This window comes from Cupressus sempervirens, chromosome 5, assembly GCF_028749045.1.
Source record: "Cupressus sempervirens isolate cs-2001-9-10 chromosome 5, ASM2874904v1, whole genome shotgun sequence".
NCBI lineage: Eukaryota > Viridiplantae > Streptophyta > Pinopsida > Cupressales > Cupressaceae > Cupressus > Cupressus sempervirens.
In genome coordinates, this window is record NC_143122.1 from 71,616,804 (window position 1) to 72,193,519 (window position 576,716).

The 576,716-nt window shown below is 36.2% G+C and overlaps 3 protein-coding genes, 1 long non-coding RNA gene and 3 pseudogenes across 9 annotated transcripts in view; 1 reads left to right on the forward strand and 6 right to left on the reverse strand.

Annotated features, from left to right (window-relative positions):
* Positions 1-49,303, reverse strand: part of LOC149554604 (uncharacterized) — a 79,376-nt gene extending 30,073 nt beyond the window's left edge. For 2 of the 3 annotated variants that reach the window (XR_016364393.1, XR_016364394.1), the window contains exon 1: positions 49,088-49,303. This is a non-coding gene — a long non-coding RNA (uncharacterized LOC149554604). Of the gene's footprint in view, positions 1-48,683; positions 48,986-49,087 lie in introns of those variants that run through there. The other variant, XR_016364395.1, reaches the window with a different exon arrangement.
* Positions 49,304-126,041: 76,738 nt separating this feature from the next.
* Positions 126,042-382,156, forward strand: LOC149554605 (phytyl ester synthase 1, chloroplastic-like). 2 transcript variants are annotated; one of them, XM_089828658.1, is made up of 14 exons: positions 126,042-126,786; positions 138,689-138,740; positions 138,875-138,930; positions 180,106-180,264; positions 180,366-180,470; positions 237,321-237,379; positions 238,683-238,804; positions 280,379-280,487; positions 280,634-280,764; positions 281,001-281,370; positions 282,657-282,770; positions 289,364-289,449; positions 341,915-342,024; positions 381,765-382,156. In XM_089828658.1, exons 1-14 carry the CDS (start codon positions 126,453-126,455, stop codon positions 381,953-381,955), a joined length of 1,998 nt encoding a protein of 665 aa, XP_089684784.1. In that variant the 5' UTR covers positions 126,042-126,452; the 3' UTR covers positions 381,956-382,156. The 2 variants fall into 2 exon arrangements, with proteins under 2 accessions (XP_089684784.1, XP_089684785.1); XM_089828659.1 differs by lacking the exon at positions 381,765-382,156 and adding an exon at positions 343,950-344,034 and having other exon boundaries at positions 126,248-126,786.
* Positions 153,136-154,383, reverse strand: LOC149554606 (uncharacterized). Its single transcript, XM_089828660.1, has 3 exons — positions 154,308-154,383; positions 154,010-154,197; positions 153,136-153,913 (listed from the first exon to the last, which is right to left on the reverse strand). Exons 1-3 carry the CDS (start codon positions 154,358-154,360, stop codon positions 153,300-153,302), a joined length of 855 nt encoding a protein of 284 aa, XP_089684786.1. The 5' UTR covers positions 154,361-154,383; the 3' UTR covers positions 153,136-153,299.
* A 139,951-nt stretch (positions 382,157-522,107) lies between the features above and the next one.
* Positions 522,108-525,055, reverse strand: LOC149554607 (putative pentatricopeptide repeat-containing protein At3g23330 pseudogene; annotated as a pseudogene). The gene has a single exon (XR_016364397.1). The product of XR_016364397.1 is annotated as a putative pentatricopeptide repeat-containing protein At3g23330 pseudogene (transcript).
* A 4,180-nt stretch (positions 525,056-529,235) lies between these two features.
* On the reverse strand, positions 529,236-530,012 carry LOC149554608 (uncharacterized; annotated as a pseudogene).
* A 5,385-nt stretch (positions 530,013-535,397) lies between these two features.
* LOC149554609 (uncharacterized) lies at positions 535,398-536,234 on the reverse strand (annotated as a pseudogene).
* Positions 536,235-553,593: 17,359 nt separating this feature from the next.
* LOC149554610 (zinc finger CCCH domain-containing protein 20-like) lies at positions 553,594-555,676 on the reverse strand. Of its 2 annotated transcripts, none has more exons than XM_089828662.1 (2): positions 554,221-555,676; positions 553,594-554,040 (listed from the first exon to the last, which is right to left on the reverse strand). In XM_089828662.1, exon 1 carries the CDS (start codon positions 555,380-555,382, stop codon positions 554,246-554,248), a length of 1,137 nt encoding a protein of 378 aa, XP_089684788.1. In that variant the 5' UTR covers positions 555,383-555,676; the 3' UTR covers positions 553,594-554,040; positions 554,221-554,245. The 2 variants fall into 2 exon arrangements, with proteins under 2 accessions (XP_089684788.1, XP_089684789.1); XM_089828663.1 differs by having other exon boundaries at positions 553,594-554,031; positions 554,221-555,521.
* Between the last annotated feature and the right edge of the window lie 21,040 nt (positions 555,677-576,716).

Sequence of the window (576,716 nt, forward strand, 5' to 3'; positions counted from 1 at the left end):
TTTATTCTATGTCATCGCAAAGGTCAGAAGTAGCATTGCTAGTAAAGTTCTGAAATTTGGGCATGCCCTTTACAAGATTATCTGTATTAGCCACCCACAATACAAGCTTGTTAGATTTTTGGGTTTGAACCAAACAGGTTCAAAATAACAAATTTGGAATATCATATATTTTTGGGTTTGAAACAAATAATTCTAAACGAAATTCTAAAAATTGTAACCTAGACTTCAAGTCCCAAAACTCCAAATCCAAAATTCCAAATTCCAATTCCTAAATCATATTCCAAGAACTAAATGAGCCCTTAGCTTCTAACTTGATTTGTAACTCTTACATACCTTCAATCTTGATCCTTCTATAAGGAGTGGTATAGAGTCTAGAAAATATCATTTTGGGTTGCACAAGTCCATGAGAAACCTTTTAGTGTCTCATATGTTTAGTATTCAAATTTTAGTTTGATCAATCGATGATTAGGTTGCTTGAGGTGAGGCTCGAATGGTTACATGTTCGAACTATTGGGTGTTTGTTTCTAATTCATAAATTCTTGTATTTGTCAATGTACATCTAGTTTCTCTCATGGAAAATCCATTTCACAAATTGTCCTTAGCATGACAACATTATTCCATGTGTATGCTTGGAGCCTATACCAGTTCCTTAATTACATGGTAATTTAATCCTCTTTGGTGTTAAATTTATTCTTGATATTTTTCCTATGTATAACCATTGCCTCTTGGAAAACAACCACACCCCAACTTCAAAGCACAACAATATTCGTATCACTATTAATTTTTAGGAATTTTGAGAAACTCTGAATCCCTTTATTGCATTGTCGCTTATAGTAAATCCACAAGCTAAATTTCCTAAAGTCAGAAATGACCATCAAAGTTGAACTATCCAATATATTTCACTAGAGATCCTAATGTAAATCAAACTAGTTTTACTTCTAACAAACTCCAAAATTGAATGCTTCAATCTAAATACTAATGTTTATTTATGTCAATGTTAAGAAATTTCTCCCAATTGCTATTAATTAGAACTCATAAAGAATTATCATCCTCCTAATCAGTTCCTAGCCACTCAAAATTTGAGTGGAAAGATATAGTCAAATTTCTAATTAGTACATGCTAAGAAGATGGTCCTTGAGGTGGCCACCTACAGGAGTTGCTCAATCATAATGGGAATACCCCTTGTGTGGTGGGCAAAGTGCTTCCATATTTTAGTCTTGTTGACCACACTCTACCTCGTGCCTACCATCGAGGTTACAGTTCTTCTTTTTGCCACTCTAAGACTCCTCAATCCTAAGCTCCCCATCTCTCTCCTAGTAGTGAAAATGATTGATGGCATTGTCACTCAGCCTTTGTGTTGCGACAGAGCTCTAGTTGGTCCCTTGGTCCTACTCCTATTGTTGTTGGTTGGTCCACCCTTGATGTTGGTTTTGCATAGCCTAAGGCAACTTCTTCCCTGTGGTATTTTCCTTGCCTAGCCTAGACAATTTTTCCTCCCAAGAATGACAAGGAAAAAAAAAAAAGGAAAATTCCATTGAAGATGGGTGGTCTCTACCTGACTAGCTCATTAACCCTATTGGGTGGTCTCTTCTGATGATCTCCATGATCCTCCTCCCTTAGTTGCCACCACTCTTGTAGCCTGTGGTTTCTTTTACTATTATTATTTTTATGAATAATTTTTAAGTTGTCTGCACTTTCTGTCATGTTTACTCTTGTGAGGTGATCTTGTATCCTCTGGCCCCTTATTTATGATTTGTGAATATGTAACTTTAATATTTAACTAATAGAGAAAGAACTATTCATCAAAACAAGTACTATTTATCTTTCTAATTTAAACATCATCTAATTGTTTGAATTTTAAAATTCTACAAAATGGAGCTTTTCTAAAAGTGCATTATTTAATGGAGAAAATAGTAGTAAAAAAAATGCCAAATGCTTCCTTTCTTCTAAGACGAGTATTCATCTTAAGAAATTATGCATAAATTGTTATTCTACTTCATCGTAAGCTTCATAAAATTTACCCTTTAGTTCATTGAGACTAAATACCTATATTCAAAAATAGAAATGTATTTCATTGTTTCTTCCATTAAAGTAGATATTTGATGATATATATATATATACATATACATACAAACACATATGTGTTTGTTATGTATGCATTTGTGTGTGTGTGTGTGTGTGTGTGTGTGTGTGTGTGTGTGTGTGTGTGTGTGTGTGTGTGTGTGTGTGTGTGTATTAAATAAATAAGAATGAAGAGATCTTTGTTGTTTCATGAATAATTTTGATCACTCGACTCATGTTCGTAGACCACCATTTGATAATATGGTTGCATATTTATTTTAGATCTATAAGTTGTATTATGGCAAGATCTTGCATGTTGGCTAAGTTATGCATTATTATTTTCTAGTAAATATTAGTTATAGATTTGTTTGATAAATGGTAGTAGCAAATTAATATGTTGGATTTGTTAATTTGAATTTAGGTTTTGTCAAGTGGGAAAAATGAAAATGAAAATTTTATTTAATTGTAATTCCACCTATTGAAGTGGTTTTAACAAACCCTCATTTTAGACCAAAATGGAAATTTCAAACTCATATTCCAATTATTATTTGATGAATCCAAACTAGAGATTAAGTTCCTACCAATTCAGGTTCAATTCTAGCAAACAAGCAGACCTTAGGGCCCATTTGGTTGTAGGAACTAGATAGGAATTGACAAATGTAATTCTTGAAAAAATTAATCCACTATTTGGGTGCACAAAATTTGGATTGGAATTAGAAAATTTTAGAATTTTGTATCCCCGTTTATCCTCAAATTCAAAATTTGGTCTTCCATCTAAATAGGTGGAATTGCTCCAATTCCCATTCTAATTCTAATTTGATAAAAATGGGCATTGGATATTAATTGAAAAAATAAATAAATTGAGCTCTTCTTTACTTAATTTGATCACATTTTCCTCTTCAATGAAATCTACTTGATCGATTCGTAATGGTTGATTCTTCTAATAAAATGGAAGAACCTTTTGCTACTTCTAGTAGTGTGTTCATAAATCATCACTAACCAGACGTCAAAGATATGATAACTAGAGGTCTCTCCGCTACCATAATTGATATGTGACTGACATCCATTTTTGGTACAATCTGGATGTCTTGAGAATTATGTCATTATTGTTAATTCAAAAAAGAAAGGGCTCAAGGATTCAAACCTACCAGAGTCTTCTTTTGTAGAAGATGACCTTGGTGCACATGAAGCATTTGACATGCTTGGGCACCGAAATATTGACTTTCTAACTCTTATCCCAAGCTAGGTTCTATATCTTCTAATTTACATTTTATCATTGACATTTTTTGATTTCCTATATTACATAATTTTCAATATCAAGGGACTAAATTAAACAAAATGTAGGATGATAAACCATGTAAGTTGGCAGATGGATTGATTTCTTCTGCTATTTTGATCAACTCACTATCCAATAATTCCAAAATAATTTACGAGAGTGTAATCCCTTTTTCTATCTTTCCGGTTAAACTAATCTAGTTGATTTCAACTTCTTATTTTTTAGATCAACTTTCCAAAAATTGTATAATTAGGGATTGAATTGACTTTTATTCTATGCCATCGTAAAGCTCATAAGTAGCATCGCTAGTATAGTTCTAAAATTTGGGCATGCCCTTCCCAGGATTCTCTCTATTAGCCACCCACACTACAAACTTGTCATATTTTTTGGGTTTGAATCAAACAGGTCTGAAATAGAAAATTTGGAATATTAAATATTTTTGTGTTTGAACCAAATGTTCCCAAGCTAAATTCTAAAAATTGTAATCTAGACTTCAAGTCCTAGAACTCTAAATCCAAAATTCCAAATTCCAATTCCTAAATCATATTCCAACAAAAAAATGAGCCCTTAGCTTCTAACTTGATTTGTAACTCTTACATACCTTCAATCTTGATCCTTCTATAAGGAGTGGTGCAAAGCCTAGAAACTATCATTTTGGGTTGCATGAGTCCTCGAGAACCTTTTAGTGTCTCATATGTATAGTATTCAAATTTTAGTTCAATCAGTTGATGATTAGGCTGCTTGAGGTGAGGCTTGAATGGTTACCTATTTGAACTATTGGGTGTTTTTTCCTAATTCATAAATTCTTTTATTTTTCTATATACATCTAGTTTCTCTCATGGAAAATCCATTTCATGCATTTTCCTTAGCATGAAAACATTCTTCCATGTGTATACTTAGAGCCTATACTAGTTCCTTAATTACAAGGTAATTTAATCCTCTTTTATGTTAAATGTATTCTCGATATTCTTACTATGTGTAACCATTGTGTCCTGGGAAATAACCACACCCCATCTTCAAAGCACAACAATATCAGTATCACTATAAATTTTCAATCAAGTTGAGAAATTTTGAATCCCTTTAACGTAGTGTCTCTTATAGTAAATCCACAAGCTAAATTTCCCAAAGCTAGAAACAACCATCAAAGTCAAACTATCCAATACATTTCACTAGAGATCCTAATGTAAATCAAACTAGTGTTACTTCTAACAAACTCCAAAGTTGAATGCTTCAAGATCAATACCAATGTTTATTTATATCAATGTTAAGAAATTTCTACCAATTGCTATTAATCATAACTCTTAAAGAATTATCATCTTCCCAATTAGTTCCTAGCCACTCAAAATTTGAGTGGAAAGATGTAGTCAAAGTGGTAGTTAGTATAGGATAACAAGATGGCCCTTGAGGTGGCTCACCTACAGCAGTTGCTCAATCATTATGTGAACACCCCTTGTATGATGGCCATAGTGTTGTCGTATTTTGGTCCTGTTGACCGTACTCCACCCTGTGCCCACTATTGGGGCCGCAATTCTTTGGCCTGCCACTCCCAAAATCCTTGATCATAGGCTCCCCATCGTTGTCCTAACGATGAAAATGAGGGATGGCATTAGCACTCGGTCTTTATGTCACGACATATCTCTAGCTGGTCCCTAGGTCCTAATCCTATTATTTTTGGTTGGTCCACCCCTGGTGTTGGTTTTGCATAGCCTGAGGCCACTTCTTCCAAATGGTCTTTTCTTCACCTAGCCCAAACAATTTTGCTTCCCAAGAATGACTTGGAAAAAGGAAAATAAGAAAATTTTGCTAAAGATGGGTGGTCTCTACTTGACTAGCTCATTAACCCTTCTAGTGTATGGGCTTCTAATGATCACCGTGATCCTCCTCCCTTCGTTGGCACTGCTCTTGCAGGCTAAGGTTGTTTTTACTATTATTATTTTTATGAATAGTTTGTAAGTTATTTGGCCTTATTGTCGTGTGTACTTTTGCAAGGTGATCTTGTGTCCTTTGGCCCCTTTTTTTGTGAATATGTAACTTTAATATTTAATTAATAGAGAAGGGACTATTCATCAAAATAAGTGCTAGTTTTCTTTCTTATTTAAATATCACATTATTGTTTTAATTTAAAGAGTATGCAAAATTTATGACTAGCTCATCAACCCTGATGGGTTGTCTCTTCTGATGATCACCATAATCCTCCTCCCTTGGCTACCACCACTCTTGCAACTTGCGATTTCTTTTACTATTATTATTTTTATGAATAATTTGTAAGTTGTCTGCACTTGCTATCATATTTACTCTTGTGAGGTGATCTTGTATCCTCTGGCCGCTTTCTCCTATTCAAGGGAGGTGTTATTGAACATAATGAGTAATGTGTAAGGCCTCTTTTTCCTTTACAAGCAAAACAACTTTTGCACAAAACGGCTCTTGGAAGCACTAACAAGTTGTTCCCATTATGAGTTGTTCATTATAGATCTGAGGGTTTTGGGTTTTTTATTATGATGGGATGTTGGCAGATTTTTGGCATGTGAAATTGTTAGTCAAAAGGATTTTTTGGATGTTTCATTTAAATGAGGGTTTTAGGGGGAAGCTTGCAGAAATGACCTTTTGGACAAGAATAGACCTTGCCCTTAGATCCAAGTCATTCTTTCCATAAATTTTGATATATAGTATGCTCTAGTTGGCCATGTTGAGAGGAAATAAAAGATTTTTTAGTTTTAGCCCATGATGGCCATCAAATTTAATCTCGTTAGAATTTTCATTAGACAAAAATCCTAGTGAAAATGTTAAAAAGTCTATCTTAGTAAAAAGACCATAAGTTTCTCTGAGGATATCAGATTTTGGAATTCTTACAATCGTTAGAAAGCTAAGAGAGAGCACTACGAATTGGTTTAGTTTTGAATCTATGATTTTAACATTTTGTCAAGTTTTAAGAGAACAAAAGTCAGATGTTGTTTATTTTGAGCATAAATTAGGGCATAACTTGGGCATATGAAGTCATATTTTGGACTAACTCTTGAAGAGCTCTACACATTGGTTTAGATTTGGGGTAGGTTTGGCATGATTTATTTGGCGATATATTGATCTGAATGGTTTATGATATATATTGATAATGGTATCATTATGAGTTTATGACATTGTCTATTTTGGAGATTTGAATTTGATGTCATTGTATACTCAATTCATATTTCAAATTGGTCTTGTGATGATATGGTTATCAGTATTTGATTTAGATATGTATGATGAATTGTTGGGTCTATACTTATAGGTTGCATTTATGGCTTGGTTATGAGTTGTCTTTTACCATCGGTCTTTCATTATTGATGCATATTCAGATTGGTGGATTGGATTTGGGTTGTCTATGCCCTTAGTCACATGATTTACTAATTTTTCTTCATGCAAAAGGGATGAGATTTTGTTACTAGGTATAGTCATGGTGTAGGATTGTGGTTGACTATTTTATGCTAAAAATTTAGACACATTGAGAGTTAGTTGCTCAGATTATGAATGTGATCATGGTGCATGGATTTTGGCATGACATGATTGGATATACAGGTATATTCAATGGTTTGGACTTCTAATTTTGGTTATGGTGGTATGTCTTCTTGGTTGAGGATCATGGTTATTTGGTTCATTTTAAGGAGCTCATGTTGTGAACTTTGAGTTCTTTGATGGTTTGATGCATTGGTTGATTCTCATGGTTAGAGGATGGTTTTTCATCATTTTTTCATGGATAGCTTCAATACATGGTTTAGTGGGAGCTTGTGATAGTGCAGGATTAGTTCCTGGTTTGGTTTGTATCTTCTCGGTTTGAAAATCTTGGTTTTCAATTGGTACTGATGATTTGGTTGTGTGAGTGTAGACCTGGAGGATCTTCATGTAGTAGATGGATTTTATGATGCCATGGGTGACTAGGTACCACATTTGAGTGAGACTTTTTGGCATTGATATATTTATTAAGTGTTTGCAAATGTTGGAGGTTTATCTTAGATCTTGTTACTATAGAAGCATCTTTGACATTTGCATGGTGCACTTGTTTTCTTCATGGTGTGTGAAGATGGTTCTTCATGGTATGTGGAGATGATTTTATTCATGGTGTATGGAGATGATTTTATTCATGGTGTATGGAGATGGTTTCATCTTAAGGACTCATGGGGTTCTTGGTAAAGGTGTGGTTTATACTTTCATTTGGTGTGTGGTTTCATTATTATGTCATGGTATACTCTTGCTACACATTTAGAGTTTTGACATGTTATGCTATGTTCATATGGAGAATGATGTCGCTTTAGTTGAGATGATTTAGATCATGTTGTCATGTTTATGTTCCTAAGGCCATGGTTGGAACTTTGACATTGATCTTGGTTTAGTTTCTTAGTATTGAGTACATTAATCATTTGCTAGATACTCCATGATATTGCTATGTTGCATTTGGAGTTGGGATGGATTGATTGGTTATAGGTGCTCATGGATACTTAGAGATGGAGGTGATGCTAATTTCTTTTGGATTACAGAAGTATTTGTTGGGACAATTAATGGTTTCAATAGGAGGTTTGAGGGGCATTTACTTGATATGGACTTGAGAGGAGATTGTTCTTAGCTGAGTCTTGGTTGGAGACTTGGATATCTTGATGAGCATTCTCATTCCCCACTCTTGGTCTACTCAACAATTTACTACTTAAGAGGTATAGCCCATTATTTATCTCAAGTGCATTATGTTTATGCTTATTTTTCATGGATATGGATTTTGAGCTATGGTACATGAGTTAGTTTTGGAGAGTTTATTCGAAAGATGGTTTAGCATTAGTTATCTCCTTGTGCATATGTTGTTGTTATGTTGGTTGAGTTTGGGAGATGGTTTTATTTTGGGCATATTCCTTGGATTAGGAATGGCTATTCCTTGGTTTAGGAATGATTTATGGATTTTATCTTCTTATGAGAGGCTTACATCCATGATTCTTTATATGGTATGGTTTGGGTGTTGTTGTGGCTTCTTGATTGGGGTTTTATGGAGGAGATCTTACTTGCACAGTTTACATCTAGAGGTGTTAGAAAGACATGATACAGGTTATGATTTGTATGGTTTCTCTTTGGTCTTGGTTATCTTCCTTGATGTTCAGTTTCACTTATATTGGATTTGAGATTGGTTAGATATTATGATCACTAGTTTGTGTTCATGTATGTCATGTTAGAGATGACATGGCTATTCATTTATCTCTTTCCTTTGTTCGTTGTGGAGAACTTGGGAGAGCATTAGAGACTTGTTGTCAGAGTTGTTCTTGTGGGTTATTGGTTTATGTATTATGGATGTCCTTGATACTACATGGATTCACTTCTATTAGATGTTGTGAGTGAATTGGTTATAGATTTGACATTATCCTTTGTAGTGGGAGCTTCATGGTATATATGTGATAGGTATTTTTCTTGAGGCTTGTGATTGCAGGTTACATATTGGATATGTTGATGATGTGATATTCATATGGTATACCTTTAGAGGTATGGATAGTTGGATGGGTTGGCCCTTCTTGTGGTTGTTATTTCAAAAATAGATATTTGACAACTATAGATACATGAGATTACCTTTTTATTAGGTGTTTGATCTTAACATTACAGTTGGTACAAGATTTTGTGATCTTTTAATGTGATAGGTTGGGTAACTTTTTCTTTAGATGACTTTTATGTATGTCCAGTGGCAGTAGCATAATAAGAGGTGACATCATTTATGTTCAAGAGGCTAGATACTTTGATTTTATTGTGGGTACCTAGATGGAGCACATGGTGTACCTTGATCCATGATGGTGGATGTAATAGGAAGGATTGTTCCCTTGTTCATTTATGTGGCTATGGATTGACTCTATGCAATGTATACAACAAGTGGGAGATTGTTGAGATTATGTGTGTTGCACACATTGCATAATATTGTTATATTGTATTATTTTATTTTATTATGTAATGTTGCACCTAGGAGCACCTAGATGGACGTGCAACATGTAAAGATTCCCATGGGATATACTTGATGAGTTGTATTGTAACATTGTGATAACATTTGATGTAATTATTTAATATTGGGAAAAATAATTAAAAGCCCAATATTAAATGTGGGGTCAGTGGGTTAGGTAGCACATGGTTTATGTAATACCACTTGGTGGTTTTGTGGGACTTGCTATTATATAAGAAGCCACAAGGGTAGTTGTAGAGACAAGACAAAAAGGTGAAAAAGGAAAGTTGAGCAAGACAAGGCTTGACAGGTTAGCCAAGGGAACATATGTGAAGGTTGGAAACATGGCATGAGATGTGTGGATTCATGCTTGTTCACATGGATTGCTTGGTTGTGGCTATGGCTTTGAAGGCTTCCATGGTTGTATTGTAATGGTATTTATTTGAATAATACATGGTGATGGATACTTTTGGAGGCTGATTTTTCCCTCAATGAGGGTTTCCCAGGGTATATCTTGTGTCACATTTTTGTTGGAACGTTGTCTATTCCCTTGCATGTGGATTTTAACAGCTTATATTTCAGATCTATTATGGGTTGTGTGAAAATAGTTATATTCTTTCTTGCAAGTTTCCTTACATATACAATAGAGAGAAAGAGAGTAGGGGATATGAGGAGAGAGAGGAGATAGGATAGAGAGAGGAGGTAGAAAGAGAGAGGGGATATGATGGAGAAAAAGGAATTAAGGGATTAGGGTATAGGGAGAGGGAGAGAGGATAAGATGGAGAAAGTGGGAGAGAGCATGAATAGTGTCTAGAAAGGGAGATATCAATTGATGGAGAGAGAGAGAGAGGGGGGGGGGATAGGAAGAAGGAGAAGGGATAGTATGGAGTGTGTGTGTGTGTGTGTGTGAGAGAGAGAGAGAGGGGGGGGGTAGGAAGAGAGAGGGGATATTATGGAGAGAAAGGGAGTGGGGAATATAAAGAGGGAGAGAGGATAGGATGGAGATAGTGGGAGAGAACATTATAGGATGGAGATAGAAGGGGGTAGGAAGAGAGAGGGGATATGATGGAGATACATAGAGTTGGGGATAGGAAGAGAGAGAGAGGGTAGGAGAGCCGGAAGGGGGGAGAGAGAGAGAGAGTAGGGGATATAATGGATAGAAAGAGAGTAGGGGATAGGAAGAGAGAGAGGGGATATGATGGAGAGAAAGAGAGTAGGGAATAGGAGAAGAGATAGTATGAGAGAGAACTAGATGTGTGTGTGTGTGTGTGTGTGTGTGTGTGAGAGAGAGAGAGAGAGAGAGAGAGAGAGAGAGAGAGAGAGAGAAGTGGGTAGGAAGAGAGGGGATATGAAGAGGGAGAGAGGATAGGATGGGGAGAATGGGAGAGAGCATGATTAATGTCCAGAAAGGGAGATATCGATATATATATATATATATAGAGAGAGAGAGAGTAGAGGATGAGAAGAAGAAGAGGGGATAGTATGGAGAGAGAGAGAGAGAGAGAAGGGGATAGGAAGGAGAGGGAATAGTATATGGACAAAGAGAGAGAGATACTAGGGGATAAGATGGAGAGAAAGAGAGTAGGGGATAGGAAGAGAGAGAGGGAATACGATAGAGGGAAAGAGAATAGGGAATAGGAGAAGAGATAGGGGATAGGATAGAGAGATAGTGTGAGAGAGAACTAGATAGGATAGATAGATAAGGGGGTAGGAAGAGAGAGGGGATATGAAGGAGAGAAAGGGAGTAGGAGATATAAATAGGGAGAGATGATGCAATGGAGAGAGTGAGAGAGAGAATTATTGATCTCCAAAAAGGGAGATATCATTTAATAGAGAGAGAGGGGGGTATATGATAGAGAGAAAGGGAGTAGGGGATATGAAGAGGGGGAGAGGATGAGATGGAGAGAGTGGGAGAGATCATGATTGATGTCTAAAAAGGGAGGCATCAATTGATGGAAAGAGAGAGAAGGGAGAGAGAGAGAGAGAGAGAGAGAGAGAGAGAGAGAGAGAGAGAGAGAGAGAGAGAGAGAGAGTCCTTAGTTTTACTGGATATCAGAGTATCATCCAAATAAATAATCACAAACTTACCCAATAATCACTTGAGAACTTCATTCATCAAGCTCATGAAAGTACTTGGTGTATTATTCAAACCAAAAGGAATTACCAACCAATCATTCAATCAATCTTTTGTCTTGAAAGCAGTCTTCCATTCATTGCCTTCTTTGATTCTAATCTAATGATAACTACTCTTCAAATCAATCTTGGTAAAATAATTTTCTCCACTAGAAAAATTCATTATGTCATCTATCCTTGTCATGGGAAACCTATATTTTATTATGATCTTGTTAATATCTCTAGAATCAGTACACATTCTTCATTCCCCATTCTTCTTAGGTGCCAATACAGTAGGTACAACACATGGACTAAAGCTTTCTCTGATCAAAATTTTTTGCAACAACTCTTGCACTTTTTTGTTAATATCTTCATTCTTTGTAGGTGTCAATCTATATGGTGCTTTATTTGAAAAACTATCTCTAGGAATTAGATCCATACAATGACTTATGCTCCTTATCAGTGTTAAACCATTGTGTACATCATTTGCAACAATCTTCTAGTACTCATTCAACAAGTTTTCTATTTCTGGTGGCACTCGACTAACACTATTAGCATATGCTATTACTCAACCTCTACTATCTTGTGTTCCTCAATCATCACTATTTTATGTCACTCATCCATTACTACCATAACTCGGTCCTTTAAGAATAATAGCAAAACAAACTTGGTACTTTTTCATTTCCTTCTCAAATTGTTTCCCATTAACCATGCAAATTCTAATAGTAGTACAATTTACTTCATCATGAACTTCAATTGAAAAGGCAACAATATTTTCTTTTCTCGATTCACCCAAAGAGTATACTGATTCAATCTACCATCATACATTGCCTGTCTATCACACTACCAAGGTCTACCCAATAGAATATGACAACAATCCATAGACATGTAATATCACACAAGACTTCATCAAAATAGTTTCCAATCTTGAATTTCACTACACATTTCTCACTTACCAACAATTTATGCTCATCCTTGACCCATAAAACATGAGAGGGTTTACAGTGTCTCAACCTCTACAATTTCAACCTTGTAACTAGCTCTTATGATGCCAAATTCTTTGAACCATCACTTCCAAAAGTTACTTTGCAACATTTTCTTGTCATCTTACATCTAGTCTTGAAAAGACTTCTCCTTAGGATAGGTTCCTCATCCACTATCTTATTACACAAAGCTCTCCTTACCATCAGGTTTTCTCCAACCTTGGGTCCATAAGGTGAACCCTCAAGATCTCCTTGAATTACAACATTTCTATTACCTTGTTCATTTTCACTAGAGTAACTACACTAAAAGGATCTATGCCCTTCTTTATCACATTTGAAGAAATTGCCACAAAAGCCACCTCTATAATAATAATTATCTCTTCCTTGGTAAGAACTACAACCTTTCCACTCAATCTTGCCTTTCTAATTATTTTTCCATTCAGATTTTCCCTTATCTTGCATAGAATTGTCAAATTTTCCACCTTATCCATAAGATCTACCTTTGCCTCTCTCAAATCTACCACCTTTATCTCTTTGTATTTTCTCATACTTCTTTGTCAAGATTTCCTCAACCTTCAAGGCATATTGATATGCTTCTTCCACATTCTCCAATTTCACAAAACTTATTTTATCTTGAATTTCAGATCTCGATCCATTTAGATACCTTACAACTTTCTCAATATCATCATCCACATGTCCATATATGATGTCCAATCTATAGAATTCCTCAATGTACTCCTTCATATTCATGTCCTTTTTTCTTAAATTTTTCATTTTCCTCAACAAGCTAACTTGATAATTAGTAGGAAGGAACTTCTTCATTTTGTTCACCATTTTCAACTAGGTTCTAATCTTTTCATTTCCTCTTCTTTGTCTATTAGTTTTAAAATGCTACCACCATAGTGAGGCATGACCTTTCAACCTAGAGACTGCAATCTTCATCTTCGTACTATCAGGAGTGCCTTCGAACTTGAAGAATGCCTCCATATCATAGATCCAATCCAACAAAACATTGGTATCCAATTTTCCATCATAAGGAACAACTTCCACAGTAGGCTTTGAATGTGGCCTAGAAAACACTCTTAATAATATGTCCTCATATTGATCTTCCACAAGGTCTGGACTATGGTTTGGTGACATTGCCTCATCATCACTCACATCATCCAAATGTGCTCCTCTTCTTTGGGTGTCTCCACAACATATAATATGGCTATAATTTGTCTCAACGTGCCCATAATAGCGGCGTCAACATTTCCTCTACCTCAAACCATCTTGACAAACAAGTTCCTGCAAGATCATAACCCTCTACAAGTTATAGGTCAAATTCACAAATCTTCCACTCTACTACCAAATCCAACTTAGGGTTCTACATGATCCAATTCCTCAAGGATGAACCTCAAGCTCTGATACCACCTGACACAAGGAGGGATTGAACAGTTAGGGCTAGAGGCACACCTAACTATTCAATCACCTTGCTGAGTAAACACAATGGAAGAAAAAAAACAAAGAATAGCACCAAGGAGGGAGGGAGGGAGGGAGGGAGGGAGATAGAGAGAGAGAGAGAGAGAGAGAGAGAGAGAGAGAGAGAGAGAGAGAGAGAGAGAGAGAGAGAGAGAGAGAACAAGAATACTTTATTAATTCATCAAATTTTATGCATACTTGCCTAGCTGTAAGGCCTTTTGGGTTGTGACCAACAAGATTTATGAAATCCTAGACTTAGAATTTTTAAAGATCCCTAATTTAGACTTCTAGCTTCCCAACTTCTCTTGCTCTATCATCATACCTAACATAGCCTAAACACTCCTATTATACTTGCCAAAAATGGCTTATAGAAGATTCTAGATCATTATGTAATAGAAGTCCGAGCTCAAAATGGTATGCACACATCCCAAGAAAAGATCCTCACATTAAATTCATAGCCCAAATTAAATACACAAGTTGTCTCAAACTAAGAAGCAATCACAGACAAACTCAGTCAAAGAAGGAATTGGGTATCATAAAACATTAGGTTCACTCAACACATGAAGGAACAGTGGCCATCAAAGAACTCTATCAATGCTAGGAAACTTGGCTAACATTGAACAACTCAGCCAACACTGAATCAACTCGGCTAGCACTCAATAACTTGGCAACAACTACAACTTGGCAACCAATAGAATTTGACATGAAGAGGCAAAATTACCAAAGATGAGTAGGATAGCAAGGCAACCCAAGATACCCTTGCATCAATAGGCACTATTTAAGACTCTTTCATCTATGTCTATCATTATCTCGCTCGGGCTCATAAACCATTCATCTCATTTTTCTTTTCTTTGATCAGTTGGAACTAACTCTCATCTAAGGCTAGGGGGCACGAACTATCTAATCTTATCATGGGTCTCCTTATTGCATTGGTGTTTCTTTGGAATCTCACTCAACAATATTTTTCAACACTTTCCCATGACATCAAGTGTTCCTTGAGACTTATCAAATACTTTGACTATATCTTAGGATATTATGATATTTCTCACAAGCATACTTGAGTCCTAAAGATATAGTCATGTGACTTCCACACACACACTTAACATTAAACATTGGTTGAGACTTTATTGACTTATTTTAATTTGTACATTGCCTATGACAATTTCTTTGTTGAGTGTTCCCTCCCTAATAGTCTCTTGAGGATGTCATGGACTAGAAGACTAGGGGCATGGGGCATGTTTTCTTTTTTGTTTTGTTTGTGAGTATATTTTGCGCATCTTAGGTGTCTCAAGTGTCTTGTTTGTCCCACTTGACACTTAGGATCTACAATGTATTATCCTTGTATGTTCTCGCAAGTGCATGCTTATGGCCATCTCAACATGTTGTGTCTTGGTGGAAGCATAATCTTGCTACACTAAACCTAGGGAATCTAATTGCACTATTCATCTCGACCTATATGTCTTTGATGCATAGGTTGGATTCCAACATACCTATCCAATATAGATCATATTCATATCCTCGTAGTTATATTAGTGATGATTGTATGATCTTCTGATGTCCCTAATAAGGCTCGACGATAAAAATTAGCACCTACAAATATAACCCTTGCAACTACAGCTTTTTGCATATTAACTTGCATTTTTAGGGTTCATTTTAGATTAGCTTTGCATTTTTGAATTTTGAGAGAGTCTTATTTATCTTTCATAGATGTGTCGGCTAACTGTGTTCATTCTTCTCTCACTTCTTCTCATTCATATCTTGACATCTGCTATTGGCTTTCATTCACCTATTCTCTATCATGTCATCAAATGGGTTAATCTTATCATCTCATTTATGTGCCCTTTTGAAAATTTTACCTAATTTAAATGTCCTGGATCTATTTTTGAGTTCAAAATTTAAATCTAGGTTTATCTTGCTAGTCAAAGTCACATTTTAGAATTCTTCCTTCTTCTATGCAATTGGCCTGACTTTCTAAGGTTTAATGTTGTTGGGACATGCATCAATTCTCCACATCTTCTTCATTTATTCTCTCTTTTTCTCTTCTATTTCATTTTATTTCACCTTTCCTCTTTCTTTGACCTAATTCTAATGCTTTCTCTTTCTTGGTTAAAATTAGTTGCATTAGGGCATATCTTCACTACTTGGTGGTCATTCTCTTGGCCTTAATTGCTTATCTATCATCATGGACTTTGATTTATCTTGATTTGATCATATCTAGCTCATTTCCACATCTCCTCTATCTCATTTCAATTTTGATCCTGAGGGGATATGAATATTCTATCATTATTGGAATTGATTTTCTATGGCTATCTTTTTCTTAGGAGCGTATGCTTGACCTTTCCATTTTCACTTGTTCTATCTACTTTCTTTTCCTACTTGGGTTGACATATTAGTGCTCGTCTCAAGTATTGATGTTGTCTATCCCTCTCCTAATGTTCAGTATTGTCGCTAACAGTTTGTGCATTCAAGATTTTCTATCTCTCTCTACACTTCATTCTTTGGACTTAGATCTCTCTATCTGTTGCTTGTTTATTATCTTCATTTTTTGACTTAATGTGTTCCTTGATTGATCACACATTAGTCAATGAGGGGCAAATGTAACCACCCAAAAATGGTCATCTAGACTATAAGCCCCTTTCTAGAAATTTTGCTCAATTTATCCATTGGTTATCTTTGATCAAATCCTCAAAAATCTATTTATTTGATTATAACCTATGGTTTGACCACTTTATTCTAAGTCTCTTATTTAATTAAAAGAACATGCTCCCTTTAAATTAAATAAAAAGCCTCACTTCCCACTTCTCCTAACTATGCACACATAAAGCATTTTTCCTATTTTAAAAATAAGAGGAAAAGACATTTTTGTCTACACATGAATGCATAACTTTCTATGTGAGTAATCTTTTATTTTTAAAATAACTTTAATTCTCCTCCATGCATTTATTTTCTTCTCAAAAGTCAACTATTAATTGTGATTGGTGGTGATGCTTGTGCACATGGATCACTCAAGATGCATTCTCCTCCCTTGATTATGCTTCTTTTTCCTCTTAATCTCTATCGTTCATTTATCTTTAAAATGGAGAGCTCTCTCCTCATTCTCTAAATCTTAGAATCTCATGTTAACATTATGTTGCAGGTTTTCTTGGTGGCTTTGGAGCTTTGAAGGACTTGGAGCACTCTTGCATTTGCATTTCATATTTTCTTTCTCATTCTTGCATTATGGCATTTTAGTTTAGATTTCCTTTTGTGCTCTAGAATAGCTCACCTAGTTTAAATAGGGGTTTTATAATCTTTCATACTTGTTATATTGCATCTTGCATCTCATTTAGTTTAGCTTTCGTCTTGCATTGCATACCCATTTGAGGATTCTTGGATATTGGCACTCATTGCCTCTACTATTTGAATATCTCGTTCTATGGTGCACCTTGCAAGGGTTGCATAGCTTTGGTTCATTTGAAAGCCACAATTTCACTTCTTGTACCTTTGCACATCATAGATAGAGAGTTATAAGCCACCTCTTGAGACTCCCTCTTCCATGGATTCTCTCAAGAATGAGGGTTTATAGAAATGTTCCATACATTTGGTATACACAAGTAAAATATTAAATGATATCCTGGTAAAAAACTAAAAAACTTAATTGATAAAATGTAAGATTGGTTAAAGAAGGGCATAATTAAGCTCATTATTTATTTTTTGGGTTAGAATTAAGAAATATCATTAAGTTTTACATTTAATTATGTATTGCAAATCTTAAATAAGATAAGTTTAAATTTTTTACTATTATAATTACCTCGTCAAAACATATATTATATTTTAAAATTTAGATTGAATCAACATGCTCATACATCTCTTTGAGGTTGGGTGCATCATCATCCTAATATCTAAGAGCGTATAAAACTAGAGTGGTGATAGAGACTATATATGTATCTTGTACCACTTCATATTGCAACCCTCCTTACTATCTCATTCACTGTCCTCCCCTACTATATCTTGGGTTCGTCCCACTAATTTCATTTTTACGACATAATCATAAGTTACAATATCTCTTGCAACTCAAACATTCTATCCAAATCAATGGAGTTTGATAAGGAGATTGAGTAGCATGCAATGATATGTCATTGGAAAAAAGATCCTACTAGTGGAATCCGCTATCTAGTTCTTCAAATGAACATTTAACAAATCAGCTATGGGGTTATTTGAGCTTCCTTCATGTGTTTCCCCTTGTTGTTGGCCTCTCCTTTTGTACATCTATCACAAAAATAGTATTTCATTTATTGTATTATTCAATGAATACCAACTTATAATATGATCATTTCCATATCACATTCTCACTTATTCATCAAGCCTTTTTGAGGCAGTTTACAAAGTCAATTAACAAAATCATCCCTAACCATTTAAAAATATCCTAAGGTTGGGCCCCTGAATCTTAGTGATGATACAAATTACTACTATAAAATATTTGTATAATCAGTTGTTACATACTAACAAAAAATGTGACTTGATGCATAAGTATACGTCTCTTTTTTTATTTAGATATTTTTAAACACCTCAACAAAAAAAATGCTAATATGACAATAATATTTGATAATGATATCATGAAATCATAGTTATAAGCATGAAAATTGATGCAACAAATTGAAATTGATTTAAAATTTGCAAATAAGATTTTGAATGCTAATATGACAATAATATTTGATAATGAAATCATAAAACCACAGTTATAAGCAAGAAAATTAATGCAACAAATTGAGATAGATTTGAAATTCACAAATAAGATTTTGAATGCTAATATGACAATAATATTTGACAATGAAATCATGAAACCACAGTTATAAGCAAAAAAATTGAAGCAACAAATTGAGATTGATTTGAAAATTTCAAATAAAAATGCTAATATGACAATAATATTTTGTAATGAAATCATGAAACCATAATTATAAGAAAGAAAGTTGATGCAACAAATTGAGATTGACTTGAAATTTGCAAATAAGATTTTCAATGCTAATATGACAATAATATTTGGTGATGAAATCATGAAACCATAATTATAAGCAAGAAAAATGATGCAACAAATTGAGATAGATTTGAAATTTGCAAATAATATTTTAAATGCTAATATGACAATAATATTTGGTAATGAAATTATGAAACCATAATTATAAGCAAGAAAATTGATGCAACAAATTGAAAATGAGGCCTCAACTCCGGAGTCTTCTTGATGTTGTATATCTTCCTTTTTCTTTGACCTCTATATGTAATAATAATAATAATAAAATTGAAATTGATTTGAAATTTAGAAATATGATTTTGAAAAAGTTGAAATTAGATTGTTAATGTTTATTAAATTTTCAATATGTTTTACCCAAATACAAAGGAAATGGTTTTAAGAATGGGCCCAATCATCCCATTCCTCATCTTCCATCCCCTATCTTCCATATGTAACCATAATGGGGGGCATCCCCCATACGTAGCCATAATGGATAGGTAGGATACGTGGGGTAGCCATAATGGATAGGTAGGATACGTGGGGTAGCCATAATGGGGGGCATGCTCCATACGTAGCCATCCCTACCTTCCCCCTCTTCCACCATCCCTCTTCCATCCTCCCCGTACCTTACCCCTCATCCATCATCCATACATTCACCATCATCCATCCTCCCCATACCATACCCCTCATCCGTCATCCCCTGCCAAGGATTGGCCACAAGTATGAAAGGGATTTTGTGAAACCCGTGCATTGATCAAGTCTTTATAACTAAAATGGTAGTCGCTGAAATAAGTAATGTTGGGAGAACAAGTGACTTGCAATATACAAAGAGCTCATAATACTAGGTATATTGGATTTCCTTGAAACCATAGTGGCAGGGGATCAAGTGCTATAAAACCATTGATATCCGCCCACTAAATCAAGTGCTACAAAACCACAGATATATTTAATTTATAATTAGTTATAAGAACAATATTATTACTATGTAAAATCATTTTTTGAAAATTGATTTTTAAATTAATATTATTAAATAAATATGACATGGTAATATAATTCTATTTTTATTACAAAATACTTATTCATTTTATTATTATTTAAAATATTAATAAATAATATAGTTTATATATTTTATTTGAAGTCTATTTTTTTATCATATGCATTTGAAATATGATTTAATTTTTATTTTAAAATTTTTTATTTATAATTTTACATTTTAAAAAATAATTTGTTAATAAAACATGTATAAAAATAGTTAGCAAAAATTTTAATTGTTTTGTTTAATTATCATATTGTTGCATAAACTTAATGAATTCTTGTTCAAACATTAATTTCTAATCTCAAATATTATTTAAAACTTTCAAATTTTATAACAAATTTAATCAATATTTAGATTTAACTCATTTAATTTAAGTTTCCCTTTCATTATAAAAAATAGTAGTAGCATGATTTCTTTCTATAAGTATGGTATTAATTGTTTTATATGGTGGAGTTGGCTTTTTTTTTACATAAACAATTCTAATAATTTCATCTTTTAAGTGCAATGGGTACACCCCAAGAGATATTGAAGATCAATTAGGGGAAAAAGGTAAATGTATTTTTTCATACAATAACATAACTTCAAAATTAAACACAACCCTACACTTAATCATAACATAAATCTAAACTATTATATCAATCTAACCATGATAAACACTCTAATTGTAGACATATAACTAACCATTATATACTACTAACCCCTTGCCCTAAGCATAATTGTAACTATAAGCCTTATTAACAACTCTAACCCTTAATGCGATCAGATTTCCACAATCCATCTTAGTTATGTTAATCAGTTTCTAGATTAGATTGTGTGGAGATTTTTGTCATCTAATCCAGAAACTGATTAACATAACTCTAACCCTATCATAATCCTAACTGTAAGAATTTTCCTAAGGGAAAAATTCACCTAGGAACTAAGAACTCAAACACAAGCACACAGTAGATCAAAAATGGATATGATCAATTAATTAGAGTATGTCCAAATACATTGCTCTTTTTAGAATGTGATCTTCAAACACACTAGGAGTGCTTATATATAAAGGCCTCTCAGGAAGCACCTAGAATGTCTCTAGAAACAACCAGAAGGTAATTCTAGATGAATGGATAAGAATGAGAAAGTGTCATATGTGTGTAGAAGATTCCTGTGTTGTAGACAACATGTGCTTAAAAGAGGTGCGGACCCTTGTGATGTCAACATGACAACTCACAAGAGTGCACATACTCCTAGGTGTCTCACAAATAAAAAAATGCAAAATAATTAAATAATGCATTAACCTAAGTAAACTTAAGTAAGTGTAATAAGTAAATACTTATTTACACCAACACTAACCTTGACCATGGCATTAGGGACTAGTATAGGGCAAGTAATACTATATCATATGAGTTTTGAACTAAAAAACTATATACCACAATAGTTCAAAAATGATAAACACATAAAATTTAAATAGATAAAAAATATTGATATAAATTTATATTTTATAAAAAAATTGTTGAATATACAAGACAGTTTTTTAACTAACAATAATCATTTCATATAAATAAACAAATGATAGACACCCAAGAGTACCTATTAGTAAAAAATTAACCACTGAAGGGGAAAAAAAATAATTGTCTTGCATGCTTATTATCAATCTTGAATTGTTCACGTGGAAGTGAATGAATGCAAATTTGCTTTTAGATTTAGATTTGTTTTGCAACTTTAAGCACTAAAATAAGGACAAGTGTTTAAAGTGTATATATTGATAACTTTGTGAGAATATTAAAAGAAACTATTTAGATTTCCAAGGAAATTATTTTTTCTTAGAACTTAGTCTATTTTGTCATTCTAAAATGTGTATATTTTAGATAATTGTAAAATGCGTTTTAGGAATATAATTAAGAGAATTTAAACATACCTTGTTTTGTGATATTTGTTGTAGATTTGAATTGATGTATTTGGCTACCTTGAAAAAGGAATTTCCATTTAATATTTTGGTCAAGATCAGATATATTCTTTTTGGTAATCTTACATCCCAAAAAAGATGTGTTTGTTTTCCTGTTATTTGTATGACAATTTGATTCGGTGATCACTTGTTTCTCAATTCCAGATTCTACGGGCTTAGCTTCATATTGTGGTCCTATCATGGATCATCATCTTAAATGCGTAAAATTTAATATTACATTTGGTAGGAGTTATTTTTCATCTTCTCCGGTGTTGATTTCCTATGTTATTCTTCATATGATGCTTGGTAATTAGTTTGGTGAAGTACTATATTTAAGAGTTAGCTTATGCACTCTTGGATATAGACGTGTGGACTATGTGTGGACCTATATCTAAGGCTACACAAGACTTTATAATTATTATGTATTTGGTCATTAATACATTAAGGGTTAGTCCTATATTATATAACATGTTTCCTTATTGGAGATTGTGAACTCAAGGCCACCTTGTGTGTCATGATGGGTATATATGTAATGTTATTGAGTCTTAGAAAGTATCAATCAATGGTATGCTTAGTAGAGCAAAAGGATAACTTAAAAGTTGTGGTTTTAGTCTGTAATATGGAATGCATTGGTCATAACCAACAAGGGGAATGTATTAGTTCATTGGATGTAATTCAAGATATGTTGTTAATAAAATGAGTACTTTTGTTGTGTTGTTATTACTGGGGGCTTGATAATCTCCTTTGGGGATACAATTGTCTTGTAGTACATCATATGACATTAGAGTATGGTTTGATCTAGCTAGACTTATTAGAGTGAAGGTTGATCTAATAATGGTCGATCTAATTATGGTTGAGCTTGGTGGACTTGTCAAGACTCAGACTTCTTAGTTGTGGCTCACAATTGCAGAGGGCTCATTCGAGTTGTATTGGTATCCTATTATAGACCTATTGATTCTTGTTGGTGGATAGATTGCCAAAGTTTGAGGCAATTGCACCTTGTTGTGATTTTGTATGCCACATACAAGGATGAATCCTAGGAGGTTGGAACATATGTTTGAAGAATTTAAGGAAGAGATGAGTAATGAGATCCAAAATGGCATGAATGGCTTGAGAAGGAATTCTAAAATAAAAGATGAATATGTTGAAGTTGTTGAAGATCTCAAAGAACTTGAAGTAGAGATCCATGTAGAAGAAGAAATATTGTTGAGAGCTATAAAAACAAGTTGATAAGATTTATAGAATGAAGGTATCAAACTATTCTAGTTCTTTAGAGCTTTAGGAATTAATAGATTGGATTAATGAACTTGAGGATTACTTTGAGCTTGAAAATATTGTAGATCCATAGAGATTTAGCTTAGCACAAACTAAATTGAAAGTTCATGTTGCCTTGTGGTGGAAGAATTATAGAAGGATAGAGAAGATAATGATGAACCCAAGATTAGTAGATGAAAACCCATGGTTTCTATTATGAAGGCTAAATTCATTCCTAGAGATTATGAACTTGAATTGTTTAAGAAGTTGCAGAATTTGAAGGAAAAGGATATGTTTGTGAAAAATTAAACTAAAGAATTTTACAAGATACAAATCAAATCTAAACATTATGAATCTTCCAAGGAAAAGGTTGGAAGGTATGTTAATATTTTGAAATTCAACGTTTAGGATGAATTGAGTATGTTCACACTTATTTTAGTTAAAGATGTTTATCAATATGCATTGAAGGCAGAAAAAAAGTTAGGAAGGAATGAAGGTAAGCAATTGACAAAAGTAGATAAGGGTAAGAAAGTAGTTTTTGATAAGAAATATGCATTCAAAGGTACTTGGTTTAAATGTAGTAAAGATGGACATTGAGCTATTGGATGTCCTAGTATGAAGATTGACAATCAAAGCTTGGTAGTACAGGAATATCAAAAAGTGAAAACTTGTGATGTTGATCTGGCTTAACCTAAAGTTGGAAAATCTCTTTTAATGAGAAGAGTCATGTTGGCTAAGCATTATGTGGAACCAGATAAAAGAAGGAACTTATTCTGAACTATTTGTAAGTTTGGAGATAAGTGTTACAAAATTAATATGGATGGAGGTAGTATTGATAGTCTTGTTTTTGAAGAAATGGTTAGGTAACTTAGATTGAAAATATTGAAGCATCCTACTCCTTTTGGTATTAGCTGGTTTCAAAATGATTATTGTGTGTAGGTTAGAGAAAAATGCTTGGTTAATTTTGGTATTAGACCTTTTAGCAATGAAGTATTATGTGATATAGTAGACATGAAAGCTTATCATGTTTTACTTGGAAGACCTTGGTGATTTGATAGATGAGCTACACACGATTGCAGAAAGAGTACTATTAAAATTAAGAAAAATGGAAGAAAGTTTCTTTTGATCCCTTTAAAGGATGAGGAAAGAGGAAAAGAAAAGAATATGAGTGTTTTCAAGACTTTTAGTTTGAGAGTAGTAGAACTTGTGGATAAGGTTGGTACTAATGAAGGACAGTTTGAATTGAAGAAATTTCTTGATCTTTCGATTAAGAGTAGAGGTAAAGAAAATAAGTCCTCTAATCAAATGAAAGCATGCAACATGTATGATCCATTTGATCCTTGATGTAGTAACAGTAGCAGATCTGAGATATTTGATGGAATATTTGATTGCAACAATAAGTTTGGACAATCAACTATATTGATTGATGAAGAGGATTTATGGGTTAAGAATGAGCAAGGAATTTATGTTTTGAATTCTCTCAGAAGTTCATAAGTCCTTATGGAGCATCTTTTATCACCTTGGGTGTCTAATGCAGGAGCATCCTTAAGTTGTTGGCAATCTTGCATCCCCAAAAAGATATTTTCTTATTTCTTAGTTATCTCTTTGATAATTTGATTCGACAAAACCTTTTTTGTCTCGTCCAAATTCTGTGGGCTTACCTTCATATTATGGACCTATCATGAATCATCATCCTAAGTGCATAGAATTTAATACAACATTTGGTAGGATTTATTCTTCATCTTCTTGGGTGTTGATTTCCTATGTTGTTCTTCATGCAATGTCTGGTATTTAATTTGGTGAGATTCTATATTAAAGAGTTGGCTTACATACTCTTGGATCTAGATAGGTGGATAACATGTGGACCAATATCTAAGGCCACATAAGGTTTTATAATGTATTATGTATTTGGTCATTTTCGTTGAGAGTCAGTCATATATTGTATAACGTGATTCCTTATTGGAGATTATGAACTCAAAGTCGACCTATGTGTCCTGGTGGCTATATATGTAATGTTATTAAGTCTTAGAAAGTATCAATCAATGGTATGCCTAGTAGAGAAAGAGGATAGATCTAGAGTTGCAAGTTTGGTTTGTAATCTGGAATGTATTGACCATAACTAGGAAGGCCTTACAACCAAACATGTATTTGGTTCATTGGATGTAATTCAAGATCTTTTGTCAATATGAGTTTATTTCAATTGTATCGTGTTTACTTCTAATGTGTTGTTATTTTTGGGGGCTTGGTCATCTCCTTTGGGATACACCTGCCTTGTACTACATCATAAATTTTGTTATATGCACTAGGGTTGAGTTTCTAGTTAATCAAAAATATGTTATGTGCATATCGACTTAAGGGAACACATTAGATCAAGAAAGAAGATATGATCTTAGATCAATATATAGTCACCCTCCTCCCCTCCCCTCCCTTGCCATACACACAGAAAAATATATTCTTAGGAATGTTTGTGCAAAGCTAGATTCCTTTAATAATATATATATTGAAGTTTGAAAATTTTGAAAAATACTAAAAAGAAGAATCAAGAATGAGTAAATAGATAAATTGAATACATTTGAGTACAATGTAAATAATAAATCACATAGATTTATATACAATGTCAATTAATGGAGTCCCCATGGTCAAGATCCATCAAAGGAACACTATCAATGATATATATGTAGTTGTTGCAATCTCATCCTCATCAATCTACGATGGCTCGTCTGGATCTACATCCCATCATGTTGTTGCAATCTCCTTGTACATATGTGTCTTATGCTCTAGAGGGTACACAAGGCACTATGTATAGCCACTAGCTTATCTTCTCTCTTAGAGGAAAGTTTTTTTCTCTGAATAGAGTGGATGAAGCTATAAATAAAGACTAGTTCCTCTTTGCAATTGAAGAATTAGAAACTTGAGATGAAGAGAATTGGCTAGTATGGTAATATTTAACCTCTGTTATCCATAACATTTCCATCACAAAATAAGATGCTCATGTGTCATAGCTTTGATTTTCAAACTTTGTTGCATCCGAATAATTTGTAAGAGTGGTGAATTGCATCCACTTGGTGCAAGTAGTCAATTGTATCACTATAGTGCATCTTTCCAATGTAACTAGAGAACCCTACCTACACCTCATCATCATAAAGTGGTGTAACTCTACCTCGACTAGCCATGTGTTCAACTTGTCTCATTTGTGTTGAATGATTGGTTGAATGTGCTCATTGTAGAATGCTAAAGTGGGATCCTTTTACACAACTTTCCTCATCTAGTCAAGCATAGAATCAATGTAATCATACACCTTTCTAAGGTTAGGTGCATCCTCATCTCCATATCTAGTAGCCTAGAAAACTAGAGTGATGATAGAGACCATGTGTCTTGCATCACTTCAAAATGTGTCACTCTTCACTATCTCCTTCACTATATCCCCCTACTTTGTCTTGTCCCCATTCCACTAATTTCATTATTGCATCATAATCAAGAATTACAACATATATTGCAACTCAAGCATTTCTCCAAAATAATGAAATATGGTGTATATCTGGTCTTAACTAGTTTCAAGAACCATATTGAGCTCTTGAAGATTCCATGTGAGGTGTGGTGCTTCCACATATACATATGCATATCTCTTGCATCAATAACCACTCTTCCAATTTAGTCAATCTTATCAGTGACCTTAATTGCATTGTTTATGGCATGCACACAACATGAAGTCCACCAAATATGTCTATGGTTGCCTCACTAAGCTTCCATACAAGTTTTCATACATGTTGTATATATCACTACATGGACAACTTTTTGTAGCCCAACCTCCTCAATAGCCTCCCTAAGGACCTAAGATTGAAAACTAGCATCTTTGTAATTCTTTGCACAATCAATCACTCTCAGAAAGTATAGGCCCTCTATGCATGTAACCATGATGTTGGTGAGTGTTAAGTGGATGATGTATGCCCATACATCTATAATAATGCTCCTTCTAGAGTCTATCTAATGTTCCTTCATATGCTCCATCAAAACATTGATCTTGGCATACTAGTTATCCAAGATCGTGATCCTTAATTCACGCTCACTTGGTGGCACAAATTATGTTTCCCCCTTCACCACCATCCACATCTTCTTATACCAAGGAAATAATGGTATGTTAGTGGAAAAAAATAATATACTAGTGGAATCCTCTATCCAATCCTTCAAATAATCATTTAACAAATCAACTATGAGGCTATTTAAACTTCTTGTGCATGTATTTCCCCTTATTGTTGGCCTCTCATGTTGGACACTAAATGGATGAAGGTTTTGAGGGTAACCATGACATCATTCCTATACTCTTATGCATGGAATGAGTAGAAGTATTTGGATGCCTTTGTGACTATTGAATTGTTTGTATATACCGCCTAGCAAAAAAAAGTAGTAGGTACTACAATTGTACTATCCTTAGTAAGACCCCAAAGCATGTTTATTTCAAATTTGTACTTGGCATTTTTAGAATCCAAAACAAATTACATCCCTTCACAGCATGTCCTAGCAAAAAGTGTAAGTGTGCATTAACTCTAGTGGTGCTCCTAGACCATCCTGCATCATAAATATTGCATTGTCATTTTATTGTGTCACCACTTGTGGTCATTGGGGTTGTTGCTCTTGTTGAAAATTGTTTAAGAGGAGACTTCGGATCAAAGGGACCCCTAGCAAATAGTGTCAAAAGTTGAGAGACACAATCTATAGAACATGGTCCACAAGCAACAAGATATTTTTCATGCTCCACTAAATAATTTGATAGACCTACACCTTGAAATTGGACTACAATTTCATCAACACTAATATTATGACTATAAGAGCTCATTTTAACAGTACCTTTCACAAAATTAAAAAGAATGAACCTACTTATTTATTTAAAGAAACTAAAATAGATTATTATTAAACTAGTTTCATCCTATGCTCCAATTTGGAAACAACAAAATAAATTATTAACAAACTAGTTTCAACTTAGACCCTAATTTAGAAACAACAAAATAAATTATTAGAAATCTAGTTTCAACATAGGCTCTAATTTAGAAACAAAACAAAAAAATTATAACAAACTAGTTGCAGATTAGATCCTAATTTAGAAACAACAAATTAAGTTATTAACAAACTTGTTTCAGTCTAGGCCTTAATTAGAAACAATGAAAATGAAATCACAAAAAATAAACAATAAAAATGAAAACACTTTCAAGTTTCAATAAGAATTCAGAAATTAGAAACATCATTCAACAAGAGCTCTGGTTGAGCTAGAGTCCCTACCTTCTGTGAGGAATAGAAAGTAAATAAAATGGATAAAAGTTTTCATTTGAAAAATTTAATTATTGATCTTCTTAAGCAAAAAAGTAGAAAATCGCATTCATGAGTGTCTAGATTTTGCCAATAAGATAAGAAATAAATTTATTTTGTTAAATTATGAAAATCTCAATATATGTTCAAACTATATAAATGAAAACAAAATGGAAATAAGATTGAACCATTAAAATGAGCAATATCATTTTTTAAATGCTATAATTATTCTCTAAACTTATAGATGAAAAAAAACCATGTTATTATTTTTCACTTTATGAATTCAAAATTTTACTTTATTGATTTTTAAATAATAAGATACATTAGAACATTATTTTTTTTTTCAAAAGTTATATAAGAGAAAAATATTAATAGAAAAAATTATTCATTAATAATTAGATTTTAAACTAATATCCCATGAATGAATCTTTATATGAAAAGCTTAATTTATATTTTTTTCTTATTTATATTTGAATATTAATTATTTTGTTAATAATCTTCAAATTAATCAATCTTGTCATACATAAAACAATGTCGAGAAATTTTATTTAATAACAATAAATTTAGCTTTGGTTATGTCCCTAATTGCTAAGGGTGTCACTTTAAAGTGAATGAAGATATTGACAAGGAAAGCATTAAATTAAATTTAATAGTTGATAATTATTTCGTGGACCCTCCTTTCAATATGTGCAAGTGCCAAAAAGTGTTATAATCAATAAAATGACAAATATAAACTACCTGTTGATGATGTAATAAATGCATGGTTATCTACTACTAATAATATATGCATCGCCTTTAAATTTTCTCTATTTTTTTACCAATAAAAATAGACATAAACCCTAGGAATTTGTCCAAGCACCAATCAAAAAATCAAAATTAGTACACAATAATTGATTTTTAAAATCAGACCTTACAAAAGTTTGAAAAATAACATAGTTGTTTCTGACAAAAATTAATAGCAATTGGGATAGGGGAGCTAATAGGAACATTAGTTGCCTTCCTTATATATAAGGGAGGGACTAACAATAACTTCAAAAGAATTTGAAATTTAAATTATGAAATAAATATATTAAAAAAAAAACACCTCAAGTTTGATGAGTCTCTTCAAGGAAGTTGTAGAATCTTCCTCTTTTTCTTCTTTCTCCTCTTCTATTTGCAATAATTTCTTGCACTCTTTTTAGCTCTTCTCTTTTAAAAGTAGCAAACAAGTTGAAATCCAATTGTGAGAAGACAATGAAGTTTGGAGGGGTTTATGCATGCTTCGAGGGCACCTCCATTTTAGTGTTTAAATAGAATCCTATTATAAAAGTTAAAACATCAAAGAACTTTTTCAAAAATCATGTTTACTTCGCATTGTTGTTGGCTAGGTAGGGGGCATCTAGACATCCTCAAGATGGTTGAGGGGCATTTGGGTGTCACTCATGTTAGCTAACTGGGAGGGGGGTGAATCAGTTATAACCATCCTATAGGTCCTTAAAACACTTTTTACCAACTTAACAATTTAAACTTCCCAATCACAAGCTCAATAAACAAATCAAACTTCACAATAATCTTTAACTCAAACTTTGTGGTAAAATTGTTTACTTCATCTACCAAGTATCAGAGTAAACTTCATGTATATACCTAGTTGCAACATGAAATAAACATGCAACAAAATCAATATTCACACTTTTTGACACAAGTATTTAATGTGGAAACCCTATAAAGGAAAAAAACACCTGGGACCAACAACCCAAAATTTTCACTCTTATGAAGTGAGCTCTATCAAGAGCCAACCTTGTTAAAGGTTACATGCACATTGGTAATGTGACCTAGTGATAGGATTTACATCAAAGACCATCTAGACCTTATCACGCCTCAATATGAGTGGTCTACTCTAAAGGACTTACAAATATTCAAAGAAATGTCACCATACAAATGGATTTACAAATAAGACAGTTAAGTCCACTCAGTTAAGAGATTTTCTACTTCAATGATTAGCGAGTAACTATAAGATGATATGTTTGAAATAAAAACTACCTTTGCTTGATTAGATCTCCATTTTGCTCATTATTTGTCCTCTATTTATTGTCTACCTTCCTTCTAACTAATCCACTCACATACACATCAACCTTGCACTTTACTTGCTAGATCTCACAAGGCTATTCTACTCATTTCCACCTTTTATTTTCTAATAACTTGATCAACAATATTGAACAATTTGTTCATCCCTTAAAGAGACAACTTATTATTGCTTCATCAGATTCTCCAAATTTTTGTTGCTTAATCACAATCATCTGATCTTCATCCAACCCAAATTCATTGAATATAGACACTCGGGTAACACGCCTTCACCTTGAACTTTGCACTTCAGTCGAATAATTAAATCTCCTTCATCAAATCTTCTTTGAATTTATCCAATCGTAGATCTTGTAACAAACTTCATCCTTATTTTCAAAACTTCTTGATCAATGCATATTTTCATCAAATGTTGGCCTCAAATCCATTCTCCTTAAAATTGTTCTTCTTTCCCTTGCTCGGTTAACACTTGTTGAAATATCTTAATGGAAAGAATGCTTCTGAGAGGGGGGGTGAATCAAAAGTACTAGCTTTTAACCTATTTTTCACAAATCCTTAATAACATAATATTGAAATGTACATGCATGCATATCAACATAAAGCATTTATGAAAAACACATGTGCATCACCACATAACACTTGAAATTTTGGTAACCCAGAAACCCTCCAGGAATAAGAAGGTAAAACTGGGGTGGGGATGATACCCACAAAATCATTGCAGTAATAATGTTTAACCACTTCTGATGGTCTGCCCTGTTAAAGGCTTTACATTATATCAATAGTGACCTAGTTAAAAAATTTACAAACACTTTACATGAAGTGTTACCCTATTAAAGGATTTAATCACCTATTTAAAGGATCTACAAAATAGTTGTTAAGCTAACCTATCACCATAGGGTTTCCTTTCTAATACAATTGCTAGAGAGTATTAGGTGTAATAAACCTGATAGCTTACAATCCTTTGATTGCTGAATACATGCACTTGATCTGCTTTCTCTGATCTTGATCCTTTGAGATCTGATATTCTTCACTCTGAAAATAGTTTCCCTTACACACCTTTGTCCATTCTCATATACAATGAGATCTAGTCTTCCTTATAAAGACATTCAAAGACTTAGGGTTAGATGTGGATCTACGATCCATATTGAATCTCTATTTCCCGCTCATTCCTTGCACTTTTATTATTGGTTGCATGCCTTCTCCATTTTTCTTATTGGCTGCATGTAGATTGCATAGGAAATACAAAAGATTCAATCTAATTATTTTAATCCTTCGACATTCGTCATATGTCAGCCATGAAAACAGTTTACATCTGAATTAGTGAAGTTACAAACTCATATGTGTATTCTGTGTTACTCGGCACTTACTGATTCCACATGCTTGACACATGTAACAAACTAGCTTACTTGGCTTCTGTTGCATTTCTGTATTGCTCGACATCGTCTGTGACTTGGCACTCAAATATCACTCAGCACTTGTATCATGCTCGACACCTAAAGTCACTCCGCACTTGATCTTCACTCAGCACCTGATCTTCACTCGGCACCTGAAGGTTGCTCGACACCTGAAGACTGCTCGGCTCTAATGTAGAAAATGGTTAAGTGTGTTGGTACTCTAATGTCAAAACCATTCTGAGACTAACAATCTCCCCCTTTGACATGAGTGACAAAAACACTTAACTGACCTTATGAGTATATTCACTAATCTTCTCGGTATATATAGAGGTGTTAAAACCTTGATCAAAATTTTGTAACTTACAATATATACCTCAAAATTATTATAACCCCCCCTGAGTTGATTGTGCCATTAACTGCGCTATCTTGGTGACCAAAATTTTATGTTGTATATCATGCTCCCCTTTTATCTTGTCTCCCCCTATTAACTTATCTCTTTGTCTCCCTCATTCATCTTGTCTTCCCATTCATCTTGTCTCCCCCTTTTTGACACTTATGTCAAAGGATTTTGAGGGTTAAGACCATATTTCGCCAAAAATGTGTTGCTTACCTCCATAATCATCCTGAGCACTGCATCCCAATTATGCAAAGCAATTTCCAATGACTTGTGCTGGATGGCAGTCTCTGCAGCAAGGTGAATAAGTCCTTCTGAAGTAGAAAGATTAGGATCTTTCTTGAGAACACTTCAGCATAGACTTCTTCTTTATGGAGTACTTCTAAATTTGGGGTAATGGAGGATTGGAGCTATATCAATTTTGCCTTGATGGTAGCCTCTTCTGCTGTTAATACAACTATTTCTTTTTGAGTGTGAAGGTTTGAGCAAAATGCTTCTCACTTTGGATTGGATCATTGGGTAGCTACATGCTTGAAATATTCAAATTCCTCTCCATGCTCATTATCTTTTGGATTGTCTCCTATGTGAAGTATGAAAAGTCACACAACTTTTTGTCCAATGAGAATATATTCTCAAGTACCTTTTTCACTTTGTCTATGACCTTTGCCAATTCAATCTGTGAAAGTGCTATTTCACTAGATATTTTCTCATTAACTTTCCCTTGAAATTTTCTTTCAGACCATTCCATAAGTTTTGCATTTGTCTCTTGGTTTGCATTTGTCACCTAGTCAACAATATCTGTCAATTGTTCCATTATATGCTTTGACTCATCTGGTTACTGAATACTGAAGGCATCCATAAATATGTCTTTAATTTCATGTAAAGTTTGCTTGTGTTTATACTCCTTCCTAAGTATCTCTTGCCTCTTTCTTCTATTTAATGTTTCCTGCACCTCATTGATTTGATCAATGCTTATTGTTTTTGAGTCATAACTCGGTATGACTATCTCCTCATCTAGTTCAAGGTCTCCATAGTGAAGTACCCTTGCAACTTTTGTAGGACTTGATCCTGGTGCTGATATTTGCAGTGGCTGTTGTGAAGGAGTCCCCGAGGTAGGCAAATTTATCAATGTTTGTATTGCCTCCTGCTCTTTAGGGGTTTCCTTTGTTTTCTCCTCCTGCTATCTACCTTGATCAATTATAGTAATTTTAGGAAGTGCACCTTGTGTTTGTGCTGTAGGATCAGATGTAATAGTTTGTCCTGTTTGTTTTACTTCTTTGTCTGCTACTGCACTCGACTTTTGTACTGTGGTGTCAACTATGCCTAATGAAACAACTGTTGGCATTTGAAGTTGACCATTAGTAGCTGTAGAGATGAAGGAAGGTGGTTCTTGTGGATTCACCTTATCTCTAACTGTGTTTTCTACTAGTTATTGTAATTCATCCATACTGACCAATACTGGATCTGCACATAATTTTGCTTGTTATGTGGATTGGTCAAGGATTCTTTTGAGATCCTCTACAGTTAATGGATTGATGTTCTGAGCAAAAGTGTCAGGAACATCTTGTACTATTACAGTTTCTGTAGGTGTGATGGGTACATGAGGAGGGCTAGTAGGTGGAAATCTTGTGTCTTGCACACTCTGGTCTTGTTGCTGCTCTTGCTCAGCTGTTGCCGTTTCATCTTGCTTTTGTGTCTCCTCCTCTATTTCTTTATTTTCTTCTTCCTTCTTTTCTTCTTCTTGTTTCTTTTCTTCTTCCTTCTTTTCTTTTTTTCCTTGCTCTACTTTTGTCTTCTCTTCTCTCCTTTTTCTTCTTTCTTCTAGTGGAGCAGTAGCTTCTTCCTTGTATTCTTCTTCAAGAAAATCTTCAATCTTTTTGTACAAGTTCTTCCATGATTTTGTTGTTCTTTGCACAATTTCTTCCATTTTGTTTTGGAGAATGAAGAATGCCCTGTACTTAGGTGTAAACCTAGTATTATGCCTTTTGACTGCTTTCTCCATTTGCTCCTTAGTCAAATCAGGCAGTATGCTTGCTAGGGTTGATTCTCTCATCTCCTTCTCCATTTTCAAACAAAAATGCCATCTATCTTCTACAATTTTAGACAGTTCATTTGGCAATTGTCCATCTAGTTCAAGAGGAGTATACTTGAACTGTGCCATCATTCCATAAACTGATTCTTCTATTTTATTTTGTTCATCTTTAGTGAATTTATTGAAATCAACTTTATTTATGTTGCTTAAGTCTTCATTTCCAATCTTTTTACATAATGTATCAACTGAAAAATGGCTTACCTTTTCAGATTGATCTTCTTCATCTGTATCAGGTTGAGCCACATATTTTCTTCTTTTCCTTGGATCTTCCTGTGTCTTCTTGACTGTTTTCTTCTTTGTGGCTTCCTCTTTAGCTTTTTGTGTGGAGGCCCTTGTTGCAACTCTAGTTGTTGGCTTTTGTGGTGATAGCATGGCAATTTTCTTTGGTTTGGGCTAAGTTGGAGGTTGTTTTGTTGCCTTTCTCTTCTTTGGCTCGACTTGGGTTGGTGCTTCCTTGGCTTCTTCTTCCTCGGCACCTTCCTCCTTGTCTTCACCTAGGCCTTGAGTTAATTCCATTGGGCCTTGCTCTTGTTCATCCTCATCCTCATCATTGTCATCATCATCTTCTTCTTCTGCTTCAGCCTCTATTCCTTCACCAAATTTCTTCTTAATTTTCTTCATCAATTTATCTTTCTTCTTCAATGTGGAGGCAGTTTTTAACTCCATATTTATCTTTGACCTTACCACATCATAAGTGCTAAAGTGTGGGGCACTCTTATCTGTCTCTTCTGCCAATAATGTAGTTATTGCTGCAGATGCTTCATCTATGTTGATCTCACAACCAAATGGCCTTAGCCATCTCACCCTTGGAACTGCTGCTTGGATATAGGTGAAGTCAATATCAACTAAGAAGCATATATCATTAATATGTTTTTCCACTAAGGAAACTGGTATTCTCACCCTTTGGTTCAAGGATTTCTTAAAATCCTCAAAATAGCTTGTCATCAAGGTATCAAAATTGTCTCCCATTTGTTCTATATATTCATTAATTTGAGATATGATAGTTCTTTCATTTCTCCATGCAACTTTTCCAAAAGAGGGAAATTCATTCTGAACATAAAAGAATGCACAAACCAGAATTGCTCCAAATTTGCATTGAGCACCCTTTGTCCTTCTTATGGCTGCTAGATTTTCATTAGTTTGTTGTAGTTGCAATTTTGCAAGATCATAAGTATGATCCTTTTTCACCAGTTTGTAGCCTACATCTACTGCAATACATGGCACACTGTTGAGTCTACTGGATTGGTAGAATTTGTGGGCAATAACTCTAACAACAAACTCAACTAGAGGATCTTGAATGGTGTGAATTGTCATTCCTCTTTTGTTCCTGAAATGTCCCTTTTTTGATTTTACATGATATTTCAAGCCTCAAATCAGATCTTTAAAATCAAACAACTAATATCTCAAAGATCCACCAAATTTCTCAAGAAATCCCAAATCGGGTATGCTGAAAATAGTGCCAAAAGCTTCACAACTTCACAGATTATTAATAAATCTGAAAATGGACATTTTTATAGAAATTTCAGTAGCATAACAGCCTACAAATTGACATTTCCAGATCCGTATAGCCTTTACACAACATCTCAAAAATGTAGGACAAAAACTATGCTCATCGGGCTCCCGAAATAGCACAAAATATGCTCGGAAACACCACAAAAACACTAATAATCTATCTCAGAAGTTTAATCACATCCCAATACATATATTCAGCTCTATTTTAACATTTTAAAGTCTGATATACAGCAACAACCCAATCTGATATGAAATACTCAACTGAAAAACACCAAACTTATACAAAAAACACACCCAAAAACCCACAAATTTGCACTGTTCAGCACAAAGGCAAACTCTGTATGAGCATGCACATGGAATGGCTTCAAACTCCTGTCCTTAGCCTTCCTGAAAACCTACAAACTCCCGTTCTTGGGTCTCCTTCTCCACAGGTTTGGCAGCCTCTGAAGAACAACAAAGAAACGAGCAAAAATCAAGTTCTGGAATGAGCCCAAAATGCCTCCAAACCCCTTAAAAGAGGGCATAACCCTAACTCACGTCCAAGAGGGGTTAATAAAATATAATTTAATAATACTTTTTATTTATTAGTCCATTGGTTTCCAAATATTAGCCCCTTTTTTCCGAAACTTCACCTTTTTGGAGCCTGCCAGCCTTAGCAAAGTTTATTATTTTTTTAATTATTTAAAAAGGGGACATGACAAGTCCTCCCCTCCCAAATATTGCTTGTCCTCAAACAATGAAGGTTGGAATTTTCAAGAATATGTGCTCCTTCCCAAGTTGCATCCTCTAGTGGTAATCCTTTCCATTTGACCAAATGCTCTATGACGCTCCTGTTTCTCAATCTTTTCTCTCTTGTATCCAAAATCTCTTCTGGTATCAAAACTAATTTCCCTTCATCATCAAGAGGTGGTAATTCTGTAGATACTATGGTTTGCTGGCCTAGAACCTTCTTTAGGCAAGATACATGGAAAATATTATGTATTTTGCTGTTTGGTGGGAGCTCCAATTCATAAGCTACCTCTCCTACCTTCTTGATGATTTTATAAGGCCCATAGAACCTTGGCTTGAGTTTCTCTGCCCCACTCCTCTTCAAGGTGCTTTGCTTATATGGCTGCAACCTAACAAATACCAAATCTCCCACCTGAAAAGATCTTTCAATCCTTTTCCTGTCAGCATATATTTTTTGTTGGTTCTGTGCATGTTTTAGGTTATCCTTGAGGGACCTTATTATGTCTTGGCTTTGCTTGATGAAATCACTTGCTGCGGGTACTCTGCTATCAGAAAGTATTAGATCAACAAAGGAAAGGGCATCATAACCATAAAGAGCACGAAAAGGAGGCATAACAATAGACATGTGATGAGATGTATTGTAACAATACTCCCCTAGGTGTAACCATTTCACCCAAGCATGTTGTTGATTTGAAACATAGTTCCTCAAATATCCCTCTATCCATTTATTAACTATCTCTGTTTTTCCATCTGTTTGAGGGTGATAGCTAGTACTGGGAGTGAGTTCAGTTCCTGCCAAATGAAAGAGCTCGTTCCAAAAAGAGCTGAGGAATCTACTATCTCGGTCACTAACAATGTTTCTAGGCAAACCATGTAATCTAAAAATTTCCTTGAAGAACAATTCGGCCACTTGTGATGCCTTGAAATCAGATGTGATAGGAAAGAAATGTGCATACTTAGTTAGTCTATCTACCACCACATATATGCAATCCTTACCTTGAACCTTGGGCAACCCAGTGATGAAGTCCATGGAAATACTTTCCCATTTTTGTTCGGGAATAGGAAGTGGCTGCATCAACCCTGCAGGAAAATTTTGCTCACTCTTGCTTTGTTGGCATACCATACATTCCTTAATGTGTTTAAGGACATCCTCCTTCATACCCTTCCATGAAAACCGCTCTTGAATTTGCATGTATGTCTTAAAGTATCCCTGATGACCAGCCAAAGGTGTGTCATGAAAGGCCCTCAATATCCTCTACTTAGTTTTTGACCCTGGCACTAGGAAGATCCTGTTCTTGTAATAAATCAATTCATCAACAACCTTGTACCTATTATCATCCACTAACTTATCCAAAATCTTTGTGGCAAAGGAATCTTTAGCATACTCTAAAATTATGGAGACTTTCCAATCAGCAAAGATAGATGATAAGGAACACAAAGTGGGTTTTCTTGAGAGAGCATCAGCAACCACATTATTCTTTCCTTTCATGTATTCAATATCAGAATCATAAGCTTGCAATTTGCTTACCCATTTTTGTTGACGATCATTCAAATCCCTTTGGTTCAAGAAGAACCCGAGGCTATTATGGTCTGTCTTTACAATGAATCTCCCACATACCAAATATTGTCTAAACTTATGAAGTGCATGCATGATTGCCAACATTTCCTTATCATAGATGGAGTAACCTTTCTCTGATTGATTTAATTTTCTACTCTCAAATGCTATTGGATGTCCCCTTTGAGTTAGGACAATCCCTATACCTTCTCCAGAAGCATCACATTCAACAACAAAAGGTAAAGAGAAATCTGGAATTGTAAGCACAGGGCATGAACTCATTACCTCCTTAAGCTTATCAAATGTTTTTTGTGCCTCTTCTGTCCAAACAAAAGCTCCTTTCTTTGTCAAATCAGTCAAGGGGGCAGCAAGCTGAGAAAATCCCTTGGAAAATCTCCTATAGTAGCTACACAACCCGAAGAAACCTCTCAACTGTGTAAGATTAGTGGGTGGAGGCCAATCCAAAATTGCCTGGATTTTTTGTTGATCAACCTGTACTCCTTTAGAACTTATAATATGTCCCAAATATGGGATCTCTGTCAAACCAAACTCACATTTAGATAGCTTAGCATAGAAGGATTGCTGCTCCAAGATTCCCAAAATAGTGTCTATGTGCTTTAGATGCTCTTCCCATGTTTTTTAGTATATCAAGATATCATCAAAAAATACCAAAACAAATTTTCGAAGATGCTGGCTGAATACCTTATTCATACAAGATTGGAATGTTGCAGGTGCATTAGTGAGTCCAAATGGCATAACAAGAAATTCAAAGTGCCCATAGTGACATCTGAAAGAAGTCTTTTCCACATCTTCACTCCTCATTCGGATTTGATGGTACCCTGATCTTAAGTCAATTTTTGAGAAGTATAGAGCACCATGTAACTCATCAATGAGTTCATCCATGCGTGGTATAGGATACCTTTTTTTTATGGTCTTCTTGTTTAGAGCCCTGTAGTCTATACACATTCTCATTGTACCATCCTTTTTCTTGACAAGTACCACAGATGATGCAAATGGACTAGAGCTAGGCCTTATGAATCCCATGTCCAGGAGTTCTTTAATAGTTTTTTCAATTTCTTCTTTATAACCTCTTGGATGGTGGTATGGGGTTGTTATAACTGGTTTGGCACCCTGTTCTAACTCTATAACATGCTCAAAACCTCAATCTGGTGGTAATCTTGGAGGCAAATCATTGAAAACTATACTATGCTTATCAAGAATATTTTGAATTTCAAAATGGAAATTACCTTGATTCTTTGAAGAGCTTGTTGTTGGATTATGACTCCTGCTGCCCATGTTACTTGTCCTCTTCGAAAGGTCCTCTCCATCCTCTTTGCAGAGACCGCCTTAGGTGCTCCATTTGATAAACCTCTGAATATGACTTCTTTCCCATTGGAATGAAATTTAAAAATAGTTTGATGGTTCATGTAATAGCCTCCGATAGAGCGCAACCATTGAACACCCAATACAAGATCTGTCTCCCCAATACCAACCACATAGAAGTCATCACATAACTCATAATCTCCTAAGGTCATCTTGAGTTGTTTCACCACCCGTGTGCAAGGCATAGTGAATCCATCAGCTACCGTAACATTGAATCCCTCAAAATCTTCTGCTTTAAGCCCTCTTTTCATGACAAATCCCTCATCAATAAAATTGTGAGTTGCCCCACTATTAAGAAGAACTGTCAACCTTTGCCCTGCTAGTACCCCTCGAATTCGAAAGGGATGGTATCTTGGGACTCCCGATAATGCTGCTAAAGTGCCATCCTTGCTGATTTCTTTTTCTTTCTCTTCTTCTACCTCATCCTTAGTATCATGAAATTCCTCATGCTCATCTGAATCAGATTCTGAAGCAACTTCAATATAGTGCACTTGACCTTTCCCCAAACATCTGTGTCCTGGAGCCCATGGTTCTCTACAAGTAAAACAAAGCTTTTTCCTTCGTAATTCACTCCTAGTCTCTTCATCTACCTTCTTTTTTGCCACATTTATCACATCTTTTGGTGGTAGTGTTGGGAAAGTCTTTTTCTAAAAATTTCCCTTATGTTGCCAAAGATTTGGGGGTTTTTGATTAGTGATTGATTTCATAGGCACGCAAGTTTCAAGTTGCAAGCTTCTTTTGATAGCTTCCTGTAAGGTTGAGGGTGAGAAAGCCTTAACCAAACCCTTAACAGAATCTTCTAAACCATCAAGAAAAAGATAAAAAATCCTCTTTTCACTCATATCAGTTACCATAACAGCCACTTTTTGAAACTCTTCTATATACTCATTAACTGATTTGGTTTGCTTCAACTTTGACAATTCTTTAAAGTACTCTTCATCATCCTTGAGGTCAAATCTGTCTATCACTCTTTGACTGAAATCATCAAATGTAGTTACCTGCTCATGACCTTGAGTAGTCATTCCATGATACCACCAATCATAGGCTGCATCTTCCAAGTGTAGACTTGCAAATTGAACAGCATCACTCTCCTTCATGGGGTTAAGTGTGAAGAAAGTCTGTAATTTTTGTAGCCATGCTCTAGCTGAAATTTTGTTTGTTCCATCAAAAGTAGGTGCTGTAAACTTGCTTATTTTATTTTTGAGCTCTCTTCCACTTATGTCATGCTCCCTCCTATTCTCTTTCTTGGGCATCAAAGTGTTCATCATATCCACATATTCTCTAAAAGGAACTGAACTACGAAAGTATCATCTAAGCCATTATAAGTAGCTCTTAATGCAATCAAGTTACCTGTAACCTCTTCCACAGGATTAATGGATGGATTTGGTACTGGTGGCTCATCTGTAGGCAAGAAAATAGTTTTAGTTGATTTAGATGGTGTGGATTTCAGATTTCTTCGCTCCTCTGAAGTGCTCCCTTTCTCATTAATAGATGCAACTCCTTGTAGTTTTTCTGTCAATATTCCCAAAGCCTCTCTAGTTTCTGCCAAACTATCCGTTGTTTGTTTCTGAGTATTTTGGATCTCTTGGAAAAATTTCTTTGCCATCTCATCTGGATCAACCATACTTTTCCCTTCCTTGGATTTTGTACTTTTACTTTCAACTGGAGGTTTGATCAAAATTTCTTTATTCTTTTCTCGCTGCAAATATCTTTTTTCTCTTTCACTTAGTTGCATGCGACCATAAATTTTGACATGCAACTGATTAGAAGCAACATGCAATCATAGAATATGACATGCAAGATCTGGGTAGTTGTCAAAACTGACATGCAAGATCTGAGTAGTTGTCAAAACTGACATGCAAGATCTGGGTAGTTGTTAAAACTGACATGCAAACTTCTACAAACCCTCAGGCTGGCAAGATCATGGCTCTAATACCACTGAAATGTCCCTTTTCTGATTTTACATGATATTTCAAGCCTCAAATCAGATCTTTAAAATCAAACAACTAATATCTCAAAGATCCACCAAATTTCTCAAGAAACCCCAAATCGGGTCTGCTGAAAATAGTGCCAAAAGCTTCACAACTTCACAGATTATTAATAAATCTGAAAATGGACATTTTTACAGAAATTTCAGTAGCATAACAGCCTACAAATTGACATTTCCAAATCTGTATAGCCTTTACACAACAGCTCAAAAATGTAGGACAAAAACTATGCTCATCGGGCTCCCGAAATAGCACAAAATATGCTCGAAAACACCACAAAAACACTAATAATCTATCTTAGAAGTTTAATCACGTCCCAATACATATATTCAGCTCTATTTTAACATTTTAAAGTTTGATATACAACAGCAACCCAATCTGATATGAAATACTCAACTGAAAAACACCAAACTTATACAAAAAACACACCCAAAAACCCACAAATCTGCACTGTTCAGCACAAAGGCAAACTCTGTATGAGCATGCACATGGAATGGCTTCAAACTCCCGTCCTTAGCCTTCTTGGAAACCTGCAAACTCCCGTTCTTGGGTCTCCTTCTCCACAGGTTTGGCAGCCTCTGAAGAACAACAAAGAAATGAGCAAAAATCAAGTTTTGGAATGAGCCCAAAATGCCTCCAAACCCCTTAAAAGAGGGCATAACCCTAACTCACGTCCAAGAGGGGTTAATAAAATATAATTTAATAATAATTTTTATTTATTAGTCCATTGGTTTCCAAAGATTAGCCCCTTTTGCTGAAACTTCACCTTTTTGGAGCCTGCCAGCCTTAGCAAAGTTTATTATTTTTTTAATTATTTGAAAAGGGGACATGACAGTTCCACTGAGCACCTGTGTTCTTTTCAATAACCTCCTTGGATTCACTTCTCAAGGTCTTGAACCGATCTAGGGTAGGATATCCAGTTACCCTATGAATGATTCTTTTTGTGATTTTGATAGGGACATCTTCTAACCACAGACTACCATCATGAATTCTGCTCAACACAAGTCTAATCCATTCTATTTTAAATATGGCAGGAAAACTCAAAACTCTTGTTAAACCCTTCCTTTCAGCAATTTTGTATTCTTCTTTCAAGACTCCATCGACACACTGCTTCACAAAGGCTTCTCTTATTTCCATGTCTCCTATGGCTCCTATCTTGCAATTATAGCATCTCCTTACATCCTGAACCATAACAACATTTGGGTTATGCAAGAAAGGGCTCCGACCGGATCATTTTTGTATGCAACTTTAGGGATAGGGAAAAAATCAGGCCGCCTAACCTCATTAGATACTAGTTGGACTTCAAACGATTCTTTGTCCTGGGTTGTCTTAGAACTTGAAGCCATTTATGCAAACTAGGGTTTCCTTTACATAGAAATATGAAATTGCGTAGCTTGGCACAAATGAAAATACCTCAAGATCGATGAAAACGTGTTGTAAGAGGTTGCAATCTGCTTGGAATGCTGGATTCGCTGCTATGGAGTTGCTCCGCTCTCTTTCTCTTCTTTGCTTCTTGATCGCGATGAGGAAGAATGATTAAAATCGCGATAATATACCCTCTTTCCATCGCATTAAATGCTCAACTGCAAACTCAGCCTCTAAAGGATTTTTGACATTACTCGGCTTGCACTACATCTCCACTTTACTCGGCTTCCTATCAACTTGGCATTTGCTATCAACTCGGTCGTTGTTAGGAACTCGGCATGTATTGAAATTTTACTTGGCATCCAAAGACAACTCGGCATCATTATTTAAAATTTTGTCTTGGCATCTTGTTTCATGCTTATTTCTACTTTGCATTGGTTCTTCATGATTTAGGGCTGATGTATGATACTTCCTTATATGTATCAGCCCTGTAGCCTCTTTCTTGTGTTTAATTGAATGAGAAATGATCACTTGACCTTGTGGGTGAAGTGACCCTTTCATTGGATGAACTTGATTCATTCTTTTTCTGCCATGTTTTCTTCATGTCTATTCTTATGTGTTCCACATCAATCTTTTCTTTGCCCTTGTTTACTTCAATCTTTGGTGCCTTTGACCTTGTAGGACAGTTTCTGCTGATATGACCAGTTTTTAAGCAACTGAAACATGTGGTTTGGTTCAACCATCTTCTATAATTCCCTTTGAAATGTGTTCTTATGCAATTCTGGGGTATATGTCCATATTCCTAACAATAATGATAGCTATACCTAGTTTTGTAATCCTAATGGTACTGACTTTCATTTCCTTTTATTTTTGCTGGTTGATTTGATGCCCACATAGGCTTTGATCTGCATTCAAATGCTCTATGTCCATACTTCTTACAATTATGACAATGTCCATCAAATCTTTGTGTCCTTGTGACTTTGGATCTGCAATCTTGTGTCATATGTCCTTATATGTTGCACTTGTGACAGTTACTCTTGCTCTTGGGTGTGTTTTGCTGATTGAATCTTCTACTCCTGCAAATATTAGCAGTATGCCCCCTTTTATTACAGTAATGACAAATGGGTTTAGAATCCTTACCTTTGTTACCTTTTTGCTCAACATTCTTTGATGATTCCCCAATTTCAGTGCTGTTGTATCCAAGTCCTGATGTATCATGGGCTGATCTTGGAAATTTCATCAATTGTTCAAAGTATTTGATGGCTTCACTTGACTTGTTTAGATTCTCTACTACCTCTTTTTCTCTGTTCAATTCATTCACCAGTTGTTCATTCTGCATCTTCAAAGTAGAGATCTCAATATCTTTCATAATGAGTTCATGATGAAGGTTCATCATTTGGGTAAGTGTATCCATCTACATGTTTGAAATCCTTGTTAATTCAGTACACTTTTTTTCAAGTTTGTTTGCAAGATTTCTTTTGTCATCTTCCATCATGACTCTATCCTCAACTGCTCTTTTCTTTTGTTCAGTGATTTCACATAACATTATGGCCTGTGATTCATGTTCCATCTTGAGAGATCTTATCTCTTCTGCTTGAACTTTGTTTTTCTCCATCAGTTCTGCTATTGTTGCATCAAACTCTTTAGTGTCTGTATTGACAAACAATTTTGTGGTATCTATCTCCTTGTAGTTTGTATCATTTTCAACTATGGCTATATCCTTTCTTCTTTTCAAATATTTTCTTAGCTCCTCCTTGGCTTCCTTTACTTTGTGTAGAGCCAGTTGCACATCAATCACTTGATTGTCAATAACCTTCCCAAGTTTGAAGACTTCCATATTTAGACCTTTTTCTCCAAGCTGTTAGACTTCTCCTTGTGAGAACCTTGATGCTCTAATACCAATTGTTGAAATATCTTAATGGAAAGAATGCTTCTAAGGGGGGGGGGGTGAATCAGAAGTACTAGCTTTTAACCTATTTTTCACAAATCCTTAATAACATAATATTGAACTGTACATGCATGCATATCAACATTAAGCATTTATGAAAAACACATGTGCATCACCACATAACACTTGAAATTTTGGTAACCCAGAAACCCTCTAGGAATAAGAAGGTAAAACTGGGGTGGGGATGATACCCACAAAATCACTGCAGTAATAATATTTAACCACTTCTAATGGTCTGCCCTGTTAAAGGCTTTACACTGTATCAATAGTGACCTGGTTAAAGGATTTACAAACACTTTACATGAAGTGTTATCCTGTTAAAGGATTTAAACACCTATTTAAAGGATCTAATCACCTATTTAAAGGATCTACAAAATAGCTGTTAAGCTAACCTATCACCATAGTGTTTCCTTTATAATACAATTGCTAGAGAGTATTAGGTGTAATAAACTTGATAGCTTACAATCCTTTGATTGTTGAATACAGGCACTTGATCTGCTTTCTCTGACCTTGATCCTCTGAGATCTAATATTCTTCACTCTGAAAATAGTTTCCCTTACACACCTTCGTCCATTCTCATATACAATGAGTTTTAGTCTTCCTTATAAAGACATTCAAAGACTTAGGGTTAGATGTGGATCTACGATCCATATTGAATCTCTGTTTCCCACTCTTTGCTTGCACTTTTATTATTGGTTGCATGCCTTCTCCATTTTTCTTATTGGCTGCATGTAGATTGCATAGAAAATATAAAAGATTCAATCTAATTATTTTAATCCTTCAAGATTCGTCATATGTTGGCCATGAAAACGGTTTACATCTGAATTAGTGAAGTTACAAACTCATATGTGTATTATGTGTTACTTGGCACTTACTGATTCCAGATGCTCGACACATGTAACAAACTGGCTTACTCGGCTTTTGTTGCATTTTTGTATTGCTCGGCATCGTCTGTGACTCGGCACTCAAATATCACTCAACACTTGTATCATGCTCGGCACCTAAAGTCACTCGGCACTTGATCTTCACTCAGCACCTAAAGGCTGCTCGACACCTGAAGACTACTCGGCTCTAATGTAGAAAATGGTTAAGTGTGTTGGCACTCAAATGTCAAAACCATTCTGAGACTAACAACACTATACTTGCTCAGTGAATACTAAGTTCGGTTAACATTATTCTTGCTCGATTAATACTACTCATATTTCATTCGGTGACCACTAGTCCTTCATTTACTGATCTCACTGACTAGCTCGTGCAACTTACTATTTCTTTCTCTTCTCAATTCATGAGTTCATAACTTGCTTACATGATCTCAACACTTCATCAAATCATGGTAAACAATCAAACCAATATCATACTATCGAAGTCTAACTCATCAAGTGCCCATTGAAAACCATACACTTATCAACACTTACTTCATCTTCATACTTTCTTCAAATCCTCTTCATCAATCAAATGATATGGCACTCTACTAAATTAGCATAATGTCTTACCAATCCAAGCTTGGCATCAATGACAACATAACAACTAATATGACTTTTTCGCAAACATTATCTTACTTATCTTCAACATTATTTGTCGAGGCTAACACCGTGTATGTCTCAAGGACATCTAGACATCTATGTCTCAATGGCATCCCGATGGTACACCAATCATGTAGTTGTAGTGGTAGGGAGACTTGTGAATGTCAACTCCTCATCACAGGGACTTCTCCCTGAAACAAGTGCATGGTTTTTTTTTCCTTTTTTTCTTTTTTGGGGTGAGGGGGTGTTACTCTAGAATTAAGAACCTTCCTTCTTTGGACCTTCAAGATGTCAATCACCATTAAATAGGTTTGGTTGTATAGACAAACTCAATTTTCTGTTTGAGAATGAGACCATGCGCCTAAGTTGAGTTAAATGAAAATCTGACTTTATCTATGATTCCAAACATAGATTTAGTAAGTGTGGGACTTGAGTAGAACATGTGTTGTAAATAAATCTGTTGGCTCATTCTTTGAATGTTGAACTTCTCCCTTACTACAAATGTAGATTTTAACAAGATGAACTAATTATATGGCTATCTTTGGGATGCCTATGACAAAGTTCATAACCAAGGTTATAGTGTAAAACATAATATTACGAACACCTCGAAACAATTATAATTTATTTTATATAATTCAATAATTTAATCTTAATATCATATGAAAAATCGATTTATAAGAACATAATATCTTTCCCTTCGAAGTGTTTCATGATTATCTCAAAGCTAGATTCCCAATCAAATAATCACTAAAGTTCTCAAATCAATGAGTATATGAGATGGCAAGATTGTCTCTCACAATGCTTCAAAGAAAAGAGGTCTCATAGGAAGAAAGATCAAGAGGTAGAAAGAGTTTGTTTCAAAATGGTTACATCATTTGGAACTAAATATAATAATAATGAAAAAGAATTATCTTAAATTGATTATTTTAAAATGATTACATTATTTAAAATTAAATATATTTTATAAGATGATCATAATAGACATTCAATCTTTTGATAAAGTTGATTAATCTCTCAACAATATAGACATCATCCATGATAATAACAAGACTTATAAAAAGTATATCCAGTGAATGAGATATGTCCACCCATGCCCTCCTTTCCTCTCCTACCTCTTCCTCTCTCCATAAACTTTGACCAAATCCCTCCCTCACATCACTATTCTCTTTCTCCCTTACGCCTATTAAAGCTTGCAAGCAAAGGTTGTGGAAATCCTCTTACCCATCCAAACCCTATTTTATTGTCTCCCCCTTCCTAAAATTGTCAAAACCTACCTTCTTTATGAGGTTTTGCGCGTCGTTTGACCCTCAATCTGCCATTCTTTTGCTCAGACAGGACCGACATCTTATTTTCCCTTCTCCTGCACCACATATTGTAATTGATGCCTTTTCTATCCTCCCATCCCTCGGTTTATCTTAACCTTCTACACAGTTGAAATTCTGCGGATCCATCCTGATTCTCAATTGCAGAAAAGTGGGATAAATTTTTCTAGCTCACTAAGAGATACAATTCGAAAATCAATAGTCTCAACCTACCAATCAAGGCATGTATTTGTGTAAGATTCGTGATGCAGGCCGCGGTGGACTAATCAAGGGATCAAAACCCACAAAAACAATATTATATAGTACACTCTTTTGTGTCTCATCCATTGTAGAGTTAGTTTTTCTTCATTTCAGATTAATGTCAAACGTTGCTGAATGTAGTTCAGCCTCTAAATGCTCTCAATCTCTTGTCTACTTTTAAAATAAATCAGTTGAATGCCTTGAAGTCAATGTTCTTTTCCAGAAGAACAATTTGCCAAAAAAGAGAGAGAGAGAGAGGAGAGCAGAAATTGGGTGAGCAATCCAGACAAGAACATACTCATATTGGCAAGAGATGCAATCAGGTAGCAGTCCAGTGCAAGCATTCAGACAAATAGATGACAGATACAAACTTACAAAGTAACATTTGAATGGTTGTAAAGCTAAAATACCAATATCAGATACAACGTCAATTCTAAAACTTTAAAATAAAATAAAAACTAAACCTAAAAGAATACCTATGCAGCCAAAAGAAGAAACCTGTTGCAGTTCTTACAAGATAGGTTTTTAAAGGTCATCCAGGGACCTCAATAAGCGACTGATCAACAAGGCCTGCCAATATCCCATTTAACAGATGAGCAACCAGGGTCTAAATTCGGCCTTCCAATGTCACTGCTAAGGTTGGAAACATAAAGGCCTCTTTGTCAGTAGAAGACCTCAAGATCACTTCTCAACTTTAAAAAAATAAAGCTCATCTCAAGGGCATCAAGGAAGTAGAAGAAGAAAGTGTTATCCTGTAAATATGTTGGCTACTTATATAAAGAGATCAACCAAAACTGTATGTCTCTGGCATGGTGGATCTATCCATAGGGAAACCCATACAAATCGCAGTAAAGATTGAATAAATAGTATGTATTCTTCTATTAAAAATGAATAATCCAACTACAGAAATAGCCCAAGTGATTATTTATGGTCATGGTCAATCTCCAGGATCATCCGCAGGAAAAGGCAAACAAATCTTGATTAAGACCACAGATTGTCGAGATATTATGGATCTGTATATCAAACTCCTTTCTAGGCATTATGTGTATAGGAACAAGATATACCTAGAAATATTGGAACTACAGCAGGCTGTATTGATGGCCGGAGTGAAGCGGGGCTATACTCATGGGGATGGTATTGTTGCCACTCTAAAACCTAAATACCAGAATGATTAACTGGAAGAAAATGAAAAAAGACAATCTTATAAATATTATTCTGAAAACAGGGGTAATTAACAGAAAGGGAAAAAGAGCATACCTATAATTACAAATACTATTGTATGCTCAGCCATAGTTTATTTGTTCTGTAGTGAGTTTGAAGAATATGTGATACTGTTGGGCATCCTGCAGTGCTGTGGAATGTAACACCAATACATTCAACTTGTTCACAGACATACTGAACATATTAAACATACTTTTTACTGTAAAAAGTCTCTATGAACAAGGTGAATGTGTTGGGTTTGTTACAATCTACCAATACTACAGACATGCACTACAGCTTCATGTATTCTTCAACTGTAAATATCCTCCCTCCTGTACCATGAGTGAAACTGATGAATGCTATTCTAAAACAGGGCATCCAAACAAAGTAAAAACCTAACCTTGAAATGAAGCTTTGATGTGATGTTGTTGTATAATAATAATAATATAATGGGATCTGATTGAGGTCAAAATACCATGTGCTGGTTTTATGACCCTTGTGCACCTTTTAGCTGCATGGTATTCTATTTTACTTTAGGTTGTTTTAAGTTACAATTATGAGATTAAAATATAAATTTATTAGGTTTTGTTAATATGTAAATATAAAACTTTTGATCTGATTTTTAATTTTATTATTTGCTTTGGCTGCACTTCTGTGATTTTATAAACTAAGTAATATATTTTCTAAAATTTTCTTTATTATACGTATATTAATAAAAATATATACAAAAATCATTTTTGATTGTATGTAATTTAGAAAATTGAAAAAAAATATATAACATATTAATTGTTGTACAATTATTTTATAATATTTTGTGAGTTTTTATATAAAATTACATTTTTAGTTCTAATCTCTTTTATGAACTATTACTTCTTATCATTATTTATTAAATTTTACTTTCCCTTATTTCTATTTAATTTACTAAACAAAATAAAAAAGAGTTACCAAATTTAAAAACAAACCAATCATCATTGAAAAATTAAAAAAAAGATTTATATCTTGTTTATTACAAAATTGTGATTTTAATTGTGTGATTTTGAGTCAAACTCATTGACCCATGTTTTTGAATTAAAAGCAGTCAAAACTGAAGCAGTTAAACTGGTCCACTACCAGTAGATTACCAACAACCAAAACATCCCCCTACCACTTAAAAACACAAAAACATATAGTTTGAAAACATAACTAAAAGAAATCAACAAGCCTAACATTGCCTATACTAAGTCTAGAAAAGCTACGTAAATAAATGAACAAAGGCATAATAGCCTTAAACCCAACCAAGTCTAGGAACCAACAGATAAACAACATTAAAAAAGGAAGGAGGGAGCCATTAAGGCTTCTTGGCCTCTTTCCTCTATGATATCCCCACCTTCTAAATTAAAATCTACTAATAAAGAATAAAATACAATAATTAAATTAAATTAAATAATAAAATAATATATTCTACCAATTTTCACTCTTCTGAAGTGAGCCCTATTAGGAGCGAACCTGGTTAAAGGTTACAAAACACACTGTTAGGTGTGATCCTGTTAGAGGATTTAATCACCCTATTAAGAGTGGCCTTGCTAGAAGTCTTTAGAACAATTCAACTGAACTGTCACCTTGTTAGAGGATTTACAAAATGGCTACTAAACCAACTCTGTTAAGAGATTTTGAAATCACTGCTACAATGGTTATAAAGTGACAATGAATTGACCTGAATATGATGCAACTAAATTTTCTGATTACAAATCTCTATTCTCCACCAATAGATCCTTCCTCCTTGATCAAATATAGCTTTTCTGCTCCTTAATGATCTCTGGTCATCCTTCAAAATTTTCTCTCTCAACAATCAGTCCTCCTTTACATTCATATCACATCAAATCCATCACACTCTTCGAATTCGCAACTTGACCTCTTATATATACCATTTAGATTATCAAGTCGGCTCATTCACAAGTTACATTTATCAATAAACCATGCATTAGTCGGCTACAAATATTGCATTAAACAAATACACTTTATTTTACAAAACAATGAAATCCTTCATTGGCCAACTCTGCTCAGTAAACACTGCTCCAGAAACAATTTCTTGAGTTAACCATCTTAACTCGATTAACACTGCAATTTTTGCAAAATCCTTTGGCTATAAAGTTAACTCGATAAGAACTAAATTTCCTTTGCTAACCATGAGAGCTTGGTAAGAAATATTTTCTGCCATATTTTCCTTTGATGACCGAGTAAGCTCGGTAGTCACTGAATTGCCTTGCTTAACCTTGAAGGCTTGGTAACAACAGTCTACACAAGGTAAAGCCTAAGAATGCTTGGTAGACACTATAAACCTTCTTTGCTAACCTTCTGAGCTTGGTAGACTCTGTCTTTTTCCTTGCTGACCAACTGAGCTCTGTAGACTCTGACTGATAACTAATATCACATTTGTGTAACATCAAAGACAACACACAATTAAACAATTGTATCCAAAAAGAATAACCAAGAAATGGCTCTTTGAAGTTAGATTGTCAAATCAAAAACACATATGAAGAGGATACCCATTTACAAGTAGTTGATGATGTCATCAAATTATATAGCTAAAATTGACAAATTGAGTGCCATCAAGACAAAATAAAAAAGTGCACCTGATGACACTTGTACTCCAGTCAAACTTTACTTTATGAAAAATTAAAGGAAATGCACAATTTTTAATAAAATTTACCAATTTCATCATGGCAGAAGGCCATGGATCACTATAGATGGTTATCGATGGAACTCAATGTGGAAGGTGTCCAGATCTACCTGTGATGCTTGGTTGGGTGCCAATACACAGTTTGTCTCAAAAAATGATGCAAATCATTGTGATGGAAAGTTACTTTCCTATGTAAACATCAACTTTTTCCAAATAGATGGCTCGGTTGAGCTAGATGTCTCCTGACTATGATCATCGTGGGAAGAGGGATAATTGATGTAGTTGGAAGAGACCAATGGTCCCAACTTGCCAATGATGTTTTGAAAAGGTATTTGATCAATTCATGGATAGGGATCTAAATGGAGAAAATTGAAGCTTGGATTGGGATGGTTGTGAGCTCGATGTAATTAGATTATTTGTGGTAGGCTATTGAATAGCTCACAGATTTCCATATTGATAACTCAATAGCCCAAATGGAAGCACCATGCAAACTTGGGAGTTGCCTCACTAAAATCTTTGATTCATGCAGATTGGTGACTTCAATATTATATGCCAATGATGATGCAATCTTCTATAGTCTATGTTGCCAATGCTCGAGCTTCGATGCTTAGATTACTACGTCTGTAGTCAGATCAGGCGAGTTGCTATCTAGATGGTGGTTGCAATCAATGTTGTGCCCAATGGTGTCCAAGATGCAAGAGTCTCCACATGACACCTACGAATGTCGAATCATGCCCAGGTTGTATCACATAAGGCATGCATGATTGATGTGTTGTGCAGAGTGAAGATAAAACTACATCCACGTGAGGTTGGGTCAATTGCCACCAATTTTGTCTGACATATAATGATTATGTTTCACTTCATCTTTAGTTATTGTGTAAGTATTAGCATGACCATTATGCATTTATTTTGTATCATATTGCAAAGGCATTTCTAACAAAATATGACATGCATCCATAGGAATAATATCACACTATATTTCATTAAAATAACCTTGTATATTAAACATTACCATACATAGTTCATTGACAATTAGTTTTTAATTGTCTTCTAACCATGCTATCTAATATGGAGTCATGTGTCTTCTTCTCTCAAGCTTCAACTTTGTCACGATTTCTTTAAAAAAAGATTGCTGGTGCTCCCACTATCAATGATGGCATTGCAAGCATTCCCTTCACATTTGAGTGTTGTCTGAAATAACATATTTCTTTCAAATGGTTCACTATTTACATTAAAATTTCCTCTTCTTATTATTTAGATTTTACCCCTTCTACTTCCTTTAAATGTAATGAATATGCATTTTTTTCCATAAAGTTTTCTTCTCTATTATATTTTTTCTATCATCATATATTTGACACTGCCACCATATGAGTAATTATATATCTGAGTTTTGCTACTGCCTTGGTCTTCAATTTTCTATTTTTTTAAATTTTCATTGTCATTCTTATAAGTTTGACCTCTTATCCTTCCTCAATGCCCTCTTCATCTCTCCTAAGGTTCTCATATATTCCATTCATTCCTTCCTCAAATTTTAAATCATGTTGGTAACTATGAAACTTTATCTTGAAAATGGTTTAACCTTATTTTGCTCATATTTAAACTGTAAAAAAATACATTTTTTTTCTAGCCTTGCAAATAAGCTATGCCTAGGCTGGAGGTATTTTCCCTTCATACTTTTTAAAAACTAACTTTATTAAATAAGATTTACCATTCTAAAACTATCAATAAATTCAATTTGCCTTTCATTTCATGTCATTTGCTACTCCCAAAAATGATATTCCATTATATTTTTATTCCAAAAATATAGAAAACAAAAAGAATATGTTTTGTTAGAGTAATTAGTTTGTTACGCTTATTAATTAAATCATTTTGATTTAGTTTATTAAGTTATTTATTAATCTAGTTACTTAAGCTCTCTTAGGTGCATATAATTAATATTTTCTATTAATTATGTTGCCCAAAACCTAGTTTTCTTTCCTTAAGGATTTTGTTCACCTTTAATGTTGAACTTTTTTATTTTTTGTTTTTCATAACTTGGAATACATTTTTCTCTCACTTCATTGAGAATTTTTGAGCTCTGCTTTTTCATTTTTTGGTTTCTCTTCATTATAGGATATTTGCATGTAGGTGTTCTTGGTGATCTGTGAAGTTGGTTTTCTCAACTTCTATATGGTATCAGAGTGGACTTCCTACTTCCTTGTCTAAAGATTCTTGAAGCCACGATTTAGAATCAGAAATCCTAGCTTTTTCAAAGTTTTTTTCTTCAAAAGGGAGAAGGGAAATTTTTTGAGGCACTTTGGGCCCAAATGGATGCCACCATTGGATCTAGAAGGCCGTTTGTAGTCAAGAAACATATAAAACTTGTCATTTTTGGCCTCCGAGTGTCTAGCAAAATATTTTAGCCCCCCAGTATACTGTCGTACAGTCATACGGACGAAAAAAATCATTTAAAAAAAAAAAAAAGGGCAGCCACCATAGCATTACTCATGCACCACCATAGGGCCACTAGTGCTCAGCCTACACTCTGTTGGCACTCCGCTCGCAAGGGAGGTGCCGCCCACAGACCACCGAGGCTCGCACATCGTCAACTTGCCACCTCCACTTTGCCTCAGACAATGGTGCTGTTGGGTTTGCCTCTTGACCGCCATTGCCACCGATGATTATCACTCTATCATTGCTCCAGGGAGCTGACATCATACTACGTCCAACTAACATCATCCTCTGGTGTGATGTCATCATTTGTCGATGTGATGTCATTTTTTAAGGCCAGCGCTAATGTCATTTTTTGGTTAGATGATGTCATCATTCTAGCCTCTAACATTAGCAAATCGACAGTCAAACTTTTTTTCTAGTGATAGCTTGTGACAGCCGTATGGGCGTCATTTTAAAGACAATGTCTGTAATTTTCCAGAGAGCCTCTTTTTTGGAGCAACAATCAATTTTTTGCCCATAACTTGAGCATACAAACATATTTTTGCAATCTAAAAGTGTCGGACAACTGACTCAGAGACAGAGACAATGGTGCTAGTTTCATTTGATTCTGAGTTCATTTGAGCTTCGAATTTTGGTGTTGAAGTAGAGGCTCTTTTTTTTTCCTCTTCTCTACATCTGAATTCTAGGTTCTTTTCTTAGATTTTGTGTTTTTCAATAGTTGTTGCTTTGGTTTTGAGGATATATTTATTCATTGTGGGGGGAGCATTTTCTATTCTGTAATTTACTTCAAAATAAGATCCTTCTGCTTCTATCTTTTTCTCTCAATGTCAGATCCTTCTATGATCTGACTCATGCCGCACAACTATCACATCTGGAAGACACAGATGATTAAGATTCTCATTTCAAGAGGCTTATGATCAAGTCTAGATGCCAACCAACCTATTCTAAAATGCCCTTTTGAGGTTCTTCAACATAGAAACAAAATGGATGAAGCCATGGGATTGATTGCATTGAACATCTCAGATAGTCTATTGTTTCACTTGAAAGCTTTGACCACTCCATTGGCTATTTAGACCAAATTCCACATGTTGTTTGGCATAGTGAATGAGTTCCAGGCACTATAGTTTGATGTAGAGTTGATTTCTTTAACACTAGGCAACTTTCCCACTATTGGAGACTTCTTGATGAAGTTCAAATCTTTGTGTACAGTCTTGCAAGGATGTGGTAAAAATAAAATAGATGATGAGTATTTTTTTGATACTCTCAAAGTTGTGAGGACAGTATTAGATCTTTTCTTCCACTTTCTACTCCACTATGGATGCCTTGGGTAATAGGCATCAGATGCCTTCTTTTGAGACATTTTATGATTGGTTGACATGAGAACAGGCTAAGATACAACAAGTGGATGCCTCTAGCTCTTCCAGCCAAGCATTGGTTGCTCAGACTTCTCAGGGGAAACCAAATTAGAAAGCCAAACCAAAGAAAGATGCACCAAAAACTGATGCCAAACCTTCAGCTAACCCTTCCAAGGGTAAATCTACTTCGAAGTCTACTGAGTCTACCTCCAAGACTAAGAAGAAATCAACTGAGACCTACAATTTTTGTGGAAAGGATGGACATCCTATTTCTTGGTGTTGGAAACATTTAGAGGCTTTAGAGAATGTCATGCAGGAGCATCACATTTTAGCTCTTAAGTCTGCATCCCCCCTATAGGGAAAGGTCATGCTCTTACAGCACGAGCTATGACTTCTAGGCCTACTTGGTTTCTTGATTTCGGTGCCTCTCACCATATGAAAAACACTTAGCAGTTGGTCACCTCACTTGCTCCTCATGCTACTTCACAGATTGTTGTTGGAAACTCATCACATCTTTCAATCATGGGTTCTGGTTCTGTTGCATTAGCTAGGGGTTCCTTCCAAGATGTACTTTTTGTCCCTGACATATCAATGAACCTATTGTCCATTTATCAAATTTTCCATTCTGGCTCTAGCAAGATAGTTGAGTTCTCACCACATGATGTGGTTATTCGAGATTTACTTGATTGTGAGATGATTGTGGCTACTGGGAGTGTTGACTCTGCATCTCACCTCTATAGCTTTGATGGATTTGAGTCCTGTAGTGACATAGGTTCTTGTCTTGCAACACATGTAGATTTAGTAAGAAAACTTTGGCATGAACATTTTGGCCATGTCAATTATAGATATCTTCAGTAGATGAGCACACAGGCACTTGTTCTTGGGCTTCTCTAGATTTCTTGTACAGATGATGTTTGTCAGGGTTGTGCACTTGGCAAACAACATAGGGATCCTTTTCCACATGGATGAGCCACTTGTGCTTTGGCACCATTGGAGTTGATTCATAGTGACCTCATGTCATTTCCCACTCCTTTTTTAGGTGTTAAATATGTGCTTACTTTCATTGATGACTTTTGCAGACATAAATGGGTATACTTTTTGAAGTACAAGTCTGATGTCTTTGATTCATTTCAAGTCTTTAAGACATTTTTTGAGAAGCAATGGTCTTTCTATTTGATGGATACACATAGATAATGGGGCAGAGTATGTGAACCAAGCTTTCCGGGACTTTTTCTTTGAACATGGTCTTCAGCATTGGTTTTTAGTGCCCTACACCCCTTAGTAGAATGGTGTGGCTGAATGAAAGAATAAAACCCTTCAGGAGATGGCTAATTGTATGATTCAATCCAGGTCCATGGATTCATGTTTTTGGGTAGAGGTAGTCAATTGTGCCAACTATATTCAAAATTAGATGCCTCACAAGGCAATTCGAAATATGACTCTTGAGGAGGCTTGGTCTCATGTCAAGCCTGATGTATCTTCATTCTGAGTTTTTGGTAGTGAAGCATGGGCATTTATACCAGATTCTTAAAGCAGAGCCATGGAGCAGAAGACCCAACACCTCATTTTGTTGGCTATTTTAAGGATGTTAAAGCCTACAATTTGTTTGATCCTAATTCCCAAGAGGTCCTATTTTGACGAGATGTCTAGTTTGAAGAGCACCTTCCTATAGTAGATACCCTATCTCTAGAGTCTACTTCACTTACCACTACTCCCTCATCATTTCTACTCTCTTTTCATGATGATGAGGATGATTATCATGTTGATCCCCATTTATCTCCACCATAGGATCCTCCCCAGATGCCTAAATGGACTCGAGCTACAGTTGAGGCTATAGGATCTATAGCTGGTGACCCTACCACTTCTCATCACACCCATTCACATACTGTGGGTTCTAGTCTTCTCAGTCATGCTATTTGTGATGATCCTCAGACTTTTGCAGCAGTGATAGGACATCCTAAGTGGGACAGTGCACTGGAGGAGAAGTATTCTTCTTTGATGAAGAATCATACTTTGAGTCTTTGTTCTCTTCCTAAGGGAAGAAAGGTAGTTTGATGCAAATGGTTGTATCGTACTAAATTTGTTGTTGATGGTTCCATTGATAAGCACAAAGTCGGTCTTGTTGCAAAGGGTTTTTCATAGGTTGAGGGTATTGATTACACTGAGACATTTTCCCCTATCACCAAGATGAACTCTATTCGCCTTGTTTTATCCCTCGTAGCTTCACGAGGATGGCCCATTTTTTAGATGGATGTGAAGAGTGCATTCTTGCATGGTGATCTTACTAAGGAGATTTACATGGAGCAGCCTCAGGGATTTGTGTAGGATTTCTCCTTGGTTTGCAAACTTTGACGCTCACGGTATGGTCTCAAACAGGCCCCTTGGGCTTGGTATGAGAAGAGGACTCTTTTTTGCTTTCTACAAGCTTCACTTGCTGCCATTCTGATCCTGCAGTCTAAATTCAACATCTTGAGGTTGAGGTTTTGATCCTTGTACTATATGTTGATGATCTTCTTCTCATAAATAGCTCATCCTCTATGATTATGGCTATCTAGAGAGCATTGATGGACCTATTTGAGATGATTGATCTGGGTCTGGTACACTATTTTCTTGGTCTCTAGATTGTTCAGTCCTCTATTGGCATTTTTGTTTATTAGCAGAAGTATTCTCTTGACATGCTTTGACGCTTTGACATGCTTGCTCCAACACCTTTTCAGTCAGGTGTCACCTTGTCTACCTCTTTCCCTTCACGTTTAGTAGATCCTACATTATATTGGTAGTTAGTTGGTAGCTTGTTGTACCTAACACACACTCATCACTCTCCTTTGCAATATTGTCTCTCAGTTCTCACATGATCCTCATGAGAGTCATTGACAAGCTGCCAAGCGTATTTTGAGATACATTCAGGGCACATTGATGTATGGCATTCATTACATAGTAGGGAATCCTCACATTGTTGGCTACATAGATTTCGATTGGGCCGGTGATGTTGATGATCAAAAGTCTACTTCTGGCTCTCTTTTTTGTCTTGGCTCTGGTTCTATCACATGGTCATGCAAGAAGCAACATTCTCATGCACTTTCATCTACAAAGGCTGAGTATCAAGTAGTGGTGCTTTCTAGTCAGGAGATTTTATGGCTTTGGTAGCTGATGACTGAGTTTGGTTTTCCTCTTGATCGTACCACCATTTTGTGGTGTGATAATCAGAGTGCTATTCATATTTCTCGCAACCCGATGGAGCATCAATGCACTAAACACATTGAGATTCATATGCATTTCATTCCTCATCTAATACAAGATGGTGTTCTCTCTTTGGAGTACATTTTCATTGATGCACAAGTTGCCGACATCTTCACCAAGTCATTTGCATTGCCTCACTATCTTCAGTTGTGATCTATGCTTGGCATTTCAGAAGTTGTCCTTTGGGGGCCATCTTGAGGCCTTCCTTCCTTCATGTTTTTTCAGCGTGTTTTTTCTATCTCTTTTTGGAGAGGGGTTTTTCCCACTGGGTTTTCTCCTTTGTCTCTGATTTACAGAGATTTCCTTGTATTGGGTACCTGGTCAGGCCTTGTTGTCAGGACCCATTTTCCTACTTCCATAGCTTTGCTAGGTTAGCTTCCTCCTAAGCTCCACTTAAGGGGGTGTGTTAGAGTAATTAGTTTGTTACACTTATTAATTAAATAATTTTGATTTAGTTAATTAAGTTATTTATTACTCTAGTTACTTAAGCTCTCTTAGGTGCATATAATTAATGTTTTATATTAATTATATTGTGTAAACCTAGTTTTCTTTCCTTTAGGTTTTTGTTCACCTTTAAGATTGAACTTTCGTATTTTTCATTTTTCTCTCACTTCATTGAGAATTTCCAAGCTCTACTTTTTCATTTTCTAGTTTCTCTTCATTGCAGGATATTTGCATGCAAGTGTTCTTGGTGATCTGTGAAGTTGGTTTTCTCAACTTCTACATGTTTCACCATTTCATTAATGTAATTTCATAACTTCCCAATAAGGATAGGAGTTACACTTTACCAATTTCCCACCAAAAGTACATAAATTAGAAAAGACTTTTTGTTTTGCATGCCATGAACAACAATACTTTGCTCCTATTTATTAAAATGTTGAAATAAGTTGAAAAATCCAATATCTCCCTTGCTCAATTATGCAGTTTGACATTTATAATATTGAAATTGCCAATTTTTGCAAAAAAAATTGTGATGCAATTTCAACCTATGGAATATGAATTTAAGCATACATGAAATTTGAACAAAATGTCATCAAATTCTTCCTCCAATCATGAACATTTAACCAAAATCAGCTTCACTCCAAAATTACAATAAATGCAAAAATCCGAATGATATTGTTTTGATTGATGTAGGATTGCCAACTTGCCACTGGTCCTCCTAAACTAATTAAACTTAGTGAACCTTGATAAAATTTCCAAATAAGAGAGATGAGAAACTAGAAATCCATCCACAATCTCATTCTAGATATTTGAGAATGTTTGTTACTTCAATCTTTTGTTGTTAAAAACTATCATGGAAATTCACAAAATTCAATAGGAACCACTTTTGATCTTCAAAATAATTTTTACTAGCCCCGGTTATGGAACTTAGCCTGGCATTGCCACTTTTCTTCATTTGAGTTGAATGGTTTCTCCCTTTCTTACTTCCATATTACAAATGTAATATGAACCCCTTGTTAATTGAGTCTAATTATCTTCATAATTTAGAGATTTTGTTTCATTCATGTTTGGAGCCCTACAAGTGGATGCATAATTTGCAATGCCCCACTCAAGGATCCTTGGAACAATAAAAAAAGGCTAGTTTTTTTTTCTTTATAAGGTGCAACAACAACAACAACAACTTACACCAAAAGGAAACCAAATACTAATCATAAAACACAACACCAAAGATCCCCAAGCGTCACTACTTACAAACACATTCTTTAACCAACTAAGAGAGTTACACATACAATGACCATTTCCAATAATAACAAACATACAAGGAATCCTAACTAATCATACTGAAAGTTGACTAAGCCTGAAATCCTGAAAAACTATCTAAGTCTAAATCTTGAAACTTGCTAGGATACAGAATCTTTATCTTACCTGGAGGTCTAGAACATAGCTCAAATGAATCATCGCATATATATAAAGTATATCTTATGTATTAAGAAAGAATAAGGAAGAAGAGAATATAAACTTATACTTAAATGATATATTTTATATACCCTTTCACTATAGGAAGAAACAACTACCAAAAGGGTATCCAGAACATCTTTTGAAACACATATGACAAGTCTGAAGGTACTGGCTATTTTCCCTAGTAGGTTTTCTCACTCTCCCCATGTGATACTTTTCTAGTATTGTATTATACACTTTACTATTGTCTTGCGATACTTTGGAGTATCACACAATAATTTCTTTCTATCATCATGTGATACTTTCCAAATGTCATCCAATGTTGAACCAATGTCACCCAAGTTTGCAAAGAAAAGCCAAACAACCAATTTAGAAGGAAAATAGAGTTAGAATCATCACAGTGGGGACTACCAAAACCACAAAATTTGAGGAGTAAACCCTCAAAAGTGTAAGGAGATTAATAACTCTAACATGTAATCCACAGTGTCTAATGTAATCATGTGGAAAATAACATTACAATGAATATACATGCACATAAATCAGCTATCTCAAGAAGGAAAGCACAAGAAAAGAACCACCAAACTAAAAACAACCATGCTCATTTCCTCTCAACCATAATGACATCATGAGACCTTAAAGGCCCTAACCGTTCCCTAAGCATGAATCTCAAATTGTCAATAATATAGTTGGATTTTTGTCATGAGATCATTCTTACCAAAACTATCATAATAACAAGTACATCCAAAGTGCTAATCTACCAACAATATCACTAATCCAAAGTAGTGGTAAGAAACATCATCTAGAAATATGATACAACATCATGATAGAGGAATGCATAAAGTAAAAATTCTAAAAATTATCTAAACATGACATCAATTCATCCAAGATAAAACATAAATCATAAGAGAACATACTCAGGATACACTAAAGTACTAAGTGAATATCTAGCATTGGTCTCAAACTAAAATTAGACCATCTCTATACACCAGTCCCCAATAGTGGTATAGGTAGCTACACCTCTCAACCATGTAGTTCCTATAGACCCACTCCCACAGTGCTCATGAAGATAATGACCTGACCACAATCACAAAAGATAATCACCTATGGCTAACACACACCAATCTAGAACATGATACAAATGTCTAAATGATCAAGGAGATAATGCACTACAATAGGCCACTGGTTAGACCCACTAAGGATAACTATATAGGGACTCTAGTAGAGTTTCATTGCTTGCCATCAGGTAGTGCAAGTACTTGGAACCTTCGATCAACTCCTTCGGGAGGCCAGACTCAGAATGTTTCTTCGATCAACTCCTGTAGGAGGCTAGATAATGTGCCTTCAATCAACTCCCTGAAGAGGCTAGACACACACACCTTCAATCAACTACCTCAAGAGATAGGTGTTACTTAATCTTACCTTTTATTAAGTTGATTTTTCCATTTGTTAATTTTGGTTATCACTTGTTTAAAATCTCTTCATGTTACCTTTTTGGCCACTTTGGGTCTGGGGTACATGAGAGAAGCCACTCAGCACATCTACCCTACATACCCATGGCAATCACATTATGAGTACCTATGGGCAATGCATTTTCCCAACCCAAACTCCAAATGAACATAACTCAACTGAAATAAATTGGGAGTTTGGGTCTCACAAGAACCTGACAAGTGCACTCTCATGTGCTCGTGTGTGGGCACACCAACTACATGATGATCATAAACAACAAGGGTTGGATGAGAAATAATAAAATACAAAGTATCGAATCACTCAACCAAGCACATAGCTAGGAGTATAGATTTGGCATGAATCCTAATGCAATAAAACAAATCTCGAGTCACAGAGATATCACTATGGATAATGTGAATCCATGACAAGCTTCAGTGCCAAGAAAACCTAAGAAATTTGAGCAACATGCAAACTAAGGCAAAAACCAAAAACCATGAAATTAACACCCATTATAACATTGGGTAAAAAAGTCAAAAATATCAAATAAAATTTGGGTTCAGAGTCTGTATGCAAAAATGGCTCGCATAACTACCCAAAACTTCAAAACCCCAAGCCCAAAAGGCTTCAAACACTTGTACCCATCCATTTGGGTAGAGTTAGCATATATAAATGGAGGGGAATAATAGTTCTTTGCGTCTAAATAGTTTACTACCAAAATAGACTCCAAAATGGAGTGAAAGCAATAAAATAGGAGAGCCCTACCTTGTAGGCAAAAGAGCTAAAAAAAGAATGCATGTGATAAAATAATTGCTTTGCAGTTACTGCTGAAAGTCTCAAAAAATGAATGTCTCCTGAGTCAGATCCAACAAGCTCAACCTCGCGATGATCCCACGCCCATAGCTCCTATAATGGATAAAATAGTAAATCCTTATAAGAGGATTTTGGAACTTTCTCTCAAAATATTTATTCCACAAGTGAGAAGTGAGGGAAATAATTCCCTTTTGGAATATATATCCACTTTAAAAAGTGAAATATAATATCTGGAAATTAACTAGCCCAGTAAAATAACACTTTCTCAACCTAGAGAAAATAGGGTCATTCCAATTAAATGGAATTCAACTTTAGCAAAGCTGTCAGGAATTAAAATACTTAAATCAAATATAAAAAACCCATAAACTATTAAATCAAAATATTCCTTAATAAATTTTGCAACAAATGTGAACCTCTAAATGCAAGACATGCTCACGGGTCTAATCACATAATGCAAATGAGTTTGGATTTATTAAATCATTGGAGGGTTTAATTAAACAATTAAATAGGATACGTCGACCATATAAGGATGGCGTTGGCTAGGCATGAATAATCGAATCACTAACTCCATGTGCCACTATCAAGGATATAAATCATGCACACTAAATAACACGATCAAGTGAAATTGTATATAATAATATAGTCAAACCAAAAAAATTATTAAATCACGTAATTAACCATTTATTTAGTTACATTAAATAACCTATTTAAATCATTCATTGCATCATAAAACATCTCAAAGAAAGAATGAAGTAAATATACATAGCATCAAATCATAGTATTCAAAATCCAATAAGTCCATCATATAATCATAAATAAAGTATATGTTCAAATACAAAATAACCATATATCATCATAAAGTATCATGTCACATCAATATGCATCATCATGTAGACATGATCAAACTGAACAGCATAGTATCTATCATCTATGATATTGGCAATCAAAACATAGTATCTGACAGTTAGGTCATCTCAAATAACATCCAACATGAGTATCAAAATATCTCTTGAATCAAAATATAACAAGGTACAAAATGAAAACATGAGAGGCGCTACACAATTGATTTGATGAAGCTATAGATTATCCATTAAGATGTTTATTACACAAATAAAAAAATTACTAAATGACCTAACACTTTACCTCATATATGAACAAATCTATGCAAGATAAATCAAATTTTTACTTAATTGACTTTACATATTTATACACCAAGGTGCAATTGGTAGTATTATGATTGATAAGTAGGATATATTATGATTATTTGCCATTTTATTTTGAGCTATTGATACTTTTTGTCAACAATATTTTATTGATGATATAATGTTGGTATAATACAACTTGCACCACTTATCACTCTTGATAGTGATGATTTAAAAAAAATAAAAATTAGACACCCTAAAATTGGGAAAGACCTAAAACAACGAGAATTTTGATCAAACAACAAAAATCAAAGACAAAATCAAATCAATGAGGAAACTAATGGACTTTAAAATTAATTAGAACATCAAGTCATTTGGGGGGTTAATTAATCACCTATAAAATTCAAAAATACCAAAGTGACTTTGAAAATGAGGAAAACCAATTCATAAAACCATAAAAAAAAAAAATTAAAAAGGAAAAGGGTAAAAAGAAAAGTTGAAAATAAATGCAACATTTAATAAATCTACTAAAAGAATTCATCCTCTCAAAAGTAGAATCCACCTTTTAGGAATTTAAAAGAATTGAAAATCACAATTTATCCTCACAAACCAAGTCTGTTGGATTGTTCCTCTTTGTGAGATATTTTTAGTTTCACTCTTACCCCCAGTGAAAAGTATAACCCAGATCTTTGCCCCAACCCATTTTAAAATCGTATAAATTCAAGAGAAAATCAAGAGCAAAGGGACCCAAGTTTTATGCATCTATAATATAGGCATATTAGAGCTATCAGTTTGATCATCCATTTAGCATCATTGTTGTAGAGATTTAATATCATTTTAGTGTCATTCTAGCATCATTTTAGTATTTATTTAGCATTACTTAATATTGTTTAGTATCATGCATTCACTTATTTTAGCATTTTCATATTCTTATCATGTATTTTCATATAGATCTCAAATAAACATTCATAGATCTACTTTAATAGCATACTCACATTCTAGAACTATCACTAACATGCTCGTCTAAGAACAATTTTAGTAGTTGTAGTTAGGAAAACATGAGATGTGGATAGAGTCATTATTTGGCAATGTTTTCTTGGGTCTAGCTTAGTTCATTGTTTATTCTGATTACACTCTACATCAAGGTCTCATGAATACGTGACTCCACCATGTACAAATTGGCACCCACCATGGGGATGTGCTCTAAAGCCTCATTATTCTTTAATTTTTCATTCTAATCTTTGAATCTCCTTGTAGATCCTAATTTTTTGTAGGCTTTACAGTGTGTGGGAAGACTCATAATAGGACAACAACCTCTCAAAGACACTTCAAAACTCACAACTACCATATTTGAGATTTGTTTCTCATTCTAGTGCTTCTGAACACTATTTTAATGCTTTCAAATTATCTTAATATGCATTTGAAGTGCCATTTAATGCATTTGCATGATTTGATAAGCGCATTTACAAGATCTTATAGCACATTTACATGCTCATCTAGCACTTTTAGCAAATATTATAATGCATATGAATAATTCTATAACACATTGATCAAACCTAACATTTATCATATTTAACTTGAAGATCTGATTTATGGCTACTCACAAAATTCTTCTGAACCTAATAGAAGCTCCCAAGTCAATGAAGTTGTAGGAAGGGAATGAAGACAATTAAAAATGTGTCTAGCTTTTGCTAGCATCGAATTAGGTAGGCCTAAAACTCTTGTCATTTAAATTGTGGCTTTTCAAGATTCACAATCTAATTTAAGTAAGAAATTGGTTTCTTTAACCTACTTAGAAATAGGCCTATGCTCTCAACTCTTTGAATTTGATCAGAATGCCAAACCTTCCAAAATGGTCAATATGAATCAATTTGGGTATGAACAAATACATAGACTAAATAGGAGCCTCTTGTTCTCCTAGTTTAAAGGCTCGTAATTGGACATCTTGTTTGTTGTGTTTGAGAAGTTGGAGTAGTAGAGATATGATCTCACCCCTTTTAGGGTGATCAAAATCCAAAACCTTCATTCAATGTTTGTTTCTCATGTTTTTCCTTAAGTAGTTTACTCAGCCATAGAAAGGCATACCTCCTGAGATTTATCTTAGCAGGGTCGGTGAGAGGGAAAACCTTCCAAACTTGTATTCCTAATCAAATGAAAGCTAATAATGTTCAAAATATAGTCTTCCTCTATTATTCTTGAAAGATATTGTGCCAAACCTCCCTCGTGAGAATCTCTCTTTTACAGCGAGGTAAATTTGAATATAAGCATATAAACACTAAAACCTCATAGTCACTAGCCTTAGCAAACCATTGTCACGAAGCCATTTTTTTTTTAATTCTAGGTTTGTGCTTGGAATATTTCATTTTCATTTTTACTATTGGTGTTCTTGAGTGTGCTTATTTTAATACATGGTACAGAACTTTAGATTACAACACTTTCAAGCAAATTCAGGCATGACTGCAAACCAACCTTGAATTGGATGCAAATGCTACAATATGCCTTGAAAAAACATATTTAAGATCTAAAATAACACATCACTACACTCCTATAACACATTTCCTAAATGAAATAGTGCATTTGAACAATAGAACAATGTATTTGGACAAGAGAACAACACATTTGATCTTTCTAATAATGCATCTGCATTTAGAACAATGCTTCCACACTACAAAAGAGCACCTAGCATAGCATGAAATAATGCATCTAAATAATTAAATAGTACATTTAAACACTTCTACAATGCATTTGAGAGGATTTGTGAAACAATGGCTACTTATACATAGAATACCCCAAAATAGAGGGCATATATGGATACCCTTTTCCTCCTTTAATACTCTGCAAATATGAGGAACTTTGAAAATGAAAAATATCTTTAATATCAATCAACAAATTATCCATAACCTTTGTCAATCAAATGATCCTACCTAAGAATTTTATCCAAAAAACATCATCACTCTAGCTTCGTATATCAAGTCAAATATGAAAGGACACACGCATCCTTTTATCACCTAACTTCACAAAGATAGATCCTATCACTAGTGGTATTACTAGAAACCATTCAAAAGATAACTTGCTACTTAATCATAACTTGATCTATAAAAAAAATCTCACAACATGAAAACACAAAAGGATTAAAGGGTTTTATTCACATCTCATGCCACTACACAAAACCAGTGTAAGTATTAAACAAAAGGAACTAAAAAGATTTCTCATACGAGTAAGTTCTAGAATAGCAAAGAAAATGACAAAATCTTCACAATCCTCAAGCACCGTTGGTCCTATAACACCCATTGATTTCTTGTCAGCCACCATTGCTAAAGAACCACCCCTGTTCAAACAACATAATCTAGAACTTACTAACAAAATGAGTTCATCCCATGTTTGGGGAAAGAATAGCCTTGAATCAAAGATTGAAGATTTTCAAAAAAAAAACTAGAACTTGTCAATATAATGAAGAAACTACTAGAATGACATAAAGAACGCTACTTGTGATCATTGGCACAACAAGGTGCAAAACTGCCTACAGATTTTGATATATCTAACCACAGAAGGGATAAAGAAGATTCACCCTTAGAGGTTGTTACACAAAAGCTCCAAGACCTACAAATGGAAATGGAAAAGATGAAATGAGGGAATGTCCAAACATCCAAATTCAGTCTAAAGAGGATATGTCCTCTCTCATTTGAATGAAGTTTCATCTTGAAACCTTTTCCCAAAAATATGAAAATACCAAAATATGACAAATATTTTGGTACATCCGATCCCCAAGATCATCTTCACCAATTATATACATTAAATATGGAATTCATGTACGATACAATCTACCTTATGCATATATTCCCTAGAAGTTTGTGGGACCAAGCCATGGAGTCATTCTCAAAGCTCCCCTCAAATATTAAATCATTCAATCAACTAGCCTCTGTCTTCATTGCACAATACTCCTATAACATCAAAAGAGAGGTCACTATGATTGACTTATGCAACACAAAACAACTCTTGGGGGAGTCTTTCAAAATTTTCCTTCCTTAATACTCTGCAAATATGAGGAGCTTAGAAAATGAAAAATATCTTTAAGATCAAGCAACAAATTATCCATAACTTTGTCATTCAAATGATCCTACCTAAGGATTTTATCTAACAAACATCATCACTCTAGCCTCGTGCATCAAGTCAAATATAAAAGGACACACACATCCCTTTATCACCCGACTTCACAAAGATAGATCCTATCACTAGTGGTATTACTAGAAACTATTCGAAAGATAGCTTGCTACTTCATCATAGCTTGACCTACAAAAAAAATCCTCACAACATGAAAACATAGAAGGATTAAAGGGTTTTATTCACATCTCATGCCAGTACACAAAACTAGTGTAAGTGTTAAACAAAAGGAACTGAAAAGATTTCCCATACGAGTAAGTTCTAGAATAGTAAAGCAAACAAAAAAATCTCCATAATCCTTAAGCACCATTGATCCTATAACACCCATTGATTGCTTGTTAGCCACCATTACTAAAGAACCACCCCTGTTTGAACAACATAATCTAGAACTCACTAGCAAAATGGGTACATCCCATGTCTAAAGAAAGAATAGCCTTGAATCAAAGATTGAAGATTTCCAAAAAAAAACTACAACTTGTCAATATAATGGAGAAACTACTAGAATGACATAAAGAATGCTACTTGTGATCATTGGCAGAAGGTGCAAAATTGCCTACAGATTTTGATATATCTAACCATAGAAGGGATCAAGAATATTCACCCTCAGAGGTTGTTACACAAAAGCTCCAAGACCTACAAATGGAAATGGAAAAGATGAAATGAGGGAATGTCAAACTATACAAATTCAGTCTAGAGAGGATATGTCCTCTCCCATTTGATAAAAGTTTCATCTTGACAACTTTTCCCAAAAATATGCAAATACTAAAATATGACAAATATTTTGGTACATTTGATGCCCAAGATCATCTTCACCAATTCTATACATTAAATATGGAATTCGTGTACGATACAAGCTACCTTATGCGTATATTCCCTAGAAGTTTGGGGGACCAAGCCATGGAGTGGTTCTCAAAGCTCCCCTCAAGTGTTAAATCATTCAATCAACTAGCCTCTATCTTCATTGCACAATACTCCTATTGTATATGAGCAATGTTAGTATGCTAATAGAAACCAAATTTAAATAAAGCTTCTACAAACTAAACAATATTCATAAACTTCAAGATAGACTAAGATGAGCTCTCAATTGAGAATATGAGCCATTAATGGACTCTCTCAATAAGAAGCTCTCTTGTTGAGTAGCTTTATCTAAATGGATAGGATGTATGCTCAATATGCTTCCAAAGGCTTCAATGGATGATTGTGGATTTTTGGTGTGGATAGATGGCTTTAGAATGGATTTGGCTCTCAAAATAGCATTATAACTTTACTTCATGGATTGTGTTATTTTGCAAAGGGGAAGGATCCAATTTATAGGCAAGAGGCTTGAGGGATTGAGGGCTAAGATGCAAGGATGGGAAAAAGCTTATGGAGGGCTCAGATTGCATGAGAGGAGAGCACATGGATTGTGCTTCCTTATAGCCAATCAAGGAGTGACACATGTCACATGGTGAGAGGATGGAGGAAAGGGCAAGGATGAGTCAACAAAGGAGGCTCAAGAGATAAAATCTTCATAAAGACCCTAATAATGACTTGTAAGAGCAATAAAAGGGCTTGTAAGAGTCATTTATGACCTAGTGGACTTCATAAAGTTTTATGGTTGAGATATTTTGAGGGTGATGAGAGCAATTTCGACTTGGACTTGATTAAGAAGTTTTTAAGCTTGTTTAGGCTTGTGCAAATGATTAGAGGATGGATTAGGATGGTTTAGGATTAGCTTAGGGATAGGCAAGTGGATGACATTTAATGAGGGTGGGTGAAGGAGGAGATATTTGTTAACTTTGGCTTGGGTTAGTAAGTTTTAACCCATGTTTAGGGAATGTGACAAGGTTAGGAGGGGATTAGGATTAGGTTTAAAGACATCTTCTAGAAGAGTCTAGATTTTGGAGGAGGATAAAGACTTTCTAGAATAGTCTAGAATTTCCTAGGATGAGGATGAAGACTTTCTAGAAGAGTCTAGAACTTCTTAGGGGGAGGATAAATTAGATTTTTAGGAAATAAATAAAGTTTTATTTATTTCAAGGGTTTGGGTTGAGGAGATATTTATTAAAACTTTTTTAATAAACATGAGGATTAATATTTAATTTTAATTAAATATTTTGAGTTGGGGTTAGGGGTAGGAAATGATGGGATTAGCCTTTAATTAAAATTAAAGAAGGATTAGAAGATTTTGGAAGAGGTTATTGGTCATAAGGAAATTGGCCAAGTTTTGGGCAAAAAATAAATTTTTTATTTATTTTAGAATTTTTGGTCAATTTATTAATTAAATAATTAATAAATAAGGAAATAATGTTTAAATAAGATTTAAACATTTTTGGGAGGGATTCCTTAATTAAATATTTTTAATTAAGATAAAGGGATTTAATGGCATAAAAAGTAATTAAATAATTAATTAATAAATGATGATGTCATCAGGAATTTTTCAGAAAATAAAAATACTTTATTTTCTAAAGGATTCTTAGGTGTCTACACCTATAACATCTAAAGAGAGGTCACTATGATTGACTTATGCAACACAAAACAACTCTTGGGGGAGTCTTTCAATTTTTTCTTGTAAAGATGGAAGCATACCTTCACCAAACACCATTGAGATATCCTAGACAAAGAGAAAATTGATATATTTATCAATAACCTCTCCAAGCCTATGAATTATTGGTTGCAACTTTAAGGTCCTAAAGATTTTAAAACTACATAGGAAAATGCAGCCAAAGTGGAAGAAACCTTTCTAAACAATGATATCATTAACTATCAAAAGATGGCAAAGGTTTCTCAATAACTCCCCACAACCACACAACTCATTTGATCAGTCAAATGATAAACATAAATCATGGCGGAGAAATAATAGAAAAAACATGGTTAAGGATAGAGTGGTAGAAGAAAATAATGTTAAACCATAGCTTCACCCCTCTCCAAATCAACACTATCCAAATGTCAATAACACCAACGTGCCTTCTCACTAGGACACACAAATGCAAGACCATGCTCATCTATTCTATCATCAAAACACAACTACTCCTCTAAAAAAAAAATCCCCAACCAATAGGTGGCATATAACCAAGCCCCTCCACCAAAAGGATATAAGTTTGTTAACCCACCTAGAGTATACACTCCCATAGCTGAAACATTCAATAGAGCATTGAAAACACTCTTAATTAATGATATTATTGTGTTACCAGAAGCAAAAACCTATGAACTAAATTTAAACCTTCATGGTGGAATAACAAACATTTTTGTGCCTATCATTGAAATAGAAGTCATCTCACCAATAAGTGTCATGCCCTTAAGGGAGACATTCAAAAAATGATCGATGATGGGACCATTGAAGTACACAATCTTTGTAATAATAAGGATCATACGGCCTTTAAAAATCCCTTCACAAGCTATGAGAAGGGTGAATCTCCCAATAATAACCAGGCCGCATCCTCCAATGACAAGGTCAATTATGCCCAAAATTATGATAATACAATCAATGTGATATCTGGATTCAATGATGCCATCAATATTATCATGGTCAAACATAAGCACAAGAAACAACCCTTGAATGCCATCACTCGAGATCAAGTCTCTAAAGTGGTTTTGCTAGGGGAAACCACCATTTTAGAACAAGAAACCATAAGCTCTTCCATATCCAAATAGAGTTTGGTTAATCAACTATTAAAAACCCCTTCCCATATCTCCATCTTTGAATTGTTACAAATATCTTCAGAGCACAAAGAGATCCTAACCAAATCCTTAGTGCCAAATGATCTTGATGTCAATAGCTTCCAAAACATGGTAAGAAACCTCATTACATCTCATTATGTATCCTTCTAAGCACAAGAGGACATGTCCTTCGCTCATCCAAAAAAATCCTCATTACATATTGAAGTCTTTGTACACAAACAAAGTAAAGAGAGCTTTGGTTTATGGTGGGGTCGATCTAAACATCTGCACTTTAAACCTAGTAAAAGTACTAGGGTATATAGAAGATGTTATTGACCCCAAGAAAAAAATTACAATTAAGGCTTATGATGATGAGGAAAGATCCTCTAAGGGCATAGTCATTTTACCAATAAGGGTTAGCCTGATCGTGAAAGAAACTATTTGTCAAGTTCTAGACCTGAAGTTAACTTACAACATCCTATTAGGTAGGTCATGGATCCATGACATGCAAGTGGTTCCCTCTATTTATCATCAATGTTCAAAATTTTCATATATGGGTCAAGAGGTAACCATACCCGAGGACCAAAACTACAAACAATGTTGCAATTTCCTTGTTCCTCATAACAGGGAAGAAATCACAATCCCTACAAGTAATGTCAGCTAATCTATACTAACATAAACTTCAACCTCCATAAGTGAATACAACGATAACTTTTCCACAATGATTAAGGGAAAAGAGAAAGTGGGTTATTCCAATTCTTCCATTTCATCACTACCACTACCATGAGACTCCAAACAAAAACATTATGAAGAAATGAGTTATTTAATGAAAGATTTTGAATGAAAGTGCAAATTGAAATGCAAAGGGGTAGGTGAATATTCAATTTATTTGTTTGACCCACCACTATCTCCTAAATCTCATGGCATACCAAATTCAACCACTCTTCCTAGACCCTACAATGAACTTTTTTTAAAGGATGTGATATATCTCTGAACATCAAAGAAGAGTAAAACAAGATGATACAAAGAGTTGAAATTTCTCCTCATCTTTTTGGCAAGGGTTGTGACTTAATGAATAAAATGGGTTACCCAGGTGAAGGTCCTTTTATGAGGGGCAAAGGTATTGTTGAACCACTAGCAACACATTTCAATACCAATAAACTAAAGACAGAGGTAGGTTATTCAAAACAAGAAAATGAAGGTTTTTTACCCTATCCTAACCCACCACATCTTCGTAAGTCCTGATCTAAATATGGAGATCCCTCCTCCTCCACTTTGGTTTGGGTGCCAAAAGGAAAAGACATCATAGATCAAAAAGCATCAAATATAAAGAGTGTAAATCTATCTTTCCCTAATCTACATCTTGAAGAAGAATTATTCATGGATTCCATTAATATTGAAGATGATGATGACTCCACCAAGTGGGGATTCAATTAATTACCTAAGGAATCTACCCATGATAAATAATGTAATGTTATTCTCATTCTTATGCAAAGCACTGCCACAAAATGAGAATTTACTTCTATCTCAGACCTTACAAACAATCAATTCATGCTAGAATGGTTTAGAAGAAGATATAGAAAAAACACCTAATCTTACATCACAAGGTGATTATGAACCTAATGAAGGATTCTAGTTCTAGACACTATTTCTAGATTTATTTTTAATGGAAATTGAAAATGAGGATAATGAGCAATTCGAAGACTCTGGTTTCCTAGATAACTTAGAAGAAGTAAATGTCATAGACTTACTAGATATGATGTATGAGTCATCAAATAAGGTCATGTCCTTGAACCCAATTGAACCACACCCATACCCTAAGTCATTATCCTTGGTCAATCCTGAGCTTACTAGTTGGAATGCAACTGAGCCTCATAACATTCCTAACTTTGACACTAACTAAGACATCTTTGTATACCTCAATTTAGTTGAACCATCTCCTCAAATAGAACCAAGTGAAGAAACCATGGATGGGTAAAATATCAATTATCTTAGTCACATGAAAAGGGTCAAACATATCAAAGAACCAGTAACCCACACCACATTGTGGCAAGTCTTGATAAGAAAAAATAGAAAAAAAATGAAAGTGACATATCTAAGGGTGAAAACCTAATGATGAGATAACTGATGATTAACCTAAGTATTTAGAAGAGAGTTCATCTATTCTAATCAAGCCAACAGAGAAATTCAACATTGAGACAAAAGTAGAACCCATAATTATTCACCTAGCACAATCATTAACTTAAGATAAAAGAAGTGAATCTAGTCATTTATTCAAGGAAAAACAAATTAATTTTGCATAGTCCTATGTTGATATGTCAGGTTTAGATCATAATTTGATTCTTCATCATCTCAATGTTTCTCCAAAAGCTAAGCCAATCAAATAAAAGCTTAGAAAAATGCATCCACATATAAGACTATTGGTCAACATAGAGTTGGAGGAGTTACTTCATACCAAATTCATCAGTCCATTGGCCTATGCTTCATGGATCTCCAACATTGTGCCTATTTCAAAGGATAGTAGCATATGGATCTGCATTGATTTTCATGATGTCAACAAGGCATATCTCAAAGATGACTTTCCCTTACCAAGCATTAATACCTTTTTACACCTAACAATTAAACACTTTATGTTCTCTCTTATGGATGGCTTCTCTAGTTATAACCAAATCAGGATAGCACCCAAAGACCAAGAGAAAATAACCTTCACTTGTGCATGGGGGACATTCTGTTGGAACACCATGCCCTTCAATCTCAAGAATGAAAGAGCCAGATATCAACAAGTTATGACCATAATATTTCATGACATGATGTACACATATATGGATGATTATGTAGATGACCTTCTAGAAAAGTCCCATACCTGTGAAGACCATCTTCCAATTCTAAAAAAGATAGAATCTTTCAAAGTTAGGTTGAATCCTAAGAAGTGTACTTTTGGGGTGCAATCTGGCAAGCTCCTAGGCTATATTGTCTCCACCAAAGGGATAAAGGTAGGTCTCAAAAAAATACAAGCTATTGTCAACATGAAACCTCCTAAGAACCTGAGCCAGCTATGTTCTCTCTACGAGAGACTTTAGTGTATCCAAAGATTCATATCTCAGTTGGCCAAGAAATGTGTGCCTTTCACCCACCTCCTCCACACAGATATAGTTTTCAAGTGGGACAATTAGTATCAAACAACGTTTGACCTTCTTAAGAATTATCTAATGAATCCACCTATCTTGGTTCCTCCCATGCCACCCAAACCTTTATTGCTATATATCTCCCTGATAGAAAAATCAATAAGAGCCCTCTTGGCATAAGAAAATGACCAAGGAAAGGAATGAGCCATCTACTACATTATTTGAACTTTGGTTAATTATGAGCTCAACTACACTCTCATTGAGAAGGCATGTCTAGCAGTAATTTTTGCTTCCCAAAAAATATTCCACTACCTCCTAACCCATAAGGTAATGCTCATCACTAAAATTGATCCTCTCAAGTATCTTCTCAGCAAAACAATGTTAACAGGCAAACTAGCCAAATGGGTAATGATTTTGAGTGAGTTTGACATAGAGTATGTTGATAGAAAAGTCATCAAAACATAAGCCATTGTAGATCAGTTAGCAAATGTACCTCTAGAAAGTTTTGAATATGATCTTAGCAAATTTTCCAAATACACACATTCTTCAGACAAAGCTAGTCACAAAGAAGTTTTGGGTTTGTACAGGATCATGGTCAACCAAATGATGCCCTTAAGGTGTAGTGAAAAACCAAAAAATCAAGGTTATGTCAACTTGATGTACAATTTTAAAGTAGTTATGGACTTTTATATTAAAAAAAATTTTAAAAATAATATGTAGGAATTTGAATATAGTTTCTAAACTACTAGTCCTTATCTAAAGAAAATAAAATTCTTTAGTCAAAATTTTGGATTTTAATGAAGTAGTACAAAAGTTTCAGGACAAAAATAAGAAGTAGGTGTATGTTTGACCACCTTAATAAAAATCAAATGATAATATTTTTTAATACGATTCTAGATATAAGAAGTACACTCATGCTTGGATGTGACATATTTTTGGGTATTTTTATTCCAAATAAATAAATAATTATGAATTTTCTACTATGCCATTTTTAGAATAAAAAAATCCCATGTCTAACCACCTCAGCTAGTTCAAAAAAAATCAAAAATAGATTTTTTTCCTTATAGTAGTCGAAGCATAGAATGTGACACATCTTTTGTATTTCAAAAATCTTATACGGTTTGAAAGTTATAGCTATTTCCCAATTAGTATGTCAATCAACACTTTGTAGCTAACTCCATTAGAAAATAAGTAATAATTACTTACTAAACTCATAATTTAATAGACATTATATCAATGGAAAGATGAGAATGATCTCAAGAAACTCTTTTTATTTCATCAAATTTGGATGAAAAAAAGGTCGTCTGCTACATGGTCAAAGTCAAAAATACACAATAACAAGCCAAAAAATACATTTTTGGGATGTTTTTGGGACATTTTTTGGGTTGACCATGGAGGGTTGGCATTCGAAGCAAAACCAAGCCTAATCAAGTACCCAATCATATCGAGTACCCATTCCCAAATCAAATACCTATTCTCAAATCAGATACCCAATTTTCTATATAAAAAAATTTAAATTAATTTTTTTAAATTTTTTTAAATTATAGTATGACCCCTTTTTAGGATTGTTGTCACCTAAATTTGCACCCTATCAAATTATAAGAAAACTTTGATAATTTAGGCCAACATTGGGACAGCCAAAGGTTGTGGGTAACCTATCAATGGCTGAACCTCTGAATTCTAGGCCGACTCCTTTATGGGAAATCGCCTGATTGATTCTTATAACACTACTTTCTTGCTGAGAAAAGGGTTAAGGAAGATTGCAAAAAAAATGAAAAAAATAAGCTACTTCCTAAAAGGTGATGCACCAAATATGTTTAAAGAAAGGTTTCAATGAATAACAACCATTTCACCATCAATATATAGGGAAAAACAATAATAAGCACTCAAAATTTATATTGGCCTGAAACAATGTTTCACATTAAGGTTTTGGTTCTCACTCATTAAGAAAAATAGAAATTTTTAACTTAATAAGATGAAAATTAAGCAAACACAAAAGGTGACCTGTAGACAAAATACACTTCAGTGACAGGGTAAAAATTGAGACAGATTTAGCAAGGAACCCTTGGATTCACAGACTAACCTATCAAATCAGAAGAACTACATAGTACCATAGAAAAAAAATTGAGGCTTGAAAATCTTTTCCAAAATGAACTTGTAAAATGCTTGTCATATATTCAACTTTTCCTCAAAATAGTTATAGAAAAACACATAGTAATACTTAGGATAAAATATCTCTCAATATTGTTTTGCATAACTCAGAACTCTCTTCAAATGAGTTCTAAAACTCATTAAGTACAAATCCAAACCTCCTAGGTCATATGCATAATGATAGCACAAAAAAGAGGACTTAATCACTCACCTAATGAAGTCCTATCCCTAGGAAAACTCCATTATCTCATAAATAACCCAATGACTCACTAATAACTGCCCTAAAAACACTCTAACAACCAAAAAGAGCCACAAACCAATAGGGCAAAGTCAAATCCAACCCCCTATATTCTCTCCATATGTTTCCCAACAGACTTGTAACTAAAAGACCATTAAGGAAAAAAGATGACTCACTTTCCTTTTGCAATAAAAATAGAAAAGAATATCCAATGACTTATAATTACGTCATTAAATATTTTTCTTTCATAATGAACTCCTGTGCAAAAGAAATCAATGGAATAATATCTTTGTTATTTCTTTTTGCATTTTGAAAAAGTAAATAATATTAAATGATTATTACTAACCATTTAAATATTATTTCTTTGCTATCGATATGCAAAAACTATACAATTACATAAAGCAATGTTACATAACAAATCTCAAGGCATTGACCTCTTTGAAACAAAAAAAACCTATTTCAATCCCATCGTGGACTCCAAAAAATTTTTCAATTTGATAAAGGATATAACATGTTGAAAAAGAACAAACCCATTTCATTCTACTCATTTTGTAGCTTTCGAATGAGGGTTTCAAAACTTGGGCGTTGGGATTTCACTGTGGAGTTGATGTTGTTCTGTTGGCGGATCTATTGAGTTGCTTCATGCACAGAGGTCTTAAGAGGATCTGAAGGTATGTTTCCTCTATATTCTCTGAGATTTCAATACTTTAAAACCTAAGAATGGTTTATTTGCTGTCGCTTTTTTTTTTTTTTAAATGTTGAAACTGGATTCACCACTGCAACTTCGATGGAATAAGCTCTTTGTTTGTGAACTGATTTTCCATGAAAACTGTTCCTCTCAGGGTGTTATGCTCTTTCTGCATTAAATACAATAATGTGGATTTCTTCTTTCTTCTTCTCCCATATACATTTTTTGGAGCTACGCTTGTGGAGATAACAACATTTAGAGCCATTTTTGTCTCTGCAAGTTCAGTCTCTAATATCATTATCTTTTGAAAGTTGAGATCTTCAGTCAATGAAGATTTAGGATCAGAATTTGGCTCCAAGTTTTCTTTCTATTTTCTTTTGAGAGCCAATGAGTTCTATATATACTCTTCATTCATCCATGTGAAAGAGGAGTGTACAAGTTGAAGACACACTATCTGAAAGAAGAAACAGAGGATTAAATTGTCTCTGTGGTAACCTTGCATTATGAAGAGTATATTTGATAACAGTGTTATCCATTGACTCAAAGATATAACTTGTTGCAATGTTCCTACTTTTCAATAGGCTATGAGGATACAAACCAAGATTTACAAAACTTATGTTACATCTTCCAAGTGCATTTACTTGAAATTTTGAGTATACATATGACTGTAGATGTTTTCTCATACAAATATTTTGCATCACTTTCCTCTTGAATCCTGCAAGACATATCTCTCATCATTTCTCCACACTTAGTCAAATAATTCATATGTTGACTACTTTGTGCCTCCATGCTTTGATTGGCTAGTTGTCTATCATAGCACATTTTGACAAGGAATATAATGATGGAGGTAATTTATTTTGCATGTAATGCTTAGATCCTTACTCTCAAGTTACTCGAACATCTACACATGACTATCAACATTCACATTCATACTCAAATCTCAGCAATGCTCTTATCCTGCAGTTGAAGAATGATAAATCAAGTCACTAATGACACTGCATTTACATTCACATCGATGAGGCATCAACATTGTTAAAAAATGTGTCAAACAGTTGGCTTCCCCTATTATTTAGCCCACAACTCTTTGAAGCATAAGGAAAATACTTTGAATCTTTGTTGTCTAACTGGGAGTGTTGAATTTATAAGGTAGCTTTGTTGTGGAGTACACTCCCTTCATAGGTGAAGTTTCATTTTGTCAACTGCTATGAGGTTCACACAAGACTAATTAGTTGGTCTCCAAGTGCCTTCCACCAGTTTGCAGAATGAAATTTACCCAAGCCATGTATTGGAAGAGTATCAAAATGTTTCTATAGTAGCTTCTTCGTCTTGCTTTTCCTTTTTTGCATTATTTATTTGTGCAACAATTCTGATCTGATCCCCTTGAAAGCCAACTTCGTATTTTATGCTTCTATTGTTATGTTTCATTATTGGATTTGCATATTTCCAATAATGAATATGTTGTAATAGCATTTTACTTGCAAAAATTTCCATCTCTTTTTGCAAACTCTGTGCTTGAACATTTAGTAGCAAGGTTAACGTCATTGCAATTAGCTCAAAAAAGGAACATCATTATTAGAATGTTGGTTGCATTGTTTCTTTTGTCTACATCTGTATAAAAATTGTTGATTGAGTTGACTTATAGGGTTCGAGCACAGGCTCATGACACCTATAAAAAACTTAATCAACAATCTAGCTTGTCACTATTTATACTTTTTGCACGTAGCACAACCGTGTTAGCAATAAAATCACTTGTATACATGGTTTTGATTTTCAGATTGTGATATTGCTGCTCCATGATTAATTGAATTCATTGTTCTTGTTCAAATTAGGATAATGGGTAAATGGTACAAGTGTATATGTATGTTTTGCAGAACCAGACATTGCTTAGATCCATATGGATCTAACCTGTACCTTTCTTTGACTTTTTTGCAGGAGTTGGATGCTTAGGGAACCAGGGAGAACTGAATTTCAGCAAGGCAACCTTGGGAATGCGGGCTCAGACCAGCCATATACCCCCAAGCAATGGCTGGTTCCCTTTCTTATACTCTTTCATGTTCATTTGTATCATTTATTCTATTTTCTAAATGTTCCTTATTTGCACAAGAATAATGAATAGGTTACTCTCACGGCCTTGTGTGAGAGATTTTGATCACTTTTTTATTCAGTACATGTTCTTTAATTCTTTAATGTATAAACTCCTAATTGAAAATTTTCATTGTTTAATACAAATAAAGAATTCTCTCATTTTATCAATGCAATGTACTTTTTATGTTTCTGTAAACATTGGCAAATGAATGCAATTGATAAACAGTAATGAATGTTAAAACAAAATTTTGTAGGTAATGAAATTTTGATAACAAGGATCCTTAGTATATTTTTAAAAAGCCTTTAGGACCCTTAACCATACATATAATGGTTCCAAACAATCAAAAGGGGTCACAACCCTTTGACACTCTTTGACCCACTCAATCACAATATGTGTGCTTATGGGTCCTAAGACTCCTAACCACATAAATGATGTGATCTAATGGCTCAAAAGAGGTCTTAGAATACCCTATGACCCCTTTTGACCCATTTGATGACATTAAGTGTGCTTAGGGGTCATATGATACTCTATTAGCCCTTTCAACTCATTCAAACACATGATATATGTTTCTAGGACCACAAGGAAAGTATTTTCATGTGTAATGGGCCAAAAGGGGTCATAGGGATCTTTATGACCGCATTCGACCATCCAAACACATAATATATGTCCCTAAGACCCCTAGGAATATATGTTGTCATATAGTGCATTGAAAGGGGTCATAGGGTACTCTTTGACCCTTTTTGACTCATTTGAATACATGATATATGTTCGAAGGTGTCCTAAGATCCCTAGGAAAATATGTTCTCATTTAATGGGTCAAAGGGGTCATAGGGCACCTTGTGACCCCATTAGATCAATTTAGACACATGATGTTGAAGCATGAATGTTGATGATATTCCTATGGGGGAGTATTGTAGATATGTTACTATGATGATATGTTACATTCATGACTGTGTTTGTCATTAATGTCAACATAGCAATTTTTAGTGGTATTTGATAGAGGAACAACAGAAAGATCAAGTTGGTATGTATGGCTAGTTGAGTACTCTCACTATCCAAGGGTATGGGAGATACTTTTGAGTATCTAGTATATGCAGTTAACATTGGATGAAGAAATGTTAAGTCTGGAAGAAGTTACGTAAGTTTCAGTGATGTTTGTTCTGAGATAGAGTTTACAAAGGTATGTTCTGGTAAACTTGTTAAATTATTCTAAGAATTAATGTTAAGTATGTGAAGAAGACGTGTTGTTGATGATGTGGCTAAGTTTTCTCATCATAACATTACATGTACAGAAAGATATTCAAGTTGCAAGGTGGAAGAAAAATGTTATTGCTAAGTGTAATGTGTTCTTAATGTGATCCTATAATAATTAATTGAGAAGGTCTAATTGTAGATGCTCAAAAATGGTTTGAATCTATGGTTTCATCACATTTTCATACTAATTCATCCCATTATCTCATTCCACTAGCTCTAATCTTTTGGCCAACTTGATCATATCTCAATAGTGTCTGTCAGCATTTGTATCCTCTTTCACATCAATTGTAGATCATTTTGAAATCATATCAAATCAACTCAGATTCACCCCAATTCAACCCAAAATTAGTCTTAATTGACCCAAAATGTGTCCAACATTCCAAATCTATCATCATTTGTCCAACACTAGGCATTGTCATGGCTCTCAGTGCCTTAGAAACCTATCAATCTATCAAATCTTATCAATCTGACCTTAGTACTGTCATGGCTTCTAGTGCTAGGTCAAACTGACATTCACATCATCTAATCTTTGACATTGTCAAGTCTCTTAGTGTTAGATCATAGCATTTTCAACCATTTAATAATATTGATAGTGTTTGTCAATGTTATTTATCAACCAATCTCGATCTTGTAGCATTTTACAATGTCAATTAAATGTTACGTGTCCTTAGTTCATGTCATGTGTCCTTGGCATGTTATCATTTTTCATCAATCGATCAATTTGACCATGGCTTTGGTCCACCCATCATCATTTCAATCAATTTGGATTATTGTCACATTTCATCAAAGGATAGTGTCACACTTATTTAATCAAATTGGCCAACCATCTAGTAATTTTCTCTATAGGATTAAAAAGCCCATAATTTAATCCTATGTCATTTCACTAATTATTCTTCCTAACTAACATCCTTAATTAATTAATTTTATTAATTAATTGATTCACCATTCACAAACTATGGAAATTTGCAATTTCCTAAGTCATATTTTCCACCATTAATTCCATTTTTTTTACTAATTTCTATTTGTGTGGAATAATGGATTTTTAATTCAAATATTATACATGATATTAACATCACCATGACATATGTGCATGACACATCATGGATTCTCCATTTACACTTGGCTAGGATATGTCATAATCCATATATTCTTATTCTCTTACGCATGTCCATATTTGGCTTCCATTGTCATAGATTCTTGGCTTTAAGTGGGTTTGAGGTGTCACATGACACATCATAGATCCTCTTCCATTTTTAGCCATGTTTGACTTCCAAAGCATCATACAATCCTGCATTCAGCATCTTGTGTCATATGTGTCATGGATTCTCAAAGGAATCTATTGCCAAGTCACATATCCAAGGTGACAAGTCCAATGCTCTCATCTTTCATGTTGATTATAAATTGAGCATTCTTCCTCTCATTTCTGGTCCCTAAGTCTTAAGTCCTTCTAGTCCTTCAAGTCCTAAGTCTTAAGTCCCTGATTTCTTAGTATTTTTGTCCTCTCAAGCTAAAATTGCATCTTCTAGTATTCTCATAGCATTATCATTACTAGAGGCTTTGCTTCCAAATTGTGTGCACTATAGGAAATTGGAGCTATATTACATGGAGAAGAAAGAAGGACATGGGAGATACAAGTGAAAGATGGAATTTTAACTTTTTTCTCTTCCTTTTGTTTATTTTGCTTTCATGGTAGACTAGAGGGTGTTAATGTATGCTTATTGAGTTTGTGATTTGCTCATAGTATGTTAGACATTAGCCCATTTTATGGTTCTACAATAATAGCCAACTTAGGGAATTGTTTAATAGACTTAGTATGAAGGAAGAACATTTTCCTTTATCACTTGATATGGAATTTTATCGATGAGAAGTGATTGTAAGCAGCAGAGAGAGTAGAATGCAAAGTTGAGCAGAGCAGAGCGAAAGTGAAGGAAACTTCATTGCCAAGGTCCTATTGTGTCATCCAAGGTTTGATATTTTGATCTGAGGTTCATGACCTTGTCTACAAGGTTGGACAATGATTGGTTCGATTGACAAAATAGAGGAAAGAGAAAGTTAACAGTAAATTACTTGTTTGGGCAGTGAGCTCTTCTTGTAGTTGAAATTGCATGTTTGGGTAGTGGGATCTTCTTGCATACATTATACTACAACTCCTAATAGGGTTGGCACAACTCCTCATATGAATTCAAAGTCTCCTAATAGGGACTCATATGTACTAAATTTTGTAATAGACTCCTAATAGGGTCCATCCTCTAACAAGGAATATTTATATTAGTACATCATCTTGTGGGCATCATTCCCACCGAGGTTTTCCCTTTGATCAAGGGTTTTTCTAGTTAACATATCTAGTTTAATTATCTATGTGCATCCTATTATGGTTTTTGTTTACTTTGGTTGAATGGTTAAGTTTATTTAAGGGAGACAAATGTTTTAATTGTTGGATAATTGATTCAACCTCCCCCCCCCCCTCTCAGTTATCTTGGTGGACTATTGTTTCTAACACATGATATATGTCACTAGGGATCCTATTACCCATAGGAATATATGTTAACACATATTGCATCAAAAAGGGTCATAGGGTATTCTATGATCCCATTTGAGTCATTCAAACATATGATATATGTTAGGGGTCCTAAGACTGCTAGGAATATATGATATTAGTTAATGGGTCAAAAGGGGTCATAGGGCACCCTATGAGTGCATTTGATCCATTCAAACACATGATTTATCTCCCTAGGGGAGCATACATTGTCATATAATGGGTCACGAGCGATCTCAGGGTACCCTATGACCCATTTTGATCCATTCAAACACATGATATATGTCCTTAAGGATCCTAGTACCCATAGGAACATGTGTTGTCATATAATGGGTTGAAAGGGATTATAGGGTACCTTATGATCCATTTGAATCCATTCAAACACATGATGTATGTCCTTAGGGGTCCTAGTACACCTACAAACATATTTTACCATATAATGGGTTGAAAGGTGTCATAGGGTACTCTTTGGCCCCTTTCACCTCATTCGAACACATGATATATTTTCCAAGGGGTCCTAGGACCCTTAAGAACATATGTTCTCATTTAATGTGCCAAAACCTATTCAAGCACATGATGTATTTCCCTAGGGGTCCTAGGACTCCTAAAAACATATTTTGTCATATAATATGTTGGCATGGGTCATAGTGTACCCTATGACCCCTTTTTGATCCATTCAAACACATCATGTATGTCCCTAGGGGTCCTAGTAGCCCTAGAAACATATGTTGTCATATAATGGGTCAAAAGGGGTCCTTGAGTACTCTATGACCCTTTTCGACTCATTTGAACACATGATATATGTTCCTAGGGGTCTTAGGAACCCTAGGAACATATGTTCTCATTTAATGGTTCAAAAGGGGTCCTAGAGTACTCTATGACCCCTTTCAACTCATATGAACAATTATAATATGTCCCTAGGGGTCTTAAGACCCCTAGGGTTATATGTTATCATGAAATGTGTTTGACTCATTGGAACAAATAAAATAGGTTCCTAGGGGTCCTAGGATTCCTAGGGACATATGTTGTCGTGAAATGTGTTGAAAGGGGTCATAGGTTATCCTATTACCCCTTTTGACTAATATGAAAAATTATAATATGTCCCTAGGGCTCCTAGGGTCCTAAGTTATAATGAAATGTGTCGAAAAAGGTCATAGGTTATCCTATGACCCCTTTTGACCCATTGAAACAAACAAAATAGGTCCCTAGTGGTCTATATTTTATCATGAACTGTGTTAAAAGTGGTCATAGGTTATGCTATGGCCCCTTCCAACCCATATTAACAATTGCAATATGTCCCTAGCGGTCCTAGGACCCCTTGGGACATATGTTGTAATGAAATGTGTCAAAAGGGGTCATAGTTTATCATATTACCCCTTTTGACCCATTTGAACAAGTGAAATAGGTCCCTAGCGGTCTCAAGACCCCTAGTGACATATGTTGTCATGAAATGCATCAAAAGGGGTCATTGGTTATCCTATGACCCCTTTCAACTCATATAAATGATTATACTATGTCCCTAGGGGTCCTAGGACCTTTGGGGACATATGTTTTCATGAAACATGTCAAAAAGGGTCATAAGTTATCCTATGATCCCTTTCGACCCATTCAGACAAATAAAATAGGTCCTTAGGGGTCCTAGGACCCCTAGAGACATATGTTTTCATGAAATGTGTCAAAAGGGGTTACAAGTAATCGTATGACCCCTTTCAACCCATTCAAACAAATGAATTAGGTCCCTAGAGGTCCTAGAATGTTTAGGGATATAAGTTATCGTGAAATATGTCTAAAGGGGTCATAGGTTATCCTATGACCTCTTTCAACCCATTTGAACAAATTTAATAGGTCCCTAAAGGACTTAGGACCTCTAGGGACATATGTTGTAATGATATGCATCAAAAGGGTTCATAGGTCATCCTATGACCCCTTTCAACCCATTTGAACAAATGAAATGGGTCCCTAGGACCCCTAAGGACATATGTTGTCATGAAATGTGTTGAAAGGGGTCATAGGTTATCTTATGACCCCTTTTGACCCATTCAAACAAATAAAATAGGTTCCTAGGGATCTTAGGACCCCTAAAGACATGTGTTGTCATCAAATGTGACGAAAGGGGTCATAGGGTACTCTATGCCCCTTTTAGACTCATTCGAAGACATGATATATATTCTAAAGGGTTGTAGGACCCTTAGGATCATATTTTATCATTTAATGGGTCAAAAGGGATCATAGGTTACCCCATGACCCCTTTTGAGCCATTTAAATACATGATATATATATATATATATGTTGAAAGAGGTCATGGGGTACTCTATGACCCCTTTCGACTCATTTAAACACGTGATTTATTTTCCTAGGGGTCCTAGGACCCCTATGAACATATCATTTAATGGGTCAAAAGGGGTCATAGGATGCTCTATGACCCCTTTCGACCCATTACATGACAACATATGTTTTGAACCCCTAGGGACATGCATGGTATTTTTGAAATTGTAGAAAGGGGTCATAGAGCATGCCATGACACATTTCAACCCATTACATGAAAAAATATGTTCATAGAGTTCCTAGGACTCCTAGGGACATACATGTTGTGTTCTAATAGGTCGAATGGGGTTAAAGGATATCCTATGACCCCTTTCAACCCATTACATGAAAAAATATGTTCTTGTGGGTCCTAACACCCCAGGGACAAACATGTTGTCTTAAAATGGATTAAAAGGGGTCATAGGATAACCTATGACCCATTTCAAGCAAATACACGACAGATTACATTCTTAGGGGTCCTAGGGCCCCTACGAACATACATATTATGTTCCAATGGGCAGAAATGGGTCATAGGGTATCTTATGACCCCTTTGGAGCCATAATATGAAAACATATGTTCCTAGGACCCCTAGGGACATACCTCTTATATTATAATGGGTAGAAAGGGGTCATACGATATCTTATGACCCCTTTCGACTCATTACATGAGAACATATGTTCCTAGTGGTCCTAGGACCCTTATCATCATGTGTGTTGTGTTCCAATGGGTTGAAATTCTATTAACCTTTTTGACCCATTACATGATAACATATGTTCCTAGGCCATACATGTTGTGTTCCAATGGGTCAAAAGGGATTGTTAGATACCCTATGACCCATTTCATCCCATTACATGACAACATATGTTCCTAGGGGTCATAGGACCCCTGGGAAGGTATATTGTCATGTAATGGGTTGAAAGGGTCATAGGATACTCTATGACCCCTTTTGACCCATTGGAACACAACATGCATGTCTATAAGGGTCATAGGACCCCTAGGAGCATATGTTATCATGTAATAGGTTGAAAAGGGTCATAGGATACTCTATGACCCCTTTCTACCAATTGAAACATGAGATGTATGTCCCTAGGCATCCTATGACCCTTAGGAAGATATGTTGTCATATAATGGGTTGAAAGGGATCAAAGGGTATCCCATGACCCCTTTGGACTCATTGGAACACATATACATCCCTAGGGGGACTTGTAGGAACATACATCATCATATAGTTTATTAACTTAGGTTACTAATATATAATATATAATAAAATACAATAAGTACTACCTATAAATAAAATAATTATATAATAAATTATTATTATTATTTAATATTATATAATAAATTTTAGTAAATATATATAATAATTGCCCCCCCCCCCCTCCCCCCCCTCAAATTATGCTATAACTATATTATATTAGGACAATATTACTTAAAAATTGGTCCCCACTCCCTTTACATTTGAATTTGGCATCATGATTTGGGTGCATAGATCGGGTACCCATTACGAAATCATGTACTCATTTTCAAATCGAATTCTTGTTCTCAAATATGATACCTAATCTCAAATCGAGTACTCGATAAGGCAAGGTATTACATTTTTGGTTTGGTATTAGGATGGGTGGGAAAAAAGTCAAAGCATATTTTGAAATGCTTTTAGAAGTCAGAGCAAAGAGATCTCCAGGTGCATTCAAGCAATTTCAAGTGATTCTAAGTGATATTGAGCGAATTTGTAGTTAGGGAATTTGTTCAAAGATTTCCATCATTTACTGAGCAGTAATGGCATTTGGAAGCACCAACAGCAGTAAGGCAAAAAGAGGATTAGAGATGTTGGTCAAGGGTGTAGAGTGGAAAGCACCAAATTTCAAGCTAGTTCCAACAGTAGCAGAGGCACTCGACCCTAATGGCGCGCAATCACAAATTCCACCAAAGGTAATTTTGGTTAACAATATCCGCATTCATTTTAAATGTTCAATTCAAGAGATAGGAACCCTAGAAATGGATAGTGCTTTAGAAGAAATGCGTGTTGACGGCTCATTGAAACTCGTGCACAAGCATTTGGAAACAAAAGGGTCAACACACATATCACACTTGCCAAGAAGCTTTCAGATAAAATGGATTAGGTATATTCTTAGCCATGTTCATAATGGTCAGTTATGGTTGGAGTGACCTGTATTGATCACCAAAAAGATGATTCACAAGATTATTGGCCTTCCCATTTTGAGCAAAGCTAAAACCACCAAAACCCTAGGTCTGGATGAACTCCAAAAGAAAACCCTAGCTAAGTAGGATAGTAGAGGCTTGAAAATTAGCACCGTTACTGACGTAGAGCTGAGGTTCAAAATTCATGTAATTGCTCACAAGATTTACAGTTCCAATCATTTTAACAATGTGCCATGTGAGGCAGTAGACTTAGCATTCAAAGTTGTGAAGAAAAACTTAGAATTTGACCTGTCAGAGCTACTACTAAGGCAACTAGACAAGAATATGGATAGCAACACGTCATCAATGAATAATCCCCACAAATTTGGTTCTTTGTTAGCATGTCTCTTCTTTTATGTGTAAAAATTCTTTCCATCTAAAGGTTCTATCGTATGGAAAAAGGATGTTCCCATTTTGTATCAGATAAATGAGTTTATAGTAGAAATGGGTGTAAACTTTGACAGTATAATGGATAATTATTTTGAAGACTTCAAAGAAAGAATGAAAATAGGTTTAGGATTCCTCCTAAACTTGTTGAGGACTATAAAGATGATGTATGTTTCATGGTAGACTAGGATAGAGTATACATTCAGGCAGTCAGGCCCCAAGTTGCATGGGTGAAACCTCTCCCTTATGAGGTCAATATTGATGAAACCAGGGACATCATTGAAGCACTGGTAAATGAGCCTGTAGATCCCAAGCAACCAATCTTTGGTACTTATGATGAGGCAAAAGCAAGAATTGAATTAGAAATTAAGCTACCTCAAGCAATCAGCAAAGGTAAGAGAAAGATTGCTAAGATGAAAACTATCACTACTCCCTTAATGCTCACCGAGGGAAGAGGAGATGATGAAGAAGAGGATCAAGAACAAGAAGATGAAGAGAAAGAATCAGAAAAAGAGGTAGAGCTAGCACAGAAGAAAGGGAGGGTTATCATTACTAAACCTCCAAAGGCCTCCATAATTGTTTTCACCAAGAGAGGAAAAGGAAAAAATAAAGGTGAAGTAGTATTCAACAAGCCCCAACTTACCTTCCAAGAAAGGTTGAAATAGATGGAAGAAGGAGCTAGCATCACAAACTTCAAGGCTTTAAAGTTTGAAACCAGAACTGATGCGGAGAAGATGCAGATTGAGGAGCTGGTACTCACCAAAATGGGAAAGTGGAAGTATTCCCTAGACCAAATTGCTCCTCAGATCTCAAAAGAATTATTAGTAAGACTACAACTAAGGTGGGAGTCAGCCACGCAGAGAGCAAAGGACATCTATGAACAATCCTTGAAGAATCTATTACCAAATCTCACTGAGGCAGAAGTAAAGGTAGCCATGAAGAATAATGAAGGTAAAATAATGATTAGATTTCACACATGTTTGATTCTAATTAAAGACATTGAGCATGTTGTAATAGATTCAACAAACATGTGGAAGAATATCTATCATCTGCATAAGCCTAGTGATGATCTAGTTGTGATCAAGGATGATGATGGTGATAGTGATGATGAAGAAGATGACAACACTCCATGTGCTACTATTGATATTGAATATTATCAGGCAATAAGGGCTGATGGTAAGAGAAAGGGGAAGAAGCTGAAGAGGAAGACAAGGAGGAAGTGGATGAAGAAGATGACCCAATGAAGATTGTAGTAGAAGTCAGTGCTTCCCTTCCTCACTCTCCACCTAAGTTGACAACATCATCAGGGTTGGAGATAGCTTCAGCAGCATTGATTGCGTCTACATCAGAAATATCATCTACTCCTGCCACCCCACAGCTCCAAGCATCTTCTATGGAAGTATCAGTTACTTCATCTACCAAGCTGCAACCCTCTTCATCAACACTCGAGCAATTAATCAGAACATCATCAACTGTGCCAACTTCTTCTGCTCCATGTACAGTAAGTTCACCAACCCATTCTACAATTTTGTCTACCATAGCTCTATCTACACCAATCTCTTTTAGTACTTCAATTGTAAATATTCCATCCTATGCATTACCTATTGGTACATCATTTTCGGGAAGCACATCAATTTTGGATATAGTTGGTACTTCTCTCAGTTTTCCTCTAGTTGGACCAATCCAAGTTTTTTCTGCTAGTCCATCTATATCAACTATTGTTTCTGTTTCTATATCTAAGGAAGTAAACACTAAAGTAAAACCTAAGACTCCTCTAAAACTTCTACTTACTAGTAAGGAAATTGATGAAGATTTAGACTTGGATAAAGAAATTATTATTCCCAAGATAGATTTGGACACTGCCTCAGCCAACGAAATGAGAATGGTCAGTTAGCTTTTAGAGCAAAAGGCAAGGCAAAAGCAGCTAAGAGAAGAGAGGGATAGAGAATACATAATAATCAAGAATGCCAAAAATATAATTACTGAAGCTATTGGTGTTGATTTTGATCCATCTCAACACATTTTGTTACAATTAGAAGAGGTTGTAAATAAGTTTAATGAGGACACCTCTAGGCAAGAGAAGCTCATTGAAAATGTAGAGACAAAATTTGACAATAAGGTACTTGAGCACATTGCTTAGCACATTGCAATAAAGCAAGTAGAATTATCCACAATCTTGAGAAATCTTTTAAAAATGTAACATTACTTTTTGGCAAGCTTTGTGATGTTATCGAGTACACCAAGGATGTTAAAGAAAAAATAAATAAGATAGATGTGGATATGAAGGCTAGTGCTCAAAAGTTGCAGCTTGACCATAGTTCAAGCTCTTCACATCACATGAAGGTGAAATTTTTGTTAGAAATGTAGGTAGAGTTACTTAGAGAACAAGTAAGGATCAGATCTACACTGATTGACATCCAGAATATGATCCTTCTAGTCATGGACCAAATGTAGAAACATATTGCCTATTCAAAAACATTGATCCAAGACAACAATTTTTCTATAGTAGATCATATGATTGAACTTTATACAGAAGTTCAAGTGGTTCTCTCCACCTGCAAAATTTTGCAAGATAATTGGGATAAGACGTTGTCTCTTATTCTCAAGGTACACTCCGAATTTCTCTCACATTTTAGTGTCTCTATTTGAATTTATTGTATATATTCTTTGGCATTATTGTCAAAAAGGGGGAGTATGAGATGAACAAGAGAAGGGAGCAAGGGGAGTAAAAGAGACTTGTGAAGAAATAAGAAAGAAAATAAATTGACATATGTACAAATAAAAGCTATGTATGCCATATGTATGGGGGAGACATGTAAGATATGTATATATAACAGATTTACAAAGACCAATTTTGGTAAATCAAAATCAGAATATCAGTTAACATAAGTTTTGGTTCATAAGTGTTTTTGTCACTAATGCCAAAGGGGGATATTGTTGGCATTATGTTATATTTGTCATTAGTGATGACACTTACTTGATTCTGAATGCTTACCAAGCATTCAGTGGTTACCTTGTAAGCTTAGCAGTTAAGTAGTCTACATTGAGCATTCCCCAAGCTACCGAGTAAATATAGACAATGTGAAGACCATCAGGGTCTACCAAGTTTCTCAATGTCTACCATGCTTCACAATGTCTACCCAGTAGTAAGTTTGTGTCATAGGGATTCAGTGTAAACCAAGCATTGGAAGAAGTATTGTTTACCGAGTGAAGCAAGGTAAAACTCAGTGTGCAGTATCTACCAAGTGACACTACATCTACCAAGTCACCAGTGGTTACCGAGTTTAGAACTACTTTGAGTGATTAGTATAGACTGAGCCTTCACTTCTATCGAGTGCATGATGATGCTATGTAATGAAATGGATGCCATGTATCAGAAGGTCACTGAGTCAATTCAGTGAACCCAAGTTATTTACTGTTGGGCCAACTTTGTAATGTATTTGTTCACTTGTATTTTGGCCAACCTTGCAGTTTTGTAAATTTGAAAGGTATATATGTAAGATGTATTGTAAGATATCAAATATATCAAGGAATAGAAAAGTAATGTGAAGTAATTTTGAAAGGTATCTATGAGGATTTTCAACAGCAGTTCAAGGAATACAGCAAGGTCAATACAGAGACAGAAAAGTTATATTCATCACATGAGGTGATCAGTGCATAAAGTATCTTATCAGCAATCAGTTTTAAGTAGATCCACTACTTCATCTTAATAGGTGAATCAATTTTCTAAATCCTCTAACAAGGTAGACTTAACAGTCTTTGTATAAATCTCCTAACCAAGTGCATACTTCATTGTATGTTTGTAAATCCTCTAACAAGGTGGACCTAGCAGTCCTTTGTGCTCCTAATAGGGAATATCACTAGAAGTGGTCAATGTAAGCCTTAATAGGCCAACTTTATGCTGCAATATTGAAGCTTTGTGGGTATCATCCCTGTGTTGCATAAAAATGTAACTAAAGGAAAACACTGAACAACGAATGCATCTTCCTACATTATCATGCAAAACCTCAAAATATGAAAGAAGACATGTAAATGAATAACAAAATAGCACTATGAAAACCTCATGAAACCATCAAGTGTAGATGATTTCATTTCTCATGGGATGTGGTTGCTCACAAATCCAGCAGCATAACAATGAGGTAGAAGGTGCCTGTGAAAATGAAGAGAGGGCTCTCCTTTTATAGGAAAATGGATGCAATGGATGGCTAAGATTGAATGCAAGATGGATGGCTAGGATCTCTCAGGATCAATGAGGTGGAGGCCAAGTAGACTCCATGTGGATTAGGGTTTTGACCATGCAAAGAGGGCAAGATGCTCACACATGTGTGAGCAACCTTTGATGTGACATGTCAATGATAGGTGTAAGAGGTGTATAAGATCATGTTTCCTCACACATGTGTGAGACACCTTTCAAAGTGATGGGTCAATGACATGTGTAAGAGGGTTGGAGGCTCAAGGTTTCTCACAAATGTGTGAGACACCTTGGTTCACATGTGAAGGGGGACAAGGTTGTAAGTGTGTAAGAGTCACATGTCACATGTGACTAGGGTTTGCTAATCCTTTGATTAGAATTGTGCAAATGATTAAGGATGTGATTAGAAGGGAAACTAGTATTAATTAATGGGAAAGTGGATTGACCTAGGTTAGAAGGATGGGTTAGGTTAGGGAAGTGAGGTTAGGTGAGGGTTAAAGGTAGGAGCCATGTGCTCAAATAGGATTAAATTTAATATTTAATTCCAAGAGGGATTAGACAAGGATTAATTAAGTAAACAAAGTACTTAATTAAAGGGGATGGGTTAGGATTTAAATAAACCTTAGTTTGTTTAAATCAAGAAAAGGTGAACATAATTAAATAAATGTAAAATTTATTTAATTAAAGGTAAGGCAATTAAATAAGTAATAAATATTTATTTAATTGGTCAAGACACATGATTTGGACAATTTTAGGTGTCTACAATCCCCACCCCAGTTTTACTTTCTATTTGGAAGGTTTCTAGGTCACCAAAATATTGTGTTCTTTTGTGTAATGAATGTTTTATCTTTCAGAACTAATGTATGCAGTAGCATAGATGGATGTGTGATAAATTTAAAGGAAATTTTGAAAGTTACTAATTCACCCCTCCCCTCTCAGTAACTTGTCATATCTTGAATATTTCCAACAAGTTTGGCATACCTCATGCTATCTTAATGGATAATACTTTGTATTTCAAAAATCAAGTAGTTGATGAGATGTGTGAAAAGTTCCACATCATTCACCATTCCTCATCAATCTATTATCCCTAGGGTGATGGCCAAGGAGAGGCCACCAACAAAAAATCATTAAAATCCTCAAAAGAACTATCAATGACATTTCTTAGGACTAGCATTTACAGTTAAATCCTACAATCTGGGCCTATAGAACAAGTGTTCGAATGCCTATGGGCACAACCCCCTTCTCTTTGGTCTATGATAATGAAGCAATTCTTCCCCTAGAGGTTGTAATACCATCTTTAAGAATCACCTTACATGATGTTATGACAGATGAGGACTATAGGGTCATTTAGAACAATTGGAATTCCTAGAGGAACATTAGTGCACAACCCCAAACATCTCAAATTCTATTAGAATAGGTTGTCCAAGCACTATAACAAGAAGCTGAAACTGCATATTTTTCAAATCAAAGACTTAGTCCTCTAAAAAAATCCAAAAATAAGTCAAATCAAGAAAAGAAAGGTAAGTAGGAAGCCAACTAGATTGGCCCTTATATCATCACATAATCTTTTGGGACAAGTACATACAAACTTTCTGATTATGATGGAGAAGAACTAGTATAACCCATTAACATCATACATATTAAAAAGTTCTATGTCTAAAGTTGTGAGGGAACATCTCATATCTAAAATTATCAAAAATACCAAAAACAACCAAAAAATATTCAAAATAAAAAAATACAATATAAAAGGAGTGAGAGATAACACCTTTGGGTTTCCCCAACAACACAAGTCCTTCAATGTTAAAAATACAATAAAACAAGGCTACAACAAAACCATCCATGCCAATTATGCTTGTTTGTAGCCTCTCCCTTGCTTACCTTAGTATTACCCAACATAATTAATATGACACCAAAAAAAGGGATACATGATGTTGCATTTGAGTCAATTTTACACATACCCAATTGAGAAACACTTGTGGGTTATAGAACAGTGGTTTCTCAGCATTAGAAATAGTTCACAGTAGAGACAACCAACATGAAACAACAAACAAGGTAGCAGCTCAAAGGAAATATTGAGTCTAATTATATTTTAAGACACCATAGGCATGAATTATAGGAAACTCAATGCACATCTCAAGTCTTTACCACCACCAGGTAGTCCCAAAAATCCATTTTAGCCTCCATAAATCCATATGTGGTCCCAAAAATCCAATTTAGCCTCCATAACTCTATATTTGGTCCCAAAAGATCCATTTTTCCTCAATAAATATGCACATGGCCCTAAAAACCCACTTTTAGCTTTCATAAATGCACACATATCCCTAAGAGTCCACTTTTAGTCTCTATAACTTGTTATGTGCTTCAAAACATCCCTTTTGGCCTTCATGCCTACCCCTATGATCTCCATATTCCAACAAATCTCACCTCCTTCCCCTTTTCACTACCACCAGATCAAACACTATCAAAAATCATAAATATCATAAAAAATAGTCAAAAAACATCAAAAACAATAAAAAAAAGCATAAAAATCACCCAAAATAGTAAAAAATCATAGAAATTATAAAAATCATAGCACAAACATGATTATTTTAATTTTTGCATAAATTTATTTTTTAAATATTTTTTCAATCTGATGTTCCATTGATTTTATGTTGAGCTGGTGTCCATCTATAATTGTCACTCCTTCGAGACTAGTTTGTGTACCTCAACCAATTTTATATGAAATCAATGGTGAGGCCCCCTAGATTGAAAAATATTTAAATATTTTATGGCATAATCCTTGCCCTATTAATTCCAGTGAAGACAATAAACAAGAGCATAAATAAATCAAGAAGCAATGTCATTGTGTCTTGAAACATATCTTGGGGCTTGGAAAATTTGGCTAGCTAAGGAGTTTTCCATTTGTTCCTCTCACAACAATATCAAAAGGGTTTTTCTATTGGAAATACAAATGGGAAATGTATACTTCTAAGAGGGGGGGTGAATCAGAAGTACTAAACTCTAACCAATAAAACTTTCAACTTTAAAACAATGCATGCATAAACATACTAAAATAACATGTAAAGTAAATGCATCCACATAAAACTTAACACCATATATGATTACTCATAAACCCTCCAATGAGAAGGTAAAATTGGGGTGGGGATGACACCCACAATTCTTCACTACTACAACAATAAAGTTCACCTATTAAGAATACATGATTTGACCATTCTCATGATTTTTCCTGTGAAAGGCTTGCCCTGTAAAGGGCTTACAAAGGATTGTTAGATCCTACCCTATTAAAGGATTTTAACACCCTATTAAAAGTGTGCCTGGCTAAAGGACTTTAGAACACTCACTTGGAATATCACCCTGTTAAAGAATTTCTCAATGACTGTTAAATCAACCTTGATACAAGGATTTCATCCTACTGAAACAATTGTTAGAAAGTACAATAGAATGTTTGATCTAATACACTTACAATCTGATATTGTTGATTTTAGATCTCAATTCAGTTCATCTTGATCCTCTCTAATCTGATATGAAATTGCTATAACCTTGACCCTTTTTTTTGCTAACTGATTCTACAATTTTGTCCTTCTTCTAAGTCACTTTGAATGTATATTGATCTATTCACACCTTTTATTTCTATCATCACCTTCTCTCATGCATTCTCTCTCTTTCTCATTCATACACACACTGAATTATGGGGCATTCTCTCCCTTTAAAAAAGACTTTGGTGGCTTAGGGTTAGGTACGAATCTATGATTAAGATTCAACCAACTTTCTCGCTCAATTCCTTCTATTTTTCTGATTGGTTGCTTGTTGATCACATAGGGAATCCAAATAGATTTGATCTTATCTTTTAGAGCTTTGAGATCTATCCATATGTCAGTTAAAAAATAGTTTACATAGTTGTTTGTGCCTTCACAAAAAACTAGGCTAGTTTTGTGTTACTTGGCACTTGTTAATATTGGTGCTCGACACATACTATAATTTTGTCTGGCTCGACACTTGAACTTGCTAGACATCTATTGTTCACTCGAAACTTAAGATTTTCTTGGCTCTATCTATTTTCTCAGTACTTACTATTTACTTGGCACTTATTGCAACTCGACATCTATACATATTATACTCGACACATCTTACTAGCTCGTCATGAACTTATTAAATTTCTTAAGTGTGTTGACACTCAATTGTCAAAACCAATTTTGAGATCAACATTTTCAAACTTATTTATGTTGCAGAGGCCATGATTGATCCAACATCCTTCAACAAATATATCGCTACTATCATAAAACATCTTTGTGACCTCATGTCTCATCTCTATGATTTAGGGACACATTAGTAATCTAGGCATCACTTGGATCACCGCCGATATCCATCACACTCTTTCACTACCATCTAGCTAGGCCACCATTTTGTTGTACACTAGCAATGCTACTAACACTCTATCAGGCTAGCCTACTTCCCAATCATAAGAAGCAATACATGAGACCGAATGCCACACAAGTTGAACCCTTAACCCTTGGAGCTAATGGTGGCATAAAGTAAGTGTTTGAGAGACTGTAATGGCCTCCTCAACCTTATAGAGACCCAAACACCCTTTTTTGGGTCCCCTAGTGCCTTTCTAGGCCACTCAATGCCTTTTTCAGCCATCTTGCAGCTTTCTAGGCCCTTTAGCACCCTTTTAGGCCTCAAGAACCTTTTTAGGCCTGTCAACACCTTTTGTAGGCCCAAAGCACCTTTTTAGGCCACTCAATGTCATTTTTAGGCTCAATCATCTTTTCAAGCCACCTAGCACCTTCTTAGGCCATCCAACACCTTTTGTGGGCCCAAACACCTTTTTCTAGGTCCCAAACACCTTTTTGGGCCCCAAAGCACCCTTTTAGGCCCACATGCCTTTTCACTAGCCCCATAAGTATCTTTCTCGACACACACCTAGAGAAAAATCCTAACTTTGGCCCTAACTTGTCTATAAAGGCTATCAATATACATAGAATTTTACAATCCAATTCTACCTGCAATTTGTGGATTAGCATTTCCTACTTTTTCTACCTGTGCACTTTTGCTCTCAAAATGTTACATAATTTTTTACTCATCTTTCATTGAGAGTCCACCTTTGATTCTTTTTAGCATTTAGTTATCACACATAAGTGAAGGTTATTCTTCCTCTAAATATCCCATTGCTCCCACTTTTTGTGGATTTCAAAAACCTACCACTCTCTCAAAAATACCAAATAGTCTCAAAAATACCAAAAGCATCTAAAACATATCAATAAAAAAATACCAAAACAAAAAATGACAATAATAAGGAAACACTTTCATTTACATTATACATAGACATGAAATGAGTGTGAGTCACCCTTTTTGTTTTCCATAAATAACACACTTTTTTATTTTACTACGACGACAAAGGTATAATTACATCCACAACAACACCTAGCAGATCACTTATTCCAACCTCCCTTATAGAGGTGGTATGTTAGGATTTTTGGCTGGGGGCATTTTCCTAGGCTTCATGCCAAAAGATGACAATCCTGACGTTAATCACCCTCACACCCAAACAACATCAATTGGTATCGGGAACTTCCCACTACACTGTTGAGTATTCAATTGTTGCAAAAATTGTCTACCCATGAACTGGGTCTCCCATCACCACTCCAATGAGATCAATTGATAATACATCCCCATATAATATGCAACTTCCTAGTGTACTTTCATAGTGTTTGCACTAGCTTATTAATACCTGGCATAGTGATCTCCCGTTGAGCCACATCCTACTCCTATTGTATCTATTCAGTTGCCATTCTCTAGCATTCCACCTTCACTTTCATCTCACTAAGCTACTGTTGCAAATGCCTCACCTTTGCCTTGCTAGCCGCTAATCCCTCTTGCTACCGCAATGACACAATGTTCAATTTTGACACTGCATCCTTAAAAAACTCTAGCTGCACTTCCAATAGCACCAGCTCATTTTATGCACTTTCTAAACCCACTTGTGTCATCCTTAGAGCATCTTGCAACCTTTGTGCATGTGCTCACTAAAATAAAATCCCCATGTCATTTCCCTTTGCTTATGACCTTTCCACCTGCAGCTCAGCTTCCAATGATCACACTTGTACCCACTTTATATTCAACACCACTTGAAGTTGTCTAGCTTTTGTTTGTGCTTCATCCTCACAAGATTTATCCCTCAAACCCAATAAAAATATCACTTCTTGTTATGTATTTTCTATCTAGATCCTCTTCACGTCCAACATTTTTTGCAACATCTCCACTTCACGTGTTGCTTGCTCTCCCCCACTCAACCTCTAGTTGTGGCTCCACTACACCCAATGCACCCATCTCCTCACTCATCGACCCCTATACTAAGATTTTGAGGATAATCAACTAATCCACTGTGCCTATCTCCTCACTCATTGACCCATGTATTGGAATTTTAAGGCTAGTCAACTAACCTATTCCACTAACATCCTTTGTCACCCTCTATACTTTTCCTGTGGTCTTCCCAGGAGATTCCATCTCCCTTGCATTCATCACTCCTTCTAGCCTAGTTCCTCCTACAATGCCTACTACATTGCACTCCCTAACAACATTAACAATTTTGATAAAGGAGTTTCTTCCACCTTGACTCCTGAGTCCCCAGGTTGTTCCTACATCGACCCTATCTAACTCAACTTGCCATGCTCACGGCCCAATTCTTAAAACTCAAGTTGATACACCAATTCACTTGACGTATGATGAGAATGTTTTTCCCTCTGTCCTTGCCTTACCCACCCTCCCTAACTAACATCTCCTTCTCTACCTCTAGTTGTGACCAGTCTGATGAGCCCAGCATGCTAACAACCTCACACTTACTTTGCCTCTTTGACAAATGAATCTCCCAACAACTGAGATACTTATTCCTTCACTATGTTTCCTTTCACATGTGCATTCTCATCTATCCTGGCCATGCATTCACTCTCTACAACATGTCGCACCAGTACCAAGTACACTAACCGCCCTCCTCTGACATTACTATGTCATGATACATCTAGTCATCCTCTGTGACACACAACTTCCAAAGTCATCACCATTCTTCTTGTTGCTCAATTGACACTATTACACTCCATGACTTGTTACAAGAATTATATGACTTTAATCCATAGAGAACTGAAAAAAATTGACACTATTGCACACAATTGTAGGCATTATGGTCTACAAATATTGGCTTATTTACTGTCATGTGTTTCTATTACCGCGATGATGTATTTGACTAAAGGACCGAGATGAAACCATGACTTTTTGTTTTCCTTGTGCTTTCATGGTTTTGATCCCATGATCCTTTGGTTTTATACATTATTGGTGTCCACTTATAAGTTTCTCCTCTTGCTTGGAAGGCCATGTGTACCTCAACTAGCTTTGCATAACATCTCAGGTGAGGTTCCTTATTTGGTAAGTATCGATATGCATGTATACTAAGCTTATATTCATGATTTATTTTACTATGGTAGACTGTTCTTAATGGTTATTATATTTTCCATGTACATTATTCATTTCTCTGATAATTCTTCGCATGATAAAGTATTAATATTATCATAGCTGAGCTAGTGGTGATTGTATTATATCCCTTTTTATTTAGGTGCTAATTTGCATCTCTTTACAAAATGTTATAGTTATCTACATTCACGTAGATTTCATTTCATATGGGGTCCTTTAAAAAAAATGGTTGCCACACAAAGGGGGAATAAACAAAAAGTCTTACACAACATCATCCAATGAATTGGTCACAAAATAGAGACATGGAAAAAAATGACTGATAATAAACATCACCATCACAATGAGCTTTCAACATTCAAGTATTGTGGACTTTGTTTCATCACAACATCACCACAGTTCAAGAGCTTTAACTTCTTATTATCAACTTTGGTTATGTTTTAACTATTGGGTTTCAGGGTCCCTGTAAAACCTTTTTATCTTATCAAAAACATCACCACAGTTCATCACACTTCATCACCTCATCATCCCATAATATCCATTCCACCTATTGCATTATGTGACCTTCGAATCTCAAAAGTTTCAATCACAATTTCCTCTCATTACCTTTCTTTTTCTTCTATCATCGATCATATTATATTTCATTCATGACTTCACATTTCTCATTTGTTTGATCACTCATGCCTCAAGATTTCTTTATGGCCTTCAAATCTCAAAATTTGAGTTGTACTTCTATCCCATTACACTCATTTTTATCTTCCATTATTTTGTATCATTTTATTCATCCCTTCATTTCATTATCATTCCATTATCCCATTTTCATCCCATCCTTGATTTATCATTTTATTCATTTCATTCTCTTTTTATTAATCTATTTCATTCCATTTCATTTTCCCACATCATTATATTTCTCATTGCCTTTTATCTTTCATCATTCCTTTATCATTTTCATTAGTTTCATTTTTACATCACTTTTAAATTTTTTCATTTTGCCTCATTTGTTTCGTTTCTCCACTTATATTTTATCATTTTTATAATTTGATTTTCATTTCACAACCTCATTTTCCTATCATCCTCATTTCATTTTAATTTCATTATCTACAAATTACCTCCCATTCATCTTGTATCATTTCATATTCATTTCAATCATTCATTGTCATTCCATCTTTCATTTCATCCTACTACATCATTCCATATCCAGCATTACATTGCTTTCCACCTCTTTATTTTTATCATTTCCTTCTATTTTTCACCTTACTTCACTATTACTATTCTCAATCATTTTATGTTCTTTCCATTTCATCATTTCATTTGTTTAATTTTCCTATCATTAGACCATTTCATTCCATTCCATTTTCGTTAATCATTTTCTTCCAATCCATTTTCATCTCATTTCCATTTTTTTATCATTTTTAAAATTTTTAATTAATCATATCATCTTCATTTGTTCATTTTACATTATGTTCATTTCATCACATCATTTGTTGAAAACATTTGATCAATTGTATATTGTCTTTGATGTTACACAAAATGTCATATCTTTACTAGTCAATGTATTTCGAGCTCACTTAGGAAATGAAGAAAATTTCTTGTGTCTGTTAAGCATTTCAATGTTTTCCAAGTTTAGTGGAAAGTGTCTACCGAGTTCACTTGGGCGTCAAAGAGAAGTTAGTAGAAGTTGAGTGTTAACTGAGCTCACTCGAGTGACAAAGGAAAGTTGGATGGAACCAATGTTAACCGAGCTCACTTGTTTACCAAAGGAAGTTTGTGGAGATGTAGTGTTAACTAAGTTTACTTGGTTAATGTAGGAAAATCATTTCCGAGTTAGTGACTATTGAGCAAGGTCGGCTAACAAAGGATTTTCTTGTTTTGGCATATTGAGTTTATTGGATTTGTTTGTTGGTTCTAGCCGACTGAGGAGATGAATATTAATTATTCTAAGATGTATTAATGATGACTTGACAATGTTTATGATATAAGTATAAGGTCAAGTTGAGGATTGAATGTGAGAGTACATGGAAGAATAAGAGATCCTTAGATGAAGCAAATTAGAAGGATAAGCAAAATATCCTCGAGGAGCTACAAAGACACATTTGATTAGAAAGGATCAAGTATTTTAGCTAGAATTAAGATCTGAAATCAACAATATAGTTGCATTAGATATTAGATCATCTCATTGTTAATCTCTAACCATTGTAGTAGTGATCTAAATCTCTTAACAGAGTTGTCTTAACAACTATTTGTAAATCTTCTAACAAAGTGGCATTTCTAGATTGAAGTGTCTAAAGACCTCTAACAAGGCCACTCCTAACAAGGTGATTAAAACCTCTAAAAAGGTCACACCTAATAGTGTATTTTGTAACCTATAACAATGTTGGCTCCTAATAGGGTCCACTTCAGAAGAGTGAAAATTAGTAACTAGCTATAATTGTTGGTTTTTCCCAAATTGGGTTTCCACGTTAAATCTTGGTGTCACTTGTGTTCATGATATTTTATTCATGTGTATGCAACTCAGTTAATTAAGGTTAATCATAGATAATATCCTAAGATTTTCATGTTAAGCATTTGTTGAGTTACAATTTTTATTTCAGTGGTTACCGAGTTACAACGTATTATCAATATTAATCGAGTGCCTTTGTATTTGCAAAGCTACAATAATTTTAGTAGAGTTTATGTTTTGTATTGACATCTTAGGGATCTAGGATTTATTTTAGTGGTAACCTGATTCACCCATCCCCTCGTAGTTACTCCTCTTATATTTTTAACAATTGGTATCAAAGCTTTTGGTGCTTGCATAAAAGGTTTCAAGGACCTAAGCTAAAAGATCAGGATGTCTTATAGAAGAGAGATTCCCAAATTGAACAAAGATAACTTTGAGGCATGGCAGGAACTTGTGAAGTTGTACCTAGCAACCATCAATTATTCAGATTTGAAATATTTTTAAAATGTTGACAAGGCACCTATTGGAACATTGAATATGGAGGAGCTTGTTGAAAATAAAAATCATAACATTATGATGATTGGCATTGCATCAACTCTTAACTATGTTGAATTTGATGAGGTCAAAGGATGTGCTACTACTCATGATATGTGGACCAAATTGGAGGATATCTATGGAGGTGATGATAATGTAAAAAGAGCCAAAGAAGAAAGCTTGAGAGGTTAGTTTGATCAAATAAAGATGAGAGAGGTTGAAAACATTGCAAAATACATTGAGAAAATCAAGGCTAGTGTCAATGCAATCAAAGCCTCTAGAGGGACAATTGAAGATGTAACAGTGGTAAGCAAGGTACTCAAAACCCTTCTTCCTATATATGCAATTAGAGTGTCTTCTATTCAAGAGATGAGATGTGATACAAATAACAAGATAACTTTGGATGCTCTAGTAGGAAGATTGACTACATTTGAGCTAGATAACTATGATAATTATACTCCTAGTTCTAGCAATCTTGAGTTTGCATTTGAAGCCAAGTTATTGTTGGAAATTTGATTGAAAATGAGTAATATCAAAGAGGGGGGTTGTTATTATTGTCACTAATGTCAAACCTACTATTTTTTGGAATGAAAATTGCTTATAAGATCCAGGTACTATCACTTAGTTGATTGATGAAGAGGATTTAATCAAAAACATGTAACAAAAGTACTTGAGGGAAAGGTTGAGTTATGGTTTCATAATGAAGTGCAAAGATCAATTAAGACACTAGTAAAATGATGTATTGATAATATACTTATAGATACAGAGGTTGGCCACACTTAGAAACACTAAAAGAATAAGTTCCAACAAGGTTGTCTGCAAAGCTTAAATAAGTTCATTAGTAAGTGTCGAGCAAGCTAGTTCAAGCTGAGCAGATTTTTAGTTAGTGCCGAACAAATGAAAAAATCTAGTGTGTGTCGAGTGATATAGAAGGACCTGAGCATGTTCAGGTGCCAAGAAACCTTTAGGTGTTGAGCATCAGAAAAACCTAGTGGATGACGAGTGAATCCACAATAGGTGCCAAGCATCAATAAAATGTAGTTGGTGTCAAGTAACATAGTATGTGCCGAGCACCAGAATTTCAATAGTGTCGAGTTGCTGCATTATTCGAAAAGTCAAAGATTCACCAAATCTGAGATGACAAGTTTGTTACCTTGAATTTTGTGAACCAGATGGAGGATAAGGATGATGAGCTGGTGGCACAAAATTTTAGATAAACTATTTTTTGGAAAATTCAAGAGGATTCTTCATGATGCTTCTAGAAGAAACAAGATATGGGTCAAATTCATTGAATCATACCTAATCCATTTGAATTAAAATTAAAAGAGGGAAGAATCAAGCAAGAAAATAAATTCTAGACTTCTATTTAATGAGTCACAAGCCAAGAAGCAAGAGAAGCTGGGGTGCCAAAATGTGAAGTTGCTGAAGGATACCAAGGAGAAGGTATTGAGAAGAAAGAAAAGAGCACAAAGACTCTGCTTCGATAAGTGGTCATATAGGAGATTGCATTGGTATATCGAGCATGAAGACTCAAGGAGACAATTCTTGAAAGGAGAACAAGTTGTCAGAGCTATAGAGACTGAAAGCTAGGCAAATTGTGAAGAGCTGAATAGAGATTTGAAATCTGCAAGTTAAGTTGCCAGTTGTATCAGGTCAAAAGCCCTTGTTGTTACTCTCTAACAATTGTGCAAGCTAGGGTAAAATCCTATGGACTTAGGTTGGTTTAATAGCCATTTGTAAATCTTTTAATAAGGTGGCATTCCAAGTGAATGTTCTAAAGTCCTCTAACCAAGCCCACTTCTAACAGGGTTGTTAAATCCTTTAATCAGGTCACATTTAACAGTGTGTTGTAGCCTTTAATAGGGTAGGTCTTTCATAGGGCATCACTTCAAAAGAGTGAGAATGGAGTAGCATGTTACTGGGTTTCCACAAAAATCATTGTGTTATGCTTGCATGTTGATTTACAATAACTTGCTATATAGGAAATTTTAAGCTTGGATGCACGAACAATTTTATAGGCTCACTTTACTTGATGAAAAAGTTTTAATTGGACATTTGAACCCTGACTAACTGATTCATCCCCCCCCCCCCCCCGCCCGCCCCTCTCAGTTATTCTAAAACATTTCTAATAGTTATCACTCAAGAAGAAAGCTAAAAGGTCTAAAAGAAAAAAATCTAAAAGTGAAAAGGAAGATAGTTCCAATAGTGATCTTGAGGGCATTGAAGCATTGCTTGCAAGAAGGTATCTCAAAGGCAAAGGAAAGCACAAAGGTAAAATTACTTTAATCTATTTTTCTTGTGAAGAAGTTGGTCACATTGCTTCAAGGTGTCCAAATAGAGAAGACAAAGATGGAAAGAAGTACAAGTACAAAGGCAAGAAGGATTTCAAGAACTTCAAGGACTACAAAGAAAAAGTTAAGTCTTTTTTTATGGCTAAAGATTCAAATAGTAGTGACGATGATGAAATAGTATATATTGCTATAAAAGATGACTCTGATAATGAAGAAGATAAAATGGCACTTATCTCTCATGTTAGCAAAAATGACACATGAATTATTGATAGTTTTTTCTCACATCATATGACTGGTGATAAGACAAAGTTTGAAAATTTGGAACATTATGATGGTGGAAGTGTAAGATTTGGAAACAATGAACCATGTTGCATAAAGGGAAAAGGTTCTATCTCACTAACCAATGAACTTCAATGTGATAATGCTTACTAGGTTGAAGGACTAAAGCATAATCTACTAAGTGTAGCACAATTGAATAACATTGGATTCAAGGTAGAATTCATGAATGGGAAGGCCAAGCTGCTAGATGGAAAATGAAATCTAGTTGGGTTTGGTAACCAAACAAAAGGTAACTTATTCTAGCTAGATCTTAGTGAAAGTTCATGTTTCATTGCTCAAGTAGAAGAAAGTTGGTTATGGCATAAAAGGTTGTGTCATGTGAACTTTGATAATCTGATCAAGATAAGCAAAAACAAAAGAGTGAGAGGTATTCTTACTTTGAGGAAACCTAATATGGGCAAGACAAGTTTCAAAAGTAAGAACTATCAGTTTGAAGAAGTCTTAAAGTTGGTTCATGCTGACATATGTGGACTTGCTACAATTGAGAACTACCGTGGAGATAAGTACTTTATTCTTTTTGTTCATGATTATTCTAGAATGATGACTGTAATGTATCTGAAAGATAATTTTAAAGATTTTCAAAAGTTTAAGTGGTATCTAGCTAAAGTAGAGAAGGAACATGAAAGAAGTTGAAGTGTTTGAGATCAAATAGAGGTGGTAAATTCATTTCCAATGAATTCAATAAATGCTGCACTGGAAGAGGAATCAAAAGACAAGTATCATCCCTTGGTACACCACAACAGAATGATATAGGTGAAAGAAGAAACAAATCTATCATAGATTGTACAAGAACTTTGATGATAGAAAAGAATGTTATAATCAAATACTAGAAGGAAGCTATCAATACTGCAGTGCATACTTTGAACAGAGTATAGCTAAAGAAAGACTCAAATCAAACTCCTTATGAACTATGGTACGGCTACAAATCTAATGTAGGTTACTTGAAAGTATTTGGTAGAAAATGTTATATTCTGAAAGAGACTAGGAAAGGTAAATTTGATGCCAAAGGTGATGAAGGCATATTCTTAGGATACTCTAGCAAAAATAAAGCATATAAATGTGTGAATTTGTCTACTCATAAGATCATAGAAAGTGTACATGTGAGGATTGATGAGTTTGCAAAAAAGAGTAAAGAAGTGAGTAACAAAGAACCTGTAGATTACAAAAAGCTCATTTACTTTGAACTTGATATGTTGCCAAATCTAATTGGAAGTCAGTAGAATTCACCTCCTGAGTCCCCAAAATCTCTAGAAGCACCTGAGTTGCATCTAGGGAAACCTAAGACATAGTCTGAAGGACTCGAGTTGCAGTCAAAAGCTACTAAGTTGTAGCTAGAGCAAATCAAGTTTGAAGGACCCAAGTCACAGACAATGGGACCTGAGCTTGATACAGAATATCATCGCAAGACTAGTGGAACAAGTTCTATATCCAAAGTAACTGTGTTGGAAAAATATGTTAGAAGGCACCATGCACTTGATTAGATCATTGGAGACAAGTTAGATTGTACAATGATAAGAAACAAATTGAAATGTACATGTTTGCTTATTGAATTTGAACCTAGATTAATTAAAGATACTTTGGATAATGAAAGCTAGATTGAAGCAATGAATGAAGAGATAGAACATATAGAAAGGAATAAGACTTGGGCTCTTGTTCCTAGACCAAAGGAAAAGAATGTAATTGACACAAAGTGGGTTTTTAGAAATAAGCTGAATTAAGATGGAGAAGTTTCAAGAAAAAAAGAAAGCTTAGTATGCAAAGGTTATTCTCAAGAAGAAGGTATTGATTATGGTGAAACTTTTGCTCCTATTGCAAGAGTAGAAGGTGTTAGGACTTTAGTTTCTTATTTTGTACATAAAGGATTTAAATTTTATCAAATGGATGTGAAATTTGCATTCTTGAATGGAATTTTTGAAGAGGAAGTTTACATAGAACAACTTGAAGGTTTTGTAGATCCTAGCAAAAAGGATGTAGTTTGTAAACTACACAAAGCATTGTGTGGTCTCAAGCAAGCTCCCAGAGCTTGGTATGAAAGATTCCATAACTATTTGATGAAGATTTGTTTTCAAAGGATAAATGATAACATCAACCTATATATCAAAGAAGGACCAAACAAGAAGATTGTGTTGGTAGAAATATTTGTGGATGATACATTATTTACTAGAAATGTTGACTTGTGCAAATATTTTTCAGAGGAAATGAGTAAGGAATTTGAGATGTTCATGTTTGGAGAGTAAGGAATTTGAGATGTTCATGTTTGGAGAGATAAAATTATTTGTTGGATTGCAAATTCAATAGAAGAAAGATGGTATGTACATTACTCAATCCAAGTATATCAAAGAGATGCTAAAGAAATTTGGAATGGAGGATTCAAGACCACTTGGAACACCTATGTCTATTGGACATAAGCTTTCAAAAAATGATGATTCCAAGGAAGTAGATCAGACCACATACATATCAATGATTGGAAAACTGCAATATGTAGTGCATACAAGGCCAAATATTGCATTAGCAGTTGGTATGGTGGCAAGATTCTTAGAAAATCCTAAAGAAATTCATATGAAAAAAATCAAAAGAATCACGAGGTATTTGATGGGTACTGAAGACTATGGATTATGGTACAAGAAAGGAGGCACCTTAGAATTGAAAGCCTTTACTAATGTTGATTGGGCAGGAAGTGTTGATGATAGGAAGAGCACCAGTGGTGAAGCATTCTTTCTTGGTAAAAGACTAGTGGCTTGGATAAGTAAGAAGCAAAATTGCATTTCACACTCTACATTAGAAGTAGAGTATGTTGTAATAGCAATTAATTGTTCCAATGATGTTTGGTTCAAGCAATTGTTGGCAGGTATAAAGATAGAGATCAAGGATCTAGTGGTTATCTTCTGTGTTAACACTAGTGTAATTAATATGTCGAAAAATCATGTGATGCATATCAAGACCAAGCACATTATAATAAAATATCATTTTCTGAGAGAAGTGGTGCAAGATAAAGAGGTAAGATTGGAATATGTGAACACTAAAGAACAAATTGCAAATGTATTCACTAAGCCATTACCTAAGGATGCATTTTTTTAATCTAAGAAGTAAGTTAGGGGTTATCACCTATCTGAAGTTCACTAAATAAAGTTTAGTGATGCATCAACCAATGCATGTTGAAGATCAATCAAGTTGATGTAGTATTGAAAGGGCATATTGCATATGAATATGTACATGAGGTACATTGATATTCACCGATTATTGTCTTTGGCATGAGATGTCAAAGAGGGAGAGTTTGGCTGTCATATCAAATAAATTTTCTAAAGACAAAGAGTTTACATTTCACAAAAATTTTGTTTAAAGATGTCAAAGAGGAAGAGCTTGGTCTGATATCAAAGACAGAATGTTTTCTATCAAAAGGAGATGTTAAAGAGAGAGTTTGTTGAAAGAGGGAGAAACTAAAGGCATAGGGAGTTCACACTGATAGAGGGAGTTCTCATGTATGAGAATCATAATGAAACTAAGGATATTTTCCTAGAATTATTTTTCTCTAAAATTTCATTGTATCATGACATGTTGTGTTGCAATCAATGTCAAAGAGGGAGATTGTTGAAAACACTTGATCGGTTATATATTGTCTTTGATGTTACACAAAATGTCATATATTTACCAATTAGTGTATGTGAAGCTCATTTGGGAAATGAAGATAGTTTCTTGTGTATGCCAAGCATTCCAATTTTCGCCAAGTTAAGAAGATAGTGTCTATTGAGTTCACTTAGGTGTCGAAAAGAAGTTAGCAAAAGTTGAGTGTTAACCAAGCTCACTCAGCTAATGAAGTAAAGTTGGATGGAACTAATGTTAACCGAGCTCACTCGGTTACCAAAGGAAGTTTTTTGGACATGTAGTATTAACCAAGTTCACTTGGTTAACACAGGAAAATCATTTATGAGTTAGTGACTACTGAGAAGGGTTGGAAAACAAAGGATTTTCTTATTTTGGCATATTGAGTTTATTGAATTTGTTTGTTGGTTCTAGTTGACTAAGGAAATGAATATTAATTATTCTAAGATATATTCAAGATGACTGGACAATGTTTATGATATAAGTATAAGTTCAAGTTGAGGACTGAATGTGTGAGTACATGGAAGAATAAGAGATTCTTAGAGGAAGCGAATTAGAAGGATAAGCAAAATATCCTTGAGGAGCTGCAAAGATACATTCAATCAGAAATGATCAAGTATTTGAACTAGAATTAAGATATGAAATCAACAATATAGTTGCATAAAAAATGAAGTAATCTCATTATTACTCTCTAACCATTGTAGCAGTGATCTAAATCTCTTAACAAAATTGGCTTAACAACTATTTGTAAATCCTCTAACAAGGTGGCATTTCTGGATTGAAATGTCTAAAGACCTCTAACAAGGCCACTACTAATAGGGTGATTAAATCTTCTAACAGGGTCACACCTAACAGTGTGTTTTGTAACCTTTAATAAGGTTGGCTCCTAATAGGGCTCATTTCATAAGAGTGAAAATCAGTAACTAGCTGCAATTGGTGGGTTTTCCCAAATTCAGTTTCCACGTTAAATCTTGGTGTCACTTGTGTTCATGCTATTTCTTTCATGTGTATGCAACTAAGTTAATTAAGGTTAATCACATATAATATCCTAAGATTTACATGTTAATCATTTGTTGAGTTACAGTTGTTATTTTAGTGGTTATCAAGTTACAACATATTATTAGTATTAACTGAGTGCCTGTGTGTTTGTTGAGCTATAGTAAAATTAGTAGATTTTACATCCCCTTACATTTCCAACACATTTTATCACATATTTTCCTTAATTCATTTCATCTTATCATGTTCGTATTTTCTTAATTATATTCCATTATTTTTATCATTTCATGTCATCATATTACAACATTACAATAATTGTCTCATTCTTATTTCATCATTACATTAAACCATTTTTATATCTCTACATTACCATCTATTTCATTATCATATCATTGCATTAAATTTCATTACATTCATTCATGTTATTTCTATATTCATCATCTACATATTATTTCACTACACTAAGCATTTATTCATCTGCACATTAAAATACACATCACATCCACATATAAGAACATCATAACAATAAAACAAAATATGCATAACATCATCCATCACATCATTGCATGTGTAATGCCTACCCCTAGTTGACTTTTTTGTTGTATTGTCAAACTCTTTTAGACCAATTTTATATTATGTTTTATGATTAGCAATACTTGGTTACTGGATTTGATTAGATGTTATTTCATATCCAGTTGATATAGGTGTTGAGTTATTAGTTACTTCATGTGTTCATGATTACTCTTTCGATGATGATGCTAGTATACAGTGATTCCAATTATCTTATGATGATAGATGGATTATTTATAAGCATTTTCTATGGTTACTTACCCCATACTTGCATGTGTATGGTGTACTTGTATCTTTTACCTTACGTTTAACATTTCTAATGTGGTTGAGGGAGGGAGTCATAGTCACCTGCTAGTCGAGATCTACATGATGCACCACTCTCGCCATTACCTGTTTAGTTTAGATTATATGTGTATATACATGCTCAAATTTTATGCAAATTGTAGGTACCAGGCATCGACTTCCCTGAATTGCAAGGATGAGCATGTCTTGTCGCAATATCTCAATGGTAAAAGTGGGGAGATAATTCTTGAGTCCAAACCCTAACCTAAGCCAATTGTCCTAGAAAGTAGGACAAGTATCCAAGAGTTATTTAACTATCCGAATTCGTCAAGTGACGTGAATCCATGATTTTGACCCTACAGTTTGATTTAGTATCTTGTACCTTTTTATGGATTTTTGTACTTAGTCTTATGGGTCTGGTATGATTTTTAGTTATAATTAAATCAAATTAAAAGATAATTCAATGATTTAATTTAACGGAAAATTTATAAAGAAAAATCAATATTTAATTAATTGTGAAATTAATTATTTAAAAGAATTAAATTTGAAAGATTTAATTAAAGTTCTAATTTTGGCATAATTATATCTATTTAATTTAGTTATAATAATAAATAATAATATATTTAGGAGTTTCCTATTTTATAATAAACTCTAAATAATATTATTAGTTAAATTAATAAATATCTTATTAAAAACATCTTGAGATTTAATAAAAGAGAGGAAGGAATTGATTTAATAAAGATTATTTTAATTAAAATACAAAAGCTTGTACATGAAATTAAAATAATAAAAATAACAAAGGAAAAGGTTTCACATGATTGCAAAACTAAACCCCTAATTTGTAGAAAGCTCTTTATTAGGAAATCAGAGCTCATTTCTCCACACAAAGGTTTGGAGGAGCCAATTTTCCATAAGAGGCTTTCGAAAGAAAAGGAAAGTTCTTGCAAGTTTTGTGCATTCAGTTGTTTATCATTAGATCCAAGTAGGATCTTGTAGGTTTTGCATAGTAGTTATGTTTTTTTGAATTCTCTGTCTTCTCCATGTTTGTTGTGGATCTATATTCAGGATTCAAATTGGGTTGAAACCCTTGTTTGTGTATTTATTGTTTTTTGTTTCGAAAACATCTATAAACAATTTGAGATTGGAAGCTCTCGTTTGATTAATTTGGTAATTGTAATTGGATGTTTGGATTCGGGGTGGGGTTTGAGAAAGAATACTAGAAATTAAATTATTAAATTTGATTGTTTCTATTTCATTGCCCTATCATATCTATGGTGAAAATTATATATGTGTGTGTGTCTAATTATCATAGTTTATTTATTGTGGTAATATATATATATATATATATATCACAATAAATAAATTTACTGTGTTAATTACATATCTATATAAATAGTTATTTGCAATTCAAAAAAAATGGATTTATGTGAATTTTAATGGGAGACCTTTTTGGTTTCATGTAAAAAATAATAATTAAAAAGGGCAATGGGGCCCCCACCCCCTCCTTTTCTCCTTCCCTAGCTACGGTTGCAAGTTGTCGGTGGGCTTTTAAAGCCTATTGCATGACAATCTCTACTACCTTAGCAGTAGGGAACTGCCGGAGGCAATATTAGCTACTGCGTCAGTAGAGCTACCGCAGCAGCAAGCTGGTGGGTTATAAATGTGTAAAGGTAAGTTTTTTTAGAAAAAAATTAATTTAATATTTTAATATATATTAATACACTTTATATAATTTAGTTGTTATTAGATATTAAATGTAATAACATATTAATAATAATAATAATTATTATTTTATAAATAAATGAGCAATTCTTTTATTTATAATATAAATACTTTTATTAATAAATGGATAATTATTAGGATTAATAATTTAATGATTATTGATTTAATTTTAATAATATTTAATTGAAGTCGTTAATAAATCCATTATTAAAATGTATATGTACAATAAATGGATAATTGTAAATTTGGGTAAGATGATCATTTTAAGTAAACTCAGTTAGTAGTTTTGATACTTTGGTTATAAAAATGGAAACTCTGGTTGTATATTAAATCTTTGTGTTTTGAAAACCTAACGAACTATGAAAACACTTGTTTGAAATACTTGATAAGATGTATGTTATATTGTATGATTGGGGTTTGAGTTTTGACTTAGTACTTTGACCAATCAAGATGTTTACTAGAGGCTTGGGGGTTTTGTTCTATGATGATGTTATGTATATGATATTTTCTACCTGGCCATGGTGATGTGTCATGTGTTTCTATGATGAGTTATGATTAGTGATTGCTTTTTCTTTCCAGTTGCTTGCATAGAACTAAGGTGATAATTGTGACTTTCTTATTGTAACCTTTGAGCTTTTGATCAGTTATCTTCTAGTGCTTTGCAGTTGCTTGTTTAGGACTGAGGTGCTTATTGCATTTTGTCTTTTGGTGCTTTCTAGTTGCTTGTATAAGATTGAGGTGATATTGAGATTTGGTCTTTAGGTACTTTCTAGTTGCTTGTAAAGGACTGAGGTGAATATTGTGTTTTATCTATAGGTGTTTTTCAGTTGCTTGTAAAGGACTGAGGTGAAAATTATAATTTTATGAGTTGCACTTTTATGAGCCTAGGGTAGGTAATCTATGTGTGTGTTGGGAAGTAGCTTGCAATGGAGGCCGAAGCCCTATGTGGCTACCTAAGTAACCCATTGTACATTGTTTTAATAAGTGATAACATTTCATTAAATGGATTTTAAAATGAATTAATAAGAGTCAATGTTTTTCCTTGCCCATGCCTCGAGTGCTAGTATGAGCTAGGATGAGAGTAGAGAGATTGCATGATTACAACCTTGCTTCGTTAGTATGCCTTGTTTGTACAAGAGGATACTAGTGCCGCATAGAGACAGTAGGGGGCAAAGTCTAGAGAGGCTGCCAGGGTAACCTTAAAGTTCACTCATGCGATGACACTTTCCCACTTACATAGTAGATTTCCTATGTGTTGTTGTTGCCTCTGGGATTGGATGATACTTGTGCCTTGGTACCTTTGAGACAGTTTGCTTTCAGGTGTTTCCTTGACCTAGATGGTGGTTATGTCTTATGGATTGATATTAGTATGGGACTTGAGTTTATCTCCTCAACATGATGGGAGTGGAGCATTTAGGTTCCACGAGGTCGAGCAGCTGTTCTTTTTACTTATACCATTGAGATCCAACAACTGGATGTACCCTTGTAGTTGTTCCTCTATTTCTCATCTTGTATTTCTATTAGATGGTTGTACTATATTTTATTGTCTTTGATTTCAGAGATCTTACAAGATGATTTAATTTTATTTTATGATGTATAGTCTTTGAGCTTTTCATACCCTCTGACTTATACAATGGATGATTATGCATTTTGATACTTGTAGTTATTCTTTGATGTGGATTTTGTATGTATTGGATTTAGTATTAATTAAGCTTAAATGTGATTCAACATCATGGGACCCTTAAGAGATGTAATCTATTTTATGGATTGTGTTTATGTATGTGATCATTTCTTCTGCTATATTATATTTGTTGATGTTAAGTTATTATCTTATAAAAAAATGCCTGACAAACTTATTGAAACTTTAAGTTAATTTATTTTGGGTTCCCTAGTAGGGTGTTACAGCATGCCACTATCAAACATATAAAGTCCATGATACAAAGACACAATAATATTCATAAGCACAAATGGGAAAAGCTCGATCTAAATAGTCATATATCAAAAGGTCATCATCGAAACTGATACATTTGATAAGCCAATACATGCACAACAAAATGATACATAATATCACTATTGACTCTCACCAACTGGGCCACCAGCCCCATATGTCTATGTCTGATTAGGAGGAGCCTGATCATTGGAGGCACTCATCCCATCTCTTGGAGCCTACTCTGTTGAACCTATACCATGTGTCTTAGGAATGGCTAGGGTAGCTTGACTAGTGGTCACCCCATCTGTGCTCGATGGTAGAGGTGGAGGCCTTAGTGTCATAGATGTTATGAATGCCTGTACCATACTTGTCAACTGCCTAATTTGTGCCTCCATGACACTCATACAAGCCTCCATATCAAATAACACACCTAGTATAAATAGAGGTGGCACTAGAGCTATGAATGCCTGGGGCTGTACCTATGGCTGTGAGCTTTGTACCCTTGTGGTAGAATATTGCACCCAAGGCCTTTATCTCCTAACAAACTAGACATCATTTGGTAGCACGGCCTTGGTCTTGAACTATCCTACCCCAACCCAAATCATCTTCCCTCCTGCATGGCCCTGCACTACTACATGTGCCTTCCCAATCCCACCTCACCCATAGACCTCCCTAGGACCACCACTTCCCACATCCCCTAGTCATTGTACCAACCTTTGCCTCTATACTAGAACCTATGGTCCAACTCTCTACTATGGCAACACCATGACCCTACCTTTACCTCCATACCTCCCTTGCATTGTGACTTTGCCTCTAACCCTACCTCTCCCTCGACCACCCTCATCATCACCATCCTCTCCCCTACTCAATTGCTCCTCTATCCTGGGTATTGGATCCATTAGATTTGTATACAAAAGGGATGCTCTTTGAACCATCGATTATAGTCCCCCTCCATCCTCACATCCACCTCACCATTCCTCAATGACCATCTCTAAGGAGTCCCTATCATCCACATAAAAGCCACTTGGTATGCCTCATACTCCAATGCAGGACCCCATACTGGTGTCTTTGATTGAACATGGGCATAGTGTGCTAATCCCTATGGCATCCCCTGTGAACAACCAAACTATCTAACTACCCTCATGAAAAAGAATCTCTCAATCACCGAGGGGATCCAGCCAAGCAAAAATTGAGGAGAGAAGAAGTACACCATCTAATCATCATCCTCTTCCCATGACTCCATAAAACTATATGGCCTCCACACATCCTCATCAATGTCATCCAACATGTGTCTCCAATACTCGGTCTTGCCTAGATGGGGTTGGACAGTAACACCTGAATACACATATATGTAAGGCATATCTTGTGATTGTTGACACACACATATTAGTCACATAATGGGAAGATGCTCCCATTTCCATATTTGTAATAACACCACACTTGCCGCAAGTGATGTAGCCCCTAAATACACCACCTGATGCAAATCATGATACAAGTGGACTAAAATGTAGCTACCCCATGAAAATCTCCATGGACAGTCAATCATATCCTAAATAATGTGGCCCCATCCAATAAGACATTTGTTCCCGTGCCTATCTATCATAAGAAATCCTCCTATCAATCCAGCTAACACAACAGGCAAAGAATCGTATTGCAACATTTGTAACCATGGCACACTATCATCCCCAATATCATCATTGCCAAATAAATATCTGAAAGTTGTCCCATCATCTATCTAATTATAATAGACTAGATCTCCCACTATAGGGATCTTGAGAATCCTATATACATCCTTGGGGGTCATCGTCATCTCCCCAAGCGATATGTAAAAGGTATTGTGATCTGAGTGCCACCACTCGACCACAACTGTCGATAATCCTTGGTTCACTCAGAACTGAGGTATTCGAAGAAGATATGTGAATCTAGATCTATCAATAACTTGACACTCAACTGCTAACAATTTATCTATGGACTCCAATGGCTATACATATAATCCCTGAACCATGAACTTTTGCTCACATACTTGTTTCACCAAATAATCGAACAGTAACATCCATTTTTTCATCACAAGTTATTATCCTACATCAATAAAAAAGAACATATACCTATCTAGCTAATGGTTCTATCTTGAACTTATTATTTGTCCCACTCTATACCTTGATATGGACATGTTAGTTTTCCCTACTCTGTATCCTGAGGAGGGCACCTTTTCTATCTACCCAACATACTGGATTGATCCTACATATCACTTCGTGCTAACACTGTTATCTTTTTTGAGCTATGACAAGAACAAGTTTCAGGGGTGACATCAACGTTCTCATCACACATTTGGCATCAAACTTCATAAGGTACAACACTTGGTGAAGGTTTTGCAAATGGGGTTGCAGACTTTGGGTTTAACCATGGAGGAAACTTTGTAGTTTAGCATGCTTAGGCTGGAGTAGTACTGGGATGGGTAACCTCCAAAGAAGTCCCGATGCTTCACGCCTATGAGAATCACCTAGATCTAATGAATGCTAAGTGTTCCATTTATTCTCATGAGATATGGATTCATGTTGAATCACTACTCATGAAACATGGGTCAATGAGTTCGACTCAAAATCACACAGTTAAATCCTGATAGCAATATCACAATTTGACTTACTGTGGAAATTATCTCCTACTTATCAATTGATGAACTTAAGGGGCTTTCTAAATGAATGGTTCATAAGGAACAACACTTGGTGAAGGTTTTACAAATGGGGTTGCAAGCTTTGGGTTTAACCATGGAGGAAACTTTGTAGTTAAGCGCGCTTAGGCTGGAGTAGTATTAGGATGGGTGACCTCCTGGGAAGTCTTGATGCTTCACCCCTGTGAGCATCACCTAGATCCAATGAGTGCTAAGTGTTACATTTAATCTCATGAGAGATGTATTCATGTTGAATCACTACTCATGAAACATGGGTCAATGAGTTTGACTCAAAATCACACAGTTAAATCCTGATAGCAATATCACAATTTGACTTGCTATGGAAATTATTTCCTACTTATCAATTGATGAGCTTAAGGGTCTTTCTAAATGAATGGTTCATAAGGCACAACACTTGGTGAAGGTTTTGCAAATGGGGTTGCAAGCTTTAGGTTTAACCATGGCAGAAACTCTGTAGTTAAGTGCATTTAGGCTAGAGTAGTACTGGGATGGGTGACCTGTTGAGAAGTCTTAGTGCTTCACCCCTATGAGCATCACCTAGATCCAATGAGTTATAAGTGTTCCATTTATTCTCATGAGAGATGGATTCATGTTGAATCACTACTCATGAAACATGGGTTAATGAGTTTGACTCAAAATCACACAATTAAATCCTAATCGCAATATCACAACTTGACTTGCAACAAAAATTATCTCCTACTTATCAATTGATGAGCTTAAGGGGCTTCCTAAATGAATGGTTCATAAGGTACAACACTTGGTGAAGGTTTTTCAAATGGGGTTGCAAGCTTTAGGTTTAACCATGGAGGAAACTCTGTAGTTAAGCGCGCTCAGGCTAGAGTAGTACTGGGATGGGTGACCTCCTGGAAAGTCCTGGTGCTTCACCCTTTTGAGCATCACCTAGATCCAATGAGTGCTAAGTGTTCCATTTATTCTCATGAGAGATGGATTCATGTTGAATCATTACTCATGAAACATGGGTCAATGAGTTTGACTCAAAATCGCATAGTTAAATCCTGATAGCAATATCACAATTTGACTTGCTATGGAAATTATCTCCTACTTATCAATTGATGAGCTTAAGGGGCTTTCTAAATGAATGGTTCATAAGGCACAACACTTGGTGAAGGTTTCACAAATGGGGTTTCAAGCTTTGGGTTTAACCATGAAGGAAACTCCGTAGTTAAGTGCACTCAAGCTAGAGTAGTACTGGGATGGGTGACCTCCTAGGAAGTCTCGATGCTTCACCCTTGTGAGCATCACCTAGATCTAATGAATGATAAGTGTTCCATTTATTCTCATGATATATGGATTCATGTTGAATCACTACTCATGAAACATGGGTCAATGAGTTCGACTCAAAATCACACAGTTAAATCCTGATAGCAATATCACAATTTGACTTGCTATGGAAATTATCTCCTACTTATCAATTGATGAACTTAAGGGGCTCTCTAAATGAATGGTTCATAAGGCACAACACTTGGTGAAGGTTTTACAAATGGAGTTGCAAGCTTTGGGTTTAACGATGGAGGAAACTTTTTAGTTAAGCGCGCTTAGGCTGGAGTAGTATTGGGATGGGTGACCTCCTGGGAAGTCTCGATGCTTCACCCCTATGAGCATCACCTAGATCCAATGAGTGCTAAGTGTTCCATTTATTCTCATTAGAGATGGATTCATGTTGAATCACTACTCATGAAACATGGGTCAATGAGTTTGACTCAAAATCAAACAGTTAAATCCTAATAGTAATATCACAATTTGACTTGCTGTGGAAATTATCTCCTACTTATCAATTGATGAGCTTAAGGGGCTTTCTAAATGAATGGTTCATAAGGCACAACACTTGGTGAAGGTTTTGCAAATGGGGTTGCAAGCTTTGGGTTTAACCATGGAGGAAACTCTGTAGTTAAGCGCACTCAAGCTAGAGTAGTACTAGGATGGGTGACCTCCTAGGAAGTCCTGATGCTTCACCCCTGTGAGCATCACCTAGATTCAATGAATGCTAAGTGTTCCATTGATTCTCATGAGAGATGGATTCATTTTGAATCACTACTCATGAAACCATGGTCAATGAGTTTGATTCAAAATCACACAGTTAAATCCTGATAGCAATATCACAATTTGACTTGTTGTGGAAATTATCTCCTACTTATCAATTGATGAGCTTAAGGGGATTTCTAAATGAATGGTTCATAAGGCACAACACTTGGTGAAGGTTTTACAAATGAGGTTGCAAGTTTTGGGTTTAACCATGGAGGAAACTCTGTAGTTGAACGTGCTCAAGCTGGAGTAGTACTGGGATGGGTGACCTCTAGGGAAGTCTCAGTGCTTCACCCTTGTGAGCATCACCTAGATCCAATGAGTGCTAAGTGTTCCATTTATTCTCATGAGAGATTGATTCATGTTTAATCACTACTCATGATACATGGGTCAATGAGTTTGACTCAAAATCACACAGTTAAATTCTAATAGTAATATCACAATTTGACTTGATATGGAGATTATCTTCTACTTATCAATTGATGAGCTTAAGGGGCTTTGTAAATGAATGATTCATAAGGAAAAAAACTTGGTGAAGGTTTTGCAAATGGGATTGAAAGCTTTGGGTTTAACCATGGAGGAAACTTCGTTGTTAAGAGTGCTCATGCTGGAGTAGTACTAGGATGGGTGACCTCCCAAGAAGTCCCAGTGCTTCACCCCTATAAGCACCATCTAGATCCAATGAGTGCTAAGTGTTCCATTTATTCTCATGAGAGATGGATTCATTTTGAATCATACTCATGAAACATAGGTCAATGAGTTTGACTCAAAATCACATTGTTAAATTCTTATAGTAATATCACAATTTGACTTGCTATGGAAATTATCTCCTACTTATCAATTGATGAGCTTGAGGGGCTTTCTAAATGAATGGTTCATAAGGCATAACACTTGGTGAAGGTTTTGCAGATGGGGTTACAAGCTTTGGGTTCAACCTGGGAGGAAACTTTGTAGTTAAGCGCACTCAGGCTGGAGTAGTACTAGGATGGGTGACCTCTTGGAAAGTCTTGGTGCTTCACCCCTATGAGCATCACTTAGATCCAATGATTGCTAAGTGTTCCATTTATTCTCATGAGAAATGGATTCATTTTGAATCACTACATGGGTCAATGAGTTTGACTCAAAATCACACAGTTAAATTCTGATAGCAATATCACAATTTGACTTGCTGTGGAAATTATCTCCTACTTATCAATTGATGAGCTTAAGGGGCTTTCTAAATGAATGGTTCATAAGGCACAAAACTTGGTGAAGATTTTGCAAATGGGGTTGCAAGCTTTGGGTTTAACCATGGAGGAAACTTCGTAGTTAAGCATGCTCAAGCTAGAGTAGTACTGGGATGGGTGACCTCTCGGGAAGTCCTAGTGCTTCACCCTTGTGAGCATCACCTAGATCCAATGAGTGCTAAGTGTTCCATTTATTCTCATGAGAGATGGATTCATTTTGAATCACTACTCATGAAACATGGGTCAATGAGTTTGACTCAAAATCACATAGTTAAATCCTAAGTCACTTGGACACTGATGCTAATTCACTACGCCTCAAAAAATTGTAGAGAAGCTCCTCCTCTTAGAACCTTCTCCTTTCCAAAAATTCTTTCCTTCTCCAACATTCGCAATTCCTCCAAGAATCGAACCCCCCCAAGTGACTAGAAGTGCTTGTAGAAGCATATGAGGATCTAGAACCATATGAGCTTGTAGAATTATATGAGGATGTCCATACACACTAGGAGAGCCTCTATATAAAGGCCTCTAAGATGCATCTAGAATGTGTCTAGAAAGAACTAGGAGATAAGCATGACAACTAAGCATATAATTTCCACGATAAGAAGATAAACATGATGAGGTGTCTAGAATGTTGTAGACACCATGTGCTCAAATAATGTGCTAACTCCTAAGTGTAGACAATACGTACATAATTAGAGTGCAAACCCCTGTGTTGTCAACATGACAACTCCCAAGAGTTCGCATACTCCTATGTGAATGCACATTAATTTATTCAATATTCACTTTACTCCTTTTTAAATTAATTTATTAATTTTAAATCTCATGCACTAACTTTATTAAATCCACTTGTTTTATCTTAATATATTTTAATCACATGCACACATAATGCGATCTAGAATCTTTTAATAATTTTAATATCTTTTCCACTTTGACATTTATTTTTGAAACTTAATTGATAAAATATTTACTAACTTGAATAATAATAATATTTAGCATTTATTTAAAAATGAACTCTAAATATATTATTATTAAATTAAATAAATATTATCATGTTCCAAATTTAAACTTATAACTTTTATCTTCAAATTTAATTATTTTTATTTAATTAATTTTCCAATTAATTAAATAAAAATAAATATTAAAATATCATATTAATTTTTCATTTAATTACATTATCAATTAAATCTCTTATTTAGACTTAATTAATAAAAAATACACCAAGAACTCATAAAGTAAAATACAAAAACCCATCAAAGTAAAACACATACAAAATCAAACTAAGGGGTTAATATCATGAATTACATCATCCGATGTATTCGAAGGGTACTCGACTCAGATACTTGTCCTGATTTTCAATCAAGACAAATGGCTTAAAGGGTTGGGATTTGGACTTGAGAATTTATCTCCCCTCTCTTACCATTGAGATAATGCAATAGGGTACGCTCATCCTGGCAATTTAGGGAAGTCAATACCCGATACTTGCAACCTGCATAAAATTCATGCATGTACAAGCACAACATATACTAAGCTAAACAGGTAATGGAAGGAAGTGGTGCATTGTGTAGATCCCGACTAGTAGGTGACTATGACTCCCTTCCTTAACCACATAAAAAATGCCATACAGAAAGAAAACAAACACGCACACCATACACATGCAAGTATGGGGTAAGTATCCATAAGAAAACACATATGATAATAAATCATCTTACTAATCATCATTAATAACTACAAACACTGCAATAATCATCATCCATACATGAAATATAGAATACCAAATGATCTCATCATATAATAAACTGAATCTAAAACAATATCTGATAATCTCAAAATAATGTTACTAATTATCATCATCATAAAACTGTCCTAAAAGAGTTCGACAACAACAGCAAAATGCGAACTAGGGTAGACACTACATCTAAACAAAAGATTTTAAACATCACAATATCAAGATAAGACATCATATCAACTTCAAATCAACAAAGCATCAATGGTCAAACATCAAATCATCACTAATCAGGCATCATACCAACCTTAAATCAACAAAACATCAGTGATCAGACACTCAATCATCAAACTTTAGCTAAAAATTAGGAAATTGAGACATTATTTGAACTAATATGCTTCACATATTAGCTTAAAAAGGGACATTTGTAGACACCCTAAAATTAGCAAAGACCTAAAACAATGAGAATTTTGATCAAACAACAAAAAATAAAGAACAAAAATAGATAAATGAGGAAAATAACAAACTTTCAAATCAATTATAACATCAAGTCATTTGGGGGGTTAATTAATCATCTATCAAATTCAAAAAGACCAATGCCACTTTTAAAAAGAGGAAAACCAATTCATAAAAATCATAAAATAAAATAAAAAGGAAAAAGGTTAAAACAAAAGTTAAAAATAAATGCAACATTTAATAAATCAACTAAAATCATTTATCCTCTCAAAAGTGAAATCCACGTTTTTGGAATTTAAAAGAGTTGAAAATCCTTATTTATCCTTACAAACCAAGTCTTTGGACTGTTCCTCTTGGGGTTTTGTGAGATATTTTCAGTTTCACTCTTACCTCCAGGAAAAGTAAAACCCAAATCTTTACCCCAACCCCCTTTTAAAATCCTATAAATAGAAGGGAAAATCAAGAGAAAAGGGACCAAGTTTTATGCATCTATACTATAGGCATATTAGAGCTATCATTTTGATCATCCATTTAACATCATTGTTGTAGAGATTTAATGTCATTTTAGTGTCATTCTAGCATCATTTTAGTATTTATTTAGCATTGCTTGACATTGTTTAGCCTCATGCATGCACATATTTTAACATTTTCATATTCCTATCCTACATTGTCATATAGATCTCATATAAACATTCATAGATCTGCATTAATAACATACTCCCGTTCTAGAACTTCACTAAGATGTTGGTTTGAGAACAATTTTAGCAGTTGTAGTTTGGGAAACATGAGATGTTCGCAGAGTTGTTATTTGACAATGTTTTCTTGGGTCCAACTTAGTTCATTGTTTATTTTGATTGCACTCTACATCAAGGTCTCATGAATATGTGACTCCACCGTCTATAATTGTCACTATTGATAGTGGTCATTATTTACCAAAATAAGCTAATATTTCTATAAATAATAATAAGAGAACAACCACAAGGTTGTCATTTAGTACCAATTAAATAGCAAAGAAAACAACTACAAGAAGTAATAATTCATATCTAAGATTCACTAAGCAACAAGCCATAACTAGAAGTATTGTGAAAAGGCTTTCTTTGGCACAAATATGTATTCTCTTAACTTTCTTTTATTTGAATTGCTTCTTGAAAACATCTATATTGTATTGCCAAGTTTCTTCCCCTTTTAAAGTCTTCTTTTATGTGACATTACTATTACTCTACCCTTATAAGTATACTTGAAATCTATAACACTCACTTCTAAATATTACCTAATACAAAAAAATCATGTTTGTCAACTATTAATACAAAAAATCATGTTTGTCTAACCATTAATTTCAATTTCATTAGACATCATTTTTCACTTCTTATGCTTAAAATAATTACACCAATATTCTCTCTCTCTCACACATATATTAAACAAAAATAACAATACAAATAAAAAATAAATATATTTAAATATTTTAAAAAAACTTTTAATTACCAAAATTGAACACAACACTATTTTTGTTGAAAAAATTATCAACCCAATATTCTTAAACAATTTAATAAAAAATCACTTCAAGATAACCTCATATTATAGGAACTTCAAGTATAATAATGCTCTGTGATCTATGCTTCAATAATATTTACTTGAAAAAGACAATATGTTTTTATCTACCTTTATAGATTTTAAAAAAGTGGGAAAAGGTTGGGCACTCAAATCATGGCCCTTGCTAAGGTAAAAAGGTAGGGAGAAAAATATGAGTAGCAAATGATTCAAATTGTCTTTCCCTTAACACGTGTAAACTTCACGATAGGTTCCTCTCTTTTATGCAAAATGATTTAAGCACTTTGGCATTTTGTGCCTGCCGCCCCGACAACGAGAAGTATTTACAGACTGCAATTTTGATTCTTAAATCAATAATAATATTAATAATAAAAAATATTTAGAGACCAATGAAAATTATATTCAGAGTTATTATCATCACAAAACGTTAAAGTCTTTTTGGAATATATCATGTTCGGCCCACATTAACAATTATTGAAGAAGAGTAATAAGTTTATTGTCAATAATGCGCGCTGAGATATTAAATGGAAAAGGATTGATGGTGGAGTGTTTAGCTTTCTGGTCAAAACATTTTTCATATGTTATGATCTAGATTATTTTAGAAACTGTAATTTTTTTTTAAAAAGTAAGTGATTAATTGATTGGAGGTAATTTTTTTTGTTTAAATGTGGTTTGTTAAATAAAGTGGAATATTTTAGGAAATTCAACTTTTAGAAGTTGAGTTTAAAGTATATGATTTTTAGAATAATATATGTTGGATAAAAAATGAAGATGAATAGAAAGAATTTAAAGAACTTAATTAAAGAAATCTTAAGATCAAAATTTAATTTCATTGGAACAACTATAATTCAAATATAAACTTTCATAAAAGTCTCAAAACATAGATGAAATAGAACGTCAAATGAATGAATAAATGAAAAATTAATAGACAAGAGTTTCCAAATCTTTATTGAACACAAGATAAGTATGTTAAAATATTAGACTACTATGTAAACAAAATAAATTGATAAAGAATTTTTTTTTAAATAGAAATAAAAATTAGTTAGAATCATGATAAGATAACTTATATAAGAACTATAATTAAAAAAGTGAAGATATTGATCATTTAATTAATGTTAATTTATATCATCTTTTAAAAAAAATGAAAAAGGCAAGAGCATACAACACAAGAGTAATTTGTGACCTTTTCATTAGATTCTATTTTTACTCATTTAACACATAAAAATAATTAATTTCACCAAATAATAATAACTAATCTAAACTTATAGATTACCAATAAAAATAAATCTAAAAAAAACTGCCATAAAATACATTTTAAGTTTTTTCAAAATGTATACTTTCGCGAGTCTTATCTGAATAAAATCTACGTTCGTCGCATAGATGATTCGCATTATGGACGTTATTTAAATATATTCCTATTTCATTCCATGAACAACAGACTTCTCTGTCCTGTTTTCAGACTTTGTGGTTTATTAATTGGTCATCTCTGTTATTTTGTGGGGGAGGATTTCAACGACGGATACTTATAATTGGGTCAGCGTATTTACCCAGATGCTGCTGACTGTTTTTCCCTCGCCGGCTCTTCATTTTTCTTTCGTACCGTCTCTCAAATTGCAGATCAGAAAACATGGCAATGACGACGGCCATGTTTTCCCATCCTGCTTCTGCTGGTTTCGGAGCCCAACCCAATCTTGAATACCGTGATCATTTTTACTGCAGACCAGTTTGCTCAAAACTCTTTAAGCATTTCAAGTCTGCAGAAACATTTAGATTTGAAAGGAAAAACTATTTGGGTGACAGAAGAAAAGATTTTTCTGTCAAGTGTTCAGGTGTGAGTTTTGATGAGGTTGTGGAGCAGGCTAAGAAGATGATAAAATGTGACGAAGGTCCTCCAAGATGGTTCACTCCTTTGAACTGTGGAACACCTCCTCCGGATGCCCCTTTGCTGCTGTATATTCCAGGTTCCAATTTGCTTATATTAAGGAACATGATTGCAAGAAAAATGGTTATCCTGTTCTATCTAAATTTTGGCCGAGGACCTGTGGTTATAAAAGGAAAATGCCTATGTCAGTTATTTTCTTTCTTGTTAAATCTTCCGCTTCCACTTTTACCTTATTCCTTACTTCAGTACCTCGAGATAATTGACCATTTTCTCGACATCCTATGAGTCAATCATCTTACCAAATCGGGTGAGCTCCCTCACAGACATATGTCGTATCGAATATGAATGTATATAGATTTTCTATTTATAGGTAAATGTCCGAATGAAGTTTTGCCAATGACTTTTGCTCTGTTTTTTTATGTTAACTGTCATGGGAAGTTGTAGTCATGTATTCTGCATTTATTTTGCTTGGAGAATCTTGGACAAGGTTATTTGTAGATATTTTGCCCTTTTTCTCTTGATCATATCATAATTTTAGACGAGATCATATTGTTTTTTTATGTTTTCTTTCTTAGTAAATCTTGGGTGGGGATAAATTAATTTTATTATGTTGGATTTTTTGGTTTGATAAATCTTGGACAAGGTTTAAATCAATGTATTTTTCTATTTTTTTTCTTGACGAGTTCTGAACAGGGTTAAATGAATGTATCTTGTTGTTTTAAAATTGATAAATTCTGTTTGAGGTTATATGAATTTAAATTGCAGTTTTTAAGGCAATACTTGGGTAAGGTTGTACCAATGCATTTCACTCATTTTTCTCTTTTCAATGAGATAAGCCCTTATTGTTTTTTTGGGTAAATTTAAGGCTGAGCTAATATGATTTTTTTTGCTATTTCTGCGAGCTTTAATCAATATATTTTGTTATTTTTTCTTGGTGAATCTTGGATGAGCAATATGATATAAAAATGGAAACAGATGTTCTTCTGATGTCAATGTATTTCCTTTCTCGATGAATCTTGGACCAGCTGGTCTAATTGCCAGGACCCAACCTTGTCCAGGTGCTTGATGGAGTTATGAATTGCCTTACTGTTTTCAAAGAATTTGAACCATAATCATGCATTTAGACTTTGTTCTGTCAACGATAGACCATAACCCCTTGACCCAGACCAGATGTTTTTTTTTTGTTTTTTGTTCAATGAGATATATTAATATTCATATTTTATGTCTCTTGTGTTCATGTTGTAGTTTAGTTTCTATTCTTTATTAGAAGTGGTTGGATAATTTTTTTGCCTCTTTTTTTCCGTTGGATAAAAGAAACATTAGTTGCTGCATGCAATTGACTACAGAAATAAAAAGAAAGCCAGCTACACTATTTGTTGGGAAATGTTCTGCCACACACTACAAGATTTTCTTGTATTTTCTGCAGCAATGCGTCATTAGCCATCCTAGTATTTTAAAGCTCTAGGCACTCTGTGTTCTGTTCCAATGGGAAGAGTAAGCTGTCTGTGTGATTGTATCTCTTTAAGGTATTTCTAATGAATGGAATGAATGCGTTGAAAAAACATTGCCCGGTCTGCCTAAACCAAGCTTAAAATGTATTGCTTAGCAACTGTTTTTTAATGTTAAAAGCTTAGGGTTCAAACTTTACTCCACAATTATTAGTATGTCCAAGGTCAAAGCTGGATTTTCTTGAGGTTTCAGACACTGATGACTTGAGGATTACATCTGATTGTCAGAGTAATCATCATATCTATGACAAAAAAATCCCTATTGTTACATTACTTTCCAAAAGCAAAGCAATTTTTATGACCCTAGTATCGTACCAAATCACATAAAAATGATCCAGGCTGGGCCAATGATAACAGCTCAAAACATAGTCCTTTCGACCTAGAAAGAGGGTTTGCTATACACGATTGCATATTGGTTCAAAGAGGACTACAGGGCAGACAGAGTATGGTTTATGAGGTATGTCATGCCAAAGGGTTATTATGGAAGTAATTGGTAAGTACTTGCTTGTTATTAATAGAGACCGAAAGGTCAATTTATACAAAAGAATAAAGTGATGTTTCCTTAGGAAACTATAAAAAAGAATAGAAATAATAATCTATTCTAACAGATAGAGCTAAAAAAGCGAAAGCTAACTAAAGCTAACTAGATATTTACAATAGATAACCATTAACTAATAATAGACGACTTATCTATTATTGTAATACCCTCTCTTAATGGTTAATCTATCTAGAACACCAAGCTGTCCTCTAAATTTGACAAACTTGTTAGGACCAAGAGGCTTGGTGAGAATGTCTGCAGTCTGATCTGTGGTAGGAACATATTGCAAATCTATAGTCCTGTCCTCAACTAGCTATCGTATGTAATGACACTGAACATCCACATGCTTGGTTCATTCGTGGAAGACTGAATTTCGTGCTAACTTGATAACACCTTCGTTATCAACAAACAGAGTAGTCAGTGTTGCTGGTGACATCTGCATATCCCCAAGCATTTGATGAAGCCAAACAACTTCACATCCTGTCTCAATAGTCCCTCTGAATTCGGCCTCTATAGAGGAGAGAGAAACTGTCTGCTGCTTCTTATTGGTCCATGTGATTGCACCAGATCCCAAACTGAACAAATATCCAGATGTTGACTTTTTTATCATCAACAGAGCCTGCCCAATCTGAATTTGTGAACCCACTGAGTTTAGGATTAGAACTTTGAGAGTATAGGTCCATAATTTGAAGTGCCCTTCACATAACGAAGCACACGCTTTGCTGCCATTTAATGATCAGCCTTAGGAGCTATCATAAAGCGTGAAATATAGTTGACTGCGAAGCTAATATCAGGCCTAGAAGTAGAGAGGTAGACGAGGCTACCTACTAGTTGTCTATATGTAGTATCATCAACGGAAGGAGAATCAGACTTTGCTAATAACTTGAAACCTTTCTCTATAGGTGTAGATGCAGGTTTGCAACCCTGCACATAGAATTTGTCTAACAGGGCGTTGACATATTTGGACTGAGAGATGAATATACCAAAAGACTGTTGCCAAAATTCAACACCTAGGGAATAATGCATGAGCCCAAGGTCGGTCATATCAAAAGACTGACATAAATTCTATTTGATTCCTTGAATCAAAGATGCCGAACTGCCAGTGATGATCAGATCATCCACATAAATAAACAGAAGGATGATGTCATTGTCAGTAGTCTTGATGTACAGATTTGAGTCTGAAGAACTCCTTTTGAAGCCTTGATCATTGAGGTACTTATCAATTTTTATGTACCATGCCCGAGGGGCCTGCTTCAAGCCATAGAAAGCTTTTACTAATTTGAGAACTTGATGATCTTTACTAGCAACCTTGAAACTAGGAGGTTGCATCATGTAGACCTCTTTATGGAGATCACAATTCAGAAAAGCACTCTTGACGTCCATTTGATGGACCTTCTAGCCAAATAGTGTTGCCATGGCTAGGACTAATTTGATGGTGCTCATCTTTGCAATAGGAGCAAAGGTCTCTCATAATCAATGCCTTGACATTGAGAAAAGCCCTTCACCACTAAACGAGCTTTGTACTTATCCAAAGTACCATCCGATTTGTATTTGATTTTGTAAACCCATTTGTAGCCAATGGGTTTCTTCCCTGGTGGAAGATCAGAAAGGACCCAGGTGTTCTTCTTTAGCAGGCTCTGTTGTTCAGAGGTCATGGCCTGTTCACACTCTAGAATTCCTTTAGCCTCGAAATATGTTTGAGGTTCAAACATACTGTGAATGTTGGCCATGAGAGAAAAATTAACATAATCTGTAGTTTTGCTCTTTTTCTGAGGAGTTCCCCCATTAATGAGCTCATCATCATGAAGATCAGCAAGTGTCTTAGCCCAACACTTAGGCCAGATAGGAGAATGACCAACATTAGTACTAGGAGATGCTTGATCAACAGGATCCTTATCAAAAGAATCTGGATCAAACTCAGGTGAAGCATCTACAAAGCGAGGTGATCTTACAGGAGAAGCCGGAGGTGTATGTACAGGTATCACTGGTATAATTGGAGCTGCAAGAGCTACTGGAGGCCTCCCATTAGTTGGACCTAATGGAAGCCGAACTCCCAAATCATGAGCCTGCATAGGCTGGTCTGTTGGATCAAGAATAGGAGAAACAGGCATGAAAGGTCCTTGCTGCTCATCAAAGACTACATCACGACTGTAGATGAGACGAGATGTCTCAACATTGATCAAGCGGTATGCTTTGTGAAGATTGCTATATCCAACAAGCATGACTTTTTGACTCTTGGCATCCAACTTGGTGCGTGAAGCATCAGGGATCCAAACAAAAGTAAGGGAACCAAAAACCTTTAGGTGATTGATTCTGGGCTTGCGACTTGACTAGACCTCTTTCGAAGTTTTACCTTTGACCGCCACAGTGGGTGACTGGTTCAACAGATAAACTGCAGTGTTAACTGCTTCTGCCCAAAACTGCTTCGGAACATGTCTGTGTTCGAGCATGGATTGAGCCATCTCGGTGATTGTCCTGTTCTGATGTTCAACTACACTGTTTTGTTGTGGCGTGTGGGGTGTGGTTAACTGGCGTTTGATGCCATGTGTATCCAAGAAGTTGGAGAAAACATTAGAACAAAATTCCCTCCCATTGTCTGAGTAATAATAGATTTCCCAAACTCTTTTTCAACTAAAGGTTTAAACTTTTGAAATATAGGAAATGTATCTAATTCTATTGAAATCATCAACAAACAACAAAAAATACCCAGACCCAAGAACAAAAGGAGTGGCCATAAGTCCACAGATATTGGCATGTACAAGCTGAAGTACCTGCGAAGCTCGCCATGAGTTGCCATTGGTAAAAGGTGTGCGATGTTGCTTCCCAGCCTAGCATGCGTCACAAACTCCAAGCTGTTGAGTCTGAATCTCTGGCAATTCAAAAAAAAGCTCATCTCGAGCAAGCTGTGAGAGATAATGCACATTTAAGTGCCCATATCGCTGATGCCAAAGTGTGCTAACAAAAGACCGTCGAGTAGCCATAGCTAAGTCCGGAGAATCACCAGAATCAGTAAGTTTGAAAAGACCATAATCCTCAAGACCCACTGCAACAGTAGACTTAGTCGCCCAATCAGTGATGGTGCATTGATATGAACTGAAGGTGACTGCCGAGTGTGGAGAATGTTACAGCAACTGACTGACTGAGAGTAGATTTAGTTCCATCCTTGGAACATAGTACACATCAAGGAATATGAGATTCCTCCCAACAGGCTGAATCTGAATGTTGCCTTATCGACAACCATGTACTCTTCTCTGCCACCAAAAAATAACAGTCTGAATAAGGTTGGTAGTTAGTAAACCAGTCTCTACGGTGAGTGAAATGACGAGAGGCACCTAAATCAATGTACTAGGCAGATGACTTCACATGATCAGTAGGCCTTTTAGCCATGAAGGCGTAAAAGGAAGATTCTGCATGTTTAGTGTGCTTTGCACTATTCACTTTGGGCTGCGAACCTGATTGCTTAGACTGTGTAGCTAAGCGTTTCCGATATTCAACCTTCATGTGTCCAAACTTGTGGCAGTAGTTGCATTGAATATTCTTCTTTCGAGAACCATTTGATATTGGAGCAGAAGACTTCTACTGAGATGGCTGCTGAAACTTGCTTTTATCCTTCTGAAAGGATTTTGCAGCAAAGGCTTGCTCTGTGGAGGTGGAATTGGAGCTGCTATCGAACTGTTATTTCCACCGATCTTGCTGAAGCAGTAGTGTGTAGAGATTAGTGAACTTCAAATCAACACTAGAAGATGTGATGTTGAGAGTCGATAAAATGCTCATAGGATTTTGGTAAAAATCTGAAGAGTGGTAACCACAAAATCCTCTTCCTCCATCTTGCAACCTATGGCAAGTAACTGATCATGGATTTCCTGAATCCGATTCAGGTGTGCCTGGAGCAAGGTGCGCTCATCCATGACAATAGAAAACAGAGTGTTTTTTAGAAAGAAGGCTCTGCTTTTGTCAAAAGTCTCATGAAGACCTTTGAGATGTGTCCAGATCTCAGCAGTTGTCTTGCCGGATGGAATTTGAGAGAGCTGATCATCATCCACGGATAATTTGAGAAGCATCATTGTCTCTTGATTATTCAGATCCCATGTATCTTGATTAGGGCCCGAAGAAGTTCGATGCTTTGTAACACCCATAACAATTTGATCAGTGTTCTGATATTCAAAAATTGCGATGATCTACTGCTTCTAGGTGCCATAATTTTGACCATAGTTGGAAAACTTGCCAAATGCAAAAACTCGCCAAGCCCCCCAAAAGTTTAATTGGGAAAAACTCGGCGATTTAAAAAAAAAACTCGAGAACCTAAAAAACCGCTGAAATTTAATTAAAAATACATTTATTTTGCAAAATTTAATGAGAAGATGCATCTAATAAGTTAATTAAAGACAATACAAAAGAAAGAAACAAAGTTTAGATATATATAAATGCATAATGCGTACAAAATTGCATTCTCATGCAGAATGCTCATGGTAGGAAGAAAAATAGTAAATTACTAAATAGTTTCAATCTGTCAAACTAGAAGTAAATACTAAAAGTCTAAATACATCAATACAATGTGACAGTGTCAATCACATCTTCCTCTTTCCACTTGCACTAGTAGGAAAGCGAGGGGGTCTAGTCTTAGAAGAAGTGCCCCGCACTGGGATAGGGCGTGAGCTGCATGACTGTGAACTCTGTGGTTGTGCCCCCTCGCTCGACATCCCTATTGACTGGCTCGGCGTCCTAGAAGAGGATGCATCTCCTCCTAATGGTAATGCCTGATCCTCGCTTGAATCATCATCATCCTCGTCCTCATCCTCAATGTCATCCATAGTGAATTGAAAATCAGTGTTAGCCTCCCCCTCCATGGCCTGCCTCTCCAAATCAGCGATCTCATCTGGTGTAAACAATGGACTTGGCTCCTGTGCTGTCCAATCAGAATAAGGATCTATCTCATCTAGATCAAGCGGACCAAGTAGTTCTAAGAGCTGTGCCTTTTTTATGCGCAACTTAAGATTATAGTGCACATAAACAAGGTCATTAAGCCATTTTTGAGTCATTTTGTTTCTTTTCTTTGTATGGATGGACTCAAATAAGCTCCAATTGCGCTCACAATGGGATGAGCTACAAGGTTGGGATAGGACTCTGAGAGCAAATTTCTTTAAATTGGAGGTATTGCCACCCCAACTTGCCCACCAAGCATCTGCAAAACAAAATTAAAAAAGTTATAAAGCAATAAAAAAAAAAATCAGAAGCACAACTTATCAATTAGCAGAAGTTTTAAAGTTTGACGCTTTACCTGGTGCTTGAGTAGATCTTGCTCTCTTTGCTAGCATAGAAGAGAACAAAGGACCCCTTGATTCCACATAGATTTGTTGTTTGGTCACAATAAGGTCTCTCTCCTCTTCACTTGATATCATTCTCTCAATGCATTTAGAGAGACCTTCCATGACCTCTCCATTAGGATCTGAGTAGGAATCATCAGCCCTAAAACAAATAGAAAATGATATCAAGTCTTACTACACAACTTTAAAAAGTAAACTAAAATAAAGACTTATTAAAATCCCAACTTCAAGGACAATCAATTATCATAGTACTTGAATTTGGAATTGAGGAAGTAGCCTGCTGCATGAATAGGTTGGTGGAGCATATTGTTCCACCTCCTATCAATTATTTCCCAAATGGGGTCAAATTTGAGACTATCCCCGTGATAGTAATTTCTAACAGCCTCTTTCGCCCTATCCATGGCCTCATAAAAACCTCCCATTGGGGATTGCTGCCCATCACATGTGTGCAAGACTAGAACCAGGGGCAGAGACATCTACATTTGAAATTTGAAAAATACAAATTAGTTAATAACATAGTAAGTTATGAATTGATAATGAAACTTGAATAAACTAAAAATATAATGAAGTTACCTCCACAATCTCTTTAGCCTTTGCAAAAAAGCTATCATCAAAGACTATTCGTGCCACAACCTCTCCTTCGGGCTTCTTTGAGTAAGGTGAAGCAACCCAATCAGCACACACAAACATTTGCTTCAAAGCCAATATGTGGTCAAGAATACTTTGCAACGTCAAGAAGACCGTTGCAAACCTTGTCATAGCAGGTCTCATCAAATCTTTGCTTTTAGTGGCTTTTCTCATCAAACTGAGAACCCATGGGTGATTATAGATATATTTCGTGACTCGCCTAGCATCTTCCACAACTGGACTCACCCAATCAAGTTTTCCTATGTCCTCCAAAAGAAGGTCAAGGACATGTGCTGCACAAGGTGACCAAAAAAGTGTGGGATGCCTTTCTTGGAGGATTCTACCTAAAAGATTAGCAAAAAATCAATAATCAGTAACAAACTTTCCATATTTAGTATTTACAAATTACATCAAATCTAAATTGAATAATACCATAGCATTACATTCATGATTTATATTGATTCAAATATAAAAAATTAAATCTACTTGCTGCCACATATGCTGCTGCATTATCTGTGATTATTTGCACCACATTCTCTATTCCCACCTCCATGACAACATTCTCTAACATTAAAGCCAATGTGGCTGCATTTTTCACTTTGTTGGAGGCATCGACAGATTTCCAAAACACCACATCATCTTTGCAAGCAATCAAGAAGTTAATAATGGTTCTACTTCTTCCATCTGTCCACCCATCAGATAAAATGGTGCAGCCATACTTCTTCCACTCTTTCTTTTGGTCTTCTATCAACAATGTTGCCCTACCAACCTCTTTGTCAAGCAACCTACAAAATTTAGGTGTAATATTAAATAAAGTGTAAGTGTTAGTAAAAAATTAGGAAATAAGTTATAACAATTAAGATTTAAAATATAACAATGCACTAAAGTGAATCACAATTATTTACAATTACTAAATAGTAAAATACTAACCTTCCACTCATATCCTTGCGATTAGGCGGCTTGTACCTTTTGCCTGATATTGTCATTGCATTCACCATATTGACCCAATAGGGACTATCAGCGGCATTCATTGAGATATTGTTGAAAAACCAAAAATCAGCTGCTGCAATATCAATTTTCTCATGCACCTCCTTAAACCATGCAGTGCCCTCTAATGATGGTTGTGCTCTAGGTGTGTTCCTGGGCACAAAATAACCACCTATCCTTGATGGGGATCCGGATGGTGATGATAAAGAAGTAGGAGATGTAGAAGAAGTGGAACCGGTAAAAGAGAAATTTTGTTTGCGGATCCGTGGGCCACAAAGAGATCCTGGTATGTTCTCAAGTGCTTCTTCTTCTTCTTGCATATCAAAAGGAGCTCCTTCAGATTCAGCTATGGCTGCCCTCATAGCTAATTTTGCCCTCTCCCTATTCAATTTTTTCTCTTCAGCAGCTACAAGTAGGGCATGGATGAATCTTTTTTCTTCATCAGTTACCTTGAGACAAGGATTTGAGTCATGTTTCTTTATGCCTGCAAGGTGGTATTTGAGGCGGTTTATGCTTGTGAATGCATATCACCTTCCCAATATCATTTGGACTTGGAGCTTCATAGGCATACCGCCATGCCTTATCTCTTGCATTTTTAGGCTGAGTGCCTATATATCCAGATGGGCATGGTGTTTGTGGCCACTCTTCTTGCTGGTTTGTCATTTTTTTAACGGTTGACCGCTGCCCTACACATAAATATATAGAAAAATGAATAAACAAAGTTAGAACTTAGAAGCTAGGGTTTTAAATGATTCAAGTTTCAAACTTCAAGTTCAAACTTCAACCATATTCTTAGCAAACAACAAACTTCAACCATATCCTTAGAAGCTAGGTTTTCAAATGATTCAAAATGATTTTAAATGATTTGAAAACATTTACAAACAACAACAAAAACAAAAGAACATTTGTTATAAAACTATAAAAAGTTTTCAAACTATGATAAGATGAACATACCTGTAAAGAAATTTGTCTTCTAAAATCGGTTAAATTCTCTACAATCCACTCAAGTCCTCCTTGAATCACTTGCAATCAGCCAAGAATGCCTCCAAACCTTCTTCTTTTCACTCCTCAAGGCTCTAAACAATGCAAATGCAAAAAAGAATGAGAAAAAACACATTCACTGCCGCTTTAATCTGTCATTGGCCGCGGACAAAAATCTCACCAGTAAATCGCGAGTTTTTTACAATTACTCGCCGAATACTCGGCTAGTTTTTACCAGACTGCCGAGTTTTTAAGTCGACAAGTTAACTGGTGAAAAACTCGCCGAGCTAGGAAACTCGGCGAGTTTTCCATCTATGATTTTGACCATTGAATTTGGAGTAATACTCAAGCAGAATGTTTGTCAGAGATGCCATGGCACTTTTTCAATGAAAAATTGTGAAAATCTGTGAAGGCACGTTCTTTGAGGCAAAAAACAGAACACCCAAAAAAATTAGAGAGGGACTGAGAAGAGAGCTTGAAAAACCTAGAAGGAATATGTTGTTGTTTTCTAGATCCGCTAGCTTGAAAATCGAGGCACCCAGAAAAAACGAACAACAACTCAATTGAGCTCTCGAAAAACCCTCCAAGAATCTAAAATCAAAATATTTTTTCGAGCTCAGAAACTAGGGTTTTGAGAAAAATATAGTCGGAAGCCATGGAGGTAAAAAAAAGGCAGAAAAAAGGATGTTTTTAGGCAAAAAGATGCCCGATTTGTTCCAAAACAAAGGCATTTTTGCAGGGACAGCACAAACCAAAATGCCCAAGAAAAAATAACGCCCAAGAAATCACTGATTTAAGATTGCGATTTTCAGAAAATCGCCCAAGAAAATACACCTTTTTTTTCAAATGAATTCGTAGATTTTTGTCTCTGAAACCCTAGCCGTGACTAGGTATTATGAAGCACATAAAAGACGTCAGAAAGAATTTTGATTTTTTTTTTTGGAGCAGATAATTTCAAAAGAAATTATAAAAAATTTGAAAGTTTTTGAAGTTGAGGCTCTGATACCATATTACGGAAGTAATTGGTAAATACTTGCTATTAGTAGGGACCGAAAGGTCAATTTATAGAAAAGAATAAAGAAATCTTTCCTTAGGAAACCATCAAAAAGAATAAAAATATTCTATTCTAACAGATAAAGCTAAAAAAGCGAAAGCTAACTAAAGCTAACTAGATATTTACAATAGATAACCATTAACTAATAATAGACGACTTATCTATTATTGTAATAAGGGTGACATATCAAAACTAGGATGATTGAGTGAGTTCTCAAAATACTCCTAAATGCTTCTCAAGAGTATGGAAAGAACTTTAATGGATTGACTGATGAACCAATAAATAGTTAAAACTTAAGACTATTAGTTCAGAGATAAATGCCTTAAGAGAGGGCATTTCTGAGCTTCTAACGCCATGAAAACCATCTAGTTTATGTATTTGACTTAAGGAGGGCATGCACATCATCAAAATGCTTGCACTAGACATTACATAAGATCACACGAGATGTAGCTGTCTCTCTCAAACTAATCCTTCCAAGGGATACATAATTATAAATCAAAATGACAAAAACTCCTTTGAGCACCTTCCTTTGAACAAGAGGTTTATTCATCATTGCAGTCATACTTTAGAAAGCAAATAATTCATTATAATACCCATTCTGCATTTGTTGTAATATAAAAAATTTATTTGCTCTTTGTTTTTTTGATGGGGTAACTGGACAATGTCAGGTGAATGTTTCAGTTAAAAGTCATTTAATATGAAGAAAAAACCACTTGTATTAAACAAGTTTTGACAGATCCTGTGTCATGTTTGTTTCATCAGGATAGGAGCTTGTGGTTTTAATAATTCTCTTACAATATTCAAACAATTGCCAACATAGGCAAAGAGGTCACTCTTGACCAGTTTGACCAACTTTTAGATCATTCCTTGTGTAATATTCAATAATTAAATATCTACAGCTATTATTTTGAAAGGCAGATATTTGTTTCCTGTGCATTTTGTGATGCATTTGTAAATTGCAGGTATAGATGGAACAGGCTTAGGATTGAGCTTACATCATCAACAACTTGGAGCGTGAGTAACTATTATCTTCAATATCTAAGCAAGCTGATAGAATTTAATAGAAGAGTCCTAAACTGATATCCTTCTGTGAAATGTTTGTGTTTTATGATACTGGCAATTGCAAAATGATTATTTTTGGGATATAGACTGTTCGAGGTTCAATGTCTGCATATTCCAGTAATGGATCGCACTTCCTTTGAAGGTACTAAGCTCTCCTATATGTTTCTTCTATTAAAATGAAATGGAATGTAAATGGCTATATACTGCATGATACATGTGAATGGATGTAAATAAGTATTGTGGAAGTGAAAATGAGGGATAAGATGCATGACAAAAGATAAAAACTGAATGAAATTCAGAAAACAATGCAATATATGGAATAAGAGTACTTTCAAAATTTGAACTTAATCAGTAGAAACCATTAACATGAAAGGGAATAATAACAAACCTTTGCGCACTATTGTTGTTTTTTGATTAAGTAGTTGGGTATCTTTTAGAATCCAAAGACAATACAAAAATTCAGCTTACTGATCTACCCAACTACCTTACAACAGCCTACCAAATGCAAAATGGACCAACAAAAAAAAAAGATTCCAACAGAGCCTTCAGACTTCACCCCATCACTGCATTCCAGAGCTTGATTCTCCCTTCCAGTCAACCACCTCTTCCTCCCGAACGCCTGTATGCTGCTCAGTTGCCACTGCATGGGGATCTTGAGCAGCTACATCAAGGGAGAAGACCTTTCTTTGTGTAAAGACCTCAAGGTCTGTATGATATAAATCTCTGCTTTTCATATACTATAAAATTCAAATACAAACTGATTGCACAATGTAGATTCAGGAGAAGAAAATTTCACTGCCCAAATTGCTTATAGATCATTCAGATACTTGAGTGCTTACACAAATTTAGAGCATCAATAAACAAGTTTGATATAGCAGCTGCGAAGTCAGGAATCCAAACATACATAGAATTGACAGAATCTTTTAATTGACAGAATCTTTTAAGCTTACAGATTAAACATATAACTTGGGGGTTCCATCCCAAGAACCAACATGCTCAAAGGCAAAAACAAATAATCAGCATAACAAAAAATATGGCAGAGTCATCTATGATTCTATATATATCTACTTGGGGTGGTTCATTAACTTGCTGTACAAGGTTAGTAAACAATCAGATTTGGCCCCTTTCCAGAAGTTGGTAGAAGATATGAAACAAAGTAAATGAAAACAAAAATATGATTTTCTTCAAGAAGATAAGATAAGATAATGATATTAATGTCCAACAAAAGACCAAAAAGAGGTCTATGGGACTGAAAGATTACAACAGTTAGGCTGCCACAGTAGGAACACACAAAGGTGTCTGAAAATAAACGAATATAACCAAAGCAATAACAACAAACATAGAATAGAGACAGAGAAAGTGCTACGAGTCTTTCTTGGGCAAAAAGAAATCAGTCACTGAATGATACACATGCCGATGTGTAGAGGCCTTGTATTGTAAATGATCCATATGACTTCACCTTAGCAAACTGGAGGCTCTTGAATAGCCGTATGGATGTGCAAGAGAGTGCAGGAGGTACGGTTGAGTTGGAGGAGTGAAATAGGGCCGTACGGCTGAGTAATTGCTGGCCGTACTTTCAAGACAAAGCTCCGTATGGGGTGCCAAGGAGATAGTTGTACACAGGGCTAGATAGTCCATATGGATGCTAGAGGGCAGTGCGCTATAATTTGGAATGCCGTACGTTGTGCAAGGAAGGCTGTACAGCTGAATTAGAGCAAGCCATATGGTGGATTAGAGATGGCCGTACTGTGTCTGCAACAAGGCCGTACAACGATGCAAATGACGTATCTCAGTACGGAATGATGGGTATGTCAAGGTGTATGGAAGGGGTAGGTTGTGAGGAAGGACAGTATGGAGAAGAGGGGAATAGGGACCCGAATCCAACACAGAATGTAATCGTGGTTCATACACAGAACACCATAGAACTTGATAAAATCCACAACAACAGAGACTTAGTTGCGAATAATAATTACCAAAGATACTCCCACTTGCCAGATCCGATCTAAGTAATACATGCAACAATGGAATAGGGTGAGGGTTGAATCCCACCGAAACCGCACTAGCCAAATGGGGAAGATCTTTCACTTCCGAAATGGTGAACAATTCCGAACTCCAAAAGGAATTCGCAATACAGAGAAACATAATCCAAAGCATGCCTACAGACATTCTATAAACCGTGCTTAAATACCCGTCAGGGAAACCTTTTCGAGGGTGTACAAAGATAGCTGACGATGACACAAACTTCGAAAACAAAAATAAAAATGGGACCGAGATAAATTAAATCAATCAGTCTGTTACAAAGATTAATTAAATACATTTATTTTATGACGGGGACATTGTAGTCCTCCTGTCCCAAAATTTGCTTGTCCTCAAGCAAATGCAGTGCTGGATGCTAGAGAATGTGCTCACCTTCCCACGTTGTGTTGTCCAACGGTAGGTGTCGCCAGCCTACCAAGTGCTCCTTTACAGTGCAATTCCGTAGGATCTTTTCATGTACTTCGAGGATCTTGGGAGGTTCCAAGATGAGCTTCCCTTCTTCGTTGAGTGGCGGAAGGTCGGTAGCAACTGGGACATTTTGCCCTATGGCTTTCTTCAGACAGGAAACATGGAAGACATTATGAATGTGGCTTCCCTTCGGGAGTTCCAGTTCATACGCTACCTCACCAATGCGACGAACCACTCGATTGGGGCCATAAAATCGTGGCTTCAATTTCTCTTTTCCCGTTCCCTTTAATGAAGACTGTCAATATGGTTGGAGCCGGAGATAGACCAGATCCCCCACTTCAAAACTCCTCTCTATCTTGCGCCTGTCGGCATACATCTTCTGTTGATTTTGTGCCTGCTGTAGGTTTTCTTTCCTATCCCTCTTGAAGCTAGTCCTTCGCCCTTGGAGCGTGACTGTCACCCAGAACTGTGTCGATGAATGAGAGGGGTTCGTACCCGTACAAAGCTTTGAATGGTGCCATCCCAATGGACATGTGATAAGTGGTATTGTAGCAATATTCCCCCAAATGGATCCATTTTACCCATGCTCGTTGTTGTGCTGAGACGTAGTTCCGAAGGTAACCATTGAGCCATTTGTTCACAATCTTGGTTTGATCGTCCATCTGTAGGTGGTAACTCATGCTTGGTGATAATTTCGTCCCTACCATCTGAAACAATTCTATCTAGAAGATACTGATGAATCGTCCATCCCGATCACTGATGATGTTTTGGGGTAACCTGTGCAAGCGAAAGACTTCTCTAAAAAATAGATCAACAACTTGTGCAGCTTGAAGGTCTGAGGGGATGGCGAAGACATGTGCATACTTTGTCAACCTGTCAACCACCACAAAGATACAATCCTTTCCATTCACCTTCGGAAGACCTATTATGAAGTCCATTGATATACTTTCCCATTTATGTTTGGGAATTGGCAAAGGTTGTAGCAGCTCGACAAGGAGAGTATGTTTGGATTTGTTCTGTTGGCAGATCATACATTCTCTTACATGTTGCAACACGTCCCCTTTTAGTCCTTTCCATGAAAACCTCTCCCGATGACTTCTGTAAATTTTGAGGAAATCGGGGTGCCCAGCCAGAGGTGAGTCGTGTACTTCCTTCAAGATCTATTGCTTCAATTTGGATTCCAACACCAGGTATATCCGGTCTTTATAGTAGATGATATCATCCACCACTCTGTACTTATCATCGTAGGTGTGGCCATCTAGTATTTCACAGGCCAATCTATTCTTGGAATATTCCACTAGCAGATGTGCCTTCTAGTCAGTTGAAATCCGGTCTAGTGAGCAGATGGTGGGTTTTCTGGACAAGGCATCTGTAACAACATTGTTTTTCTCTTTCACATACTCAATGTCAAAATCAAAAGCTTGAACTTTGCTTACCCATTTTTGTTGCCGTTCGTTCAGGTCCCACTGCTCCAAAAAATATCTTAGACTGTTGTGATCCGTACGGATGACAAACTTGGCACCTACCAGATATTGCCGGAACTTGGTTAGCACGTGCACGATGGCCAACATTTCTTTGTCGTAGATGGAATACAAGTGTTCTGTTGGTGTAAGCTTTTTGCTCTCATAAGCGATGGGGTGTCTATCTTGCATCAGTACTGCTCCAATGCCTTCCTCGGACGCATCGCACTCCAGAATGAATAGCTGAGTGAAGTTAGGTAGTGTAAGTACGGGACAAGTGCTCATGGCCTCTTTCAGCTTATCAAAGGTGAGTTGTGCCTTTTCGTTCCACTAGAATGACCCCTTCTTCCTCAGATCTGTTAAAGGTGCGCTGAGTTGAGAGAATCCTTTAACAGACCTCCTGTAGTAACTACATAGTCCGAAGAATCCTCGCAAATCTGTGAGTGATTTTGGGGCAGGCTAGTCGAGGATAGTCTGGATCTTTTCTTGATGCACTTGAACCCTGTATTTACTGACACATGCCCCAAGTACAATATCTCTGTCATACCAAACTCACATTTGGATTGTTTGGTGAACAAGGACTGTTCCTCCATGATACTTAGAACTTCATTCAAATACTTTAAGTGCTCCTCCCATTTCTTGCTATAAATAAGAAGATCATCAAAGAGTACCAACAAATACTTTCGTAATTTTTTGTTGAAGATACGGTTCATGCATGATTGAAATGTAGCAGGTGCATTGGTCAATCCGAACGGCATGACCAGGAACTCATAATCTCCATAGTGGCAGCGGAAAGCCATTTTTTCCACATCTTCTTCCCTCATTCGGATCTAATGGTATCCGGAACGGAGATCTATTTTTGAAAAATAGACCGCGCCATGTAGTTCATCTAGCAACTCATCTATCCTTGAAATAGGATACCTATTTGTTATTGTTTTCTTGTTCAACGCGCAGTAATCCACACACATGCGCATCGTTCCATCTTTCTTTTTGACCAATACCACAGATGATGCGAATGGGCTGGAACTGGGACGGATCCATTCTTTCTCAAGCAATTCCTGAATCATTCTTTCGATCTCATCTTTGAATTTCTTGGGGTGGCGTACGGTGTGGTTATGACTGGCTTTGCTCTTGATTCCAACTCAATAGTGTGCTCAAACCCTCGATGAGGTGGTATGCCGAGAGGAATATCCATGAAAACTTTATCATGTCTACTCAAAATCAACTGAAGTTCTTCATCCTGTGGAGGTGTTCGATGCCCCTTTATAGGTTTCGCCAAGATAAAGCCATGCACTGCCCACGCAATGTCATTGTGCCGCAAGATTGCCTCCATCCGATGCGTGGAAACTTCCTTTGTACCTTCATTTGCCATTCCTCGGAGGACAACCTTCTTTCCGTCAACCACAAAAGTGAAATCCATTTGCTTGAAACATTCAGTGTATTCATCAAGGGTCTCCATCCACTGTATGCCAAGAATGACTTCCATGTCAGCAAGGTCCACTATGAAGAAGTCCTTCATCACCGTGTGATTCGCCATTGTGATGCTCAGCTGAGGAACAAGGTGCGTGCAGGGTAGGAACGTCCCTTCGGCTACTTTGACTTGAAAGCCTGCGTGCGCTTCCGTAGGGATACTTCTTCGTTTTACCAAGGATGAGTTTATGGAATTCAAAGTAGCTCCGCTATCCAACATTACCGTAACCCTTTGTCCTTGAAGGGTACCTTGTACATGGAAAACTGTGCACCTCGGGCTGCCAACCAAGGCAATGGATCCTCTGTGTTGTACCAAAGCGGCAATTCTCTCTGTATGATTTAGATTGACCATGTTGGTGTCACTGTGGGGTTAGTTGTCTTCGATCGACATTTCTTCCTATTTGCATTCATCCTCATCATCGGATATGACCTCAATGTAGTGGATCTTCCCTTTCCCGAGGCATCGGTGGCTAGGCTCCCGAGGTCCTTTGCAGTTGAAACATAATTTCTTCCTTCAAAGTTCCTGTCGGGAAGCTTCATCTAATGACGACTTCTTGGGCGGAGGTTTGTCCCTCAAAAACGTATGCAGTTTCAGATGTGAGTAACTTCGAGAGGATGAGGATGATGTCGATGATGATGCCATATTTCGTGCCTTACTGATTGCTTCCGACAGAGTAGACGGATTGAATCCCTTCACCCAACCTTTCAGCAGTTCTGTCAGCCCGTCCATGAAGAGCACTACTCGCCTTCTTTCGAAAATGTCCATGACCAAAACAGAAAGTTCTTGAAACTCCACAATGAACTTATCTATCGATCCAATTTGCCTCAGTTGTGCCAAATCTTTAAAATTGAGCTCGAGATTTTTCCCATCAAATCGTTCTATCAATCTCTCCGTGAATTCCACATAAGTCTTTATTTGATCATGCCCTAATGTGATGGTGCCATGGTGCCACTATTCGTGCGCAACTCCCTCCAAGTGCAATGCGGCAAATTTGATTGCTTCTTCTTCTGGCATAGGATTTAGCTGGAAGTAGGTATTGGCTTTCATCACCCATGTTTGCACTGATATAGATCTCGATCTGTCAAATGGAGATAGATTCACCTTACTCAACTTTCTCCTGAGATCATCGTTAAAGTATCCTTTGTTTCTGCCTCCCGAATATCTCATTCTCAGATCTGTGTAATCTTTGTATGATATATCTTCTTCAAGGTTTGCATTCTTCCACTCTTCTCTCATTTCTTCGAAGGTTGGTTGTCTCCCTTCGTGTTCTGTCTCTGTCTGTGGTGGAAGAGTCGGCATGGAAGGCCGAGAGCGTGCTGGCTGAGGGTTTGATTTACTCGTCACCAAGTCTGCGCTGTGACCATTTTGTTCTCTAGATATTTTGTTCTCCGCCAACTTCTTGAGAGTTTCTTTTATGAGTCGTTGCATATTAGTGATTTGTGCTTGATTCCTAGCAAGTTCCCTCAGAAGAGCCACAAGTTCGGCAACGGTTGGTTCCCGTTCGTTTGCCATTCGATTAATGAAATGTGTCCTTTTCCGGCTATAAACTCTCATTCAATGTCCACAGGCTGGCAGGATCGAAGGGCTTTGATACCACTATAAATGATCTAGACGACTTCATCTTAGCAAACTGGAGGCTCCTGAATAGCTGTACGGATGTGCAAGAGAGTGCAGGAGGTACAACTGAGTTGGAGGAGTGAAACAGGGCCGTACAGCTAAGTAATTGTTGGCCGTACATTCAAGACAGAGCTCTGTATGGGGTGCCAAGGAGGTGGCTGTACATAGGGCTAGACAGTCCATACGGATGCTAGAGGGCAGTACGCTATAATTTGGAATGCCGTAAGTTGTGCAGGGAAGGCCATACAGCTGAATTAGAGCAAGCCATACGGTGGATTAGAGATGGCCATCCTGTGTCTGCAGCAAGGTCATACAGTGATGCAAATGTCGTATCTCAGTATGGAATGATGGGTATGTCGAGGTGTATGGAAGGGGTAAGCTGTGAGGAAGGACAATATGGAGAAAGAGGGGAATAGGGACCCGAATCCAACACAAAATGTAATCGTGGTTCATACATAGAACACCATAGAACTTGATAAAATCCACAATAACAGAGACTTAGCTGTGAATAATAATTACCAAAGATACTCCCACTTAATAGATCCAATCCAAGTAATACATGTAACAACAGAATAGGGTGAGGGTTGAATCCCACCGAAACCGCACGAGCCAAATAGGGAAGATCTTTCACTTCCAAAATGGCGAACAATTCCGAACTCCAACAGGAATCCACAGTACAGAGAAACATAATCCAAAGCATGCCTACAGACATCCTACAAGCCGTGCTTAAATACGCGTCGGGGAAACCTTTCCGAGGGTGTACAAAGATAGCCGATGGCAACACAAACTTCGAAAACAAAAATAAAAATGGGACCGAGATAAATTAAATCAATCGGTCCATTACAAAGATTAATTAAATACATTTATTTTATGATGGGGACATTATATGTACTGTCTTTGGCCACTCACAGAGGAGTGTCGTTGGTGCAAATAGCCAGAATAGGATTTGACACATCTGGAAAGCCCATTAGATTGAGTAGAACTGGAAGGCCTTTTTACACCCCGCAAAGTAGATAATGGTGTAAAAAAGGCAGTAATGAGCTGAGCAGATGACAAAATTGCATAGTTGGCAGCAATCTGATATTTCCTTTTAGATGGCAACTGTCACTACAAGACAAAATTGGGCTTCTTCTAGACAATCGCTGGTTCTTATTAGAAGATTCAAGACCAAAATCTGATTCTTTTCTTCCTACACAAGCACAACTGGCAACAATCTTATCTTTTCCTGATTTTTTTGGAAGGAGACAAAACTTCATAGTTGGCAGTCAGCACTATCGTCCAGGCTACGTAGCCTCAACTTTATGGGTTCATCACAATCCTTTTATCCATCAATTGCTTGACATCAAGCAATTTCAGGTTACGGTGTTTGAAGATTTCAGTTCCTTCCCAGGTTGCATCTTCTAGTGGTAGTCCCTTCCACTTGGTTGAGTATTCTAGAGTAGCTTTGTTACGTAATCTCTTTTCCCTTACATACAAAGCAGATTTAGGTTGAAGGAACAATTTTTCTTCATATTCCAGTGGCGGGCATTCCTTGGATCAGTTGATTTGTTGTTCGAGAGCTTTCTTTAAGCATGAAACATGGAGGAGTATTGTGAATCTTGTTGTTGGGTGTTAAATCATAAGCAATCTGTCCCACTTTTTTAATCCCCTAGTAAGGACCATAAAAATGTGGTTGAAGCTTCTCTTTTCTGCTTCCCTTCATAGATGATTGTTGGAAGGGCTATAACCTCAGAAACACCGCTCGACCACCTTGCTGCATAACTGTGATATAAATATCTCCTTTCCAACTCCATCTCTAATCTTATCTTTCTTGGAACCATCGAGTGTGAATATTTCTAATTAAACTCCAAATAATTAGATTGTTGTTGATGTGTGTTTTATGACCCACCAAATAATAGAACAAAGTACTGAGGTATCTTATCGTCTCTTGAACAAAGTCTTGTCTATACCAAGATTGCGAGAGGACCATAAAATGACTCCAAGGTTCCTTTTATGTATGGTCTTGACTATGGATAAGCTCGATGGTTAATGCGATTTGTTGATGATCACAAGGGGCCTTACATATATCCACTTAGATTCATTCCAAGTCATGCTGGATGTGGGAGCTATAAAAATGTTTTGCAATGGTACAATTTTTTGAAAACTTTATTGTCGTAGTAGCTCATAGCAACAATCTCAAAGTTTGCTCCGTAAATGAGAAGTAAGGTCTTTATATAGGTGCTTGATTACAATGGGTGGCCTGGACAAAAATAATAATTGATGGCCCAAATTGTGCCACATCAACCCTAATTAGGGTTTGGGGGAAAGAAAACATAATTTACGTTAATGCAAAATGGAATCCACTATTGTAGTGGGTAATAAATGTCCATTGCGCATGCTCACTCAGGAAGAGGGGTGAAATAAATGACCACTACATGCAACCACTATGTATTAAATGCATCTATCCTTGACTTCGCCACCTGAAAGCGTGGAATTGATCCAACACTGTCTCTAACTCTTCTGTATTGATGCTTGGTGCTGATCCTTTCTTGAATTCTAGAACTTCCACCGCCCTTTTAACTTTTCCTAAATTCTCTTCCCAATTTGATAACACAATTTGAGTGGTATGCAAGGTGTTCGAGAAAATGGAGAAGTTCTTAAAATCATCTCTCTCAAAAGCATTTAGCTGAAAGAACTCCTCCAACTTACCTCTCAAGTTGTCTACCAGTATTTCATTTTCTATCAATCTTTGTGACAACAAGGATGAAACTGTGTTGGAAATCCCTTGCTTGATATTGTCGGCTACCTTTCTCCATCGAGCAGATTCCTTGGTGAAGTTTTTAAACATTTCCTTAGCTACAATCACTGCACTGTACTATCAAAGGAAGCCATATACATCTCTTTCACCAACTCCACCATTAATCAATGCCTTCTTAGGAGTCTCCATTAGATTTTGTATATTTGGGATCACCTCATCTTGATAAATGTGCTCATCCTCCCACACCTCATCCATGCATTGGATCCTGGAGAGTATAAATAGTGCTCTACTATGAACTTGCACCAATTCTTTTGCATGTTTTAATGCCTCGTTCTGAATTCCTTTCATCGAAACCTCTACACCTTGAGTAGTTTGTTTGATCCTGTCAATATCATCCATTACTTTAGCTGAAACACTTGTAGGAGGAACAAAAGATGGACCCTCTTCCCTTACTAGATGGGGCAAGTTGTTTATGAAATCACTTAAGGTCTTGATTTCCCTCTTTTGCTTCTGATACTTTTCTTCCAGCTTCTTTTCATTATCCTTAACAACTCGTGTGGAATCATCAAAGTCCTCCATAACTTGTTCACGGGAGGCCTGGCCTAGATCAACCTCTATAACATGGTACTCGTCTAGAGTTATTTGATCCTTAGTCTTATCTACTGTAAGAGTTGTAATTTGCAGAATTCAAGATCCAAATTCTCCCTTACAACCTTCATGAATCTCTTAGCTTTTCCTTTTTCCTCAAATTGGTTGACTCGGTTCAAAATTCCTATCCTGCATTGGCGTGGACGTGCCATCCTCCTTAATTCTCCTTTTGCTTGTCTCCACTTGTTTGGTGAAGGTTGTTGTCCTGCATTTTGTCACCACAAAATGTTGGTAACAACACAACTTTTTAAAGCTAGTTTCGCATTTTTCTACACTTGAATTTGATATTCAATTGCTTAATGTTGATCGATTGATCCATTTCAATTTGTATATCAAATTGTTTTACTGAAGGCTTTCGTCAAGTCTTTTTTGTTTTTCTTTTTGTTGAGCCTTTGCTTGATCTTTGAGGCCTTTATTGTCCTTTCTTTGCTTTTGATTTTGCGTTTGTTGGTTTTTAGTCCTTTGGTTTTGCTCATGTCATGCGTTTTGTTTTTCCCTTTTATTCAGTCTAACCTAGAGCTCAATCGGATTTGTTAGTCAAAAGATATGCTCGTTTTAGTGCCTCAAAAGTGGACCTTTTTGGTGCAACAACATGGAATAAAAAATATGATGTTATATTTTTAATTTGACTTTAACTTTTTGATAAATATAACTTATATTCACTTTTTGTTATGTTTTTAAGTTACGTTAACTTTCAATTTTCAACTTAAAGTTATATTACTGGATTTTTTCAAGCCCTTTAGGCTCGAACCATTTTCATGGCACATGCTGGGTGATTCCCCCAGAATTCCCAGATTTGACATACATTCAGAATTTTGTTTATTTTGTGGAAGATAGAAATGCTGTTTTATTCACACAGCTTTTTGGATGTTAACATTGCAATGTACACTAAAGCTTGTATTTGTAACAATGTTATTATGCAGATACAGGTGCAAGTTGCCCTGGAAGTTGCTCACCTGTAGGAGCTGCTCAACCACTGGGGCAATGCCCCTTGCACTGTGGCTCGAGTACCTCCAGATGCCTCGGCTGACACCTTGATGCCTCATGGCCGCTGGCAACGGTGCCACTCCTCAGGCCGCCACTCGCACACTTCGTGCTCGCAGGCCTCCAACCACCGCTTTTCCAGTGGTGGGGTTGGTAGCTGGAGGTGCTGCTCTGCCTCCCCACCCCGTGGTGGCTTTGACTGGTCTCCGCCTCCTCCTCCTGGCGCTCGTCCAGATAATGCTGGCAAATGGCCCGCCTGGCGCTGGCGATTTCTCCTTCGCGGCCTGAGGTTAAGATGCGGAGGCTGCCACTGATCCCCCTGCTGTTGTTGCTCCTGATGACGGCTGGTCTATGCCCAACCCGCCCCCCAATCCTAGAAATGATTGGGGTTTTAATGATAGATGATCCTCCCCCCTTGGTTGCCACTGCTTTGGCAGCCTGAGGTTGCTATATATGTTTTTGATGAATAGTTGCTCTTTCCGGCTAATGCCATGTTTTTAGTTTCGGCTTAGGCTGCTTGAACTCTCTCACAGGGTGATCTTGTATCCCCCGACCCCTTTTTTGTGAATTGTATTCTAAGTATATTTTAAAATAGAACAGGACTATTCATCAAAATTTTCAACTTAAAGTGACTATAGTGCACTTTATGTTATAATTTTGAGTTACTTTTTAATTTTTCACTTAAAGTGACTATATAACTATATAGTTCCAATTTAATTTTTGATTTTTAAATCAAATACTTATTTAAATGTTACTCTTTAAATGATGTTTATATGTTATATTTTTAAATATGATAGATAAATATTGTTTATGACCCATTAAGTAACATTTTTATAAATTTAAGTGAATTAAATGACTTTAAGTTATCAAAAGTGGACATTTTACATGTCACTGCATATAAAGTTCATTTTGGTAGACCTTTTTGATGTCATTACATCAAAAGGCTATCATAAGTGGACCTTTTTGATGCCACTGTATCAAAACTTAAGATTTCATGTCTTTACATCCAAATTGTGAGATGTAACTTAAATGTGCATCCTCCCCCAAAAGGTGCGATTTTGCTTGTGTGCACATTTTAAAATATTTTATTGACCCAAAAAGGTCCGATTTTGCTTGTATGCACATTTTAAAACATGCTATTGACTCCAAAAGATCCGATTTTAAGCTAAAACATGTTTTAATATGTGTCTTGGCCTCCAAAAAGTCCGATTTTGAAAAACTACATGTATTTGCCCTCCAAGAACCCGATTTTGATCATAAATGGAGATTTTCTTGATGGATTTACATGAAATCTTTTCTATTTTAGGCGTTTTTGATGGGCAATGAGTTTTCTTGCATTCAAAATAGATTCAACAAGCTAAAAAATGTTTTTGGAAGCTCCAATCTAGGGCATGATTTAAAAGAAATCAGCAAATAACTCCATTTTTGATCCATGTTTTTGCTCCAATCCCAATTGATTTGGCTTTATTTGGTGTTTGCATTGCATGTTGGTGCATGATTTAAGGTTTAAACACCAAATCAATTTGCTCATGCACCATCGTGAAAAACATTTTTTTGCTAAAAACGTCCCAAGCATGAACATCTTGAAAATGTTGGATTTTGGAGCAATCTTAGGGCACATTTTGGCATCCTTCAACAAATTTTCCTTGTTTGCTGCCCTTTCCCATTCAAATTTGTAAAAGGTTGAGAGATACAAACATTTTTGGAGATTTTTTCAACATTGGAGCGTTTTTCTCTATTTTTGGCACTTAATCTTCATGTAAGTGGACTCTTTCTTGCTATTTAATTTGTGCTTATTTTGTTGATTTTATGCTAGTTGTTTGATGATTGTCATTTGTTGAAATCTATGCCATGGAAAGTGCGTTTTTCCTTTAAAAATGAAGAAATTGTTCAATTTCATCTTTTTGGTTCTTTCCCAAGTTCCAATTTCAAATTTTACTGTTGAAGTGTTTTGCATCTTGGCATGTTTTAGTCATTTTCCAAAAGTACGTTTTTCTTTGTGTTTTTGTGTTTTGTTTTCGCTTGCCGGTTTTCTACACTTTGGAGAAGTCACAAGTTCTTCCCCAAGCACTTGTTGTTGCTTCACTTCATGAGAAAGCATCATCACGTTCCACATTCCATTTCCATGTCACAACACCTCACCTCTCATTCAACAAATGTGATTACATGTTTTCCATCTCATTCACCATCCGCACATGCATTTAATCTCATTTTTCGTTTCCATTTTCACTCATCTCACTTTTTGCATTCATTCACACGACATGATTACACGAAATGCCTTACATGTAATTACATCCAAAAGGTCCGATTTTGATTAAAAGTCACTTTTTGAAAAGTCAAAAAGATGTCATTTTAATCTCCCATGTACTTTGACTTTCCATTCTTACCAAAAGTGACTATAAAACTCAGTATCTCTCTTCCATTTTCCATTTCCATCCCTTCATATGCATTTGCGCCTCCATGAGCAAATACATATTTTCGTTTCTCTCCATTTACACTTACATGTAAAGTGCATCCTCTATCCACATTTGCATCTCATCTCACCTTCCATCTCCTGTTACATGTTGCGCTTACATGTATTCATTTTCATGCAATAATGCCTTGAAAACCCTACATCATGTTTGAAAATCAACAATCTTCATTCACACGCATTCCCATGCGTTCCACCTTCACACATTCTCATTTCATTTCATCTTCCATATTTTGACATTCATAACACTTCATTCCGCTTTCCATTCATTTCATTTTCATCCATTGCATATGCATATGATTTCTTTAAGATCATTTCGTTGAATCCATAGTTGGAAAACTCGCCAAATGCAAAAACTCGCCAAGCCCCCCAAAAGTTTAATCGGGAAAAACTCGGCGATTTAAAAAAAAAACTCGGGAACCTAAAAAACCGCTGAAATTTAATTAAAAATACATTTATTTTGCAAAATTTAATGAGAAGATGCATCTAATAAGTTAATTGAAGACAATACGAAAGAAAGAAACAAAGTTTAGATATATATAAATGCATAATGCGTACAAAATTGCATTCTCATGCAGAATGCTCATGGTAGGAAGCAAAATAGTAAATTACTAAATAGTTTCAATCTGTCAAACTAGAAGTAAATACTAAAAGTCTAAATACATCAATACAATGTCAATCACATCTTCCTCTTTCCACTTGCACTAGCAGGAAAGCGAGGGGGTCTAGTCCTAGAAGAAGTGCCCCGCACTGGGATAGAGCGTGAGCTGCGTGACTGTGAACTCTGTGGCTGTGCCCCCTCGCTCGACATCCCTATTGACTGGCTCGGCGTCCTAGAAGAGGATGCATCTCCTCCTAATGGTAATGCCTGATCCTCGCCTGAATCATCATCATCCTCGTCCTCATCCTCAATGTCATCCATAGTGAACTGAAAATCAGTGTCAGCTTCCCCCTCCATGGCTTGCCTCTCCAAATCAGCGATCTCATCTGGTGTAAACAATGGACTTGGCTCCTGTGCTGTCCAATCAGAATAAGGATCTATCTCATCTAGATCAAGCGGACCAGGTAGTTCTAAGAGCTGTGACTTTTTTATGCGCAACTTAAGATTATAGTGCACATAAACAAGGTCATTAAGCCGTTTTTGAGTCATTCTGTTTCTTTTCTTTGTATGGATGGACTCAAATAAGCTCCAATTGCGCTCACAATGGGATGAGCTACAAGGTTGGGATAGGACTCTGAGAGCAAATTTCCTTAAATTGGGGGTATTGCCACCCCAACTTGCCCACCAAGCATCTGCAAAATAAAATTAAAAAAGTTATAAAGCAATAAAAAACAAAATCAGAAGCACAACTTATCAATTAGCAAAAGTTTTAAAGTTTGACGCTTTACCTGGTGCTTGAGTAGATCTTGCTCTCTTTGCTAGCATAGAAGAGAACAAAGGACCCCTTGATTCCACATAGATTTGTTGTTCGGTCACAATAAGGTCTCTCTCCTCTTCACTTGATATCATTCTCTCAATGCATTTAGAGAGACCTTCCATGACCTCTCCATTAGGATCTGAGTAGGAATCATCAGCCCTAAAACAAATAGAAAATGATATCAAGTCTTACTACACAACCTTAAAAAGTAAATTAAAATAAAGACTTATTAAAATCCCAACTTCAAGGACAATCAATTATCATAGTACCTGAATTTGGGATTGAGGAAGTAGCCTACTGCATGAATAGGTTGGTGGAGCATATTGTTCCACCTCCTATCAATTATTTCCCAAATGGAGTCAAATCTGAGACTGTCCCCGTGATAGTAACTTCTAACAGCCTATTTCGCCCTATCCATGGCCTCATAAAAACCTCCCATTGGGGATTGCTGCCCATCACATGTGCGCAAGACTAGAACCAGGGGTAGAGACATCTACATTTGAAATTTGAAAAATACAAATTAGTTAATAACATAGTAAGTTATGAATTGATAATGAAACTTGAATAAACTAAAAATATAATGAAGTTACCTCCACAATCTCCTTAGCCTTTGCAAAAAAGCTATCATCAAAGACTATTCGTGCCACAGCTTCTCCTTCGGGCTTCTTTGAGTAAGGTGAAGCAACCCAATCAGCACACACAAACATTTGCTTCAAAGCCAATATGTGGTCAAGAATACTTTGCAACGTCAAGAAGACTGTTGCAAACCTTGTCATAGCAGGTCTCATCAAATCTTTGCCTTTAGTGGCTTTTCTCATCAAACTGAGAACCCATGGGTGATTATAGATATATTTCGTGACTCGCCTAGCATCTTCCACAACTGGACTCACCCAATCAAGTTTTCCTATGTCCTCCAAAAGAAGGTCAAGGACATGTGCTGCACAAGGTGACCAAAAAAGTGTGGGATGCCTCTCTTGGAGGATTCTACCTAAAAGATTAGCAAAAAATCAATAATCAGTAACAAACTTTCCATATTTAGTATTTACAAATTACATCAAATCTAAATTGAATAATACCATAGCATTACATTCATGATTCATATTGATTCAAATATAAAAAATTAAATCTACTTGCTGCCACATATGCTGCTGCATTATCTGTGATTATTTGCACCACATTCTCTATTCCCACCTCCATGACAACATTCTCCAACATTAAAGCCAATGTGGCTGCATTTTTCACTTTGTTGGAGGCATCGACAGATTTCCAAAACACCACATCATCTTTGCAAGCAATCAAGAAGTTAATAATGGTTCTACTTCTTCCATCTGTCCACCCATCAGATAAAATGGTGCAGCCATACTTCTTCCACTCTTTCTTTTGGTCTTCTATCAACAATCTGACCCTACCAACCGCTTTGTCAAGCAACCTACAAAATTTAAGTGTAATATTAAATAAAGTGTAAGTGTTAGTAAAAAATTAGGAAATAAGTTATAACAATTAAGATTTAAAATATAACAATGAACTAAAGTGAATCTCAATTATTTACAATTACTAAATAGTAAAATACTAACCTTCCACTCATATCCTTGCGATTAGGCGGCTTGTACCCTTTGCCTGATATTGTCATTGCATTCACCATATTGACCCAATAGGGACTATCAGCGACATTCATTGAGATATTGTTGAAAAACCAAAAATCAGCTGCTGCAATATCAGTTTGCTCATGCACCTCCTTAAACCATGCAGTGCCCTTTAATGATGGCTGTGCTCCAGGTGTGTTCCTGGGCACAAAATAACCACCTATCCCTGATGGGGATCTAGATGGTGATGATGAAGAAGTAGGAGATGTAGAAGAAGTGGAACCGGTAAAAGAGAAATTTTGTTTGCGGATCCGTGGGCCACGAAGAGATCCTGGTATGTTCTCAAGTGCTCCTTCTTCCTCTTGCATATCAAAAGGAGCTCCTTCAGATTCAGCTATGGCTGCCCTCATAGCTATTTTTGCCCTCTCCCTATTCAATTTTTTCTCTTCAGCAGCTGCAAGTAGGGCATGGATGAATCTTTTTTCTTCATCAGTTACCTTGAGACAAGGATTTGAGTCATGTTTCTTTATGCCTGCAAGGTGGTATTTGAGGCGGTTTATGCCTCCAGAAATAATTCTCTCACAGGGAATGCATATCACCTTCCCAATATCATTTGGACTTGGAGCTTCATAGGCATACCGCCATGCCTTATCTCTTGCATTTTTAGGCCGAGTGCCTATATATCCAGATGGGCATGGTGTTTGTGGCCACTCTTCTTGTGGGTTTGTCATTTTTTTAATGGTTGACCGCTGCCCTACACATAAATATATAGAGAAATGAATAAACAAAGTTAGAACTTAGAAGCTAGGGTTTCAAATGATTCAAACTTCAAACTTGAACCATATCCTTAGCAAACAACAAACTTCAACCATATATTTTGAAGCTAGGGTTTCAAATGATTCAAAATGATTTTAAATGATTTGAAAACATTTACAAAAAACAACAAAAACAAAAGAACATTTGTTATAAAACTATAAAAAGTTTTCAAACTATGATAAGATGAACATACCTGGAAAGAAATTTGTCTTCTAAAATCGGTTAGAATCCTCTACAATCCACTGAAATCCGCCTTGAATCACTTGCAATTAGCCAAGAATGCCTCCAAACCTTCTTCTCTTCACTCCTCAAGGTTCTAAACAATGCAAAAAGAAGAAAGAATGAGAAAAAACATTCACTGCCGCTTAAATCCGTCACAGTCTGCGTTCACCAGTAAATCGCAAGTTTTTCATAAAAACTCGCCGAGTTTTTGCCGACTACTTGCCAATTACTCGGCGAGTTTTTACCAGATTGCCGAGTTTTTAAATCGGCGAGTTAACTGGTTAAAAACTTGCCGAGCTAGGAAACTCGACGAGTTTTAAAAACTCGGCGAGTACTCGGCGAGTTTTCCATCTATGGTTGAATCTACCAAGTCTCCATTTTGTTTCCAAATCTTTGTTGATCACAAATCAACTTGTATGGCGATTCCATCTGATGATGTATTTATGTTTTGAGATTTTTGTGTTGCAGTACAAGCACAAGAAATGTCCTCCCCATCAAAATCCAAAGACAATGAAATATCAATATGATAAAGAATTGGCTCATGCAGCTCTTTCATCAGTCATATCTATTCTGGATAGCGTGATGGACATGCATATTGGTCATGTGGATGTGGCTGATTTTTACAGAGAGTTGAAACTCCAGTTGGTCATGAAATGGAGCGTATTAAAAGAAGCAACATTCACTTGGTGTCTACATTTCCACAGGCGGCTATAGAACTTGACTTCATTCTCGAATGTGCACAACGTTTTACTCCAAAAACAAAGACTATCAAAGACACTGACGGAAAGGTTGTTATTAGCCTTGATCCTGAAGTCATTGAACAAATCTTCAAGGTTCCACATAAAGCAGAATGTGCAGATTTGACCAAAGAATCATTTTTGGCATGTTGAAATGGGTAAAAGGGTGATTATAAGAAATATGTCAACCTTTATTGGTTATACAATAAAAGAAACAACTTCTCCAGATGGCCAAAGACTGTTCATCGGTCTAACTTTAAACAAGAATATAAGGATCTCATCATCCTTCTTAGTAGAATTTGTGACCTTAAAGATTCTACTGATTTTGAACTATGAATGTATAAGTTCATGTTTCAAATCATGGAGAATAAAGAACACATCTTTTGGGGAGAGCTCATTAGCATTGCACTTTGCCAGCAGATAATGTGGGAACTTCAGTACCCTTCTACATGAAATCTTACCTTGTTTACATTGTTGTTGCTATGGGATTTTTTCTGGTCTTTCAACTAAGGGAGATCGTCTTTAGGTTCCTATTTGGGACTACTATGACCAAATCACTATGGCAAATAGTAAATTCAATTACAAAAGAGTTCAAGATGTTTTCTTTGGGCATTTTCGATGCTTGTTCGATAAATAGTTATTTGTCAAAAGAGTATCTAATGTGGCATAGAAGAAGGTGAACTAATACGACTGTATTTTCATTCAGTTTCCAACTTTCACATACTTGAGAGTTGGATATTTCAAAGGTGAGCCGTATACCTTACCTAGGTATGCTATAGATTGAATCATTTTGATGAAGCTAGCTAGATAGCTTATGAACGTGCAGAGTGATTAGCATGCTATGCATAGGCCTTGTTTCGACATTATCTTAGCTAAACCTTTGTCTATTGGCAATTATTTGATCATTTCTGTGCCTAAAGAAAAGAACATAGAAGAAGAGTTATAGTTGATCACCTTGAAGAAGTTCAAAGCTAGATTTGACTTTGATTATTGAGAGATGAATTCTCAAATGAAAAGAGCTTATTCTCATGTTCATCGCATTGAGGACATTTGGATTGATATGAGGATAGAGCTTGACATCTTGAAGATGGACTACTGTAGATTAACCTTGCAACAGATAATTGATTTTAACATATTAGAGATCCCTTCAGATTTCCAAGTTGAAGATGATGGTGACATCCTTGATCCGCAATTTCATCAAGCCAGTTTTGATAAGAAGTGCCTTTTTCCTATCTAGTGTCAACAAAAGGAAGGTACGTCTATCATGGACAAATTTCAAAGGTACGTCTATCATGGACAAATTTCAATCTATCTTGGTAAACACCAACAAATGGTTAAAAAGTAAAGGCCTTAAAAGAGTAAATCTGAAGATGGGCTTGGATTGTGGAAGTTTTGGTTCTTTTGGCAAGAAGTCATAGTTGGAAATCACAGGGAAAGATGGTGCCTCATCATTTGATGCTAAGGTTTCTCACAAATTCAAATTGAAGGGTGGAAAGGGAGCCAAATCATCTCAAATCTCTGAACCAATTCAAGACTTAGAGGAAGAATCAGAAGAAGAATTGAAAACGAAATCTAATAAAGAAGATTCAGATGAAGAAGGGGAAATCATGATCATATCTCCCCCAAATCCTGCACAAGCTTCTACACCTTCTATACATAAAGAGCTTTTTCTACATGAAGTTGATGACGACGTGGATTCATTCTCTACTATTTTCACTCCTTCCATTCCAGTCTCAGAAGTCAACATAATGGCTCTTCCTATTTCCTCTACTGCTCCTTGCATTCCTGCAAATGAACAATATGAACATTTAGTGGATGTGTTTGAGGATTTTCCAACTCTTACAAGTGGTCAAGTTTCCCAACTTGATACATTTTTGACAGGGTTTGAGTTTTTTATGATGGAGTCTTCTCAGCATGTTCCTATGCCTTAAGTTGTGCAGACTGAATCTTGTTCTGTTACAACGGAAATACAATCAAAATCAATGCCAATGGTCTCTACTATACCTGCTTCTACGGATGAAGGTTTCAGACAGTCTACATGGTTAAGCAAAATAAAAACGAAGAGGAGAAAAATGGTTGTTCCTCCAGACAATCTCCTTGTTAAGAAGAACAAATCCAAATCTTTGAAAGATAAGATTGTTTCAAGGATTTTGGTTGATTCAGATAAAACCAAATTTTTTGAAGTTGCTGAGCCCTAGGTGAACAAACCTGTTGAGGAACTTACTCGTTCTGATTACAAGTTTTCTAAAGTTGAAATTGGAAAGCAATCATGTTTGAGTTGTTTGCAAAATGCTCAAGATGCATTGGCTAATGTATCAAAGAACAATCATGAGCTATGGGAAAAGAAAAATCAACTGAAATAAGAGGTCTCTCATCTGAACAAGGTCATTTAGAAATAGTCTTCTCAGAGTGTTGTTATGTCTCAAACATCTAACGAGAGAAAGCTGATTGAAGCCGCCAAGTCTTGGATATAGGAAATCATTTCTAAAGAAGTTCAAGCCATCACCGAGGCATTTGTAGTCCTTAGGTGCGTCAAAGAGATGAATGAAATGGAGCGAAGTTTAATTTCTTCTCTGACTCAAGAACCGGATAATTTGAAGGAAATATTTGATGATTGGGATGAAATGGTAAGATTTGATTTGGATGCCTTGGTCTCATGTGACGTTCTTTTGTCATGTGAAATGTTCTTCAGATATCAAGGTCTTCTTGGTTACAAAGAGGAAACATTGATGAAGCTGATCACAAAGTTGCAGGCGGTCTTTGGAGATTGTCAAACAATTGAAGCATGTGTTACTTGTGATTTGGAATAGATGGGATGCCATGTTATTGATGAATCCGATAATCTCATTGTAGTAGAAAGAGTAAATTCAGAATATACAATCAGGATCAATGTTGATGTAGATTCTGAAAACTTTGGTTCACACAATAAACAGGTTTTTCTTGTATAAATCCTTGACGAAACACTTGTTGGATACTATGGTAGCAAATTCCAAAGTTGTGCAAACAACATATGCAAATGCAGTGAGAGTAGAAGCCATATCAAAGATTATGAAAATTGGTGATCTTCCCACAGTGCGTGACATCATTGTCAAATTCAAGGCAATGAGAAACAATCTTTAAGATTGTTGTTTTTGTTTTTGTTTCATGTTAGTAGTTGTAAATAATGCATTACATGAAAAAGTGTAATTACATGTAGTGCAAGTTAAATGTATGTAAAAGGATGTAATGTGAGTTGCATGTAATCCTTTATTTTCTCTTGTAGTTAGACTAGGTCAAAGTTGGTTGAGTTTCTCCCACTTTTTCCTCCATTTTTTTCTCAACTCCTGTGCCTATATAAAAGAGTGCCCCCTCGTTATAAAATCATTATTATCTTTATGCAAGAGAGCTTTGGAGAAATTGTGCCAGTAGAACTTTGTTTATGTAAGCACTATTCTGAGAGAAAGTGAATATAGAGGAGCATTTGAGACTTAACTTTGATTAAGTAAGATTGTTACTTGTGTGAGTTGTAAGCTTTGTCTATAATTCATCCAAGTTATCTTTGATTCATGTTATCTCATGTTATTGGTAATTGTATCTTGTGAATTGAATAGAAAAGAGTTAAGAAAAAATTGGAGCCAGAGCTTTGACCAGGAGTAATTTTGGAAGTGTATAGCTAGAAGCTTTGTCTATAGCTTATATTTTTTTCTTAATTCGCAAAATAGTTAAGTTATTCTTACTTTTAGGAGTCTTTGTGCCCTAATTGTAAAGCTTTTCCTTATAGAAGTATGACTAAACTTAGAGCCAAATCGATACATTTTCAGCTAGCCTTTGAGTTAGTGAAGGTTTATTGATATCACTTTTTCCAACTCTTGATAGAAGTGTAGTTAGAGATTCACCCTGACCATTACTTGCTCCACAAATAAATGGATTCTTTCTTGAAAGGTAAGAAGAAAGGATATTGGTAGCACCCATTTTATAATATCTCTTGACTTCTTGCTTACCTTGAGTTGATCTGTGGAATGGTGAGAAGGGGGAGCCTTCCCTTTAAAGTAGGAGAGACTCTGTCTCACACGCTGTGGCTGGTCATCTTATTTTGCGACTGGATTTTTATCCAAAATTGTTGGTTTCCATGTTTCAACAAACAATTTTTCAATAATAGAATAATAGGGCTCGATTCTATACGTAACATGCAAGGATGGGAGGAGACGGGCGATTGATCTCTTTTTTACGTCATATCAAATTGCACCAAAAGCACTCAACTGCAAGGCATGCCCTTACTATTCAACAGGTTCTTTGCTGGTTTACCCGAAGGAACTGAAGGTAAGGGATAAACTTACGTAAAAATCTAGTTGCAAAATAAGATGACTAGCCACAGTGTGTGAGACAATCTCTCCTACCTTAAAGGGAAGGCTCCCTTTTCTCACCCTTCCGCAGATCAACTCAAGGTAAGCAAGAAGTTGAGAGATTTTATAAAATGGGTGCTACCAATATCCTTTCTTCTTATTTTTCAAGAAAGAATCCACTTACATGTGGAACGAGTAATGGGCAGGGTGAATCTCTAATTACTTTTCTATGAAGAGTTGGAAACAGTGATATTGATAAACCTTCACTAACTTAAAGGCTAGCTGAAAATGTAACGGTTTGGCTCTAAATCTGGTCGTACTTCTATATGGAAAACCTTTACAATTAGGGCACAAACACTCTTAAAAGTAAGAATAACTTAACTATTTTGCAAATTAAGAAAGAAGTATAAGCTATAGACAAAGCTTCTCGCTATATATTTCCACAATTGCTCCCAATCAAAGCTTTGGCTCCGATTGCTTATTGCTTCTTAAATCATTGTGCTCTTTTATTGAACACACAATAATAACATGAATCAAGACAATAGGCACAAATTACAGTCAAAGCTTCTAATTTGCTCTATCACAATTGTTTCCAGTCAAAGCTTCAAATTGAATTGCTTCTTTTATTCATTTTTTTCCCAACTTTGTACTACACAATCAAAGTTATGCTTGCACAAATGTGGCAAAGCTTTCTTGCATACAACAAAAGATGATTTTTACAATGAGGGGGCACTCCTTTATATAGGCATAGGAATTGAGAAAAAGGTGGAGGAAAAAGTGGGAGCAACTCAACCAACTTTGACCTACTCTAACTAAAAGAGAAAATATAGGGTTACATGCAACTGCAAGTGCAACTCGCATTACATGTAATTACACATGTAAGTTGTATTACATGTAATTACACATTTTCATCTAATACATTCTCTTCAATTACAAACATAAAAGAAGAAGAAGAAAGACGGAGGAGAACTAAAACAATCCTAGGGATTGTCTTGAAAGGCTTTGTACTTGGCGATGCTATCCCAAATGATCACAGGATTGGGAGTTCTTGTATTTTGTGCCACTGCATTCACTTTGATAACCATGGTGTTGCATCTTTTGATAACTTCCGACTTTGATGAATTGTCCGTTGTCATGTGGAAACTTGATGTGATCCAACTTTTCTTGCTCAAGTTGTCGTGAATTTTCCTTTGTAGATCAACACAAAATGGATTCTTTGACACTTTAAAAATTTTCTTGATGATGTTTGGACGTAAACTCGGAATAACTTTCCATCAACACTTTTAACTCTTTTTTTAAAGTGCTTGGTGCATGGGAATGTGTGCAAATGGAGATTGCTGATTTCCAAAATGTGACTTAGGATTTTCAAGATGTTATTGCATGAAAAATGATTACATGTAAGTGCAACATCTAACGAGAGATGGAAGATGAGATGAGATGTGAATACAGATGGAGGATGCACTTCATATGTAAGCACGGATGAAAGATGAGATGGAAAGCATGGAAAGAAGTGAAAATATGTATTTGTTCATGGAGGTGCAAATGCATATGGAGGGATGGACATAGAAAATAGAAGAGGGATAATGAGTTTTATAGTTACTCTTGGTGAAAAGGGGAAGTCAAAGCACATGGGAGATGATAATGACATCTTTTTGACTTCGCAAAAAGTGACTTTTAATCAATATCGGATCTTTGAGATGCAATTACATGTAAGACATTTCGTGTAATCTGTCGTGCAAATGGATGCGGAAAGTGAGATGAGTGAAAATGGAAGCGGAAAATGGGATTACATGTATGTGTAGATGGTGAATGAGATGGAAAACCTGTAATGACATTTGTTGGATGAGATGCGAAGTGTTGTGACATAGAAGATGGAAGTGACACGTGATGATGCTTTCGCATGAAGCAACAACATGTTCTTGGGAAAGAACTTACAATTTTTTTCAAAATGGAGAAAAAACCAAAATGCAAATAAACAAAACACAAAAACAAGCACAAAACAAACACATGCCTTTGGAAAAAGACTCAAACATGTCAACAAGCAAGCCACTTCAACACGCAAATTCAAATTTAGAATTTGGGGAAATTCCAAAAGTGTGAAAATGAGAGTTTTCATCATTTTAAAAGGCAAAATGCACTTTTCATGGCATATATAATATATATAGACAAGTGTGCAATAACAAGCCATCATATGCATGAAAACAACAAGATAAACATGAATTGATGAGCAAGTTTGAAAATGTCCACTTACTGGAGGTTAAAGAGCCAAAATAGCAAGTTTTATAGACTTGAAGATCAATTCTTCCTCAAATCTGGAGTTTCAAACAACTTTTTGAGTTTTTCTGTACTTGCATTTAACAAAAAACAATGAGCAATGAAGGGTCGAAATTGACATGAAAGTGCCAATTACATGGTCTCCAAAGACAATATCATGCATTTAAAACTCAAAAACAATCCCTCTTGATCAAAGGTATGGGCTGGAAAAGCATTTTTTTGAAAAAAAACATGACATTAATTCAAATATCTGGGCCGTTTTTGCAAAAATGTGACAAAAAAAAGCATGTTTTTGAGTCATTTTTGACTTGTGAATGCAAAAAAAATTCCCCCAATGCATATACATCGATCAAAATGCAAAAAAGTGGATAAAAACCCCAATTTTCTGAGCATTTTTAGCAAAAACTTAATTCATAAAATGCATGAAATGAATTCTTTTTTGGCTTCCAAGTGCAAAAATGTGAGCCAAGATGTATTGCAAATGATTGAAGATGCCAAAACGCCTCTTTCCCTTGCAAAAACGTGATTGAAATCGCTCAAAATGGATTTATTTGAAGATTTTTCCAAAAACATGCCCTTGGAAGGAGTCTGGAAAAATATTTTTTAGCAAGATAAATCCATTTTTGATGTTAGAAAATCCATTGCCAAGCAAAAACGACCCTAATGGGAAAGATCTCATGCAAATCCATCAATAAAATCTCCTTCAATGATCAAAATTGGGTTCTTGGAAGGCAATGACATGTATTTCTTCAAAATCAGACATTTTGGACGCCAATACACATATTAAAACATGCTTTAGTTTAAAATAGGACCTTTTAGAGTCAATAGCATATTTTAAAATGTGCAAACAAGGCAAATCAAACCTTTTTGGGTCAATAGCATATTTTAAAATGTGCAAGCAATCAAAATTGGACCTTTTGGAAGGGAATGCACATTTTAAGTTACATCTCACATTTTGGATGCAAAGACATAAAATCTTACCTTTTGATGCAATGACATCAAAAAGGTCCACTTATGATAACCTTTTGACGTCAAAAAGGTCCACCAAGTTGAACTTTATATGTAGTGACATGTAAAATGTCCACTTTTGATGGATTTTACATGCAATTGCATATAAAATGTCTACTTTTGATAACTTAAAGTCATTTAATCCAATTAAATTTATAAAAATGTTACTAAATGGATCATAAGCAATATTTATATATCATATTAAAAAATATAACATATAACATCATTTAAAAAGTAACATTTAAATGAGCATTTGATTTAAAGATTAAAAATTAAATTGGAACTATATAGTTATATAGTCACTTTAAGTGAAAAATTTAAAAGTAACTCAACTTAAAATTATAACATAAAGTGCACTATAGTCACTTTAGGTTAAAAATTTAAAGTTAACTTAAAAACATAACAAAAAGTGAATTTAAGTTATATTTATCAAAAAGTGAAAGTCAAATTAAAAATATAACATCATATTTTTAATTTGTGCTATTGCACCAAAAAGGTCCAATTTTGAGGCACTAAAATGAGCATATTTCTTGACTGACAACTTCAATTGAGCTCTAGGTTAGATCAAATCGAAGGGGAAACCAAAAGCCATGACATGAGCAAAATCAAAGGACTAAAAACCAACAAATGCAAACTCAAAAGCAAAGAAAAGGACAATTAAATTAGTCAAAATCAAGCAAAGGCTCGACAAAAAGCAAAACGAAAAAGACTTGACTAAAATCTTCAGTAAAATGATTTGATATACGAATTGAAATTGATTAATTGATCAACATTAAATAATTGAATATCAAATTCAAACTTAGAGATACGCGAAACTAGCTTGAAAAAGTTTCATACTGTTACCAACATTTTGTGATGACAAAATGTAGGACAACAAGTTGCAAAGTATCCACCCAACAAAGGTCTCTATTTCATGTACAATGGGAGTGCGATTAGGTGACGAGGGAACATTTTCAGACCTTTGCCTCTTCTGTCGAGGTTCCTCAATGTGAATGTTTGGCATGCTCCTTGGCTGCATTTCTTGAGCTACTGCTTTTCCTTTTCTATGTTCTTCACTACTAGATGGAGTTTCTCTTTCTTCCATTCTTCCTCCCAATAGTTGCCTTGTTTGTTCATCCTTGAGTGGTTGATGACCCATCAACTGATATATGAAGCTATCCCTTGGAACAACTAGCTTGCTAAGTTGACAATCGACCCACAACTTTGTGAAGTCCAAAACTGGTTTAGACAATACGTTAACATCGGTGATCTCCTTCCTTTACCAGTCATATGGCTAAGCAACCCTTACCCTTTTTGGATTGATTCCTATTTGCACCACATTTGCATCTTCCAACATTTGATCAGGTACTTGGAATATGTTGCATGTTCTAATCATGTTTGGAGGAAAACTTGAATACATTCTTTATTTGATTTCGTTCTCATCTGTAGCATTTGCCCAAAAATCCTCAAGGTGCATTTTATGTTGGTATTTTGATCCTGTTATTGATTTGATTCTATTGTAGGGATCAAAATCAATCCTTTCCAAATAAAGTGGCATATGGAAGAAGTGTAGTTCGTTTGATGATCTCTTTGTTGCCTTTAGACATGTGCATATCTCAGTTTTGCCCTCTCCTATGGAAATTGGGGAATCCAATCCCAATTTTTTCTTTTTTTTTTCTCAATCTTGTCCTAGATGGTAAGTCGCAGAGTGAGCTCCAATAGGACTATCTTATCTGTTGGGTACCTTGGAAGCTTGTATGGCTGCAAAAAAGATCCTTGAACTCAGATGTACAGAAAGGTTGGGAATCGAATGAACTAGTCTCCATACTCCACCAACTTCATTGCTTCAACTGACAACCTCATATGCAACCTCTTCTGAAGGGTTCTGACAATACGCATCACAAAGGCATCATTAACTCTAACATAGTCATCCTTGGCATGTAGATGCAAATGTGGGTAGTATTCACGAACTTTCAACTGTTAATTTTTGCTCCCAATTGATTGTTTACATCTTAGCCCATCATACTTCATCATCAGAGCTAACATATAGATGACATAGGAGCTCATATAGAATTTCCTTGTCTTCTCCAAATTTATCAATTGTTCATTCAGGTTATTGCTGATAAGTCCAACCCAATCAATCTTGTTGAACTCTCCAACTACTTGCTCAATGAAGTACCACATCCAAGCTTCAAATCGATAGGACTGAGATATCCTGAAATTTGGTCGAGCATCATGACCAAGTCATTAAACTCTTGTTGCAAGTCGAGCTATACCAATTCCTTGGGCAACTTGGAATGGTGAGACCTGTTCTTCTTCAACCATTTATTGTTAATGACTTCACAAAATTGAGTCTTGACAGCGTAGATTGTGAATGCTTTCTCCTTTGTTTTTATCACCATTTTAGGGGTCGGGGTATTCCCAATGCTTTAGATATGGATGATGGAGAGAATTTAGTAAGGTGTTTCCATCTAGATCCTTAATTGTTCTATCTTTGGGGTTGCAATATTTTGCACACTCCACAATCAATTTAAGATGTTGAAAGGCTGGAGGGAAACCGATTACAACAACGATCCCATTGTTCACAACCTGAGTGGTCAAATGCATTGGTTGATGGGCTCTGTATCCAAACATCCGTTGGTTTTACTCACTCATATCAAGGCCACTGACGTTAGTGTCTCTAATTTCTACTAACTTTGAAATTATTTTGGACTTAGGGTAGAAGCCTCTTTTCTCATTTTTTATTAGTTGTCCTCTGGGTTTGCTTGTTCCTTTGGGTTCTACCATTACTCCTTGCAAAATAGAAAACATACATAAGAGCAACCAAAAAAGCAGAATCAATTTTCTTGAAAATTTGCTAAGAACTCACAAAATTTGCTGAGAACTTCTCAATGTCTCTTCAGAATGTACCTTTTAGGCTTTTCCTAGGAAACCCATGCCTTTTCACAAATTTCTCCAACTCAATGAAAAATTCCTCTTTCTGATCAAATTTCACTCTCTTTTTTGGAATCTTTCACAATCTTCAAGAAAATTCCTTTTCCGCTTTTGAAGAATTCTTCTTTTACAAGTCCTTTTAGAATCCTTTTCACAAACCTTTTGGAATCCATTTTCCTTCTTATTCGATCTTCAAATCTATGTTGTGAGAATGAAATAAGATATGGCTTCTTATATAGATTCTTAACATGACAAGCTCCCATGATGACAACAAGCTAAATTTAGGCAGCACTTTACTTGGCCTCCAAGATCCACTTTGGAAGCGTTTTTCTGCCACTTGTCATCATTTTCTTCTAGTTTTTTATGAAGTTGCCATTTGACCCTTTTAACTTCAACATGAAGTTATATCTCCTTGCCTTTTCACAAATATTTATCCAAGATATTTCAAGAAAGTGATTTAATCCATTTGATCAATTTTGCACCCTTTTAATTTTTTTTTAATAATTAATTAAATATTTCATATGTAATTAATTTTGTCTTTCACATATTATTGATTAAATATTAAACTTGAAACTTAATATCAAAATATTCTGATCCAAAAAAGGTGATTTTCCAACTTTCCAAAATTTCTGGAAATTTCCAATATTAAATTTGAAACTTAATATCAAAATATTCTGATCCAAAAAAGGTGATTTTCCAACTTTCCAAAATTTCTGGAAATTTCCATTTGATTTATTTTTCATTTTTTCCAGAAATTTTCAAATTGTGAGGATTTCTTTAAAATTTCCCAAGATTTTAATTTTTTTAGGGTTTTAAAACTTCTAACTTTCCCAAAATTTTGAAATTCTCAAACCTTTTCAAACTAATGCTTTGGAATTTGGATTTTTTTTCAAAATTTCCATCTTTTTCAAATTCTTAATCTTTTCCAAATTTTGGGTTTTTTTTCAAAATTTCAAAATCTTTGAAGATTTTTTCATGTTTTCCCAAAACTCCATATTTCATGAGATCCCTAAATTTCCAAATTTTGATTTTTTTTAACATTTCACTTTTTGGCAGTTCCCAAAATTTTAAATTTTTTCAGGATTCAATTTTTTTTGCGACTTTTCAACTTTTTTGAATTTTTTTTGTTGTTGAAATTTTCTCTTTTCAATCTTTTGGAGTTTTCCAATTTTTACACATGTTCAATTTTGGAATGTCAAGAGGTTCAAGTTTCACATGATTTATTTTTCTGTTGGAATTTCAAGACCTTTCATGAACTCTTTAATTAAATATTAAACGTAAAATTCAATATTCAAATAATATTAAATCTATGATCAAAGCCAATTTTCCAAGTGACATTTTCAATTGACTTTTAGTTTGAATTATAGAAGTCACATCCCAAACTTTACACTTTAGGCGCATATAGAGCTGAAACTTCAAATGGCCCTCGTCGTTACATATGACTTTATGTCTCAAGAGTTTAAATTTTATTTTCCATGAAGTTCTTCCTTTGAGTCAGCCGCGTATTCCAAATGTCTCATGGGCGTGGTAGTTGGTGGACCATTCCCACCTTAGAGAATTCCTTAAGTGAACATGCACTTGAGTGCATTATAGGATCAATGAAGGATTATTGTCCTTTAGAGAAAATTCCTTGACTTTAGCAATTATGCGTTTGGCCGCAGTTTGGAGTGTTTTTCTTAGATACATTTTCATCTTCCTCATAGATTCTCGTCTATTGACCATTCCTTGATGAGTGTTGAACTATGCTTCGACATTTTAGATCCTAGGCTTCTCGATTGGACGAAAGCCTCCTCTTTCATCATTGTTTGAAATTCTTTAAGCATGATTTTTGGCTTCAATTTGGGATGGCGTGAGTTGGTTTGGACTCAGATCTTGACCATAGATCTTTCTTTCACATTCCAAGATTATTCTTGCATTTCTTTTTATCAAGTTTGGGTATGAGTGAAGTTGGTTGTGGGCTCTGCTAAGGAAACACATTAGGCACGGTGTTGTAATCCATGGCGGTCAATGTTACACTATCAACCCTTTACATTGGCTGCTTCGCATTGAGCGTTTCTAGGTCTCACTGGCAAATGTCTTCCATTGCACTTCCTTGGTCTTTGTTGTGGAAATCTTTCTCCGCACAATCTTTTTATTCATTACATAGTTTTATTTATTTTGAGCATAAGTTTCATTCCTTTAGGAATAACAGTGATTTCTACCATTTATGAAGGATTATCTGATTTGCATTATCTTGGGCAAACTGATCTTGGCATCTTGAGTATATTTCCATGTATTTAATCCTTGGGCACAAACTTGATTGATTTCTCCTATCATTTGTGGCAAGGTGAATTTGGGCATGCTTTTTTATGAACCAGTTTGTGATTGCATCATATTTCTTGGAGGTTGCAATTCTCCTTTGTTGGTGGATTGTCTTGATTGTTTGCTGGTTCCCTCCTTAGTTGTGGCTCCTTGATTCTCTGCAAGATGAATCATGTAGTGATTATTTAGAAGTCTTCCATCCTGCAATAGCCATGGGTGTTGCTAGACATGCACATCTTCCCAACAGAATGACTTCCCTCACCAACGATTTAGTGCCAAGATTCTTAGGTTCAAGGATGTATTATTCCATGAGCTACACTCTAAGTGCATTCAATAGTTGCATACTGTCCCAAATCCTTTCCTTAATGGCACTTCATGACTTATGTAGGACAAGTGCCCAAGTGAATTTGAGGGGTGTCAACAAAGATTCTCCCTTCTATAATTTCCTTAGCCATGATTGACATGCGTTTGCAGAGTTCATGGATGATTTAATTTTCAATCTTCCTTGACAGGAGTTGAAATGAATGCAAGCGTAATTTGAGGTGAGTTCTGGATATTAAACATTTGGAATAATCCGTTACACCTTATATCACGCGCTTAGGTGCACATTAACCATGTAGGTGCGGATTTCCAACTTTCATGGCATCTCCCTATTGACTGAAAAAAATACGTTGGGAAATGTTTGGAAAGTCCTTGTAGACTTCTTTTCATTCCCTCCTTTAGTATTGGTTTCACCACCCACATATTTGCTTTCAAACATATGGACGAGACTTTCAATATTGAATATCCTAGTACAAATGGCAACATATTGGGGTAAGGTAAAAAATGTTCTATTCTCCCCTTCAATCAATTCCCTTTTGAGCTTGATTTTAGGCATGAATTAATTAATAAGAGTCAGTGTGAATTTGACAATTACTATTTGGAGGTTTAAACAAGTCATGAAGTTTTTCTTCTCTCTTTTACATATTCGAAGAGTGCTTGGCATACCAAAATAACTTGCTTTATTCCTTTTAATTCCTCCTTATTGAGTCCTTAATAGGATTCATGAACAATTGAACATTTATTTGAACTAAAACTTGACTATGGATCGAGTCCTCAACTTGATATTTGTCCAAAACTCAGCCAATACTTTGATTCCATGTTCTTTAGAGAAAATTTCACTGATTGCTTGTCTATGTCACCGATCCCCACCCATCTTGGGACAAAGATCCATTGCTTAGATTTATACATGCTCATCCTTGGTAACATTACTACTTCCCTTCTATAGTACAAGTCAATAGTAAGAGGATTTGGATATATATATATATATATATATATATATATATATATATATATATATATATATATATATATATATATATATATATATATATATATATAAGTTTATCAATTTGTTATGAATATATTTATTTTATACAAATGAATATATATATTTCTGATTTAATATTTTTTTTTTGGTAGATGTGTGTCCCATTAGTATGTTACAGCATTAACTGTTGTTAAACAGTGGTTTTCACCATTGCAGATAATTCATGTCCTTTGATAATAATCATTTTGTTTTCTTTGTATTCAGTGATATAACTCCTTCCTTTAATTTGAATAATGAGTGCACTTATTATCTAGAAATGTCCAATGGTGTTGAATGGGGTGGGAGAGACCTTATTTTTTTTATCTCCAAAATTGAATGGATTAGATCCTTTGAGAATTGATAAGACACTCCTGCATAACTATTAGTTTTCAAAGAATGCCAATTACATTTTATATTATCACTTATTAGGAATTCTATTGGTTAATATAATAATATAATTATAATATTGATTATATTAATCCTCTGAATTACATCAGGATTATCTTCCCAATCGGTCTCATTGTAATTATAGTTGTTTATCCTTGATTATATAATTATTATTTTATCATTTTAATATTATTATTTATAAAATTCTTCTTATCATTTAATTATATATTATTAAATTTATTTCTGAAAGGGGACATTACAGTGATAGCAAACTTGAACACTGAATATGCAAGGGCGATTATCCTTAAAACTCATTTCTGCATATTTTTTACTTCAAAACGGAAAACCAACTCTTGCTACCATTCCTACAGGTCAAGGCAGTACCTTTAGATTAGTTTGCAGTGCCATTTCATGCATGTAAGGCCTGCCAAGAGGGCGACTTAAGTACAAAAATCATTACCATTTGATAACCTCTGAAAATCACTTGCTAAAGGGTCACCTAGGGGTTTGAATGACTAGGCAAAAATACCGATAACTATTGTAATCTTCTATCAAACATGACATTCAAAAAGATGAGCAATGACTCAGCATTAGGAAGTCCAAAAATCAGCTCAGGAAGGCCTGTGAGCAACTTCAGATCCACACCAAAAACCCCAATTTTTTTTTGTATCCATTCCTAAACTGGAAGACAGAAGTTTAGTTTACAATTGTTAAAATTTATCAGATCTTTATTAATAATGAATTGCTGATAATGTTTTATCAGAAAAAATAATTTCAGAGATTCTATGTTTATATGTTTCTCTTAAATTATTTCTGTTTCCTCTTGTAATTATTTATTTCACTTATGACTAATTTATGTATTGATTATGCTACAGAAGCAGATTGTATCTCCAAAGAACTGATGTTAATATCGCTGAAGTATCAGACTAAGGACTGTTTTTATTTCCATGCTCGATGTCTCATATTGGTCCAGTGGTAAATATAAGTATGGGTTCAAGGGTGGAGACGTGTCTTTGGGGGACATGACCCCACTTCACATGGAGTCATGTCCCCTCTGGACATGGCTCCACCCTTTCAAATGTTTCTGCCATTTCGACCAAGACAGTTGATTCAATTGGAATTTCATAACATTAAATTATTAGGACTCTTCTTTAAATAGTATTAATGTGATTGATAATACACAAACACACATGATCTTCAAGATTATCATTTCATATTAATTATTTTATTATTCAAACATTAATATGTATAGAGCATCACAATATTAATACTTATATATATCTACAAATGAATGATCAATCCTAATTTTATCCTACTGATGCTATAATACATCAACACTACCTCTTAGTTAGGGAGGTTAAAAATATGATTTGATATTACCTCAATGTAATATTAGAGTGGCATGGCTAAGTATATCTTTGATCAAAAGATATTCTTTATAATGATATCATCTCATGATATCAGGAGTAATGGCCTCAAAATATCAAGTCACATGACATTCACCGATTACTTTGAGTAAATGGCCTCCGAGTATCAAGCGACATGATATTCACCAAATACTCAAAATGTTCATAGGGTATGTGCACATGTGTCACTCTATGATACTTACCATAGGAACATTATATTCATGGCTTGTTTTAAGAATGTTAATCCACCATGAAATATCTATACAATACAAATAAATATTTGTGGTGATATCTATCTCTTAGTCGATTGATTTACAAGATATAATCTATCATGATCTTCTTAGATATTGTATGATATCCATCACAATAGAAGATTAAGTTATTGTAAGCTCGTCATCTTTCAATAACTTCTACAAATACAAGTGATAGTCTTTTAGAAGTCGTCACTTATTCTTGATGTACACAAGGCTCAAGAGTCATGAAATTACACACGATTTAAAAAAATGGTTTTATTAGTACAATAATAAAAAATGTTGAGACTTATTCTCAATAATTACAACCATACCAAGTTTACCTCAGAAGCGTTCCACTTCCACCTTTGTTTTTACAAAAGGTTTGGTGAGGATGTTTGTTATCTGGTCATCTTTATTGATATTCTTCAGCTTGACTACATTCTTCTCAACCATGTCTCGTATGTAGTGATATGGAATATCAATGTGCTTTGATATATTATGAAACATTTGATTTAAGGAGAGTTTGATACAACTCTTGCTGTCACAATGAATGATGGTAGGTTCTAGTGGTTTTCCAAATAGCCCAACTAGAAGTTTTCTTAACCATATCGGTTCTCGAGCTCCCATGGATGCTGCAATATAATCTGCTTTGGTGGAGCTTTGTGGCACTAATGATTGCTTTCTACTGAACAAGATATCATTGGTGATCCCAGGCTGAAGCAACATCTTGAAGTGCTTTTCCGATCCACTAAATTTCCTGCCCAATCAGAATCAGTTTACCCATGTAGGTCAAGATCTACATCTTTATATCTTAAACCATATCAAATTGTGCCACAGAGATACCTTAAGATGTGTTTGGCTGCTGCTAGGTGTACTTGCTTATGTTCACACATGAACTAGGTAAGTGCATTCACTGCATAACAAATGTCAGGTCTTGTGTTCACTAAGTACATTAGGGAAGAAATCATTTGTTGATAGAGAGTTGGGTCAGCATTATCAGATTCTACAGTTTCCTCTTTTAACTTGTGTAAATTTGTTTCAATAGGAGTCAACATAGGCTTGCAATCCATCATTCCAAATCTTTTTAGGATGTCTATAGTATACTTTCCTTGATTTAGAATAATTTCATTTGTATGCTGCCATAGTTCTAAGCCCAGGAAGTAGTGAAGTATTCCCAAATCTTTCATATCAAACTCGGATGCAAGATCTTGTTTACAATTGGCTATGAGGTGATCCTCTCCTGTAATCAACAAATTGTCAACATAAAGGATCAATATCAACATATCTCTTTTTTGTATTTTGAAGTATAAGTTTGGATCTGCATCATTTTTGGAGAAACCAAGTTTAGATAGATGATGATCTATCCTTTCATACCAAGCTCGGAGAGCTTGTTTGAGACCATACAAAGCTTTCTTTGATCTGAATACATGAGAGTGCTTTTCATGAACTAAAAATCGTTCAGGCTGCTCTAAGTAAACTTCGTCTTCTATTACTCCATTCAAGAAATCAGTCTTTACATCCATGTGGTGAATTTTCTATCCCTTTGATGCAACAACAACAATTATTGTTTTGATAGAGGTATATCTGGCAATAGGAGCAAACGCTTCTTCATAGTTGATACCTTTCTTTTGAGAGAATCCCCTTTTGAAAAATCTAGCTTTGTGTTTTTCTATGCTTCCATCTGTTGCATGTTTAATTTTAAACAACCATTTAGAAGATAAATTTAACTTGTCTTTGGGTCTAGGAACAATATCCCAGACATCATTATTGAGAATGGAATTATATTCTTGTCGTAGCACGGTTCCAAGTTTGATGTTAAAGAGCTGCTTCTACATTTGAGGGTTTTGAATTTGAAAGTTCACTCATGAGTGATATATAACTAGAGAATATGTTTGACCTTTTTCTTTCTCTAAGAGATCCTCGAGGAGCTGCATATTTTTATGATTCTTCAATCATCTTTATGTCCCATAAAAGTCTTTTCTTAATTTCTCTAGGTGCATCTGTTGTATCCATAGGTTCCAAGGAGTTATTGTCTTCTATTTGATTCTCCGTCTGAATCTCAAGAGATGAATCCCTTTGAAGATCTTCATTATTTAATTCATTTTCATCCTTGGATCTTTTAAATGCAGTATCTTCATCAAATATTACATCTCGACTTAGTTTAATGTGTCTTTGTCTAAGGATGTATATTTGATGGGCTTTAGATGTTTCATTGTAGCCAACAATAATTCCTCTTTTCCCTGAAGGCTCTAGTTTAGCTCTCCTCTTTAGGAATATGAATGTAAACAGGGCACCCAAATATTCTCAGGTGACTGATGTTAGGTTTCTTTTCAGAGAATGCTCCTTTAGGAGTTCTATTTTGAAGATGAGAGTGAGGGCATTTATTTTGAATGTATACAACAATACTAGAGGCTTCAACCCAAAGGTGAGTTTCTAAGTTTTGATCATGCATCATTGCTTTTGCATCTTCAACAATAGTCCTGTTCTTCCTTTCTGCAACACCATTTTGTTGGGGATTGTAAAGAACAACTAACTCCCTCTTAGTCCCAATATTTTTATAAAAAAATTGAAAGATTTTTGATGTATATTCCCTCCCATTATCTGTTCTTAGGGTTTTGATTTTCTTTCCTAATATGTTTTCTACTCGTGCTTTAAATTCCTTAAACTTTATAAGAATTTCTTCGGATTCTTTGCATTTTAGAAAATATATCCATGTCTTCCTAGAGAAGTCATCTACAAAGATAATATAATACAAACATCCTCCTAGGGAGGGAATTGACACAGGTCCACATGAATCAGAATGAACAATTTCTAGTACCATTTTGGATTTTCTTTCACTGCTGTGAAATGTATTTTTGGTATTCTTTCCTTACACACAGCCTTTGCATGTCCCTTCATCATCAGGTTTGAGTTTAGGTAATATTGTTACCATCTTCTCTAAAGAAGCTTACCCTTAAAAATGAAAATGTTCTAATCTCCTATGCCAAAAATCATTTTCTTTAGTAGCCTGATGAATTAATGCTGAAAGTAGAGAGGTGCACAGTTTGTAGAGGCATCCATGCTTTGTTCCAATTGTATAGGCATTTTTCATGTTTGAGTTCTTGGGCCAAGCCAGGACTTTTCCAGCCATGAAGGTGATTCTGTACCCCTTGTCCTCAAGTGCTGAAATTGAAACCAAATTACTTTTTATCGCAGGTACATATGGTACTCCATTGAGTTCAAGTGAGATGCCCGATTTAAGGTTGATAGTGCATCTATTGGTTCCCTTTAGTGGATAGCTCGCATCATCTCCAATAGTTACTTCATCATCATAGTCTTTTTTAATGAAATCTAGATGTTATCTGAAGCCTGTTATATGCTGAGATGGTCCATTGTCAATCACCTAGGTGTTTGGTCTGTTTGAAACTTGAATGGATAGGGTGGAGTAGAACACAATTTTATCTAAATCCATATTTGTTTTACTGACTTCAGCGAAGGAAGTTTCATGTTTGAGTCTATCAGGACATTTTGCGGAAACATGACCATAGTTGTTGCATCTATAACATTGTATTTTAGAAAAGTCTCTGTTTCTTGAACAGTTGTTTACCATTTGAGTCCTTTCCCTTTTTCCTTTTCAGATTAGTCTTCTTCCCTCTTTTGTTAGCTTGGGTTGTGAGAATTTGAATATCATCTTTTGTAGAATTTATTCCGCTTCCTCGAGATATTAAACTGCACTCTTCTTGAACACAGTAAGCTTTCAGTCGATCAAATTTGGGGAGCTTGGAATGAGCATCTATTCCTTGTCTAAAGTTTTCCCATGAGATAGGAAGTCCATTTAGAGCTATCGGAGTTAATTCTTTACTATCATAGACGTGACCAATTGTTGAGAATTGGTTTCTTAATTCTGTTATCCTCATTAATTATGAGGTGATAGTCTCTCCTTTATTCATCTTTATATTAGAGAGTTGATTTTTTAGAGTAAGAAGCCTGCTAGTGTTGTTGATCTCAAACATATCTTCTAGGGCTTTGAGCATATTATATGTGGAGTCTAACTTTGTGATAATAGGTAGTACATGATCTTTCACTCTGTCCACCAATAATTTCATTGCTTTGGTGTTTTCCTTTTCCCATTGGATCTTTTCATCATTCTCATTAGATTTAGGGGAATTTTCCACAATTGTTTTTGACTCGCGCTTCATTAGTATTAGCACCATTTGCAATTTCCATGCTTCAAAATTTGAAGCACCTTCAAGTCTGATTCCATTCACCATTTTGATAGGTATAATAAAAATAAAATAAAAAATATATGTGTCTATGTGGATTTTGTCACTAAAAAATCCGACCTGATCATCTCTTAAACCTGCTATGTATTAAAATTAATCAGATTTTCTTAATAATGACGATAGTGTTTTATCAGAATAAACAATTTCAGAGATTCTATGTTCATATGTTTCTCTTCACTTTATCTCTGTTTCCTCTTGTAATTATTTATTACGCTTATGATTATATGTATGTATGTATATATGGATTTTATCACTAAAAAATCCGATCTGATCATCTCTCAAACCTGCTACGTAATCAAATTTTCTTAATAATGATAATAGTGTTTTATCAGAATAAACAATTTCAGAGATTCTATGTTTATATGTTTCTCTTCACTTAACTCTGTTTCCTCTTGTAATTATTTATTTCACTTATGATTATTTTATTTATATTGATTATGCTATAGAAGCAGATTGTATTTCCAAAGAACTGATGTTAATATCGCAAAGTATGAGACTGAAGTCTGTTTTTATTTCTGTGTTCGATATCTCATATTGGTCTGACTGTAAATATAATTATGGGTTCAAGGGTGGGGACGTGTCCCTAGGGGACATGACCCCACTTCACGTGGAGTCACATCCCCCATGGACATGATTCCACCCTTTAAAATGTTTCTGCCGTTTCGACCAAGACAGTTGATTCAATCAGTATTTTATAACACTAAATTATTATGACTCTTGTTTAAATAATATTAATATGACTGATTATATATATATATATATATATATATATGATCTCCAGAATTATCATTTCATATTAATTCTTTTTTATTCAAACTTTAATAATATTAATACTTATGCCAATAGTGGCATGTTGTGATGGTTAAGTTGTTGCGTTGTTATTCTTGCCATCAAGGTTCAAATCTCATGGGGATGAGGTCCCTCGTTTGTGGCCTCATTGGTTCATAGCTCCAGGTCAAAGCGTTTACTCCTCTTTTAAAAAAGAATAATATTAATACTTATATATCTGCAAATTAATGATCAGTCATAATTTTATCCAACTGAAGCTATAATACATCAACAATGCCTCATGAAAGTTTTGTTTTTGAAACTCAGAATCAAAACTTTATTAAGATGCTATAGGACTGTGTTTTCTATGTGAAAACATCAGACCAGCTAGGGCAGATCTTTAACTTTCAAAACTAGTAGGGTTGGAGAGGGTTTTTGTCCTCAAACTTTTTGAAGAATTCCTTTCTTCATTCTGACAGCATCTCCTTATGTGTGCAATCTTTAAGTGAGGAAATGATTGGTAAAAATCTCTTATATAGAGATTGGAGAGAAAATGGGCATTTAAAAATTCAAATATTTATTTTCCCTTGTAAAGACCCATAGCATTTTAGAAACAACTTAAATCCCCTCATGTTGGATTTCCAACTTAACTTTTCATAAAATTGTATATCACTGAAGTGAATATTAAACGTCACTTTATTACTTTAAGTTTAGGTTACTGCATATATTGAAATATTACCTATCACCTTACAGAAAGCCCCACCTATGCATTGGAAACTGAAAGTGCTCATGTAGAAACATAACTGAAGCCAAAGGATGATTCTGGGTGCCAAATCGAGCACATACTAAAAATAGCAACATTTGTTCTCCCAGAATTGAGGAGAACAACCTAGAAGGTCAAAACTGCTACCAAAAGTGTTGCCACCAACTAGGGTACCAACCAAACAACTGCATTGCTATTGAAGTCCAAAGTAGCTAAAACTGAGTTCTCCAAGAATGTGGGATCGCCTAACCATCACTAATTAGCCTAAGGGAATCTAGGAATAGGCTAAAGGGAATCAATAGCCAACCAGGTCCAAGAAGGAGACATTATAATATTATATACATGCAAGAAATTTTTTTTAAGGCTTGCAGTTGGTGTTTGATATTTTCTATATTTCATCAATAAATTAGTTGGAATATTCTTAATCTACAAGGTGCCTTTGTCCAGAAAAGAATAATAATTTGCCAAAAATTTGATAGATTTATTTTCTGCTTCAAGCTTTACTTTAAAAGTTTCACTCATGAAGTTAGTGTGCAAGTTGTCAAAATTTCTTAACAATTGTTAATTATGGAAGAACGCGCAATTCTCTGTTGAAAAATATTTCTTTTTTTCATGGATGCATACAATCTTGCATATTGGAGTAGTCTATGTTAATGAAGTAACTATTGAGTGAAACATTTTTTTCTCAATTTTTGAATCTATACTGAGTGGATTTTATGATTAGGACTATTGCGTTTTGTCAATGAAGCAATAATGTTGGAATATAGAGGGGCAAACTCGAGGCCAATTTATTTGGTTGGGGAGTGTTTGGGGGCATGCCTAGCGTTGGCTGTTGCTGCACATAACCCTGATATAGATCTTACCCTAGTATTGGTCAATCCAGGTATGCTTTCAATCTCAACATTGACACTGTGTCATATTTTTGGTAAAAGGTTTCCTTTTGTGAAGCACTAAACAAACAATATTTTTTGGTGGTTGAGACAGGAACGTGTTTTAGCAGATCGCAACTCCAGCCTTGGTTTCCAATAATGGATTCTTTGAGTAATGAGTTATCGTCTATTCTCCCCTTCAAAGCAACAGACATTTTGGGTGGGTAATATTACATATGCTGGGGGTATTTTGCTTGCAATATTCTTAAGGGTATTTTGCTTGTGATATACTGCAAAATGGATAGAATCATGTCATACATAGGCACAAATTTGATGTAATGTTCCAGCCTTATTCTATCCTGAATTTGGATTTTTGGTAGTTCAACAATTTTCCAAACAAGTGGCATGCAATCTGATTTTAATCCTTGATTTCCACTACTCATGATGCCCTCTTTTCAAATATTCATTTTATCAAACAGTTAGCAGACCTCTGAAATTGGTAAAGTTGGTTCAATATTGTTGTCTTACAGAAATATTTATGGTTTTGGTGAGCAGATTTCACATGGCCATTCATCACAATGTGAAATTAAATTCCTTCAACAGTCACTTCAACGCATGTTCGCATAAATTGCATATACATATAGAATATAGGAATCCTCATGCATACAAAACTCAGATTTATGTTCTCAACAGTCTGCTATAAGCTAGAACAAGATATGAATCAGCACAAATTTCAGTTCTATCCTTGTTTCAGACCCACAATGATGTCGGCTGGAAGTATCCTTTTCAATAAGGTTAGGGGCAGGTGGGGGGTTATGTAACATTGCAGAAAACTTTGATATAAAACTATGGGAAAGACTGAAATTCGCACAGCATCTCTGAAAGTGTAATTCCCCGTCAAAAATAAATAAATGATCAAAACTTTGTTGACGGGCCGGTTGATTTAGTATGTCTTGGACCCATTTTTATTTTATTCGCATCCTTGGTGTTTCAGTCGGCTCTCTTTGTAAACCCTTGGGAGTTCTTTCGAAGGGTATGTAAGTATGACACGTAAAAGTTGTATGTGATTTGGATTATTTCTTTGTACTTCTTGTTGGATTTTTGTATTGTTCAAAATTTTGTAAGTGGAAGATCTTCCCTACTTGGCTATTCTGGTTTCGGTGGGATTCAATCCTCACCCTATTCCGTCTTGTATTACTTTGATTCTGATTTGACACATCCAGAGTGCCATTTTTGTTTTGCAAATATAATGTTTTGGGTTTCAACGATAAACTGCTACATCTTTGTGTTGGTGTATGCTTCTGTGTTCGACTATTATTTGGTGCATTCAGTGAATAATATCTTCACCTTGACATCTCTAGCTCACTCCCTTCAACATATTCCTCAAACAATACTGTGTCATCAGAACTTTCCCTTGAGCACCTTCCCTCAGGTACGTTCCCTCAAGAAATGTACATCAAACACTTTCCCTTGGGCACTTCCCTTTGGCATCTCCACCTCACTCCCTTTGGCATATTCCTCAAACAGTACTGTGGCATCAGAATACCTCTAGCACTTTCCTTCGCCATCTCTAGCTCACTCCCTTCGGCACATTCCTCAAACAATATCATGGCATCAAAACTTCCCCTCTGGTGTTTCCCTTAGGTACGTTCCCCAGGGTACTTTCCCTCTGAAACATCCTTCGGGACTTTCCCTCCAGACTTTTTTTGGGCACTTTCCCTTGGGTGTTTCCCTCGGGCACTTTCTCTCAGGTGTTTCCTTCTAACACTTCCCCTTGGGTGCTTCCTTCGGGTACCTTCCCTCAAGTACTTTCACTGAGGCACAATTCTCCTTTGGATCGAGATCCTCTTCGGATTGAGATTGCCTTCAGACTAGGATCGCCTACGACTAAGATCATCTTGGAAACATTACAAAAATCTCATAGCTTCTCACCTAGTGCTTAATCCTAATGCCTATCCTAATAAGCATTTTAGTCGAATGAACTTACACTATCCCAATGCATATTCCTATGATATGCTATCTTATTGCCCTGATTTTCTTGTGATCTTCGAGAGCTCATAGCCTTCATCATATCACTAGCATTTTCATATTGTAGCCTCTATAATATCATTTGCATAATTTCACCTCAATCAACCATCTCCATTCTCTCATAGCTCCTTGTGCACATGCTTAAAAATTTGACAATTTTAATATTTTAAATACAAGATCTTGGAAGACAGGAGGACAATGGAGTCAAGTGTCTCTTGGGTGCATTTGGTAACTTGTTTTATCCATCTCGTTGTTTATGAATTTAGGAGGAAGTGTTTTCGTTACCTATTTTTCTCCTACAGGCTCAAATCAGTTAGAGCCATTGATTGCTAAGAGGTAGTCATTCCAATTTGATCATGCATTTTATGCCTTAATGAGTGAAACATCTACTTTGATCCAATTATGCATAATATTACATTCTATGAGGAAAAGAAAAGAAACATAGTACAAATTGATACACCATTAACAATTTTTCTAAAAATGTTAATCTTTATTCATCAAACTATTCTTATGCTTCACACAAACTGTGAAACTAGCTAAGAAACAAATTCAGAACTTGAATTTGATAACATATATGTGTAGAAAGGAAAAAATAAGGCATAAGACTCATAGGGGCCAGTCATTGCTTGAATGACTGGTACTGTTGCTGCTTGCTTTGACCATCTGCACTCCTGCTACCCCAATGCTCTTGCTTTCTGCTCTGCAAGTGCCAAATCCTATAAAGACAACAGCAGTGGGGTCAGATCTAAAGGATGTAAGCAATAACTGGCATATCATCATTACACCTTACACATGTATCCACATTATAAAAAATCTCAAATCCGGTTTTATTTCCTAACAAGTTTGTTCTTTGTGCAGTAAAAGGTATCTCTAATTAGCAAATAGATGTAAATGCAGCTCCCACAAGGGTTTGAGCCTAGCTTGCTAATAAGAGACAAAGAATCACAAGTGCAATTGAGAAATAATCAGTCTACTCAACACATATCAGCATCATACATGAAATATGACCAAGAATTGATGTAATCAAGTCCATTGTATCAGAAAAGAAATCAGCTTGGGTCGTAATGACTTCAATGCCTAGGAATAATATGATCATGTGCAATGTCAACAAAATACATACAAGCACTATGGTGTTGTAAAGAGTGGAAATGTTGTCTCAAAAATGGTTACATGGCTTATAACAATAGTATGTCAGCATCACTCCTCCATATAACCAACAATAGGCATCATCATTCAAGTTTCAGGTTACAAGATCAAAGGTGCATTGTGGAATGATATTCAAAGAATAGGACATTAACAATGGAGCTACATGAAACATTTTTTATCTGGATTAAATAAGGAGCAGAAAGATCAATTCAAAAGGGAAGCCAACATTACAAGGATGTGAAAAATGGTGATACAGCTGAAATAATGAGATATAATTATCAAGAAAACATGAGCAAAAAATCATGCAAGTTTCTCTAGAAGGAAAGAGGAATGATATTCAGTTTAAAAGATGGTCATCTAAACTGTTAAAGATTAGTGTATATCAATTTCTGAAAAACAGAAGTGCATTGAACATAAAGTGTTACAAATTCATAACATTGACAAGGAGTTTTCTAATCACAAATAAGCAAACGAGAATCAGTAAATCTGGTGGGATATACTTTTGAGGTTGTAATTGAGTTCAATAAGTGCAGACATCAATGAGAGCAAGTGTGGTCACCTTAATTCATGGGAGAGTAGCATCCAATGACATCAAATAGTGAATTTTTTTTAACAGGTTGATATTCAGCCATAGGAGCAATTATTCAAACATGAAATCAACAAAAGACTGTATGAGGAGTCTAATCAGATAATGTGAAATGAATATCAATACTTAACTATGAAGGGCACAAGAAATTTCATTAAACTCTGCACAAGTATTAGAAAAGTTATTGTTTTTGAGAGAGAATTGTTATTTTTAACTTCATTAGAGGGGTATTAGCACAACAAATTCATCAACACCTAAAAATCATAAAATATCAGGGAAGAGTTACAGCCACGACGGTGATATTGAGCAGAGACACTGAAATAAAGAGAAAGGGATGCGATTATAGTTATGTTTTCTATCCAAAAGAGTTCAAATACTAAGGAAAGGATATCATCAATGAACATACAAGAGGTTCAAACCCTTAAAAAAGGAGGTGATATCTTTATCAATGAGATAACAGAGTAGGTTTGAACTATTCTAGATGCTGCAAGGATACAAAAGTTTTTGTGACAGGTTTTGATATATCAAGGAAAAGTAAGAGAGGCACATATGGAATCCATTGGAGCTTTCCGCTTATATGTCCTTGTGGATTTCAAATTTAGAAGGAAACAACTATCGACCTTTAAATTCAAAGGCCAATACCAAGTAAACAAAGTTTTCATATAAGACAAACCTCAATAAATATGAGGAGCACAGGTAGTTTTTGAATGGGTGAGAATCTCATGCTACCATATTATGAAAGGAAAGATGACAAGTCCGTGGCAGAGGAAAATGGTAGAAATTCTTTAGAATCCTCTTTTAAGAATATTCATTCAGTTCATGAACAGAAAAAATTGCTGCTATAGTTCATAAAAAGAAAAAAAAATATTCACAGAAGATGCAACAAACATAAGAGGCTTGCACGCTGATGACAGCTACTTGTAGTGTATGAAGGTCAAACAATGAATAATAGCATAATACATGTTCTTGCCCAGAAATCCATTCAGAAAAACACCCTGTTTTCGCTACATCATGAACAAATAAGAGCGGGACCAATGCCCATATTAGACGCACACAATAGGGTTTTTTCTTTCTCTTAAAAGGGAGAAAATTATTTGTGGAATCTGGTGTGACATCATGGCAGAAGAACCCCTCAGCAAGAGAGTTCCAAGCCGTTAGAAGGAAAATAAGGAGAGCCCAAGTTTTTTAGCAAAAGGATGTACAAGGATCTTAAAAAAAGTTACAGGAAAGCCATGTTGAAGTAATGACCCTAGGAGCAGAGTGGATGTCGCTCAAAATACACATATGTAACAAGCACAACTTGAGGAAATGGCTATCAAAGATAAATACTCAAAGATAATCAATAGAGAGAAGGGGAAATATAAGAAAAGCTTACCAAAATGATTGTTCTTATAGAGAGAAGCAATGAAATGGCTAGTTGTAGCAATTGATCAAGCTATTGAATTAATCAAAAGTGCATCAAATTCACCAGATCAACCTTCCAAGTTGGCTAAGGTTTCAGCCTGCATTTTGTAGAAAACTCTAAGTATGAAATGATCATGTTTTAGGGTTGTAGAAAAGAGAAGAGTCAATTAGGACATTTTCAAAAGTATTTTCAAGTCCACCTTGAATTAAATGGGATTCTTTCTAGTTTCTATGTGTCATGGGTTTTGACCCTTATCCTTCTCTTTAATTTATATTAAGTTTAACATTTTTTATTTATCATTTTTAAATGTGAATAATTGCTAACAAATGTTAATATTAGTATAACTTAAGAGTCAAGTCATTATTTTAGTGTTTGTGTTTTGTAAAGGAGAATTGTAATTAATATTTGTTATATAGTATGTTATAAACTATGTAATAAGTTGTTGGAAATGAAGATAGTAATTGAGAGGGGAGCGGTGAATCAGTTACCACAAAAACAATTCCTTATCCCTAGATGTCAAATCAAACTTTTCACCGATCATGCAATATTGTCGAGCTCGATTATAACTAAGATATCTCTATCACTCGGTTAACAAAGTAATCTTCTGATTATTAATCTGTTTTAACCTTTAGTAACTTAGTTGTAGAAACATAGAGCATAAAGAAAATAACATGAACATAGATGACACGAAGAATTAACGTGGAAACCCAATTTGGGAAAAACCACCATGCAACTAATTAAAATATTGGTCACTCTTCTGAAGTGAGCCCTGTTAGGAGCCAACCCTGTTAAAGGTTACAAAACATACTGTTAAGTATGACCTTGTTAGAGGATTTGGATCACCTTTTTAGGAGTGGCCCAATTATAGGTCTTCAAACACTTCAATCTTGAAATGTCACCTTGTTAAAGGATTTACAATATGACTATTAAGTCAACTCTGTTAAGAGATTTCTTTATTGCTACAATGGTATAGAAGGTAACAACAATTTGACTTGATTTATAAAGCAACTATCTTTGCAGATTCAGATCTCTGTTTTGGCTTGACTTCTGGATCCTTACTGATCAGATGTTCTTTGTAGCTTATCTTCCACACTTTCCAAATCTGCCTTTTCCTTTGCTCACATATCCATCTTATTTCACATTCCACTTGTACAATTTATCCCCACTACTTGACCTTTCAGATATATCATAAGCTTTGATAAGTCGGCGTGAATACCCTTTCAAATAATCAATAAACATCCAAATAGTCAGCCTCAATCAATTAATTATTAGACAATTGCATTCTGCTGTCACTTGGTCAATACTAGCATTGAATGTTAGTTAACATTGGAAGTCCTTCGATGCCCGAGCACCCGGTTAACATTGCAAGCAGGATATCCTTCTTTAACCGATTGCTCGGTTAACACTGAATGTTTCTTCATTACTTGACTGCTTGGTCAATGCTGAAAATACTTGGTTAATACTGCAAGTCCTTCATTGCTCGGTGAAAACTGACATTTGTGTAACATCAATGACAACATAAAATTTGAAGAATTGTTTCCAACATAAATATTAAAATTAAATACAAAATATGCATATAATGACTTATTCTTAAAGTTGAGATAAGGGTATATTGATGATTTGACTTAGCCTTGAGGTCAAATTTGTTTGAGGACAAGTGGAGGGAACCTAAGAGAGAGTTGAGTCTATCTAGGTGTGTTTTTGACTCAGTTTAAGGTCTTTTCATGTAGTTTTAAAGACTCTCCATGGAGGAGTATGATGTGGCTTGACTCTGTCATCAAGCACATGTCTTTTGGAGGATTTTAAGGTGCTTCAGGGCCTTATTTTCTGTATTCAACTGAGTTGGTTGGATTGATCTTTGTATTTAATGAGTTTTGTAACTCATTTTAGGGGAGTTCTGATTATGCAGAGAAAAACTTTTAGTGACTTTTGTAGTCTATTAGCAAATATTCTTGACATCTTTTGTAACTTATTTTTTGGATATGAAATGCAGGTGACACCTTGTATTGTTGAGTTGACTCAATTTTGCCTCTCTTATTTTGTGGTATTGTGTATTACCAGGTGATTTGATTAAGTTATTAGTGAGATGTTTTAATCTCCTTATGGTTTTGTCCCACATCCTTATACCTTTTTTGCAAAAGTAGGTTCATGCAGTTGTAGGTTATGTTTAAAGTTGGTATATTCCTTTCAGGATGTGAAAGTAATTTTCCTTGTTTGAAAGATAGTGTATTCAAAACTTTCCTGTAAAAATTTTATGGGTGGATTTACAAAATTAAGTTTGTGCAATTTAAATTCTGTCTATAGTGTTCAAGTGTGAAAATCTGAATTCTCAGTCCTATTATTTTGGTGCATCACCGTAGGTTTAGTTTCATTTTTGTTACACTTTTGTTTCCCTTTCCCTCAGAAAGTTAGTGAGTTTTAGTGAAGTATCAAAAAGGAACTAGCCTAGAAATCAAAGGTTTCACTTCAGTTTCATTATCACACGTTGAATTGATTCCCATGTTATGTCAGAATTGTTGAACTGTCTAGTTCAGTACAATGGTGCAAATTTCGGTGCATAACAATTTTATTGAACGATGTTGGTCTTATTTGTGTACCTACGGGTTATGGTTGGGCGTAGTGGGTATGCAAGTTAGGTTGTTCCAATTTTATTACCAATTCATGAGAATAATTGATTCACTTTCTAGATATAGATATGATGCCACTTGACCACCCTGGCGACTTCCTACTAATATTAAGTGAGAAAAATACCCAAACGACTTACTAAAAATAGTAAATGTTAATCAAAATGTTCTGAATGATCTCTAGAAGGTACACCACAAATGACCTTGGACACTGAGTTGAAGAGTGATATTCCCGTCAAAATACAAATATCATATCCCCATTTTAAGATAGAATTTTAATAATAATTAGATAATACAATTTTATTAAATAAATAATGATAATAAAGTTATATTAAAACTAATACTAAAATATAAAAGTAGGAAATAATATTTATTTAATCTATATTATTAATGAAATAATATTTAGTATGATATTTTAAATAATGAAAAAAGAATAAAATTTCAATGAGTAAATAAAGAAATAAAATTAAATACAGGAGACGATATTGTAGAAAATATGTTTAAGTTTTTAAAAAGAATTTAATAATAAATAATAATAAACACAAATAAGTAAGTAAAATAATAATATAACATAGAATAATATCAGCATGACACTTATTAGAGATCCTCAGGATCCCAAGTATTCAGAGTTTAGCCTAGAAGAAGATGGATTGTTAAGATATTGTCACAGAATCTATGTGCCAATTGACCCTGAACTCCGAAGATTGATTTTAGGTGAATATCACTCAGCTCCATACTTAGGACATCCAGGGGTAACAGAAATGTTATCTGATATAAAACCTTTATATTTCTGGAAGGGAATGAAAAGGGAAATAATCGAGTTTGTAGCAGGTTGCTTAGATTGTCAGAGAGTGAAGGCAGAAAATTGGTACCCAACAGGTTTGTTGCATCCAAATGAGGTACCTGAGTGGAAGTGGCAAGTAATATCCATGGATTTTGTACAAGGGCTACCTATGAATTGGAATCATCACAACACCACCTTGGTTGTGGTTGACAGATTGACTAAGGTTGCTCATTTCATGCCAGGAAATTTATCAGATGGAGCACCTGAAATTGCTCATAAGTTCATAAAAGAAATTTTTAGGTTACATGGGATTCCAGAGAAGATTATTTCAAATAGGGATACTAGGATAACTTCCAGATTCTGGCAAACATTATTTTCAGCTTTGGGCACCAAAATGAATATTAGTTCAGCCTATCATCCTGAGACAGATGGTCAAACCGAAAGAGTAAATCAAGTATTAGAGAATCTCCTAAGAGTATATTGTATGGATCGATAGTATCAATGGGAAACATATTTACCTTTGGTAGAATTTGCATATAATAACTCTTACCTGTCTTCAATTAAAATGGCTCCTTTTGAGGCTTTGTATGGTCATAAGTGCAGAACTCTAGTAAGTTGGAATTGATTGGAAGACAGGGTCATTGTCAGGCTTGAAATGCTTTAGGAAATGGAAGAACAGGTACTTCAGATTTGTCAAAGATTGAAAGAAGCAAATGAAAGATAGAGGAGCTATGCTAATGCTAAAAGAACACCTAGAGAATTCTCAGTAGGGGACAAGGTTACTAAGGGTTAAACTTTAGAAAAGTACTATCAAGTTTGGCAAGAATGCTAAGTTAGTTCCAAGATATATAGGACCCTTTGAAGTTTTGGAGGTGGTTAACCTAGTAGCTTACATGATTGCTTTACCACCAGCCTTTGCCAGGATGCATGATGTCTTTCATGTGTCTTACCTTAAAAAGTATATTAGCCATCATGAGCATATGATTCATTGGAAATTATTGCAGGTGCGAGAGCTATGAGTGGTAGAGGTAAAACCGCTCAGAATACTTGAGGTACGTAAGCTATGCTTACGAAATAAAGAACTAACACAGTGCAAGGTCTAGTGGGACTAGTGTACGGAAGATAATGCCACCTGGGAAGATTATCATGATATTTTTCAAAGATATCTCTACCTTTTATTTGAAGTTGAAAATTGAATACTTTATTTCTTTTATTTTAACTGATTAAGTACAATTTGTTATTATTTTCATCGAGGACGATGAAAAATCTAAGGGGGTGGGTATGTTACATCTCAAAATTTTGCCCTAAATTTTAAGTTGAACATAGCCATTGATTTAACAAAACAATATCATGTGAAATGGAGTTAGTTAATTATAGCCATTATTTATTTTTTCATATCATGTGAAATTGAGTTAGTTAATTATAGCCGTTGTTTATTTCTTCATATCATGAGAAATTGAGTTAGTTAATTATAGCCACTGTATTGATTTATTTATCATATGAAAGTGAGTCAGTTAATTATAGCCGTTGTATCAATTTATTCATGATCATGTGAAAGTAAGTTAGTTAATTATAGCTGTCGTATATATATGATGAGCATATAGAGTTAGTTATATTGACATTGATGAAATTCCTAACGGTCACTTGATGATTTTGAATTAGCAATTTATAAATCTGGAATTGATGTCTTGGTGAGAATGTTGTTTTGAATGATTATAGGAAGAAGACTAAAGAGAGAGGGGAAGCATTGCTAAATGAGGTCATTGGAAGCGGATGGCCGAGTAGTTTACTCATCAGAATCGATAGGTTTGACCTAAAACTACCTTGGCAAGGTTACTAGGACATGGCAACGTATTACAAGGTGGAACCACATGAGCTATATAAAGGAACATTATAATAATGTAAACAAACACAAATTCTTACCTTTAAAGAATTATCAAATAGTAATATTATTATTTAATTAATATCTTATCTTTCTAAATTCAAACATATGTATATAATAATAATAAGATGACACCAACACATTACAAATTTAAATCTAATGATGTCACCTTATCATAAGTACACATGAATGAAATTAGGAATATAAAATAATAATAAAATAATAAAACTTTTAAACTCTTCTTTCTTTCTTTCCATCTCTTTTCTTTTCCTTTTTAAAATCAATTTGAATGGTTTCGAAAGGTTTCTTGTAACGGATAGAATCCATAGAGTCGAGCTCTTTATTATTTATTAGACTCCCATAGTCATATCACGTATTGGATCTTTTTTCCTTCAATCTTTCAAACCCATTATCGCCGGTAACCAAAGTAACAGAGCTCAGAGATTGAATTCATTTTGCCGAACTTCCTTAACATATTTGCTGTGGGTCACAGTTCAAAAACCAAAGGTTTATTCAAGTGCAGGTCTTTCGAATCATTTAGAGGAGTCACTTAAGGCCCTATCACATCTTATTTATTTTTCTTTTATTGCCAGTTCAATGCATAGAAAACCGAGTATATTTGAATGCTCTAAGTTTCCGCCTGTTCTCTACTTTTCTTTCCATATGGTAGTAACAGTAGTAAGGGAGGTTGTGATATTGAATTCATGTCATGATATCTTATTATTCCATTCGAATGCAAAAGGGTGATAGTAGAAATAGATATACATACATTGTATTCTGCTCATATAATGAAAATCCTGCCAAGTAGTCTATCAAACATGTATAAATCCAAATACTTCCATTCATATCTCATAAAGGTGAATAGAATATCTCAAAATCACAACACCAATGAATTCACTAGGTGATGATGCCAGAATATGGTGAAGAAGGTGAAATGTTCTGATACAATTATAGTATGATAACACTTGGGAATCATCGGCTTGGAGGCCTGAATAAAGTGAGGAGGTGTAGAGAACTTGCAAAATGAAGTTGACATCAGTATTCATAAAATAATATATAAAACATTACTTTAGCTCATGCATGTTCCACTTATGTAAGATGTTGTCAAGCCGAGTGGTGGAGATTGGGTTTGACGACCCACATTTTGAAATCCATGGCCAGGGTGGAATTAGGTAGATTTGTTGAACAAGTGATCTTTGTTGATTGTCCAGACACTTTAGTTATTTTGGTGAATAATTGTTGGGACTTCAACTCACCTGAATACTCTGATGGCTGGACTTATGAACATCTGAAGCCCGATTCCGAGATAGGGAGGGCCATTCTATTAAATTAGAATAAGTGGGGATAAGTAATGGTCCGCGATTGGGAGGTTAAGCCTATGTCAATGCTTCTCCTCTCACCAATGCTAGGGCTTGGACAACAAGTGAAAGAAGTTCTGCAAATTATACTATATGTTCTTTAAACTTTTGAATGTTTAGTTATTTCATTTCAAGATAAAAGTTATTTACTTTACAAATAGCTGTTACTTAATTAGAAGAAGTTAAATGTTTGCAATTATCTCAATTTGTAATTAGATAGATACTTCATTACAAGAGCATCTGTTATTTAATTCCAGCTGCATATTTAAAAGTAGTTAAATGATCGCAATACATAAATATCTCATTTTGTATATTTTTAGATATTTCATATCAAGAATATTTGTTACTTTCAAGTGAATATTTAGAAGAAGTTAAAATACATTAATATTTCATTTTGTTTTTTTCGAAAAACTCGGTAAAATATGTATTGTATATTGAATAGAGTTTTAATTCAGTTAAAAACAGTTGATGGAAATCAATGTCATGTGATATGAATTAGGAAAATAGTTGATTCAAGACTAAAACTAGTTTAGGAAAATTAGTATGTTACACCAATATTCTTTCTTCTTAACTTTCAGGAAAGAATCCACTTACTCGTGGAGCGAGTAATAGGCAGGGTGAAATTTCTAACTACGCTTCTGTCTAAAAGCTGAAAATAGTGATACCAATAAACCAATACCGATTTGGCTCTAAGTCTGGTCGTAATTCTATATGAATCATCTTTACCAATAGGGCACAAAGACTTCCAAAAGTAAAGATATACTAATTATTTAATGAATCAAGAAATAAATATAAGCTACAAACAAAGCTTCTAGTCTATATATCTATACAATCCCTCCTAGTCAATGCTCCGGCTCCAATTGCTTCTTAACTTGTTTTACACTCAATAAGATCACATGAACCGAAGATAACATATTTAAATCATAGACAAAGCTTCCAATTCACACAAGTAACAATTGCACTCAATCAAAGTTCAATTTCAATTGCTCCTTTGTATTTACTTTTCTATCAGAATTTCTCCAGAGGTTTCATGCATACAATAAAGATGATTTTACAATAAGAGGGCATTCCTTTATATAGGCAAAGGAGTTGAGAAAAAGATGGAGGAAAACAGTGGGAGCAAGTCAACCAACTTTGACCTAGTCTAACTAAAAAAGAAATTATTGGGTTACATGCAACTACACATGCAACTCGCATTACATGTAATTACATCTTTTCATGCAATGCATCCTCTTTGATCTACAAATAGAAATAAGACCAAAATAACAATCTTAAAGATTGTTCTTTAGTGCCTTGAATTTGATGATAACATCATGCACTGTAGGAAGACCATAAATCTTCATTGTCTTTGATATTGCCTCTATCCTTATTGCATTTGCATATGCTGATTGCACAACCTTGGAATTTGCCACTAGAGAATCTTGCAAGTGTTTTGCCAAAGATTTATATGAAGCAAATTTGTTCATTGTGTGAGAACCAAAATCCTTAGAATCTAAATCAGCACTGACCCTGACTGTATATTCTAATGTCATTCTTTCAAATGCATTCAAATTACCATGTTCATCAAGAATCTAACATCCTATTTTCTCTAAATCACATGTGATTCTTGTTTCTATTGCTTGAAAATCTCCAGGGGCTTCCTACAACTTTGTTATTAGTTTTCTCAGTGTTTCTTCATTGTAGCGCATGAGTCCTTGATATGTGAAAAACATTTCACAGGATGGGAGAATGTCACATGAAATTGTAGCATCCAGATCGAACTTAGCAATCTTGTCCCATTCATTAAGAATCCCTTTCAAATCATTAGCTTCTTGAGTCAAGGAGGAAATCAAATCTTGTTCCATCTCATCCATGTCTTTGATACGCCTAAGGACTTTAACCGTATCTATTACAACTTGGACTCCTTTAGAAATAACTTCTCCTACCCAAGACTTGGCAGCTTCAACTATCCTTTTCTCCCTAGATGTCACATAAACAACATTTTGTGAAGATTGTTTCGGAATAATTTCATTTAAGTGAGCAACTTCATATTTGAATTGATTTTTCTCTTCCTAGGATTCATGGTTGCTCTTTGATAGATTGGCAAGTGCATCTTGAGCATCCTATACACACCTAAATTGTGACAACTTTCTGATCTCTACCTTGGTGAACTTGTAATTAGAATAGGTAAGTTCTTCAATAGGTTTGTCCACTAGTGGCTCAACAACCTCTACAAACTTGGTATTTTCTGAATCAACTAAGATCCTTGAACTTATCTTTCAAAGATTTGGACTTAGTTTTCTTTACAGGAAGGTTATCTAGGGTACAATAACTTTCTTTCTCTTCATTGTGATCCTGCTTAACCATACAGGCAAGCTGAGACTTTCATCTGTGGAAGCAGGTATAGTGGAGACCATTGACATTGATCCTAGTTGTATCTTTGTTGTAACTGAGCAAGATTCAGTTTGCACAGCTGAATTCATAGGTACATGACAAGAGGACCCTGTCATGAACAATTCAAAACCTGTTAGAGACGTATCAAGTTGAGAAACTTGACCTTCTGTGAGAGTTGGAAATTCTTCAGACACACTTCCCAAATGTTCATATTGTTCATTTGTTAAAATGGAGGAGCTACTGAAGATATAGGAAGAGCCAATGTATTGACTTCTGAGGTCGGGATGGAAGGTGCGAAAACAGTGGAAAATGAATTCACATCATCTATCTCATCTAGAAAAGGTGCTTCCTTCATGGATGGTTCATGAGTTTGTTCAAGTCTTAGGGGAGATATGATCATAATTTCTCCTTCTTCCTCATTTTCTTCGTTAAGTTCTTCGTCTCATTCTTCCTTTGATTTTTGAATTGGTTTAGAGATCTGAGATGATTCAAGTCCCTTTCCATGCTTTAAGTTGAATTTAAGAGATTTCTTCACATCAGAAGAACCTATGATTTCCAATTGTGACTTCCGTCTAGGAGGACCCATACTTCCACAATCCAAACCCAATTTCGGATTAACCCTCTTTAGGCCTTTAATTTTCAACCACTTGTTGTTGTTTGCCAAAATGGGTTGAAATCTATCAAGGATAAGTGTTCCTTCCTTTTGCTTCTATTGAATGGGAAAAGGACATCGTCTATCAAAACTGGTCAGATGATATTCTGGATAAAGGATGTTGCCATCATCTTTAATTTGAAAATCAGATGGGATCTCAAGCATGTTAAGATCAATGATCTGTTGCAAAGTCAATTCGCAGTAGTCCATTCTCATTATATCCTATTTTGTCTGCATGTCAATCCAAACATCTTCGATACAATGAACATGTGTAAAGGCCCTCTTGATTTGAGAATTCATTTGTCTGTAATCAAAATCAAATTTGGCTTTGGATCTCTTCAATATGATCAACTAAAGTTCTACTTCTATGGCTTTTGCTTTGTGTACAAAATTGATCATATAATTATTGATTACTAGGGGTTTGGCAGACAAAATACCATAACTTGCCTATGCAAAGCATGTTGATCAGATTGAACTTCCATGAGTTGTCTGGCCAATTCCATTAAAATGATCCTGTCAGTAGCATACCTAGGTAAGGTATACAACTTTGCTTTAAAGTACCCAACCCTCAAGTAAGTAAAGGCTGGAAATTGAATAAAGATACAACCATATTGATTTACTTTCTCCCAAGCTTCATCAGATACCGTTTTAACGGACAACTGTCTATCAAACAAACATCGAAAATGCCCAAAGAAAGCACCCTGAACTCTTCTGTAATGGTACTTACTATTAGCCATAGTAATCTGATCATCGTAATCCCAAACTAGAATTTGAAAACGATTTCCTTTGGTTAAGAGTCCAGAAAAAGATCCGATGGCAGCAACAATATAAACAAGGTAGGAATTCATATAGAAAGGTACATAAGTCCCTACATTGAGCAATTGTTGACAAAGTGGAGTGCTGATTAGTTCTCCCCAAATGATATGTTCCTTATTATCCATGATCTAGGAAATAAACTAATACATCCAAGGTTCAAATTCATTAGAATCCTTGAGACCACAATTCCTATTGAGAAGAATAATAAGGCCTTTGTACTCTTGTTTGAAATTAGATCTATGAATGGTCTTTGGCCATCTTGAGAAGTTGTTTCTCTTGGAATCCAACCATTATAGATTCACATACTTCTGATAATTTCCTTTATTCTCCTTCCACATCTCTAAAGATGACTCTTTAGTCACATCTACGCACTCTGCACTTTGCAACACTTTGAAAATCTACTCAATAATCTTTGTATCAAGGCTTACAATAACATTGCCATCAACATCCTTGATCGTCTTTGATTTTGAACCTAAACCCTTTGCACATCTAAGAGAAAACTCTGGTTCCAGGACAGCCATGGGAAACGTAGACACCAAGTGAATATGACTTCTTTTGATATGTTTCATTTCATGACTAATAGGAGCTTCTACCCTTCGCAAGGAATTAGTCATGTGTACATGTCTGATCTTTCTATCTACCACATTGTCAAGAATGGACGTGACGTGAGATTGAGTTGCATGAGCCAACTCTTTATCAAATTGGTATTTCATTTTGCCTTTAGATTTTGATGGTGGGGGCATCTCTTGTGCTTGCATTGCAACACAAAAATTCCAAAATGTGAACACATGATCAGAGGATATTTCCGTAAAGGTTGATTCAAAGTATGGTTTAGACACTTCAAGGATCTAATGAGATGATATCAAAAAGAGATATCATGCATATGCAAAAGATGGAAAATGGTTCATGAAGTAGGAATGAAAAGAGATGGATATTCTTTGAAACATGAAAGTGGAATGCATGGCAATGAAAACTCTCGACTTTAAAAGTGACTTGGGCTTTCAAGATGTCAATGCATGGAAAGTGGATTATATGTATATGCAACATGTAATGAGGAACGGAAGGTGAGATGTGTGAAAATGGAGGATGAGCTTACATGTAAGGGCATGTGAAAGATGAGATGAAATGCGTTATGACAAGGAAAATGGAATTACATGTATTTTTCTCATGAAGTGTAAGTGCATATGGAAGGAATGAATGCAATATGCCTTTAGGTGAAATGAGCTTTTATAGATGTCTTTGAGAAACAGTGAAGTCTAAGTACATGGGAAAACATGCACATGACATTTTTTGACCTTTTAAAAGTAAGTTTCCTTCAAAAATGGGTTCTCAAGCTGCAATTACATGTAAAGGACTTTTCATGAAATCTTGACATGCGATTGGGTGTGAATAGTGAGATGAGTGAAAATGGAAATGGAGAATGAGATTATATGTACGTGCGGATGATGGATGGAAATACATGTAATTGCATGTGAAGAATGAGATGTGAAGTGTTATGACATGGAAAGATGGAAATGGAGTGAAATGATGCTCTTGCATGAAATGGAAGGTGGAGTGAAAGAAACATGCTCAAGTTCTTGGGAAAGAACTTGCAACTTCTTCAAAATGAAGAAAACTTGAAAAGCAGAAAAGAAAAACACAAAAGAAAAACATACCTTTGGTAAAAGATTCAAACATGTCAACAAGCAAGCTACTTCAATATGCAAACTCAAATTTGGAGTTTGGGAAAAAACAAAAAACATAAAAATGAAACATTTCATCACTCTTACAGGAAAAATACACTTTCCATGACATCTAAATCAACAAGTGTGAAGCATCAAGCCAAAACATGCATAAAATCAGCAAGATAAGCATGAATTTATTAGCAAGAAGGAAAATGTCTACTTGATGATTGTATGCCAAAAATGAAGGAGAAAGAAACTCCAACTTTGAAAAATTCTCAAACAAACCTGGATATCTTCCATGTAATGATGAAATCGAAATGAGCATCCAATGAGGCATTATTCATGCCCAATCCCAAAAACGTGCCCTAGAAATCCTCCCAACTCCAACATTTTCAATAAATGCAAGATAATGGGACATTTTTGGAGAAAAACATGATTCAAATCTGCACTTTCATGAGTTGTTTTTAGCATTGAAATGAAAGAACGTCCTTTCCAATGGCAATAACATGGACATTCATCACAAAGTGCCTCTTTTAGATACAAAAACGTGATCTAGAAAGAGCAAAATCTGGGCTTGTTTTTTCCAAAACGTGCCCTAGAATGGATTTTTTGCATGGGAATGAAATGTTTGATGCATGGGAACACCTTCAAATGCAAAAACGACCCTATAGAGAAGATCTTTTTGATTTGGATTGAATAGATTTGAAGGTTCCAAGTAAAATTGGGTTCTTGGAGGGCAAATGCATGAACTTTTGCTTTCAATCTTGGAAAATGTGTTCTAGAGAGTTGCATGCTTTTGAAAGATAATCGCGCCTTTTTGGTGTGATTGCATGTTTTAAATATGCATCCAAGGCCAACCACACCTTTTTGGTGCAATGACATGTTTTAAAAACTTGGAATGAGCCGCCTTGAGCCAAAACGCTCCTTTTAGGTGCAATTACATATTCTAAAAGTATGCATTTTTGACCAAAAATGGGTTTTTGGGATGCATATACATGTTCCATAGGCAAAACGCACTATTTAGGTGCAAAGGCATGTTTTAAAAACTTGCAATGACAACCTCCAAGGCAAATCACACCTTTTAGGTGCCTTTGCATATAACGTGCATGTCTCAACTTTTTGATGCCTTTGAATGTTTTAGAGGCACTTACATGCATTCCCTTTCAAAATCGCACCTTTTTGGTGCAATTGCATATTTTTAATAAAATATGCTTGTAGACATGTTGAATGAAATATTACTTAAATGGGTCATAAATAATATTTACACTATCATATTGAAAATATAAAGTGCAAATATCAAATTAAAAGTAATATTTGCTAGAGCATTTGATTTTAAGTGACAAATCAAAATGATAAAGGAACTTTAAAACATAACATAGTGAATTTATGTTATATTTCTCAAAAAGTGAATGCCAAATTAAAAATATAACATGATATTTTAAATTCGTGCAGTTGAATTAGAAAGGTCCACTTTTTAGACATTAAAATTATCACTTTTTAGACATTAAAATTATCACATCTTTTGATTGCCAACTCCGACTAAGCCCTAAGATAGAGTAAATCGAAGGGAAAACCGAAAGCAATGACTTGAGCAAAACCAAAGGACTAAAAACCAACAAACACACACTCAAAAATGAAGAAAAGGATATCGAAGGCCTCAAAAATCAAGCATAGGCTCGACAAACAGAAAAATGAAAAGGACTTGACAAAAGCCTTCAGTAAAAGAATTTATTAAGTTCAATTGGAGTTAATTGATCGATCAATATTAATCAATTGAATAACAAATTCAACTCATAGAAATGCGAAACTAGCTTGAAAAAGATTTGAATTGTTACCTACATTTTGTGGTGACAAAATGCAGGATAACACAATGTATGGAAATTAAAAAAAGACTTTTTACCTGGAACAATAAGAGACAAGGTTATTGCAACATAGCAGAAAAGACGGGTAGGTTCTTATTCAAAGGGAATTGGATAGAATTTCCTTTTACCTTAAGGGGAGAGATCATACCTTTTTCAGGTTTTGACCATCTCCCCATTCATTTGAACATTATTGACACTCGCTCGAGACGTTGTCCTGTCAAATTTGAATAGATGTGGCTCAAGGATGAAAAACTGGTTGAATTTATCAAACAGTGTTGGAAGAATATAAAGATTAAAGGTGCTAAACTATTTTGCTTAGTCATCAAACTAAAACTATTAATAATAAACTAATATACTAGAACAAAAATTACTTTGGCAATATATTGAAACTAAGGAAAGCATTGAAATGAATTGAAAAGTTTAAATAAGAAAATCATTGAACAAGGCATGGATGAGAAAACATATGTAAAAGAGAAAATCCTAAAAAAATGAGTTAGAGGATATCCTTGCAAAGGAGGAACTATTTTGGAGACAAAAATCTTGTGAAACATGACTAGAGGCGGGAGATAAAAACACAAAATTCTTCCATAATAGTACCAAAGTGAGGAGAAACATTAATAGAAGCACAAGGATTAAAGACTCTTATGGAATCCCATGGAGGACCCTAAAATTATTGCTGAATCTATAGCCTCTTACCTTAAACAAAATCTTGAATTTGGGAATGTTCTAACCTTAAACATCAAGATGATATTCTAAAAAACATACTGAAAATTATTAACGAAAAACCAAAGTAAGACACTAAAAGAAAAGTTTTACTAAGGGTGAAATTGAGTCTATAATCAGATAAATGCAACTTGATAAAGCCCCTAGGTCCAACAGATTCTCTACCCTCTTCTTCCAAATATGTTGGCATTTATTAGGAGATGAAGTTGTTGAAACCTTAGAAGCAGTCAAAATTCTAGAGGTCTCCTAAAGAAGGCTAATAAGACTTTTCTAGCACTTATCCCAAACAAAGAAAAACTTGAAAGTTTTGAAGATTTTAGACCTATTGCCCTCTGCAACACCATTTACAAATCCTGACTAAAGTAATGGCTAATAGGATGCAAAAAGTGTTACCCTCAATTATCAGCGAAGAACAAATTGGATTTGTTCAAAAAAGATCCATAAATGTGTTAGTCAACAAATTGTTCTTTCCAATGAAACTCTTAAATGCCTGAACCTGTGAGAAACAATTTGATACCAATAGTTGGATAATCTATCATTGAGTTGATAGATTTCCTCTAAATTAAAAGGTACAACTCCCTTATGAATGATATGCAATGAATTTGTTTGAATCCTAAACTAACTGGGTATGTTCTTAACTTGAGAATGAAAGAGGAAAACCAAGCCAGCGCTAGACAAAACTAAGTCAGTCAGTGAATTCAGCTCTACACCTAGCCAACCCCAAGAATTCACACTTCCTATGACTCCCCGACATTGGTAATGTAATGTAAATGATGATTATGCAAATGCAATGCAAAATGAAAATGAAGATTAAACATCCTAATCTTTACAACAGGAATGAATGACAGTACTCCGATCTATCACCCATTCACCATTTGACTAAGAATGCAAGAAAGTGCTCAAAATTGACTGTAACAATACTCTGATTGAAAGTAATCAGAAAAAGTGATGCTCAAATACTCTGATTTATAACAAAACCTTTCTTGTTTTAAACACAACAAACACAACACTCTAATTATATTTGCTTGCAATCTATAGCCAAATCTATTACAAAAACTGAATATCAATCTCTAATGCATAAACCGAAATACATAAATTAAATGCCCTCCCCTCTACTCCAGCAATGCCTAAATTTGCAGAAAAGAAGAACCCCCCATACCAACAAAGATTTACAATAAATAGACTTCTTCATAACCATTCGGTTCTCCAACGGTGACCTTTCGGTTCTATTACTATTTCTTCCTAGAGCCTTTTCAGTTTTGTAACTGACTCTTGTCTCTTTGATTTCTCATCTTTTTCCTTTTGAAAACTGATAATCTTATTAACTTTGAAGTTAATAATGATATATCTTAACATACTTAAATTATATTTTACCAATTGACTTTTAAATATGTTAAATCAAAATATTTCCTTTGCTGGGCGGACAGAAAAATAAATACTGCTGCTAGTAAAAATGGGTCATGTTTCGGGGGGCATATCTTTTTCTTCCACTATTGGATCGAGCTCATTTTTGGATATGTTTTTCCAAACCTAATTTTTTGCATTCTGACTGAAGCAATCGGAAAAATAATCACCGAGTCAAAAGATATGAGCTATTGAACGCTGGTCTATATGACTTACAAAATCAGAATTGATAAAATGAAGTTTCCAGCCACTCTTCTTTCACATGCTTTGTAACCCAGATGTCTTCAATTTGCCAGTATGTTATCTTCCATTCTTACCGTGTTGATTCTCTGCTAAATTTTGGGAGTAAGTCTCTAGAATGCTTGTGGCAGAAAATCCCGAATGGAGGTCGAAAGCATACCAAGTTCTCAGTTTTCCGCTTCTTTGTTGGAGGTGAAATTTGTATATTCTAGTAATAGCTACACTTTGTAAATAATTAACAAGTAATACTTCTTCTTTACTATCGGGTCACTGGTTATAGAACACTCTAATTCATTCTTGGTGGAAATTTGACTTTTGTCTTCTCCCTTTTGTGGAAAACTCCAACTTGACTACGAAAGGTGTAGCATAAAAATGAATTTTCCACTTTATATTTAATGTCATGTTGATGTCCAAATCTTCAAGAGATAAATTATTATTAGATTATCATTCTTTGTTAATCAATTAAGATCTTTTTTTCATCTCTCTATTGTTGATTTGATATTTGGTGGAAATTCCATTTTTGAGTGCGGATAGCGCACCCAATCTTCAATTTTCCACCTCCATGTAGTGGGCACAATTTTGATGTAGATTGATTCATAAATTACTTTTCTGAAGTGATCTTGATACTAGACCCCATATATCTTTATTTTGGATTGAGATTTGCCTTTTCTCCCCTCATGTGGAAAATTGAACTTTGACTGCGAAAGGCGTAGCGAAAAATGAGTTTTCCGCTATGATTTTCTCTTAGGTGGAAAATGAAACATTTGCTTCTCCAATGGAAAATCTGAAAATGACTATGAAAGGCGTAGCGGAAAAATAAGGTTTCCGCTATGCTTTTCCCTTTGGTCGAAAATGAAACATTTGCTTCTCCAATGAAAAATTTGAAAATGACTTCTCCATTTTAGTAAACATTTCTCTCTTTTCTTGGCATAGATTTGTTCTTCTATTCATCTCTTCACATGCTTTCCTTCCAATTTTAGATCTACATTCTGGACTCTCATCTGTTAGGTTTGTCGGCCTTTATTTAGTCTTCATAGACAATAGATCTTCACAAAACATGTGCTTTGATTGAAATTGAATTTTCTAACAGTCAAAACTTGAATCCAAGAAACCTTTGCATCAAATACCTTAGAACATTGAAACTTCATAGAAATATGGTTAGGGAAAAACCATAGACATTTGGGGAAACTCTTTGTGAGGTCAACTTTAAGAGTTTGAAAATGGTGTACCGAAAGTATGCCTACAAAATGGAGTTATAATTGCTCAAGAGGCAATTTGCTTCGTTCAACAAAAAGGGACCCCAGGCATACTTATTAAACTTGATACTAATAAATCTTATGACAAGGTGGATTGACACTTTTTATGCAAACTATTGGAAAGATTTGGGTTTGACATGGAAAGGATTAACTTGGTATATGAATGTATCTCTACACCCATGTACTCTATCCTATTAAATAGTATCCTCGAAAATTTCTATGAGTCCTCTAAGGGTTAGGCAAAGGTACTCATTGTCCTCATTCCTTCTCATAATCATGGTTGAAGCCTTAGGTATGACCTTAAAAATGTAGCCAGTGTTGGGTGGGTATTTTGCAACTGGTAGTTTGTTCAAATTTAATCGCCAAATAGGTAGATCAGCCACAACGTATGAGACAAATTCTCTCCTACTTTAAAGGGAAGGCTCCCCCTTCTCACCTTTCCTTGGATCAACTCAAGGTAAGCAAGAAGTTGATAGACTTGGTAAGAGGTGTTACCAATATTCTTTCCTCTTATCTTTCAAGAAAGAATCCTCTTACCCATGGAGCGAGTAATGGGCAAGATTAAATCTCTAACTACGCTTCTATCTAATAGCTGGAAATAGTGAAACTGATAAACCAACACTAACTCAAAGGCTGATTGACAGTGTATCTGTTTGGATCTAAGTCTTGTTTTAATCTATTCTATAAGAATAATGTCTACCATTGGGCACAAAGACTTCTAGAAGTAGGGGATTCTAACTATTTTTGGTGAATTTGAAATGACAATACAAGCTACAGTCAAAACTTTTAGTCTATGTATTACCACAATTGCTCCCAGTTAAAGCTTTGGCTCTGATTGCTTATTGACTTGTAATGCTCTATTACTAAACATACAATAACAACATGAATCAAAGATAATAGACACAAATTATTGTCAAAGCTTCTAATTTTCTCTATCACAATTGCTCTTAATCAAAGTTTCAACTCCAATTGCTTATTTGTACTCACTTTTCTTCAAAACAATACTACACAATCAAAATTATTCTTACATAATTTTATTAGAGCTTTCTTGCATACAAGAAATGATTTTTACAATGAGGGGGGCACTTCTTATATAAGATAAAAAGTGAGGCAAAGGAGAAAAAAGTGGGAGCAACTCAACTAGTTTGACCTGGTAAAACTACGTGAGAAGAATTTTTGGATTACATGTCATGAGGACATGCAACTTTAGAAGAAAATGGAGAAAGTTGAACTAATCATTGACATTGTCAAGGAAAGCCCTGTATTTGACAATACAATCATGAACCATAGGAAGATTTGGGATCTCTATCGTCATTGAAATGGCTTCAATTTTAACTGCATTTGAATGTGCTGATTTTACATCTTTGTAATTCTCCGCAAGAGAATCCCACAAGTGTTTTGCCACATACTTGTATGTCGCAAACCTGTTCATTGTATGTATTCCAAATTCTTTAGAATCAAAATCTTCATTAACTCTGTCAGTGTACCTTGAGGTCATTTCTTCTTCAGTGAATAGATTATCATGTTCAGTAAGGACCTTGCATCCCATCTTCTCCAAATCGCTCATGATCTCCATTTCCACCGCTTGCCAGTCTTCCAAGGCTCCCTATAACTATGTCAAAAGTTTTCCCAGTACTTGCTCCTTATGACACATGAGTCCTTGATATTTGTAGAACATATTAGGGGATTGAATGACGTTGCATGAAATCAAGATATCTAGATCAACATCTTTCATTTGATCCCAAATACCCAATTGTTTTTCAAGGTATTGGTTTCTTGGTTATTGGAAGCAATCATGTCATGGAGTATCTCCTCAACACCTCTGATATGTTGAAGAACTTTGATCACATCTTTGATGGATTGAACTCCTTCCGAGATATCTTCTTCAAACCAAGCCCTTGCTGCCTCAACTCTTCGATTTATCTGCGCTATCTAAGATGTGATGACTGCGGGCTGCAAGGATTGTTGGCAGATGACCTCATGAAGACATGCAACCTCCTGCTTCAGCTGATTCTTCTTTTCCCAAAGCTCATGATTTCTTTTTGACAAATTGACGAGTGCATCTTGGGCATCTTGCAAACACCCCAACCATGACTATTTACCAAGTTCAATTTTGGTGAACTTGTAATTTGAGTAGTTAGGCTCCTTAACTGGTTTTTCTACCAAAGGCTTTGCAATCTTTGTTGTTTGTAAATATTGTGTAGCCGAAAGGGTGTTGTAGTCGGTAAAGATTTTGTAACTGACATGTTCATGTCGTCGGCAAAGATTTTTTTGCCGATGGGTTCATTTCATTGGTAAAGATTTGTAGCCAACGAATAGATTAGTATGATTATGTAGCCGATGGACCCCTTCGGGAAGGTTCGGCGAGAAGTATTTATACCCCGTCTAGGATCATTGTAAATCATCTTATCAAGCATAATGTAATGGTTCGGCATATGCGAATAAAGGAAGAAGTTCTGCTGTTCTCATCTATTGTCTGTACGCATTGATTTCTTTACCTAGTAGGGTAAACATTTGGCGCTGTTGCCCTATGAACCTGGAAGGAGGGAGGAATGAAGCTTAATGCCAAATTAGCTTAACAAGGATTGAAATAAGACAAAAGGGAAAAGATGGAATATGTATTGCGCAAGAAAATTTAATTTTGGCACAACAAGCCAAACGTAGAATGAGGTTCCAGAAGATTGTCGACGACCATAGACGTGCGGAAGAATTGTTGGAGGAGACTCGATAGTGGGTGGAGTTGGTGGAAGAAGCAAGGGAGGAGTTTTTGAATTTGTATTCGCTAAGGGAAGAAAGTCCAGACAGAAGAGAATTAACTCGCACGGCTCGGAGTGCCGAGGGAGAAAGAGCGTGGAGTGAACTCTTCATCTGAGATACACTTCTGGAGGGGACAACTTCAGAAGATCCTTCTTCACCAAAGTTCGTAGTTGTTGAGACTGTCGGTGTGGGAGAGCAGATCGCCGGTGTGGGAGTGCAGACCGTCGGTGTGGGAGAATAGATCGCCGCTGTGGGATTGTAGACCGTCGGTATGCGGGAACAGATTGCCGGTGTGGGAGTGTAGACAACCGGTGTGGGAGTGAACAACACCAGTTTTTTAGGACCGAACAATGCCCATGCACAAAATCCAGTAGTAATGGCGGGACCAAAAGAAAAGCTGCTGAAGTTTGATGGCGATGGTATGGCCGGTCTGATCCGACACTGTAAAACATGCGAAACAATTTGGAGGGCGAATGGCATAACTGATACAAACAAATGGGTTCGACAGTTCCTGGCAACCCTACGGGGTGTCACAATTGATTGGTTCGCCGATGCAGGTCCGCAGAACTTAACCACTTGGGATAACCTTAACAAGGAGTTTACGGCAGAATTTCAACTACTCCGCGACGACAACGAAATTGTAGCAGAAATATACAATAGAAGACAAGGGAAAAATGAAACAGTCTGAGTCTATGCCAGGAAGTTGAAGGACTTGATCAACAAAATGGAGAATAAGCCAGCTGATGGGTTATAGAAAAGGTGGTTCATTGAAGGCCTACACTCGAAATTGCGAAAGAAAATGAAGATCGTGCCGCTGTCGTTATATGCTGAAGCGTACAATCAGGCATTGAACCTGGAAAGTGAGCAAAAGACAAAAAAGAAGAAGAAGAAGAGTAGCTCCTCTGAGTCAGACGATGATGCATTCTTCAAAGAAGAAAGCAGCGATGATGAAAGCAGCAGCAAGAAGGTTCGAGCACTCCAAAAGGACATGATTCGTATGATAATGAAATTTAAGAACATGCAAAAAGAACCAAAGGGCAACGAACTATGGTGTACGGAGTGTAAGACAGAAGGTCACACCAAAGGGTCCCGTCCAAAGAAACAGTTTTGCGATATTTGTCAGATCATGGGACATTCCACAAAAGAATGTCCCTTCAACATGAAAACCAGAGGACCTCAACAGGTGTTCCTGGCACAGGAGGCTTCCGCGTTTGTAGGGAGCGGGAACACAAGCACGAAGGGTGTCACGTCCGGAGGATATAGGAATAATGGATGCGGGCAGAACAACAACAATGCGAACAATAACAATAACAATGGCAGCCAGAGTCGAATTCAGTACGATGCGAACGGGTGGCCGATTGTTCAATGCCGAGGATGTAATTTGTTGGGCCACTTTGCCCAGGACTGTAGAACAGTGAACACACCAAAATTATTATGTAGATGGTGCGGACTCGACGATCATGATGATGCCAAGTGCCCGAAGTCTAGAGTGAATCTGATCATCGTTGGGACGGACGAAGAGGAGGTTCTTGCAATTACGCAGAGGCAAGCAAAAGTGTGCTTGGACCTAGCAGAAGAAAAGAGGAAACTAGGGGAAGTGCGGGTGGAGATTGAAAAGGCATCGCAGGCGGAGACCTCTCGGCTGAAAGACACCACTAGCACCTCGACAAGGAACGCCGTGGAACAAAACATCGTACAATAGATTTTACAAACGGAGGTATCGGTCAAGATAAATGATTTGCTTTTTACGATGCCTCAGCTCTAGTCCACTCTCACAAATATTGTGGCAGTTCCTAAAGTATCGGGAGAACCAGGTAAAGGGAAGGAAATTGCCGCAAGCGGAGAAGATCCAATGTTGCTAGCCCTCACATCCTGACAGCATCCGGTGGTCGTCGAGATGGGGATCCTAAGACATGCTCTCACAGACACAATAGTCGACGGAGGGTCCGGCGTAAATGACTTACTCGAGGACACCTGGAGGAAGCTGGGACAGCCGACGGTGTGGTCCCCTACATTTTAGTTGCTGACAGGGGACCAACATGGCATAAAACCTCTCGGCATTCTGATGGCGCAACCATTGACAATTGGCACACAGCTGTTCCTGCTGGGCTTCGTCATGATTCCATTGAAGAGAAATGGATACGGTGCCATTCTGGGCTGCGGATGGCTTATACAAGCCAAAGCTAAACAGGACTGGATGAAAAACACTCTATCACTTGAAAGTAAAGGGTGGAAATTCATTATTGATTTACACACACAAATGGTAGGTGAGGTGGTAGCGTCGTCAGATTCAGAAGAAGAAGATAAAGGGAGGTAGTTTATGGAACCAGATCAGGAGGGAGTCCTAGATCAACGGACGACGATTTGGATTCTGTCAATAGTCTTTACCACTGGCAGATAGAGGACTATGAACTCTTTCCGAGTTGTAATATGTTAAGGGTGGACGAATGTGAGAAAGAAGAGGAAAATGAATGTCCGAAGGAATATAGAGAAGCAGAAGAAGGAAAGGTGGTTACAGCTGAAGCTGGGGGGAAGAACATACAATATGACTCTAGAAAAAGGAAAGATCCCACCGTACAACTGTGTAGAAAGAAAATGTTACGACGAACCACTGATATATTAGAAGAGTGTCGGCAGCAAGGAAAACAGATCGCACGGTCTGCACAAAAAACAAAGAGAATAGGCTTAATAAAAACTTCAGCAATACAGAGTGAAGGTTCTAAAATCAAGAATACAGTTATTGACGGCAAGGGATGGTATTCGACGAAATTGTAGGCACAATGGGCCGTAGATGTGACATAGAATAGACGCAAAGCATGGCATGATAAACACTGACAACTCAACATGTTTCAGCTAGGGCAGTTGGTGTTGAAGTATGCTAGACGAAATGAGATCAAATTGGGAAAGTTCAAGGTCAGATGGGTAGGGCCATAGCAGATCTGCGAAGTAGGCGACAATGGAGCAATAAAATTGTGGACTTTGGACGGACAAGAAGTGCCTTAGGTAGTGAATGGGTTGAAGTTGAAGAGGTACTATGCCAGGAAGACTCTCGTGTCATCGTAGAATGACAAAGCTCGAACGACTCCCTTATCGTTGCAGAATGGCGAAGTCTGGAGGGAAAATTGAGTTTGTTGTATTTAAAAAAAAAAAAAAGAAAAGAAAAGAAGAAAGAAAAAAAAAGAAAAAAGAAAAAAGAAAAAAGTAGGAGAGTCCGCGGGCCTTTCATTTTCCCCGCAGGCACTTTCTATTTTCCTTCTGTGGATGGTTCTTACTCTCCCTGCAGGTGTTCTTTTTTCTCCCATGGATGTTTTTACTTAACCGCGGGTGCCATTTTCCGGTGGCTAAACTATCTCCGTGGGTGCCTTGGTTTATCTACGGCATTCTCTCTTTCCGCAGACTGAGCTCTGTCCCGCGGGTGTTTTTGTGACTACGGCTTAACTTCTGTTCTCCCCCTTGTGGGTTGTTGGTTGTTTGTGACTTGTTGTTTATAACTGCGGCTTAACCTCTCTTCCTTGTCCCTGCAACTCTGAGTTGTTATCTTCCGCGGATGCTATTGTTCCCATGGGCTCCCTTATCCTTCGGCGGATAGACTTCCATTGTGTGTGGATGCAATTTCACATCCTCCGTGGTGTATTCTGATCATTAACATTGGGAAATGCTTGGTTCCACCAACAACCAGAGACTGCCTGGCCATGCGAATAGCAGAGACCTCTCTGCCCACAAGGATGAACAATTCTCCTGCCAGTGAAGAAGAGCAAGCCCTCAGCCGGAAGTAAATTTGAAGAATGTTTTAAGTGGTGTTGATGCGACAGAGGTCTCTTTGCAACGGAGGATATAAAGGCAGGAGTAATGGTGAACTCTGAAGATAGATTGGACATTTTCATTGGAAATAAGGGTGCCTTTTAGCTCGGTGATTGAAGCTCACTCATTGCTAGTTTTCTCTCTTCCGCGAACGGTGCTATCTTGACAAAGGTGTTTATGATTTCGGTAGGGGTGTTTTATTCTTCCGTGGAATGAATTCCTGTGGCTGATGTTCCCGTGGAGTTTAATAAATTGTTGCAATCAGGTGTCTTGCCAAGAGTGAAGGCAGGAGGAAGCAATCATAAGTGAAGGAGCAAAAAAAAAAATGATGACAACTCAAAAATGTTCAGAATGAGTAACACATGATGCCAAAGGGAAGAGAAATACATAATTAGTAGAAACATAAGCGGTTGTTAGAAAGAGTGTTGGATCAGAAGAAAATCACAAAAATGGTGTTTTGTGTGGCTTTGGAGGTGCTAATTTGGTCTTGGTGGTGCTGCCCCTCGACCTCATTGGGGGCGATGCCCCTTAGACACCCAGTCGTTGCCGTTATCAGTCGTGGGAAGTGTGACCAATTGATGAGACCTGGAGCTACTATAGGCATGGAGTGTCTGTGTACCAAAGGCACTTGAAGTAGGTGTTGGACGTGAAACTGTTTTGGTGGATGCATAGAGAGTTTGGGAGGATGTGATCATCCAATTGAAAGCAGTTCAACGACACTTGGCTCAGGGTACCCAGGAGTTGGAAGCAGAGAAAGTAGCACGGGTGGCTATGAAGGTTAGCTTGACTTAGGAGACAGTATTGTGTTAGTAGAGGCTACAGATGCAATGTGGGTTGGAGACCAGTTTGGTGCAGGCACGGGATGAATGTGAAAGTGGTGTGGTAGAAGAAGATCTATCTTGTTGTAGTTAGTTAGTTAATGTATTTTGTTGTTAATTTGTCTCGGATATTTTGTAATTGTTGTTTGGAGACGACTTTTCCTTTTGGGGGGATGATGTCGTCTATAAATATTGTGTAGCCGACAGGGTGTTGTAGTCGGTAAAGATTTTGTGGCCGATGGGTTCATGTCGTCAGTAAAGATTTTGTGGCTGACGGGTTCATGTTGTCGGTAAAGATTTGCACCCAACGGATAGATTAGTATGATTATGTAGCCGACGGACCCCTTCGGGAAAGATCGGCGGGAAGTATTTATACCCCGTCTAGGATCATTCTAAATCATCTTATCAAGCATAATGTAATGGTTTGGCATATGCAAATAAAGGAAGACGTTTTGCTGTTCTCATCTATTATTTGTACGCATTGATTTCTTTACCCAGTACGGTAAACAATCTTGACATATATAATGTTTTTAGAATCAACGATGATTCTTGAAACAACCTTGGCTTTTGAGGATTTAGATTTATTCTTCTTGTTAGGAAGATTATCTGTGGGTACTACAACCTTTCTTCTTTTGATGGTGATTTTTGCCAACCATGCTGGTAGACTAAAACCTTTATCTACTGAAACTGGAATAGTAGCTACAACAGACATTGATCTTGATTGTATTTTTGTTGTCACGGTGAATGCTTAAGTTTGCATGGCTGGAACCATGGGTGTCCTTTGAGATGACTTCGTCATAACATCTCAAACCTTGCGATTGAGGTATCAAGTTGGGAAACTTGACCTTCTGTGAAAGTTGAAAAATCATCAAATACATTTCCCAAGTTCTCACATTGCTCCACTGTGAGGATAGGAGGAGCTGCTGAAAAGATGGGGAATGTCAACATGTTCACTTCGGAGATGAAAATGGTAGGTGTGAAAACAATGGAGAATGAATCTACATCGTTGTCTACGACTACCAAGAAAGGTCTCTCCTAAGTAGATAGATCTTGGCTGTTTGGTGGCCATGGGGGAGATATGATCATTATCTCTCCCTCTTCTTGTTTGTCTTCTTCATTAGGTTCTTCCTCTGATTCTTCCTTTGATCCTTGAGTGTAATGACCCTGCTCAAATCTGATCTCAAAATGCTGATAAAGGCTCAAGGAATTTCATCAAACACTTTGCATAGAAGGGTCATATGACTGATATCAATTTCAGTTTGCTCTAATAACTTATAACAACACTTGTGATTGTAAGTATTGGTTTGAAGTTCACTTCTAAATGATTCTATCAAACACCTAGGCTGCTTATGCAAGTCTTTTATATCCTTTCTATGCACAATAATGAATTCTAACATCAAACTAACCATCTACAGCCAAGTGATTTTTCGTCATACAATTGGCATACATCCTCATACAATATTCAAATGATCATTACAATAATATATAACTCCCAAAGGATGACACTTAATTTGTAATGCTATCTTTCCTATAATGATGACAATGAAAAGATGCCAAGAGTCTTGGCTTACATCCGCAAGAGTAATGCTTAAATCTGAAACAATCTTTCACCTACAGCAGTACCTCCTAAAATGCAACTAGATGACATATAATAAGCATGAATTGAACAAAGGAACCTGGTTCTTGAAGTCACCTTGATTCTCCAATGAAGATGCAAGCAATGTCTCAAAGAGTGATGGCCTCAAATGCCCAATGTAAATGTCTGAAACAGCCACCCCTGTTCTGATATAAAAGATTATTATAAAATAATCCCTAGCTGTTATGGGCTCCAAAATGCAACCAACTTCATTCAATAATCCTCCTATATAGTGCGCCCAAGGTAGGAAGGGAAATCAAACTAAGATGGAGTAACAAACAAAATCGTGGTCTCCACAAGCATCCCTAATGTGACTGAGTTTTTATTTTTCAGAATCTGAAAATAATATCAGACCTTCTCTTTTTCAATATTTGATGCCAAGGAAGAGTGTAATGCTTCTCCAAAATTGTGCCTAGGCTGAGAATGCTTTGAATGATGCACCAAGTTACTGTAGCGAACATTGTAGCGGATCACTGTAGCGCGGCACTATTCACGGGTACTGTAGCAGCCAACACTAAATCTGATCTGCAAGTAATAACCTTTAAACCCTTTATTTAGAAAGTACAATAATATATCAGCTATTGTACTCAAATATTTTTCTCAATGTAGCACAAATAGAAGACTGAAGTATCTTCCTCCCAGCTGCAATAATTCAAGTGATATTTCACACCCTCAAAATTGCTATCAATAGTAAGTTTTCGTTTCCTATGACAAAGAAGTAATCTGCAGAAACCCTCCAAAACGGGGACATTACATTGAGCTTGCGTGAGTGCTTGAGAAGAATCTATCGGTGGTTTTGATCCTTTTCCTCCTTTGAGCTTAAACTTGAGAGTTTTAACTAGTCCTGAAGAGGATGAACCATCCTTCTTTATGATCTCCGCCTGAGATTTTCTCCCAATAGGTCCAAAGTGATTGCAATCTGACCCAAGTTTCGGATGTACTCTCTTGAGGCCTTGGATTCTCAGCCACTTGTTACTATTCACTAAGATAGATTGGAATCTATCAAAGGCAGAATTGCCTTCCTTATGTTGCTATTGGATAGGGAAAGGGCAAAGCTTGTCAAACTGGCCTTTGTGATACTTTGGATCTAGGATCATGCCGTCATCTTCAATCTGAAAGCCTGGTGGAATCTCAACCATGTTGAGGTTAATGATTTGACGTAATGTGAGCTTGCAATTGTCCATTTTCATGATGTCTACCTCTGTGCGCAAGTCAATCCACACATCTTCCATGTGATGAACATGGGTGAATGCTCTTTTGATCTTTGAGTGCATCCCCTAGTAATTGAAGTCGAACCTAGCTTTGAACATCTTCAAGGTAATAAGCTGAAGTTCTGCTTCTATAGCTTTTTCTTTATACAATGAATTGAGTGTATATTGACCAATCACGAGGGGTTTGGCAGTGTTAATGCCAAATCTTGGCTGTGCTAACTGTGTTGGTACGATTGCACCTCCATGAGTTCTCTGACCAATTCCATCAGAATAATCCTATCAAGAGGATATCTTGGTAAGGTATATGGTTCTCCTTGAGAATAATCAACTCTCAAATTGGTAAAAGTTGGAAATTGCAAGAAAATGCAGCCAAACTGATTGACCCTCTTCTAGGCTTTATCTGATACTCTTTTGATTACTAACTCTATCAAATTGATACCTGAAATGTCCAAATAATGCATCTTGGATTCTCTTGAAATGATGCTTGCTCCGATTCAATGTAATTTGGTCATAATAGTTCCAGACGGAAACTAGATTTCGATCTCCTTAGGTGGAAAGTCTTGAAAATGTTCCCATGGTCACAAAAATGTAGACCAAGTACGAATTCATGTAGAATGGTGCTGATGTCCCCACATGAACCAATTGTTCACATAGTGTTGTGCTTATAAAATCTTCCCATTAGATGGGGTCCTTGTTATCAAAGATCTGAGGGATAAACTTATACTTCCAAGGTTCAAAATCACCAGATTCCTTGCGGCCACAGACTTTGTAAGGACAATTATCAAATCATTAACTTTTGGTTTGAAGTTTGATTTGTGTTTTGTTCTAGGCCATCTAGAGAAATTGGATCTCTTTTTATCCAACCAGTGATCATTTGTGTCCCTCTGATAATCCAACTTTCTTTGATTCCACAGTTGTAGAGGCATCTCTTTAGACAAATCTACGCATTTTGAATTCTGAGGTAATGTGAAGATTTGTTTATTAACATTTGGATCCAGGCTGATAATGACTTGGCCATCTGTATTCTTAAATGTTTTTGTCTTAGGAGTGAAATGTAGAGCTCATCCCAAGACAAACTCAAGTTCCAGGGAAGCCATGGGAAAAGTGGACACTTGATGAATATTGCTCCTTTTGATGCGTTTTATCTCCTTGTCGGCAGGAGCTTCGATTCTCTATAAGAAATCAGCCATGTCTACATGCCCAATCTCCTTATCTGATACTTGATCTAGAGGAGATGAAACGAGTGATGCAATTGTATGAGCCAACTCCTTGTCATACTGGTATTTCATCTTTCCTTTGGATTCTGATGGCACAGACATGTCTTGTGCTGCAACATGGAAATTCCAAAGAGTAAATATATCATCTGAAAGGATTGGCACCATGAAGACATTTAGACTTTGATTGGCAAAGGTAGATCTATGAGGAAAAAGGTGTTCAAAGTATTGATTAGATACTCATGGAACACATTTGATGGTTGGAAATGATCCAGAAAGCATATGTTTTTGGACAAAAAGAGCCAAAATCGGACTTAGAAGGATGGATTGCATGTGGAAAAAGATGGGCTTTTGTTTGTATGGCCGAGAATACAAGTTGGATGTATAGGAATGTGTGCAAAATAATGACTTTGGTTAGAAAAGAGTGACTTTCTATCAAAATCGGGTTTACTTGAGATAAGCATGTAATTGGGTTCGTAGGATGGAATTGCATGTGATGGAATATGAATGAAGTATGGATTCGCATGGAAGGTGAAAGGATGTAGATGCACTTGCATTCTTGGATAGAAATCTTCAACTTTCTTTCAAAAAGAAAACAAAACAAGCAATCAAACAAACAAGAAAAACTAATAACAAGCAAAAACATACCTCTTGCGATTGACTCAGATATGACAAACTTCAAGATATCCTTTTACATGCAATGCCTAAAGATCATCATTTTTGCTTGGAGAGAAAAATCGGGCCCTAGACATGCAATTACATATTTAAAATAAACATGTATGTGGGCTGGAAGTGAAAATTGCACTCTATGAGGGTCATTGCATGTAATGTTTGGTTGGAAATGCATGTGTTGGGTGCAAATCACACTCCTAGCCACATTGCATAATGTGCAATAGATATTATGCTTTGGGCATTTTTAGCTTCCTAATGTATAATCAGGGTCTTCGAGGGCCATTACATGGGCATTTAGTGCAAAATCAGATTCTCCAAGGTCCATTACATGTAACATCTTTGGCTCGAAATGCATTTACATGCAAATTGGACTCTTGGAAGTCCATTACATGTTTGAACATACACTTTTTTAGTTGCCCAAGACAAACACTTGCCTCCAAAGAGCAAATCACACTCTTTAAGTGCTATCACATATAACATCTTTTGTATGTAGAAGGGAGTTTTCATGTAAATCAAACTCTTGGAAGTGCATTACATATTTAAAATGACTTGTTTTTGCCATTTGCCATAGTCAATCTTTTCTATTCAAGTGCAAAATCACACTCTATAGATGCAATTGCACGAAGCATATTTGGAAAAAGACATGTTGAGTTGAGAAACTTAAATGATCTATTTAGCACATGTCTAATTGATTATTGAGTGAATGCCACTTTAAATGGGTTAAAATAGAATATTTACACTATATAGTTTACATATTGTGCAAATATTTATTTAAAAGAAACATTTTACTTAGATGTTTTAAATAAAACATTAAAGTAAATCTCAACAATAAATTAGACTATATAGTGCACTATAGTCACTTAAGTGATAAAGTAATGTAGAAACATAACATAAAGTGAATCTATGTTATATTTTTCAAAAAGTGAAACTCAACTATGAAATATAACATCCATATTTTAAATATGTGATTGCACCTAGAGAGTCCACTTTTGGGCACTTAAATGATCATAACTTTTGACTACTAAGTCCAATTAAGCCCTAAGATATACCGAATCGAAGGGAAAACCAAAATGTATTTATCAATTGGGCATCCATATGAGCTACTGGAGGGTCGTACGGTTGTTAATGTGCAAAAGAGTATTACAGAGACAATCAATGGAAAAAGGAACTACTAACAAGAGCCTTGATTCAACAAAAGAGACGGCCTTAGAATAAATGAACAATGTACTGGGTGTGCCATGACCATCAATTGATAACCAAATAAGATTATAGTTGCAAATAATGATGGTTCTCCGACTTGCCAGATCTGAGCAAAGTATTACAGAATGGGATGGGGTGAGGTTTGAGTCCCACCAAAATCGGAATAGCCAAATAGGGTAAATCTTCCACTTCCGAAATGGTGAACAATACAAAACTCGAACAAGAATTTGTAGCACAATAAAAATAATTCAGATTGCATACTAACAACTACCTACATGTTGCACTTAAATAACCCTTCAGAGAAAACTCTGGAGGGTTTACAAAAGAATGCCAACATGACTGTTACTAAATTTTCACATGTTAAAATTCAGTCCTAAACAATGTTCAAGTGAAAATAAGATACACATTTCTTGCATTCAACTCATATCTATTGCCAAATCAAATTTCATTCAGAACAAAAGAATAACATAAAATGTCCTTTGTATTATACATCATGATATACAACTGATATTTACACAGCTGAAATGAAATGAAAAGCTGAAAGTAAATGCCTCTCACACAAGTGGCCATGAGAGTAGCCCCTAAATGCTGATATCTATCTCTATTCTATGAAAGTAGAAAACATGAAATGAAAAGAACGTAGAATGATAGAGGGTCATAGGGCACCATCATTGCCTATAATGATTGGTCGTATTGCATTGCTGCAATCTTGCTTGTCCGCTACCTCAAACTGCATTTCCTCCAAATATCTGAGTTTTGCATACACAGAGAAGATGTGTTAGATCCAATGGATCTAAGCAATGATGGAAGCACCTTGCCTGCAAAAACATTTTATGCTATTGTCATGCTATGTACTTGCGTAAAACAAGAATATCTACCTACAGAAGGAGAGGCAATAAAAATCACTTCAAATGTTTTATTACTAACATGTTTGCTTCCTGTGCAACATCCTATCTCTAATAGGTATGCAAATATAACCGTAGGCTCCTACGAGGGTTATTGAGCCCAGCGTGCTTATAAAAGATAGGATCCGAGAAGCTGATCAAAATAGTACAGTAAAGTATTAAAGGGACATTGTGTTCTTTACATGAAACCTTTTTCTTTCAATGTTATCAAGGAACAAATGCTACAACAGTTTCAGTACTAAGGAAATAAGACATTAAAGGGACAAGTCACTTTTGGCTTGAAACTTTTTGTTTTAGATATAACAATAGAGAAGATAGCATTCAGAAGTTATAGGAAGAACGTACAAATCTGCAATTCAGCTATAGGAATGATGGAATATCACAAAGGCTGATGGAAGAATCCAGATTACATGAAAACTCAAGATTGGATCAGCAAGGTTGTGAAGGAAAGAATGTGAATATGAAAGAAAGTGCAAAGAATAAACATGTAGTGAACATGGTGATAAGATGTAGAACAGCTACATAAACTTTATCAAAGAAGTAAGCTATTAAAATCAAAATTGCAATGAAGGAAAGGGATCATCAGAAGGAGATTGTTAAAACTAAATGAAGAAATGCTTTCATGCTAGAGGAGCTGATATTAAGCAAGCAATGGAGTTATTCTGGAAAAGAACATTTCATCAATAGCGAATCATGAGAGATGGCTACAACAAACAAAGATTTGTAGAATAGAGCTAGGGTGAGGAGGTTATGAACTTCATTCAGTAAAAGTATTACCTTTGATCAGAAAAATGTTCCCATTAGCATTAAATAATCATGAAATAGGGACTTAGTTTAAATTCAAAGCATTTTTGAGGTTGCATCCGATGTGATGTCCCCGACGAAAAATAAATGTAATTAATTATTTTTTGTAACGGGCCGATTGTTTTAATTTAACTCGGACCCAAATTTAATTTTTTGTCATAGTAGTTTGTGTCGCCATCGGCTGATCTTTGTACACCCTCGGAAAGCTTTTCCCGATGGGTATTTAAGCACGGCTCGTAGTAGTCGATAGGTATGCTTTTGGAATTATATTTTCTGTACTGTGGATTCCTGCTGGAGTTTGGCATTGCTCGCCATTGCAGAAGTGAAAGACCTTCCCTATTTGGCTCGCTTGGTTTCGGTGGGAATAAACCCTCACCCTATTCCGTCGATGTTCATCTGTTTTGTATCCGGCAATTTGGAGTGCTCTCATTGATTACAATTCATATCAATCTGGTAGATGTTCATTCATATTGGTATGATCATTACATAATTATTCTTCATTAATTAATAGTTGATGGTGCACTTTCCCCTCCCTCCATCTGCAAATTACATTGATAGTTTACGCCTCACCTCCGAACGTACGGCTCCATATTTCCATCTCTGCCATCTCGTACGGACTCCACACCTTCCTGACGAACATCTTCTATACTATACAGACATCACCATACGGGTGTCTTAGTGTACGGACAATTTGCCCCCATCACCGTACTCACAACCTGTTCACCGTACAGTCACCCAAGACACCGTACAGTGACTTCAATACCTGTACAGCCATCCTTCTAATCCTTACACCCAACGTCCGTACAGTCATTTTCACTCTGGTATAGCATGGGATCTTTACAGTGGTATCAGAGCAATCGATCCTGCCAGCCTGTGATCGGTGAATGCGAGTTTATAGTCGGAAGAGGACACATGCTGTTGATCGAATGGCTGAAGAACAGGAACGAGAATGGGAACCGACAGGTGCCGAACTCATTGCACTTTTGAGGGATCTTGCGCGGAACCAGGCACAGATCACTAATACTCAGCGGCTTACGGAAGAAACTCTCAAAAAGTTGGCGAAAAACGAAATTTCTAGAGAACCGAATGGACATAGCGCAGATTCGGTGGCAGGCAGATCACACCCTCACATTGCACACTCTTAATCATCCATGCCGACTTTCCCACCACGAACTGAGACACATCATGGAGAGAGACTTCCAACCTTCGAGGAAATACGGGAGGATTGGTGGAATGCAAATCTTGAAGAAGACATCTCCTACAAAGATTACGCAGATCTAAGAATGAGATACGCAGGAGGTGGAAATAGAGGAGGATTTTTTTACGATGACCTAAGGAGAAAATTGAGTAAGGTGAACCTGTCTCCATTTGACAGTTCAGGCTCCATTTCAGCATAGGCATGGGTAATGAAAGCCGACACCTACTTCCAACTAAATCCTATGCCCGAAGAAGTGATCAAATTTGCCGTGTTACACTTGGAGGGCGTTGCGCACGAATTGTGGCACCACGACACTATCACTCTTGGGCATGATCAAATAAAGACTTATGCTGAGTTCACGGAGAGACTAATTGAACGATTTGATGGAAAAGACCCCGAGCTCAATTTCAAAGATTTGGCACAGCTGAGGCAAACGAGATTAGTAGATCAGTTCATCGCGGAGTTTCAGAGACTTTCTATGTTGGTGACAGACATCTCTGAACGAAGGCGGGTCGTTCTCTTTATGGATGGACTGGTAGAACCACTGAAAGGTTGGGTGAAAGGATTCAACCCATCAACCTTGACGGAAGCAATTAGTAAGGCATGAAGCATGGCGTCGTCATCAGCATCATCCTCATCCTCTCGGATTCATTCACATCCGAAACCGCCAACGTTCCCGAGGGACAAACCTCTGCCCAAGAAGCCATCACTGGATGAAGCATCCTGACAAGAACTCCGAAGAAAGAAGTTATGTTTTATTTGCAAGGGGCCTTGGGAACCTGGCCACCGATGCCTCGGGAAAGGGAAAATTCATTACATCGAAGTGATGTCCGATGAAGAAGATGAGTAGGATCGAGAGGAAAAGCCAGTGGAAGACATCCAACCTAGCGGTGACATTGACATGGTCAACTTCAACCATACGGAGAGGATTGCCGCTTTAATAAAACGTGGAGGATCCATTCCCTTGGTTGGTAGTCCGAGTTGCACAGTTTTCTGTGTGCGAGGTACCCTTTGGGGACAAAGGGTCACAGTGATGCTGGATAGCGGAGCTACATTGAATTTCATAAATTCATCTTTAGTACAGCGAAGAAATCTTCCAACGGAGGCACACATGGGCTTTCAGGTCAAAGTTGCCGGAGGCACTTTCCTACCCTGCATGCACCTAGTTCCTCAGCTGAGCATCACGATGGCAAATTACACGGTGACAAAGGACTTTTTCATAGTGGATCTGGCTGACATGGAGGTCATCCTCGGCATACAGTGGATGTAGACGCTTGATGAATACACTCAGAGTTTCAAGTGAATGGACTTCACTTTCGTGGCTGACGGGAAGAAGGTGGTCCTCCGAGGGATGGCAAATGAAGGACCAAAGGAAGTGTCTGCGCATCAGATGGAGGCAATCCTATGACATGATGATGTTGCATGGGCTACACAATGTTTCATCTTGGCGGAACCTATTAAGGGGCATCGAACACCTCCACAGGATAAAGAGCTTCAGGATGTTTTAAGCAAGCATGAAAGGGTTTTCATGGATAGTCCTCTTGGCATACTGCCGCATTGAGGATTTGAACATACAATAGAGTTGGAACCAGGAGCGAAACCTATTATAACCACATCGTACCACCACCCGAAGAAGTTCAAAGATGAAATCGAACAGACGATCCAGGAGTTACTTGATAAGGGATGGATCCGTCCCAGTTCTAGCCCGTTCGCATCATCAGTGGTGTTGGTCAAAAAGGATGGAATGTGGCGTATTTGTGTGGACTATCGTGCACTGAACAAGAGGACAATAAAGAACAGGTACCCCATTCCGAGGATAGATGAATTGCTGGATGAACTACATGGTGCGGTCTATTTTTCAAAAATATATTTTCGTTCCGAATACCATCAAATCCGAATGAGGGAAGAGGATGTGGAGAAAACGGCCTTCCATTGCCATTACGGACACTATGAGTTCTTGGTCATGCCGTTCGGTTTGACCAATGCACCTGCTACATTCTAGTCATGCATGAACCGCATCTTTAACAAGTAGTTGCGTAAGTATTTGTTGGTGTTCTTTGATGATCTTCTCATTTATAGTAGAACGTGGGAGGAGTACCTGAAACATTTGAACGAGGTTCTAAGTATTATGGAAGAACAGTCCCTGTTCGCCAAACAATCCAAATGTGAGTTCGGAATGACGGAGATATTGTACTTGGGGCATGTTGTTAGTCAATATGGGGTTCAAGTGCATCAGGAGAAGATCTAGGCTATCCTCGATTGGCCTCCCCCGAAATCACTCACGGATCTGCAAGGGTTCTTCGGATTGTGCAGCTACTACAGGAGATTTGTCAAGGGTTTTTCTCAGCTCAGCACGCCTTTAACAGATTTGACGAAGAAAGGGGCTTTCTAGTGGAATGAAGAAGCACAACTCACATTCGAAAAGCTAAAAGAGGCCATGAGCACTTGTCCGGTGTTGGCACTGCCTGACTTCACCCGACCATTCATTTTGGAATGCGACGCATCAGGGGAAGGTATTGGAGCAGTTTTGATACAGGACAAACACCCCATCGCCTATGAGAGCAGGAAGCTTACACTAGTTGAGTGCCTGTATTCCATTTATGATAAAGAAATGTTGGCCATTGTTCACGCAAGTTCCAGCAGTACCTGGTTGGTGCTAATTTTGTTGTCCATATAGATCACAACAGCCTGAGATATTTCCTGGAGCAGAGGGACTTGAACGAATGACAACAAAAATGGGTAAGCAAGGTTCAATCTTTTGATTTTGACATTGAATATGTAAAGGGAAAAAATAATGTTGTTGCAGATGCCCTGTCCCGAAAACCCACCATTTGCTCATTAGAGCAGATGTCAGCTGACTGAAGGGCATAGCTGCTGGTGGAATATTCCAAAAATACTTTTGCCTGTGAGATAATGGATGGTCACATCCATGATGATCGTTATAAGGTGGTGAATGATATCATCTATTATAAGGATCGGATCTACCTAGTGCCAGAATCCAAGCTTAAGCAGAGGATCCTAAAGCATATGCACAACTCCCCCCTGGCTGGTCATCCTGGCTTCTTGAAGACTTACAAAAGTATGCGGGAAAGGTTCTCATGGAAGGGATTGAAAGGGGACGTGTTGCAACATGTTAGAGAATGTACTATTTGTTAATAGAACAAATCCGAACATACTCTTCTTGCCAGACTGCTACAGCCTCTGCCGATTCCTGAACATAAGTGGGAAATTATATCAATGAATTTCATAATAGGTCTTCCCCGGGTGAACGAAAGGGATTGCATCTTCGTGGTAGTTGACAGATTGACAAAGTACGCTCACTTCTTCACCATCCCTTGGACCTTCGGGCTGCATAGGTCGCCGATCTATTTTTTAGAGAAGTCTTTCGCCTACACGGATTACCCCGAAACATCGTCAGTGACCGAGATGGACACTTTGTCAGTATCTTCTAGACATAATTATTTCGGATGGCAAGAACTGAACTATCACCGAGCACAAGTTACCACCCACAGACAGATGGCCAAACTGAAATTGTGAACAAATGGCTTGAAGGTTATCTACGGAACTACATCTCGGCACAACAACGCGCATGGGTGAAATGGATCCACCTTGAGGAGTACTGCTACAATACCACTTATCACATGTCAATCGGGATGACGCCGTTCAAGGCTCTGTATGGACACGAACCACTCTCCTAAATCGATACAGTGCTGGGCGATAGCCGCCCTCCAAGGGCCAAGGATTGGCTTCAGGAAGGACAGGACATTTTGAGGAGCTTGAAAGAAAACCTGCAACAGGCACAAAACTGACAAAAGGTATACGCCGATAGAGATCGGTTAGAAAGGAGTTTCAAAGTGGGGGATCTGGTCTATCTCTGGTTACAACCTTATCGACAGTCATTATTGGAGGGAATAGGGAAGGAGAAACTGAAGCCCCGGTTTTATGGCCCCTACCGCGTGATCCGACGCATTGGTGAGGTAGTGTACGAATTGGAGCTTCCCGAAGGTAGCCGCATTCATAATGTCTTCCATGTTTCCTGTTTGAAGAAGGCTATAGGGAAAAACATCACCGTCACTACAGATCTTCCACCACTCAATGAGGAGGGGAAACTCATCCTGGAACCTGTTGAGATTCTCGAAGTGCGCGAAAAGGTCTTGCGTAATTGAACTGTAAGAGAATATTGGGTACGTTGGCGACATCTACCACTAGACGATGCAACGTGGGATGGTGAACACATCCTACAGCATCCGACACTGCATTTGCTTGAGGATAAGCAAATTTCGGGGCGGAAGGACTGTGATGTCCCCGACGAAAAATAAATGTAATTAATTATTTTGTGTAACGGGCCGATTGTTTTAATTTAACTCGGACCCAAATTTAATTTTTTGCCATAGTAGTTTGTGTCGCCGTCGGCTAATCTTTGTACACCCTCGGAAAGCTTTTCCCGATGGGTATTTAAGCACGGCTCGTAGTAGTCGATAGGTATGCTTTTGGAATTATATTTTTTGTACTGTGGATTCCTGCTGGAGTTCGGCATTGCTCGCCATTTCGGAAGTGAAAGACATTCCCTATTTGGCTCGCTTGGTTTCGGTGGGAATAAACCCTCACCCTATTCTGTCGATGTTCATCTGTTTTGTATCCGGCAATTTGGAGTGCTCTCATTGATTGCAATTTGTATCGATCTGGTAGATGTTCATTCATATTGGTATGGTCATTACATTATTATTCTTCATTGATTAATAGTTGATGGTGCACTTTCCCCTCCCTCCACCTGCAAATTACATTGATAGTTTACGCCTCACCTCCGAATGTACGGCTCCATATTTCCATCTCTGCCATCCCGTACGGACTCCACACCTTCTTGACGAACATCTTCTATACTGTATGGACATCATCGTACGTGTGTCTTAGTGTACGGACAATTTTCCCCCTTCACCGTACTCACAACTTGTTCACCGTACAGTCACCCAAGACACCATACGGTCTTCCAAATTCACTGTACGACAAACTTCCTTGCACTATTGTACGTTGACCCCACCCCCACTTTCCGTACGGCCTCACACTCCTCTTCACCATACGGTGACTTCAATACCCGTACAACCATCCTTCTAATCCTTATACCCAACGTCCGTACGGTCATTTCCACTCTTGTATAGCACGGGATCTTTACATCCGGGTATTGGAAAATATGAAGTCAAGAATACAACTTTGCTATAATGAACAAACAGCAATAGAAGTTACATGCTTTTATCTGTAGCCAATATCAAGCAACATTATGCTGAAAGAATGGAACAGCAGATGGTGTAGCGAAGGCTATCATCAATCTAACTGAAAGTCACAGTTTATAGAATCCAATGACTAAAGAATGAAGGGGAATCATAGCAGAGGAGCTGTAAACATCGAAATCGCAGCATCCATCAGTAGTCTTGGCAAGTAAATTTCATGACATATTCTAATGGAAAACAATTGAAAAAACCATGTGGGTGTGACTGTATTTGCACACAAGTGAGAACACATTTTCCTGTAGCAGCATGAGGAAAAAAATCAAATCCAGAAATATATTGTGTAGAGAATGAGTTTTAATAGAGGAAAAACATTCTCAAAACCCTCTATCATAAATTGTTTAGGCAGTTTCTCAGTAAACGACACTTGGGGTTTGACATACACATGGAAACTTGAAAAATAGTCAAGAAATACAATAATGTTATGTATAAGAAAACCCACTTTGGGTTTTGATAAAAACTCTTATAAATATTGTAAATAAACGTAGGAATTGTGCCCAGACTCATGACAAGGTAACCTAGAAAGCAAAAGAATGAAGAAAGCCATGTATAGAAGAAAGGAGATATTATTTACAGATAGACACATTTCCAACCAAGAAATAATAAGAGTTTCCAAAAAACATTTCAAGTTATTCATTACTTACAGCAGCAATTCTCTAGAAATGGTGTTGAGATGCAAGAAATAAAGCTTTATTGACAACAAAGAATAAAACCCAGGCGCCATGATAATAGGCCATGAAAATATCAGAGAAAATCTCCAGAGAACCTCCATAATGGCGGCTACATGAAAACTGCTCAGATACAAATCAAGAACAACCATGTTATTCTCAAACAAAAGGACACAGTAGAGGTTGCAAAGAGATCCCAAATTTGGTGTTAAACATATCAGAAAAAAAAACCATGAAACCTCCAAGAAAAGACGCAGTCACGACAAGCTACAAGAGCGAACTTCAGTCATGGCGTCACATACAACAGCCGAAAGTGGCATTAGAAATGCCAGAAAATGAAGCCACAATTGCTCAAACAAACCCAATCACTGCTATAAACTCCATATCAGGCATTATCATGCAAAAACTAGGCACAAAATTGCAGGAAGATCTCCAGAATTCCCCCACCATGGCAGCTAGGGTTTTTTGAAACCCTTGTTTCTCCTCTCAAATTCGACAAAGGATGAAATGAGATATTATGTTTTGGTTTTTCCTTTTACCATGACATATTATGTCAAGTATCATAATGCCTTCAAGTTGGCACATAAGCTGAGAGAGCATAATGTATATTTCATGTAGTTTTACATAGTTTTATAACTTTATATTTTATTTAAAGTTATATATTGTGTAAGTGAGGATATTAGTGTTTTTTTGTGAACCAATTGTTTACCGTATGGATTAATTAAGCAACGCACACAATCGACACGAACACCGAACATAAACAGCAGAACTCTTATTATTATTCGCATATACCAACAGTACATTATGCTTCCATATATCATGATAAGATGAATACAATGCTTCCCGAAGGGGTTATAAATACTTTTCGACGAACCTTCCCGAAGGTATCTATCGGCCAAGTACATTATACCCGCTACAAACTGTTTTACCCGTCGGCTACATAACAAGACTTCTACCGAAGGGACCCGTCGGCCGATGCACAATTTCTACCGAAGGGACCCGTTGGCTGATACACAATTTCTACCGACAACATCATCCCCCCCCAAAAAGAAAAGTCGTCTCCTGACGACCACAGAACAAAACTCAAACAACAATTACAACGATATTGATTTGCCACATCACTTTCACATTCATCCCGTTGCATCTATAGCCTTTGCTAACACAATACTGACTCCTCAAGCTAACCTTGATAGCCACCTGTGTTGCTTTCTCTGCTTCCAACTCCTCGGTACCCTGAGCCAAGTGTCGCTGCACTGCCTCCAACTGGATGATCAGCTCCTCTCGAGCTCTCTACGCATCCACCAAGACAGCCTCACGGCCAACACCTACTCTCAGTGCCTCTGGTAGACAAACACTCCATGTCTGCAGCAGCTCCAAGTCTTCGCAACTGGTCAGACTCCCACGACTGATATCCGCAACGACTGGGGGTCCAGGGGGCAACGACCCACTGCCCCTCGTCGCCAAGACCAAATTAGCACTTCATAACTCACATAGAAATGCACGAAACACACCATTTCTGTCATTATCTGCCGATTCTGCACTCTTTTTGGCAACCACGGATGCGTCCCCTTCCCTTTGGCATCACCTGTCACTCATTCTGAACAACTTGATTCTGTCGTCGTTTTTTTTTTTTTCTAGAAAACCTCTTGCCACCCTCTGCCATGTTACGCCAATTCCTTATGCAATACCTTGGAATGCCATTCAAAATTTGAATGCAATAACAGGTAGAAGCCGTATGCCATATTTATCATTTATGCAAAACCCGTACACCATATTATACTGAAAATCCATACATTGGCTGCTTCAAAAAATTCGTACGGAAAAATGGCTCTAAAATCTGTATGCTTAATATGTGCTTTAAAATCCGTACGAAACACAAGCTTATAACAAGCCGTACGGTATCTTCCTCCAAAAATCCGTACACCAGCCTCTTGAAAACTCGTACAATTAATTTATCTAGAAAGCCGTACACCATTCTTCAAACATTGAAAACCGTACGGCAGTCCTTTTTACTGTGAAATCCGTATGGTAGCAATGAAATCCGTGCGGTGGTAATGAAATCCGTACTCCAAACATGAAATCCGTACGTTGGCTTTAAAAACCGTACTATAACATGAAATCCGTACATTCTTAAAAAACCGTACTGCAATTTGGATTGTCTGAAAAACCGTACGCCCTCCTTCAAATATGAATAAACCGTACTTACTTTCTTTTCCCTTCAGACAAAAACCCCGTACAGTGCTATCTCCTGCAAATATGGAACCGTACAGTACTTTCTAGAACCCGTTCGACACTTCCCAGAAACCGTACGGTGCTTCCCAAAAACCGTACGGTGCTTTTTTTCTCTCCCTTTTTTATTTTTTTGAAATCTCACTTCTGGAACAATTATGTACAATATTTACATATGTACAATACTTACAGTCTTCTTCTCTTAGGTGTTCGTCCATGGAGGTGCGTTACTTCTTTCATGGCAGACATTCAACTTCGACCTATTCACTGTGTCGGCAACTTCCTTTCCGTCTAGCATCCATTGTTTTACTGCTCCATTGTCACCCACTTCCCGAATTTGATATGGTCCAACCCACTTAACTCTGAACTTGCCTGGGTTGATCTTATTCCATCCATCATACCTCAACGCCAACTGTCTTGGTTGAAACCTGCTAGGCCTGTTCTGTGTCATCTCCATATCGCCTAGTTTGTTCCCGAAGCTTCGTACCATGGACTCCGTCAGCTGCCCCTTCTGTCCGTCAATAACACTTTCACTCTGTACTGCTACAACTTTTATTGAACCCTTCCTCTTTGTTGCCTGTGCAGACCGTATCGTGTTTCTTCCTTGCCGTCCATACCTTTCTGCTATATCTGTGGTTTGACATAATACTTTCTTCCTGTGCAGTCGTACAGTAGAATCTTTCCTTCTTTTGGGTTTGTGCTGTATGTTCTGTCCTTCAGCTTCAGTCATATCCGTGTTTCCTTCTTCGGCTTCTCTGTGTTGCTTCGAACATTCATTTCTTCCTTTGGCTTCTCCGTGTTCCTTCAGACATTCATTTCCTCCGTCGGCTTCTTTCTTACCTTCGTCAATCCTTAGCATATTACAACTTGGAAAGAGCTCGTAATCCTCTATCTGCCAGTGGTAAAGACCATTTATTGAATCCAGATCGTCATCTCCTTCCAATCGTAGGACTCCCTCCTGATCGGGTTCCATAATCTGCCTCCTCTCATCGTCTTCTCCTTCAGAATCTGATGATAGAGCTTCTTCTCCAACCATTTGAGTGTGCAGATCGATGACATACTTCCGGCCTTTGCTTTCGAGTGATAAAGTATTTTTCTTCCAATCGTGCTTTGCCTTGGCTTGTATCAGCCACCCCCAGCCCAGAATGACATCATATCCTCTCCGCTTCAGTGGGATTACGACAAAGTCCAACAAGAATGGTTGTGTTCCAATCATCACTGGTTGCACTATGAGTATTCCCAATGGCTTGATTCCATGTTGATTGGCTGTTAACAATTGGAAGGTAGGTGGCCACAATGTCGGCTGTCCCAACTTTTTCCAAGTGTCTTCAGGCAACACATTGACACCGGACCCTCCGTCCACAATTGTTTCCGTCAATACAGTCCCGAGAATGCCCATTTCAACAACCGCCGGATAGCGTCCGGATGAAAGAGCTAACAGCATCGGATCTTTTGCACTAGCGCCACTTTCCTTCTCCTTTTTGTCCACTGTACTTGCTCCACTTTCCTGCTTCCTTCCATGTTCTCCTGGTAGTTGACCAGCGGGAACAATGTTTGTGAGTGCCGATCGGAGCTGAGGCATAGTGAGCAACAAATCACTTATCCTGACAGGTATCTCAGCTTGCAATATTTGCCGGACAATGTTTTGTTCTGCGCAATTCCGTACGAAAGTACTCGGCGTGTCCTTCAGGTGTGCCGTTTCTGCCTGTGTTGCTTTCTAGATCTCTACCCGTGCTTCTTCTAGTCTCTTCTTTTCTTCCGCCGGGTTGGAGTACACTTCCGCTTGCTTCCGTGTGATGGCCAAAACCTCTTCTTCGTTCGTCCCGACGGTGATCAAGTTTACTCCCGACTTCGGACACATAGCATCTTCATGATCACCAGGTCCACACCATCTGCATAACAACTTCGGTGTGTTCGCTGTTGTACACTCTCGGGCGAAGTGACCCCACAGATTGCATGCGCGGCATTGAACAATTGGCCGACCATTCGCATCACTGAATTCGACTCCTTCCTCCATTGTTGTTGTTGCCACCATTGTTGTTATTGCTGCTGTTGTTTGGACCGCGCCGGTTGTTTCTATATCCGCTTGATGTGGCACCTTCCGTATTGGTGTTCCCGTTCCCTCCTAACGGGGATGCCTCCTGTGACAGGAACACTTGCTGTGGTGTCCTTGTTTTTAAATTGAAAGGGCATTCCTTGACCGAGTGTCCCAGGATTTGACAGATTTCACAAAATTGATCTTTCGGGCAGGATCCCTTCGTATGGCCTTCTTTCTTACATTCCATGCACCATAGGTCATTGCCCTTAGTTTCCTTGTTCATGTTTTTGAATTCCTTCATCATCCGCATCATGTCCTTCTGGAGAGCACGGACCTTCTTGTTGCTTCCTTCGTCATCGCTGCTATCATTTCCTGAGGATGCATCGTCATCTGAATCGGACGAGTTGGTCTTCTTCTTCTTCTTTGTCTTCTGGTCACTTTCGAGGTTCATTGCCTGATTGTACGCTTCATTGTATGTGGATGGTGGCACGATGTTCATCTTCTTCCGCAGCTTCGGGTGAAGGCCTTCAATGAACCATCTTTTCTGGAGCCCATCTGCCGGTTTATTCTCCATTTTACTGATTAAGTCCTTCAACCTCCTGGCAAAGACCCGTATAGTTTCATTCTTCTTTTGCTTGGTATTGAATATTTTTGCGACAATTTCATTATCATCACACAAAAGTTGAAATTCTGCGATGAACTCCTTCTTAATGTTATCCCAACTATTTAATTTCTGTGGATCGGCATCAGTAAACCAATCAATGGCAACACCCCGTAGGGTTGCGGGGAATTGTCAGATCCATTCGTTTGTATCTATTATGCCATTCGCCCTCCAGATCCTTTCACATGTTTTACAATGTCGAATGGGATCAGCTGCCTCATCACCATCAAATTTAGGCAATTTTTCCTTCAGACCTGCCATTATTACTGTATGTCGAGGGTTTTGTTGTGTACCTGCGCTATTTTGCACTCCCGTGCTGTTTTGAACACCTGCGCTGTTCTGGACACCTGCGCTGTTTTCTGCTTTCGTGCTGTTTTCAACACCCGTGCTGTTTTCTGCTTCCGCGCTGTTTTCAACACCCGCGTTGTTTGGGACTTCCGCGCTATTTGGTGAAGAAGAGGGTTCGTCAACCGAAGCTGTCCGTTCCGGAAGTATATCTCAGACAAAGAGGTCACTCCACGCTCGTGCTCCTTCGGCACTCCGAGCCGTCCGAGTCGATCTCCTTCCGTCAGGATTCTCTTTCCGTGGTGTATGCAGGTTCAAAAACTCCTCCCTCGCTTCTTCCACCAAATCAAGCCGTTGTCGAGTCTCCTTCAACAATCCTTCCGCGCTCTTGTTTCTTTGTTCAACTGATTCGGCATTTAATTCATACCCACTTGCCTGCGTGCCAGATCCATCGGGCAACGGTGCTAAATGTTTACCATCTGGATTAATTAAGCAACGCACACAATCGACACGAACATTGAACAACAAATAGCAGAACTCTTATTATTATTCGCATATACCAACAGTACATTATGCTTCCATATATCATGATAAGATGAATACAATGCTTCCCGAAGGGGTTATAAATACTTTCCGACGAACCTTCCCAAAGGTATCCGTCGGCCAAGTACATTATACCCGCTACAAACTGTTTTACCCGTCGGCTACATAACAAGACTTCTATCGAAGGAACCTGTCGGCCGATGCACAATTTCTACCGAAGGGACCCGTCGGCTGATACACAATTTCTACCGACGACACCAATTAAAATGTAACTATTACTATATTAATTGGTGTTTTTTATAAACTAATTATTTAATAAAAAATTCTTTAAATCAACAAAATAGAGTAAAGGAGGGAACTTGAGTCATTGTAAGAGTTTGTCCAGTGATTGTTGCCAAAGTTTGAGGATTTCGAGCTCAATTCAAACTTATGAGTTGAGGTCAAGTTGTATGATTTGGCAATGTTGGCATTTTGGAGTTGCCATGTGTCATAGTGATTGTTTTAGACCATGAGTCCCAACTAATGACTTTTGAGTCATCTTAGGAGTGATTTCAAGTGATTATGGAGTTCTCTTTGACGTGTCACATAAGGCACACGACAGAGACATAGTTTGGAGTCCATTTGGCATTTTTCCTAGTTCCTAGAGTCCTTTTTGGAGTAGTTTTCTTTGATATCCAACCCACAGTCCCTATTTTTTAGGAGAGACAGTTGAGTTCAAAGACTACAATATATTTCTCTTTTTGATAGAGAAGGTGTTCAATTTTTTGGGAGAAGAGATCCTTTGGTATTTTGACCACTGTGCCTGATTTTTCACTATTGTATCAAATTTGGAGCATGTATTTTTTAGAGCTAGTGAGAGCTTATATATCATATATTGGATCTATTTCTCGAGTCATATTTGTATGTAGTTGCAATAATTGATGTTATTTTATTGTGTTTCTTATAGGAAACCTTCAGATTATGTCTCTTTCTACATCTTTTCTGACTTGAAGTATTTTGCATAGGTTAGGGGTTATATCAAGTGTTTGAATATATTGATTGTGATTAATTCCTTTTAATATTTTTAGGTTCTAAGTTTTCCTCTGAAATACTTATTTGCAAAGTAAATAACCAAGAGTTGTATCTGTGGTTAGATTGCTGTAAGCTGTCAGATTGTGCTTGGAAAGATATTTGCTTCATTCAAATTGATTGGTGTATCACCCTTTTTTGTTTATGCAATTTTCAGTCATTGACTCTTCTCTATCTCTTTCATCACAAGTTTCCTTAGTTTTTCATAGTTAGGTGATTCATCATAGTTTTGTTTATGCAATTTTCAGTCATTGACTCTTCTCTATCTCTTTCGTCACAAGTTTCCTTAGTTTTTCATAGTTAGGTGATTCATCATAAAATCAGATAGGAACTGGCCTAGGACTCGGAGGTTCAATCAAGTCATAGGATACCCACTACCTCTAATTGATCCCATGTTACTTCAAAATTGCTAAAAGTTTCAGGGCACTGGCATTTTGGGTGCAAAATTTTGGAGTTAACAATGACAAACACTATATATAATTAATCAAAATTGGACCCCTTTATTAATTAAATAAGTCCTTGTGATATTATAAATAATCTTTAGGGCCATTCAATAAATTAACCTAATTACAATATTTTATTAAAAATTGGTGACATTACAAATCCTCGCCACCCAAAGATTACTTGTCCTCAAACAATCCACAAACTCCAAGATCCCAAACCATGCATGAACATAGATAGTTATATCAGCTGAAAATTCCATGCTTCTTTAGGATCACATGGGCATAATTGAATTCAATTGAGATGAGTAGACCACCACTAGGTCTCCATTGTGCCACTCTGATGTAAATATTGCTATATCCAAAACCACCAGGATCCCATGGAAGCCAATCATAATACACATAGGAACTTTGATCCAAAACCTTCATGGGACCACTTACACCAATCTCCTTGAGAACCTCACAACTCATGTAGGTCCTTTTCTTTTTGAGGAAGCCTTTCACATGCAAGAATTGTAGTCATGCACGCCTTGTGCACAATCGAAGGATAAACTCCATATTGAACCAATTGTGGTTGCTCTTGCAAGGAATCATTGATAGCATTTCCATGAAGTTGAGCCTACTCATTCAAAAGGCCACTGATAGAACCCACATTTCGATTAGGATGATCATCAGGTGTTGGTTTGACGGTATTTGTGAAGGTATCTTCCTCCAGAACCCATTCCTTCATCTTCGACTCGGGTACCAAATAGATTATGTCTTTGTGGTAAATGATATTGCCAACCACCTTGTATTTGTCATCTTGCACTTGACTATCCAACAATAGGGATGCAAAAGTATTCTTGGAGTACTCGACTAACAGATGTGCCTTCTAATCAGCTGGAACTTGAGATAGAGAATACATGGCATCGCTGGTTGCCATAGTGTGATAAGAAAAATCTCAACTGCCAACAGTTTGGTAGGTTCGCTAGCTCTGATACCACTGTAATGTTCCTAAAGGGAACTCTCTCCCGAGCTGATCTCTATTCGGAGGCGATTTCTGTTTGGAGGTGGTTTTTGTCTGGAGGTGATTTTTTTCTGGAGGTGTTTCTGTCCAAAGGCGATTTATGTCCATAGTTGTTTTCTATCTAGAGGCATTTTCTGTCCGAAGTTGTTTCATTTCGAAGGTGATTTCTGTTCGGAGGTGAGGCAGTTTGTACTGTTTGTACAGTATCAATGCAAGGGTGTCGTATGGTGAATATGACGTTCACTTGAATTGCTGGAAGGACTATAAGGTGGCAGATGAGGGTGTTCGTATGAGCTGTTGGAGATTCGTACGATTGTTAATGTGTGGAAGAGTATTACAGAGAATTAATGGAAATAGGAAGTACTAACAATAGGCTTGATACAACAATAGAGAAGACCTTTGAATAAATGAACAATGTATTGAGTGCGCCAAGATCACGCCAAGATCATCAATTGGTAACCAAATAAGATAATAGTTGCAAATAATGATGTTGCTTTGACTTGCCCGATATGAGAAAAGTATTATTGAACGAAATAGGGTGAGGGTTGAATCCCCCCGAAACTGGAATAGCCAAATAGGGAAGATCTTCCACTTTTGAAATAGCGAATAATACAAAATTCTAAAAGGAATTCACAGTACAATAAAAATAATCCAAATTGCATACTATCAACTACCTATATGCCACAGTTAAATACCCCTTTAGGGAAAACTCCCGAGGGTTTGCAAAAGAATGCCTACATGGCAAACACCTATGGATAATCAATAGAAATAGGGCTCCCAAATAAATTAAATCAATTAATTAAATTAGTCCTTGTGATATTATTTAATCTTTAGCACCATTTTAATAAATTAACTTAATTAAAATATTTTATTTAAATTTGGAGACATTACAGATTCAATGTAGGAAAGGAGGTTCAGCCTATTCATCAAAAAAGGGTTATCATGCATTGTGTAAGTTTAGGTTATAGTTACTACACCTGTTCTGAGTGTTGGAACTGAATAATAAGCAACTGTTTTGCCACGTCAGGTTGCAAAAGAAAGTGTTGGAAGTATTATAAATATTTTTTTAAAAAAATTGGAAAATATAACATTTTCCTATTATTTGCAAAAAATCTTACACATCAACTAATTCAATAGAAATACATCAACACAACAACAAATTCTATTGGCCATCCCGGAACTCAGATTACAAGTCATTTTTGAGTTCCTAGTAGGAACTTCTTTGCTGAGACTAATTTCTTAATGTCTTTGGTTGGCAAGAACTCAAAATTCTTTGCATCCTTGCAGAATTTGTGACTGTTCCTATCCCATCATAATTTGTACATGTTGTACCATGAGGACACACATCTGATGTGACACACTATTTCGTCTTGGTAGCTCTCATCTGCGATCAATTATTTGACCTCTATGGCATCATTTACTTATAGCAGAAACCAAATTTGTCATATTTAGTTTCTTCAAATCCACCTCTTTGTTGGGCCACGTTTGTGGATCTCGACTTTTTAGGGCATATAATCTGGATCATTTCTTCAGTGTTAGCCATTTGCGGAGGTTGCTTTACTATTTTTACAATTACTATCTTTTTTTGATGCTTTCTACAGTTTCCCGTCCGAAATCCAATAGTTTGCAGTGTTTCTCTTATACAAGAAGAGGAAAATCTTGTGCACAACATAACACATCAGTACAATATTTTAATCTTCTCTAATACTAGCTATTAAACCATATCATGGTGTACTCGAGTTGACTACATAACCATTAAACAGTCAACAACATCAAAGTGGAGAGTAAAGGTTTGGAAATGTTAAAACTTAATCACAACTACAATGAACAGAAAACATTTTGCATTAATTGTTAAAATACATAATAAACTATTTTTCAGAAATAAGCACAGCACTCTTCTGAACTCTATTGAACTAAATGGCAACACACCAACTACTCTTAGCTTGACTCATCTTTTCCAGAACTACTCTATTTCCAACCTTCCTATCCTTCTTCCCTACAAAAGGAACAGGTGGGTTTTGCTTGAAATAATCTGGCAGCATCATTGTAGAGTGTGTCACTAGATTTGAGCTTTCTTTTAGTCAACAGATTTTAAATTTGTAGTGATGGGTGTAGATCTAGATTCAGTGGAATCCCTACCTAATGCCATACTTATAGGGATGTGAGGAGTTGAGCGGTAATAACCTATTTGGGCTAGGAACATTCGCAAAATTACTGTCTAGCAAGGTTTTGTCCTTGTTTTGCTTCATTTTAGGAATCTGACAATTCACAGGTTCAACTGATGCATGTTGAAACATCAAATGATGCATTGGTTCCAACACTTGCAAAATGCACCCAAGATATAGGAATTACCGAGGCAATCCAGAAATTCTTCTCTGTGAAAACCAGAAACTAACAAGCAGTGATAGGTAAGTTTTAAGACCTCAATATCTTTTTCCGTTGTTGGCTCTTTGGAGACTCGAGAGTTTTAGAAGATCTTGGAGATATCCCAAATCAAAATTCTCCTTGCACTTCATAGGATTTTGCCGTAATGGACCTGTCACATTTAGAAGACAGAGCATCCCCCTCTTCCAAAATACCATTTGAACGAAATCAAATCATCCAAGAAAACACTTCTCTCAAAGAGATTGCGAAAGATATCAACTGGGGACAGATTGCAATCTCCAAAGCAATCAGGCAAGCAATGGACAACTACACATTTAGGAAAAGGTCAAATATAGCAACATACATGAAGCTTCTTCCTCAATAGAACAATTCAAACTAGATAATAAAAGAAATCTAACAATTGAGCCCAATTATGGCTGGCAGGAAATGGAAAACATCAGCTAATTATCTCATTTTCTATAAGTTATCCCAGTTAACTGATTTCAATTCTCTTCTATCCTAGAACGTTCTATAAAGATTTAGTTAACATTAGGGGTCTAGGAAATACGCCACTCATATCTTGGCACAATTTTGATATGTCCACACTGAGCCAGTTCAGGCTTGGAGTCAAATAATCAAAAGAGCAGAGTATTTTATTCTCTTGTTGTTCCATATATGGCTCCCTCTGGGGTTACACACTGTATAACGGACTGAAACGCTTGCTGAAAAGCAGTGAAGATACTTGTTTTGAAGACTGGTCCTAGTCCTATTCTAAGATGTTGCAGACTGATGCATCTCTCTCTAACCTGGACCTTTAATGTTAGGTAGGATAATAGTGATAGAGGGTGTCTAAGAAGATTTGTTGGAATGTAGTGGAATAAGAAAATCATTATTACCTTTCTCAATTTAATTTATCAAGACTCTCCATGCCCTTATTTAGAGAAGTTTCATCCCCTTTGGTCCCTAGATGGAATCCCGCTCTTGATCAAGATGGTTAGTATATGATTTCTTTCTGTATAAAGTGCCACTGCTTGCTAGCCATGTAAGATTGATCCATCAAATGGAAACATATCAAAGGATGGGTTTTTGTTTTTGAAAAAGTTACACATTTTTGGGAAATCAAGGATGGATAATTTAGCCTCAACTAACATTTCAAATAATAGTTGGAATGAACTTCCAAAATTAAATTCAATCGATTCATTAAAAGGGTTGAGAAAAGCACTATAACGTTGGGGCCTACATCAAGTGATGACTATAATCAGTATAAACAAACCTTTGACATGTGGGTGAATTGGGAAACCATATGTGAAGTATGCCAGTAAACAATGATTAGACATGTATGATGGACCTAAAAACTTCGCTTGTCACACATTGGAATAGAATATAGAAAATGACTATTATACATATATTTTTTAGTTTTTTACTTCTAGCAAATTTTATATTTTATGATATTTTTCTCATGTGCAGGTGACCTAGTTTGTGCCGGTTTAGCTAATCGTGGTTGGAGTCCACAATCAGAACAAAGGGTAAAGCACCTTTGAGATACTTATTTAGGTTTAAGAAAAGAATTTGTTTAACATTATACCAATATATAGGCTTTGGATTGGTGATGAGATTCTAGCAATTGGAATATAAATTTCTAACTAAGCATAAAGAATATAAATGCCATGGGAATTAATGACGACTCGGTGTACTACATTTCTTTTTCAAAACTAGACCTTTGCTCAAAATAATAGACAGTGAATTTGGAGAAACTTTTACAATGTTTTCTCTTAACTGAATATAATATTATTAAACCCAGGATTTTAAGCTGCATGGATGTCAATCTTTCCATAACTCATTTTGTTTCTACCTAGTGATGGAGGCAACCTTGAAGAATTTAATCCACCTTCATGTCCATGAGGCTGCTCTTAGTTTTTAAGTTTTCTGGCTGAAATCTTGGTTTGAATAGCTTATAGCTCAGCCAGTGCCAACTTCATTATTATGCTGTTGTCTTTATCTTCAATTTATAAAAATCTGTTTAAATTTTTCAAACTCTTTGGTCATTTTAATTCATTAACTATACCTTATGATTGATCTTAAAGGAAAAGCTAGATTGATGAGTCACAGTCAAAGGAAGAAGAGAAACCACAACTATTTAAATTGTCTATTATTCACACTTCTATTTAGTTAATGAATTGATGAAGCCTTTATGACTGTAGGAACATCTTTGGTTCACTATTAGATTCCCCTATTGTGCTTTAAGAGACTCTTTCATTATCATGAGCATAGGGTCAACACTCTTATGATGCAGCTCAATGATTTTTCTTTTTTTTGACATTTAGGTTAAGAAAAAAATGAGTCATTTCCTTCTCATGTCTTTTAGGTGTTAGCTTTGACTTTTGGAACTGCTTTAAATGTGGCAGCCTCTGCTTTGTCTTATTAAAGTTATTCATTGCCAAAATCTGTACCTTTTTTCCCCTTAAGCTTAGAACTAGTTTGGACTTTTTGTAACCGAAGTTTTGATATATGAGTTTGAAATATAATATGCCAATGTGAGGTCTATACCTGTTATTTTGTACTTAATAGTTCTGAAAATGGGGCAGTGAGACATCTTTTATGGTTAATGTTAGATTCTTACTAGAAATAGTCAAATAGAAGAATTTACTTGGTTCGTCTGGTGTAACAAAGATGTTTTTAGTTGTCAACATGTTTTGCATCAAATAAGGTGTATACATGCCTTTTTGATTTTGACTTTGGTTTGATTTTGATCCTTTAGTTCTGAACCTGGTTGCTAAAGTTTGAATTGTATCTGTTCCTAGTTACTGATTCTAATTTCTATTCTTGCAGACATTGGCAACACTGATTCCAAGAGAATCTCTACTGTGGAAATTTAGAATGCTTCGTTCTGCTGAGCTTTATGCAAATGCTCGATTGCATGCAATCAAAGCTCATGTTTTATTGGTTACAAGGTAAAATCTCATGCTCTATAAGTAGTGTGATTTTTTGCATCAGAACTAAGATATTATATGTTTCTTTGACATGATAAACATGTTTTTATTGGGAAGTATAATTTGTCGACCCATGAGGAGTAGAGTAAACATGCATAATGTTGGGAGTATTGCGTCACTCCCATATATTTAGGTTTATTAGTGTCTTTGGGATATGTATAATAGCTATTTGTTAGTTTGTTAAATTTTGTTTTAGCATGTGTATGCATTTGTAATGATTTGTTAGGGCCCAGGGATCATTTATTACTAGACTAGAAGTGGTAAGAGGAACTCTGCTATAAACTAGGAGATGCAACTACAAACAATGGTAATGTATATGATTGAACAATATGAAGAATAGAAGCAATATTGCTTCTGTGCAAGTTTTTTGATTGTCTCTGTAATTCTGCCCAAGATTTCTGATATGGTTTGAGAGAATTTTTTTAGCTATCATATGCTCGTGAATTAGGTGTGGAAGAGATTGTTGTCGTCTATGATATTCGAGCTCCACAACACACTCTGTTCTCTATTCTCTCTGTCCTCACAAATGCTGCACCTTCAACAATTAAGGCCATCTCCCCAATCTTGGAGGGCCCACTATTGTGATTAAACTGCCAGAGAAACATCATTTAGTCTTTCACAAGTCCCAACTCTTCACAGAACCTCTCCATAAAGCTCCGAAGCATGATTGTGACTCCAAGCAGCTACGTATGGGGCTTCCCTAGGTGGTGATTGCACAAGCACTAGAGGAGGACCATATATTGCTTTGGGGGAGATCCATACAATTACATTTGTATAACTAGTTGAAGGTCATTTATGAGTGTTTTTGGCTGTTAAAATATGGCAAGATGCAATGGTTTCGTTTCTTTATTCGTCCTGAGAACAAGTGTGAGCAATAGAGTGATAATCATTCACAAAATTCTTATCTCGATGATCATTGTGCTCATTCATTTTGGTTTGGGGAGGTGGATATTGTTGGGTGAATATTTTGAAACCGATAGTTTTGGGTAAAAATCTTGTTGCAAAATAGGATGATCAGCCACAACGTGTGAGACAAAGTCTCTCCTACCTTAAAGGGAAGGCTCCCCCTTCTCACTGTTCCTTGGATCAACTTAAGGTAAGCAAGAAGTCGAGAGATTTTATAAAATGGGTGTTACCAATATCCTTTCTTCTTATCTTTCAAGCAAGAATGCACTTACTGGTGGAGTGAGTAATGGGCAGGGTGAATCTCTAACTACACTTCTATCTAGAGTTGGAAACAGTGATACGGATAAACCTTCACTAACTCAGAGGCTAGCTGAAAATGTACTGGTTTGGTTCTAAGTCCAATTGTACTTCTATATGGAAAAGCTTTACAATTAGGACACAGACTCCTAAAAGTAAAAATAACTTAACTATTTTGCGAATTAAGAAATAAGTATAAGCTACAGACAAAGCTTCTAGCTATATATTTCCACAATTGCTCCTAGTCAAAGCTCTAGTTCCAATTGCTTCTTAACTCTTTTCTATTCAATTCATGAGATACAATTACCAAGAACACAAGATAACATGAATCAAAGATAACTTAGATGAATTATAGACGAAGCTTATAACTCATGCAAGTAACAATCTCACTTAATCAAAGTTACATCTCAAGTGCTCCTTTGTATTAACTTTCTCTCAAAATAGTGCTTACACAAACAAAGTTCTGTTGGGACAATTTCTCCAGAGCTCTCTTGCATAAAGATAATGATGATTTTACAATGGTGGGGCACTCCTTTATATAGGCACAGGAGTTGAGAAAAAGGTGGAGGAAAAAGTGGGAGCAACTCAACCAACTTTGACCTAGTCTAACTACAGGAGAAAATATAGGGTTAAATGCAATTACACATGCAACTTGCATTAGATCCTTTTACATACATGTAACTCGCATTACATGTAATTACACTTTTTCATGTAATGTATCCTTTTACAACTACTAACATGAAATAAAAACAAAAACAACAATCTCAAAGATTGTTTCTCAGTGCCTTGAATTTGACGATGATGTCACGCACTATGGGAAGATCAACAATTTCCATGGTCTTCGATATGGCTTCTACTTTCATTGCATTTGCATACGCTAATTGTACAACTTTGGAATTCACTACCATAGTATCTAACAAGTTTTTCGTCGAGGATTTATACAAGACAAACTTGTTCATTGTGTGTGAACCAAAGTCTTCGGAATCTACATCAGCATTGATCCTGATTGTATATTCTGATTTTACTCTTTTTATTGCAATGAGATTACCGGATTCATCAATAACATGGCATTCCATCTGTTCCAAATCACAAGTAACACTTCCTTCAACTGCTTGACAATCTCCAAAGGCCGCTTGCAACTTTGTGATCAGCTTCCTCAATGTTTCCTCTTTGTAACCAATGAGTCCTTGATATCTGAAGAACATTTCACATGACGGAAGAACATCACATGAGACCAAGGCATCTAGATCAAATCTTACCATTTCATCCCAATCATCAAGGATTTCCTTCAAATTATTTACTTCTTGAGTCAAAGAAGAAATTAAATTTCACTCCATTTCATTCATCTCTTTGATGTGCTTAAGAACCGCAAATGTCTCCGTGATGGCTCGAACTCTTTCAGAAATGATTTTCTGTATTCAAGACTTGGCAGCTTCAATCAGCTTTCTTTCCTTACATGTTTGAGACATAACGACAACACTCTGAGAAGATTGTTGCTGAATGACCTCGTTCAGATGAGACACCTCCTGTTTCAGTTGATTTTTCTTTTCCCATAGCTGATGATTGCTCTTTAATACATTAGCCAATGCATCTTCCAAACAACTCAAATGTGATTGCTTTTCGATTTCAACCTTAGTAAACTTGTAATCAGAATGAGTAAGTTCCTCAATGGGTTTGTCTACCAAGGGCTCAGCAACTTCAACAATTTAGTTTTATCTAAATCAACCAAAATATTTGAAACAATCTTATCTTTCAAAGATTTTGATTGAGTCTTCTTAACAGGGGGACTGTCCGGAGGAACAATCACTTTTCTCCTCTTTGTTGTTATTTTGCTCAACCATGCAGGCAGGCTAAAACCTTCATTCGTAGAAGTAGATACAGTGGAAACCATTGGCATTGATCTTGATTGTATTTCCATTGTAATAGAACAAGATTCAGTTTGCACAACTGAAGGCATAGGAACATGCTGAGAAGACTCTGCCATGAAAAGCTCAAAACCTATCAAAGACATATCAAGTTGGGAAACTTGACCACTTGTAAGAGTTGGAAAATCCTCAAATACTTTTGCTAAATGTTTATATTTTTCATTTGCAGGGATTCGAGGATCAACAAACGAAATAGGAAGAGCCATTGTATTGACTTCTGAGACTGGAATAGAACAAATCAAAACAGTGGAGAATGAATCCACATCATCATCTACTTCATGAAGAAAATGCTCTTCATGTATAGATGGTACACAAGCTTGTGCAGGCTTTGGGGGAGATATGATCACGATTTCCCCTTCTTTGTTTGAATCTTCTTCATTAGATTCTATCTCCAGTTCTTCTTTTGATTCTTGAATTGGTTCAGAGATTTGAGATGATTTGGCTCCTTTTCCACCCTTCAATTTGAATTTGAGAGAATCCTTAGCATTAGAAGATGAGGCACCATCTTTCCCTGTGATTTCTAGCTATGACTTCCTACCAAGAGGATCAAAACTTCCACAATCGAAGCCCATCTTAGGATTTACTCTTTTAAGGCCTTTATTTTTTAACCATTTTTTGGTGTTTACCAAGATGGATTGAAACCTGCCCATGATAGATATACCTTCCTTTTTTTGCCACTGGATAGGAAAAGGTCATTTCTTATCAAAGCCAGCTTGATTAAACTCTGGATCAAGGATGTTACCATCATCTTCAACTTGAAAATTTGAAGGGATCTCCAACATGTTAAGATCGATTATCTACTGTAGGGTTAATCTGCAGAAGTCCATCTTCATGATGTCAAGCTCTGTCCTCATATTGATCCAGATGTCCTTGATGCGATGAACATGAGTATAAGCTCTTTTCATTTGAGGATTCATTTCTTAGTAATATAAGCCAAATCTGGCTTTGAACTTCTTCAAGGTGATCAACTGCAACTCTGCTTCCATGTTCTTTTCTTTAGGTATAGAATTGATCGAATAGTTGCCAGTAGCCAAGGGTTTAGCTGAGGTAATGCCAAAACCAGGCCTATGCATAGTATGCTGATCACTCTGCACGTCCATGAGCTGTCTAGCTAGCTCCATCAAGATGATTCGATCTATAGAATACCTAGATAAGGTATGCGGCTTGCCTTTGAAATATCCAACTCTCAAGTATGTGAAAGTTGGAAACTGAATGAAAATACAGCTGTATTGGTTCACCTTTTCCCATGCCACATCAGATACTCTTTTGACAGATAACTGTTTATTGAACAAGCATTAGAAATGTCCAAAGAAGGCATCTTGGACTCTTCTATAATGAAGTTTACTATTTGCCAAAGTGATTTGGTCATAGTAATCTGAAATAGGAACCTCAAGACGCTCTCCCTTGGTTGAGAGGCCAGAGAAAGATCCCATGGTAGCAGCAATGTAAACAAGGTAAGAGTTCATGTAGAAAGGCACTAAAGTCCCCACATTGAGTACCTGTTGGCAAAGTGCAGTGCTGATGAGCTCTCCCCAAAAGATGTGTTCTTTATTCTCTATGATTTGAAACATGAATTTATACATCCATGGCTTGAAATTAGTACAATCTTTGAAACCGCAAATTCTTCTGAGAAGGATGATGAGATCCTTATATTCTTGTTTGAAGTTAGACTGATGAACACTCTTTGGCCATCTAGAGAAGTTATTTCTTTTATTGTCTAACCAATATAGGTTGACATACTTCTAATAATCACCTTTCTGCCCATTCCAGCATGCCAAAGATGATTACTTGGTTAAATCTGCACATTTTGCTTTATGTGGTACCTTGAAGATTTATTCAATGACCTCAGGATCAAGGCTAATGATAACCTTGCCATCAGTGTCTTTAATAGTCTTTTTCTTTGGAGTAAAATGTCGTGCACATCCAAAGATGAAATCAGGTTCTATGGCTGCCAAAAGGAAAGTAGATACGAAGTGAATATTACTTCTTTTGATACACTTCATTTTATGGCCAACTGGAGTTTCAACTCTCAGCAGATTATCAACCACGTCCACATGACCAATCTTCATGTCCATAATGTTGTCAAGAATAGATATGACTGATTAGGGAGCTGCATGAGCCAATTCTTTATCATATTGATATTTCATTTTGCTTTTGGATTTTGATGGTGAGGAAATTTCTTATGCTTGTGCTGCAATACAAAAATCCCAAAACATAAATACATCATTAGATGGAATCACCATACAAGTTGATTTGTGATCAACAAAGATTTGGAAACAAATTAGAGATTTGATAGATCCAATGAAATGATTTCAAAGAAATCATATGCATATGCAATGGATGAAAATGAAATGAACGGAAAGTGGAATGAAGTGTTATGAATGTGAAAACATGGAAGATGGAATCAAATGAGAATGTGTGAAGGTGGAATGCATGCAAATGAAGATTGCTGATTTTCAAACGTGACGTAGGGTTTTCGAGGCATTATTGTATGAAAAATGAATATGTGTAAGTGCAACATGTATTGGGAAATGGAAGGTGAGATGAGATGCGAATTTGGATGGAGTATGCAGAAACATGTATTTTCTTATGAAGGTGCAAATGCATATGGAGGAATGGAAATGGAAAATGGAAGAGGGATAATGAGCTTTATAGTCACTTTTAGTGAAAAGATGAAGTCAAAGTACATGAAAAATGAAAATGACATCTTTTTGACTTTTCGAAAAGTGACTTTTAATCAAAATCGCACTTTTTGGATGCAAATTACACGTAGGGCATTTCATGTAATTGTGTCATGTGAATGAATGTGAAAAGTGAGATGAGTGAAAATGGAAACGAAAAATGAGATTACATGCATGTGCGGATGGTGAATGAGATGGAAAACATATAATCGCATTCATCGAATGAGTGGTGAGGTGTTGTGACACGGAAATGAAATTTGGAATGTGATGATGCTTTCGCATGAAGTGAAGCAAAAACAAGTTTTTGAGAAAGAACTTGTGACTTCTCCAAAGTGGAGAACAAAAGACAAAAACACAAATAAAAACGTACCTTTGGAAAGTGATTCAAACATGCCAAGATGCAAAACACTTCAACACCCAAATTCGAAATTGGAATTTGGGAAAGAACCAAAACTATGAAAATGAACAAATTCTTCATTTTTAAAGGAAAAATGCACTTTCCATGGCATAGATTTCAATAAGTGGCAATCATCAAACAATTACGTGCATAAAACCAACAAGATAAACACAAATTAAATAGAAAGAAAGAAGAAGTTCACTTACATGAAGATTAAGTACCACAAATGAAGGAGAAAGATGCTCCAATGTCGAAAAATTCTCCAAAAATGCTCAAACTTTTTCCAACTTTGCAAATTCGAATGGGAAAGAGCAGAAAACAAGGAGTTCTTATTAAAAGATGCGAAACTGTGCCCTAAAATGCTCCAAGATCGAACATTTTTTAAGTGTTCATGCTTGGGACGTTTTTGGTGAAAAATGCTTTTCACCAAGATGAAAGATCAAATCAATTTGGTGTTTAAACACCAAAATATGCACCAACATGCAATGTAATCAGCAAATAAGATCAAATCGATTCATATTGGAGCAAAAACGTTGATCAAAACTGATATTGTTTGAAGTTTTCTTAAAAAACGCGCCCTAGGTTTGAGCTCTCAAAAACAATTTTCAGCATGTTAAATCCATTCTTGATGCAAGAAAACTCATTGCCAAGCAAAAACGCCTTCAATAGAGAAAACCCCATGCAAATCCATCAAGAAAATCTCCTTTAATGATCAAAATCGTGTTCTTGGAAGTCAAACACATGCATTTCTTCAAAATCAGACTTTTTGAAGGGCAATACACATTTTAAAACATGCTTCTAGTTAAAATCGGACCTGATCAAAATCGTGTTCTTGAAAGTCAAACACATGCATTTCTTCAAAATTAGACTTTTTGAAGGGCAATACACATTTTAAAACATGCTTCTAGTTAAAATCGGACCTTTTTGGATGCATAGCATGTTTTAAAATCTTCAAACAAGGCAAATCAAACCTTTTTGGGTGCATGACATGTTTTAAAATGTGCAAGTGATCAAAATTGCACCTTTTGGAGGACAATGCACATTTTAAATTACATCTCACATTTTGGATGCAAAGACAAAAACTTTCCTTTTGATGCAATACCATAGAAAAGGTCCACTTATGATAGCCTTTTGATGTAATGACATCAAAAAGGTCCACTTATGATACCAAGTTGAATTTTTTATGCAGTGACATGTAAAATGTCCACTTTTGATGGATTTTACATGTAATTGCATATAAAATGTCCACTTTTGATGGATTTTACATGTAATTGCATATAAAATGTCCACTTTTGATATCTTAAAGTCGTTTAATCCTCTTAATTTCATAAAAATGTTACTAAATGGATCATAAACAATATTTATATATCATATTTAAAAATACAAAATATAAACATCATTTAAAAAGTAACATTTAATTGAGCATTTGATTTAAAAATAAAAAATTAAATTGGAACTATATAGTCATATAGTTCAAAATTAATTCAAAATTATAACATAAAGTGTACTAGTCACTTTAAGTGAAAAAAAATTAATTCAAAATTATAACATAAAGTGCACTAGTCACTTTAAGTGAAAAATTTAAAGTTAAAGTAACTTAATAACATAAAAAAAAGTGAATTTAAGTTATATTTATCAAAAATTGAAAGTCAAATTAAAAATATAACATCATATTTTTAATTCGTGTTGTTGCACCAAAAGGTCCACTTTTGAGGCACTAAAATGGGCATATCTCTTGACTAACAACTCCGATTGAGCTCTAGGTTAGACCGAATTGAAAGAAAAAGTGAAAGGCATGACATGAGCAAAACCAAAGGACTAAAAACCAACTAACGCAAACTCAAAAAAAAAGAAAAGGACAATGAAGGCTTCAAAAATCAAGCAAAGGCTCGACAGAAAGCAAAACTATAAAGGCTTGACAAACGCCTTAAACAAAACAATTTGATATACAAATTGAAATTGATCGATCAATCAATATCAAACAATTGAATATCAAATTAAAACCTAGAGATACGCGAAGCTAACTTGAAAAAGTTCTGTGCTGTTACCAACATTTTGTGGTGACAAAATGCAAGACAATAGATATAAATGTGTGGGATTTAGTATCTACCCATTCTCCACATTTATGACCTTTTCCTTTGTGTTGGGACTTATTGTGACAAGGGCCATACACATCGTAATGCCCAAGTCTAGGTTTGAAGAAATGCTGAAGCTATCCAAAAACTGTTGCATGTCTTGATAATGAAGTAGTTTAGGCGTTAGCTACTAGATTCTCCATGGTCAAATCAATCTAGGGATACGTTACAATAGAAATAACTGGAGCAAGAGCTATTACTATGTGGGAAAGCTTTCAGAGGAGAAGCACACAATATATTGTTGACATATGAAGTGAATTCCAAGTTTGATAATAGATTCTAGTTATATCAGAAATTGAAGTTCCAATAGTTTACTATTATTTATTGCTTAATTATAGTGAGTTCATTAAGTCTAATAATTATTTACAAGTTGTATTATTTTGTTTATAATAGAGTCTAATGATGTGTCAAAACATCGTTGTAGTTGGATGCACTATTACTCGTACTGCACATCCGTTTTATGGGGCTGTATTAAAAATGAGCCTAAAAAGATAATTACTAAGTGAAATAGAAAACCAACTGGAGGGAAGAAGTGCTAGAAGGGTGATGAGACATTATTCTGACATCGATTTGTTTTCTAGATTCAACATCTTCACTTCATTCCAATCATTAGACTTGTAAGCAATTGCCTACAAAGTTAGAGTTCATTGCTTGACTCAGACTTGAAGTTGTCAATGTTGGGGGAACATCCAACCTTTATTGCTACTGGAATCACAAAAATTGACCTCAACAAACTCCAACATTTGGAGTCATAAGATCTTGATGATTCATGTGTACATGAACCTCTGTAATGTCCCTTTATGGCTAACTTGAGAAATCGAGACAATTACCTTGAATTCTCTCTTCTCACTAAAAATTACAATACCTGATAATCAGAGTTACTGGAAATGCCATCCTTTCACCTGTGACATGCGTATTGCTGTATCAGATACATATATGGATACGGTACAACACAAATCCATTTTTAAAAACATGTCATATTTTCATTAGTACTAGAATTGCAGGATGCAATTTCAGAAAAAATCGAGCCGACTTCAAAAATAGGTTTTTAAAAATAGACTGAGCCGAATATAGAAAAGCTCATAGTTAACTACATATTTAGGGAAGAAATAAAATAAAAATTAGTATAAATAAACTCCAAAGCCGTTGAATGATACAACACTCAATCAATGATTGTTTTAGCCTGCATCATTTCGTTAATCTGTTTTGGAGACTGCAAAGATTTTTTTGGAGCTTTTCTTAGTAGTGTTAGGTGTATGTTTGGTGTCTTCATTGATCCCCGGTGTAGCCTGGTTCATCCGTTGATTTCTTCTGTAGCGTTTAGAGTCGACATTTCTTCCATAGACGTCTTCTTTCTTCTTTTCCTTGCATACAAGTAAATTATAATATTATATTTTAGGTTAATATTATATGATGGTAGGTTTCCGTGGACGTTTGTGTTAAATTTATTCATTTGATTTTAGGTTTTGTTTTTTAATATTATTCAATGTAGATAATCGTAGTTCACATTTAATTATTATAAACATTGAAATTATATTTTAAAATTGTAAATATTAAAATTAGTTATAAAAATGAATAGATAGATATGAAAAATTAATAGTTTAATATTAATCTTATTTATTTAAAAAAAAATTATATTAAATTTACAACTATTAAAGTTTAACTTTATATTTTTATTTTTATTTACATTTTCAAGAGTTTATAAAAATCATTAAATACTAATAAACTACCAAGTAAGGATGGTTCTTAAATAAAAATATTTGAAATTTTAATTTGTTTAAATTTAATATTATTTAATTTTCTAAAATGAGTTTATATTATACTTCGTGTTGTATAAGTTTATATTATACTTTGTGTTGTATAAGCACAATCTAAAATTGTTTTTGTTTTATAATTTCTTTTTCAGGAAGTTAACAATGGCATCATCTTCATGTGACATCAAAGCTTCAGAAAATGACAAGTGAATCAAATCAAATCCTAGATATCCATTATGGAAACAACCATCCTTGAAAAATTTCAAGGTGGTAATGGTTTTAAATAGAGGTGTGATGAGTGTGTAATTTATTTTAATGGTTCTTATACTAGGGTTCATGGGCACTTTTGTCACATAAAAGTTACAGGCTGTGAAGTGTGCCCTAGTTCGACTGTTAATGGTCAACTAGGGAGGGGATTGTCAAGTGAGAAGATTGTGAAGTATCAAAAAGAAGAGGACCAAGCTAATTATCAAGTTCAAATGTCAGCTCAAAGGTCAACTCAAAATAGACCTCCGTTGCTTCCAACTTCAGGAACATCTTTTGGTCAAAAGAGGAGCAATTTAGGACCTCTTGAAAAGGCATTTAATTTGCAAAGTCGAGGGGATACAAATCAAAATATTGCACGTTGTCTATATGCGAATGGAATTTCATTTAATGTGGTTTGCTCCCCATACTAGCAAGAGATGGTTAGGTCTATTGATGAAGCCCCAAAAGGATACAAAAGCCCTAGGTACGAGAAGGTTCACACTACCCTTTTGGCTAAAGAAAAAGATATTATTGATAGGCAGTTGCAAGTGATCCGAGATTCATGGAAAATTTTAGGGGTTTCTATCATTTGTGATGGATGGAAGGATGCTAGAAATAGGCCACTAATCAATGTAGTTGCAATGAGCCCGAAGGGGGCAATGTTTTGAATGCAAGGCTGAAGAGAAAGATACACAATTTATTGCCAACATTCTAATTGAGGCAATTGACTCTGTGGGGCCAGAATTCGCTAAGCTAGAGCTATTAAAGGTAAATTTCTTGTCTTAAAAATATTCAATTTTTAAAATTAAATATATTTATTTATTAAAATATATGTAAGTTTTATATATTTTTAAAAATCGTTATTGTTTGATTGAAGGTAGTTGAGACACACTTTGCTACACACTACATTGTTCTTAAAAGGCTTGTAGATGTCAAGCAAGCCTTGAAAAGTATGGTGATTAGTGACATTTGGACAATATGGAGACGATCAGAAACATATAGAGCAAATAATGTCAGAACTTATTCTTAATGAAGATTGGTGGGCTCAAATAGATTATTTACTATCTTTCACTATGCCAATATACACCGTCATTCGTCGTTGTCATACTGATTGCCAATATTAGGTGACATCTATGATTGCATAGATACAATGGTGGAGCAAGTTAGAGATATTATTACAGAAAAAGAGCAAGATTCATCTCAATTTTTTTATAAGAAAATATATGAGATAATCAAGAAAAGATGGGATAAAATGACAACTCCTTTGCAACTTTTTGCATATTCTTTAAACCCCAAGTACTACCATGCTGATATGTTAGCATTGCCAAATAGGACAGCTCCAAATAGGGATGTTGAGGTCGTTGAAGGATATAAAAAAGCTTTCAAGAAAATGTTTACAGATCCCAAAGTTGCTGCAGAGATTCAAGATGAGTTTGGGACATTTGCATCCTCTAATGGAACTTATGCTGATGTTCATGCAATGGCAGATAAAAAAGAAATGGACCCCATAAAGTGGTGCAACTTCCATGGTGCCATGACTACAAATTTGCAAAAGCTAGCTATCAAACATATATCACTGGTTTAATTCTATATGAATTATTTGAATTAGAAGTATTTATTATTTAAATTTTATTTGATTTTTTATGTCTTTGTAATTGATAATGTGAACTCTTTTATTACAGGTTTCAAGTTCTTCTGTATCTGAGAGGAATTGGAGTACATATGGCTTCATTCATTTTGTGAAACGAAATAGGTTGGCAGCTAGCAAAGCAGAGGACTTTGTATATGTGCATTCCAATCTTCGTCTCTTGTCACATTCCTCCTCAAACTACATGAAGGGACCTAGTAGACTTTAGGATGTACAACTTGGGATAAGCGACATTGATGTATCCATAAATACATTGAGACATCTCAATCCCATTGATGAAAATTCTGATATGGTTGGAGGATCCTTTGATGAATCTTCAGCAGGTTCAAAGAGTCTAGTTGGCAGTCACACTCGATCCAACTATCCTAGCTTTTCAGAGCATCTTGATGATATAGAGCTTGAGTTTCAGGACAATAGTGATGATATTTTTGATAGGATATGATTCTACCAAACTATTAATGTATTTGAAGTTTTAAGTTTTAATAAAAAAACTATATTTAAATATAGTATTTTTCAATATGTCACAGTTATGTGTTCATATTGTTTTCATTATAATGAAAATCCTCTTTAGTGGATTTGAAAATTTGTTAAATATATATATATATATATGAACGTATGAATGTTGTATCCTGCCTGCCATTTCCAAATGAGAGGTCTCAAAAAATAGTTGTATCTTGTAATGTCCCCATTTTTTTAGGCTCTTGGGATTAGCCTATCATGTGACCCTCGTAGGCTAATGAGGATGGACAGAGGGTCTCTTTCAGTGGGCATCTACTTCAGGATTCAGTATCCTATGGTTTGGCTTTCGTTTGGCATCATTCAGACTTCATTTGCTATAGTTTTGCCATGTTTACTATTTATAGTAAGTCTAATATTGATTGAGAAGGACCCTTTCTATTTTTGGAAAGTGCATTTGGTCACATGGGAAATAATAGGTGTGACTCCTATTTCAGACGACATATTAAAATGATAAGTATTTTGGGAGTTATTATTGTTTTGGTGGCCAAATTATTATGAAATCATTAAATGGCTTATTATAAAGTTATAATTAAACTTTATAATTTCACTTAAGTTGAGGGTTGAGTCATCATGGGAAGGGGCCATTTATTTAATTAATTTCTAGAAGCTTCTAGATTTTGGGCCAACCTCTTGAGGAAAAAGTATAAATAGACATCATGGTCCTCATTCTCATCATCCAGGAATTGATGATTGTTTGATGTGATTATTTGGTGGAGAAGTCAGTCAGTGTTTCGGCCATTGGAGGATCTTTGGGGATGAAAGCCCTCATTGGTTACACAATTTTGAGGCTATGAAATGCTAGCTAAATTATTGTTGATTGTGGGCTTTATTTCAGAAGTCCAATCTTGTGCTTCATTGTGGAAATTATACCTTCATAATCTGCTGTCATGGAGGTTGATCAGCCTATGCAAGAACAGGGGCGGCTAATTCAGAAATTCGTTTTGGGCTTATGAGATCATCATTTCATGTGATATTGCTTGCCTCTTCATCAATGGCATATGATGATTTGATATATCAGGTTCCTTTGTGATTTACATGCATTCTCGTAGGTGCATTTTATTGAGCTGCTGTAGGTGAACATTCGCGTCAAATTTTGTATTGCACATAAAATTGATAGTGTTGCAGCTGTAGATGATTATTATTCATTTTAGATCTTGGCATTGTATGAGATATCATTGCAAAGCCAAGAGTCTTGGCTAATCTATGTCTCTATTGGATGCAAATTGTTAGTTAATAAATGGGGAGATAAGTTGCATGTCTATTGTTTGGCATAATGTTCATTTTGATTAAAGTATTGGGTTGCATGCCAAGTGTTTGTAAAAATGTGCTTGGCTATAGGTATGCATTAATTCATTAGGAACTCATGTGAAGGAAAGTGCATTTCATTCTCAGCTCATTGTTAGATCATTTGGCATTCATTATTAAGCATTTGCATCACCCACTTCCAGTCAAAGGGCAGACCTTGCAAACTGAAATATTATAACAGTCATATACCCATTGTATGCCAATTGTTTGACATAATGTCGAGTGGCTGAAGATGAATAATTTACATATAGAAATCATTGAAGTGCATTGTGAATGATAAAAAGGAGGTTGTATATGCATCTAGATGATAGTTAGACATTAAAGTGTTGAATTGTTATCATTTGAAGTCTCCTTTCAACATTTATCAAGCATGCAATCAGTCTGATAACTCAGACAGCAAGTTAAAAGTTTGCATGTGAATTGTTTAACGAAATTTCTTGAACTTTCAATCAGCATTTTGAGGTCAGACTTGAGCAAGGTCATTACATATCCGTACCTGATACCATATGTGTATCCGTAACCGTACCATGTCCATGCAACTTTGCTGATAACACTTGTAGACTTGTGTAATTAGTAGCAATTAGTATTTCCAAGAACAATATATAGTATATCACCTTATGTAATGGTTGGTCTTGATGGAACTCTAAAATTTGGCAAATTTTAGAATCCCAAATATCATACCAAAGAGAAAAAATTCAGATCTTACCCACCATTGTGTTCAAACAATTGTTGGAGATTCGTGATTAAATATTGCAATTAACGAGCCAGATCACACAAGTATCAGCATTAATGTCAAAAGGAGGACTAGAGAAGATGCAGTTCTTGTATTACAACAGAGTATACACGTTATTCAAAGGGTGGTCTATTTAAACATACCTATCAGCATAGTATGGCAACAGCATTTTCAGATCAACACTATTGTATATAAATAAATCAGGTTCTTGTTGAATGACTAGCAAGAAGTATAGAGATTGATTTGAGAAAAGGATTATAGTGGAAGCATATTTATTTGATTTTACTAAGCACCCAAACCTCAAAGTTGACAGTCTCTAATTCAAAAGGGGAAGCTGAATCAATGAAAAGAAAATTAAGCAATGATATTTTCCTCATTGGGATATCGCAGAATGCAATATTGGGACAAAGGCTAACATAGAAAGAAATGTACAGCAAGGCATCCAAATCAGCATTTATAGGTGACCGGAATCAAAGGTTGTAATTTGAATGATATAAAGGATCCATAGCTTCTCTAGATTCAAATATGAAAGGAATAATGATGCAGGAGTCTTCAGTGCCTGTGGATATATGAATTTGGGAGTATGAGGAGAAGCAATTAGCCCAGCGATAGAATTAAAAGCCACTCCCAAAATGGAGTCTTCAATATACCTCAGCGAAATCACAACTTGGTCAAGGAGCGTTAAAATGATGAATAATAATAAGGAAATGAGTTTTGAACTCCCCCATTGATACTCGAGGAACCCGATATGTGGAAAAGAGTTAGAGAAATGAAAGGGAGGATATTGTGACTCTGCAGAAACCAGATATGGCAGAGTTTGCATAGCCAGAAAATGATTACATCCAACATGACCATATAAAAGTGATTGTGGATCTCGCCCGAGAATATTGGTGTCCTAAAAGAATAAGGGTTCATAGTAGAACTGATGGAAGTATTGTCATTGATGTCAAAGGACTTCATGAGCATGAAGGAAACTATAAGTGCAGAAATATGAAAGAGGTGAGAGAGATAAAACTATGAATCTCTGTGATCTAAAATGAATAAGCATACCAACAGAAAATCGCTGGTGACTATAAAGAATGTGATTACAAAGTGCAATTTCTGTAAAGCATGTATAGTCGGCAAAAATATTAAAGCAAGGAAATGTTAGCATATTTGACAAGAAATGAGTAAGATGATGGAAACATATACAACAGTCAGAAATCTGAATATGTGAACTGCCATGATATCCTCACAGCGTCTTTCAGATTGGCAAAGAATGAGACGGCTAGAACATATATATATCCACAACAGCATTGGAAAGCTACGGATGTAGTCAAATCATCTATGATAACACATATATACTACTCGGTCAGTAATAGACGGTGTCTTATTTGCAATAACGTTTAAAAAAGGGGGGTTGACAAAAGCTCGAATGGTTAAAAGTATGATGAATTCTGAAGTCCAGTATATAGCTGATATACATTTACAGCAAATAAAATACACAAATGCACATATCCAAGGCATGCTATCGAGTAAAGTAATTACATTGCCATGTGAATAGTCATAGCAATGTTGGAAGTAAAACTAATGAGGCAAGACCTGATATACACAGCGATGAAGATCAAATAAAACCCCTACGTCATTCAAAAGACAAAAGAGAAACCATTAGTCACGGGATGATTCAATATTATTAGCAACATTCGTAATAATGGACACAGACAATGATGAGAATATTTTATCTCAAACTTTAAATTAAATCCTACAGCCCCATGTATGAAATAACTCTTGATAAGACGACAGAATGTCCATGACACAGTGCCACGGTGGAGTTTGCAGATGGTATTAGGAGTTAGAAGGATGAAAGTAATCGCCCATATCAGAACCCCCAAAAGATTCAATGGCAACGAAAGGTAAAGAAGAGGCAGAGTACCGCTATGACATGATTTGATTCACCAAAGCACACTGCATACCGAACGAAGATGAAGGGATATCCATTATACAATGAAGACTTTGAAACAAATAAAGCTATTAAAGCTAAAGTCCATTAATGCACAGAAACAGGATTATTAAGTCAAATTTTAAATTAAAAATGTTTCAATTAAGAGGAGACGTAACTTATGTTTACAAGGGGTATGACCTTACACTTTTCAAAAGTCACACCTCATAAAGTATAAGATATAAATTAAGTTAGAAATTTGGAAGAGATCCAGAAAAAACACATTCGACATTCACATACACTCTAAAGGAGTATTTTATATTTATTTATTGTACGGAGGAATAAGGAGTTTAATATGACTTGTAATATAAATTGATTTATTTTATTTTAATAAGAAAATAAAAAGTTTTCTGTTTATTATTAAAGGTGTGTAGATTTAAACTGCAGGCGAATTGTCGTTTATAATTATTTTTTGAAATTCTGTATACAATTTAAATATCAGATAAGTGGACAAGGTCATTTAGCATTTAAATTCGATTATCACAGATACTGTGAAATATTTAATTGTTTCCGTATCTGTGTCCAGTTTGTCTCCCAGAGGAGTTAAAATTCAATCTGGACTAATTTAAAGATTGCATAATAATTGATTTGTCTCATCTTGATTATTTAATTGTTGGTAGTAAGGTGTGTAAAACATTATGAAGTTGTATGTGAAAATTCACTGAAGTTGACTCTATTGCCTGGATGAGAAGAGGCACTGGTCTTTTTATTATTGAAGTCAAAAAATCTATAATTTTCTTCCTGCAAGCATCAAATTAATTATTATTCAATTATACGAAACATCCAACCATTATTCAGCATCCAATTTCATTTTGATTGAGTTCAAGGACTTTGCCAGCTGGAGAACTACAAAGCTTAAATTCGCTCTAGAAAAGCCTTGAACCAGACGATCAGTGTTAAGGTGAAGGTTTACCTCCCTGGGTGTAGCAGAGCCCAAAGTGCATGGGAATCAAAAAGTATTCCCGTTCATTGGCCAGAACTGATTGAGAAGTCCTATCGGAGAAGTGGTAGGCTCTTGGATTTCCAATTTGCGGTTTTGGGAACCAACAGGTCTTATCAATAACACTTCTTTCTCAAATGTACAATTAAATATTTGCTAAGTGAATTGATACTATAGATATATTTGCACTCTGTGCAATAAGATGATTTCCGAAATGAATATACAAATGATTGTATGTCTAATAGCTATATTTGTTTTGGCAATAAATATATGTTATAGTTCTGATTGATATTCTCTTATAGAAATTAGGTTGCTATGTCTAATATGATCCTTAATCTTATACAATAATTAATTGATAATACCGCTTATAGCAATATGTTTTCTATTTGTGATTCAAAATTGTAATCTTGAAACAAATATGGATGTTGTTTCTGATCTGAACTATTGATCCTTGCAAGTATATTTGTATTTAAATGCTTGCGACTGATTATATGCCAAATAGGCAAATGATCTATCGAGGAGACTGAAAACGGATAAGTAAAGAAATAGGTTTCCAATGATGCCTTGAGTGATCTATGAGAGTGCATTCTTATATCGGTGTTCTTGGATAAGGAGTTTCAATGGACAAGACATGACTTATGTCCATTGGGAATCACCTCTATTCATAATAACTTCTAATTGATTGCTTCAATGGTTAACGATTGTGCATCTTCATAATGATTTCTTTATTTGCAATGTGTTGTATTCTATCCGTCAACCCAATTTATTCCCATTACATCCAGAAACTTGTGCACAACCAATTTGCTTGTAACTATATTGAATGGAGGCAAGGATGATGTCGTATGGTAGAAAGAATTGGATGGCCATATGTGGAAGGAACTGGATGTCCATACGGGAAAGGAACTGGATGGCTATACGGGAAGGAACTAGATGAAGATACTAGACTTGGAGTGCGTAGTCGTTAATGATGTCAAGCCCTACTACAAATGGAAGTAATACCATAAACAAGACATTCATGACTCGCACAAATAATTGCAATCAAGTTAAGAAATGTATATTCTTAGACAAAGACAGCACTCTAGATTTGCCAAATCTGAAGCAAAGTAATCTAAAGATGGAACAGGGTGAAGATTGAATCCCACCTAAACTATAATAGCCTAGTAGGGAAGATCTTCCACTTCCAAAATGGAGAAAAAATTAGAATTCCAACAGGAATTCATTCTACGAAGAAATAATCCGAATTGCATCCTACCAATAACTAATCCGACGGACATATATACTTCGTCGAAGGGAGAAATTAAGTGCCGCTAGGGGGCACGAAAAAACACCTACAGAACAATTCAATAAAAATGGGTCTGAGACATAGTAAATGAAGGGGACATCACGGTCCTCTCCTCCCAGAATTTGCTTGCACAGTGTTGGATGCTAATGAATGCTTTCATCTTCCCACATGGTATTGTCTAGCGGGAAGTACTTACAATGTACCAAATACTCCTTAATCTTGCGATTCTGTAGTTTCTCCTCCTGTACATCAATGATCTTGGCCAGTTCCAATATTAACTTCCTTTCATCGTTCAAAGGTGGCAGGAATGTTCTGACCCCCTACCTTATTCAGGCAAGTACGTGGAAGACATTGTGGATTTGACTTCCCTTTGGGAGCTCGACTTCGTAGGCCACTTCACCTATACGCCAAATTATGTGGTACAAACTGTAGAATTGTGGCGTTAGTATCTCTTTGCCACTTATCTTCAGAGATGACTGTTTGTGTGGTTGGAGATGGAGGTACACCAAATTTCCCACTTAAAACTTCTTTCACTTTGACGTCTGTCGGCATTGATTTTTTGTTGATTCTGTGCTTGTTGGAGGTTGTCCTTTAAGATCCTTAAGATGTCTTGTTCTTCCTGCAACCACTCTTTTCTTTGGTGCATGACTGTCACCCAGGACCATATCTACAAATGAGGGTGGCTTGTATCCATAAAGTGCTTTGAAAGGTGGACATGTGGTAAGTGGTATCATAACAGTACTCTCCGAGATGTAAGCATTTAACCCATGCCTTCTATTCTGCAGAGACATAGATGCGAAGGTATCCCTCCAACTACTTGTCTACAATTTTTGTTTGTCTGTCGGTCTGGGGATGGTAGCTGGTACTTGGTGACAATTCCATTTTGACCAGCTGTAAGAGTTTTGTCTAGAAGATACTGAGAAAATGTTTGTCCCTATTGCTCATAGTGTTTCATGGCAATCCATGTAGGTATAAGATTTCCTTGAAAAATAAATTTGTAGCTTGGATGGCTTGGGACTTGGTGGGGATAGCAAAGAAGTGTGCGTACTTTGTCAATCTGTCAACCACGACGAAAATACAATTTTTCCCGTTCGCCTTCGGAAGTCCGGTAATGAAATCCATCGAGATGCTAGCCCATTTTTGTTTTGGTATGGGTAGTAGTTGCAGCAAGCCTGTCAGGAGGGTGTGTTCAGATTTGTTATGCTAGCAAGTTGTGCATTCCCGTACATATTACAAAACGTCATTCTTGAGACCTATGCATGAAAACCTCTCTGATCCGTCTGAAGTTTTGAGGAATCCCAGATGCCTAGCTAATGTTGAGGAATGCATTTCCTTTAAAACCTTATGCTTCATTGTGGATAAAAGGTACCAAATATATCCTGTCCTTGTAGTAGACGATATCATTGACTACCTTTTATCAGTTATCCTGAATATCACCATCCATTAGTTTGCATGCATGAGTGTTCTTGGAGTACTTCATGAATAAGTATGCCTTCCAATTGGCTGATATAGGAGAGAACAAACAAATGGCGGGTTTTCTCGACAAAGCATCTGCAACGATATTATTTTTCTTCTTCACATATTTAATGTCAAAATCACAGGCCTCAATCTTACTTTTCCATTTTTGTTGCCTCATGTTTAGATCCCTTTGCTACAAAAAATATCCCAAACTATTCTGATCAGTACCGACAACGAACTTGGCACCCACCAGGTATTGCCTAAACTTTGTCAGAGCATGCACAATAGCCAACATTTTTTTGTCATATATGGAATATAAGCGCTTTACTTGTGCGAGTTTATAACTCCCATAGGCTATCAGTATGACACCAATGCCTTGTCCAGAAGCATCACACTCCAGAATGAAAGGTCGGGTGAAGTCAGGTGTTTACTATATGGGGTAAATAGTTTAATGCATATAGACAATAGACAAGAATATGTAATACAACAGTACTTTTATTATTCGCATATATTTCAAAGAGATTATATAGTGCTTCCCATGATGATTAGAACTATGATCTAAAGTCCATTCCGAACGATGTACATATACCGTTCCAAAGGGGTGACTCAACCATCACACGTCCTTTTGGATGATAATCTACCCATCGACTATTTTATAACTTTATTGACAATATGCTAATCTACTCGTCGGCTATTTTATAACTTTACTAATAACATCATCCCCCCTAAAACAAGAAAAGTCATCTCCAGACGACAATTACAAAATATCCACTCGTGCCGCTTTCTCTACTTCCAACTCCTGGGTACACTTAGCCAAGTGTCGCTGTACTGCCTTCAACTGGATGATCAGCTCCTCCCGAGCTCTTTATGCATCCACCAAGATAGCTTCACGTCCAACACTTACTTCAAGTGCCTCAAAGCGTATCACCCCTCTTGAAAGGCTTGCTTTGTTGTTCTCTCCACCTCTGGTACACAGACACTCCATGCTTGCAATAGCTCCAGGTCTCATCAACTGGTCATACTTCCCACGATTGATAACTGAAACGATTGGGGGTCTAGGGGACAACACCTCCAGCAGAATACACCATTTTTATGATTTTCTTCCGATCCCACACTCTTTCTGGCAACAGGTTATGTTTTACTACCTTTTTATGTCTTTCCCTTCCCTTGGGCATCATGCGTTATTCATTTTGAACATTTTTAATTTGTATTTTTTTTTGGAACACTTTCTGTCCCCTTCTATTAGTCACCTCTACCCCCGTTATAATAATGACCGTTCTATCTTTTGCAACCCTATGATTGATCGTATGGCAATGCCTCCTTCATTCTCCCACCGATCCTGCAAGGGTTGTACAACTACTTATTTCAACTCCTGGGCGTACGATCCAAACTTCTCTTTCTTGGTTGTATGGCTTTTGCACTTTTCACTTTCATGTATGTTGATAATGTACGATGCTTGATGTTTTCTTTCCTTGAGCCGTACGGTCATGCGGAATATCTTTATATGGATGCTTCCATGTCTTTCTATTGTTTTAATTGCTCTTTCGTATGACATACGGTACTTTCTTCCTCCCAATAATGCTCTTATATGTCCGTACGGCCATATGTTTATCTTCTTCCGTACAGAAGGTCATACGATGCTTTCTCCTTCATAGACAGTGCATATGTGTCCATACGGTAGCCTCTTCTGGTCGTCCGTATGGTTACCTTGTTTAACTGTATGGTGTTGTCTGGCAATGTGTATCCCCCTCTGTGGCCGTACGGTTTTGTTCATGTATCGTACAGTGATGTTGTACTCTCATCCGTACGGTTTCTTTGTCTAGGTCGTACAATACTTCCTTGCCTGCTTCTAGAAGGTCGTACGGTGGTAGCTCCTTGTCCATACGGAGCCTCTAGTCCGTATGCTATTTTCCCTTGCCCTGTGCTTGCCATATGGTGCACCTTCAGGTCTCTTCCTCCAAATTTCCAGCCGTACGGTGTATTCTTCTCTTCTCCATGTGGGTCAAAACTCTCTCTTCTTCCACCAGTATGTATTTTTGAGTTTTGTTGTGTTGTTGTCCAAAGACGACTTTTCTTTTGGGGGGGGATGATGTTGGTAAAATCTATATTGTAGCCAACACGTAAAATAGTATCTAAATGGGTGCGTGATGGTTGAGTCACCCCTTTAGAAAGGTATATGTACACCTTCGGGATGGATTTTGTAATCATCATTGTAATCAATCATATTGAATATTGTAGTATCTTCTGCATACATGCGAATAATAAAAGGAATACTTCTATGTTACATGTTCTTGTATATTGTCTGAATGTATTAATAAATCGTTTACCCTGTACAGTAAACATTTGGCATCGTTGCCTATAAGGACTGGGTGCTATGAATGCTGAACGCATTGAATAAAGATAAAAATAAGAATCCATAAGATGACGACATAAGGCTGGCATGAGAATTATTAAACCGCACATAACAAAGTGACTAGAGGCACAGACCCCAACAACTTGTCGAAGGTTACGGCAGTGGTGGCACAAGAGGTGACCACGGTACCACAACAGCACTGACGAATGGAGTGTAGTCGCCAAGTCAATCAAGGGAAAGGTTGATAGAAGAAGCCCGATGTTTACCACATAGATTAATTGATTGACAGACATGGACAATGAACCAGAACAGCAACAGCAGTACTCCTTTATTCACATATGCCAGAAGATTAGATACAGAGCATAAGATAAGATGATTTACAATGATCCCAGATGGGGTATAAATACTACCTGCTGAACCTTCCCGAAGGGGTTCGTCAGCCACATAACAATACTAATCTATCCATCTGCTACAAATCTTATCGACGACATAAACCTGTCGGCTATGAAATCTTTACCGATGACATGAACTCGTCAGCTACACAGTTTATATTGACGACATCATCCCTCCCAAAAGAAAAAGTCATATCCGGACGACAATTACAAAATATCTGATACAAATTAACAACCAAAATACATTAACTGAGTAACTACAACAAGATAAATCTACTTCTGTCACATCACTTTCAGATTCGTCCCGTGCCTGCACCAAATTGGTCTTCACCCCACGCTGCATCTATAGCCTCTGCTGACACAATATTGGTTACTTCACTGACCTTGATAGCCTCCCGTGCTGCTTTTTCTGTTTCCAACTCTTGGGTACCTTGAGCTAAGTGTCGTTGTATTGCTTCCAACTGGATGATTAGCTCCTCCCGAGTTCTCTATGCATCCACCAAGACAGCCTCACGTCCAACACCTATTCCAAGTGCCTCTATTACACAGACACTCCATGCCTGCAACAAATCCAGGTCTCATCAACTGGTCACACTTCCCACAACTGATAACCGCAATGACTGGGGGTCTAGGAGGCATCGCTCCCAGTGGGGTTGAGGGGCAACGTCCCTTACCACCAAGACCAAATTAGTAGTTTCAAAGCCACTCAAAACACCATTTTTGTGATTTTCTTTCGATCCCACACTCTTTCTGGCAACTGCTTGCATTTTCCACCTGTTTATGTCTTTCCCTTCCCCTCGGCATCATGCGTTACTCATTCTGAACTGTTTCAATTTGTCGTCGTTTTTTTTTGAAGCTGAAGACAATCCATGGGAGATAGGGGACCACTCGCGGAGCCTTAAAACATATGTGCGCGGAAGGTTGGAACACAACCTGTGGGACCTCCAAACACCGGCCGGAGAAGAGACATCCCACGGAATTTAAACCATCGACCGCGGAAATCTTTAACACCTCCCGCGAAGATCTAACACCGTTCGTGGAAATCCTACCGCAGGCACACGAGTCCGCAGACATGCGTCCGTGGGGGCACAGGTGTCCGTGGCCACGCATCCGCAGGACATTCTGTGTCCGCGACAAGACGTTTGCGGGACACCTAGTGTCCACAGCCATGTGTCTGTGGGACACCTTGTGTCCGCGGAATAGTTTGCGAGACACCTAGTGTCCACGGCCACACGTCCATGGGACACCTTGTGTCAGGGGAACAGTCTGCGAGACACAGTGTCCATAGCCACTCGTTTGCGGAACATCCTTTCCACGAAACTTCTTTGGAAAATTGGACTGTATTGCTTGCCATCGACACCTTCCCCTTATGTTGAGCCCTTACTGAATCAGGGCCATCAGGGACTTTCCTACCTGAATCCGTCCTCCTGTTGGCTGGATGCTTAGAGAATCGAGAACTGGATGAACCATTTGAAGAGATGGCACCAGATGCTGATGTGTACCCAAATTTACTAAAATTATGCCTACTCCCCCCCACTGTGGAGGACATCCCAACATATTTATCTTTTGATCCAGATCCAGTACCTGTGGTACAACTTTCTTGAGAAGAACTCTTGCCTCCAACTTGGTTTGCACTTCTTAGAAAAGAAGTCTTCTGCCTATTTTGTGTAACTTCCGTGGCCCATTGTGCCTGTAGTCGTTGCCCATCTAGTTTATTTCTTTGCTATCGGCATCTTTCTACTAATTTCGTGGTGTGGTGTATTCTTTTCTTTCTGCATAGTCCGTTCACCATGTATTGGACACTGAGATCTTTCTTTTTTTTGGGTTCGGACTGTATGTTCTTCCCCTCAGCTTCAGCCGTAACTGCCTTTACTCCTTCCGCTTCTCTATATTCCTTTGGACATTCATTTTCCTTTGTTTTCTCACCTTCGTTGACCCTTAAATATATTACAACTCGGAAACAGTTCGTAGTCTTCTATCTGCCAGTGGAGAAGGCCATTCATCGAGTCTAGGTCGTTGCCATTCAATCCTCCTTCTAGTCTCAATACTTCGTCGTCTAGTTCCATTCTCCTCTTTCTTTCGTCGTCACTTTTGCCTTCACCTTCTAAATCTGACGATGCTGCCTCCTCACCTACCATTTGTGTGTGTAGGTCAATTATGAATCTTTTGCCTCCACGCTCCATTGATAGGGTATTTCGTTTCCAATCATGTTTTACTTTTGCTTGGACCAACCAATTCTGTCCCAAAATAGAATCATATCCTTTTCTTTTCAATGGAATGACCACGAAGTCCAATAAGAATGGTTGCGTTCCAATAGTTACCGTTTGTGCCCTCAAGGTTCCCAACGGTTTGATCCCGTCCTAGTTTGCTATGAGCAACTGGAATGTAGGTGGCCACAGCGTTGGTTGTCCCAACCTCCTCTAGGTATCCTTGGGTAAGACGTTCACGCTGAACCCTTTGTCAACAATTGTATCTGTCAACACACTTCCAGAATCCCCATCTCGACGACCGCTGGATGCCGTCCTGATGCGAGGGCAAGCAACATTGGGTCTTCTCCACCAGCAGCAATTCCCTTCCCTCTTCCTGGTTCTCCTGGTAACTTGGTAGTTGGTGCGATATTTGTGAGTATGGACTGCAGCTGAGGCATTGTAAGCAATAGATCGCTTATTTTGATGGGTACCTCAGTTTGCAGTATCTATCGTACGATGTTCTGTTCCACGCAGTTCCTTGTTGAGGTGCCGACGGTATCCTTCAATTGAGATGTCTCCACCTGTGTTGCTTTCTCAATTTCCTTCCGTACTTCTTCCAACCTCTTCTTTTCTTCCACTAGGTCGGGGTATAGTTTTGCTTGTTTTTGTGTGATTGCCAGTACCTCCCCTTCGTCCGTCCCGACGGTGATCAAATTCACTGCAAACTTCGAGCACTTGGCATCTTCGTGATCGTCGGGTCCACTCTACCTGCATAATAGTTTTGGTGTGTTTGCCATTGTACAATCCCGGGCAAAGTGGTCCCACAAATTACATGCTCAACATTGAACCATCGATCGGCTGTTTGCATCGTACTGAATTTGACTTCGGCTGCCATTGTTGGTGCTGCCACTGTTGTTGTTTTGACCGCGTCGATTATTTCTATATCCTCTCGACGTGGCACCCTCCGTGCTTGTGTTCCCGTTCCCTCCAGACATAGAAGCTTCCTATGCCAGAAACACCTGTTGAGGTCCTTTGGTTTTCATGTTGAAGGGGCATTCTTTTGTGGAATGTCCCATGATCTGACAAATGTTGCAGAACTGGTTCTTTAGATAGGACCCTTTGGTGTGACCTTTCTTACACTCTGTACACCATAGCTCACTGCCCTTTGTTTCTTTCTACATGTTCTTAAATTCCTTCATCATACGAATCATGTCCTTCTGGAGGACTCAGACCTTCTTGCTGCTACTCTCATCATCGCTGCTATCTTCTTCGGAGGATGCATCGTCGTCTGACTCAGAGGAGCTGCTCTTCTTTTTCTTCTTCGTCTTTTGCTCACTTTCCAGGTTCAGTGCCTGGTTGTACACTTTTGTGTATGACGACGGCGACACGATCTTCATTTTCTTTCGCAATTTCAGGTGTAGGCTTTCAATGAACCACCTTTTTTGTAATCCATCAGCTAGCTTATTCTCCATTTTGTTGATCAAGTCCTTCAACTTCCTAACATAGACTCAGACTGTTTCACTTTTCCCTTGTCTTGTATTGTATATCTCTGCTACAATTTCATTGTTGTCGTGGAGTAGTTGAAATTCCGCTGTAAACTCCTTCAGGTTATCGCAAGTGGTTAAGTTCTGGGGATTTGCATCGGCAAACCAATCAATTGCAACACCACGTAGGGTTGCCGAAAACTGCCGGACCCATTCGTTTGTATCTGTTATGCCATTTGCCCTCCAAATTGTTTCACATGTTTTACAGTTTCGGATCGAATCGGCCGTACCATCACCATCAAATTATGGCAACTTTTCCTTTGGTCTTGCCATCACTACTGGATTTTGTGCACAACCGTTGTTTAGTCCTGCAACACTGGCACTGTTCACCCCCACACTGATAGTCTGCACTCCCACACCAACAGTCTGCTCTCCCACACTGGTGGTTTGCACTCCCACACCAGCGGTCTGTTCTCCCACATCGGTGGTCTGCACTCTCACACCCGCAGTCTCAACAGTTGCGAACTTTGGTGAAGAAGGATCTTCTGAAGTTGTCCCTTCCGGAAGTGTATCCGGACGAAGAGTTCACTCCACACTCTTGCTCCCTCGGCACTCTGAGTCATGCGAGTCGATTCTCTTCCGTCTGTATTCTCTTCCTTTGGCGAATACAAATTCAAAAACTCTTGCCTTGCTTCTTCCACCAACTCCACCCGCTGTCGAGTCTTGTCCAACAATTCTTTCGCACTTCTGTGTTTGTTGGCAGTCTTCTAGAACCTCCTTCTACGTTTGACTTGCTGTGCTAAAATTAAATTTTCTTGCGCAGTACGTATTCCATCTTTTCCCTTTATCTTATTTTGATCCTTGTTAAGCTAATTTAGCATTAATCTTCATTCCTCCGTCCTTCTAGGTTCATAGGGCAACGGTGTCAAATGTTTACGTCATAGATTAATTGATTGACGCACAAGGAAAATGAACCAGAATAGCAACAATAGTACTTCTTTATTCACATATGCTAGAAGATTACATATAGAGCATAAGATAAGATGATTTACAATGATCCTAGACGGGGTATAAATACTACTCGCTGAACCTTCCCGAAGGGGTCGGTCAGCCACATAACAATACTAATCTATCTATCGGCTACAAATCTTTAGCAACGACATGAACCCATCGGCTACGAAATCTTTACCGACGACATGAACCCGTTGGCTACACAGTTTTTACCAACGACACTTGAGAAAGGCGAACGGTGATCGAAGGAACAAAGGAAGAATTGGCAAACTAGTATATGCCCAGGGGGAATCCAGATGGAAGGGAAAGGACTAGTGCGGCTCGGAGTGTCGAAGGAAGTTGAGCGTGGGGTGAACTCTTCGTCCCTGATACACTTGATGAGCAGATACAATTTGGTCGAAACAACCAAGTCCTTGAGGAAGCCTTCACGCCACTTGAAAACGTAGGTGTTCGTAATGCAGGTGTTTAGAGCGGCATGGAAGTACAAAACAACGAGGGTATAGACAACAGTGCACAACAAAAGAAAGTAAGGGTACCAATGGCTGGTCCAAAGAAAAAGTTACCAAAGTTCGACGAGGATGCCACGGCTAACTCGATCAGACATTGCAAAACTTGCAAAACAATTTGGACAGCAAATGGAGAAAACGATCATGACGAATGGGCAAGGCAATTTCCAACCACCTTACGAGGTGTAGCGATCGATTGGTTTCTAACACCGATTTGGCAAAGCTAACGACATGGGAAAACATAAAGAAAGAATTTATTATAGAGTTTCAACTGCTACGAGATGACAATGAAATAGTAGCAGAAATATACACCACGAAACAAGGAGAAAATGAAACAGTTCATGTATATGCTAGAAAGTTAAAAGAATTAGTAAATAAAATGGAGAGTAAGCCAGTAGATGGACTGAAGAAGAGATGGTTCATAGAAGGACTACGCCCAGAGTTAAAAAGGAAAATGAAGATTGTACCACCATCGTCGTACACTGAAGCATACAATTGAGCAATGGACTTAGGGAGTGAACATAAAACAAAGAAGAAGAAGAAAAGTAGATGAATCCTCTTCTGAAGATAGCAGTGGTGATGAAAAGGGCAGTAAGAAGGTTCGTGCTCTCCAGAAGGATATGATTAGGATGATGAAATAATTTTAAGAATATGTAGAAAGGAAATAACTAGACTAAAGAAAATGAGCTATGGTGCATAGAATGCAAGATGGAAGGTCACACTAAGGGATCTTGTCCAAAGAATCAGTTTTGTGATATATGCCAAACTGTGGGACATTCCACAAAGGAATGATATAAAAACAAGAGGATATCAACAAGTGCTCTTGATACAAGAAGCTTCCACGTCAGGAGGGAACGGAAGCACAAATAATGACGGTGCCACCTCGGGTGCGTACAAAAATAAAAGAAGGGGACAGAACAACAACACCAACTACAACAATAATAACAATAATAACGGAGGCCGTAGTCGGATTCAGTATGATGCTAACGACCGATCGAGGGTTCGGTGTTGGGCATGCAACTTATGGGGCCACTTTATACAGAACTGTACAACGACGAACAAACCAAAGTTGTTATGCAAGTGGTGTGGTCCTGGAGACCATTAAGATGCCAAGTGCTCGAAATTAGGAGTGAATTTGATCAGCATCGAAGCATAAATGAATGAAGAGGAAGTCCTGGCAATCACGCGTAAACAGGCAAAGCTATACCCAGACCCGACGGAAGAAAAGAAGAGACTGGAAAAAATTATGTGATCCTCACAATGCCCCAACTATGAACGACACTCACAAACATGGCCTTGACTGCTAAATTGCCAGAAGAACCTAAGAAGGAGAAGGAAAGCAGAACAAGTGCAACGGACCCAATGTTGCTAGCTCTCACATTAGGAAAGCATCCGACGGTCGTAGAAATGGGTATATTGGGAACGATCCTCTTAGACAATTGTGGACAGAGGTTCGGGGGTAAATTTCCTATAGAGGATACCTAGAAGAAGTTGGGACAGCCGACATTGTGGCCATCCACGTTCTAGTTGTTGATTGCAGACCAACATGGCATTAAGCCTCTTGTGATCTTGATGGCACAACCAGTGACTATTGGAACACAACTATTCTTGCTCAACTTTGTAGTCATACTGCTAAAAAGAAGGGGATATGATGCCATTCTGGGAAGAGGATGGCTTGTACAAGAAAAAGTTACACGACTGAAAGAACAATACACTATCAATGGAGAGCAGAGAACGAAGATTCATTATTGATTTACACACACAAATGGTGGGAGAAGAAGCTGGATCGTCCGATTCAAAAGAAGAGGACGAAGGGAAGAAGCAAATGGAATGGATGAGGAAGGAGTGCTACGGTTGGAAGGTGGATCGAAGGACGATGATCTGGATTTGGTGAACGGACTATTTCATTGGCAGATGGACGATTATGAACTTTTTTAAAGTTGCAACATACTAACAATAGAGGAAGAACGGAACGAAGACGGATTCCCAAAAGAATTTAGGGAAGTAAAGGAAGGGAACACACAATTGGATGAAACACCTGCACATGTATTCAGTGAGGAAAAACGAATAAAATATGAAGAGGCCACAATACAAAGCATGAACCTTGGAGATGATACTGAACCAAAAAACATACTGGTGGGAGATAACTAGAATCAAGTATTAAAAGCAACTGCATTCAAAATTTATTTGGAATACAAGGATGTATTTGCATGGACATACAAAGATCTGAAAGGAGTTCCATTGGAATTGTGCATTCACCACATTCCGCTGGTAGAAGGCGCAACACCCATACAGAAGCGACCCTACAGGATGAATAAAAATTATGCGGCACGGGTTACAAACGAAATTAACCGAATGCTGGAGGTTGGTATTATTTTTAAGGTCCAGACAAGTGAATGGGTGTCGCCCATAGTGATATCTCTGAAAAAGAACACCACACAAATTAGGATATGCATTGAGTTCAGATGTCTCAATGCAGTAACAATCAAGGACCCCTTTCCGATACCATTTACAGATAGTATATTTGAGGAGGTTTTTGGACACGAGATTTATTCATTTATGGATGGGTTTTCAGGATATAATCAGATTTGCATAGCGGAAGAGGATAAACTCAAAACAACATTCGTAGTAGAGGATGGGGTATACACATATAAACGAATGTCGTTTGGGCTGTGTAATGTGCCGACCACATTCCAAAGAATCATATTACACATATTCAACAAGATGTCTGTTAGGAACTTCAAAGCATTCCTGGATGACTATTCGGTATTCAGCACCGAAGACAAGCATCTGAAGGCGTTGGGAGAATGTATGGAGAGATGCCAAAGGGTGAGACTTGCTCTAAATCCAAAAAAGTGTAGATTTATTGTTCTGCAAGGAAAATTATTGGGACATATAGTTTCTAAGGAAGGATTGAAAACAAACCTAGACAAAGTTACAGTAATTATGGAAATGCAACCATCTACAAATGGAATAGAAGTGAAGTCCTTCCTAGGACATAGGGTATTATAAAAGGTTCATCAAGAACTTTGCAAAAGTATCATATCCACTGGACAAATTGACATGCAAAGGAGAACCATTCAAATGGGAGAAAGAACAGGATGAGTTATTTGAAGGACTAAAGGTACGATTGGCTACAACACTTATTTTAGCATACCCAAATTGGGGTAAGGAGTTCCATGTTCATGTGGATGCATCTAACTACGCAATAGGAGCAACATTGGCGCAGATGGGTAACCGTGGGTTAGACCATCCAGTGTATTTTGCCAGCTGACTACTGTCGAAAGCAGAAAAGAATTACAACACAATAGAACGGGAGGCCTTAGGAATGGTGTACGCAGTGTAGAAGTTTCGACACTACTTGCTGGCCACACCATTTGTGTTTTATGTGGACCATCAGGCTTTGTTGTATCTCGTAAATAAACCCATCATTCAAGGAAGGATCAGTAGGTGGCTACTTTTGTTGTAGGAATTCACATTTAAAATTATAGTACGATTCGTAAAGAGTCATGTCAGTGCAGACCATCTATCGCGCATTAAAACTAGAGAACCGACTAAATGGGTGAATGATGATTTTCTAGATGCACAGTTATTTCGAATTGTAGTACTACTGGAATGATACAAGAGTATCGGGGAATACCTCTCCACTGGGCAACCACCAAGAGAGATGTCACAAAATGAAAGACGGAAATTGATACTAAGAAGTCGTACATTCCAATTGATTAATGGATTACTACACAAAATGGGGCCTGATCACATTCTGCGACGGTGTGTATTAGAAGAAATACCAAAAGTACTAAAAGAGGCACATGAGGGTCCAGTGGGAGGACATATGGGACTTGATACAATAGCACGAAAGATATTACTGGCAGGACTATGGTGGTCAATGGTGTACAACAATGCATGTGAATGGGTCATCGGTTGTGACACTTGCCAAAGGGTGGGAAAGCCGTTGAAGAGAGATTTTAAATAGTTTAATGCATATAGACAATAGACAAGAACATGTAACACAACAGTAATTTTATTATTCGCATATATGCCGAAGAGATTACATAGTGCTTCCCATGATGATTACAACCATGATCCAAAGTCCATTCCGGACGGTGTACATGTACCATTCCGAAGGGGTGACTCAGCCATCACGCATCCTTTCAGATGCTAATCTACCCATTAGCTATTATATAACTTTACCGACAACATGCTAATCTACCCATCGGCTATTTTATAACTTTATTGACAACATCAGGTAAAGCGATGACTGAGCAAGTACTCATTGCTTCCTTTAACCTTTCGAAAGTATGTTGTGCTTTTTTGTTCAACTAGAAGGATCCCTTCTTTGTCAAGTTTGTCAATGGTGCACTAAGATGAGAGAAACCCTTCACAAATCTTCTGTAGTAACTACATAACCTCAAGAATCCTCTCAACTTTGAGAGTGACTTTGGCGAGAGCCAGTCAAGGATAGCCTGAATCTTTTCTTGGTGAACTTGGACTTCGTCTTTACTGACAAGATGCCCCAGGTACAATATTTTCGTCATCTTGAACTTACACTTTGACTGCTTGGCAAACAATAACTGTGTTTCCATGATTTTGAGAACTTCATCTAAGTATTTCAGATGTTCTTCGTAAGTTTTACTGTCATAAAAAAATACAAGCAAGAACTTACACATGTTTGTTGAAGATGCAATTCATGCAAAACTGGGTAGTTGGTGCATTTGTCAATATGAAGGGCATGACGAGGAACTCATAATGCTCGCAGTGACAACAAAATGTCGTCTTTTCCACATTTTGCCACATGCGGATCTAATGTTATCTTGAACAAAGATCTATTTTAGAGAAATAAACTGCATCATGCATCTCATCGAACAATTCATCAATCTTGGGAATATGGTATCTATTTTTTATTATTTTCTTGTTTAGCGCACGATACTCCACACACATGCGTAACGTTGTGTCCTTTTTCCCCAATACTATTGATGATGCAAAAGGGATAGTGCTGGGACAAATCCATCCCTTCTCAAGAAGCTCCTGGATTGTCTTCTCAATTTCATCTTTGAATTTTCTAGGGTGGCAATATGGTGTAGTGATAACTGGTTTGGCACTGGCTTCCAATTCTATGGTGTTCTCAAAACCACGGTGGCGAGGTATACTAGGAATGTTTGTAAAGACTTTATCATGTGCATTCAAGATGGCCTTTAGCTCATCATCGTGATACGCTTGTTGTTGCCCTTTTATTGGTTTTGTCAAAACAAAGCAGTGCGCAATCCACACAATGTCATCATGTCTGAAAATGACCTCCATCTGTTGAGTGAAGACTTCCTTTGTTCCTTCAATGGGCATCCCCCCTAAGAACAACTTTCTTTCAATCTATAATAAAAGTGAATTCCATCCGCTTGAAGCTCTATGTGTATTCATCCAATGACTCCATCCACTGTATGCCTAGAATGACTTCCATATCATCTAGGTCTACTATAAAGAAATCCTTTGTTACTGTGTGATTAGCCATGGTGATGCTTAGTTGGGGAACAAAGTGCATGCAAGGTAAAAGTGTTCCTCCTATGACCTTGACTTGGAATCCTGCGTGAGCCTCTATAGGTAGAACTCTAGGTTTCATCAAAGATGAGTTTATAAAGTTTAGAGTGGCTCCACTATCTATCATCACAATGACCCTTTGTCCTTGAAGAGACCCTTGTACTCGAAATATAGTACACCTCAGACTCTCGACAAAGGCAATGGTTCCTCCACATTGTACCAGTACGGGAATCTTCTCCGTACGGTTCAAGCTAACCATTTTGGAGTCCTATGGGTGACTGCCCTCTATGGGTAGCTTCTCCTGCTCGTCATCATCATTAGACACGGCCTAAATGTAGTGTATTTTCCCCTTACCAAGGCATATGTGCCCAGGCTCCCATGGTTCCTTACAATTGAAACAAAATTTCTTCCTTTAGAGTTCCTGTTTGGTGGCTTCGTCCAACGAAGGCTTCTTTGGTGGAGGTTTGTTATCTTTGTCCCTTGGAACTAATGGTGGTTTGGAGTGGGTGTAATCTTGAGAGGATGATGTTGATGATGATGCCATACTTCTTGCCTTCTTGATAATTCTAAAAGGGTAGCAGGATTAAAGCTCTTAAGCCAACCCCTTATTGGTTCTGCCAGTCCATACATGAAGAGTACTATTTGCCTCCTTTTAGAAATGTTCGAAACTAGAATAAAGATTTTCTTAAACTCTTTGATTTTCAAGTTGATCGATCCTATTTGCCTTAACTGTGCGAGCTTTTTAAAATTAAGTTTTGGATCCTTACCATCAAATCTATGTATCAATGTTTCAGTGAATTTGGCATAAGTATTTACTTGGTCATGTCCCAGCATAATGGCGCCATGATGCCAACATTCATGTGCCACTCCCTCCAAGTGGAATGCTGAAAATTTAATTGCTTCTTTTTTTGGCATCGGATTAAGCTGGAAGTAAGTATTGACCTTTATTACCCATGCCTAGGTAGATATGGATCCGGATCCATCAAATGGTGATAGGTTTACTTAACTTCCTTTTGAGATCATCATTAAAGTATCCTCGATTTCCACCTCCAAAATATCGCTTTGTCAATTCTGCGTAATCTTTGTAGGATATATCCTCTTCCAAGTTTGCATTCTTCTTGTTTTCTTTCAATTTTTCTTGAACTTCCTCAAAGTTTGGTTGCCTTATTTCGTGCTGTACCTCTGTCCGTGGAGGGAAAGTTGGCATGGAAGGTCGAGAGCGTGCCAGATGAGGATTTGCCTTTCTCGAAACCGAATCGGCACTGCGACCATTTTGTTTGCCAGATATCTTATTATCCGCCAATTTTTTTAGAGTTTCTTTCATAAGTCACTGGGTGTCATTAATTTGAGCCTAATTCCTTGAAAGATCCCTCAATAGTGCCATGACTTCAGTAGAAGTGGGTTCTGTTTACCGTATGGGGTAAATAGTTTAATGTATACAGACAATAGACAAGAACATGTAACACAATAATACTCCTTTTATTATTCGCATATATGCTGAAGAGATTACATAGTGCTTCCAATGATGATTACAATAATGATCCAAAGTCAATTGTAGACGGTGTACATATACCATTTCGAAGGGGTGAGTCAACCATCACACGTCCTTTCAAATGCTAATCTAACCGTAAGCTATTTTATAACTTTACCGACAACATCATCCCCCCCAAAAAGAAAAGTCTTCTCCATATGACAATTACAAAATATCCGAGACAAATCAACAAAACGGGATACATTAACTGACTAACTATAACAAGATAGATATGTTTTCGTCACACCACTTTCACATTCGTCCCATGCTTGCACCAAACTGATCTCCAAAACACACTGTCTCCTTAGTCAAGCTAACCTTGATAGCCACCTGTGCCGTTTTCTCTGCTTCCAACTCCTGGGTACACTGAGCCAAGTGTCGCTGTACTGCCTTCAACTAGATGATCAGCTCCTCCTGAGTTCTCTATGCATCCACCAAGACAGCTTCACGTCCAACATCTACTCCAAGTGCCTCAAAGCTTATCACCTCTCTCGAAAGGCTTGCTCTGTTGTTCTTTCCACCTCTGGTACACAGACACTCCATGCCTGTAGCAACTCTAGGTCTCATCAACTGGTCATACTTCCCACGACTGATAATTGAAGCGATTGGGGGTCAAGGGGTAGTGCCCCCATGAGGTCCTAGGGTTGTGCCCCAAGGAGCATCATACATTATGCATTCTGAACATTTTTGATTTGCCATCATTTTTTTTAGAACCTCTCTTATCACTCTTATTTTGTGTCGTATGGCACTCCTTGTACTACAATCCTTCCACTTTGTATGATATACTTATGATGCACAGATAATACGTGCATTGCTTGGCCGTAAGGTAGATATGTCCTTAGGCCGTACGTTCTTACTGTTGCTAGTAGCCACCTGCTTAGCCATACAAGTTATGCTTGTGATTTTCATCCGTACTTAGTATTTGCTTGACCATACGGGTATTCTATTCTTGCCATACGTTGTCTTCTGTTCTAATCGTGGTAATAGCTTCTTGTCTGTACATTATTTGGTTGGTTGTACGTTTACCTTAAGCCTTATGGTGACTTTCTGCATCTGTACGGTGTCCTCACTAGCTCCCCATGCCGTACTGTCCTTATGTAGCCTTAAGGTGTCTTTGGTATGTCTGTACGGTTTCAGCCTTCCGTGCAGTCTTGTATGATATGCCCATACAATCTTCAATATCTCTACTTGAATCGTATGGTCTTGAACACTTCCTTTCCCCTTCTATCAGTCACCTCCACCGCCGTTCTATCTTTTTGCAATCCTCTGACTGATCGTATTGCAATGCCTCCACGACCATTCCTAATATACCCATCTCTACGACCGCCGGATGCCATCCAGATGTGAGGGCTAGCAGCATTGGGTCCACTGCACTTGTTTAGCTTTCCTTTTCGCTTCCATGTTCTCCTAGTAGTTTAGCAGCCGAGGCTATGTTCGTGAGTGTTGTCCATAGTTGAGGCATTGTAAGGATTAGATCATTTAACTTGATTGGTATTTCAGTGTGTAATATCTGCCTTATGATGTTTTATTCTGCGCAGTTCCTCGTTGAGGTACCGGTAGAGTCCTTCAATTGTGATTTCTCTGCCTGCTTTGCTTTCTTAATTTTCGCCCGCGCTTCTTCCAATCGCTTCTTTTCTTCCATCGGGTCGAGGTACAGTTTTGCTTGTTTACGGGTGATTGCCAAAACTTCTTCGTTTGCACGGATGCTGATCAGGGTCATTCCTGATTTTGGGCACTTGGCATCTTCATGATCTCCAGGATTGCACCATCTGCATAACAACTTTGGTGCGTTTGTTGATGTAGAGTTCCGTGCAAGGTGGCCCCACAAATTGCATGCTCGGCATTGGACCATCGAGCGACCGTTTGCATCGTATTGAATTTGGTTGCGGCCCCCATTATTATTGTTGGTATTGTTTTTTTGGCGTCTTCTATTATTTCTGTACCCACCCGAAGTGGCACCGTCATTTTTGGTGTTTCCCCTCCCTCCTGATGTGGAAGTCTCCTGTGTCAGGAGCACTTGTTGATGCCCTCTTGTTTTCATATTGAAGGGGCATTCTTTTGTGGAATGTCCCATAATCTGACAAATATCACAGAATTGGTTTTCGGACAGGACCCCCTCGTGTGACCTTCTGTCTTGCATTTTGTGCACCATAGCTCGTTTCCCTTCATCTCTTTTTGCATATTCTTAAATTCCTTCATCATTCTGATCATATCCTTCTGGAGAGCTCGGATCTTCATATTGTCATTTTCGTCACCATTGCTATCTTCTTCCGAAGATTTGTCATCTAAGTCAGATGAGCTACTTTTCTTCTTCTATTTTGTTTTCTGTTCACTCTCTAAGTCCATCGCCTGATTGTATGCTTCAGTGTATGATGATGGCGACACAATCTTCATTTTCTTCCTTAACTCTGGGCGTAGTCCTTCAATGAACTGTCTCTTTTTCAGCCCATCTGCCAGCTTACTTTCAATTTTATTTATTAATTCTTTTAGTTTTCTGGCATATACATAGACTATTTCATTTTTCCCTTGCTTTGAGGTGTATATTTATGCTACGATCTCATTGTCGTCTCGCAGCAATTGAAACTCGGTGATAAACTCCTTTTTAATTGCTGGCCACGAAGTTAATTTTTGGGAATCCGTGGCAAAAAATAAATCAATTGCTACACCCCTTAGGTTTGCTGGGAACTGTTTGACCCAATCATCCTTGTCCGTCATGCCATTTGCTGTCCATATGGTTTCGCACGCCTTGCAATGTCTGATTGGATTTGCTGTTCCATCACCATTAAACTTCAGTAATTTTTCTTTGGGACCTACCATCGCTAGTTTCTTTTGATTCTTAGGTACTTGCTGAGCACCCACGCTGTTCACAGTACTCATGCTGTTTCGAGTACTCGCGTTGTTCTGAGCACCCGCACTGTTCTGCACAACACCCATGTTGTTTTGCACAACACCCGTACTGTTTCAGCCAGTAGTCTTATTTCCAACAGCCGCGTTACTTGGTTGAGAAGGGTTTTCCTCAAGCGAAGTTGTCCGTTCTGAAAGTGTATTGCGGAAGAAGAGTTCACTTCACGCTCGTGCTTGCTCGACACTCTGAGCCGTGCCAGTTAATTCCCTTCCGTTTGGATTCTCTTCCCTCGGTGTATACAGGTTAAGAAATTCCTCGCTTGTTTCTTCCACCAAATTCAACCGCTGTCGAGTCTCTTCCAACAATTCCTCGATGCTTCGATGTTCGTCGACAATCTACTGAAACCTCCGTCTGCACTCGGCCTATTGTGCCAAAATTAAATTTCTTGTGTGGTGCGTATTTCATCTTTTCGCTTCATCGTATTCCTATCCTTGTTAAGCTGATTCGGCATTAGTTTTCATTCCTCTGCCTTTGTTCTAGGTCCATTGGGCAATGATGCCAAATGTTTACCATATGGGATAAATAGTTTAATGCATATAGACAATAGACAAGAACATGTAACACAGTAGTACTCCTTTTATTATTCGCATATATATCGAAGAGATTACATAGTGCTTCCAATGATGATTACAATAATGATCCAAAGTCCATTTTAGACGGTGCACATATACCATTCCGAAAGGGTGACTTAACCGTTATGCATCCTTTCGGATGCTAATCTACCCGTCGGCTATTTTATAACTTTACTAACAACATGTTAATCTACCCGTCGTCTATTTTATAACTTTACCAACAACAGGTTCTTGATCTGCCATTCTATCAACTGAGTGAGATCTCCTACGTTTTCAGCTATAAATGTTCATTCACTATCCATATGCTGGCAGGATCACTTGCTTTGATACCCTTGTAATGTCCCATATTCTATCCGACAACCCAATTTATTCCTATTACACCTAGAAACTTGTGCGACGACCAATTTGTTTTAATTGTATTGAATAGAGGCAAGGTTGATGCTGTATAGTATTGGATGGCTGCACGGGGAAGGAATTGGATGGCCGTATGGGAAGGAATTGGATGACCGTACGGGAAGGAACTGGATGAAGATACTGGACTTGGAGTGCGTAGTTGTTAATGATGTCAAGCCCTAGTGCAGATGGAAGTAATAACATAAACAAGACATTCGCCACTTGTACAGATAAATGCCAATTGTATAGATAATTTCCAATACCAATAATTGCAATCAAGTTAAGAAATTTATGTTCGCAGACAAAGGTGGCGCTCCAAATGTGCCAAATCCGAAGCAAAGTAATCCAGAGATAGAATAGGGTGAGGATTGAATCCCACTGAAACTAAAATAGCCATGTAGGGAAGATCTTCCACTTCCGAAATGGCGAACAAATTAGAACACCAATAGGAATTCGCAGTGCAAAGGAATAATCCCAATTACATCCTAACAACAACTAATTCGACGGACATATATACCCCATCGGAGGGAGAAATTAAGTGCTGATAGGAGGCATGACAAAACACCTACGAAACAATAAATTAAAAATGGGTCTGAGATATAATAAATGAATAGGCCCATAAATAAAGGTTTTAATAATTTGTTTATTTTAATTGGGACATCACATAATCAAGATTAGATTTATGTCATTAATGATAGATTTCCTTGTGTAATCCATTTAAGATATTCACTTGACTATGCAATCGTTTAGCCTTATGATTATCAAGTATTCTTAATATCCGATTATTGCAGTCACTAGCCAATATCAGATCGTTTATAGTTAAGAGTGTTAGTCCTGAATGGAGAATATGTCTTTAATAAGTAAATCTAGTTGTGCTTCCAATTCAATGAACTAATGAATGATCCATTGGGTGCCAACAAGAAGGCTGCTGATTTGTGATGGCGATAGCTACCATTCTAGGCTAGATGTATGCATTCTCCTAGGGGCCTATTGTCTTAGGAACTTCAAGGTTAGTGGAGATTGTTCATCTTGGATTCTTGTAAGGATGTGATGGCTCTACTCAACAACATGTTGTTGGCCTTGTTTTTAACCTAGGCATTTTGTAGAACTTTTAGTTGTCATGTAATGGTAAATCATAGGTTAAGTTCCTCTAAGATATTAGGTTGTGTGAGTCAAATATTAAATCATTGACATAGTCTTGATAGGCATTTCTTGAAGTTTTTAAACCTCCTAAATCATTAACATAGTCTTAATTGTTAGCTATAACGGTTTTGTAACTCATCAAAACGTAGATGACATTCAAATTGGGATTCTTTTATCTTTTTCAACCTCCTGAAACTGTGACACCAATAGACTTTAAAACTTGTGTTGACTGTTTTGCTAGTTTGTGAACGTTGCAAAACATAGATACACCTAAAACAATAAGAATGGCTCACTTTCACAGGTAATTTGCAGCTGCAGTCTTCAAGTTCAATAGATTGAGGTGGATCAATGTTCTTCAAATGCTGCTTCACATCTTGATTTGCATAAAAATTCTACTAAAGTTGTGAACTGCATTGTGTACTATAATTGCTTGCAACTTATTTATCAAAGTGACCCCTATTAGATACCATTTTAAGTGATGAGATACTAAAAATAGATATCAATCAGCTTGAACCTACCAAAAAATAATTTGGTTGTTGAGCATATTCAGTGAATTTAAACAGTTTTTCCTTTGCCACTTTGTCCTCATGTAAAATCTGTATCACCAACCTTCTGAAGCCTTTCCTGTACTATCAATCAGGAGAGGAATGCCACCCATCCCAAAACCTTTGCTTGGAAGCATCTTGTGCATTCGAAATAGATTTGCACCACATTTTACTTTGCACTTCAAGATGCTCCACCATAAACTTATTGTTCAATTATGGAGTAGGGAACTGTGTGTTTGAACTTTGAACCAATTCAAGAGATCCTTTATTTCATGACTGAAGAAGGCATTCTATACACCATTTCCAATGTCTCCAAATTGGAGCACACCTGTCATCCTGCAATTTAAAAAGATATCATCCTTGTTATATTTGACAAATACCTTGATGAGTTATCTTGTGACTTGTCTACCCCATCAAATTTTTGGATGTGGTTTAAATCATACCAAGTGTACCAATTTTGGAGGTCATGATTCCATAAATCATTCCATTAAAACAAATCTCTAGCCCAAAATCCTTGACACAATCATGATCCTAATCTAACATTTTGGGCAATGTAATGTCCAAACATCCAAAGTATTGTGTGGCTTCTCAAAGCTCCAATGACAAAAGTAGACACTATTTGCCAAGGTACAGCTCTTGGGTTGTTTAGGGGTTTCTTTCTTCACATTGGTTTGATATTTGCATGTCAATTATGTTATTTTTTATAATATTAAAATTACATATTGTGAAAGTAGGTATTTGGTTATATTATTCATTGTTCTAATACATTGGTATTCAGTGGGAATGATCAGTTGTTTCCAAGTGCGGAAGAGGCACTTCGACTTAAGAAATTTCTAAAAAACTGCAAGATTAGATATTTCAAAGATTCTAGTCATTCATTTCTTTTGGTAAGTCCATTTTCACTTTTCTTTATTTTCCTAATGGTTCCAAGACTTGTTATGAAACTAAAATTCTATAGAGTACTTAAAGGAAAATGTTGTATTACCAAATGACATGTTGCAAAATATAAACCTATACCAGGGTCTAAATGCAGGAAGATGGTATTCAGCTTTCAACAATTATCAAGGGTGTTGGTTTTTACCGACATTCACGAGCACGGGATCATGTTTCTGACTTTATTCCACCAACTCAGGAAGAATTCCGAAGAACCTATGAAGAACATGGGTATGCCCCTCAACCAATAATTGTGAGCGTTTTTTTCTTTTAGTAGATCCAGCTTTTGCAGATCATACTGTTAAAATACAGTGTCATGTTTGTGTATGTTATTTCTTTTTAAAAAAAAATTAATGGACAATAGTTTATAAGTTTGTGTGTTGCTTGATAGAGAATCTTGATTGTATTTGTTTATGTATCATTACGTGTCTAGCATAAATACCATTGTAATTGTGCATTTTGTACAGGTTAATGAGAAGGCTACTCAGCCCAGTTATGTTTTCTACACATCAAAATGGAAAAATAATGAAAGGACTTGCAGGCATTCCTGAACAAGGGCCATGTATTTTTGTGGGGATTCATATGCTGATGGGCTTAGACATACCTTTTTTGGGTTTAGAGTTACTTAGACAGCGAAATATATTTGTTCGTGGAATAGCACACCCGATAATGTTTGATGATTATTTGGAAGGAGAATTGCAAGAAATGAGTTTCTATGACAATGTCAGATTGCATGGCGCAGTACCTACTTCTGGAAAGAACTTGCTTAAGCTACTATCTTCCAAATCATTTGTTCTTTTGTACCCTGGTGGTGCACGTGAAGCACTGCACCGAAAGGTAAATATTAACTAAAACCGGTGTTTAGCAATTAGAAATTATGTATTTTGTAAGGAAAACTGGCCAATTCTCTTCATTGAAATCTTTGGGTCCAAATGAATCTCATCAAATGATCATTGATAAACTTATTATAAGATTTATCAATCATTGATGAATAGTAAAATATTTAATAAATGTTAGGAATAACCATAGATCTGGGAAGAAAAATTGGTGAACTATAAAGATATCAATTGCCTGACTTGTTTTGTAAAACATGTGAGTACGATTGTGAATATAATTTTTCATTTGATATAACTGGTGGAGTGGAGGTAAACCCTCCTTGAACAGTTGAATAAATAACTGCACTTGAGTTACATTGAAGAAGGCAAAGTGGAACCATTATAGGATCAAGAATGTTTTACATTCTATGACTAGGGCTTCTAAGGATTACACATTGGGCCTTGGGCACATCTGAAAGTTGTTTTGTCAAAGGTTTTTGCTAGTTTAAGCTAGAGTAATTATGAAGATCAGCATCTAATGAAACAGTCTGTTGCTGTCTGGAAAAGCACGTGCATTGATAATTCATTAAGAAAACCTTCTCTCTACCTCCTGGATTGGGGCACCAAGACTATTAAGTGCAAAAACCTGACAATGCCCCTCAATCGCCTCAATTAAATTATTTTCCCCAGAAGTTGCTGGTTCATGAAATAAGTGAAACACAATATATTTTCCCTTGTGAATTAATCAAAAGCTTACCATTTTGAATGAATATAAATTAATTTGTGATTTAGGTAGTCTACTTGGCATTTCTCTGTTTTTCCTTTCTTAGAAAATGTGTCATTTTATAAATCAAGTCTAAGTACATAATTAAGAGCTATAAAAGTTATCACTTCTTTTCACCAAGCATGGAATATCTTAAGTTGGGTTACTACAGAAACTAGTATAATCTTATTTAGAAGACGGAATTTAGTGCATACTGGATTGGTGAGGCTTTTCTAAAAAAGTGAACATCTAACTTAATTTTAAGGTAACCTTGCATCTATCAAACAAAGTAATGATGAATCTAAGAGTAAGAACTTGGAAGCTACACCTCCCTTTTCTGCACAATGTAATGAAACAAAAAAGAAAATGCAATAAACCTGAAAAATATTGAAATTATCAATAATCAAATGTTTTAATTTGATTCTTCTTTACACTTCTTATTGTAGAATAAATGGTATCTTGTGACTTAAACATATTTTGTTTTCTACTTAAGTCATGATTATGGAAATTTATATTATGCACCTTATTCTTCCTTAATCTTGTAGGGCGAACAATACAAGCTCTTCTGGCCTGAAAAGGCAGAATTTGTACGAATGGCAGCTCGGTTTGGTGCCACTATTGTACCCTTTGGCATTGTTGGGGAAGATGATATTGCAGAGGTGTGTTCTCTCATAGTTACCTACTTGAGCAACTAGGAAAGAATGATTTTGGATTTTTTCTTAATTATTGTATTTTAAATTGTGTTCTTTTAGATATAAATATCTGAGGTTTTTTAAGGGTGTACTTTGTGTTCATATTTCATGAGTGAGAGCCACAATACATTTCTCACCATTTCTAAAATAAATTGTTACCATTTTCTGGATATTTGTAGGAAGGTATTAGTTAAATTATGATTAAAGAATGCTATTTAACATATCATATTAAAAAAGTATACGCTTTTCATTGATACTTGTAGAAGCACATATTATTGAGCAGTGAAAGAATGCAATAAATGTAAGTAAAAATTTCATTGGTTTATAATATTATATTACTGAGAGTCAATTATATTTCAGGACTACAATATAATAAGTTGCACATAATTGTTGAAGGAAGTCTTGTTCTTTTATGAGTCATAAACTTCATTTCAAATTGTGGAATCAGCTCTGTATGAGCTGTATAAACTCTCCTATGTTATACAATCATTTTCTAATTAGTTTATGATGGTAAGTGAAAACATTTGGAAGGGGAATGATGAAGGATAAAGTGCTGCAGAAGATAGTGTTGAATATGCTCTGATATTAAAGTTTGTTCATGCAATCTTGAGTGTAGAGATCAATGATAAGAATCCTTATAGTTATCTTTATTGTATATTTACTAAAACTATGTCGGATTGTAATGGACACCCTAGAAATGCCCAAAAATTAAACAACTGCTGACAGGAATTTTGTCAAATAGTTTGCATCCAACTCCTTATTCCTCCGTTTACTAATTTAACCCCTTATGACTTCGGAAATGAGACATTTACATTGTTTTCTTGAAGGAATTGAAAATCACTCAACATGAACAAAAAGAAAGTAAAATAATATGCAGATTGAAAAGGGTACGCCAAAAGATCTGGGGATTCTGGATAAGTGTGGAGCAAAGGGTTCTACACTGAAAAGAGGCAAAAGAATGTTTTTTGTGGCAAAGAAAACGGAGGTACGAAAGGTGCAGATGGGTGAAGACAAGAGACTGATTCTCAAAGGCGACGCGAATAGAGCGATGGAAAGCTTTGCAATCAGTATCAAACCATTTATTCATAGGACAAGTATTCCGACGCTTAGCTTTGAGAGAGGGAGGATGACGGTGAGGAATAGAAAGGAGAGCAAAATCCCAGATGGCAGAGGCAAGTGAATCAAACATGTCAGAGGCAACAAGCGACTCACTAAAACTAGCAGGTGTCAGAAGTCTCCTAAGGTGGTAAGTAAAGAGCTCACCATTGCTCTCGGGGTAATGAAAGCGAGTAGGAAGGGAGACAGTATCAGCGTGGTAGTGAGAAGATTGGGAGGAGTGCGATGGGTGGGGTGGAACACAAATAGAAATGCTAAGAAGAGCATGATCAGCCAAGGGGAGATGCGAAATGGTGAAATTGTGAAAGGAAGAAATGAAGGAGAGGAAATGAAATAGTCAACTAAACTTGCACCACCATAGTGTGGCCATTAGGTGAAGAGGTTCGATCTAGGAAGGAAGGATAAACCGTTCAAAATCAGCAACCTAGAAGACTCACATAGCTGGAGGAGGTGACGGCCATACCTTGAGAGCGGTCCAAGAACATCCTCCAAGGTGTGCTGAAGTCCCATACTAGTCAGGTCTAACTGAGAAGTGCAATTCGAATCAGAACCACGATCATGCAAAGGAGTCTGAAGATCCCTGGTTCGAGCATTGAAGTCTCCAATAGTAAAATAATATCACCCAAAGTCGCAAACTCTAAAATGCTTTCCTGAAGGTCACGGAAAGGATCACCATTCTCTGGGTCATGAATGGCATAAGGAGAGGTCGGTGGAAAATAACAAACAGCAATAAAAATATCTCTCTGTTGGTGTTTTTGCCGACCAATCCGAACCCACATAAATCTAGCAAAGGCGTTAGGAGTGAATGACTGAAGTGAAATTGAAAATATCATCACATACTAAGCAAGCCACATCCCAAGGCCCACAGACCCCACCGATAGTCCGGACCTCATCTCTACAAACTGATAGCCACTGATAACCAAGAGGGCTTTCATGAATCTCAGTAACGTTCAAAATATCTAACGACCCACTGCATTCTGAAATAGACCAGGTGATGACCATAAAGAGCCATTACCATTCCAACAGTTGACAAGAAGAGAAGAGGGCTTTCTCTTGTCAGACTGCTGTTGGGACCGTCATGCTAGCTTTGAGGTTGTCCTCTCTACCCAACTAGTAGGAGGAGAATCCTGAACCGCAGCTCTAAGATTCCTAATAACAGTCCATTTCTTAGCACGCCTAGCATTTGCCACAATTCCCCGAGCATGTTTGAGTTCAGTAACCTGTGCCTTAGTAAGATCCTCATCCAGATAAATTTTAGAGGGGAGAGAAAACAACTTTCTCTTCGCTCTAAGGGCACCAAGCCTATCAGAAAAAGAGAGGAATCTGATGAAAAGGATATCACCTGTACCAAACCAACACTTGTCCAAGGCAATATCAGAGATACCAAGGTATTTTGAGAGAAAAGATTGTCCCGCAGCTATAGAATCGGGAGTGGGTAAGAGACCTTGAACCCGCAGATTCAGCTCACATGCACGCCGCACACATTCATCATCAATCTTACCCTGGACAATTTTGACTATACTTAGCCTAGGTGTAGTAGTATCCATGTTAGTGCAAATCGAAGCCCATGATTTCACTTTTTGTTTGGTTTCTGCAATCAAAGAGGAGTGCATTGTAGCCATTTTGGTTTGTTGTTCCTTGATTTTGTCCAGCCCGTCTAATTGTTCTATAACAGCCTCGAGATTGGATTTCAGCCCTGCTGTTTCAGAGATGAAGGTGTTTGAGAAACATTTGAGAGAAGTTTCAATGGAGCAATAAAAAACCATCTGCGACCTCATAAGAAATGCAAAAACTCACAGTGCCATGATGATAATGTACCTGTCAAATGCGAAAAATCTGCAGGGAAAAAAGTCTTAGAGATGCAGAATTTCTTCAGGAAAAAATGCTCCAAAACTTCCTCCAAATTTGTCAAACCCTATGATGAAAGCCTCACAGCATGGAATGGCAAATGCATTGTGAAATGAAATTGGGATAAGGCTTTTTCATTCCCTTTTTATGTGCCCTAGTATGCCGAAAGCAAAGAAGGCATTTTTTACCATTAATTTTTTCATATTATTCTTTCAACCTTCTACTTCACTAGTGTCATGGTTTGTAAAAGGCTTCCATGCCTTAACAAATATAATTTTTTATATGTATTTGTTAAGTAATTAAGATATTACTAAATAAATAGAAATAGAAATTTATATTTGTTTTATTAATTTTTTGCATTAATATTAATTATGTTTAATATTTATTAAATAGTATTTTATAAATAATTTAATAAATATTAGATTTATGATGCAATAATAAAGACGTGTGGAAAAGCTGAGTCAAGGAGGGATAGGACTGAATTGATGAAGAGACCCCTATAGGGAGGTTTAAATCAGTTTACAGACAAGTGGGACATATATAGCTAGTTGGAGCAGAGTTAGGGAAGTTGGAGTCTGTTTTGAAGGGTCATTATGATGGAAGAAGTAAAAGTGGACTTTTTCTCATTTTTAGAATCTTTCTGAAGACCTTTGAGGACCTTTAAAGTAGGCTTTTCTGTTTAATCCGACCCAGTTGGTTGGAGTAAACATTGCACATAATGAGTTTTGGTGACTCATTTTAGGAGTTATGTATTTTCTACATTTTAGTGACTGTTTTAAGTCCTTTTTGCAGATTTTTACATATGCTTTGTAACTCAATGGGAATGGAATAGAGATTACATTTTGGATGCCATTAGCAGCTTAAAATCATTGCCATCTATTCTCGCAGGTTTAGTTGCGTTTATCTGATTGATTAAGCTACTTGTGAAAAGTTCTATTTTCTTTGAAGTTTTATCTCGAAGTTTATCACCTCTGTCTGTGGTTAGTTTGTTCTATGCAGGTCATTAAGTGTGTTTAGTAAGTACAAGTGGTTTGATTATAGTGAAGCTATCTTCCTTTTGTGGGTCAAATGTATTTGGGCCTCTTAGTGAAATACTGATGTGGGGAATGTGCTGTAATAAGTTGTGCAAGTTAAGGTTTGTCATGGTAACTGGTGTTTTTTTCTGTAGTTTCATGTCCTTAAATAGCATCTTGGTGCATCACCTTTAGTTTTCAAGTCAACGTTTAAATTCATGCTAGTTTTTAACCACTTTTCCCATCAAGAACATAGTTTATGTAAGTCTTGCAGGTGAAGCATCATATAGGAGCCAACCTAGAACCCAAAGGCTCTTCTCAAAATTAGGTTACGCACTGCCTAAGGGAGTTCCCATGTAATCCTAGAATATTAAAGTGTAATGCAGTTTAGCAAGGGTGCAATTCTGACAACTAACAAGGACCACTTTCTATCAATGTCCTTTCCCTTGATTATTGTACTATAGATTGATTTGATTAAATGATTACTAAGTGCAAGCAAATTGACCAAACGAGATACTAATAATGAATGAACTTTGTATAACAGCCATGAACATGCAAGAATCATATCTGAAACTATGTGATAAATGCTATGAAATATCAAAGTAAAGCATAAAACTCACCTTGCAAGACAATGAGAAAGATCAACTCAGGTCTAGAAAACTGCTGTAAAAATTGTCAAAACCTGAAACCGTTCTGGATCTGTGACCTGCAGACTGGTATCTTCGAATTTTGCAAATCCGGGGGTCTCATGATGGTGACAACCTTGAGGGTAGGGATGACCTGGGTAAGCGGCAAGGTCCTCCCTTACCTGCTCTGCTCAAAATTTTGAAATCTGGAGCCAAACCTACAACTTGAAACCCTAGTTTAAAATTATGCGTCCTCCAACTCTAAAACCTCAAAATCTACACCTAAAAACTATGGAAAATGTAATTTGTTGGAGGGAAGGGGCTTGCCTCAGTCAAACCCTGGTTAAGGGATCAACCTTGAAATGATAAAGCATAAAGAAGCAAGACAAATGTAAATATTTACCTTGCTTGTCAAGCCTCCTTCGAAGGATTCAGATCCACAAAGATGATGCTTTAATACTGATGTAGGATGTCCCCACAAATGCAAATAGATACGCTAATCATATATCCATGAGTGAAGAAATGCTTTAGAATGCTTGGATGATAGAACTCTTAAATGCTCCTTGAAAGCTTGCTTGAATGGATGATGCCTTGGATGAATGTTGCTCTCAAATGGATGCTCAAAGGACAATAATGGATGCTTGTAGATGCCAATGGCATGCTTGTGTATGAATGTGATTGTAATGGATCATGGATGGTCAAATGAGGAGAGAAGGGCTTCTTTTATAGCAATTTTGGAACAAAAACTGAGAAGGGCCGATTCAAGAAGGCTGGAAACGATTGAAAATCCCAAAATGGGCCCTTGATCCGAGGCCAAATGCCTCGAGTAAGGGGTCAGAGATGAGGTTGTACCATACCTGTGGATCATGGATGATCTAGCTTGAAGAGTTTGAACCTCTAGAAGCGCATTAGGATCTTAGGGATGGAGAGATATCGGCCGAAGGGGCAGAAACTCAAGAACAGGAGAAATCGTAGCTTAAGTGCATTCATGGACCTAGGAGATCACAAAAGGGAGGGCTAGAAGGTGTTACAATGCAAGTGCTTCCATTTTAAGACGACAAACCTTGAGTTTTGGCAATAATGTTCCTCTTAAGTTATTTTCTCTAACAATTGTGTTGGGATCATTTGAATTTGAAATTCTCACTATTTCATAGTTTACAGGATTAAATTTGTTCTCAATCTTGGTAATGAATCTCTATTAATTGAGAAAAAAAGGACTTGAATTTTATTAGTTCTATGCAATACTTTCCATACTTCTTAAGTTTGGGGGCATTTACAACTGATAAGAGAAGTTTCCATTCAAATTCTATTCAATACATAGATATTTATTGAAGTTAATGAATTCAGCATATATCCTTGACTGGCATAAATGCATGCTTATCTCCTTGCATGTAATTAATCATTGTATCCTATCTCGTTAATACAGTTTTTCCATCCATAATCTTTTGTGAACACATTGTATTATGTGTAGAGCCTTGAAAATTATCTGAAGTGCCTAATGACTCTAATTTGTGATGTCCTGCCACAAAGATATCACAAAATAAAGGTCAGAGATATCCAGGTGCAATATTACATTCTAATCTCTTAATCAAGTCAAAATTATAAGTTGAACTTCAACGTCAAACCAAGCATGGATTCTATTGGTTTGTATATCTAAACAAATTTAATGACATCACCTTTCAGATGACATAGATACTCGAATTTCTCTCTTGATTATATAAGTGTCTGAGGCAGAAATGTTATCATTTTTGAATATTAATGGTATGTTTGACTAGTAACTAACCTTTATGAATAGAGTATACCATGTTTTAAGTTTTAAAGATATCTAAATGCCCCGTATATATGTATAAGATGGCTTTTGTTTAAAAGAATAATAAACCATACGATTTTTAAGATGAAACAATAGAGATCTTAAATAAGAAATATACTGATTCCTATATATTTGTTTTGTGTACAGGTTCTTCTTGATTATGAGGATGTGATTCACATACCCATTTATAGTGACATGATAAAAGATGTGAATAAAGAAATTCAGAATATAAGGTATCTACATTTTTTGGTTTGTAATTTACTTTTCATTATATTACTGTTACACATTTGGATTAACAAGTGTAATATTTGCATTGTTTTTAAATTTTAGATTGTGATTTATTTGTCATGATAATACAAAATTGATTTTTGTATGAAAATAACCTTGATGACATGGTAAACGTACAACAAAAACCACATTAGACAGTAAAAATGGTAACACGTGATGTTGCTCACTGTAATATGCACTCATTTTTTAATGTATTGCAATTGAAATGAGATAGTAGGCAAGGTCCTTTCTATTATTTAATCATTAAGTTCCCGAGATGGGCAAGGTGGGAATGTATGGTCTTGAGGACTATACAATAAACTTGAAAGCTTGCAACAGAACTGAAATGCACCAGGCGGAAAGTTGGCCAGTCTCATTTATTCAGTGGATTTCTTATGCAATATTAAAAGAAAGAACACGTGACACTTTTTCAATGGAGTGTGCAATTACTGTACTTTCACTTATTTAGTGGGGTAATAAACATGACAGTTCCACTTTTCAGTGGGAAAGAAAACACAAAACTCACTACTTATTCAGTGGGATAAGTAGGAAAAGAACCAAAACCATCCACTTATTCAGTAAGAAAATAACACTTTAGCCACTTATTCAGTGGGGCGAGTACAATAAATAAATGAGCCTATGACAAATATACTAGGCAGTACCACCATTCAGTTTTTATAATGATATAACATGACACATAATTAGATGAATGAAATTTGCTGTCTACCAAGATTGGTTTATAGCTTCTGGGTTTTGATTGCATAAGCATTTTTCCCATCAATGTTTTGGGTCAGAGTCCATGATCCATCATCAGGATGAGAGAAAGAAAAGAGCATGAACCACGGATCATGGTTCATGGAGTGTGATCACCATTTTAACTTTCTTTCATCCTGATGATGGATCATGGAGTGTGAAATGAAATGTTGATGGAAAAAATGCGTACGCAGTCAAAACCCAGAAGCTAAAAACCAGTCAACTATACAACTCATAAACTGCTACAACCACTTTAGTATAGTTCAAACAACATGAACTAATAATCCAGTTGTGAAACACCAGCATTATACCTTGACAAATGGTGAAGAATATGATGGTTGAGGTTTGCTAATGCTCTGCAGACATGCTGCAACAGGTCTGGACTGAAAAGAAGACACTTGGAAATGCCAACTCATGTCCAAGACACCCAAAGTGAACATAGGTAGAAATACTTGTTCAAAGCATGCCTAAACTTTATCCAATCACATTAAAAGAATTATAAGTCATGTCCTCGGCAGATTTTGTATTTTGTAGCCGACTGGGTTATGCCGTCAGAGATTTTGTATTTGGTAGCCGACGGATAGATTAGGATTGTTTTGTAGCCGACGGACCCGTTCGGGAAGGTTCGGCAGAAAGTATTTATACCCCGTCTGGGTACATTGTAAATCATCTTATCGTATCTTATGCTCTAGATGGAATCTGTTGGCATATGCGAATGAAGGAGTATTGTTGTTGCTGTTTGTGTTCATTATCTGTGTGCATTTCTTAATTAACCTATGCGGTAAACCTTTGGCATCGTTGCCCAATGGACCTGGAACAAGGGCTGGAATAAAGACTAATGCTGAATCAGCTGAATAAAAATAAGAACAAGGTGAAGGAAAAAGATGAAATTCACATAGCTTAGGGTAATTTAATTCTGGCACAGCAGGCAGAGCACCGAAGGAGATTCCAAAAGATTGCTGACGGAAACAGGAGCGCGGAAGAATTGTTGGAGCAGACTCGACAGCGGGTGGAATTGGTGGAAGAAGCACAAGAGGAGTTTTTGAATTTGTGTTCGCCGAGGGAAGAGAATCCAAACGGAAGAGCATCGACTCGCACGGCTCGGAGTGCCGAGGGAGCATGAGCGTGGAGTGAACTTTTCATCCGAGATACACTTCTGCACGAGACAACTTCAAAACATCCTTCTTCACCAAGCTTCGCAGCTGTTGAGATCGCCGGTGTGGGAGAGAAAGCCGCCGGTGTGGGAGTGCAGACCGCTAGTCTGGGAGTGCAGATTGCCGGTGTGGGAGTGCAGAGCGCCGGTGTGGGAGTGCAAAGCACTGGTATGGGAGTGCAAAGCCACGGTGTGGGAGTGAACGCTAGTGTTGTAGGACCGAGCAACGCCTGTTTACAAAAACCAATTGTGATGGCAGGACCAAAAGAAAAACTGCCGAAGTTCGATGGCGATGGTACGGCCGATCCCATTTGACACTGCAAAACATGTGAAACGATCTGGAGGGAAAATGGCATAACTGATGGAGACGACTGGATGAGGCGAATTCCGGCCACCCTACGGGGTGTGGCAATTGACTGGTTTACTAGTATAGATCCGCAGAAGCTAAACAGTTGGAATAACATTAAAAAGGAGTTTCTCGCAGAATTCCAACTGTTGAGTGATGATAATGAAATTGTTGGCGAGATCTTCAATACCAAGCAGGGGAAGAATGAAACTGTCTGCATCTACGCCAGGAAATTAAAAGATTTGATAAATAAAATGGAAAATAAGCCAGTGGACGGACTTCAGAAAAGATGGTTCATGGAAGGCTTACACTTGAAGTTGTGGAAGAAAATGAAAATTGTGCCGCCGTCATCATACATGGAAGCGTACAATAGAGCACTGAACTTGGAAAGCAAGCAAAAGACGAAAAAGAAGAAGAAGAATAGTTCCTCTAACTCAGATGACAACGAGTCCTCGGGAGAGGATACCAGTAATGATGAAAATAGTAGCAGGAAGGTCCGCACCCCACAGAAGGACTGATCCGCATGATGGAGTTTAAAAATATGCAGAAGGAGACAAAGGGCAGTGAGCTATGGTGCACAGAGTGTAAGACCTACAGTCATACTAAAGGATCTTGTCCAAAGAACCAATTCTGCGACATTTGTCAGATCATGGGCCATTCGACGAAGGAATGTCCCTTTAACATGAAGACTAGAGGATCTCTGTAAGTACTACTTACACAGGAGGCGTCCCCGTTAGGCAGTACCAGAAATACCAATAATGTTGATGCTACGTTGGGAGGATACAGGAATAATAGACATGGACAGAATAACAATAACAATGCAAACAATAACACTAACAATACCAACAGAAGCCAAATCCAGTATGATGCGAACAGACAGCCGATTGTACAATGCCTTCGCATGTAACTTGTGGGGGCACTTTGCCCGGGAATGTCCAACTGCAAATACACCCAAACTATTATGCAGATGGTGCGGACTTGGCGACCTTGACGATGCCAAATGTCCAAAATCGGGAGTAAACTTGATCACTGTTGGGATGGATGAAGAAGAGGTTTTGGCGATTATGCAGAGGCAAGCAAAAGAGTACTCGGACCTAGCGGAGGAAAAGAGGAAATTTGGAGAAGCGCGAGCGGAGATTGGAAAGGCATCGCAGGCGGAAACATCTCAGTTGACGGACACCATCAGCACTTTGGCAAGAAACTCCGCAGAACAAAACATTGTACGACAAATTTTGCAAACGGAGATACTTGTCAAGATAAATGATTTGCTTCTTACGATGCCCCAGCTTCGATCCGCTCTCACAAATATTGCACCAGCTCCGAGGATACCAGGAGAACAAGGAAGAGGGAAGGAAAGTGATGCAGGAGGAGAAGACCAAATGTTGCTAGCCCTTGCATCCGGCCGACATCCGGTGGTCGTCGAGATGGGGATCCTCGGACATGTTCTCATAGACACAATAGTCGACGGTGGGTCCGGCGTAAATGTCTTACCCAAGGAGACTTGGAAGAAGCTGGGGCAACTGACATTGTGGCCCCCTACATTTCAGTTGCTTATAGCGGACTAGTACGACATTAAACCTCTGGGCGTACTGATGGCACAGCTGCTAATGATTGGCACACAACCATTCCTACTGGACTTTGTCATGATCCCATTAAAGAGAAAAGGATACGATGCCATCCTTGGCTGCGGATGGCTTATTCAAGCTAGAGTTAGACACGACTGGAAGAAGAACACCTTGTCATCGAAAGTAAAGGCCGGTGATTTGTCATCGATTTGCACACCCAAATGGTTGGGGAAGAAGCCCTATCATCAGATTCCGAAGAAGAGGAGGATGAAGGCAGACAACGTATGGAACCGAATCAGGAGGGAGTCCTGCGGTTGGAGGGAGGATCAATAGATGACGATTTGGATTCGGTCAATGTTCTTTACCATTGGCAAATAGAGGAGTACAAACTATTCCAAAGCTGCAATGTACTGACAATTGAGGAAGGTCCGAGGGGAGATGAATTTCCAAAGGAGTTAACTGAGGTAAATGAGGGGGATGCACCATTGGATGTTACACCCGCCCATGCATTCAGTGAGGGGCAGACAATCAAGTATAATGAAGCTACACTACAAGCAATAAATTTGGGGGATGAAGCAGCACCGAAGAACATTTTGGTGGGAGATAATTGGGATTCGGTACTCAAAGCGGCAGCATTCAAGATATTCTTGGAATACAAAGATGTATTTGCATGGACGTACAAGGACCTAAAGGGTGTACTGCCGGAGTTGTGTGCATTGCATCCCACTAATCGAAGGAGTGGTACCTGTATGGAAGCGATCCTATAGGATGAACAAGAACTCTGCAGCATGGGTTACGGAGGAAATCAACAGGATGCTGGAGGCCGGAATTATTTTTAAGGTACAGACAAGTGAATGGGTGTCACCTATAGTTATCTCATTGAAGAAAGACAACACCCAGATCCGGATATGTGTGGATTTTCGATGTCTCAATGCAGTCACAATCAAGGATCCCTTCCCGATTTCATTCACAGACAACATTCTGGAGGAGGTTGCTGGACATGAAATTTACTCCTTTATGGACGGATTTTCCGAATACAATTAGATCTCTATAGCAGAGGACAAATTGAAGACCACGTTTGTTGTCGAAGATGGGGTCTATGCATACAGTCGGATGCCATTCGAATTGTGCAACGCGCTTGCCACCTTCCAGCGGATTATACTGCACATCTTTGACAAGATGTCCGTGGGAAACTTCAAAGCATTCCTTGACAATTGGTCTGTATTCAGTGCGCAGGACAGACATTTGACAACACTCGGTGAATGTATGGAACGATGTTGTAGGGCGCGGCTAGCGTTGAATCCCAAGAAGTGCAGATTCATGGTTCTGCAGGGAAGACTGCTTGGACACATTGTCTATAAAGAAGGATTGAAGACCGACTCGGACAAAGTGAGAGTCATCCTGGAAATGCAGCCATCTACTAATGTGATGGAGGTAAAGTCCTTCCTTGGACATATAGGCTATTACAGAAGGTTTATCAAAATTTTTGCCAAGGTGTCATACCCACTAGATAGGTTAACTTGTAAAGGAGAATCATTTAGATGGGACAAAGAGTAGGATGAGGCATTTGAAGGGCTAAAGGTATGACTGGCTATGGCACCCATCTTGGCATATCTGGATTGGAATAAGGAGTTTTACGTTCATGTTGTCGCCTCTAACTATGCGATCGGAGCAACCCTAGTGCAGACAGGTAGCCACAGGTTGGATCACCCCATATACTTTGCCAGTTGCTTGTTATCAAAAGCAGAGCAGAATTACAGTACGATCGAATGGGAAGCATTGGGAATGGTCTACGCCGTGTAGAAATTTCGTCATTACTTGTTGGCCACACCCTTCGTCTTCTATGTGGATCATCAGGCCCTATTGTACATGATCAATAAACTTGTCATTTAAGGATGGATCAGTATTTGGCTACTTTTGTTGCAGGAGTTTACCTTCAAAATCATTATCCGGCCAGGAAAGAAACATGTCAGTGCCGGCCATCTATCACGGATCAAAACAGTGGAACCGGCGAAGGGTGTGAATGACGACTTTCTTGACGTACAATTGTTTCAGATTGCCGTATTGCCGGAATGGTACAAGAGCATTGGAGAATACCTGTCGATAGGACAATTCCCCAGCGAAATGCAACCAAGTGAGAGGCGCAAGTTGGTAATCAGAGCCGTACCTTTCAATTGATCAACGGATTGCTTTACAAAATGGGGCTAGATCATATCCTGCGCTGGTGTGTATTAGAGGAAGAGATACCGAGGGTGTTAAAAGAAGCACATGAAGGTCCAGCAAGAGGACACATGGGACCTGACACCATTGCGTGGAAGATATTGCTCGCAGGACTCTAGTGGCCGACAGTGTACAATGACGCGCAGAAATGGGTCGTCGGGTGTGACACTTGCCAATGGGCCGGGAAGCCGCTGAAGAGAGACTTCATGTCAATCCCTCCCACGCGTAGGAACTCTTTGAGTGGTGGGGATTGGATTTCATTGGACCCCTGTGGGTGAGCAAGACTAGATGGTGCCGATACATCATTGTCGCAACAGAGTACTTGACCAAGTGGGCGGAAGCACGTGCACTACCAAATAACTCGGCCATCAACACAGCAAAGTTTATTTACAGGCACATCATTACTAGGTATGGAATTTCATTAGAGTTAACGAGTGATAAGGGTGGACATTTTGTTAATCATGTCATCCGACTGCTCACCACCGAATTCAAGATTTGTCATTCACTGTTGAGTCCATATCACCCGAGAGCAAACGGACAGGCCGAGGCTACAAATAAAATCCTGGTATCAATCATCTGCAAATATTGTGCGGTTGAAGGTGTAGATTGGGAAGAAAGCTTACCCGCCACCCTTTGGGCTTACCGCATGGCGTACAAGGTGACGATAGGGCACACACCATTCCAATTAATGTTCAGACAGGAGGCAGTGGTACTAGTAGAATTCATGATCCCGAGTTTAAGAATAGCACTGGAAAACAAGCTAGGTGACTTGGAAAGCTTAAAGGAGCGGCTACATAATTTGAATGAGCTCGAGGAGAAGCGATTGTTGGCACAGTGGGCGACGAAAGTGACACAGAACAGGTGTAAGGTTTAGCATGATAAGCATTTGAAATTCAATAGGTTTCAGCCAGGGCAACTGGTATTGAAGTATGATGGGTAGAATGAGATCAAGCTAGGAAAGTTTAAGGTCAGATGGGTCAGACCATACTAGATCCGAGAGGTCGGCGACAATGGAGCAATTAAATTGTCAACCTTGGATGGGCAAGAGGTGTTTCAGGCAGCCAACGGGTCCAATTTGAAAATCTACCGTGCCAAAAAGACTTTGCCATCATCGCAGAATGCCCAGATAACTTCCTCGAACGGTGAAGCCTTGAGGCAAAATTGAAGAGCTATATATATGGGAAAAAAAATTTAAAAAAAAAATTGAAAAAAAAAAAAGAAAAAATTGAATGGCCATGGACTGAGGCCCGTGGGTAGACTATCGTGCAGGCTGTGTTTCGCGGCTAGACTGTCTTGCGGACACATGTTTGTGGGAGGTCTCCCGTGTGTCTTTCTGCAGAGCATTTTTTACTCTTCCCGCAGAGTTTTTTCCTGTTCTCTTGCGGAGACTATTTTCTTCCTCAACTGGCCCGCAGATTGTTTTGCTCACCAAAGATAACTAACTCGCACTCTTCCATGGACCCCATTCCTTCCGCATGTGATCTCCTTCCAAAGGGCATGTAATTACCACCTTTAAAATTGATGGTTTTTGATAACTGCCACGTAAACTAGTCAATCTTTCAATGAGACTTGTGTTTTGTTTGCTGCGCTTGTTTACTTCTCCGTAGACGCTCTTCTTTCCCATGAACTCTCTTTTCCGCGTGTGGAGACCGTTTCCGGCTGTTGAGCTTGTGATTTGTAGGGAAGTCTGAGTCGCTTTGATCTGTACCTGGGATTCGAACCCGTGGCCTATAGCTGGTGGATTTTGAAGGACTTAGAGGAGATTTTGATTTGTGGCTGGGATTCAAACTTGGCCCAACTGTTTGAAGGTGTGAGATTGGAAAGGATTATGAGAAGCTTCTGATTTTTGGCTGGGATTTGGACCTGGCATTTGTGAAGTCGTGAGAATGGAAAGGATTCTGAGGAGCTTTTGATTTGTAGCTGGGAGCTATGTGGATTTTTGCTTTTGGAAAGGATTTTTCACTTTGGATCGACTGGAGACAGACAGGCATCTGGATATCCTCGAAATAACTTCCATTAACACTGCCTCCAATCTTGGCAAGGAGAACGCTTAGAAAGCCGTGGGAGAGGGTTGTCTTTAATTTTTCTGCGGATAGCCATTTAACTCATCTTTTTGCTGCGCATGCCAAGATAGGAGGAACCTCAGGTTATAAAAGCACAATAGAAGCCCTTATTGCATGGAATCGGCTGGCAAACAAAAGCAGTGGAAGAGTTAGCTGAAGGCTAGTATGGAGAAGAATGCAAGGGTTTTGGCGTCCGGAATCCGAGTTGCAGGGCCATCGACTTCCAACAGCAAGAAACAAAAAGTCAAGGAAGAACTCACTCATCTCACTGTCCAGTTTGAGGGTCTTAATGGCAGTGAATGCCGGAAATGGTGGCAGGAAACTCAGGACGCAGACCTGTTTAAGCAGATTTTGATACAGGCATAGGTGCATTGGGCCATCCAGCTTCTAGTCTTTTCCACCCATTTATTTGAATCAGTTTTGCAAACTATGATAAAGGCATATAGTCGGCACAGTAGAACAAGTACATTTATTTACAAAAATCATCAGATGATGGTGTCCTTTAAACTTAGGGATTTCACTAGGGTTTTTGGCATCCCTGGCCCTGGTGGTAAGAAGGTGGAAATTAAGAACCACAAGCTCTCTCAGGAACGGAAGGAACATTGGATACGGCTAGTGGGCCGCAATCTTTCACCCGAGGAGATTGATTTAGTGGTTAAGGGGTCGAAATGTAGAGGACTACGCAAAGATTTCATTTGGGAGGGTCACTGAAGGTGCATTATGGATGTGATCAAGAGTACGTTGACGGATGCAACTCGGGCTTCAGATATTGCATTGCCGCAGGTTTTATTCATGAATGGCATCATGCAGGGTACAGTGTATGGTTGGGCTTCGGTCCTTGCCGATAGGATGGAGGAATTCATGACCCTTCAACACTGCACATTCTTTATGCCACATCATGCGATTGGTCTATTTCTTGAGGCAGCTATCCATCAGATACCCATGGATGATTTTGAGGCGCCACCTCAAGGGAAGTTGGCACAAGGAGAGCCTCCGATATTTTATTGGAGACATTTGGACACGGGTGGGACAGCGGCAGGACAGAAGAAGGTATTTTGGGGATTGCACGTGGCTCACGGGGATACTAACAGTGGACGGGAAGAGACCTCGGAGAGCAGCGGGGTGGAATACGAGGAAGAGAGTACTTCTATGGAGGTTGGCAGCAAACCAGCAGATAGTGACCCCGCAATTTTCCCCCCGCTGCAGTTGTCAACTTCGGCGCACTTGTCCGCTCCCATGTCACACATTCCTCCTTTTGGTCAGCGTCATGCACCGGTCATGATGACCCCGCCGGCCATAGCAGATGTCCCTCGGGCAGTAGCAGAGGGTGTCCCACCGACGACAGTTGTTGTTACACCAGAAACCACTCTAGGTGTGACTTTTTCCGCGGCCGTAGCAGATGTTGCACCAGTGGAGCCAGTCTCACAGTGTAGAGTTGCCAGCGCCGGAGCCTGAGCCCCAGGTTCGCTTGGATGTGATTGACTGTGATGCAGTCGTCACTGTTTCGTCTTCCTTGTTAGCATTCGTCGAGCTAGTACAAACAATCTAGTTAGCCCAGCTAGCACAGTAGGAGGAGGGCATGGAGCCCACACAGTCAGAGCAGCCGGAGGTGATGGATAGAGCCAGCACTTTCTTGAGACAGTAGTTCCGACTCATCCCTGCCAAGGTTGGTTCATCCATCTAGTCCCCTGGGCACCTAGGAGTATCAGCTACAGTACCAAAGCCTCAAGAGGTGGGGGTGTCACAGGCCATGGTTGCGCCGAGAGCAGAGGAGGCTGCACTGGATGTGGGCATGGTCCCCGCAGATGAGGACGAGAGTAGTGATATCGAGTGGACGATGGAGGGTTTTGTAAAGGAGGATTATGGGTTAGATGAGGACAGGTGTAGGGACTACCTCAGGGCTATGAAGGTTGCGCTCAAGAAGGGACACGATCTGGCATTGCAGGCTATGACTCGGCGAAGGGAGTGGCATTTGGTTCGAGCTTACATCAGGGGGATTTGTCTGCAGCGATTCTGCTCATGTTTTGAGGAGAGGGGTTGGCCAGCACTTGAGACACCGGAGATGTTGGCGGTTTGGGCTAGTGAGCTAGAGTTGGGGCCGTGCAACACTTCGCTGGAGAATTTGGCGCATGAGATAGTGGGACTGTATAAGGAGGTTTATTATGTTCGCAAGCGCGTGGAGGCAGACAGTGAAAGATCGCCGATGGATGCCCTTGTTGATCTGCTGTAGTTTTTAAATTAATAAACTATATTTTCCTGTGATTTCTTTGATGGTCTTTGAGAATAGACAGAAGTTGCAGAAGGTTTTGTTTTTGTTTTGTGTTTTTTGATAGTTTTCACAATAGTAATGAATAATGAACAATAAACATGAGAGGAGACTGAAAATAAATAAGAGCATAGAGCCAAATTAGAATTGCTATAAATCGTACCAGGCAAATTTCTGATTTATAAAGTCAAATAATAAATCCAATGCACTTCCAAGGAGCTTACATCCAACAATGATGCCAAACTGCTGCAAATGGCGGCCCTAAGACTACAAGGAATCACGTCCCAGCTAAAAGAATCAATCTGCAACGCTGAAACCATAAATTTGCAACCTGAATCCACAATAATGGCGTACTCTATCCCTGATAGCAACGCACACTGTCTAAAGAATCCATTGCCAATAACTGCTGAGGGCTACGTCCCAGCCAATCCAGAACCTGGGGTTTGCGTCCCAGATGAAGAATTGCTCTCTCAGAGCCAATTCACAAAAACAAGTTTTTCAATATGCAAAAGATAATAAGAAATTAGGTCTCCATCTCCTTATATCCCCTTCCAACTATAAATCGAACCCTAAAGGGAAATTACACTTTGCCCTTTAAATAAAATATAATAAAATAACATTTTCCCAATTAAAGTCGTCCATGCTATAGGAAAAACATTGCTTTATTAAAATTCCATAGCTGAAGGCACCAAAAAGTCTATAGATAGTAAAAATCATGTATAATAATTCGAGACCTTTCCAACGAGCTATAACGCATAGGTGTACCTGATCAACCGAAGCCAAAATCCCCTTATTACTCCAAAATGGTTATATTATTAACCTTATTTTAATTTATTTAATCACCAACTTAGGAAATATTTAAATATATTAAAATATTTTCCAAATGGTCCCAAAAGGCCCAAAATGACTAATCAAACATGAATCTGACCTTGTCACCTGTCTGTGACTGATGCTTGACAAGATGTGTCAACTGGTAGTCCATCCCTAAAATCTAGGGATGCTCCTAAAAAGTAGGAGACAGCCCCAATCAACCAAAATTGAGTCCAAATGACTTCCCTACTGTGTGCACCTCTGAGAGAACTGTCACTGAACTGGGAGTTCCTCCTAAAAAATAGGAGATGCACTCTAAGTCTCCAAAACGTTTGCCGAGGTCTCAAAATGCCTCCTAGACCACTCCTAGTCAATCCCTACAAATTAGGAATCCCTCCTAAATTGTAGAAACTGTTGTCTACTGCTCCAAACTACTTGGGAAGCTCATGCATGACTCTCAAAGTCCCTAGGTTGGTTCCCTCTACGCTCTGTTGGCCTATGGGAACCAGATAATAGACCAAACCTGCTAGAAATGTTGTCACTAAGGAAGGGCAGAAATTGGGAGCATGACAGACAGGGCAGCGGACAAAATTGCAATGGAGAGATTTATGGCAGTTGAGAGGGAGGCTAGGGAAAAGTTAGCAGTAGACTTGGCTAGCCAGCAGGTAGCATGGACAGCTGAGCGGGCAGCACTGTTGAGGGATAGGGAGGCGGCCGTGTGAGATTAGGAAGCAACTAAACGGGAATTACAGTTGGCAAAGACACAGGCTATGGATGTAGCGCTTCTTTTGAAGGAGGCAGTAGAGGTTAACACACGGATTCAGAAGGATTTGAACATGCGGATAGAGTAGGTCTATGAGTTGCGTCGTCAGCAGCATTCTTCAGGGGCACCACCTTCTCTCTAGTATTTTTGTTGTATATGGGTTGTCTCCTATTTTGTTAGTCATCAGGAGACGACTTTTCTTTTTGGGGGGGATGATGTTGTCGGCAGATTTTGTATTCTGTAGCCGACTGGGTTATGCCGTCAGAGATTTTGTATTTGGTAGCCAACGGGTAGATTAGGATTGTTTTGTAGCTGACAGACCCCTTCGGGAAGGTTCGGCGGAAAGTATTTATACCCCGTCTGGGTACATTGTAAATCATCTTATCCTATCTTATGCTCTAGATGGAATCTATTGGCATATGCGAATGAAGGAGTACTGTTGTTGCTGTTCGTGTTCATTATCTGTATGCATTTCTTAATTAACCTATGCGGTAAACAAGTCACACTGTATAGCAGCAACTGAAATTTGTAGGTCTGCTAATCTGGTTTTTTGGCTGTTGTTCTAGTGAGAAATCAGACTGAAGCATGTTGGTGATGCACAAAGAATCCTGATCGGTAGCGCCCTATCATCAAATCATGCTTAATCTTTATTGAATCACATTGAAAGAATAATAGGTCAGACTGTATACCAGAAGACAAAATTTGTGGGTCTGATAATGAGGTCTTTTGGTGGCTACTCTAGTGAAAAATCAAACTGTGAAACATGCTGATAATGCACAAAAAATGCTGATTGGAAACTCACTATCACCTAAAATTGCTTAGCATTGATAATAACACTTTTAACACCCTAGAAAAATTCCCAAAACACAACTAAAGGATAAATGGCAAATTGATTTATAAAATTAGTCATCTACGGGTCTTAGATGACCTTTTACTTTTTCTGTTTATGAAGTACAGCATGTACAGAATGCCACAAAACTCACCAAAAAACATAAAGTTCATCTGAATGATGTTTGAAACATTTTGCAAACTCTGGGTCTCTATTCAAGGTGAAAATGGCTCCAAAACCTAGGCACTTCACCTCACCAATTCCCACACCCCTTCCAGCACATGTTATGACTCCTCTAGCAATGTTACGACCTAGAAAAATCTTTAATCTCTGCCTTCATATCTGTACAGCCTGCAGATTTTGAGGTTAACAACCATTACATTTGAAAACTAGTCAAAGATCCACTCAAATATGCAGAAGTTATGGTACGGCCAGGTAAAGATGACTAGCTAGTAAGGTGTATGGTCTGCTAGGAACTCCTCTGATTCACTCTGCAATTCTTCAAATCAACAATTTTCATGATTTCAACAATAACTAGAACTCCCCTTTGCAACTCATTGGTCATTCTTGTAGAAAATCACTCTAACCAGCTATTACTCCCCAAATCCAGCAGCCTCAAGAGGTTTTTTGTCCTCAAAAAACTCTGAAAAGAACACAAGTTCTCTCCACATGCAAAAATGAATATAATTTCATGGCTAACCTTGCAAATGAGCCCTCAAACTCCGTTTATAAGTTTTATGGAGAGAAATAACAATAATTTGAAAATAATAATTCCACTATCCTCCAAAGTGATCTTTTTGAAAACTAAATCTTTATCATGTGCAACAGGCTCCTTTCCTTAAGCATCCAACTTGAAATATGACCTAATAACTTTCTAACAATCTATTACTGTAAGTTGCTCTATTTTAACATCTCAACATTGGACAACTTATGTGAATAAATAACTAATTACTCAATAATTTTTCTGAGTTGCAGGAAGTACCAGAATGATGTAATTGTGCAATTTCAATAATACCAAAGTGATCTTGAAATCTTAGGATGATAACCTTCAGCACTAGAGCTCCCGATAAGCTGGAAACTGATTCTGAAAGTGGCACAAGGCTCACCAAGACAAATTAGCTCGCTGCCAATAACACCTCTGCCTTACTCATCTTGAGTACACCAAGAATTTTGGAATTCTCCATTACCTGTTAGTTTACAAGTGAACTCACAAACTGAGTGTTAGTGAACAGATTGTCCTTTTACCAATTATCAGATTTACTCTATGCCCAACTTTATAACAGGAACAATGACCATTCACAACAGTTGAGAAAGTGTCGTTTTATCTACCTTTCTCTCTGAATTTTTATAAGGTACAGCTCCCTTGTCAATTTTACAATGAATTCAATATTACTTTTACACTTTTTCCCGAAAGTGCCTAAGGATCTCTCAATTGCTCTTGGGCAATGAGGTAAGAAACAACACAAACCTTCGAAATAAATGATTAAAAATAAACTTAACACATATGAAATCCACTTCAAAGAATGAATCTTCATCACAAAATGTGACATGAATTAAGAAACTAAACTAATTGAACTTACAAGAAGAGAACAGTGACCAAGATTTTCGAATTGCCAAACCACATTCACAAAGTAATGATAATCTGATGCTTTGAACTCCAAGTTTCAAAGTTTAAACCCGAAATCCTTCATATATGTATATAACACTTCCATGCACAAAGTCTTGGAAAGCAAAAACATCCATATACTATCTCAGATCACTGTTTTTTTTTAAATTATCAAAGTCTATAAAATCTACGATTATCTATCCCTTTGCTACTTCCTATTACTTGCTTAAAAAAAGAACAGTTAAATGCCCCAGCATTCATAGTTTTTCAAAACCGAAAGAGCCTCCATGAAAACCCAGGTCTTTCGGTTACAAGAAGAAACCGTTATAAAACGAAAGAGCAGTTAAACAAAAAAAAACCGCTGGAGGGTGAACGGTTCAGTTTCCAGCATCTTCGTCGGTTTTGTCTTCCTCTCCTACAGTTTGGCGCACGAGCTTCCAACTCCGAAATGTGGCCATGAATTCTTGTGTTGCATGCGAATCGGGATTCTTCAAGCTCATCAATCGGGCCCTGCACGCATCTTTTAGCCACCTATATTCTTTCATTTTGAGGCTCTGACATGGCATCAGATTTTTGTTCAGGCGCAACATGGACTTGATACTTGCTAATGCGGAGAAGTCTTCAACCTTAGGCAGCTCACTATCTCTGATTTGTTCAACTGCTTCATTGAAGTTCTTCGTTAACACATCAGCATCCATATTCCCTTCGTCGAACTGCAAGACACCTGTTGAATTCACAATCTTCATATCTTTTATGAGCTCTTCATGCATTTTTGTGATCCGGTTTTCAATGCCTTGTATTTCCTTGATTGTTTCTCTGTAGATAGCCTCTTTCTAGTGCATATTGTTCTTCAGGACAAATAGCATGCAAGGGTCTACATTCTTCATAGGATTTTTGCTCAGGAATTTGGGAACTCCAAAGCGTTCTACTTCTGTTATTTGGAAAACCACTGCTTGGCAGCGTGCTAGCTTTGTCTCCCATCCTGGGACCAAGGTTTGAATTTCACCTAGTAGCGTTTCACCCTCTGTGTAGACACTAGTAAATTCAGAGATAAATTTATTGCCTTCTTTAATTATACTATTTGCCCAGCTTCCCATGGCGTCAGTTAGCAACTTGCCTTTCTGCACTTGCCTTATTAACTGTTGACTCTCAGCCGAACTGGGATCAAACGACTGTGAAACCTGTATGACTGGCGAAGCTCCAAGATTGATCAAATAATCAATGTACACAGCCATGGTTGTTATCATCCCCTTCAATTCTTTCTTTTCCTTACTATCCTTTTCTAATTGCGCGAGCATGTGATCAGCAGAAAACTTAAAGAAATTATTACCAGTGCTCCTGTTGATAGTACCCAATTCAATTGAAGTGACCTTGAATCCTTCTTCGTTGACACCTCCAAACTCTTTCTTTTGCTTATAGGTGGCCACTTCCGCAGTGATTTTCCCTGTCACTGGATCCTTGATTAGATAAGCATCTGTCTTTGTTTTCTTTGCCTTTGAGCCTCTGGCTGCATATTTTGTGACTATATCCTTCACCGGCATAGACACCGGTTACAGACTCCTTTTCTTATTGATTGAACTTGACAGCCATGAAGGAATGGTAGGATTGACAGGTATCATCAGAGTGTCTCTGATCGGAGTCAGAAATTTAGGTTGGTTTGTCTTAGGAGCTTCAATAAACTGAACATCACCATCTCTTCCATCAGAGAGATGCAACCCACCACTCGAATCTTGCCCTTAGGATGCCATCTCTTGCTTCTGAGCTTCAAGTCGTTTCAAGGCTTCTGACTTGGATTGGGACCTTGTCCTAGGGGCCGTAGTTTGTAAAGGGGGAGGAGACTTTTCCTTTGTATCCGGAATAGATGCGCTACCTGCAATAGGAGAAAATGAAATGTCAGAATGAAGTGGTTCAAGGGAAGAAGTCACTTCAGCAAGAGGTTTATTGACGATTCTTTGAGCCCTTTTTTGTAGCCAATCATCTGTGTAGGTAAGTATGAACCTAGCCCTTCGATTAATTTCATCTTCTTCATCCTTGTGTCAATCAACTGCTAAGGATTTTGTTTCATCTGATTCTTTCCAACTAGGTTCAACCATGTTTGAACCATCATCATCTACTCCTATATTGAATTTCAGCTTGAAAGAATTAATCTGCTGCAAGGTCAGCCTTGAATGATCCCTTTTTAGAACTTCTTCCTCATTCTTGCAGTCTCTCCAAAGATCTTCTAAATGTGGTGTGGCTGGAGGATGACCTTCAAGGCCGAGAATTTGGGTTGCATACCCCTTACTGTCGAAATTTCTCTTGCTGTGATAGAAACCAAGTTTGAACCGGAGTAGATTGCTTCCAATGATGGAAGCGTTATCCATACTACTACAAACGAATGAACCCAATTTGACAGGGAAGGCCATTTCCCAATTCTTCTGTGGTAGGTTATCTTTGATAACATGAAAGAGCTGCTTGCATAACTCAGCTAACACAAAGCAATTTAGGGCATACCGGGGTAACTTCACAGGTTCATCATCAAATCCACCAACCCTCAAATACGTGAACTTGGGGAATTGGATAAAGAAGCTCCCATGTCGTTGAACCAATCTCTACGCCTCAGGAGAGAGCCTCAACATCTTTGCCCTTTCCAAAGACAAACAAACGTTGTCCAAGAGTACATCATGCACTTTGCGAAAATCCTCTAAAACCTTATCCTTTTGCAAAGGAGGACAATATTGAAAAATAGTCATCTCTTCATTCCATATCTCATGAGGCAGGGGAGTTAGATCACATGTACAGGCAATGCAATAGGTTAGATACAAGGCCATGTAGAAATCCTCACGGGACTCTTTAGTGTGCTTAAGTTGGGTTCTCAAAGAAGTTGCAATAATATCCGTCCAATCCATCCATTGATCACCTTTTAAAATGATCTCAATGTATCTGAACATCCATTCCTCAAATAAGAACACATTTGTTGAACCTTTCACACGGTGTAATAATACAACTAGGTCATGTATGTGGGGTTTCATGTGATCTTTGGTAATGACCTTTGGGAGTTTAGACCCGCTTCCATAATTAATCTCAGTCCATTTTCTGGCCATGGTATTTCGGAACTTACTAGGGGCTGCCCTGTATTCAGCTAAAGCTTGAGTGGGTGAGAATGAGGCAAAGGTATTTTCTGTTAACGACAAAATAGAGGAAATGGTTTCTCTTGAAATGGAAAGGATAGTTGTGCCGTCTTTGCTCACAATACTCTTACTTTTAATGTCATAGTGATCTATACATAGTTGCAAGAGCTCAGGGCTTACAAAGGCAGGAGGAAATGCAACAGCTTCGATTAATCCACTAGTTAACACCTCCATGCATCCATTAGTCTCATTGGCATGTTCTAGGAATTTAGCTTGTAAATTTTCTACTTTTACCCCTTCCAAATTTGTATCACAGATAATTGGTCTTTCACATTGAAGACTAGAAACATTACCGAGGAAGTGTAAAACTGACCTCATTGTTAATCAAACATGCAAAGCCTTGAGTAGATAAACTCTTGAAAACAATACTGATTGCAGAACAAAACAAAGATTGTTAAGTTCTCACCTATTTTTCGCTGAAAACCTAGTAATTTTCCCTATTCTCCTTAACAGCTCCTTTCCAAATCCAATTCTTCGCATGATGATTTTAAAAGGGAACCGGTTGGCTTTTTATAAAAAGGAAGCATTTACGTGTGAAGGTACAGGATAATAATTAAGCCTTAACAACATACCATTTTGATTACCTTCACACGTTCGAAAACCATGTTGCATTAGCTTTTCATATAATGATTTCCCTTTTGGCGGCCGCTTCGTTAATAATTAGCCCAATCATTTTCTCAAACTGAAGATTTACCCCACTTGTAGAAATGATGATTTTCACTCCTTAGAAAAAAGAAATGGCCTTCAAATCATGATTTTCTGACAAGATCATAAAAAAAATGACGATACGCCGTACTTCTAGGTGTCAGCCAACTGGATGGTTCCGGCAGTGTTTCTGTAGCCAATGGAATGATGTTCGACGGTGTTTCTGTATTCTGTAGCCGACGGGGTGATGTCCGGCGGTGTTTCTATATTCTGTAGCCGACGTCGTCAGTAAATAGTTTGTAGCGGATAGAATATTTGTGGCCGACAGACTCCTTCGGGAAGGTTCGGCAGTAGTATTTATATCCCGTCTGGGATCATTGTAAATCATCATTCATCTACTATTGCAAATATTATGAAGCATAATGTATGTCTGGCATATGCGAATAAATTCTGCTATTCTGTTCTATTGTCTGTATGCATTGATTTCTTTACTAGTAAGGTAAACACCAGGCTGGAAACACCGATTATATTTGCCTTGAATTGCTTTGAACTACTTAGAACCGAGGTTCGAAGTGGTTCGAAGTACTTCGGAAGAAAGTACCGCTGCATGAGAAACATTACCTGCCAAAGAAAAATATTAGAGAAAAACCCTATGTTGAACTACTTCGAACGACTTCGAACCAAGGTTCGAAGTGGTTCAAAGTGATTCAAAAAAAGGAAAGTACGACTGCGGGTGTTCATGACTTCAACTGATCACTCTGGGGGGACGATGAATTTTTGGACAGCAAGGGAAAAGACTTCAATCGACGATAGGCAGAAGAGAAAGGGAAATTTTAAAACGATGGCGACTCTATCTATGACGCACAAGTCAATTTCACTTACACATGGGACATTATGCATAATCATTTTATCATATAAAATATGTTATCCACCACAAGAAAATATGGAATCAAGCATAAAAGTAGGCACATATAAGTGAAGGCACACCATGGGTGATGATATTAACACATGCATCATGAGCTATAGAATCTTGGTCTTCTTTCTTTCTACATCCGAATCTGCAGATATCAAAATCAATCCATGCTCATATTTTTGCTAAATTTCCTAGCTTGTATTCATTACTGTGCCTCTAAGTGTGGCATTGCATATTTAGTTCATGCTCACAAACTAAATAAAATCATAATCATTTCACTTGCTATGGTCGTAAAGGAACATTGCAAAATTTGCTGATATTGGAAGCTACTGGATTCTCCATGATTTGTGCATGAATCAATATCTATTCATTTATTACAGATCTATAACTAGAATGGAAATTCAATGCATAATTTATCAAAACAAATATTCTACTTAAAATAAATTGGTTGCATTAGTTGCTGTTCCATATGCAAAAACGTGAAGAAGCAGTCCCTACAATTTTTGTCTAGAATTTATTAGTCTAAATTTGCAGTCTTCACAAGAAATACCATGAAACAGCAGAAAAAGATAAGGGTAAGATTAAGATGAAATATAGTTTATAAACCCAAAATAAGGAGAATATATTACGACGCTTAACGTTTTTGACTTTTTTTCTAATTGAAAATGAGATACATTGCAATGTTTGTTGGCAATTTGGCTAAGGTAGATACTGAATGTTGTCATTTATGGCAACATATCTTCACTTTGAAGAAGGCAAACCTTGAAGATTAAGTTATGGCATTCATACTTAGAAAATTGTCAAAGTATCTCATAGTTTATCTGGCAAAGCAGACACAGTTTTGGTATGTACAGTTGACTAAGGCATTATTGACACGTGTACTGTTAGGTATGGACATGACAGAGTGTCAGGATGATGTGTTCAAGTGTGTGAGACAGTACGGAAGAAGATATAACAATTTTACCAGTTGTGGTAGTAAATAGACGAAACATAGCATGGCAGGAAATGGTTAATTGCGAGTTAAGGAATTATTTTGTTTACAAAATAATTACTTGACTAATTAGGGATGACATCCTAGATGTTAACCCTAAGAGGGGAAGAGTTAATTTTGTATTTTGTAAAGCGTGTGAAAGCTTGAAGTCCGATTGGACAATGTTTTGAGAATTACAAAGGTATAAAGGAAAGATTGTAAATGCGAAGTTAAGTGTGTTTCTAAGGAAGACTCTGCAAATTTTATTGATGTGAATTCTGATGTATGATTAGAGGATTGCAAGTTTTCTGAAGAGCGGCAAGTGTTATATCGGATATTGAAAATATCAGCAGCAAGCAAGAGGTTTTTGTATCTAGGAATTACATTGTAAGTCACATGTTTGGGTAGTGGGCTCAGCTTGTACAACATTTTGTATATTTATATGTTCCAACTTCTAATAACGTTGAAGCAACTCCTAACAAGGTTGAGGCTTCTAACAAGGCCTAAGTCCTCTAACAAGGATTGAGGCACTATATGCATGTAATAAACTCCTAACAGTGGCAATATCTTTAACTAGATACTTTTGATTAGTGGATCATTTTGTGGGTACCACTAGGGTTCTCCCTTGCCCAGGTTTTCCCTAGTTAACAAAATATGGCGTTATGAGTTCTCTTATTGCATGGTTATGTTTACCGTTCAGTTTAATTAGTTTGATTTCATATGCAAGTTATAAGGCAATTAATGATATCCAATTTTGGGCAAAAGTTTGTAGAATACTGATTCATCCCCTCCTCTTAGTATTCCCTATTTCTAACATGTCCTCGTCACTTTTTGATCACCTAGAGCTGAGAGGAGCAAAGTGAGAGTGAAATGTCCCATGTATGCAACAAGGAAAACTGCAAAAAACCAATATGCTCAGAAGGAAATTGTCACAATAGTTTATATTCAGAAAATCAAATTGAGTATAATTGAGAGATTATGGTGTTTGGATTCAAGGGAGCTATGGAATCTCTGATCAGACCACTGATTTCATCAATCTTCTGCTGCTGATGTGAATGCTGATTATATTGGAGAATGTTGTTATCCTCTGCATGCTGATGCATTTGAAAAGTAGGTATTGCCTCCTTTGCAGAGTTCGACATTAATACTTGCATTGACTGAAGCAATATATGAATTGTTTGCAACTAGTTATGTACTGTCCAAAGCAAGGTATGCACTGTGATTGCAGCCCATAATCAAGGACCCTGTTTGGCGATGACGCCATGAACAAGATGTAGCTGCGATTTGATAATGTCTGTGATCAGATGATCAATGCTGCTTCAAACAAGAGTGGTCGTGATCTGATAATGAGAGCACTATCTTCCACCAAGACTCGGCAAGTGATATATGTGGCAGCAATTATATCAGAGCTGATAACAGCTTGATATTATGATCTGATTTATTTGATGCAATGCTGATGTTGTGATGGCAATAATGTAAGAGCCCTGCTGGCTCACACTAATGCAATACTGAAGAATTTTTTTTTTTTTTTTTTTTTTGTAGTTTTTGCTTTTTTTTGGGTTTTTGGATATATAAGCTTTTTTTGTATTTTCAAATATATGTATATGAATGCTGAAACAAATAGCCAGTAAAGAGACTACTAACAATGTCAGGATAAATTTATTTATTTGCAATTATCACTTGCAAATTATTGTAAACAATTCACATGAAAGAACAATTTAAACAGGAAACCTGAATATTTATTGATATCCAGGATATATTGCAGCTAATTCTTGAAAGCACCACGCCACACTAGTTTATAGCAGCCCAATGCCAAAAACTGCTTAGTAGAGGCAAATTGCAGCCCAATGTGTGTAGACCCAACTCCTAGAAACCCACGCTATCCTCACTAAAACTGGCTGTCCAAGACATGTATACAATTGCAGGCTGTAAATGCCTATTTGCAGCTACTAATTGCCCTTTTAGAAACAATATGTCACTGTATTTGAAGGCTGAATGCAATGGCGTCCAAACTCAGTGAAAACCCTTTGATATTATTGCAGCATTAATGCATCAAATCGGTATACCTCAACACTGATTTACCAAACCAAATAAGCCGAGATAATCTCCAGAATATCCGACACAATTCACCATGTATTTTAATGGCTCAAAGTGCGAGTCAAAGAGAGGAATCAGTCCTCACGGAAATCTAATGTAGAAACCCTCAACGAATCCACAAAATGAATATAAAGCATGTATCGTAGAATGGCTCAATTTTCTCCGGGAGGTCTCTTTATAATTACAAAATGAAACTTGGCTTTGTCCTCACACTTTCATGGTAGGTGCTTCACTTACACACTTTCAAATTATAACATTATAATGATAAAGTTATTCTTAATGAATAACTTATAATATGAAGCAACATTAAATGACCAAATCAATTAGTGAAGATGCCAATCACCAGGTGCCTCAACTACATTGCTAAAAATAGTAACCGCCCAAAATTGGCTTACAATAAATAGCAGGTCATTCAATAGAAACCCTCAAAACAAATTGTCGTCTCACGAGGGTTGCGATGATGAACTAACATCGCTAGCTAGAGGTACTTGCTAAAATGGGGACATTACAATCCTCCCTCCCCAAGATTGCTTGTCCCCAAGAAATCGTGGTCTGGGGTGTTGAAGTATATCCTCAGCCTCCCAAGTGGCATCCTCATTTGGAAGACCTTGCCACTTCACTAGAAACTCTTTGATGATCTTCCGACACTAATGTCTCTCCCTGGTATCCAGAATAGCCCCAGGGATCAACTCTAACCTCCCCTCATCATACAGTGGGGGTTAAATAGAAGATAGGACAACATTCTGCCGAATGCCTTTTTGAGGCACGATACATGGAACACATTATGAACTCTATTGTCTGCTGGAAAATCTAGCTCATATGCTACCTCACCAACGTGTCTCGCTAGGTGGAAGGGACCATAGTAACAGGGCTTGAGCTTCTCAACTCCTCTCTTTTTGATGTAAGACTGCCTATAAGGCTGTAGCATCAAATAGACCATATCTCCCACTTGAAAAGAACATGCAGTCCTCTAATCAACATATTTCTTATGTTGATTTTGTGCTCTCTCAATATTCTCTCTTAGTGTCGTCATGATATCTTGACTATCTTGTAGCAGATAACCTGCACTAGCTACCCTATTGTTATTGCATAGAAAATTCATGAAGCTCGAGGGATCATACTCATACAAGGATTGAAATAGGGACATCTGAATAAACATGTGGTGAGTTGAATTATACTAATAGGCACATAGTTATATCCACTTCACCCAAGCCTATTGTTGTGTCGATACATAATTCAACATATAGTCCTCTGCCTATTTATTAACAATCTCAATTTGACCATTAGTTTGAGGGTGGTAACTGGTACTCGGAGTCAAGTCTGTCCCACATAATTTGAACAACTTGCCATAAGTGATTCATGAAATTGCTATCTCTATCACTCACAATACTTTGGTGTGAACCATGCAATCTGAACAACTCTTGTGAAAAGAACTATGTAATTTGTACAATTGAAAAAGTGATGGTGATGGAAAAGAAGTGGGCATATCTGGTGAGGCGATCGACCATCACATATATGCAATCATTGCCTTGGGCTTTTGGCAAGCCCATAATGAAGTCCATGGATAAACACTCCCACTTCCACCCAGGAATGGGAAGTGGCTACAGGAACCTAGTTGGATAAGTATGCTTATATTTGTTTTGCTGACAAACAAAGCACTCACTAACATATTGATACATAGTTGACTTCAGGCCCTTATAATGTTCCAATCCTTGCAATGGAAGACATGATTCCTCCGTATACCTAATTCCATCTGTGTCAGGTAGTTGGAGGGCATTGTACGGGAGGGATGGAGCAAGATGAAGGCAGTGTACGGTTTGGAAGGAGGGGCGACTAAGCCATACGATAGTGGCAGAGAGGCTTATGGTGAAAGGTATGGTGGAGGAGCCGTATGGTTGTAGCAGAGAGGTTGTACAGTTGTGTCTAAGAGGCCATGTAGTTGTGGGTTGCGAGGTTGTACAGTGGGGGGGGAGGGGGAGAGGAGGCCATACGATGATGAGGGTGATGCATATGGTGAGGGGGAAAGGGAGCCGTACAATGGTGGAGGTGAGTGTGTCGAGGAAAACCTTTTGATCCTTGCAGTACAATGTTGTTCTTTAGATTCACCAATGCTAAGTCCTCTAGAATGAATTAACAACTTTAAAGGAAGTTGTACAAAGAGACACTAGAATATATTGAGATAATCGCAGATAGATATATATGTTCTAGACCAAAATGGTGTTCTGAATTTGCTAGATCTGAAGTAAAGAAATACAATGGACGGAATAGGGTGAGGGTTGATTCTCATCGAAACTACAAGAGCCAAGTAGGAAAGATGTTTCACTTCTGAAATGGCGAACAACAGAGAATCCCAATTGGAATTCGTAATATAAGAAAATAATCCAAATCACATATCAACTACTACCTACATTCCATGCTTAAATACCCTTCTGAAGAATTCCCGAGGGTTTACAAAGACAGCCGATAGCCACACCTACGGAAACAATTAAATAAAAATGGGTTCGAGATATATTATTTCAATCGGTCCATAAACAATGGTTTGATTATTTTTTTATTTTATGATAGGAACATTACAACCCTTCCATGTGAACCTCTCCCAAATTTGTCTATAGGTCTTCAAGAACCTAGGATGTCCAACCAATGGAGAATCATGAAAGGTTCGTAGTATAATTTGTTTAACACTTGATCTTGGAATCAAATAAATCCTCCCCTTGTAAATGATAAACTCATTTGCAAGGGTATAACTATTTTCCTGTAGGCTACCATCAACAATGTGAGCTACCCATGGATCTTTGGCATACTTTTCAACGATCAAGTGTCTCTGATCCCCAACTATCTCTATAATCACACACAAGTTGGGTCTCCGTGAGAGGGCATCAAATACTACATTTTGTATACCCTTAATGTAGGAGATATCAAAATCATATGACTGCAACTTGTTGACCCACTTCTACTGCCTATCATTAAGATCCCACTGACCAAGGAAATGCTTCAAGCTATTATGATCCGTTTTGATACAAATTTTTCTGCCAACTAAGTACTACTTGAATTTGCCCAAGGCATCCATAATGGTCAAAATCCCCTTGTCGTACACACTAAATGATCTCTTAGGAGTTTGACGTTACAAGACTCAATGAGTTTGGCAAGGACTCAATGAGTTTCGAGCCGAGGTAGGAAAAACGAGGCAAACTACCTCAAAACTTAGACTCGATCAAGTCCTAGATGAGTCTTGGTTAACTCACAGAGGTAGCTGACTTGGCTGACTCGTTGAGTCCTGTCAAGATGCCTCGGCCAGTGGGCAATGTCCAAAAAGGATATAAAAACAAATTTTTAATGTTTTATTTTTTGTTTTTTTTGGTTGGTAAAGCATGGGTGAGATCTAAAAAGGTCATTCTATCACTTGTAAACACAAAGAATATAGAAAGAAGAATTGAGGGAAGAGTATTGGGGTTTTGAGAGATAGATTAGCAAATCGGTTGGCTCTTATTTATCGATTGCTAATTGTGTGTGCTACTTTGTAGTTTGTATTTAAGCATTGAGAGGGCTTAAAAGAAGCATTTGAGGGAGGCTTTTTCCAACTTGGGTTACATTTCCATTTCTAGAGCAAATTTGAAGAGGTAAGATACATTTTTTTTTTTGTTATTTTGCAAATTTTTTTACATTCATGAATCTTTTTTTATTTGCATTTGTTTGGACTCTTTAGATTTGTTCCATTTTATGCTGATGAAAAACTTGAAAGTTAAGCAGCCCTAGTGTTTGTAAATTGGATTTTCTATATTTTAGATGCTTATTTTTTTTCATTTATGGTATATTGCAGCAACAAAAACATCATGTCTCAACTTGAGGGTAGTGGAACTAGGCCTAAAACTAACCTTGATTCTGATGCTAGTGCAATAGTAAGGGATAGGGCTTGGGATCATGTCATTCCTGGCCATAGAAAAAGAGTTGTGACATGTTGGCATTCTATGATAACTTATAATGGAAGAGACATTAATAGATTGAAATATCACTTGGCACATATACCAAGGCGTGATATCAAAGCATGCAAGATGGTTCCCCAAGATGTTATGTGCGATATTCAAGCGCTCTTAGAGAAAGCTGTAGAAAAGAAAGAATTAAAAAAAGCAACAAAAAGAGATGACACAATTAGCTGGAACTAGAAGTGTAGAGGGCTCTTCAAGTTATCATGGACATGGTCACCCTCTAGTTCCACCTTCTAGTACTAATGCATTTCAGACTGTGAGCATTGGGCCTTAGGTGCATAAGCAAAAATCCTCACTTGATTCCATCTTTGTTCCACGCATTACTCCAGGTGCAAAACCATCCCTTGAGAGCATGGCTTGGAATAAGCAGAAGCATGAGCAAGCAAAGTTGACACTTGGAGATTTCTTCTTTTACAACAACCTTCCATTTAATGCAGCAAGATACTTATAATTTGAATTTTTAATTTGTATGTCTTCTCTTCCTTGCATAATAAGTATACTTCTTAGCTATTTGTTTATTATATTTGTTTTAGGTCTCCTTATTGGCATATTGCCATAGATGTTGTTATTCTTTGTAGTCCGAGATTCAAAGCCCTTAATGCTTAGGACCTAAAAGGTCCTGTTTTGGCCCATCAAGTTGTTGATGTAAACGTTGAAATTGAGGAGCAATGTAAAGTATGGGTCGCAAAGGGTTGCACCATTATGACTGATGGTTGGACTGATAGAATAAATATTACATTACTGATTTTTCTTGTCTCCTCATTAGGTAATTCAATATTGTACTTAGAAAGTTAGAATTGAGTAAGTTGTAGTAAATTGATTGATCATTGTGATTATACCAAATTTCTTTATTTTTTTTCAAGTCCCACAGTGTTTTTGAAATCAATTGATGCCTCAAGGAACACCAAAAATGTTGAGTATCTCTGTGAGGTAATGGAGGAAGTGTTGAAGGAGGTGGGTGAGGAGAATATGGTGCAAATTGTGACAATTAATGCAGCAAATTATGTTGCCATTGGTAAACTTCTTATGGAGAGGCACTGCCACTTGTTTTGGACCCCATGTGCTGCCCATTGCATTGACCTCATGTTGGAGGATCTAGGTAAAATTCCCTGGATAAAAAAATGTTTGGAGCATGCAAGGAATATTTGCAAATTGATATATAATCATGCTTGGGTCCTCAGCCTTCTGAGGTAACACACAAAGAAAAAAGAGTTGTCTCGTTGAGTGATAACTAGATTTGCAACAAATTTTCGTGTGTTGAAATCTTTTCTTAACACAAAGGCTGCTTTGAAAGGTATGGTTGTATGTGAGGAGTGGATAACTTCATCATATCCAAAGCTCAATGCAGTAGTTGAGGTGGTTGATTGAGTTTTTGATGAGAGTGGCTTTTGGAAACCCACAAGGAGATTGTGGAAGTAAGTTTTTTTTTGTGCTCATTTCCATTTCATTTCATTATTTTTGTTAAAGTTTTAAGCACTTGTTTATGTTCATTGACATTGACATTGTTCATTTTTTAAATGGAAAACTTAAAGCTAAATGTTTTGTTTTTCACAATAATTGTTGTTCATAGAGCATCTTATTGTTATCCTATGGATTGTTGATGGAGAGAAGCCCTCAATGGATTACATTTATGAGGGCATGAATAGTGCAAAAGAGGCCATTTGAGCTTTTTATGCAAAGAATCACAAAAAAATGGTCCCATATGGGATGTCATTGATAAGCGATGGTACAATCTACTTCATAGGCCTATACATATAATTGCCCACCTTCTTAATCCAACATACCAATTCAGCCTAGATTTTAAGGTTGATGAAGAGGTGTTGAGTGGCCTCTATGCTGTTATAGAGAGAATATCACCTAATGAAACTATTGGAACAATTATAGTCCATGAGATAGAGATGTATAAGAAAGCACTAGGAGACCTATTTTCATAAGACTTATGCAAGAAAAACCAGACATAATTAGTGCTTGGTAAAAATCTATGATTCCAAATTAATTTCTATTTTTATTACCATTTCAGAATCTAGAATCTAGATTGATAAAGTCAAAGTTATAGAACTGATTTAGAATTTTCTAGTTTTAGATTTATGGTGGGAGATGTTTGGCAGCAAGGTGACAAATCTACAGAGGATTACAGTTCCTATTTTGATCCAACCATCGAGTGGTTTAAGATGCGAATGCAATTGGAGTGTGCTTGAGTATATACACTTGAAGAGGTGCAACAAGTTGGCAGCAAAAAAGTTGAATGATCTTGTTTTGTTCACTACAACCTTCGCTTCTATCACAAATAGATTTTAGGCACCGACACATCTCCCATTGTATTAGAGAAGGTTGATATACAAGAAGGGTGGAATACAAGAGGTTGATGATTCTGTCTTTAGTGATGAAGACTTGGAGTGGGTTGATCAAGTGGATTTAGAAGTAGAGGTAGTGTTGATGGCAGTGGAGGAGGGTAGAGCATGAGGAGACCTAGTGTAGGACCCTGAGGCCAAGAGTGATGGTTCTGACTCAGATGATGAGGATTATGAGGATGAGTATGAGAATGAGGAGGATGATCATGATGAGCATGTCACTGAGGTTGAACCTCAAACACAGGGAGAGAAGATGGTTCTAGAGGCTTAGGTGTACTCGTAGGAAGACATAGGCTACTATGAGCCTTTCTTTTGATTCCATTGATTGAATATTCCAAGGATATTGTAGACATTTGAAAGTTAGACTATATTTCATATTTTTATTATGTTATTCAGTTTAACTTTAAGTAATTTCTTTCAAAGATTTTCACTTATAATTGTGTGATCTATGAAAAGTTGTGTATGTGTGCAAATTAGCTTCTATTTATCTCTATTTTTGTGTATGTAATGTTAATTGACTAAATGATACATGCAAAAAACTTAAATTCTTAAAAATCTTTGGATTTCATGGTTTTTTATCTGTTGAGTCCTTGCTGAGTTTGGCCACCAAGTTTGAGCCCAATTTGAGCATGACCAAGTCCGAGCCGAGTCCGAGGCTGGTAACATTGCTTAAGACCCTTGAGCTTACTGCTCTCAAATGCAATGGGATGACGATACCGAGAGAGCAATATCGATTCCCTCACCCAAGGTGTCATAATGCAACTCAAGCAACCTTGTGAAATCTGGCAATGCTAAGACTGGGCATGATGTCATAATCTACTTGAACTTCTCAAAGCACTCCTATGCCTAAGTAGTCCACTCAAATGCACCCATAGGAGTCAAATCAGTAAGGGAAACTGAGTGTTGAGAGAACCTTGCCACAAATCTGTGGTAGAATGCACACAACCCGATGAAATCTCTAAGATGTGTTAGGTTCTCTGATGTAGACCAATCCAGAAAAGCATGATCCTTATCAGGTCAATGCGAATTCCCTCTACATCAATAATCTGTCCAAGATAAAGCAACTCAGTCATGCCTAATGCACATTTGGATTCCTTGACATACAAGGAAGCCCTATCAAGAATGTCCAACACTGTATCAAGGATTGCTACATGATCATCCCAAGTCTTACTATAAACAAGTATGCCATCAAAAACCACTAGAACAAATCTCCACAGCTGGCTATGAAAGACTTTGTTCATAGTAGACTAGAATTTGGCTGGGGCATTAGTCAAGCCAAAGGGCATGACTTGTAACTCGAATGGGCCACAATGACACTTAGAATGTTCTCTTCTCCACATCTTGCTCTCTAACTCTGATATGATGATATTGGGATCTCAAGTCAATCTCGAAGAAGTAACATGCCCCATACAACTCATCAATTTGTGGGATAATAGACTCATTCTTTATAGTCTTCCTATTCAGCATCGAGTACTCTATGCACATCTTAAGCATCCCATCCTTTTTCTTCACCGAAACAACTAATGCAGAAAAAAGAGACTTACTCAGCTTAATATATCCCATGGTGAGCAGCTCTTGTATAGTCTTATCTATCTCATCCTTAAGCCGTTTAGGGTGCTGGTAAGGAGTAACCATAACGATATTAGTGACCTCCTCTAACTCAATAATGTGTCCAATTCCTCTGTTAGGTGGTCAGCTAGGTGATATGTTACTAAACATTTTAGAGTATTTAGTTCTAAGCTGCTGAATATCCAGGTGGTAGGTTGGCTTATTTGTCCTATCTAATGTAGGCAACATCCTACAATCTGCTGCCCAATCAACTATATTATCATGTCGTACAAGATACTACATATTTCTTTAAAAAATCACCTTCAGATTACAATTGCTTATGGCATTAAGGATGTGTGTTTTTCCATCCTTAAATGTCATCACCATCTTCCTAGTGCTGATATAAATATCCTCAATGGTATGCAACTAACTCATTCCAAGTACCACATCAGTGTTTCCCATGTCTGCCACGTAAAAATCTGCCTTAAAAGAATAATTATTTAGCTTCATGGGAAGCTTAGCAACCATCTTGTCACACTTAAGGGTGTAACCATCAACCACCTGTACTCAAGTCCCTCAAAATTTTCTGCCTTAATCCCTCTCTTGGCAACCAAACGTGAATCATTAAAATTATGTGTAGCACCCGTATCAAAGAGACCAATAACATGTTGCCTTGCTAAGAGTCTATGCATCTCGAATGCATCTTCCTCCCTTGTGCTGAAAAGGTAAACTGCCTTGAGGTTAGAATCATCTATCACCTCATCACCATCATTTGAAGCCTCATGTGTGACATGCTCATAATCAGGTAGCTGTCTAGAAAATTCAGAACTGTCATCATCATAGTAGAACCACTTCATCTTATTTTTAACCCTTAGGCTTCATAAAACAATAATGCTTTTCATCATGGGCCCTCTACAATAAAAACATAGTTTCCTCCTTAGATCATTTAGAGTCTTTTGATCTAAAGAGGCTGCCATAGGATGCTTAGAGTCAATTCTATCATCTTTCCTAGAGGTTGCCCTATCATATGACGAAGTAGTGAGAAATCTATCAGGGTCCATGCAAACTCCCTTTGCACTGATAAAGTGTCCAAGAAAAAGAAACCGAGTCATGCCTAGTGCACAGTTGGACTCCTTGGCATCTAGCAAAGTCCTATCAAGAATGTCCAGTATTGTGTCCAAGTGTCCTACATGATCATCCGAAGTTTTACTATAAAAAAGTATACCATTGAAAAACACTTGAAAAATTCTCCACAGTTGGCTATGGAAGATCTCATTTAACATCTGGTAATATATGTACATCTTGAGCATCCCATCCTTTTCTTCACCAAAACAGCCGATGAAAAAAAAAGTAGACTTACTAGGCCTAATATGTCCCCTAGCGAGCAGCTCCTGTATAGTCTTCTCTATCTTATCTTTTACCGTTTAGGGTGCCAATAAGGAGTAATCCTAATAGGCTTACTGCCCCCCTCTAACTCAACAATGTGCCCAATCTCTCTATTAGGTGGCTTGTCAAGTGGCATGTCACTAAACACTTTAGAGTGTGTAAGAATTTGGTATAGCTATGATACCATGTAAGAATTTTCTTAAGACAATAATTCAACACCAAGATCAAGAAGCTCAATAGATAGCACAAGAGAGACTAATGATGATCAAATGAGAATTTCAATAATGATCAAAATGATAATGGATATCAAATAATTGGATATGAGATGAATACACACTAGAAGTGCTTGAATATAAAGGCAACTAGAATGACTAGGAGTCAGCAAAGATATAAGGACCACAACTAAGCACATGTCCACCAAGCGTGGATTATCCTCCATTGAGCACAGGAGTTTGTGCTATGATGAGAGGATAAGTTTACATGTGTATCTCATAAAGTGATGTTGTAGACACCATGTGCTCAAATAAGTTGCTAACTCTTGTGTTGTCAACAAGACAACTGATATGATTATGCATATTCCTAAGTGTCTACATGACAACTAATATAAAAATGCATTATCTTAAGTAAACTTAAGTGTAATAATAATTAATTATTTATACTAACACCCCCCCTTAAGTGTAACTTAGGAAAATGCACTTAAGCTCACAAAGCTAAATGCAAGATGCAATGTGGGTCCTGACTACTAGGATGTTAGGTACCCATGTATAAATGCACTGCTCTACATCCAATGCGATGCAATGCAATCTCTCTGAAAATGGAGAAAGAGAGAAAACCTCATGGGAAAAACCTCTTCCAAAAAGAGAGATGAAGTAATACAAGATGCATGCAAGGATGGAGTAATCAAGACCCCCTAGTATGACATACATCATGCATGTACAAGCATATATCCCCCATAAGAAAAAATACATGATGGTATCCCCCCATATTGAATAATCTCCTGCAAGGATGTCATGAAGACAAAAAAGTATCCAATGCCTACAAACAACATTTCTCACTTTAGGAAGAAAATACACCAAGTATAGGTGCATGTATACTTCCCATTGTGGATAGGAAGATGGATGAGGAATTCATATGTAGTATACTATGGATGCTGCTTCTGAAGTTTGCTCATATGTTAACAAGTCCTTGATGAATGTAGATGCCACAAGCCAATCTGGTGGATGAACAAAAGAAGGTGACAAACAAGGTAACATGTCCATGTATGAAAGTGAATCATACTCTAAAGACTAGGAATCATCCTTATAGGAAGATATGGGAAGAGAAGCAATGTAGCCTCCCCTCAATGATGAATGCACACCCATGAAAGAAGCTTCTTGATGACTGAAGAAGCTGCACCACGAAAACTGAATGATGTTCCTCCTTGTAGGAAGATGTGGTGCCATAAGTGTAATAGAGAATGCTCCCCAACTAGTAGGAAGAATCCTCAAAAGATATGATGTCTGAGGAAATTGGAATACAATCTCCAAAAACTGATATGTCTCCTTTGAAGTAAAAGAGTTCTCCTCCAACGGTTGAAAAGAAGTGTCCACAGTTATGTCAATCTCAAAAGAAAGATCAAGTGGTTGAGGGTTAGAGTGTTCCCTCGCAACAAGTGAAGAAGAATTCTCCTTGACAAAGAGAAGATGGATGTCATCAATAATGTCTCCCACATCTTCAATGTAAGACTCCACAAACAATACTGCAATGTCTGGAAGTCATCCCATGAAGCTAAAATAGAAAGACATGTTGTTTCCTGCTGCACTAAATTAGGAGCATCTATGGTTGGAATTGGATTAGTAGAAGCAACAGGAGCATCAGGAGGTATGATCTCAATTGGAGTTGTAGGTACCACAACCAAAGTGACTGGAGGTAGAATGTCCTCTGGTAATGGAGGGACTTGTGGATCTCCATATGCTTCCCAAAAACACATCCAATCATCATGAGGACTACTTGCCTTACTAAGAGGAGCAAAATATTCCTTTCTCATACTGTTATACATAAAGAGAATAAGAAGAGAAAGATGTCCCCAATTAGTATTAGGTGGAAATATCTTCGAATATAGATAAGGAAACACTTCCTTATGTTCTCCTAGATGATCAATCATCAAAGCACTCCATTTCTGATAGTTCCTTTTTGTCAATTTGAATCTTAAACCAAAGTGACACTTTTGACATGACTCCATGAGATCAAATAATGTATGCACCCCCAAAATGCAAAAAAAATCAAAGAAACCCCCCAAATGCATGATTTTATTTAGTGCGATTACAATGGCCACTTGCTAATTTAATGCCTAAGTGGACTTCTGATTTTGCTAATTACAACAACAAATATGAAGTTATATCGGACTCAACAAGATAAGACACAAGACCTCTCAAGGATCTAATTAATTACAAGAGCCAAAATAGGCCAAAAAATGACCAAATCCTAAAAGTGCTGTCTACTCAAAATTACTCCAAATTGATACCAGATCTAGAAGGTAGACAAAAAATATGCACTTTCAAAAAGAAATAGCAATTGAATGTGTGTCCAGATGAGCCTGAACTAAGCCTTTGAAGTTGCAAAAATTGGGTTTTGCGATTTGTAGAAAAATTTAGGAACAAAGATCTCAAACATCCTGCACCAATGTGTAGATTACAATATTCTACCCCAAAACAAAAAAGATTGCTTGAAAAAAGGGGTCTGTATGAGGGAGATATCACTGTTTAAAAATCACCTCCGTAATTATTTTTCCTGAATTGCTGCCGTCACACCTCCAAAAATCAACTGAATGTAGATTTCACCTTAGATGTCCGATTTTGATGAAAGAAAAGTCAATTTGGGGTTTTCTTGACCGTCTGAATATGATGCCAATATCTGATTTGCACCGCCAAGCTCCAATCTTGACCTGCAAAAAAAATCTCTCCAATGGCTACGCAATGAAACCAAAGTAATGAGACTCGGACCCGGCTCAGACTCGACAAGGGTAACTCGACTCGTGACCTGACTCGGACTTGCCTGTGACTCGACAGTGACTTGGCAAAGTGATAAAACCCTTGAAAATTAGAGATTTTTTTGGATTTAAATTAATTCCATGCACCCATTATTGAATAAAGATTAAAGACACAATAACATCATAAAATAGAAGGTAATTTGATCACATACATAACATACATCAATTACACAACTACAAAGGAAAAAAAAAAAATCAACTAAGTCAGATGAGTCAATCGAGTCACCTAGGCAAGTCAGTAGAGTCACCCTGCCGAGTCAGGCGAGTGAGCTCAGTTGACCTGTCGAGCCAAGGTCACGTGTCATTTTGACTCGGCTGAAACAACTTGACTTGCTGACTTGAACGACTTGCTTGACTTGCAGCGAGTCTCGTTACTATGAATGAAACTTCTATGGCTCTAATACCATGTAAGAATTTGGTATAGCTCTGATACAATGTAAGAATTTGCCTAAGGCAATAGTTCAACACCAAGATCAAGAAGCTCAATAGATAGCACAAGAGAGACTAATGATAATCAAATGAGAATCTCAATAATGATCAAAATGATAATGGATATCAGATAATTGGATATGAGATGAATACACATTAGAAGTGTCTGTATATAAAGGCAACTAGAATGACTAGGAGTCGGTAAAGAGATAAGGATCATAACTAAGCATATGTCCACCAAGAGTGGATTATTCTCCACTGAGCACAAGAGTTTGTGCGATGATGAGAGGATAAGTTTACATAGGTGTATCTCATAAAGTGATGTTGTGGACACCATGTGCTCAAATAAGTTGCTAACTCCTGTGTTGTCAACAAGACAACTGATATGACTATGCATATTCCTAAGTGTTTACATGACAACTAATATAAAAATGCATTATCCTAAGTAAACTTAAGTAAAGTGTAATAATAATTAATTATTTACACTAACAGAGTGTTTAGTTCTAAGCTGCTGAATATTTGGGTGGTAGGTTGGCTTATCTATCTCATCTAATGTAGGCAACATCTTACACTTTGCTGCCCAGTCAACTATATCATCATGCCGTATAAGATGCTAGATACACCTGAAAAATATCACCTTTAGATTACTATTCCTTACGACCTTAAGGATGTGTGGTTTGCCATCCTTAATAAATCTCATTTTCATCTTCTTAGTGCTGATATAAATATACTCAATGCTATGCAACCAACTCATGCCAAGTATTGCACCAGTGTTGCCCATGTCCACCACATAAAATCTGGCTTAAACGAATAATTTTAGCTTCATGGGAACCTCATAAATTTTCTTGCTACATCTAAGGGTATAACCATCAGCCACTTGTACTCTAATTTCCTCAAAATCTTCCGTCTTAATTCTTCTTTTGGTAACCAAACATGAATCAATAAAATTATGTGTAGCACTCACAAAGAGAGAAATAACATGCTGCCCTCTGCTAAGAGTCCATGTATCTCAAAAGCTCCTTCCTTCCTCATGTTTAAAAGGTAAACTACCTTGAGGTTAGAATCATTTATCACCTCATCACCATCATCTAAAGCCTCATGAGTCACATACTCATAATTAGCTAGCTATCTAGGAAAATCAGAACTGTCATCATAGAACCACTCTATTATCCTATTTTTTTCCTTAGATGTTGTCAGTAAAGTTATAAAATAGCTGATGGGTAGATTAGCACGTAGTTGGTAATTATTATGTAGCCGACGAGTAGAATTAATTATATTTGAATGGGCACGACGGTTGAGTCACCTCTTCGAAAGGGTATATGTACACCATTTGGAATGAACTTTGGATCATCATTGTAATCATCATTGGAAGCACCATGTAATCTCTTCGGCATATATCCGAATAATAAAAGAAGTACTGCTGTGTTATATGTTTTTGTCTATTGTCTATATGCATTAACTATTTACCCCATATGGCAAACATTTGGTGTTGTTGCCCAATGGACCTGGAACGAAGGAAGAGGAATGAAGACTAATGACGAATCAACTTAACAAAGATAGGAATAAGATAAAGGAAAAAAATGAAATACGCACTGCACAAGAAATTTTAACTTTGGCACAACAGGCTGAGCACAGACAAAGGTTTGAGCAGATTGTCGACGGACACCGAAGCACCGAGGAATTGTTGGAAGAGACTCGACAATGGTTGAACTTGGTGGAAGAAACAAGGGAGGAATCTCTTAACTTGTATATGTCAAGGGAAGAGAATCCAGGCAGAAGGGAATTAACTCGCACGGCTTGGAGTGCCAAGGGAGCACGAATGTGGAGTGAACTCTTCGTCCGTGATACAGTTCTGGAATGGACAACTTCGTTTGAGGAAAACCATTTTTTACCAAGTAATGTGGTTGTTGGAAATAAGACGACTATGCAAAACAACGCGGGCGTGCAAAATAGCACAAGCGTGCAGAATAGCGCAGGCATGTAGAACAGCGCGGGCGTACAAAACAACGGGGGTGTACAGAACAGCGTGGGTGTGAAAAACAACGTAGGTGTGCAAAACAACGCAGGTACATAAGTACCTCCAACTCGAATAGTAATAGCTGAACCAAAGGAAAATTTGCCAAAGTTTGATGGTGATGGAATGTCCGATCCAATCAGACACTGTAAGATATGTGAAACAATTTGGATGGCGAATGACATAATTGACATAGATGAATGGGTTCGACAATTTCCAGCAACCGTAGGGAGTGTAGCAATTGATTGGTTTGCCGATGCCGATCTCCAAAAATTAACTTCTTGGGTAGCAGTTAAAAAGGATTTTATCATTGAGTTTCAACTGCTGCGAGACGACAATGAGATAGTAGCAGAAATCTACACCACAAAGCAAGGGAGAAATGAAATAGTTCATGTATATGCCAGAAAACTAAAAGAATTAATAAATAAAATGGAAAGTAAGCCAGCAGATGGGCTGAAAAAGTGATGGTTCATTGAAGGACTACGCTCGGAGTTAAGGAAGAAAATGAAGATTGTGCTGCCATCATCATACACCAAAGCATACAATCGGGCGATGGACTTAGAGAGTGAACAAAAAACAAAAAAGAAGGAAAAAAAGTAGCTCATCCGACTCAGATGACGTGTCTTCGGAAGAAGATAGCAGTGGTGATGAAAATGACAGTAAGAAGGTCCAAGCTCTCCAAGAGGATATGATCAAAATGATGAAGGAATTTAAGAATATGCAGAAAGAGATGAAGGAAAACGAGCTATGGTGTACAGAATGCAAGATAGAAGGTCACACGAAGGGATCCTGCTCAAAAAACTAGTTCTGTGATATCTGCCAAATTATGGGACATTCCACAAAAGAGAGTCCCTTCAATATGAAAACAAGAGGGAATCAACAAGTACTCCTGACACAAGAGGCTTCCGCGTCAGGAGGGAGTGAAAACACCAGCAATGATGGTGCCACTTCAGGTGGGTAGAGAAATAATAGAAGAGGGCAAATCAAAAATACCAACAACAATACCAACAATAATAATGGGAGCCGCAGCTGAATTCAGTACAATGTTGAGCATGCAATTTGTGGGGCCACTTTGCATGGAACTGTACAGCACCAAATGCATCAAAGTTGTTATGTAGATGGTGCCAACTTGGAGATCATGAAGATGCCAAGTGCTCGAAATCAGGAGTCAATTTGATCACCATCGAGACAAACGAAGAGGAGGTTTTGACAATCACATGGAAACAGACAAAACTGTACCCCAACCTGATAGAAGAAAAGAAGAGATTGGAAGAAGTGTGGGTGAAAATTAAGAAAGAAACGCAGGCAGAGAAATCACAATTGAAGGACACTACCAGTACCTCAACTAGGAATTGCGCAGAACAAAACATCATATGACAGATATTACAAACTAAAATACTAGTCAAGTTAAATGATCTGATCCTCAGAATGCCTCAACTACGGACAACACTCAAAAACATAGCCCTGACTGCTAAACTACCAAGAGACCATGGAAGGGGAAAGGAAAGCGGAGCAAGTGCAGTGGACCCAATGCTGCTAGCCCTCACATCCGGACGGCATCTGGTGGTTGTAGAGATGGATATATTAGGAACAATTCTTTCAAACACAATTGTGGACAAGGTTCAGGGGTAAACGTCCTGCTAGAAGATATCTGGAAGAAGTTGGGATAGCCGACGTTATGGCCACCTACATTCCTGTTGCTCACAGCAGACTAGCACAGTATCAAGCCTTTGGGAATCCTGATGGCACAACCAGTGACTATTGGAATACAGCCATTCCTACTTGACTTCGTCGTCATCCTGCTGAAGAGGAGAGGATATGATGCCATTTTGTGTCGAGAATGGCTTGTACAAGCAAGGGTTAAGCATGACTGGAAGAAGAATACACTATCAATGGAGGGTAGAGGACAAAGATTCATAATTGACTTGCATACACAAATGGTGCGACTGGAACCAAATGAGGAAGAAGTCCTATGGTTGGAAGGTGGATTGAAGAACAATGATGTGGATTTGGTGAATGGACTATTTCACTGGCAGATGGAGGATTATGAACTCTTCTCGAACTGCAGCATGTTGGGTGTCGAAGAAGAAAAAGGAAGAAACGAGTTCCTAAAGGAGTATAATGAACTAAAGGAAGGAGAAGCGCAAGTGGATGAAACACTGACATATACATTTAGTGAAGATAAACTGATAAAATGAGGCCATGGTACAAACCATGAACCTCGGAGATGATGTTGAACCAAAAAACATATTGGTGGGAGATAACTGGAATCCAATATTAAAAATAGTGCATTTAAAATAGTATGGCTTTTTAGGGGAGCAAAGCAAGTACACAGTATGGACAAGCATCAAAAGGAATTTTGGCTGTATGAGCACATGTGGAGGAGAGTAAAAGGGAGTATGTTTGCCATAAAACAGGGTTGTACGACCTATCAAGAGCGCAAACAAGAAAGGAAGGCGGTAAAGAAAAATAAAATGTTGTACAAACGAGGAAGGACAATGTACGACCATGCAAAAGATGGAAGGAAATCACAGGTGACCCACCATACAGCCAAACAAAAGATATTGTGCATGACACACCGTATGACTCAAGAGGGGAAGAAGTATCACCATGTGGGTAATAACCAGCTAGTGAATTGGACCGTATGGACTCAAGGAGAATAGAAGTTAATGCACCGTACAGCCTTAAGGAAATCAGAAAGACCGTATGGCGGTAAAAGAGACATCAATTCTAAAGTAGTGATCATATGACCATACGGATATAAGAAGACCCCTATAGCAAACAAGTCACCACTGCAAAACTGTACAGAAGGAGGCTTAGATTGGATACCATACGGTGTATGGCCTATACAAAGGGTAAAGCTCAGGCAAACAACAAAGACCATACGGCATTATGCGAACACAATCGGAGAAAGCTTGACTGCACGAAGAACAGAAGGAACACCATATGATGTACGATTGGCAACTTGGAGAAATAGGAATATCGTACGACCCATTTCCATACGGCCAAAAACTTGTGGGAAATTAGAACACTGTACGGCAAAGAAAAGCAGAGAAACATCTTTCATACAGCTCAGAAAGAAGGTAAGCATCATTTTGTGGTCCATACGGCCTGGTATTTTAGGAAGCAAGCAAAGGTAGGAAAGCCGTACGGCCAAGACGTATGGTAATAGGTGCAAGGAAGCCATACGTCGGAGGAGAAGTGGGAACATCTTCAATATAGGAAGGGAGCCATTCTGTACGGTAGGAACTGGAGAGGGAGAAGAAGATTGTAGTACACGGTAGATGTAGAAGGGTGATGAGGTTCTAAAAAAAAAAAAAAAAAATGATGACAAATTGAAAATGTTCAGAATGAATAATGTATGATGCCTAAGGGAAGGGAAAGACATAAACAGGTAGTAAAACATAAGCAGTTGTCAAAAAGAGTGTGGAATTGGAAGAAAATCACAAAAATGGTGTGTTCCATGGACTTTTGTTATCAGTCGTGGGAAGTATGACCAATTGATGAGACCTGGAGCTGCTGCAGGCATGGAGTGTCTGGATACTAGAGGTGGAGAGAACAACAGAGCAAGCCTTTCGAGAGGGGTGATACACTTTGAGGCATTTGGAGTAGGTGTTGGACGTGAAGCTATCTTGGTGGATGTATAGAGAGCTCAATGTTTACCATATGGGGTGAAAAGTTAATGCATACAGACAATAGACAAGAACATGCAACATAGCAGTACTTTTATTATTCACATATATGTTGAAGAGATTACATAGTGCTTACAATGATGATTACAATGATGATCCAAAGTTGTACATATATCATTCTGAAGAACCTTCTCGAAGGGGCCCATTGGCTACATAACAATTACCAATGACATCAACCCATGGGCTACACAATATTTACCGACAACATCAACCCGTCGGCTACACAATATTTATCAGTGACATCATTCCCCACAAAAGAAAAAGTCGTCTCTGGACGACAATTACAAAATATTCAAGACAGATTAACAAAACAAAATACATTAACTAACTACAACAAGATAGATTTGTTTCTACCACACCACTTTCACATTCGTCTCGTGCCTGCACCAAACTGGCCTCCTAACCACGTTGCATCTGTAGCCTCTGTTAACACAATATTGTCTCCTTAGTCAAGCTGACCTTGATAGCCACCCGCCTGCTTTCTCTTCCAACTCCTGGGTACACTCAGCCAAGTGTCGCTCTACTGCCCTCAATTGGATGATCAACTCCTCCCGAACTCTCTATGCATCCACCAAGACAACTTCATGTCCAACACCTACTCCAAGCGCCTCAAAGTGTATCACCCTTTTTGAAAGGCTTGCTCCATTGATCTCTCCACCTCTGGCACACTATGCCTGCAGTAGCTCCAGGTCTCATAAATTGGTCACACTTCCCACGACTGATAACTGAACCGAATGGAGGTCTAGGGGGCATCACCCCTAGCGGGGTCAAGGGGCAACGACCCAAGTGCATTCCTTGTCACAATACAGGGTGGGGTCGAGGGGCAGTGCCCCCACCACCAAGACCACATTAGCACTCTCAAAGTTACACAAAACTCCATGGAACACACCATTCCAACTCCTGTAATATCCACCATCAACACTAGGGTTTCCTCCCTCGAGATTTGAATGCAGCCAAAAGAAGCTTGGTGAAAAGCCAAAAAGTTTCTTGTGGAAAAGTAATGCTTAGCCGTGGTAGAGTAACACTACCCGCGGAATGTTGAAGCCGCGAAGGTCAGGAAGTAGCAACCTGTGGAAGATAGGAATTACTTGTGGAGGAAAAGAGTGGTCACGTCTACAGAAGAGACAATGATGTCAGCAGAGAAAAAGGGAGTTTGCGGAAGCAAGCAAAAACACGGACGTGGAACACCTTCCGTGGAGGTGGGGTGTCTGCGGCCACGTGTCCACAGGCAAAGTTTCCCGTAGCCACGTGTCCACAGAACACCCCCGCGGGCAGGTATCCGTGAGACCATTTTGTGTCCGCGAAAAATTTCTTCTCTTTTTTTTCTTTTCTTTCTTTTTTCTTTTTTTTATCTTCAGTTTTCTATCACTCTCTCTCTCTCTCATTTTTTATATCTCTCCCTCCAAGCTTCGTCATTCTTTGTCAACGAGGGAGTTGTTCTCACATGGTATATCATTAACTTTGAACTATTGACGGCTTCTGGTATTTCTTTCCCATGCAATGTCCATAGTTTGATTGTTTCGTTATCGCTTACTTCCCGTATTTGGTACGGTCCAACCTATTTGACTTTAAACTTTCCCGGTTTGATTTCGTTCGGTCCACTGTACTTCAACACTAGCTGTCTTGGTTGAAACTTATTCAATTTTAAATGCTTCTCCTGTCATATCTTCTGCCTGTTTTGTGTAACTTCCGTGGCCCATTGTGCTTGCAGTCATTGCTCATCTAGTTTATTTCCTTACTGTCAGCACCTTTCTACAAATTTCATGTGCAGCGTAACCTTTTCTTTCCACATAGTCCATTCACCGTGTATCAGACGGTGAAATCTTTTCTTTTTTTGCCTTTAGCTTCACTCGTAATCGCCTTTGTTTCTTCCACTTCTCTATATTCCTTCAGACATTCATTTTCCTCTCCCTTTTCGTCAACTCTTAACATATTACAGCTCGAAAAGAGTTTGTAATCCTCCATCTGATAGTGGAAAAGGTCGTTCACGGAGTCTAGGTCGTCCTCATTCAATCCTCCTAATCTCAATACTCCTCCTTTGTTCGGTTCCATTCTCTTCTTTCCTTCATCGTCACTCTTGCTTTCACCTTCTGAGTCTGACGACGTTGCCTCTTCACCTACCATTTGTGTGCAAGTCAATTATGAATCTTTTGCCTCCGCGCTCCATTGATAGGGTATTTCGTTTCCAATCATGTTTTACTTTTGCTTGCACTAACCAACTTCGTCCCAAAATAGCATCATATCCTTTTCTTTTCAATAGAATGACCACAAAGTCCAATAAAAATGGCTGTGTTCCAATAGTTACTAGTTGCGCCATCAAGGTTCCCAATGGTTTGATCCCATGCTGGTCTGCCGTGAGCAACTGGAATGTTGGTGGCTATAGCGTAGGTTGTCCTAACTTTTTCCATACATCTTTTGGTAACACATTCATGCCTGACCCTCCGTCCACAATTTTGTCTATCAGAACAGTTCCCAGAATGCCTATCTCAACTATTGCTGGATGCCTTCCTGTTGTGAGTGCCAGAAGCATTGGGTTTGTTGTTATTCCACTACCATCCCTTCCTATTTCCTCCGTTGCTTTCAGAAACGATGTCATATTTAGAATGACTGTCCGTAACTGGGGCATTGTGAGAAGTCACTTAATTTGATCGGGACTTCCATTTGCATCACCTACCTTATTATGTTTTGCTCAGCGCAGTTCCTCGTTAAGGTACCAGTAGTGTCTTTCGATTGTGATTTCTCTGCCTAAGTTGCTTTTTCAATTTCTGCCTGCGCTTCTTCCAATCTCTTCTTTTCTTTCGTCGGGTTAGAGTACAACTTTTTTGTTTATGGGTGATTGCCAAGACTTCTTTTTCAACGTTGATGCTACCGGTGCTAATCAAATTCACTCCTGATTTCAGGCACTTGGCATCTTCATGATCTCCAGGACCACACCATCTGCATAACAACTTTGGTGCATTTGTACAGTTCCGTGCAAAGTGGCCCCACAAATTGCATGCTCGGCATTGAACCATCGGGCGGCCGTTCGCATTGTACTGAATTCGGCTACGGCCCCCATTATTGTTGTTGGTATTGTTGTTTTGCCCTCTGCTATTATTTCTGTACCCACCCAAAGTGGCACCATCATTGTTTGTGTTTCCATTCCCTCCTGATGTGGAAGTTGCCTGCGTCAGGAGCACTTGTTGATGTCTTCTTGTTTTCATATTGAAGGGGCATTTATTTGTGGAATGTCCCATAATTTGGTAAATCTCACAAAACTAGTTCTTCGGACAGGATCCCTTTGTGTGACCTTCTGTCTTGCATTCTGTGCACCATAGCTCGTTTCCCTCCGTCTCTTTCTACATATTCTTAAATTCCTTTATCATTTTGATCATATCCTTCTGGAGAGCTTGGACCTTCTTGCTGCCCTTTTCGTCATCATTGTTATCTTCTTCCGAAGATGCGTCATCTGAGTCGGATGAGCTACTTTTCTTCTTTTTTTATTTTCTGTCCACTCTCTAAGTCCATCACCCAATTCTATGCTTTGGTGTATGATGATGACAGCACAATCTTCATTTTCTTCCTTAACTCCGGACGTAGTCCTTCAATGAACCATCTCTTTTTCAGCCCATCTGCTGGCTTACTTTCCATTTTATTTATTAATTATTTTAGTTTCCTAGCATATACACAGTCTGTTTCATTTTTCCCTTGCTTTGTGGTGTAGATTTCTGCTACTATCTCATTGTCATCTCGCAGCAATTGAAACTCGGTGATAAACTCCTTTTTAACTCCTGCCCATGTAGTTAATTTCTGAGGATCCGCATAAGCAAACCAATCAATTGCTACAACCCTTAGAGTTGCTGGAAATTGTCGGACCCATTCATCTGTGTCGATTATGCCATTCACCATCCAAATTCTTTCGCATGTCTTACAGTGTCTGATTGGATTGGCTGTTCCATCACCATCAAACTTTGGCAACTTCTCCTTTGGTCCTTCCATTATTACTTGATTTTGTGTACGGGCGTTGTTTAGTACTACGACACCAACATTATACAGCACTGCAACACCGACGCTGTTCTACACTCCGACATCGACGCTATTCTGCACTTCAACACCAGCGCTCTGTACTCCGACTCCGGCGCTTTGCACTCCAACACCAACGCTCTGCACTCCAACATCGGCGCTGTTTCAAATAGTCGTCTTATTTCCAATAGTTGCGTTCTTTGGTGAAGAAGGGTCTTTGTTAAGCGAAGATGTCCATTTCGAAAGTGTATCACGGATGAAGAGTTCACTTCACACTTGTGCTCCCTTGGCACTCCGAGCCGTGCAAATTATTTCCCTTCCATTTGGATTCTCTTCCCTCGGCGTATATAGGTTCAGAAATTCCTCCCTAGCTTCTTCCACCAAATCCAAGTGTTGTCGAGTCTCTTCCAAAAATTCCTCGGTGCTTCGGTGTCCGTTGACAATCTACTTAAACCTCTGTTTGTGCTCCTCCTGTTGTGCCAAAATTAAATTCCCTTGTTCTGTGCGTATTTCATCTTTTCCCTTTATCTTCTTCCTATCCTTGTTAGGCTGATTCAGCATTAGTCTTCATTCCTCTGTTTTTGTTCCAAGTCCATTGGGCAACGACGCCAAATTTTTACCGTATGGGATAAATAGTTAATGCATATAGACAATAGACAAAAACATGTAACAAAACAGTACTTTTATTATTCGCATATATGCCGAAGAGATTACATAGTGCTTACAGTGATGATTACAACAATGATCCAAAGTTGTACATATACCATTTTGAAGAACGTTCCCGAAGGGGCCCGTTGGCTACATAACAATTACCGACAACATCAACCCATCGGCTACACAATATTCACTAACAACATCAACTCGTTGGCTACATAATATTCATCGACAACATCAATCTGTCGGCTACACAATATTTACCGGCAACACTCGGGAGGAGTTGATCATCCAGTTGAAGGTAGTACGGTGACACTTGGCTCAGTGTACCTAGGAGTTGGAAGCAAAGAAAGCGGCATGGGTGGATATTTTGTAATTGTCGTGTAGAGACGACTATTCTTTTTGGGGGGATGATGTTGTCGGTAAAGTTATAAAATAGCCGACGGGTAGATTAGCATGTAGTCGGTAATTACTATGTAGCCGACGAGTAGAATTATCTATATCCGAATGGGCACAACGGTTGAGTCACCCCTTCGAAAGGGTATATATACACCGTCCGGAATGGACTTTGGATCATCGTTATAATCATCATTGGAAGCACTATGTAATCTCTTCGGCATATATGCGAATAATAAAAGGAGTATTGTTGTGTTACATGTTCTAGTCTATTGTCTGTATGCATTAAACTATTTACCCCATACGGTAAACAGGCTCCATAGGGCAATCATGTTTTTCATCATAGGGCCCTCTACAATAAAAACATAGTCTCCTCCTTAGATCATTTAGAGTCTTTTGATCTAAAGGGGCTGTCATAGTATGCTTAGAATCAATTCTATCATCTTTCTTGGGGGTTGTCCTGTCATATGATGAAGTAGTGGCTTTCAAAGAAAACTAGCTTTGTGGAGTAGATATCTCAAGATTCCTTTCTTTTTTCATTGCCTTCTGCAAGGTAGGTGGATCCAAGGACTTTACTCACCCTATGAGTGGCTCAACTAAACCCTTAATGAAAAGCAATTTGTTGCCTCTCAGAGTTATCATATGCCATCATAGATAGCTGCTGGAACTTTCTAATAAAGGCCTCAAGGCCACTTGCTTTTCTCAATTGTGCTAGCTCTTTGAAGTAAGTCTCAGGGTCCTTCTTATCAAACAACTCTAGCTACTTGTCCACAAACTGCTGATAGGAAACTATCTAGCCTTGATGTAGTGAAACTAGCCCATGGTACCAACAGTCATGAGCTACTCCATCCAAATGCAATACAAAAAGAGGATGCTGTCTTGCTCAGTCATGGGACACAATGCAAGATAAGTATCAAGCTTATGAACTCAAGATAAGTATCGAGCTTATGAACTCAAGCTCGTGTTGTAACCTTGCCAATGCCATCAAAGTGTGTTAAGGTCATCTTGCTGGCTGCCTCTCTCAAATCTGTCTATCTGAGCCTTTATCTTTCAGGTGCAGGCCTACCTCTAGTGTGCTCCCATTTCTGTGTAAGAAATCTATTGAAGTTCAGATTTTGCTCGTTGGCTTGCGGAAGAGCATCCCACTCAACATACTGAGCAACTACATCATCAACGAATGTTGCGACTTCAATCTGAATACTAGTTATGTCAACCTCTAGTCTCAGGAAAGTAGGTTGTTGCAACCTATATGTCCAGTCATGTCAATCTTGACCTCAACTCTAATCCTGTTCTAAGCTCTAATTTTGTCCTCAACTCTAGACCTGTCATCATCTCTAGACCTGTAGGAACTGACAAAATACTCCTAGTGCCTCTCTCTCTACTTCGACCTCTGGGGGTACAGTGTGCTGCAAAGTATTAGATAGCTATTGCAGCACATCGACAACATGGTGTTGACCATGTGCGAGGTCTCCCACTGTCTCCCTGGCCTTTCTGTCAATATTAGAACCAGTAATAGCATCCTTGTAACATATACGACCTGAACCACCAGCACACCTATCACTTATTTGGCGAAACCGTATCTTAGGTTCTCAATCATTAGGTGAAGAATTACAACCTCTGCCGGTTATAGTGTACCGAATATGAATCTCTATGCCATGTTGAACCCCAATTCCCTGCTAGCTAACATGAAATTGCTATGATACCATTGTAAGAGCTATGTTGGCTCACACTAATGCAATGCTAGAGAATGTTTTTGATTTTTTGTGGTTTTTTCTTCTTCTTTTTTCATTTTTTTGATATATAAGTTTTTTTGTATTTTCAAATATATGTATATGAATGCTGAAACAAGTAGCCAATGAAGAAACTACTAACAATGCCAAGATAAATTTATTTATTTGCAATTATAACACTTCAAATTATTGTAAACAATTCATATGAAAGAACAATTTAAATAGGGAACTTGAATATTTGCTAGCATCCAAGATATATTGCAGCCATTTCTTCAAAACTCCATGTCACACTGGTTTATAGCAGCCCAATGCCAAACACTGCTTAGCAAAAGAAAATCACAGCCCTGTGTGTGTAGACACAGCTCCTAGAATCCCACACTATCCTCACTAAAACTGGCCACCCAAGACATGTATATAATTGCAGGCTGTAAACGCCTATTTGAAGCTACTAATTACCCTCTTAGAAACAATATGTAACAGTAGTTGAAGGCTGAATGCAATGGCGTCCAAACTCAGTGAAAACCCTTTGATATTATTGCAGCATTAATGCATCAATTTGGTATACATCAACACCAATTTACCAAGCCAAATAAGCAGAGATAATCTCCAGAATATCAGACAAAATTCACCATGTATTTCTATGACTTAAACTGCAAATCAGAAAGAGAAGTCAGTCCTCACAGAAATCTCATGTAGAAACCCTCAACAAATGCACAAAATGAATAAAAACAAAATGTCATGGAATGGCTGAATTTTCTCCATGAGGTCTCTTCATAATTACAATATGAAACTTGGCTTCTTCCTCACACTTTCCATTAAAGATGCTTCACTTTTGCACTTTCAAATTATAACAATATAATGATAAAGTTATTCTTAATGAATAACTTATAATATCAAGCTCCATTAGATGGTCCAGTCAATCATTGAAGATGCCAATCACCAGGTGCCTCAGGTGCACTACTAAAACTATGAGCACCTAGAATTGACTTACTATAAGTAGCAAGTCACTCAATGAAGACCCTCAAAACAAATTGTCAACTCACGAGGGTCATGATAATGAACTAACATCATCAAACTACAAGAACTTGTTAAAATGGGGACATTACAAATAATGTAAACTTTGATATTGTTGGAACTTTGTGTCCTTGAGGAGACTTCACAATGTTGTCAAACTAGCAGACTAGGGAGGTATAGCACCTCCAAATCATCAAATCACAATACTTGATTCCAGTTTAGAATGCTTCAGTTACACACTTTCAAATTATAACATTATAATGATAAAGTTATTTTTAATGAATAACATATAATATGAAGCTCCATTAAATGACCCAATCAATCAGTGAAGCTTCCAATCACTAGGTGCTTCAACTGCACCACTAGAAATAGTAACGCCCAAAAATTGACTTACTATAAATAGCAAGTCACTCAACGGAGACCCTCAAAATAGACTGTCAACTCATGAGGATCACGTTGATGAATTAACATCATCAAGCTACAGGAGCTTGTTAAAATGGGGACATTACAAATAATGAAAACTCTGATATTGTTGCAACTTTGTCTCCTTGTGGAGACATAACAATGTTGCCAAACTAGTAGACTAGGGAGGTAGAGCACCTCCAAATCTTCAAATCACAATACTTGATTCCAGTTTGGAGTTATAGACAAGCGATAGATGATCCATAATGCAACAAGTCCACCAAGAGGCCATATTGGTATATGAGGCTGACCTTACCAAAAACATTGCTAGTCGGCCATCACAAAATGAAATGAGGTGGTGGCGAACTTGAAAATGAAAGATGAAGCCAAATGAGTTGCATGTAAATAGAGAGGTGTAATGCTCTTTTTTAGGATAGTTTGGGAATTATGGGACAATTAACTTGAATTCCTTGTCATGAATTACAATATTTGATTCTGCAATGAACTTATGCAACTGATAATATAGAGATAAAAATATATTATTTCAAAATAAATAACTATTATCAATAACACTGGCTATCTCGGATTTAGACAATTAGATGTATGCTTAGTGAATTGACCTTGTAGATGAATTTGCACTTTGTGCAATGATCACTATGATGTTTGCCACATCAGATATTGCAACTTTAATAAGCAAAATGATCTTACCTTATGGTCCCAGTGTAATCCTTAAATAAATGCATTGAATGTATGACAATATTGCTTGTAGTTGTAGGGATAGGATTGTTGTCTCAGATATGGTCTTTCAATTCATGCAATGTCTGATATGGTAATATTGCTTATCGCAATATTGTTGCTATCTCAGTTATGGAGTTGTAAAATTGCAACAAAAATTGATGCTGTGTCTGATATGTCATATATACGATCCTTCCTTGAAATCAATGATGTCGTCTTTGATCTTCCTTGATTTGCTTGCAACTGGTCTTAGCCAAATAGGCAAATGCTCAGAGAGCAGATTCAAATATGGATAAGACATTAAATGTTTCCACAGAAGGATGTCTCATGTCTATTTATAATGGCATCACTTCACAATATCAGTTTGTTAAGTAAATCATAAGACTTATGCTTATCGCACCCTTCTCTAATTTCTAATTAGTGTGACCACTGGCACTTAACTGCCTTAATCTTCTTATTTAGAGAATGATCATTAGTGTGTATTGAACCCTTTGATATATTCTCTTACAAACTTGTCTTAGTCGATTGCTAATTTGACTAATAATATATTTAGGGGGATTTTTGTAGTCTCCACGTTTGGTTTCTTATAGTAAGCTCTGCATATTGACTAGTGTCTATTCATTAATGTTCGGAATTAATGTCCAGCATTAATTGTGCCTCCTCGTGTCATCATTGTCTTTATAGTAATTGATTATTGATCGATATTGTTTAATAGAAGTCATCATTTGTAATGTCCTCAAAATTTGGTTCTTATTTTGATATCATTCAGTGGTATACCATTTGGAGATCATTCAGGATGCTTTGATTCGCACTTACTATTTTTAGTAAGTCATTTGAATGTTTTGTTCATCCTTACTATTTATAGTCAGTCACTGAGGTGATCGATCGACATCATATTTATACTTGGACAGTGGATGGATTATTTCCATGAGTTGATATTGGAAATGATCAAGGGTTTAATGATTTAAGTTATTACAGCTAAAAGAAGTTTAACTTTAATAATAGTAACTATATTAAATGACTATATCATATGATGAAACAAAGGGGGTTAAAGTACATTTAAGTCATTTTCATATAGTTACCTTATAAGATGACAATATAAAGTCACTTTTTCACAAGGAGGAAATAAAAGTAAGGACGATTTGTCCCACATTTCCTAATGAATGTGTATCCTCAGACTAAAGAGGCTATAAAAACAAGTTGGACTCTCATTTGAGGCTATGTTATGAGAATATTATATTGAAGTTATTTCTCCATTGTTCCTGGAAATCAGCGACTGGATTGCTCTGAGGATGAAAACCCTTAGAAACAAGAAGGTTTGGATGGAAACCCATTCCTTCAAGATTGATGATTCATACAGAGTTCATATTTGAATTTATTGGTGGATTCATATGTGTTGGGTTCAGACGGCTTGCTACTGTTTGTGAAGAATCTATGGGATGGGAGTGGAATTAGTTATTCATTTTCAGGCAGCATTGAACTTCCTCTCCAATTTCCCAAGACAGGGTTTACTTATATGTCTGGGCACTGACGTTGGAAGGAGATATCAGCAGTGATTGGATGTTTGAGTCCCTTATAATGGAATAGCTAGAGTTATAGATGGACTGCAGCTGCTGTGCATAAATGCCTGGGTTTTCAATAACCAGTGGCAGAAAGTCCAGGCACCCACGGCTGGGTATGGTTCCCCAACCAAGCAAGCATCATTGGCAGGTCCAAGTATTCAGCTGCATCATTGAGATTGAGAATTGACTTGCAAAATCCAGAATATACACGAGTTGGTATAGGTGCATGTGTTTTACCAGCAGTCTGAATTACATTTCTTTTGTTTGAAGCTAACCATTTGTAATATGGACTGGTGAAACATCTAGTAAAGTAGTTGTGAGATGATAATAAAGCTTGCAAATACATGGACAATCTGCTCAGCGGTTGTCATTGATAATAAATCTGCATTTATATTGAAATCTGAATATTTGGTCTGCCTAAGCATTTAATTTTAAGGAGTCTGCCAAATATCTGACAAAATGATTCAATAGTGACCAGAGGTCTATAACCAGTTTCATCTTAATTATTTGTTTAAAATGATGATGCATAAAATTTTGTGGCTTTGGGAGTGTAGCGCGGATGCCAAGTGTTTGGGTTTATGTCTATGCAATACAAACAAATTTATCAGATTTTGGTTATCATGCAACTGTTTGACAGAATTCCTATGCAAAGGATTTATGTTTTGTGATATGATTTTTGGCTCAAGCACTCAAAAATCTCAATTCAGACCCTTGTCACCAATTGTTTGACAAAATGCCTGTGAGACAAAACTGAAAATTTGAAGACAGAATAGATAGGGGATCTTACACTGTCATTATTGATGATTCTTAGTCAAATGACATATTCTGCAACATAGAAAGCATTTGTATAGAGCCCTTCGAGATAGTGTTGAATTGTGCCAATCAAACTATTGATTATAGCAGAGGTATGAATCTTAACAATTGTTAACAGTCTCCTCTTCTGATCTTCATCCTTATCCTTCATTTGTAATCAAAATAGCAAGGACCACATTAGTTACGATATTTTACTTGTGAAATTTTTTATTGGCTTTAAAGACTTTGTTGATTACATGTGTATTTTAATGAATTTGGAGTTCATTTTTAATGCATTATGCCCTGAATTGCAAATTGTAGTCCTATTGAATTTGGGATAAAAAGTGAATATGTTGCTTTATATCTATTAAACAAATGCTTGAGAAACGATAGTATCCATTCTTCTCTTTCATGGGTTTGTATTTGATTATGTTGCTTTCTGTTTCTAGAAAAGTTATCCAGTTTTCTTGGTGTTTATTATAGCACAAGACATAGTCACTAATGAAAAGTACATCACATTGTTATCTTGCTTATTTTCATACAGAAACAATGCATCCGGTGAAGTTGCTAATCAGCCATTGTACATGCCATTTATGGTTCCAAAACCTCCAGGGCGACTGTATATTTTATTTGGAAAGCCGATATTAACTGCTGGTAATTGTCTATTGCTCATGTCACTTTCAAGTTAATGCCAGTTTCAGAACTTATGTGTTAAAAGGGTAAGTCTTTGATGTCCATGATATTTTATTTGGACATAACATCTCTAGTGCTCAAAGTTCTCTCTTCTCTGCCCCATTGCCACCTACATGCCTCCGAACAACCGTGTAGATGCACACATAAATAATTAATCATTGCTAAGACATTATGTTGTCTGCCCGAATCTCCCTTGTACGCTATACATTAATAACTTTCACACATGAATTTGCACAACCAACTGCTTGTAGCAGATACAAATGTGCACATGAGTTCCTCAAATGAATTCCAGAAATGAACTTTCCTATGTTCGCAACTCTACTACTAGTTTAGTTAATAAACTATATGGTTGCCTCCGACCAATGAATCCTTTATAACATATTTTCTTGAAGTGATATAATCATAAACTTTTAGTTTTACTCCTTCCCATATCATTTTACATGCTTTGCAAGGTTCCAATGTTTTAAGTTTCCAGAAAATCATAAATTTTCTGTTTCTACCATTTCATCTGGCTATTGTATCTGTAGCACATAGAGATTCAGTTTTTCCCTTCATTGCAAAGAAGAAATTTTTTGGTATTGCTTTGGAGAAAGATATAAGCTAAATTGTTTATGTATGTTAGTATCTAATTTTTTCCTTTCAGAACAACTCAAATTGGAACTGCTTGTGAGGTCAGACTTACCTTTTAATTGGCAATGGAAACTCTTTTAGATCTAAATAACCCCAAAAATCTAAAATTATGCACAAGTTTACCATCATGCACATTGTACAAAATTTAACATGTTGTGTGTAATTTCTCTAGTAGGAATGTTCAACCAGATTTCACCAAATTATAAAATCAACACGAATGCAAGCCCTTTTGTTGTCCTCAATTTCCTCTTTGTTTTAACGCATTGATGAGGCATCATGAAAACTATTCATTAGCTCTGAATTCTTCGTTGTGTAGTCTTGTCTATGTGGTCTTTTGAAGAGTTTTTGTTGAGATTATCTCCAATTGTTTGTTGGTAAGAGTTTTTCTTCTCGCACTACAAACACTTGATTTTTGGTAAACTTTCACGTCTTTTCTTTGTTTTTCTTTGTGTTGTAAATAGTTTTTGCTTTTGTTTTTGCCTTAGGTGAATAGCCCTTAGAATTCTGCTTGATTCTTGCTAACTTAGGTCCAAATTGGAGTTGTCCAACTCAAGTTATAAGAGAAATAATGGGGGTTTTCAGGTCAACTGCATATTTCTATGAAAAACCTCATAAAGTGGGCTTTTTATAGACAATTGCACGATATAAAGTTATATTTGATATTTAAAGTGAATTTTGTGGTCCATTTTAAAATTTCAACTCATTCTGAGTTGATTTGATCATAGCTTTTTATGTTTTATGAAAATAACTTATTTCAAGATTATTATTCATGTTATTTTATTAAAAACTATAGTTAGATATTAAATATAAATATATGAGATAACTTAAGTGCATAAAAGTGAGATTTTTATTACATATTGCATACATCCACATGTAAAATACTTAATGAAAATCCACTCTGAATAAGTTATAAGTCCCAACATTAAATTAAATGGACTTTAGATGTGTTAAGTGGGTTTATAATATGTATTTACATATTTTAATCTTATCTAATTAATGTAAGTGGGAAAATCTAACCCATTTACATATGGTATTGCATGCATAAGTTTATTTTAATTATATTAATGCATTTTAAATGGGGTTTCTCTAACCCATTGCATATACATATTTTAAAATTACCACTTAATGGACTTTTAAAATCAAATAGCATGTTTTTATATGTAATATCCCCGTCATAAAATACATGTAATTAATTAAACCTTGTTATTGCGCCGATTGGTTTAATATATATTGGACCCATTTTTCATTGTTTCCAGGTAGTTTGGCCATCGGCTATCTTTGTACACTTTCAGAAAGTTTTTCCGACGGGTATTTAAGCACGACTTGTAGGTAGTAGTGGGTAAGCATTTTGAATTATTTCTTTGTACTGCGAATTCATGTTGGAGTTCTCTGTTGTTTGCCATTTTAGAAGTGGAAGATCTTCCCTATTTGGCTTGTCCGGTTTCGGTGGGATTCAACCCTCACCCTATTCCATCGCCTGTAATACTTTGCTCGGATCTAGCATATCGGAACACCATCTTTTGGCAAATACTAATTGAAGGTTATTTGTGTTCCAATCTCCATTATTGTTTTGGTTCTATCTGATAAATTTTGATCTTGAAGTTTATAGTGGTATTGCTTGACACTTCCCCTCCATCCATATGCTACCCGCCTATCAACTTGGTCTTCATTCCGTACAGCATTGTATCCCTATTCCACCACCGTGCAACATTGTCTCCCTCTGCTATTGTACAGCTAGTCCGATGTACGACCATCTTACCTATTCCATCACTGTATGACATTAACTCTCCCTGCTACCATACAACTACCACTATCGACAACTCGGTCTCTTATATCCTCCACCGTACAACTTCCCAGCACAATGTACGACTATCATTATTGATCGTATGGCCTTCCCTACTTCCACTGTACGACCATAGTACCGTACGACCTCAGCAATACCTCTACTCCACAATACACCAAGATACTGTACGGCCATCATTTTGCCTCCTGTACGGTCTCATCCTAGACACCATACGGCCAGCTTAGTTACATCGTACGACCAATACCATTGCAGTGTATGGCCATATCAAATATCATACCCTCTCCTTACCACACCCTCTAGCTACTTGACAGGAACAGAATTAGGATATAGTGAAAGTTTGTCTCCTTCGGGATTGGAACATTATAGTGGTATCAGAGCTTTTAATTTTGCTAGCCTGTGGAAGTGAATGCAAGTTTAAACTTGAAGGAGAAGGTGAAATAACCCTATTGATAGAATGGTAGATCATCAGGATCCTACTACAGAACTCATGAATCTTTTAAGAGAGCTCAAGAGAAACCAAATACAAATCAACGAAACCCAAAGGCTGATGCAAGAAACATTACAGAAGATATCCGAAAGAAAGAAAACAAGAGAACAAATGGGAATAGTGATGACTCAATTTCTTGAAGGGCAAACTTTCAACCCTCTCGCTCTCGACCCTCGATACCCATCTTCCTTCCAAGGGTGGAAGCACCTCACAAAGAAAGAGAACCGACTTTTCAGGAAATGCAAGAAAAACTTCGGGAAGATTGGCGAAATGCAAATATGGAAGGTGATATATCTTACAGAGACTATGTTGACCTAAGAATGAGATATTTTGGCAAGGGAAATCGTGGTTATTTTAATGATGATCTCAGGAGAAAGATCGGAAAGTTAAACTTATTGCCATTTGATGGATCTGGAGCCATTACCACACAATCATGGGTTCTGAAGACAAATACTTATTTTCAACTCAATCCAATGCTCGAAGAGGAAGCAATCAAGTTCGCAGAACTTCATCTGGAAGGAGTGGCACATGAGTGGTGGCATCATGGACTCGTCACTCTCAGACACAACCAAGTAACCTCTTATGTCGAGTTCACTGAGAGACTCATTGACTATTTCAATGGGAAGAATCTTGAGCTAAACTTCAAAGATCTAGCTTGGCTAAAGCAAATGGGCACAGTAGACAACTACATCACTGAGTTCCAAAGGCTAGTAGTATTAGTCACAAACATCTCTGAAAGACGTCGAATTGTGTTATTCATAGATGGGCTAAGAGAGCCTTTAAGAGGCTGGATCAAAGGGTTCAACCCGTGTGCACTCAATGAAGCTATTAAGAAGGTGCTGACATGGCCGCATCTTCCTCCAAAACTCACACAGCTACACCAAGACCATCCCCACAAGAAGACAAACAAGGAGCCAATTCAGAAAAAACCTCAGTTTGATGAAGATTCTCGGCAAGAGCTCCAAAGGAAAAAGCTTTGTTTCACATGCAAAGAACCATGGGGTCTTGGTCATCACTGTCTTGGGAAGGGAAAGATTCATTGAGGTGATGCCTGATGATGACAAAGAACAAATACCTACAGCGATTGACGAAGAAATTACCCAGTAGGAGAGAATAAATGCCCTGATAGAAAAGGGGTGTTCCATTGCTACCCTCACTACAGTGACTGGAAGTGGTATCTTCAGGGGTCATGGCACACTTAACAAAAACGAGCCCCAATCATGATTGATAGTGGCACCACACTCAATTTCATCAATTCATCTTTGGTCACTAGTAAAGGTTTGCACGCAATTGAGCATGGAGGATTTGAGGTTAAGGTTGCAGGAGGAACCTTGTTACCTTGCACTCATGTGATCCCACGGCTACAAATTTCCATGGGAAACTATACCATGACAGATGAATTCTTTGTCATAGATTTGGTTGATATTGACATCATTTTTGGGCATCCAATGGTTGGAAACTCTTGACCAGTACACCTAAAGTTTCAAAAGGATGGACTTTTCATTCGAGATGGATGGCGAGAAGGTGCTGCTAAGAGGAATGTCAAATAAAGAATTGAGAGAAGTCACAATCAAGAAGTCAATTGTGTCTCTCATAATTCGTGTTGATTTGATTAAAGTTACATTCAAAACCATCAGTGTATCACCTCATTTAGGTTAGTATTCATTTTTGTCATTCACTTCTCACCCCTTATCTCATGTATAATTTAGGATTAGGTGATCACTATTTAGGAACCGGCCTAGCTTCCGGAGATTCATCTCTCGTTTTAGGACAACCCACCACCCGAGAGAGTTTCCATGTTTCAACAGGATGGCTAGATTCTGCATCTTGCTATAGGCGCAATTCTGATTGACAACATGACTCTCTTCAGTACACTCAATTGGCTCTTCAGGAGTCATAGTCATAGTTGGATGAGGTTACTATGGAGTTAGAGCGGGTATAGTAGACACTAGTCCTAGACCCTGTTCAGTTACATATTATGGTTGGTGGTGAATTTTCTTCCACAGTTGGGGATGAGGGACATGATGATGTGGTCAACACATCTATCCAAGATATGGGTGCAGTAGGTACGGATGAGGTAAGAGTATCAGTGGAGTCAAACTCTCAAGATGATTGCTTCCTTCTGCTGGAAGCGAATTTATTTTTTCATCTCATATAGCTGAGAGCATTGGACAGTTGGCAGTGCCACATTTTTAGAGGGGATCAGCTGTGGGTTGCAGGGGAGTAGGTTGATGTTTCCACATATCATTTCTACTACATAGAGTCTTTCATGGAGTATCTTTTGGAGAGTTCGGATGTGTGGGAGAATTCATACAAAGTGTCTAAGGGTACTCTCATCCAAGGTTATCATGCTTTTCAAAGGTTGGTGGGAAAGATTGTAGAGACTCTGTCTACTATGCTTCCCCACAAGGATTTCGAGGTTAGGTTTGCTAAGTGGATTGCCCAGGATCCTACCCCACTAATAGTTCGGAATCAGAGATTGGAGCCATCTTCTGATTCCTAGTTTGATACTGATGAGCCCTTGATAGAGATTGGGATTTTTTACCAGCATTACAGTGTGAGGAGCATTCATCACTTTTCTTTTGACCCATAGTTAGAGGATTTGGTTTCACGTCAGTGTGGGTTGGCTCCAGTTTCATACCATCTATTATGGGATGTTTTAACACCACCTTTTGCAAATGGGATTTACAGATCCAAGTCTGACCCCTTGCAATATCTACACACCCATGACAGTTTGGCAGAGGTTGGAGTTGGTGGTAGTGTTTCAGGTACCCATTATTGTTACCATCTCCACAGTGCAGTTGGGTGTGTGTCAGTTTAATGGGGACTTAGGTGTGAACAAAGTTGGTATTTCAATTGGGTTGAGTTCCGATGAGTTGTTTCCTTCATCAGTGCCTAGGGCCAATTTTTAGATGAATCTGATGTTGATGTCCATTGTTTGGGTGTTGGTGCTATAGGAGTTGCTTGCACACAATAGGGATAGTACTGAGTTCTCCTTATGGAATCCAAGTGGACTTTGATGTTCATTTTTCTCCAGGATTGCTTGGGGACAAGCAACCTTAGGCAGGGAGAGCTGTAATGTCCCCATTTTTAGCAGGTTCCTGATGTTGCCCAGGTCAGTTCACCATTGGGACCCTCGTGAGCTGGACAATGGGCTTTGAGGGTTTTTGTTGTGTGGTTATAGGCTTTCCAGCAGCCTATGGTGTGTTTTGGCTCCATTTAAGGGAATTACTATTTATAGTAAGTCAATTTGTTGATTCCAATGAGCTCAGTTGAGTTAGAAGAAATGAGGGACGCTCTTAGTTTTTATTTTGGGCTTATTGTTTGGGCTCCAATTATTTTGGAGGGAGCGTCTATTTATCGTAAGTCACCCCATCAGGTTCATTAATTGTCTTTCATCATCAGGATCATTTTGGTGTTGTCAGATTTCAATTTTGATGCTTCTTCTGTTGTTTTCGCAAGATGGTTGAATTATTATTATTCATCTAAATATGCTGAGGTTGCTATTTTTGTTGGTGTTCTATGTTGGTTACCTCAATATCATAGCTCATTGGAACTGGGACAAAAAGTTTTAAATCGTGGGAACAAGAAACAATGACCTTACGTGTCAGAATATTAAGTTATGGTAGAAAAGATAATTTTCGGAGCCAAAAGCAATTAATAAATTAGATTATAATTGCACTTTATTGTATTTTAATGTTGTGTGTGAGAAGCTTCTTAGATAAAGTTCATTTGGGAAACTTTGTGCCATTTGGAGATTATAAATATGAGCCCATTTAATTAGTAAAGCATTTGATGAGTTATTTGCTTTTGTTGCCTGCGAAGAGTTTCTGAGTTTGTGGATTTTTGTGCCCTTGCTGAGGTATAAGGGTTTGGAGTCTAAATTCGGCTTTGATCCTACAGCTAAGGTATTGTGGATCAAATTCTTATGAATTGCATCTTCCCTTCTGTTATTGTTGTCACTTGGAAGAATTCATTGTGCTAAGAGTTTGTAGTGGATGGAATTCTGGAAATTGTTTTGGAGTCTTTCTTTACTGTTACTATTGTTGCTTGAAAGACTTAATGAAGTAGGAGCTGGTAAAATTACATTCTGGTATTGGATGTCCCTATTATCTGATTCCTAGGCATTCATTCTTCTTATATGTGGCAATGGTTTCTATTTCAATGCCCAAACATCTTGTGTTTGGTATGAGGCTTTTGTTGTGCATATTGTGGCTGGAGAAATTAATGTTGTATGAGTGTTGGACACTGTTCTGTTTTTTGTTTGTATGTGATGTTAATTGGAAGGTATTGTGGTGAATTTGAGTGGCAAAGATCCTCTAACTGTTGTCATGAGAAGCCAGCTAATTGATGTATTTAAATGCTGAAGTTTGGGCATCTGCATACTGAATTCTCCGTGGCTAGGGAAGCTGGCATTGGGCGTGTGACAATTTTATTCCAGAATCACCTATTGCATCAGCATTTTGTTGGGCGACCAGACTTGTTAATTAGGTTTCTGTTGGGCAACCTTTTTCTACACTACGTCACCCATGTTATGGAGAGGAGAGCTGATTCTTGGGGTTTCCACTAACATGCATCTTCAGGTTCTTCCTATGGGTAAAATCAAGTACATATTTTACACCATAGTCTGCCAATAGATATATTACAAAATTCCAGAATTGTCATTGAGTAGTTTAAATTCAGAATTCCTCATTATCTCTGTTGAGAGCATATCTTAAATTCAGGAGTTTGATTAATAAATCACAAGTTAATGTTAAACAAGTTGGACTGCATATATAATTTCAGAATTTGGTTTCATTGTCGTGGCTTAACTATTTACATTAGCTATATCAAAAGAAAATCAAAGTCCATATATTGAAATATTGTAAAGTGAGAGAAGAACACAAGATTTAATATTATCATCCAATTGAACTGTGAGAACCAGTTCAATTCATTCCAATAGTAACAATCTCCTTGCCAAGTGTTTGACTAAATCTCAAACTACTGATTTAGTGAAAGAAATTGATGTATGGTTAGTCATAACCAGACAGGGTTATTACAATAAGCATTCACACATTGTGATACAAGATTTTAATGCGGAAACCTTGTTAAGGGAAAAACCACCTAGGAAATGACAACCCAAACTTTTGACTCTTTTGAAGTGAGCTCTATTAGGAGCCAACTTTGTTAAAGGTTACATACACATTTTTGATGTGATCTTGTTAGACGATTTTCACCAAAGATCATTTAGACCTTGTTCATTCTTTGACACTTCTTAAGAATGGCTTGGTCTAGAGGACTTACAAACAATCAATAGAGTGTTACCATATAAGATTTCAAAAGTGATGGAGGAGCATCCTCGGGTTTTTAGCAATCCTACATGTTGGAGGTATTTTGGCTAAGTTTTGTGGACTCGGTCATGAAACAATGGTGTTCGGTCACTAAAGGGTGTAGTTGTGGCCAAGGAGCTCAATCATTGAACGGGATCGGTCGCTAAAGGAGCTCGGCAGATACAAATTGCTCGACATTCACTACAGTGCTCCACATGTGTTGGTTTCTCGACACCCTCTCTTTTCTCGGCATGTATTGGTTGCTCAACACTCTTTGTGTGCTTGACATGTATATGTTGCTTGGCATACACTGGGAGCTCGGCAATGTTGGTGGTTTTCCTAATGCTCGGCTTGGTCTCTCTAATGCTCGGTCTTGTCTTGGTTCCTGTAGGTGCCGAGTTGTTTGTGAGCCGATTTTGGGTATTTAATTCATGTTGTAGCCGACTTTGGTATTTAATCTGTGTTGTAGCCAATTTGTGGCTCAATATATATTTGATGTAAGGGATTTAATTTAATTTGTAATGAACTAGGCCAACTTGTGGCTTAGTTGGGTATAAGTAGGGGGTCTTGTGGAGTCTTTAGTGATGCGGGGTCATCTATCTTGGAGAAGAGGATGGGAACTTTGAAGAGCTAGTAGCTGCCACTTGAAGACTAGGAGATTGCTTGGTGGGCTTGCAAGCACAAGTTAAGATTTCCTTGTGTTTTCTTCTAGAGTGTAGATCTGGACTAGTTGGGATTAGTGGTTGGATTGGATCTTCAGGGATCTTGCAGAATTGTTATTGTAATTATTGTTGTATTTGGCCCTAACCCAGAAGGCTGTACAACTGCGCATATTGCATGTAATCAGTTATTTTATGAATAAAGAGTTGTGATTTGGTATCAGATCTTTCATTATTGTTGTGTTTCCATTGTGTGGTTATTTGCAAGCATCCAGATTACCTCCAATAGGGGTGTCGTCAGTAGAAACTGTGTTAGCCGACGAAGGGATTGTTGTCGGTGTTTCTGTAACCGACGAGATGATTGTCATTGATGTTTCTGTAGCCGACGGATAAATAGTCTGTAGCGGACATAATGTTTGTAGCCGACGGACTCCTTCAGGAAGGTTCGGCAGATAGTATTTATATCCTGTCTGGGATCATTGTAAATCATCATTAATCATTCATCTTATCCTATGAAGCATAATGTAATGTCTAGCATATGCGAATATAATAAAAGGAGTTCTGTTGTTCGTGTGTGTGTTCATTATCAGTGTGCATTTCTTAATTAACCTATGCGGTAAACATTTGGCGCCATTGCCCTATGAACCTGGCAGGTGGGAGGAATGAAGATTAATGCCAAATCAACTTAACAAGGATCGAAATAAGGTCAAGGGAAACGATGGAATCCATACTGCGCAAGAAACTTTAATTCTGGCACAACAAGCCGAACATCGAAGGAGATTCCAGAAGATTGCTGATGGAAATTGGAGCACAGAAGAATTGTTGGAGGAAACTTGGTAGTGGGTGGAATTGGTGGAAGAAGCACGGGAGGAGTTTTTGAATTTGTGTTCGTTGAGGGAAGAGAATCCAGACGGAAGAGCATCGACTCGCACGGCTCGAAGTGCCAACGGAGCAAGAGCGTGGAGTGAACTCTTCGTCCGGGATATACTTCTGCAGGGGACAACTTCAGAACACCCTTCTTCACCAAGGTTTGCAGCTGTTGAGTCTGACGGTGTGGGAGACCAATCCACCAGTGTGGGAGTGCAGACCGCCGGTGCGGGAGTGCAGTTCGTCGGTGTGGGAGAATAATCCGCCGGTGTGGGAGTGCAGTCCGCCGGTGTGGGAGTGCAGATCGCCGGTGTGGGAGACCAGTAGCCTGTGTGGGAGTGCAGACCGTCGGTGTGGGAGTGAAGAGCACCAGTGTTGCAGGACTGGGCAACGCCTGTTTACAGAAACCAATTGTGATGGTGGGACCAAAAGAGAAACTGCCGAAGTTCAATGGTGATGGTACGGCCGATCCCATTAGACATTGCAAAACATGTGAAATGATCTGGAAGGCAAATGGGATAACTGATGAAGACGACTGGATGAGGCAATTTCCGGCCACCCTACGAGGCGTAGCAACTAATTGGTTCACTAATATAGATCCACAAAAGCTAAACAGTTGGGATAACATTAAAGAGGAGTTTCTGGCAAAATTTAAACTGTTGCGGGATGATAATGAAATTGTAGCAGAGATCTTCAATACTAAGCAGGGGAAGAACGAAACCGTCTGCGTTTACGCTAGGAAATTAAAAGACTTGATAAACAAAATGGAAAGTCGGTGGATGGACTTCAAAAAAGATGGTTCATGGAAGGCCTACGCTCGAAGTTGCGGAGAAAAATGAAAATTGTGCCATCGTTGTCATACACGGAAGCTTATAACAGAGCATTGGACCTCGAAAGTGAGCAGAAAACAAAGAAGAAGAAGAAGAACACTAGCTCATCTGATTCGGATGACGATGAGCCTGCCGAAGGTGATAGCAGCGATGATGAAAGCAACAGTAAGAAGGTTCGTGCCCTATAGAAGGACATGATCCGCATGATGAAGGAGTTTAAAAACATGCAGAAGGAGCCAAAAGGTAGTGAGCTGTGGTGCACAGAGTGTAAGACCGACGGTCATACTAAAAGATCGTGTCCAAAGAACCAATTTTGTGACATTTGTCAGATCATAGGCCATTCGACAAAAGAGTGCCCCTTTAATATGAAAACAAGAGGATCTCCACAAGGTGCTTCTTACACAGGAGGCTTCCCTGTTGGGCAGTAGCGGAAATACGAATAGCGCAGGTGCCACATCCGAAGGGTACAAGAATAATAATAGAGGGCAAAATAACAATGTGAACAATAACAATAATAATGGGAGCCGAAGTCGAACCCAGTATGATGCAAACAGACGATCGATCATTCAATGTCAAGCATGTAATTTGTGGGGTCATTTTGCGTGGGATTGTACAGCGGCAAACACACCGAAATTATTAAGCAGATGGTGCGAACCTGGCTACCATGAAGATGCCAAGTGCCCAAAGTCTGGAGTAAACTTGATCACTGTCGGCACGGATGAAGAGGAGGTTTTGGAAATTATGCGGAGGCAAGCAAAATTGCCGGCGGAGGAAAAAAAAAAATTGGGGGAAGCATAGGCGAAAATTGGAAAGGCATTGTCGGTAGGGACATCTCAGTTGAAGGACATCACTGGCACCTTGGCAAGGAACTTTGCGAAACAAAACATTGTACGAAAGATCTTACAAACGGAGATACCGGTCAAGATAAGCAACCTTCTCACAATGCCCCAGTTACGGACAGCCATTCTAAATCATACACCATTTTTGGAAGCAACGGAGGACACAGGAAGGGACAGTAGGAAAGTGATGACAACGGACCCAATGCTTCTGGCACTCATGACGGGAAGGCATCCGGCGGTCGTCGAGATGGGGATTTTGGGAAATTTTCTAACAAACATAATTGTCAATGGAGGGTCCGGCATGAATGTGTTGCCGGAGAATACTTGGAAGAAGTTGAGAAAGCCGATGTTGTGGCCACCTACATTCTAGTTGCTCACGGTAGACCAACACGGGATCAAACCGTTGGGAACCTTAAGGGCGCAATAGGTAACTATTGGAACACAGCCATTTTTATTGGATTTCGTAGTCATTCCATTGAAAAGAAAAGGATATGAGGCTATTCTAGGACGGACTTGTTTGGTGCAAGCAAAAGCAAAACATGATTGGAAACGAAATACTTTATCAATAGAGCATGGAGGCAAAAGATTCATAATTGACCTGCACACACAAATGGTAGGTGAGGAGGTAGCATTGTCAGATTCAGAAGGTGAAGGTGAAAGTGACAACGAAGGAAAGAGGAGAATAGAACCGGACGAAGGAGTATTGACACTATGAGGATCGAATGACGATGACCTAGACTCGGTGAATGGCCTTTACCACTAGCAAATAGAAGACTACGAACTCTTTCCGAGTTGTAATATGCTAAGGGTCGATGAAGGTGAGAAAAAAGAGGAAAATGAGTGTCCGAAGGAATACAGAGAAGCAAATGACGCAAAGGAGGTTACGATTGAAGAAGGGAAGGACATGCAATACAAACCCAAAAAAAAGAAAAATTCCCCAATCCGGTACACAGTGAACAGACCGCACAGGAAGAAAAGAATGCATTGCACCATAAAATTACTTGAAGGGTGCCGACAGAAAGGAAATAAGCTAGATGCGCGACGACCACAAGCACAGTGGGCGAAGGAGGTGACATAGAACAGACATAAGGCGTGGCATGACAAACTCAATAGGTTTCAATCGGGGCAGCTGGTACTCAAGTATGACAGGCGAAATGAAATCAAGCTGGGGAAGTTCAAAGTCAGATGGGTCGGACCATACCAGATCCGAGAAGTTGGCGACAATGGAGCAATTAAATTGTCAACCGTGGACGAGGAAGAGATCCCTTAGGCAGTCAACGGGTCCAAATTGAAAACATACCGCACCCGGAAGATTTCATCACCATCTCTGTCGCTGTCAAAGAAGTCGTTGCAGAATGATCCGACGTTGTTGCCGTCACTGAAGAAGTCGTCGTCGAATGATTTGAGGGCTCCTTCGTCATCATCGTTGCAAAATGGCGACGCCTAGAGGCAAAATTGAGGTGTTGTTCATTTTTTTTTTTTTTTGTTTTAAAAAAATAAAGAAAGAAAAGAAAGTCCGCGGGCACCTGTCCACGGGAGTTGATCTATAGGCACCTGTTCGCGGGAGGTGCTCCGTGGCAGGTTGTCTGCAGGCACACCTCGCGGAATGTTGCTTCGTGGACAGGCTGTCCCGCGGGAACATTTCCGCGGGTGCCTCGTGGACCCCTCTTCCCCGCGGACTCCTTTTTCCACGGGCATCTTCTTTTTCCTTCGGCGTCTTCTCTTTTCCGCAGATGGCTTTTGTTGTTTCCTCTGGCTTCTTTTGTCCACGGACTTGTGTTGTTCTCCCGCATGTGAAGTTTTCCTACGAACTTTCCGTTCCGATTGCAATACAGGGGACCCTCAAAGACCTCTCCTTGCAACCTCATCGGGCACAAATTCAGGAGTTGTTTGACAGTGGTTGTCATTCCAATGTGTCTCTGCGGTGATTTGGAAAGCGATGATAAGGGCGAGCTCGTGTCTAGCACTCGGATTGTGTGTCACACGTGAACAGGGAGATTTCGGTCTCAAAACTTCCCAACTGTCCTCCGATAGATGCAGTTCCTGTAACCAAAAGACAGATGGTGGTGTTTTCCTGTGGACGTTCTTCGCGTTCTTGTGGATATTTTGTGCTTACCGCGAACTGATTGCCGTGGTCGTGTTCCTAGATTAAGCGCCTTGCGAAGATCTCTTTCCAGTCTACGGATGGGTGAATGATCACGGTTTCAGTTGTTGTAAGCTTCTATGGGAGAAAAAGAAATATTAAGCCAAAGGTATTATCGGGGTTCCGCACAGAACATGGCCGCGGAAAACAAAAGCGATGGAAGGAGGAACTTGTAGAGAGTCAGAACAACAACAGACAACCAGAAGCAGGAGGGTTTGCTATAAAAATAAATAAATAAAAAAGCGACGATAGATTGAAATAGTTCAGAATGAGTAGCAGATGATGCCAAAGTGAAGGGGAAGCATTAGTGGTTGCCAGAAAGAGTGTCGAATCAGCAGAAAATGGCAGAAACAGTGTATTCCATGCAGTTTTGTGTGGGTTTCGGAGTGTTAATTTGGTCTTGGCGGCGAGGGGCACTGCCCCTCAACCACGTCGAGGACCCCGCGGGGGCACTGCCTCTCGACCTCGCCAGGGGCATTGCCCCCTGGACCCCTAGTCGTTGCGGATATCATTCATGGGACATATGACCAGTTGATGAAGACTTGGAGCTGCTGCAGGCATGGAGTGTCTATGTACTAGAGGCACTGGGAGTAGGTGTTGGCCGAGAGGCTGTCCTGGTAGATGCATAGTGAGCTCGGGAGGAGTGGGTCATCCAGAAGGTAGTACAGCGACACTTAGCTCAGTGGACCCAGTGTTGGAAGCAGAGAAAGCAGCACGGGTGGCTATCAAGGTCAGCTTGAGGAGACAGTATTGTGTTATTAGAGGCTACAGATGTAACTGGATGAATGTGGAAGTGATGTGACAGAAGCAGATTTTTTGTTGTAGTCACTCTGTTAATGTATTTTGGTTGTTAATTTATCTCAGATATTTTGTAATTGTCGTCCAGAGACGACTTTTTCTTTTGGGGGGGGATGATGTCGTCAGTAGAAACTGTGTTAGCCGATGGAGGGATTGTCGTCGGTGTTTCTATAGCCGACGGGATGATTGTCGTCGGTGTTTCTGTAGCCGACGGGTAAATAGTTTGTAGCGGACATAATGTTTGCGGCCAACGGACTCCTTCGGGAAGTTTCGGCGGATAGTATTTATATCCCGTTTGAGATCATTGTAAATCATCATTAATCATTCATCTTATCCTATGAAGCATAATGTAATGTTTGGCATATGCAAATATAATAAAAGGAGTTATGTTGTTCATGTGCGTGTTCATTATTTGTGTGCATTTCTTAATTGACCTATGCGGTAAACAAGGGGTACCCTCGGATTTTCGTTGCATCAAGTGGTACCAAAGTGAAGGTGTTCTTGAGTGTGGAGACAAATTGCCGAAGTTGAGGCAGTTTGTACCAGGACTTGGGTGAAGGCTAGAAAAGAAGGTTGATTTAGTGGAGTTGATTGATCTTTTGGATTTGTGGATCTATTGCTTTGGGTTTGAGAAAATCTTGGAAGATACCTCCAAGAAGATTGGACCCTAGGGCAATTGATGATCTTAGTGATGTTGTGGAAGAAAGGATCTCAGAGAAGGTTAAAAAATATTTTAGATCTCAGATGGAGGAGGTTAAAGTCAGTTTCAGATCTGAGATGGCATTGATGAAGAGTGACATGATTGTTGAAATTGTAAGTGCTTTAGGTGGTGTGCCTCGGCATGTGGGTACTCAAGATGGTTATGAGAAAGTTGCTAAGGACTTTGAAATTGTTGGATTCAGTTGTGAGAACAAGACTGGTCGTGTGGAGAGACCTATGAGAAATAGGGCTGGTCAGTTTGCTAGACTTGGATCTCAATTAAAGTTGAAGCAGAGGATGGAGGTCTCTAATTTCTCAGGTACTTTGAATCTTGAAAACCTGATTGATTGAATTGGAGAATTGGAAGACTACTATGAGTTAGAGGATATTGGCGATCTGCTCAGAGTGAGGTTGGCACAGACTAAGTTGAAGGGACATGCTGCCCTTTGGTGGAAGGAATTATAGAAAGCTAGAGAAGAGGAAGGTGAAATTAAGATCACTAGATGGAGATTGATGGTGACTAAGTTGAAGGCTAAGGTCATTTCTATTGATTATGAACTTGAGCTGTTTAAAAGGTTGTAGAATCTGAAGCAAAAATATATGACTCTGAAAGATTATACCGAGGAGTTCTACAAGTTGACTATTCGGTCTGGGCATAGAGAATTGTCAAAGGAGAAGGTAGCTCGGTATATTAATGGTTTGAGATTCAATATTCAAGATGAGTTTGGTATGTTGAATATTTCTTCGGTTGAGGATGCTTATCAATATGCCCTGAAGGAAGAAGACAAGTTGAAGAGGAAAAGTCAGGGTAATGCTAGAGGGAGGGAGAAGTAGATAGCTTGGCAAAGGCTAAACCAAGTGTAGAAGATGAACCAAAACCTATTGATCAAAAGAGAAGAACAGGTATAGGTGAGTCCAAGACCTATTAATCTAAAGAGAATGACAGGTAGAGGTGAGTTTAAAGGTACTTGCTACAAATGTGGTGAAGTAGGACATAGATCTTTTGAATGTCCTAAGAGAGTTCCTGTTGTGAATGAGGTTAAAGTCCAAGACAGTCAACTTGAGTAAGGAGAGAGTTTACTAGCTCGATGAGTACAGGTTGGTTACAGGACATTGGAATTTTGTCAAAGGACTAGTTTGTTCAGGACTTCTTGTAAGTGTGGTGGTAAAGTCTGCAAGGTGATTGTGGATGTTGGTTGTACTAATAACCTTGTTGTTGAGGAGATGGTTTAGAAATTTGGTTTGAAGAGAGTGAGACATCCTTATCCTTATAGGATTGGTTGGTTGCAAGGTGAGCATGCTTTGAAAGTGAGGGATCAGTGCCTTGTTGATTTTTCAGATTGGGCAATACAAGGATCAAGTGTTGTGTGATATTGTGGATATGAATAGTTGTCATGTGTTGCTTAGTAGACCTTGGCAGTATGATTGCAAGGTTGTGTAGGATTGTGTCAAGAATGTGTTTATTATTGTGAAAGGTGGCAAGAAGCATTCTCTAACTCTTTTGTAGAATGATGAACTCACAAGAAGGAACCTAAGTTTTGGTAGGCGAGTTGAGTTGAAAGATTCTAAGAAGGTGGGAGATCAACATGGAAATCAGACTTGTAGCACACCTAGGATGGATGTGAAGAAGAAGAAGAACAACAAGTGAAAGAGTGTACAAGTTGAGGACTTAGAGGATATGTATGTGAAGAACCAATTTGGGATTTATGTGTTGAATCCAGAAGATGTTCTTCCAACCACTGAGAACATCTTTTTGAACCTGTGGTGTCTGTTGCAAGAGCATATTAGGGTTTTTAACAATCCTACATGTTGGAGGTATTTTGGCTAAGTGTTGTGGACTTGGTCACCAAATATTGGTGCTCGGTCGCTGAAGGTTGTAGTGGTTGAGGAGCTCAGTTATTGAAGGGGCTCGGTCACTGAAGGAGCTCGACAGATACAGATTGCTCGGTATTCACTGCAATGCTCGGAATGTGTTGGTTGCTTGGCACTCTATGTGCTCGGCATGTGTTGGTTGCTCAACATGTATTGGTTGCTCAACAATGCTTGTGGTTTGGCTGATGCTCGACTTGGTCTCTTTGATGCTTGATCTGGTCTTGGTTCCTATAGGTGTTGATTTTTCTATGAGCCGACTTTGGGTATTTATTTCGTGTTGTAGCCAACTTTGGGTATTTAATTTGTAATAAACTGGGCTGACTTGTGGCTTAGTTGGGTATAAGTAGGGGGGCCTGTGGAGTCTTTAGCGATGAGGGATCATCCATCTTGGAGAAGAAGATGCAAACTTTGAAGAGCTAGTAGCTGTGGCTTGAAGACTAGGAGATTGCTTGGTGGGCCTACGAGCACAAGTTAAGATTTCCTTGGGGTTTTCTTCCAGAGTGCAAATCTGGACTAGCTGGGATTAGTGGTTGGATTGGATGTTGAGGGATCTTGCAGAATTGTTATTGTAATTGTTGTTGTATTTGGCCCTAACCCGAAAGGCCTTGCAACCGGCATGTTGCATGCAATTAGTTGTTTTATGAATAAAGAGTTGTGATTTGGTATCAGATCTTACATTATTGTTGTGTTTCCATTGTGTGGTTATTTGCAGGGATCTAGATTACCTCCAATAGGGGTACCCTCGGATTCTTGCTGCATTACAAAGACTATTAAGTCCACTCAATTATGAGATGTTTCTGTTACAATGATTAGAGTGTAACAGTGAAATGATCTATTAGGTTTAGCACTACCTTGCTCATTTAGATCTTTGTTACAATAATTAGAGAGTAACAATGAAATGATTTGTTAGTTTAACGCTACCTTGCTTGTTCAGATCTCTGCTTCACTCAATCTCTATCTTCTGATCTTTTCTGGCTGATTCACACAATCCACACATCAACTTAGCACTTCATTTGCTTGATCTTCACACTACTGTTCAGCTCAATTCTCCTTATTTCTTCATCAACTTGATCAACAACAGTCAATACTATCAACAACAATAAACATCATGTTCTAACTTTAAATAGAAAACTTTTGTCATTTCTCTAGAATCTTCTAGGTTTTCCCACTTAATCACAATCATGAGATCTCCATTAGGTTCATGTTCATTGAATCTAGACACTTGGGAAATATACTTTCACCTTGAACTTTGTGCTCCATTTCCAATTGTTGAATATCCTTCATTAGATCTTCTTTGAATTTCTTCAGCCATCGATTTTGTAACAAACTTTATCCTTATCTTTGAAACTTCTCAAACAATCTTTATTTTCATCAAATGTTGGCCTCAGATTAAATGTTTTTTGAAACTGTTCTTCCTTATGCTTACATAATATTAAATCTCGCTCGGTCAATACTAGACTTGGTTAATACTGAAATTGCTCGGTTAACACTACAATTGCTACATCTCTTCTTCAGATGCTCGGTGACAACTACAATAGCTTGATTAATACTGTGTTCCTTCATTCACCGACTAAACTGTCTTACTTATACATGATTCCAACACTTAATCAAATCATGTAAAAAAATCAAGCCAACATTGGTGACAACTGTAGTAACTCAGTTAATATTGTGTTCCTTCATTCACCGACGAAACTGTCTTAGAGTAGCTCGGTTAATATTGTGTTTTTTGATGTAACAAGTTTTGTACATTCTTCCAAGCTTCACCAAAATCAAGATCCTTTGGATATAAATTCTTGAATTCCTTGAACCCAACCAACTCAATCTGCATATTTGTTAGCAAAATTTGTCTCCTACTAAGAGCATCTGCAACTTTGTTAGACTTCCCACTCCTGTGTTTTGAAACAACTGTATAACTCTGCAAAAACGCAACTCATTTGAAATGCTTTTGGTTCAATGTTCTTTGACTATTCAAACATTACAAAGCTTGATGATCAGTATACAAAACAAACTCCTTTAGGAAGAAGATAGTGTCCCCACATCTTCAATGCTTGAACTATAGCATAAAATTCCTGATCATAAACAAAATACTTTATTTTGGCATCATTCAATTTCTCGCTGAAATAAGCGACAAGTCTACTTTTTTGGCTAAAAACAACTTCTATTGCAGTACCACTAGCATCACAGTCTACTTGAAACACCTTGGTAAAATTTGAAAGTGCTAAAACAAGTTGCTCTATAACTTTATGTTTCAACAAATTAAAACTCTTATTTGCTCCTACAATCCACTTAAATTCTTTCCTATCCCCTCTCATTGTTTCAATCAAAGACTCACAAATACCATTAAAACCTCTGATAAACTTTTTGTAAAAACTAGCCATTTCATGAAAACATGTTACCTCAGTCGCACTCCTTGGAGTAGTCCATTCAAGGATAGCCTTTACTTTCTCAGGGTCCATTTTCTGACCTTCTACTGAAACTACAAATCTTAGGTACACCAACTCCTTCACAAAACTACACTTCTTCAAATTTATTAGCAACCTTTTTTCCCTTAACTTATCAAACACCTTATGAATGTGTATCAAATACTCCTGCAATGTCTTACTAAAGATCAAAATATCATCTAGGTAAACAATGGCAAACTTACCCAAAAACTCCTTTAGTACCTCATTCAGCCACATGAAAGTTCTCGATGCATTAGTTAGCTCAAAAGACATGACTAACCACTCGTATAATCCTTCCCTTAACTTGAAGATAGTCTTCCACTTATCTCCTTCTCTAATGCAAATCTGATGGTACCCACTCTTTAGATCTATCTTTGTGAAATACACAGCTCCACTCAAACAATCCATGATATTGTCCATCTACGGCAATGAAAATCTATACTTGATTGTGATTTTATTGATAGCTCAAGAATTTTTACACATCCTCCATTCTCCATTCTTCTTTGGTGCCAATACTGTTGGTACAACACATGGACTCGGACTCTCTCGAATCAACCTCTTCTATAACAACTCATGCAAATTAGCTCTTGGAATCAAGTCCATTTGGTGACTAATCTTTCACACTGGTGGTAATCCATCAGGTACATTATCTGATACAATATCTAGAAACTCTTCCAACAAATCTACAACTTCTGCAAGCACCTCTTCTACTTCTTTACCATCTTTTGGAATTAGAGCAGAACACATACACTCACGCTTCATACCCTCAAGAAACTGTTTTCCATCAACAACACATTCTAGCAGCACTACATACCTTTTCATCTATATCCTTCAATGGCTTCAGCTTGTGTTTCACCCCATCTTTTGTCACTATGTAGGTATTTGCAAGCTCATCATATACAACATGCTTGTCAAACTGCCATAGTCTACCCAAAAACATATGACATATGTCCATAGGTATGATATCACAAAGCACCTCATCTTGGCAACTTCCAATCTTGAACTTCACTAGGCATTGTTCATTGACCATGATCTTGTGATCATCTTGCACCCATGCAATACAGTATGGATGTAGGTGTTTATGCCTCTTCAGTTTAAACTTTGTGACCATCTTTTCTGCCACCAGATTATTAGTACTTCCACCATCAATGATCACATCGCTACACTTATCTTCAGATTTGTACTTTGTACGAAACAAGCCCCTCCTTTGATTAGGTTCATTCTCATCACTCTGTAGGACTTTTCTGCCAACTAAGATTTCTCTTTCAACATCTTCAGAATGTGATGATTTGGCATCTTCATCAACATGCACAACTCTAGCTTGGCCTTCTTTTCTCCAATCTGTCCTCCCTCAGCGTTGGGAATATTCAAATGCTTTGTGCCCTTCTTCGCAATGAAAGCATTTTCCACAGAAATCTCCTCTTCTAGATCCTTGCCCTCCGCTTCTTCCTCTTTGATCTCTATGTTATGATTATGGAAATGATTGGAATTGTTTTCCCTCTAGTTGTGGCTGCTACTGCCAGCCTCATCCTAGTTCTTTTGATCATCATTTCATCCTCCATAAGACCGTTCGCCAAATCTTCCACTTCTTGTTCAACTTTTTCTCAACTCTTTGGGAAAATTGGTATGCCTCTGAAGGGCACATGAATATACTGAGAGGGGGCATGAATGATGCAGGAGCATCCTAGGTTTCTTTGTAATCCTGCACATTAGTTCATTCTGCCTAGTTCCAATTTGGCCGACTTTGCTCACATTTAATTTTGGTATAGTTAATTATATTTGATAAGGGCCGACTTGTGGTTTCTCTATGTTCTAGAATTATCCGTAAGCATAAGTAGGGTGTTTAGGTTTAGGGTTAGGGCAGATTTTTGGTGGGAGAGTTCAAAAGAAAAGAGATATGTGGATTTAAAAAGCTGATTTGGAGATCTGGAAGTTATACATTTGTAATTGGCCGTAACCCAAAAGGCCTTACAGCTGGGCATGTATGCTAAATATTTGATGAATCAATAAATATATCCTTGTTCTCTCTTTCCTTGGTGTTGTTCCTCGTGTTTGCTTCTGTTGTGTTAACTCTTGTAGGGTGGTTTGGATAGCTGGGTGTGCCTTTGGCCTAGTTATTCATCTCTTGCCTGCATCAGTTGGTATCAGAGACTGAAGTTCATCCTTGTGGAGATTGGATCGTGTAGAACCCTGATTTGAATCTACTTGTAGGGTGGCAGATCTGTGGATTTGACCTATAACTTGCAGAGGGTTATGATCTTGCAGGAACCTGATTTGTAAAGATGGTTCGTAGTAGAGGAAATAATGTTGATAACGCTATATTGGATCAGTTAAGACAAATTACAGCCAGATTAGATGCTGTGGAGACAGCCCAGAGGAGAGGAGCGCATCTTGAAGATGTAAGTGATGATGAAGCAACAGCACCAAACCATAATCCAAAACCTAAAGAAGATCGAGATGAGGAAAGATTGTTGCGATTATTGTCTAGGGCAAATTCAAAGCCTGTTGTAGAAGTTGTTCCTTATGATGGGAAATTGGATACAAATACTATGCTGGATTGGATCTCTGATATGGAGAAGTTCTTTGAGTATGAAAACACTCCTGATAACAGAAAGGTGAAGATTGCAGTCGCTAAGCTGAAAGGTCATGCATCATTATGGTGGGAGCACTTGCAAATTGATAGACAAAGGAGAGGAAAGGAGAAGATAAGAACTTGGCCAAAGATGGTGAACAAGGTAAAGAACAAATTCCTTCCTGCTGATTACCAAGTTAACTTATTGAGAAAGATGCAAAATTTGAAACAAAGGAACATGACTGTGAAAGAATATACCGAGGAATTCTATAGATTGGACATCAGATCTAGACATGTGGATGATGATGTTGAGAAAATTGCAAGATACATTAATGGATTGAGATCTGGAATTCAAGATGAGATAAGTTTTGTGAAGTTGGAAAGTGTGGAAGAAGCATACCAATATGGCTTGAAGGCTGCGGAGATCTTGACAAAGAAGCATGAACAAAGACAACGAGGTAGAGGTGGTAGATTCCAAAGAGGTAGAGGTAGATCTTGTGGAGAAAGTAGTAGATATGACAATTCTATGCAAGATAAAGGCAAATCTGAATGGAAGAGTGATGATAAAGGCAAGACTGAATGGAAAGGTGGTAATTCTTACCAAGGAGGCACTAATTCTTACCGGGGAAGAGGTAATTCCTATTCTAGAAGTGGATTTCATGGTAATTGTTTAGATGTGGCAAAAAAGGGCATAGATCTTTTGAATGTAGATCCTTTGAAAGTGGATAGAATAATAGAAATGCTGTGATTCAAGAAGACATTGAAAGTTCACCAAGTGGACCTGAAGTTGGAGAAAATCTGATGGTGAGAAGAACCTTATGTAATAAAAGAAGTGATGAGGAACTTGTTTTAAGGAGAAGTCTTTTCAAGACAAGATGTAAGATGGTTGGAAAATACTGCAAAGTGATCATTGACAGTGGGAGTTTTACAAATTTGGCATCAGAAGAGCTGGTTACCAAGTTGCAATTAGAGAGGCTGAAACATCCCAAACCTTATCATGTTTCATGGATCAAAGATGAGCATAAGATATTGGTAAGTGAGCAATGCCTTGTGAAATTTAAAATTGGACATTATGTTGATGAAGTTTTGTGTGATATTATGCCCATGGATTGTTGTCATATTTTGTTGGGTAGACCTTGGCAATATGATAGACATGCTGTACATGATGGAAGATTGAATCAATATACTCTTTAGGTGAATGGGAAGAAACAAACATTGTTGCCTTTTATTGAAGTTCCAGATGAGGTTAATTGTACTACTGTAAAGATTTGTATGGTTAATGGGAAACAATTTGAAAAGGAAGTGAAGAAGAATCAGGTTTGTTTTGCCATAATTTCAAGAAAACCAAGTTTTGTCAATGAAGGCCAAGTGCAAGAGAATAATGCTAACCGAGTGCTAGATAGTGGTAACCGAGTGACAGATGGTAGTGTTGACCAAGTGCCAGAAGAAATTGCAAAATTGCTCGATGAATATAAAGACATTATTGCTGATGATCTTCCTGATGGATTACCTCCAGTAAGAAGTATAAGTCATTGTATGGATTTGATTCCTGGAGCAAGTTTGCCAAACAAAGCACTATATAGATTGACACCTACAGAGAATGAAGAAATAACAGACAAGTGCATGAGTTGTTGCAAAAAGGTTTGATCAGAGAAAGCTTGAGTCCATGTGCTGTACCTGCTGTATCAGCACATAAAAAAATGGAGAATGGAGAATGTGTACTGATTTTAGAGCCATTAACAAGATAACAGTGAAATATAGGTTTCCTATGCCAAGGATGGATGACATAATGGATTGTTTAAGTGGAGCAAAGTATTTTACCAAGATTGATTTGAAGAGTGGCTATCATTAGATCAGAATCAGAAAAGGTGATGAATGGAAGACTGCTTTCAAGACAAAAGATGGTTTGTATGAATGGTTGGTTATGCCTTTTGTTTGACTAATGCACCTAGTACTTTCATGAGGTTAATGAATGAAGTTCTGAAAAGATTTTTGGGTAAGTTTGTGATTGTTTATTTGAATGATATTCTGATATTCAGTAAGACTATGGAAGAACATCTTGAGCATATTAAACAAGTATTGCAGAGGTTGAAAGAGGAAAAGTTGCTGATTAATCTAAAAAAGTGTTCTTTTATGCAAGAGGAGATTGTGTATCTGGGATTTGTGATTTCAGTTGATGGTTTGAAGATGGATCCTGAGAAGGTTAAAGCAATTTTGGAATGGCCTACACCTGAGAATGTGAGCGAGGTAAGATCATTTCATGGTTTAGCTAGTTTTTATAGAAAGTTTATAAAGAATTTCAGTGTTGTTTGCAATGCTATGACTGAGACAATGAGGGGAGATAAAAAGAAATTCAAGTGGACACATGGAGCTGATAAGAGTTTTGAGACTGTGAAACAAAAGGTTGCAGAATTACTGGTATTGGCTTTGCCTGATTTCAACAAAGTATTTCAAGTTGAATGTGATGCAAGCAGTAATGCAATAGGAGCTGTATTAAGTCAAGAAGGTAAATCTGTTGCTTTCTTTAGTGAAAAGTTGAATGATGCTAGAAGGAAATATTCTGTGTATGATCAAAAGTTTTATGCTATTGTTCAAGCATTGAAGAAGTGGAGACATTACTTGATGCCTAAGGAGTTTGTGTTGTATACTGATCATAAAGCTTTACAATACTTGGGAAGTCAACATAAATTGAATCAAAGACATATGAAGTGGGTTGAATATTTGCAGAGTTTTACATTTGTGATTAAGCATAAGAGTGGAGTTACTAACAAAGTTGCTGATGCATTGAGTAGAAGACGTTCTTTGTTGACTGAAATGAAGGTTGAAGTTCTTGGTTTTGATGAGATGAAAGAGTTATATGATGCTGATTCTGATTTTTCTGAGGCATGGAGAGAGTGCAGAGCACCAAATCTGACAGATCACATAAATACGTATGATGAGTATTTCATTCAAGAAGGTATGTTGTTCAAAGACATTCAGTTGTGTATTCCTAGAAGTTCTATGAGGTTGAATCTAATTAAGGAAAAGCATAGTGGTGGATTAGCTGGACATTTTGGAATTGATAAGACATTGGGTTTGCTGAAAGAAAAATATTATTGGCCATAAATGTATAAGGATGTTCAAAAATTTGTAAAGAGTTGTGGAGTTTGTCAAGTTGCAAAAGGAGTGAGTCAAAATACTGGTTTGTATACACCTATTACTGTTCCTAAGAAACCTTGGACTGACATTAGTATGGATTTTGTTCTTGGATTGCCTAAGACAATGAAAGGGTATGATTCCATATTTATGGTAGTGGACAGATTTTCTAAGATGACTCATTTTATACCATGTAAGAAGACATCAGATGCTGAGCATGTTGCTAAACTTTTTTTTAAAGAGATTGTGAGATTGCATGGATTACCAAGAAGTATTATTTCTGACAGAGATAGTAAGTTTGTTGGATATTTTTGGAAGACTTTGTGGAAGAAGATGGGTACTGAGTTGAAGTTTACTTTTACATTCCATCCACAAACAGATGGATAGACAGAGGTTGTGAATAGAAGCTTGGGTAATTTGCTAAGATGTTTGGTTGGGAATAAGCCAAGTAATTGGGAGATGTTATTGGCACAAGCTGAATTTGCATATAACAATTCTGTGAATAGAAGTACAGGAAAGACACCTTTTGAGATTGTTACTGAAATGCATCCTAGAGGCATATCAGATTTGAGAGATGTTGGTGGTGAAGAAAAGAGAAGCACTGCAGGAGAAGAATTTGCTGATTTTATGGAGTCTTTGCATAAGGAAGTGAAGTTGAGATTGGAACAAAGTAATCAGAAGTATAAAGAGAATGTTGATCAGTCTAGAAGACACCATGATTTTCAGGTTGGTGATAAGGTGATGGTTCATCTGAAAAAGGAAGATTCTCAGCTAGAACATACAATAAGCTAAAGATGAAGAAATTTGGACCTTGTAAGATCTTGAAGAAATTTGATAGTGGTAATGCTTATGAAGTTGAGTTACTTGATGACATGGATATATCTCCTATATTCAATATTGTTGATTTGTATAAGTATCATGAGTCAGAGGATGAAATTGTTGTACCTGATGATTATCCTAAGAAGTAAATCAAAGAGGTTGAACAGATATTAGATCAAAGAGTTGGTAAGAGCACAGGAGGAAAAGATTACTATGAATATTTGGTGAAGTGGAATAATAGACCAGTTGAAGATGCTACATGGATTTCTCAGTCTGAGTTGGATTTAGCTCAGGGTGTGACACTTGCATGATTCAGGAGAATCGTTTTTTTTCCAACCTTGGTTGTCTGATGCAGGAGCATCCTGGGTTTCTTTGTAATCCTGCACATTAGTTCATTCTGCCTAGTTCCAATTTGGCCGACTTTGCTCACATTTAATTTTGGTATAGTTAATTATATTTGATGAGGGCCGACTTGTGGTTTCTCTATGTTCTAGAATTATCCGTAAGCCATTTTGGCAAGAATAAGTAGGGTGTTTAGGTTTAGGGTTAGGGCAGATTTTTGGTGGGAGAGTTCAAAAGAAAAGAGATATGTGGATTTAAAAAGCTGATTTGGAGATCTGGAAGTTGCACGTTTGTAATTAGCCGTAACCCAGAAGGCCTTACAGCTGGGCATGTATGCTAAATATTTGATGAATCAATAAATATATCCTTGTTCTCTCTTTCCTTGGTGTTGTTTCTCGTGTTTGCTTCCGTTGTGTTAACTCTTGTAGGGTGGTTTGGATAGCTGGGCGTGCCTTTGGCCTAGTTATTCATCCCTTGCCTGCATCAATGAATTAGTATATTAATGATTCTGCCAATTTTAAAGCTTTTATCCAAACAATTATTTTAGATACAAAAATCAACAATTATGCACTTGAACACAATAACACAATTTTATGTGGAAACCCAATGCGAGAGAAAACCACGGCAAATAATTGCTTTTATATTTCCTTGAGTGTTTTTACAATATGTTTGTAGGCTCTGACCTACAAGAGGCTCCAACCTCAATTTTACGAGCACCAACTCGCTGGAGGCTACAACTCCCACAATTCTCAAGCTTCAACCTGCTGGAAGGACCTACTTCCACTTCTGATTTTAAATCTGAAACTCCACCACTGCCTTTTTTGATTTTACAACTGATGATGGAATTGAATAATTTCTCGTCTTGAAGTCAACCAATCTCTTTCTATAGATATATTATTTGAGACTCCTCACACTCCTTTACAAATTCTAATTAAATATATATATCAGATTTACAATATTTGAATATATATATATATATATTTTCTGCTCTTCTTTAAAATCCCTTAGCCGGCTATATCCTTAACAAACATCAATTTATTTTGCGAATCAAGAGTTAGACATTTCGTCAAACATTTGGTAGACAAACTGTTAACACTAAAAAAAATGTTGTAAATATTAGTCACCATATCAGAAGATGCACAACCACTCACAAATTTTAGTTGATTTTGGCCCTTCACATTTTGCCATAACAAATACCAAACAATAGTATGCAGTTCTGAAATAATGACCAACTTGCAATTGAAACTATTCTTGCAAATATTATGCCAAGGAATAAGAATTGCAAGAGTTGAGCGAAAACCAAATTATAACAATAACAAGTTTAACAAATATCATCACAATATTTACTGCACAATAAGCAATTATTATTTATTTCAGACTGTGAACCTGATAATGATCTCACGATGGGTCTCCAGCTACACCATCAATTGCAGCCTCCGAATGATGTTAATCCAGGCAGCCAGGCACTCAAATAACAGTTGCAAAATGTTGACCAATCACATGAAATCTGAACACCAACATGGAAGGTAGTTGCCACCTCCAATTGCAATGCAAAATTAGGTCCAATAGGAGACTCACGGCCTTGGAATTTTGCTTTATAAACGCCACAAGATACAGAGACAAGTAACACCTCTAAAGGCTTCAGCAACTAGTCGTTCAATGCAGATTTAGCATACTGTAAATGCCAGCTTAGAATTGTGCCCTCTAGGAGAGCCCCAACTGTCAAGTTCAAGCCTAGCAGAGTCTCATGAATGCCTCTAGCTATGTTTGCCACCCACTAATACCCAAACACTGCCTTCTCAGATGACAAATGGCAGCCTCAAATGCCAAACAAGCTCTCAAATAGAAAAACACTGAGTGTCTAGAAATGCATGACACCGCCTGTAGACTCCTCACAATAAATTCAGATCAAACCCTTGCAACTTGTAGGTGGTTATGTAATTAAATTTCCCACAATAGATGTCTTCCATCCACAGGTCATACAGTAGGATGACTCCAACAATCTCCAATTTCACAATTTTCAAAATTTAATCCACTCCAACTCCCAACAAGAAGACTTCTTCCAAAGCAACAGAATCACAAAAATAGAAGATTAATAAATCTTAGAAATCTAATTCACAATACTTCAGCTGTGAATTGTCACTTTTCAGAATTAACCCTTATACTTCAGCAAGGGCAACAGAAATCAGAACTCAAGAAAAAACCACAAAGGCACAAAAAAAAAAAAAAAAATTTCAAGCGTGCTTTTCCCAATAAAATGAGCTCTCATTTATAATCCTTCATTGGCCAAAGTTTCTTAAAACCCTCCACTTCAGAAATTGTGGAAGTTTTCCAAAAGAATTCAATACTAGAAACTTTTCAATGCACTTTTTAGAAATATCCAAGGTCACCAAGAGACGGGGAGACTTCGAGGTCTCCGGTACGGCAATTTTTCAAATAGGAGACGGGGGTACTTGGAGAGGGCAAAATTTTTTTTAAAAATTTTTTTTAATAGTTTAAAGAGTAATACTAGAAGTAAATACAAAATTTGAAAATAGTAATACTGTAAGACTAAAGTAAATAATAATAGTAATGTCACATTAAAAATTAAAATAGACTCAGAGTCAAAGATTTCAAAACTCACATGATCACGATATTGTATCTCATAGACATATTTGTTTTTCTAATATTGCATATGATCACCATCATATCAGATTGATAATCGCTGAGATTATCATTACATATTCAAATTTTAAATTCAAAAAAGTATAGTTTGAAGCTGAATTGCCGATATGCAAACGAACACTTTGTACAATAAACAAAAAATAGAAATATATGTAGTATTAGTATGTCGATGGTACTATCATCTACTCCACAAGGTTGTGATCATCCATCTCAAGGTCTTCAGCTATCATGCTCTCCAAAAAATCATCACTCTCCAAAAACATTTTAAATGATTTAATCATTTAAATTGTTGAATAAAAATAATTTTTAAAAAGTTTTCTAATGTTTTTAAAGTTATTAATTTATTAAATAAAATATTTTAAATGATTTAATCATTTAAATTGTCAGTGGTCTTAATTTTTGTATTAAAAACATTAAAATGAGGGCTAAAATATATAAAATTATTTAATATTATATTTTACATTTATATTTTACCAGGAGACTTTGGGGAGACTTCACTTTTTGGATTAGGAGACGGGGAGACTTCAGGAGACTTTGTCGTGAAGTCTCCAACCTTTTTTGAGGTCTCCGGAGACGCGAAAAGTCTCCGAGACGCGACTTTTAGGGGGGAGACGGGTCTCCCGGTAACCATGGAAATATCACTTAATGTCATTATTAAAATAATATAAACATTATTATAATAATGCAACTTAATAATTAATGAATAAATAAGAGCTAAAGCAATTATTAATTTTAGTTATTGCAGGTGACGACCAACTGCCGAAGCCACTCACTGCATTGCCAAAAATAGGCCTACTAAAAATAGTAAATCTACAGTTAGGACCCTCAAAACACCCTGTCAACTCACGAGGGTCACTATGATGAGCTAACTCCATCAACTGCGTAGTTTTGCGAAAAACGAGGACATTACAGTCCTCCCTCCCCAAGATTTTTTGTCATCAAGCAATCTGGCATCATACAAAAACCTCCACGAGGATCCCATAAGAAGCAAGTGATGTCCCTATCCTCATTAAGCCAACAAAATGTCAATACCATAAACAGAACCAATAACATGACCTGCAATATAACACCAAACACTTGTGCCCAAGTGTCACCTGCAGTCAAATCCATAGAAGGTCCCAGTATGTCCTTTGCACTAACCCAATCATTTCGCCAATCATCAGACTTAGGTACAAACAACTCTGCACAACATACGACTCTTGCACAAATCTGAATTAGTGCCAACTCCCCATAAAATATAACTCACTACATTCCTCACTAGAATCCTGATCATCTCTAGTAACCCTTGTAAAAGATGAAGCCACAAGAGAACTAGGTGCAATATGTGGTTTTCTGTTGCTCTCAACAAATGCACTCACCTCCATTGTATCCACAACGCCCATGTCATCATCCGAATCGGCAAATATAGAAACACCACCAACTGCCACCACTAGAAACTAAATTGTATCTATAGATGGTATTTGATAGCACTGCATCCCTAGGCAAAGAAGTACACCCTCTGCGCATATAATATCTACCTTGAATGAATCTTCTATCACCATCCATAATGCCGGTAACCAAATCACAAAATCAATCTGAAAATCTTCAAAGTCAGCACCGATAATAACTTAGCCCAATTCCTACAGGTTGGTAGGAAACCGCTTTGATCCAAGCTGCTCAAGCTGCTGACTTCAATTCCCTTATTCCTCATTCACTCTTCTTCAAAATTGATTTCTTATTTATACTCCACATATGGGTGTAACTTTTCAAACTGAAAAGTCATATGTCCTCCAAACAAAAATTAGCTTGATACCATCGTCTTTAACACCATTGACTTATTTTTAATTACACTTCTGCATTGAAATCTTTATTCAAAATAATCATGCCTTTTTATGATCGCATTTCTTCATAAATATAATGAAATAAACATTATTTATATTACTTCATTTTGTGATTGTCTTAACCTTGTCGTCTTTTGTATTTCATCGCCGACTCAGACTTATGTAATAGTATTTACTTGTAAAGATTGTGGACTCATCTTCTCACAATGCTTTCTTTTAAATATATCCTCTTCCGACTCACCAATGATTACCGTCAAATATCTTTGATCGAGTCTTTGAATGAAAGCTGAAATGAATTTATATCAGTGCCGTGAGGACTTCATACGCTATCCGTTGGCTTTTGATATTGTATAATAAATTTTTATTATATACTCAACAAACTATTTTGTATTCCAACCGTATGTGTAGATTGCTTGTAACTTTACACGTGCAAGTGTATGTGTTCTTTTATATCAAGTTCTGACCTGCCACACAGGCTAAGACGTCCCGATCTTATGTTTCAATCGATATCTATTTGAAGGATTATCATAGCGATGATATGCCTTAAGTATATGAGGGCTCAGGCGGCATCTCTAAAAACCCAACCGTATCTCTTTCCAACGGTCAACTCACACAGACTCTCGATATCACAAATCAGTTCCGGAATATTGCGTTGTATTGCTGAAAATGCTATTACTGTATATGCAGATCCAGTGTCTATGAATAGGTGTATATTGGGCTCTGTTTGTCTTGTGGCTGTACAATCGAATCATCATCAGTAATACCTGCAGTTACTCATTTTCATCAATTATAATTTCGTGATTCATATTTTGATTTCTGAGCAATATCAAGGCTTTGATTTACAGTGTAGACTTTAGATTCTCCTTCAAGAACCATTATGTTCTCCTCTTGCTTGATTTCCTTAATCGCTGCAAATTATTGATGTGTGGATCCTGTGAAGGCTTAACAGGCTGTTGAACACTCGTCGTTATTTATTTGAATATTGTCTTTCAAGCTATTTCCGTCAGTGTTATTTATTTATTATTGAATATGCATCTTCCTTTACTCTTCACCATCACTTCATTTAATAATCTGGGAGTTTTTATAGTTATCGTTTGTTTCTTTTCACATAGATGCAGCATGGTGTCTGATTGTTCATGACTGCCTTACATCAATATCAAATTCGGTTTCTTATCAGAATAAGGTGGCTTGCAAATACCTTGAAATTATCACTGTTCCTTTCTTGGAAGTCATGTTAGTCCATCTCAATATTATATTTGTGCTTGCTTCTGTAGCTTTTCTTCTTATCCACGACATCACCTCTTGTTTTAATATAGCATATGCTTATTAATTAAGGCAACTTTAGGCTTTGTATTGTACTTGACAAATGACTTCGTGACAACCTCATGGAACACTCTTCATCTATTCTGTAATGTCCCTTCTCCCATCTTGAGTATATGATACTTAAACCTGTAACAAATGTTAGTAGATGGAAAAGACAAGATAAATATATATGAGTATAAAACAATTATTAGAAATTAACAAGATGAATATTATTAAATCATTTAAGTACTAATTCCCATACTAAACCCACCTAATCCTTTGAAGGAGGCTCTACTCTGATTTAGCTAACCCTCTAATGAGAATAACTCTCAGTTAGGAAACCATCATGTTAAGAGCACCTTCTAAGGCCCCTAGGATGTCTATTAATGAGTGAACTCATTAACAATACATACTTGGTAGAGATCCCACCTCTAACCAAGCCTCTTGTCTCTAACACATGCACATGATTAACCACTACAATATATATTGCTCTCAAAGAGATTCTCTAAAAATCTCTCTAGGTTCCAATTTGGAATCCCGACATTCAATCAAGAATGCCCTCTAATCTTTGAGTTTTCTCAAAAGAAACTTGACATTCTAATGAATGATCTCTACCAAACTCTTACTTGATCTCTATGAGAACTATAAAGTTCTCATCTCAATCCTTGATCCTGGTAATTTTATCTACCAAATGATTCATATTTATTTATGAAATAAACATATCAAATGAACAAACCTCTAGTTCCCTTTAGATTTTTAATTTTATATTCCTTCATAGAATATATATTACTTCAATTTCCAACATTCAATATCTCTTAGTTTTGTTTCTTTACTTTCTATACTCTGATGGTTTTGTAGTTAAACTATCTTAGGTATAATATTTTTTAATCCTCCCATACTTTATTTATCATCCATGCCCTTTTGAAAGAGTAGCAAACCTTCATAATCACAATCCTTTTCAAAAATCACAACCTTTAATAATCAGAATCCTTTGAAAAGTCACAACTCTTCATAGTTAAAATATTGTTTAAGAGTCACAACCATTCATAATCACAACCCTTTCAAAGAGTCGCATCCTTTCATCGTTGAAAATAGTTGAAAAGGTCACTTTTTTTCTTCTCATTCCTCTTCTAATAATTCTTCTTTGACTCCTCTCTTCTTCTCTTCTTCCTTACTCTTTAAAATGAACTCTCCTCCCTTTCATACCTTAATTTTAAAGAGTCGCATCTTTTTATTGCTTTTGTCTTTTTATTATATTTAATTAATTTATATTATATTATTTCTTACTTATCTATTTTGTATTTATTATCATTTATTATTAAATTTTATTTAGAAGGATAACATACTTTCTACAATATTCTTTTCTATTTAATTTAATATATTTATTTATTCATATTAAATTTATTATTATTTAATTATTAGAAATATTATACTAAATATTATTTTATTGATAATATATTATATATGTAATTTTTATTTGTTATTTCTATACTTGAATATGATTTTCTTATCATTATTTATTAAATTATTATTAAAATTATATTTTAAAATAGGGACATTACATATTCAGACTTGCAGTTTAACAAATCAGGCACATGTGCTATAGCTACATGTTGGAATACTGACATCTGTAATGTCCCCAATTTAGTAGGTCTTTGGAGTATGGTTTTGTCAGCTCATCATCGCGACCCTCATGAGCTGATGTTTGGATTTGGGGGTCTTTGTTGGGAGATTGCTATTTTAGGACTTACTATTTTTAGTAAGTCACTCATGGCCAGTTGTTGTTTTTGGATTGAACAGTTCAGGCAAGATGATCATCTGGCTTTGGATATTTGGTCTCTCTTTGGGTTTTCTTTGTTGAAGTTATATTAATTGGAGAGCTTGTTGGCTTTAATTATTATTTAATACACATTTAATAATCATAGTACTTTATATTATAAAGTGATTAGACTTTATATTATAAAGTTGCTTTTTAAGTGAAAGGTGTGTGGGTGAAGTTGAATAGCTCAAATGGCATTATAAATATGGCTTTTTGGTGAGAAGGAAAGACATCTTGATTATTACATTGAAATTCATATTGAATCTGTGTGAGTACTGGACGAGGGTTTAAGCAATTGTTCTGAGGAATCCTGAGATCGATTTGAGGGTTAATTGCAAAACATTGCTGAGGTATAATATTTTTACAATCTCCTACTGTGCATATTGTAGCTTGGAGATTGAATTCGAACATTCTGGGAATTGAGAAAGGATTCGAATATTTTTCATACATTAGCGTGTTGCTGTCTAGAAGTTCGAAATTGGTGGCATTCAGTGGTTGCGGATTGACTTCTGGAATATAACGTGGGCTGAGCAGTAGTCTTTTGTGAGTTTCAAATGCGTTGAGTCCTTCACAGAGCTGGATGGTATAAGTGACAGGGTCAGCATTTTTCTATCAATAGTGTGGGGAACCCTGGCAACATTCTCGTATGCAATTTAGGCAACTGCATTCAGCAAAAAGGGATCTGGGGCTTGTTTTATGTGTCACGAATTGCAAGGGCAGTTTGGCTTCCAATTTTTGATCATCTGCGATTTGCAACTAGAGCCTAAGCATTAACATGGAGCTGAGGATGACCAAATCGGCATCAAAGAGCTCGTTCCAGCATTCTCAACCTTGCGATTTGGGCCTGCACCAAGAGATCAGTCAATTGGTATCAATTTCCTATAATTATAACCAGATTCTTTTAATTTGTTCATGCTGGATTATGTAAGCAAAATCATTAAAATAAGAGTTTATTTCAATTGCTTTGGTGTGACTTTGAATAATTGCGGTTCATTCTCTTACAAGTTCTGGCATCCAAAATTTACTAAACTCACAAAAATATAAAATACAATAAAAATCATAATTTACATAACAGTATTATAGTCGAAGGACAATTGGGGTTTTTACAACATCAATGACAAGTATTCATCAGCCTCTTCAATACTATTCATTCGGACTAGACTCAACTCCTTCTAAATGCTTGGCCTCAACTTGTTAAGATAACGGGCGACATTCTCTTTTTCAGCTTCCATATGGCCAATTATGATGAGAACTCGATAGAAATCCCCAGTATACTCTTGAACAAATCTTCCTGCTTGCTTCAACCTTTGCGTTTTCTTTAGCAGATCAAGCTCACAATTCACAGGAATAAATTGTCGCTTCAATTTAGCTATCATCCAATCCCATTTGGTGATTTTATCTTTCCCTCTTCTATTTTGCTCCAATTGAGTCTCCATCCACCAGATATTCGCATGACCCTTCAGTTTGGCCTTCGCAAATTTGGCCCTATCAGGATCCTCAATATTTTCATACTTAAAAGTATTCCTCCAATTCATTGATCCAATCGACGAACTCTGGGTCAAAATTTCCTAAAAATGTGGCAACCTCAAACTTAGGTTTTTTTCCAATCTTGGAGATGCCTTAAAAAACCTCTCTTCTTCTGGGTTCAGAACTGCCTCCTCTTCAACATTTTCTTCTTCGCCTTTATCCCCACTTTCATCTCTTGCGACAAGATTTATCTCTCTATGCATTTGTTCATCTAATGTTTGCATTTGTTCCTGGAGGGCTCTAAAACCCTCAGGTGTAACACCTACAACTCTTCCACCGCACTCTCTTCATGGAGGCATTTTTGTGCTTCTGCTGAAACCCTAGTGCACACTACCTCACAATCAATGATTTGTCTACACGCTCAGCCCAAACCACGGTCTTGGTGCAGCTGCTTCACAGTTGGTGATTTGTTTACGCAATTGGGAACTATGATATTGCTACCAGTATTTAAATGTGTAGTTTTTGAGTCAAACTCAGTGACCCATGTATCATGAGTAGTGATTCAACGTGAATCCATCTCTCATGAGAATAAATAGAACACTTAGCACTCATTGGATCTAGGTGATTCTCACAAAGGTGAAGACTAGGACTTCCCAAGAGGTCACCCATCCCAGTACTACTCTAGCTTGAGCGCACTTAACTACAAAGTTTCCTCCATGGTTAAACTCACTCTACTTGCAACCCCATTTGTCTCTAGCAAGTGTTGTGCCTTATGAACCATTCATTAGAAAGCCCTTTAATTGCTTTGATACCACTTGATGAAGGGTGTTTCCCTTAATACCACAAACACATAACAAAAAAAAAGAAATAACAACAATTTGTGAGAACAAAATGTGGGATTCTTATTATTGCCACAAATGCGGAAGTACAAAATTTTGAAGTACAATATGCAAACCCACATGGGTGCCTTCCTTACAATAATTTGCAACACAGAGCTACAAACTATCACCCAGAGTTGTCCTAGACATTGTACGAGCAATCCTTATATAGGCATTTTTACATCACCCAGGAAGTTTCTAGAGATCAAACCTAAACCCTTGAGACTGACTAACCCTAAAATTACATATAGAGTCAGCCCAATACACCTTTGACACTTATTTTGAAAATTTTGGTCGACCCAACTTTAAAAGACCATAAATTTCAAACCATTGCTCCAATTGGCTATTATAACCCCTTTTCAGAATTCCTAGCTTCTGATCTACAAAGCCCAACTCGTGCAAACTTTAGTCAACCCCATTTTGAAGCCCATCTAGGGCCTCTAAGCCCTTCAACATTGAGCCTGAAGTTTTTATACCAAAATTGCACACCAAAAATCTGCAATAACTCCAAAAATACACATGATATGGCACTGAGCATCCACTAGTAGGCTGACATATCCAAGATGAACACCCACCTTTGAAATTAGGACATTTTGAGCTCCTATGACCAACTTACCAAGTAGGAAGTCTTCACAGACAACAACTCTACATTGAGACAACCCTTATTCAAGAAACAAAAAAGGAAATATTTTTGGATGGTGATGCAAGATTGCTCTTACACCCAGGATGCTTTGCATCAGTATGCAAGGTAACTTCCCTAGTGATATTAGCTATCATTTTCTTACAAAAAATGACAGGGTATTGTTTTTTTTCAGTTTGCACACAAAGACAATCCCTAAAAGATGGGAAGAGGTGAATGTTGAATTTGAGTTGTATTCTTTCAATGACCAATTTGATGATGCTTCTTTCTGTAGGTCTGGATGATATCTATGCTCATGTATGTATGAGAGAAAAATGTTTTTAAATTCTCTTCTAGCGTGGTTGAGCCCAGGCTAGGGTGTTCAACATTTGATTTTAATTGGTAACTCTATTGTCATTTCCTGAGCAGAGCATTTGAGATCGTTCGCCTTAAACAAAATACTTTCCATTGCACCTATCATGCTGCAAGAAACCAGTTTTATGATGGAACACCTTATTGAGGCATGATGAAATGCTATCCATGACACCTATCATGTAGTTCAGCTGTACGAAACCAATTTTCCCGTGTAACACCACATCAATGCGTGAGAAAATACATGGTCTCTTAGTTTTCTATGAAAGAATTTCACACTTGGGTTTGCTCATTAAAATGGTGATGGGCACTAAAAAACTTCTCATTAGTGCTAGTTTGGAGTTAGCTTGTGTTAAATTTATGAAGTTGTCTTATGGACAATGAATTTGTAGCTTAGGGAGTGAATGTAGGAAGGTCAAAGATTGAATGAATTTGAGAAACTTTAAAGGCAACATCTCTGGATCAAATTGTGAAACTGCTGGATTGCTTGAAGGGTACGTTGGCCATTGAGGAATCAGAAATCCTATGAGATAATGGAGGAGAGGCAATAAAATTATTCTGAATGAGTACAGAATTCCCCTCATGTAGATGGGAGAAAAAGGCTGCAGAAAACAGAGTCAAAGTGGCCCCAGTATGCATGAGAAGCCTTTATTGTCAGCTAAGGCTGCATGCTTCATGGGGTGTATAAGGTTCGTAGTTGTTTCCAATGTACTACAGGAAATTAAATTGATAGTGATGGCCTCTATAACAAATGCTTCCAAGCAAATGTAATCAATTCATAAGAAATAGTTGAGGACAATAAGTTTGGATCAGAATGAAGGCCTCTGGTCAGATATATGTTCAAGGTCCCTTTTACGATAGTCAGCTCAGTAAGACAAATCTGCAGGCCAATGACTCAACAAATAGAATGTGGGGTTCTGCATAACACAATTCCTGGAAGTAGATGTTCCAATTAATCATAATTCTGTAAAACTGGGTGCCACAATATTGGAACACTAATGCTTCATGCTAGCCATATTCCTTGGCAACATTATAACACTTGAATTCTCCCATGGCATTAGAGGAACTAACTTGCCTGTGACTATTGATGATGTCATCTTAGTTCTCAGAGATGCTTCTACATCATTGCAAAGGTACCTCCAACACAATGCCATGACCAAACCAATGTGATGTGATGGATGATGTATTACTGTTTGTATGAGATATCCAGTGCTATTTGTATTCACAGAATCATACACAATCAGAAAGCTTATGCCCTTGAAAATTATGGCATTCCCAGCCTTGAATCCATCATTGTTGTCAATACAAGATGACATCCCTGCTATATTATACAACTGTGAATTAAGGCTACCTGTCATGAATTAAGAATGTCACATCAGGTTCAGATTTGATGTAAAAATTGAGAACATCAGAAGAATTTGTTGACTGGTATAGAAACTAGAGAAGCTTCACTGTTGTCTAAGACTGAGCTCAGTATGTGACATGATTAAAATAGTTGATTATCTCATTTGTTCATAGTGTCAACTGAGGAGTGTTAAAGAATCACTCGGCCAACATCAGTCTATTGTTGTTTTGCAGCAAACACAATTGGAATAAACTAATAATTGGTAACCATGGAATTAAGATTAAGGCGTATACGTTGCCCCCACTAGCATTATGTTACAAGTGAAGCAGCTTAAAATAATTTTTTGAGTGCTTTCCTAAATTAGATGCATTCTGACTTTGAATCTGGAACTTGGATATAATTTCAAAGAGTCCTGTAGGTCCCAATTCTTCATAAAAAAATCAGGGGTTCAGAATTTAAATCCAGACAGAGAATGTATGAAACATGTTACATGCAGTTACAACTGTCTTTCAAGTCATAACGTATTGTTCACCAATATTTATAATACACTGATTCTATATTTGACAACCTTTCACATCTTCCTGATGTATAATCGCATTGGATTACCATTTGAACCTTTGTTTTGTTATTATTGATATTTGTCATTACCCACTTACTAATCCTCACACTCATGGGCCAAGGGGAATAGAAAACCATAATTTCAAGGATTAAATGCTAAAGATGTTTAGTGTTAAATTGCAAATAATGTAAATGTTCCTGTATCCAATTCATCCAAACAAACATAACATGCATTCCAGTTCATATCCAGATTTTGTTTTCTAGCTACTCAACTAAATATAATGAGATAGGAAACCACATGATTCTGCTCCAAAAATACTCAAATATTTATGACAATCTTCTGCATGGAATTAGTTTATCTGCTCTGTCACAAGCCCTTAACTTCTCTTGTAAAATCAGAATGTTAAATTTTGAATTGTCACATGTGAATGTATTTCACTCTGTAGTTCGAAAGGAAGTAACTTTTGCATGGTGCTTATGCAAACATGTGCAACGTTTAATTTATTGTTCCTCGCAATAAAACTAATTCTATTCATAAACTATTTAATTTTATGTGCACATATACAAAATTAAAATTTGAAACTAACATTCATTTTTTATCTAATGTGAAGGGAGAAAGGATGAACTGAAGAACAAGGCTAATGCAAATAATTTATATTTAGAAGTGAAAAGTGAAGTAGAAGCAGCAATAACATATTTGCTACAGAAGAGAGAAGGAGATCCTTACAGACACTTTCTTCCTAGATTTGTTTATGAAGCAGCTTCAGGATTCACCGTTCAAATGCCAACATTTGATCCATGATTGTGTTCTACATTGATTCCATTCTTTTCTAGATAAATGCAATAATGAAATTTGTGTATAGTGCTTTCAGAATAGTCTTGCCAAGCATAGACTCGAAATTTGCTGAGAATTGACAATTGTATTGAACGTACATTATTATGGCATCTTGTGGGCCTAAACAGAATTTTTTTGATTAATAAAGAATATGAGTATTCATAATCATATAGGTTTGTCTTCAAAATGTTCTAAAGATAGAGTTGGATGTCTTAAGCATCAGTGATGTCAATTCAGTACATCTCTGAGAATATATCTTTTTCTCATAGATTATTTGATAATTAGCAGAATCCAATCCTTTTTCAGGCAGATCTGCTTTGGAAAAAGACTACGATCATTTTCTATGATTTCTTGATCCACCATACTTTTGGATTACCTTCAAGTGCTTTTTTGTGGTCTTTCTTATTGGGTAACTAATCTTTCTCAATGAATGTCATGGTTTTTAACATGAATTCTATGGTTTTTGCATTCCTCAACAATAATAATATGTTGCCTTGTAGAGTTCTTAGTTATGTATAAGTTTTGGTAAAGATCAGCTTGTGGTATATACATAAACTTTTATTTATTATCAAAATCATTGATTGTGCTGTTTTGGGCAACAAGTGTACTTCAGTGTAGTGTATGATGTTCGATCTCTAGTCCACTAAGCAAACTATGACTCATAAGGAGGATCATGTCATCGAGGTTTCTTGTAATGGCCTACCATTTCTAGTACAAGTTATGGGGTATGCTCTATGTTTGACTCAACTTATTTTGATTATGACCTCTAGGTGAAATTGGGTTACTAGAGATATGTAGGTTTGTGGTGATGGTATGGCTTATGAGGACTACTTGTGAGGTCTTGATGGGGAGCCTAGATGGTAGCACAATCCTTTTTGCAAGTTAGGGGTACAACCTAATTATTGACTAGGTTTCCCAATAGAGCACTCCACACTACTCTAATAGGTTCTCTCAATCCCCCATACTATCCCCTTAAGCACTCCAAGGACTCCCCACCATTTTAATGCTCCATAATGTCTTGCACCTAGACAAGTGACCAACTTGACTTCCTAACTCGTTTATGAGTGGATTGGGTCTCTATCACTTTCCAAGTGATCAAACAAAATCACTTGGATCCTACAAGGCAATTTCATTAATAACTTGCGACACCGAACTACTAGGTCCAAGCAATTAGGCCTAATTCTAATAGGTCTTCCTTAGCAATTTTTACAACTTAAAGACAACTTTCCCAAGGACCCCTGCAACTAATTACAGATTTGAATACCATTTTGGACAATTAGTCAAACCCCAAAGTTCCAAGTTCCAGTTCCACTTTTTAACCATCAAACCCCAATAGGGCTATTAGGGCTAATAGGCCTAAAATGTCTCACTTTCCAAAGAAACAGTACCAAGGCTTTTGACACCTCCACATCACCAAATCCACTCTTGGATTTGATCCATCCACTCATCTTACTCCTTTGTAGTCAAATTTGTTTTATGTATTTGCCTATGCACATGAAGATGCATGGCTAGGGCATCAAATATCTTGCAACTACCTCAAGATTTCCACTTGAAACCTTTTTAATCTTAAAATACATCCTCTATACTTGAGATCCCCAACAAGTCGTAGATTCCCGACTGTGGATCAACAAATAAGAGACATTTTGAAGTAAAACCCTAGTTATCAGCACTTTACCAATCCAGTGAACACGAAATTACTATGACTTACAAATGACTAAACTTCCAAAAACTCAAACCAAGTGCATTGGAAAAAGGAAATAGAGCTCTAACTATTCATGCCACCATTTCACTCTTGCCAGTCTAGAAAATTGTACAAGCCATACACCACCAAATTTTATGGTAAGCCTATCATAGTTTATTGTTTACTTCTTCTCCATACAACAACCAACCCCAAATCCTCATTTTGCAAGCCTTTTATGATGTTTCCACAACTTCCCCAACTGGTCTAACCACTTGGATAAGCATATTGTCATTATATGCAAGAATTTGAAAAGTTGCTTGACAACATTTTGTCAACATTTTGACAACAATTTGCCAAATAATTTTCCATGAAGATCTAACCTTCTTAAATCTTAACTAGAAGCATCCTAACGTCCTTTCATGCCTCATAGGACCCCTTAGGACCTTTTACATTCAATTTTGACTCATAAGACAACTTTTATTGCATTTGTTCAATATGGACCTTAGAATCCCTAAATGCCATTTCAAGGTAAACTTTGAGTTGACACCTACTCAACATACCAAAATCAAACTCCTAAAGACCCACATGGTCTTACCATACACCAAAACGTGAAACTATAGTGACCTCTTGCTAGGGCCATGAGTCAATTTAGACAATTTATTAGGTACTCCTACACCATACTCCCCCTGATAGGAAAAGTCTCAAGTCCTCTTAGAGACAACACGGTCAATCTCTCTTCCTTTCTTCTTGAGGAATTCATCTGTCATCCAAGTAGCCTCTATCTATGGTTTGTCATTCCACTTAACTAGGTACTTCATATACTATCTATGCTCAACTTTCTTAGCAACCCTGCTATCTAGAATACACTCCATCTCAGGTTCAATGGCTATGGGTAGATCAGAGAGCCACCCCTCCCTATCAAGTTGAATCACTACATCACTTGCTACTACAGGTTATGGAGGCCTGTAAGGTATCAAATTTGACACATTGAAGATAGGGGATAGGGCAACATCATTAGGAAGATCCACCTTATAGGCATTGGGCCCATATTTAGAAAGGATCTTGCAAGGGCCAATCCTCCTCATCTTCAACTTAGTGTAACTTCCTTTTGGTAATATGTCCTTGTTGAGGTGGACCATGAATAGGTCCCCCTCTTTAAATTGAGCATCTATCCTTGTCTTGTCCACTCTAGTCTTAAATTGAGGTTATTTTTCTTCAGAATCTCTCTCACATGTGCATGGACTTCTTCCATAGCCTTTGCAAATTTCTTTGCTTGTCCACTCCTATTCTCTATACCCTTTAGGTCTCTAAGCTCCAAAACTCCTCTTGGATGAGTCACATACACAATTTCAAATGGACTCTTACCTATGCTTCTATTGGTAGTCATTATAGGAAATTTCTGCCTGAGGCAATACCACATTCCAAGTCTTATGATGCTCCTTCGTCAAACATCTAAAAAGGTTCCCGAATGATATATTAATAGCTTTAGTTTGCCAATAAATTTGGGGATGATAGGTATAATTGAAAGACAATTGTGTGCCTAGCTTCTTCCATAGGGTCCTTTAAAAATGGCCCACAAATTTGGAATACTTATCAGTGACAATGGATAAAGGTAGTTCGTGGACTCTTACAATCTCGTGAAAAAACAATTGGGCAATATAGCTCGCATTACTGGTCTTCTTACATGGGATGAAATGTGAAATCTTGCTAAACCTATCCACCACAACAAAAATACTGTCATAACTTGTTTTTGTCCTTGGCAAATCCAAGATAAAGTCCATACTCAAGTGTTCCCAAGGTTTGTGAGGAATAGGAAAAGGGTGATATTAGCCTACATTGGTGGCCACAATTTTTGCTCTCTGACAAATAGTAGGTCTCTGCCACCTTCCTGACATCCCTCTGCAACTTAGGCTAGAAGTAATGCCTCCTCACTAGGTCTAGTATTTTGTTTAGACCAAAATGACATGCAAGTCCTCCATAATGATTTTCTCTAACAATGTTCTCCCTCATGGAGCATTTAGGGACACACAACTAGTTTCCTTTGAACAATAAGCCCTCTTGGAAAGTGAAATTAGAATAGTCAGTATGAAAATTGTTCTCAAACTTAGCACAAACCTCATATACCTCTTTGAATTATTCATCCTCTGCATACACGTCTTTCAATGTATCCATGCCTAACTCTAGAGTTGAACCTCTTGGATTGTGAGCGCCCTCCTACTTAAGGCATTTGTCACTTTGTTAGCATGTCCTTTCTTATGTTTGATGATGAAATTGAAAGCTTGAATGCTTTCCACCCATTTCATGTGCTTGCAGTTGAGCTTGTCTCATCCATTCAAAAAAGCGCAAAGCATAATTATCAGTACAAACAATAAACTCTTTAGGCAATAGGTAGTGCCTCCATTTCTTAATGGCTTGCACCATGGCATAGAGGTCCAAGTCATATGTTGCATAATTCTTCTTGTAGTCATTTAGCTTCTTGCTAAAGAATGTCACTGGTCTTCCTTCTTGGCTCAACATTGCACCTATAGCCACTCCACTCGCATCACACTTAATGTTGAATAATTTGTTGAAATCATGCAACACTAAAATAGGATACTTTGCTACCTTCTCCTTGAGGTATTGGAAACTCTTCTTTGCTTCTTTTGTCCAAACAAATTTTACACTCCTTCCTCTCTTTATAGTGTCTAAGATAGGAGCACAAACCTCACTGAAGTTCTTAATAAAATTTCTATAAACAGTGGCTAAGCCATGAAAAATTCTCTTCTCCTGCAATCTTAGGTGATGGCCAATTCAAGATGGCTTCTACTTTGGATAGATCCATCTTCAAGTCCCTTTTTGATACTACAAAACCTAAGTAGACCAATTCTTGCTTCAAGAACCTACACTTTTCTAAGTTTATAAACTTTTGCACTTACAACCTCTTCATGACCCTCTCAAGGTGTGCGAGGTGTTCTTCTCTTGTTTTGCTGAAGATTAGGATGTCATCCAAATAGACGACCACAAACTTCCCTAGGAACTCCTACAAAACCTCATTTGTTAGTCTCATAAATGTGCTAGGGGCATTAGATAGGTGAAATGACATCACTAGCCACTCATAAAGACCCTCATTTGTTTTTAATGATATCTTTCATTGATCCCTTCCTCTTATTCTCATATGGTGGTATCCACTCTTAAGATCAATTTTAGAGAAATATGATGCACCCCCTCAACAGTCTATTAGGTCTTCAATTCTAGGGATAGGAAACCTATACCTAATGTTTACCCTCTTGATGACCATAGAATTATTGCAACAATCTCCATGTTCCACCTTTCTTAGGGACTAGGACAATGGGTACTTCATAAGGGCTCAAACTGTTCATAACCCCTTATCAAGCAATCCTTGTACATGTTTGGCCACTTCTTCATTTTGTTGTGGGGTAAGTTTGTATGAAGCCTTATTGGGTAGTACTGCACCAAGAATGAGGTCCATTTGGTGGCTTATATCCCTAATAGGTGGCAATGAATCTAGTCTGTCTTTGGCAACAATATCTCTGTATATCTCCAATAGATCCTTGACTTCTTGTGTATCTCCATCTAGGTCAAAAAAATTATTCTCATCCTTAGGCTTTAGTACCAAAGCATACCCTATCCCTTCCTCTCTAAGACTCTCTAATAACTCTTTTTTACTAACCAATATTATTCTCTTACCCACATGATTATTACTCTCTTCCTCTATCACAAATTATATCTTATAAGTGACCCCATCCTTTTGAAAACTATATGAGTTCTTCTCTCTATCTAGATGAACCTTCCTATCATATTGCCAAGGCCTTACTAGAAATAGATGAGATGCATCCATTGGGAGAATAACACACAAGAACCTATCCTTATAACACCCAATGCTAAACTCAACCCATGCCTGCTCATTAACAATCACATGATGGCCCTTGTTCAACCAGGACACCTTATATGGATTCTCATGTGTTATTCTTCCCAAATCTAACTTATGCATTGTCTCTAAAGAGATTATATTATCACTAGAATCAGAATGTATAATTAATTTGCATACCTTGTTTTGTATTTTGCAATTAATCCTAAGTAAAGTCTTTCTTTGAGTTAGCTCTTCCTTGGTTGGCTCCATAAGAGAAGTTCTCCTTAACATCAGGTTCTCACCCACTTCTAACTCCAAAGAAACCTCAGGTGAGTTCACACTCTTGGTATCATCTTGTACCAAAGTAGTTCTTTTGTCTTCATAAGTTGAAGCCTTTTGTGGAAACCTATATGTACAATGCTTGATTTTCCCACAATTATAACACTTCATGTTAGAGAACCCAAATCCTCTACGTAATTGATTGAACCTTCCTCCACTAGGTCCCCTTCCTCTATAGCATCTTCCACTACTTGAGTCCCCTCCTTGCTCTTTAGGGATTGACTCAACTTGAGACCCCTGGCTGAGTCCTCTACCTCTAAAGTTGCCTCTACCTCTATTATTTTGATCTCCTTTCTACTTGAACTTCTTTGACACCCTCATTTCCATTTCAAAACACTTATGTAGTGTGCCTAATGCTAAGAGGACAATATCCTCTTGAATAACTCTCCTCAACCCATTTAAATGTCTTGCAACTTTCTCTATCTTAGATTCTTATTTTTTTGACCTTAGAGTCAAATAATGAATCTCCTCTATATAAGAGCTTACACCATATCCCTATGTCTCAAATTTTGTAACTTATGATACAATTGTACCTCATAGTTAGAGGGAAGAAATTGTTCCTCTACCTTGGTTTTCATCAGTTCCCAAGATGTAATCATCTCCATGTTCTCTTGAACTCTCTTTCCTTGAATATAATTCCACTATGATAGAGAAGAACCCTTCAATCTTCCTTTGGCAAGTCTCACCTTATCCTTTCTAGGTGTTTGGTTTACCTCAAAATAGTTGGACAAGGATTCTATCTATTTGATAATTTTTTGTGGTTTCAAACTACCCCCATAGCCAAGCAACTTATTACTATCATCCCCCTTCATGGTTTTGATGGCATCCATAAACATCCTTTGCTTTGCTTAAGGGTGACCTCTTCCTCCTTGGGCTCAAGTGGTCTGTCCTCTGTAGAAGTGTTGGCTTGATTCACATTCTTTTCCACATTCTTCACATGGTCCTTGAGTTTAAGAAACTCATCTCTAAACCACTTATTAACAATGTCCTATTCTTTCACTTTCTTGGCAAGTTCCACATCGGTCACCATACTATTCTCACCTTCTGATTCGTAATTGATATAGACCCCAAAATTAGTAGGGCTCTAATACCACTATGATGGGGGGCCTAGATGGTAGCACAACCCCTTTGAAAGTTAGGGGTACAACCTAATTATTTACTAGATTTCCCAATAGAATACTCTAAACTACTCTAATAGATTTTCTCAATCCCTGATACTATCCTCTTAAGCTCTCCAAGAACTCCCACCATTTCAATGTTGCATAATGTCTTGTACCTAGACAAGTTACCGACTTGACTTCCTAACCCCTTTATGAGTGGATTGGGTCTCTATCACTTCCCAAATGATCAAATAAACTCACTTGGATCTTACAAGGCACTTCCGTTGATACCTTTCAAAACTTGACTATTAGGTCCAAGCAATTAGGCCTAATTCTAGTAGGTCTTAGCAATTTTTAGGGCTTAAAGAAAAAAGTTTACTAGGGACCCTTGCAACTAAATACATATCTGAATGCCCTTTTGGACATTTAGACAAACCCCAAAGTTCTGAGTTCCAATTCCACTTCTAAACCATCAAACCCCAATAGGGCTATTTGGGCTATTAGGCCTAAAAGGTCTCACTTTCCAAAGAAACTACTAGTACCAAGGCTCTTGAAAATTTTCTAACACTTGGAACACCTTCACATCACCAAATCCACTCTTGGATTTGACCCATCCACTCATCTTACTCCTTTGCAATCAAATTTCTAGTATTTCTCTACTCGTGACCATGAAGATGCAAGGCTAGGGCATCAAATATATTGCAACTGCCTCAAGATCTCCACCTGAAACCTTTTAATCTTAAAATACATCCGCTATACTTTAGATCCCCAACTAATCATGGATTTTCAAAGGTGGATCAATTTTTAACGTGAATGTTGATGATATTCATATGGGGGAGTACCCTAGCATTGTTGGAGCACTTGAGAGATTGCTATAGTGGTTACATGTTGCATTCATGACTTTTTTTGTCATTGATGTTAACATATTGGTGATCTTGAGAAGATTGGTAGAGTAGTGTATAGAGATAGAGACTATACAATTTGAGGATTGAAGATGAGATCAAGTGAAGTTGAGGACATGTTCTACAGAGTGTTCTGATGCTATGGCTAAGAGTGCATGTAGAAAGTAGAAGAATGGTAACAATTATTAGAGATCTACAGAAGATAGTATACAAACAAAGTTCTTGAGAAATAGTTTTTGGCAATCGGGTTATATCTTCTAATAGGGATACAATCTGGTTATGCAAAGTTGGACTGAGGTAGAAGACGTCTTGATGATGATGTTAGTAAGTGCACAAAGTCCAAAGTCTCATGTGTGAAATATTTGTAAAGACTATGAGTCAACAATGTTATATAATTATGAAAATATGTAATGTAGTGTGTATTGGTTTATCTTAATGAGGTCCTATTGTTATTATAAATTGGGAAAGCCTCAAGGCCAACTCAATGAATTAATTTGAGGACTTGGTATAAAGAAAAGTTATTTTCCTTGTGATTGATGAATAAATAAGTGTTGTGTTGAAAAAAAGAGAGAATTGTAAGTTTGAATTGTATGCGAGTAAGTGATCTTAGGGATTATTTTGATGCAAATTTGTGGATCTGGTATTGAGATATGAGAAGTATTTGGTGCAATAGAGGTAGAGTGAATGAGCATAGTGATTACATGTGGTAGAGAGTGCTAGTGGATAATTGATCATTTACTATTGTTCTTAAAGGAATAATATAGAGGTCAATTGGATAGTGGGTTGGTATTGTCCTTGAAGTTGTTTCGACAATAGGTCCTTCTACTTTCTACAACTCCTAAGAGGTTTGGAATCTCCTCACAAGGATTCAAAGTATCCTACCAGGGATTGATATGTACTAAATGTATTTCATTAACTTCTGACAGGGTCCATCCTCTTACAAGGAACTTACATATTAGTACATAATTTTGTGGGTAGCATCCCCACTAGGGTTTTCCCTATGATTAAGGGTTTCCCTATTTAACATATCTAATGTTATTGTGTATGGTTATCTTCTTATGATTTTTGTTTATATTGATCACATGTTTGAGAATTAATAAGATTAATAAAAGTTTTTTTGATCAAATATGGTCCTCTCAATTATCTTGGTGGACTTTACTTTCTAACCATTGGTATCAAAGCATCAAGTACTTGAATGAAAAACTTAAAAGCTTAAGGAGATTAATGGCAATTCATTTTAGAAAACAAATTCCTAAGTTTGATGGAGTTAACTATGTAGCTAGAAAGAGAAGATGAAGATACATCTATTATGCATGGGTCAGGATATTGGCTAATCACTAAGAATGAGAAGACTATAGTTGAAGAAAAAAAGCTTGAAGAATATATTGAAGCTGAAAGAGATTTTTTCATGTGTAACATTCTTGCTACATAAGCACTTTTGTTAGTTGTTTTTGAAAATGAATAGAGCCAGGCAAAATCCTTGAGGTTATCTTGTGAAATTTGGAAAGCTTTGGAATCAACTTTTAAAGGCGATAAACATGCTAAAAGGATTTGACTATAGAATTGGATATGTCTATTTCAAGAAACTAAAATGATGGAATATGAATCTATAAGAATTTATATTGGAAGAATATTACAAATTGTTGTAGGAATCAAGCCTTGTGAAGGAAGTAAAGAAGAAGATGAGATCATATGGGAAATCTTGAAAAAATTTACACCAACTTTCAAGCAGACATAACAGATGATTGAGCAAGTGATGCCTTGTACTAAGAAGTTCTCTAGAGAGACTCTTCTTGGAAGATTGGAAGCAATAGAAATACAAATATTTTCCTAGAGTGGAGACTACCTTTATCACACTAATGTTCAACCTACCCTATCTAGGAGTGCAAGCACCAATGGAGATTATGCTAGTAGAAATAGATCAAGATCTAAAGAAGATAGAAAGATTGAAGAAGGATTTTCCCTTCTTGTGAGAAGAGAAACAAATGGTACGAAAAATTTTAAATGTTGGACTTGTGATGAATCTGGTCATTATGCTTCTAAATGTCCTAAAAGAGTGAAGAAATACAAAAAGAATTTCAAGTCTATAAATCCTGGAGAATGTTTGTATGCAAACAATGATGATGAACTAGATGAAATAATTTTGAGCTAAAGTGATGATGAGTTAGGATATGTTTCTATAAAAGAGGAAAGTCCTAAAAAAGAAGTTAGAGAATACTATCACAAGTTGATAAGAAAGATGATTGGATCATAGATAGTGGTTGTTCACATAATTTGACTAGTGATATGAATTTGTTTTTGAGTTCAACAGTTGTGATGGAGGAATTGTTAGAGTTGGGAACACTATGGTTTTTCATATTAAGGGAATAGGTTCTATTACTCTTGATGGTAAAACTAATACTGATGACTTTACTAGGATGATGTGGGTAGCATTTCTTAACAAAAAGTATGAAGCATTTTAGAAATTTAAGTTTTTCAAGAATAGAGTTGAGAATGAATTTGGATTGAAGATTATGTGTCTAAATGAGTTTAACACATTTTTGTGAACTGAATGGTTTTAAGAGGTGGCTTTTAACCCCTAAAACACCTAAGGATAATGGTATAGCTAAGAGAATAAACAAGTTTGAAACATGAGAAACAAGAGCTATCTGATGTTTGAAAATTATGTATCAAAAACATTATGGATAGAAATGGTAAATACTACAATATATATAATGAACATAGTATAGATTAGAAAAGGTACAAAAAAGATTCCTCGTGAATCATGGTTTGGTAATGCACCATCAATGAAGTATTTTAGAATTTTTGGAAGTAAGTATTACATTAAGAGAGATGATTATATTGGTAAGTTTGATTCAAGAAGTGATAAGGGTATGTTCCTTGGTTATTCATTGAAGAGAAAAGATTATAATTGTTCTAATCAGAGGACTAAGACTATTGTTGAGAGCACAAATGTTAAAGTGGATGAGAATTTTTGAGTTCAAGAAAGAATACTTGATCACAATTCTAATGAATAAGCTAATCCTATACTGACCATGAAAATATTGAATTGTTTTATGAAACTAACAATGATTCCAAAATGAGATTCAAGTTGAGGAATAGAGAAAGGAACAAAGATCTGAACCTAGACCTAAATTAAGAGATGAGACAGTTACACCAAACAAGAATTTGACAAAGAATCACCCCGTTGAACAAATTTGTGGAAGCAAAGACATAGGAGTTGTGACAAGAAACAAGTTACATGAGAGTTGTATTTGATTTCTCAATTTGAACCTAAAAGTACTGATGAAGTTAGTAAAGATTACTTTTGGATTCAAACTATGAGAGATGAATTAGAATGTATTGAGAAGAATGACACATGGGAATAATTTCCTACACCTAGGGACAAGAACATTATAGGAACTCAATGGGTTTGCAAAAATAAGACGAATGAACAAGGTGAGGTTGTGAGAAATAAAGAAAGACAAGTATGTAAAGGATATTCACAACAAGAAGGTACTAATTATGAGGAAAAATTTACACCAATTGTTAGAATAGAAGTAGTTAGAATGTTTTTGTCTAATGTGGCTAACAAGAAATTCAAAGTGTGTTAGATGGATGTGAAGTCAACATTTATGAATGAAGAACTTGAAGAAGAAGTTTACATTGAGCATCCTGGAGGATTTCCTTTGACAAAATAAAGAGATATGGTATGCAAGTTGAAGAAAGCATTGTATGTTTGAAGCAAACACCTAGACCTTAGTATATGAGGTTGGATAAATATTTGGAAAATTTGGGATTTGCTAAAGGTACCATAGACAGTAACTTGTATTTGAAAGATAATGAGAATGGTTTGTTGATTATTGAAGTATTTGTGGATGATATAATCTTTGGAGGAGATGATGAAGCAAGTGAAGCATTTTCTAGTAAAATGAAGAAAGAGTTTGAGGTGAGCATGACTGGAAACATGAAATATTTCTTGATTTTACAAAATATACAGAATCATGAAGGTATTTTATTTTTTCAGACTAAGTATTTGAAAGACTTGTTTAGAATATTTGATTTAGAGAGTTGTAAGCCTATTGGTACACCTGTGATAACTACTCATAAGTTATCTAGCAAAGATGAGATGCCTACTATTGAGGAGAAGAAGTACAAATCCATGACTGGAGGTTTGTAATATCCAACACATACAAGACTTGACATAGATAATGCAATTGGAATGGTTGCATGATTTGAAAATGATCCTAAAGAACCACATTATGTAGCAGTAAAGAGAACTTTTAGATATTTGAAGGGTACACCCAATTTTGGGTTGTGGTATGGCAGATTAAATGACTTTACATTATGTGCATATAATAATATGGATTGGTCAGGCAATATGGATGACAGAAAGAGGACAAGTGGTGGAGAACTTTTCTTAGGAGAAAGATTGGTTTCTTGGCTAAGCAAGAAACAAGATTGCATTTCACAAAGTACATAAGAAGTAGAGTATGTAGTAGTAGAAAAAAATTGCAATCAGATTTTGTGGATGAAGTAGATGTTGAACGATATTAGAATTCAGTTTACTAGATCTATTGTCATACATTGTGATGACACAAGTATAGTAAGCTTATCTAAGAATCATGTATTATATTTTGAGACGAAGGACATATCTATTAAGTATAATTTTTTGAGAGAAAAGGTTGTAAAAAAAGATATTAGACTGGAGTATGTTAGTACAAAGGAGAAGATTGAAGATATATTTACAAAGCCTTTATCGAAGGATACATATGAGTATTTTCAAGGTATGCTTGCGGTTATACCCCTGCCTACTATAGAGTAGATGATGTAGAGATTCCATTAGTCCAGTGGTACAGAGCACTATTCTTTATCTAGACTAAATTTTGATGCTTCCTCTATGGGGGAGTGTTTATGTTTGAGCTAAGTCATGGACTATGGGTAATTGGTATTTCAATAGTGTCTATGGACACTTGATTTGATTGAAGATATTGAGTAGTAGGTTGGCATAATGATGTATTTGTAATTGATGTCAATGGGGGAGATAATACATGAAAAAATTCCCATGAATAGGGAAGAGAATGAACTCCTGAGTATGGAGGAGATGATGCATACAATATTGATATGTCAATGGGCCAGATGCATTGATTTCAAGATTTGATTGATCAAGAGGATTTTAAACATGAGAGTAGTAGCATAAGTATAAGAAGAGTTGTATTTAGAATTCAAGGAATTTAGGTGTTTTTCATCTATGTTTCTATTAATGTCAAAGGGGGAGATTGTTAGCATGAATGTTGATGATATTCCTATGTGGGAGTATCCTAGCATTGTTGGAGCACTTGAGTGATTTCTATAGTGGTTACATGTTACATTCATGACTATGTTTTTCATTGATGTCAACATACTGGTGATCTTGAGAAGACTAGCAGAGTAGTAGGCAAAGATAGACTTCGTAAGATTTGAGAATTGAAGATGAGATCAAGAAAAGTTGAGGACATCTTCTAAAAAGTGTCTTGATGCTATGGTTAAGAGTGCATGAAGAAAGTAGAATACTAGTAACAATTATTCGAGATCTACATAAGACAATATACAGACAAAGTTGCTAAGAAGTCATTTTTAGCAATCGGTTTATATCTACTAATAGAGATAGAATTTGGTTATGAAAAGTTGAATAGGGGTAGAAGACATCCTAATGATGACATCAATGAGTGCTTGAAATCCGAAGTCACACATCTAAAATATTTGTAAAGATTGTGAGCCAACAATGTTATATAATAATGAAAAGATGTAATGTAGTTTGTATTGTTTTATCTTAATGAGGTCCTATTGTAATTGTAAATTGGGAAACTGTCAAGGCTGACTCAATGAATTAATTTGAGGACTTGGTATAAAGGAAATTTATTTTCCTTGTGAATGATGAATAAATAAGTATTGTGTTGAAAAAATAAAGTGAATTATAAGTGTGAGTTATATGTGAGTAAGAAATATAGTGGATTTTTGGATATGGTATTGAGATCTGAGAAGTATTTGGTGTAGTAAAGGAATAGTGATTGAGTGTAATGATTACATGTTGGATTGAGTGCCAAAGGATAGTTGATCATTTTCTATTGTTCTAAAAGGAATAATATAGAGGCCATTTGGACAATGAGTTTGGTGGTCTTGCCATGAAGTTGTTTAGACAGTGGGTCCTTCTTCCTTCTATAACTCCTAATAGGGTTGACACAACTCCTAATAGGGTTGGAATATCTTCATAGGGATTGAAAGTTTCCTAACAAAGACTGATATGTACTGAATATATTTTAGTGACTCCTAATAGGGTCCATCCTCTTACAAGAAAGTTGTATATTAGTACATCATTTTGTGGGTACCGTCCCCACTAGAGTTTTCCCTTTGATCAAAGGTTTCCCTAGTTAACATATCTTGTGTTATGTATCCTTATCTTCTTATGGTTGTTATTTATATTGATTACAAGTTTGAGAATTATTAAGATTGATAAAGTTGTTTTGATGAGATAACTAGTTCAGCTGCCCCCCCTCTCTCAGTTATCTTGGTAGAATTCACTTTCTAACATCAACAAGTAATAGACATTTTGGAGTAAAATGTTAGTTATAAACACCTTACCAGTCTAGTAAACTAGAAATTACTATAACTTGCAAATGACTAAACTTCAAAAACAAAAACAAAGTGCATTGGAACATGGAAGCAAAGCTCTAACTATTGATACCACCATTCAACTCTTTCCAATCTAGACTACCGTACAAGAAGTTGTACACAACTAGATTTTGTGGAAAATCAACTATCACAATTTATTGCTTACTTCTTTTCCATACAAAAACTAACCCCAAATCCTCATTCTAGAGGGATTTTTATGATGTTTCCACAACTTCCCCACTTGATCACCCCACTTGGATAAGCATATGGTCATTATATGCAAGAGTTTGAAAAGTTGTAAAAGTTGCTTGACAACTTTTTATCAATATTTTGACAATTTGACAACACTTTGCCAGATGATTTTCCATGAATTCCTAACCTTCCTAACTCTTAACTAGAAGCATCCTAAAGTCCTTTCACACCCCATAGGACCCGTAGGACCTTTTACATTCAATTTTGACTCATAAGGCAACTTTTATTTCATTTATTCAATAAAGACCTCAAAATCCCTAAAGACTATTTCAAGGTAAACTTCCACATGAGTCCTACTTAACATACCAAAATCAAACTCCTAAAGACCCACATGGTCATACAATACACAAAAAAATGAAACTAGAGTTACCCCTTGATAGGGACAGGTGCTCCTGCACTAGGCCTTTACACCATCGTCCCATTGCAAATGGGGACTCCATCTTTTGCTTCGTTAGGTCTAGTTGGTAGAGAAAATTTGGCAGCAGTTCAAAATTTTGCAACCATCTCCAAAATTCAAGTCATACAAGCATTCATTGCCATATTATGTGGGACATTGTTACCATGATTGACATTTTGCACTCATGATTATGTTTGTAATTGATGTCAACATAACAATATTGCTATGAAGATTGCAGAGTAGATGATAGAGTTTGAGGTCATATGGACATAGAATTGATGATTAACTCAAGCATGATTATGAACATCTTCTACATTGTGTTCTAATAAAGTGGTTTAGTGTGCTTGAAGAGAATCGAAGACATGCAAACAATATGTTTGGTTCACAAAGAACAATAAGTAGATAGAGTACTTGAGAAGTAGTTTTTGATGTTTGGATTGTATCTCCTAACGAAGATAGAATCATTATTTGCACAATTACACCAAGATAGTAGAAAACCTGATGATGATATCATCAAGTGAAAAATGTCTGAGGTCGCACGTGTGAGAATTTCTAAAGATTGTGAGTTGATTGTGTTGTTTAATTGTAATATAATTAATTATCTTAATATGATCCTATAATAATTAATGGGGAAAACCACAAGGCTGATTCAAGGAATTGTTTTGAGGACATGGTATAAAGGAAGGTTATTTTTCTTTTGGAAAAGTGTGGATTTGAAGTGAATGAAGTGCAAAGTGTGTGAACAAGAGAGCAGTATTTGATGAATGTGAGTAAGCAATCCAAGGGATTATTAGATGTGAAGTTGGTGATCTGGTATCAAAATCAGAAGAAGTCTGATTGATAAGAAAAAAGAAGAGGAAGTACAAGTATAGTTCATTTCTATTATTCTGCAAGGACTAATATGGAAATCAGTTGGACAGTAAACTCATTGATCTTGTCCCTGAAGCTATTTGGATAGTGGGTCCATCTACCTTCTACAACTCCTAGCGAGGTTATCCCAACTCCTAATAGGGTTGAAATCTCCTAATAGGGATTCAAAGTCTCCTAACAAGGACTGATTGTTGGCACTATGATCAAATAGATGTCTTCAGAGCTTTCATTTACAAAATGTATTCAGCAGTTCATTTATGCATTTAGAGATAGAAAATTGTCTAAGTGTTACATAGTTTGCAAGAGCACAGAGACAGATGCAATGTGTATGTATGACTCATTAAGAGTTATTTTATGTGCAATTGAGGAAAGTTTTATGATAGTGTCATGATGACATATACCCATGTCCAAATGTGTACAAATAGTATGATGTGAGTTATGATTGAAATACCAGTACGGGTACTTGACAAAGCATAACATAACATAACAAAGAATTGAGTTGTATGACTTGAGGAATTAAATTGGTGACAAAATAATTACTAATCATGATGAATTGACTTTGTGGATGTATATTATGTCAAGAATGTGAAGACATAAAGGCCAACTAAGCAGAGATTTACTAATGTACAAGGTATAAGTAAAGATCTTATCTTGCAAAGATAAGTTTGTGACATATATGTGATCTATGCAATATTTGTGATTGATGTGAAGTTGATAACATGATATGAAAAATACATCTGATGTATTATTAGAGTAAGTGTGAATTACAACACATTGAAAGTAATTTATGTATATCTATTCTTGCAAAGACCTAAATTGTATAATTGCATGTTAGGGCAATGGGCTCTTCTTGCATACTTTTTATTTGACATACCAACTCCTAATAGGGTTGAGGCTTCTAACAAGGACTCAAGACACTATATGTACTTCATACACTCCTAGCAGGTTCAATATCCTTAACAAGATCCTTTTGTTTAGTGAATCATCTTGTGGGTATCATCACCATTAGGGTTTTTCCTTGGCTAGGGTTTTCCTATTTAATAAATAATAGTGTTATGAGTTCTCTATGTGTATGGTTATACTTACTGTTTAGTATTATTGGTTTACTTTCATATGCAAGTTATAAAGTAATTAATAATATTCAATTGTGGGAAAAAATTTGTAAAATACTGATTCACCCCTCCCCCCCCCCAGTATTATCTATTTCTAACGATTGGTGTTTTGGAGTGGAACTAATGGTGGTTTGGAGTGGGTGTAACCTTGAGAGGATGATGTTGATGATGATACCATACTCCTTGCCTTCTTGATAGCTCTGAAAAGGTAGCAGGATTGAAGTTCTTAAGCCAACCCCTCATTGGTTCTATCAGTCTATTCATGAAGAGTACTATTTGCCTCCTTTTAGAAATGTTCGAAACTAGAATAAAGAGTTTTTGAAACTCTGTAATTTTTAAGTCAATTGATCCTATGTGTCTTAATTGTGCGAGCTCTTTAAAATTAAGTTTTGGATCCTTACAATCAAATCTATCTATCAATCTTTCAGTGAATTTGGCATAAGTATTTACTTGGTCATGTCCCGGTGTAATGATGCCATGGTGCCAACATTCATGTGCCACTTCCTCCAAGTGGAGTGCTGAAAATTTAATTGCTTCTTTTTTTGGCATTGAATTGAGCTAGAAGTAAGTATTGACCTTTATTACCCATGCCTAGGCAGATATGGATCCGGATCCATCAAATGGTGATAGGTTCACTTAACTTCCTTTTGAAATCATCATTAAAGTATCCTTGAATTCCACCTCTAGAATGCCACTTTGTCAATTCTGCGTAATCTTTGTAGGATATATCCTCTTCCAAGTTTGCATTCTTCTTGTCTTCTTTCAATTGTTCTTGAACTTCCTCAAAGTTTGGTTTCCTTACTTCATGCAGTACCTCTGTCCATGGAGGGAAAGTTGGCATGGAAGGTCAAGAGTGTGTTAGATGAGGATTTTCCTTTCTCAAAACCAAATTGGCACTGTGACCATTTTGTTTGCCAGATATCTTATTGTCTGCCAGTTTTTGGAGAGTTTCTTCCATAAGTCACTGAGTGTCATTAATTTGAGCCTAATTCCTTGAAAGATCCCTCAATAGTTCCATGACTTCAAAAAAAGTGGGTTCTGTTTACCATATGGGGTAAATAGTTTAATGCATATAGACAATAGACAAGAACATGTAACACAACAATACTCTTTTTATTATTCGCATATATATTGAAGAGATTACATAGTGCTTCCAATGATGATTACAATAATGATCCAAAGTCCATTTCAGACGGTGTAAATATACCATTCTGAAGGGGTGACTCAATTGTCATGCATCCTTTCGAATGCTAATCTACCTATCAGCTATTTTATAACTTTACCGACAACATGTTAATCTACCCATCGGCTATTTTATAACTTTACCGACAACATTATCCCCCCCAAAAAGAAAAGTCATCTCCAGACAACAATTACAAAATATTCAAGACAGATCAACAAAACAAGATACATTAACTAACTAACTATAACAAGATAGATATGTTTCCATCACACCACTTTCACACACATTCATCCTATGCTTGCACCAAACTGATCTCCAAAACACACTATCTCCTTAGTCAAGCTGACCTTTATAGCCACCCGTGTCACTTTCTCTCCATCCAACTCCTGGGTACACTTAGCCAAGTGTCATTGTACTGCCTTCAACTGGATGATCAGCTCCTCCTGAGCTCTCTATGCATCCACCAAGACAGCTTCACGTCCAACACCTACTCCAAGTGCCTCAAAGCTTATCACCCCTCTCAAAAGGCTTGCTCTATTGTTCTTTCCACCTTTGGTACATAGACACTCCATGTCTATAGCATCTTTAGGTCCCATCAATTGGTCATAATTCCCATGAATAATAACTAAAGCGACTGGGGGTTGAGCGGCAATGCCCCCACAAGGTCCTAGGGCTGTGCCCCAAGAAGCATCATAAGTTATGCATTCTGAACATTTTTGATTTGTCATCATTCTTTTTTAGAACCTCTCTTATCACTCTTCTTCTATGTCATATGGAAGTCCTCCTTGTACTAAAATCCTTCCTTCCAGTCCATACAATATACTTATGATGGAAAGATAATACTTGTATTGCTTGGCTATAAGATAGATATGTCCCTGGGCCATACGATCTTACTATTGCTAGTTGCCACCTACTTAGCCATACAAGTTATGTTTGCAATGTCCATCTGTACTTAGTATTTGGTTGACCATACGGGTCTTCTGTTCTAGTTGTACATTGTCTTCTATTCTAGTCGTGGTAATAGCTTCCTATTCATACATTATTTGGTTGGTCGTATGTTTACCTTAACCTGTATGGTGACTTTCTACATCCATATGGTGTCCTCACTAGCTCCCCATGTTGTACCATGTCCTTATGTACCCTTATGGTGTCTCTGGTATGTTTGTACAAGTTCAACCTTCCGTACAGTCTTAAATGAGATGCCCATATGGTCTTCAATATCTCTTCTTTAGTCATACGGTGTTCAAATGGGTTGTATAGTGTTCGTACCCTATCTTTATAACCTTTTTTTTCAATAATATTGACCTTTAAAAAAAAAAAAATCTTTTTTTTCCTTTTTTTTGAACACTCCGCAGCCCCTTCTATCAGTCCCCTCTACCCTCATTCAATAATTATCATTATATCTGTCTTTTGCAACCCTCTGATTGATCATATGACAATGCCTCCTTCATTCTCCCACTGATCCTACAAGGGTTGTATAGCCACTTCTTCTTTCTTGGGCGTACGATCCAACTTTTCTCTTCTGAGCCATATGGTCGTATGAAATATCTTCATATGGCCACTTCCATGTCTTTCTATTTTTTTAATTGCTCCTCCATATGACGTATGATACTTTCTTCCTCCCAATAATGCTTTTGCATGTCCGTATGGCCCTATATTTATCTATTTCCATAGAAAAGGTCGCACGGTGCTTTCTCCTTCACAAACAGTGCATGTGTGTCCATATGGTAGCCTCTTCTAGTCATCCATATGGTTACCTTGTTTGATTGTACGATGTTGTCTAGCAATGTGTATCCCCTACTATATCCATATGACTTTGTTCATGTACTGTATAGTGATGTACTCCTGTTCGTATGGTACCCTAGTTGGTTCGTACGACCCTTTCCTAAATCCATACCGTTGCTTTGTTTAGGCCATATAGTACTTCGTTGACTACTTCTAGAAGGTCGTACGATGATAGCTCCTTGTCCGTACGAAGCCTCCAATCTATATGGTACTTTTCCCTTGCCCTGTGCTTGCCATATGGTGCACCTCTAGGTCTCTTCTTGTAAATTTTGAGCTGTATAGTGTATTCTTATCTTCTCCACATTGGTCAAAACTCTCTCTTCTCCCACCAGTATGTTTTTAAGTTCAATATCATCTTTGAGGTTCATGGTTTTTACTATGGCCTCTTCATATTTTATCAGCTTATCTTCACTAAACATATGGGCTAGTGTTTCATCCACTTGCATTTCTCCTTCCTTTAGTTTACTAAATTACTCGGGGAACTCATTTCTTCCTTTTTCTTCTTTGATGCCCAACATGTTGTAGTTAAGGAAGAGTTCATAATCCCCCATTTGCTAGTGAAATAGTCCATTCACCAAATCCAAATCATTGTCCATCAATCCACCTTCCAACCATAGGACTCCTTGCTCATCCGATTCCATTCGCTGCTTTCTTACATCCTCTTCTTCAGAATTAGATGATAGAGCTTCTTCGCCCACCATTTGTGTGTGTAAATCAATAATGAATTTTTGTCATTTACTTTCTATTGATAGTGTATTCTTCTTCCATTCATGCTTAACCTTTGCTTGTACGAGCCATCCTTGGCCCAGAATAGTGTCATATCCTCTCCATTTTAGTGGGATGATGACAAAATTGAGTAGGAACGATTGTGTTCCAATAGTCACAGGTTGTGCCATCAGGACACCAAGAGGTTAAATGCTATGTTGGTCTTTCGTTAGTAATTGGAATGTAGGAGGCCACAATGTCAGCTGTCCCAACTTTATTTAGGTATCCTTTGGTAGGAAATTTACCCCTGAACCTCCATCCACAATTGTGTCTAAAAGGATAATTCCTAGTATACCCATCTGTATGACCATTAGATGTTGTCCGGATGTGAGGGCTAGTAGCATTGGGTCTGTTGCACTTGCTCTACTTTCCTTTTCCCTTCCATTTTCCCCTGGTAGTTTAGTAGCTAGGGCTATGTTTTTGAGTGTTGTCCGTAGTTGAGGCATTGTGAGGATCAGATCATTTAACTTGACTGGTATTTCAATTTGTAATATCTGACTTATGATGTTTTGTTCTGCACAGTTCCTCATTGAGGTACCAGTAGTGTCCTTCAATTTTGATTTCTTTTCCTACATTGCTTTCTCAACTTCCGCCTGAGCTTCTTCCAATCATTTCTTTTCTTTCATCGGGTCGAGGTACAATTTTTCTTATTTATGGGTGATTGCCAAGACTTTTTCATTCGCATCGATGCTGATTGAGTTCACTCCTAATTTCAAGAACTTGGCATCTTCATGATCTCCAAGATCGCACCATCTACATAACAACTTTGGTGTGTTTTTTGATGTATAGTTCCGTGCAAAGTGGCCCCAAAAATTGCATGCTCAACATTGAACCATCAGGCAACCATTCACATCATATTGAATTCAGCTACATCCCCCATTATTATTATTTTTCCCTCTTCTATCATTGCTAGTGTTTATGCTCCCTCCTGACGTGGAAGTCTCCTATGTCAGGAGCACTTGTTGATCCCCTCTTATTTTCATATTGAAGGGGCATTCTTTTGTGGAATGTCCCATAATCTGACAGATATCACAAAATTGGTTTTTCAGATAGGACCCCCTCGTGTGACCTTCTGTCTTGCATTTTGTGCACCATAGCTCATTTCCCTTCGTCTCTCTTTGCATATTCTTAAATTCCTTCATCATTCTAATCATATCCTTCTAGAGAGCTTGGAACTTCTTACTGTCCTTTTCATCACCACTTCTATCTTCTTCTAAAGATGCGTCATCTGAGTTAGATGAGCTACTTTTCTTCTTCTTTTTTATTTTCTGTTCACTCTCTAAGTCCATTGCCCAATTGCATGCTTCAGCGTATGATGATAGCAACACAGTCTTTATTTTCTTCCTTAACTATGGGTGTAGTCCTTTAATGAACTATCTCTTTTTTTTTAGAGTAAATAATTAATTATTTATTCTATTACTTAAGCTTACTTAGGTAAATGCATTTATTTAATATTTTGTATTTAATGCATGTAGTGGTTAGTTGTTGACAACATGGGAGTTTTTTCCCTTCTAGCACGTTCCACTTTTTGTGGATATGTGTTCAGTTGTCATCCTTATCTTCTACCACCTTCCAACTTGTTCTACAAGCTTCCATGAGCTCTTTATATTCGGGCTCCCTCATTTTATTTTCATCACACAATCACAATATTACTTCTTGTATATTGTAAATACATTTTCATTGTGTTTGCATATGTGGTCCCTCATGTTCGTTTAGGGTTTTTCCCTTGCTCCATGCTCTTCCTCTCCTTGGCTTCTCTTTGACAAGTTTCACATGCAAATGATCTTGGGCGTCTTCGAAGTTGGCTTTGATAAACTCTAACATAGTATCAGAGCCTTCCTGCTGCAACTTTGTTGAAGGATTTTTGAAGCTGTGATTTGGAGTCACAAACTCTAGTTTTTTTGTGCATTTTTTTTTCTTCAAATCAAGAGAATAGAAAATTTTTGGAGCACATTAGGGCTAAACGGACATTGGCATTGGATCTAGAAGGTTGTTTGCAATTAGGATTCATATAAAACTTTTTGTTTTTGGAGACAGATCTTCGGGAGGCAAAATTTTTTTGGTTGCAGGGCTGTACAAACCCCGTACAGATGATTTTTGAGCGAAAAATAAAAAATTGTTCAAGGGCTAGCCGCCCAGTGGCCATCGCTGCACCACCATAGCGCAGCCCGCGAGCAGCTCGCCAGCCGCTGCCATTAGCAGTGCCGCCGCAGAGCCAGCAGGGCTCGACTGCCGCTCGAGCACCGCCCCTCCTTAACCTCCACCAACGATAAATGCCTGACATCACCACTCTGTCGGGATCTACAGCCTATGCTTCACCTGTGAACAGCTCCACCATCGCCTCTCTATCTACACCCAGTCATCTGCTTAGTTGCACAGTTAGCATCTACGTCAGCACCCTCTACTATGTTTTGACCAGTCAGCAACTGCCACTTGGCACAATGCAAGGTGACACGTGGCTTGGGTGTCACGTGGACCCGCCATGTCACCCCTGCCATGTTGGACTTTTCCATGTGGCTACCACATAAATCTGCCACATGGCACATTTTTTTGTGACAACTGACGGGTCATCAATTTTTTTCTAGTGAAATGCTTACGTCAGCATGATGTTAGCGTTCCATCATCAAGCCTCTTGCACATCTCCTAGGGTCATTTTGGACCTACTTACAATTTTTTGGCCATAACTTGAGCATACAGAGGTATTTTTTCAATCTAAAAGAAGCGCCAAAAAGAGAATTCTCAGATGGAGACATTGGTATAGGTATTTTTAGGTTTTGATGCTTTTTTATTACTTATTTTTTTAGTTCAAGTCTGAAGTTCTTTTTTTGACTTCAGCAAGCATATCTTTTGTGTCCCATGCCCGTTTTTTGAAAACTTTATATTTTTGGAAAGCTAGTTCTATCACCTTTTCAGAAATGTAGCCTTTTTTCTTAGTTTTTGGCCCATGGTCTTTCTATCATAGTTTGGCATTTTTGCTATATGGTGGATATCTTGAGTGTTTTAGGCTCGAGGATCATTTTCCTGGCATAATTTTCTTTGATTTGAGCTGAAATTTGTTTTTTGTGGCTTGTTTTTAGTTTTGATTATTGTAGCTATCATTTTGAAGCACTTTTTGTCTCGCACTGAGATAAAGTGCCACCTTTGCATTCCATGGATCATGAATGTTGTTTTGAGTCAGTTATACATGCAATATTTTTATAAAGCACCATGGGGAGGATAGTTGTTTTCTATTTTAGGCCTTCTCCCTTTGTCAAGTGAGTGTCCCTTGTACGACATTAGCCCATGCAGAGTCAGTTTGACCATGTCTTTATAGGTGTCTATACCTCTTTCCCTCTCTCATTGTTCTTGGTTTGTTTGTAGGAGACTTTGGCCCACCTTCTCAGTTGCTTGTCATCACACCCCATCTGCATTAAGGGGGGGTTATGTTGTTGTTCTAATGCATCCTTGGTTTGATGGTTCGATAGTGTGAACTATGTATTCAGTGGTTGATCCTATGTACAAGGCAATTGCAGTGGCTGGCTACCTATGCATTTCGGTGAGATGGATCATCTACCATATAGACATACTCAGTTCGTGTCTTCTTCTTCCATGGAGGTTCTTCAGATCAACAATTTGACAGATTTGTGACTTTTTCATACTTCAGTGATGCTTCTTCATGATCACTCCTTGTTCCTATTTTAGAGGACATTTCCCCTAGTTGGAGACTTCTTCAGTTCTTCACTAGGTTACCTCTTTTTGGGGGAGGGTTTTTCCCACGTGGTTTTCTCTCTTTCCCTATTTTATAGAGGTTGCATTTTCTTGCATTGTACATGGGTACCTAACATGGCCTCATTGCCAGGACCCATTCTGCATTCATCTTAGTTTTGTGAGCTTAAGGCATTTCCCTAAGTTGCACTTAAGGGGGGGTGTTAGAGTAAATAATTAATTATTTATTCTATTACTTAAGCTTACTTAGGTAAATGTGTTTATTTAATATTTTGTATTTAATGCATGTAGTGGTTAGTTGTTGACAACACGGGAGTTTGTTCCCTTCTAGCATGTTCCACCTTTTGTGGATATGTGCTGAGTTGTCATCCTTATCTTCTACCACCTTCCAGCTTGTTCTAAAAGCTTCCATGAGCTCTTTATATTCGGGCTCCCTCATTTTATTTTCATCACATAATCACAATATTACTTCTTGTATATTGTAAATACATTTTTATTGTGTTTGCATATGTGGTCTCTCATGTCTGTTTAGGGTTTTTTCCTTACTCCATGCTCTTCCTCTCCTTGGCTTCTCTTTGATAGGTTTCACATGCAGGTGATCTTGGGCGTCTTCGGAGTCGGCTTTGATCAACTCCAACATTTTTTAGCCCATTTGCTAGCTTATTTTCCATTTTATTTATTAATTCTTTTAGTTTTTTGGCATATATATGGACTATTTCATTTTTTCCTTGCTTTGTGGTGTATATTTCTACTACGATCTTATTATCATCTTGTAGCAATTGAAACTCAGTGATAAACTCATTTTTAACTACTGCCTAGAAAGTTAATTTTTGGAGATCTACATCAATAAATCAATAAATTGCTACACCCCTTAGGGTTGTTGGGAACTGTTTGACCTAATCATCCTCATTTTTCATGCCATTTTCTATTCGTATGGTTTCACACGTCTTGCAATGTCTAATTGGATCTGTCATTCCATCACCATTAAACTTCAGTAATTTTTCTTTGGGGCCTACCATTGCTAGTTTCTTTTGATTCTTAGGTACTTGCTAAGCACTTGTGCTATTCACAATACTCACGTTGTTCTGAGTACTTGCATTGGTCTGAGAAGCCACACTATTCTACATGACACCCGTGTTGTTTTGCACAACACCCACATTGTTCTGCACACCTACGTTGTTTCAGATAGTAGTCTTATTTCCAATAGCCACATTACTTGGTAAAAAAGGGTTTTCCTTAAGTGAATTTGTTTGTTCCAAAAGTGTATTGCAAACAAAGAGTTCACTCCATACTCGTGCTCCCTTGACACTTTGAGTCATGCGAGTTAATTCCCTTCCATCTTTATTCTCTTCCCTTGGCATATATATGTTAAGAAATTCCTCTCTTGTTTCTTCCACCAAATTCAACCACTGTTGAGTCTCTTCCAACAATTTCTCGGTGCTTCGATGTCCATCAACAATCTGCTGAAACCTCCATCTGTGCTCGACCTATTGTGCCAAAATTAAAATTTCTTATGCAATGTGTATTTCATCTTTTCCCTTTATTGTATTCCTATCCTTGTTAAGCTAATTCAAAATTAGTCTTCATTCCTCTTCCTTCGTTCCAAGTTCATTGGGCAATGATGCCAAATGTTTAACATATGGGATAAATAGTTTAATACATATAGAAAATAGACAAGAACATGCAACACAATAGTACTCCTTTTATTGTTTTCATATATACCAAAGAGAGTATATAGTGCTTCCAATGATGATTAAAATAATGATCCAAAGTCCATTTCAAACAGTGTACATATACCATTCTGAAGGGGTGACTCAACCATCATGCATCCTTTCAAATGCTAATCTACTCATCAGCTATTTTATAACTTTACCAACAACATGTTAATCTACTTGTTGGCTATTTTATAACTTTACCAACAATAGGTTCTTGATCTACCATTCTATCAACTGAGTGAGATCTCCTACATTTTTGCTATAAATGTTGATGCACTATCCATAGGCTGGCAAGATCACTTGCTTTGATACCCTTGTAATGTCTCATATTCTATCTGACAACCCAATTTATTCTTATTACACCTAGAAACTTGTGTGATGACCAATTTTCTTGTAATTGTATTGAATGGAGGCAAGGTTGGTGTCATATAATATTGGATGGCTGCACGGGAAAGGAATTGGATGGCCGTACGTGAAGGAATTGGATGGTTGTATGAGAAGGAAGTGGATGATTGTATGGGGAAGGAACTAGATGAAGATACTGGACTTGGAGTGCGTAGTCATTAATGAGGTCAAGCCTAGTGCAGATGGAAGTAATAACATAAACAAGACATTCACCGCTTGTAAAGATAAATGCCAATTGTATAAATAATTTCCAATACCAATAATTGCAATTAAGTTAAGAAATTTATATTTGCAGACAAAGGTGGCACTCCAAATGTGCCAAATACAAAGCAAAGTAATTCAAATATAGAATAGGGTGAGGATTGAATCCCACCAAAATTGGAATAGCCATGTAGGGAAGATCTTTCACTTTTGAAATGGTGAAAAAATTAGAACTCCAACAAGAATTTGCAGTACAAAGGAATAATCCCAATTACATCCTAACAACAACTAATCTGACAGACATATACCCCATCAGAGGGAGAAATTAAGTGCCAATAGGAGGCATGGAAAAACACCTACAAAATAATAAATTAAAAATGGGTCCAAGATATAATAAATGAATAGGCCCATAAATAAAGGTTTTAATAATTTGTTTATTTTAATTGGGGACATCACATAATCAAGATAAGATTTATGTCAGTAATGACAGATTTCCTTGTGTAATCCATTTAAGATATTCACTTGACTATGCAATCATTTTAACTATAGAAGAAACGTTAATAGGAATCTTAACTATAGAAGGAACAATAGCCAAAAAGATAGAAGGGATGATAAAAAAAATGATAACAATCAAAAGGAACTGGTCAAGGAACATGTTGATGAATTAAAAGAAGCATTTGTGAATGCTAAGGATCTAGAAAGATCTTATATAGTTTTGGAGGAACAATATTCTAATGTACCTAATTAGAAATTGAAGTCACAGATTGTTTGTGACTCATCCCACCTAAATTAAGTAGTTTCAAAAGAGGTAGAGCATCAGTTCATCAAAATTGATGTTAGAGAGTGAGTTGGAAGTTGTGTAGTTAAAAGAAGGTAGTTGACATAGAAAGGAAGCTATGGTCAAGTGTTCAAGTCTAGAAATGATCATAGTAAGTAGGAATTCAGAAAATAAGTTTACTAGTGAACAAAGACAGTATTTGAATTTATGATAGACACACATTTAATGCACAGTGCAATTTGAAATGATTTAAGGATTGTAAACAAGATTGTGTGTACCATTTGTTCATGCAAAGTGCCTTGAGAGAATTGAATAGTGATTTAATAGTGAAGTAAAGTGCAAAAAGAAGTTCTTGAAGGGCAAAGTAAAAGTCCTAAAAACACAATTTTAAGGTATTTTGCAAAGCTAAACTATGTTTTCCATTGCATATAGTTAAGTTGCAATGGCTAGTTAAACTATTTATGATGTGAATGAAAGGCCAAGATATGTATTCATGAAACATCTATTTATTTCACTTATGCATGACCCTTTTGGTGCATTTTCACAAATTTCAGAGAATGTGCTTCATGTCAAAGATGTAAGAAGCTAATATACATCGTAAGATTGAGAGCATAGGTAATCAAGATATAAATAAGGACTTGGGGACTATGTGTAATAATGATATATCCTTGCAGTCCAAGTATGTACACCTAGATGGCTTGAATCAACCATGAATGAACTCGAATTATTCTGAGTAGGGTACATGATGATATGTTATAGTTTGGTGATGCAAAAATAGTGATTGATAATGACCTAATTCAAAAGGTTGTAGGTTTCAGCAATGAGGGATGAAATCCTACGAATGAAAAGGACATAAGGAAAATGATTAAGACAAACCTAAATACAAGATTTGATGAGAAGAACATGAAGGTAGACTCCATCCAAGACAAAAGAGTAAAATTGTTGAGTAAGATTTTAGGTTACAAGTTTAACCATGGCTCAAGGGTTAACTCACCACCAATTGGATTTCTACATGTTGCTTATGAAATGGCATTAGAGGGAAGAAAAGTTAATATGTGTGAGATTATCATACTACAATTGTTGGATAACAATGTAAAGTTAAAGAAGACTAAGAGTATAGTTTTTAGATTTGAGTCCCTATTGACTCATTTGTTTTTCTATACTACAAGGAAGTTCCTAGTATAGAAATGAGTGCACAATAAAATTGGTGACTCAATACTATAGATTTAAGCTAGAGAATGTTAGAGATGATGACATTGATAGAATGATGAAGAGTTTCTAGTCTTAAATGAAATAGAGGTATAGAATTCATCTATCTATGGTAAAGAAATATAAGAATGCAATATGCTTTATGGTGGAGATAGATAACACTTTCATGGAAGCAGTGGTACCAAGGGTTAAGTTGATTGAACCCATGGGATATGAGATGAACATAGAGCTCATAGAAGGTATGCGTAGATCATACTCTAATTAGAGAAGGACACCGTGTGCCCTAGATGGGGAACCTATTGAGGAGAAAATGAGAATAGTTCATTTTGAACTACATAGCAAGGAAGAAAAGAAGAAAGTGGAAAAGGCTATTGATTCCATCCTTAAGGAATCAAGAATGACTCGAGAGAAATTCAATGAGGTGAAAGGGATAACACTTGAGATGAAGGTTAGTGGGTATTTTGAAGTGATAGAAAAAAATCATATTGTTGTTGCAAGACCTTCAGAAGGTATGACAATAGCACAACCATGTGTGCAGACCCCTATTGTACCATATGCAGTAGTTGCACAAGTGCAACCTGTGAGGACAAGAAGTGAGCAGCCAAGAAGGCATCAAGAGGTGGAAGGACCTATTACACATACCTACACCATCATCCAAGAAAAAGGGCAAGCAGACCACTAGTGGACCATGCAAGAGAAGGAAATTGATGCAAGTCAGTGAATCTGAGAGTTCTTAGGATGACACTAAAGATAGACCAATAGTGCAAGATGCACAAGAATGAAAAACATTAGATAGAATGAAAACATGGAAATCAAAGGTAGAGAACCTTATCATGAAAATAATAAATGATGATAATTTTGTTCAATTAAATAAGTATTATAGTTTGTATAGTAATATGGATAGAAGACAATTTGAAAATGTCATTGTGAGGAATATGATTATGAGATATAAGAAGTTTGAGAACATTCAAAATAAGATACTTGAAGGCCTATATAATAGGCTAATAAATAGAAAGAATAGAGTATTGGAAGAAGATCCAAATTTAAGAGTAGAAATGACAAATAAATTGTGTGAAGTCAACTATCAATAGGACTTTAATAGAATTTTGAAGGGTATTGAGCCCTTGCTGGGGAAAAAAATAAGAGAAATTCTTCTTATGGGAGGAAATTATGAGAATTTCAGGAAAGAAACAGAGGAGGAAATTGTAAAATTCATGACCTATGTGCCAATGGTGAGTGCATAGTCCAAATCTGAGAGCCCAGTCTATGTCGAAGCAAACACACCATCTAGTGATGAGGAAGAAGTAGATGAGACACAAAAGGCACCCTCACCACTACACATTATTATGGGTACTAAATCCATGCAAGTGGATAGTACACACATAACTATAGATGCAAAGGAGAACCCTTTTGCAAGTTATGAAACAAATATTGTTGGCAATATCAACAGTATTAGAGCTTACACCAGCTTAGATGATGATGAAGAAGAGGAGAATAGGAAACAATATGAGGAAAAGAAGAAATAAGAAGAGAAGAAGAAAGAAACAGAGAGGATAATAGAGGTAAAGAGATTAGAAGAAGAAAAGAAGAGGAAAGAAAGAAAGAAACTAAGAGATTGGGTGAAGAGAAGAAGATTACAAAACTCAAAAGTAGTTACATCTATTCCTATAGTAACTCCAATAGTAGCAACAATAGTAGTGGCAGTTGTATGCACTATAAAATGGTCACCTAGACTATGGGCCATAATTCTTCAATTTATCAATTTCTTGAATCAATTTATCAATTTCCTGAATCAATGCATCACAACATTTTATTGAATGAATTCAAATCATTTTCCTTGATCAAATTACAACTAATTAATTATTTTAATATTTCCTAGGGCTTGATCATTTCATCAATAATCTTATTTAATTAAAAGAAAACATCCTTTTAAATAAATAAAATAATCTTATTTAATTTTTTAAAAAATCTCTCTTTTAATTAAATAGTTTTATCTTATTTAATTAAAATATTTATTTTTATTAAATAATCTTATCTTATTTAATTAAAATAAAACATCCTTTTAAATAAATAAAATAATCTTATTTAATTAAAAGAAAATCTCTCATTTAATTAAATAGTTTTATCTGATTTAATTAAAATCTTTCTTCTTCTTTTTATCGGTAAATGGCCTTAGCCTTTGATTATATTAATTAATAAGCATAACATTACAATAGAGTAACTCCGTTCAAATTGGCACTAGTAGGAAAAAAGCCTTCAGTGTTGCCCAAGACCATAGTTCTTTATTATTACATTATAAAGGGGAATACCCTAGTTGTCATTAAGGAAGTGGAAGAGACCAATCTGAGAATGAAAATTTTGATAACCAAAGCCAAACAAATGTAATCCTATTCCCAGAAAACCATTCTGACCAGAACTTCATACTTTAGTAGATACCCCTAGTTTGCTAATTGCCTTACAATTTTGCTGATCAGCAATACAACTTAGAAAAACCATTAGTGATGTTAGTAATAAGCATTTGAAATTTGATTATCAGGTAGGAAGATGACCAAGGTCAGAGCCAATAGATCTAATTAATTCCAAAATGAGATATGCAATTAGTCCTAACATTTACCCGAGGCTAGAATTCGCATAACTGATTAAGAGTCCTACAAAAACCTAAAATTAAAATGTCAATTTAATACTAACAAATTTATTGGTGATTAATATATTCATAATGACAAAGATTCTACTAATACCAATTAATACTTATCTTAAAACATTGTTTTTTATTTGAGGAAATCGATGTAAAATTGGTTAATTATCCTTCTGGGGAACTTTAGATTTAAGAATTCTTAATTTTATTATCAGCATTAGTCTAAATTTAACATTCTTGCTAACACTATATATAACCAAACCTAGAGTTGCTAACATTAGATGTAATATTTATACTACACATATCAAACTAGCTATTCTATACTAATTATAAAAGACAGAGATAATTATATATATCTTCAATTTTAGGTTTCAAATTTATTTTTAGAGGAGTCTACAAATACTCTTAATCAAAGAAATGATCATCAAGCCAAAATATTCTAGGGAAAAAATAAACTAGAGAATGAAACCATTTTTAGTTTTGAATCTGATGCACTTATACACTTCCTCTAAAGTAGTGCCAACTAGAGAGAGACCAATATAAAAAGATAGGGATAAACCAGCTTAAAAACTATCCCAATCATACAACAAAATCTTAATCACAATTTGATATTGAACTTATACATATATATTTATGAATAGGTGATATAGAACTAGTATCTATAGTTATAATGGTATACTAATGTATACATCCAATCTAAACTATCATCAAAATAGAGAAAAAAGGCCTAAGGCCTACAAAATTACCTGGCTTAATAGCAAGCTAAACTATCTAGGGTGTGAACCAGCCTAACAAGAAGATACATAAGTAGAGAAAACTAAAAAATATCACAAACAAAAGACTAGAGTGAGACCAATACATGACAAGATAGGCCAAACTGACTGAGAAGGTCGAAAGTAGGGAAGAAACTAGAATACAGGGAACCCTTGATAAGAACAAAATATCGACCATACCTAACCAGATGGCACCAAAAAACATGGGGTGGGTATCCTTCAAAGTCGGCATCAATTTTTGAAAAACCATGATGACCTTTGAGATGTTCTTGGGGTTCTTTGTCTGGAAATTTGGTAGGAATTCCAATGTAGTCTTTTCTTGACCCAATTTCTCCATGTTTGGAGTGCAAAATTCCAATTCCTCTAGATTATCTAGTACTACACCCAGGTGGATGTATGCCTTGAAGATGTCGAGGTAATTTTAAAGCTAGATCATGTTGCCATCTTCAATGATACCTCTCCACTGAAGGAGAAATTAAATACTAGCCTCCATTTTAGGACATTCCTTGAAGAAGGCCACATTCTCTCAAATGACTAGGGTAGGATGCTTGATAACCACTGAAGATCTAAGCTTCTCGGAGGGTGCACCATGTAAATTTCAAGAGTGGAATCCTAAGCTTCTTGTCAATGCTTTTAATAACTTCTTCTAGAACCCCATGTTAGACTGGGTCAAAAATGTTGTAGCAGAGTCTAATCATAGCCCATTGGTCTACCTTGGCTCTAGCCAAACACCCAATGAAAGCCCCTATTATTTCATTGTTAGTGTGCCAGGTAAAATCATAATTGAAGAAGTCCTCTCAAATGGCACAACTCACTGTGATCCTAGTCATATTGTCTACAGGTTTCAAGACTCAACTCCATCTCTCTTGTTTTACATTTCCCTAGAATGCCATAGTCCAAAATTCAAAAGTGTGAAAGAGATAGATGTTCATATCTATTTTGGCGATAAAAGGCTCAGACTAACAGAAATGAAAAGTCCATACAACAAAGGGGATTAAAAAAAAACTAACCGACGAAGGGTCTAGAAAGGCCAAGAAGGTGACGTAAACATCCAATGATGCTAGATCATGATGCAACTAAGAGATCCTAGTGTCATCTAATGATGAAAAATGGGGAGGCAAATAGAAGGCACTCCCTTGAATTATGGTCTCACTAAGGTCATAGCCAGAAACCAATTATGAATAAGAAAATTAGAACCTGATCCCTACCAACTATGAAAAAATGAAAATGATTCTAGAAAGGGAGGCCTAAAGACTATGACGATTAACTTTGTTTATTTAGTAGTTTGTAGTAACTCCTTACTTATAATGCTCAGGCTTCCCTTATTATACTAGTAATACTAATTCTATAAGAGGATATTTGAAGGCTCTATATCTTGGGCAAGGGGGTACAGTTAGAAAAGAGAAAGGTGGGAAATGTTAAAAAAATACTAAAACTATTCTACCAGACTAAATAAGTAGACTTAACAATTAAATCTTGAGTTGATACATATCCAAGAGTGGGTAGAAAGAAAATTAAAGATAACTATCCTAATATACCCAAAAATCCTCTTAGGACTATAGATTATTAAAAATTAAAAAATCTTCGCCATCAACACCTTTGTTAGCTAGTTGATCTGCCTTTTTGTTACCTTCCCTATAAATATGAAGAATTTGTATATCTATGAAGAGGTCCATAATGTTTAGAACTTCTTTTAATTTGGAATTGAGGACCCAATTTGGCATTAAGTGTCTCCTAATGGCTTTAAAAATGATCTAAGGGTCACCTTCGATAATGATTCTGAATATACCTAAGTCTAGACATAGTTGTAGACCTACTTGAAGGGCTTCTAATTCTGCAAGATTATTAGAAGTAGGATCTATGGATTTGGCTCTTCTAGCAATCCACCTACTGGACACACTGTTGATAATGCATCTGATGCCAACGATACCAAGATTGCCTCTGGAGGCCCCATCTAAATTTAAGTTGGTCCACCCCATCGGAGGAATGAATGACTTAAAAATCACACACTAAGACTTGATTCCTAGTGCAAAAGTGTTAAATAGTCAAAGTTTGACTTACTATTCCAGGCTTCATTTCTTCCTTAGTGTGTGATGTTTAAGGTTGGCCTCGAAGGAAGGGTCTATTTGCAGTTTTCCCTTGCTTCTTTGTTCTTCTTTTTATAGATAAGTGGGGGATTTATTAGGTTCTTCCAGTTCTTTTTTATTAAGTCATCCCAATTCAAAAATGAACCCTCCTATATTTGAGATTTTATGAGATGGGAATTTAATGTTTCAACTAAGCATGCTTTAATTTTTTTGAGGATCTCATCTAGTAGCATATCCAAATTGTAGAAAATTCTTTGGTTCCTTTCTTTCTAGAGCTCCCACATGAGAATAAATGGACTAATATTCCAAATTTTACTGTAAACACCTTTGCAAGTCCTTGTAGGCAATCCCTTGAGGAATTCAATAAGGGAATTTGACATAGGAGTGGTCTAGCCTAACCTCTATCAAAGCCAATCCCAATAAAGTTGGGATTATGAGCATTTATATAGGATGTGGTTAGTATCTTCACACTCTTTCCTACATAGCACACATCTTGACGGACCCTTGAAACCTATCTTAATCAGTTAGTTGTTAGAATTCTATTCTAAAATGCTAGCCAAAGAAAGAAACCAGCCTTGGGAAGACATGAAACATCCCAATAGAGGTTCGAAGGGATGTCTACTTCTCCCCAATCAAGGGAATTAATGATTACATTATATCCATTCTTGACACTATATCTCCCATCTTTAGATGCAAAATAAATGAAATTTTCCTTTCTTTCTAGTTGCTTGATTTTCCTATTCTGGAGAAGTTCCTTGAATACCTTTTTTGCAGTTGGGTCTATATCTAGATTTTCTACTAACTTCCATTAGCATCTAAAGACACAAGTGATACAAGTTTTAGTTTTATAGTCACTAACCTTACACCCCTAGGCATTAACTAAATAATTTATAATTATTTCTGGGATCGCCAAACTATCTACTAGGGGAGCTTCTCCTAGGAGTCTTCCCAAAATAGAGCCTCATCCCCCTTCCCTACATCCCAAGTAAGATATCTACAAATGAAGGCTTAGCTTGAATACCTTTTTTGTAGTTGGGTCTATATCTATATTGTCTACTAACTTCCATTAGCATCTAAAGACACCATCAATAAAAGTTTTAGTTTTATAGTCACTGACCTTACACCCCTAGGAATTAACTAAATAATTTGTAATGCTTTCTAGGATCCCCAAACTATCTATTGGGGGAGCTTGTCCTAGGAGTCTTCCCAAAATAGAGCCTCATCCCCCTTCCCTACATCCCAAGTAAGATATCGACAAATGAAGGCTCAACTTTTATCAATGAAGTTCCAACTCTTGGAACCTTTGGGAAGGGACCTCATTCTAAAAATAGAGTAGGGGCTTGCTACATTAAGATATTTTTTGTACAATACTTTGACCCATTTTTGTTCTCTTTCAATGAAAAGGTGCCAAGCAAGTTTAGCCCCAAGTGCTTCATTTTGCTAGCATAAGTTTTTTATGCCTAAACCCCCTAAATCCTTTGGTTTACATATGTTGTCCTACTTGATAAGGGCCAACTTATGTGAATCTGCCAAGTCATTCCAAAGAAAGTTTCTAAATTTGGCCTTAAATTTCTTATTAGTATGTTTAGCTAAAGGAAGTACAGAGGATAGGTTAGCAGGGAAGACAAAACTGCCCTAATCTTGGTAACTTTACCTATTTTGATAAGCCATTTATCTTTCCAACCTCCTATTTTAGAATCCATTTTGTTGAAAGTATTGTGCCATCCCTTGTTTGATCTACTCCCTTTTTCTAACTCTATTCCTAAATATTTGCAAGGAAATTAACCTTTTTTGTAACCCATGATGTTACAAATCTGAGATTCTTTTCAGACCTGGTGTTAATGAAAAAAAAAAAAGATTTAGAGGCATTCACTTTTTGGCCAAAGATTCCATATACTGCTAGATGATGGATTTGATGTTTAAGGCCTCCTTTATTGAACTTTCACATGGTAGGATGGTATTGTCTACATACTGTTGATGGGTGATATTAGGAACATTTTCCATGACTGTGATACCATTTATTTTCCCTTCTAAATGATCTTTGGTTAATGCCCTTCCAAAAGCTTTTTTCATGATGATGTATAGCAAGGGGGATAGTGGATCTCCCTATCTAATGCCTCTTGAAGTATCAAAAAAACCTTCACAGTTCCATTGATGAGAACTAGGATTTTAGTCATGGAGATACATTGATAGATGAAGTTAATCCAATGGAAGGAGAATCCAAAGGCTTCTAAGACTTTGTATAAAAACCTCTAGTCAACCATATCATAAGCTTTTTGAATATCCAATTTCATGAACATGCTAGCCAAAATTTTTTTGTTAGTTGAATGCAGAGTTTCTTGAATAATAAGTAAGCCATTTAAGATAGATCTACTTGGAATAAAGCCAATTTGTTTTTCTGATATTATTTTGGGAAGAATAGGTTTAATATGATTGGCAATAATTTTAGATAAGATTTCATCTATCATGTTACAAAGGGCTATCCATCTGAAATCACCTGGATTTTCAAGATCCTCTTTTTTAGGAATTAGAGTGAGGAAGGTGTTAATGCTTTTAGATAAGATTGAACCCCATTTCTTGAAGCTTCGATGGCTTTACAAATTTCAAATCCAATGATATCCCAGTACTTTTTATAGAAGAAGGCTTGGAAGCCATCTAGGCCTAGGGATTTGTCTGGGTCCATGTCGAAACCACACATCTAACTTCTTCCAAGGTTATAAGGTTATTTAATATTTTATTATCTTCTTGGAACACCACTCTAGGAATGGCTTCCAACATTTTTGTTTGAGCTACTAAATTTGAATGGTCATTATTATTTAGTAAGTTATTAAAGTGACTTACAAAAATCTCAACTACTTTGTCTGGGTTGTCTATAGTTGAGCCCAATGAGTCTTTGATTTTTGTTATCTTGCTTTGAGCTTTATTCTGAAGGGTACTATTGTGGAAAAAATTTGTATTTTGATCACCTTCTTCTAGCCATTTTTCTCTTGAATTTTGTCTCCAAAAGACTTCTTCTTTGGCTAGGATAGATTCTTGCTTGGCCAGTAATTCTTTTTCTAGGTTGTAGTTGTCATTGTTCATCCCCTTTTTGATTAATTCTATGTTTAATTCTTTTAATTTTCCTTCTATTTCTATTTTTTCTTTAAATATGTTATTGAAGTGTTCCTTTTTCCACTTAAGAATCTTTTCTTTAATCATTTTTAGTTTAGATACAAAAATGTACATTTTGGATCCTTTAAACTTACCTTGCATCCACCATTCTTTGATGAGTTCCATGAAGTTTTTTTTTCTAAAAATCACATTTTTTCACACTTAAATGGATTTCTAACTAGTTTAGAGGGTTTAGAGAAAATAATGCGAATAGGAAAGTGATTAGATCCTACTATAGGAAGTATTGAATCTTGGACCTCAATGTTTAGTTCACTAAGATCTCCTTTGATAAAAAAACCTATTGAGTTTCTCAGCTATATATGTAAAATATTTCCTTTTATTGTTCCATGTGTACTTCCTGTTGCTAAGCAAGATATCTATCAAATTATTAGGATCTATCCAAATCTTAAATTCCTTAGTATCTTGGAAGGTTTGTTGAATGCCTCCATATTTTTTATCTAAATTTAAAATAGTATTGAAATCACCTCCATTAAGAATGAGTTCATGGCTATGATTATTAATGAATATACTAATTTCATCCCATAAACATTTTTTTATCATTATTAGTGGTGGGACTATAGATTGTAACTAGGATAAATTGTAAGTTAGTTTTAACGCTACTGACTCTGCTACTCAACCACAAATTATTTGAACTTAAAATATTTAGAGAGACTTTCCTAGGGTTCCAAATCATACTTAAACCACCTGAGGCTCCTCTAGATTCATGAAAGTGGTTGTTTTGGCTACCTAGTTTCTTTTCTATCTTAGACCCTTCTTCTATATTTAACTTTGTTTCTTGTAAAATAATGATTTCAAATTCAAATTGCTTTAGGTTTTGTTTTAATAACCATTTCTTATTAGGGCATTTAGGCCCCTAGCATTGCAAGTTATGATCTTGATAATGCCTTGGGAAGGATCTTTCCCTTCCTTGCATTCAGTAAATAACTGATCTTTTGTTCTTATTTTACCTTCCCATCTAATTCTCTAAGTTCCTTAAGGAATTTCCTTCCCCTTTTAGCTTTAACTTTACCATATTTGGGTGATTTTAGCCCTTCTTGGTTCATCAAGATAACCAGCTGATATATGTTTTCATGTGCATTTAGTGCAGTATCAGATTGGTTACATTCTAATTTGTCTTTATCTTCATTGACTAGTTCTTGGATGAATTATTCTTCTGTAATAGATAGATCCTTTGAAGGAGACTTCTTGTTGGAATTATCTTCTTTCGAATCATTGATCTAGATTGTGAGTGTTTTATATTCTACTCTTTGGGGGTTTTTACTAGCCCTATCACCATCTTCAAATGATAGTAGGTCTCTTTTAAGATTTTCATAGGTGTAGTTTGTTAGAGTAAATAATTAATTAAGTGTTAATTATTTATTCTATTTACTTAAGCTTACTTAGGTTAATGCATTTATTTAATACTTAGTATTTAATGCATGTTGAGGTTAGTTGTTGACAACACGGGAGTTTGTTCCCTTTAGCATACTTATCTTTTCCACCTTTTGTGGATGTTTGCTGAGTTGTCATCCTTATCTTCTACCTCCTTCCAGCTTGTTCTACAAGCTTCCATGAGGCCTTTATAAGTGGTCTCTCTCTCATTGTAAATTAATTCCATTTTCACATAGCAATTCTAATTTTCTATTGTGAAATATTCTTGTGCGGTATTTGCTTCAAGCTCTTTTCTCCCTAGGTTTCTCTTCAGCAAGTTATTTGCATTGCAGGTGATCTTGGCGCATTATCGGAGTCAGATTCTCAACTCCTACATGGTATTAGAGCCTCCCTACTGCTTCTTGTTCGAAGGATTTTTGAAGCCATGATTTGAAGTCACAAACCCTAGTTTGTTTGTGCAATTTTTCTTCAAATTGGGGGTAGAGAAATTTTTCAAAGCACTTTCATCCCAAATGGACATCGCCATTGGATCCAAAAGGCTGTTTACAGTCAAAATTCATATAAAACTTTTCATTTTTGGAGATAGAGCTTCGAGACGCAATTTTTTTTTGTTCCAGGTCCTTAACATATCGTCGTACAGACGTGAGATAGTCAAAAAAAATAAAATTGGGTGCGCCACCACAAGGCCACCCACTCACCTCCTCTGCGCTACTCCACCGGCGACTCCCACGGCTCCTTTGGCTCTCCTCCCAGCTGGGCCTCCTCCGCGCTGCCTATTCGGTGAGCCACCAGTAGTGGCCCCTCTGCTCCACTCCTCTGATAGGTGGCAGCCTATTATTTGCTTCCCGTAAATAGCTCAGCCTCCACGTGGATCCAATCAGCTACTCCGTCAGTGATTTGACCTGCACAGTTGACCCATTCACCTGCTAACACGTGGCTTCCTGTTGACATCATATTATGATGTGCTGATGTCACTTTATGGTGTGATGATGTCATCTTTTTTTTGACAAAAAAATTTCGGCAACATCCTCCTGACAGACATACGATCGTCAAATTTAAGCTCATGTCTTTAATTTTCCAGCAAGGTGCATTTTTTGAGCAATAGTCAATTTTTTGGCTATAACTTGAGCATACGAAGGTCTTTTTTCGATCTAAAAGAAGCATCGAAAAGATGAGTCAGTGATGGAGAAATTGGTGCTAGTTTTTTTAGATTTTGAGTTTATTTGAGCTTCCATTTTTTGCATCAAAGTAGAGGCTTGTGTTTCCTCCTATTCTACATCAACAAATCTAGGTTCTTTTCTAGTTGTTTGCTTTCCTTAGTTGTTTTTGTGGTATTAGGGAGATATTCTTGTATGTTTGTGGGGGGTGTCTTTCTTTTCTATAATTTACTTCAATTAAGACCCTTCTACTTCCATCTTCTTCTTTCTCTCAATGGCGGATCCATCTATAACCCGTCTCACACCACACAATTACCACACCTAGAAGGCACAAATGACTAGGCTTCTAATGTCAAGAGGTCTATGGTCTTGTCTGGATGAGAATCAACCTAATCTTACGTGACCTAATGAGGTTTTGCAACACAAGAAAAAGATGGATGAATCCATGAGGCTGATTGCACTCAACATTTCAGATAGTTTGTTATTTCACCTAGATGGTTTGACTACTCCATGGGATTATTAGCAAAAATTTCAAACTTTGTTTGTACAGGTGAATGAGCTTCGAGCACTTCAGTTGGATGCAGAATTGACTTGTTTGTCACCAAGAAACTTTCCCACCATTGAGGACTTTTTGATGAAGTTCAAATCCCTACATGTAGTTTTATAGGGATGTGGGAAGAACAAAACGGATAATGAGTGCATATTTTTGATACTCTCAAAGCTGAAGGGGCGTATCAGGTCTTTTCTTCTACTTTCTACTCCAACATGGATGCCCTTGGAGACTCACATAGGATTCCTACATTTGAGACATTTTGTGATAGGTTGACTATGGAACAGGAAAAGATCTAGAGGTGGATGGCTCTGGCTCTTCCAGCCAAGCATTGGTTGCTCAAAATTCTAAGGGGAAATAAAAGAAGAAAGGAAAATCAAAGAAAGACACATCAAAGTCTGATCCTCTAGCTAATCCTCTAGAAAACCCTCCCAAGGGTAAAGATTCTTCAAAGTCAGGTGAGTCTACCTCCAAGACCAAGAAGAAATCCAATGAGAACTGCAGCTTTTGTGAAAAAGATGGACATTCAGTTTCTAGGTGTTGGAAATGATTAGAGGCTTTAGAGGAAGCCATGAAGGAGCATCACATTTTAGCTCCTCGGTCTTCATCTCCATCTATAGGGAAAGGTCATGCTCTTTCTGCACAAGCTACGACTTCAGTGCCTTTATGGATTCTTGATTACGGGGCTTCTCACCACTGAACAAACACTCCTAAGTTGCTTACTTCACTTGCTCCTTGCGCCACCACACAAATTGCAGTTGGGAACTCTTCACAAATTTTTGTTTTGGATTCTAGCACTATTGCTTTGGCTGGGGGTTCTCTATAGGATGTACTTTATGTTCCTGATATTTCAATGAACCTTCTATCTATCTATTAGATTTTCCACTCTAGCTCTAGGAAGATAGTCGAGTTCTCACCACATGATGTGGTTATTCAGGACTTGCATGATCTAGAGATGATTGTGGCCACTGGGAGTGTTGACTCTGCATTACGCCTCTATAGATTTGATGGATTTGAGTCTTCTAATGACACAGGTTCATTTTTAGTTGCACATGCAGATTCAATAAGCAGACTTTGGCATGAACATTTTGGGCATGTCAATTACAGATATCTACAACAGATGAGCACATAGGCACTTGTTCTTGGGCTTCCCTAGATTTCTTGTCCAGATGGTGTTTGTTAGGGATGTGCACTTGGCAAGTAAAATAGGGATTCCTTTCCACATGGATGAGACACTCATGCTTTAACACCTTTGGAGTTGATTTATAGTGACCTCATGTCATTTCCTACTCCTTCTTTTTCAGGTGCTAGATACGTGCTTACATTCATTGATGACTTCTCCAGATGCACATGGGTGTACTTTCTTAAGTACAATTTTGATGCCTTCAACTCATTTTGAGTTTTTAAGGCATTTGTGGAGAAGCAGTCTAAACTTTCTCTTCGACACATACACACAAATAATGGGGAGGAGTATGTGAACTAGGCTTTCAGAGATTTCTGTTCTGTACATGGTCTTCAGCATTAGCTTTCAGTACCCTACACTCCTCAGCAGAATGGTGTGGCCAAGAGGAAGAACAAAACCCTTCAGGAGATGGAAAATTATATGATTTAGTCTAGGTCCATGGATTCATGTTTTTTGACAAAGGTAGTCAATTGTGCCAACTACATTCAAAATTGAATGCCTCACAAGGCACTTTGACATATGACTGCTGAAGAGGCTTGGTCCCATGTCAAGCCTAATGTGTCATCATTCAAAGTTTTTGGGAGTACAACATATGCATTTGTACCTGATGCTTAGAGGAAAGCAATGGAACTGAAGAGCTGACAATTGACTTTTGTTGGCTACTACGAGGATGTAAAGGCTTACAGGTTATTTGATCCTGATTCCAGAGAGGTCCTATTTCAACGAGATGTCCAATTTGATGAGAGCCCTCCTGCAGTTCATTCCTCACCTCCAGCGCCTCCTCCAACTCCCACTACTCCCTCTTCATCTCTACTTTGTTTCACAGATGATGAGGATGATTATCATGGTGATCCCGATATACCTCCACCATAGGATCTTCCCCAGATGCCTAAATGGGCTCAAGCTATTGTTGATGCTGCAAGATCTCTAGCTGGTGACCCATCCACATCTTATCGCACCCGTTCTCACACTGCAAGTTCCAGCCTACTCAGTCATGCTGTTAGTACTGATCCTCAGTCATTTGCGGAGGCAACAAGACATTTAGAATGGGATAGTGCAATGGAGGAGGAATATTCTTCTTTGATGAAGAACCACACATGGGATCTTTGTTCTCTTTCAAAGAGGAGAAAGCTAGTGCATTGTAAGTGGATTTATCACACTAAGTACGCTGCTGATGGTTCCATTAATAAGCATAAGGCTCATCTTGTTGCAAAGGGTTTTTTGCAAGTCGAGGGTGTTGATTACTCTGAGACATTTTCCCCTGTCACCAAGATGAATTCTATTCACCTTGTCTTATCCCTCGTAGCTTCACAGGGATGGTCAGTTTATCAGATGGATGTGAAGAGTGCCTTCCTACACGGTGATATCATAGAGGAGATTTATATGGAGCAGCCTCCAGGCTTTGTGCAGGATCCCACCTTGGTTTTTAGGCTTTGACGTTCATTGTATGGTCTCAAACAAGCCCCTAGGGCTTGGTATGAGAAGATGGACTCATTTCTGTTGTCTACCAGCTTCAATCACTGCCATTCTGATCCCATAGTGTACATCTAGCATCTTGGTGATGAGATTTTGATTCTTGTTTTGTATGTTGATGATCATATCCTTACAGGTAGTTTGTCATCCATGCTCTAGGATGTTAAGCATGCACTAATGGACCAGTTCAAGATGACTGATCTTGGTTTGCTGCACTACTTTCTTGGTCTTCAGATTCATCAGTCTCCTACTAGCATTTTTGTGTATCAGTAGAAGTATGCTCTTGACATGCTTCATCACTTTCACATGCTTGATTGTAAGGCTGCTCCTACACCATTTCAGTCGGGTGTCACATTTTCTACCTCCCGCTCTTCACCTATAGTGGATGCTACTTTGTATCGACAGTTGATTGGTAGCCTTTTGTACCTGACACACACTTGCCCTGATCTATCTTTTGCGGTTGGCCTAGTCTCTTGATTTTTTGAGGACTTTCATGAGAGTCATTGGCAAGCTACCAACCTATTCTACGCTACATTCAGGGCATGCTTATGTATGGCATTCACTACACTACAGGGACTCCACACATTGTTGGCTACACTGACTCAAATTGGGCTGGTGATGTTGATGATCAAAAGTCTACTTATGGCTTTGTGTTTTTCCTTGGCTCTGGTCCCATCACATAGTCATGCAAGAAGTAGCATGCTTGAGCACTTTTATCTACAAAGGTTGAGTATAGGGCTGTAGTTCTTGCTAGTCAAGAGGCTTTATGGCTTTGTCAGTTGATGATTGAGTTTGGATTTCCTCCTAATCGCCCTACTATTTTGTGGTACGATAATCAGAGTGCCATCCACATTTTTCGCAACCTAGTGGAACATCAGCGTACCAAGCACATTGAGTTGCATATGCATTTCATCCGTCAGTTGATTCAAGATGGCTTTATTGCATTGGAGTAAATTCCTACTGCCGGTCAGGTTGCAGACATCTTCACTAAATCTTTTGCATTGCCACACTTTCTTCAGCTACGATCAATGCCTGGGGTTACAGAAGTTGTCCTTGGGGGGATTGGTTGAGGCCTTCCTTCCTTCACTTCATTTTTTTTAGCATGTTGTTTTACCTCTTTTTGGGGGAGAGTTTTTCCCTTAGGTTTTTTTCTCTTTCCCCATTTTACAAAGGTTGCATTTAGTTGCATTGTACTTGGGTACCTAAAATGGCCTAGTTGTCGGGACCCATTTTGCATGTTTTGTGAGCTTAAGGCATCCCCCTAAGTTGCACTTAAAGGGGGGTGTTAGAGTAAATAATTAATTAATTGTTAATTATTTATTCTATTTACTTAAGCTTACTTAGGTTAATGCATTTATTTAATACTAAGTATTTAATGCATGTTGAGGTTAGTTGTTGACAACACGGGAGTTTTTTCCCTTTAGCATACTTATCTTTTCCACCTTTTGTGGATGTGTGTTGAGTTGTCATCCTTATCTTCTACCTCCTTCCAGCTTGTTCTACAAGCTTCCATGAGGCCTTTATAAGCAGTCTCTCTCTCATTGTAAATTAATTCCATTTTCACATAGCAATTCTAATTTTCTATTGTGAAATATTCTTGTGCGGTATTTGCTTCAAGCTCTTTGCTCCCTAGGTTTCTCTTCAGCAAGTTATTTGTACTGCAGGTGATCTTGGCACATTATCAGAGTTAGATTCTCAACTCCTACATAGTTGTCTCTGCCTAACTTTAATACTCACTACATAAGGTCCTCTTTCTGTGCATTGTTGCTCTTACCTAAATTTTCATAATCAAATACTTGGATCAATTCATTTGATAAAAGTTCTAAATTTTCCTTTTGAGCCTCATTTAATACCACCATTTCCCGATCTTCATACCTTTTCAAATCCTTATTCAAAAAGTCCTAAAAATCTTGTATTAGGGTACCCTTTGATTTTTTTTCCTCTATCTTGCTCTCATTGAGTTTGTGTTCTGGAGAAGATTTCCTTATAGGAGGTGTCTGCTAGAACTTGATAAGAAAATTTACTATCTTAATGTTTGATATTCTGGTAATGTTTGTAGATTCTTCAACCTAATATTGTGAGGCCTTCAATTTATCTTTTGTGTGTTTTATCTTTTCATAGTCTGGATCTTCATCCAAGAATAAATGGGAGTTTTCAATTTCTTCTATAATGCTAAGTGTGTTATCCAAAATCTTTGTATCCTAAATTCTTGGCTCAATATCCAGTGTAGTCTATACTTCTTTTATTTCTTTTGGAATCTTTCCCTTCTTTGCTTTCTTTTCTTTTTTCTTGGGCTTTTTGCACTAGACTAATATGCTCTTCCTTCTAATGTTAATCACATCTTGAATGGGTTTATTTACTACTTTGTTAGGGCTTTGTAGTTCTGATTGTTCTTCTTGGGATGAATTTCTGAGCTAGGACTGATACCTTCAGATTTCTTTATGTCTAATAGTTCCATTGTATCCTTATTCTTATCTATTCTTGGGGGCTTATCCATGTTCATGGTTTGAGGATTTCCCTTTTTATCTTGTGTTGACTTAAGTTCTTTCTTCTGATAGTCCTTCATTGGAAAAGGTAGTTTGTTGCTATTCTTTGAATTTGTCTTGGTTTCCTTTCCTTCTGTTCCAATCTCTAAGGCTGTATCTTCTACCCCTACTTTATTATGGTTGGTCATCAAGTTATTTTTCTTAAATGTGAGTTCCTTTTGATTCATTCTTTGATTCCTTATTTTTATCATGGGGAAGGTAGCACTAAGATCTGATGTAGACTACACTTTTTTGAAGGAGATTTTCCTCTCATCATCTAGTTTGATTATTTCTAAAATTTTGCCTTCACACCTCTAAAATTTTAGTCTATATAGAGGTTTGTTTGTAATTACTTTGATTGGTTTGAGTTTCATATTATTAGGCTTACATTTAACCAAGAGTTTGATGATATTGAAAAATTCAAAGAAGGCATCCAATTCAATCAGATCTCCCATTAAAAGACCTATTTTCTTAATGATATCTATCTATTTTAGCTCTAGAGGGATGGGGTTAATTAAGAACTAGGTTGGAATTAAGAAATTTAATTTATCTTCCTTACATTCTAGAAACCATTCAAAAAATTTGATCACATGACCTTTGAAGAAACACTCAGAAACATACAAAAAGTCTTTTCTAACAAACTCATCACTACAATGGATGTATAATAATCTGTTAGTGTGGTGAGAGATGCTTACTTGATTGTTGCAAAAATCCTCAAGCCAATTAATAAGATATCGCATTTCTAACCTTGGCCCATTCCAAAAAGAAAAAATACCAACCTTTAGGCACTTCTTCCATTAGTTTTCACTATCCTGGTTGCTGATGATAAGGATCTTTGCTTCATTTTCAGTTGTATTAGGGCTGATATGTAGGGGGAAATGGAAATTGAGGATAAGGGTTTGGGGCCAAAATGTCCTATGGTGTGGGGAATATAAGATTTAGGGGTGGAAGGGGTAGGAATGGAACAAATATTTACAGAATTCCCATGATGACTCTTATAAAGATATGATAGATCTACATAGGGATTAGTTACAAAACCTATCTACTGGGCATATAAGGAGTTTTGGTTGGGGCCTACATATTTGGTTAGGTTATAAAAATAGATTTTCTTATCTAAACTTAGTGTTGAATGGATAATAGGTTGAGACCTATATGAACCCCAGGAATTGAGTACATAATTGTTCATTGTATGAGTTTCAACCAGAGTTATAACTAATTTTATTATGGGTTTGGGGGCAGAGATATGGAGGAACCTGATAAGAATGATGATAGGTTCAACAGCTGCAGTTGTCCTTTGGTGATGACTGAAAGTGATGCCTAGTCCTACCCACTTTGTTAGCCTAGTTTGCTCCCACAATGGCCCCCAATTTGGGTTTTTTTTCCCTAAGTATTGAGTGAATTCAGATCCTGAAAACCATACAAGATTGAGAATGGATTCAAGGTTTTGATAGCAAAATTAAAATCTGTAGGAACCTTGTCGATAGGATGACCAAGGTCAAGTTTTCTCCTATTGAGGATGTAGCTAAGGACTCTGGTTGCCCCTGATGAAGGATCTGTGCTAGGCCCCAAAAACCCTAGCTTTTAAGGATGCTAGTATTGGCCATTTTGTTGTGAGTCTAAATTTTCATGTATCACATATTTCACTTTTTTGCACTTTTCTCTACTCGCCATTTTTTTGCTTGGTCATTTTTCAATTACAATTATTTATTAAAATCTTTGTTTTTATTAAATAATATTATCTTATTTAATTAAAAGAAAATCTCTCTTCTAATTAAATATTTTTATCTTATTTAATTAAAATCTCCCTTTTAATTAAATAAACTTATCTTATTTAATTAAAAGAAAATTCATCTTTTAATTAAATGAATAAGTCCCCACTTAAGGCTCTCTTTTTGATGAAAAAATGAAATAAATCAAATATAGGTTCCTTTTTTTTGCACACATCTCTAAATGGTGAGCTTTTTCCTCTTGTCCTTTTAGGGACTTATCCCACATTGCTCTTGTAAGAAGCCTCCCACCTCCATAGTTTCTTTTATAAGGAGCCCTCTCCTTCTCATTTAGATAGATGTTAGTTGTTATAGTATCGTTATGTTGTAGGTTTGGAGAGCTATTTTGGAGGAGTTTGAGCTTTAGGGATTGAACATTAGAGCTTCATTGCAACTTCTCTCTTCTTGTCTTCTTCTCTCATGCATTCATGACTTCCATAATCATTCTTCATCCTTGCATTTTCATATTAGCTTAGAGTCATATTTGATTCATAGATTAATCTTGCATTATTATTTCCTTTCATAGATTAGATTTTATTTCTTGCATTTCTTTACATTGTTATCATTTAGATTAGCTTGCATTCTTATTTTCATGCATATTTTGATCTTTGAATCTCTCATTTTATGGTTTACTTGCATGGGCACAAACTAGGTCAAACTGAGGGTCTCCATTACAAACCCTTGCACTCCATGAATAGAGAGCTATGAGTTGCCATTTGAAACCTCATTCTTGATAAATCTTGCATATAATGACTCATAGAAGTATGTCAACATTTTAATACACATTTTTGGCACCCGCCATGGGGCAACTCACCTTTACATGCTGATTTTGGCTTTTTTTGGAGCTAACCCCCTTATGCAAATTTGTTTGGAGACAAAAAATCTTAGATCTTAAATATTTGATCATATCTCCAAAATGGCTTGGTATTTTGGTCTAAATTGTTTTTTGCAAGTTGGAGAAATATCAAAGAATCTTTGGTTAAAACTTAATAATTTTTTAAGCTAATTTTTACTTTTATAAATTTTTCTTGATTTTTCATGAAAAACATTTTTGGGCGCAAATTAGAAAATTCTTCAGAAAAGTCTACATTTTTGGAAAGGTCTTTGAATTTCAAATAGAGTTGTTACTTTGTGTTTTAATGTTAAAGCTCATATGAGGCACCAAACACCCGATTTACAAAAACTAGTCTATTTTGACAAAATGAGTCCCTAGGACACAAATGAAAATATTTTTCTGCAATTTTGACTTTTTTGGAAAATTTTTTATTTTTTAATAGGGGTCTCTTTTTCATTTAAGGTTTGTGGTTTGAATTCATGGCATATAGGTCCAATCTTGTTGACTAGGTCAAAAAATTAAAATATCAAAACAAAAAAAAAATCAAAAAAAGAAAAGAAAAAAAGGGACATTTAATTATTAATGTGCAATAATTTTTTCCATGGTTCAATGCATGATTTGAGTTTTCATTTGGGTTATTTTCTAGTTATTATTACTTCCAACGATCATATTTTGAGATCTATCCCCAAGGTTTGCATAAGACATATCTATCTTGTATTGGTTTGCTTGTTTGGTTGGAGCACTTGCTTGGTTTGTTAGATCAGGGGAGTGATACACACACATTACTTTGAATATAAGGTATTCTTATATGTCTCTATAACATTTGGACTTTGGAATTAAAAGTGAACCTCTCATGTGTTTTGCTCGAGTGTTTTACGTGCTTTCGTAATTCACATTTCAATTTGTGCTCTAAAATTGAACCTTGATTTGCTTTCTTGAATACATGTTACACATAGTAATTAGGCCCTATGAACATTATTTGTGGTGATCTTGAGAGAGTGAGATTCATTCACTTTTCTTACATGTGAAACTCTTCTTGATGATAGATCCCCTTGTAGGTAGGGAAGGATTTGATATTATTTCATTGTCTCGCTTGGTTTGTCTTCGACATTTTCTGGTGCTTTCTCTCTTGAGATTGGTAGTGATTGTTGTTGGTTTTCCAAACCATAGTGAAGTAATTTCAAATTAGCATGTCAATAAATCTATTTTTTATGTTTGGATAAGGTGAAGATGCTAGAGGAGTATGCTCTATTCCCTTTTGGGCACATTAGAAACTTGGAACCCTTGAATCCAAACTAAGTCCCCATGTGGTCTAATTTTGTGAGTCTTCCTTGATTAGAGAGGGTTAACCATAGTAAATACTCCCTTTATTGGGTAAACCACATGGATGGAACCTCAAGAAATAGTAGCCACTTTTGTCATGGTAGGAACACCTGCTATATAAATGTCCTTGTGGAAGAAATCTCCACAAATATAGTCTTTTGTTGGGCTATCAGATTTCCTCAACATCTTTGATTGATTAAGTTATTGAAATGTGTCAAAATCCTAGTGCACTGGGATTGGATTTCACCCACTTGAGATTAAAAGAGTTTCAAAGTTGACCATTACTAAGAACCATAGTGTAGCCCAATTTTTCTTTCCTAGAACTATGTGCATGATTGGAAAACATTTTGAGAACATACACAATAGTGGTTCTAGGGATTAGACTCAAACCAAGACACTATTCTTGTTTATGTGTAAGGTTACTTTGCCCCTTACCCATTCCTTTTAGATTTTTTCTTGAGCTACCTGAGTGTCGTCTTGCATGTGTTATTTATGATAAAAATCTATTGATGCATCTAGTTGGTCAATTAAAATGAATAAGAAAACTGACTTTATGAGTTGAAACCTTTATCAATTTGTTATCCTATCATTTATAGTCCTTGTTGGTTGATCTGGGTCAAATTTGGTCACTTACCCCACTATTGGAAGCTTGTTTATACCTTGGATCATTGTGTTTTTACCTCTTGAATTATTAATCTTTGATTTTATGAATGACCTTGCTTGGAGTCAGTGAGTTAGAAACTGCCATTGTTGAGAAGATAAACCTTTGGATTCTTTGATAAAATTCTTGGAGAGTATTAGTAATCTCTTGTCCATTCACTTCCATTCAAATTTAATTTTAATTAATTATAATTTGGATAAATCATCCTCCTGATCCATATATGCTAGGGTATTCATCCAAAGTAGTGGGCACCTCTATGTAGATTTATGCCTATTGTAAAAATTCTATCTTATCATCTCTCTTTTGGACAAGTGAGTGCTTTTACTATCCTAGTTTGGTACTAACATTTCTTAGGGTTATCCTATCAAATAGTATCATTTCTTTCATATTGGTTACAACAAGATACCAATTAGATTAAGGAAAGTGACCTCAATTAGTCTTTGACCAATTACCCTTAGTTCAAACTAATCTGATTAAGACCTAGGATCTAGGCAATTATATACTAGTGAAAAATTACAGAATAAGTGTATAGATTCTTAATTTCTAATGTTTGATTGAAAATACATTAAACATTAAGAATGACAGGAACCAAAAGAAATGTAATTATAGAGAACCCCCAATGTGCTAGTGCAATGCATTAAAACACTGACTTTATGCCAGTTTACTTAACCACTTCTATTTAGTTCAATGCAAAATAAAGAACTCAATGATAGTTAAGAAAAACTAAAAGCACATTAAAGCACACAAAATAGAGAGAGGAGAGAGAGAGAGAGAGAGAGAGAGAGAGAGAGAGAGAGAGAGAGAGAGAGAGAGAGAGAGAGAGAGAGAGAGAGAGAGAGAGAGAGAGAGAGAGAGAGCTAATTTGATTTCAAAGTTCATCCAGCTAGGCAGACTACGTCTTCGAGTCTATCTCAATTGAGTGACCAGTGTATCAATAATGCTCTGAAAGTTGATTACAACATGCTACAGTCCATCAAATTTTTTTTTACACAAATCCTGACTCAAAATCATCTTGTAACAAGCTCCTAAGGTGCAAGATCAATTACTAAAGAGTCGAGAAGATTTTGCCTGAAAGGGCTCAACTATAGACTTAGAACATCAACATCATGGAGTGGCTCTTAGAAATTCTCTCCAAAAATCTCCTCTAGATTTCTCTCCTCTGGAATGGTGTCGGGATACTCAAAAAACCAGAATGCCCTCTAAGAAAAAATCCTCCCCTTTATATACAAAAAAGTCCAAAATTGGGCTAAAACAAATATAGGGTTTATTAATTAACCTCATATCCAAAATCCCCCTTTGGCCATTTAAGGGGATAAGCCTTATCACAAATTCAGGGGTGAATTGTTATCAAATTAATAAATAAACCTATTTTTAATAGGTTGGCAATTTTTTTTTAATAATATTTAAAAGAAACCTTTGCTACATATATCTTAAGCGTCGAATGTGGTGCAATGACACTAAAGATTGTGTAGGCCTGACTAGTCGGGGTTCAAACCCCGTCGGTGGCCTTTTAAGGAAATGGGCACAAATAAAGGTTAAATAAAAACTGTGCACCATATGAATCAAACCACTGCTTTAGCACAATGGCTGATCCAATTTTAGATAGGCTGACCGGTCGGGGTTCAAACCCCACCAGCAACCTTTTCAAAGGCAATTTTTCCATGTTAAACAATAAATAAAAAGTGCACCAGTTAGATTTTGAAGTTGGCCGGTAGCCTAGCGGTCACTGGACGTGTTTCCAAGGTCGGAGGTCGGGGGTTTGACATCATCGACCTTCTAATCAAATTTTAAACAACACCCTCTCTATTCACCATGTGGATGCCAAAGACCTACTAATGTAAGCCATGTGGATGCCACGTGTTTTTGTTCACAGATGACACTACCACGTGTGCATTCTTGGTTGGAGAGAGACAAACATGACCTTGCCATGTTTCAAATGATGATTGATGGAGGCTGCCATGTCACTTTCTTTGCCATGTCATAATGCTGACATCATCAGCATCAGGTCCACTTGGTCAACCAAACTTTGACCTTTCATATCTTTTGCATCCGAGCTCTGATTTTGACAAATAGCATATTGTCAGAATCATCTTGACAAGACTTTCACAATGATGTTGACTTTGACCAATTTTGGAAATTTTGATTTAATGAAATTTTAAACAGCATTCTCTCTTTCCGCCATGTAGATGTTGAAGACCTGCTAACGTAAGCCACATGGATGCCATGTGTTTTTCTTCACGGATGACACTGCCACATGTCCATTCTTGGTTGGACAAAGACAAACATGACCTTGCCATGTGTCAAATGATGATTGATGGAGGCTTCCACGTCACTTTCTTTGCCATATTATAATGCTGATGTCATCAGCATTAGGTCCACTTGGTCGACCGAACTTTGACCTTTCATATCTTTTGCATCTGAGCTCTGATTTTGAAAAATAGCATATCATCAGAATCATTTCGACAAGACCTTCACAATGATGCTGACTTTGACCAATTTTGGAAAGTTTGATTTTTTTCCTTTTTGATGGCCTTTGTACCTGAGTTTGACCCAACTTTGACCAGCCATAACTTGAGCATACAGACTCCTATTTTTCTCATTCAAGTTGCAATGGGTTCAAATTTCTAAGGACTTCAATTTGACGCCGATTGCTTGAGTTTTGGGGATACTTCAATTTTGGTGAAATTATCCCCTGGACCACAAACTCACTAAAGATGTAAGGGAAAAGAACCCGTATTTGATCAATCACCTAGGAATAACTTAGAAGTTTGGTTTGATCCCAAGAGTAACCTTAGTAAGTTGAGTACACCCTTAACACCTTCTCACTTTGACATGGATATGAGTTATACAATGACTTGACAAGAGAGGGAAGAAATGGATGAACACCTTGATGACATATTTAAAAACATCAAGATACCATTTAGTTTAGTAGTTCCTCTCATGAAAATTGACTAGTCTCAACCCTTATCTCAACTTGATATTTGGATGCATACCAAAGGGCTAAAAGAGATAAGAGGAAAGCCTATCAAGAAGATCCATGACAACATGAAAACCAAGATGATGAACCTCATGGCACTCATGTGAATGCAACATATACCAATAACTTGTTTAGATATTCAAGACCAAGTTCACTACTCAAGACACCTTCAAAATACATGAGTGACATAATTAAGAGACTCGAGCATGAAAAGAAAGCCTTTCTGGAGGAACAAGCTATGAAAACAGTGAAATTTAAATGTATGTAAGAGGAAAGACAAGCTTTGTTAGAAATAGAAAGGAAAAATTTCCAAGAGGAGCAACATAGACTCTCAACAAATTAATGGTCAATTTAACAACATGTGCGTTGGTCATAGAAATAACTCTCCTCCATCCACCCGTCCTAAGACTCTACAAAGTGGAAGACACTCAAGAACACCTACATAATCTCCTAGCCCTAGAGGAAGAGGGGCTTTAAGACATGATTATTATAGGAGACGTACACCTCCTAGGATTTTAGGACAACCTTCACAACGTGCTCACCATGGTTCATGGTATGGAGGAGGTAGTTCAAATTTTGACCATGACTCTTAGGATTTCATGACAATGAAACAAAATTCTTCTTTCCAAGAGTGTGTGGAGATGGATATATATTTTTAAAAAATGTATTCCCAAAGAATTTAATTGATAAGGGTGCTAAAGTTCCCTACAACTATGATATCGACAAAAAAATTAGGAGGCCAGATCCATCTTTGGAAGAATGGTTTAATCAAGTGAAGAGTATGATGGAAAAGTTCATGGCACCTAAGAGTTCCTTCTCACTTGATTGAATTTGTCCTAACCCTTTTGATAAGAGTGTTGATATGAAAGACTTTCCTAGAAAGGTTGAGATTCCCCAATATGATGAGTATGATGGGAATGGGGATCCAAGTGATCATGTGAGCTTTAAATTTCATCACAAAGACTTGTACCTTATGAGATTGTTTCCAAGGACTATTAAGGGTCAAGCAATAAAATGGTTCACCAACATAACTCCCCTTATTAAGACTTTCAAAGATCTTGTTTAGAGATTTGTTCAACACTTTGCATACAACCTTTCAAGATCTGTCACCCTATTGAACTTGTGCAACATAAAGAAAAATCAAGGAGAATCCTTTGTTGATGGAGACAACAATGCTCTCGCTACTCTAGGACTATCCTTGAAAAAGAGAAGATTGAAATCATTGTTAGCAACATGATTCCCAAAGTGGTATGAAGTTAAGAAGATGATTTTTGAGTCTTTTGACATGATGGTTGAAGCAACATTTAGAATTGAGGATATTTTGAAAGAACAAGGAATTTTGGCCAAGCATGGAAACAATAACATCAATGGACAAAGTAACAACAAAAAAGATCAAGGAAAGAACTTATATTGGAATAGAAATAAAAAAGTGGTCAATGATGGAGTTGTGGACTCCTTCAAATCTAATGATCAAGGTGTCCTTCATTTGGTTAGTGCTAATCAACAAGGAAATAAACCAAGATACCAAGATAGGCCAAATGGAGAAAGCCAAGATTTTACAACATTTGGTGAATTATATGATGAGATATTGACAAAGCTTATTGCTCATAACTTGGTGTATCCTTTTGATCCTGAAAAGTTCCATATACTTGAGGTTAAGCCATGGTGGTGGGATGAGAAAGCCTATTGCAAGTTTCACAATGGCATTGGACATAATGTTGAAAATTGTGGGAAGTTCAAGCATATCATTCAAGATCTTATTGAGAATGGTAAGCATAATGTTGATGGAATGAACACTAATGTTGATCACATAGAATTAAAAGAACCTTTGCCCAAGTATGATAAGGGGGAAACCTATAAACCTAAGAATGGAAAAGCTAAGATCAATTACACATATGCAAATGTAGAGAATATTGTCAACGTGCTTGAAGTAGTATAAGAGAACGTCAACATGATGAGAAATAAAGATCCTTATGGTTATAACCTAGACATGGAATCTCCTCCTATCTTTGATGAAGAACTTGTCTTGGTGCTAAGGGGTCCTCACTCTAGAGTGTCATCTCAAAGTCTCAATGCTTTAACATGAAGTCAAGGTCCCCTTGTTATTAAAGGGCCCAATTCAAGTCAACCAAGTAAGAAAAAGCAAGTGATATCTAAGAATGTTACCTCAACACCAATAGTCAATCCTTAGTCAAACTAAATTCTTTTCAATCAGTTTCAAAGAACCCCAACTCAGATTTTGATCTTTGAGCTCTTAGAGTTGTCTCTAAGACATATGCAAGTCCTTGAAGATGCTTTACACATAGTGAATGTTCCCAATGATTTGGAAGTTGATCAATTCCAAAATATAGTTAATCATATTTCTAGCCCTCATTACCTCACCTTTTTAGAGGAAGATGATAAATCTTTGAGCCACCCACATAATTGTGCTGTCCATATTGAAGTCATGATTCACAAAAACTCATTTTAGGTGTGTGTTGATAGATGGGGGTGTTGGGCTTAATATTTGTTCTTTGAGTCTTTTAAAGACATTGGGCTATTTTGAACACGTCATATATACTAGAAGAAAGATCACTATCAAAGCCTATGTTGAGGTAGAAAGAAAAGGGGTTAGTCATCCTTCCTATCAAGATTGGCCCTATTGAGAAAGATATTTTATTTCAAATAGTTGATGTTGGTCCCATTGCATACAATATATTACTCAGTAGACCCTCGATTCATGATATGCAAGTAGTGCCATCTACCTATCATTAGTGTGTTAAGTTCCCTTACAATAGAATAGAGATTTGTATACCTTGGGATAATACTTTATCTATCAACTCAATTTTAGTGAGTACTCATTTTTTCGTCAATAGAGAAGTAGATGATTTTAATGTAGCTTTAGCTAATTCTAGAGACAAGTTCAAATCAATAAAACTTGGCATGGCAAGGTATCAACTCAACTTCATTTCATCATTACCAATTTTTCCTAGGTCTTATGGAAAACCTTCACAAGAAATGAGACCTTCCTCTTCAGCTATGATATTATTTGATACATTTGTATAGTCATCAGTGCCTATTCAAGATGAGAAAGAGGATATAGCTGTTAGAGACTAGATTTATAGAGAAGAGAAATATATGTGCAATGAGAACTTCTCTCCCTCTCCTAAGGCCTATGGAAGAGGGTATAGTTTTGTCAAATAGATGGGCTATCCTAGACATGGCCCTCTAAGTCATAGATTGGATGCTAGAGTTGAACCCCTTGATCTTGTTCCTTTTGGATGCAAGTCTAAGGAGGTGATTGACTTAGGATTTGAAAACCATTATAAGAACACTACTCCTATTCTTGAGAAGTTAGATAGTGATGATGAACCAAAATATGTACCTAATTTGGAAAATCAACAAGACATGTGTGAAGATTGGGTTCCTTCCACTAGTATCCTTTGGGAAAATTTAGATAGTGTAGTCACTCATGAGACAATTGCAATTATGGAACAAAATGAATCAAGTTTAGATAGTTTAATAGAAAGAGAATGTGTTACCCTTGATGATATTCAAGCTTCCACATCAAGGCATCCCAAGCCTTCATGGTGTAAGCACCCTAGTATAATTTTAGAAATGAGTTCGCATGAGTATGAATGGGATTCCTTCTCAAAGCCTTCCACAGTTGATGTGGATGTTGATGTCATCCACTCTTGTAGTTCTCAACCTAAGGTAGCTAATGAGTCATGTGTAGGATTAGAGGATTTGAACTCACATGTTTCCTTAGTGGACGATTCTTCAGTTGTTAGAAAAAATCTTGATTTGGGTAGCTTAGGAAGTTACTTGATAGACTCTGACTTTTTGGTCACTAGTGATGAGACCATTCACATTCAAAACCTTGAACTAGTCATTGACTTACCCATTGTTCATCCTGACCTTATTGATTGGTCCCAACAGTATCAAGAACCTGAGCTCTTAACATTTCAAAATGACTATGAGATAGTCTATTACTTAAATGCCATTGAACTCATAATCTCTTCCACTAGTGAACCGGCTACCAACATTACAAAGCCAGACATCAAGTACCTTAGTCAAAAAATAAAAAGAAGAGGAAAGAAAAAGAAAAAGAGTTCTAATGGTGGAAACCACTATGTGGCAGTGTCAGAACCAAAAAAAGTAAAAAGAAAGGACATATCCAAGGGTGAAAAGCTCTCTAAGGTGCCTAAGGATGAGGTACTTGATCATCTCCCTATCTATTTTCAAGATAGATCTTTAGTACTTATCAAACCAGCACAAGAAGTCAATTTGGGTACAGATGAGACTCCACAGATGTTACACTTGGCTTAATCCTTGTCACTGCAAGAAAAAGAAGCTTACACTAAGTTCTTACGAAAAAAGAAGATAAATTTTGATTGGACTTATTCAGATATGCCAGGGTTGGACATTATTCTTATCATGCATCACTTATCCATAGCTCTAGGTATCAAACTAGTTAAGCAGAATTGAAAAAGATGCATCCTCACATAGCCCTCCTAGTGAAAGCAAAACTAGAGAAACTACTTGGTGCAAAATGCATAAGGGCCATTGACTATGTTGAATGGATATTAAACATTGTACTAGTTTCTAAACATGACAAAACCATTTGAGTTTGCATAGATTTTAGAGATGTCAATAGAGCATGCCCAAAGGATGACTTTCCACTTCCCAATATAAACATGATAGTGGATATGACCATGAGTTATGAGATTTATTCCTTGATGGATGGTTTTTTTGGATACAATCATATTAAGATAGCTCCTAAAGATCAAGAAAAGACTCCATTCACTTATGCATGGGGTATCTATTGTTGGAATGTTATGCCTTCTAGATTAAAGAATGCATGAGTGACCTACCAATGAGCTATGACCTCTATATGATGCATAAAAACATGGAAGATTATGTGGATGACACCATGGCTAAGTCTAAGAAAAGAGACAAACACTTAGATGATTTAGAAGTCATTCTACATTACATGGAACAATTTCAACTAAGGTTAAATCCTAAGAAGTGTTTATTTGGAGTTACCTTTGGAAAACTACTAGGATTCATTATTTCATCAAAAGGAATAGAGGTAGACCCTGAAAAAGTCTAAGCAATCATGGATATGCCACCTCCTAGAAATATTGGCTAGATGAGGAGTCTTTAGGGACGTCTTCAATCCATAAGGAGATTTATTTCATAGTTGGTGGATAGAGCTCAACCTTTTAACAAGAGCTTACATAAAGGAGTTAAATGTGTATGGAATGAGGATTGTCAAAAGAGCATAGATCAAATCAAGAAGTAATTGGAAAATTTTCTAATTTTGATGCCTCCTATCCCAGGAAAACCACTTATTCTATACACTTTGGTGACAAAATCTTCCTTAGGGGCATTACTAGCTCAACTTGATGAACATGGGAAAGAAAGAGAAATATACTACATTAGTTGTACTCTTGTTTTATATGAGTTTAGCTACACCAGTATTAAGAAAGCTTGCCTAGCAATTGTGTTTGTTTCCCAAAAGTTGTGACATTACATGCTTGCACACACTATACACCTCAGAGCAAAATAGATCCACTCAAGTATTTACTAGGTAATGTTACCCTCATAGGTAGATTTTCTAAATGGATGATGGTCCTTTTAGAGTTTGACATCAAGTACGTTGAGAATAAAGTGATCAAAGGACAAGCCATAGCAGATCAATTGGCTAATTTCTCAATACAAGATAATGCACCTATTCAAGTTGATTTCCCAGATGAGCATCTCATGTTGACTGAAAGAATGTGGAAGATGTTCTGTGATGGATCCTTTATGCAACATGGTTCAAGATTTGGTGTGTTGTTTGTTTCTCCTCATGGGTACATGATTCCTAAATCTTACAAGTTATTATTCCCATGTACAAACAACATTTTTGAGTATGAATCTTTAACAAACAGACTTAAGATGGCCATAGAATGAAGAATCATAGAGTTATACATCTACGGGGATTCACTAATGATAATCAACCAAGTCAATGATGAATATTTAACAATAAATGAGAAATGGGTATCTTACAAGAAAATAGTTTATTCCTTGAGATGATATGCCATGGCTACACTTGCTTCACTTTTTAAGTGAGAGAAATATGAATCCAAATTTGAATTCTTGGTGGAAGAGCCACATCACCCTATCTACAATTCTCAATAAAGTCATGTTATTTGCACCCTTGTTGGTCATGAGTCATCCCATCATGGTGCCATTTATTCATACCTTCATGATGGTAATATACCCAAAACCTTTAACCAATCTGAATGCAAAAACCTTATTCAAAATACCTCTCACCATTCCCTTATCTCTGGTGATTTGTATAGGAGGGGTCTAGATGGAATGTTTTCTAGATTCTTAGAAAAGAAAGAATCTAATCAAGTGTTAGTTGACATCCATGAGGGCATCTATGGGGGACATTGTAATGGTCTTTCCATGGCCCGAAGGTTAGTTAGGGTAGGATATTATTGGCCCACAATGCAAATTGATGCAGTAGCTTTTGCAAAGTCATGTGAAAAGTGTCAAAAATATGGCAACCTGATACATGATCTAGGTAGGGAGCTCATTCCTTCTATTTATCATTGGTTGTTTCAATTTTGGTCCTTTGATCTTGTTGGGCAGATTCATCCCAACTCATCAAGTGGACACAAGTTTATTATCACTACTAATGATTACTTTACTAAATGGGTAGAAGTTGTACCACTTTCTATTTCCTTAGGAAAAATAGTCTCTCTATTCATTCTAAATCATATCATTTATCAATACGGAGTGCCTTTTGATATTATTATCAAAATGGAGGTCAATTTAAAAATAAGGGCCTTAAACAACTTTGTAAGAGATTCAAGATTAAACAACATTGGTGTTCCATTTACTTTCTGCAAGGAAATGGTCAAGGAAAAGCATCAAATAAGGTCATCCTAAAGATCTTACATAGGACAGTTCATGAGAGTGGAAAATATTGGCTTTACAGATAAATCTGACTTTGTGGGCCTATAGAATGAGTATTCATAATCCTACTAGGGCTACTCCTTTTTTCCTCACATATGGCATTGAAGCAGTGTTACCTTTAGAGGTTGAGATTCCTTCGCTTAGAGTTTCTCTCAAAGGTTTAGTTATAGATGAATATTACCATGCCATGAGACTTCAAGAGTTAGAACTTCTAGATGAGAAATGTAAAGTATCATTTAACCATATGAGGGTTTATCAAAAGCGCATGTCCAAAGCCTTCAACAAAAAGGTTCACCCTAGAGAATTCTAGGTGGGAGGTTTTGTCCTACATAAAAATCCTAAGAATCAATAAATAGAGAGATGAAAAGGGGAAATTTGAACATAATTGGCTTGGACCTTACATCATTACAACAACTTTTGGGTCTAGTGTTTATTTACTATCTACAAAAGAAGGAGAGCAACTCCTTGATCCTATCAATGTCTTGCACATAAAGAAGTTTTATCCATGATGCCTAGGGGATCCTTTGCATATATTTATTGATCCTGAAAAAATCCAAAAAAAATGATATATTTCAAAAATCTAAAAGAAATATATATTATATAAAAAAATTAAAATAAAAAAAAGTCCTAAAAAAATGATCATCTTAGTGAAAGCCTAGCAATAGTCACCTTGATGTATCTCCAAAAAAAAAAAAAATTCTTAAACAAACGATGAAAAAAAAATTGCAATAAAATCCAAGTGTTGAAAACCTAGAAACAAACGCTCCATGAGGCCTTTGTACTACTATTTCTTAACATGTGTCCTCAACATGTAACCTTTCTCCATCATGCCTTGTCCTTGTTTCCTTGGTTTGGAATTTGTCTTTGTATTTTTCTAGGGGGCATAAATGTGTTAACTTTGGTCTCTTGGATGCATTGGTCTTTAGGACACCTCATAAATGATGTTTTTCAACACTACACCAGCTATATTTTTCAATACAACCCCTTACATCAAGTTTTTTTTTTTAACACTTATTGGTTTGGTCTCACCCAATTTTTTCATGTGATCTTACCTACTTGCAAGAATTTGATCCTTATCCTTGAAACTCAGTATAAGTTAACACACTTAGATTTTTTAACACAAACACTTAATGCTTGAGCTATGTCATGATTATTTCTTTGTGTATTGACTGTTATTTATTTTCATTGAGTATTCTTCTCTAATAAGTCTCTCTACTATGCATAGCTAGAGGACTTGGGGCATGGGGCATATTTTTCTTTTCTTTTTGCTTGTGGGTGTTGTCTTAAAACTCTAGAGTCTCTTGTTGTCCCCTTGGAACACTTAGGAGATTTGAGGCATCATACTTGATTTTTTTTGCATAGCCATTCTTATGCTCATCCTGGCATTTATGCCCTGATGCAAGCATAGTTTTGTTACATTAAATTGGGTAAGTTAACATTGAAGTCATCTTGACCTTTATTTCTTTGATGCTTATGTTAGAATCTTTCACATTCCAATCCAATAGAAATCACATTCATATCTTCATAGTTGTGCTTGTGACTAGTGGTGATTGTGTGATTTTTTTATGTCCATTAATAATGGCCCAATGATGAAAATAAATTCGTTAACATTCTCTAATGAATGATGAACACAAACTTCTATGTTATAGGTGCTCTATGGAAAGTACACCTTTGCATTTTCATGTAGCTTGTATTATTAGACTTCATTTTTAGGTTGCATTATAAGTTTGAGAGGGTTTTCCTTCATCTTTCTTGTGGACTTTTAATCAATTGTGGTCATGTCTTGATCTTCATTTCCTTATATTCTTTCATCAGCTCAATCAAATTTTTTAAATCTTAAACAGTTGATTGATTTTGAGGCGTTCTCTCTTTCTTCTTTCCATTTCTTTCCACCTCTTTCAAACTTCTATCTTCCATTTGCTTTCACCCCACTTATTTTCTTCTAATTCAACTCTGGGGCATAAGCTTTCATGCTCGATGATCTACCTTGGTTTTGTGATCCTTATATATTTCATCTTACATCAAGAACCTTATCTTTAGTTTGATTTGATCAAATTTATCAATTTGTTGTTTCTCCTCTATTTCATTTCGATTTCAATTATGAGGGGGCAATACCTATTAAACTTCAATCCTTTATTCAGCTTTATCAATCTTTGTTCCACTTGGGACAACCTTGTCTTTGTCAAGTCAAAATTGTTATAAAAAAAAATATTCTTTGTCTTGATGTGTTCTTAAGTTGATGACACATCTATGTTATTTTGTGTGATCCCAAATCGACCTCACACTTCAATTGCATTCTCTAACTACATGTATTTCCAACATTATCATACATTCATCAAAGAGGTGCAAATGTATGCACCCTAAAATGGTCACTTAGACTATGGGCCCCAATTCTTCAATTTATCAAGTTCCTGAATCAATGCATCACAATATTTTATTGAATCAATCTAAATTATTTTCCTTGATCAAATTGGAATTAATTTAATTATTTCAATATTTCCTAAGGTTTGATCGTTTCTCATCAATAATCTTATTTAATTAAAATAAAACAACCTTTTAAATAAATAAAATAATCTTATTTAATTAAAAGAAAATCTCTCTTTTAATTAAATAGTTTTATCTTATTTAATTAAAATATTTCTTTTTATTAAATAATCTTATCTTATTTAATTAAAAGAAAGCATCCTTTTAAATAAATAAAATAATCTTATTTAATTTTAAAAAATCTCTCTTTTAAATAAATAGTTTTATCTTATTTAATTAAAATCTTTCCTTTTATTAAATAATCTTATCTTATTTAATTAAAAGAAAACATCCTTTTAAATAAATAAAATAATCTTCTTTAATGAAAAGAAAATCTCTCTTTTAATTAAATAGTTTTATCTTATTTAATTAAAATCTCCCTTTTAATTGAATAATCTTATCTTATTTAATTAAAAGAAAATCCTCTTTTTAATTAAATAAATAAATCCCCACTTAAAGCTCTCTTTTTTATTTAAAAAGGAAATAAATCAAATAAAGTTTTCTTTTTTTTGCACATATCTCTAAATGGTGAGCCTTTTCCTCTTACTTGTCTTTTTAAAGATTTATCCCACATTGCTCTTGTGAGAAGCCTCCCACCTCCATAGTTTCTTTTATAAGGAGCCCTCTCCTTCTCATTAAGATATATGTTAGTTGTTATAGTATTGCTATGCTATAGGTTTGGAGAGCTATTTTGGAGGAGTTTGAGCTTTAGGGATTGGAGATTGGAGCTTCATTATAACTTCTCTCTTCTTGTTTTCTTCTCTCATGCATCCATGACTTCCATCATCATATGCTTCATCCTTTCATTTTCATATTAGCTTAGAGTCATATTTGATTCATAAATTAATCTTACATTATTATTTCTTTTCATAGATTAGATTTCATTTATTGCATTGCTTTGCATTGTTATCATTTAGATTTGGTTTCATATCCATTTGCATGCATATTTTGATCTTGAATCTCTCATTTTATGCTGTACTGGCATGGGTGTAAACTAGGTCAAATTGAGGGCCTCCATTACAAACCCTTGCACTCCATAAATAGAGAGCTATGAGTTTCCATTTGAGACCTCATTCTTGAGAAATCTTGGATACAATGACTCATAAAATTGTGTCAACATTTTAGCACGCAGCAGGACCATCAGATGATGATGATGATGATGATCAAAAGGGATTAATGAGCTCACTTAGCAAATTGTTTGAGAAGAAAAAATCTATAAAGTCTTTGGAAAAGACTCTTATTGAAGTCTTGGACAAAATGTAGAAGACAGTTAACACAATTGTAGCCAATTGAGACTTATAGGTAAAGGCCAAAGTGTTAGTGATGAGGAATTCAAAACTTTAGCTAAAGTAGTTTCAGCACAAGCACAGATAAAACATGATGCAACATTATTTATACAGTGTGCACCAATGTGAGAAATGACTTAAAAGTGCTTGATGAATGCATCAGAGAATGGAGGAATTACATTGATGAAGGGAAGAAGTTGTATGGACAGTGTATGTTGTCATAAAAGTACCTGATTAACTTTGAGAACCAAATAAAGGGTAAGTTGAGTGATCTTGAAACACTCACTGCGAAATTACAACTCCTCGAGACCAACATTGAAGTTTGTGAAATAGAAGTGGAGAAGATCCATGATGTAATTAGAGGCTTGGAATTTGACAAGGAGAAGACAACAAAGAGATTCTTTGGTCTTATAGAAATTTTATCAAAGATAAGTATTTTGTAGAGGAAACTAGAGGAGTGTCTTGCAACAAAGACTTCCTATGACAAGTTTGCATATACTAACTTGAGAACAATTGAAGTGGCATCCTATGCACTATGTGCACTTATTGTAATTTTTGATACAGTGAAGAAAAATTGGAAGAAATAAGTGGATAGGCTAAAACTTGTTTATGCAGATTATTTTTCTAGGACGACAAGTTGATCAATAGCAAGCCACCTAGTTTTTGGATACAGGTTTTGACACCTTTTCCATTAATGTCAAAGGGGGAGTAATATGTACAGGAAAATTGTATGTATTATGTATTGTATATGTAAGGGGGAGTACACTTGTGTACTTATGTATCAATGTAAAGTAGAGATAAAGAATGTAATGATCCATCAAAACATGAATAAAATTGTTATGCTTTGAAGGCAATTTTTGTGTAGTTAGTTTTATTTGTTTTGATTATGTATGACATCATTTTTGGACTTAGCCAATTTTCCCAAATGTGTCCATCAATTTCAAAAGGGGAGCTTGTTGGCAATATTATCGTATAGATGTCTTAAGAGTTATCACTTATGGCAACATTTATTCAACATTTATTTATGTATTTAGAGATAGAAAATTGTCTAAGTGGTAGACATTTTACAACAACACAAAGATAGATGTGTTGTGTACGAATGACTCATTGAGAGTTAGCTTATGTGAATTTGAGTGTCATTATGATGTATACTAGTGTGCAAATTTGTAGGGACAATACAACATGATTTGTGATTGAAATAGTAGTATGGGTATTTGATAGAGCATAACAATGAATTGAGCTATACAACTTGAGGAATTATTTTGGTAACAAAATAATTACTAAGTCATGATGAGCTTACTTTTTAGATGTTAATTCATAAGTTATTTTGTATTATGTCAAGCGTGTGAAGATGTGAAGGTCGACTAAACATAGATTTACTAATGTACAAGGTATAAGTAAAGATCTTATCTTACGAAGATAAGTTTGTGACATATATGTGATCTATGCAATATTTGTGATTGATGTGAAGTAAATAAGATACTTTGTGAGCTACATCTGATGTATGATCAAAGAAAGTGTGAATTACAACAAACAGAAAGTATTGTATGTATATCTACTCTTGTGAAGAACTGAATTATATAATTGCATGTTAGGGCAGTGGGCTCTTCTTTCATACCTTGTATTTGATCTACCAAATCCTAACAAGGTTTAAGCAACTCCTAACAAGGTTGATGCTTCTAACAAGGCCTAGTCTTCCAATAAGGACTCAAGGCACTATATGTACTTCATAGACTCCTAATAGGGTCAATATCATTAATAGGATCCTTTTGTTTAGTGAATCATCTTGTGGGTATCATCCCCACTAGGGTTTTCCCTTGGCCAAGCTTTTCCTAGTTAATAAATAATGGTTTTATGAGTTCTCTATGTGTATGGTTATCTTACTATTCAATATTGTTGGTTTAATTTCATATGCAAGTTATAAAGTAATTAAAAATATTCAATTATGGGAAAAAATTTGTAGAATATTGATTCACACCCCCCCCCCCCCCCCCCCCCTCCTCAATATTATCTATTTCTAAAACTGATATGTGCTAAATGTATTTATTGAATCCTAACAGGGTCCATCCTCTAATAAGGAACATTTATATTAGTACATCATTTTATGGGTACCATCCCCACTAGGGTTTTCTCTTTAGTTAAAAAATCTATAGTTATTGTTATGAGTATCTTGTTATAGTTGTTAGTTACATTATTCACATGCATTAGGATTAATAATTTTGATAATTGTTATAATAGCTATATAACTCATTCACCCCCTAGCCCCCCTCAATTATATTGGTGGACTTTACTTTCTAATAGCCACATCAAGGAGTGGATTCCACATTTTCAAGTGACATTGACATATGGAGAAGTGGATTCCACCTTATTAAGTGGCAAGGTTTCCATTTTGAAGAGTGCATTACACATTTTCATCTAGCAATTAACACATCAAGGAGTGGATTCCACATTCTCATTTGGTAGGTTGCCACATCAAGAAGTGGATTCCACCTCTCTATATGGAAATCAAATATATTAATCATTTTTGGATAGAGGAAACAACTCGTCTTAATGAGTTTGATCAAGGAAGAAATAATGCAAAATAGAGAAAGTAAGATATGTCAACTAATCACTAAGGCCCCTTTTCCAAAGCTTAGAATGGTCTTGGAAGGGCTAAAATTATACTTCAAATGAAAAATTATGGGCCCTACTTCCAATTGAAGCCTTCAAATGAAGTGTGTGTGTGACCTCAACCAATTAACAAGACATTTAAGTCAAAATTGTGGGCTTTACTTGCAAACTCTAGGCCTAGTGTCAATTCAAATGAGAGGCCTATAATGAGCCCCAAGTTGAAACTCAAAGCTCTATGTTAAAGATGTAAAAAAAACCCAATACAAAATGTTTAGACTGATTGGTTATGACCAATACTAAGGAGGTAAAGTGTGATCTCATTGGAAAATGTTAGACCCAAAACATAGGTCTAACCCCAAATTTGTAACATTTGGCCTTAAAATCCCATGTGTGGATTTAAACGTAGTAAAATTGTGAGGCCTTGCCCCAACCCATCATAGCATAGATACTGTATTTCCATTTTATTTAGACCAGATATCTCAACATATATTTTGATACTTGATGGATAGTAAATTTTGCTACTTAACCAATGATATTTACCTTGTGATTTTTCATTATGATATGTATTAGGACATAATTGGCATAGTTGATGAATTAATGGATATTTATTGAGTACTTCATTATTATGTTAGAAATGGGTTTAATGTGATTCTAATGCTTAATGTGATCTTGTTAAGGAAGTTAGTAGTGTACAACTTTTGAAGGCTAATGATTAAATGTCATATGCAAATGATAGAAATAGGGAGTTAATTATGAAATGTGTTATATGTGAATTGTAGGGTAATAAAATTATCATGTATCTTCATTTTCATATGTGATATATATATATATATGGATTTTCATTAGTCTATTGATGCTTGAGTTTAGTGTGTAGGAAAGGAACCATGGAAACATATTGGGGAAACAAGGTACAACCACATGTTAAAATAATACTGCCAAGGTCAATCTTTATAAGATTCATAAATCTCATTGTGATGTGTTTATTTTGTAAAAATGAGATGTATGTCTGTAGTATGTATTTAATGTGTAGATTTTGAATGTGTCATGTGTGATGTATAGTGAATTTTGTGTGTGTTACTTGACACTTGTACTTGTTATGTGAAAATGACATGTTCTTTGATAATGGATCATGTGGCCACCTTATCTCACGTTAAATACCTTAATTGAGAAATTTAACTTATTGCCTTAAATTAGTAAAGAGAACAAGGTTACCACCATAGAAAATTTGAAATTTGAGCATACCTAGCATTGTGAGGGTCATAAAGTAGCTCTAAGGTGAATTTGTGATAAAAATAAACCCTACCCATGTTAATACTTTAAGTTAGGGGGCTAATAATGACCACTAGGGTGCCTCGAAGACCTAGGAGACTCCAAAAAGAATTTATTTTATATTGAATCCGAAAAATGAGAGTGATATATAGAGGCATGGCCAAATTAGAAACTCACTTGGTCACTCTCTATCTTTATAGACAACTAAGGTTTAGAGGAAGAGGATAAGGAGCTCTACTACAACTTTTTATTTTACATTACTTGGAGTGAGGTTGGTATCCATGATCCATGGTGTTCATTTGCATGTAGAGTTAATATAGTGTTCTTTATTCCATGGTAAATTTGGTGTATTGTAGATGTAGTTTGTGAAAAAAGATATTTTTGTTTGAGTGTTGCATGTGAGAATTTTATGTGATTTCTTCCTTGAATCTTGTTTTTTTTCATGTTGTTTGTTTGTGTAATAAGAGTGAAGGATCACTCACCCTTGGGAGGGAAGAGATGCTTGGGTAAAGGGGATAGTTGGACTCACTCATGTAGTTGAGGAACTCTCGCATGTGTAGAGATGATTTTTATGTGTTCAATAGAATGTGGACTTCTTGTTTACTTACATTTTGGGAGGTATAAGGAGGTGTGTGAAAAGAGAAGTCATTGTAAGCCTTGAAAGGGAATGTTGATAATGAGAATATGTGCATATTTGTGTATCATAGTTTTGGAAATCCTCCTCATGGAGAGAGCCCACCTTCACCCTATAACTTGATTCAATTTTTGAATCCTTGTGCAAGCCTTGGGTTGGGTTAACTTGTAATATATTGTTTAGTGTTTTGTTATATTGTTGGATCATGCATGTTATGTGAATGTGTAGTGTGCAACCATTTGTGCCTTGTTTCCTCAAGCTCAGGGGTGGCCTCCTTGAGGCCTAGGATGGGAGCTGAGCCTCCATGGTTCACCTTTCTTGTCTCTCTATTGCAGGTCATTCTTGAAGATATTGGAAACTTGGAGTTTCATGTAACCATTCCATGGCATAGGACAAGAAGACACTATTGTATTGTATTGAGTAGAGAGAAAATCCACCTTGTTATGTGTTTATATTTGTAATTGAAAAAGTGTTGTTTGTTCCATTTCACTTGTCAAGAGAGAATATGATTCATCTATGTATTATGGAATAGGTATTTCCATTGTGTGTAATATGAAATATTGGTTCACCACCTTATGTTTAAGTTGATAAGTGAGTAGTATGGAAGAAATGGAAGGACTTTGATAAAGAATTCCATTGAGTTGTTATTAAATTTTCATTCTCTTAGGTAGGATTGCATTGAAGAAAGAGAATTAGAGTCAAGAATAGGAGATTATACTTCTATTATTCTTATTTCCTATAATCTCTTTTGAATAATTTAGATGTAAATGTGTTCAATCTTGATTCATAATGCATGTGGATTTTTACTTCCAATTCATAGGGAATTCATAGTCATGAAGGACATATCAATAATAAAATTAGAGTATATGATGTTCATAAAATTATATGAAAAGATTTCATTGTGCCTCCTAAATTAGTATCTTGCAATTTTAATCTTCATAGTGATGGTATAGTTATTATGTAATAACCATTAGAATGCATTATATAGAATAAGCATTAGAATACAAAATGTAATGTTCAATACATAATAGCTCAATCATAAAACAATCCATAAGTAAATTGTGTAAGAACAAAGTAATTAAGCAACTTAAGAAAAAAGAAGTGCCTATACATACATATTTAGTATCTAGAAAATGTATGGCATTACAACAATCTTTCTTCAAAAAAAATATAGTCAATAAAATATTAGCTTCAGAATAAAATAAGCATATCTTTTCCCTTGCAATATAAAATTATAAATATATCAACTAATACAATAATGTAGGCTACCCATGAAGTCAACCAAAGAAAATTGATATATGGTGGAGTGAAAGTACCTGTCAACCAACAATAATTAAATAACTAGATTAATAATAAAATAATTGATATGAAATTGAAAAAATTAGATAAATATATGTTAACCCCCATAAAGTAGGTGACCAGGGCTTTTCATACTTGTCAAGAGTGGTTATAAAAAAAATTTAATATTGTAAGAATTTGCCTAAGGGCAAAATTCATCCAAGAACTAAGAACTCAAACACAAGCACAACTGTAGACCAAAAATGGAGAGAGTATGATTAGAATAACAATGTATTCATTAACTTGATGCACCTTAGAGTACACTAGGAGTGCCTGAATATAAAGGCCTCAAGAGAGCTTCTAGAATGCATAGAATTTAGCACAATGAAGTGTCATACAACCAAGCACATGTCCACCAAATATGGATTATCCTTCATTAAGCATGGAACTAAGTGCAGTGATGTGAGGATAAGTCTACAAGGGTGGGACACGCAAAACAGTGTTGTAGACACCATGTGCTTAAATAGCGTTGCGTACTCCTATGTTGTCAACATGACAACTCAAAAGGTGTGCAAACTCCTAAGTGTCTCACAAATAAAAATAATAAAATAATGCAAAATAATTAAATAATGCATTAACCTAAGTAAACTTAAGTAAGTGTAAATAGTAAAGTATGTATTTACACCAACACCCCCCCTTAAGTGCAAGTTAGGGGAATGCCCTTAAGCATACGAACTAGGATGAAGATGCATAATGGGTCCCAGCTACTAGGCAATGTAAGGTACCCATGTACATAATGAAATGCAAATCTCCCATAAAGCGAGGAATGAGGGAAAACCTCATGGGAAAAACCCTCCCCCAAAAAGAGAGATGAAAGAGGATGCATCGATGGATGGAGTAATCAAGACCCCCCCATTACGACATACATCTAGTATATACATAAGAGAATAAGAGAAGGAAGAGAGACATAATAGGCTCCCCCCCACAAAAGAAGAATGCCAACAAGTGAAAGCTTCTCCGATGAAGAAGCTGGTCCAAGAATATAGAATGGTGTTCCTCCCCTTAGGAAGAAACAATGCCCAAGGTACAATCCTAAAGATGAGTGCTAGCCCTGAAACCTGATCAAGTATCCTTGTACTGATGCTGAAGTTCACCCCTTCCAACTGTGTTGAAAAGAATGAATGCAGATCTGTCAAGGATGTCTATTGAACTTGTTCCACTAAACCATCTATCTCCTCTACTGACAAAGAGGCCTCCACTAATTTCTATTCATAAGGATCCACAATCACACCAACCTGAGTAGATTGATCATGTAGAGAATGGACATGAGGGTCAAAGTGAGCCCTCACAACAATTGTAGAAGTATCATCATCAATGAGAAGATGTAAGTCCTCAAGTCTATCTCCCAAGTCAACTGAAGCTAGAGCTAGAAGATGAAATGTACCATGCTGTGTTGGACCTTTCACTGTGGCAATGCAAGCATGTGGACTGGACTGATGTGACCTCTCACTGCAACTGTTGACAGAACCCCACATGTCTGAATTTGTTGAAGCACTATCACTGGTGTCACTATCAGTTTCTACTGTGTATGAGGTGTGGAGAGGAGTAGAGGATAAGCTCGGTGAACTTTCCTCAAAGTGAACATCCTTCTCCACAAAAATCTCATGAGTCTCTGGATTAAGAAGTCTGTATGCCTTCACACCATCTTCATAACCAATGAAGGTACAAGGCCTAAGTGTCAGTGCCTTGCAACTCCTAGAGGAAAGGTTTACCCATGCTGGACAATCAAAGACTCTAAGGTGACTCACAACTGGTTTTCTTCCGCACCATGCCTCAAAAGGAGTCTTGACATCTAAGGCTAGATGAGGAGAACTATTAAGTATGTGAGTAGCACTACTAATGGCTTCAACTTCAAGTGTAGGATCGAGAGACTTGGCCTTTATCATGCAACTTGCCATGGTCTTGAGAGTCCTAATCCTCATAGTTGCAACATCTGTCTTGTGCAGACTGAATGCTGGTGAGTTCTGAAGATCAATCCCCTCAATTTTGCAGAAGTTCTTAAGTCTTTTGTCAACATAACGGTTCTCATTGTCCACCCTTAATAATTTGATGGCTTTCCTTGACTTACATTCAACATGAGTCTTGAAGTCTTGAGGCTTATGAACTACTTCATTCTTATGATGAAGGAAAAAGACCCAATTGAATCTTGAAAAGTCATCAACAAATGCGAGTATGTAGCGGCCTTGGCTGACTAAAGTCACTGCAAATGGTCTTGCTAATACCATGTGAACAAGCTGAAGAACAATTGGAGCTCGAGAAGACTTCCCTTTATCATACTTCTCCTTGAGATGCATATCCACTAAACAAGATGAACACTCTCCCTTAGAAAAGCTGATGTTAGGTAGACCTTTGACCATGTGTTTTGAGAAAAGTTGCTGAAGAGAGCAGAAGTCAAGGTGACCAAACCACTCATGCCATAAGTTGTTTGAAGTAGAGTGAGTTAACAAGGCTTGGGAAGGACTCTTAGGCACAAAGTGGGAAAAGGAATAAAGCCTCTTGTCATCATTGACTTTCCCAACTGCTACCAATGAATCATCTTTGAGACTTCGCACCATCATTGAATCTAGAAGGAACTCAACCTTATCACCATCTCCTAGGTGAGTAATTTGGTAAACTAATAGGAGATTGGAGCTTAGATTGGAAACATAGAGAACATCTTTGAATTCCCCATCTTCCATTTCTACATGTCCTTTCCCTTCAACTTCCATCTTAGCATCATCTCCCATGAAGATGTGTGGCACCTTTGACTACTTCAATGAAGAAAAGTCTTGCCTTGAAGAACCCATGTGGTAAGAGGCACCTGAGTCAAGTATCCATTCCGAAGAAGAATTTGTGTTGGCCATAAGTGCTTGACCTTTACCCTTTGAAGAGTTAGGAGTAGAATCCTTGGAAGTACTTGGCACTTGAATCTTATTCTTCTTGAGTAGATTTTCTAACTCATCGATTCTTTTTGTCTTGCAATGATGCTCATCATGATTTGGCTTTTTGTAGTATGCACAAAAGAGTTTTTCCTTCGTTTCATTAATTTCCTTCTTATTTGAAGAAGAACCACCTTGTTGAGAGGAGTCATGTCGTGTCTCAGATTGTGTTTTCTACTTCCACTACTTCTTCTTCTTGTTGCTTTTTCCCCCTTGACTAGATGTGTAATCATCATGAGCTACTAAGGCTTTGGTCTTAGATGACTTGAGAAGACCACAATCCACCAAGTGAGTTTGTTCAACAATCAACATGTCTGCAAATCCATCAAAGGAATGTTTCTGGTAAGCAAATCCCATGGTTAACTTGTGAGTGTTAAAACTCGAAACAAAGTTGGCATACTCAGTAGGTAGCTTCTTCAAGATGTGATGTATCAACCTATCATCCTTTATGGGATTTCCACAATCTTTTAAAAGTTCCCTATACTCATTGACTTTGATGATATAATCCTAAATTGTGTCATAATTCTTAGGATCCAAGAGAAGTAGATCATCTTCAATCTAAAATCCCTTTTCTGCATCCACTTTACCATACAATTGTTCAAGTTTGTCCCAAGCTTCTTTAGAGTCTGAACAATTTTTAATGTGGAAGAGAAGATCGCTATGTACACAAGTCCTAATTACACCTAAATCTTGTTGCTCTTGTCTTTTCCAATCAATAAGTTCTTTAGCATCAGTAGGTTGGGTAATTGTACCATCAACATATAAACTATATCCTTTTTCCATTAATCTACTCCATGCAATATCTTTCCATGTAGAATAGTTGCGTGAAGTTAAAGGAGGACATTTAAAACCCATGATGCAGAAATGAAAGAGCATAATAGAGAGACACAAAAAACATAGTACACCCCCCCTTTTCACTCAATCAAAAGACCCCCCCAAAAAAGATGCTTTTGGCACTTTATAAGTAGTGCGTTTACAATGAGCCACTTGTCAAAATGAACAAAGTGAACTTTCTAATTTTCCTTTTACAACTACCTTATGAGGCTAAAATCTATCACTTAACCATTGTAGCTTAGTTTTACAAAATTTTTGAAAAAGAATCAGAGCATTACAATGCTAAAGAAGACCTAATTTTGAAAGTGAGAAAGTTGTCCACACAACCCTAGAATCTAACTTGAGATTTGGAAAGTAGATGAAAAAATATGCACTTTCAAAAAAAATAGAACCTACAAAAGTGACCAGATGTGCCTGTACGGAGCTTCTGAAGTTGCAAAATGCAAGATTATGCAGGTACAGTTGCCAAAAAATGCAATTTCTACAAAATTTGTGCACCAAAACTAGAAAACAACACCACCACTAGAAAATTCAAGAAATTCTACCTGATTTCAAAAAAAATTGCACCTAAGTCAGAGTCCAGATGTCCAAGTTAGGAGCTCGCAAGGTCAGGCTGCCAAATTGAAAAGCAATCTAGAGAGCGGTCTGGAGGAGAAATTGCAGGTCTAAATTTGATGATCAAACAGACGTCAACGCAGTTTAAAAATGCCTATTTTGATGTCCAAATGGGCATCAATTTTAAATGCGTAAAAAGATGATGTCAGCAAAAGTTTCGGCCACCTGGATGACATGGCACTGATGTGTCTATCCATACTGTAAGGATTGTATTGACTATACAAAAAAAATTTGACATGTCCTCCTATGTGTTAGTACAAAAGCTGATTAGGATGCTTACTCGATAGGTACAGTCATGGATGACATATCCAGCGTAGATGTCGAGTTAGTCTGTGTTAGCAGAGGAGAACTTTGCAATATCACTACAAGTTGCATAGACGTGGTGCCTACGGTGGGGGTCAAATTATGCTGCGAGGCATAGGTTGGTCATGCCATGTGGCTGAGGGAAGTCCACTGGCCTATGAGTAGTGGGCATCAATTTTTTGTTTGCCGATGCTGGTTTCCTTTCAACTGTTGCCGAAGGGTCATGGGATTAATCCCACATTCAGCGGAAGGGCACTGCAAGCAATGTATATATTCAAACTACCACACAATGTTGAACAAAGTGTCATTCAAAGGGAGGCTTGGGTGGTCAGATTTGCAATTGCCCGTCACCAAAAATATGGAAAAGGGTCACCGGTATGTGATGAAGCCAGTCTGGTGGTGTATTTAGCCATCAGTATTTTCGCAGAGCCGGCCAGTTATTATTGTAGGTCGTGCACAGAAATGAGATGGTCTACAAGTTTAATTAGCTCACATTGAAAATAATATAAACCCTACAAAATAAAAATAATTCTACATGTGCAGTACAGGATCTGAAAGCCCGTACTGCAAAAAAAATTCCTCTGACTAAACAAAAAAATGATTTCCAAAAATAACAAATAATTCAAAAAAAATTGCAGGGACTAAATTTAATTCAGATCTAAAAGCAATTTAATTAAATCCAAAAAATAATACCCAAATTGCAAATCGGTGCCTTCGGGTGCCGGTTTGCAAAAACAAAATTTGCCTCACGGTCAACCTTGGGCCAAGGTAGGTGTGCTTATAGTCAATTTTCACCATTTTAGTATTCCAAATGTAATGGAGAGGTCAAATCTGATGCTGAACGCTTCCAATTTTTACAGCACTCCGGATTCAAGCTAAGCTGATGAAGCAAGCAAAAGGTCTCGAATGGCTTGCGATGAGAAAGTCTCCAAGCTCTAATACCATGTAAGAATTTTCCTAAGGGAAAAAATCACCCAAGAACTAAGAACTCAAACACAAGCACAACTGTAGACCAAAAATAGAGAGAGTATGATCAGAATAACAATGTATTCATTAACTTGATGCACCTTAGAGTACACTAGGAGTGCTTGAATATAAAGGCCTCAAGAGAGCTTCTAGAATGCATAGAAGTTAGCATAATGAAGTGTCATACAACCAAGCACATGTCCACCAGATATGGATTATCCTTCATTAAGCATAGAAGTAAGTGCAGTGATGTAAGGATAAGTCTACAAGGGTGGGACATGCAAAACAGTGTTGTAGACACCATGTGCTTAAATAGAGTTGCGTACTCTTGTGTTGTCAACATGACAATTCAAAAGGTGTGCAAACTCCTAAGTGTCTCACAAATAAAAATAATAAAATAATGCACAATAATTAAATAATGCATTAACCTAAGTAAACTTAAGTAAGTGTAAATAGAAAAGTACATATTTACACCAACAAATATAAATCAAGTGGGAGGCAGAAAGGTTCCCATCCCACTATGTCTTGGCGACTTTTTGCTAGGTGGGTGGCCATTAAATGCAAGGGAGGGGGATGCCATGTTTCCCACGCCACCCTCCTCTCCTCTTTCCCATGTGGGAAGGGAGAGATAAAGGGTGGCTAGCCAGCGGTTAGGACAAGGGGTAGTTAGGAAAAGTATTTAAGAGGGGGCTTAGGGTTTAGGTCGCCTAGGAGATAGTGGGGTAGATGGGGTAGGATAGAATGATGATAGCTTCTTCTTTTTTAAAGTATATTGAAGGGTGTAAGATTAGCATAGTTTAGGGATTTGTATATATATTTTATTATAGCAAATTCACACCCTTATATATATATATATATATATATATATATATATATATATATATATATATATATATATATATATATATATATATATATATATATATATATATATATATATATATATATATATATATATATATATATAAGGGTGTGAATTTGCATAGTCTAGGGACTAATATATTTTGGAATTGTAACATGCATATATATTTATTTTAGATTATTTGTTAAGGGTAGCATAGGTAAGATAGGTAAATTGGAAATTTAACTTTAAATTTGTTTATGTTAGTTAAATATTTTCCTTGTTATTATTATTAGCCATGATAGATGAAGATATGTGTTTGTAGTAAGATAGTATAGGATTGGAGGATAGCTTTACCTGATAATTAATTGAACATTATTTGAAAATATAGTAATTTTAGTTTAGTATTAAATAATAATAATGTTATTTTTTTTTTTAAAAGATGTATAGTAAGAATAGAAGGTATAGGTAATTTTTAAATAATAATTATAATAATAATTTAATAATAATAATAATATAAAGATAAACCTAATATTAATAGAAATAAAATGATTAATTGATAAAACAACTTCTCATTGTGATCCTTGGTACTTTTACCACTACATTGACACAAATTTGGATCTCACTTGCACATCAAAGTGTCTCTTATTGGGTGCAAAAGATTAAGGGCTCATAACCATAACATCTTAACATAGTTTTGCCTTTAGTAACTAACAACCAGGTGACCTCCTCATAGTGAGCTTGAAATCTAGATTTCGAGTAGAGAAAACTTCATTTCATCTTCTAAATTCATCAACTCCAAGTTTAAGGATAGATTATGTATCTTACCTTCAGTTTCTACATTTGAAAAAAAATTAATTAGTTGTGATTTTGTCTTGTTGAATTTTGGGCATGACAAAAATGGACAGTAAATTCAAAAATGCAAACTGATAACTCAAACATAAGGACCTACTTAAATAAGAGCAAGCCTAAATTTGAATAAGATGAGCTTTATATTTGATTTAAAATAAATATCACACCTTAAATAAAATATGTAGGTCTTAAAGGGTTGACGCATGGACTTAGTACAAATAAGGCAAGGCCTAAATCATGTCTTAAGCATGTGGGATTTAATACCAAATTTGGGCACAATGTTTGATAATTTGGTCCTAAATTAGAATCTTAAGGAAGTGTATGGATCCAAAATGATCAATTATTGGCCTAATTTGAAGGCATAGGCCCTAATCTAAAATGCAGGCCTTGAATTCAACAAAGATGTTAGATTGTGGTGACTGATCAGGAAAGTACTGTACATAGTTGACCATTCGTAGATTCACCACTAAAGTTATAGCTAATTATGGCTGACATGTTATAACCCTAAAGTGGTTTAATACTTGTATAAAAGAGTTTAGGGTTGGGTATTTTTTCATGATGTTGTGATGTGAAATTTCTTCTTGCAGCGGTATTGAGTTATAATGGATTATAGATTGTAATTAGGTTGTTATCACTAGATTGTAATAATATTGGACTTGCTGTTTGGTAGACGTAGCCTAGAGATTGGGTGAACCACATTAAATCTTGGTGCCTTGTGTTCATTTGTATGTGATCTATTATTTTTTGTTATTGGTTATATTTGCATGTATTTTTTATTTATGTCTTGGTTTATCCTAACAAGTGGTATCAAAGCCTAGTTGTTTTTCAGTTATCCTCTACAGGAAAGTTTCACAGTTGAGTGGGAGTCTCATAGTTGAGTGGGAGCAATGGTAGATGAGGGTAAGCTAAGGGTTGACAGGTTTAATGGGTAGAACTTTCAATTATGGAAGATGCAAATGGAAGACTGTCTATATCAAAAGGATTTATGGAAGCCGTTGGAAGGCAAAGCCAAGAATCAGGGAACTATGTTAGAGGCTGAATGGGATCTTTTCGATAGAAAGGCACTCGAAAGCATTCGATTATGCTTGGCACCATCAATGACATTTAATATTACAAAAGCAAAGACAACAGAAGATTTGATGAAAACCCTAGTGACACTGTATGAAAAGCCCTTCGCTTCAAACAAGGTATTTTTCATGAAGCGTTTATTTAATATAAAAATGGCAGAAGGTGGATCTGTTGTAGATCATTTAAATGAGTTTAATACTATTACTAGTTAGTTATCTTCTGTGGGTATCAATTTTGATGAAGAAATTAGGGTTCTCTTGATTTTCGTAATCTTTTCCTAAAAGCTAGAATGGCTTGGTAATGGTGGTGAGTAATTATGTTTTTGGATCTAGTACCCTAAAATATGATGATGTGATCAGTGTTGTTTTGAGTGAGAAAACTCATAAGAAATCCTTAGGTGGATCTACATCAGGAAGTTCTTTGAATGCACAAAGTAGGGGTAGAACAACTAAGAGAGGAAGTAACTTTGAAAATCATTGGAAATCAAGAGGAAAGTCAAAGGGGAGGAGGTCTCAATCGAGAGGACCGAATGACTGTTGGTACTGTGGGAAACCAAGGCACAAAAAGAAAGATTGCTAGAATTGAAAGAAAAATGAAGGAGATAAATCAGATGGAGACAAGGAGGAAAATGTGGTAAGTAACAAATTTAAAGAGGATGCTTTGCTTCTGTCTTTAGAAAGTGTTCATGATTCATGGGTTTTAGATTCTGGTGCTTCATTTCATGCTACACCTCATAGAGGTTATTTCATTGATTATGTTCAAGGGGATTTTGGGCTTGTTTATTTAGGGGATAATGAACCCTATCAAATTGTTGGAAAGGGAAAAATTAAGATTAAGTTGCAGAATGGGAATCATTGGCTACTACATGAGGTAAGACATGTTCCAAGGCTGAGTAGGAATTTAATTTTAGCAGGGCAACTCGGTGATGAGGGTTGTGTAGTTACTTTTAATGATAAAAATTGGAAGGTTTCAAAAGGTTCCCTTGTAGTAGAAAAAGGTGTGAAAGTAGGCACCTTATATCTTTGTACAGGTTATATTGTTCCTTCTACTTTGATTGTTTCAAAGAAAAATGAATGTTCAGGAACAATTGCTATAGTTGAGCAGGGAGAACAAATAGCTGTTATAGATTCTGATACAACACTGTGGCACAATAGACTTGGGCACATGAGTGAGAAAGGTATGAAAGTACTTCATTCAAAGAAATTTTTACCAAGTCTAAAATGTGTTAATATGGATTTTTATGAAAGTTGTGTGTATGGAAAACAAAAGAGAGTGAGTTTTGTAAAGACTGGGAAGGAAAACAAAAAGGAGAAATTAGAGCTTGTGCATATAGATGTATGGGGACTAGCTCAGGTATCTTCCCTTAGTGGCTCTCATTATTATGTTACATTTATTGATGATGCAACTAGAAAAGTATGGGTTTATTTTCTTAGACAGAAATCTGATGTATTTCAAACTTTTAAGAAATGAAAATGCTTGGTTGAAAATGAGACTAGTAAGAAATTAAAATGTCTCAGATCTGATAATGGTGGTGAGTATTGCAGTCATGAATTTGAATATTATTTCTCCTCTAATGGTATTCATAGACAAAAAATTGTTCCAAGGACTCCACAGGAAAATGGAGTGGTTGAACGCATGAACAGGACTATAATGGAGTGTGCAAGGAGTATGACGTTACATGTTGGGTTGCCCTTACACATGTGGGCGGAGGCTGTCAATACTACAATATATTTGATTAATAGAGGTCTCTCTACTCCACCTTCAGCTATGAAGCTTTTGCTTGTATAGACTTTGAAAATACAACCAAGCTAGAAGCAAAACCAAAGAAATGTGTCTTTGATGGATATGGCATTAATGAATTTGGTTATAGGCTTTGGGATTTTGAAAATCATAAAATTGTTAGAAGTCAAGATGTCATATTCAATGAGAAAGTGTTGTACAAGGATCTATTGCAACAACATGAGAAGAAAGAAGATGATTATGTAGTGTTGGATGATACTCCAAAAGCTGTTGTTCCAGCCATTCCTCATGATGTGCAACAACTGCAACAAAAAATACCATACACACCAGTGAATGTTAAATGGTCAACGAGGCAAATTAGACCTCCACAAAGATATTCTCCCTCTTTGTATTCTATTTTACTTACTGATGCTGGTGAACCTGAAAGTTATGATGAAGCTGTTTAGGTGGATACTAAGATTCAGTGGGAGTCTGCAATTAAAGATGAAATGGACTCTTTGTTGAAGAATAAGACATGGGATTTGTGCAAGTTTCCTGCAGGTAAAAAGGATTTACAAAATAAGTGGGTTTCTAGGCTGAAAGAAGAGGAAGGAGGTAAGAAAAGATTTAAGGCCAGGTTAGTTGTAAAAGGATTTGCACAAAAAAAAGGGAATTGACTTTGATGAGATATTTTCTCCTGTTGTTAAAATGACTTCTATCCATTATGTTTTAAGTCTTGTGGCTACTAAAGATTTGCATTTAGAGCAGCTGGATATTAAAATAGCCTTCCTTCATGGTGATTTGGATGAAGAAATCTATATGGCTCAGCCATAGGGATTTGAGGTCAAAGGTAAGGAGAACTTAGTGTGCAAATTGAAGAAAAGTTTATATGGCTTGAAGCAAGCACCTCAGCAATGGTATCTAAAATTTGACAGGTTCATGCATGAGCATGACTATAACAGGTGTCATTTAGATTATTGTGTTTATTTTAAGAGGTTGGATGATGATAGCTACATTATTTTATGTTTATATGTTGATGATATGCTTGTAGTTGGGTCTAACATGGATCATATTAAGGGGCTGAAATGCTAGCTAGCACATGCATTTTCTATGAAGGATTTGGGGGTAGCAAAAAAAATCCTTGGTATGAAGATTTGAAAAGATAGGAAGAATAGAACATTGACGCTATCTCAGGTTGATTATGTTGAGAAGGTGTTGCAATCTTTCTCTATGGAAAATGCTAAAGCTATCAGCACACCTTTACCTCATTTGAAGTTGACTACAAAGATGTGTCCTAAGACACAGGAAGAGGAGGATAAGATATCCAAGGTACCCTATGCTTAAGCTATAGGAAGTTTAATGTATGCTATGGTATGTACTAGGCCAGATATTGCACATGCAGTGGGAGTCATTAGTAGGTATATGAGTCATCTAGGATTTGAGCATTGGAATGCTGTCAAGTGGATTCTCAGATACTTAACAGGAACATCCAATAAGTTTTTACACTTTGGGTGCTCTACTACTTCTTTACAGGGCTATGTTGACTCAGATTTGGCAGTGGATATTGATATGAGGTGGAGTACTATAGGTTATGTCTTTACTGTTGGTGGGGCAGCCGTGAGCTAGGTTTCTAGGTTACAGAAGATTAATGCTTTATCCACTATAGAGGCAGAGTATGTTTCTGCTACAAAGGCAGCCAAGGAGATGATTTGGCTTCAGTTCTTCTTGGAAGAATTGGGATATCCTCAGAAGGATAATTATTTGTTCATAGATAGTTAGAGTACCATTCATCTTGCAAAGAATTCAGCTTTGCATTCTAAGACCAAACACATATAGTTGCGATACCATTTCATTTGGTCAGTTTTGGAGGATGGACAATTAAAGCTAGAGAAGATACATACCAATGACAATCTAGAAAATATGTTGACAAAGGTTGTAACATAGGAGAAGCTGAACTCCTTTTTAGCTTTAGTTGGTCTTTTATACTAAACATGAATAAAAGAAAAGTAGAGTCCAGGGTGGTTTGATCCAATGGGAGCCTCATGTGGTAGTGGTATTGCTACAGGATCAATTTCCAAGTGGGAGATTGTTGTTTAGTGTGGAGCCTAATCAGTCCCCAAGTGGGAGATTGTTAGATTATGGTGACTGATCAGGAAAGTACTATACTATTCACCATTCGTAGAAATTTTTTTGGTACTATTCGCCATTCATAGATTCACCACTAAAGTTATGGCTAATTATGGCCGACATGTTATAACCCTAAAGCAATTTAATACTTGTATAAAAGGGTTTAGGGTTGGTATTTTTTCATGATGTTGTGATGCGAAATTGCTTCTTGTAGTAGTATTGAGCTGTAAGGAATTATGGATTGTAATCAGGTTGTAATCACTATATTGTAATAATATTGGACTTGCTATTTGGTGGACATAGCCTAGGGATTAGGTGAACCATGTTAAATCTTGGTGCCTTGTGTTCATTTTTGTGTGATCTATTATTTTCTATTATTGGTTATATTTGCATGTAGTTTTTATTTCTATCCGTGATTTATCCTAACAAAAGACAAACCAAATTTGGGCACAAAAATGTTAGCATGAATGTTGATGGTATTCTTTTGGGGGAGTATCCTAAGCATTAGAGAGTGGGTACATGATTGACATTTTGTATTCATTACTATGTTTTTCATTGATGTCAACATAGTATTGTTTTTGTGAATACTGGCAAAGTAATAAATAGAGATAGGGTCATATGAACTATGTATTGATGACTAGTTCAAGCATAGTTAAGGATGTATTGTACACTATCACGATGAAGTGGAAAAGTACATGTACATGAATTCGAAGACATGCAAAAATTATTCATGATTTACAAAAGACAATAAGAAGACAAATTACCCGATAAAGAGTCTTTGATAATTGATTTGTATCTCTTAACTAAGTAAGAATCATGATGAGCACAATTAGATAGTGATCATAAACAACTTGATGATGATGTCAATAAGTATGCAAGGTCAGTAGTCATACGTGTGAGAAGTTGTAAAGACTGTGAGCTAACAACAACTTGTAATTGCAAAAAGATGTAATATTTTGTAATATCTTAATGATGTCCTATTATAATTAATTAGGAGAAGCCTCAAGGCCAACTCAAGGAATTATTTTGAGGATGTGGTATAAAGGAATGTTATTTTCCTTGTGCTGAAGTATGTGATTGAAGTGATTAATTTGTGAAGTGTGAATTGTGCAAGTGATATGTGAAGTTGATAAATGCATGTAAGAGATCCAAGAGATTATTTCAATGCAAAGTTGGTGATCTGGTATTGAGATCAAAAGAGGATAAGTTTGGTCAAGAGGATAGAGGAGTTCAAGATCATTCATTTTCTACTATTCTACAAGGAATAATATAGAGACTAGTTGGATAGTGAGTTCAGTGGTCTTGCCTTTGAAGCTATATGGATAGTGGGTCCTTCTATCTTCTACAACTCCTAATAAGGTTGGCACAACTCCTAACAGATTTGGAATCTCCTAACAAGGATTGATATGTAACGAATGTATTTCATTGGCTCCTAATAGAGTCCATCCTCTTACAAGAAATATTTATATTAGTTTATCATTTTGTGGGTACAATCCTCATTGAAGTTTTCTCTCTGATCAAGGGTTTCCCTAGTTAACATATTTGGTGTTATTGTGTATGTATATATTCTTATGATTTTTTATTATATTGTTCACATGGTTAAGGTTTAATAAGGTTGATAAGTGTTTTAATATTTGGATAATGGATTCACCCACCCTCCCTCACCCCACCCTCTTAGTTATCCTTGTGTACTTTACTTTCTAACAAAAAATTCATAGAGTAACGCCCCATAAGGTAATGTGGCCTTCAAATTACATATCATACATAGATTAAAATAAATAGGACACAAATCAGTCTCAAGGAGGTAGTCTATGGGCCTAATTTGATTAATAATTTGATTCCAAGCCTAGCATATGGCCACACAAATCAAAATATGGACCTTAGTGTTAGTCTTAGAATTGGTTTTGACAATTGAGTGTCAACACACTTAATCGATTCTTCAGTTGATGCTGAGTATAATACAAAAGCCAAGATACAATGTATGCCAAGCTAGAAAATTCTTTAGGTGCCAAGTGAAGTTTAAGTGCTGCATGAAGTATAATGCCAAGTAAAGTATAGATGTTGAGTGAAATAGAATTGCTATAGGAGCCGAGTGAGCCAGTTTTCCTATATGTGTTGAGCATAAAGAACTAGTATGTGTCAAGTAACACAGAATCAACATATGAGTTTGTGCCTTCACAAACTCAGATGTAAATTATTTTTGGAGCTCACATGGGATGAATCTCAAAGGATCTTGAAGATAAGATTGAATCTTTTGCATTACCAATGTAATCAACATGTAGCCAATGGGAAAAATGTAGAAGGCATGCAACCAATAGGAAAAGTGCAAGAAATAAGTGGGAAATGAAGATTTAATATTGATTGTAGAATCATACCTAACCCTAAGTCTTCAAAATCTTTAAAAGGAGGATGAAACCCCATTATGCAAGAGAGAGGGTATGCAAAAAAGAAGTGTATGGGTGAATTATAGCAAAGTGTAGAAGGGTAAAAAGACTTAGTGAAGAATAGAGTAGCATTGTAGAATCCAGTTGATCAAGAATAGAGTATCAGAACCTTGCAGAGTGTCATATCAAATCAAGTAAGGATTGGATTAGTTAGAGTAGAATAAGGATCTGTAATGAGCATTTGAGGATTATAAGTTATCAGGTCAAAATTGTCAAATACTCTCTAGCAATTGTATTAGATATGAAAATCCTATGGACTTAGGTTGGCCTATCAGCCATTTGTAAATCCTTTAATAGGGTGGCATTCCAAGTGAATGTACAGAAGTCCTTTAACCAGGCCTACTTTTAGTAGGGAAGTTAAATCCTTTAACTAGGTCACTTTTAAAAGGGTGTAAAGTCTTTAACAAGATAGGCCTTTCATAGGGTAGACCATTGGAAGTGGTCAAACATTTTAACCTTGAATAATTACATATTGCTATAGTGATATTTTGTGGGTGTCATCCCCACCCTAGTTTTACCTTCTCATTTTGGAGGGTTTCTGGGTTACCAAAATTTGTGTGTTATCTATTTTCATGCATGTCTTTACTTTTATATTTAATAGATGAATTAGATGCATGTGAATGATTTCAGCTAAAAAGATTTGAAAAGGTTAAAGTTAGTTACTTCTGATTCAACCCCCACACCCCCTCGCCCTCTCAGAAGTAAATCTTTCCACTTGTTAATTCCTACAATTGGTATTAGAGCCTAGTTCTCACAAGGAGGAACCTTACAACTTGGAGAAAAGATCTGGAAATGGAAGTCTAAAAACTTGAGAAGATCATAGAGAATTAGACAATTGACATACAATTTTCTTCACATGCTTTGGAAGAAGCAAGTGGAGAACTAAGAAAATCCTTAAAGAGAAGAAGAGAGATTTCCATAGCTGAGAATAACACATAGTACAAGGAGATTGACACCTCAAATCTATTTTCAAATGGATATTCCAAAGAGTTTGATGCAACAATAGCAGACTTGATGGAGAAGAATAGATCTCAAGCAGAAGAAATTAGAACACTCAAGCTTGAACAAGAATCACAAGCCATGATGCTTTGTGAGGTAACTAAATAGAAGAAAAGAGCCATTGGAGACAAGGCTATGCTAGAAGAAGACAAGAGAAACCTTGTCAAAAAGCTGGAAGAAAAGTCAATTGAACTTGCAAGAATTTCAAACATGTAGATAGACACCCTAAGTTAGATGATGAATGCACATCATGAACTGAATGTCGAGGACATTGAGATCTCTACACTGAAAATGCGAAATGAACAACTGCAAAATGACCTAAAAAGAGAAAAGAGATTGCAAAGAGCTTCAACAAACCCAATGAGGCCATCAAGTACTTTGAGTAGCTACTAAAATCACCAAGGGCAAGCAATGATACTTTAGGACTAGGTTACATCAACACTGAATAAGGAGAATCATCAAAGACTATAGAAGAAAGGAGTAACAAAGGTAAGAACACTAAACCTACTTGTCATTTCTATGGTAAAAAGGGACATACCTCTAATGTGTGTAGAAACAAGAATACCTATCAGCATGACAAGCCTAAGAATGCAAGTTATTTTCATAAGTGCAAAAAGAAAGGACATCAAGCACACAATTGTAGGACTAGGAAACACCAAAATTTCAAGGTCACTACTACAATTGCAAGAAGTATGGACATAGAGCTTTTGAGTGCAAATCAAAGCCTATGTACACATCAAATCAGATAGCAAGGGAAGGTAACCATGGACATCACTACAATTGGGACTACAACACCAAGTATAGCTGTCATTACTATTAAGAATATGGACACATTCTTGAAAATTGCACAAGGACACATTTTAGAGGGAACTATGGTAGATGGTTGAGCCAAACCGCATGTTTTAGTTGTTTAAAGACTGACATCCAACACAAAGAATGACAAAGGAAAAGAGAAGGCATAAGAGACTGATTTACAAAGTTTTATCATACATCAATTCCTAGACAATAGAGTATTAAAAATAATAGATCAGCATGAATAAAGATACAAAGTTAAAAGATCAAGATTTCACAAGTATTATTGAGTTGCCTTTAAATGTCGAGTAAAAATCTAGTAGAAGCCGAGTTGACTGTCAAGACTAAAGGAGCCAAATTATTAGTAGGAGCTGAGTTGGTAGAGGAAGCTGAGTGAAGAAGAAATCTCAGTAGAAGCTGAGTAAAGAATACTCCTATGGAAGCTAAGTATGAAAGTTGAGTAATGAAGAATCCTTTAGAAGCCAAGTGGATAGTTGTAAATGCACTAAGCATTAAATGCAAGGAAAATAGGGTATATTATCATATTTTCAATCATTTTTCCTCATTGCAAACAAAGAGAAAATATGAGAAAGAGCACAAAGTGAATTCAAAGCAAAGAATCTAGTGCTTAAGTAGATATTAATAGCATTTCAGTATGATTCCATTGATTTCAAGGTATTTACGTCTGTGTTAAGTTATGTAGTTTCATATTTTCTTTGCATACAAACCCTAGATTGCAAAAATGGCTTCTAGCTCTAGGAAAACTCAGGAGAAGGAACCATTTGAAGTCTAGCTAGTGTCCAAAGAGGTCAGACAACCCAATTTCTACCCAATACCTGAAGTTGCATATAAGAGCGACCCAGTTGGAGCCCTATCCATCATACCTCGTAAGGTCATAATGGTTCAGGATGTAAGGAGATTCTATAATTGCAAGATTTGAGCCATAGGTGACATGGAAATGAGGGAGGCCTATAAAAAATTATGTGAGAATAGAGTGTTGAAAGAAGAATTTTAGATTGTTGAGAGGAAGGGTTTAACATGATCCTTGGAATTCCCCACCATTTTCAAGACTGAATGCATTAGGCTAGTGCTAAGCATAATGCACAATGGTAGCTTATGGTTGGAGGATGGCCCTATACAGATCACAAAGAGAATTGTACATAGAGTGATAGGGTACCCAACCCTAGATTGGTAGAAGACCCTTATGAGTGATTCTAAGAAGGAAATTGAGAAGAATATAGGTGTTAAGTGGAATAAAAGAGGCATGACAATTGACACCATCCAAGACCCTCTTGTTGATTTTTTTGTCAAAGTTATTACACACAAATTCTACCAATCTAACAGACTCAACAGTGTGCCTTGCATTGTAGTAGATGTAGGATATAATTTGGTGAAGAAGGATCATACCTATGATCTTGCAAAGCTGTAATTGCAATAGATTAATGAAAATCTAGCAGCTATCAGGAGAACCAAGGGAGCCCAATGCAAATTTGGTGCCATTTTGATTTGCATTTTCTTTTTTGTTTAGAATGAATTTCCTTCTTTTGGAAAAGTTTCATGGAAAACTGATAGGTCAATAATAGCTCAGGTTAATGAATATATTGAGCAGATGGGAGCTAATTTTGAGACCTTGATGACTAGCTATTTTGAAGAATTTAAGAAGTCAATGAAGCAAAGGCTCAAAATTCTAGTTTCCTTAGTAGAAAAGCATGTAAATGATGTATGCTTTCTTGTAGATATAGGCTATGTATACATTCAATCTTCTATACCAAGAGTGAGATGGCTAAGACCTCTTGGGTATGAAATAAATATAGATTAAGCATCAACAATAATAACTACATTATTGGCAGAAGAAATAGACAAGGATGCACCACATTTTGGAACCTATGACATGGTGAGATCAAAAGTGGATATGGAGTTGAAGATTACCTCCACTTTGAAAAAGAAGGACAAGCTTGTTAAGAAGCTACAAGTTAAATTTGGGGAAGGTACTACAGAAGAAGCAGAAGAAGAAGGTGAAGATACCGAGTGTGATGAAGAAGAATAATATCAGGGGCCACTTTCCTTAACCCAAAGGTATGGGAGAAGATGTAGATGAAGAGGAAGGTGGTGAGTAGGAAGCACCAAAGGCTAAGCCAAAGAAGAGAAAAGCTCAAAAATAGCCAATTGCATAGCCCAAGGGAAAGAAGAAAGCTACAAATCCAAGCCCAACTAAGCCAACTACAAGGGCTAACACTAGATTTATCACTCAAGGGGAAAAAGAGAAGGAGAAACAGAAGGAAACATAACAAGGAGGACCTGTAGAACAAAAGAAAAGGAGAAAGTATGTTGCACCACCTGAATCAGATGAAGAATGAATAGATTCTGATGAAGAATAATTTAGATTGGTAAGCTATTCTACCACATCTAAATTGGAAAGCATTTGTAATAATATTAGAGACAATGCTGATTTAACTAGTCTAAAGACCATAGATTTCAATAAGTTTTCAAAGGAATAATAGAACATAGTGGAAGAGTCTATCTACACTATGATGGCTAAGTTAAAGACCACCCCACTTGAGCTAGATGATTCAATGCCTAAGGAGCTAAGCTCATTAGTTGAGAATAAATGGCATTACTATCTTAAAATGGAAAAGGAAATAAGAGAATCTACATTAGGTCATGTAATGCCAGACCTTACAAAAGGTCAAATAACAAAGGCTATCAAGAAACATGGGAGAAAATTTGCACCCAAATATAGAGCCTTCAAAATTTTGCAGAACCAAATAGAAAATGTTGTCCAAAAGTCCACACAAATGTGGAAGTTAATGTATGGATTGACAACTATTAAAGAAGGGAAAGAAGAACCATTTGAAGGTAGAAATGATGAAGAAGAAGGAGAAAAAGAGAAATATGAGGAAGAGGCAAAAGGGACAGAAAAGGAGACAGTGCAGAAGACACATGGTGAGGTTGCAATAGTTGAAGAACAATAGGAAGAATACAGTTTCCAAGACACCCAACTACCACCACCAAGTCCTCCATATACAACACTTGCAGAGATAGTAATAGTTAAGGATGTTCCTGAAACCATAGGTTAGAACATCAATCCACTTACTGCAAAGGATCTCAAGAAGATCCTTCACCAATCTACATTACAAGCACAACTTTGTACAAATCCAATTTGGTGAGTGTTGATGAGTTGTAGAAAGTTGTAGCAGAGATAACAAGGGAGAAGGAAAGCACACAAGAAAAATCTACACAACCTCCCACAACTACAATAGATCAACCCAAAGAGCAAGAAGAACAAGAAAAAATTGCTAAGGTTGATAGTACAATTACAACAACAACAACTATTGAGGGGAGGGAAAAGGAAAATATAGGGCAAGATGTTCCTATTGCACAAAGTCAAGGTGCACCTCCTCAAATTATCATTATTGATCAAGGTAGTAGAAAAGAGGAGAAAACCCCTATGGAGTGGGAGGCAATACAAAAATTAGTAAACTTTCCTACCTCAGGGACTCCTAATAAGAAGCTAAGCATTGATGCAGTACCATTATAGATTTCAGCACCAGGCTCGAACACCACCAAGGTTGCAAGGGTACTTCACTATGGAGACCTTGCACTTGATGAAGAAATAGTCATACCCAATTATGACTCAAGAACCATGAACCTACAATAGATAAATGAAGTGCAAGAGGCACTAGAGAGAAGAAAGAGGCAAGAGATACTCATAAATGAGTATAGGCAGAAGCAAGCAGTAATGGAAATCAAGGACATATTTATTGATGCATTCAACTTGCAAGTACCTAATGAAACCCAGACCATGATGAAGCAATTGTCCATCATTGTGGACTAGGTATAGAATGAGGACCTAGAAACTAATCTTAAATTATTAGAATGGTCAGAAAAGAAGTTTTAGATGAAAGTGAATGAGAAAATATCAAGTGAAATAGCACTTTCACAAGTTGAATTGGCGAAGAAGATTGAAAAAGTGAAGAAAGTACTTGAGAATGTATTCTCATTGTACACAAAGTTGTGTGATTCATCATATTTCACACAGGAAACTAGCCAAAAGATATTGAGCTTGGAATGAAATCTAAAGATTTCCAGCGCATAGTTGCCCAAAGATCTAGCTTAGAGTGAGAAGCATTTTTTGCAGCTATGCTTCACACATAAAAAGAATTAGTTGTATTGATAGTAGAAGAGGCCAATATTAAGGCAAAATTGATGCAAATTCAATCTTCCATTATCCCACATCTGAAAGTACTCCATAAGGAACATGCCTGTGTAGAAAATGTTCTAAAGAAAGATCCTAGCCTTTCTACTCTAGAAGGCCTTATACATCTTGCAGTAGAGACAACCATCTAGCACAAGTCATTGGAGATTGCTTTAGATAATTAGGATGCTTCTCTCAAGATGATTATGGTAGTAAATAAAACATTTTTGGCTAAATATTCTATTTATCCTTAGGAGCCTTTGACATAACTGTCAAAAAGGGGGAGATATAATGTTTTGGTGTGAATAAAAGAAAGGGGGAGATATAATGCTTTGGGGGAGATGTGAATAAGAATGGGAGATAATACATTCTTTGATGGAAGCAATAAAGAATATCCAAAGGGGGAGATATTCACATTCACATTTTTGAGGAAGTAATAAAAGCCAAGAAGGATGCAAAACTATAAGAAGATGTGAAAGGGGAACAGATTTAGAGTACAGGAAGTAGAAATAGGGTACATAGATGCAGATAAGGTAGACAAGGCAAAGAGTATTAGATACATTAGCATAAGACACATTTAGCACAAGAATTTTGGTTACAGGAATTGAAATGGCACATAAGCACAAGGGGAGTTACAAAATTCTAATGTATATAAAATTTTTGAACAAGTTTTTGAAGTCTTGTATATATGCCAAACAAAATATGTAGTATACTCATAGAGATCAGATTTATAATGTTTAGTTAAGTGTGTTTGCCACTCATGTCAAAGGGGGAGATTATTAGTCTCAGAATTGGTTTTGACAATTAAGTTTCAACACACTTGATCAATTCTTTAGTAGATTTCGAGTATGATACAGAAGTTGAGCTACAATGTATGTCGAGCTAGAAAATTATTTAGGTGCCAAGTGAAGTTCACGTGCTGAGTGAAGTATAAGTGCCAAGAAGAGTATAGATGCTGAGTGAAACAAAATTGCTATAGGAGCTAAGTGAGTTAGTTTTCCTATATGTGTCGAGCATCAACAACTAGTATATGTTGAGTAACACAAAATCAACATATAAGTTTGTGCCTTCACAAACTCAGATGTAAACCATTTTTGTAGCCAACATGGGATGAATCTTGAAAGATCTTGAAGATAAGATTGAATCTTTAGCATTACCTATGTAATCAACATGTAGCCAATGAGAAAAATGTAGAAGGCATGCAACCAATAGGAAAAGTGCAATAAATAAGTAGGAAATGAAGATTTAATATTGATCATAGAATCATACCTAACCCTAAGTCTTCAAAATCTTTAAAAGGAGGACAAAACCCCATTATGCAAGAGAGAGGATATGCGAGAAAGAAGTGTATGGTTGAATTATGTAAAAAGACTTAGTGAAGAACAAAGCAACATTGCATAATCTAGTTGATCAAGAATAGAGTATCAGAACCTCATAAAGTGTCATATCATATCAGTCAGAGAAGAACAAGGATTTGTAATCAACAATTGAGGATTGCAAGTTATCAAGTCAAAATATTCTAATACTCTCTAGTAGTTGTTGTTGGAAATGATTGAAAGGATCATGAATGAAGAATAATAGAATGGGTAAAGAATATTTTCAATCATTGTTTTGTCATTAATGTCAAACTTGCTACTTGTAGGAATGACAATTGCTTAAGTGATCCAAATACTATCAATTGGTTGATTGACAAGGAGGAGGCAATCAATAAGATGTAACTAGAGCACCTAAGAGAAACGTTGAAGTTATGATGTTGTAATAAAGTATAAGGATCAGCTAAGCCATTGATGAAATAGTGTATTGATGACATAATCTAAGAGGATGGACACACTGAGACACATCAAAGATGTAATGTTTAACTAAGTCATTTGTACAACCTAACTAAGTTCATTGGAGAGAGCCGAGCAAGTTCAACTTCAGTGTGAGGTGAGTGATTATTCAGGTGTCAAGTAACACATAATCCTTCAGGTGCCAAGTATGAAAAAAAAAAGTTAATGGATGCTGAGCAAGTTTCTTCAGGTGCTGAGCATCAGTAAATACAGTAGGAGCCGAGTAACATAGAAGGTGCCAAGCATCAATAAACCAATGATGCCAAGTTGTTGCATTATTTGTTAAGTCAAAGATTCACCAGATTAGTAACGATATAAGTTTGTTACATTGAAATTTGTGAATTAGTTGGATGATAAGGATGATGAGTAGATGTCACAGAATTTCATGTGAACCATGCAAACCAATTCAAGGCAAATGCTAATGGATTTATCATGAAGTTTCTAGATGAAGCAATTTGGAGGAAAATAAATATTGTTTTCTCATATCAAATTAAGATTTGAGCAAGAAATGAAGAACATAACTTCTTTATAAGGAGTTACAGGTTAGAGTTCAAGAGAGTGCAAGAGGGATTTGGTCATAAGTGTGGTCATGTGGAGAAGCCAAGAGAAGGATAGTGTGAAGTGTCAAGAAGAGGACACAGTGAGGAGTAAGAATAGAGCATCAAGACTCTGAGTTGATCAAGTGAACATAGAGTGCATTGGCATAAAGAGTGGAAGAAATCAAGGAGACAGATCTTGAAGGGTGAACAAGCTATTAGCACTGCAAGGAAGAAAATCCAAGCAAAGAAAAGAACTAAAGAGTGATCTAAAATCTGCAAGGTTAGAGTTGCAATATTTATTAGGTCAAAACCCTTCTAATACTTTCTTACCATTGTATTAGACATTGAAATCCTACATTGTTAGGTTAGCTTAATAGCTAGGTGGATAACCCTCAAAAAAGGATAGAAGATCCCTAGGAGAAGAATAAGAGATCCTCAAGAGAATGATAGGAGATCCTCAGGAGGAGGATAAGAGATACTTAAGAGAAGGATAGGAGATCCTTAGAGAGGGATAAAATATTATTTTGAGAAGGTGACTGTAAATCCCATGGACTTGGGTGGGCCTAACAGCTCTATGTAAATCCTTTAATAGGGTGACATTCTAAGTTGAATGTTCTTAAAGTCCTCTAACAGGGCACACTCCTAACAGGGTGCACAAATCCTTTAACAAGGTCACATTTAGTAGTGTGTTGTAGCCTTTAATAGGGCAAGCCTTTAACAAGGCAAACCATCAAAATTGGTTGAAATCAATTGCACATTTATTTTGTGGGTGTCATCCCTACCACAGTTTTACATTCTTATTCCTGGAGGGTTTCTAGGCCACCAAAATCCTTTGTGTTATGGTGTGATGCATGTTTACTTTTCATGTTTAATTGTATGCATGTTAAGAAAGTAAAAAGGATAGTACTTCTGATTCATCTTTGTTTTATTAGAAAGTTTGGACTAGACATTATTGGACCTTGAATAACTGATTCACCCCCCTCTCAGTTATTCTAAAAGAATTCTAACAGTTGTATTAGATATGGAAATTCTATGGACTTAGGTTGGCCTAGCATCCATTTGTAAATCCTTTAACAGGGTGGCATTCCAAGTGAATGTAAAAAAGTCCTTTAACTAGGCCTACTTTTAGCAGGGTAGTTAAATCCTTTAACTAGGTCACTTTTGTAAAGTCTTTAACAGGACAAGCCTTTCACAGGGCAAACCATTGGAAGTGGTCAAACATTGTAACCTTGAACAGTTACATATTGTTGCAGTGATATTTTGTGGGTGTCATCCCCATCCCAGTTTTACCTTCTGATTTTGGAAGGTTTTTGGGTTACCAAAATTTGTGTGTTATATATTTTCATGCATGTCTCTCCTTTCATGTTTATTAGATGAATTAGATGCATGTGAATGATTTGAGTTAAAAGGATTTGAAAAGGTTAAAGTTGATTATTTCTGATTCACTCCCCCCCCAGAAGTAAATCTTTCCACTTGTTAATTCCAACACTTAGAACTTTAAACATGGGCCCTAAAGAGGGGTCCAAGATACCATGACACCATAAATATGGCCTCTAATGAAACAAAGGGCCCTAATTCAATGAATCAAAGATTTAATAAGCCATGAATGGGCCAATATCATATGTGTTGATTTATATTTAAGACAAGGGCTCAATTTTTAAATGTAAGGCATCATATATAACCTCAACTTGCCCTAAGTTTAACCACTATAGGAAAAATTTTAATGAGGAAATTCTTACATGGAGAAGCTCGATCCAATGTAGAGGGCTTAAAATTCAAATTTAAAGTTGAAAGAGGCATGAATATAATAAGGAGACTACAAATTCAATGTGAATGAGATTTCCATTAAATATCTGTTGTTAAATATGAAAAGAATATTTTAGCTTTGTGTTGGTAAATAGATTTGGCTTTACATATGATCTAACACTACCCTTAAAACCTCTTTGTTATACAAAAATTGAGTGAACTATATTAGTTCCTCCCAATTGGAAGGTAAAACTCCCATGTATATGTATGCAATGAATTTTATATTAAACTTGCTAACTAGAGGGGGGTATGCACTAGAATGTAGGAAAATCTTTAACAAATACACATCACCATGAAATATTCATAGATAAAAACATGTATGCATTTTGAATATGTATATGCAACCACCTCTATTTTTATATGAAGAAGAAAACATGATATTAACTTCAATTTGTGAAAATATAGTTTCTGCTAATGGCAACTAATGAGAAAATAGTGATGCAAAGAACACCTTGAATTATCAATACAAAAAAAAAGTTTGGTATTCACAATTTTATCCAGTCCACAATATTTTCATTAAACACCATTAAAAAAATAAAGAAGAAAAGTTTACTTTTAACAATAGTAATCACCCAAAATTATAGACAATATATAGTCTTTTCAACTTTCAAACTAGAAATAGTTATCAAAATTGTTACAATAGTCTTGATTTAAAATAACATAAATTAGTGATTTAGACACTTTTCAAATGAACATAAAAATTGAAACTAGAATGACATCTAGCAAACATATGTCATGGTGCTTTTTCTTCTTCTTCCTTCACAAGTGTCTTTTTGTAAGAACCCCAACTTGGTTCAATCACTTAACTCACTATTAGCAGCAACTATGCTTAATGGTTGTAATTATTGTTTTTGCATTTTCTTATTTTTTCATTCTTTTGAGGGTTTTTTTGACATTAAACAAATAACTATTCTTATAGAATATGCTTGATTGAAATAACTGCAAAAGTAGACTTCAATATTGAATGGAAATCAAGATAACAATTTTTTCTATGAAGAGTACAAGTCTGGAATAAATATTCCTTACAAAACCAAGTAAAAAAATGATGAGAAAACTTGACTATTGTGCTGCAAACTACAAGACTTCTGATTTTGGAAGCGTGAATCTTTATTGCCTTTATTACTATACCACAAGTACAATTCATGGGTATTATAGAAAAACACTATACCATGGGTACTTTTTACATCACCATAGAAAAATAATCATGACATACTATAGAAGCTATAATTAATCTTTTTCTATCTCCTTTTGACTACTTAAATAAACATGTATTGAAGCACAATAGAGTTCCTAAATGAAACTCTCCAATTTCCCAAATTCACTAGCCAGCTCAAATGTAGACACACAAAAGAACTATGTTCTCCAATGGTAAAGATGTAAACTCTTCTCAAAGCTCAAAATTGTCAATGATCAATTTTTAAAATTACAATGGATGCCTTTCTTCTTTCCAAGAAAGCATAAATAAGCTTTCCAACCCTAAATCGACTTCTCCTTGGAAATTTGTGATTTCTCTCTTTAATGCATTCATAAATATAACCATCAAATAAATTTAATGATTTAGACTTAGGAAATATCATTTAATATTTCTCCTCCACTTAATACATTCATTTGACCCATCAATCACTTAAGTGATTTAATAGGAAGTCAATTTACAACTTGATATTAAATCCTTTACAATTTTATAAATATGCAACTACTAAAAACTAAATAACTCCCTTAATATTATGAATCTAGCTTAACTATTTGAAATCAAAGTTGGAATAATAATTTACCATGTGATCAAATCATTTTTGAAAAATAGCTAGGGTCCATCTCTTTGACTCAAAAAATTTCTAAAAATAGAAAAACTCAAACATCTGAGTCCGAGTCATCTCTCCATAGCAAATTTAAGGTATGGAGCTCTAGAAAAATTGAGCCATCAGAAAGACACATCTCCCTTGTGCATAAATTGGCCCTCTATCCACCTCGAATAGTCTCCAAGGGTCCACTAATAAGCTAATCAATGGCTATAATGATGTCTCTAGCTAAAGGGGACATTATAGTCCACCCTTCCTAAAATTTCCTATCCTTAAGCAACTTCAACTTTGGATGCTATAAGATCTTGCTCTTCCATGTAAAATCCTTGACCAACATGCCCTTTTATTTCACCAAGTATTCACTAGTAACGTGTCTCAAATTGCTCTCCTTGAACTCTATGATAGCTTCTGACACCAAAACCAACTTTCCCTCATTGTATAAGGGTGAAAGAACTTTAGAAGGGACAACATAATGTCCTAACATCTTTTTGAGATGTAACACATGAAAAACATTATGGGATTTTCTCTCTACCATAAAATAAAACTCATGGGCCACATTTCCCACTCTCCTAATGACCTTAAAAGTTCTATAGTATCATGGCTTAAGTTTCTCGACACTACTCATTTTAAGAGTGGACCAGCGATAAGGCTACAACATCAACTATACCATATCTACTACCTCAAAAGCCCTCTCAGCCCTCTTCTGATCTACATACTACTTTTGTTGGTTCTCTACCTTTGTGATATCTTCCTTTATAGCCCTGATAATGTCTAGACTCTCTTGTAATAAATCTCTAGCACTAGGCACTCTACTATCACTCTGCAACAAATCCATGAAATTGGGTGCCTCATTACCCATATAATACCATGAAAGATGACATCTGGATAGACTTGTAATAAGTGGAGTGATAGCAATAATCACATAGATAAATCCACTTAATTTAAACCTTAAACTACTCTACTATGTGCTTTTTCAAGTATCCCTCCACCCATTTATTGACTATCTCAGTTTGTCCATTTGTCTAGGGGTGGTATTTGGTACTTAGAGTGAGCTCTTTCCTACACAATATGAACAACCCCTTCCAGAAGTGACTAATAAATCTATCCCTAGTCAATGTTGTCAAAAATTGACACATTTTATATGAAAATGGGAGTTTTGATACCTTCTAAAACCAATTATGAGGTCTGTTTTCCTTCAAAGTGCTCCAAAAAATTAGAGACCCCCCTATTTTCATAGAAAATACCTAGAAAAAGATAGATCTATTGTGTCAAACTCTCATTCTTCTTTTTCTCCAAATAAGAGCAAGCTATAATAGGTTAGGCTGTGATACCATGTAGCATTTAAGAAATACAAATCCACAAAACCTGAAGAACACCTACATGAAATAACCTTTCATAGAGAAGAAAAGACAAAGAAGAGGCAAGGGTTTTTCTCTAAAAATATAGAAAATTATATTACCATATTGAAAAGATGAGATATATTTACAAAAGATCAATCCCTATAGAAGGAGATCAAAAAACCTTAAAGGGAAACCCTAAGAGGTAAATGACATTTACTAGTTACTAATTAATTATTAAATGGAAATGCAATTTCATAAAGAGAAATCTTAAAAAGGGAGTAAAGGTAATTTTATAAATGAAATTAAAATAACCTTTTACTATAAAAATAACCTCCTATGCCATAGCCAAACATCTTCAAATTGTGTAGAAAAGCATGTTTCATTAGATAGGTCTAGATAGAACAAGTTACCTCTAGTTTTCTCTTCGCTTCCATTTAGTTCACCAATAGCATCATAGATATTTTCTTTCTAGTTCTAAAGGTCAACTCTAAATCCTAAACTAATCAACTATATCACACTCAACAAGTTATATTTCATACCTTCAACCCAATATGCATTATGACATTTGATCTTTTCATTTAGTATAATTGATCCTTTACCTTTCACATAACATGGTATATCATTTCCAAACTTGACACTACTTCCACTATAATGTACTACCTTACCAAACTTACTTGTATCACCAGTCATGTGATGTGAACATCCACTATCAATTATCCATCTATTATTCTTGATTATATGTGAGATTAAATCATTTTTCTCATACATTTCATCATCATAGTCATCTTTCATAGAAACATAGACAACTTCTTCATAATTTTTATCAGTATCACTATTAGTAGTAACTTTAGAAATGTAATAGGATTTTGTAATAACCCCAACTAGTTATAACTTTGTGAAACAACAAATCCTTCTCAAATTCAATTGTTTGACATTTTGTCAAACACTTTTCAAGCAAGCTCTAATACCAATGTAATATGCCTTGCTCAAACTGACTAATTTTAGCCCAAGGAATATTGTCAAATACTTGTATGTTGCCTTTCTCTTTTCTCTTTTTTTTTGTTTTAGATTATTTGATATAATTTGAATGATGCTAAGAAATTTAGTATGTTCACAAATGATATTACAATACCTCTTGCAATTAATTAACATGCAAGTGTAGTGCTTTTTAGTATTTTCAATGTAAATACATGAAAACTAGATATGGTATGCATACCTGCAACAAACTGACATTTTGACAAACAATTGGCATACACCTATTATTATGATCATATATGCTATTAGATGGACATTTTGTCAAAAAACAAATTGTATGCAACATATATCTCTTTTATTGAATTCATTCCCATGTACAATGTTGCTATGAATTTTTCAAGACAAATGGGCTTACAATAATGACTATAGTAATGCCAAATCTGATTCTGAGTTATCACTTACAATAGAAAAATTATATGCCTAAGATTACAATTCTAACTACTAATAGTTGCAAGAGGAGCCTAATAATAGTGATGCCCATAGATGGAGATGAAAGTTGCAATTGGAATCAAGCATAAATATTGTAGCATGACACTATTCAAGCATACTATAGTAGCTAGCAATAAATGTATTCTCCAATTTAAGCACAAATAGAACTCCAAAATGAAGCTCTCATGAATGCCAAATTTAGTGGATATTTCACCACCTCAAATAGCTGCAACATTGAACAATTGATGCTCTCCAATGGCTAACTGAAATCATAAACCCTTAGTTTCTAATCCCAAGTTTATATCAAATACAATTGACAATAATCAGATGCCTAACAATAAAGCTCTCACCTTTATTTATTATTTTACTTTATCCTTCTAGAAGGAAATAAAATATTATTTAATTTCACTCTCTAGAAGCTTCCCCCTTTTCGATACAACAATTAGTTGTGCTTCTAGAAAATGCACTTTCTAGAAGCTTCCCCCTTTCTAATACAATAATTACTTGTGCTTTTAGAAAATTAAATTAATTAAATATAAAGTTACCTTTAGATTTATTTATCTATTGAATTTAATTTAATTTATTTCTCCTTATTTCTCTACTTAGCCTTCAAAGAATGAAAAGCTAAGAACTCCATTGAGGGTCAAAAAGATGGGGAACATTATAATCCACCCTCACTGAAATTGCTTGTCCTTAAGAAATCTAAAAAAATATTGAACTCCAACCTCCACCTAGATCCCAAATGAAGTAGTATGTGACACCCCTATCAACATTGAACCAACTGCATACCACTAACATCATCAGGACCAACAACATAACCTATAGTATAGAACTCAAAACCTATGCTAATGATGTAAGAGTTAGAATATTGCTGGAAGAAAACCCCACATGAAATATCTTCATCTTGGTCCCACCCATATAATATATACTAGACTGGAATCATGATCAACAATCACTTGAAGAGACATAGTTGTAGGAGAACCATATGCACTCATGCCAACTATATCAACAATAGGTATAGCCACGTCAAAATATATGGACATAGGAACATTACCAACTTCCACAACACAAAACTAAATCTTTACAAATGGTGAAAACTAAGCCCAACTCCACTTAGGTGAGTGATCAACATCAACCTCAAACATCAAGTTTTCATAAGACAATGTTGCATCCATATCAAACATAGTATTTTCCATGAATTGAACATCAACACTTTGTTGATCGATAGTATAAGATGACTCTATCACTATATCACTCACCTCATCAACAATAAAAAGTGTACTATCATCAGAGCGCACATCTATAATTGGATTCATATTGCTAAACACCTCATTGGATGGTTCAACTAACACATAAGTGGCTATTGATATGACAGTATCCTCAAGTGCTCCTACTCCCACTATTGTTGCATCACCATCAAATACATGTTCTAGGGAACTCATGCCAACAATTGCATCATTTGACTTAACCTGACATGAATTCTTATCACATTCCACCTCAATTGTGCCTAACTCATGCATTTTTTCATAAGAAATGTCCTACAAATCTAAAGTCAAAATTGTATCATCACATTTCACTCTTTGAAAAAGTGATATCATGCTTTACTCATATCTCAGATTTGAAATTAGTTGGGTCATCCATTTATGATTTTGATTCATCTCATTCACTAGCACATCCAACTGTTTCACAATACCTTGTATCTCAAAATCTCCATCCCTCGATGGAGAAGTATGCCCTCTATAGGTATAATGAATACCAAACCTTCTATTACCATCCATAATGTTGAAAGCCAAGTCCTCTACTTGTGGGTCAAGAGAAAAGTAATGAGCACTCCTTATAGTGTAATGCCAATAAAAACTCCCAATCTCTATCAAGGGCTCATCATCATCAAACTAAGAATTACAATATGACTCCACTCTTTGACTCTGAACTATCAGTCAAGTAGGATCTTGGGCAACCCTCTCAACAAACTCAACCACAAAATCCCTATTAGGAAGCATTGTAGCCAAAGTCACTATAGTCTTCCCACTAATCATCATATAGCATGAGAGCCCCAAATGAGAGTACCCTTAGATATACTATATGAAACCTCTTGCAAATCCAAGCTCTCCAGAAAATACTCCATGAATGACTTAGAATAGTAGAAATTATATGTGGAAGCATCAATTTGCTCCCCTGCAATCCATAGCTAATCCCTCTGAAAATATGATAATGCAAATTATCAAATGCTACTAGCTATTTGAAAAGAAGAAATAGATTCACTTCCAATCAAAGGAAGCAAAGCACCATCTCCATTGATGCTCTCACCTCCTTTGTACATACTACACTCATATCCTAGATGACTATGTTTGCTACATTATCACATCCCTCATCCTCAACCATAGAAGTTAACTCACCACATAACACAATATGTAACTAAATATGATATGGGTCTGGTGTCGATTGTACCCATTCTAACTCCATGGTAACCTTATCCAAATATGATTGTGACTTTTGAAGAGCCAACTAAGTATACTGAAGAGAGTCTACAATCACCTCAAGCTCTCAGGTGAGCTCATCCACCTCCTCCTCTTTCCCTAACAACATCTCATAGCAAGTGCTACCCACTCCAAAAGGTAATCCCAATCAGCAATTAACTAAGAGTAACTATGATTCAAGATCCTAATAGAATCTTGAAGCACATGAACCTCTTCTAGAGGAAGAGTACTATCACCATGCATATCAAACATAGGAGCACCCCAACTAGATGTAGCTAACATTTGACGAATAGCATCATAATGCTCAAGAGCTAAAGAAATGTTACTATCACTCACCTTCACCTGACAAATCACATGATGCCTTGATAATCCTTGACTCCTATGCAAGCTCTTTATCTCACTAACTACATTGAGATAGGAAGTTGAATCAAAAATTTCCAACACAAGATTGCTCATACGAGTGTTATCGTCCTCAAATAATTCTATGTCCAAAATAGAACTTCCATGTACCTCAACCATCTCCTCATCCAATGAAATGGAATCCCTTGTCATATCAACTCACATGTCTCAGCTTCCACCTCAATAGTAAGATCCTATAAGCATTGATCCTAGGACCCATCCAAAACCTCCTTGAATTCATCACCCAATATTTGACAAGGGGTGTCATACCCAATATATCTTATAGCATCATCAAATGGATCATTAGATGTTTCCATACTATCTGCATCGACATCTCTTGACAAAGCCTCTACTATAGACTCCTAACTTTGCACACATGACTCAACACTAGGCTACAAATTAGTAATGCTAGAACATAAACCCACATCTACTGACTCTGCTGAAACACTCACATCACCAACATCACAACTCAATGACTCTATATGTTCTTCTATCCAACTTGAGGAAGCAACTACCTCTTGCACTATAGCGACACCATGAGATCTCACATAAAAATCTCCAACAATAATCCTATACTCAAGAGAGCTAAAAGTATTAGTGATAACAACTACATCAACTGTCTATGCAGTAACTATAACAATAGCTCTAGGAGCCTTAACATGTTAAAGCTCAGTGCCACTAAGTCCATCGTCAACATTGTAGATAGGACTAGTAGGTGTTGTAATAAATATAGGTACATTTGCATCAGGGACTCCTATTGGGGAAAACTCAAACTTCCTTCCCTATAACCTCAGTGTTGGCCTTCTAAAGGCAAAAACCATATACCTTGCTGCCCTTTCAATTGTCTTTGGACTTAACAAGCTCTTTGCAAACCTTTGTTGATGAAGCTTAAGTTTCTCCATACTTTCCTACAAAGCACTCATCTTCGTGCTAACTTCTTTATTACTCCACCGACTTCTAGAACTGCCAGTCCTCCTATTCCTATCCATGGCTAGAAAATGCAAGAGTTGGTTACTCTAAATGCAACAAAAAAATTGATAATAATATAAATTTCCTACCCCACAAGATGACAGGAAACCACTCAAATACCACTTTAATAACCTGAATTAGTTATAACTTTTTGAAACACCAAATCCATCTCAAATTCAATTGTTTGACATTTTTTTAGACACTTTATAAGAAATATTTGATACCAATGTAATATCCCTTGCCCAAATTTGACTAATTTTAGCTCAAAGAATATTGTCAAACACTTGTGTGTTGTTTTTCTCTTTGATGATTTTTTTGTGTTTCAGATTGTTTGATATAGTTTGAATGATGCTAACGAATTTAGAATGTTTGAAAATGATAGTATAATACCTCTTAAAATGAAATAATATGCAAGTGCGGTTCTTTTTGGTATTCTCAATGCATGTGTGTGTGTGTGTGTGTGTGTGTGTGTGTGTGTGTGTGTGTGTGTGTGTGTGTGTGTGTGTGTGTGTGTTTGTGTGTGTGTGTGTGTGTGTGTGTGTGTGTGTGTGTGAAAACTAGATATGGAATGCAACCAACTGACATTTTGACAAACAATTGGCATACAACTATTATGTTGATCATATACGCTATTAGATGGACAATTCATGAAACAAATGGTATGCAACATATATCCCCTTATTTTAATTCATGCCTATGTACAATATTACTATGAATTTTCCAAGACAAATGGGCTTACAATAATGACTAAAACAATGCCAAATCTAATTCTAAATTATCGCTTACAACAACAAAATTATATGCCTAATATTATAATACTAGCTGCTAATAGTTGCAAGAGGAACCTAATAATAGTTATGCCCAGGGATGGAATCATAAACAAGCCAAGTACTATAGCACAAGTACTATTCACATCACTGAAGCAACCAACAATAAATGTATTCTCCAATTTAAGCACAAATAGAACTCTAGAATGAAGTTCTCCTTAATTCCAAATTCAATGGATATTTGACCACCTCAAATGGTTGTAACACTAAATAATTGACACTCTCCAATGGCTAACTAAAATCAAAATCCCTTTGTTTCTTCTCCCAAGTTTATATCAAATGCAATTTCCAATAATCGGATGTCTAACAATGAAGCTCTTGCCTCTATTTATTATTTTCCTTCACCCTTCTAGAAGGAAATAAAATATTATTTAATTACACTCTCTAGAAGCTTCCCTCTTTCCAATACAATAACTAGTTGTGCTTTTGGAAAATGCACTCTCTAGAAGCTTCCCCCTTTCTAACACAATAATTAGTTGTGCTTCTAGAAAATTAAATTAATTAAATATAAAGTCACCTTTAGATTTATTTATTTATTGACTTTAATTTAATTTATTTTTTTCTTATTCATCCACTTAGCCTTCGAAGAATGAAAAGCTAAGAACTCCATTGAGGGTCTAAAAGATGGGGAACATTATATATTTATTACCTTTTCCTTTGTAGTCTCTATTTCCTTAGTTGTCTTTGTTGCGTCTCCTTCCTCAGTATTTATTGTCCTTCCTCTTAACATTTTCTTCTCTATTAGGACACCTTGCTATAATATGACTAGCATGTTTACATGTAAAACAAGTAAGAGGGAGTTTACCTTTGTATTTTCCCTTTCCTCTTGGTGGCCTCTTAGCCAATAATGCTTCAAGTTCATCATTCAATTCACTGTCACTATTTACATGCTTAATTTTCTTCTTTCCTCTGGATTCATCAAGAGTTGATTTTTCTTTGAAAGCACTTTCAATATTAGTAGGTGTGTAAATATCAAACTTTTCCAACTCAAAAGATGTGAGTCTACCAACTAGACTATCTAATGTCAAATCATTACTAGGTCTACATCTAAGTTCTTGTATTGTAAAAACTCTAATAGCATAGACAGGATGTAAATTTCTCAATACCTTGTTGATCACTATTTCCTTAGATGTGACACCACCAATGCTTTTGATATCATTCAACACTTCTTTGATTTTCCCAACATACTGTGCTAGATTTTCACCTTCCCTCATCTTCATGTCATCAAACTTTTCTCTTAAGATTATTGTCTTGGCTCTCAACACATTTGTGTCTCCTCCATGGATCAATGCCAACTTGTCCTATACCTACTTTTCATTTTCATAGTCTTTCACTTCTTCTAATCTAGAATAGCTTAGCAAGGATGTGAGTTCAATCATAATTTTATTATGCTCCTACTTCTCTTTCATTTTCTCAACCATCATAGGCCTGGGAACTTCAATCTACTCATTCTCTATATAGTAAAGTGCAAAATCTTGAATAATAGACAAATGCAACTTCATTAGCCCTTTCCATGCTAAGAAGTTCTCCTTGCTCAACTTGGGCACCTCTCTCTTATAAATCTTGGTATTTTTCTTTAAGTCCTTCAAACTTTCACACAAGCTCCAATGCTCTAATACCAATTGTTAGAATATTTAGAATAACTGAGAGGGGGTGAATCACTTATCCTCTAGTCTAGATGTATATAATCCACTTTTAACAACTTCAAAAAAATTAATCAAACTCATTAAAAATATAACAAATAAAACTCTTCATCAACATTCAACTTATTCATTCCATTTTATCTCTTTGTTCAATATGTGCTGACTAGTAGAATAATATCATAGTTAATAATAAACTTCAAACTTTAAAATAGTAAGTTCCATAAACACATAAAAAATATCCACACAAATGTTTGACACTAGAGTTTAATGTGGTAAACCAATTTGGGAAAATCCACCAAATAACATGCTATTGCTTTTCACTCTTCTAAAGTGAGCTTTGTTAGTCAACCTTGTTAAAGGTTACAAAACACATTATTAGGTGTGACCTTATCAAAGGATTTAATCACCCTATTAGGAGTGGCCTTGTTAGAGGACTTTAGAACATTCCCTTAGAATGTAGCATTATTAAAGAATTTAAAAATGTCTATTAGATCAACCTTAATCAAAAATATTTTATTACTACCACAATGATTAGAAAGAAATAGCTAGGTTTGATCTGATAATATACAACTCACTTTGAAAATTCAAATCTACATTCAACTCAATCCTAGTTCATTGAGTGGACTCCATCTCTGTCAAAAACTCAGATCTGCTTGGCAACTCTTCAAGCAATTTCCCACATCACAAACTTAGCACTTCTCCTTTTCAAGTCTATTCTCCAATTGTCTTCACAAATTCTAGTCCAACAACCACATAAAATATCTCATATGCCTCCTTAAATAGGAAGCATAGATCCTTTTCCTCTTAAACATAACTATAGATCATAGGGTTACAATTACACACAATAGATTCAATGAATTTAGCCATCTTCTATTCTTTTATTTCTTCTTGAAACTTCTAGAAACATTTCCTCAAATCTTAGCCTTTGATTGCTCAACTAATTTTCCATGCATTAAATAATTTAGCTCATCAATCTTTATTGTCAACACATTGTGATTATTTTGAGAACTCAACACTGTTGAACACAAATCTTGATGCATTCTCAAACTATTGGTTTGCTGACACTTGGTCATAACTAATTTTTTTCTTGGTCATTACTAGATCACTAGGTCATCGCTAAACTATCTTGCTCTATTTACATTGTGCAACTTGATCCATCACTCGACCAATACTAATACCCAACCAACATTGTTCTACTCAACAATACTTAAGCTCCTTAATCTTTTTCTTTATATACTCAATTTCTTCACAACTAATCTTTCTTCTTTTCTTATTGTAATGAATAAACAATACATTATCTTGTAAATTACTAATGTAATGTCCCCATTTGATCCTCTCAATTTTGAATTATTATTTTATGTTCATCTTGGATACCTAAATAATATTTTTGATACTGCTTACATACTTATCACACCTGAAGGTGTGTGACTCTTTAGTGTCCTTAATTTAAATTTAACATTATTATATTGTGATTTAATAATAGTGAAACTATTATATTTATTTATCATATCATTTCCAATAATATTATTTATTTGGTTATAATATTGTAACAATATCAATTTATAATAAGACTTGATGTATTATTGTTTCATATATGTTTATATTTAAAGTGATATGATAATATTTATATTACTATGGTATATAACATATTATAATTTATATTCTTATCTTAGTATTATATTATATTATTTATTTGCATATATTTTTTTTCTACTTTTAATACTATAAACTTTATATCTAATGGTTATTTATTATTAAATCTCATCTCAAGGTGGGGATATCACAACTAACTTATCAAGTGCCTATTGTAGTTCCATCACACTTTCACATCTCAACTTAACCTTTCACTAGGTCATCTCATGATTTCTTATTTTCAAATCCTCTTCATCAATAAAATGATATGACACTCTAACTATTAGTAAAATGTCTAACCAATAAGGTTTGACATCAATGACAACATTGTAGGGAAACTTGGCAAGAAAAAATATAACCGTTTCCACATAACCCATAATAGATCTGAAATAAACACAAAATTAAAATCCACATGCAAGAGAATAGACAACATACCCACAAAATTGTGACACAAGATATACCCTGGGAAACCCTCATTGAGGGAAAAAACCCAGCCTCCAAAACCATCCATCACCATGTATTATTCAACAAAAAATACCATTGCCATACAACCATGAAAGCCTTCATGGCCATAGCCACAACTGAGAAAACTATGTGAACAAGCATGAATCCACACATCCCATGCCATGCTTTCAACCTTCACAAATGCTCCCTTGGCTAACCTGTCAAGCCTTGTCCCGCTCGACTCTTGCCTTTTGTCTTCTCCTTGTCACTCTCTCTCTCTCTACAACAACTACCCTTGTGGCTGCTTATATAGTAGCAAGTCCCACAAAACCACCAAGTGGTATTACATAAACCATGTGCTAAAACCATGTGCTACCTAACCCACTGACCCCACATTTAATATTGGGCATTTAATTATTTTCCCCAATATTAAATAATTACATAAAATATTTTCACAATGTTACAATACAACTCATCAAGAATATTCCATGGGAATCTTTACATGTTGCACGTCCATCTAGGTACAACATTACATAGTAAAAATAAAATAATAAAATAACAATATTATGCAATGTGTGCAACACCCATTATCTCAACAATCTCCCACTTGTTGTATACATTGCATAGGGTCAATCCGTAGCCACATAAATGAACAAGGGAACAATCCCTCCAAGCACATCCACCATCATGGATCAAAATACACCAAGTGCTCCATCCTAGTACCCGCGACAAAATCAAAGTATCCAGCATCTCGAACATGAATGATCTCACCTCCTATTATGCCACTCTCACTGGACATACATAAAAGCCATCGAAAGAGAAAGCCACCCAACCTGTCGCATTAGAAGATCATAAAATCCTGTACCAACTAAAAATTCCAAGCACAAAAACCTGATCCAAAGGTAATCACATGTATCTGTAGTTGTCAAAATATCCATAACTGAAATAGCACCCACAACAAAGTGCCAAACCCATCCAACTATCCATACCTCAAAGGTATAACAAGTGAATCTCATATTACCGACATATCCATTCTACAACCTGCAATCACAAGCCTCAAGAGCAATACCTACCACATATATACCAAGAAGCTCCCACTGCAAAAGATAATGTCAAATGTATAACCAATCCACTCAACACATCTCAAAGAAGTGAATCCATGTAGTATCAAGGACATCCACAATACATAATCCAATATCCTGCAAGAATAACTCTCATAACAAGTCTCCAATGCTCTCCCAAGTTCACCACAACCAGCAAAAGAAAGAGAAAGAAATAACCATGCCATCTCTCACATGACATACATGATCACAAACCAGTGATCACAATCTCTAACCAATCTCAAATCCAATGTAGGCAAAACTGAACATCTAGGAAGATAACCAAGACCAGAGAAACCATGCAAATCATAACATGTATCATGTCCTTCTACACACACCTCTAGATGTAAACTGTGCAAGTATGATCTCCTCCATAAAACCCCAACAAGAAGCCTCAACAACACCCAAACCATACCATATAACTAATCATGGATGTAAGCCTCTCACAAGAAGATCAAACTCATAAAACCATTCCTAAACCAAGGAATAACCATTCCTAATCCAAGGAAAATGCCCAATATAAAACCATCTCCCAAACTCAACCATCATAATAACATATGCATATGGAGATAACCAATGCTTAACCATCCCTCAAATGAACCCTCCAGAACTAACTCATGTACCATAGCTCAAGATCCATATCCATGAATGACAAGCATAAATATAATGCAACTGAGAGAAACAATGGGCTATACCTCTCAAGTAGCAAACCGCCAAGTAGACCAAGAGTGGGGAATGAGAATTCTCATCAAGATACCCAAGTCTTCAACCAAGACTCATCTAAGAACAATCTCCTCTGAAGTCCATATCAGGTGACTGCCCCTCGAACTTCCTGCTGAAACCATTAACTGTCCCAACAAATACTTCTCTAATCTAAGAGAAATCAGCATCACCACCATCTATAAGTATCCATGAGTACCTGTAACCAATCAATCCATGCCAACTCCAAATGCAACATAGCAATATCATGAAGTATCCATCTTATGATTAGTGTACTCAATACCAAGAAACTAAACAAAGATCAATGTCAAAGTTCCAACCATGGCCTCAGGAACATAAACATGACAACATGATCTTACCATCTCAACTAAAGAGATAACATGCTCCACATGAACACCATAACATGTCACAACTCTAAACGCGTATCAAGAGTATACCATGACATAATAATGAAACCATCCTCATACCAAGGATAACGTGCTAATAAAAGCATAAACCACACCTTTTTCAAGAACCCTATGAGTCATCAAGATGAAACCTTCTCCATACACCATGAAGAAAAACCATCTCCACATACCATGAAGAACCATCTCCACATACCATGAAGATAACCAAGAACTCCATGAGTCCTCAAGATCTAACCATCTTCACACACCATGAAGATAACAAGTGCACCATGCAAATTTCAAAGACACTTCTACAGCAACAGGATCTAAGAAAAACCTCCAACATCTGCAAAAACTCAATAAATATATCAATGCCAAAAAAACTCCCACTCAACCGTGGTACCAAGTCACCTATAGCATCATAAAATCCATCCTCTCCAAACCAAGAAGATATAAACCAAACCAGGAACTAATCCTGCATTGTCACCCCATCACTGTCACAAGCTCCCACTAAACTGTGTATCCAAGCTATCCATGACATATGATGAACAAATCTATCCTCTAACCATGAGAATCAACCAAGGCATCAAACCATCAAAGAACTCAAAGTGCACATCATGAGCTCCTCAAAAGAAACCAAATAACCATGATCCTCTACCAAGAAGATATACCACCATAACTGAATTAGAAAATCCAAGCTAATGAACATCAAGGATGTACCTGTATATCCAATCATGTCATGCCAAAATCCATGACACCATGATCACATCCATGAACCGAGCATCTGACTCTCAATATGTCCAACATGTCAGCATAGTCAACCACAATCCTCTGCCATGACTGTACCTGGTAACAACATATCATCCCTTCTACATGAAGAAAATAGTAAATCATGTGACTTAGGGCATAGACAACCCAAATCCAAGCCACCAATCTGAGTATGCATCAATAATGAAAGATCAATGGGCAAAGACAACCCATAACCAAGCTATAAATGCAACCTGTAAGTATAGATTGCTTACAACACTGCACAACTTGTAGACCCAACAAGTCATCATTCATATCCAAACCAAATACTGATAACCATATCATCATGAGACCAATCTAAATATGAACTAAGTATACAATGACATCAAATCTTAAATCTCTAATGCCATAAACTCACAAGTTACCATAGTCAAAATATATCTATAAACTATTCAGATCAATATATCACCAAAATAAATCATGCCAAACCTACACCAAATCTAAACCAATGTGTAGAGCTCTCCAAGAGCTTTCCGTTGACTATTCAAAGTCCAAAATCTGACTCCGTATGCCCAAGTTATGCCCTAATCCGTGCTCAAAATAAATAACATCTAAATTTAGGGCTCTTAAAACCTAACAAAATTTAAAAATCATAGAACCAAACCTACACCATCTTGTAGTGCTCTGAATTAGGTTTCCAACGCCTAAAAGAACTCTAAAATCTGATATTCTGAGAGAAAGTTATGGTTGTTTTACTAAGACAGTCTTTTTACCATTTTCAGTACGATTTTTCATTTTTTATTTTTTCAGTGACAAAAATTCCGACGAGATTAAATTTGATAGCCATCATGGGCTAAAACTAAAAAACTCTTTCATTTCCTCTGAACATGGCCAAACTAGGGCATATTATATATCAACATTTACGGAAATGTTGACCCAGATCCAATGGTGAGGTCTATTTTTACCCAAAAGGTCATTTCTGCATGCTACCCCCCAAAACCCTCATTTAAATGAAACATCCAAAAAAATATTTTTGTCCAACAATTTCACATGCCCAAATATTTTAACATCCCATCATAATAGCAAATCCAAAACCCTTAGATCTGCAATAAATCATTCATATATCTTGCCCTTTCTTTTATCCTCTCATGCATTCCCATGGATTCAATCTAGGGTTACAATAATAAAACCATAGCTCTGATACCACTTGTAGGGAAACTTGGCAAGAAAAAATATAACCATTTCCACATAACCCATAATAGATCTGAAATAAACACAAAATTAAAATCCACCTGCAAGAGAATAGACAACATACCCACAAAATTGTGACACAAGATATACCCTGGGAAACCCTCATTGAGGGAAAAAACCCAGCCTCCAAAAGCATCCATCACCATGTATTATTCAACAAAAAATACCATTTCCATACAACCATGGAAGCCTTCATGGCCATAGCCACAACTGAGCAAACTATGTGAACAAGCATGAATCCACACATCCCATGCCATGCTTTCAACCTTCACAAATGCTCCCTTGGCTAACCTGACAAGCCTTGTCCCGCTCAACTCTTGCCTTTTGTCTTCTCCTTGTCACTCTCTCTCTCTCTCTACAACAACTACCCTTGTGGCTGCTTATATAGTAGCAAGTCCCACAAAACCACCAAGTGGTATTACATAAACCATGTGCTACCTAACCCACTGACCCCACATTTAATATTGGGCATTTAATTCTTTTTCCCAATATTAAATAATTACATAAAATATTTTCACAATGTTACAATACAACTCATCAAGAATATTCCATGGGAATCTTTACATGTTGCACGTCCATCTAGGTACAACATTACATAATAAAAATAAAAAAATAAAATAACAATATTATGCAATGTGTGCAACACCCATTATCTCAACAAACATAACAATTGGTCTATAGTTGTAGTTCCAACACATGTGTCCATACTTGTTCAATGCAAAACATCTTCCCTTGAACTTCTTTTATATCCTATTTATAGGTTCTTAATTTTGAATAGTTTTTTAAATAGGATCTTGCATAGATTTTTCTTTTCCTTCTTTAGAGCATTCACCATCATGACAACCTGTCTCAATCATGTCACCTTTAGGCTTTTGTTGCATCAATTTCTCATCAAGCTTATCATTGCTCAAGTAAAGCTTCTCAACATGTAATTTTATTTCTACAAGCTCACCCTTGTCAATATTATTGTATTTCTCAAGTTCTTGAATTTTAATCTTAAAGTTTTGATCTCACATTTCCAAGCTAAGTGTTCAATCTATTACATTCATTTGGTTTTCTTTTTAGATCACCCTCAAATTTCTCTCTTTGTAACTTAACAACTTGAATCTTTTTTCCCATCTGAAGTGATGTGATTTCAAATTCATTTTAAGTGCTTCAATAATTTTTTGAAGTTTTCCAATCAAATATGACTCTTCATCTAATTTAGGTTCTTTGATCTATTAAAAAAACTCTTTTCTCTTTATCCTTGAAATGTCAATTTGATCTTTGAGTTTCTTGATGTAATTATGTGCATCTTTAAGCGTCATTTACAATCTTTCATTATCTTCATTTGATAAGTAGGATATCATTTTTGCAACAAGTCAAATTGTGATATTTCTCTCAAGATTTAACTATGTACTTTTTGAGTCAAGCTCATTAACCCATATTTCATGAGTAGTGATTCAAAAAAAAATTCATCTCTCATGAGAATAAATGGAACACTTAGCACTCATCAGATCTAGGTGATGTTCGCAGAGGTGAACTGGGACTTCTCGGGAGGTCACCCATCCTAATACTACTCCATATTGATCATGCTTAACTCAAATATGGGTCAATGAGTTTGACTCAAAAACTACACAGTTAATCCTTATAGCAATATCATAATTTGACTCGTGGAAATTATCTCCTACGTATCAATTGGTGAGCTTAAGTAGATATCTATTGAATGGTTCATAAGGAACAACACTTGGTGAAGGTTTTTCAAATGGGGTTGCAAGTAGAGTATATTTAACCATGGAGGAAACTAAGTAGTTAAGAACACTCAATTTGGAGTAGTGTTGGGATGGGTGACCTCCTATGAAGTCCTAATGCTTCACCTCTGTGAGCATGACCTAGATAAAATGAGTGCTAAGTGTTCCATTTATTCTCATGAGAGATGGATTCATGTTGAATTTATACTCATGAAATATGGGTCAATGACATTTACTCAAAAACTATACAATTAAATTGTGATAGCAATGTCAAAATTATCTTCATTTTCTTTGTCAAAATATTTAAGTGGTGCATCAAAGTTTCTTTGTAAATCACTTTCATACATCAAGATCCTCCTCAAGTTGTAAGACTTTTTTTGAGGAACTAATATTTTATATTGAGTCTTAAGATCAAACAATACATAGAACAAGGGGTGAACCAGCATTGTAAAACTTTTGCACCAATCAATTGTACACTAGAATTGTGCACTTCTCTAAACCCTTATAGACAAGTTATTCCATAGATTGGAATGCTTGAATTTTGTCTTAGAGCTCCCTAGTCATGGAGTGCAAGAGGCATACAAAATGAGCATGAAGATGTTGAACCATTGGTATTTGGTCTTTGATCGTTGTCATTAATGTCAATAATGAAATTATAATGAGAATATGGTATGCTTAACATCATTGAATTATCTTATTTGATGTCCTTCAACATTGTTCAAAACATATTCAACACAAACACTTAAGTGTTATACAATTAACACTTAATGTTCACATTGGTTAAGAAAATGGTTATGAAAAAATGGTTTTGTTCAATGAGAAAGTCAAAAGGATTTTTATCAGTTAGACACCAACTATAATACCTTTTTGGAAATTTCTTTGAGTTAGCTAAAATTGGTCTTTGTTATTTTTTGCATAAAACATGTATGGAAAGAGAAAACTATGTTTATCAAAAGCCATTACCAAATTGTTATGACAATTTTAGCAGTTTTGAGTAGTTTTGGTCTAATGCAAGTTTGGAGTATGCACCTAGCTCCAAGATTTTGATTTTCTTGGTTTATAAGTAGAGGATACATTCCTCTAAAACATCCAATAGGTGGTTTTGATAGAAGTTATAGGATATATGTGGAATTCGTTGTAGACCAAACAATTTGCAGGTAGATTTTTAACATCAAAGAAGAAGGTAATGTTTTATGTTTCTATTTTCCTACTTGTGATTTGATTTTGATTGCAAAAGTTTATCAAAGGTAGAAGAATGGTTATATATTGATTCTTCATTCATTCATATTATTATTTTATCGGATCTTTTAATGGAAAAAGAAAACATATTTGGATATTGGATGTTTTGAGGAGAATAGAAATATATCCTGCATTATGTTTTCAACAAGAATTTGAAAGTAGTGATTCATGATTTTTGTTGTAACAAAGATGATCCTTTGATTTTTTATCTCATTTTTTCATTTTGGAAGTTAGTGCTTTAGGTGTAAGCAATTGGTGTTCCTTGAAACTGGTGTTCCTAAAACAAGGTGTTGGTGCTTCCTAGAGTTGTAGCTCTAAAAGATTTGCCAAAGAGGCCAATAAAGTTTTAGATTCAAAGTCATTTTTTACCCTAAGGAGTTTTCCACATTAAAATAATGTGTCACTTTTTTATTCATTAACTATCTTTCTCATGTGTTAAATTTTATAACTTGTAATTGTTTCAAGTTTTTAAAAAGTATTTTGAGACAAGAGCAAGAGTGCTAGTGTGCAATGCAAGGAATGAATCTAGACAAAGATGAAATGCAAGAATGCAATTATACTAAACAATATGAGCATATTACAACCATTTTAATTAGACTCGGTGATCTAAGCCATTGCAAAAGGAAGTTAAACTACTTGCAAATGAAACTAAGATAATATGAAAATGATGATGAGAGAATAAGACAAGAAGTAATTTCTCCACAAAAGCTCTTAAAGAAACCTATCACATAACAATACTAAAAAATGGGGATCCTTAGACGAGGAGAGAGCTCTCCCTTTTAAAGGTAGATAGATAGTTGAGATGAAGATAAATAAGTGGATGATCAAGGGTGGGGGTTAACTTTTGGCATGATCCATGTACAAGAGGAAGTCAATCGATGAAAAGGAGTTGACTTTTGATGTGAAACAAAAGCCTTTTCTTTTAATTTGTAAATGGAAAAAGGACTTTATGTGTGCACATTGAGTGGGTTAGAAGAATGGGGTCTTTCATTTAATTAAAAGGGGGGCATGTTCTTTTAATCACATATAGACTTAGGATATCATAGTCAGATCATAGGTTAAAATCAAATAAATTGAGTTTTAACAATTTAGCCTAGGTAAGTAATTAATTAATTTAGCCAAAATGCTAAGAAGGGGACTAATAGTCTAGATGACCATTTTTAGGTGATTAAATTTTTCCCTCATTGACTAATGTGTAATTGATTTAGGAACACATTAGGTCAAAGAATACAGAAGCCAAGTAGGCAATAATAGATAGAGAGATATGATTATGAAGAACAAAATGCAGAATGAGCTAACAAGTTCTAAATGTGTAGCCTAATAGCGATAGTACTGAACACTAGGAGAGAGATGATATCAAAACTCAAGAAAAGTAGATAGATCAAGAGCAAATAAAAAGATCAAACATATGCTCCTAACAAATAGATAGTTGTAGCAAATGATGATAGAGTATTTCTGCCCCCTTGGGATCAAAATTAAAATGAGGTAAAGAGAATGCAAAAATGAGAAAGATATGAGTGAATAAAGATATAGAAAAATCCATGATGACAAATATGCGATTAGAATAAAAGAGTGACCATAAGAAAATGATAGAATGCCCCAATTTGACTAGAGTTTACCAATAACGATAAAACCTAAAAATGTTATAATTTCTTTAGAATAACTGAGGAGGGGGGGGTGGGGGGGGTGGTGAATCAGTTATTCAAGGTCCAAATTTCCTATTCAAACTTTTCTATTAATAAAATGAACTAATCCAAGCATTCACTCTTCCAAATTTTAACTTGTCTAATTAGTAAGTTATTGTAAATTAACATGCAAGCACGACACATAAAAAAATCAACACATAACACAATGATTTACATGGAAACCCAATTTGGAAAAAACCACTAGTAACATGCTACTCAATTCTCACCCTTCTAATGTAATGCCTTGTGAAAGGCCTACCTTGTTAAAGGATTACAAAACACACTGTTAAATGTGACCTCATTAGAAGATTTAACCACTCTATTAGAAGTGGGCCTGGTAAAAGGACTTTACAACATTCACTTGGAATGTCACCCTGTTAAAGGATTTACAAATGGTTGTTAGGACAACCTAAGTCCATAGGATTTTTAGATCTAATACAATTGCTAGAGAGTATTAGAAAAACTTGACCTGACTACAACATACAACTTATCTTGCAAATTTCAGATCACCTTTCAGCTCATACCCTTGCCTGGCCTTCTATCTCTACAATTCTTAACCACTTGCCTTTTCTTTCAAGCTTTGTCTTTTTAAGTCTCCATACTCAATGTACTAGTGCAATCATCTCTTCATGGTCATTCTTATAAGCAGAGCCTCTATGCTCTTCCTTCTCCTAGATGTCTCCCCCTTGACACCCTTTTAATCACTTCATAGATTTTTGGCACTTCTATAGCATCAGGATCAGCAACTCTTTGCTTCTTGGTCTATGACTTCTTAAATAGAAGTCTTCGAGTTCCTTCTCTTGCTCGATTCTTCCAATTTTCAATTTCAATTCGCACGGATTAGGTAGGATACATTGTAGCTATTCCATATTTTGTTTCCTCTAGAAACTTCTTGAATAATCCTTTAGAATTCACCCAAAAATGGTTCACATAAGATTCTGTGCCAACAACTCATCATCCTTATCTTCCAACTTGTTCACAAAATTCAATGCAACCACTATGTTGGCTTAGATTTGGTGAATCTTCATCATTTGAAATAATGCAGTAGCTCAGCACTATTGAAATACTGGTGCTTGGCACATACTGTGTTACTCAACATTAACTATGTTTTCTTGATGCTCAACACCTGAAGATTACTCAGCACATACTAAAAAAATTTCCTGATGCTCGGCACCTAATATTTTACTCAGCACTTGAAGATCACTCGACATTAACTAAGAATTTTGTCACTCGGCTTCAACTAACTTGCTCAATGCCTTCTAATGATCAAAGTTAAAGCTTTGCAGTCAACATTGTTAGAACTTCTTCCTCCAATTTATCTAAGTGTGACCAACCTTTATATCTTTGAGTTTTTCATCAATACATTACTTGACCATTGTCTTAACTGATTCTTGCACTTCATTACAATATCATACCTCAACCTTTCCCTTAGGTGCTCTTGTTACATCTTGTTGATCAAATCCTCTTCATCAATCAACTAAGTGATAGTGCATGAATATTTTAAGTGAATATCATCCCTACATATAGCGGGTTTGACATCAATGGAAAAAAAATGATTGAAAACAATCTTTTACAACAATTTCCCTCTTTGGTCTTCAACAACAATGAGCTTTTCAATTAGATTTCCAACAAAAAATTAGTTCAAATTAAGTTGAAAGATGATTTAGAAGTGAAATATGTGAATTGAAGTAGGTAAAAAGTATAGAAATGGTGAAGACATGGAGAAATAAAGATGCCCTAGTGAAGATTCGAAGATTAGACCTCAAAAGGTCGACTAACTAGATAAAAGAAGGTGAAATTTCAAAATGTGATTTTGACTATCAAGAGAAACTCAAATTTTGATTTTGATTCTAAACATGGATCCAGGATGTCAAAATTAGCCAGGAATGCAATTTTTGTGGAATTCTAAGGAGTTTGAGAAATGAGTCAAAATGAGGTTAGAGGAATATATAAGGGGTCCAAGGGTCATTTTCAATTCATTTGTCTTTTACAATTTTGGAGAGCTCTTGAGTGATTTGGAGAGAGATCATGGTGCTTGCTAGCATTTTGACCCATAGATATTGTTTCAAGCATAGCCGGTTGTTCAATCCACTACTCGACTATGAGGCCTCAATGAGTCTTTGAAAACTTTGCACTTTTTGAGCATTTAACACATTTTTAAATGTATTTCTAGGGTTTTTAAAGAAAATATTGTATGATAATTTAAAATTATCACATGACTATCTTGAGAAGTATTGCATGATACTTCTATCACACAAATTGTATCGCATGCTTTGCAAATGTTTATCAGATCATGCATACTCAAATGTTGCATGCCATGGTCCAAACTATCACCTAGGTGTTATAAAAGTATTGTGTGATACTTAATCAGCAAAAGTATTGTCTGCATATTATGAAAAGTGTTGCATGAGTATTTATTGAGCATTTTTGAATGTTTAGTGTCAAATTTTGTATGTGTGAGCATTGTTTTGTGTTTTTTTATCTATTTATGATGTTCTTGATCTGTTTATAGATGGAAGTGACATTTTTTATGTTTTTTTGAATTGATTATGTAGATTGTCTTTCCCATAATATTGATCAAAACCACCAAGATGGTGGGGTTGCGCATCCTTCATCATCTAGAGGATGATGAGAAGGCTACCATAGACAATATGGGATTTAGGTGGTTGCTATGCATGCCCCATATATGGGCGAACTATTGGTGCCAAAAATGTGTGTAAAAAAAGTGTCACACTTCTATAAACCATTATTATTGAGAATATCCATGGAAGAGAGCATCTCAAGAGGAAAATTATAGCTCTCTATCTATGACATGCAAAGGTATAAATGTAAGTATGGTGGCTCTCAAATGAACCAAGCTATGCAACCCTTGCAAGGTGCACCATAGAATGAGATATTCAAAGAGTAGAGGCAATGAGTGCCAATATCCAATAATCAAGAGCATGAAATGAAAATATAAGCTAAACTAAAAGAGATGCAAGAGCTAACAAAAAGAAATAAGATAAAGCATAAAGTAAACTAAGCTAAAAAGAAATCCATGAAGCTACAATGCAAGCAAACCAAAATGCAAGTATGAGGAAACTAGTATGAGAATGCAAATGCTCTAATTCTTCAAAGCTCCAAAAGCACCTAAGAATATTGCACCATAACAATAGCATGAGCGACTAAGATTTTTGAATGAGGAGAGATCTCTCTCTTTTAAAGAAAAATGGATGATTAAGATTAATAACCAAGAGAGGCTTAATCAAGGGAGGAGAGTGCATCTTGAGTGATCCATGTGCACAAGCATCTCCACCAATCACAATCAATAGTTGACTTTTGAGAGGGAAATAAATGCGTAAAGGAGAATTAAAATTATTTTAAAAATAAAAGATTCATCTCACATAGAAAATTGTGCATTCATGTGTAGACAAAAATGTCTTTTATTTTATTTTTTAAATAGGAATAATGATTTATGTGTGCACACTTTGGATAAGTGGGAAGTGGGGTTTTTTATTTAGTTAAAATGGAGCATTTTCTTTTAATTAAATAAGAGACTTAGGATAAAGTGGTCAAACTATAGGTTATAATCAAATAAATAGATTTTTGAGAATTTGATCAAAGATAAGCAATGAATAAATTAAGCAAAAAATGCTAGAAAGGGGGCTCATAGTCTAGATACCCATTTTTGGATGATTACATCAAATATCTTTGAAACTTAACCATAAACATCCACATATAGAAATACATGAAATTAAACCATAAAACAATAAATAACTCATAACACCATGATTTACTTTTGAGGAAACTCTGGCTAAGGGAAAACTCTAGTGGGAATGGTACCCACAATTATGTACTAATGTGAAAATACTTTGTTAGGAATTTTGAACTTGCTATGAGTCTTTTACATACATTTAGTATAGTAGTCCTTTTTAGAGGTCTCAACCTTGTTAGCAGTTGTATTAAATATAAATATCATTGCTTAATGAGGACTCACTATCCAATTACACAGATAGTATACACAATACCAAAAATGACTATACTAATATTACAAGGTTTGATTAGTTTGCAGTGGAGTTTGCATTTGATCCATTCCAGCATCAGGGCTCACATATGAACAAAATGATATCAATATAGCATTGTCTCATAAGTCCATGCTCGCATATGAAATCTAGCTTTCCTTTATACCCTTCTCAATTATTTTCCCAAACATCTAGCAAAATGTCTTCACAAAATGTGTGGCACAATATCCAAAAATAAATATTAAGCAATGATATCCAAGGGTTAGCATCTAACATTTCATCCATACAATTCCAAGTAATGAATTGGTAAATTAATTCAATTTCTTAAACCAATTTGCTCAATCTTCAAAACTATTCTCGAATAATTGTGAACTCTACTAGTTTCTCCTTTTCAAATCAAAACATGTGCCAAACACAATATAGCCATAGGTTACCTTATCTAGAGCATATATGAACCTCATATTTCCATATTCCAAAATTGTGGCCATATCTTATTTATATACTATGTTCTTTGATCAAAACTACTCAGTTGTACTCCATTTCCTACAAAATACAAAGGCATTCTTCATGTATACATACTACCAATATCAAAAACTGATCAATAAGCTAGAAAATCATACTAATTGATTATGTTGTCATTAATGACAACATTTTTTCCTTCAATGTTGATCACTTTGTAATAGACTCTACACTGAGGAATACATTTCATTAGATTATGGGCAGTTGTCATCAACACTAGGAAATTTACAACCACAGTTATTAATACAATATTATTAAAAATATTTGGCATTAAATCAACAAGTCCTATAACAATGATTAGAACATTCTCAACTATTAAATATTTTCCTCTATACCACAAATAAAATGATAGAATACAAATCAAAATGGTTTTATAAATAGTCAAATCCTTTATTTAATATAGATTTATTGCATCCAAATTACTGGAAATGTAAAACATGGGATAGGGGGTTCAAAAAGTTTTACAGAGGAACTTTTAATCAATAGCCATGCACACAAAAAAAGCAACATTTCAATATTTCTTATACTTAAACACAAACTTAAAATCCAAATATTGCATACAACTTTGAATTTCTACTTTCACCATGATTTCATATTTAGAAACATAAAACTTAGAATAGTATCAAAGAAAAAGATAACACCAGAAATTCTCATTTATCAAGACTCAAGCTCAACATTCATCATTGGAAGATGCAAGCGTATATAAGTATAAAAATATCATGAAAGTGTTTGAACCACCCTAGTAAAATTTTAGTTGATACCTTAAAAAGGTATGAGCTAGCATATCTACTCATAGAGAACCACAAGATAATTTGATAGTTGCCTCTCTAAACACTAAATCTTTGTCCATGAGGAGATTCAACAATTTACAACTAGACTATTGTGCTTCTGAAGTTCTATGGAATGTCAAGATGACCTTGAGGATCTATTTACAAGCTTATTGTTGCACGTTCCAATAGAGCGACCATTAACACACATCCTACTTATACTTGATGTATAGCATTATAAACATGAAACCTAAGGGGGTAATCTGATTGAAAAAATTAAGCTTCATTTTCCATCAACTACCATGCCATCTTGTTGTTATTGACTATATTTCATAGAGCTAAACCTTGAAAATCAATATCCCTATGGCACATGCATTGATGAGTTAGGGTTCCAGAGTGAGATAAACATGCCTAAAGATCAAGTTTATTACTTCATAGAGATTATTCCATGCCCAAAAATTGCATATTTATTGTACATCTACAAAAATTTACATAATTTATTATGGGGAGGATTGTGTGTACAATAAATTGCAAGCATCAAATCTCCTCTTTTAGAGTACCATGGAAGCCTTGAATCTCTCAAGATCTTGGTTTTTGAAGCTTCCTTGATCAAATAGAAATGATAATTAAAATGCTTTCTCTGTCTAACAATCCCTCTTGTTGCTGCATTTGACTTTCTAGTATATACATACCTCGTCCTAGTCGTTTCATGCTATCTCTTTACCATAACAACAAATGCAATTATTAATGACATAATATGAACTTGTTCCCTGGGTATTTGCACATGAAACAAAAGGATTTTCCTTCTAAAGTAATCAATCACTACAATCATAACAACGAGAAAAACTACTCGATATACTACTTTCAGTTGATTGAATCTTGTGATGCCCCCTCTTGTACCAACTTCCACTTAGCTATTTGTATATTTTTGTTCTATTCAATTCAATGAATATGAAACTTTGATCTATTTATGTGGCAAAGAAGCATTGCAATAGCATTAGTATCTTTCCTGACATGAAAAGCAATCAACTTTAACAATTGCATTAAAGATGTAGAACACAAAAATATTCAAAACTCATCTCATGACTTACTAGTTTGAATACATGTAGTCCTTGACTACAGGAAGGAAGCATTAGTGTAAGAACTATGTCCTAATCAGAAAAGTCCCCATCATACAAATTCTTGAAATGGAGAAAAGATAAGAAAAACCCTAGTTGAAAAGTCAATATCCATTACACTAACCATAATCAAGATTAATATGATCATAACAACTTACATAAAAATTTCATATCTTAGATGTTGATCCATGTTAGGAATAAGGTGTCTCAACCTTGTATAATTCCTATTCTTATTATTTGTTTTGTAAAATTTATTTCTTGCAAATAATTTTGATGTGTCGACATCTTGAATTGTGTGTAAGGAGATCATGACTAAAATGGTTATGATAGATTCCTATGACACGTAAGAGCTATGTTAGGAAGATTCAATGACAGGTGAAGACATGTGGGAACTAAGATATTTGAGTACTATACACTTTAAAAAATTTTGGGGTTCCTATTTTTTCGGAGAATGGTAAAACCCTAATACAGTTTACCTTTGGGAGTAGCCCTAAAGTGAAGTGCATGTTATAAGCATTTTTAGGGTTACGAAGGATGCGATGCAAAAAAGGTGTATTGTTGGTACTGCATGTAGCTACTGGAGTCTTATGTTGTCGATGTTGAGCTTGCACTGCAAGTGTACTATAATCTTTTGTTGAAGATAATACATTGTGCAGGTTTTGAAGGGGTGGGGTTGTTTTACCGAAAGGTTTTTCCCCACTGACAAATCCTTGTGTTATGGTTTCCTTTCTCTGTCTATTTTCTGTATGCATGGTTGGATGCAATATTTTTGTTTACATGATATTAAATCTGTAAGTGTAGAGTATTTTAATAGGATTTGCATCATACTTTCCTTATGAGATTAGTGTAGGAAGTTGTTTCCGCACCTAAGTTTCCTTACAAGTGGTATCAGAGCTTGATCAACTTTTGATCCTAGTTGTTGGGTAGGGTTTTTTTTTTAGCTAATCTTAAGTTGAGTGGGAGTCTTGTGCAAAGCATCCTGAATCTTATTTGTAGATTAAGATGGCAAGTTCATCATATGGAAGAATGGAGGTGGAGAAATTTAATGGCACTAATTTTGAGTTGTGGAAACTCAAGATGGAAGACATGTTGGAAGATTGTGACCTATGGGAAGCGACTACAAGTGCTACAAGACCAGAAACTATAGCTCAAGTAGATTGGGATATCAAAGATCGTAAAGCTAAGGGTCTCATAAGACTCTATTTAACCGATGCAGTCCTTCTGAATGTTCTAGATGAGAAAACTGCATATAGTTTGTGGGAGAGACTTGGGGCTATGTATCAGGCCAAATATTTAGTGAACAAGTTGTTCCTGAGGAAGAAGTTGTATTCTCTATGAATGGAGGAAGGTGGATACTTAACGAATTATTTAAATGCATTTAATCTGTTGGCTGCACAATTGACATCAGTTGGTGTCAAGTTAGAGGAGGAGGATCGTTTCTACACACTTCTTTGTTCTTTACCAGATTCATGGGACCATCTTGTGATGGCTCTCAGAAGCACATTAGTCACTTTCAAAATGGATGATGTGGTGTCTTCACTGCTATCAGAGGAGATGTGGAGAAAGGCTTCCATTTCAGAAAAAGAAGCTCTTGTTTTTCATGGGAGATCCATGGAAAGAGGAAAGAAAAATGATAATAAGTCTGATAATAAGGGTAGATCCAAATCTCGTGGGAAGTCAAATACTTCTAATAATTCCAAGGAAAAATGTTGGAACTGTAATAAGACTGGGCACTTCCGTAAAGACTGTAAAGAGCCTAAGAAGAAGAAGAAAGCCTCAGATTCTGGTTCTGAAAAATCTCAAGAAGATGGTGATGCATTCATCGTAGCTTTGGCAGCCCATGCATTTGATGATGTGTGGTTGGTTGACTTGGGTGCATCTTTTCACATGACCTCTCATCAAAATTGGTTCTCAAAATATGAAGAGTTCGATGGTGGAAAGGTGTACTTGGGTAATGATTCTCACCTAAAGATAGTTGGACGCAGAAGGGTCACTATCAAATTTCTTGATGGATGAGTAAAGGGAATCAATGGAGTTATGCACATTCCAGGTTTGGCACGAAACCTATTATCTGTAAGTATGCTGAACGATGTAGGTGTGCAAGTTTTTTTTTCTAAAGATAGATTTAAGATGATGAGAGGAGCTATGGTGCTTGCTAAAGGTACTAGGAGAGGTACTTTGTTTCAACTTGATGCACACATTTCTCAATGTAATAGTTCTTCTGCTTCAAAGAAGAGAGCAACTATCACTTCATCCCCACCATCTGAACGAGCAGTAAAGAAGACTATGGTTAGTGGTTTTGATGGTAGTGCAACAAGTGTACCTAAGGGTGCAAACAGTTTGGAAGGAAAGCTTCCTGTAGAAAAGACAATGCTATGGCATTTGAGATTTGGTCACATTGGTGAGAAGGGTCTCAGAACCCTGAAAAATAAAAATCTCGTTGAGGGGTTAAATGATTGCAATCTCGAGTTTGACTTCTGTGAACACTGTGTCTACGGTAAACAAAATTGTGTTCAGTTTTACTCTAGTTCTCACAAATCTTCTGATGTTTTGGATCTTATTCATTTTGATGTATTTCGTCCTGTAAAAGTTCCTTCAATCTCCAAGTCTGTATTTTTTGTATCTTTCATAGATGATTACAATAGAAGGACATGGATATATTTCCTTAAAAGTAAGACACAATTCTTTAGTCGATTCAAGGAATGTAAAGCCCTTGTAGAGAATCAGACTAGTAAGAAGATTAAGTGTGTGAGAACTGACAATGGTGGTGAGTTTTTCTCAGCAGAGTTTGAACAGTTCTGTAAAGAACAAGGTATTGAGAGGCATAAGACAACTCCATATACCCCACAAAAAAATGGAGTTGTAGAGAGAATGAACAGGACACTGATGGAGAAGGCTAGGAGTATGCTTAGTGGAGCTGGTTTAGAACAAAAGTTTTGGGCTAAAGTTGTGGTCACTACTTGCTATCTAGTTAACAGATCTCCTACATCAACCCTTGTTGGTAAGACACCTGTGGAGGTGTGGTTTGGTAAGAAGCCTTCAATTAGACATCTTCGTGTTTTTGGTTGTGAAGCTTATGCACATGTTCCAATGGAGAAAAGATCTAAGTTGGAAAACAAAGTTGTTAAATGTATTTTCATCGGGTATAGTGCTGGTGTGAAAGGATACAAGCTTTGGGATCCTGTGAGTAGTAAGGTGTTGTATAGTAGAAATGTTATTTTTAGAGAGCTAACATCTTCTCCTATTGTGCTACAACCAGATGAAAAAGAAAAGGAAAAAGATGTTGTTCAATTGCCTCCTACCCCTGAGAAGACTGAACAAAGAGACCATGTTGGGTCTAATGATGAAGAGAGCTCTAGCAGCTCTGATAGTTCAGAAGACGAGGAAGAAAAACCTCAACCTCAACCTTTGAGGAGATCCACGAGAGAAAGAAAGAAACTAGAAAGGTTTGGTTATTCTATGTTAGATTCCAATTGTGCTTTTTCTTTGATTACTAACACTGATGAGCCTAGATCTGTGAAAGAGGCTTTGGGCATGGAAGATGTAGGTTCCTGGATTGAGGCTATGGATGATGAGATGGCTTCATTAGAGAAAAAAAAAAGTTGGGACCTTGTACCTTTTCCTAAAGGGAGAAAATCAATTGGCTGTAAATGGGTCTTCAAGAAGAAATTCTATGCAGATGGCAGTGTTGAAAGGTACAAAGCTAGATTGGTTGCAAAGGGGTATTCACAGGTAGAGGGAATAGATTATGGTGAAATATTCTCTCCTGTTGCAAAGTTGACATCCATTAGATTTCTAGTATCTCTTGCTACATCATATGATTTAGAGATAGAACAGATGGATGTGAAGACAACTTTCCTCCATGGTGATTTGGAGGAAGAGATTTATATGTCACAGCCTGAGCACTACATTGTTAAAGGTAAAGCATCCTTTGTTTGCAGATTAAAGAAATATCTATATGGTTTGAAGAAATCTCCTAGGATGTGGTACCTTAAGTTTGATGCCTTTGTATTGTCAATTGGATTTGTAAGATCGAAATCAGATCATTGTGTTTATTTCAGAGTTGAAAATGATTGCCTTCTTATTGTTGCATTATATGTTGATGATATGTTGCTGTTTGGGAAGGGTAAGGGTATGATTTCTGATTTTAAATCTCAGTTGTCAGCACAGTTTGAGATGAAAAATCTTGGGGCAGCTAGGTACATCTTGGGTATGGAAATCAGTAGAGACAGGTCTAACAGAAAACTTTGGTTGAGTCAGAGTAAGTATGTGAAGTCTATGTTGGACAAGTTCAGCATGGCAGATTGTAGACCACTATGTGTTCCTATTCCTATGGGAACAAATTTATCTGTAGATGATTGTCCAAAATCTCCTACTGAGGTGGAGGACATGAGTAGAGTACCTTATGCTAGTGCAGTTGGCAGTCTTATGTATGCTATGGTCTGTACTAGACCAGACATTGCCCAAGCAGTGGGAATCCTAAGTCGATTTATGGCTAATCCTGGATGGATACATTGGGATGCAGTTAAGCGAGTATTCAGATATTTGAGGGGTACATTAGATTACTCCATATGTTATCATGGTAACTCTTTTAGATCTTCGCATTCAGTTTGTATTCATGGGTTTGTGGATTCAGATTGGGCAGGTGATATTGATCGTAGGAGATCCACCAGTGGTTATGTGTTCACTATGTTTGGTGGTGCCATCAGTTGGATGAGCAAGCGACAACCTATGGTTTCTTTGTCCACTAGAGAATCTAAGTACATGGCTGCTACTCATGCTTGTAAGGAAGCCATTTGGCTTAAGAGATTGTGTTCTGATGTTGGTGTTGATGCAGAACAGATTACTATTTGGTGTGATAGTCAAAGTGCTATTTGCCTTGCAAAGAATCCAACTTTCCATGCCAGAATGAAGCACATTGATGTGCAGTATCACTTTGTGAGAGATATGGTGGAAGATGGAAAGGTAAATTTGGAAAAGGTAGATATTGTGAAGAATGTTGCAGATGCATTAACGAAACCAGTGGGCACTGTGAAGTTCAGATGGTGTTCGGAGTCTATGGGCCTTTCGGCCTATAGCAATTAGTTACTGTTATGTTCTTGTTGCTCTTACAAGGTGTTCGACAAGTGGGAGAATGTTAGGAATAAGGTGTCTCAACCTTGTATAATTCCTATTCTTATTATTTGTTTTGTAAAATGTATTTCTTGCAAATAATGTTGATGTGTCAACATCTTGAATTGTGTGTAAGGAGATCACAACTAAAACGGTTATGACAGATTCCTATGACACATAAGAGCTATGTTAGGAAGATTCAATGACAGGTGAAGACATGTGGAAACTAAGATATTTGAGTACTGTACACTTTAAAAAAAATTTGGGGTTCCTATTTTCTCGAAGAATGGTAAAACCCTAATACGATTTACCTTTGGGAGTAGCCCTAAAATGAAGTGCATGTTATAAGCATTTTTAGGGTTACGAAGGATGCGATGCGAAAAAGGTGTATTGTTGGTACTACATGTAGCTACTATAGTCTTCTGTTGTTGATGTTGAGCTTGCACTGCAAGTGTACTGTAATCTTTTGCTGAAGATAATACATTGTGCAGGTTCTGAAGGGGTGGGGTTGTTTTACAGAAAGGTTTTTCCCCACCGAAAAATCCTTGTGTTATGGTTTCCTTTCTCTATCTATTTTTTGTATGCATGGCTGGCTGCAATATTTTTGTTTACATGATATTGAATCTGTAAGTGTAGAAGATTTTAATAGGATTTGCATCATACTTTCCTTATGAGATTAGTGTAGGAAGCTGTTTCCGCACCTGAGTTTCCTTACAATCCACACATCATACATCCATCAAATGAAAATGGAACAACTACAATGAGATCATTAAAGATACATTATCCATGATATAATTACATCAGAAAAATCATCTAGAGATGATCATACAGTCTATCAAAAAGATTTCATAAATCCTTGACAAGTGTCCTTCTGTATGATCTAGTCTCCAAAGCCATTGGGCATTGTCAAACTACTGTATGAGATGGGAGTGTGGCCTAGGTGCTTTTACCATAGTAACCATGGAGTGTTTAGCTCCCCCAGGGTCCTTCCTGACACAAAGAATGCACCGACCCTGGAACAAGAAGCCTAGCAACTCGAAACAAGAGGATTGGATGGATTTGGTGCATTTGTGAATCATAATACTTCCACAAATGTCTAATAGCCTAATCAAAGAATGTGGCAAGTAAAAGAAAAGGAAAAAATACTCTACATAACTACCCATATGAAGAGAAGATAGTTGAAACATATCTACCCATATGTAATAAGGTAAAGCATATCTACTCATATGAAGTAATAGATGTAAGCACATCTACACATGCATTACAAGAATATTGGCATATCATATACAGTAAAGTAAAAAATGGCTTGGCCAAGAACTTAATGTTGGAATTTATTGAAAGAAGAAACAAAATGTAATGTATTCATTCGATCAGATCTGGTGGGTAGAGAGAAATAAAAACATCATATATCCATCTCTAACCCTCCCTCTAAGAAACATTGCACCCAACCATGAAGGAATCTAAAATTTCACCTGGGACAGTAATTAAATGTTTAGGAGTACATAAATCTTTTGACACTTTTGCTAATTCAAGAAGTATGTAATTCGGCCTATTACCCATCTACCTATGAGTAGTTCAACCTAATAGTCATCTACTACCATTGGCATTAAATAAGTCTTGGTAAGATAAATAAATCCTAAAAGACATGTAGGTCTATTCTACTAAAGTACAAGAGTTCCACAAAAGTCATCATTCTTGTTTAAACAAAAGAATATGAAATCTTGTTTTAGTTTTATTATAATCAATACCTATGTTCTGATTGTTCACTCTATTTTATCCATCCAATAAGAACCTATGTACATCAAAAGAATGTTATAAGAATCTTTGACAATGTCTTATTTAATAGATCATTTATGCACTATAGTTTCCAAAACATTATCATAGAACTTCTCATAACAATTTCCAAGCTTTTAGTTCCACATGGTTTACAATTGTAAATTCCAATAAGCTTACAGTTTATCATCTACAACATTAATGTCTATGTTTCTTACTCAAAGTTAAATAAATCATTCCAATTACATATTACCTCTATTAGTTTCTCTAGAATAGCCTATAACATATCAATTGAAGGTAACTGTAAATACTTATTTGTTTTTCTTATTTACTACTCATTTAGAAAGTAGTTGATCTTTTGAAAAAATTGTTAGTTTTGTTGGGTGTTTACCATTTTCAAGTATCAATGGTTGCTCCACTCACTATGTTCCTATGGTTGAAATGAAAGTTTTTGACTAAATCATGCATTCATATAATTTAGAATTGTTTTTATGAAGCAAGGAGAAGTTATGCGGACATTGTTGAAATTTGGATTTCACTCTATTACAATCATATTTGAATTCATAATGAGAGATTAAAATTCATTCCAAATGTATAGGAGAACTATAAATCAAGATTTCTAATATGTATACCCTTGCGTAAATTGGGAGGAATTCATTGTTTAAAAGGAAGAGATAAGCCTTGTCTATAGTCACCAGTGCCCCTTTCTTGCTCATATGGCTCAATCTTGGTCCTAATCTACTTTCACCAAAACTAATTCTCAGTCAGTTGAATGTTTTTGAAATTAAAAGCAACCAAAAACAAGGGGTTAGTGATGCAAAGATAAATTCAATAGAATCAATATCAAAAGCAACTAGCACCAACAAGAGATATATAATAAAATTCTTCTTAATTAATTCATCAAATGAATAGTATATACATTTTCCCTCCTATAGATTTCTTCTCCCCTTAATTTCATATCCCAAAAACTTGCCCTCGACCTAAATCTAAACCTAGAACTCTATTTATACTTGCTAAGATAGTCTACGAAACATTCTAGTGTATTACAAAATAGGAAGAATAGCTGATAGAACACTCTAGATCAATATAGAATGGGGAAGAATGACCCCACAATGATCTATACAAATCCCAATAAAAGATCTTATCATAATAACAAAATCAGGATGAATTCCTCAAGTCATCTTGTGCAAAATTGCATCCAAAATATTTTATGTGGGTGCTCCTGCACCATACTCACAGGGATAATAGAATCCAAGTCCCTTGGATTGGCCTTCCTCATTCATGCTTTCCAATTCTTTGGTATTTGTTGTTTGTACTCTTGACTAGTATCTAAATCAACTGTCATATGTGCATAAACTTTTGTCATATTCAAATAGAACTCCTGGAAACCTACAATGAAAGGATTAGATGGAACCTCATTAAATATGACTTCACCAATTTGGGTTACTATAGGAACTATTGCATCCTTTGCTATGATGTCTTTATGCTGCAATATCTCCATGCGTGGAGACAAATTCATCGCTATTGGAGTCTCCTCTATCCTCTTAGCTTCATCACAAGTATTCTTCCTTGTTGCTAGTATCCTTTTGATAGGCTAGACCACCTTCTTTCTTAACTTCAAATGCCATTTCCTGGTTGCATTAAGGACCATCACATCTAGCTCTTTCTAAATCATTTCATCACAATGCTCATCAACCATTTCAACCTCTTTTCTATCTTCAAGAACTTATGTATCATACGTTTCATCAAAAACATGTTGTTGCTCACCTTGTAGATCTACATCACTATGTTCATTTGGTATGTCAACATCAATTGGTTCATCTGATATATCAGCATCAATATGATTAGGTTGTTATTTCAACGGACAACTTTTCTCTTCCAATGTCTCAGTATAGGCTTCTATAATCTTAATTGGTTGATGCTCTAGATCTGTATTTTCTTTTTCCATATTTTTCTACAGTTACTCTTTTATTCGCACTAAATTTTGTTCATGCTTTCTCAGTTCCTGTATTAGGAATTTCATTTTTTCTTTTATCTCTTGATCTATTCTGGCTTCCTCTTCTCTTTTCTTCATTTTCTCTTCTGCTCTTTTCCTTGCTTCTTCCTTCTTCTTGTTTTGAAAATCCCAATATGAAACCCATGCATCGAATAGTATATTCTGATCATGAGGTAAATATCCTCTTGTAACCATTGTCTCCTATCTAGGTTCTCTCCACTCAACCTAGTCTTGTGACCACACTTACAGGTTCTTTCCTCAACCTGTCACAAAATCCAATTCACCTTAGAAGCTAAAAGCTTTCCCCAAGCTTTTCCCAAGCACCTTAGAAGCTTTCCCCAAGCTCTAATACAAAAAATGATGCAGAGATAAATTCAACGAAATAAATATCAAGAGGAACTAGCACCAACAAGAGATATACAATAAAATTCTTCTTAATTAATTCATCAAATGAACAGTATATACATTTTCTCTCCTACAGATTTCTTCTCCCCGTAATTTCATATCCCAAAAACTTTCCCTCAACCTAAACCTAAACCAAAAACTCTATTTATACTTGCTAAGACAGTCTATGGAACATTCTAGATTATTACAAAATAGGAAGAATAACTAACAAAATACTCTAGATCAATATAGAATGGGGACGAATGACCCCACAATGATCTGTATGAATCCCAAAAAAATATCTTAACGTAATGACAAAATTGGGATGAATTCCTCAAGTCAGCTTGTGCAAAAATTACATCCAAAATATTTTATGTGGGTGCTCTTGCACCAGTCAGCCCTTACAACCAAAATGTTGGTAACTAGCACATCACCAGTAGGAACTAATAGAGAACATTACTGAAATGAAAGCAAACTAAGAAGTAATTTAACCATAATATTTCTACCTAAACATCTAACCAACATACTACTATGAATAGAAACAACTAAACTATAGTAGAAGTCCATAGAGCTAAGTATACTACTAAAGTTCACCAAAAAATTGTTGGCACAGTCAGGCCAACCCAAGTTTGAGTAACAACTAGATACTAGCAAACTAAGTAACAACATAATAACATAAAACAACTAGGATCCAATGATCCTTTAAAACCATAGACTTATTTCTCAAATTTTTCCTTTCCCTTCCTAACCAAAAGAACCTGGGCCCAATCATCAGCAAGAAACTTAAAGAGAAGCTTATGATCCTCCATGTCCATCCCTATTTCTTCTTTCTCATGTGCTAGCAATTAGAGGGTGGTAGCAGCAACATGAATGACATTTAGAAAAAATTTAGAGAAGGTAGAGAATCCTTCCTCTAAAACATTAACCCTTTGATTTAGCTAGGCAGTCACCTCCTTTTACTTCTTGACCTTCTCTTTTTTTTTAGTTCCCACCTTCTTAGCTTCCTCTTTAGCTTTTTCCACTTGGTTATCATCCTACAAGACCTTTGGGTTAGTAAAAACCTTGGCTTTTTCCTTGACCAGGGAGGAAATGGTAATGGGGGAGGTTTCAACTTTGTTACTATCTTCATGGAAGGTAATGGATTGTAGGGTGAAGCTAGCAGAAACATGGGTAGTCTCCACAGTACTGGCATTTCCAGCTAACACTTGAGTGTTCCCTATAGACATCTGGGCATTATCAACAAAATTGTTGGCAGAATTCTCACTCTTTTCTACCTCCTCTTTCCCTTTTTCTCTCTTGCAGTTAGATTTATTCTCCTCCTCCCTCTCCCTTTCATTGTTCTTAGAGCTCTCCTCCTCCACCTCTTCAACCCAGAATCTATTAGATTTTTGTTTATGCCTTGCCTGGGATTTGGAAAGTCTACTTGACCTTCTCCTACCCTTTCTGCATCTCTCCTCCTCCGAGTCCTCCTCTTCCACCTCCATTGGCTTTTCTACTTTAATCTTTTTACTACCCTTATGTTCAACAACCACTTCAGCTTTCTTCTTTTTCTTATTTTCATGATTAGGGGAAGGCTGTGGGGTATGAATTCTGGTACCAGTACTGGTGCTTGGGGGGGGGGAGGGGACTCTGGTTATTAACCACCACCACCCTAGGGGGGCAAAGGGAAAGATGGAATTGGTATAGGCAAAAAATTAGGCCTTGGTCAATAATGGTAAAGTTATGCCCCTATTCCTCTTCTCCCTAACATCATTGACCATATCCTCTAGAGAATGTAGTAGAAAAAATGAGATAGAAATAAAATCCCTATTTCTAAAATGATTCAAGAGGAGAAAGTGGTAATAGTAGTAAACACCACACCTGCCCTCCAACATAATGTATTTCATGAGCACCAGGAAAACATCATCCCACGGAGCTAGTGGTCTATCCCTCTTAAATCCTCCTGTGTAATGCACCAACTCTTTATCCTCTATGAAAAAATTGCTCATACTGGCCTCATCTGCCATTTTTGTGACCTTTCTCCATTTTCTTCCTTTCATAGATAGCCTAGTGGCCATAGCAATTACTTCCTCATGTACTTGGAAAGTAATGCCATTTATGGTTACCTTACGGTTGTTCCACCCATTGACGAATTGGAGGGTACAATTCTCATCATACCCTACCATTTCCTACATGTAAGGTAGAAATCCCCCTTGTTTTAATAGGAACTAGGTCGTCATCCTATCTTTGAACATTTCTTCCTCGCTTTCTTCCAATTCCTTCACCTCAGTGATGCGCACCTAAACCTCCTTTTCTCCAATATCACTGCTAATATTTTTAGCTTTGTACCTCTCTGCAAAGAGCGAAATAGTTATACAAGCCCATTTTTGAGACACTTCAAAATCCCATGTGAATTCATTATGAGAATCATGCATGTTTAACATCATAATTTTTACACCCCCAAAATCTCTAACACTCTGAATAATGATATTATTTGTACTTTCAAAGAGGAAGTAATTTGAATTCCATAGTAAGTTATCATAATGGCGAAATGACACTCTGCTTAATTCACATCCATTCATTTACCATTTTGTATGGCCATGTCTTCTCCTCATTTCCCTAAAACTTTTATTAAATTTAGCGAATTTCAACTTTCTAAGGAAGAAATTGCCAAATATGGCCCCGACCTTAAATTTTGTAGTCATAATTAATTAATACTCCCCACTCTTTCCTTGTGAAGCAAGGACATAATGTCCTCATTTGGATTTTCCATATTTCTCCAGCATGTGACTGTCGTTAATTCAAAACCCATGGCCATAGCCGCATCAACCACCTTATTTCCTTCTCTATAGATGTGTTGCAGGTGCACCTATTCCATCCCTTCTAAAATGTGCCTAATTCCCATGATGATAGTTTGAATATTCCATCTCGGTTGGGACACTCCCTTTACCAAATCAATAATTAATTTGGAGTCCCCTTCTATAGTTATTTCCTTAACTTGCATTTCACCAATTAGCTAAAGACCCTAAAGTAGAGCCATAGCTTCAGCCAAATTATTATTTCCACTGCCCACCTTCCCAGAGTAGATTAACAACACTTCACCATTCCCATTTCTCAGCACTCCACCCGCCACTCCTATACCCCCTCTAGCAACCCCATCAAAGTTTAGTTTGAATTATGTTAGGGTTGGTGGTTTCCATCTCATTTGTTGTCTCTTTAACACTTTTGAGTTATCAAAAAGATAAAAGTCCTCTTGAACACTCCATTTTCAGCAATCTGGCCTTCTTGCCTGCCTGGGTCTTCCTTTGATAACTTACATTTGGCTACCCTTAAATTTTCCTTCAGTAATTTCTCCATGATTCCCATAACCACCTCCCCAAATTTTTCCACCTCCCTAAATATTTTGTTGTTTCTCTCTTTCCATAAAAGCCAACAAATATATGGTGGAACAATTCTCCATAGAAAAACCAATTTTGGGCGGTAGAAGGGACAACTCCAATTCTCCACAATTTGACAGATGTTGTCCTTCAGAACCCAATTTAGACCAAATTTCTCCCACACCATAGCCCAAATCTTCAAGGTGTACTAACATTCAAGGAATAGGCGAGAGATACTCTCTTCCTTTTCTTTGCAGAGATAACATTGGTTTGTGATAGAAAACCCCCTTCTTTTTAGATTGTCAAGAGTTAAAATTTTACCATGTTGAACAATCCACCATAAAAATAAAAAAAATTAGGGAGAAGATTACTAATCCAAACTTTACCCCATAATGGTGGGCAGAAGTCCTTACTAAAGAGATGTTTGTAAGCCGATTTGACTATAAATTGGTCACTAGAAGTTAAGTCACAAACTTTAGTATCCTCCTAGATCAGAATTGGGGGTCTTTGTACTCCTAATATCATTTCCAATTCCTTAATAAGCTGAATACCCTCCTGGGTGTAAGTGTTTTTACATAGTTTCTTCCACTTCCTCCCTTGATCAATATAGTCCTCCACCTTCCTTCCCATTTCTTCTTTTAGTAACTCCATTAGTCTTTTAAATTTGTTGTAAACTAGCGATTTCACCCCCATCTAATTATCCTCCTAGAATCTGATACTACGCCCATTCCCCACAATCCACCTTGTCCCTTCCCTTAGTAAGCTTCTACTCCTGACAATATTCATCTAGATTTTGGAGCCTCCCAGAAGATCATTATTGAAGAGATTCCAAGTAAAAGGAGAATTTGACAAATATTTAGCTTTCATTATATTACCCCAGTCTGTATTATCTTCTCCTAGTCTCTAGCCTATCTTCATAAGGAGTGCTTTATTCAGATCCTGAAGTCTTCTAATTCCCAATCCCCCTTTCTCCTTTTGCTTACAAACCTCATCCAAGTTAACTAGACTCAATTTTTTCTTCTCCTCTGTCCTTGATCAAAGGAAATTCCTTTGTATTCTCTCAATTCTATCTGCCATATTTTGGTTAATTTTAAAAAGGGACAAGAAGTAAATTGGAATGCCCTGTAGAGCTGTTGAGAGCAATTGTAATTTACTAGCATTGCTTAAAAATTTTCCTTTCCATTCTGCTAGCTTCTTTTGAATTCTTTTCACTATAGTATTCCAAAAGTCATTAGTCACCTCCTTAGTGGTTAATGGTAGGCCAAGATAAGTATACGGGAGGTTGGCAAACTGACCACCTAGAATTTTTCTTATCTTCCTTTGTAATGAGGCATTAGTATTAAAAAAATAGATCTTACTTTTATAGTAATTAACTTGCTGGCCTAAACTTTCTTCATAATTACGAAGGATAGTCTTCTAGGTTTCAGCTTCCATAACTGAAGATTCTCCAAAGAGTTAAGTATCATCAACAAATTGCTGCATCACTTTAGTATCAGTTGTAGTAGCAAGCTTAATCCCTTTAACACATCATGTATTAACTAGTTTGGTGAAAGACCTCCTCAATACCTCAGCAACCATAATAAAAAGGTAGGTCGATAGTGGATCACCTTGTCTTAGTCCTTTCTCTGCTCCAAAATTTCCCTAGGGGGAGCCATTTAAAAGAACAAAAAATTGAACCGATCCTACCATCGTCTTAATTAGGTTTATAACTTTGTCATTGAACCTCACTCTTTCGAGCACATCATAGAGGAAGCCCCACTTCACCTTATCATAGGCCTTGGAGATATCTAACTTGAAGGCCATTCTAGGTCTTTTGTGGTTATCGTTGCATCTAGGATTTGTCTTCTCGAAACAAATCCCTTCTATGGAGTACCAATATTTTTTTTCTAGAAATGGTTTTATCCTATTGACTAGAACTTTGGCACAGATCTTATATACTATATTGCACAGACTTATAGGCCTAAAATTCATTAGGCTCATGGGTGTCAGAGTTTTGGGGACTAAAGCAATACCAGTCTTATTAATCCTTTTTAGCATCTTCTCAGTTTTAAAGAAATCTCTAGTAGCCCAGACCAGTTCACTTTTAACAATCTCTCAGAAGTGTTGGAAGAAAGCTGGAGGGAAACCATTTGGACCTGGGGCCTTATAAGCTTTCATGAAAAATACAGCACATTTCACTTCCCCCTCTATGATGTTTCCTAGAATGTGGTTGTTTTCCACCGTACCTAGCACCTGTGGGATCGTATTAATCAAACTTCTTCTGAAAACCTGATTTCCTACATTATTATCCTTGATGTAAGCCTTGCTAAAATATTCCACCGCATGTCTTCCCATCTTCTCTTGGTCCTTATGTACCCTACCTCCTTCCCCTTCCAATCTGTTGATTGTGTTTCTTCTTTTATGATTGGAGGCTGACCTATGAAAGAAAGTAGTGTTTTTGTCCCCCTCAGTTAGCCATTGGACTCTTGATCTTTGTTTCCAAAAAATTTCCTCCCTTAACATAATATCCTTCCATTTTTTTCTATATTCCTCTTCCTTAGTTGCACTTTCAAGGTTATTTCCTTCAGTGATTTTCCCTTGGAGCTTTTTTAGTTTTTCCTCCACTTCTCTTTTAATTTTGAACAAGTCTCCAAAAGAACTCTTAGCCTAGCCCTTAACATTTCTCCTTATATTATCAAGCTTTTGAATCAGTCTATACATAGTAGTGCCATCTAACCTTATATTCCACCATTCCTGAATTCTATCTTTAAATTCTGGGTGAGATTGCCACATTATTTCATACTTGAAAGGTTTCGGTCCACCCTTTAAACCATCCTCCCACTAAAAGATTAAAGGGGAATGATCTAAAGCAGTTCTAGTAAGGCTCTCCAGTAAGGAATTACTCAGTCTATTCTAGTTCCCTATCACCATCAACCTATCCAATCTCACTTGGACAAGATCATTCCCTTTTATATTATTGGTCTAAGTAAACGGGTTCCCTCTCAAATCCACATCAATAAAATCCATTCTACTCATAAAGTCATTAAGGTCTTGCAAACTTTCAGGGCAGTCCCTGTTTCCCCCTAGTTTCTCTTAATGATAAAGGGGGGTATTAAAATCTCTCATACACATTAATTGCTAATCTTTCATATTTTCTAGAATCCTAACCAACTTGTCATATGTTTCCTTTCTCCTTACCTTACTATTAGAAACATATATATTTATAAGTCCCCAATATTGACTACTAGTTTGGAATTTTGTAATTATGAAATTTCCACATACCATAGCTCAGTTTCCTTGGAGGTAGAGACATTTGTATAAGACACAATTTCTTTTCCTAATGCAGTTTTACACATTTTTACCAAAGAAGCAACATTTTTCTTGCACAAACCATTGCTAGAGCTTATAGTTTTAAAGGTAAATAACTATGCCTAACATGCCTTATGAGATAATTCGAATCTCTGAAGAATTTGGTAGCCTTTCTACCACTCGATTTTGTGCATAGTGTGATTCTAAGTTTGAATGTGTTATGTGACTTAAGTAGGTTCCCAACATTTGATTTATTCATGACCTTATTGGATTTCCTAATTAATCCCAAACATTAAACACATAATCAACATCATTTACTAGTGTTTCAACTAGATAGAGTAGTTAATGAAAGGTTACTATTTGGTTCAAAAAAATAAAATAAAACTTGAAGAATGGAAAAGCACCTAGTCAATAAATGTCGCAGTCCCCACTCTCAATCTGATCTATCCAAAGTAAATCCACCATTTCCCAAAATACACAACTAATTGTGTTTTTATTCTTGGAAATCCTAGCTGGCCTAGTTTTGGACAATTTTTTCCCAAATTGGCTTTCTACCTACTGTCGATTTGTACCCCAAAACAAAATTATATATATATATATATACCTCCTCTTACAAGATAAAACAAATGAATACTTTCTAATACATGTTCTTGTATAAGTTCATTTAGGAATTTAAGATGTGCATTTCATCTTCATTGTCATGTAACAATTATCCATTAGTAAATGCAAATAATATGCCAATTATTTACTTAAACCAAAATAATCTATATCATTTCAATTGTAGTTTAACCATTCAATATATGGGTTAGGATTCAAACTCAAAACTCAAAATTAACACTTTAATTCTAAGTGATGTGTGGGCTGCAAAAACCTATAGACGACCATCCCCTTCCAAGAGGCTAACCCTCTCTACCTCAACCACACTCTCATTGTTGTTGAAGTTTTATCCAATCAAACACTTGCAACAAACAACACGTCACTAACCATAAGATAATATGATTAGATACAAAAACCATTAAATATAATCAACCACATAGCATAATCATATGAGAAATGAAATGTAACATCCCATAAGATACATCTATGGATCAGATTAATTATTGATTCACCTTAATTAATGCATTTAACACAATTGAGAAAAGTATCTTAAATATTTTATTAATCAATGTTCCAACAAAAAGGTTGACCAGTCAAGGTTGACTTGATTGCCACATAAGCAAACAAATAGGCATGTCGGACGTGACAATTAGAGGCACACATGATGCTGCAAGGTGCAGAATATGATGAGCTCCACTCTTCATACAATAATAAGACCAGTGGGCTTAAACATCATACACTAAGCTTAATTCCTAAACCAAAAATGTTAATAACAAGACTACATGAAACAATTATATATATACTATTCAGACTTCAACTCGAGTGCAGTTTCTGCCACCTTTAAATACTGCATGTGCATAGGGTTTTTAGGACTCGCATTTTCATCAGTTTTTATGGTGTCATTTTATCACTGGTTAACCCATTACAATCTTCAGAAATGATCATACCGAGTCATCCTGTAGAAATATACTAATTCCCATGTTGGTGAGGAGGCTTTAATTAAGAAGGCTAATTGTCCACAGCATCGTAGTTAGTTTATTCAGAGAATGTCATGGCATATCTGTCAATGTATATTTCATGACATCCACGAGCATTACCCTCATTAATGATCCATTCATTGCCTCTCCTGCAGCTGATTCTCAACACCCTGAATCTGCCAAGGCTAGATTATCCAATAAGTGAAAATAATTCACTGCATGGTCGCCAACATGTTGCGAACAAAATGGATAAGGTTAGAATTACTGATGTTCAGAATTACCAGTAATCTCCGCAAGAACAATTTCCATCCCTAAAAACGTGGAATCGCTTTGCATCCCTTACTATAATTTCTCGTTTGACAATCTTGGAGATGAACTTAGTTGCAATATGGCAATCACCACATACACGAAGATTTTTGGTGATCCGGATTGGCGTTCCTGGGCATGTTTTGATTAGACCAAATGCAATGGCCAACTTCTCACTGTGCCTGCCAAGTAAGTCTTCTTTCACCTCTTCCTCCACATCATGCAACACAAAGTTTGTATTAGGAACATACCCTGCTTCCTTCATACGTACAGCCAAATGCTCCAGCATTGCATCAATTTTGTCAATATCAGGATGTGATCTGTCACCCACCAGGAATGAATGGACTTTGTTATTTATCTCAATCAAACTGCATCCTGGATTCTTCTTCACCATCCTTTCTTTCATCAATGCTCTTACCTTTACTACCTGATCCCATCTGCCGCCAGCGGCATAGATATTGGACAGCAGTACATAACGCCCAGCATTTTGGGGATCTAATTCCAGAACACGTTCTGCTACCTTTTCTGCAAGCTCAATATTACCATGAATGCCACAAGCAGCAAGCAAAGAACCCCAAACTGGAATGCCTGGTTTGAATGGTATATTTTCAATGAAGTTTTCTGCCTCATCCAGATGCCCTGCACGTCCAAGAAGATCAACCATGCACGCATAATGCTCCTCTCTCGGCGGAATGCAATAATGTTCAATCATGTAGTTGAAATAATGCCAGCCCTTATCGACCAGTCCCCCATGACTGCATGCGGACAACACACAAACAAAAGTAATATAGTCTGGCTTTAAACCCACCTGTTCCATTCTAGCAAAAAGTTCAAGAGCTTTGTCACCATGTCCATGCATTCCATAACCATCAATCATTGCACTCCATGAGACTACATTTCTTGTAGACATCTTATCAAACACTTGGTATGCAATCTCTACACTTCCACATTTGGCATACAAATCTATGAGCCCAGTCCCAACAATAACATCCGAATCAAATCCCCTTTGCATTACATAACCATGGATTGATTTTGCCTGTTGCATGGCTGCCAAATCTGCTAAAGCCTTAAGCACACTCGGCATTGTGACTCTGGTAGGCTTCAAACCCTCTGTTTGCATTCTATTAAAAAGCAGTAAGGCCTCGCTGTACTCTTCATTATTGACGTATCCACCAATGACCGTATTCCATGAAACCACATCCCTGTTAGGCATTCTTTCAAAGATCTCCCTCGCAACCTCCATGCTCCCACATTTCGCATACATAGCCACCAGCGAATTCCCAACATAAATATCCAGCCCTAGCCCGCTCCTAACCACACACTCATGAATTCTCTTTCCCTCTGCAAGATCCGACAGCTCGGCACATGCCTTAAACGCAAAATTAAAGCTGAAAGTATCAGGCTTAATACCAGATTCCTCCTGCATTCTATAGAAAAACACAACCGCCTCCTCGAAAGGCCCGTGCGTGGCATACCCAGCAATCATGGTATTCCACAACACCACGTCTCTCTTCCGCATTTTGTCAAACACTTGCCGGGCAAATCCCATTTCACCACACCTGCAGTATAATCCCACAAGCCCATTCCCCACATAAAGATCAGTCTCACATCCCACTCTCACTATCTCATCATGGATCTTTCTACCTTCTTCCAGAGCCTGAAGAGCACAGCAAGCTTTTAAAACAAAATTAAATGTGTAAGTGTCTGCCTGTCGACCTGCTATTTTCATTTGGTAATACAACCTAATGGCTTCTACGTATGGGTTATTAGTAGCATAGCCTCTGATCATTTCGTTCCATAAAAATGCATTTTTTGATCCTGAGATTTTATCAAAAACTATTTGAGCATGCTCCATACTACCAAGCTCGACATACATGCTAACAAGTTTTGATAGAAGTTTCGTGTCTTTGTTGTCAAAAGATCCAATTTTGACCAGGTGCGCCTGGGTTTGGTTTAGTTGTTTAAAACTTTTACATGACTGTATAATTTGCTTGAATCCACCTGTAGTTTGTTTCAGTGTATTCATGACGAATATAGATCACTCTGCATTTCGGCAACATGGCCAGTCTGTAACAACAGACGAATGAGTTCCGATTCCAATTAGACAATTGTCTCGTCTATTTCGTTTTCCCCTTTTTCTTCGGAAATTGCGTGAGTTGAGCCCGAAAAGTTGCATGCTCTTGGGTTCCATTCGATCATTTTGGTGGAGTCAGGCTTTTAGTCAAATCCAAATTGTTTTCTAATTTATTTGTGGATATGAAATTATTATTAAATATTATTAATTTTGGTGGATGAGTTCTTTATTTGAATAATATTTAATTTTTAATAGTTGTTATATAACCTTCAACTTAATTAAGCATTCTTATCATTTTATAATTTTATCATTTCTTATAAATTCTTCATTTGATAATAATTAGTACTTGTATTCAAAGGAGGGATAATGATTACATCAATAATATCTTTGAAGGTACAAATAAAATAAATAGTTATAATAATTTATAGTGTGTCATGTTATAAACCAATTGAGATTCCCCTCATAAATTTCTTATGATCATTATACATTGTAGTTTTTTTACAATATAAGAAAATAAATAATTTATAAAAATGGATTATATTCAATAATACAAGGGTTAGGGATGGGTTACAGAGTCAGGGCCAATACAATTATCATAGTTAGGATTGTATATAGAATCATAAACTTGATTACAACTTAGTCCTAGTATAATACACATTAAATCTAACAATAATACTAACCATAATCCTAACACAAATTAAACTTGAACCCTAACACTATATCTAACCTTAATTGTGGTCTTAGGAACACTAACTCTAGTCCTTATTGATCCATGTTGTTAGTTGTAAACCTAATTTAGTTATACGTAAACCTAATTTAGTTATAACCATAACCTCAAGCTTTATCCTAAAATGATATTCATGTACTGTAATCTTGACACTAACTCTAGCCCTTATTGAGAGCCCAATTACATAATTAAAATCTTCAAAATGGCAATTCTAGTATTACTTAAATCATAAAGCTAACGCTTATCCTAATTCAATTATTACCCTAACCTCAAGCATTATTCTAGAATGGGAATCCTATACTTGGATCTTGACCCTATCTCTAACTCTAATTGAGCCCTAGTTGAACCTTAATGCTAACTCCAATCCTGATCCATCACTAACCCTAACCACATGTTCTATTATAGAACAACAAATATGTGTTTTCTAACACTAACTGGAATTCCTCATTAGAACCAATACTAACCTTAACCTAAGTTTGCTTTAGAAAGGAAACTTTAATTTTAACCAACTCTTAGCCCTAATCTTAAACTAGCCTTAACCCTAACTCTAACTACAAGCAAAAGATGTCTTATATTATTTGATTTTGGCATATGTATCTAATATTTACATAAGATTAAGAACTATAATTTATTTCATAAAAGATAATATTCCACATATAATAATTTTATAAATATTCTAATAATATTTTATAGCAATTTTTTAAAATCATGTTAGTTTTTGATAGTTTTAAAAATTCTAATAGTTTGTTTTAATTATATAATATAATTAAATAAACATATAAAGACAAGAATAGTATATTGGTTGTTGCTAGAGGGGGTAAAGTGGTCACAAGAGGTGTGATTAGAGATTTTTTTTAAAAGTGACTTGATAACTATCTATATTGGAAACTTAAATGACTGCACTAGCAACTAGACAAAGGGAATGGCCTTTATGGGGTCTTAAAATAACCTTATTAATTGGTGTTAAAGCTATTCTAATTGAAGGGGACTCCAGGCTTATAATTGGAGAAACCAAAGGTACTATACTAGTTTATTGGATGATGGAAGGGATTCTTTAGGATCTTAGAGCTTTATTGATTGGGTTTGATGAATTTACTACATATTACACATTCATATTAAGGTGATGTTGTTGCTAACACAATGACTGTCATCGGGCTAGATTTAGATGGCTTAAGATGTCAAAGGGAGGAGAACTCATTTCCTTCTCGCATGAAGACCTTTTCAAGGGAAGAAAAAACCCTTTGATTATGCATGGAAGTCAATAAACTTTTTCTTTGTGCCCTTTTGTGGAATATATGTGTCTTACTCTACAAACTAGTAGGGATATTGATTTGAAAATGTATATGTTTCTACCTCAAGTTTTTAATTACATGAAGGAGTATAGCTTGGTGTTCTTTCCTCGCCTATGTGTCCCCTTACTCTCTAGTGATGGCTTGACATGAATGCCTATAGATTTTATTAATTTTAATGGCCCCTTCCTTTGTTATTATGACATAAATTCCTATTTTTGTTTAATGGATATTTGAACATCACACAATCTACTTAATATTTCCTTAATTTCCATTTTGATGATGGAATACTGGCACATGAGAGATGTCATTTATGGGTTCGAAGCAAAGAGTGACACAAATTATTATGAAAGTATTGTTTAGGGGGAAAAGGGAGACACTTTAATATGACTGTAGATCTCTTATTTTTTGGGCCATTAAGCCATTCAAATATGTATGTGAGAGAAAGAGGGAAATCTTCAAATATATTTCCACTTATATTTCAAATTAGATTAGATAGAACCCAAAGTAAGAAGGACACCAATACTAAATTCAAATTATAAAGGGGAATTCAAATTAGATTAGATAATGTTCATGTAAAATTGAACCAAATACTTAAATAATTTAAATCTAGGTGCTATGTGTATGTAATCAACCAATTAATATATATATCTAAGATAAAGATATGAAAGGAGATAAAATAGAAAAGACTCTCCTTGAAATACATAGAGGAAGATGTTCATTTTAGCTTTGAAAATTGTGAATCCAAGCCTATTTCTAAATATCTGACTGCGGAGTCCCAAATGAATCAATGAAAGGAACAAAGCCCATAAATCATTTGCCAAGAGAGTATAAAGGACTAGGTCAATTTGAGGAAGGGTGTCTTTCCACAAAGTTGACATAGTCTGACGACACTATAACAAATTTGAATCAACTTCTCTAGGATGCTTCCAAGGAGTTGTTTCCAGATTTGTCATCACAATTTTGCTATCCTATTTCTACACACATAAAAACTTGGTTTTGGGGTTTTTTTGGGGAAAGGCTTACCTTGGTTAGACCCTAGATTGAGGAATCAACCTTGAAATGTAAATGTAAAAGTATGTAAAGGAAATGTGATAAATTTAAATATTCACCTTTCTTGTAAAATCCCTTTTCAATAAGGATTTGTCATTATGTATGTTGTAGATCTCGAATTTGATATGAAAGATGTATGATATCTCCAAAATTACAATGGATCACACCATAACCACATTATGGAGCCATGGATGTAAATGTGCACAAATTAAAAAGATAATGAATGATTTAATGTGATCTCCTCCATTGATGGCCAACAAAATTCTAGATCTTGAAGAGGTGTTGGTAAACAGATTTGTCACAGAAGAATTGCCCAACGGAGTGTGTGGCAAACCGTTCACAACAGTTGGATAGGCCCTTGATATCCGGCCTTCCTCTGCGTTTAGAGGGGCAGCTCCCTCGTATGATATAATTTTGAAGCTTTTCAAATAGATATAAAATTAAAATGAAAGGGGAGAAAGCTCATGATGACGAATGCACCACACGACTTCAAAGCTTTCTCAAACTACTAACTTAAAATTGCTAATAACAATGATCAAGATCTACGCTTGAAAAACTATTACTAGCACAATGCTGATCCACAGATTCATAAACATCTACACCATACCATGAGAATGCTCACTACAAAGAGAATCAACATTTGAAACAATTTAGATTTAGAATCAGAGAACTCAAATTGCACGTTCCTTTACTTTCTTGCACCAAGAACTTAAGAGGAATTTCTAATTATAAAGACAAATCTGTACATACTTTCCAAATATCATCTTCTAATCAAAATTTCTGCATAGTGTTCCCCTTTTCTAAAGCCTAAAAAGTCCCCCTTTTAAGAAGCCAAAAGGTGTCCTTATATAGACACAAAGGTTAATAACTACCTCTTCGTGGTTAATAACCACCTCCAAAATACGTGATTTTGCGAGGTTAATTAACCTCAATGAAATTAACCTTTAATGACAAAGCTCACTAATTGAAATGTATGGCTTGGAACATGTCTTCAGAAGATTGAATCATTGACTTGATGCTTGGATATATCCGCTGGCATTTATTGAGATATTTCATCTTGTGAACAGATGCCAACTGGATAGTTGATTAGATATCAAATTGCCAAAAAAAAAAAAAAAAAAAAAGGTAGTACATCGAAGTCCTATTGCACATTGACCAAGTGTTGTCGATTCACTAATCAAGCTTGTTCCTGTTGCAGACAAAGGGCAACTTTAGCTACTGCTATTTCTACCTATCTCTATCTACGACGGTGTATAACACTCAATGCCCGAGCCATGATGTAACAAGGCAAGATAAATCCGGCAGCTCGCAGAAGGAAAAGAGTGAAAAAGGTCAAACCATCCTCATCTCCTCCAAAATTTTTTATAGCAAGTGCATGTCGTAAAAGCAGAAGAGCCACGAGAATCAAAGCTGCAGATTGGAGACATGATGCACCACTTGAGTTCACTAATGAGTATTCACCATACTCGCTTTCAAAGAAGTGTCTCTCTGCTGCAACCATAGCAAGAAGGCGAGGATCACGCAGGTCCAATTCTGCTTCAGATACTTCCCAACTTGACCTGATATCGATGGGAATGTCATCAAAATAAGATGGCTGAGAAGCAATATAACCGGGCTTGTATTACTGATGGCATATCTCACAGGTAATGTCTCCTTTCTCATTGCACCAACGTTGCACACATTTGTGATGTACATACTTCAAACTCCCAAAACAGGCACACGGAGATTCCATGTTTCTATCATCATCCTCGTCCTGGCAGATATGACACTCAACCATAGTGCATGGACCGTCTCCATAGTTGAGGGTGGGAGAGTCAGGAATCATCTCTGAGGACTCGGCATCAAGAGAAGAAACCTCTTTACAAGCCTCAGGAGGAGAATCTAGTGCAAACACCCCGTTTTGCCGGAAGGGAACCTGACCAGGTTGTGATGGCCTCTAGGCCTCGGTTGTAGCTGATTCCAAGGTGGAAGCGGTTATCAAACTGTCCACACACAAGATAAAATAATCTCCCATGGACTGATCCCTATTCACCACATCCAAGTGGCTCTAATCATTCACATCGTCCAATATGACAAGGGCACAGACTCCTCGCAAATGGTTTTCCATCACAACTTTACCCTTGGTAACACTTGAAACTTCTCCATGGTACTTTCCCAGTCTTCCCAGAATTGACTATTGCAAGTCTAGAAGTGTACCATTTTTCTGTGTAAAGAAATATGCTTTGAAGGTACCATGAATTCAATTGTAAACAGCTTGGCCAAGGTGGCTTTCCTAAGGTCGGCTATGCCGTAGACTCACACCCTCACTGTGCTATGCCATGAACTCAGGTTTAATTGGTTGCGTAGGTCGTAGATATGTGTTTGAAGTCCTACAAGATGGACTTGTATATCTAGCGGAATACAATTTTATGAATAGCCATAACCTGTTTCGAAGCTTCCTATTCCTGTTACACATATATCATAGCAAAGTTGATATATACATGCTGTTGTATGTAATTTTTACATTGATTGGTGAAGAGAATTCGATTAGAGTAATCATAGCCAAAATGATGGGCATCATCTGTTATATAACTGATAGAGCTCAAATTCTTCCCAGTACTCTTGATAGGTGTGTGCCGAAGTTTCTCAGTGCAATATGATTTGTCAAAAACACCTCCCACTTTTGCTCCATGCTCCTCAGATTTACAATAGTGATTACATTGATGAAAATCCTCCCTTTCTTCTATAAGCGGCAATGATCGCATTCCATGAAAGAACGTCTCACTCAGTCATTTTCTCAAACACTTCGCGTGCATCTATTAGACTTCTGAAATTTTTTGTGTTCAGATGTCTTAATTTCCTTTTCATTGATGTGAGTGTGCATTTGCTTGCCTTTGAAAGCGCATGCTTGGAGATGCAGGTTAATGGTTAAGATCTTGAGCTCATCTTAACCTCTTTTGAGAAGTTAATTTTGGAGGCTTACATTAACCTTTTGAGAGGTTAAGAAAAACATGCTTTTGGTGGTTAAAATTAACCTTTTATTTGGAGGTTAAGAAAAACACGTTTTTGATGGTTAACATTAACCTTTTAAGAAGTTAAAGGTTAAGAAGTACGTGTTTTTGGCGGCAATCATTAACCTTTTATATCTTGAGGCTCAGAAGCTGGACTTAAAAAATTTCAAGTGCTGTGCAGAGCTGGGAACGAGCCGGGAACATGAAGATTTAGAAACTCACAGAAACTTGGAGATTAAATGGTCAATTTAAAGCTTAAAATTAGACAATTTAATAAAATTAACCAAGGCCTATAAAATTGAAAGAATTTTATAGCCGGGCAACAGCTGGCTCTAACTGGGGACAAGGACTGACAAGGATGAAGCTCGAATCTAGAATGAATAAAATAGTGCCTTATCCATAGGGCTATAAAATAGAGTCATCTAAGGGACCAATTTGCAAAAGGGAGGAAACTAGCGCCAAAAACCAGACAACTGAAAGAAAACTAGGCACAACAAAACTCCTAATTAGACTATATACAAGGTAGGTTTCCCTACTTACAGTGACTCAAGGTATAATCATACAAATCCATTCACTGGCTGGGGAAAATAAATACCATGGTGTACCACCATATGAAAATTCTTAAGCTTCCATGAGTTCGAATGTAAGTGTGCTCCTTGAATTCTAACTCTGAGATTCCTAACATCCCTCATATCTCTGGATGAAAGAGCATATCCAAATAACCAGGCTTCATCAAAAATCTCAAACTTTGAAATCAACTCTGCTTCCTGTTGCATGTCATTGATAACTTCATTTTCAAAGAGTTGAAGTATAAGATTCTCAAGTTTCTGAATGCATTTCTGATCTTTTCCTATGCTCTGCGAACCCTCTTCTTTTTCCATTACCATGATCTTGGTTGAATCTTTCGTAAAATTATTCCAACTTAGATGCACATCTGTATTATATTGAATCTTCTCATGATCCATTTCTTCTTCCTTATCTTCCAAAAGATCATCTTGAAGTCTTAGGTACTCTGAAGTTATACTGATATTATGGTCAACATGGTTGGTCATCACTTCAATTTCCCTTCCATTAATATCAAAATCCTCCTTCTGAAGATCCTTCTGGTGATTAAGACTCAAAGATATCAAACCTCGTATTGTATTTCTTTCATATAATCTATTATGTGAAGCAACTTGAGGAGGTATAGCCATCAAACCATGTCTTCGAATACCAACTTGAGAATCATCAACGGAAATGCCTTTCTCTATGAATAAAGGATTTGAGTAAACATTTTCTTCATAGAGAAATTTACTATCCAAAGATTTTGAGCACAATCTTGGAGTAAATACATCACAAGATATTTCTTCACGGGATTCCTCCATGAGATCCGCTACTAGCTCATTACTTTCTTCATCATGATTATTCATCTCATAGAAGTTCTTTGGCATAGAATTTCCTATTTGATGAAAAGACACAAAAAGAGGATTTCCTTGAACTTTGAATGATCCATAGGATTTCAATTGTATTTTCGTTGGAATAGAGGAACTTGTCTTCATGTCCATGTAGCTTTCATCTTCAATACATTCGATGATATCTATCCCCTTTTGAATCATCATTTCTTGTACAAGACATCCTTTATGAAATGTAGAAGTTGGCATGCATGATAAAGAATTAAGATTGCATGGTTCATCTTCTTCTCCTAGAAGCTGATTTTTAACGTTTCCATCAACTGATAGTTTAATCACAAGTTCATCAATATCATCAAATGTAAAGGTCTCCATTTCCTCAGGGAAAGCAGATATTTGTAGAAGTTCATGGCTGCTTTTATCTCCATCAATGGTAGTGGTTTTTGATTCTTCCATGACATCTAAAGTATTGATATCATCAATAGATTCATCATCACGAATGGTCATTGAAGGATGATTTGGAAGATTTTCTCCACATAGGAAGTCATCATCTAAAGCATCCAGGCACCATGTTGGAATAAAAGCAGTGTGAAATTCACTTTGATCCACATTTTCGTCATCTTCAATCATTTGTTGTGTAGTTTCTCGAGGTTTTGATATTTCTCTTTCTTTTTCATTAGGATGGAGATGATTGAATAATTTCTCTTGGGTTTGAAAATGTTCACAATGATGCCTTGATACATTACTAGACTCTTTTACTTCTATAGGCACCATCTCTCGATCATCTCCTTGATTAAGCATTGAACCTTTGTCTTCTTTCATGCAAGTAGATTTAGATGAATCCTTTCTAACATTTGGATCAGGTGATGTTCTGTTATCAAGAAAATAATTCTTGCATGGGTCTTCTTTCTCAAGTTCTCGCAACACCTGAGGTAAAGAAGGATGTACTTTGTCAGGATCTAGGCGTGCATTGCCATAGAAACCTTTTAAGAATTCCACTTGATTGGGATCAATAGAAATATGATTTTGATGAGAAATAGGTGCAAGCATTGGGATACCTTTTTGACCACCACTATCCATCTTTGATTGACATGAATCACTTTCCTTATCAAGCTCTTCTTTATAATTACATGTAGAACTTGTTTCTAAGGACGATTTGGGCTTGTGAGAGAAAAATTGATAATCTTTACCATCTTCTTGTTCAATCTTTTGCAATGTCTGGAGCAAAGATGGATGAGTCTCGCCTGGATCTAGTTTCCGTCCACCATAGAAACTCTTCAAAAAGCTAGCTTGTGTAGGATCATCAAAAATCCGATTTTGTTCAGGCGAAGGCGCATGAGAGATACTTTTATTATTCTTCATCACTGATTTAGATGAAAGACATTTTTCAGTAAAGCCTTCTTTATCTTTATATGTTGAATTTCTCTCCAAGAAGGATTCTTGATAATGAGAAAGAAACCCATATTCTTTTCTATCATCTTCTTCGATCTTTTGAAAAACTTGAAGTAAGTGGGGATGAACCATTTTAGGATCTAACCTCCTACCGCCATAGAAATTCTTCAAGAATTCAACTTGCAGAGGTTCATCGGGAATCTGTTTCTTAGGATATAAAAAGTATTCATCATCACTGTCACTATCACTATCGCTTTCAACTTTTCCCTTGTACCAAACCATGTTTTAAATTCGAACCTCAGATAGAGTCGCCAATATTCAATCTTCTAAATAGATTCGCCAACCTTCATTCAAGGGAAGGTACCTTCATCAGCCGAGTTACTGATTGTTATTTACTTGAGTTTGGATGTGACCAAGATTTTGCTTGTTCCCTTCTTGGAATGACTACTACTCTTTCAACAACGTTGTGACCAATACGAGCTCTTCACAAGATTTTCCCAAATTCTTCTTCTTTTTCGAGAACTTGATTCACCAGATGGTATTGTTGAGCACTTCGTCTACACCTCCAGGCTAGAGTGTTCAAGTCTGAGATGATATCTTCCTGGGTGTCTTGAAAGCCAAGGTTTGGTTGGAGAACAGGAAAAATGTTCTCATGTGGAAGCACCATTGTACTTCATCGTAGGCGACTGTCAATCTTTCTGTTCAGTCTCCCCAGCAGAGTCGCCAAAAATCTGTTGGTAAACAGATTTGTCACAGAAGAATTGCCCAACGGAGTGTGTGGCAAACTGTTCACAACAGTTGGATAGGCCCTTGATATTCGGCCTTCCTCTGCGTTTAGAGGGGCAGCTCCCTCGTATGATATAATTTTGAAGCTTTTCAAATAGATATAAAATTAAAATGAAAGGGGAGAAAGCTCATGATGATGAATGCACCACACGACTTCAAAGCTTTCTCAAACTACTAACTTAAAATTGCTAATAACAATGATCAAGATCTACGCTTGAAAAACTATTACTAGCACAATGCTGATCCACAGATTCATAAACATCTACACCATACCGTGAGAATGCTCAGTACAAAGAGAATCAACATTTGAAACAATTTAGATTTAGAATCAGAGAACTCAAATTGTACGTTCCTTTACTTTCTTGCACCAAGAACTTAAGAGGAATTTCTAATTATAAAGACAAATCTGTACATACTTTCCAAATATCATCTTCTAATCAAAATTTCTTCATAGTGTTCCTCTTTTCTAAAGCCTAAAAATTCCCCCTTTTACAAAGCCAAAAGGTGTCCTTATATAGACACAGAGGTTAATAACTACCTCTTCGTGGTTAATAACCACCTCCAAAATACGTGATTTTGCGAGGTTAATTAACCTCAATGAAATTAACCTTAAATGACAAAGATCACTAATTGAAATGTATGGCTTGGAACATGTCTTCAGAAGATTGAATCATTGAATTGATGCTTGGATATATCCGCTGGCATTTATTGAGATATTTCATCTTGTGAACAGATGCCAACTGGATAGTTGATTAGATATCAAATTGCCAAAAAAAAAAAAAAAAAAAAAGGTAGTACATCGAAGTCCTATTGCACATTGACCAAGTGTTGTCAATTCACTAATCAAGCTTGTTCCTGTTGCAGACAAAGGGCAACTTTAGCTACTGCTATTGCTACCTATCTCTATCTACAACGGTGTATAACACTCAATGCCCGAGCCATGATGTAACAAGGCAAGATAAATCCGATAGCTCGCAGAAGGAAAAGAGTGAAAAAGGTCGAACCATCCTCATCTCCTCCAAAATTTGTTATAGCAAGTGCATGTCGTAAAAGCAGAAGAGCCATGAGAATCAAAGCTGCAGATTGGAGACATGATGCACCACTTGAGTTCACTAATGAGTATTCACCATACTCGCTTTCAAAGAAGTGTCTCTCTGCTGCAACCATAGCAAGAAGGCGAGGATCACGCAGGTCCAATTCTGCTTCAGATACTTCCCAACTTGACTTGATATCGATGGGAATGTCATCGAAATAAGATGGCTGAGAAGCAATATAACCGGGCTTGTATTACTGATGGCATATCTCACAGGTAATGTCTCCTTTCTCATTGCACCAACGTTGCACACATTTGCGATGTACATACTTCAAACTCCCAAAACAGGCACACGGAGATTCCATGTTTCTATCATCATCCTCGTCCTGGCAGATATGACACTCAACCATAGTGCATGGACCGTCTCCATAGTTGAGGGTGGGAGAGTCAGGAATCATCTCTGAGGACTCGGCATCAAGAGAAGAAACCTCTTTACAAGCCTCAGGAGGAGAATCTAGTGCAAACACCCCATTTTGCCGGAAGGGAACCTGACTAGGTTGTGATGGCCTCTGGGCCTCGGTTGTAGCTGATTCCAAGGTGGAAGTGGTTATCAAACTGTCCACACACAAGATAAAATAATCTCCCATGGACCGATCCCTATTCACCACATCCAAGTGGCTCTAATCGTTCACATCGTCCAATATGACAAGGGCACAGACTCCTCGCAAATGGTTTTCCATCACAACTTTACCCTTGGTAACACTCGAAACTTCTCCATGGTACTTTCCCAGTCTTCCCAGAATTGACTATTGCAAGTCTAGAAGTGTACCATTTTTCTGTGTAAAGAAATATGCTTTGAAGGTACCATGAATTCAATTGTAAACAGCTTGGCCAAGGTGGCTTTCCTAAGGCCGGCTATGCCACAGACTCACACCCTCACTGTGCTATGCCACGAACTCAGGTTTAATTGGTTGCATAGGTCATAGATATGTGTTTCAAGTCCTACAAGATGGACGGGTATATCCAGCGGAATACAATTTTATGAATAGCCATAACCTGTTTCGAAGCTTCCTATTCCTGTTACACATATATCATAGCAAAGTTGATATATACATGCTGTTGTATGTAATTTTTACATTGATTGGTGAAGAGAATTCGATTAGAGTAATCATAGCCAAAATGATGGGCATCATCTGTTATATAACTGATAGAGCTCAAATTCTTCCCAGTACTCTTGATAGGTGTGTGCCGAAGTTTCTCAGTGCAATATGATTTGTCAAAAACACCTCCCACTTTTGCTCCATGCTCCTCAGATTTACAATAGTGATTACATTGATGAAAATCCTCCCTTTCTTCTATAAGCGGCAATGATCGCATTCCATGAAAGAACGTCTCACTCAGTCATTTTCTCAAACACTTCGCGTGCATCTATTAGACTTCTGAAATTTTTTGTGTTCAGATGTCTTAATTTCCTTTTCATTGATGTGAGTGTGCATTTGCTTGCCTTTGAAAGTGCATGCTTGGAGATGCAGGTTAATGGTTAAGATCTTGAGCTCATCTTAACCTCTTTTAAGAAGTTAATTTTGGAGGCTTACATTAACCTTTATAGAGGTTAAGAAAAACATGTTTTTGGTGGTTAAAATTAACCTTTTATTTGGAGGTTAAGAAAAACACGTTTTTGATGGTTAACATTAACCTTTTAAGAAGTTAAAGGTTAAGAAGTACGTGTTTTTGGTGGCAATCATTAACCTTTTATATCTTGAGGCTCAGAAGCTAGATTTTAAAAACTTCAAGTGCTGTGCAGAGCTGGGAACGAGCCGGGAACATGAAGATTTAGAAACTCACAGAAACTTGGAGATTAAATGGTCAATTTAAAGCTTAAAATTAGATAATTTAATAAAATTAACCAAAGCTTATAAAATTGAAAGAATTTTATAGCCGGGCAACAAGAGGAAATGCTAACAAAAGATCCTTGAATGCTTGAAGAAATTTTCTTGCTTGAATGCTTGGATGCCTTGAGCTCTAGAATACCCTGAGTACTTGATGATCTATGAATGGTTGATGAGATGAGATATGAAAATGAAGCCCCCAAGCCTCCTTTTATACTAGTTTTTTTGTGGGAACAATTAAAGGCCAACTTAAGGTTGATTTTAAATGGAGAGTTAACTACAAGCCAACTGTTAAGTGGAGAGTTAACTGTAGGCTAACTATTAAGTGAAGAGTTAATTGCACGCTGACAGAGGAGCATAATTAATCAACTGGTAAACTTGAGACATTACAGGCCCCAAAACTTACAATTTTCAAGGATAATGTCAACTTGGGTCAATCTAGTCAACCTAGGTGACCCTAGCCCAGGAGATAGAGGAAAATGACCTAAAAAAGGATTGGGTCAACCCTGATCAACCTAGTCTTGGACCAAGTCAACTTGTGTCAACTTAGAGAAAGAGAATTGAAACAAAAGCCCTTGGAAAGGCCAAGAAGGATGTGAAGATGACACTGGAAGATGTGGTGTAGAACAAGAGAAAAAGAACATCTAATAGAGATTCATCCATGTGGTTCAGGAAGTCAGCAAAGGACATCTACTAAAAGGCCTTAAAAAGGAAAGTGCAACCATTGAATGAAGGTACAAGTACCAATTATATTCACTCTTTTTTTTAATGTGCATTTCTTCTTTGTGTAATTTAATACAATATTGTTTCATCTTTATAACACTTTAGCTCTGGTTTATGATGTCATGGGATGCATTAGAGTTTGTGTGAAACTAGATAAATATGGTTATTTTAAGAATAATCCCATAGTATAACACATTTGTAAAGAAGGGAGAGTTCACATTTTATAGAATACATGAAAATGTATGATGTGTTGGATTGTGGTGTTGATGTTATCATTATTATTTTCATTAATGGTTATCATTGATGTAAACATATCTTTTGCTTAGATGCGGTTTAATTACTTTGGTAATACAATGCAAGTGTAATCTAGATGATGTTCTATAAATATTTCTCTTTAATAGTGTTCGTGTTGATCCCATTTATCTTGCAACATAATGTGGTTCATGTCATTAGGTCTAGTGTTCTTTAGAGGATGGTTGTTGATATTTCATTCAATTTTTTGTATTATGTTATAGATTCTATTTGTTGGCTCCAAAGATCCTTGTGGTTGTATAACATGATATTATGTGTCAGGCATTTTGTATTGAGTGAGGTGGTCCCATTTCTTACCATCATGGAAATGCTTCTATGTGACCTATTTCAAGTTGTATTAGGCCAACCTAGTTGTTGGCATGACATGGTGTAATAGAGTGCTTATTCTATTTCATGAAGTAGGAAAACAATATGCAAAGTTGATCTAGAGTGTCTAAGGACATCAAATTGGAAAAAAAATTAGTTTTAAGGGATTTTTTCTAGGTTCTAGTAAATTTCACTTTTGGAGGTCTTTTGATCAAAATTTGAAGCTAAGACTTTCATCGGTCTTTAAAATTGGGCTGCCAAATGCATGCAATTTTAGGGACTCAAACTAAAATTTTAAGTTTTTCTTTCCATTGGTGCAAAAGCGTTTAAATTTTGAGAACTAAATCAAAAGTTATGACCCCACCAAGCTGGGGTAGATAAATTCATAATTTCTTTAAAAATGTATAATTTATTTTATTTTATTATTCTTATGGATATCATGACTTCTAATGTTCTATGATTGTATATATCTTTATAATTTTAAATAAGAATATGACTTTTGGATTGCATACAACACTTTTGAGTTTGCAAGTTTTCCAAATTTAACATAGATATCACAAGCTTTTTATTCAAACATGATATTGTTGTTTCAACCCATTTTTAAATTTATGTCAATGGTATTAGAGAAGGGACACTCTTGTATGCCAGTTCACATAAGATCTTCCTATTAGAGACTAGTATTAAACACACAAGATTTGTCTAATACCCTCCTTTGAGACATGTGTAATCAAAGATGTCAAAGGATTCATCAGATGTTGTTAAGAAAATGGTGGAAGAGGCTCCAACCAAGCAACACGAAGAGATCATGAGTCATTTTTCACACATTTCAAAAAACCAAAAACCCTCTGGGTTATTTCATAGAAATGCCCCTTTCAAAGTACAAGTAAATTTTGATATCCAAAATTTCAAAGGAAAAGTTGATGTTCATGTTATCGATAATTGGTTATAAAAAATGGATTGATACTTCTCTATAATTCATTTCTCTAATGTATAAAAGATAACATTTTCTCTCTTAAATTATGAAAGCCATGTGAAACTTGGGAAACTAAGATGGAGAGTAAAGATATGAAATCACTTGTTGGGGAAGCACTTGTAATAATCTCTAATAACAAGCCCAAATAGGGAGAAGTCATGGAAAAGGTATGTATAGAATCATGGTGGGCCAAGCTAATGTAAATTGTATTACTTCTTAAGCCCCTTTATTCACTAAGAACTCACCTAGGATTCTCTTCTAGCCTATTAGGGTTCCCCTTTGTCACACTAACCTCAATAGGATTTCTATATTATCCTCTAATCTTCCCTATTTGGCTTCACCAATGTTTTTACAACTTGCATCTACCATGGAGACACTCCAACTTGTTCTCCAAACTTGAAATTTCACCAAGAATGGTCTTTTTACCTTCAAAAAAGAAGTGAGCAATTTTAGACTTCCCTTATTCTCCTTGTCTCAAAATCCATAGGTTTCACTATTGATTCCTTCAAATTTGGCAAAATGGTCCTAATTTAGGGCTAGTTGAATTAGGCCTCCAAACTTTATTTTTGGACTATAACTCCAAGTTTCACTTGATAGGGTGGAAACCTAATCTCCAATATGGATAACCTTTTGGAAGTACTTCAAGATTTTAAAGGTCTCTAATTCTCAACTTGGTCGTACACCATAATGCTAAATTTATGCCTACATTTAAGGGTCCCATAGGTTCCATATCAAAACCTACTAGGGTCTAATGAAATCCTTAGAAAATATTATCTTGGAGACTTCTCCTTCCACACATAGATTTCTCATATATCCCAACTCCTTTTTCAACTCCTAGATTGAAATTTCTATCTCATTCAATCTATCAAAACCAACTAGCAAGCACTATGATTTCCTAGCCATACATTGAAAGCTTGCCTAGGGCATCACTTGAAAAATAGAAAACAAGATTGTCCAAACTTCTCCTTTCTTATGTACACTATACAAGGACTACACTTCCACATCCCTCAAGACCATGTTGATTCCAATATGAGGGTTCATGGGGGAGTCATTTTCCCAAAATTGACAAAATAGGGACAACACACTGTAAGTAAATGAAATCCTACCAAATTATAATCTAAATAAAAGTGCACTATAATAACATAAACTACAAGGATCTAAGTGTGTTTTCACTAGCATTAGATTTGTGTGTATTGAAAGCTGGTGGGTTCATCTTTTTCAATAAATCCAACACTTGACCCACTGTGGCTTCCTTAGACTTCTTACCTACAGGAGATTTATCATTTTCCTTCTTATTGTTCTTAGGGTTGAACAATTTTGGGTCATCTCTCCTTCCTAGCTTACCATATGCTTTTCTATTGTTCTCAATATTCACATCTATCTTGTAAGCATCCCTTGACATTTTAGGATCTTTTTCTCTCAAATGATAAGTCATTTTACTATCAAAGGCATTGAAGTATGTAGTAAGACATACATCTTCATTTAATCTCATCACCTAGAATAACTTATACATCCCCTTCTGAAACCTTACATTGAAATCAAAGGTAGATCCATTAGGGTTCTTTTTTATGTTGTTAAAATCATTCAACATGAAGCCAACATTAGTGTTATCTCCATATTGTTCTTTGATTAACTTTTCCGAATCACTCCATGAACCAATGCTATCATCTGGTAGTCTTCTAAACTAGTCCCTTTCATGTTCAGTTAATGAGTGCAAAAAAACTTCATCACTACATCCTCATGTTCTACTTCAAAATCATTTAGCATGTCTATGAAAATTCTCAAATCTTCCTCACCAATAACAACATTATTTCCTAAAAACTTCACAACCTTGTCTCTAAGGTCAATCGATATTGAATGTGGGAAACCAAAAATACCTAAGAATGACATTTGTCTATATTTCTCCATGTATATAGGTTTCTTCTAAAAACCAACAACATTTGATGTGCTTGCTGCATTGGTCTAGTTATGGACAATACTTTGAAACTAGTGTATTTGAACATAAGGGATTTGAGTACTAGTAGTGGATGATGAAGCAAGGGTAGATTGGGACATATTTTGGCTAGGGAGTGCTAGTCCACAAGTGGGTATAGAGGTTGTGGCTTGGGTGGAAAAATTAGGCCATGAGGCTAAGGCAAAATTATATTTAATGAATAAAATCTTCCTTATACTTTCTATTGTCTGGGCCTCCTTTTCAATTTTCGCAAGCTCCTTTGCTAGATCCTCCTTCTCCCTTTTGGCCTTTTCTAAATCCATATCTAAATTAGACATAGGAGGGTTTGTAGGCTTATTTGGTATAGCTTGAGGTTCATTTATCTAGATCCCTATGACCTTAGCTTTTCCTTTATCTGTTGGTTTCACAATAGGCTCTACATGGTCTAGTTGAACAAGATTATAGGGTTGAACTTGAGATATAACAGGTTCTTGCCTTTGGCTTATGAGTTTTTCTTATTCTAAAACCTTGGATTTCAAACTATCGACATCTCCAAAGACATCGACATGAAGAACTAAAGTCCTTTCTTCTAATTTTTTGTTATGTTCTTTTAGGGCAGCCATCCTTCTAAGCAAATTATCTCTCTCAATGAGAGCATTCATTGTGGCTTGTTCTCTTTCCTTCTCCAAACAAGCACATTTGGCCTCTTCTTTTGCAACCCATTTCTTTAGGACTCCTATTTTTGAGTATACTTCTTTTGGATCTACACAAGTTGCTTCTGAATTAGCAGGAACACCAAGATCTATAAGGTTTGTCTCTACATATGTAGCTATTCTAGGATTAAAAGGGTCTTCCATAACATTCTTATATGCTAGCCTATGATTCATTTCATCTATCACATCTAGTCTACACAATGCATCTCCCATTGAGGAAACATTCATGTCTTTGTAACCTTGGTCTTCTTGTAATGGGTTACTAAACATCCCTCCTAAGAGTCTTGTGGTTTTTGATTTAGAGCTTAATGACAAAGATTCTCTCCCTACCATAGGTTGGTATTAAGAGTTTACTAATACACTACCCCTTGGTTTCTAAGTAGGATTTAAATCCATTTTCTTCTTGTTTTGGTTCTTCCTACCATCTTGGGGTAAATCAGTAGACAATGGTACTTTTGGATTGGCTCTTATATAAGCTAGTGTAATTTTCCTCTTGTCTGCCATTTATGGAGAATTAATTATCAATAAGCGCTAGCTTCAAAAACTTGACTAAATTGCCACCCTATTCTAGGGAAAATATAACATGAAATATATTTTGACTCAGGGAAAATATCATAAGATAATATGAATAAGGTTTGACACACAAAGAAACCAATCAAAAATAACATGGGACTACAACTCTTACTTAATAGATAAGACACTTTTATAAGGGCACTATATGTCAATTTGCACCTATGGTACTAGGGACTTTCTCCTCTTTTAAATTCTCAAGTTTTGTCACTAGAAAAGTCCAATATAACCACGAGAAATTTTTAAAAGAAACTAACAAACATGTATACAAATAAGACCAAAAACTGTAGTATTTTTCACACACAAGCATGTGTTGAACAACTCCCTAGCAGAGTCACCATTTTGTTGGTGTTTTTAGACTACAAAGAAACAAAATACTTGATACCAAGATGATGAAGAAAAACTTATTCTAAAGGTTAGCTATTTGCTATGTTCAACTAAGGGATTCTCAAATATGGACCCATCTTCAACAAAATCACCAGGATTTTCTACTCTTTAGGCTTTGCAAAACCAAGGTGGGTACACCTTAGGGATAAAAAGATTCAAAACTTGATACTATTTTCACACTTCATTCATCTATTAGCATTCTATTACAATACTCATCCCTTATAGTAGATGTTTGGTCATAATTCTTCTCGGATTTACATGTAATTTTGGGTAACAATAGCTAACTAAAACATAGAGATTAGATGCAATCAAGTACTTACCAGCTATGATACTCTTCATACATTTAAAGTAAAATTGATTTTATTTTAAAATTTCTCTTGATGATTATACATGATCTCTTAATATGAAAACTGGAATAATTGATTAGTGCCTCATCCATTGGAAATCGAGAGTCTACCCAACCTCTTGACCTAATTGATTACATTTCAATCAATATTATCGACAATTCTCCCTAAAACTCATTCTTATGCATATCCTTATTACTACCTAGAAATCCTATCATATCATTGAAGCATTTACTCAATTTATTGAATCAAAAGCAATAGTGGATTGACATACAACCTATCCTAGTTGCATTAAATTGAACAATATTTTCCCATACAATCTCAAAATAGCTAGTCATTAATAATGGAGACCAGAATCAGAGAAAAGTGATATAGTGATAGTTCATCTTTGTATTAATTCTCTTTGAAAATTATATAACATTGGAATAATACTCAAAATGACTCAAGATAGGAAAACATTATCTTTGAATGCTAGTTATTCTCAAACTTGAAGAGAAAATACATCACAAAATTTGCATCAAGGAAAATGGACCGAAATAAAACTAGCAAAAAACTAGAAATTGCACAAATGTTCGAACCATTTCTCTAGCCTTGGAATCTTATTTATATAGTATGTGATGCAACAAGCTTTAGGCCTAGAGAGTACTGATAGTTTTCCTTAAGACAGAAAGATATTTACAAAAGTTACTATCATAAAAGACAAAAAATGGTGCAACAAAATGATTTGTATTATGAGCATTCCTTTTGTGGGGACCACTTCTGATGCACTTCTTTGTTGAGGAGTTTGTGATTGGCTTTTTCATAATTGTCAACATGTGACCATTGGACTTTATTGTGATGGACCTTGTTCTGATATTTGAAAGATGAGCTAAACCAAAGATTCCCCATCCATGTCATCTTGCACTAACAAATTGATAGTCACATTTGATTCTACCATGACCAAATGAATCAGTACATCCCTTATAAATAAAAAATGCAACTATCTATAATGAAAACATGTACTAACTATTATCAACTACAAGAGGATATTAGACTGTACTTACTGTTTTGCACAATTTTCCCACTAAAACTTGAAATTTTCTCTATTGCATGAAATTCTCCATTCAACAAACTTTTTCTTGGTTGGATTAAAACAAGATATAGGTCATGACATTTTACCTTTTACCTTCTTTCATCTTTGATCGATCATTTAATGACCATGATTGTTGGCCTTCCAAAAATTACAAAAAATGTTGCTTGACAACTTTACAACTTTTATTGTCTCACAACTCTAAATACCTCCAAATATATACAAATGCATGCTAAAACATATAATAGACTTCTACAAAACATGAAAATGCATAAATTTGGTCAAATCCCAACATTGACCAATGTTGACTGACCCATATCTTACACATAGGTCTTATTACAACATGAACAAGAATTGCTTAAATGAACTTTAGAGATGCTTGAAACCTAAAATAATGTTTTTGTGTCAACTTAGACACTTATTATCATCCTAGCATGTCAAAATTGTGGATTTACCTGACTGGTTAGGACCTTGGGCCCTTGCACTAGTAACAAAGTTAGATATATTGGGATATTAAATTGTTAATAATATTGAGAAGTTGCCATCAATGCTAAAGAGGGAGATTGTTGGAAACTTATAATTGGAACAATTTTTGTTTTTCCATTGATGTCAAATATATTGATAAGACATATTGCTACCTAATCTAGATGTCACATCTATTTGATTGATGAAGAGGATTTGAGAAATTCTTCATAACAATAGCACCTAGAGGAAAGGTTGAGTTATGGAAAGGAAGCTACAATGGAAATTTGATTAGTTAGACTTCGATAAAAAAAAGTGATTATGTATATATATATAAAGTTAAGCTAATTCAAGAAATAAATTAAAATGTTAAGAGTTTTCAATGACTCTAGTGTTAACCGAGCCATAGTTAGTACCGAGCAAATCTAGTGTTGACCGAGCATCAATATCGACCAAACAAGATAGTTGATGTCAAGCCAAATGTTTTATAGCAATTGAGTAATTCAGTGATGACCAAGTGTCAATAACTTCATTATTTTTGAGTAACATTGTTGAGACCGAATTTGAGGAAATTGTGAATTCTAGCTAACTCAGTTGATTTCTTGGGAGATGTAAATTGTGTTGAAGATAAAATTGATGAGTTGGATCATTAAATGCAAGGTGAGGATTACGTAAAGACCTAATAAGATGGATTCTATAGAAGTTTCTAGAGGATGATCAAGAAGGAGAATAGATACAATGAATCATGTTGAACCTAATCGTAAACCCTAAGATCTATGATGATCATGGAAAATGATAAAGCAAGAATTACCTATTAAAAAAGGTACAAAGTCAAACACAAATGTATGAGAGAGGCGCATACAAAGAAAGGTGGATCATATTCGCACAAGGGTGAACACCAATGTGTGAGAGTGAATACAAAGCTAAAGGAGATTGTTTGCACTGATGTTAAATTGATAATGATAAGGAAATCTAAGAAGATGACTTAAGTTTTGTTGAAAGAAGATTTGATTTCTTGAAGGGTTGCCAAGAAAATCAAGAATAGAGATTACAATGGAGAGCTTATTAGTGAATCAACACATGGACCAAACAGTGATTTAAACTTGCAAAGTGAGTTGTAATCATACAAATCAAAACCTATTATTTTCTTTCTAATCATTGTAAATAGTCTGTATTGAAATCCTTTTAATAGAGGTTGACCTAATAGTCATTTGAAAGACTTAACAACCTTTGTAAATCCTTTAACAAGGTGACATTCTAAATGGAATGATTAAAGTCCTCTGACAAGGCCACTCTTAATAAGGTGATTAAATACTCTAACTAGGTCATGTTTAATAGTGTGTATTGTAAACCTTTAACATGGTTGGCTCCTACAAGAGCTCACTTCAAAAGAGTGAAAAAGTGGCAACATGTTGCTGGTGGTTTTTCCCAAATTGGGTTTCCACATAAAATCCTAGTATCAAATTTGTGTTGAATTCTTTATATGTTTTACATTTGATAAAATTTACATTCAGCTAAGTATGTTATATTTAGGACAATAATTTTGTTTATTGGTACAGTAGAGACCAAGCAACAACATGATAAGCACAACAAAGAATGTTTTATGTTTAATTGTTCAAATGGTACTTATGGATCTTGAGTAATTGATTCACCCCCCCCTCTCCTCTTAGTTATTGTAAACACTTCTAACAGAAGAATCCCTTGATTCCTTTTCATTTGTGGTATAATCTTTTGGGTTGAAACATAAATTATGTATAATGTGGATGTTGCAGTCACATCTCTTTGGATCCTTGGTGTAGCCACATTTATCTTTTGTGTATATAGGGTTGGCAGTTTGAGTGTTTGTCAAACTTGGTCCAAAAAATGATTGATATATCTCTGCATTAATGTTTTTTGAGGGGCTTGGAGAGAAGGCTTATAATGTTTGTGCAATGGTATGCTTCATAATTGAGTCTACAAGTTATAAATGAGTTTTTATCAAAATGGTTGTGCAATCTTGGATATATATATATATATATATATATATATATATATATATATATATATATATATATATATATATATATATATATATATATATATATATATGGAAATAATGAACTATATGGGTAAGGAATATCTCTATGTGATATACATAGTAGTGATCGATTTCTTTGTTGTTTCATTGTGACCAAAGTTGGTTTTCAAGGTTATATGTGGCTATTTGGCTAATAAGACTTATTCTCTTGATTGTGTCAAGATACTAGCTGCATTGGGTGACATGTTGGATTGGTTTAAGGTCTCACCTTTCTATATGATGATTGATTAGTTTCATTTTAAGAATTATTTTGGGTTGACTAATTGTATGTTACACATAACCTTTGTTCCTAACTTGAGTGATGAGTTGCAAGTATGTGTGATGTTTGGGATAAATTTGGATATTGTGTTATGATGTTTTAGGTCCTCGCTATCTTCTAGGGAGGGGCAATTTCACCAAATTATGTTTTTTTTTTGTCAAATCTTAATCAAAGCCCACAATAGTCATGAAAACCCCTAAAACTTTGCAAGGGTTATAACAAGAGGAAACACATAACTTTGTTCATGGGTTCCATCATGAATGCTTAAATACTTGAGTGTTTGACCTCTCCTTAAATGCCTTGAAGATGCTTGATTGCTTTCTCAATTGAATGTTTTTAAATATGAATTAATTTGCTTGATGAGAGATGTTTAAATGATTGAATGTGGCTTGCTTTTATACTCAATCTAACAAAATGTGTTGATGATTTTGAAGAAGGTTGACATTGGAAACACTTTCCTACTCAACAAATTAATAGTTACATTAGAGGTTCAAATTTTGGGCCCAAAATAATTGCACACTGGCACCTAGTACCATACTCGTAAAGGAACATTGGTACTACAATTTAGGCTAGAATTTTGGATTGTGTTATCAGGATTGTGCAAGGCTTTCATATTTGGATATAGAATAAATACAATCAATCATGTATGACATGAGGAAAGACCACCAATGTGGGCCCCAAAGAATATGAAATTGTATGATGATACAAAATTACAAAACCAACTTGTTGTAAGGATTTCCCAAGCCCCCTTTGCATATTTAGTTGTTGTTATTCCAAGAAAGATTGCTTTTGACAAAATTGCCTTATCAAATTCAATGCTTTTACATCTTTTCTTCTTGTCTTGTTTATTTGGGTCTTTGGGGTATTTGGGAGGGTACTAAGTTAATTTAATTACATCTGTGAATTTAGTGAGTGCTAGCTCTTGTAAATCAGTGACAACAATAACAATTTTCATCTTCTTTGCTCATACATCATAATTTTGTTTATTAATACTACTGGAAACTTTTACTATTTTCACTGACCATATTCCCCATACAATAAAAATTCAATATTTAAAAAAAAAAAGAAAAAAAAAAAAATTGTACAACTCGCTTAAGATTTAGAGTCTTTCAGTTGGTAAACTATATCTTTGACTGGAAACCCCAAATATAATAAAATCAATACTTTAATGCCAAATTGATGGGATAAATCTCAAAACACCACACAAAGTTACTCATTTTGTTGTATAACAATTGGAATACACAAAAAACAAAGTATAGTGATGGTTGAAGACATAATATTAGTTTCTATTGAATAAAATGATATTTGCAAAATATTCTAATCTAGTATTGCAAACCAATCATCTACAAAAATATGCAAATGCAACCTATCATAAACTTTTGAAATTGCTTTCTCTTCTGCTTGTTCGGAGCTATATGTTGGCTTCTTCCTTAGTTTAGAATTCCCCATTGCCTCTCTACACACTGTTCACAAGCTTTGTTGTTGCTGCACATTCTCTTTTGTGCTCAAAAGTGTTGTTCACGTTCGTTCTGGACATGGCTAATTCCATCTAAACTGTATAGTTGACCAATTTTCACCATTTGATCTTCATGATTTGCATAGTTTGTAGTAAAAAACAATAAAAAAAATTGGAAAAAAAAATCACTTCGTTTTCATGAATCTAGAAAAAAAAAAGGTGGCTTTGTTTTGTTTTTAGTGCATTTTGGATGGAGATTAGCCTATTCTATATACACTATTTTTTGCAAGAACATTCTTTACTACATTTTCTATTGGCTCTTTTCAATTTGACAATAGATCACGGAATGTAATTCAAGGCTCCATGGTTTTTAAGTCTATTTGGAAGGCTTAGGAGTTGGTGAGGGGCTTTATTTATAATTCTAACTTCGATAGCAATAATTCTATCCACGGTGAACGCTCTATCTGGTGGAATCTAAACATAATGGCAAGCCTCTTGCCATGACTCAAGGGTGTTATGCTAAACATTGGAACAATCATGGTATCAAGAGCTTTATTGATATTTTGGAGAATGACAACCTTGCCAATTGGCAAGATATTAGGCTTAAGTTCAATCTTCTTGACTCTCATAAATGTACCTATAATATGATATCTAATGCTTGTCGCCCTCTCAATCTTCCTCGTAGATGTGATGTGGATTCCCATAGATTCTTATATTTCCGTTGGGATGATGGATCCCTCTTACATAAAGTCAAAGCTAAAGATATATATAAGGTGCTTAATAAAGATCACTCTATTTTATCACCCCTGAATACCACCTGGTATATGAATTTGGACTCTCTTGAATGGCACAAAATCCTTGACAGATTCTAGAAGTCTCGTATTCCTCCCAAACTCTTACATTTTAAATGGAAACTTCTTCTTCATAGACTTCCTATTAAAAATCAAACTGGTGATACTGACTCTTGTTCTATTTGTAGGGTTCCTGAAAATTTAAGACATATTTTCTTTACTTATCATTTTGCTAGGATTATATGGAAATTTTTTGGAATATCTATAACTGATCATGTCTCTATGCTAGATACTATTCTTGGAAACATATCCGGTCTTAAGAAGGATGCTAACTTTTTTTGGAATATTCTCTCTTCTCATATTCTTTGGTTTATTTGGAAAAGTAAAAATGAGGACAAATTTCAATATGTTGGTAGATTCCTTACTTTGTTTCATTTGAAACTCATACGCTTTAAGATTGTCTCGCGGGTGTGTTGCATTATGAAACTTGAAAAAGACAAACTGAAAAGATTTCTCCGTGATGGGCACGCTACGATGTTCATCTACGGAATGAAGCATGGGCTGGAATGGGCCAGCATTACTGATGACCAGGCTGCTTTTGAAGAAGCCCTTAAGCGGCTGATTAAGGAGATGCGAGATACTAGAGGCCCTTTTTCTGATAGACTTGAGTTTTTTACTCATATTCTTGAACGGAAGAAAGTTGTTTGGGTGGAAGGAGAGTTAGGATGGACAACATGGATTGATGATCATGATGATACTTTGGATTAGCTTATCTAATTTCCTTTTTTGTAATCTCACTGAAACTGTTACATATTGTGCTAGTTGATTGATCATGGATTACCGATTGAACTAGGAGGTTGAGGTTCGCCTCCCCTCTCTTGATTTTGTACCTATCTTTCTGAACTATCAATTATTTAATTTTAAAAAAAATTCTCAATACATCTAAAATACAATTGAATTCATTTATTCCCCTCACTTTAATCTTTAATCTTTAATAAATAGGTTACTAAAAACAATTCTAGAAATGATAAATTCTAACCATCAACACCTATTGACTATAAAAAAAACTAATGTGCCAAATTGATTAGATAACTATTTTTTTAAAAATCGTTAAAGCCCTCAATCTATTAGATTACAACTTGGTTTGATAAGAATTGATCTCTACCAGTCAATCCAGTCTGGAAATGCAAATTAACAAAACAGGATTAGTGCAGTTGAAAACCCATCGCAAATAGCCATACATGTACTCTTTTCTCATTATTATCCATTTATAATGTCTTCATATGCCCTGCAGGAGCTGAGAGACCCTACAGAAGGTGAGAGAGTACGAGGTGACCCACACATAGGACTTACCAATTTTTAGCATTCACATGTTGTGTCAGGCCACCATTCCTTCTCCTTTATTGCTGACGGACATATTTCTCCTATTTATTCTGTATGCTGACTGCAACGTGTACAAGAAAATGGTTCCAAGGGAGGACCCACTTATTTATAAGACAACTTATTGAGCATGGAAGTCATTATTGTGGTACTGAAATTGCCATATTAGTTGACACTTGGTTCCTTCACCGTGTATTTCTGCCCACAATCCTACACCTAGAAAAGCAGATTTATCAGTCAAGCTCTTGTCTGCTTTCATTTTTTTAAATTTTCTCACAGGAATTGATATCCACAGGTGGGTCTCATGCAAGGATGGATTAAAGCATTTTCATCGTATATATATATATATACACACACACCCATTTAATTAAATGTGATTTCTGTAATTTCTCAAGTGAGACAAAGTTGGTTAAACATCTCATGTCAAATGTTGTGTCACATAATCTATAATTACTGATTTTTTTTAATGACACTTACGGATTTGATTTCACCTGTCACCTTTTGTCAAATTCTTTTCACTTTGTGCTCTTTAACGCATTATTATAACAATGACATGAACCGAATCTCACCGCCCTTCCATAAAATTCCTAATGGTGAAAAGCTTTTTCAAAATAGCATTACTGTTGATGTTTGTATTTATTGGAAAGAGTTGTATACTTATATTAGACAGCTGTGCTATAGTTCTACAAATGGACGCTGGCAAAGTATGGACAAATATTTAATATCGACAACAGCATCTAGTCCATAAATACCAACTTCGATATGATAAATCTGAATCCCAGCAAGCACAGGGCAAGAGACCCAGAATAGTAGCTGTCAGTAATACTAATGGCATCAACATTGATTGGAAAAGGGATAGCATATCCCAACTTAAGAACAGGAAAACTATAGAATTCTAAAGCCTCATACAAAGAATAATAATTTCAACACTATATCCTGTTAAACGCTGATTACATCAAGGATCATGATCTAATTCTACTTGATAGAGTATAATCTTATAGAAATCAACAGTTAGATTAGATGGTGGAGTTGTTGAAATCATGGATAGTCGTTGTAAATTTGAACTCCTATTTAAAGATTATATTTTGATAAGATATTTGAACTATAAAAATAGAAGTATAAGATCGATCTTAATGACTGTTGATTCTCTACAAAGAGAAGGAGATTTAAAAACTGATTATGTATCAGTATTATTATAAGAATGATTAGTTTGGATGGTTGAATCGTTGAAATCATAAAGAGTGGGTGCAAGTACCATATTTCAATGAAAAGACAATCAAAGTAGAAGTAATGGAAATTAATATTTATAGTAAAGGGTGGACTTCAATATCAATTCATATCAACCTATCACTCCACAGTATGGCTAACTAGGCGTGAAAGTAACCAGCTTGCACTGTGTAAGCTCACCAAGGAAGAGTGGCCGACAGAGCAATATGAAAATAAATCTAAAAACATTAGAAGAAGTAAATTTTAATAAGAGTGGCAGACAGCAAAATGAAAATAAATCTAAAAGAATTAGAAGTTATATTTTAATGTCTATGAGGTTAAAGATAGTCTATGGGACATACTGATTTTCGACCGTCTTGTACAACTTGGTGATGAATGCTCTTAGCTGCTCAGTGGTCCCTTTGTTGAATAGATTTATCTAAGAATTTACTGTCAAGATGGTAGAAAAACTGTTTCTGTCGTCCACATCGCACTCTAAAGTGAAATATTTTTGATGTAATTCAATAGGAAAGCTTACGTCTGTTTCTTATCATAGCCAGGCTCAATTATAAGATTAAATGGAAAATTTAAGTGTTATTGAAATATTAAAAAAATATGCATAATGATATGGTCATATAAAAGTTTTATGTGGCATCATCTATGGTATATCAATCTTGCCAAAATGGTACATTAGACTTAGGAACTCTTTAGTGAAAGCCATACTCTCACACAACGTTTTGGTCATGCCCATGTACCCTTTCATAGCATTGTGATGTAAACGGCAAAATTTAATGCTCTGTGTGTTTCCATTGAATATTGTCACACCATACATTTGTCTGGTTATAACATTCACATTATTTGCTTGGTTCAATTAAGTGAAATAACTGACGCTGCACTGCTTTACTTCTCTGTTCTTTTTTCAATTGTTATCATGCAATGGAATATATCTGCAACAAGGATACCTTTAAAACATATTGTTTTGGCTAATAGTTCATTGTTTATGAGCAAATCAAGAGAGTGTTATAAGAACAATTGCATTGACTTGTTCCTGAACATATGTATGAAAACAATTCTATAATCTTAGCATGAAACGTTTGTTCCCCAATACAATGGCATCTGTTGAACTCCAGTACAATTAATAATAATAAGAAACATCTATCATAGAAGCAATCGATATATTCGCTTTCTTTTTATTAATATAACAGAGCTTTGCTTATGTGGCTTTTGCTATTTACTGGGCTCTTTGACATTGAAATATAGTAACAATGCTTCTGTGTGATCCATTGAATATATACACCATATTAAAGAGAACAATGGTTAATATTGTTCTCACTGATTACTATAATTTGACAATAAAAATCTCATAATTCGCTAGAATGTGATCATGTCTTTCATGACCTTCCTTTGCCAAAGATTGACCAACGCTAGAAACTTATAATATATACCAAATCATTTATTTGAATTTCGTGTCCTCTGAAGGGGCCATAATCTGAAGCTTGCAGGTAACTTATGCTCTTGGGCAAAGTATGATTACTTTGAAATCCCCACCATTAAAATTCTTGCAACCGCAGAAAATTTTATGAAATCTCAAAACCTAAAGTCTCTGCCACCAAATCATAACAAACATGCATAACTTCATTAATTTGATGCATTAAGAAATCATTCAAAACCCGTTAAGATTTGTAACACTTCGTAAAACATTGAGAAACTCTCCCAAGTCCTAGCCATAAAAAACGTAATTTTTAAACAGTTAGAATACTTATAAAATTCAGTAATGACACACCTCCTTATTCCATGCAAAGATTAATTCATACTTCCTCAACCAGCTCCTTAACCCACGCAAGATCTGGCTGATCAGCAGCAGCACAAAAACTGTACTCCTGCTTTGGTTGGTCTTTTCGAAATTTGTTGAAGATCTTAGCCCTGAGCTCCTTTGCCGTGTCTAACCCCATGAATCCACAATTAACCCCAATTTCCAATGACCTCTCTAAGCTGCACTGATCCCCACCAACATGGTTTTGCAGAGAGGACTTATTATCAACACTGTAATTGGATTCATCACCATGACTCAAATCAACATTCCTCAAAGCAGCAATGACATCTCCAAGGTCACAAGAACAATCCATCTTAAGACCCTGCAAAGACCCAGATGAAATAGAGGTAGCACTTGGAGAGGGACAAGAAATGTAAGGTGAAGAATCAGAAATCATCCTTGGAACACCTCTTGGACTGCTCTCATGTTGAAAACCTAAGCCATATGTCTGAGGTGCAAAGCCAATATTACTACATGCATACCTAATACTCCTTGGACTATGACAATTGTTGTTATACATGGTCTTTGATTGTGTAGAATGCTGTGTGTTTCTCATCTTGCATGGACTTCTAGGGTCTGAAGTGCAACGAAGTTCTCCGTCATTGTGTGCGAAAAAGCAGACTCTTCTACTACAGTAAATACCATCCTTGCACCTTTGTGTTCTGTATCTCTGAGGATGAAGCCATGTCTCAAACAACCCATGAGCAAATTCACAAGTCATACCCTTTCTACAGAACCCCTTCTTGTAGTCAGGGCAAGTTTCTCCACAATAGAGACTAGGGTCTCTTCTTCTTGCCCTTTCTCCTCTATGAGCAAATGGGCATTCTGTCCAATCATGGCTGCTCTCCTTAGCGCATATTAGGACCTTGAATTTGTACATTCTAAATTCATCTGAGCTTTCATCATACAACCCATTCTCTTGATCCTCAATAACACCCCATTGCATGCTGCAATTAGGCTCACAACAGTCAAAAATCAATGGCATCATGCCGTTGCCAAACCCCCAAAACATCCCATCAGCTTTCATATTTCCATTGTGATCATGATCACCGTCAATCCCAGATGGCATGAGAAGGCCATTGGTGGGAAGATGGAAAGAAACAGGAGATGAAGTATTGAAGTTCATGTCCATGAAAGTTGACTGGTGATCTGAAATGCAATAAAAGCTTCGGCTTCTATGTTGGCCGTGTGTTATATATGTACAGAATCAATGAAGATAATTACACACTCCATGGTAGTGGGTTATTAACCCACAGATGTGAACTATCGTACTGCATCAAAAATAAATTGTACTGCAGAATACTTGTGCGAGGGAGGCGATTGGGAATAAACTTGCTCAAGTAACATCATTTCTCCTGAAGACCTTCGTCTTATGCTCATACATGCCATGAGAATTAAGATGAAAAAAGATGCTGATTTGAACTTTGAAGGTATGACTTCTTTTGGAGGACTTTCTAATATGAGGTACTAACTGTCCACTCGTTCTACAACTGTTTCCAAAGAGTAACATGATGTATGTTGCCTATGTTGTTTTGGTAAAAAGTACAAAGTAAAGATCAAAATTGCAATTTATAAAAAAGGTTTTTTAAATAGTGGGTTTTGGAAATTATTATAAATGTAATATTATTGTATATACGCTAGTGGTTAAATTGGTATATATGATTGAATTCTATTGGTTTCTATATCAAACTTTCACAGTGTAAAAAATTAATTAAATTTTTTGTATCTGCTATTAAATTAAAGGATAATTTTTTATGTTAATGTTTTCTAACATTGTGGCATTAGTAGTGTGTTATTTCTTGTGTAGTTACTTCACAATATTATTTGAAAAGAATTTTGCATGTAAATGTTCTAAATATTACAAATTTGGGTGAAATGTCATTCTGCATGCATCCTTCAAGGGTTTTATTACCAAGTTGATTTCACTATGAAAAGCTTAAATTGTTGACTCTTGTTTAACAAGGACCCATTTTTAGACACATGTGACATCACAAAGACCTTCCTAAAATCTAATTGATCTTATTCAACCCATTTCTAATATTAGAGATGTTTCATTTTCTTTAAAAATCTCTTCATTAAGAAGTTAATCCAGAATATTTTTGTTGAGACCATACAAGACTTTTAAAGCTTAATGTTTGGGAGCCTCTTCAAGAGGCTCAAGTCTTGTTAGAGTTAGATGTCTTCGAATAACTAGATGTTAGTTTGTGGTGAGGTTTCTCCCTTTTAAGCTTAAAGATAAACAAGTAAAATATTATTTTAAAATAAATATAATATTAATGACACATATATGTAATAGAAGTAATATAAATAAACAAGTTTAAATTATATTATAATAATTAAAATTTAATAATAATATATTTTTGAAATTAATTTGTTATTATTAAACTACTTTATTATTGTATAGTTTAAATAAAATACCAATGATTAATAATAGTAAAAAAGATAACTATTTTAAAATAATATTATATTATTTATTGTAAAAATATTGGTATTAAATTTTTTTGATCATGTGTATTTTAAAAATATATAAGTGTGAATTAACATTATCAAATAATGCTCCACAGTTTACTATATAAAATTAAAAAAATATGTAAGTGTGAATCAACAAAAAGCATAGTTTACCATATAAAATCAAATCCAATAATGCTCCTCCCTCATGTTGGCTCCTGATTTAACACTAATTTTAACTTCTAGGAAGCTCAAACAAAATGCATCTAAAGGCAACTAATTACTATGATGGATACACTTTCTTTAGAACCCAGGGCAACTATAAGGCTAAACTCCTCCTTCTCTTCAAGCTCTGCAAAACCTAGGTGGGTAGACCTTAGATTTTTTTATGTCACTAATGCAAAAACCATAAATCTAAATCTATATTAAGTAGATGAAACCCCAATTTCTTCTATACTCATGCAATGACAAAGGCATGAAATAGATAATAACATGACCTATGAGATTGACAAGATAAGTGTGGGAATCCACTTTAGCTCTATAACATGAAAGGAAAAATGATTTGATTAAAGATTGATTTCAGCATAACCCACATATGAAACAACAAGAAACATGAAGATCCAATGATTAATCAGTGCCCTATCCATTGGGTATTCCACAAATCCCAACATACATCAAAATGTTTGGATCTATGCATTCACTTTGTGAATCAGACATCAATGTTCATAATGAATTTTATACTTATCAGAATCCTTCCATGCAATTTGCAACCATGTCAAGATACATCAAGCATTTACTTGATTCTTTAAATCAATGGAAAAACACATCAAGACATACAACTTAAAATAAGCCACAATTGAGATCTATGATCTTTGCTCACACATCCCAAAAGATTGTAGACAATAGAGATAGGAGACAAGAACTAGAATGAAAGTACTTTCATTTGTTGCTTTGTATTCATTTCCTTGAGACAAATACATTCAAGATGTATGAAGATAACTTATAAAACACACAAAAGACTAGAACTATCACTATGACTTCATTATTGTTGTTCATACAAAGAGAATGTTGAAAGAATGGTGGAATCACAGCTATAGAAACTTTTCTGAAAGACTGGAACCAACCTTGTACAATGAAAAGAGAAGGGAATATGTAAAAGAAGCAAGAAGAGTCATATTTGATCTAATCATTGCCACTTATCTTCTTGATTCTTCATCATCTACTAAAGAAAAACCTTTCTCTTGTCTCCTCAATTGAAACCCAAATCTAATCTTCATCATTGTTGCAACAAACTAAAAATATCTAATCAAAATGATGGAAACCCCTCTTGGATGAAAGATTGAATCTGCTACTAAAATCACTGCTAAAACCTCACCAAACTAATTAGAAGGAAAATTAACATTGTTGAAGTAAACTTCACCAAGTTTGGCCCATACCTAGATGGTGGATTTGCAAGAAAGAATCTTTGACTATCATCACTAAACCACAAAAATCCAAGAGGAAAAATTAGTTGGATAAAACCTACTCAAGAAAATCCTTGAATAACTTCTTTGTTGAAAATAGATTGATACAAATATGACAAATGATTTTCAATCATTGTTTTATCATTGATGTCAAACTTGCTACTTGATGGTAAGACAATTGCTTATATGATTTAAGTACAATCATTTGTTTGATTGATGAAGATGATTTGATCAAATGAGGTAACAATAACACATATCTAGGAAGGGTTGAGTTATGATATGGAAAAGAAGTAGAAGGATCAGTTAAGACAATGGTATTATAGTGCATTGATAATCTACTTAAGGTTGCAAAGGATGGATACACTAATTAAGTTCAGAAGAACAAGTCAAACAAAGTTTTTCTGCCAGCTTAACAATCTGCACAGTAGGTGCCGAGCAAAGTTAGTGTAAACTGAGTAGAAAACCAGTTCGAGTTGAGCAAAGTCAATTTCAATGTAAGCCAAGTGAGAAAGTGTAAGCTGAGTAAAGTTTAGTTGATGCTGAGTAACAATAAACTTTAATTCATGCTGAGTGATTTGATAGAGGATGTCAAGCAACGCAATATGTGCCAAGCACTAGAAGCCAGTTAATGTCAAGTGTCAACATTATGAGAAAGATCAAGAATTCAATGAATTTGAGCTGACAAGTTTAATTTCTCTAATTGTGTGAACTGTGTGGAAGATAAGTTTGATGAGCTGATGACACAAAATTCAAGATGAACTATTTTGAAGCAAATTCAAAGAGGATTAAAGGAGAAGTTCCTAGAAAGGGATGAAATGAAATGATGGAAAGTTCCTAGCTAATCTAACCTAACACTAAAATGACGATGGAGGATGAATGACAAAAGATCTTAATTCTCTATTTATAGAGATGGTTGGTCAAAAGAAAAGGTTGTCAAGTGTGAGAACCTAAGGAAGACAAGGAGTCTAGGGTATTGCTTCATTCAGTGACCTAAGAGAAGAGATTGCATTCGCAAGTAAAGTAAGAAGGTTTAAGGGTATGGATACTTGAAGGGTGAACAAGCTATCAGAGTTGAAGTGTTTGAAAGTCAAGCAAAATGGAGGATTGAAATAGAGATCTATAATCTACATGTGTGTTGTAAGTTGTTAGCAAATCAAGCCTTACTGTTACTTTCTAGTCATTGTACCAATCTAGGGTAAATCCTTTGAATTAAAGATGACTTAATAGTCATTGTAAATCCTTTAACTAGGTGACATTCCAAGTGAATGATCTAAGGTTCTCTAATAAGGCTCACTCCTAACATGGTGATTGAAATCCTTTAACTAGGTCACATTTAATAGTGTGCATTGTAACCTTTAATAGTGTTGGTCTTTCACATGGTATCACTTCAGAAGAGTGAGAATGAGTAGCATGTTACTATGGTTTTTCCCAAATTGGATTTTCATGTAAAATCATTGTGTCAAATGTGTTATTGAATCTATTATGTTTCATGTTTATATTTTTGCAAAGTTGATTTGACAGTAACCTACAAGGTTAAGTATGCATGCATGATGAAAATGTTTTATGGATGTGGGTTCACTAAGTTGTGAAAAGTTTTAATTGTATACCTGGACCTTGGATAATTGATTCACTCCCCCCACCCTTAGTTATTCTAAAAAATTCCAACAATTGGTATCAGATCCATTTGCTTAAGAGGACTAGTCTGAAGGTACTAGAAGCAAAAAGATCAAGATGTCAAAAAGAGAGGTACCCAAGCTTAATAGAGATAACTTTCTCGCATGGAAAAGTTTGATGAAGCTACACCTAGGAGGTCTTGGAGATCATGCACAATCTACCATTGTTGTTGAGCATGTTGATCCTGTTGGAGTCTTAACTATTGAAGATCTAAAAAAGAAAAAAGAACATAATCGTGCAATGTTGGAGATTGCCTCATTTTGTTGGTCAAATTTTCCTTCTTGCCAGAATCACCACATTTGAATTCAAATGGTAAACGACCACTTCTCATTTTTAAATATTCAAATACCATGGAATATGAAATAATTAAATAAGGAACCTTTAATATTTCCATATCCTCTTAAGTTTTCTTTTGGGGCTCCCATAATTTTCTTCGCTATCAGATCTTGCACAAATCTATGGCAGGTGCTTTCTCGCTTCTTCAAAGTGAATGATCTTTAAATAAAGCAAGTAAGTTCCTCGCTACCATGTGGCATATGGGTCTCATTTCTGTGAGCCAAAGTTGAAGTAAGGTAGTATGTTAACATGCCAATATGAGTTGGAAAATGGCTAGGATTCTATTGGTAGTCACTTTCCCACATTCTATCCTTTGTCAAGCGTTTTGACAATCTAGGGAAGTGACATTGTGACATATGGACTGGTGGGTCTGTCCTTTCAGGTGGGCCACTAAGGTTAAAAGTGGTGCCAATTGGATGGCATCGTGCTAAGGTGGATGTTGAATAGTCTGTGGGCCCAAAAGTATTAATGGGTTAGGTGTAGTAATAAAAAAGATTTTCATTGATCGTTGATCTTCCATAGATTGACGATCATCATTTTCCCACATTACAAAATTGTGAGAACTTTAGACATTATGGGGAAGCGCCCAAAGGACACATGTCTTTGTGGGCTTGAGGAGATAACATTGTAGTTAAAATTGGAAATTGGGTTGACATTTTTTGTTAACCGTTGTGGTTAAGTTTGTAGGTGGTGCGATTAGTTAAAAGTGATATGGTCAAATGTGTGTAGACTTTGCAGGGTGGCAAAAAGAAATAAGACTATTGGCAAACATGGCCCATCTTGGTTGCAAGACTCAATTGATCTATTGACTTTGCTGGTTTGTCAATCCAACTATGGGAAAGAGATGTTTTTCTTGCATGATCTGATCTTCATGATCGATTCCAACCACTCTCTAATGAATGCCATGCCTAGTGAATGAAGGAAAACACTCCACCACCTCTGGTTTTATCCATCTACTTGGTTAGAGTGACTTAATGGTGCCATTCTATCTTCTCAAGATTCTATTTTGGCAAAATATTAGATTGCATTCTATGCCAAGATCGGATTTTTTCTAGAACTGTATGATTATTCTTGAAGCATTTAAGATAGTAGTTGTGGAGTAACTTAGTTAGGAAAATCTCAGTTATGCCTGAGCTATAAAGGCGATTTTTTTTAATCTTTGCAAGGTCGATCTTTCTCTAATTCTCTAGTATTGCTTTCATGCATATTACTATAATTTCTCATGCCTATAAACCATTATAATCCCCCTGCTAAGTCTCTTTTAGCCATTAGCACACCGTGCAAAGTTCTTTGCCTCTAGTTAATGCCTTTGTCTATGTTCTGCAATTTTCATGATTGTATCTACTTTGACATTTGAATGATATTAAGTGAAGTTCTTCCTATAACATTATTTTCTTGTCTGATCTACATGTGGTTGTTGAATTAAGCAAGGTCTAAATCTATATTCTTTAAGGTTATAATGAGTTAACTGTATATTTATGGGTAGAGATAAGTTCAAACACTCTATTTTGGTGCATTACCCCCTTAGGTTAGAGTAGGTAGATTTTATTTCATGTATTCCTTCTCCCTTTTCCTCTCCAAGAGTAGTTAGGTGTTGATCTCAATTTGATTTTACCAAGTGAGTGTCAACACACTTAAGCCATTTACTCAGTTCATGCCAAACTAGTAATACATGCTGAGCACAACATGTAAATATTAGACCATGTCGAGTTGCAATGAGTGCCAAGTCACTCAGGTGTTGAGTAGATAGACTATGCCTAGTGATTTAGGAGCTGAGTAAACAATGGATGTCGAATAATGCATGTGTTGAGTCATAGTATACATAATAGTGCATGTCAACCATTAGAGACTTCATATATTGAATGACACAATTTTGACATATTTATTTGTAATGGCACAAACAACTATGTAAACCACTTTTGAGCCGACTTAAGATTATATTTTGATATTATGGAGATAAGGACAAATCTATATTTGGATTCCCCATGCAATTACATGCAACCAATCATAAAATGAGAAGGATTAAGTAGAAAAATGGATGAATCTTAGTCGTAGATTCATACCTAATCCTAAGCCACCTAAGTCTTCTTAAGGAAGATGAAGCCCTAAACTCTTTATGGGTGAGTGATTGAATTGAAGAAGCAAACAAGATAGTTTTTATTCAAAGCATTCAAGGTGACTTAGAAGGGAGAGTGAATTGCAAAATTAGTTAGAGAAGAACAGACGATAGTAGAAACAACATTGAGAGATCTGATCATGAAGGATCAATAAGACATTGTGTAGAGGTAATCTATTATCAAACAAGCAAGTGTTAATCATGGGATCTATGAGACTAATGCAGTTGACTCATCTTTATTTAAATCATCTTTCATAGAAACATAAACAACTTCATCATCATGATCATTTGATTCATCATTAGATTCTTCTTTAGCAATGTAACAGGCTCTCTTTCCCTTGTCTTTATAGCCTTTATTACTCTCATCTTTTCTACTTCTAAATTTATTCGCATTTCTATTGTTTTTCTTCTTAGGACACCTTGTTGCAATGTGACCAACTTCATTACAATTAAAACATATGATAGGTAACTTACCTTTGTATTTTCTTTTGCCTCTGTGAAATATCCTAGCCAACAGTGCTTCCAATTCTTCTAGATCTTCATCATCTATGTCATTGTCACTAGCAACATTCTTGACCTTTTGCTCTCCTTTAGGTTCTTTCAATGTCAGCTTAGTTTTGAAAGAAGAATCAATATTCTTAGATTTGAAATTATCAAAAGTTGAAAGTTCTAAAGTAGTGAGTCTACCAACCAGTCCTTCAAGGGTTAGATCACTACCAAGGGTACACCTCAATTCTTGTATAATAGAGAATTTAATAGCATAGATAGGTAGTAGGGTTCTCAACACTTTTTTTATCACAATATCATCTTCAATAATTCCATTTTCTCCTCTAATTGCATTTACCACATTTTTTATTCTTGCACAATACTAAACTATAGTCTCACCTTCTTGCATTCTCGTTTCATCAAACTTTCCTCTTAGGCTTTCTACTTTGGCTTTCAACACATTCTTGTCTCCTCCATAGATCTTCTATAGGGAATCCCACATTCCTTTGGAAGTGGTACATGTTTTGATGTCTTGAAACTCAGAATAGCTTAGGGAAAATGTAATCTCCAACATTGCTTGATTATGTTCTTTCTTTTGTTTGAGTTGTTTAGCAGTTAGGGCTCGAACTACTTCAACATGTTCAGTGATGATAGTTCTATGTGCATAATCTCCAAGTACTCCTAGATGTAGCTTCATTAAACTTTTCCATGTAGGAAAGTTTTCCTTTTTTTAACTTGTGCACCTCTTTTCTGTACATCTTGATCTTTATCTTCAAGTACCTTCGAATTGTTTCCTTCACAAGTATTAAACACTCTAATACCAATTGTTGGAATACTTTAGAATAACTAAGAGGGGGTGAATCAATTATCCAAGATCCAAATATATAGATAAAACCTTTTAGTACTTAACAAATACATGTGCATGCATTGATTATCTAATATCTCAAACCATATTATATTAATATTGTCCTAGGTCAAATGAACTTTGCAAAAATGTGAACATGAAATACCACAAAATCATTCACACAATTTGGCACAAAGATTTTATGTGAAAACCCAATTTGGGAAAAACCACCAGTAACATGGTACCAATTTTCACTCTTATGAAGTGAGAGTTGTAAGGATCCAACCCTGTTAAAGGTTACAAAGTAGATTGTTAAATGTGACCTTGATTAAAGGATTTCAGTCACCTTGTTAGGAGTGAGCCTTGTTAGAAGAATTTAGAAAATTCCACTATAATGCCACCCTATTAAAGGATTTACTTATAACTATTAGGTCAACCTTAATCCAAAGGATTTATCCAAATTGATATAGTTTTTAGAAAGTAACATTAGGATTTGATTAGATAACAAAACAACTCACTTGTAGATTACAAATCTCTTATTTAGTTCTCCATTCAACTTGGCATTTGATCTCCTTCATCTATGACTACTTGTTCACCCTTCAAGCCTTCACCTCCTTAAGCCTTCATGCTTAGTATGCCAATTGTAGGTTCATTCCATCAACCACCAAATGATAAAACACCTCAAGACTCCTTGTCTCTCTCTCATTTGTACTATGACACTTTGCTTCTGGCATGTTATCTCTTTATATACAGAATTTAGATCTTTTGTCGCTTCACCACAATTGCCCATCTTAGGGTTAGGTCAAATTCATCGAATCTACCCTCTTTTCCATTTTTTTCCCTCTAGAAACTTCCCTTACAATCCTCTTCAAATTCATCTCAAAATATCTTATCTTGAATTCTATGCCACCATCTCATCATACTTATCTTCTACATGCTTTACACAATTCAGAAAATCAACTTTGTTGGCTCAAATTCATCAAATCTTCAATCAAACTCATTTTATTGGCACTCAATAATAACATGTTATTGTCTCGGCAATAACTATCTTTTGATGCTCAGTCAACACTAGGTTTCTCAGCAAACACTAGGTTTCTCAGCAAACACTAAGTGTTATTGGTGCTCGAAACATCTTAAACCTCCTTCACTCGTCTCATACTAGATTTCTCTTTACTCAATACATACTGAATTTTCTCGATCACAACTAACTTTCTACTTGGCCTACACTAACTTGCTTGGCTTTCATTATTTTCTTAGTCAGGCTTGGAAGACACATTTCTATGCTTAGCCTTCTTCTTATCTTTTCTCAAGTATCCTTTCATTGTATCCTTAAGTAGATAAACTATACACTATATCATAAAAGTCTTACTTGGTGTTAGTGTTTCTTTTATACACCATATAACTCAACCTTTCTCTAGGTACTCTTGTTATCCTTTCTTTTCAATTCATCTTCATCAATAAATCAAATGATAGCATTCAGACCAAATTAGCAATTATCTCACCAATAAGTAGCAGGTTTGACATCATTGACAAAATAATGATTATTCCATGACAGGTTTCATCAATCTCCTTATTTCTATACTTCAAAAATCTTCTTTATTTCAACAAAAAAAATTGTTGAAGCTAACCCATATGCCATAGTGGATGTTGTAAAGGTATTTTCTCATGATGGCGAAGAGAGATTATTCCATTCACAAATGTGGGTAGGAGGAAAAGAATTGCATTTTATTTTTGAAAGTAGTAGTCAAAATAATTTGATATCTATTGAGACTATAAAAAGATTGAATCCGGAGACAACATCACATCTGCAACCATATTCTATGGGGTACATGAGCCAAGGGTGAGATATTCAAGTAAACAAGAAATGTCATCTTTTTATTCCATAAAACTATTGCAAGCATGAATGCTGATGATATTCCTATTAGGGAGTATTGTAGATATGTTACTATGATGATATGTTACATTCATGACTGAGTTTGTTATTGATGTCAATATAGCAATTTTCTATGGTATCTGATAGAAGAACAACAAAAAGATCAAGTTGGTATGGATGGCTATTTGAGTATTATAATTATTTGAGGTTATGGGAGATACTTCTCAATATTTGGTATATACAATTAACTTCAGAAGAAGAAATGATAAGTCTAGAAGAAGTTATGTAAGTTTTGGTGATGTATGTTCTAAGATAGAGTTTACAAATGCATGTTTTAGTAAACTTATTATATCTCTTAGTAGAGTTGATATTCTAAGGATCAAGGTTGAGGACATGAAGAAGACATGTTGATGATGATGTGGCTAAGTTCACTCATCATAATATTGCATGTATGGAAATTTATTCAAGTTTCAAGGTGGAAGATTAATGTTATCGCTAAGTTTAACATATTCTTAATGTGGTCCTATAATAATTAATTGAGAAGGTCTAACAACCAACTTGGGGAATTTTTTTATGGACTTAGTATAAAGCAAGGACATTTTTCTTTATCAAGGATGATATATGAATGACATGAATTGTATTGATGCGAAGTAATTATAAGAAGAGAGAGAGTTGAATGTGAAATTGAGCATAGCAATGCAGAAGTGAAGGAAACTTCATTGCTAAGGTTTTACTATGTGATATGAGGTTTGATATTTGGATATGAGGTTTGTGACCTAGTCTAGAAGGTCTGACAGTGATTGGTTTGGTTGATAGAATAAAGGAAAGAAGAACATAATTGTAAACTACATATTTGAGTAGTAAGCTCTTCTTGTAGTTTAAATTGCATATTTGGGCAGTGGGCTCATCTTGCATACATTATACTACAACTCCTAATAGGGTTGGCATAACTCCTAATAGAGTTGGAATCTCCTAATAGGGACTCTATGTACTAAATTTTGTAATAGATTCCTAACATGGTCCATCCTCTAACAAGGAATATTTATATTAGTACATCATCTTGTTGACATCATTCCCACCGTGGTTTTCCCTCTGAGCAAGGGTTTCCCTAGTCAACATATCTAGTGTAATTTTTTATATGCATCTTATTATGGTTGTTGTTTACTTTGATTGAATGATCAAGTTTATTTAAAGAAGATAAATGTGTTGACATATCAATCAAGTTTGTTATTAGTGACATACACTTATTGAGATTGTAAATAGCTACCGAGCTTATTGTACATATAATAGTGTTTGCCAAGAATTTCAGTTGTAACTGAGTTCTACAATTGCTACCAAGTCCTTTGGAAAAATTCTAGTGTTTACCAAATAGTTACAATTATAGCGAAGATCAGCAATATAAAGCGTGCATCTTAGTGTATGCTGAGTTTACCAATGCAAATTGAGTTGTGTAGTGCTTACCGAGTTCGCAATTTATGTGATGCAAGTCTAGTGTTAACTAAGCTACTCAGTGTTAACAAAGTGACTCAGTTTATACCAAGATTGAGGTGATAGTGTTTATAGATTCATACAATGTAAACCAAGAGAATCAGTTTATATGACGAGTTTCATAATATCTACCAAGTCATCAATGCAGACTAAGTTCAAGAATACTTGAAAGTGATTAGTATGGACCAAGCTTCTATGTCTATTGAGTGCATGATGATGACGAGAATTGATAGTGGATGTTTAGTATCAAAACTTCACCAAGTCAGTCTTCAAAGCCTGAGTGTCTACATTTGAGCTAACTTTGTAATATTTGTGTAAACTTGTATAGTGGCTTACTTTGTAATTTGTATAATTGGATTGGTATATATGTAGTGTATTGTATCACATCCAATGTGAGTAGAAATGATGAATATGTAATATAATCTTAAGACAAGAGTAGAAAGTGTGAATTACAAAGGCTACAATAGTATAGGGAGCAACAAAGATTCATCTATCATAGCAAGGTGATTTGTACACTTAAAAGAATCTCATTCAACAAACCAAGTTGCAGATCATAGATTAGCTACTGTTTCATCCTAATAGGTAGATTAGTCAAATCCTTTAACAAAGTAGATGTAACAGTCTTTTGTAAATCTCTTTACCAATTGCATACTTCATTATATGTTTGTAAATCCTTTAACAAGGTGGACCTAAAAATCCTTATTGCTGCTATCAGGGTAGATCATTAGAAGTGATTAATGTAAGCCTTAATAGGCCAACTTTATACTATAGTACTAAAGCTTGTGGGTATCATCCCCACCCTATTTTTACTTTCTACTTGGAAGGTTTTTGGGTCACCAAATATTTGTGTCAAAGTGTTATAAATGCTTTCATGTTTTTAGTTTCTTAAGCAAACAATTAGATCATATTATATGTGAAGGATTAAATGATAATTGGACTATTAGATTAAGAGTTAAAATTGTAAAAGTTTTAAAAGTTATTGATTCACCCTTCCTCTCTCAGTAACTTAGCATAGTTAAGAATATTTCCAATAATTGGTATCAGAGCATTGTGGTTCTCAGAAGAAAGTTTAATAGGTTGAGCAAAGATCAAAAGCCATAGAGATATTCAAACTTGACAAAGCTATTGACAATGAAAAGCTAGATTTGGAAATAGCTATTGCCCAACTCAAGAAAAAAAAGGAGCAACTCTGTCAATCCTTGAAAAGAAGAAAAGAACTTGCAATTCAAATGAATGATCATCTCTACATTGAAGAAAAGGTTGAAGATCTTCATTCAAGTAATCAAGATGAAGCCAATGAAGTAATAAAAAAAATCCTAGAAAAGAATGGTTCCCTACAAGAAGAAGTAAGAAAAATAAGAAAAGAACAAGAAATTCAGTCAGTAAGGCTATGTGAAGTCATGGAGCAGAAGAAAAAGATAAAAGAAGAGATAGAAGGAAAGAAAAATGAAATCTAGGACCAATCCCTTCAACAACTAGACCTTATTGATCAGCTCTCTAATGCAAATGAAGAAATCATAAGCTTAAGATCTGAAAATGAAAGATTGTGAAATGATCTAAAATCTAAAAGGCAAATCAATGAAAGAATGATGAAATCCCAAGAAGACATAAATCAATTGAATGAGAAAAATCTCTATAGAAAAAAAGGAAAAGAAAGAATTGGATATACAGAAGAAGGAGAATCATCCAAGCAAGAAGCTCAAAAGAATCAAAGACCTATCAGCAATCACTATGGTAAGATAGGTCATACATCAAACAAATGTTGGAGCAATTGAAAAGAAAAATTCAATGGAAAGTGCTACAATTGTAATTAGCATGGTCATAAGGCTAATGAATGCAAAGAGAAACCAAGATTTGAAGGCAAATGCCACAAATGCAAGAATAAATTTGAGATGAGTATTTTTGGAAAGATCAAATATTTCTTGGGATTGTAGATTGTACAAAAAAAAGATGAAATTTTTATATCACAAGCTAAGTATTTTAAAGATTTGTTTAAAAGAATTAGATTGGAGGATTGCAAGACTGTTGGAACATCTGTGGAAATTAGATGTAAGTTATCAAGAAAATATGAATCCCCTAGTGTAGAATAAATAAAGTATAGATCTATGATTGGTGGATTGTAGTATTTGACACATATTGGACTTGATATAGCTAATACAATTTGAATTGTGGCAAGATTTCAAGCAGATCCTAAAGAGACACACCTTGCAATACTAAAAATAATTTTCACATACTTGAAAGGAACTCCTAATTATGGTTTATGGTATGATAGATCACACGATTTCAAATTGTATGCATATAATAATGTTGATTGGGCAAGAAGTATAGATGATATAAAGAGAACCAGTGGTAGAGCATTATTCTTGGAAGGAAGATTGATTTTTTGGCTAAGCATTAAATTGGATTACATTTCACAGAGCACAATAGAGGTAGAATATGTAGTAGAAAAAAATAATTATAATAAGATAATTTTGATGAAGACAATGTTGAAGGATATTGGAATTGAGTTTATTATGTTGGAATTTTTTAGAATAATTGAGAGGGGGTGAATCAATTTTCCAAGGTCCAAATATACAAATAAATTTTTTCACATCTCAGTGAACCCATAAAACATTTCCATCATGCATGCAGCTATAAGATTATGAAATCACTTAAACTTGTCGGTTACTATCAAATCAACTTTGGAGAAATGTAAACATGATACATAACATATTCAATAACACATTTGACACAATGATTTAACATGGAAACCCAATTTGGGGAAACCACCACAAATATGCTACTTATTCTCACTCTTCTAAAGTGATTCCCTATGAAAGGCCAACCTTGCTAAAGGTTACAATACACACTATTAAATGTGACCTGGTTAAAGGATTTCAATTACCCTATTAGGAGTGAGCCTTGTTAGAGGACTTCAAATAATTCACTTGGAATGTCACTTGGTTAAAGGATTTAAAAATGACTGTTAGGTCAACCTTAATCCAAAGAATTTACCCTAGACTAATACAATGATTATAAAATAATAGTAAGGCTTGATCTGATAATAACTTACAACACACTTGCAGATTAAAGATCTATGTTTCAGTCCTCCACTTGTCCACCCTTAAAGCATTCATATTCTTAAGTCTTCTTCCTTTGCTTGTCAATGTAGTCTCTTCACTTAGGTCACTGAATGAAGCAATACCCTAGACTTCTTGTCTTCCTTAGGTTCTCACACATGACAACCCTTGCTTCTGACTAGCCATCTCTATAAATAGAGAATTAAGATCTTTTGTTGTTCATCCTATGTTTTCCATTTTAGGGTTAGGTCAAATTAGGTAGGATTCAATGAATCTAAACCTTATTTCATTTCATTCCCTTCTAGAAACTTCTCCTTCAATCCTCTTTGAATTTTCCTCAAAATGGTTGACCATGAATTCTGTGCCACCAGCTCATCAATCTTATCTTCCACATGGTTCACACAATCCAAGAAATCAAACTTTTTGGCTCAAATTCTCAATCTTTCTTATATTGTTGACACTCAACATTAACTTGATTTTGATGCTCAACACATACTGCATTGCTTGATATCCTCTATCAAATCACTTGGCACAAACTAAAGTTTACTGGTGCTCAACATCAACTAAACTTTACTTAGCTTACACTAAAATTGACTTTTCTTAGCTCCAACTAATTTTTTTCTCAGCTTGCACTAACTTTTCTTGGCACCTACTATGCAAAATGTTAAGCTTGGTAGAGTAACTTCATTTAACTTGTTCTTCTGAACTTAATCAATGTAACTAACCTTATGTCGATTATCAATGCACTATAATATTACTATCTTAATTGATCCTTGTACTCCTTTAACTCAACCTTTCCTCTAGGTGCTATTGTTACCTCATTTGATCAAATCCTCTTCATCAATCAAATAAATTATAGTACTTAAATCATATAAGCAATTGTCTTACTAGCAACTTGTAGGTTTGAGATCAATGCCAAAACAATGATTGAAATAAATTTATCATACTTGTATCAATTTGTTTTCAACATATTATGCCTTTTATCATACATTGTGATAAAACAAGTATAGTGAGTACATCAAAGAGTCTAGTTTTACATTTTTTTTAAAAGCACATTTCAATTGAGTATCAATTTTTGAGAGAAAAGGTACTAGAGGAAGATATCATATTGGAATACATTAGCCCAAAAGAGTAGATGGCAGATATATTTAGAAAACCTTTAGCTAAGAATATATTTGAGTACTTGAGAGGTATGCTTGGGGTTATGCCCCAAACTACTTCAAAGTGGTTGATGTAGAGATTGCATTAGTCTAGTATGTAATAGAGCATTATTCTCTTGTCTAGACTAGATGCTTGATGCTTCTCCTATGGGGAGTATATGTGTTTGAGCTGAGTCATTAAGACTCTTAGTACAAATATTTAACATTGCCTTTGGACACTTGATCTTTTGCAATTTGGATTAGAAATTATTGAACTTTTAGAGTTGATATATTGATACCTTTGTCATTGATGTCAATGGGGGAGAGAATAATACATGAAAAACACTATTTTGGAACATTCTTTTGGGGGAGAGATGTGAATTATACATGATTATTTTTTATGTCAATAGAAGATTTTTGGAGAGAATATTGATATTTATGTATGGAAGAGATTAACACCTTCTTCGTGTATATTGATTATTTTATGTATTGTATGGTTTTGATTTGAACATGAAAAAATCTTTACAACTTGTCTATGATTGAGATGTGATAGGGAGGTAGGATGAACCAATCATAGATTCATACTGCTAGTCTTCTTCAAATACTTCTAGAGTGTCTTTACCACTCCACTTGTCACCTATAGGATCTTTACTATCTATTCATCCCATGGCCTCTCTATCCAACCCAACTACCAAGAAAGATTCACCAATCAAACCAAAACTTGATGCATTCTTACTTTTCTACCTATGGCCCTTAAACCACCTTAAAGGCTCTTACATCCAATTTTTTTCATATCTGTTGGCTTGGGTTTTCACCCTTTGTCATGTGTTACACCTCACAATAAAAACCCTAGGGTTATATTCCAAAATTTTTAAGTTTCTGTTCAAAACCCTAGTTAATTTCCTAAAGTCTCATAGACCCTTGATGTTGTTCCCTAACCCTCAAAGTAATTAAAATATAATTTCCAATTTTTTAATTAAGAAGGACACACTTATCCTAAGTTTTCTTTTTCATAAAGATTACTTTATAATTTTGTGCGAGATAAACCTTTTATTTGTTGGAAATGATTGAAAAGCTCATGAGGGAGATTGTTGGAAATCACTGAAGAGATCATACATAAAAAGTAATGGAACTGGTAAAGAATATTCTCAATCATTGTTTTGTCATTGATGTCAAATTTGCTACTTGCAGGAATGACAATTGCTTTAGTGATGTAATGTCCCCTCTTTAGTTCGACATGACATTGATCATGGATTTTGCCTATTCTAGACTCTCGTAGGCAAATGGTGTGGAGAGAGAGTCAATTCTGCGGATCAGATGGTCATATCTTGCTCTTGAAGAAGTGTTAAGAGGTTATATTTTATTATTATGTGTTATTGGGGCCTACATGTTATAATTTTAAGTTGAGTTGCACTTTTTATTTTATAAAATTAATTTATTATAAAAAGTGCATTATAATGAGATTTTATAAAGGATGTTTCTAGAAGTTCTAGCAACTTCTTAGAAAGGTGAATAAATAGAGGGCTGGGTCTCTCATTTTGGACATGCTTGGATTTGAGATTTCTTCTACTTCTTCCATTGTGGAGCAAATTTGTAGTCTCTTGGGTTTGCAAATTATTTGATCTTTGGGAACGAATCACTCCCTTGGATTGGCGACTTTGAGGGTGTGAAATATCACCTGAATTGTTGCTTTTGAAGAGTTGGTAATTCAGCCATCTCATTTGGACTTCATTGAGATTCAGTTATAAGGGTTTACTTTGGTTGGAATAAGGGTATCAGTTGTCCCTTAGCATTTGTGGATTGATTAACAGGGTTTGTAGACACAGTTGTGCATTATTTTCAGACTGCCAGTCCAGGGTTTGGACCCACATTTTTGCTCATAACTCCTAATTGGCTTGACGGATGAATTTCATATTTTAGGGGGTTATTCAACAAACCTAGGCACCTAGATTTATTGCTTTTGGAGTGACAAAAAATTTTGCAATATTTTTATCTAGCAGCCATACCAGGCCATACCTGTACGGCCCTGTGAGTTGGGCAGTAGCAGCAATTTTGTGAGTCTATTTGGGGTAGATTGTGAGGTCTTCGTGTGGCATTAATTCAGCATTCATGTCTGGCAAAATTGGAGCTATTCCAGGTGCTGTAAAAGTTTCGTCATTTGCATTCCAAATCTGAACTGGGTTATTGTTCATATCATAACATTGCATTGTCAAGAGCTTGATGTATTAGAAGTGCATAGTTGTGACAGTCTCTCATTGTAATCAGTTCTATTTGCTATCATAAAAGTCAGAATTGCATTGGACTTCATATTTGAGTTTCATATTGTCATCTATCTCTTAGATTGGTAGTGTTATAATCTAGAATTGTTGTTCATACATTATTGGCATCATATATTGAGGTTTCGTTGTACAACAATTAGTAATATTGCAGCCTTATTTGGTTACATGCCAACTGTTTGACAAAATTCCTAAGTCCAGTTTGAGGGTTTCAGTGGCCTTTATAGTAAGGGTCATTACAAGTGATCCAAATACTATCAATTGGTTGATTGACAAGGAGGAGGCAATAAATAAGATGTAACTAGAACACCTAGAGAAAGGTTGAAGTTATGATGTTGTAATGAAGTAGAAGGATCAACTAAGCCATTGATGAAAAAGTGTATTGATGACATAATCTAAGACACAGAGAATGGGCACACTAAAACATATCAAAGATGTAAGGTTTTAGCTAAGTAATTTGTAAAGCCTAACTAAGTTCATTAGAAAGAGAGTGCCGAGCAGATAAAAGTGCTGAGCAGATACAAGTGCCGAGAAGATACAAGTGCCAAGCAGAAACAAGTGCCGAGCAAATACAAGTACCGAGCAGATACAAGTGTTGAGCAGAAACAAGTTTCGAGCAAGAAACAAGTGTCGAGCAAATACAAGTGCCGAGTAACACAAAGGTGCCAAGCATCAGTAAACCAATAGTGTTGAGTTGCTACATTATTTCAAAAATTAAAGATTCATTTGAAACCCTAATCCATTTGAAACCCTAAAATTGGAGAGGGAGAATCAAGCGGCAAAGAAAATCTAGATTTCTATTTAAGGAGTCATAAGGTCACGAAGCAAAAAAAAAGGAGGAGGTAAAGCATAAAAGCATAAAGTGCTGAAGGAGGTGCTAAGAAGTAAGAAAGCATAGTTACTCTGCTTCAACAGATGACCACAAATATGGTTGCATCAGTATGATGAGTAAGAAGACTCAAGGAGGTGAAGCTTGAGATGACAAGCTGTCAGAGCTGAAGTGATCAAAGCCAACCAAAAGGACTGAACTGAAGTGTGATCTGAAATCTACAAAATATGTTGTAAGTTGTATTAGATCAACAAGCCATTATTGTTACTTTCTGGCAATTATAATAGATAGTTTAAATCCTATGGACTTAGGTTGGTTTAATAGCCATGTTGTAAATCCTTTAACAGGGTGACATTCCAAGTGAATGTTCTAGAGTCCTTTGATCAGGCCCATTCCTAACAGTATGGTGAAATCCTCTAACAAGGTCACATTTAACAGTGTGTTGTAAGCCTTTAATAGGGTATGCTTTTAACAAGACATCACTTTAGAAGAGTGAGAATTAAGTAGCATGTTACTAGTGGTTTTTCCCAAATTGGGTTTCCATGTAAATCACTGTGTCATGTGTTCATCTTGCATGTTTTATCCCTGCATATTGATTTACTATAATTTTATAGGATGATTGATTTAAGCTTGGATGGATGAAAACTTTATGGATTCACTATAATTTGTGAAAAAGTATTATTAGGGCATTTGGACCTTGGATAACGGATTCACCCCCCCCCAGACCCCCCCCCCCCCTCTCAGTTATTCTAAAGAATTCTAACAATTGGTATCAGAGCCAAACTGTTGATTCAGTTTAAAGGGACTATAAGCAGAAAAGATCAGAATGCCTAAGAGAGAAGTTCCCAAGTTCAACAAAGACAACTTTGTTGCATGGAAAAGTTTGATGAAGCTACATCTTGGATCCATAGGAGATCATGCCCAAAATTCAATTGTCACTGAACATGTTGATCCAACTGGTACTCTTACTGTAGAAGATTTGAAAAACAAACAGGAACATAATTAGACAATGCTGGAGATTGCTTCTGCACTCAACTATGTTGAATTTGATGATATCAAAGGATGTGACACTGCATTCAAAATGTGGAAAGCCCTATCAGACATCTATGGAGGAGATTAGAATTTCTAAAGAGCAAAAAGAGAAAGCCTCAGAGGAAAGTTTGATGATATGAAAATGGAGGAAAGTGAGAATGCTACTCAATATGGTGCTAGAATAAAGGAAGTGGTAAGTGAAATAAGATGTTTGAGTGGTAAATTGGATGAAGATACTATTAATAGTAAGTTTTTAAGAACCTTGCTCCCTATCTATGCTATTAGAGTAACAACAATACAAGAACTGAGATGTGTGCCAGGAAACAATCTAATTTTTGAAGGTATAGTGGGAAGATTGACTGCATTTGAGTTATCCAACTTTGATAACTACAGACCTGAGAATGTTGAGTCTACTTTTAAGGCCAAGCTATCACTGAAAGATGCTGGACAGGTGAAATAAAAGAAAGGAAGAAAAATGAAATATGTATCCAATGACAGTAGCACTAATGAGGAAGATGTGGAACAATTGGAAGTATTGCCAGCTAGAAGATTTCATAGAGGCAAAGGAAAATTCAAAGGTAAGATGTCTATCATTTGTTTCAATTGCAATGAAGTAGGACATATTGCTGCAAAGTGTACACAAAAAAAGGATTACAAGGAAGGCAAAAAGTACAAATATAGAAGAGAAGATTATAAGAAAGATTACAAAGACAAAGACAAGAAGTGTTATATTGCTGAAGAGAATTCTGATGATAATGATGATGAAGTTGTTTATGTAGCCATGAAGGATCAGTTTGATGAAGAAGAACCTATAGGACTGGTAACATGCATAAACAAAAATGACAGATGGATCATAGACAGTGGATGCTCACATCACATGATAGGAGACAAAAGTAAGTTTGTTAACTTTACTCAGTATGATGGAAATAGTGTTAGATTTGGTAATGATGCTCCATGTCAAATAAAAGGAAAAGACTCCATTAAGCTCACAGAATTAATTTCATGTGATAATGCATACTATGTTGAAGGATTAAACTACAATTTGTTGAGTGTCTCATAGTTAGGCAATGTAAGATGCAAAGTAGAAATTGGAAACAAAACTGCAAAAATCTATGGTACTGATGGTAAATTGATAGGAAAAGGAGATCAAACAAGAAGTAATATTTTTTATCTTGATATGGATAATGTTTCTTGTTTTGTTGCAAAATTTATGATGAATGGTTATGGCATAAAAGGCTATGTCATGTCAACTTTGACAATCTGGTCAATATCAGTAAAATGAAGAAAGTCAAAAGTTTACCAAAATTGAAGAAACCTGATAATATCATGTGCAAACAATGTCAGCTAGGAAAGATGACAAATTCAAGTTTCAAAAGTAAAAACCATACATCTAAAGAAGTACT

Excerpts from the sequence above, each read along its gene's own strand:
- LOC149554605 (XM_089828658.1), top strand. The coding sequence starts at position 126,453 with ATGGCAATGACGACGGCCATGTTTTCCCATCCTGCTTCTGCTGGTTTC. Across the intron at positions 237,380-238,682 it reads GTCCACAATCAGAACAAAGG|ACATTGGCAACACTGATTCC; the intron begins GTAAAGCACCTT and ends CTATTCTTGCAG. Across the intron at positions 280,765-281,000 it reads AGAACCTATGAAGAACATGG|GTTAATGAGAAGGCTACTCA; the intron begins GTATGCCCCTCA and ends CATTTTGTACAG.
- LOC149554606 (XM_089828660.1), bottom strand. The coding sequence starts at position 154,360 with ATGCTCCACCAACCTATTCATGCAGTAGGCTACTTCCTCAATCCCAAA. Across the intron at positions 154,198-154,307 it reads TTCCTCAATCCCAAATTCAG|GGCTGATGATTCCTACTCAG; the intron begins GTACTATGATAA and ends TATTTGTTTTAG. Across the intron at positions 153,914-154,009 it reads AAGATCTACTCAAGCACCAG|ATGCTTGGTGGGCAAGTTGG; the intron begins GTAAAGCGTCAA and ends TTTATTTTGCAG.
- LOC149554610 (XM_089828662.1), bottom strand. The coding sequence starts at position 555,382 with ATGGACATGAACTTCAATACTTCATCTCCTGTTTCTTTCCATCTTCCC.